The 576,716-nt window shown below is 40.2% G+C and overlaps 3 protein-coding genes and 2 long non-coding RNA genes across 16 annotated transcripts in view; 2 read left to right on the forward strand and 3 right to left on the reverse strand.

Moving 5' to 3' along the window:
• Window positions 1-92,120: 92,120 nt before the first annotated feature.
• On the reverse strand, window positions 92,121-96,463 carry LOC135301365 (uncharacterized). Its single transcript, XR_010363120.1, has 3 exons — window positions 96,221-96,463; window positions 92,791-92,897; window positions 92,121-92,705 (listed from the first exon to the last, which is right to left on the reverse strand). It is a non-coding gene; the product is annotated as an uncharacterized LOC135301365 (long non-coding RNA).
• A 75,487-nt stretch (window positions 96,464-171,950) lies between these two features.
• LARGE1 (LARGE xylosyl- and glucuronyltransferase 1) lies at window positions 171,951-450,302 on the forward strand. 5 transcript variants are annotated; one of them, XM_064420387.1, is made up of 16 exons: window positions 171,951-172,913; window positions 174,719-174,805; window positions 254,358-254,544; window positions 305,248-305,549; window positions 311,712-311,794; window positions 321,182-321,305; window positions 340,508-340,679; window positions 382,500-382,604; window positions 398,558-398,670; window positions 400,205-400,330; window positions 409,208-409,363; window positions 419,417-419,580; window positions 424,025-424,303; window positions 431,166-431,312; window positions 436,416-436,611; window positions 440,764-450,302. In XM_064420387.1, the coding sequence occupies exons 3-16, from the start codon at window positions 254,439-254,441 to the stop codon at window positions 440,959-440,961; spliced, it is 2,271 nt and encodes a 756-aa protein (XP_064276457.1). In that variant the 5' UTR covers window positions 171,951-172,913; window positions 174,719-174,805; window positions 254,358-254,438; the 3' UTR covers window positions 440,962-450,302. The 5 variants fall into 5 exon arrangements, with proteins under 5 accessions (XP_064276457.1, XP_064276460.1, XP_064276459.1 ...); XM_064420389.1 differs by lacking the exon at window positions 171,951-172,913 and adding an exon at window positions 174,525-174,543; XM_064420390.1 differs by lacking the exon at window positions 174,719-174,805.
• On the reverse strand, window positions 318,196-321,195 carry LOC135300685 (uncharacterized). The gene is made up of 3 exons (XR_010362456.1): window positions 321,145-321,195; window positions 320,653-320,675; window positions 318,196-318,653 (listed from the first exon to the last, which is right to left on the reverse strand). It is a non-coding gene; the product is annotated as an uncharacterized LOC135300685 (long non-coding RNA).
• A 43,106-nt stretch (window positions 450,303-493,408) lies between the features above and the next one.
• The window catches only part of SYN3 (synapsin III), a 200,937-nt gene continuing 117,629 nt past the window's right edge, over window positions 493,409-576,716 (forward strand). The window contains exons 1-8 of one of the 7 annotated variants that reach the window (XM_064420396.1): window positions 493,409-493,469; window positions 494,576-494,744; window positions 504,454-504,598; window positions 523,466-523,967; window positions 535,775-535,832; window positions 545,411-545,502; window positions 557,021-557,177; window positions 562,929-563,018. In XM_064420396.1, the coding sequence (XP_064276466.1) occupies window positions 523,651-523,967; window positions 535,775-535,832; window positions 545,411-545,502; window positions 557,021-557,177; window positions 562,929-563,018 (714 nt within the window). In that variant the 5' untranslated portion in view covers window positions 493,409-493,469; window positions 494,576-494,744; window positions 504,454-504,598; window positions 523,466-523,650. Of the gene's footprint in view, window positions 493,470-494,575; window positions 494,745-499,031; window positions 499,283-500,950; window positions 501,123-504,453; window positions 504,599-523,465; window positions 523,968-535,774; window positions 535,833-545,410; window positions 545,503-557,020; window positions 557,178-562,928; window positions 563,019-576,716 lie in introns of those variants that run through there. The other 6 variants (XM_064420395.1, XM_064420393.1, XM_064420394.1 and 3 more) reach the window with 6 other exon arrangements.
• The window catches only part of TIMP3 (TIMP metallopeptidase inhibitor 3), a 37,410-nt gene continuing 26,577 nt past the window's right edge, over window positions 565,884-576,716 (reverse strand). For both annotated transcript variants that reach the window (XM_064420405.1, XM_064420406.1), the window contains exons 3-5: window positions 571,677-571,788; window positions 570,869-570,990; window positions 565,884-570,234 (exon numbers count right to left, since the gene is read on the reverse strand). In XM_064420405.1, the coding sequence (XP_064276475.1) occupies window positions 570,037-570,234; window positions 570,869-570,990; window positions 571,677-571,788 (432 nt within the window). In that variant the 3' untranslated portion in view covers window positions 565,884-570,036. The remainder of the gene's footprint in view (window positions 570,235-570,868; window positions 570,991-571,676; window positions 571,789-576,716) is intronic.

A 576,716-nucleotide genomic window follows, 5' to 3' on the forward strand; every position in this document is an offset into this window, starting at 1 on the left:
TGAACATGTTGGAGACACAGAAACATTCTACATGTCTGGCTACTCCTGTTTCCCACTGCCTTTTTCTAGATTATCATATCTTGACATTATTGTAACACTGTTTTGGAAACAGAGGACAGGATATACCTAATTATGCATTATATTTGTAGGCTACCAGGATGACAGCTTGTTTTTAACAACCAAACACTTGAGGACAATCAAACATAATTTTTGAGTTTAGCTGACAAAGTGTCAGCTGGAAGAAGCTCAGCAATGCAAAAGATGTGGGGACTTCTGCAAACATGGCAAAACCATCCATCCACCTGCCTGGCCCCAGGGCGAGGGCCCCAGTGTTGTGCTGCCCATGAACCTCTAACAAAGTGCTGTAAAGGAGATTTAGTTTCTGGAAACTTTGTTTTGACAGATTGGTGAGAGGCAATAACTCTATTTCTTTTTCATAACCTCCTTTGCGAGCCCTCCATATTACCCTACTCCAGATTCAGCACCCAAATATTCTCACTGATGTTTCTTATCTGGTAAAGACTGAGCAAGGACTATCATCTGAACCACCCACAATGACCAGAAGATTCTAAAAGATCATGACAGAGAAGCAAAAGCTCTCTCTATGGTGATAATTCATCTTTGTATGATTGCTAATCTCAGATAAATACCACACCCAGTTCTCTTTCCAGCCAGATATGAATTTACCCATCTCTCTACACTGCAGCGCTTATAAAAGCAGTCTCTCCTTTCACAGAAACCCTGCATCATATCCAGAGCACAAAAGGAAACTTTTCTGTATCTCCTAAGAACTTTCAGTATATTCCTAGTGCTTTTTGTAGCCTTGGTTAGCCTTTTTCTCTCTGGTGGCCAAATACTGGCTGCAAAATGCCAGGCTTTTCTATAGATGCCCTTTATCTCCACTGATAGTCAAAGCTCCAGGTACAAACACCTCCAGGCTCTCAGTTTTGCAGTGTTTGGAAGCAGCTTTTGTTCTGTGCACATGCCTTCACAAGGCATGCCTAGAGACCTCTCTCAGGGCCTGAAGCTAAGATGCTTTTCTGTGACACATTCCACACTGCCAATGCAGCGACACAGTGGAAATTATGTTTCTTGTGACTGCAGACCATTGCTGGACAAGGAAGTTACTGACACAGTGAAGATTCTTTTGGAAGCATTAAAATAAATTTCTCCCTATTCCTCTCACCACCTACACGAAAAAGTAGTTATTTCATTCCTAAGAAGGAAAAAAGGAAAGTGGTTCTCTGTGATAGCTGAACCATAATAATCAGAACAACAAAAGACAGAGAACAGTTGAGAGAGACAGAGAGAGATTTATCAATACTGCAAAATTATTTACTCTGTTTTATGTAAAAACAAATACTATATTATGCAATCCTCCACAGGAATGAAGACTCTTTTAAAAGTCTCTTTGGACCTCCCTTCTCTTTAGAGGCTCATTTTCTTGCTCATTCCAGCTGGGCCGCTTTCCTGTGCTGTTGAATTTCCCTCTTTCCTCCTCTCAGAGGACAGCACTCCTGGAAGAATTTTCCCTGTCTAAACTCCTGATGAATTGCTAGATGAGAGGTCACTGAGTCTGTAGGAAGCCAGAGGATGAGAAGTTGAGTTCCAGCTCTTCCCATGGCTTTTCCCTGTGCTATTAATGAGGAATCAAATTGCCCCTCAGCCAGTTACTCCCAAGTCCTGTTGTAGCAACAAAGGTCTTTAAATCCTGGGGGTGTTCCGTTCTCTGGCACCAGCTGGTGATGCTGGCATGGACAGGCTGGGTAGATTTGAAAGCTGTAGGCATGGTTGGTGTGCAGCTCCCCTTGGCAAAGCCTCTATAAGCACAGCACCCACTGCCTCTGCTGGGGGGCCATGGGAGCTTCTCTCTGCCACCTTTCGCTGGATGCTCAACGCTCAACCCTTCTGCACAAAATTTGGATCAAGGTCTCCAATGGATGAATCATTCTGGGGTAATATTTCTGTACAGTTTTTCCACTGTTCAGCCTTGGAGATCTAACTATAGCATGAAAAAAGTACAAATATAGTAACAGTTCAAAAAAGTGTTCTAGTGACAGCCCCACTTTCAGGGGAGAGGAAGTTAAGACTGAGGTACGTGTCTCACATTTACTTTGTAACTTGCCAGCACAGGAGGACTATTTGTAGTGCAGTTGTGATATTATTTAAATAAAGTAATTTTGAATCTGAATTATAGATGATGTTTTGTACTTTAACAGATCTCAGTGGCTAAATATTTATCTTTTCCTCTTTCAGGTGTCTCCTTTGCTGGCAGATTTCCAGTTCTCTCTGCATTGCTTCTCTCCTTTGGAAATAAGGCGCTGAATAAGGATCTCTCTTCTTCAGAACTTGGCTCCTCTTTCACTTGGCTCCTGGAGTGAAAGTAATTAAGAGCAATTGATTGCTATAGAAATATTAATATTTATTATTGGTACTGCAGCAATATCCTGAAGCTTCAGCAGCTGTGATATAAATACATGTGAGAGCAATACTTGTGCTAGGGCAGCTGAGGGTTATTACATTGACCACAAGGTCAGTAACTTTGCCATCACGTAGTTGGGCTTTGAAATAAGTGAAACAAGGAACCTCCCAGAAAAAAACGCTGAAAAATACAGTTGCAATCATTTGCAAGCAACACAAATGCAATCATTTTCAGCCCTGCTTTTCCTGAAAGGATGTCTGGGAATGGATATCTATGACTCAGTCTTTTGAGAAGCCGATGAATATGAATTGAGAAAAGAAGAATCCTCCATTTAAATTTCTTTGCCATGGGTCTGCCTAGCTTCTGCAATTGTGCCACATGCTTCATTCTGCTGAAAGTTTACTGCAAACATCACCACATTAGAGCATTAGCTGCTAATATTTCCTCTGAAGTGTGTCCTCTATTATCTTCCTTTTGAGGAAGAATATGTTGGTGAGATTTGTGAAAGTAGACAGCATTCATCTCACCTTTCTACCACTTCTACCTACAGTATCCCAGACTTTGGCCAAGAGTGAGGCAATTTTCAATGTTCTCACTCCAAAATGTTATTTTGTCCACAAAATCAGCATGAAAATAATATAATTGCAGTAGGTCTCAGATGATACAATTTCAAGGTACCGCAATAGAAGGGCTATGAACAAAATTCACATGTTAAAAAAATAATAAAGAACATTTGGGGTATGTCTAGTTTTGCAAATCATGATATAATAGTTTGAAGAACATGAGACATTTCTTCATGAAAATTCCTATGCTTTATTCCTTTGTCCTGCAAAAAAACACTTTAAATAAAATTTCACCCTATAGTGCATTGGTGTCTTGCTATTTATGTACACAGAGATTAAGAAGATATACACATCAGGTATGTGAGCGAGTTTTTAACAGTTTTATGTAATTATCCAGAGTCAAGATGATTATAGGTAGATCATGGCATGGGATGACAGTGCACTTTAAATATATAAAGAGACTTTATAAAAATGACAAGGGCAAATCATTCTAATTAGCCAAGAAAGAGAGAACAAAATGTGAAAGGACTAAAGGAACATTGTCAAATTACATTTCAGAAAACAGCTAATTGCAAAAAGCCCGTATTAGGATGACTTACACTTTTAATAGGATGTCCTGTTCTTGAGATTATTTAAAATTCTCTTGAGAAGGAAATTTCCACTTCCTGTTCATTTTTGGAAGAAATATGAAAACTGAGTTCTCTCCATAGAAGTCACATAAGTAATTATATGTTGGACATTTATTGGATTTTACATAAATAAGTTAGAATAAAATTACTTCTTTAAATCTTCCAATTACAGCCAAATTTTCATCTTAGTTCCATTAAAATACATTGGCTTTTTTTAAAGAAATGTGGCATTTCTCTACCAGACAAAGAGAAATATGATGTGCTGTCTCTGCTATACTACTGCCTGTGTTCCAGTGATACAATTTAGAACATGTATTCAAAAAGAAATATTAGTTCTGGGAATCTCCTTTTTGAACTTCCAATTTGGGACATCTATAAAAGCCCATTTTTCAAAGTTGCAGTACTTAGCTCTCTCTGAAAATGAGGTTCCAGCTCAATGTCTCAGAAAATGCAGGTCCCTAAAACAAACAGCTGTTTTGAAAAACTTTGTAATTTTTTAAAATTGCATAAGCTTTCCAGAAGTAGCACATCAGGGAGTTAAGAAGAAGTATTTGCTGTCTTTTGGTATTTTCCTTCAAATGTGTCATCTGGTGACTGTAATTCTTCCAAGGAATGATGGACTAACTATGGTATGCTAACACAATTGCAAACATCCTCTTTCCTTTTCCTGCAGAGATACAAATCTAGATTTAAAATTCTGTTATGTAAGTGTATTAGCTAGTCTGCCCTAAAAATATCACTGACAGCTTAAACGTCCCAGTTCAAAATATTTTTCAGTGACATCAAACATTTTATGGATTATTTCTTGTTTCCCTTGCTTTTTTCTTCTTCTGCTTTTTTTTTTTTTTTTTTTTTTTTTTTTTTTTTTTTTTTTTAATGCCACAGAAATATCCCACATGTTTAGTTAATAACTAAGATATTTTTTCCTTTCAGGATAAATATTTACTATTTCCTAGCCAGTCAAAATGTTTTCCTAGAGTAGACCTGCCATTGGATGCCATTAAGTACCATTGAAAACTGCTTTCCATTCTAGGCACTGCTATTAAAATCCAAAACTAATTGAAAAAATATGAAGAAGTGCAAAAAAGTGCAGTAGAAAGCAGATATGCTGGGATAATAGGAGAGCTAGGGATGAGTGTAATAAGTGCAATGAGAGCCAAGGATCTTTTGGATAACTGAATGACTCCATGAACTGGCTTACAGACAAAAGATGAAGAAAGCTTGGCACAAATAGGTTGTCTAAAAAATGAATGGTCATTGACATAATTAGCTACATGTATTCATAATAAAGAACAAATAATAAAGAGAGAAGAGTACTGTCTAGAGAGACATAACTGGTCATGACTTGACTATTGCCATACCCTGAAGATCTTGACAATGCAAGTCATAGCAAGGGAAACTTCCTGGACAAGATCTTCAGGTTGTTCAAAATTACAAAGCAGGTCAAGGAAGCTGAGTGCCTTAGGCTAGACTGGGCGACAGTTCAACCTGTTGAGTACACATTTTACCATTTCTTGAATTTCATGTCAGGAAATTTCAGAAAAGGTTTTAGATGGCAAAGCCAAGGTACAAAGAAAGAAATGTTCTTCAGAGTTATAACTGCTGAGCCTGTTCTACTAAAGCTCTGCGGAAAACTTTCAAGAAAGGACCTTTCTGTGACTCTCAGCTTCTGTCACTAGTAAAAAAAGAGAGTGCAGCCTTAAGCCTTTGGAGGTAAGCACTAGTAAAAAAAGAGAGTGCAGCCTTAAGCCTTTGGAGGTAAGATGAACCAGATTATGCAATAGAACATATTCACCTCTATTCGTCATGAGTGCACAAAAAAATATTCATGCCTGGGAACATTAATCACTGTTAAGTAGAGGTCTAAATCAAAGAAGGGCTATAATGTTTCATACATGCTCAGCACATACTGTTCCAATGTTTATAAGTATGTAATTTCCAAACCAAATTTCTTCAAACACAGCAGTGCATCATTCAGGAGTACATTCATTTGCAAGGGTGAAGTTTCAAAACAAAGTTGTTTTGAGTTGCTAGGGCTGAAAAGCATATGAAAAATACCTTAAATGGTGAAAACAATTTTTATTCTCCTCTTCACTGGATGACTTTGAAAAAAAAATATAAACAGCTGGATTGATGTTTATGAAAGTTTCTAAAACCAATTGAGTCTTGAACTGAGACTGAGCATGAAAAATTTGAGCCCCAAAGGTAATATTTTTTTAAGAAAGTTATAAATGGCAGTGATTTAGAATTGAAATGTCATTTCCAAGCTTGTCAAGATCATCACAAGTGCAATGCTACGTTAACTTGTGTTGTGCAAAGCTGTAGCAATAATAGAAAAACAAATTCTCCTAATTTCCACTGACCTGCAGCAAGTTACTCTGTCAGAAATCTGTCACAAAACCAGAAAACAGACAATAAGAAAGAGAGTGAGTAGAACTAAAAAGAGAAGGAGAAAAGGAATAAGAATAAATGATAACTGGGGGAATGAAAAACAAAACAGAAACAAAATAAAATGGAGCAGAACAATTTCTCTTCAATTCCTCTATTTCCCCAGGAGAGGATAAAAGTTCTTGGGTCAATGTTAATTTTTCACCACACAGTGGTGAAAAACACAAGACATAGAGGTGGTAAAGAAGAAGCCAAAAAGAAGATGAACATTGGAGGGAAGGTAGAAGAAGTGGATAAAATAGGGAACTTAAAAGAGAAATGATCAAGGAAAGTAATTTTGGAGGTATTGCCAGAATTCCTTGAAGAGTTCTGGAATGATTCTCTCTGTTAGAAATCAGTGAGAGCTCCACTAAAAAACACTTTTAGAAATCTGCAAAAGCAGGGCAAAAAAAGAAGTAGGCTGTGTGGACCCTGAGTGGAGAAAGAGACAGCCTGGAATTGTCCAAGGCTGCCAAACCATGTTTTTATTTCCCACCACTTGCTCTAACAGCAGAGATCTGAAGCCTTATCTGTTTTCTGCTGATATCATTTTCACTCTTCACAGATGCAAAACATGTGCCCTATATTCTGCATTTTCTACTTGTCACCAGGTAGTATTCAATGAAGGACTCCTCCCCGAGTTTGAACCACAGGCCCCATTCTTATCTTCTTCCAAACTATGCCCAGGGGTTGAGCATCATTCCTACTTTTTCCTGGATAAACCAGCTGTCACATTACAAACACCCATTCAGGTTCTGATTTGTTTAGTTAAGAGTAAACTAACTGTTCACTGCTTGGTGACCATAACCTCATGTGGACACACAGCAACAGGAAAAAGCAACCTCCCCTCTTCTCTGACTACAGACATTCTCTCTCCTTTCCCTACTCTTATTTTAAAGTAGCCATCCTTGCTCCCTAGCCAACAGCAAGAACAGTTCAGTGGCTCATTTCACCCATTCTGGTCTTGCTGACATTTAGAAACAAATGTCAAGTAGATAGCTTCTCTGGGAGACAAGAGAGAGGCATTGTTCTCTGCTCTTCAAAGAACCTTGCTGCAACATTCTTAGCACTTTTTTCAATATTCTACATTTACTTATCTTAAAATGTATAAATGATATCCAACTTCACCTTTATTTTAGCAAATTCTGAGTAGGTAATAGAGTGTATAGCAGGCACATCAGAATAAAGATAATAAAGCTGATAAGAGCTTTGATCCATCATTTCCTTCCTTTTGGGAACATAAGTGTACGTTAGTTTTAGGGACACCAAATACAAAAAGCTTCACTTAACCCTAAGGATGCCTCATGAAATAGGTGTCACATTATAGAGCCCACAAGCAAACATTAGGTACAGTGTGAAGGTGGTGAAAGGCAGGTATCTAGCAGCACAGATTCAAAATTCTGCTATTTGAAAAGTTTCACGTGGGGCTGTTTTTTGAAGACAAATATCTCTGACAAATGTGTGCACATAAATATTTTGATCTGGAAAATGCTGATTCTGTAGAAAAACAAAGCTCCTTAAAGCAGAACACATCTATAAATCTCTATCCACATCTACATCTAAATAGAAATGAATTTTGGTTCTGCCATACATCAATAACCATAAAGATGCATTGTGGGACAGAGAGTCTGGTTTGTTGAAGTTCAAAATCTTTGTATTAGTTTGAAGTTCCCTGGAGAAAATGTATAATTTTAAGTCTTGTAAGAGACTCTGAGGCATTCCACAGGCAAATAGCTCTATAATGTTGTGTTATGGCTCTCTTTAATGCATCTCTGAGACAAAATATTTTTAAACCAATATATTTCACAAATACTTAACAACTTACTTCAGGAAGCAAAAATAATATTCAGCTTAATTCTTTAGAAAACAATAACATGTCTAGTAAATGTGAGCTCAAACACAGGAGTTTTCAGCAATGAGGAGGCTTAATGTGAAAGGTGTGGGGGTTACCCTGCACCCTTAGGGGGAATGGGTAACAGGGACAAAATTTCACAGGACTGTGGTACTTGTTGACTTCCTGATGCAAAAAAAAAAAAAGAGTGAGAAGCCCCTCTCGTTCCCATAACATGGTTTTGCTATTTTAAGGACAGTAAGAAATTCTAGGCATGCTTTATACTGAGAGATATATAAGGATAAGATGGAATTTCATTTTGAGGGAAGCTTTTAGGGATAATTAAATCAGCTCTTACATAATTTAGGTGAATGGCCTAGGCAGGCAATTAGAAATGTATCCCAACCTCAACAGCTCTATGACAAAACATGCTAAGACAAAGTGGACTTAATTGATTCTTTTTTTTTTTTTTTTTTTTTTTTTTTTTTTTTTTTTTTTGCATTAAAAATTCTGCCAGAGGTAAAGTCTAAGAAACATTAAATAATTTGTCCAAAACGTCCGCAAAGTTGATGGAAACACAGAAACAGTATCTGACACAGTTTCTGTAAGAATAATACTCTATGCAAACTAGGTATGTCTTCTGGGTAGCAATCACAATGGCTCAAGTCTGCCTTGATCAAAGCCAGGGTCTGATTGTAGGATGAGATCTGACAGCCTCATATTTAAAAGATTTGAAGACTGTGCAGTTAAAAGTTACAATGGTTATCTACAGCAATGGGATCTACGTATCTTGGAATGAATACAGGGTCTGTAATGACATCTAGTCACTTCTGGTTTTAGTGAAAGTCAAAACAGCTAATCCTTGATTTTCTCTTCAAATGGTGATATACTTTTGATCACAAAACAAATAAGAAAAAAGAATGCAGAACATACACATTTAAAGTATTTTTTTTTCTACAGAGGTACAAAGGTTCTAGGTGTTTTCAATAGATACTTCAGATCACTTAGTAAAGGAAAATGTTCTAGAAATACCAGCACAAAAGATGCCTTAAGATCTTTCTGCCCACTGCCTTTCCTTCCTCCCTCATCTCCAACATTCTCTTGGTGCTTACCAGGGCCTTACTCGTGATCTGCTCCATATTGCATCTATGGGTACAGTTTTCTTTAACAGAAAGACATTTTTTATGGAGAATTTTTGGGTTAAAAACACAGAGGTTTGTGTGTGTATGTGTGTTAAATAGATTTTCTACATCTTTAAACCAATCCCACAAAAGTAGTAGGGTGGAAGGAGGTGAAAGAGAACTTTTGTCTGAATGTAGTTCACTTAAAGTAGCTCTGCCACCAAAGGGCTAATAATATGAGAAAAATATATTTGTAATGCTGCTCACAAGTAGAGCAGCATTTCCCAGTCTTACAAAAAACATGTTTCTCCACACAGACTGATAGATTTTTATTGAGCTTTCTGATTGTTCTATTTTATCACTAGAGGCAAGCAACAAAGCTATTACAGCTTTGTTTTAATTGTCTATCAGGTACTATTTCAGTCTTTTGGGTCTGTTTGTGCTACACCGTTTTTAATTAAGAGGTTATGGACCTGCTCACACCCATGAGACTCCATTAAATGCAGCTGGATGGTAATAATGCTCACTGAATTACAGCACAAAATCTGTGTGACTGTAAACGTGCTGTCTTAAGACATGTCCAGCAAAAATGCAATGAAAAGTTTAATGAAGCTTGTCAGCTTGTCTAATAAAGAACCATACCACTCTGTAAAGGGTTGGAAAGCACAGAAAATTTTGTCACAGTCTTTTTGTCAGACAAGATGAGCACTGAAGCCCAAGCTGAAGTATAGACTAGAAATAATTGCTTTTCATTTGATATATTTGTGTTGTTCCCTCAAACAAATTCAGAAAAGGTGTGGAAAAGAGAGAGCTATGAGTCTGCAAGGAAAGAGAGAGAGAGAAGGAAGGAGATAGTTTGCATTTTGAAATACTTCAGTAAGAGGCAAAATGAAAGGAGGGCTACTGGTGAACATCTGGTGAGTCCGAGAGTTCTAAGTGTTAGCACACAAAGAGTTTTTGAGTGATCAGAGTTGGAATGACTGCTTTGTTAGGAAGGTCCTTCCATTCATAACTGAGTCCTAGTCTGCTCCAGGAATTTGTTGCACTGTGGGGAGCTTGTTACAGTCCACTGCATGGTTTTCATTTCAGTCTGAGAAAAGCAGGGATTCATGTATTTCAGTATTTCTACTGTAAGATCTCTCAAAATCTTATAAATCTAAGCAACCAGTTGTTTTCACATTTGTTTTTCTAGCACAATGTGATTGTTTCTTTAGCACTATTTATTGTTATTTGCCACACTATTTGCCAGTGTTGTTTCTGGGTGACTGGTTTGTAAAGGAGTATGTGGCTATGCTGGGGGTTTTGAACATGACTGTTGCAATATGCATTTATTTTGGAATGTTAACCATGATAATTAGAAAGTTGAGGTTGGTGAAATCCATGGACACTCTAATGGCCTGGTGGTTGTTAATATATTTTGAAGGAAATTGCTACAGGATTCTTAGGTTTTAGGTCAGATGAAGAAATTATCCTTATACAACAGAGATGTCCTGCTATATACAATTTCTCACAAACCTCTTAAACTATGATTTTTGTCTGATTATTATTCCTTCAAGAATAACTGCTTGTATCTTTGCATGGGAATTGGTGAAACTCTAAGTGAGTGAGAAATAAATGAACTATTTTGCATTATGCCCAGTTTTAAAATCTGCATGCTGTTATGTTCTTCAATGTGAGATTGATGGTAGAGGATCCTGGTAAAATGCATGGATATACTCTGAATGATCAGAGAGATTTTAAGATTTTGTACTGAGAAAGTTTTGAGGTATAGTTTGTCTGAGAGAAAAAAAATGCTGTCTGAGTAAAAAACTGACACAGACATTCCATGTATCCGACTTCTATTACAACCATGTTTGTGTGTGATGCGGCTGCCTGAGTTCCAGTATTCATCATTATTGAGAAATGTATAGAAAGCTGTAGGGAACAGGGCTAGAAAAAGAGAGCTGGTAGTGCAACTTTTTGTTGGAACTCTCTGAGAAGTCATTAATAGCATCTTTGAGTTTAAAGACACAGAAGCCTTTTTGCCTTGAGTTCCTTTTTATTCTGAGTATCAGAAAATCACTTGCTTGTCTTGCTGATGCAGTCTTGCTGATACATCATTTCTGTAGCTCTTACAGAACTTAAAGATCCTCATTGTTTTCAGTGAGAGGTAAAATATAGCTTGAGTGGAGATTATTGGTTACTCTCATCCATCTACATGAATATAAGGTCAGATTTTGGGCTTTCAGATGTGTGATTCCCAAAGCAATCTAATTTAGAGCTTGACAAGAGGAAGAGTGCCTAAAAGCAGAAAATATTGTTCCAGGAAAAGAAGTTATTGATATGTAGCTGTGGGAAAGAAGACTAAAATCTGTTTTACCATAAAAGTCCCACCAGTTGCGCTGGCTATCACACACCATGAAAGATATCAGGTCATCCATCCTCATTAGCTCTCTTCCTTTTCCTACTACTAGCAGTCTGCAGAGCAGGGAACATGTAAGACGAGACAGGGGCCAGAGATTTGGTGGAAATTCCACATTTACTCAGTCTGTATGAGTAAAAGAAACTGTGTTGGAAACATAAGAACAGGAAGGACAGAGGTATTCTGGACAGTTCCTCATAAGCTCCTCTCAGCCCACTATTCTCCCACCATCACAGAAAACAGAAATGGAACATTTTTCAAGAGTAAATAGAGAAGAGAGATCATGCAGAGGGAAAAAATGGAGCGGAAGGAGAAAAAAGCAGCAAGAAAACTGACATTTGTTTCATTGTGGCATGGCCTGAAGGTCCCCTTTTTTTTGTGTACCCTTCTGCACGCCATTATTTCAAACATCAAAAAAATATAGCTGTTACCCTGGGAGTGTAAAAATAAACAAATCCTGCAAGAAACAGGGGAACCAGATTTATTGTCAGAGGTCTGAAAATGCTGGTAGCAACAAAACATATTATAGGGAATGGATATAATAAAAGAGAACTGTACAGCTTCTTAGTCAAACCCACATAGATTTCAACAACACCCAGATCCTGCAAGACATCTTTCAACACCATCAAAAGACAAAGAAAAAAGTTGTCCTTACTGAAAATAACTTTCAATGTGCTCAACAGCACAAAACATCTTTTGGTTGCTGGGACCTAGTATACCAAAACCTAAATGCAGAACTGTAAAATATTTTCAGGCACCAGCAACTATCTAAGAGAGATGAAATCAGGCTAGTCTAGAGGATGTATTTTACCATTGTGGGATATGCCAGCATGACAAAGTCAAAACCAAGCCTCCTTTGAACAAGCGGAATGAAAGAGATTTTGAAACAAATTCTTTGAGCTTTTTGTCCCCCAGCTACTTGGGATCTTGGATTCTGATATGCCATACCATGGGAATATGTGCGCAGCTGCTGGAGGAGAGGCTTTGTGCAACTGGAGTCCAGCCTTGGGTAAAGGCAGGAGGAAGGACCAAGCATCCACCAGCAGCTGTGCAAGGATCTCATCTCACATAGCACATTGGTCTTTCCAGGCAGCTGGTCAGAGTTCAGCTCTACTCCACTGACTTTTTGAAAAATGAACAGTATACTTGCTCACTGGAATTTTTAAGAATTTTTCCAGGAACGTTTAGCCTTCATATGCAAACACATTAGTCTCAAAAGCTGCAGGAAAACTCTTATTTGCTCAGAAAATTGGCAAGCTTTTTAATGCCTATGTTAGAATCTCTAAGAAAGCCAATGAGGAGAAGAGTGAATAAGCAAATAACAGCTGATTCTAAGGTTTAACTAGTAACAGAGAAACTGGTATACAAAGCAGGTACTAATGACCTCGGAGTATCAGTAATATCATCATATAACAGCCAGAGAGAGCAGTAAGGCTCATTGCTATACACTGAGTACCAGTTACTATGATAAACATGCCTTTTCTTTTCTGTTTAAGAATTTATCAGTGTAAAGCAATATGCTGAAAAACAATTACATATTTTCTCTAATTGTAGCAAAAGGGTTTCAATCCTTTTAAGGAAGGTGAAAAGGGAAAATACTTTATTCCTTTGTTTTTCATTAATAAATTAGTTTCATTTTTATTTTTTAAAAACAAATTTTCTAATGCCAAACACAAACACAACATTTGCTTGCTGGGGGAACTAGGAAATAAAGAAAAGTTCTTTGTCTGGAATCCCCCAGTGCAGAGACCTGGACCTTCCAACAAATAGTTTTAAGCCACAGCTGTGAAATGTGTGTTAGCTTCCACTCCTGTACTTAGATTACACAGACAACAAAGGTCTACTGATGATTAGATTAACAGTTACTCCGTTAGCTGAAAAAACAGGGGTCATGTCAGCACCCAGCCTCCAGGGGAAGGGAAGGGAGTTGTTCCACTTGTGACAGTTTTGGTGGAAAAGCCAGAGTGAAAGTCCAGTGAAAAATTAAGCTGACGTGCCAATATTAAAAGTCTGAAGAGGCAAATTATGAAGCCGAAGAAATGTCGGAATTGTACTCAACAAGCATACATTGCCCTCTGCTCCAGGATTCTTGTTCAACACACAGAAAGGATAATGGAGGAGAGAGGAGCTGGCAAGAACAGAAGGGATGTTCTCTGTTTCAAAAGCTGAATGGCTGAGCTTTATTTCAAATTCAGCTGCCACCTTTGTACAGGATGATGGATAAAAGTGTAGCAATAATGGATATGTACAGGAAAGGTTGATTATGTTGTGCAACTCACCTTGAATCTGCTATCTCTTAACTTGATTGTCATTTCAACCTTAATCATCTTTTAATACATTTCTTTCAAAAAGCATTTTAATATACTTTAAAATGGTTCTGTTTCTCACACCCTGGAGTGCCTGTTGGCAGGCTGTCCAACGCTGATCTGTTGCATCCAAGGAGCTGTTTTTCATTCTACTGCGGTCCTGTCTGCAGGAGTGCTGCCATCCCAGTGCCTCACTTACATTGGCACATATGGCAGTGTGTCTTGATGACCATGTGGGGCTGTTCATGGGCAGGCAGAAATCAAGCAGGTTTTAAGCCACTGTAGCCAATGCTATAATTTTAATCTAGTTCTCACTGGTTCTTCACCAGAAAATTATGAAAACATTATAAAATCATCTGTATTGTCCATCTGAGACCTTGGATAAACAGCAAAAAGTCTGATGAATGGCAAAACGACCGAATAAGAGTAAAAAAAGTGCAACCAGGCTATATGCATGCACTGTTTGGAGATGTTTATGTGTTCATATATTCATTATGTATTACAGGCTCATGTCATAACCTTTCTGCAAGAACACTGCATAACTGCTTTTTGCCTTGTAGTTAACTGTGTTTTGCCATTTTGCAGTATTAGCACAGAGGAAACACTTTTCCTTCAGTTGTTTTTCTCCTGATACTTGTGAGAAGGTTGGAATCAGCACTGACCTGTGCTAATAGGAATCACTAGCCAAAACACCACAGCTGAAGAGAGTGACCTTTGCCAACAGCGAGTTCGTCTTGTGGAAACCAATGGACAGGGACAGAGCAAGAGAACAGGAGATGGCTCCGACAGTAATGGGCTGTAATTGAGTTCTCAGCCTTGCTGTAAGTGCCTTAGTGCTATTGTGTGTGAAAGTTGCTCTGTTTTATGCTCTTTGTTAGGTTCTGTCAAGCCCCATTTAAAATAATGAGGCCCCTTCACTCACTTTCTCTCCATATAGTTTGTAGCAGACAAGAGAACTTTCAAAGGAAGAACAAAAAGTCATCTGCAGAGAAGAGGGGGATGTTGTTAATTACTGATACCCAGGATTCTTGCAGAGGCAGTTAGCCAGGTGTGACCTTGACAAAGGACAGATCAAACACACATTATCCAACACCTTCTATTCCCAGGAGGGTCACACTCACTCTGGATGACCTATGGAGCTCGTGCTCTCTAGCAGCTGATCACACGTCACAGGAGCAGGATGGATATAAAGAATAATGGGTCTTAGAAGGGCCTTTATGAAAGCTGTGTTTGAATTGGGAACAAAGGCCATGTGTGGAGAGGTGCTGAGCTCTCATAACCATACATTTCTCCAACAGAGCTGAAATGCCCATGGTTGATTTGGAAGTAGGACAGCTCTACCATGAATTGATTGATTTCATGATCGGGTGTGTGATGTAACTATACACAACTGTTCAGGGTCCAATAGCCTGCATGTGACACAATATCCATTAGCTGATCCTGCTACTAGAGGCACTAATGAAAAGATATTTTGCCCTTATAGAACTCCTCTTAATCATCTTTGAACAAAATGTAAAATATTAAGCATTGTTCTGAGACAAGGGTGGGCACAGTTTAATTACTGCTTCCTTGCCTTGTACTAAGAGGATTGGAAATCAGTCACAAGTCCAGCTGACTGCACGATCTTTACTGATCAAAGTAGGAGCTTAGGGCTTGAGGGTGGAATGGTCTAATACTTCTGGGCTGAGGAATGAAGATCCATTTGGTTTGCCTCTATCACACCAGCACCAAATTTCAGCATCTCTCACTTTATAACCCTGTTTTGAGAAAGGGGTAAATACCTAAAACTCTAAGATATGAGTTTCTTTTCTTCTCCAGAATGGGAAGCCAAAATAAATGAGCTGATAGACTGAAAACTCTATGGAAAAGACATAAGTACCTAGCAAGCAGAAGCCGATGACACCGATTCTAGCACTGAGTTTGCTTGCAATGTATGAACAAACCATTAGATGTCCCTTTGTGCCTTGCAAAGCTCCTGATAGGGCACAGTCCCTAGGTAAAAAACCCCTCCAAACAGGAAAAAAAAAAAAAAGAAGCTGGAGCTCATGCTGTGCAGAAACCTTTCTGCTTTTTTTCTTGTTGTAGGGCTTTTTAGTAAATTCCACTCATTCAAGAATGAACATGTTTCCTGATATAAACAAACTACTGGCATTCTCCACTCTCAGTGTTAAGCATATCCTTCTAGTATGTTGGCCAGCATTGAACTTCAAGGCTATTGGAACAGTATGTAGAGGAGCAGGCAGATAATATACTCTTGCAAAGTATAAAAAGGAGGTCCAGCTCTGGAGATTTACTTTGTCCTCCTGCAGGAGGAAAAATTATCCTAAAATACTGAAAATACTGAAACAGCAGCAACAAGTGCATCTGCCAGAAAACATGGCAAGCAGCATGTGCTGGCTAGGAGCAAGGGTTTCTCAAGGTTGCTGTGGTGCCGAGGAGGAACCCTCTGTAAGGTATTGAACATCATCCTTTCTTCACAGGAAGCAAGAAGATGAGTTGTCTATGTTCTGGATGCTTGTCTCTTAACCCATCTGCTCCTGTGTTGTCAGCAGTTTACCACATTCAGCATATGCCTTAGGTATAAAGAAAGGAAGCACAGTTTATTATTTAGTCATAAGTGTAATTTTATGATCTCTAAATTGGTGAAAAGACAAGAATTGTTTGCTATTCCAGCTCTGACCACATGCAGAACTGCAGAAAGAGACACAAGGCTAAGTCTGCAAGAAACCTTACAATAATTCATTGCTAACTATCCCCAGAGCTGCTGCTTTTCTTCCACAATATTCCTTTTCAGAATTTATTATGTTTTCTACCTTCTTTCCTCTTGAACACTTTCCTTTTGCCTTTTTTCAAAGATCCCATTACAACTATTCTCACCTTGCTTCTAACTATCTCAGAATCAGATAATATATTTTTACATTGGGTTGGTTTTTTCCCTTCTTCTTCAGTGCATAACTTTGTTCCTCTGAGTATAAGAAGACAGACAAAGCATTGCGAACTCCAGTCTTTAAGACTGGTGTTTATTTGCCTTCTGGTTGGTTTTACCTTTAGAGCTATTTATTATTGGCTGTTCTCTTCTTTGGTGTTTCTCAGTGGTGGCACTCAGGTTCCTTTATTATACACAACAGCTGACATTTATATTCACAGTTCTCTCATAATAACAGTAAAAAGAAGGGAAGATATCTTATTATGCTGTCTATTTATTAGCAGCCTAGAAGGTCTCTTTGGTGCTGGTGTTGCTGATATAGTTCTGGAGCCACCAGATTTGAGACAGAAAGTGGCATTTGCAATGGCAAAGACTTTACATTCCTCATCTTTCTGACTAGCTCACTGTCAACTGCTTGGTTGAATTTTATTAAGACAAAGTTTTATGCTATTATTTTTTACTTTGCTTATGTTTCTTGTGTACATTAAAAAATGCTGTTCATCTTGCTGCTCAGGGCTTTCTGCAGCACAAGACGCACATGGACTATGACTTAAGGCTGTCTGTGGAAGAACTGGGGAGCTGGGAACTATGTGTTCACATAGCCTCATCCATTAAATTTTAGAAACTTGGTTTGGGTGGTAGTATAGAACTACAGAGCAATAATGTTCTGGAGGTACATGTTCTACATGTATTTGTGGAGGTACATTTTCTACATGTATGGCACAACAGGGTCTGACTGCCAAGCAAACACCTAAAGCCCAAGGCAGAAAGCACATATAAAATAGTCAGAGGATATTTTTGCAGTACAATCAGCGCCACACCAGTAATTTAAGAGTTACATTTGAAAAAAAAAAAACTGTCAAGGGTCTCGGGACAGGTTGTCAATTCCATTTTACCTGAACCACACCCTAACTTGGGGCTTGTCTGAAAAGCTGACCAAGTAACATGCTCTGCCATGAGTCTTTGATATTCTTCAGTGTGGGTGTTCACTGCAGTAGCCAAGCAGAAGCTTGGAGACTCTAACTAGTCTGCTTGCTGCATCATCGCCTAGGGAAGAGATTCAATGTAATTTTATTGGTATTGGACTCAAGTTTTAGCTTTTTCTTTTTAGTTTTATGTAAGTAAATAATTTTCGTCTATTTACAGTCATTTCTCAAAGGTGGTTTGACTTTAGCCATGTAAGAACCAATCCCTACAAGACTCATTAGTATTGTAACTGCAGATGGATTGCACTTTTGTTGTTGTTTAAAGACTTGTTCTAGGAAGAAAAGTGTTGCATTTTAAGTAAAAAAACACCCACCTTCATTTGTGATCATCTCTCCTTTATTGTAGCCAAGTCAGTAGTAAGAGAGCGTAAGTTAGGTGGCTGAGTCATGCTAGTAATAGTACAGAATTTCTGTACAGAAATAGTACAGAATTTTCTGTGTTTCTGGATTTGCATAAATATGAAATCCGAGCTGAGATCCTCAACTCAATCCTAAAAGCAGGGAACTCTCTGCTGACAGTCTTGTGCCCCAGTGAGATATTATGGCTCAGTACTAGAGCATCCTCTTGCTTAAGATGATTTTCAGGCCTGTGAGGCAGTGCAACATCCAGATAGGTCCACTTCCTTGCAAAACAGGGTGGTCTGAAGCTGCAATGAAGTCACCTTCCTATGATAACTGGTCCAACACTGCAGGAAGTCAGAACTCCACCTTAGGGTTTGAAGGAGATATAAAGAGCTGTTTCCTGTGAGAAACAAGACTTAGGAAGATAGTTGAAGTCAGCAAGCTCCCCTTTGATGGGATTCAGTGAGTTTGGCATAGCTCTAGGAAGAAAGAAGAATACGGGAAGAAATATTTATAAGGAATCCACTTATTCTTTAACTGTAATCTGGATTTCAGTTTGTTTGACTTGGATATTTGGGAGATGTATGGAAAGAACATTTGAGTTCCCAACAGCAGTACATGGGATGCAAAAAATAATATCTAGAGGGAAGGCTTTCTTTCAGTTTGCCACAAATCACTTGTCACAAGCTTCTTTATGTGTCAGCCTGCAAGAGCTTCTCATGCCTCTGATCTCAGTTTTAATTAAACTCCCCTCAAAACTCTATCACAGTGGTTCTCATAAGAGGCAATGCAATGGCCTGCAAAAGTGATTCAGGTGAGAGGTGAGGAGCAGGAGAGTGATGGAAGTCTCAATTCTATCTGGGTTATTTTTATACTGACCTCATCAGCACAGTACCAGGATGCAGTCCACTAGCACAACAAGCTGCACAATTAACATCTTTTAACTGTGCCTCTTTCTCTTCCCTCCCACTTCCAGTGTGCACAGGAGGATGTTCAACTAAACACTTTATATGCAGAACTAGAAGTTTGTAGATCTTCAGTACCTGATACTGAAGATGGTGGATTGTTAATGGCTAAGCCAGAAGCATTCTGACAATGTAATATAATATGACATAACATAACCCAATGTAATGTAATGTAAGTGGTCTTCACCCATAGCACTTATTTCTCCCTTGAAAAAAACTAAAAACTAACCTACAGAAAGCTACCAGCCTAGTTAGTGCCAGCAGGGAAGATACAAAAGCCATTTCCCAACAGGAACAGTGGGCATCCATGTCGGTGTCACAGCTGAGAGGTAAAGGCCAGGCAAGTGTGTTTGATGAGTAGCAGTGGTGAGCCAGCTACCAGTGACCCCATGTTCACCACAACAGCGAGGCAGAGAGGGAGGCTGAAATACAGAAAAATGAGAAGGGAAACTACACTAAGTAAAGTTTTTTCCTAGACCATGAATCAGGGGAATACTCTAGGCCTCACGTGCCTGCCTCTTTCAATGCCATTTGATCTCTAATTGCTGCAGCAGCTTTGATGGGCTGTGATCCCCACCGTGGCTTTGAGACGAAGTAAAATATGGGCGAAGTAGGAAGAATCATCGATTCTGGTACATAATTCATAAAACTCCCATGTAAAAGATCCAGTTCATGAATTCCAAGTTGATGAAATATTCAAAGGAAGATAAATATATTTGCAGGTATTAGACTCCCTGGCACTTAAAATCTCTCAGGACATTGTGCCAGAGAGTTCCCAGACACATTAATCATGCTCTGCTGTGAGTAACCTGCTGCAGAGTGCATGCTCTGCCAGATCAGGTGAGGTAGGAGACCAGGAAGCTAGAGAGTCATGGATAGCACCAAACCCACCAGCCTGGCTACCAGTCAGCAGGGTCTTAGGGTAGCTTGGTGCACCCTATGGACTTCTTTGTGAGAGGAGATTGGACAGAGTGAGAAGCCTGTAAAAGCCCCCAGAAAATGCTTCCTCCAAGAGGAGGCACTGGATTTTTCTGGTCTGTCCCAGGGGTGCACTGAAGCGTGGAAGCCATTGGACACCAAGTGGACAAGGCACTGCAAGGTCCTGAGTCGGCAAGGGAGGGCACCAGTGACCAAGTATGTAGTTATAATCAGAGATCTCTCTGGTGTATTCTCGTGGCCATCATCAAAACCTTGGGGGAGAAGGGCTCTGTAATGTGGTGTTGGGATCTCCCATGTACCTGGGACTGGTGACTGCAGTCATCACTACTCTGAGCACTCCCATCTCCCAGCCCTGGAGAGGTGCATCTGTGTTCTGCTACCTTCGGCTCCCAGGGATATCACATCTGACATCCCAGAGTCCCTCGCAGCATCAGGTACACACTCCACAAAGCATCCCACACACCCCACAAAGCATCATCACTGAAGGCTCAGACATGCCCAGTTTCCCTTTTGAGGGAGACATAGTCTTTATAGTCTTGCCACAATAGTGAAGTTGGTCACACCTCATTGACCAGAAGCTAGAAAATATTTACCTGCTGAAATATGAGGGAAGCTTTACCCAGTAGATCTTGTCACCACCTCTCTTTCCTGTTAAGCTAGTCTCATTCTCTGGAAGTAAGAAAGTCATGCTCCTTTTTCAAAGCTCTGGTGTGACACCTGGCCAAATATTGTATCTGGCAGGATCTGAGAGGTCTTTTGCATGCTAGACAAGAAAGTCAGCCAGAAGCAAGTTGAGAGGGAACAGCAGAGGCTATTGAACTAGAGCTTTTGAGGAGCTAGAAAGTAATATGTCAGGAAAGTGTCTAAGGTGCAGCAATATATGGACTTCCTGGTGTCACTTAGCTTATGAACTACTGTATTTTTGGAAGGAAAATTTTAGATCTTGGATGGAATAAATATTCACTTGTCCAATTTTATATATGTTTTAGCTTTATAGCTCAGAGTTTCAAGAATATGCTTATAGCTGTTTTCTGTTTGCTCTTCTTGGATGGGAGTTAAAACCTCGGATTATATGATGGCAAAGGGCAAGGACAAGTCCCTGCAGTGATGACATCAATGCAATAATATCCTAATGGTTATAATAAGCATGAACTTCTTACTCAGTATCTAAGTGAATGGCTGAGAAAAACAGGAGTCACAAAATAGAAATTATGGGAATTCAGCAACACTGCAGGAGAAAACAGCCGAATATAATCTGAGAAATATTTTGAAGTAATCACCACTGATTGGTAGTGTGTCCCAATAATGTATTTATTTGTATGCTTCTTTGTAGGCTTGCTAACCAGTGCTGAAAATGGGTTTCCACTGTAATTTTGGGCAGAAATCCATGAAGTCTCAGAGAGGTGTCCATATGCTCCTAAGCAGTCACAGCCATATAAATGTAATTACAAAGACAAAACAAACCCAGCTGGTGAGCCAAGGAAGATGTGCTCTACCTCTAAGAGTCAGTCACCCAGTGCTCAGAGTAATGGCAATCAGATCATCCTTTCTTCTCCAGATCAGTGAAGACTGAACTAGTTGATATTTGGTACAGAAATGTCAATCTTCTCTAATCTTCAGATTCCAACCCTCAGGACAGGACAAGTTTGTCTAAGGTCAAGAATCAACTGTTCCACAATTGCAATCAATGTCTTCAGGAAGGCAAAGACTGTCTTAGTTTCTATTTTCTTCTCTTTCATTATTAATGCAGCTAATGGGCCTAGGGTAAATAGGAGCAGAAAATATTGTTGCCAAACATCTTAAAAGGTTTTCAGCTGGAGTCCTGAGAGCTATTACATTTCCAGAGAGCACAGAATAATTTGTTTATCTCTTCAGCATTTATACTCTTTCATTCAATGCAGTTGTGAGTTGTTTTATTTTATTATACTAGTGCAAACAGATCCATAGAGAGACTATTTACTTTCAAAATGAAGTAACCTATGTGTGTACATTAAGATTCGAGCATGCAGACTGAAGGGTACTCCTAAAGGCTAATTTAGGTAAAAATAAAGGAAATCGGCCTGCTCAGTCTTTTTGCACAGTCAATGAAGTGAGAGAGCTCTTCTAAGCAGGCCAGCTCATGGCATTTAACATTACCTATGTAACCATTATCTCTCCACAGGCTGTAAAATGAGACTGGCCTGCCCCATATTATCATTATTCTCATAAATACCCCTATGGCTGGAGCATTTATTGACACAGTGACATTGAGGAAGGTTAAATCCAGCTTTAAAAATCAAGTGCATTTTATAATGGATTAGATAAACTGCATTAAATCCTTGCACAGCCTCTGGAAAATGGAAATAAACTGAACTGAATAAAAGCTACATTTGTTCTGAAGATGCATCCATCACAAGGTCTAAATGGAGTCAAATGGGCTTTTTTTTTTCCTGAATATTGCTATATGGACAATATTCCTATAAGTGTCAGCACAAAGTATATCACCTGCTGTAAGTTTATACCCTGCTTTGCTCTGCCCTGCTTTTTCTACAGACAGATTTGAGAGCCTAATGCATCCACCCTGGAATTGCTCATCTGATTCTTACAAAGCTATTGCTATTGCAGAGGGATCCCAGTTTCCAGACTTTGCTGACTAACTGGAAAGACCTAGAGAGGTTAATAGATTAACAAGTGAAAGTGCTTGATTTTTTTACCTCTCTTTTTATTATTTCTTACACAGTATCTTGTTTGGCAAATTGTGCCCGGTGATGTTTGTCTGCATTAGCCTCAAGACATGGATGTTACTTTATCAAAACTTTTCCTTTGTTGTTCTTTATATCTGGTCTGGAAACATTCAGTAGGTACAGACAAGCGTTATCTCAGTATCTCACTCATGATTTTACAATAATTATGGCTTTGACTAAAAATACAAAGGAAATAAAGATTCCCAAAGAACATTGCAGGTGGTGCATGAAGAAAGATGTTTTTGAAACAGACCTAAGCTGGTATAATTGTAGATGGTTTCCCAGGTCAGAAATGAGGTGCATCATCAGAGCCATCAGGCACAGTTGCATATATAGGAAAAGAAGTGAAGTCCTGGTCACTGACTGATTATGGTCTCATTTGCTTATTCAGAGTTTGCTTGATGGTATTCATTCCTTGTCTTCCCTTCCTTTAGCAATCTGACTATGGAGGAGCATACAGATTTTCATCATAAAATTTGCACAAGCATATTTGCTATCTTAATCTTTGAAAACTCTTTAAATTGCTGTGGAGACAAAAAATGCTATTTGAAATGTAACTGACTTCGGATGCCAAAAGGTAGACTTTCTTCCTTGTGCATTCCACACCTCTTTATTCGTCGGAAAAATATGGTCCGTGGATAAAATAGCCGATCACAGACTGTGGGTTGATAGAGCAGATTTGTCTGCAGAAGATTGCATGTGTAAAAGATCTCTTCCAAGTTAATGCTGCTGTTTGCCTGACTTGAACTAGATTTAGCATTGGTGGCCAGCATCTCACACAAGAATGTGCAAAATGCAGTCACAGCAGATGTCACGTTGGACTTTTCATGGCCAGACAATGTCTCTCTGTTTTGCTTTAAGTACTTTAATTCTGTGATGGACACAAACAAGATTTAGTACAGAACTGCCAGTCTGACACTATGGGACACAAAGGAAGATTGAAGTTCAGTTATCTTGGGATGAACAGCTACACTGTCAAGGAGCCACTGTATATCAAGGACCTGCTCTTGAAGGAGACTTTTTGAGATAAGCTAAGTTTTACAAAACTGAGCACTGATCAGTTGCATGCAAATAAATAAAGCAGCAAATCTCCTTTCAAAAAGAGACCAGGAACATCATAAAATATTCAGCAAGGCAAACAGGACAAGGTTTAAAGTGAAGTGAAAAAGCAAATTATCTGCTGAATAGCACTTCACCAGCTCAGCTCTTTCACTTCCACACCAGAGATGTCTACTTATCAAAAAAAGGCAAAAGATTATACTGATACAATCATAGGTCAGATGAGAAGAAAATGTGAGACCTAGTCAACTGCGTGGTTAGAAAAATAGTATTTCTGAGGAGCAATAGCATCAGTGGACCCAGTAGTTCAATATATTTCCCCCACTGCCATGGCCCAGGTCTCCATGTCCTCTGTCTGACATTTTGTGGCACTACCACAAGCATGGCTGTCCAGAAATAGCCAGATTCAGAGACAAAGCAGAAATTACACAAAAGGATCAAATAAGGCCTCAGTTTTGTGCCAGCCCTGATGATGTGTTTGTGTTTTCACAGAGGCTTTGTTATAACCTTGGGGAATGTCATGCTACTTCTAATTCCACACAGGATCGAGATGAGCTGTCAGTTTCCACCACAAGACACAGTGAATAGCTTTAGAGGGAAAAAGTTCCCATTGCAAATTTGAAAGACCAGCCAAGCACAAAATATGCTGGTTTATATCTAAATAGTGGGGAAGGAGACATTATGGACAGATTCATCTCACCTAACTTCCATTTGACTAAAGAGCAGTGGCTACGATGCAGTTGGATATATCTGAATTAATGACCTTGGCTTCCCTTCATAGCTAAATGAGACCTCTTCCCTGTAACCAGTAGAGACTAGACAGCAATTCTTCCTTTTCCCAGCTTTTCACAGAATATTTTCGGGTAGTCGCAGAACCTGTGTCATGTAGGGTATTGACCAGTGTGAATAAACATGCTGAGAATCATTACTTTTCCCAGAGTATTTCTAGTTTGGTTAGTCAAGACAGAAAAAAAGTGGGAGAAAAGCATTATTATCATGTACTACAACTGTGCTATTTCTTTCCCCTTGTTCCTAAGTGACACAAACTGCATATAAATTAAATTTAAACCAGGGAGCATCAGGGGGATGTGAAATAGCATTATTTGGAACAGAATTCTGAAAGAAAGTGTGCAATGCATCACTAACTGTGGAGAGATGCAGCCAGACCTTCAGATCACCTTTCTTGAAGGGCCAAGCATACATCAAACCACTTCATGGAAAAATACAAAATACAAATAGTGTTTCTTTCCAGCAAAACACACTGATGGCTCTTGCAAATGGTCACATTTAAGCAGTGTAAAAATATTGTGGCATGGCAAATGGTCCACACTTGCACACTTAAACTCTGGCTGATGCAATGACAGTAGACTGAGCTCTGTCATGGTGGGTTTTTTAAAATAAGGTACTAAGAGGCACACAGAGAGTTTCAGAAATTTCACAATTCAATTGATCAGCAGAGGTTGATCATGTGCCTGAAAATGAGATTTAGGGGGGGATCTTATTTTTCTAGTCTAATTTGTGATTATTGCTTTTACTTTGCACAGAGTAGGTCTTATTCCAAGTGCATTCCCATCAGGCTTGGGTGCAAATTTTGCCTCCATTTGCAAATTGCAAACATGAGTAGAACAATGAAGAAAAGACAGCATGTTTCTGGATGTCTGTGGAGGAAGTAAAATTGCTTATACAGAAGGTAAAACAAGATGTCCTGATGGTTCTTAATGGCCTTTTAATCCATGAGACCTGAATATCTGAGAGGATGAGGAAGATAAAAATCAGAAAGGAATGTAAGTCTTTGCTCATAAGTCTTGACAAAGTTAATTTGTTTTTAAATTTGAGTGACAATAACTACCCACATGATCATCAGATAAATCCCACTAAGAGGGTATTTTTTCTACAGTGAAGATAGGATGTGCCTTAGAGTATCCTGTCTGAAATTTGGCAGGAAAAGTGTAAAATTGATTTTTTTTCCAACACTGTTGATACATCTTTCACAAAAAAAACAGCAAGCAGCAGTAAGGAATAGGAGTAAAGTTGGAAAGCTTGGATAGAGCCAAAATTAATCTTGCATTAATTTCTTGCTGATGGAGGTGAGCTTAAAGAAAGTAAAATTTGCATTCATAGTAATTTTCCTATTTGCATTCATAGTAATAAGCACAAATGACAGAAATCTAGCTTGAAAAGGGTTAAGAAGTTAAAAGGCATATGGGTATATTTGTGTGTGTATACATATATAACTGGAATTATAGCTACTTTGTGGAAGAATGTAATATCAGACACAAACTCCATAGCTATAAATGGTATTTTGAGAAGACACTCTACACTTATTTCCAGAATGAGTCATTACCTCCTGATAACTTATAATTGCATAGAACAATATATTAAATGGTAGAGAAAAGAGGTGCATGTCTTCTTCACTCCTTGTTGAATTTATGCTTTATGAGTTGGCTAAAACAAATTTTAAAAAAATATTTCAGCATGCCAGCACAAACTTTATAACCCAGATATCTTGATCAAGAAAATCCAGGAACCTCTATCCTACTTACTTGCAATAAGCTTAATCTCTTAGGGGCCTCTTATTTTGAACATGGGACTTAACTCCAGATCCTCAAAGATGTTCAGTCCTGTAGCTTCTGGTCATTTGAATGGAAATACCTTTGAGAATATGAACTCTAAGCAAGTACATGTGAAAATGTCACTCTAGCATTATGGACATATCTCCAGCTGAAAATTAAACCCCATTCAACTAGAATGTACATTTGAAGTATAGGAAATATTCTGGAACAAATGTGTGAATAAAAGTACATGATCCACCACCAGCAACCTATGGTATTTTAACAAGCTGTTGACTTATGGTCACACTAACACTCCAGAGGGGCTGTTTGTGCACTTGCTGCTTATAAGACCATGAGGTTTAATATTGAGCATCATCTCATGATATGAAAATTAGTACTTTTCCCCCATAATCTGTATGGAGGCAAGCTTACTCAGTGTTCTGCTTTCATTCCACTAAATTCACTGTCCAAGCAGACCACATTAAAGTGAAGTGGCACACTGTTACTCTTGAGTATGCCTGTACCTAAATCAGTCTTTCAGGTAAAACCAGGCAGTTCAGCCAGGCGTCTGGAAACTTAGGTTGCTTCTATAGCCCATAAAAGTGGTGGAGAGATATAACCATGCCGGGAGACAATTCATCCTCTTCAAAGACAGCATCTAAGAGTTTCTATCGGCTGGAGAGCAAATCTAGGCAGCCAGGCTGCAGAAATCATTTACTGTTTAGAAGGCAAAGGTAAGAAACATTAATCCCATCACAAATGTCCAAATACAGAGCTCTTCGGAAATTGTGGAATAGGGTTTTTCAAGTAATTCCATGCACAGGGTAGCTTTAAATCTTCATAAACTAACCACAGTGATATGTGGAACACCAGATATAACATCCAGTGCATTTCTATTCTAAAATCCTGGGGGGGGAAGGGGGAAGGGGGAAGGGGGAAGGTAACTCCTGTCATGCTGCTGCCTACTATGTAATATTTCAGGAAGAAAAAATAACTGAAATAGTTTACAATTTTGCAGTTCAAATAGAGTTTGTTTTCAGGAAAATGCAGCACTTATTTAATAATGCAAAGATTAGAATGGGAGGTGAGATTAGAATGGTCCATCCCTCCATTATTTTCTTGCACGCCAAAACACTACATTTTAGGGTGGCATTTCTAAAAAGGTGGCTGAAATCATCATCATACAAAATTATTTACTTGTGATATTTTTTCATTAGCATAATGTTGTGTCTCACACTTCAGACTATAGGCTTACAAGTGAATTAATATGAGCAGTTTACTAAAACATCTAATCTGTGTCATATCTTTATCCTGGGATGATTCACACATAGTAGTTACCCAACTGAAAAGGAGCTCTTTCAATAACAGCTAAGAAAGGTTAAAAGCTCTGGAGTTAAGGTCTTTATTCAAGGGATCAAACAAATAGTTAAATTCTACCTGCGCTCTCTTTTTGCCACTGCAAGAAAAACACAAGTCAGTTCTTTTGAATTCTGCTCATTGATATGCAATGCAAGAAGGAATTTATCTTATTTTTGTCACTGAAAAAGCAGAGCTGTGTAACGTTATGGGGATGCACTGATTTTCACAGTGACCCAATAGTTTCAGTCACATGGTCCTGTGTAAGAGACGGTCTGAAGTTTTCCTCATTTGCCTCACGATTGTCACAAAGACAGAGACTAAGACCCTGAAGACCCTGACTGGAGTTCTGGCCTGGCTGAGGTGGATGCTCGCCAAGAGGTGGTTTGCAGGTGTGTTTGCTGTGCTGCCACGGTACACTGCTTAGGGCAGGGGCTGGCAAGGAGTGGCTTGCTCTATGTGCTTACAGCTGCTTCTCAATACCAGCTCATCACAATAGCTCATGAATTTTCCTACCTCTTGGCCAAATGAACTTTCTGGGGTGCCTTTGGTGATCCCCCATGGAAAATCCGTCATCTGCCTCACAACCAGTGTGACAGATGGAGATTGAAGCTCCCTCCCAAGGACTGAGACTGAGGTGCTTATAATTCTGATACCGGGGTGCTGGCTGGACTAAAGTGGGATGTCTGCCAAGTGTTGCCTGCAGGTGTGTTCACTGGACTAAGACTGGTTTCCCATAGAAATCAGTCCTGAAACAGTGGGCCCTGAACTGGACTGTCTGTACTTGTTCTCTATGGACTTATTTTCCATTGTCTTTTACTTGTCCCCCCTTTGACAGAACTATAATAGACCCCTGAATTAACCAAGACTTTGAGATTCTCCCCGATGTGACAAGACAGATCTATTTGCAGGACCATAAGGATTTCATCTCTCCGTTGGTAGCTATATTCCCCCCCTTTCTCTCTTTCTCTTTCTATCCTTTATCTCCTTTCTAATCCTTCTATCGCATTTACTGTGGGCACTCAATAAAAGGTGCATTTGTTTTGATTAATACTGAAATCCCCTTTGTGTTGTTTTTGCACTCTAAGATCAGTTAACGAACCGTCACAACCCCCGCTTGTACTAGCAGATCGTGACATCCTGAAAGCAATCTAATGCATTTGAACCATTGTATTTCTGTGTGTATGAAAGGCCAGAACTCTTCATGATCCTGTGCAAGTGAAATTCAACTTCCCTTATACTGGGTTAATAAAACTATAAGTGTTGTCAATACTCTTAGAATCATTCACTCTTAAATCTACTGACTGCATTTGGTTTGATGACCTTGTCTGGCAATAAACTAACTCTATAGATCATTAATTGTTATTGGAAAATATTTTTATATGATCTCAGAGCTGCAAATGCCTCACAAGCATGAAAACAACCACAAGGAAAAAAACACAACCAAAAAGAAGAGAGATTCCAGCTCCATGGTTTCTTTTTTTTTTTTTTTCCTCTTGTCATGCTGTAGGGAATTCTCTCTGATGTGCAAGGCTCTCCACTAGGGTACTGGGGACTCTGAGGCTGGACAAGGAACTGGCCTGCATCCTCACACCATCTCGGAACAGACCACACTATGCATTACCTACACTCAAAGCAGGCCATGAAGACAAAAGAAAATTAAAAATATTTATTTGCAAAATCCAAGAGAGACCTTATAGTTAGAAAAGAGATATAAAGACATGGGTGACAAAATGGAAAGAAAAATGTATTTGATCTATTTATCCCAAGATGTAATCTAAACTTTGTTGTCTTCCCTTCTGTGTAGCTGACAAGATTTTAGACAGTTTTTTAACCCACATGGTTAGGGAAACAGTCCTTGGGGACAATCTACATCTTTACTTACATTTCTAGGAGATATACTTGAGCTGCAAAAAATATGTTAGATTTCATGTCTAATTATTCCCTTCAGTTTTACTTGGTGGTCAATGTAAATTCTTAAACCCCTTTCTGTCTTCATTTCTTCTCTTTAAGGATTATTGATCCTTATTTAATTTAATATAAATATGTCAAATGACATCCACATTTTATACAGAATTTTTTCTTTTCCTTATTGAGTCTAGACATAAGATTAGCCGATCACACAGAGATTATGGCAAATCTGGATGATTTTTCCCCACCTGTGTTTTTAAAGGATAAGAAATAGACCCACTTTTTTCTTTCATGTATCTTCTCTCCTCCTGGTTGGGCTGGAAGAGCAGCACTGTTTCTTTTGGTTCAGTTAACGCTAAAAAAAAAAAAAGAGCGTTTGTGTCTAAAGAATCTTGGTTAACATGTCCCAAAAGTTCATGGACAAGTCACTGCACAGAGAATGAGTGCTCACCATTGCTGTTCCCCCTTCACCCTGGCCCTAGGCTGCAGTAATCCCCTACAACACAGGTGAGCTAGCACTGCAAATTATACCCTTGCTCACAGTGTGGGGCCCTGGAATGGAGGCAAAGGTGCTTGCAGGGAGGGAAAGAAGTCTGTGCTGATTTCTTGTACAGAGGCCTCCAAATCAGCTTGATGAGGAAAGGCTCCAGAGATCTGTTCATCTCTCTCACTACAGGCATCTAAAGCCATCTGGGATGCCCTGCAGTATTTTCCCTGGCTTCTAGAAGCTGCTTCAGGGTGTCCCACAGGTCCTATGTCATGTCTGTCAGACCTCTGGGAATGTTTCACTTACTCCTGGGGTATTTAGAATGTTCCTAATGCTTATGCTTGGAGGGAGTCAATTAAGTGTTCAAGATCTATGATCACACCACTCACTCAGAACAATGACATTTACTATTTGTGTTCTTCTCTCACGCCTCTTGTTCTGCAGTTAAGGACCTTCACCAAAATCAGAGTCTCTCTGTGCCAGGAGTTCTGCACAAAGCTAATGAGAAATAGTCCCTAACCTAAAAGGATGGGGGGAAAGAATCAGCATGCCTTGCCCAAACTTACACAAGTGATCTGCTGCAGAAAATACACCACAAATTCACACCCTCAGAATACAGACAGTAGCTACACAGTCCAGACTCTCCTTTTGTAGGGTACTTTTGCAACATCTCCTTTATCTTGTCTCTGAGAAATCTAACACCTTGCGACCCAACAGGGTCAGTGAAGGAGGACTGTCTGAGTCTGTAAAATATAAGCTGAATTAAGACAAAATCAGGCCTGCAATGCAATTATCCCTTTTCTGTTCCTTGAAATATCTCCACTCTCCCTGCCTTTTCCTACCTTCATTTCATGCCACTTGGAGTAGGATTTATTTTCAAGCAGAAGAAGTGAATTATGTCCACTGTGCTGCAGCCTCTCATACCCTATATATCACAGAAAGCTCTTTACCAGCAATGTATTGCTGAGAGTATTTTTGCAAAAACTTCAGCTACTCCATGGGGATTTCCTTACACCCACATAACGCAAAAAACAGTTCAGTGTTATGGTGCTTGTATCTTTTATTCTTGTTCTGCTTGCTGTGTTCAGACTGGAGGCTGTATTTTGGGGACCTAATGGGTGTCAAATGGGAGCGGATTTCTTGGCAATGACTCATAATCCCTGCCAAGCTGGAATTTTGAACAGAAAGGACCACTGAGAAAACAACCCAACCCTAAATCTCAAATAACCCTGGAGAGCCCTACATTGTCATGTTTAAGGCAGAGTTCCCATGGATTCATTCCCAGTTTCACAAGGGAAAGAAGAAAATCTACGCATAAGGGACTGACCTGTTGGGCAGTTTGTGACATTCAGGTCTAATGCTATGACTCTCAGGGTTGGCCACCTGTTGGTAACCACTTTGCCCTGCATCATCTGGCCTTTGCAGCACAGATCAAGCTCAAGGAAGCACTGCAAAACTCTGAGCTTGCCTCAGGCTCAGGGCAGAACCATTCCTGACACCCAAACACAAAACACCCATTACCAGGTAGTGTTCCATACAGCTGAACCATGCATTGGCAGCCTGCTGTGTGTGGATGGCACAACCTTAGCACAAAAGATTAAGTCTGAGCTTTGCTCTTGTCAGTGTTGAGGTTCCATGTGCTTCTGTTTCCATTTCCCTCTAAAACTATGGGCTCAGACACAACATTTATTGTCCACTCATTCATCACAGGGAGATGATCATTCACAGGTGTAGCCACCCAGCACATACAGCCAGCCACCACTTCCATAGTGAGAAGGAAAGTGGCTGAAAAAGAGAATGGAGCAGAGTTCCACTCCCATTAGGAAAATGTGGAGCAAATGTTTCAGAAAATTAAGGAGGCAGACTATCTATACCAGCAAACCAAACACCTTGCCCCACTTCAGTTTAACTAGCAGCACTTATTCAATGAAATGTTCTGAAACATGTATCAGAATATACAGAGATAGATAATAACTTGGGGAGTTGCTATATAATGCCAAGCTTTTTACCTTAGTTTTGGTTTATTACCATTTTTAAGCAGCTAAGTGCTGCGAAGACTAGAAGACTATGCTGGTTAAACACTGGTTTGCATTGCCCTGGTCAAACTTGTAGTGGAAAAGCAACCTTATGACAAAACACTCTGATATAGATTGTATTTCTGTGGAGTTTCCATCAAAAATAAGTTGTTTTTGTAGCCTGTCATTCTGAGAAATGGTCTGATCAATCAGATATTTCTGGGGAGTGCTGGCAAAAGGATTCTTGTGCTGCACAATAGAAAGTACTCTATGGACACAGCAATTAGTCTGACATCTTCACCAGCATATGACTGCCAAGAGACTGACACATTTCTAAAGGAGTCTGGGTGTCTGTGCACTTCAGTGCTGTGAAGTTCTGCTGTTTGTTGTAGTACTTCAGTTGGAGATAACCTACTTTGGAAAAAATTTAGTCATAAAGTTTTGGTCTTTTGAGTCTTTGATTCTGGCTGTTGGAAATAACTGTACTTAAAAAAAAAAAAAAAAAAAAAGGACGGGAAAGGTTTATTTGCCTGATGAATCCGCAGCAGGGAGTCGCAGACAGATGACAGATGTAAATTAGAATCCTTTTTAAAAAGAAAAGAAACAAAACACACACAAAAAAAATCAGTAATTGCAAACCAACCTCAAAAAGCCAAATTGAAAAATCAACTAACTGCAAATCAATTACATACAAATAGATAAAGTAAAGATAGAAAGAAATTGGTTGTCTGGTTGGTTTGCTTTGCTTTACTGTCTCCTGTCACAGTGGATATGGCATGCACGTTAGCCCCAGATGGATTCATAATGATCAACACAGTCTTTACATGACATAACAAATAAATAATTAATGAGAGAACAGAGAGTAGAAAGCATCCCTTAAAGCAAGTGGTGTTCAAGGGTTCAGCATGCTGAATTGCCAGGAGGGAGCAGCAGTGCAGTTACTGTCCCCAGTCTGCAGTTCCCCAGAGAATAGGAAGGACCATGACCCAACATTGCTTGGTTAGTGTCTGCAAGGAAGGCGGCTCCTGCACACCATTTAGAACAATCTTCCTCCCTAACTGAAGACTGGCATTTTGGGACTTCATTCAATGTTTGCATCCCCTATTCAGAAAAATGCCTTTGAGAAGTACAATGTCACACAGAGGAAAATCATGGGACAAGGCCTCTGAGCTCATTAGCAGGCACTCAGGCACACCAGGATCAACAACTCAAACAAAGATAACCGGTGTGTCAACCACAACCTGAAAGAAAAGAAGACATTATGAAAGAAACAGTTGGTTTGCTGGAGCCACTCAGATTGTTCACTGGTTGGAAGAGATAAAACAGCTCCCACCTGCTCTTCCAAACCATCTTCCACATCTCCTAAACTGGCTGCTGCCAGCTGGATTCCTGGGGCTTGGAGCTCTGCTTTCACTAATCCTTACCACCACCTGTGGGGCACAAGCAGTTTTGTATTGTGGGGCTTTAAGTGGCTCTGGAGTTAGCTCAGAAAAGGTTCCCAAGGCCCACCAGGTAATAAACACAGCTCCATTTTTTAAACAAGAAAGAACTTGTAGAAGGCCAGCAGAGACAAGTCTGGGAGTTTTATTTTGTCCCAGGCACCAGTGTGTCTTCCTTCTTGGATAATGCCTTCCTCTTTCCCCCTTCTTAAGGGAAAAAATTAGAGATGTTTGGAGAACAGTGTGGAGGAATACTTCGGATTTGTTTCTTTGTTGAGGAAGTTTCTGCTGGAACATCCTCTCTGCTTTCAACAGTGGTTATACAAGGCAAAGAAAATAGAGATGCTGTCATCTCTCAATTTTCCTCCCTTGTGTGGATCAGACTTCCTAGAGCTGTGTCAGGAAAGAGTTTGGAGTAATTTGCTTAATTTATATCTCATCTCCTGGTGCTTTAAGGATTCCTGGGGTTTAGATTTCTTGAGGTCTCAGTGAGTAAATGAATGTTTTGGTTTTTTTCTCTTTTCCATTAGGTCAATTAAAAAAAACAACAAAACACAAAAACCAATCAAACAAAAAAAACCTCATTGTAACAGTAATATGTGGTTTTCAATAGGTAGCAAAGGCAGTCAGTCAAATCTCCTTTATTGGCCACAAAGGAAAAGGACAAGAGAAGATGCTGTGCAAGAGCACAGGGATTGACCTGGAAAAATGTGAGAGAGGGGACCCACAGGTTTTGGGAAAGAGAAGGGAAGGGAAGGGAAGGGAAGGGAAGGGAAGGGAAGGGAAGGGAAGGGAAGGGAAGGGAAGGGAAGGGAAGGGAAGGGAAGGGAAGGGAAGGGAAGGGAAGGGAAGGGAAGGGAAGGGAAGGGAAGGGAAGGGAAGGGAAGGGAAGGGAAGGGAAGGGAAGGGAAGGGAAGGGAAGGGAAGGGAAGGGAAGGGAAGGGAAGGGAAGGGAAGGGAAGGGAAGGGAAGGGAAGGGAAGGGAAGACTCTGCCCACATAGGGGAAAAGAGAAAGGGAACGGCAAGACCTGGGGGTGGGAATGCAGACTAGAAACCTTGGGGTAGCAGGGCTCCTTCTGTGGCTCAAAGTCCTAAATGAAGGGGCTCACATGTTTCACTTAAACTGAAGAGAACAGCACTTCTGTTGCCAGTTAACTTGATACAGACATACTGTCAAAGGAATATTTGTGCTCATGGAAAAACCCCAGTGATGGCTGCAGCTGCGTTTTTAAACAGGGCTCTGTTTCATCAGCGTGAAAGCTGGATTCTGCATGGAGGGATGGCACAGGCAGGGAGGATTTGATTCCAAGGCAGAGGTGCTCTCACTATCTCTCTGATTTGTGCCTGGCTTATCCTGCAATGCAGTGCTGTGGCTCGGGGTTGCTGTCTCTTCGCTCCCTCATAAGTTAGCCGGCACCCCAGAAGCTAGTGCTCAGCAAAGAGTAGCTCTGCTTTGTTTGATTTGCACCCTGCTGACATGAGCGAGGTCACAGAGTGCTTGTGTCACTGGCCTCCGAAGCTGTCTGGGGTGGAGGCACACCCCAGAGTGCCTTTGGGAATCACACATCCCTCCCGTGGAGCATGGAGGGCGGCACAGCCAGCCAGGCAGCTGGAGGGTCAAATCCACATGCAGGGGAGGGAAAGGCCGTGGCTGTTTAAGTGGAGATGTCTCTGATGTGGGTACCACTGGTGTCAGCCCAGAAACATGTCTGTCAGGAGACCAGAGCAGGTGCAGATACTCCCTTGTCTTTGCACCCCAGGAGACCAGACCATGCTAAGGGTAGACAGCTCCTCAGAAACCTTCATGCTCTCCCACAAATCCAGCCTGAGCTGTGGCTGGTTTTACATGCTGAAGTAGCAGCCTGACTAGTATGAACTTTCTCCTGGCTTTTAAACACTCTGCAGGTGGTGAAGAGACATTACTTAAGCCCGGTTTAGTGTGCTCAGCTTTCAGCTCTTTTCTGGCTGTACTCACACTGCCATGCAGAGACAGGAAAGGCATGGCTGGAGCAGGACTGACCAGGCAGCTTCAAGGCCTGGATGCTGAGAGCTTTCCTGGGAGCCATGTGAACGTTTTCCCCCGTTACAAGGTTTCATAGCTCACATGTCACACAGATTGTATTTTTCCAAGAAGGAAGACTCCAGACACAAGCACCTACAAGATGTACTGCGTGGCTCAGGACACTTCAGGAGATATGAAGTGTAGCTTTTTATTCCATTCTCAATTCTGCTGCTACTTTTCCTTGGTATCATCTTTCAAAGGCCAGCTCATTCCATCTCAGGTTTTCTGGAAAAGGACTGAAGAAACAGACCAGGAAGGTGATGTGGAAAAAATAGATGAGACCCTCTCAGTCCTTGCATGGCAGCTACAGTCCTTTCAAGTCAGGGAGGAGGAGACAGCAGCTGGGTTGGACTTATTATACTTCTGGAAAAGTTCAAGGAACACCCCTTTCTCATCTTGCTCTGCTTACAAATCTCTTGAGAAACCTGCTGCTGCTGCAGCCATGTCTCCTGGCCAGACCTGATGGAGTTAAAAGGATCCAGCAGTGCAAAGAGAGGAGTCCCACAGTTTCCAGCAGGAGAAATTCTGAGGTGCTGCCAGTCAGTTCAAGAGGGAGCAGCAGGCAGTCATTTTACTGTCTTTCATCTGGAGCTGTTTCAGTATTTGTATTTATTTTCTTGCTTTCTTTATGTCTTTCTCCTTATTAAAAAAAAATAAGAGGAGAAATAAAAGAAAATGGGATAAAAGGGAACAGCTCTTGTCTTCTATTAAATTTGAAGGTAAGGGAATGAGGATGCAAATTAGCAATAATACATCAAAACAGAAATGATGATAACATGTAGTTAAGTCTTTTAAACTGCTCCTTCAGCTCTGGGGGTAAGACAGGAATGCAGCAGTTCAGGAATCTGAAAAAGAACTAAGATTTTTATTTAACTTTCAACTAAGCAGCAGCAGAAATAAATACTCAGGAGACACTTAACTGCACCTGTAGAAACCCATGCTAGGGGCTTGTGCTCAGGAAGCAACTGGAGGGGCTGAGGGATGCTCCAGAGGAGACTTTCTGTGGATGTTCCCTCTTCCTCCACAGGCAGAAAGAAAGGAGGAAACATGATTTTTTACAGTTCCAACTTTTAACAGTAATGGGAAAAACTTGTAACTCTAGCCGGGGTATTGCACTCTTGTTGTGAGCCTCAATTAAGATTCTGGTCCCTCCATCCCCCTGTAGCTCACCCATGGCAGGATGCATTGATCTGGGCTTCAGGTGCCAACAAATGATCACTGCCATCCTCAGCTTCTGGCTGCTGCTGGGGCCAGGACTGCCTCGTTATTGAACTCTCTTTCTAGGTGCTCAGAGATGGCTGAGTTGCCATACTGCCCTATTATGAAAGACACAGATCAAGAAAAATTATTGTGCCAAGTTATTTTTGCCTTCTTTAAGAACTATTTTCTCTCTTTGTTTCTGTCATTTGCTTCAGGTACTACTGAGTTGCCAGTACATTGTCTTTTCCCTGTCAGAGATAATCTGCATTCTTACAGAGCTGCCTGTTTCTTTCCATCTCTCATTTATCACTTCTACAGCTGCATGGATAGCAAAATAAATGTTTCCATGTCCAATATGTAGAGTAGCAGTTTTCAGCTATTTGGCTTATGGATACCTATCAGGTCAAGTAGATGTACAAACAACTTCAGAAATTATTTAATAATCCATTTCCTCCACATCTTTCTTTCAGTGCCTATGAACCATCCTACAGACAACAGACATTTTGCAAAAAAACCCCAAAATTATCTAGAAAGACTCAAATCCTCTTTAGGTACCTATGTTCCAATTTTTTTTTTCTTTTTTCTTTAATTTTCCTCCTTTTTATCTTCTTCCTCTTTTCTCCATCTGATTCTGGTTCTTTTCCCCTCTCTCTTACCTACTCTTTTTCATACCTACTGATATTTATCTTTTCCCTTTAGCTCCATTGTCAGAATGGTACAAAAACTCTTCAAAAGTTCTACTTCTTTGCTGGTTAGTGTCTTCTCCCATTGTAATGTCAGGAGTGCTCTTGACAATCTGAATACACTTTTCCATGCAGCAAGGAGATATTAATATCATGTGCCAAGACTTGTTCCTAAAGCCATTTGGATCACACCAATATGGCTGGTCTTGGAAAGGCAATAGCTCACACCACTCAGTTCCCTGTGAAGAAATGGGCCAAGAAAAAGGGTTTCTCTTTAGGAGGGATTTTCAACAGATATTGTTTATCCCTGCCATAATGCCAACCATCTGCGGGATTTAATTAAGCTCAAAAGTCAGAAACATGTGACAAGAAAAATTTAAAAGGAGAATCTGATTCCTGCTGAAGTTTTCTCTGGAGTACTCAAATGCACTAAAATTGCACAGCATTCAGTTTAGCTATCTGGGTAAATGCGGATCTGGATTGAGGTCCTTAGCAACTAGCAACTTGACAATAGGAAAGGCTAATCTAGATGCAACACTGTCAGTCCAAAACATTCAGATAAATCGGGTCAGTTCCCCAAAACCATGAGATTACCCTCACAAAAAATATAAATCTCACATCTGAAATCAATAATTTCCTGGTTTCTGTTTCTTTGAATCACAAGCAGGAAGTAGGAACAAAGCACTGCTGGACAAGAATGTGTGAATGCAAGATATTTAGCAATCTGCCAGTGAATTGCCTCCCATAGAGGAATGATTGGAAAGAGGATTTGGTACCCATGTATCTACCACTGTACTTGGCTGTCCCCCCACATCTCAGCTAACAGTTGTGTGCAGGTTAAGTCTGCACTGACAGATCTAAATGTGTATTCAGAATTGTATCAGATCAAACCCAAGCCTCATTATTACAACCAGGTGGTTTCTAAAGTGGAGCTAGACTGCATCCGGCTGTGGGCATGGCCAGCTTAGTCTCTCTACATCTGCCTACATGAAGGTGCCCAGAGATGCCCACACCCTTCAAGCCATCCCACATCCCTTCCTTTCCTGACAGCCAGGTTCCCATGTGCTTTACTCCTTTCTTCTTTCTCTGTTGCATATTTTTTCGTCATCTCTTGCTTTTTCTTGTCAGCTAGAACTTGGAGTCAGAAGTGATGTGTGTTTCAGGGGAGCTCTCCACAGATACAGAGATTCCTAGCAAAGGGAATTTCACAAGGTTGCAGCATTTGGCCTATAACTTGTCAAAGTCTTACCTGTGTGTGTTTAACTTTAGGCACTGTGAAGGTGCACTTCAGGCAGCACTGAAGTCAGCTGAACTGCTCACAGAGCACAAAGTGCACTGCATGCTGAATGCATTGTGTGAGTGGAGCCTGAGGCTAGAGACACTCTGGGGCAGGACTTTTCTTCTTGCAGTTATTTCTGTCAGAATTATATCCTGCTCAGACAATGTGTTTCCCTTTTTCCAAGGTGCATTACAAAGGAAATCAGCACCAGGTGCATTTTGCAGCAGAAGCAGCAGAGAGGCAGGAAGAGCATGCAGCACTTAGGAGTCCTCTCATGCTTGCCTTTTAAGCCATGTCCCTGCAAAGTGCCTTGAAATTTGAAGGTACAAGGTGCTCTAAAACACTGCCTTACTTCCAGTCTTGCTAGTTTATGTGACAGATATGCTACAGCAAAATATGATCTTCCATGACATGAAATGATGTTTTATTCCATGAGTGACCCAGCTTGAGAAGCAGGCCAGTATTCTGGGATGCTGGGCAAATGATTCTGTCAATATTACACACCATGTCACTGCAAAATGGTCTCACTTACTGCCAAAGATTGTGAATGCCTGTGCTAATTAAAAAAAAAAAATTAAAACTATTGCACTGGATTTTACAGTTTCTCCAGGAGACAAATGTTCCCTATCAGTTTTGGCTTAATTTTTTTTCTTGTAGATGTGCCCTTTAAAAAATTGAACTGCTTTGTAACTGCATCAAGCAAAAGATGGCTGAATTTTCTTCAATGTTTTGGAACTGCTATACAAATTTTTAACCTCTCTTCTCCGTATTCCCCCTCCCCTCAAATGAATTAAATTTAAAAAAATGGAGGAGGCAGAGGTCCTCCCTAGAGATATAGGAGTAGAGCCTGCCTTTTCCTTTGCAAGTCTGAGCAGATAGCATTATCTGAACATACAAATCAGAGTTATTATGCACTTTATAAAAAGGTACATCTAGTCTATGAATAAATTTAGCATAAAATTCACTGTTCTCCTGAAACCTTAGGAATTAGTATGAAATCCCTTGCTGACTCCAAACAAATAGTCATTATAGGTTTTTTAAGTGATGACCACGTTTCCTTGGTGAAGCATCTGGTGAAATTACCTAAATCAGTTCCCACTGCTTGGAGTTGTAATATTCTCACTGTATTGAAAATCTTTTTAAGGAGTTTGGGTGAGAGTGAGACTCAATGTATGATTTCATTCTCCATCAAGCAAATGTTTCCTGCATTGTTGTAAATTTGGTATTGCCAAATTCAAGCAACCTCGAAGTCTTGGGAAGCTCCAAAATCTTTGAGTGTATTAAAACTCCCTATGATTTTTAAACAGAAAAATAATGTGATATTTTTGTTCCTTTATTTTGCTGTTAAAGAATAACCCAAGTTTACTCAAGTTTTGTGGCAGTGGTGGGAAATGGAATCTTGCCATCTGAGCTGAGATAGATTAAATTGCTTGTGTCCTAGAAAATGAGACTAATGAAAAGAATTCTATAATCCATGTGCTTCATGTGTCAGAGGTCTTACAGAAAGTGCATTGATTTCCCATGGACAAACCTCTCATTGCTGTCAGCAGGCTGCCATAGGATATAACTTTTGTGTGCCATACATTTGCTTTCTATAATTGTCTAATTTTACCAGAGTCAACAACAGTACCCTCAAGAATGCTCAGGTAGGACCAAGGCATGTGAAAATAGGACCTGCCTGTAACCTCTGCATTACAGACTTATACTTCAGATTTTCCAAGAATTATGAGGACAATTATAACAAGTACAGTACATTGAGAAGAAGTGTCAAGGAGAGGTTAATTTTAAAGAAGCAACCTGAAGACAGGTTTAGAAATGTGTGTTGAAGCACAGACTGTGTACAGTCTAATGCGTCTATGCATGACTGGCCATAAGGGATATGGCTCAGAGGGCTTACTGACCATGGGAAAGGGAGCTAAAAGACAGATCCCACTTTCCTCCATTCCTCCTTTTCCCTTTCTCCAGCTTCCAACTCTAAGGCTGTCCTATTGATGGCAGAAAACACATTAAGAAGAAAAGGAACTACCCTTCTGTCAGTTCATTGGGCTGAATCAGGTTGCTGATGGCTTGCAGGAGAGCTGGAGAGGACACAAAGTGGAGGATGGGCAGGGATGAGCAGGACAATCACTTCAGCAGAAGTCATGCTGTCAGCAGAGGCATTTTTGCCTACTACATCTCCATTACAAGCCCCTGGCTGCACTGATAGCAAAGCATCATCAGTGCATATTTCCAACACAGCCACTAGTAACTTGTTGGCTACCTATTACCTACCTGTAGACAAGCTCTTCCTTTCATCCCCATGACTCTGCTTTCTGGAATATATTTTCTTCAAGGGCCACACTCAGTAAGAAACAGGCCTATTATTGTAACTAATTGGAAATTCCCTGCATAGTTTACTTTTTCCTTCCTGCAGAAGAACTGCTTATTCATCAAAAATAAAATTCTTCTTTGAGACAGTTTAATTGCAAGTGAAGTTGCTGCAAAACCACTGACAGGCTTCCAAACCTGACTGGAAACTTCACCTGACCTGCTACCAGTCTGCCTTTCCAGCTGGAGGACAAGAAACTCCGTTTTTTAAATTCCCCACTGCTTGACAGTTCACTCCTGTCTGGCTGATGAGGGATGGAAAGCCCAGACCCTGTGGGACACTGAGTTTACAAGCTTCAAAGTCCCCAGCTCCCCACCCCCTGCCTGTCACTAGCATTTAGGCTTTCATTGCTCCTGGGCTTTAGGAATGCCGGATTGCAGCTAAGAAGTGGAGCTGACAATGAACTGAGAACCTGGAAGTTTCCTACTGAGCAGATACTGTGAATAATTTCTTGTTTCTCCTCCCCAGAAGAAGTTGGATTTCAGTAGAAGTGGGATTGTTCTCGCTTCATGGATTTAAAAATCTTTTGATTTTCTAGGTTTAAAATTTAAACAGCAGTCAAACCCTGGCATAAAATTTCTGTGTGGAGTTCCACCTACTAGTGCCCTTTGTAAACAAACAATGCAAACTCCCAGAACCTCTCCTGAGCAGAAGTCTACAACCTGACAGTTTTTAGGAGCATTACTGCCCCATGATAATTATAAAAATAGTCATTCTCATCTGTTTAAAGAAGACAGAATTCCTTTCAGAAACTACAGTTATTTAACCAATAAATGATTCATTGTGAGTCCTGCAAGGATATTATTTTGCATTCATTTTTGTCACAGCACATACTTATTGCAATTGCACAACTTATGAAGGAAGCCACAAGCTTCACAATTACTTATGGGGTTATTTCATTTTATCCTAATTTCTTTTTCTTTGCTGTCACTGTGCTGTTAAATGTAGTGTTATTACAGCTTAAGCAAGGCTCCTCTCCACTAGGTCAGTTAACAATAGGAGAAAGCTCAGATGTGTCTAGAGCGTATTACCCTAATTACTGAAAAGCCACCTTAAATGAAAATCAAGAGGATCAGAGATAAACATAGGAACAATAAACACTCCCCAAGGGTCACCTTCCTTGAAAGATGTCATGGTGTCACCTGTATTATACAGAAAAATGTTTCTTCCATAATGGAAGGTCCATTTTCAATTCTTTAATGGATTCAGTGGAAATATCTGTACCTATAAAAGTGTAATCAAATCAATATAAAAGTTCAACCACACCAAGCAAAACAGCTGAAACAAGAAAGGCTTTGCTATTTCTATTTGATCCCATGCCAGTAGCCCCTAAGGCACCTGCATCCATGGACAACTTGAGAATTCCAGCCTTGCCAATATCACTGCTTTCATGAGGTTGATTGCTCAAGACAATTTCAGAGATGGCTGCCATGAATACTGATCATGTAGTGACAAACCAAGTTATGTCCCTGACAGCAAGTATTTCAATATAACAAAGACTGAGACATAATGAAACATTTGAGAAGACTGAGTTTGGACATAGGGCTGACAGTAGAAGTTTATAATGGAAGTAAATTGCAAATCAGATTCAACACATCAGAAATGTTAGTACAGTAGGAACACAGAAGCCTCAAAAAGTCCTTCATCTGGGTCTGAGAACAGTTTTACTTTGCTGTCACTTCCTCTTGTGAAGAACATTTTCTCTCCCTTCAGACTTTGCTCTGTGGGTCTGAGTAATGGGTTTTTCATTCTGCTGCCTTAATTCTTCTTTTTCTCATATCTATCTAAGTTTTGGTTTTCACTTCCATGTAAACTTTAGCGTTTGAGAAGTAGGCCACATACAACCATGTAGCGACTTACTGCAACCTGCTAAAAGACAGATATTCCTGTGTTCCTTTCCCTGATATGTGTTAGGCATCCAGGGTCCATTATACTGAAGATAACACCAGACAGTTGATTCAATTGACTCTGGAAAGTGTCTGAAAAGGATGGAGGCCAATCTGAGGGGCTGACAGCAGCCTCTGTAGCTAAAAACTCAACATATGAGGTGGCTGAGATCCAGTGCAATGTAATGGAAGTGTGAATGACTGAACCCATGGTTCACTGACCATGAGGACCAGACAGATTCTGCTACTCAGGAAAATATTACTGAAAACAAATGACAAATGTCAGTATAGGTCAATTTAGTACAAGAGGCATCTAAAAATCTGCCTACAGTATCAGCTGAACTGGTGAATCTTGGGTGTGTGCATTCAACTTCTGTGACACCTGCTACTGTAATTTGCTACAAATACAACAAAAAATATCCCTTTTATTAACTAGTACCTGTCTTACTGGACCCAACATGCAAAGAACTGTTTGAAAATACAGTCAACACTTAATGTGAGTGGTAGTGTAGTCATATGTGTTAACAGCTGAAGAAATATCTGCAACCTGGTAGCACCTACGTCTGTCCTGTGTGATCACCAAATGGCTGCATGTGGATTTGAGAAGCAACAAAGGCAATAGACACCTGTGGTATCCCTGAGTTCTGAGTGTGGTTCTAGAAAATGAGATATGCAGCATCTTGACAAATTCAAATAGGCATTTAACCATCAAATAAAGATGAGGAATGAAGACCATGGATGACAATGAAATGAGGCTGCATTATATTCTGAATCAAAACTTGGAGCTGTCTCAAACTACCCATTTTGCAGAAAAATGAGGATTAACAGAAAAATCCTTCTCTGTTCAAACTGAAGTTGTCATTGTAAGAACATCAGCGATTCTATGAAATTTTTGTCAGAAAAGTTTCCTAAGCCCAGGGTAGGACTTTAGGTCACAGCCAAAAACAGAGCCAATAGTTTCATCCTGATGCAGATGAGGAAACAAAATGTCCATCCTTGATATTTAATGATTTTTTGTGGGCAAATCTCCAAATCATGAATTTTTCCTCATGAATTTTTAATATCCACACAACGTAGAACACAGAAAAAAACAGGGTCTGATTTCCTGCTGTCATTAACTGGGTATTTTCTGGGTTAGTCTAGTCTCACATCCATACTCTGAACTGGTAAAAGCAGAGGACTTAATTGTTGGTGTTCTGGGGGAAATTTGAGTTCTCAGGATATTTTCCGAGAGACAGACAAAGTCATGGATTGCTTTAAGCACCACTGCTGTCTCCTGGTTGAAACTGGAACTGCACAAATAACATGTACAAACAGTATTGTTAACTGTAAATTACCTTGCTCCTGAGCACTTTGATCTGTGCATATCCAAAGTGAGCTATGGAAACTCTGCAAAGCAAGGCATTAATGACAATTTTTAATTCTATAGTAGAAATTTGCTTCATAATCCCTATAAATAGTAGCTAATGACTCTGTGAAATAGCTGCAATAGTACTCTTATTTTAGGAGAGGGTATGATACCTTTTTGTTTTCTCCTATCACATAAGCTGTACTACTGTGAGAGGGACTCATGTTACCACTCACATCTAAACAATGGAGCAAATACAATTTAAGACAGTGGTCAGGTCCTTAAGCTAAATCTGCTTAGCTTGACCTAAATTCTCCACCATGATTCAGTTGCTCAGATACAGACTAAAAACAGTGAAGATTATTCCACTGCTTTGGCTTGTTAAGCAAAAAATGAGAGAGGATAACTCTCTCCAGACAGGAAAAATCAGGACTCTGTTATCACCAAGTATTGGAGATACATCATGGCACCTTTAGGGCATCCATTCCAGCTCCTCATCATGGTGCTGTTACACCAACACCACCACTTCTCACTGTAAAGACTTGCTCACAGGAAAATTATTTGTATTTTCACCTCATCAGCAGCTAGAGTTTATCATCCCTGCTATTTCATCCTCATTAGTATTATCTTTTGTTAAGCTTGGAGATATAAATCTGATACGGCTTCAGGAAGATACCTCACAGATATGATGAAAACTTGGCCAAAGCTTATAATCTATTACAAAATATGAAGCCTTCCTCACGTTGCTTGCTATGATCTGTGCATAAAATTTGCCCAGAGCCTGGTCCTCAGACTGGGAGAGAAGATATTCTTTACTGACACCACAATCAGCCTGTTTTGTCTCATAGCTGTGGTGGCTGCCAAGAATCCTCCATTCAAATGGGTATATTTCTCTCTCCTTTGATATCTCTGCGTGTGTGTTAATAAACTATAGAAGTAAAATGTGCCTTGATCCCTGGAAAAGGTTTAAAGGAGACATTCATAAAGTGTTGCAGGTGGCTTATCAAAATTTATCACACAAAGGAAAGTTGACTTTATGGCAAGTTATGGGTTGCAGCTAAGCACGGGTGCATGAGTAACACACGGCTCTGCTTGCAACCATCCCTCTACTCTTGAGGCGCATGGAAGACTGGAATATTGCCAGAGCTGCCTCATCTTCTCTCCTAAATACCAAGGATGCCAGGGAGAATGTGGCTCTCTGTTCTCTGCTTCCTCTGACAGGAGGAGCTGTCATGGGTCCCTTGGTCTCTCCACTTCTGTTTATAGGTCTCGGCTTTTCAGCACTGAATCTCATTCCCCTGAAGTTTAAACCTTCACTCCTATGGCAAAGCAAGTATTTCTGATGGAGATTATGCTTAAGTATCTCATTAGGATAATGAATGAGGTAAACAATGGGAGATAAATTATGCAAAGAGGGTTATTGTGTGGGTCTGAAGGAACCAAGGAAAACCTCATGCATTGACTCTTCTTCAGCTAATAAATCTTCAGGTCTTTTGTGTTATTATCTTTATATGTATACTACTAAATAATTTTTACTTTTCTTGAAGAGGCTATCTTTGAAGATCTACACCTCTACATATATCCCAGGAAATGGGTAACTTACAATTCATAAGACCTTTGTATCCTATAAGTACTAATTTTGTGTGATATAATGAGGTCCTGGCTGGATATTTACATAAAGCCCAGTTCTGCCTTTGGCAGCTCTACATAGTAGTTTACATTAACAGTAATGTAAGCCCTTCACATCCATTCAAGACCTTAATTTAGCCCTAGGTAGTATCACATAATTTCATGGTAAATTATTTCTGTCTTTTAAGGCACAGAGCAAATTGCAGGTAAATTATTAATAATAATACTTAGATCTTATCTTCAAAGGACTTTACTAACAGTAATTAATTCCTGCACTGCTTTGAGGTAGGTAGTTGCATTATTACTTACATTCTTTACAGAAGGGGGAATTAAGACAAAGGCAGGATGAGATCTGCCTGCAGATGCTATGGGATGCTGACTACCTGGCAGGGATGGGGGCGCATCCAGGACCAGATAAAATGCTCTGCCTCCAGCAATTTGCCATTTTACCCTGCTGGAAGTCACTGCTTCTGAGACTGACTGAAGGAAAGGATGCAAAGCTAGACCCTGTCCCAGCCCCTTCTTTTTAAAGTCTGCCACCTTTAGTTATCCCTCCCATTTGGGGAAAGCAATCAGAGGACTGCACAAAGTTCATTGAACCTTACTCTGAGGCTAGTTATCTCAATCAGTAGAAACCATACAGCTGGGCTAGCATAATTTTAAACCAGTAAAGCCAAATTTGCTGTAGGTTACTTACTAGCAAGCTCAATTTCAAATATGGAAGTAGACTCCAAAAAAGAAGAGAAAAAGAATCAGATTTCCAAAAGATTCCTTTTTTAAATCCTCCAATATTTCTTACCTGGTTTTCAAAAATAATTCTGAATTTTGTGTGGGTTTAAAAAAAATCATTTTAATTAAGACCATGTAACATTTGTTCCTACTGCTGATGGTACATCAAAGTATGAATGCAAGTGGTCATTGAAATATCCTGTTATTTGTCTGCTTTCAATTATTGAGGGCAATCACATTGAGCTAATTAGAGTGTCTTAGCTCTTTTTGTGAATTGGATTAAATCCTGGCTTCATTAATATCCAAGAGATTGCTTTATTGTATAAAAATTAAAATGAGAACATTTCAATAGTGATCTCATGAAAAAGGCATGCACAAAACAGAAATATGAAAAATGCATAGAAAAGTAGTACCAAAACAATTTTCCTGTTTCAATCTGAAATTTTGAAATGGGATCATAAATTCATTTTTATTTTAAAAATGTTTTCTCCTGCAGGAATTCCACAGAAAATCATATTGTTTTGCAAAAAATTAAAAATGAACTTAATTAAAAGACTTCTTTTCTAATGAAAACTGTCTGGGAAATGTTATCTAATCAGCCTGACTCCCAATAGCTTCCAGGATTCTGCTCACACCTCTACAGCAAGCTTTGTTCTCCTTTGAAATTACATGGGCCGGTATCATCTCCTTCCATAATGAAACCTCTGTTAAATAGCCTCAGGAAAGGAAATCTACACAGCAATGCCCTCACAGAGTTATAATATGCACAAAACTCAGAGCTAATCTACTGCTGGGGTTGGATTTATCCTCCCAAAGTTCACCTGTCAGCAGGTGCAGAGGAAGAGCTGCTGGGTTCTGCAGTCAGGAGTGCTGCTTGCACCCATTGCCCTCTGTGGTCCAGTCTGCTCCACCCCAAACCATGGGCTGGAGATGCCTAGCTCTGTCCTTTGGCAATGAAAGAGGCGTGGAACAATATTGTTTTTCCAGCTCTAACTAGAGAAATCACTCAGTACATACCTAAACCCATCCTTCTTCAGCTCATGCTATACTCCATGCCCCAGTGTGAAATTATCTGTTTGGAATAATAGGTCACAACAAGCAAATCTGGCCTGGTAACAGCCTGGAGACAGCCATCTCCAGTGTTCTTGGTCCAGACAGCATTCCAGGACTGGACATAATCGTTTTCAGTGGAGGAAGTCCAGGGATCTGTGATGGGGACAAGCCACCCCGTCCCATCCACCTGCACCCTAAAAATGACCTAGTAGCAAAGCAGACAGAACTGTGCCTGATTCTTAAGCAGTTATTTTAATTCCTGTTGCACTGGAGTCCAAGCTGTAAGCAATGAAAAGAATACAGCCCTGCTGTTCTTAAATGCATTTTTTTCTAAAGTTTTGTTTTACTTTTGCAGTTTTCATGCACCAGGAGATCTTCACACACTTTATATTTCCTCATTTTAAGGGGAAAGCATGTGACTGTGTACCTGCATACACACTCAGTGTCTATAACTACCACTGGGAAAGAGCCAGGATATAATAAAAAAAAAGCCCACAAAGTTTTACTTTCCTCACACTCTCAAGCACATTTTAAAGACTATTTTTATAGGACAGGATTTAGGACTGTTTAAAGCCATCAGCTACAGACTGTCAAACAAGGGTAGTGAAATTTCAGTTTCCCCTTGTGCCCTGGCTGGGCCTCTGTTGCAGCAGTGGGAGAGCAGCTGCCTATACAAGGCACTTTATGTCCATGTCTAGATAGGTGATTCAGACACCAAATGAACACAGGTTTGGTGCTACCTTCTTTTACCAACTCTTGAAGTTTAGTTACATACTTTCTGTTGGTGTCTCCAGCAAATCACATCATTGTCACTCCCTTCCCTTTCCAAAAGTTTTTAAGACTGGGAATATGTGTTTGGTTGGTGACCACACAAATGAGGTGATTAAATACTGCTTCTAATATTAAAACTGGAGTGTTTAGCTCTGGACTTCTTATAATAAAACCAGCTGAAATTAATATCTAGTTTGGTAATATGTAGTCTTGAAATTTTGCTGTTGTTGTTTGCCCAATAGCTTCAAGACTATGTAAAAAATCTGTACTAAACTGCATTTACTTCTCTGCAGGTGCCAAGCATTTGAGGAATGGGACAGATCTCAGACAGACGTCCCAAAAGTCTGACTAGATGTCCACCTACATACTTTACTGTTTTTACAGGGAAAAAAAGAAATAAAAACATCCATCTATATTGAAGCTGAGGCTATGTAAGAAGCTTTATGAATCTGTGTAGCTATTCCTCAGAGTCACTTCAAATTTAGTAGTACCTGAGGTATTAAAAGGCAGATTGGTACTTTGAGTCTCAAACAAGCCAGCAAAAGATAAATTGCTGAGATGTGGATCCATATCATCTCCATTTGATGCCCAGTATGTGAGCTGTTCTTGCATGGCATTGCAAAGAGAAATAGCAGTCACCTTAGAGAGGGGGAGAGAGAGGAAGAGAGAAAAAGTAGAGGCACATGGTACGAGGAAAGGAAAACATAATCCCAAGACATTCTTCTGCCTTCTGTTTATGTTTCCAGGGCTAATGTGCTTATGGGAGCAAGTTTGCCTGGAAAAGGCCCTGCTCTCAACTGGCTCCTTCTGTGTAGTAGCTGCTGAAAAGAGCCATGCAGTGGAAGATGAGATCAGAACTCTGATTTTTCTCCTATTCCCAGCCTCAGTACAGGCTTGAGTGTCCTCTCTCTTGCACGGGCAGCCTAAACCTCTCAGGGCAGTCCTGCTTCAGCAAATGGGGTCTGAGCATGGGGTGGAGGGGTAAAAGGGAGCACAAGGTGCAGCTCCTGCCACACTCAGGCAGGATGATCTGAACCCCTTCCTGACAGCTGAGATCAGTTTTAGCAAAATAGCAAACTGTGTGAAGCCAAAGCCCAGGGCTCAAGTCTAGGATGAAAATACAATGTAAATATAACCATTCAGAGCTGTGGAGCATCTGGCATACTTGGGAAATGCCAAGGGCACTGCACAAAATCTCTGAGTGCAAGTATTGGAAAAATTTCAGGGGCATTAGCTGTGCTCATGTTAAATAGGCAGGGAAAATAAGGTCAAGTAGAACTCTTATTGGGATGAGTGTCAGAGCCAGTGTGGGCACTTCTGAGCTACACTGTGCTGTGCTCTGTGGTGGTTTCAATGTTTTGGTGCCTTGTCAAAATGCAGGCACATGCTTGCAATCCACCAATCCTCAACACAGCAGGGCAGCAAAGACTGATACCCTCTGAAAGCACCATAGGAATAGTCCTTTTCAAGCAATTCTATAATCTACAGGAATATTCTTAAATTTTCCTTCAAATTATCAGGACAAAGAGGAGTCTCTCCATTGGCTTATTTACATTAAAATGAATATTTGAATATAAGTGACCAGGTATCTCTAGTCTCTTCCACCCAAACTTGAATCCAATATTTTTACTAGGAATACCCAATACAAGCTGAAAAAGCGGGTAGGTTATTCCCACTAGTCTCACTCTAAGGCAGGTAAATGAGACAAAGATTGATTACATGACTTGGCCTGGTCAACCTTCAGGACAGTGACAGAGCTGAAAGCAATGCTGTCATCTCCTGAGTTTCATCTGGATCCATCAAACCACAGCATCACAATGCACAAGGCAAAGTTCTCATCTTGTTTAAGCTAGAATGACAGACTACACTCAAATGGCCAAACATGATGCCTTGACAAAGAAAAAAAAAAAAAGAAGTTGCTTCAAAGCCTAGAAGAATAGAACTATCCTATTACAAAAAAGAATTCACTTTCCCAGAAGGCATGTATTTCCCAGTCACTGTTTCTCTCCATAGCTTCATATACCCAATCAAGACTACAGCTTCCCTCCATCCTTCTTGCACTTACATTTCTATAAATATTCCTCCCACCTGTCTTATATAAGAACTTATTTTTAACTCAAGCAAGACCCTGTGTCTGGGTCCTTTTACTACCATAAACCCATTCTGATCAGAGAGACATTAATAAAACCTTCCTTTGCTTTATTTGGTTTTCTCTTCTTGCTGACAGCGTGCATTGAGCTACATGATAAACTTTTACAGCCAACAGTAGAAAAGAAATGAGGACTGTAATAGGGTCTTGCTTTTTTTCTTCCACTCATAAGACTGCAGCAAATATAACTCAGGCTGCAAGTGCTTTGGTGCATTGGGTCCCCAGCTCACCCTTCTGTGGTTTCTAACTAAGATCAGCCCCATACTGTACCTCCAGTGAGGGAGAAGCTCTCACCTTCGTTTTCAAAGTCACACAGGTTATAAACACCAGAGAGGATAAGCAGTGACAGAGGGGAATGCTGGGAGAGACTGGCAGTGCTTTCTGCACAGCAGCTGGCAAAAAGCCAGTGGTGATTCTCCCAATCCTCAGCACCAATCATCACCTCCTTCTTCAGCTCCTGGTGGGTGTGAAGGGTCAGGAAGAGAAGGGAATGTGCAGGGTAGCACAGCCAAGGCAAACTTTAAAAACATTTTCCATAGTTTCACAATAGATTCAGCTCTGAGATGATAATGACTACGTCTAGCAGTTTATAAAGCTGGAAAAAGAGAATTGAGACATCTCTAAGCATGTCCCTAAGCCTTGGGAAGGAAGCTTCATTCAATATGATTTTGTTTGCTTTCTTTTCTTATTGCTGTGGGATTAGGAGCCTCCGTATTTGTTGAGGAAGAATGAGAAAAATAGTTAAGTAATCACAATGCAATATTAGATCTGACTCAGGGAAACTCATGTGATGATGGTTGGGCAGGAAATCATCTGGGATACTGGAAAAGTATTGGAAACCAAAAATCAGGATAACAGTAATGCTAATGGCAAGCAAAGTTTAGAAGGGACAGTGGGCTGTGGGTGAAATCAGCATGCTGGAAGGAAGACACTTTAAAATGCTGATGGACCAAAAGAAACTCAGTGGTGAAGAGGGAAAGCACCCTGTACTGGAACTGGGTCTGGTACTGTTAACAGAGTACCTCTGCTGCTGCCCAGGGTCACTGGGCACCCTGCATCTCAGAAGATGGTCTAGCATTTATTCTCTGTTTCAAACTGCCTTTCAATGGAGAGGAACAACATTCAGTTTAGGATTTGTTTCGTTCACTTGGTACTAGAATTGGAAAGGCTGTGCAAACCATGGAAGAATTGTATGATGCAGTGAAAGTGAAAAGAGCAATTCTTTTGAAGTTTTTAAGAGTAGGAAGTATCTGAGAAGAGATGCAAGATCACACATAGAGCTCAAGGCCTCTTTATAATTAGTATGCCCTGGTAGAAACAGGGAAGGAACTCAGCCTGGACAGAAGACCAGGGACATTATATTATGATTTTTTTGTTTTAATTGTGAGGAAATTGTGAGGAAAATGGTAGAACCCTATCACTTGAAACTACTTGAATAAAGTCTTAGTTAATGAACCAAGACCAGCTCTACATTAGGAAGATGTACTGTGTAATTATTTAGTCTCCAACATTTTTTTTTACAAACTGCTTGGAGAGATCTGTTCTTTAACCTCCTGACTCTGCAGAATTACCTTTCTGCCTCTTTCAATCTGCTGCAGTACTATTGACTTTAATGAAACAGGGCCCATTTTACCATCTGGATTTGCCCATGACTACTTTTGAAAAGAGGAATTCTTTTCATGAAGAAAAAAAATCTGACTGAGGATCAGTTTCCCAAAGTACTCTTTATGATATATATATTAGATTCATATGCTTCTCTCAGCTCCACAAAGAACATGGATGAGAAACAAGTTGCATATGAACAGTTCAATCAGTGTTGCAACCTACAAGGTAAAATCAAGAGTGGGATATTAGCAGGAGACCATTCTGGCATAGGTAAAGAAAGAGAAGGAGCAAAGATTCTCCTAGATGTCATGTGTCTGACAGTTGCACATTTCTCTCCGGCATATTTGCTGCCATAGGAGAGCAAATGATGGTTGAACTATGTCTGCTGATTTACTTTAATTACAACACATTGGTTATTCTCCACCTGCCCACTTGATTTCTTTTAAATCCCAGTGGGAGGTGAGATGATGGTAGGCACTGAGGCAAGGATGTGCAGACTTTAGGCAGAGATGAAGAGGAAGCAGGGCTCTGCAGGGCACACTTTCTGTGGCAGCAGAGGCAGGTGTGAGGACAGACTGCTTAGCAGCTCACTGTACAGCACATCCCTGTGTTTACCCCTGAGAATGGTTAAAGCCCATGAGGCCCTTGGATAGCATTACATTTACATGATTTAAGAATACAGCCTTCTTGGCATACAGCATCAACAAGAAACTGAAATAGGGAGAGGTTAAAGGCATTCTTAAATTCTTAAAATACTTCTTCAGGTTCTGAAGATTTATCCCCTATGGAGAAAAACTCCTCTGACATCTGTGCTAGCAACTCCAGGTTTCCCAGGTTTCTGTAGTGGACTTGTCTTCCTGGAAGACCTTGCTGGGAAAAGACAAGCTGCAACCTGACCCCTGACAGCCCCAGGGAGTGCATAGGAAAGCTTCACCATCAGTAAGTAGCAAGCATACTTTGATTTTGAACCATAGCATTCCCACTAGCTACCTTGCAGGAAGCAAAAGGAGTGGGAGACAAATAGGAGGAAGCAGAAATAGCTTTCTTTACTGAAAAAAAACCCCAAGTCCAAATAACAGCATTTGACAAACTTCCAAAACCATTTTAGAGCCACAAAAGTACCTCTTTGAAATTTCAAAGGAGCGATGTCTCCAGGCTGGCACCTGCTATTTACATGTAGTACCTGCACATCCCATTAATGCAGATAGTGGAAATTCAGTGCTTAATATTTTATCACAAAGCAGAACAGTCAGCAGGCTTGAAATTCTTTGAGCCAGCCATAAAAGTGGAAAATTGGTAGATGGAAATAGAGTATTTTCATAACTGCATCACTGCATGGAAAGAAACAGTAGCTCTTCATCCAGTGCTTAAAAGACCAAAGATGATGTGCATCACAGCAATCCCCACCATTGTGGAGCTGAACTCTATAGGGATTTTCCATGGGAACCACACACAGCAAAGGGAACCCACACAGAGCATAAAACATGTAGGAGAAATTAAAAACTGCAAAGGTAGTTCAGAACACTCTCTGTTCAGGTCCTGACTTCTGCCATGCCTTTTCTTCCTGTATTGTCTTCAGACCATAAGATTGCCAAAGAAAAAACCTATTACATCTATCTACAGAATAGCTTTTACTTGTTTGGGCCTTCTTAAATTCAATGAGAAAGTATTTTTGCTGCGTTTATTTTAATAGGGAGGTCAGATACTGCCTCATCTCCAGGGATTTCATTTTCCCCTTGTCCTCTGATGGGCAATGAAAAAAAAAGAAGACACAGTACACTTTGCTACCCTCTGTAGGTAAATAATTCTCCAGAGCTATTAAGACAGTACCTTTCACTGGAAACAAATTCATGAGTTTGTGAAGTTTCCTTTTTTCTATACATTTTGCAGTCACCTTTAGAGAGGTGGCAGAAGAGAGTTAGACCTCTGTGCTGGCACAGGGACAGAGTGGGGACTCTCTTGCAGATACCTCTCAGCAACCTGCACATGTTCCACAGGCCTTTCAGTCTCTTCAGTCACATGGGAGCAGACTAACCTTGCCCTCCAAAAATTTTAAAACGTGTTTTACTAAATGTGGAGTCACTGTATTTTTAGGTTCATTTGATTCTCTGAGATGTGAGAACTTCCATAGGGGCCTGAACCGTGGTGCACTCTAAGACACCTCTCCTAGGGTTCATAATTCATGTTTCTTTTCCAGGTTTTGCAGTGCAAATTCAGGTACAAAAACCTATGCCAGGTCAAGCATGTGAGCTCAGCAGTTTCCCATGAGATCTCAAACACAACATTTACTGTAATATGCACATTTCTTATTGTTCTGCCTCTATGGTAGAAATTAATGTGCCATTTAAATCTCTTGCTGGCATTATGGCCAAATTGGTTTAAACAGCTGCATCGTCAGTTTAGGAGTTTCTTCTTTTTTTCTTTTTTTTTTTTTTTCTGTGTCTTTGCAAGCAGGGGAATGAGCTGACAGGTAGATGCATCTTATAAATGGCTTTGTTACCCTTTTCTTCCCTGCCAGCCAATTTTGGGTCCTTTCTGCATGGAATGAACTGTCCTAGCAGTAAGTAGCAGAGAAAGTCTCTTGGAAGATTACCTTGCAATTGTGGCTGGCAGTGAAGAGGTTAAGCAGATACACAAGGAGTGGGGACAAGTCTGACTGGAACTCTGAGGCAGAAACCAGTAAGGAGGACTAGCATCAGCACTGAAGTGAGAAAAAAAATCTATTTTCAGAAGGTGTTTTTAACAGCTGTTCTTTGAAGTGATGTGCATTTTAGTCAAGCTGAAATTGGTTACAGAGTTATACTGGAGAAGAGGGGGAGAATGATTTATTTACTTAAACACAAGAAAAGACCCGTCTGCAGAGTTTTCTGACTCTGCACTCTGTTATGTAGAGGTTGTGCCTACAATATAATTGGCTGGGAAGGAGGGCTCCTGGAAGTGGGCAGAGATGCTCAGGTATGACCTGGAAGAATGGACCACCATAGTACTGTGGGCACATGTACACTCGGGTACGTTACACAGAAGTGCTTTATACTTGGTGATCACACTCTTAATATTATTTTTTCTTCTACAACTGTCTTTGTCCTCTTAATGAATTTCCTATGAGGGCTGAATTTGGATCTCCCATAATAAAAATAATGAGTGAATCTATTATTAATTTGCAGCTAGGGCACCTCTGGAGTTAATTTTAATCTCCTGGTCAGGCTACCAGTGGGGAAAGGCAAAGGCTGTCCCGTTTCAGTAAGAGTTGCCACCACAGTGATCCAATTCCTCATAAATGATCATCGTAGGCTTCTTCATGTTCCTTGATGGAAATTCCTGTACTTGAATGCTTACTCAGTCTAATGGAAGTCAAGAGTGCTGCCTGGAAAAGGGACTCACGTACAAGAAGAGCTGCAGCATCATCCTCATTGCTGCTAATGCTGGATTCCCTTCAGCAGCCATATCTGGATTTCACCAGTGGGGTGAGCTTTTCTCTTTTCTGTTTCCTACACATTCACCAATCTTTCAAATGCTCCTCTCTAATCAAGACAAACAAACCTGTACTGTGCTAAATGCTCAGTACATGCACTGGCTGGTGGAGCAGTTAAAACACCAGCCTATAATTAGATAGTTTTCAAAGCTTTCATTTTCCTTCTGTTCTTTCCCATCCCACTCTGATAAAACCACTCTTTCCTTTCTCACTGAGGGGGGACAGAGCTCTCCTCCCAGGCATGCACTGCTTCCCATTAGTGGCCGTGGGAGACACAAGAGCTCATCAGAGGAAGAATAAACCCTTAAGCAAAAGAAACCTTTGACGAAATCCAGCCACCCTATGCTAGGTCTCTGTATGTATTCTAAGTTGGATCTAAGGGAAATGAGGGCATATTTGCCCAAGAATTTCTCTGAAGTACAGAAAAGTCTATTGTGGGTCTGAATGTGATGAAAACCTCAGATAAGGCTTGCTCATGATGAGTATGTTGCAAAGTGGCAACCTTATCCAACTCTGGTAAAAACTGAAGAGAATGTAAAAGATAAGTTGATCCCATTCTTGTGGTTTTGCCAGTGTCATCCTGGCCTGTGTCAGGAAAAGTGTGGCCAGCAGGACCAGAGCAGTGATTGTGCCCCTGTACTGGGATCTGGTGAGGCTACACTTCAAATCTTGTGTTGAGTTTTGCACACCTCACTACAAGAAGGACATTGAAGTGCTGGAGAATGTCCAGAGAAAGACAATGAAGCTGGTGAAGGGTTTGAAGCACAAGTCTTACCAGCAGATTAAAAATAACCAGACGTGTGTAGGCAACAGCAGCCTAATAAATAGCCTAACTTATATGTGAGTGAAATATTTACTTTTTTGATTCATTTCTGTTAGTAACAAAACACTGATGTGATCCCATTCTCCTAATTACTTCTGGTTCTCAATTAACAGAAGAGTTATAGCCTCTCTAAAGGCCTCTCACTCAACAGCCCATTAGGAAGAGGCCAATGATCCAAGCAAAGGAACCTCATTCAGCATTCAGTCACATGCAGGGACCAAAGGGAACAAACCTCATAGCCTCTCTCCTTCTGAGAGAGAAATCAGACAGTACTTTGTGTATTTCCTTACTGCATCACATCTCTGCTGTCTTATGCTGGAGACAGGCTAACTCTCTTGACTTCTTTGGAGTTCTTCCAGATTTACATCACACAACTTTGGATCTCAGCACTCCTTTTCTGGATTAAATGGAAGAACACTTCTGATACTGGTTAATTTCTTTCATTATAAGAGGATAGCTTTGTTGTGTAATTAACATGCTGATAATTAAGGATTCCGAGTTGATGTACTAATTTTCCTCTCTCTCTCTCATACACACACTCTTTCAAAATGTTATCAGCAGTAATTGCATTAACATCTTTTCTTTTCCTGTTCCCTTTGGGAGTTTATTAAGCTTTCACTTAGTCTTTTTCTCATTTCACAAATATACACATTTCTTTCACTACTCTGAAAATTTGCTTCAGACTTGTACACTTTTGAGCAGCTTGACCCACTTCCTGTGAAAATTTTCAGTGAATCTTCAGGGAATCTTCAGTGCCATTCATTTTTTCAAACTTTTAAATGGAAGGTGAAAACTTGACAGTTATACTCTACTTTTTTCCCATGGATAGAAGTTCAGACAATTCTTGTGATAGTAAGATCATCCATGTAGATGCACCAAGTCAGCAGAAATTTAGATGGATTTATGACTGTGGATTACTATCATGAAACTCTATGTCTTAAAATCATCCTATGGACAATTCATTGCTTGCAGAACATTTCTTTTTACTGATCTTAGGTCAAGAGGACTGTAAAATAACCAACAGTTCTTTCCCAGTATGATAAAATGTATAAAACAAAGTAAGTTAGCAGACAGATGGTTCATCTTAGGTCTTATTCATTTTCTGTCTATAATTTCCTTGGACTTTTAAAATATTTTATTCCAAGTTGGAACTCTATGGCTGAAATTTACAAGGGGGAGCTTAGTCTGTGTTGCCAGTGAGTTTAAAAGCTAAAGCATGAGCCCAGGATTTTTGTGTTCAACCTTACAGCAGTTGTCCCCCCACCTTGGTACCCATGCAGCAGCATTGCTCCCACGGTTTTAAGTCACAAACCACATAGACTTATGTTCTCACTGTTGGTTTTGGCTTTCTCTTTTCCAGCCATAGTACATTCCTAGGACAATGATGTTAGGGATCCAGCCCTGGTAGATCCTTGGCAGTTGGACATCCTCCTTTAAGCTCATTAATGTGTAGCTTCACTTTGTTTCTTGCAGTTCAAATGTGTGTGAATCCCTTAAAAAACAGTCCTAGTTTCTAAGCTGAAATATTTATATTTAGTATTGCCCTACTGCCCCAGCTGTGAAGAGTGAGGAGGAAACATGATCCAGACTTTGAATCATAAGCTTGACTCAGGTATTGACCTTGACCTGCAACTTCAACTTGTCCAAAGTCAATTCCCAGTACATGCCTGAGTCTGAAAATAATAGCTACCCATTCATCACCACACTCTGACAAGAGTACTCATTCTTTTTTCCTATCCCTTCACTTTCTGCTGCATTTTATCTTTCATCTGCATTTATTAGCCTGTCTCTGTTTGTCTGGGGAAAACAAATTTGCTGAAATCTATGACCATAGTGGTAAAATCACAGTGTTTGGTTGCACGCCAACTTGATGCTGCTTAGATGATAAAATGGGCTGGGAAAGAAACAACAAGGTTTGTAGCTCCCTTATGTGTATAAGTTTAAAAAGGAGTAAATCTGTATTTTTTTCCTCTTCTGTGACTTTGAATTTTGCCTGAGACCACAAATGTGATCCCTGCTTATGTTCCTGGCCAGAAGGAAGGGAGGAAGAGATGCTGTCACTGCCAGAGCAAACCCAGGATTATGTTTCTGGGAAGTGAGATTTTGCTGTATGGTTGGAAGGACAAACTTAAGGCAGCTGCAGTTTCAGATCGTTGCAGAGAATGCCCGCCCTGTACAATGTGGGGAAACACAGTCATATCCAAGCTGTTTCAGGGATGGAAGTGATCCAACTGTGGTACCATAGAGCTAATGCCAGGCGAGCTAATGCCTATTCTATGTTGTCTCTGTGCTTGAGGTAGGAAACATCTCATGCCATGGTTAACTTGCATTACACAAATATTTATGCAAACTATTTCAAGTGCTTGGGAGGTAAGAAATTGCTAATATTTGGTGTGATAAAGCCTGAGAAACAGCCTTTTGTTTTGTCAGGTGAGATGACTGGTGCTGATGCAAAGAAGAAAAATACACCCAAAGCCCTCCTTGCCCATGCTGCCCAGAGATGAACCTTTCTATTTCCACTGACAGACTGCAGTAGGAACTACATGGTAAGCTGATATTTGGTTGCTTGCTTTTCACATCTTAAGATTTCATCTTAAGTAGACTGGTTTCCTTGGGAGAGTGGAAGGATAGGATACGAAATACCAAAATACCATCTCAACTGAGCCACACAAGGAGCCTGTAACTAGCAGAGAAGATTATAGGTCAGGGGAAAATCCCAAAACTGATACAGAAAAGTTGATGCATCAAAGAAACATGTAGTTTGTTATACAAGATTAATCTATCAGTCATTTAATTTATCTGTTATGTATTTAATGCTGTTTATCCAGGAATAAGGCTCTCTGTGGGATGCAGCCTACATAAGGCTGTATGTAGGACAAGGGTCTCTCTGCTGAAGCAGAGGTGGGAAAAGAGGAAATCTATGATGAGAACATATGGGATTTTTAGTCTGAATGGAAAAGATAACCCACTGCGTTTGCAGCAGCCTTATTTTATTTACTTTTATACAAATCAGTGTGCCCTCCATTACTCTGACATGGGAGAATTCCATGGAAACAGCAGGACTCCACTTCATTTAAACTCTGATACCTGATTTCCCTGTCAAGAGGAAATCAATGTGTTGGTAACAGGAGACCCGTTCAGAGTATCGCTTAGATCTATGTTGCTTGTGCAAATGTGTCTGGAGGAGTGCAGTGATCTGTCCTACCCCACCGCTGTTCACCTGGGCATGATCCACAGCTTCACTCTTCTTTCATTTCTTTCTTCTGTTTAGTCAGTACTATCTTCAGTTGTGTTGTTCACTTTCTCTGCCTGACCTCACATCCTCACATTAAATTATTATCCTCCCTGTCTGGGAGGAGAGAGAGGGAATTGGCAGTGCCTGGATCAGCATCCTGGTTCTCTACCCCAAATCATGAGCATTCATGTAACTGGGAAGTGAGGCTTATTTATAAACTGGAGCAAAAATTCCTAAAAAACTGAGAGTCAGACAGAATTATTTAAAGACACTTTTTCATGTCCAGCTGAGGGGGGAGGGAAGAGAAGGGATGGAAGAAAAAGAAGAACCATTAGTTCATTGCAGCACATCATAGCCTTGATCTTTTCTCAGTATATATTTTCACATTCTTCAAGCAACTACCTTTTTTGTCCAACTAAAATTTATCAAGAGCTTTAGATATCTTTCTGTGGATCCCACTACTTAAAGGTAAACATGGTTTCCTGTGTGGTCCATCTCAGAGCATAGGCAGACCGAGAGAACACTGATCCCACACTTCTCACCTGTCCACCTTCCACTGAGGAACTAGAACATTACCAGCACTCTCCACATCTCTACCCATCTCCAGCTGTCAAGATCAGCTCCTAGTCATATTCCTGTGTTTCCCAGATATGGTCCAAAGGCAGAAAAAGCCAAGGAAGGAGCAAAGAATGCACTCTGTTGGTGCAAAAATGGGTAGGAGCTGTGAGACAAGTCTGGTGACTGTGTTAATATTCTGCAGGGTGAAAAGATCCCTTTAGAAAGCTCTTTGCAAGAGGAGGTAATGTGGAGGACATCACTGCAGGGTCACAGGAAGACCATCACACTATGATTTCTTTTCTTGAAGCATTCTCTCTAATGACAAAAGCTGCGGATACAGTCATCCTCCAAGGCTGTGGGTCCTATGGGTTATGTGAGGGCACAGCAGTCCCACTAGGGACACACATCAGTAACTCCTGCACATGATGCTCTCCTTCCAGCTAAATATTCCCCTGCTGTCACATCTGTGTAGGCATGAACCCAGCTCCTCTCCCCTTGCCTTCATACCTGCTCTTTGCCTACACCCACAGAGCTGCAGAAGGAGCTTAGCTCTCTCTAACATTTTTTGGCGGCCTTTGGACTCTGCAAAGTCCATACAGAAGGTGCCACACAGAAAAGCTTCTTTTAGTCTTCAAAGCCTGAGAGACCAAGTCTAATCTTAGAAGGATTTAAGAATGATACAGGGGTTTGATATTCAGTGTATGAGCTTTTTTAGAAATGCAGTTTATCCTGCCCTTGCCATCAGGTTTTTCTTTTCCCTTTTTCTGGGTACTTTCCAGGCTTTAATATATTTTTAAGTGTGGCCCTCAAAGAAAGGCATAAGTAATTCAGACAATGGTGTCAGAAAGGGAATTGTTTTAATGGGAAAGGGGAAGCAGAAGAAGGGAGATGTATTAGGAGGCTAAAGCATACACCCTAAATTAATGTAATTCAGTATAGATGAGTGTAAGACCCTGGAGCCCTGCATTCCCAGTCCTGGCCTTTAATCACTGCATATCTTTTCTTGTCTTAAACTGTAAGCAAATCTTAGGCTGCAGATAAAGGTTTCAAACTAATCATAAATTACTGTCAGTCCTTCCCCTTGGCTGGGATAAGGGCTCAAGTACACATACACTAATCTTCCTAAAGGCTATTTTAAAAAGATTCTTACTTTTTAAAACCTTGTTAATCTTCTCTGCATATGTATCTTGTATCTTTGGCTGCTGGCTAGTGGAACCTCCTTCTCCCTGCTGCAACTGCATACTGTGGGAAAACAGAGAAGTCCTTCTTCTTTCATAGCTAAAACAACGGAGAAGCAAGATCAATTTATCTCAACATAGTAGCAAAGCAAAAAAAATCAGACCACTAGTTTATTCCTGTCAACCTCACTTCAACATTACAAATTACACTTTCTGCCCAGCCTGTCAATCAGGAGCTGTAATGCATATAGGAAGGTGCTTTCTCTTGATGAACAAATATTTCCAGGATGGGAGGAAGCGGGAGGAACCTGACCAGCCTCACAATCAGGTTGGGAAGTTTTCACACAACAAGAAAGACCTTAAGACCCTGCAGTGCCAAAGACAGCCAGGAACAGAAAGCAAACTGGAGACAATGCTGAAGAAAACTTAACAGAGAGCACTGCTAGAGTCCAGCTGTTCTTTGTATTGCAGAGGGACATTGCTTTTTGTTTACTGTGAACACCTGCAGCATTGCCAGGCAAAGCCCAGGTGATCTTTGCATGCCCTCTGCAATCCCCCATTCCCCATGCCTGATGTTTGCAGCTTTCCCAGTCTGCTCCAGCTGTGGCATTTCTTGTGCTGGGGAATGTGCCTCTGAATCTGCCTCTTGACATAATGCACTGCATCAAGATGTGCAGAAGGGACCATTGCAGCCTTTCAAATTTATCAACTAAGCCCTGTTCTGTCATCAGGTTTATCTTCTGCAGGGGAAGGATGTGGAAGGTTTTATGTAATGTGATAGCACCCATTGGGTCCCCGATGCCATTAATGAGAAGAGCAAAAGATTCTTGCTCTTCTAGTTAGTTGCAGGAAGTTTTGCCAATAGAGCCATAGAATCACTTGCAGCCTATTCCAGTGTTTGATCAGGAAAGGGAAAACTGGAAGACCTGGAATCAAGAAAGGGAACTACTGAATTGGGAAGGCAAAGGTAGATGAAGACAGACAATTGACACCTTGACAATAGAATTTGATGGCTTGAGACAACCACTGTCCCCACAACTTGCCCCCCTGCAACTGGAATTCAGAAATCTCAGTCTCACTATTTCAGAATGCCTGCAAGCACCTGTGAAACCCACAAGCAGCTTTTACACCCTGCTATTCCTGCAAAGCTTTCCAGCACATAGAGAAATAATAATAACAACAGCAGCAACAACAAAATTAACCAACACCACCACCATTCAGAAATATAAGGCTTGAAATTCAAGTGGTCTGCCTTATAAAGTGCCATCATACAAAACTCCTCCCCAGTTCACACATCTACTTTTCCCAGGAGCTTGTGTCTTGTGTTACAAAATACTACCCTTTTACAATGAAACCTGAGCTACTTATTATTATTATTTTTAAAATAATTATTATTAATTTGCAATACACATTTAAATCCCGTTAGAGTAAGGTGACCTAGCTAGGATCAGGCTTGTCTGTTCTGGAGGCTGTACTGGGGGAACTTTGATTAAAAATCCAAGTTAATACAGGGAATCTCCCATGGTTTTTTGGAGAAAAATTGTGATATTTGCTCTTAAATTTGCCTGGATCAAAGTGTAGCTGGAAACTAGCTGTCAAGAAGCAGTTCTGTGGGTCCTTGCAGATTAGCAAATGCCGTGTGGAGTTGACAGAAGTACTATCTTTAGCACCAGTGTTTTGCTATCTCTACTTCCAAGTAATTTTTGAGCCAGAACTCTTGTGGAATAGAATAAGTGACATCTATCCATTGAGCTATGATCTAAAATATTTAAAAAATCTATACATTCTCTGTCTGATTGGATAAATTTTTGTTTCACCTGTGATGATATGGGATTGCCTTTTAAAGAGAGAAGCAATATACCAAGCAATGCTAGTGAATTCAGAAGCGTCTCATTTGAATTTGCCAAGAAACTGGTAAGCAGAAGTTAGGAAGAAGTGGGATAATTTCCATCATCCCTTCTGAAAAATTAAAAACCTATGTTGCTCTTTCCTAGCCACTGAAACTGGGTCTGCCTGCTGCTGTCATCACATAACCACCACACCTAAACAACTTCATGTTCCCTTTACCTTCCCAGGCAGGCACAAAAAGCAGGCAGATGTGCTGCAATACACAGGATGATTGGACAGAAAAGTTTTCAGTGTTAAACAGGTAGTTCAAATAAACAGTTAATTAATTTTCTGAACAATGTGTTAGCTTCCTGAAACTCTCAGAAGAAAGTCATGGAAATTATATCAGCTAAACAAAAAATCTTTGAGGGTTTGTCTTTCTGTGATCCTTTTTTTAGAAGGGTAGTTCTAGTGTCAATAAAAGAGAAATTCTGACACTTAATGTAGCTTTCTCTGCGTGTGTGCACATGTGTGTGTTTGCAGATAATATGGGGATTTTCCTATTAATGACTGCTAACTAATATATTCTGCATATCTAAGGCATCCCTAACTTAAATAGCCACTTTCTAGAATCATGCATGCACAAAATTTTAGACTGGGAGTGTCATGTGATTAATCCTGAAAGCATTTCTCAGTACCTTCTAATCTGAATTTTGAATGTAACAAGCTGTGTCATTGTGATACACACCACGATGTTTTTATGTGGCCTCCCTTGGCAAAGCAGAGATATTGGCTACTGTCTGACCATCTGTAATTTGAACAGACTATCTAAATGAACACCACTACCACCTTTGATCTGGGAGTGACTGACACCTTGCTATATCTGGCATTTAGAATGAAATAAGATGTTCCAGCTGGTGCTGATAATACTATGTTGTGCTTATGCCTGGCAGCTAACTGCTGTCCTCCAGTGTGTTAGATAAAGCTTATAAGGTTGTTGATTTATTAAGAGTGGATAATTAGATAATTAGATTAATTGGTTTTGTTTATATCAACATAAATTAAAATAAATTGGGTTAATATTTATTTTATGTTACACTTCTTAATTACTTGATTTCACAATCAAAGCACATAAAATCGTAAAACAGGAGGATGAGGTTTTTTCTCTCTCTGGAAATCAGGACCAGGTCTCTGAGGAGTTCTGAAGAAGGTAATACCAAGCAATTGTGTGTCCCAATGATAACATAGGCAATGAATCATTGGTTACTCTAACACTTGTGACACCCACCTACAGAAGAAATACAGGCCAGGTTTATAAAGATACTTTGGTACCTACTAACGCATAATGAAATTTAGTTTTATTTTTTAGAACTGTGCATCTTCAGGCATAGTTGATGTGCAACACCTTTAAACTCTAGACCAATTAACTTCTAAGAATGCCAGAAACTCTGGGACAGAAACAGTTTGGAGAGAACCATGTTTCCCAACCAAAGGAGGTAAAATTTATCACATTTTCAACAGCATTTTAAAATTTGTAAAGAGAGAAAAAAATCTTTAACCTTTTTCAAACTGAAACATTTGGCAGCTCTTTTTTCTTTTCATTTTGTACCAGTTGTGAAATAGGCTGAATTTTCAAAGTGTTGATACTTGGGGGGAAAAAGAAGCCTGTTAATATTCTCAGTCAGCTTTGATGCAATCCCACTGACAGCACCAGCAATGCACATTTGCTGTATTTCAGATTTGTAACTCACCCCCCATACTGGTAATGATTATTAGTATGGTGCTATGTAGAGATGCATATATGTACAAAGACTCTTTGAGATGTATAGGTATGTAGGTGTAGACATCTAAAATACATAGGAATGCATTCCACAACCTGCACAAGGGAAATCAAAGAAAACCCACAGAAATGAAGGTGGAAAACTTGTTCAGCAACTCCAGCATAACATCTGACATTCCTCATCCACCAATATGCTCACACCCATCACACCACAGCAAACAGAAATGCTTGTGCTGCCCAGGTCAGGGTGACCAGAGGCACTGGAGGAGCTGCTGGGATGCTACAGACAGAGTTCATAATAGTGCCAAGAGTAGTGCTGGTTTTCTTGACTTAGGTTTGCCTCCTGACACAGCTGTTGCACCTTTCCAAAGCTGCGTAAATGGTATTCCACAGCAAAATGAAAGAACCCTGCAAGTGGTAAATAAATATTGTATGACCCTGCAGGTACACGCTCTGCTTGCTTTCCAGATCTGTTCTGGTGATTTAGTTAGCAGAAATGTTCTGCCAGACAGCTGCAAGGGAATATTACATAATGGTTATGAAAAGTGAATTTTGAACTCTCTAGAGACCTTAATCCCAGTGTTATATTTGCCCAGCACAGGCAGACAAATACCCCCACTAAAAACAAGTCAATGTTGCTGTGTATCCCTCCACACTACATGTGCGTGGTGAGTCCTGAAGCAGCAGGGGAAATGGCTTTGGAGAGAAACAAGTGGACATTTCACCAGCAGCTCTCTCCTGCCCTCTTGTTTGTCCCCGAGAGGAATCTGTGGCCAGTGACATCTGGTCCTTTGGCTGTTGTCATACAAATGAGGAAGTGAAAGAAGGGATTTCCCTGTGTGCCTGGCTAGTGATGGGGCTGTAGTTGGGAAGGAGTTGGAACACATCAGGTGGAAGCCTGAGTGAGACTGTAGCCATGCTGAGAGCTCAAGCCCAGCCAAAGGGCCCCAGCATGCACAGCCAGCAACAGAATAAGCAGGCACAAAGGCTTTGGGTCTCCTGGGAGGCACCAAGGTCCTGGCTTGCAGACTGGATGCATCTGTCACACGGCTTTGGTTTTGAACACTTTCTAGGGGACTGCCTGAGGATACGCTACACATGCAACATCGCCCACAGGAAATATTCAAGGAGTAACATATGACTGCAAGGATTGGTCCTCACACAGCCTGAGAACAGGAAGGAGACAGGACAAATTTTGGCAAGTAAATTACTCATCATAAAATGCATTCTTCCATCCACCCAACACACACCAGAGTTTGTCCATAAGGTGGCTATTGCATGTACAAAAGAAATGGAGGCACTAAGGCCTTTCATCAATTCAGGACTGCCTTATTGAGTCATCCTGATGATGAATGCCTGTAGCCTGCACAAAAGTGCGTGCAATTACTGCTGAGTAATAGCAGCAGGTGGAGCTTTTCAGCTGCAGCTGGCATGTGAGAGGTGATGGTGAATCAATCAGTGTGGAAGAGACCTTGGTTTGGGAGAGGGGAAATATGGAGGAGAATTTTTCCTTGAGTAGCCCCTGAATTTAGGGAAGAGAGAGCTTAAATTGGTTAAGACTGTTATGAGTGACTGGAGTAAAATTTATTGTTCAATAAAGCTGCACCTGAAAGGAAATATATCTGAGCTCTGTGGAGCAAAGTGGTAACTATACCAGATTAAACAAGGAAGAGATAAAAACTCTAACAGGGCAAAGGAAAGAAGTGAGAATTGAGCATGTATACTTGAACAACCCCAAATACTTACAGCAAGTGCAGTCTGGAGCTCCAGACTCTTGGTTGGAGTCCAAGAGCTCCAGGACCTTTGGAAAGGCTGTTTTGGGTGCAATGAGATCTGTCAAAGTAAAATGCCAAAGAAGGTGAGAGACTGGGCCCTCCTTTTCTTTCAGTCAGGATATTATTTGGTGTTTTGAGTGATTTTCTGCTTCTTTTCTGGAGAACATGAGCTGCTGAGTCTCTGAAAGAATATCACTGCCTATACTAAAAAAAGCTTGGATTTCAAGTCTTGGCTGGTACTTTCACAATGAAGAATTGTCCAACTGTGGCTGACACAGATGTACCAGGGAAAAAAAAGCAATAAACCACTGTTGTTTATTGCATGGGGAGGGATTCTTTTTTTATGCTTGAGCTAACCAGTAAGTCAGGCCAAGTCAGGCCAAGGTTGCAAACAACCAAAGGAGCAGCTGGAGCCCAGCCTGCATAGGTTGATATGCTGGGGCTGTCCATGTTTCCTTCACACCCCACAGCTTCTGCTAGAGAGCAGGAGCAGGGCTAGGACTGATGGGCTGGAACAACCCCTGAGATGCTCTACTCTTCACATGCTCCATGGGAAGAATGGTATATCTGAGTTCTGTTGGTAGTTGACATCCTGTGTTGGACAGTCTGGTCTGGAGACTGACAGAAAGCTCATCAAAATCAGATACTGAGGTAAAGAATAAAAACATGTTCAAGGAGAGAAGAGGGAAGCAGAGACCATGGATAAAACTGATGCCAAGCCTTATGAATCTTCTGCTTGAAAATGACAGGTGATGCCTATGAAACCTACTTAAAGCTCCTGTGTGTAATGGGGAACATTTTTTTTTCCCCCAGAATCCTGAAATAAACTGGACAATTATATATTAAAACAGATTCTATTTCTGTTCACCTGTGTTTTAGATGTCTGAGCTGTGCATGTTAGATGATCTGTCAGGCAGAAACAGCAAATGGATTATTTATTTCTCTGTAGGGAAAAGGCTTGACCAAAAGCAAAGGAAGCACAGGTTCTCTGCTGCTACAATGCTGACTGGAAATGAGGAATAAAGTCCCACTTTGTCTGGCAGTGGGCTGCCTTAAGGAGAGTCACCCTGTGCTCAAAGCACCAGTGTTGGATCCTAGAGACCTGTGCCTTGGTCCAGAGTTATGCCACAGGCTATGAACTACATTGAGAAGGTTGCATCAGTGCTCTGCAACACTGCTTTTCTGTATGTAAAAGAGGAGAACTGGTAACAAACTGATCCAGAAGGTTATTCCAAGGTTAGTGCTGGTGAATCACTTCAGTACCTTATAATAAAAGTTATATAGAAATGCTTATTATCATAACCTCAGTCTTCCATCTTGCCATCAAGAGTCAGGATGTTCATATTTAGGCAGAGACTATTTAAAGATCAGGCTTGTACCTTGTGTAAATTTTTCATTAATTTATTTTTTTTCTTCCTTTTTTTTTCTTTTATCAATAGGAAAAAAAAATAGGAGGTGGGTGAATGAAGAAAGACTCTTTTTTTTCCCCATCTCAATGTCCTCTTCATTTGCTCTCATATTCACTGCCAATCTGCCATCTAAGGAAAGGTGTGCATATGGACCTATTTTAGGGCAGATATTCTTGCTCTGGGGGAGATGCATAAGACACCAAGAATACACGAGCTCTCTAAAGTCATTTTAAACAAGGCATGAAGGTACTTATAATTGCCTGACCAGTGTATGAGGAGGGAAACAGTTACTAATCACTTGTACTCCTCTTTCTTTCTAGCATGTAAATAAGCCTTAATAAAGGGGTAGATGAGAGAATGGGCCAGGTGGACACACTGGAATTGAAATGGCTCACAGCTCCCCTGGCTCTGGCTGACTGGAAATACTCTTTAGTATTCATGCTGATACTGAGTGAATGGAAGGAAATTTCTTCCTAAAAATGTGGTAAGAAACCCAGAAGGTTCATGGTAATGACATAGTTTGAATTACATGGTCTCATTTAAAGGAAACATGGATCTTAAACCACTGCCCTTTCCCTGCAACCTTGCTGGAAGGAGAAATGGTTATTTTACCTGGCCACGGTTACTGCTCTGGGCTGAGAGGTCTGCAGCTGCAGACAGAGCCTGAGTAATCAGTCCAGAATTCATGTGACAATCCCTCTTGACTACTGACTTCCTGGGAAAAATGAGACCAAAGGCTCTGATCTTCAGTGCTCTTCTTGACATGCAGTGAAAGGAAAAAACGAACAAAAAAAATCCTCTGCAAGTTTGTTTGTGTTTTTTCCTATATTAATACCCATTGTGGGAATAGATAGAAGAGGATTAACAGTGGCTATCCTCTCTTCAATCTAATCTCCTATTGACTGAGAAACATCACATAGGGACGTCTTGAAGGAATTAACACAAATCCTTTTAAAACTCTTCAGTGCCTTCTCTTTTCCCTTCCCCCTCCTCAATCCCAGCCCCTTCTTCCTGTGCCCCCTTATACTGAATTTGTGGCAGAGGACATGGCCAAGGAGGAACATGGGTAATCAATTAAGATGCAGACTTTACCATTTGAGATGCATTATCATGGTCCCACTGACACCTCCTGAAACACAAACTCAATCTATCACATTGCAAATGAATTCAAAGTGGAAGATTAAAGAGGCAGAGAGGCACACAGTCTCAACATAGAATTCAATTTAAACAAAAAAAAAGATGGGTGAAGAAAAAAGCACGAAAGCAGGAACAGCAGAAAGAAACCTGCTCCACATGTAGTCAAACTTTATCCTCTGTCCTATAATTCTTGCAATGGAATCAGATAGGGACAAGGATAGTTCAGGATAGTCTGAACTATGACCTGAGTAAATAAATGGGGTTTTGTCAGTTTGAAGTACCATGAAAGCATTTGCACACAAAGACACTTCTCTGTTTTCTATTTAACCTCTCCAAAAGGATTTCTCAGGCACAAAATGGATTGAATGAATGTGTATTTTTTTGTCACCTGTGGCCATTCCAGGCCAGCAAAGCATTTCACCATCAGTCTGGGGTGAGCACTAGGGAACTAATAGTATTCCATGTACCATGTCTTCCATGGCCACGAGCCTCTGAAGTACAAAATGTTTACTCCTCTCCAAGGAGGTTGGTGCTTGTCAGCACTCATGACCTTGACTTTAGACAAGGTAAATCTGCTGCAGACTAAAAGCAAAGATGTAACCCTTGTTACTGTGGCAATTTTGCAGAATTAGAGTAAATACTTTTACTGCCTTATTGCTTTAATTCTCACTACCCCCTTGCCTCTTTTCAAAGGTTGAGATGAAGATCTTTCCCACCCTGTCCAGCATTCCTCAAAAGTCATAGCATAAAGAATAGAAAAAATTAGAAGAGAAAATAAAGTATGCAAGGCCTTTTCTTCTCCTCTTTCAAGTTTTCTGCAGTAAACTTTTCTGCAGTAAAATTTCTGAAGTATTTGTATTTATGAAATCAATACCACAAAAGCATAAAGCTTTCAGATGAAAACAGAACTAATGCAACTTAAAACAGAACTGTGTGTAAGTATGATCAATATGTAGACCAACCCACAAATAAGAGCCCCCAGATCACATTCCCATCTTTATCTTTGCTCCCTGGGCTTGTCCTTAGCGCACAACCAAATTCTGTGTGTGGAAATCAAAGGGCATGTAAGACTGAAGGCAGGGAATGAAGCTGAAGTCATAGTTTTGATCAGTTTTTACCCACTCCAGCAAGGGCTTTGACTTTCACCCTAGAAAACCACTGTCTGCTAAAACCTGCCTGCCATTTCTTTCTCAGTAAAAAGCATAAGGAGCAGTGGTGAGTCTGCTGAGGAACTACACTAATTACACAACTGCCAGAAAAATGCACGTCCTCTTTCTTTAAAATTAAATTATTATGTAAATCCCACCACTGGGAGCCTCCATGTGTCACAGTCTAGAGTGGCTGAGGCAGCAGAGGGAAAGAGGACTGCTGGATTTGCTTGCTTCCCATCTGTTTGCTCACGCAGAGCTGGTTAAGGAGCCCTTCCAGCAGAGACAGGAGACAGGCACACGTAGAAGGTAATAAGGACATGCTGTGGATTTTTAACAGCCATGGCTCCATTTGAGATTTATTTTAGTGCTGGAATTAATTTGATGCTCATGAAGGGGACAGCTGTCAGCACTGACAAAAGCCTGCCTGACAGCCAGGAGGCAAAGGGTGGGTTTTCTCTATACGGCCTTTGCCTGGATCCCTGGTTACTGGTGTGCAGCACCAGCTGCCCTGATCCCTGCCCCAGTGCTACGCAGCCAGCAACAATCCTGATCCCAAGTTTTTTCACGTCCTAACATTTTCAGTGAAGTATTTGCCTAACGTTTATTGATGGGCAGGGTAGAGGAGGGAGGACAAAAAAATGAAAGGACAAAAATATACAACCTGGAAATTAAAAGAAACAATTCTTCTGAGCTGCCAAGGAAGTTCAAGAGTCCCAGTGCCTTCACCTGAAGTCCCTGGTTTAGTGACTGGTTGAGTTATCATTCACTGTTGGCAGGGTAACACTATAAGAAGAAATAATGCGTTTTTCTAGAGTTCTCACTTAGAAAGTGGTTCTGAATTCCTGGGATGAATTCTCCTGAAAGAAGGTGCTGAGGAAAATCTACATATGTGCTGCCTGAACTATGAAATTGTGTCTGTTTCCTGTTTCTGCAATAAGTATTTCTACTTTTGCCCTGAGTAGGGCAAAACATTTTTTGTTGACTTTTTGTAAAAGCAATTTCTCTTGTAATTCTGTTTCAGAAAGCCTAAAATGCTTCAGCAGACAGTTCTAGTTTAACCATTTTAGAGTGGATTATAGGGGCTTCCAAAGTAAACACAGTGCTCAAAATGAGCCTGAAATATTGTACTTTGTATAATCCACTTTGGAAGGCTCACTCATTACTACAAATATGTCAAATATGCAGCCTCTGGAGGCATATAAAAAAATTTTAACAATGCACGTCAGTGTAATGATAAACTGCCATTTTAGAGACCTCAATCCAAATGTCAGCTCTTACTCCTTGCTAGCATCCCCTCAAGTACTGATGCCTGATTTTACTATCTCCACTTGTGGAGATGGCAGAAAAGACTCTTCCAGTAATTACCTCTATCAGTAGTGACTTCTAGATTGTAAGGAAAGAGCAACTGTCCCATTTCCTGTCCTCTCCCTGCCTTTCTTGTTCAGCCCGAGTAGGTTAAAATAAGGAATATATAGTGGCCTTCTACATTTTTCTGGCAAAGTTTCACAAATATTTCAGAAACATGGAAAATTGTCGTGCACAATGCTTTTATTTAAAAAAAGGGAAGAATACTTTTACTCTGCCTCAGCAAAGGAGCAGAGAGGAAATTCTACTGCAAAAATCCAGACATAATCTATCTTTTTGCATCTGCAGTGATGCATCTGAAAAATAAGGGGCCAGCAAAGGCCCCTTTATTTCTTTAAAAGAAGAGAAATTAATGAACTGGGCCAGACATAGCCCCAGTGTGGAGGTTTTGGCTGCATGGCTGTGTAACACCTCTCTTGTCTCACAATCAGAAGCACATTTATTTAATCAGGCAGCACTGGCAGGGAAAGAGAGAATCTACATCCCATTTTTATTCTACCCCTGTGAATCTGTTCCCAGGAATACTGATGACCCTTCATAAGAACCATCATCTGCCCAACAGAGAGGGGAAAAACATATAGAAATGAAAAAAACAAACACTTGAAAAGCAAAATTATAAGCTTGAAATACATCAGACTCTTGCCATGCTAGCACATAAGGACATCCTGAATGCAGAACTCTGTTTTTTGTGATGGAAACTGCAGAGCAAAGGAATTTTGGTTTCTACCTACTGCTGGGTGTATTTCCATTTCCAAAACAGTACCCTGGTACTTTGTTTTGTTTTTTCAAGGAGGCCTTCACACATCTGAAATCCTTCCATCATCCCAGACCAGAGAGAGAAGAAAAGGAGTTGCAGGATCTGTATTCTGTCAGTCCGTATTTCTGAACATGCTCTTTGATAGTTAAATAGACACAGAACTACACAGTATATAGAGCTGAAAAGCACCTACAGAGAAAATACCCATGTATTTCTTCACTTTCCTCTACTCTTCTTTATACTTTTGTCTCCTGCTAATCCTTTATTGCATTCTGATGAAAGATATGTAATAAGGATCTTCCTTCATTGAAGTTTGTTGTATTACATTAAGATATTCCCCAATTTCAAAAACAATAACCCATGCTGGCTCAATCCATCATTCTCCTCAGCATGTAATTTTTTTTTTGTTTCTGGAATACCTGGCTGCATTATAAATTCAGAAACCTACCTAAAAAAAAAAAAAAAAAAAAAGTTAATTGGAAATTCAAAACACTGCACTGTTGAGGTGGGATTTTGAAGGGAAAAGGCACCCAGAAGTAGGACATTTGTCTTAGGAAGCTGGGAAAAATGCAAGCTGCATGCCAAAAACACACGCATGTGTCTGGAAACATCATACTGAGACATTCAATAGCTCAGCTGTTTTGAAAAGCCTGCTTCTAATTTAATTTTGAACAGAAAATGCCTCAAACTAACTGATTTCTATAAAAAGCCAGAGCCACTGAGACAGGATAATTACTTTTGCTTCACATATTTGAGACATCAGTGGTCCTGCAGAGGTGACAGGAAGGTGTGCTGTGACAGATACGTAAATAGCTGTGATGTCTTCACACCTCTTATTCTAACTATTCTTTGTCCTTCTGCTTTTCTTCAGTCTTTTGGCTTCCACACCCATGCCCTTTACTGTCTGATCAAAAAAGACCCCTCTTTTAGAATCTGCTTGACCCCCACCTTGCTGCCAGACAAATCAAGGTAACCGTAATAAATTAAAATTAGCTACCAGGGTCCCGTTGCAAATAGAAGAAAAGAGTCACTTAAAAAAAGTTAAATCTATAATATCATCAGAAACCATAATAGTACCAAGCAACTTTAAGACCTTAAAAGACATTTGAATGGTCACTTCTCAAGCCTGAACTCTCTGGAATTCCTTTCTATCACATTTTAGATACATTGTTTTGCTGATTGAGGAGTTGTAGAGAGCTTCTTACAGAGTCAGATGAGCAGGAAATTTATCCATCCTATTTATATCTTGTCAGCACAGATTTGTTTTTATGAAAAAGGATCTACCCTTTCCCAGCTCCTCCTGCTAAGTTAACACTGTGGTTTGATACTCCCATCACAAAATAACATGACTTCTGGCCTTAGCAGCCAGTCCAAAATATTGGAGTGTTTTAGGTTCTTGCTGTCAGGAAATGAAACATTTGGATGATGAGGGTCTTTGGACACACTCCTGTAGCTACAGTGGGATGCACCACAGTCCTGCTGTTTTAGAGGCAGGAGGAGGTGAGCAGTCAGAGTTTATCTGCTCACCTGTTCCTGCCGTTCTGTTGTGCGCTGGCTCACAGTGCACTCCCTCCCTCTTCCCTTTCACTTTTTCTGGAGGCACTTTTTGCCTGTTCTTTAGATACATTTTTTGTACCAAGGGTTTGTACTTGATCAGTTCCCCAGAGTTTTCCTTAATTCCCTCTTCTTGCTGTTCCTTTTAATTACACGGGTGTACCTGTCCTCTCAGCAGGGCCTTTCCAACAAAAAAACCTTCACAATTCCTCAGCTGCTTGGCATTTTCCCCCACTCCGCATGACAAAGTGTGCTTGCCTTTCTGGTTTGGGGATTGCATCATTGCCAAAGCTCCCTGCTTTCACAAGAAGATTTAGGGATCCTCTCAAGCAAATAATTAACTGGTTACACAAAATTTTGGTAGATTTAACACTCAAACCGTGATAATATTTTCCATTTTGAATTTTCAAAGAATTTAGTCAGGCTAAATAAGTTTCTAATCCCTGTGTCTTTCAGGAACCTAAATTGGGTACTATGTGTATTTGTATGGGGAATGAATTAAACAAAAGAGCCAGCAATTGTATTCTGTTCAAAGCATAGAAGGAATAATACCCACTTACTGGGACTTTAAAAATTTTTTCACAAGCATGTTTTAGAAATAAAAAAAAACCACAAACAAAACCAACCAAACAAAAAACTGAAACACCATTATTGGAGATATCTACAGGAAAAAAAAGATATGCATTCAATTTTCAAAATTGAATAAGATCAAATAAATTTACAAAGAAACAGATATTTTATTGCCAGAAGGTCATATCCATTTTTTCCTTTTCAGAAACAATAAAAATGCATTATTATGATTACGATTATGATTATTATATTTATTCAAAAAGGAAAATCCTTGTTTGGATCAAAAATCACTTTTCATTGGAAAAAGCTTCACAATGAAAACCCATTAATCCCATATACATTTTAAAACAAGTAATGTGAGCATAATTGGGTTATTTGTTACAGCAGGTTCCACAGGACAAACCAGTTTTTAGGACCAAATTTAACCCTGTTATGAGCATTGGAATTTAACAAAATGATCTAAAAATAAATGTGGAAGTTGCCTTTGTTTTGCATTTTTTTTTTAGCAGCGAGACAAGTGCCATGAATTCATACCTGGCTGTCATTCAGAGATGCAGAAACACTGGAAGTGTTGAATTTGATTTTTAGCTGTATTTTGTAGTGAGAGGGAAAACATTCTATTTTTAGTCATAATTTCTCCCACAGCACCTCCTTTTTTTCCTATTTTAGACAGGACTGACGTTTCCCAGTGCAGCCCCTCTAGCCAGGTATCTGCAGGACATTTCAGATCACTTCAAACACGCTGCAGGCTGTGCAGTGACCAGCTGAATGAACTCACACCTCCCACAGAGCCAGTACCTTTAAAAGTACAAATGGAACTTCTGACAAATCAGTGTCTCAGACTGTGCAGTTTCTTCAAGATTTGCAAGCCTGAGTCTGTAAAAGCATCTCTTCAGAGCTGACCTTTTCCCAGCTATTTTCCCAGCTTCCCTGACACTGTGTGATATAAAAGATTTCCTTGTAGATTCTGCAGCCCTGGGCTCAGATGGGATTACAGAGCACACAGCTCCTCTCAGGACACAGACCTGCTTAGTGCTGATGCACCGACACAAGCTGTGATAACTTGTGGGTTTAGGGGCAGTGACTCCCTGCTCAATTTACAGTGTGCTGGTCGAGATGACAGTTGTCATGAGAGACAGGACATCCCCTGGTGACACACTGATTTCAGGCAGCAACGGTGACCCAGGGGTAGAGCTTTGTGATTCAGCCCCATAATGAACACAGAATAAATAGCTTTTCTGGGCATGGATTTGGTTTCATTCCAGCTTCAAACAGAGGCAGGCTTTGCAGCGCCATCTGCCTTCCGGTGCTTGTGGCTGCCCACTGGTGCCTATGACTAAGATACCACTGGATCTTTGAACCTGTCAGCACAGGACAGCAGCATTGAAAACATAGGGTGCCTCCATTGAATGACAATGACTAGATACCTGCCAGCTGCAGTGCTTCCTAGTTTTCCTCGTAATCTGTACTTAATAAATTATTTTTGTTTTGCTTTCCCCCTCTCATAGGAAAATAGGTCACGTGAGTTAGAAACAATGGAATCTCCACTGTCTTCAGAATAAACATTTTGAAATGCTTAAGTCAAGGACTGTGGCATTCACATTCTCTGAACAGAGAGAGACATAATTCTCTCTCTCAGGTTTTTGCCTGGAGAACCACAGAGATCCAAACAATTATCTCATTTGCTGTTCCTGTGTTTGTGCCCATGTGGAATGTATTCTGGAGATTGTTTACCCGAGGTGACCAATTGGATCCAAGTGTGTGGGTCGGGACTCTCGGGCAGAGAGTCACAAGTTTTTCAATTAGAAGAGTTAGTAAGTATGTTATAGTATAGTATAGTATCTCTCTTTTATATAATATAATGTAATATAATATAGTTTTAATAAAGTAAATGTTCAGCATTCCAAGGCCATGGAGTCAGATGTCGATCATCCCAGACTTGGGGTCGCCCTGATTTTAAAATAAAGGACTTTTATCCCAGGAAGAAGCTTCTGCTACTGAATTGCTGACAAAACAGTTGCTTTCAACCAGGAAACAGCTGTCAAATAGAGATTTGTCTCACGAGTAGTAAAATAAATGATAATTTGCTAGGCAGCAGAAACATATTGGAGACCAGGATTCATGAGCCTACCCTGGGCATGGGAGGGAAATGTGGTGTAAAACTTACAGGCAATATTGATAACATGACACTTGGTTTGAAATGCATCAACCAACATCAACTAAAGCAATTTACAAGATGAAAGATCTACATTGAACCCCTAATGCAGCCTGGACTGTCTTCACCCATAAAGGAACTTTGCTAGAGAAAAAAGCTAATAGGGCCTGTCTGGTGGGCAATTTTGGAGATACAAGTTTTTTGATTAACACAAAAGGCTGCAAAGGGCATGGAAATAAAAGGAGTGATCCATGTAGGTATTATCCAGCCAGCACAAAACACTCTCATTACAGCATTCTGGATAGGAACTTTTACTCTGCTGTAATTCTAAAACCCTGTCAGCCTTACTGACAAGTTCATTAGTCAGTCTGTGGTCCCCTGGGCAAAACTCAGACACATGTGAGGGGCTTTGTCATCCAGACAGTTTCCTAGCAGTTACAGAGACTTATAAGATCATTTGTTGCAGGTGATGTATTTCTGTGTCTGCATAACATGAATTCACACACTCTATGCTTACATGTTTGCAATACACACTTGATTTTGGTAAGCCCCTTGAATTCTAGTGTAATGGGATGATGCCCCTTTAGCCAGTTTGCTCTGTTTTCCCATTGCCTTTGTTATATTTCATTCAAAAGCCAACAATCTATGGCTGTACATGTGTACAGCCAGGCCTCATGCTGCTGAACACTGCTAACACACTTGTGCACTTAGCTCCTACTGGGCCCAAGGGGTTCACTCTTGTGATCTTTGAGGGAAAGAAACATTACTGACACTCAACTCACTCCCTGGAGAAATGCAATAGTCTCTGGAAAAGCGCTGAGAGATGTGGCAGACTGGGGTGCCTGGGTACTGAGCCCCATCCACAGGCCGTGGGGAGGACCACTTCCATGAAATGCTAAAACTCTTTAGTCAAAAGAAAGGCCGCATGGTGCAGTTTAGAAGTAATTTGACTGCCCTCAAAAAGCATCCACTCCCCACACTACTGTCCAAAGCCTCAGGAAAAGCAATCATAGGGAACTCAGTGCCACTTCTGGGCAATGGTCATAGCATTTTAGGGACCAGCTTCTGCTTGGAAGAGATGGTTCAGATTTCTTATACATTTTTAATTTTCTTCTCCCCACAATAATGACTTTATCAGCTTGTTGAACTTTTCAGTCTTTCAAATTACATGAAGTTTTCATTAATACTCTAACAAAAAACCTTTTTTGCTACAGGTTCTAAATTGTATTCAGAAATAATAAGCTTCCACCTACTGCAGAATGGTTAAGCTAAATCTAGCAAAATCAAAAAGCCTCAGAAATCCAGAATTTTTCTTATTTTCTTATTTTTCTTATTTTTGAACTACCTGTATCTTTAGGGAAATGGTAAATGTATTGTGAAGGAAGGTCTTATTTTGTCCAAATCAATTATCATAAAGATCAATTATCATATCATAACAGGATGACTGAATATTGATTTAGTTGAGGAGTTCTACAGAATTTGTATGCTTATCATCAGCACAAAAGTCCTGATATTTTAAGCATGCAATTCTTACTCCTACTGTCATTTAGCCATGGGCTGAGTTTCATTTCCAGTAAGTTTTACCCATTAACTACCATTGGCCTAAAATATATGGTTAACTATTCAACTGGTAGGCAGTTTGGACTGGAACTGCACACAGTCTTTCCCTTGTCTTAAGAGATTGATATTAAATACTGTAATCTGAGAAAAAATAAATTATGCATAATATCTGCAGTTGAGTTACCTACTCACAGAGCCCCATCAAATTCTTAAGTATTTGCAATATCTAAACAGAAGGAACAGAGAAACACAGTTTAGCTGGTGATGAAAGGGCAGCAAGTAAAGAAAGGCTGTTTCAGAGATGAAGACAGAAACCATCAGTTGTGCTTCTTCAGTGTCACTGATTTTGAGCCCTGAATAAAGGTCTTTAGCCCCTTTCTTGAATTTTCTACTCACACACAATATGTGTAACTTCTTGTGATCTTGCTGCTTTTCTATGTGACCTTCGGAATCTCACTTCTGCAAGCTGTGTTCTACACTGCTGAAATAAACAGGCTATGTCTTGTCGTAGCCTCCCCATTCTAACAGCCACTTTTACTGTTTCCAGGATTTTATCCTGAGCAGCAGTGGTGACAATCACTGTCTGCCTTTCATCTGCCAACAAACAGCTTTTAGGCTGCTTTCTGAAGTGAAAACAACCATACCTGTCCAATTGCACTTGGGATGTCAACTTGTTTATTCTCTCCATGCATCTAACATTCCTAACTTTAGAACTCTGGCTGATTTCCGCTAAATTACCAGAGGAACAGTCACCGGAAATATTTTAAGTTCATTTAAACTGCTGTTGATAATCTTAAAGAGAAATATATTGTTAGTATCCATGAAAGGAGAGAATGTGAAGGGTGTAATTTCTAAAGAGGAAAAGTCAATTGACCTTCACTCCTTTAGAAACCAATCCAGAAAGTTTTATGGGTAACCAGACCACCTTTGATCTGCCACTCACAGGAAGACTTACTAAAGGCAGTCTCAGCTTTGCTTATCTGTGGAGGTTTGGAAAGAGTCTCTAAACAGCTTCTTCAGCCCACTCTCTGCCCCTTACATTTGCATCCCTACTCTGTTGTGCACATACAGCAGCACTCCCAAATTGCTGATTAATGTAGCCAGGATAAACATGAGTTTCCCTGTAGCAACTGCCACACTTTCTAACTTTTCTATTCTTGCAGGCTTGCAGGTGATGATTTCAAACTACCTGGGCATATCTTGCTGCTTTAGCTTTCCTCCAAGGCTAACGGCTTCCAGAAACGCTCCCTCTTTTCTAGTAAATTTAGGCTGTTTTGAGCAGCTGTAGGCAGGAACTCTGGCTCTCTCTGAAGTTGCCAAAGGCCCTTGGCCATACTTTTTTGCTGTTTTTTTCTCAGATCTAAATGTTATCAGTGTGGAACAGATTTTACTGGAGAGTGTGTTTCCCAGGGAAATACCCTGACTTCCCAACACATGCCAACTGACAGTTTGCCAAAACCATACCCTAAGGCAAGAATTAAATTTAGGCGAATGTAAGTGCCTGAGAAATTCAGGCCAGAAAGAGAGCAGACACAGCAAATGGAAAAGAAAATATTTAATGTCAGCAAGAAAAAAAGATCTCTAACTGATGGGAAGTGTTTCCATTTTAATAGAAATTTGCTTCTTATGCAGATATAAATCCCAAAGAAGTGACTTACTCCTCCCTTGGCTAGTGTGAATATAGCCTTTCTGTCAGCTGTTCTGTTCACCTGAGTTTAAAACCCTTCCAGGACTGTTTGGCTTTACAGGAGGAAAGAAAACAGTCTCAAGACCAATAATGATGGGGAATTTGAGATCCTTCAACTCTAATCTACACTAAGAGCTCTGCTGTTCCCTAAAGACATCCCCATGTGTAACTACTGCCCTCCTGCTATTGCCAGTATGATTGTTTACACATTTCTCCCTGTTATTTGATAATTATGATTTGGTATCTTAACAGGAACATCATTAATTCCCAGAAACTGTAAAAATAGCTATCTGACCCTGGATCCTTTTGAAATCTTTCATCTGTTTGTTGTATTTTTAGGTAAAACCTACAGTTACCCATTTTATTTTTAATATGAGAAAATATATGTCTTTGTTATAGTTTAATAATTAGCCATCCCTTCAATTAAAATTTTAGTAGCAATAAATGTTTGACAACAGACTGAACATCAAAAATACAGCAAGCATGTAAATTTCATCATCTTTTGCCAACTACTTCATGTAAAGCAGAGCAGAATTCAAACTTCTTGTGGCTTTCATGTGGGATCTCAGTGTTTTAGCTCTGCAGTGGTTTCACCTGCTGCACTTCACAAAGAAGGACACTTCTTTGCTTTGTTTCAGATGTGGTATTCAGAAATCCCTTGGCATTAAGCCTTTGGACAGTTCTGCTACTGTTCCAGGAAAGCTCTGTGACCTGAGTACCTGTTTTTGAAGCTTAATAGATCAGCATGTCCAAACCTAAGCTTCCTCTTAAATGCACTTCTTTCCTGCCAAGGTCCTTTTGAAGGCACAATGTCCCCATCAGGGTGATCTTTTCTCCTGCTCTTGCAAAATCTATGAAGCATGCCATATCAGTGATGCCTTTCTTATTTCTTTAATATTTCAGCTACCTCAATGGTGTTTAAACTCTGTATCTCAGCATTCCAAGTTCCCTGAATTAAGAATTGTCATGCTATCTTCCAAAGTAGCAAATAGGAAAACCTAAGGCCTTTGTTAGCTCTGGTCTGGGAGTAAAGGATGTTGTCTAGAGCAACTGAAGAATGTTTAATTATGCATTTTTCTGTCTCCCTCCACTACATGTACCTTCCCCTTTGGTCAAGAATTTATCCACAGTCTTCTTGAATCCTTTCTGACAGTACTAATGAATAGCATCTCAGGGAGCTTTCCCTTTCTCTTTCCCAAATTCTTATGTGTTGTCTGTCCCATAGCTCTTCTAGCATTCTCCACAGTTCCTATCCCAAAGTTCTCTTCCCCATGATTCCCATTCTCTAACCAAGCCCACAATCAGCGGCTGACAAGGGTGTCTCCCAAGGACAGTTTTCATTTTCCTCAACCCACCACCACCTAGTACCATACTGTTTGTCTTCAAGGACAGGAATTGCTCTCAAAATAAGTATTTCTCATAATTCCCTCTGTTTCCTTCACTGGACTGGATACCTAAATGAGGTAGGGAGTCCCTCTATATGCAGACAGGTTATACCATTAGCCTTGTGACAAGTCTTTCACTTAGCACTCAGCTCCACAACTCACCTTGCTATAAGCCTGCAAGAATTGCTCCTTTTTTTCATCACTCCAAAAGTTCAAAAACACCCAGTTTAGCAGATGGACCTGTGTGTTGACACCAGTGAGCTGATCCTTGACCACCCTGCTACCAAAGCAATCATTCCGGCATTATTAGCATTGAACTGTGAGGAGGCACCCCTAGTTAAATGCTGAAAAACTAATATTGGGCTTGCAGAAACCATTCCTTAATGATCTTTTCCAACCCTCCAGAAAAATCTCATTAGCAGGAGCAGAAGCCCTGGAGCTGTGCAGAACACATCCAGCATGTGTCGAAGGAGACCATTAGTTTGCCTCCTGATGAAAGAGGCCCATGAGTCACAGTGTAAGAGTCACTTGGGGGCCAGCAGAGATTTTGAGAATAGTGAGAAAGGACATCTAAGCAATCTACATGGCAACCCAGCAGCAATAGAAAAGTCTCAAAAAGGGTAGCTGTAGACATTCTGAATGGAGAACAAACAAGTACAGTGTCAGGTTAAATATTTTTCAGCTTTTGAGGCAGAATGCCAGTTTAAATTAATTTGGAGAAAATATCAGCATGCAGTAAAAAATTATCTCTGCTACATGATATCTCTTCAAAGAGAAGAGTTCAGCACCTTTGGTATGAACTTGGCCAGAACTTGTTCAAAGTTATTCTTTCTCATTGGCAAAAGCAATGATTTTACTTTTCCAGTGAGTAAAGTTCAAGCAGGAATTATTCTGCCCTTTTCCCCTCAGTGCAAAACTAAAACATCCAAATGGACAAATGTCAAAATACCTTCAGGATATTGTAAATACTTTTCAAATTCTTCTGTTTCAGACTATATCCAGCTAATGTAGCTAGAGATGCTGCATCAAAATCACACTTGAAGTTTTAACCTAGGTGTCTTTTACATTTACATTCCTTGGTCATCCTTATTTTTAATGATGCTCAGGAACATTTAAGAGATTCAGCTGCTTGCATTTCTCCATTCTCACCTTCTACTTCTCTGTCAGAGTCAGCCTTCATCTTTTCCAGGGAAGCAATACTTGCAAACTGCCAGGTATGCTCAGCTGACATTTAACTGAACAGAAATTGGGCTGCTCAGTCTCCTGAAATAACTGCACGGATCTTTTTACGACTTTCCAGATATACTGACCTATGATGGACTAATTGGAATTGGGGCAAAGCCCTTACATTGATTTGGCTTGAGCTAAGCAGGAACAAGAACAAAATTCTTCAGAGATGATGGCTACCCTGAGGGTCCTTGTTTCTTTTTCTCCTATCTAACACAATTTTCCTATAATCTTTGTTTTGTTGTTGTTTTTCTTTTTCTTTTTTTTTTGTTGTTGCGGTTTTTTGGTTTTGTTTTTTTTTGTTTGTTTGTTTTGGGGTGGTTTTTTTTTTGGTTTTTTTGTTTGGTTGGTTGGTTGGTTTTTTGGGTTTTTTTTTTGGTTGGTTGGTTTTTTTGGGTGTTTTTTGTTTGGGTTTTTTTGTTGGTTTTGGTTTGGTTTTGTTGGTATTTTGTTTTTTTTTTTTACATAAAAGCTACCTTGACATTAAGGCTGAATATCGAATGACATTAAGGCTGAATATTGCACTGCCCAGTTCCAAGATTTTATAAGTCTCACACTCTGGTTTCTTGTCATCTTAGCTAGTTTCAAACAAGAGAAGATTAAAAATTATGCTTATGAAATCTAAATGCCAGAAAGTCAAATAAAAGGAAACTTCACCTTATTTTGGTCCCAAAATTCAGCTGCAAGATATTCAAAGAAAGTTTAGATCTGTTGATGCCTGCTGGCTTTCTGTAGCTGTTTCTTTGCAGAGTCTGTCTCATGTGAGCGCGACACAGATTCACAGAGTTATCCTTGGTCATTTACATAGTGATGTTCACCTCCCAGACTCACATATTTGCAGGTGCAGAAAGTAAGAGGATATGCCTAACAGCAGCAGAATGTTAAATAAACCACAGGTATCTTAGACAGTCCATGCCCTCTTTATCTGAAGAGGAGAGCATAGGATACAAACTTTGTGCATACCTTCTCCTGTTTTGAAAGTCCAGAGAAGGAGCCTAAACCTGCCAACAGTAATTAAACATTTTCTGATCCATTTTCTGTTTAATTTTCTGAAAATTAAACATTTTCAGATGCACCTCTATCTATGCCTAGTGACAAATATTCCTTACCTTAGCATGATTTTGCATGTTAAGAAGTGGTTGCTAACATCAGCAGAGCTCTTCATTTCATGGCCACAATGAGTTCTTGACCTCTTTTGTTCTCCACTATGGCACAGAATTGTAGAAATGTTAAGGTTGGAAAAGACCCCCAAGATCATGAAGTCCAACCATCTTCACCACTAAATCATGTCCCCAGCTGCCACAACTAGGCACTTTTTGAACATTTCCAAGAAATAGTGATTTCATCACATCTCTGAGCATTCCAGTTAAATACTTGATCAACCTTTCAGTGAGAGATTTTTTTCTAATATCCAATTAAACCTCCCCTGGTGCAACAGGAGGCCATTTTCTCATCCCTTTTTGCCCAGAGGAGGTATCGTCTACTGATTTGGCATGAGTGGGTCAGACTGCCCTAAATGCCATAAGCATAGTTATGCATTTAGCAGGCTGTCAAAGGAACAAAGGGAAGACAGGGTAAATCATAATCTCTTCTCTTGCTAGGATTTTTAGATGCATTGAATGGAAATTGTTTTATGCCATGGTGACATGGCTTCCATGTGCTGGCAGGGACTGAAAGATGCACAATGGCACATTATATCAATTCTGGAAGACACTTTTCCACACAGAATAAGGAATCTATTATTGAAATCTCCATGATCACTGGTGCTTTCTCTGCAAACTCTTCCTGTCTCTCTCCTTGTCGCCTAATTTAGATTTCCAGAGTAAAGTTGATGTCAGGATCATTCTGCCTGATTTATCACCTCAGTCTGATAAAACCCTGAAAAAGAAGAGAGGCAAGCTAATGGAGAGAAAGAAAGTAGCCAGCATCCGACTCTGAGATGTAATTTTTCCCACTCACACAGCATGTGCCTGAGGGAAAGCAGAGAATAATGAGCATGGCAGTCTTGTTTTAAGGGTTGTTGCTTCTTTAAACAGAAATTAAAAAACAAAACAGAACTTTGTTTAATGTTGAATGTTGTATATTCCTCTGCATCTGTTTCAGAAAATCTGGAATATCCTGTTGGAGCTATTGGAGCTCTCTTGTAAGTGGGACAGAAAGGAAAAAGAAAAGAAAGTCACAGAAAAGACAATACTCCTGGAATTAGATGCCAGCTACTCATAGAAAAACCACAGCATCAAGACTCAGAAAAACAGGACACAGATACTTCTTTTTCTGGAACACCTGGAAGCTACCTATTGAATCAAGCACCTCTGTCTCACCAAGTTCTGGAATGTGTCCATGTTCCATCCTCTCCTCCATGAAGTAGCACAAAACCAAGTGCCTCTCTTTATGCATGGCATTCTGAATCAAGGCCACATGCCCAAGGATGATACCACTAAACTATGAGTGGAAAAGTTACAAAACCTGTTCAAAACAAAGCTTCCCATGTTGCTTCTTCTTACACTCTGTCTCATGTGAAACTGAATTAGTGAACGTATACAAAATCTTTGGCAAACTTCCTCCATAACCTCCTCCATGTGGCTTCTGTGTAAATAAATACTTGTTTTGTGCAGACAAGGGAAAATACATAAATGCTGAATATGCAGGGATTTGTATAAGCCAAAGAGAGAATGCAGTGCAAGTAGATGTGAACGCCTGAGTCCATGACTTCTGTGCAGTTACAGATTGTTGCAATAGAGGGGGAAAATCATGGATAGTACCAAATAGTGATTAATGAGGGTACAGCCTGTGCAAGAGCATGACACAGAGCTTGACACTGAGAAGAGATATGTTACCACAAAAGCTAAAGATGGAAAGCAAACCATACTGATGTGAAAGGAAAAGGGAGCACAGAAACAGAACATTACATAAGTCTGCAGAAGTTTGCAGAGTCTGAGACCATCCCTCTAAGTGTTCAAAACATGTAGATGGGTCGCTAAGAGATATGGTTTAGTGGTAGCCTTGGTAGTGATCAGGTAATGATTGGCCTCAATGATCTTAGAGGTGTTTTCCAACCTTAACAATTCTGTGGTTCTTTGATTCTGTAATTCTGTGAAGTAGCAATGCCATTAAGGGAATGTCCTGTTTATTGAAAGTAAGTAGAGTCTGGGTTCATTTGCATGACACATCATCTTCTGCTTCCTTATAGAGTTTAGGCTGGCTGTCTCCATCACAAAACTTCAGAGTACAGAATGATTTTTCCTCAGATGAAAGAACAGAATGAAAAGAAAAACTGAAAAAATCTGATTTTTCTAGAAAAAATAGAAGCAGTGTGAAGCCAGTTTAGAAATATTTCATTAGACATACAGGAGGTTGTGGCACACATTTAAGCAGACAAGGGGAAAAACAGTGTACACTAATGGCAATGTATATGAATATATATGTAAACATCTTCCAAAAATTAGACCAGACAAGGCTGGCAAAATCAATAAATGGAAATTGCATTCAGCACCAGGGAAAAGCGTGGTGACCTAAGTATTACATGCAGTTCTGAAAACAGCCTTACCTAAGTACATGCTTAAGTGTTTCAGCAAAACAAGATTAAAACATTGTCATTGTTAAAGAGACTCTGTAATTAGAACTGGACTCCCAGGATAGCATATAAGCATTAAAAATTCTTTACCTTTTCTTTTTTATCCCATTTCTTTAAAAAAAATACTCAGAAGAGTTTCATTTACATGTCACAGCCAGCTTGATCTATATTCAGAAAGAACATCATGTCCTCCTTAGATGTCAAAACAATTTTCTCTTAAACCTGAGTTAGTAGTCAGACATCAAGGATGCAATGCATATGGCTCCCATTAAAGTGTTAATCTGTAACACCTGCAATTCACAGAAGTTGCTATGCTTTAAATAAACTAAAACTTTTCTTTCCTATTCCACTGCTGTGCAATGTTTAGTTGCAAATTGTTTTTCTAACTTGACTTCCAACTTTGAAAAAAATGCAATTTAGACTTGCTACCTGTGAATCTTAATTCAATTTCCTGTTCCATCAGAGATTTCCTGTGTGTCTTTAAGGAAGCCACACAGGTTGTGATTTAAGAGATAGATTGGAGCTCTGCTTCCCTTTAAAATACTTTGTAGTTCTGGCCTTAGTCTCTATGACTATTTATAATATATATTTAATGATACAGATATAAAATCCCGTTGGATATAGCTTGTAGTGGATTAAGATTTTTCTGCCTACTGGCTATCCATCATGGGTCTCTGCCTGTCTTTGTAGCCAATGTGCATTATGAGGTTGTATGAGTGTTTATAGCCTGCTTCAGTACAAAATCAGCTAGTTTAGCCTGAATTGTGACTGAAGGCAGTGTGGGCTATTGGCACAGCTCAGGGAGCTGAGGGAGAAATAACGCCTGGAAGACAGTCAATTCAATAATAAACAGTGGCAAAAAGGAATAAAACAGTGGGGCAAGGAATAACTTGATCAGCTACACTTCTGCTTCAATACAGAGGACATCCGTGCCTTTAGGAGTAGTCATGATCCTCAGTAGCAGGCAGACAAAAGCAGGATGAGAGTAGACAGGTTGGGATTGTGGTACACCAAAAAAATACATAGAGTTAATTTTGAAGACAAAGAATACAGAGACAGCTATACTAAAAAGGGACACAGTCAGAAGTTTGTGTGTGTGCACAGATAGTGGTTAAACACCAACAGGAATTTAAATTCTAAATAAGCCGCTCTGCTACCTCTACCCTTTCTGGTAACAGAGGGACAAAAGCAGAAACTATGGGTTGAGATAATAACTTACTAAAAGCACAAAGCAGTGGAATAAGAAATACACAGTAACAACCACAATAATAACTAAAGCTTTCAAAAAGATAAGATGTTTTACCCACCAGAAGGCGTTGACCGCCAGGAACAAAAACAAAATGGCGGCCGTGCCCCACAGGCCACATCCCCCCGCTTCCCCAGAGAGAGGTAAGATGGCGGCTGCTCCCACAGGCCGCACCACACGGCCGGCGGGAACAAAGACGAGATGGTGAGCGACTCCCGCAGGCAGGATCTCCCCCCCCAGCCCAGAACAATGGCCAGCAGTGACAAACAAACCCCTGGAAGGTAGGTTGGCTGAGCTGGGTCGTATGGCTGCTCTGCTGGGCTCACTTCCTCTCAAGTGCCTGCGCCACCATTTTGACCGCTCCACTGCACTGTGGGGGGAAAGCCCCACAAATTACTGGGGAAAAGCTCCCTTCTACCAGACTCTGAAAACCAAGGATTATGTCTGAGATCCTCCCTGATTATAAGCAGCTGACTGTCTTCCCAGGTGGCTGAGATATTTGGTAGATATGTGAGATTGGAGGATGGTGAAAAACACATTCTTTGTGGGATTTTGTATCAACATATTAATTTTCAATCAAAGCAGCAACTGTCGCCTGGAATCAAAAGAAAAACTTTCCAAACAATATTAAAGTGGTGTTATAAAGAGCTGTTATTTAATGAAAGCTTTCAGGTGCACAAAAATAGCTATGAGCATGCATAGTATAGGATTGCTACAGTTTTTATAATGTTAACTAATTAGTCTATCTAGCAGGTACATCCAATAGGAGAGCAGTTGCCCTGGTGACCCAGCCTTGTGCCTGCCCGTTGGAGTGTCTCCAGGGAGTTCTTTGCTTTGTATCTTGTTTTGTCTCTCAAATGCTGGTGCAAAACAAGATGTCCTTGTCAGAAATTCTTTTCTTGAAAATAATACTCAACAAAATTTCAAGAGTGTGACATAATCTGTTGGAAAGTGTTAACTATAGTTCTACAGTGTGAAAAAGGCTAAGAAGGTGGGAAAAGGCTAAGAAGTTCTTAGAAACTATAAAACTATATATTAAGTTCTATAAAGCTGCAAATATATGAAAAAAACCTAAAAATCTTTAGGTGTCACAAGTCTTCCAGAAGTTTCATCCATGTTAGAAAAGAAAACAATAGATACTTCTTATTCTAAAACATTCTGCCCTAAGTATTTGGAAATTAGGAACTCAATTTTGGGTTTATCTGAGATGCCTCTTACAAATCACTGGCATTTTAGATTGTCCTTTCTCTCGTCTCTTAAAGATAAGTTGTGTTTGTATCACAAAATTACTAAAGTTGGCCTGTTTCTGCTGACAAATCTGACCTCCAATGAACCCTCATATTACTAAGCTGTGTTTTCCTTAATGAGGTCCTTACACCAAGCATAGAGCCTGCTTATTAAAATTGCTTTTAATGAGGTCAGCATTACCACTCAGTGTTTGGTTGACCCTGAGGAAAGGTAAGAATAAGCTCTGGTGCTGCAATGTTAGCAGGTCTAGCACAGCAATAGTTCTGAAACCTGATGTCTGACTTTGTTCTGCAGCTCCTAGATGTTTGTGACTGTTTGGAATTCTTATTTGTGCTAAAAAGAAAGCATTTATGGTAACAGCAGAATTAATAATTACTGGATTTCTATTTACTTGCATCCTACATCTGTTCATCTTTCTGCCTGCCCCTACCACTATTACCTCAGCTAGTTCTCTGCCTACCCAAACTCCTTCCCATGAGACCAAACTTCAGGTCTATAACTTTATATTTTTCATCTACTGTGATTAGTTCAGCCCATGCTGAAGACTCTTGTGTTTGTGCTGAAGCTTTTGCCTCAGTGACAGTATTAATCTGAGGCTTCCTTTTTTTCTCAGCTGTCAATTTTTGTGAAACTTGTCAGATCCTTGTAACTTGGAGATACTTTGCCCTTTTGCTGATTCTGGTAGTACCAGCCAGCTTGGTCAAGAGGGTGAGAGAGCAAAGAGCAAGCAAAAAGGTGGATGAACACAGATTTCAGTCATATTTCCTTAAAAAGCCAACCTTTCAACAAGTCTTTATGGTAAGCAAAGAATGCTCACGCTAACCCTAAGGATTTAAAGCTAACTTGCAAAAAAGGCATCTCAAAACTGTTTCGTAATACCTAATAATTCTGTGGACAAGGTTCATTACATATTTCGTCAGCAAGTCTGTGTAAGTTATATGTCTTTGTGACCCCCTCTAGCCTTTTAGATAGCTAGCTTTCTGCTAGCACACATCTTTTTTGGAGACATGTGATTAACGTCACAAAGTCTCATTCTTGTTAATTTGTTTCAAAATTATTTTCTGAAACCTCAGAAGAAAGAAAGCATCTTTACTTCTGCTGTCCCATAGGCTGTGCAGTGTATAAAGGCTGCCAGTCCCTAACTGTGCAGTGAAAACTGCATTGCAATTTTACTCCTCTCAACAGAAGCTAAAATAACATAGGTTTTTCACCATGAAATTACCCTTACTCTAATGATCTTAATCTTCCAGGTTTAAACGTGTTCTGCACAGCTCCCTCTCTTATATTCAGCAGAGTGCATTGATGTTCAGTTTTGCTCTCCCCACCACTTCCCTGTATGCATTAGTGCTTGCATTTAAAATGAAGAAAACCCTGGGAACTCCCCTTGGAAAGGCAAGCTGACTTTTCCCACCGATAAAGCTCATGCCACATTACTCGTTACCCTGACTGTCTCTCACACACTGGCGTGCATGTGAGAAGAGGGTCACAGCAGCTCATCCTGCCCTGGAGGGTGCTCACGTCGATGCCAGGGGCTATCTGAACCAGAAACAAAGCATGAAAGTGCTTTATAACCACCCCACTGGGACAGCAGGAATCTGAGCCAAAGCACTTTGCTGCCACTGGAAAAAAAGCCTCCATCAGTGCTGTCTTCACAGCTGCTGGCACTGCAAACCAGCTTGTAGCTGTGTGAGCCCTACCCCAGAAAAACAGCAAGGTTTAGTTAGGGGTCCTCACCTGCCCAAAGAAAATGGTGGCAGAATCCTGCCAGGTACATGCCAGCCAAACCCCAGAAACACTGGATTCTCCCGTGTCTGTGAAATCAGTCAGTCTGAGTCTCATATGCAGACTGTGTCAAACCCCAGCTGCCAGTCCCACAAATCAAAAAAATACACACTGAAATTACATGGTTACTCACAAATCCTGATGTGTTCTTTACACCTTTTGAGTAATTTTAGGTTCTTGAAGCCTTTGGGTTACACTGACATTATCTTTTCCAGCTTTGCTCCAGAAACAAAATGATGAGAAACTGTGTTTTTCTGTAACACTGGAGGGGCTGCCAAGGTTCCTGCTCTGGCTTGGCATAGTGGGCAGCTGATCTTCTCCTGCCATTTATAGGCACAGCCTGACATTTTATGGCAGAGCAAAATCAAGCTGTAAACTGCAATGGCTCATGACAAGCTTCATGAGCACTTCATCAGGAATAGGAGGTGTGAAAACATAACCCCAGCAGCAGCCTGAGGGAAAACTTTCCTTTTCATTATCTCTTAGTTCACTAAAATCAGGAGAAATCAAGAAATTGCAAAATTCAAGAGGTTGTGAGGAGATGAAATAGCTTCAGACAATTAAAAGTTTTTAAGATTCAAAATACTCTTTAGATTTGGAATCCCTTACTATACTTATGCTCTTGCCTGCCTGATGTCTGAGAAACACCTGCAGCCAGGAATCAGGATAGGATTATTCAGGGAACAGTGTTTGAAGTGTCATACAATTCTAGTGCCTATTGAAGATTTTCCATATGGTGTCTATGCATCAATTTTCACCATTCATTGTCACCTGTGTATGTGATAGGTCTGCCTTGAAAAACTCAACAAAAAGAGAGGTGGGGTTATGTTGGCCAAAAACAAATGTTTGAAGTCAGAAGGGGAAAGGAGAGTCTGTGACTTTTCCAAAGCATTACTGCAAAAGATAACAAAATTAGAAAGAATAATTTTGCTGAAAAGCTCATAAAGAGCATATTAGTCTTTGATTTTTGTGTTCTGTCAATATATCTGTCTGAGCCATGGGGTATCACAAGTAAAATCCAGAACTGATGAAGCTGGGATTGGGGCTTTCCAGACATAACAGATTCTTGTACAAGTAGAGTATAGTGAAGTCCAGAAGATTTAGCATCTTCCTTAGGGTTTAAGGGACTATTAAGACTTACAAATACTGCAAATGGTATCTAATATGCAGTGCCTGGCATCAGCTCTCTAATAAATGAAGTAAGATTTGGTCATCTATAACAATAAAATGTTCATATCTGAGGGCAGAAAGATGGGTTTCCACTGTTCATGTGGAGGCTGTCTTTTTCCACATTCAGCAAAGACCTGTGTGATATATTTTCTTGTCAAGCTCAGACATGAGAGGTAATTAGGAAAACACTGCTTTTTCCCCATAGTCTATAGGATACTTTTTTATTATTATTTTTATTTTTATTGTTCTACTCTGTACCATCACTTGATACGGACACCACAGCTGTCTCTAACGTCTTTACTTCTTATGCTAAGGACAGGTCTGACAGCAATTTAAATGGAGTTAAGCAAGTACTTAACTGATCCCTAAGAATCAGGTCTTTTGATGTTAAAGAAGAGGAAAAAAAAGACGAATAATAATGATTTAAAGTTCCTCTGTTTCTTGGTGCCCTTCTGGAAATACTTAAGATAGGCTTGATTTAATTTTTTTTTTTCTTTTTGGTGAGAAACTTCAAACCACCAGGCATAAAGTAGCACATAAGTAAATCCTCACAGTATTAGAATCCAAGTAGGGAGCATAGTGGAGAAATATTTTGTAGTAATTTAGACATGTTTAATAAAATGTAATGAGTGATTATCTAGTATTCTGTTGTGGCTTTCCTGCAACAGCTATTAGAATCTTTTGAATACAACAGAACATGAGATAACAGGTAAAAAAATTCAGATTGAAAGATGGCAATGAAAACTGACCAGGCAAATGCAATCTACCTGAGACAATGAGGCCAGATTTCTTTCTGACAATAATTCCTCATAGGAAAAGCCATATGCAAGGGAACTGCAGCAGGGCAGAGCTATTAGCAGAAGTGCAGATGTCTCATGTTCAAAGCAGTCATTGGGGCGACAGCTTCCAGTAAATACCTAGGCGTTCTCAAAGGAAATAGAGCAAGATCAAGACTCAGCAATGAGCTTCCCTGATGAAGGTCAAAAGCTGGATTACCATTACCTGGTATTTTACAGAAGAACATTTTATCTTGCAGATGAGCAAAGTAGTGACTGCTACTATTGTTGCCAGAGATATTTTTGTGTACTGTGGAAGTAGTCTCTTCATCCCTTGAAGACAAGAACAGTTTTAGAGTTCAGGCCAGGAATGCTGGGCCTGATGTTAAAGCATCTGTCCAGCAGACCTGGACAGAACACCAAAAAAAGCTATTCCAAACAAATAAATTGAGACTATTATTATAAATAATAATATTAATTTTGGCATTGGTATAATAATCAATGATACTATAAATATCCAATGGAGCTTTTGCAAATACCTTATAAGCACTTGTACTAGAAGGATGTTGCTGAAAATTAACATATTTGCACTGTCTTCAGTATTCTTAGCAGTGTAAACTTCAAGCAAGTACCAGGAATTCAAGAATAAATATTCAACAGGCAGAATCATAATGCGTGTCCAATTTAAGATGCTTCAAAGGGCCCAGTTTTCCAGATGACCAGCACTCAGGTCTTCCTCAGAAATGTTTTAAGATGTCTTAGTTCTGAAAATGCAGTCCCAGATTTCTAGATTCCAAGAGTTAGGCTTGTTTATTCAGGGATTAGAAACTATTTTAAAAGCATTTGCATTTCTCAAGTCTCAATACCTGTTTTACATTAATATTTCAAAATCTTAGTAAGTTACCTAGTCCACAAATTTCTTGGTTCACAAAGTCTTCAAGTAGCTCTTGGATGTTTCTTCCCCTAAATGAACCCAAGAGATCATTCTAGAAATAAGAACCTTCCAGTTTCTCTGTATAATTCGTGTGTGACTTCAAGAGGGCATTTCACAGATGCAAATACAAAGATGTCATTTCAACTTTATAAACTTCCATGCACATATTTGTTTTGTCTTCCTCCCTCCCTCCCTTCCCTCTCATTTTTCAGGGTCTACTCTCAGTTGAAAAGTTGCTTTGTATTTTCTGAAATAATGATTTATTTTTTTTTTTAAAGCAAAATACCAAGACCCTCAGGAATCTCTTAATGAATGATACTTGAAACAGTATTTTGTCAGGCTAATTGCATGCTGTAAAAGATTCCTGGCTGAATCTGAAAATATATGTGGCTCGAGGTTGCAGTGTTATGGATGAAACACTAAGAATGTCCTTCTTCATTATTACCTGGCTTATTTCTTTGAGCAAATAATAATAGTCTAATCATTGCCCTTGGATATACACTTGCAAGTCACTCTGAACACAAGAGGATTTTTGCTGCATGTCCCAGGGCAAGGTTTTGTCCTATATTTCCAGTGATAATGAGTATTTTAAGCCCATTTGTAATGAATAGTTCATCAACAGTTCTTTTTTTTTTTTCTTTCTTGTGGATAAACTGGTTAAAATGTCTAAAGTAATAGGGGCATATGTCATTCTCACTAGCAGAAAGGCCATTGTAGCAAAAGTGACAGGCTTTGGTTCCATTTCTTATTCATTATGAACATGACTACATGCTGTTCATACATCCTTACCTGCATGGCACGGGCACAGTATGGTGCTATCCTGTTGGGATTTAGTTTGTTCCTTGCATGTGTAACAAAACTGAAAGGTCTAAATTGCATGTAATGAATCTGTGCAACTTCTTCTTGTTGAGCAATTCAAGCTATAATTTCATCAGAGTAAGAGATTGAAGACCCCTTTTATCCACTGCATTACCTATCTATCTTTGGAGTGTTTCCCACAGTGCATGTGCTGACGTTGTGATCAGCTTAATTTTAAACGTCCCAGGTAATAGGATGTCAAGACTTTCCTATTGCCATAACTCTTCTGCAAAAAATCCCAGTGTCAGGAACTTGCTCAGTTATAAAATAACACATTTTTTTTTATTTTCCATCATTTAACAATGTAGAGTCCTATTGCCTGTGTGGGTACTTTTTGAGTGCTTTTAGGCTAGAACTCTACCAGAATCTACCCCCAAACATAGTTTTGTATCCCATTTGAGTGCTCACCCTTGCCCATGGCCCATGCCTGGTCCTGGCTGATGCCAAATGCCTGGGACCGTCCCCAGTGTCCTACTCCCTGGCTGGAGCTGTGGATGGGCCCTGGCAGCCAGGACCTGTGCTGCCTTATGACTGTGCTATCCACAGGGTCTCACAGGTAAAACCCATCTCTGCACGTGCTTGTCCTGTTATTGATGGCCAGTGTAAGAGGATGGGATCAATACTGTCTTGGGGATGAAGCTCTTACAACAGTTTATTGGCCTGTCTTGATTTTGTTGACAATTGTTGTTAAACAGAGTCCTGCTGGGGATCAAAATTTACAGGAGAAAATCAGAAGCCCTGGATTGTTGATACTCTCAGGAAACGGCAGAGCACAGAGAGAGCCAGGCTGCAGTTACTGCAGCTCCATCACACTCTCAGCCCAGAGGGACATCTGCTCCTGGTGAGCAGAGCTGCTGCAGGGCAGAGCTGCTCTGGATTTCATGAAGATAATGCAGGAGCAGTTCAATTAAGAGAAGAGATTAATTAGAGAATTGCCCCATAATTACACTTCCTGAGGCAGCTGCACTCTCTTTGTGTGGCTACAGACATTCCTTCACTCTCTAGGGTGGCAGAAAAGATGGGTTTACTTCTCACAATATCTCCAAACAGGCCTTTGTATATCACGTGTTGATCAGGGAATGAATCAATCCCACAGTGTAAATATTAAATAATATTAAATAAGAGGAACAGAGTATGACCAAAGAAAGCTGTAGTATTGCCTGGAGGAATAAAGTCTTTCAGTGGAAATGAGGGGAGAAATTCTGAGAAGATCGATCAAACTAGAGAAATTTGCAACACAATCACATAATAGATTTATTTTAGACAAGTACAAGGTAACCAGCACTGGAAGGAGACATGTAAAATACTGATATATACTGATGGATTCAGAATAAGCTGTTATTTCTTAGGAAAATGGTTCCAGGCATCATTACAGATTATTCAGTGAAGACATCTGCTGTGCATGAAGTAGCAAATAAGATGCTTGGCTGCATAGGAAAAGGGATGGTGAATAGCAAAGCCAAAATTATATAAAATGTCATTGTGTACAACTAGTTTTACAACTTGTCCTTACTTTGAATACTACATTTACTTTTGGTCAATTTAATTAAAGAGACCATGAGAAAAACCAAAAAATATTTTGAGAAAGGGAAGTGAAACTTATTAGAATAACAGCAGAATATTTCAAATAGGGATGAAACAGAAGAGAGCTAGGTCCATTAATTTGGTTAGGAGGGAAGAGATAATTCCATGGTTTAACTCCAGCTGACAACTCAGCCCCACACAGCCAGTTGATCATTCCTCCCCAGTGGGATGGCGGGAGAGTAAAGGTGAGAAAGCTTGTGGGCTGAGATGAAGACAGCTAAATAAGTAATGCAAAAGGCTTACATACACACAAGGAAAGCAAAACAAGGAATTAACTCACCACTTCCCATGGGCGGGAAGGTGTTCAGCCATCCCCAGGAAAGCAGGTGTCCAGCATGCATAACAGTGACTTAGAAAGACAAACACAATCACTCACTCCAAATACCCCTCTTCCTTCAGCTTTATAGGCTGAACATGGTGCCAGTGTGCTGTAGAATATCGCTTGGATCTGTTGGGGTCAGCTGTCCTGGCTGTGTCACCTCCTAACTTCTTGAGCACCCCCAGCCTCCTCCTCACTGGTAGGATGATGTGGATGGGTGGAATGTAGGAAAATAGAGATAGTGATGAAGGTAATCTCACCCCTAAGGGGTTACAGCTGTGCTAATTATCAAGAATTAGGAGCAGGCCTGCCCTTAATAGGCCACAGCTAGTTCTAATTAGGATGGGTATTGTAAAAGAGTAGGTTGGCTGGTTAAGAAGGGAGGATGGAGTTGGCTGGCTGTGTTGAGAAGGAGTCAGTGCTGTGAGGAGCTGCCCATGAGAAATCACCAAGAAGGTATGAAACCTTTGCAATAAGATGGCAACAGGATGAAGCAGAAAAGGCTTTGACTCTGTGTAAGCATTGCTCAGCAGTGCCTAAAACATCCCTGAATTATCAACATTGTTTCCAGTACAGAACTAAAGCAGATCCTCATACCAGCTACAATGAAGAAAATTGTCTATCCCAGCCAACATCACAGATAGGAGAGAGCTCTCCAAAATACTGAATAATTACAAAGCAAGTTAAGCATATTATACTGTCTCAATTTTTCTATAATGTAGGTATACTCAAAAGAACACAATGAAATATCATTAGATTGGATATCAGTAAAACACTCTTCACTGAAAAAGTGACCAAACATTGGAATAGGCTGCCCAGTGAACTGACATGATCACCATCCCAGGAAGCACTCAAAAGATGTGTAGATGTGATACTTAGGGACATGGTTTAGTGGTGGACTTGGAAGTGCTGGCTTAATCTTTGGACTGAAAGATCTAAAAGATCTTTTCCAACCTTAGTGATTCTATGATACCGTAATCATTCATAAAATAGCCTGCAATGCCCTGGGATGCAGGATGAAATTGCAGCGAGAGTATTTAGGTCCTAATTATCCATTAATTATAATGACTGTCATTTACAGGAGGGTCTCAAAACAACTACAGGAATGTTCTGTAAGTGCCTTACTATAAAGAAGAATAAGTCCCTTATAAGAATAGGTGAAGAGGCAGATGGAGGTAAAATTTTCTGGAGTTCAGAGACGATATTAAGGTTTCCAATGTCATACTAACCCACTGCTGTTGACAAAATGGAAAGGATGACACCATGACACGCAGGATCTTAGAGTTTTGTTAATGTAAAATTTTAGTTTGCAGCACTGAGCATCAGCCCCACCTGCTAGGTTAACTCCTGGATTTACACAGATATCCCCAAGAAGCCCAGAGCACCTCTGCCCCTCCAAAAACCATGCTCATTAATCTCTGTGGGACATTCTTCACAGTTTTTAAATCCACAACTGAATTTAGAAAGGTTTTTGCCACTTTGCAAAAACTGACAGTGAGGCTGAGGACAGAGAGAAATGAATGTCTGGGACCTCACAGAAATGTGGAAGATGAAATTAAGGAATAGACACATGCATGTGTTGGGAAAGGGACATGTTAAAGTAAAAAATCTTCAAATGAATGATGGAGGAAGAAAAAGGTGAAATATCTGAGAGACAAGAGGGTACAACGAAACAATAGAAAGGGTGAAGACAAAATGGAATAGAAAGAGACTGGAAAGAAAAAGGAGTGAAAGGAAAAATTATAGCATAGATTATTCAGAGGCCACAAAGAGTAGGAAATAAAAAAGCATATAAATTTGACAGAAAATGAAGGTAGGCAAGTACAGAAGAAGCAGAGAGAAAAGGCAAAGGAGACCTGAAATAAAAAAAAAAAAAAAAAAAGAAAAATATGTGAAAAGACAGCTTGAAATTTGCCACAGAATAAGTAAGAAAGACTGTTTCCATAGAAATAGAAGTATCAGCAAAGGTTGTGGAGAGCCCTCTAAATGGCAGAAAGCAGATAGACTGAATTGAGGATGCACGTAAGGTGAAATTTGAAAGAGAAAAACATGCACTGCCAATGCCTTCCAGTGTGGAACAGAGAATGAACCCTGCCCCAGCTGCCACCTCCAACTTGGAGTTTCTTCTGTGTAGGTTCGAAGTAAAAGATCCACAAAAATAAAATATAATTAATATATCTTAGTGGCATAAATATTTGAAAATTCATAATACAGTGGATCTGAGAGAATTCTGCAAACCATTTTAGAAGAAATTGTGTATTTTCTAAATACTGTTGCCAATCCCTAAGGAAATGTACATTTTGCAGAAGTGCTACAAAAATGGACCAGATTTGTGTCTTTCCACAAAAATGTAAACCTTGTAAGTTCTAGTGCACTGTTATCTATGAAGTAAAGATTAATATAAATTAATTTCAGATAACTTTCAAAATTCTTTAAAAAAGCTGTTCAATATCTAATTATTTTCTGATTTTAGAATATGACTGCTGCTCAAGGCATAGGAATAAATTCTACATTTCACTGATTTCCATTCCTTCCTGACACATGATTTTACAATGCAGTTCCAAAATTCTGTGTCGTCTACTCCGGCTATTTCATACTCATTAGGGCCTGAGATCCAAGAACAAGTAAGCCTGATATCTGTTCTTCTACCACTTGCTTCAAAAGGCAAGCAGGTTGGCAGGAAAACAGATCTAAAGAAGCAGATTTTGAAATTTTGGCCACATTCTTGGGTGATGTCGCTGGCTTTTGTGGCTTTTTGCAGTTATCATTATCAGTGTTACCACCCTTGCCTTTTGCCTGTTTAGATAGTTAACAGTTTCATGCAAGGCATTCTACATCATATCTGTGCTCAAACTCATCTGGTCATGCTGCAGGGCAAGGAGAGTAATCCACTAAAGAGAGTTACTGCACTGTCCTTGGCTCTTAATTGCAATCTGCTTAAGTGTTCACTGCTCTCACAACACATCTTCTCCTGGTCCAATAAAAGCACAAACATCAGATGTTTGGCCTTTTTTTTTTCTATGCATTTGATCAAAATAATAAGCATTTGACTTTCTTTCCTGACCTCCTACTAAGCTTGAGATAGAGATTTATACTGTAATTAGGATGTAGTTAACAACTTCCTGTGAGCCTTTCAGCTTTTTCATTTTTTGCAGGTTCAACCACTGTCAAAACCTCACTTTCTAGAGATGATTTTTTTGGTTCCTGAAGAGACTTCAGTCATCTCTATAATCTTTTTTTATTTTGCTTCATTTAAATTTTGCAATTAATTTTCAGACTGGAACAATGAATAAGCTTTGGATTGGGTGGGGATGGTAAGGGTTAAGAGACTTTTTTTTGTTTCAGATTTCCTTTCCATTCTAATTAATTTTCAGAAGTAGCAGCCTCTCTCTGAGTTTCCAGTGTTGATGAAAAGGTGAAAAAAGATGGAAAGAAGAGTTGGTTTAAAATGCATTTTAAGAATGAATTACTATCTATAATTTAATATTACTTATTCTTTCTGCTCACAGATTTGAAAGAGTGATTTGGTGTAGGCACTTTCTACAGGTCTTTGCCAGTGATGTCAGTGAGGATTTTGCTGCTGCTTGTCCATTTCGTCTGGGGCTGTCTTTTACTTCCCTCCTTTTTATATCCTGAGCAGTAGCTCTGCATCCCACATTCTATCCCCACCCCTTGGCAGAGCAACATTTAATGGAAATAGAAGTGAAAATGGGATTTAACTTCCCCACAATATTTAATTATCCATGAGACATACAGCCAGGCTCATCTCCCTGGGCTTTCCCTTAGATATACCTGACCATCCTGGTTAAACTCCTAGATTCCCATCCCAACAGCTCTGCATTCTGTAGTCAGCTTAGAAAGGGATGGATTTCTGTTGCTACTTTCAGCAGTGAGGTATCTAATGCCCTGTGAGTCTTGAATCATTTTTACCAGTGGGAAAGGAGGTCCACATTTAAGCAAATCCTCATGGACAATAAATTCATATCCACTGAATTTAGCAGAGCTGCATTAGTGCTTATAACTTCCTATCCTTTATCTGCACTCCACTAACAGCATTAAAACAACTAGTTTTGTAGCTCATTTTATATATGCTTGTTTATCATTCCCAAGAATAATTTGATTTTATTCTTTGAAGACCATTCTCCTGTGGCATTTTCCTGTTCAAATTCACCATTTAGCAGTTATGGCTTCAGTTCAGCAAAGCACTTAAGCGCATGCTGAAGCAAATGCATTCTGAACGTGCAGAGACATATGCTGCTGATATATCATTAGGACTTAATATTTATATGGACACACTGCCTAGCAACCCAGCCCTGTTCCAGGAGTTCTGCTGCTGCGTGTTGTGCTGCCACACAACAGAAAGACAAACACTGTTCCCAGAAGCTTCCAGACCTGAACTTGATATACTCTATGTCCCTTGAATGTGTAATGAGTATTAACCTGTGTACCCACTGCATTATGCTGAGGGTAGGAGAGCTAAGGTAGCTCCCCTTTGTTGATAGGAAAAATTAAGCAGCAAAACAATTGTCAGTGTCAGCCTTTTTGCACCAGTAGTGCAGCTGAGCCCATTACTCCTCATGGGCTTTATTTATTCTTCTGGATTTAGGTTTGGCAGCTATACCAAAGCACTGATTCCAGGATTCAACATCAAAATGGAACATTTTAGTCATCGAGAAAAAAAATAAAGGAAAAACATCAATGTGCTATATTGATTATATGACCATAGAGGATTTGCAAGCTCTTACATATGTGGTACAGCAGAAAACAAATCAGTGTGACAAAGAAGACCAACCATTATATTAAAATATCAATTTGCATCCCAGCATAATTTCGTTCTTGCATGGTTTATTCTGTTATGAATTTCTACTACCTTTTTGTCAGGTAATCAGTCTTTTCTGGTTTTGACAGTCACTCTGGAAAGCCTTATTTTAATTCTGTCACGTTGATGGGTTGAAAAGCCTTATTTGTTTTTTAAGTCCTCACAAACTGGGCTTTAGAAACTCAAATTTCTATCAGTGTGTTTTATATATGTTTTATCCTGTGCTCTCCTGACCCAGACAAGGCAGAGAAATAATTTTAGATGCAAAATGGAGAGTAAATTTCTCCTCCTGCCCTCCTTCCCAGCTTATAATTGTTAAATGGGAATGGCTCTGGAAGAACATTGTTCTGGAACAGCTCAGGTGTTGGGCATAATTTACTATGCCCAAACTGCCTTGAACACTCCAGCATTAGATCTGTCTAGTCGTTTGAATGTTAGGCTGGTACCAAGAAGATATTCCACCTGTTCTGGAGACCTCCACACATCTCTCTAAGGTCATTTTTAGAGGCAGATCAACAAATTTAAAAGCTTTTGTGTTTAATCCAGCATGTAAGCCTCCTTAACCAATTATGAGGATTTCATTGTGCCCAATCTCATGTGATAATCACTGCTGGTCCACATATTTGCCACCCACTAGTTATTACTGTGAAAAAGTGCTGGATCAACCAGGCCTTTGGTCAGTTATGGAAGGGACCTTCTGTGGTCCAGAGGCTAAGACAAATCTTCTCTAAAACTTGGCAAATCTCCTTGTTTTAGCTTGACCTGCAGATGTTTTTCAGATCTATTAAAATATTGCCTATATCCTTGTGTACACTGACATACACAACAAAAAGGCTCGTTAAGATAATTAAGAAGATGTGCTCTTGTGCCTAACAAGGATGGTATTGCAGTCTCCTGGCTCCCATTTTGTTTTAGGTGGGCTTTAACCCTGCCAAGACTGGGAGTGCCTGCTCCCAAATCCCTGCTGCAGAGCATCCAGCACTGCTTGCAGACACCACAGCCTTCCTGCACCAGCACTGCACACAGAAGCCTTGCTCACACGTGAATGGCAGGCAACTGCTTTTCTGTCACCTTCCAGGGTTGAATTCCCATCTGCATCTGCCACTTTCCCCACTAGCACCATGGATGGAAGGCATTGCTTTTGCATTCCACTTCCCAGTCCCATCTCCTTTGGGAGATTTTGATGGTTTTTAATAAAATGCCTAAACTCATAACATTAAAACTGAATATTCCTATCTTCCCAACACTGTTTTTCCTTTATACTACAGGGTTTATTTCCTTTTTATCCTTTAAAAAAGGCACTGAACGTTTTTAATGCTGAGACAAATAAATTGATAGGCTGTGAAACAGAAGCAGCAAGGAATTGGAGAACATAGTCTGGTCATCAACACAAAAAGAATGTGCTATAAGAAGTGCAACAAGAGCATCCAATTCACTAAAAGGCTTATTCTTCCCTTTTTCTTTCATCCAGAAGTAGCCAGTAAAGGCAAAATAGTAAAGTAGGCATAGAGAAGCATACTGACCACAGCAGCCAAGAATCCCAAAGAAATATTTTTATCATAAATAAACATGAATTTGGTGTCTCCTGTTTAGCTTTTCTTTACAAAGCCTGAGCCACATGCATTTCTCAAATGGATAATTATTTGATGACTAAAATTGCAGTTTGAAAATTACTCAATTTTTTTGCAATGAGTTGGATTTCAGACGGCTTTAGTCAAAATGAATAAAAGAAATATGTAAGGGGGAGAGTGGGTAAAATTGAAATGTTTAAATTCAATGTTTTCAACAAAAGTTTGATTTTTGTTTGTTTTAATCTTGAAGAGTGCTTTGAGATCAAGTGGAAGAAAATTTTTATTACTTCCCCATTTTCCATTTCAGTATTAAATAAAATCATCATTATTGAATTTTTTGTCTTGGTGCAGAGGAAAATTTCAAGAATGTTTTGACAAGAATATATTCTTTATTAGTTTCAAGCTATTATCCTCTGTATTCTCCTCCTTTCAGTTACAGAATCAAAAGTTTCAAACATTAGAAAAAATCACAAAATTTTTTTGTGCAATCAGCAACTTTGTTTTACAGCAGCAGAAGATTAGAATAGCAAAGGGACAGATATTTATTAACAAAGTCTCTGGAGTACAGTTAAGTCTGGCACTTGAACTTGAGGAGCTTCAGAAACAGTGCTACACACAGAAGAGACACCAGACTGGCATGGCATAAGCAACTTAATATCAGATAGGGAACAATATTAATATTAAATTAGAGGCCAGCAAACCAAAAGAAGTTCTGGTAATTTGAATTGAGATGAACTGTCACAGCTGAACCAGATCAGCTGGTATAAAACCCAGGGAAAATCAAAGGTAGCTTGTGTGGTTAAAAAAAATGAGCAGGCCAAACCTAACATTACCTCTTTCAGACTTTATCAAGGACTGTGCAAGCTTCATGTGATGTCTGTGGGTGCCACTGCCACCCACTCCTGGTTCCCTGGTACTTTGGCAAACTTGTTTGCTCTCTGGAGCCCTCTGAGGTGTTAAGCCTTCTTGTTTGGCCCAGAGCAGAAGCCTCACTCCTTGTTGTCCAGTAATAACCAGCTCCTGTGGCATCAGCATTAGCTGTCAGTGTCATCAAACAGCAAAAATTCTGGGTCTGAGAGATTTTCACAACATCTGCTTGTGACCGGACAAGGAAGGAAACTTTCCAACTCCACACTCTCTCTAATGACTTTTGTATTTTAAGTCTTGCTCTTCACCATCTAACAGGACATACTTCCAAAGCCTTTGGACCCTTTTACAGGGCTTGAGGAGAAGGATGAAAATGACAGAGGTAGCTACAGGAATTAGAAAAGCAGAAGAGAAACTCTGTAAAACAGCAGAGGTGGCTGAGGCTCATATTTTCACTTCCCATCCAGTGGCCCGCACAGGTAGGAACAGACTGGTTCTGTGAATGTGGTCAGTATATCCTGAGCAGCGCTAAAACTTCATACAGTATTGGCAATTTCAGCAGACAACCTGTTCAATGTCACTTTGTGTTCAATGCAGTTCTGGGATAACTGTAGAGCTGCCACATCTCACCTCAGTCTCTGTGTTCAGCATGCAACTGGCTCTCCCCAGACCTGCACCCACATTGGCATCTCCAGGAATAATTCCCAAGGGATGGGTAAGAAGAGTATCCTGTGAGTGAATGCACTGCATTATTGTGCTCAGTAGTCTCAAGTCATTGTAGATTCCCCCCCGCCCCTATCGCTTTTCCAGATTAGGCAAAAAGAAACCTCTTACAGTTAAATATTCATACAGCTTGAGTGGGAAAATGTTGCTGCTCTTTTCATTCATTAGGCTCATCTTTTCAATTGAGAATGGAAAAACAATGTTCAATGTTCAAAATCCGTAAATGACTTGCATTAATACCTTTATCCCTTAACACGTGGAACATAAAATTCAAAGTTTCACTGAGACTTTTTCAAAATATGTAGAGGTTGTTCCTGAATTTTTGTAAGAAGGACCACTCAAGGGAAAGTGTATAATAACTCTGGTGGAAAGTCTGTATGCTTAAGAAAAAATAAATAAGAAAAGATCTTTATATCTTCAGTTTAGCAGATTCACTGTCTTACCTACGTGGTTGCATTTAAAACTTTGATATAAAGCTTATATGTACATGTAGAAGTAAGGCTATGTCCTACAGACCCTGTGTATTGTACATCCATTGCTCACTGAGTGCAGTTTTACTTTGGATTCTTGTTGTGACACTGAAGATAAAAGAGCAGGCTTTACCTGAGGAAGAAAGAAAAGGGGAAAAGTAGAGTACAGATAGAGAAAGAAAGGATGGAAAAAACAGTAGTGATGAAAATGTTTGATGTTGCATTTGCTATCTTTAATTGAAAAAGGTAGAAAAGCTGTGCAAAATCACATTCTCCTTATCTTGAAGAACAGGGGTACTGAAGACGTGGTTGGAGCTAGGTAGGGAGAATATGACTTCAGCACTCTGCAGGGTTGATGGAGAAAGATGTGCCCCACACAATGCTAATAGGGCCGGGTGCTGCTCAGAGCACCTCTAGCAGCAGCTCCTATATGCAGTTCAGATGGTGCTGGATCCAACATAACCTGGGGCACCACCTCAGTGTGCTAACCTGGGCAGCTGAGCTGGTGCTATACTGGTCCCAGGTCCTTCCAATCCTTCCAGGGACATCACACTAGAAGCAATGGGTCTCTTATGTCAGCCAGTCTATGGATTTCTCTGATTAGAAAGAAAGTCATACCATGAGAGGGAGACAGAGTGCCATAAGAAATATGTGTAGTTCCAGGGGTTTTTTACTTAATATGAAGCCAGAGATATCCTTGCATGTTTGCTTACTGTTATTGTGTTGACTGCCCACTGACGTTCAATTGCCAGAGTTTTATTTCAAATTTAGTAGGTCATGTTTCCTTTGCTGTTACCTTCTGTCCTGACAAAAATAGGTCAAAATCAACTTGTCATTGAGAAAATGGGCTCCAGTACTTCGCATCTTCTGTAACCGATTCCCTTTCTTCCCTTTTTATCTCTGTCTTTCTACAGCATTTTCACTCTTTTTCTTTTCCTTTTTTGTTTTCCTTTATGGCATATCCAGGAAAAATAAAGTAGCATAAAGGATTGACTGAAAATAAATCAATGTGTAGTTATGAGCATGTCTGCATTTCATGATGGTGAGACACAGAGAAGATCATCTACATACAGCAAATCTGATAGCAGAAGTTAGCTAAGCTTTCCTGAAAAGATTCAGGTCCACATTTGACTTATCAACATTTGCTTTCGGCAAGGGAAGTGCATCTTTCCATTTGCAAAATCACAGAATCACCGTTCTGTGATTCCATATCAGAGGAGCCATAAAGATCACTGGGTCCAACTCCTGGCCCTGCACAGGACCATCCTCAAGAGTCACACCATGTGCCCAAGAGTCCAAATGCTTCTTGAACTCTGTCAGACTTGGTGCTGTGACCACTTCCCTGAGGAGCCTGTTTCAATGCTCAAACACCCTCTAGGTGAGGAACCTTTTCCTAATATACAATGTAAACCTTCCTGATACAATTTCAGGCCATTCCCTTGCGTCCTGTCACTGGTCACCACAGAGAAGAGATCAGGGTGTGCTCCTCCTCATCCCCTCATAAGGAAGCTGCAATGAGGTCTCCCATCAGTCTCCTTTGCCCCAGGCTGAATGGACCAAGTGATTAAGCAGGTTGCAGGCTGGAATATGAGTGGTATTTATCAGCATCACTGATGCTAAGTCAGTCTCAGTGCTGGTTCATCCGTAGGGGTGAAGCCCAATTTGTGCAATGTTCCCATCTGGCAAATGACACCTAGGGACCTCTCTGTAAAATAAGACAGGGATTCCTAGGGAGCAAAAAATGTTCAAATAGTCACTTAGCAGACTGGTGATGGGGCAGATATAAGTTTATAAGCCCAGGCAGACATGGAAGTGTTATTGCTCCCACAGGAGACAGCTGGTGCCTGCTGGATAAGTTTAGGAACAGTTCTGCAGTTCAGACTACAGTGTCATCCAGCCCTGAGCTCAGCTTTGACTTTTTCCTTCCCACATGTGATTTCCAGCAACCCACTGCCAGGCTGATATTTCTTCTCATTGCTGCTCATGGATGGCTTCCTTGCTGTTTGGAAACTCCAGCGGGGCATTGTGACTGAGCCATATCAGGGGGCTTGACAGGTTTGTACACACACTGGGCAGAGGCATCCAAGATATACTGAAGATACTGCCATGTGAAGGCACAAGACAGAATTAATTTGGTAGGCTGAGGAGAAACCAAAATAAGCTTCAGCCCATGAGCCTTGAGGAGGCAATCTGACCAGTCAAGAGTTTGAATTTGGTGCATGGGATTGCTGAGATGCATGAAGGGAAGACAAAGACAGATTAATAGATAGACATTAAATTAGCAGGAGAATTCAAGGAAGAAGAACAAAGGAAAACCACAAAAGAGTATCTTCCTCACCAAAAAATTACTTCTATGAGCTTTGCACTTCCTCCTTACCACAGCCCCCTTCCCTCCAGGAAAGAAATTAATTTGACTTTCATGCTTTCATCACTAGTGTCCCCATAAGAAAGAACAGCCTTTTGAGCTTGCACATTGGCAGAGCAGAGCAAATCTTTTTCCTGGCTCCATCAGGAGATTCTTATCACTCTTTCTAACCTCTCTAAAAGAATAGTTCTCATATAGGTCTTATATTTACTGCAGGTCTTCCCTACAAGTCCAGTGGTACAAGTATCCACTGTCTTAATGCTATCTCACCAAGAGGATAACATGACTGACCCTGAATTTAAGTCACTGTGCTGCTAATCCAGGAGGATAGGCTGAATACCCAAGTCTGCTAAAAGCTGTGCAGTTTCCTTTGATTTCCATCTGCCCACAGTAAAATGGAAAATAGAAATACCCCTTTCTTCCTTTATTCAATGGGACTCCGTACATGGGTAGGCCCAAGAGATGCAATCACTCCTCCTCCAGCTTTGAACCCGTGGAACAGAAAGCAGAAATGCCAAAATATCTGTCTGAGGATAGCCATGAGGGTAGCTTGGCTAAATATTTCCTCTTGGTGGGAGGAAACACTGAAAATGCAGTCCAGAAGTGGTCTGTCTTCTCTAGTTTGGATGCAAACTTTTGGAGGAAGATCCTGGCTGCCAGTATGGGCTTTACAAATTATGATCTCAGTTTTCTCTCTTGTGCCTCTTCGCCTTTCCTCCCTCATCATTCCCCAAGAGTATTGTGAATTTCAAAATACTTTCTTGGCAGCTTTGTTTTGTTTCTTTTTCTTTGTTGTCACAAATGTCTAAAGAATCATCTGGAGGTGTATATGCAATGTGAAATTTCTCAGTTTGGGCTGTCTTATGTCTGTGTTTTTAGGAAGGTCAGCTCTGAGAAAGGATTTGTCTTCTCCTGTACACAAGGTTTGTCATTTTGCCATTTGTCTGTGCAGTTCACCAAGTTTCACTGAAAAAGTCAAGCTCTCTTTCACTTCTTGCAAATCAGGGCAGCAGCCATGGCACTGCACTGTGCCTGCATGAAATGTATGTGTGTCTGTGGGGAAGGAGAGCAGAAGCCATCCTTTTATGCCTTGTGTTTGATCCAGCCCTGCTCTACTTTGGACACTAGGTCTTCCTGGAGCAGGGTCTTGTCTCAGGCAGTATCCACGGGTCGCTTCTGACCTAGGTTGTTGCTTCTGACCTAGGTTGTTCCTTGATCCTGTCTCAGTGAGACAGGTTGTAATAAACACAGAATACCAGATACCCTCATTTGCTTTGCCATACTGTCTTACGGGTGAAATAGACACCTTTCAAAAGCCAGTTTTAGCCAAATTTTAGCTCTTAATTCCGATCAATAACAAAATAAATAGATCACATAGGAGAGAACATCTGCTATAGAAGTGAATTAAGGCCATTTATATATAGATTTTTCACTTTAAGCAACCAGTTTGAAAATCTCAGTATCCTTGAATACAATCTTTGTTGACACAGCTGCTACTCTCTTGCCATTGTCTCTCAACTTTCTTTCAGCCTGATACATCACAACAACACAGCTGAAAATGTCTCTGGAGGCATTTTAAGAGACTTCTCAGCTCCCCTCTTTCTTCCCATGCAGTCATAGCCCATGTATCCACTGTGCATGGACTGATGACACTGTCTGCTAAAAAGCTGTTGCTTGAGAAGAGGTGGGTATATTCCCAAAGACTGCAGCTTCCACTTTAGGCTTCTTTATTTAAATATATACATGGACTGGAGGTAAATTTGATCCAAACCCAAAACTCAACATGTATCTGGAATATTTATTTAGGCCCCTGGATCTCCTTTTAAAGCCATTTGGATCACAATTCCTCCAAGTTTCACAGCTGTCAAGATATATGCAGTGAATAGTGATGGAGCAGGTGGGGTAAGAGTCCAAGACACTATAAAGTGTGGAAGCAGAATTCTAGTTCCAAGTAGGATGTCTTTCATGTTTTAGTATGGGACCCCTTCAGGGATAATAAAGTTCAGATTTGTGTGCTCAAGGAGAGCCACACCTTGCTGATACTGCCAGCAATGCTCTCTTTCCTTCGTCCATACTCTGTGCAGCAACCCTTCATGATGAGAGTGTGTTCTCCAACTGGAAAACTACTGGCAAACCTTCTGTATTAAGAAGAGAACACTGACTTGGACACAAAAGCTGAGGGAAATAGAAAGAAGGTGATTTCAATTTTACAATAAAAGTAGAAAGAATTATGCTTTAAAAAACCCCAATTATTTGGCTTTTAAAAATTAGTTTAAAAGCACTGGAATAAGTTTTTCTGTCTACTCCTTGACATTTCCCTGCTCCTCCAGGAATTCCTATTTAGCCTAATTAGGCTCTGTTTCTCCTTCATTTGGGTTCCATAACTCATTAGCTTCCAGCTGGGCAACTCATGATTCTAGGATGTCTAATTACCTTCTCCTAGCAGATATCCTGATTGCCTCTGGTCAAAAAATGCTGATCCAGTCCCCTCAGCTGATCTGAACTGATCTCAAAATGACTTGTGTCATTAGCCCCTTCTAATTTCAGCCATTCTTTCTACTTATTCCCCTTGGCCAAGATCAACATCTCGTGTGACCTGATGTGGCAGAGGACCAAGAATATAACACAGCTGGTATTTTAAAGGGGAACACTCACTAACTCTATTGGTCTGCATTATTCTGAAAATATGAAGAAGCTTAGTTTGAGGTTACTGAGGCCCAGAGATGGATAAGTATCTTCATCTCTTTCAGCTAACCACAGAGGCCAGCTTTTTTTATCTTCTTTTCAAGGGTGACATTAAATCCATTTTAATCAGGTATGAGACCCTAATTCAATTTTGACTCTTTTCTGGGACTGTATCCAAAGTTAATTTGTCACAGTCACATTCAAGTTTAGCTCAGTCAGATTCAAAGCAAAGTTTATAATATTCTTTTAAATTTGGATAACTACATCAATGTACATCTAGACTTTATTAAGAGGCTCATTGCATTCTTTTTGTGGTTCAGTTTATTCAGATTTAATTGACCGCTTTTCTCTAAAGACAAAAATTCTCCCATTGCAAGAACTAACCCTTATTTATCTACACAGATAGTAATTTTTGTCTATAATAAATGCCCCAATCACAAGACATCTGTTGTAGCAGGGAAGAATTGTATGGTTCAAATTGTTAAGACAGATCAGGATTGAATTTTTTTTTAATTATTATTATTTATTTATTTATGACCGGTACTTAAATGTCAGTCAGCAAAATAAACATTTGGGACATAATGTCAGCAATAAACCAGCTGATAAACCATAAGACCTAACTCTTGCACCCTACAACTTTGTACACCTACACATTTCTAAACATCTTATTACAACTAGTCCAAAACTTCTAATCCCACCAATATACACATACAGAATTAATTTTCCAAAGGTGGGCTGTGTGGGTACCTCCACACCCAACCATTAGAGAGTTATATATTATCAGTAGCTGGGACTAGATGAGTGAGTATCTACAATATGACCTCTTATGTTTGCTCTAAATGGTATTAAATTATGTTCTCTCTTTCCAGTGGCCTCTTCCTGTCTTGCTTTCCCCAGCTTTATATAACAATTTCATTTGGTCTGCAGAGAATTTTGAAGACATTCCAGAGAATCATTTCTTATTTCCCATTGCTATAGTGTTTCCAGACTAAAGGCTGCAGTTAAAGTGTCATTTTCCTATGTGAAAAAAAGAGACGTGTCCTCTCCCTAGAACAAAAGTGTCTGCCTATTGTCCATCATGAACAAAGGCAGCTTTATTCTAATATATCCTCACTAATAATAGAAAAGTTCTGTGCTGATATTCTGCCACTCACCATGCTCTGGTAATTCTGTCACCTGGAGGTGATGAAGATTGTGCTTCAGCTGTAATAAAGACAGTCCTTCCAAATCATTGTGCAGCAGCTGGTCACTGGGTATGGGGCTGTTACGGGCATCCTAAAACCCCTGCTCTGATCCAGGTGCTTATGGATACAAGAGACTGAGGAAGTGCCTTGTGTTGCCATTTCCAGAGTAGCATCACTATTTCAGGCAGAACTCTGTATTATGTGGCAATGATATCTGGAGTGAGCCAGAGACATGGCAGTGAATTCATACTTGTGGTGTCACTGCAAGCACATCCAGTCTGCTTTTCAGGTGTGGAAGCTGATACCTGTAAGGGTGACTTATTTAAGACCACACAAACTAGGTCAAAGGGATTAGACTCTGGAAAATATGTTTAACCAAGGGACTATGACTTTTTTCCTGTCAGGATTCTGAGTTTCAAAACTGTGTTACGTTGAACAGATGATGTTCAAATTGAAGCAATATGGCTAATCTTAAGTTTTAAGAATTTTCACTCTAAGAACTTTATATTGACTTCATTTTCTCATTACTTCACCAAATATTTTGATATCCAGTTGTGAATTTAAGTTTGCCTTGAGTTGTTACATTTCCCCATTAAGTGGCAATTTTTCATCTGCCATTAAAAAGTGTGTCATAAAGACCCTGGCAATGGCATAGAAAGGAGATGCCTTTATGAGGATAAAATATTTTTCTTTTGTACCAACGATGTTGTCAGAAATAATGGGTTTTTTCCTTCAAACTACTTTGATGGAACATTATTTCTCTTATGCCTATTTATTATAACCCCTGATTTGGTAATTTTTGCTTTTATTGGAGATAGTTAACTCCTTGGCTTAGGCATGTTGACCATGTTGTCTAAGTTCACGTGGATTTGTCAGGTATGCAATTTATAAAGTCCTTTTGCTGACACAGATGAAATGTGGTGCGTTCTTCCATCAGTAAAAAGACAGATTTTGCTGTTAAAAGGGTCAGCTGATGCAACACATTTCACTATTTCAAAAGAATAACAAATTCATGAGAGTAAATAACATCTCTCCGAGAAGTTGCTGCTACCTCTTTAGCTGCAGGTGAATGTGCTCCCTCCCCCTTACACTCCAAAAACTGGGTTAGCTGATATTTTGCCCTGATGTGCCAACAATAGTATAATATGATAGATTAATCCAAGGCAGTCACAATTAATTCCTAACCAGTTTTAATTTAATTTTCCTTTTTACATAAACCCAATTTACTTCTGTGGAGGTGTGACATGTCTGATTACACGCAGATGCTGGGAGCAGCCATCCTTGGAGAGGGAGAGGGAGGGAGAAAGAGACAAGAGTGAGCTCTGTGCACGATGTGATAAGAGATCAAAGCTAACAGAGCTCCTCAATATTTCTATTAGCAATAATTCAAAGAAACCTTCATTCCAAATGTACCTCTGTAACTGCTTTAATTGCAGAGATAATGACTCTGAATCCTGGTAAAGAAAATGAGTCAGGGGTTGGTTCTCTAAGCAGCAGACATTATGAAAATTAGAAAGTCTAGTTAAGGTAAATAATCCTTGTAGCCTCCTGCTTCCTCCTAGCTTTAGAGTACTTGGTTTTCAGCTCGTGAGAGAGCAGCTGAGCAGTGGATGATGACGTGCATTGGGCCTCATGCAGGAATTAGAGGCAGGTTTTACAACGAACTTTAAGCTCTACCACAGGCTTTCTGTTTTTCCTCCCATTTGTGACCTTCTATACCAGCTCCAAGAACAAGCTTTTAAAGCTTTTTCAAATATTCCTTTCCCTTGATAGCATAGGCTTGGTTGAGCATGTGCATGAGTTGATGTGTGTGTGTGTGTGTGCATCCCTGTGAGAGCCCATGGCTTTGTAGTGATTTCTAATTCTTTAAAAGCTCGTGGACCACATTCCCAAAGCACAGTCTGTTTAAATCATTTCATTCAACTGGAATTGCATATTCCAGAAATTTGAGAAGTTTAGCAGCAATGGTGGCTTTAAATATTTTAATATATTTGAAGACAAAATCTCTCATTGTGACTAGGTTTAGCCCATGTGAATTTTAAGCAAGTGGTAAAGCTTAAATCACAGGAGCTGTTGCTTGGCTGTTGTGACACTCCAAAGCAAAGGCTAGAAGGCAGGAGACTGACGAGGATTATAACTGTCCAACACACACAGGCAGCCCAAGGGCTTGGCATGGTGAGAGACTTATTGGTGAAAGGAGAAAAGGCTTGCACAAGAAAATAATCATAAAAGGGACACCCAGAAGGGATATAAACATCAAAAATCAAGTGGAAAGGTTCATCAGTGCCAGAATCATGCTAGGTGTTGGGGTACAAAGACATATTTCAAATATTGAAGAGTTTATATTAAAAAATCAGACTTTGCAACCCAGAGCTGCACCTGGCTGCCCATTCAGAGATGAGCCCCTGTTACACTGCAGCCTGGTTCTCACCTGCACTGAATGGCTTTGACCTTCCAGGTCCCAGGAATCCAAACACACTTCCTGACAAGTATCATGCAGCTCATACAGAAGGGAGTTTGCCAGCCTGTAAGGGAATGGGGGTGGCTCACTGTGTGCTACAGCTCTTCCCTGTGTCTCATGGTCTCTGTCTGGGAAGGCAAGAGCAGCCACAGATCTGCTATATCACAGAGCAGAGCCTCAGGAAGACCTTCAGTAGGGCACAGGAAATCATTTTGAAGCCATCATTGCCAAATCCTTTCCATCTTTTTCCATCTTCCACAACAGCAGGAAGGTTCTCTCATAAGTACCTGATTCCCATTGACGTCCGTGGGAATAAGGCACTTAAATACCTTGGGGAATCAGGCAGTGAGACTCTCATTGCTGGAATTCATCTGTGTGAAACAGTCACCACAGGTGACTATTTATGTGGCACATATAACCCATATAAACAAACAAAGGTGTGTGTTTATTTGGCAAGATCACTTCTGACACTCACTACCAAATCCTGCCTAGCACTTGTCAGGCTTGCAAGCACCATGCAGATAGTGTGAATGAAATCCTTATCCCATTGGATTCCATGTGGTGGTCCATACCACAGGTTTTTAAATCTCACTATCACCAGTCCAAAGTACAACGCTGTGAAAGGTGTCGGGCAGCAACCTAGAAAACCGTAAAGAGCTAGTGGCTTTGGTCAGACCATGTAGTTCCACACTCAGGGCCACAGGAAGTGATTTGCTGGCTTTGAATTCAATAATTTCTGAATCCAAAAGGTTCGAGTTGTACTGGAGCTGAACTAAAAGACGTTGCCAGAGAGAGGATGGATACCCCACCCTGGAAACATTCAAGGTCAGGTTGGGTAGGGCTCTGAGAAACCTGATCTAGTTGAAGATATCCCTGGTCATTGCAGAGGTGTTGGACCTTTGATGGTCCCTTCCAACCCAAACTATTCTACGATTCTATGACTTTACTATTGTTTTTCTCCTGTTATTTACCTCTAAGGGGTAACCAGCAATACATGAAGTTAAGAATCAAGCTTTGGGTATGTTTGGCAAAGACTGAAAGCTACAGCTGTTTCTCTTTTGTTCTCTTTCCAGTTACTCTGTCAAGATTTCTAGCTGTTTTAGAGATGGTTGCACTGATCCTCAACCCTCTCCAACCAGTTTTCTATAAAGGCAGAATTCAGACTGTCTGGAGAAATCTTCCTCTCATTCATTTGATTTTGTCTACTCATGATCTAGCTTAGATTAATTTTATTGACAATGCAACTAAAATTTTTGCAGTGCTTTCCAGGTGGACTGTGGAGGTTGAAGTGTTAATTTTCCTATTTTCTCACACATTTCATTTTTTCAGAAACTAAGAAAAACCTACCTTAATTGCTTCTGTGCCAAGTACTCTGTACTTTGACCATGTTCATTCAGTTCCATCCTACAAATGCATGCTGGAAAGTTGAAGGTTGTGACATATTTAACATAGCTTTTTATTGAAGTGGGGCATACACACATTTTTTAAAGCCCACATGCAAGAAGGACGCCAAAAGTTTTATTACATTTGGATTTTGCTTCACATTTGCTATTTCTATTGCTTTCTCTCTGTTCAGGGATGAGGTTATTCCATACAGTTTCTGTGCCAGTAATGTCTATCTGCCATGCTTGACTGGCAATTACCACTCTTCTCTCTCAGGACCTTGCATTCTTCATCTTATACTCCATCTTATACACCTCTTTAGCAAAGGAGAAGAGGGTCATCCTGAGAAAAACAGAAAAGCAGTGATAAAACCAGAGAAATTTAAATTAAATCTAGAGATCTCTACCTCATCTTACCCTTCTCTGGGCCATTTTACAGAGCCTTGCAGAGGTAGAAAATAATCTTTTGGGGGATGATGATGGTGATCTGTAATCAAATAGGCATTTACCTTGCTTAGGTACCTGCATTTGCAGTCAGGACCCAGCACTTTGGTTCCAGAAGTCTTCTTCAGGTCATCTTTCAACATCCTTGCTGACTTCATTAAAGGTTTAAAAACTCATTTGAACAGTGGAAATTGTGACCAGAAAGCAAACAGCCTTTTTCAATGTTGCTTTATTATGACTTCTTATCCTTCTCCCTTCATATAGAAGGCCAGGTTTTCTCCTGGATACCTTTCTAAGGCATATCTATTTTAACCAATGTCAGCTTTCCTAAATTCTACCAGAAATCCTTTCATCATGAACATATTCAGGCACAAAATGGCCTCTGAAATTATTGATCAAACGTTTGGCTTTTCTTAATTTTGTGAAAAAAAATCTGCAACTGCATTTTTAAGGAAATCCCAGTGGTCTGTTCAGTGTTGTTTAGACCAATTATTATGTTTGTGGCTCCAATCAATAGCATATGGCATTTAGTAGAAAGTAGATACATTTAAAGTATATACACAGCATTTGCATCCAGAATTCTGAATGAGAAATAACAAATTTTAAAGTAATTATTTGCAGAGTTCTACACTGCACTTTATCAGGCTTGACTTCATGCTTCTTTAATAAACTTTTTGAAAAGTTTAGAGGAAAAGTATTTGTGTTTGCCTCATGCCACATAATGGGTAGAAGAACAAAGTGCAGATATTTATGGAGTATATGAGTTTACTTAGTAGCAAGACCATCTTGAGTCTTGGGCCCAGAAGCTGACCTACTGATAAGGTAACCAAACTGGTGATTGGATGCTTTAATTATAATAATTATTTCCCCATTAGGTATAGGGAGCCTGCTGCCTTCAGCACTACACATTAAGGCAGCAAGGTGACCCTTTGCTCAAAGAGCTAAGATGTTAAAAAAGCAGCTGCAACATGCACAATAGGGAGCTCAAGATCAAATCCAGGCTGTGGTGGCTATGTGAACAGGCAGAAACACAGGACTTTACTCAGCTGGCATAGCCCAGTGCTGCACTGGCAGGCTGCCTCTGCCCCCAGCTGCTGAAAGTCGAGTGTGGAGAAGGAGTCTCGGCAACCTTCAGCACTGCTCAGCTCACTTATTATGCTGATGTACACAAAGGTCTAGGAAACTTCAAAGAGGATGTGAGACGTGGTGCTGCACATTGCAATACACTCAGTCTTCATCCTTCACAGTCTCCATGTATTTTTGCTCCATAGCAGCTGGATTATAAGATTTACCACTGGTACTGCAGCACGGCTTCTATTTCATGTTGCTCCCTCAGACCTAAGATGGGACATAGCAGCTGACTTTCATTTTCTATGAGAGCCTTAAAGGTTTTGGCAGTCTTATGGAAGGAGCAGGAAGTTTTTAGGTGAGACAATTCTAGTATAAGTATAAAAGTAAGAAAAAAAATCTCTTGGATAGTAAAAAAGAAAACTTTTCACTTAAACAGATGATACTCAATGAACAAAACCCTAATGCTGCTCCTGAACACAATGTTTTTTGCTCCCTCTGCTGGCTCTGACACGGCAGCTCAGCAGCACCTCTTTGCCAAGCAAGCTGCTGGTGGCTCTGGGCACAGGGCTCGGCACAGCTGGTGTCTCAGGGGATGGCTGCAGGAGTAGCTGCTGGCATCACTGACATTGTACCCACCCCTTCAGGGAGAAATAAAATAAAAAAAACAACCAACAAACCAGCAACCCTGAAAGCACAAATCTGATAAAAAAGTCACAAGAAATCATCATGACAGCATTTTAGACAGTGTATCAGGCTTGCAAATCTAATCACTTCTCACTTCAAGGCAAAATTAGTGAAAAAAAAGTTTGCTCTCAGTTCACACAGAAAATGTTGTTATGTGACATAAAAACAGACATAAGAAGCTCATGTAAATAAAATACTGCTAAAATAATTTCTTATTAGAAAGATAATTCCCCCCTTAGTCAAGAGATTGAATCTATTCAGATCTCACCATGGCCACTTCTTCATTGAGCAGTTACAACCCTGATCCAAAATAAAGATTGAGTTAATTACATTCACAGGTAATACAACACCAGGAATTGTAGCAAATCCCAAAGAGAACAGCGAAGTAGTGTGGATTGCATTTAATTCCATGTAGCTTCTTGTACTTGCCCCGTAACTGTCAAAGCTGAGAAAGAAATAGAGTTTGAAAATAAAACAAAATTAGATTCAGCCTGGGAAAATGCACACAGGGGAAAACTCTTCTGAAACTAAATTTTTTTGAGGAAAGGGAAATACTTGAAGAGCTGACTGGTAAGAGATGGATGGTGGGAATGAATAAATGAGTTACAAGTCTGCAATGCAATGCACTGAAGAGAAAAGCCAATGTGATTACAAGTTTCTTCCACCTGAGGTTATGCAATCATGCAGGAAAGATTAAAAGATCTAACTTGGCCAAAATCAGGCTGTTGCTTTTGATTGGGTTCATTTTGTCCGAAATGCATGCCCCAGCTTACAGAGTTTGATTAAACTGGGGGGAAAGTAGCATCCACCAAGCATGGTTCATTTTCCTGGTCCTCCATAAAACATAACTCAAAGCTTCAGGGGGTCTCAGTCAGCAGCACATGTACCTTGTAGAGCACACAATGGGGAAGCACTGAGAGTGGACAGCACACAGCTGCTGGTAGGGTTTTCCCAGAGATCCTGTTGTGGCACTGCAAGACCAAAAATGAAAGTGGACTAGGCTCCCAGATCCAGAATGAGAGATAAATTTGAATTGCATAAAAGGTATAGGTTGACTATCTATGGCTAGTGTATCTCTAACCAAAAAATAATCAGCAAAAAGAGAGGGAGTGCTGGATCCATAGGGGTATGACTTTAAAGAAATGACAGGTAAGTGAGCAGAGGATTTGAAGGACAATTTATATGTTGAAAATGTTCTAGTAATGAGCTCTAATAGACTGCTGAATAATCCCAGGGGAAACAACAGAAGCAGTTCATGCATTTAAAAAGTCCTGGTCAAAGTACTAATGAACAGAAAAATAAAGGACAATCCTGCAATGGCTGCAGAGAGATGACAAGACAAGCTGATACAATCTTTAACTCACATTATTCTATATCAAAACATCACTGAGCACATAGGAACAGGAGTGAGGCCAAATTTAGCCCTGGTAAAAGCAGATTAATCTGTTAAAAGACAGGAGATGGTAGATTATGTGCACTAAGCTCCTGACAAATATTATCACCCAGTAATTCCTGAACCATACACATGCATTTTAGTTGTTTTCAGTATTGATGGAGAAATTCAGAGTGCAAGATGCCACTCAGTAGGTGGAAAATGTGTTATATCTTTTGATAAGCTAATTCAGCAGTTAATTATCCTGATTCTTTAAAACATGCTCTTTGCTTCCAATTTGATTTTTTTACTCCTGTTTTCTAACGATTGGCCTTCGTCATGCCTTTGCTAAAGAGCCTTCAAACACTTTCCTCCCTGCATAGGCAATGCAGCCTGCAAACTAATCTCCATGAAGTCAAATTAAGGCAGTCAATCCCCAAGAGAGATGTGATTTAAAACTCATCCCTCCTGTTGTTTTCTCCTATTGGCTAATTTAAGTAGCTCTCTTCTCAGCATGCTGGCTCTAGTGAATTCTGTTCCTTAGCACCCAACCCTCCAAACTGTTGTTAAATCAGGAATGAAGGGTTTGAAAGCCAGGCACTGCAATGTTCAGTGTTTGCAGTAGAAATACTTTCATTGATCTGTGCCCCAGGCTTTGCAACCCTAAAAAAAGAAGACCCTAACTAGACATACCTGTCCTATATGGATCTTGACATCTCCACACCAATATTTCAGGAGTGCTGTATTACCTCTGCAACTCCTTTCCTCTAAATCTGAGACCTTGCTCTATGGAATATTCCATTTCAAGTTATAGAGAGGGTATTTAATGCCACTATTAACAGATGTTCTAATAGATTTCTAGGTAGTGACCCACAGACAGGAGCCAGTGAATTATGAAGAGAAGAGGGTGAAGTAAATTGTGACATGTTATAAATGGATGCAGTGACATCAGGTTCATAGAAAGTCAATTTTAAATCAGTCATAGGTTGGCCCCCTGCTTATTTTGTGGGTCATAGTAAAGAACCACAATATGTAGAAAGATACCAAAAAATGGCAGGGCTTGCCATGGATCTACCAGATAGGTCAAGAGTGAGTCATTAACCTATTCAACTGGAAATACCTTAATAGAATTATTTGACTGAAGCCTACTGGAGAGCTAGTTCCTTCATGGCTCTGCAGATGGATAAAGCAGTTGGAAAACCTCAGCAGTAAAGAATCAGGAATTCATGGTGAGATATACAAAGTCAAGTGTTTCACAGTCAGACCACTAAGTTTTGGGTGAGACACAGAAAGGAGAATGCAGGATTTTATAGGTGAAGTTTTGATTAACCATGGGACTTACCAAGCTCAAAAGAAACCATTCTGGAGGCAGTTCAGAGGCACCATAGTTGGGAGACTTAGCCAGCTGGTCAGATTGATAGACAGCTGCAGGGAGTGATTCAGCCCAGCTAAGGTCTGATTCACCCTCTAGAAGTGCCAAGCTTTTGATTTAGATCTTAGGTAAGACTGACTCACTCCCTGAAGGTGCCTTTCTCCAAAAGCAGTAGAGAGACCATTCTGTCTTTTAGAAGGGGCTAAGAGACAGCTGGAAGGACTGGGTCTACCCACAATTGATTTTCACTGCAACTTGTCCCAAAGAGCTGAGCCTGAGGACAAGTTGCCTGCATGACGGAAGTCTGGGAAAGGGTTTGTGCAGGTGCTGAGTCAGAGAATTTGGTGCTTTCCTCTGAGACAAAGTCATAGTAAGGGAAGCTCCAGGGAAGTTATATCCCAACAGAGGGAAGCACATGATGTCAGTCTGCAGTACCTAAACACACCAGCTTGATGAGCTTCCCACTAGGAGGTGATTACAAGAATTGCATTAATGCCAAAATCATAATGTACATTTGGCAATTTTATAGCTATTACTAAGCATGTGTGTTTCAGCTGACTCTGAAGAACCAACCTAGAATAGGTCATAGCTTTCTAATCCAAAACCAATAATAGGTATCTATTCTTTGTTAAGGAAGAACTATTTAGTTGCTTTTAACTATTAAAGACATCAGTATTTTTGCATTTACACATTTTTTCTCTTGATTCCATGTGGTTTTGAAAGCTATCAAGTGAAACATACACTGCAGGATGCAGAAAGCTGATCTTCCTACTTGGTCACCATAGTGGTGATTAGTTGTTTCTTAATGCTATTGTGAAATTTTATTACTTTGTATGAGGTGCCACAAGACTCTTGGGTGGACAAGACAATGACCTTGTTAAAATTTGTGTTTGGAGGTGTATAAACAGTGTACACTAAAACCCAGGGATTAAATATTGCCTTTACCTGCTCCATGAAGAGAGGTACTACACAAAAATTATTTCCCAATTATTTCTGCAGATAAAACTCATTATGACTTTCTCAATTCTTAATCAATACTTTAAAGGCCCTCTGTTTTATAGAACATCTCATCAATATTTTATTTATTTTAATAATTTATCCTTTATTACGGAACCAGATGGAGCCTGCAGCATACTTGTCCTCAAGAAACCATAACAAGGAAAAGAAGAGAAGGTGCCCAGAACCCACATCACCTGGGATGAAGACTCACATTTTCCTCCCTCTGGTCCATATGTCAGCTAAGTCTTGGATTCAGTCACAGGAACTAACCATATCCAGTGGTCCTGCAGTCACACTGTCACCTTGGGATGTCAGGCTTGTGGAGAGGAGACTGTTCTGCTCTCCTTAACACTGATTCCTAACTGTGGGAATGCCATCTGCTCCTGCTGAATGGCTCACATCTCTCAGGAGACCTTAACATCCTTTGCCAGGTTTCACTGGGTGCTCTCTGAACTTGGGGGGAAAGGAGTAAAATGTTAAAAGTGTGATGAAAAGGCCCATCACATTCATTTCTCTGAAGCTGGGAAGCGGAGTGACAGTCTTCTCAGCTGAGGGGTCTTGGGTGCATGACTTTGTAAAATTGCCCCTCACCCTTTCCTGCATGTTTTTATAAACATGTATGATCCTAATCAAGACAAGGGATTTATTTTTTCTTTGAGTTGTAGGTCTGAACTGAGGGGCAGGTGAAACTGGTGAACCAGAGTAAACAAACTAAACAAAGACAATATACAACAGAGCAGCAAAGGAGAGCTGGAAATAGAAAGTGCGGAAGACAACAAAAAATCAGCCCAAGCAGACAGGTTGCTAGATGTAAGATGTTGACAGAAATGTGTTCAAACAGTTTTGTATCACAGGGAAATCAGATTAAATACAAGAACAGTAGAATATGAAATAAATTGTATAGAATATAATGGCAACAGATATAAAGAAGGGAAAAAAGGGGGGAAGGAAAAGAAAGACCTAAAGCAATTGAGACAGAAAAAGCACATCACTTTTTATTGTTTTGCAGTGCAGAACAACTAAAATTGGTTCCTTGTAAAACAGGCAAATAGGCAGACAAAAGGGTAAGATTGGACTGACACTTTTCTTTCCTCCCAGGCACAGATTCATCCCACTGGTAGTTAGATGCCTGGCTGTGCTCCCTAAAGCCTGGAATATTATTGCCTTAAAACAATTCTGTAATCAATAGCAGCAAGACAGTACCTCCAGGAGAGAATTCAGACAAATCCATCTCTTGCTTTTGACTGGAAGGACTCCAAGGTGATGAGAAGCCAGGTCTCAGTCCTGTGCCTACCTCTCAAGCAATCTTCATTACTACCCCACAAGCCTTAATCTCTGTGTTCCTCAATTTATTTATGTATAGAGCCCTAATCTGCACACTCACAGCTCATCCTCATCCACAGAGCAAAGGCTGCTGCAGAGACCTTTTCCAGGGCACAGTGGAGCTGTGCATGCTTCCACTGCCTCTGTTGAACCTCTTTTGTGAAGAAATATAACATTTCAGTAGGTGGATCTTCTGATACAAGTCAGTCACAACCTGTAGCAGTGCATCTCCCACACTACACTATGATCTCAGAAATGTTCCTTATACCTCAGCCTTGAACAACAGCACTTGGGCCAAGCTCCTCTTGAGTTTATCAGAAGCAGTGTCTGTTCCCAGGAACTTGTGCTATTTCATGAGCTCATTTTTTAGCAGCCTTGGAAACTTATTTTTCTTGCCTGAGTAACAATGCAAGTGGAACAACAATTTTGAACTTTAAAGAAAGTTACTAACCAGAGTTGTGTCCAGGATGGAAAATTGCTACAATTAAAGCCAATTCTCTTGCAAACCTATAAACAGCAGTCCTAAGTGAGACCCTTAGAACTCAAATCGAGACAACTTTCTTGTGCTTTAGCTTTATTAAACCTGCTTTTGCTGATTCCTTTGGTGGTGATTTTCTGAGCAACCTAAATCACCAATTCATGATGCATCCTAAGACACTCTCCAGGTAAAACCACTCAAGGCCTCTCTAGAGCCAGAGAAGGCCACATACACCCAGTGGCAGGAGAGCTGCAATTGGAGCTAGGAGAAAGCAAGTCAGTCCCCTATGCTTTCTGAACTTCTTTAGGATTTAAGCACTTTTCCAGCTGTGAAGAGATTGGTAGCTGCTACCAATCGCACTAAGTTTTGGTATTGCACATCTTACATATTTCCCCTTCAACAGCTCCATCCCTTTCAACAAAATGCTTCATTAGAGTCACTGAGCTTAGTGGAGCAGCAGAGTTATTCTTTCACTCATCCTTTCCCTATCCACTGCCCGAGCCTCAGAGCATTTTAAGTCACAACACATGAGCCCAGTCAGATGCTGACATGGTGTGACAAGCTTTGCTTCTGTGGCGTCTCTTTTGTTTAAAACCCTGTCGATTACATTTTCTGCTAAAATACAGGATGATTTCCAACTTTACACCCACAGAATGATTCATTTGACTTCTGAGTTGTCTGAAAGCTTATGTAGATACCCTCCCAGCATCCCCTTAAAGGGAGGAGAGTAAAAAAGGGGTGAACATAGTTATTTCTTTTGCTTCCAGAAGTTAAGGGCATACTCAAGCTTTATAAAGGCTCTCCTCATGCTTAGTGGAGAGTTTATTAAGATGGAGAAATTGAAGTCAGTGTTTAATTTAGTCCTAATAATGCAGACGTCTTCCAGTTCCCTTGAAACCTGCCGTACTAGAGGCAGATGATAGCAGTGGTTTTCACAGCACCAATGGTAAATGTATGCAAATCCCTACATCATTCAGATTAGACTTTTGCTAAGTGGAAGCAAAATGGTTTCTTCTGGACCTAATTCTCACAGAAGCAAAGAAAAGATCCATGCAGACAAAGGCTCAGTTCTTCCAATAAGAGAAGGGCCTGGTAAAAAAGTAAAGATGCAAAGCTAACCACCTGTTTATCCATTACATACAGAAAGGATTAATTTAACTTAGAGAAAAAGATCAGAGGATGGAAAAGATTAATATCCATGAAAAAGCTTGTAAAACTGATCTACTTGTAGAATATCTATTGTTTATAATATGTCTGGCAAAGAACAATACACAGACAGAAAGGAATTCCCTGCCCAAAGATCATACAGTCTAATATTGGTACTTTCATGGCTAAATATTTTTTAAAAAATCTCTATGGTAACAGAAGTTCACAGCTTTAAAGAACACAGTGAAAGTGTAGTGCCTAAATCTATTTATAGAGATGTGTAGGAAACACAGTTAAGGAGAGAGACAGTATATTAATGGGAATGGCTTGGCTATTGAATTTCTGGAATTCAGCACCAAAGTGAAAGAGCCTCAAGGGAGAAAATTCAATAAGGGCTGAAGAGTTCAGAGGGGCATGCAAATAGTATCTTTCACTCAAAGACAGATTTCATCTGTACCACGACTCATCCATTTGAGACCTTTCCAGTCCAAAATTTCCTTCCCTAACCTTACAGTTCAAAGAGCTGCTGAGCAGTATCAGTCAAGTGTGGTGAATTGGTTGACCTTGAGCAATGTGCTATTCACAACTAGATCAAACAGGTCTGGGGCAGGGATATATGACATGACTTAAAGGGAGAACCATGGAGTCTGGCTAGTGGATTATCTGAAAGGAGCACAGGGAAATGAAGCCACTATCACTGGTCTACCTGGGATCCAGTTCACTACCCACAAAGAAATGGAGAGATGCCCTGTGAATCACCCACCTCTGAGCCACTTTTGATGTACCCTTCTGCTCCCCTGGCCTTCTGTGAGCTGTAATGTGTGTCAGGACTTAACAAAGTTCTGCAGTAGTTTGCAAGATCAATGGAACTGACCCATCTCTCATGGGCTGCTTAACAGAACAGCCACAGAGACTATCCCCTTCTGTTCCCCTGGACATAGTGCTCTTTTATTTGGCAAAAGGAATGAAAATTAAGAGGATTTTAAGAAAAAGGGTGAGCTGCACACAAAGAGACAAAATTTTGGGGGGTGGGGTGGGGGGGGAAGGAAAAAAATAAAATAAAGAAAAAACAAGAAAGATTAAGAAAAAAACAGGATTTTGAGAGTTTAAGAAAGAAACGAGCATCTGTGTAGTGGAAATGGAAAAAGCTGCTATTGCACAGAGCTCATCCCAAAACCTCCTTGGGGGTCTGGCTTTTTGGGCTCAGGGTCAGTTTTGCTAAAGCCACTAATCTCCAGCCTTGAAGTTAAGACAGAAATCTTTGAGAAGCTTTTGGGGGAGCCTTCCATTACCCATCATCATGATTTTTGTGGCCAGAAACTTACTGACAGTTAGAAAAGATATTTTGCCATTTCTCTAATAAAATGAGATAATTAGTTGATTTAATGATGTAATGACATCTACCAGTCTGGTAAAAAATGGGCTGTAAGTAGTAGGTACATAGAGAGAAGGGTAACTGTATCATTGAAAAGTTTTGATGGAAAGCACAATTTTCACTGCAGTCAGAATATTTGCCTAGAGAATCACTGTTAATCAAATCCTCTTAATAAGAAATACAAGTTAGCAAGCTAATTTCTTTCATATAAACTATCTTTTCCACAGAAAAAATATGTTCCTTTTTCTTTAATGAAAAGCTTTTATTTTAGGTTGCCTTTAATGTATTGTTTCCAATTGACAAACTCCTTTCTGAAGCAGAAATTCTTATTAGTCCCCAAGCTCATGATGGTGTAGTTTAAAGTAGTGACTGTCATCCTGTTCCTGTTATTTCAGTCCTTAACATTGGCCACTTGTCCCTGTAGCATTGCTTTCTTCTCAGTATATTGACAATATTTCCCAACTTAGTATCATTGAGGAATATCTCCTATGAAGTAGAAATGCTTCACTTGGGAACAATGGTAAATGACACAGACCTATGTGATAAATCAGTCACAGGGTAACCATGCCTAATAAATGTGATTGTGTGATACATCCCCAGTAAGGAGACAGAAATACTTCTGCCATTGTATAAAAAGGTGGTGAGGCTGTTTATCACCCTCACTGTTTTGCAGTGAACTGCTGAAAGAACTTAAGAGAGAGCAGAACCACTGCACCATTAAAAGATGGTAGTATTGAGACTTCCTTGTACAAAACACCAGGACTGTAGGAAAGACAGTGAGGAAAAGAAAAAGGAAAAAAGGAGCAGATACAGAGGGGAAGAGAGAAGGAAAGAGTGTTCTTGCAATGTGTGAAAAAATGTATGTAGGTAGAAAATAGATGCAGTGGAAGAAAAATTAGTGAAAAGGGACAGATAGAAAGAAAACAGTAAGACCTATAGTGGTTTAGGATTGCATCTACTCTAAAATTTTGCCCCAAGAAAGGTGTTTGAGAGCAGCAGGGAAAGGCAAAATGACATCTTAGGAGTAAAACACTTGGGGTGAGCTGGGCCTGCCAGGAAAATTGCTGTCTGCCCCAAGGTAAGAAGTTTACAGGTAGAAAATATCTTCTTACATTTGGAGTAGGACAGAAATATTTTTCATTTGTACTGTCTCTTAGTTTTCCCTGTTGATTTGATTCAGTTGACTTCACTATCCACCAAATAACTTGAGAAAATGAACACAGAAGTGGAAAGTTGAAGCAGTCTGTTTTGTGAATCAAACTCTTGACTTTTTTCCCTCCCCCCAAATATTCTCTTGTTTGGAAATGTCCTAGCTTTTTTTTTTTTTTTCTATAAAGACACAAATTTAACTCCACAATGTAATATTCTGCTTGATCTGAGATAAAATATTAATTCTTAAAAAGAAAAAAATGTTTGTAGGTGGTTTTGGCACTAGTGGTGAGCCCATAATCTGCTGCATCTCAGATGCAGATTCGGTGTGGATGGCAACATGGCACTGAGCGCTTGCAGGGCTGCACGTCTTCGCAGAAGTGATCACACATTTAGTGAAGAGGTACGGTAGCAGCAGGCTAGCCATCCCCTTGGTGCCAGGAATATGGTCCTTCTACATGGAAGCACAGGACCGAATTGTTAGTAAGCCACTCTCACTCTCTCATAAGAAATTTCCTTATTTTTAATCTCTTTCCATCTCAGTGTTGTCTCAAGACACCTGGATGCTTGTCTTTCTGGGTGATTTTTTTCATGCTAACCCATCTGACAGTGTGATTTTCTATACTTCCTTAACAAGGGTCTTCTGAGCCTGAAAAAGTGTAGATAAGTGAACTGAAAAACAAGGAAATGGTGTGGATGGAATGGTCAGAGGGAGTGAGAGGCCTCTAACCCTTTCCAGTATTCCTCAGAAAAATTTAAGGTTGAGGGGCTGTTGGGGGATTTTTTTTTTCCTCCCTAGTGATTTTTGTTGTGGTAGCAGATGCTCTATCTAGTGGGCAGATAAATTACAAAAGCATCAGGTTAAAATGACACCAGAAATGGCCAGATCAGATTTGCAGATCTCTGGAGTGCTAACACAAACAGAGAGGCCACAGGCAATGACCATTGCTGTCTGTGGCAGGAAACCACCTCCTGCCTTGACTCTGCCCACATCACGTGTGAACCAAGATACCTTTCTGACTCTTCCTATCCTGAGCCTCTTCTGTGAACTTTCTTAAGGGCCATATGTAGTCCAATCCTGACAATAAAGGAAGATATCTCTTCTCCTCTGATCCCATTTCTGCCCAATTAGACAGTCTGTTTTTTAGGGCAGGAGGAGGAAAATAATTTGATGATACTGAAGAATTCCACAGTTCTTGACAGTATCCTGGTGCATTTTGCTAGAAAGGCACAGTATCCAATAGATTAGGGAGCACAAGGCAAAATCATAAATGAACAAGAATAGGATATGAGGGAAGAAACCACATGGAAGTGAACAGCCATGTGTGGAGTATGAATGAATACAGAACACAGAAATCCAACAATTCTGTAGGAAAGGAGGTGGGAGTTACAGCAGATCACGAACTGAACATGAATCCACAGTGTCCTGCTGTTGTGGAGAAAGCAAATATCCTGCTGAGCTGTATAAACAGAAGAATGGTTTGCCAAGTCCACGAAATAATCCTGCCACTTCACTCAGAGGTGTCCATGAGCCAACCTCAAGAGCTGCAGCTATGTGTACCACCCTAGGTGCCAAATTCCAACAGAGCTTTTAGAAAATCTTCAGGACCATAGACTTTGTTTAGATTTGATAACCTTCACTGAATGGCAGCTTAGAAGTAGTAATTTTGTTCCTGATACAAACAGCCTCCCCACTAACAATAAATGCATTTTTATGCTATAATACTTTACATAAGCATTATGTATTTATTAGCCAAAATAAGAGTTTAATGCAAGGCATCTAACAAATTATGTTCTCTGTTCAAATGTATCATAATTATGGAACATAATATTTTCTCTTTGTTAAAGCATATACATGTTTTAAAAACTTTGAATCCATATTTCAAGCAATACATTAATTTTCCTCTTTCTACTTCACATCTTTCCTGAAATGATGATGCATATTTTTCTCTTCTTCATCAGTTGTTTGACTAGATCAGGTTCAAAGCTAGCACATCTCTCAGACACTGAATTCAAGTATACTTCCCTGCTTATCAGAAAGCTGAAACTAATCACATTTCCAGAGCCCCAAGATTACTGGGGCTGTTGTTGACAAAGTCATCCAGCCCACAGGCAGTACTATCAGCTGTTCACCTCTGAGCACAAGTTCACAGTGCAGAGCTCCTCACCAAAACCCTCCCTGAAGGTATGCACACAGCTCATACTGCCTCTCTCTTGTATAGTGAGAGCTGATTTTCCTCTGTTCCATCCCTTTTGATGCAATTAGTCTGATAATGATACTCATGGAATCAGACAATTTTCTTTAAGTCAGCAAGGTTCAGCTTATGAAGAAACTGGGAACAAGCTCCCACTTTTCTATAGTCTCAGAGGAAAAAAATAAATCTATTGCTTATCTCTGTTCCCTTTACAAAAATATTAGGCCTCACAGGTTCACCCTACTTGCAAGTTTACCAAAAGTGTTGCTGCCTGGCTGGGCATGCAGACCAGCCTAAAGGGTCAATAGTGCTGTACCTTTACCATTGAGTGTTCTGGTTTGAAAGCAAAGCCAGTGAGACACTCCAAGTCAGAAATACAATTTATTAGGAAAAGGGAAAAAAACCCCAAATACATGCAATAATACAAAAGAAAAACCACTGACAGAGTCAGAATACAACCTGACACCCTGCTACTCAAGGTGGTGATAGCAGTCCAGATGAAATGATCTTGTTGAAGTGGTGATCTTGTAGAAACAACATGCTGTAGAAACGATCTGGTAGCTCTTGTCCTCTGGAAACCAGTGGGTAAGGGCAGCTGTTCCTCTGGGAATCCAGTGGAAAGACTGACTGCTCTGTCCCAAAGCCCAGATTATATCCAGGTGGGGATGCTTAGCTCCTCCCCCCTGGATGGAGCATCTCACAACAGGCTGATATCATTCTATGAGTCTGTGGTGGGTCCTTGATTGTCCATTAAACAAAAATGGCTCCCAGAGGGAGTTATCTGTGACTCATGGGAAAGGCAGTGATGGGCCCATTAACAGGAGATAAGGAAAAAAACAATGCCCCTCCTGGTTTCAGCAGCTCTTGAGGATGGGAATAGAATACCTCTTTATATTGTAACCTAGAACATTGAGTCTCAGTTAGTTTGCATTTCAGTTTTCTACTGCAGTTTTTGGGGGACATTGTTGTTAACCCAAGCCAGTGCAGAAGACATCCATCTTCAACAACAATTATAACTGATTTGTATCCATCATCTGATACACAGATAAGGTGACAAAGTTAAAATTCTTCAAGGATATATTGCAACAATTGGATTTATATATTGTAAAGAAGAGATAAATGAACAAAAATATCATAACTGTCTCTAGAAATAAATAGAAAACTGCTGCAAAGAAAAGAATCAAGTTTTGTCCATATCCGTGGTGGTTAAGGTGGGAACTAATGAGGAAAAACTGAAAGCAAGATAGCATTAGAGAAATTTTAGCAGTAATGGTAGCAAAGCATTGCAATAGATTGCCTCTTTTACTGCAAGTTGTCATAGAACTATTCTGTTCTCCAAGAGATTTGGAGAGAGCTCTCCAGTAAATTTACTGAGGGCTGAGTAAACTCATAGTTAAATATTTTTCTTAACAACAGACTGAAGTTGGAAGACACAGTTTGTCTGATTTGGAGCCCCCTGTCTCCTTTGAGAAAGTTAAGTTTCATATTAATATACTATTTGAAATTCACCTCCTACCCCATATCAGACAACACTGAGGATCTTGGAATTCTCTGTGCCTTTGAAAATTTCGTCCTTGGACAAGTGGTCCTGAGGCCCTTAGCAGAGCTGAAGCACTTGCTTCAGTCTCAGTGAATGTGGCTTGCAGGCCTGAAGTCTCATTCAGTGTCAAGAGACATTAATTTCCCAAGGTTCAGATTCGTAAAGGCATTTCGGCTCTCCAATAAAGTCTTACACAATCCAAATGATTGAGGAACCTAAAACTTAATTATAAAACTAATTTAGACCTAAAGTCTTAAAACTAAAGTACTTTGAAAGGCCACAAGACCTTTATAGACCAGACCCCCCAAGACAAGATGTATTTAATCTTCTGTGTTTTCACTAGAATGAGATGCTAAATGCTGATAATATTCTGTACCTAGGTGTCTCTCAAAATAAGACTTTATTTTATAAATCATATATGAGCTTTTGAGAAATTGTCCATCAACCTTTATTTCAATGCCTTCCAAAAATGCTTGTAGTCCTTTATTTTTATCAGTCATCTCTGTGAAAAACCCTGTAGCTAAAAATAGCTCCTGTGTAATAATTCAGAACACAACTCAAGATGTTTAGCATTAGCTAGAGGTTTGGGGCTTTTTCTTAAGCTTTGTTTGTTCTCCAGTTTTTATGGAATTTATCAGAATTTATGTTCTTGTATGTGTAAATAAACACCCTGCTGCCATGGTAGTAGATGGTCTATAAATCAGGGGAATAAATAAACAGACTGGGCCTGATTCACCAGGATGAAGGCAGCATACGAAGCTCCCAAGTGTTTCCTCTTGTTTTAGCATATCTTTTGGGAGCATCACTTGAAACAGCTTACTTTGCTTTACAAAGTGAGTAGAGCTATATTTTTTTTATTTTCCTTTTTTTTTTCTTTTTGGATGGGGTTTTGTTTGTTTTGTTTTGTTTTGTTTGTGTTTTGGTTTTGTTTGGTTGGGGGTTTTTTTGTTTTTGATTTTTGGTTGTAGTCTAGTTTTGGAACATCCTGTTGGGATCATTTGAAAGCACTAAAACTCCAAAACTCCAACTGTCTTCTAAGTATCAGTGAGGACCTTCCATTGTCAACTGCTTCTCCAGCTTAGGAAGGATCACAAATGTAGAAGAACAAAGGATCTCGTAAGTCTGTTGTTACAGAGCAATGCCCAGCACAGGGTGACTAGTGGTATTTCCATGCATGATCCATGTATAAATTAGTATAGTCTCCATTTCAAAAAGGTCAGGATTGACTTTACTCACTGTGTTACTATTTTGTTGTTTATTCCTCATGTTCTTTTGAATGGAGGCTTGCTGCTATCTCCCAGCAGATATTTGTTCCAATCTGCTCCCTTGAACCTTAGCATCCTTTTCAAATTTGGGAAAGCATCAGTGGATTGCACTCATGCAGCTGTGAAGTAAAAAACTCCTGTAGCTTTACTTTTATTTGGTGTTTTTTTGCTTTTTCTTTTTAACAAAGCTGACTATTAACTGTTGTGGAGGGCAGATCTCAGAACTTTAGTGTGGGAAGTGGTTTACAGTTTCCATCTACTTATTACTGTGAAAAGCTGACCTGCAAATTTTGCAGGCGTTCCCACAACCTCTGAAGCAGTACTCCAGCAGGATATAAATACAGCCGTTCTGCTGTCTGCGGTATCAGAGTAGCTTCTCAGCTTATCAGCAAGGAAAGGAGAGTACATGTTGGGGCACTGGGAGCCCAGAGAGCTAATATCTTCAGAATTAAACACACTTGCATGAAAATTACCTAGAGCATGACTACACTTCCTAGTTACACGTCGTCTATGTAATCCAAGGGTTTAACTGGGATTTTGCTGAGCCTCTGCTGACTCTCTGATGTAGAGAAAGCTTCAGCTATTACTACTAGTAGTGATTTTGACCTCTAGATATTGAGATTTATCTTATCCATACTGGTTCAGATAATGTGTCAGATTCATAATGTGCTGATGTTGCATCCTCATGGAGACTCTTGGAATAATTTCAATATGCCTGAGCTAAACAGAGGAACAACATTTCCTTCAGCAGTAGCAGAGTTAAAGTGAAACAAGCAGCATGGTAAAGTCTCTGCTATTTCAGTGACACGGGGCTTTTTCTGCTTATGTTACCATTTCTCATAAACACCTTTGAACTTTTTACTCTTCATGGTACCTTCACCTTTCAATAGGTTCCCATTAAAACCCACAATTATTTTTGCATTGTTTTCCTCCAAAGTCACATTAAGGCCATCAAAGCTGTTGACACCCCCCAAAAACCTTGAGTCTGGCTGAGCAGTTGCTGCATGTGCTCTGGCCATGGTTACTGAGCTCCTCATCACTGTCTCACAACCCTGCATGCTCAGGGAAAGAGCCATGGGTTTCTTTTGTGTTTGTATAACACTTAGCACAGCAGAGTCCTGGGTTCAGAATTAGGTAGGATGGATAGATCCTCCCACATTTCAAAAAAAACAAATAATAATGGCATTGGAAAGAAGGAAAATGTACAGCAGAAATAGCTGCATTGCCAATCGATACAACTCTGAGGGATGGTATTAAATTTAACCTCCTACAACACTCCAGAGTTAATTTGAGGTCCGTGGGATTTTTAAGAAGAAACACGGCCTACTTTTCTGAATAGTTAGACAAAAGGATTTTTGTTAAAATGTACTAAACTTGCATTAAGAACAAAATAAATTTAAATATTAAAATTTCCTCAAATTAAAAGATTGAATAAGCATTTTGGGGGAAGGAAGAGAACCTCTGCTCCTGAATTTGCATAAAACCTTTTAATGGAGGGTTTTATTTAAAGCCCCTGGGTAACTCCTGGGGAGCTAACATTTTCTTTGGGAGAATGGAAGAAGTCAAATGCTGAAGTTTGCTCTGTGGCCATTTTTAATGAAATTAATTCTGGGAGTTTGTGGCAGAGACAGCATGCACATTTATATGGTTGAGCAAAAGGACTGATGATTGCTCCTATACATGGGCTTTTTTTTCTGCTTTTCAGACTTATACTGTGTTTTGTGTTTTCTCTTTCTCACCTGAGCTTCGTGTAAAAACTCACTGAAGCAGAAACCAAAACTCCAATTGCCCCTGGCTTCCACAACCATCTTTTTTCTGGTGAATATTTAAATGTGTATCCTAGTAAAAGAAGCAAATCAAGAGGAGGTTTTGAGGGAATATAATTTTTGAGTGTCCTGTAACTCAGGGATAAAGGCTGGACTGAACCTCCTGATCTGAGGAGGGGGTGGAGAAGGTTCCTGAGATTAATAGATTAATTTCCTTTAAAAATGCCCATGTATGAAAGGTAAGAAATGAAAAGGAATCTGAGCATGCAGGAAAAGTTGTTATTCAAATGAAGCTTTTGCTATAGCAGAGACATCAGTAACAACTTTCTCCTGAAGATTTGTTAGTGGTGAATAAGACAGGATGGAAGAGCCAGCACAGCTGCCTTTGCATAGCAAAAAAGACAGTCAAGTTCTTCATAGAGGGAATGGGCACTGGAGATAGGGGAATGGAGGCTGGAGCCAGGTTGTGGTTACCCCGTGCTCAGAAACACTTTGGCTTGCAGGAAAATTGCTGGCCAGGGGCACAGTGTGAGCTGGAAGCAGCACCACTCCAGCAGAGCAGCATCATTAAAAATTCAAGTGCTGAAACACAGCTACTGTGGCTACGTACATATCCTGGGCTTTATGAGACTCAACAGCTTCAGGGAGGTGTTTCTGAATCTAATCCAGTGTAGGGTTTGCTGGTTTGTTCACCAAACAATAAGGGGAAATAGCTTATAACACTTTGCCCTAAGATCCGAGCTGTGAGGTGGATCCCTAGAGTAGTTTGCATGAAGGTGGGTGAGGCAGAGCCATGGGTTTTGCCTACAGAGCACTACATTACTGCAGCAGCATCATCTGACAGATATTTTAAAGAGATGCTCTTCTGCTACAGCAAAGAGGGAATGGATAATTACACCATAGGGACACCCCTGGCATCCAGCCATTTATATTTAATCAGAATTATTCGTCTGTTTGGTAAACTTTTATTTCTTTTATAACAAGTGGAAAAATTGACTAAGGATGCAGCGAAGAGTTACAGTAAACACACCAGCCTGGGAGGCCTGTGGAGACAAGGTAGGGAGCATGCAAAGGAATCATTTACCAAGCTTGTTTTCAGGTAGAAATGCTGAGTGCAGGAAGTCAGCTCCTATTGTTTATGTTGAGACTGGTCAATGCATCTCCCACTATATCCCTGAGATGGGTTGTATTTTAATAGGCCTGGCTTCCACAGAGAGCAGCTTAATGCTTCACCTGACGGATGATGCTTTGCTGGAAGGCTGGCAGCTCCTGCCAGGGCAGCATCTTGCTGAGGTAGAAGTGTGGTGTCAGCAGCAGGGAAGAGTCCAGTTCAAGGTGTCCATCTCTCTTATACACACACACAGAGCCTGTCTTCTCTGTCTTCCGAAAGGGTTAGCAGAAGGGAGGAGGAAAGCAGCAAGACCTATTTAACAGGCACAGGTGGCTGATGCTGTAACTTTAGCCTTTCACAGCCTATTTGCTACAGTCAGAGTTTCAGCTTTAATGAATATCATGGTGAAAACTGATCTTCTGTGTCCACGCAGGCATTCACAGGGTGGCTGAAACCAGGAAAAAGCAAAAAGCAGAAGGGGCCAAAATCAGGGTCTCCATCTGCCCATATGGACATGACACCTGGTTCGCCATCTAGGCCCATTCTCACCTGTAGCACTTTCTCTAAACCAATGGTGGAGTTTCCTCAGTAGAAATCTGCTGTGTTATGCCAGGAATAATATTTCCTCATTATCAGCCAAGAGAATCTGATGGACCAAAGGCAATAAGTCTCTGCTGAGAAAGAAAGATTGTTGATCCAGCATGTGGCATTCATGACCCACATTGTGAATCACAGGTGTGTGAAAGACCATTGAGGTTTCCACCCTGCTGGGCACACATACCCTGTTTATTTCCCCTCTCCAGAACTAAGCTTTCTTGCTACAGGAAGAAGGAAAGAGCATGGAAATAGCAAGCAGAAATCCAAGAGTTGCCAGGATAACTCCCTATTCTTATGATAGGCAGATTTATTAAATACTTCCAGCCATCTGAGAAGACCAGACCAAGGGTCTTACAATGAGTACTACTACAGGGAAAAAAAAATAAAATTATGCTTTCTACCATTATCACTGATACCTGCAGCTTGACTCTTGCCTATTTATTTGTTACCCTCATTTCCTGAGGAAACAAGCCTTATGAAATCATTCTTCTGCCTGCTGCTTTCCTACCTCCTAATGTCATTGCCTATTTTCAACCAAACTTTCAGGAGGTTTCAGAGATTTGAAACACCTGTGTCTTGGAAGAATCAGGTCTGGATACAGGAAAGAGATCCAAACCAGTGTCACCATAGAAGGATAGGTTCCAGAGTGAGCTCTGTGGTTACCTGCTTTGCTCAGCCTGCCCATGCATGTCTGTTGCCCAACAATTTTCTCTCCTGAATTAGGGGCACAGGAGGGTGATGCAAGTCTCATGATGCAGCCAAGGAAGTGGGCAGGCTGTGAAAAGTCCTGTCAGCAATAACATTGCATAGGAATTGGGGGACAGAGAACTGAGGGCTTGTATAGAAGCAGGGGTATTAAGGCAGGCATTACTAATCCTGCTACTCTCAGAGCATGATATTTGTGTTGGTATCAGCAGCACTAGCTACATCCCAACCCCAGCCATAGGAGCTGGTCAGTCATAGGACTGACTAAAAGACAGTCCCTCCCTCAAAGGACTGCTCACTAAAATCTTGCTGGCCATCTTTGTGGAGCCATTTAGACCTTCTTTCAATGTATTTAAGCCTTCTTTTATTTAAGCTTGTCACCTATCAAATAACTTAAACAAAACCCTTGGCTTCATCTGGGCTGTTTTCCAAATCAGGCCCCAGGCTGTGTGTCTGGTTGCACAAAACACCTGTGCAGTGAAGTGAGGGGTGAGGTGGTATTGTGGCAATTACCCCACACAGACCTTAGTGGCCACTGATCCTGTGTGGGTGCCCTGAGTATCAAAGCAAGCCTGTGCAGTTAAACAGTGTGTTGAAATTTCCAGTAACAATTTAGGAAAGTCCAGGGAAATATTTCAGATAATGAGGCAAACTTATCTTCTTGTCAAAATTCAAACCTGTAAATGTAAAGGACCCTATTCTATTTTGCCTGAAAGGAGAAAGGAGTTAGGAGAGATTTTATTGAGGTATTCATAATTACATGAGAAACAGTGAAAACTAATCAGTCTGTGCTTTTCATATTGTCACATAGTGCAAGAACAAGGGGACTCTTAAAATGTAAATTAATAAGCAGTACATTTAGCACTCAAATGTATTTAGTGAATCATGTTGCAATTATAGTATATATAAATAATCCACCAATTTCCATAAAACTATCTGATAAAATTCACCCATAACAATAGTTCATTTCCCAATTCACTTTTCATTATTCAAAATCCTTTACAAACCCAAGGGAAGCTGTTGGCCAGGGACTGTAAAAGGCTGTATATTTAGAACAAATCCAAGGAGTGGACTGACTTGTGCAGTGTGTACTACTCTTCACAAATTCACAGTCCTAGGAAGCTAAGGACACTAATGCAAAGACTGTCTAAAAGAAAGGGGAAAAAAGGGCCCACACTGGATAATTTCATGACCATTAGTAACATTTGTATCTATACAAGCTAAGATAATTATAATGGTAATCATATCTCATGCTTCAGAGCCTAAAGTGATTGCCTACTGAGGCCAGGAAAGCCTTGGAGAGTTTCCATTGAAAGGAAGATTAGAAATGCTTAAGATTATTTAATTTGGTCATATTGGACATAGCAGAAAGAAGCCACTTATTTCCCCTTTTAAATTTTTTTCCTTTCTCTTTTCTGAATCAGTTTCTTCCTTGTTGGCTTGACCTGGTATCCCCACTGGCATCTGCACTTTTCCTTGCCCATCTGTTTTCTGCCTGGGTCTTGATGCTTTTTCCCCAGACCTGTCTCCCAGTATCTCAGCCCATACCTCCCTTGGGCTCATAACACCCTTTGAACATGAAGAGGCTTTTCTTGCATCCAGTGACCTTGACCAGACTTCATTAGCAATCCCTGCTCTGACCCAGCTCCTCCCCAAGCAGCATCAGCCTGTCTCCTTTCTTTGCATGTGAGCAGCTTCTTCCAGCACAGGAGCCTTTTCAAAGCAAGTTTTCCAGCTGTTGGTATTTCTCTGTCCCAATCCTTCCCCTAAGACCCACAGTCTCTATTATCACAATACCAGCATCAAACAGAACAGTCTCATTTTACTGTTTCAAAAACTAAAGGAAGTGAGTAAAGAATTGGAAATGCCTCATGTTGCCTTTTAACCATTTCAAAAGTTACTGTGGATCTGATCTGCTTTTCTCCTTTCCTATCCTCCTGTCTTTTTGTACCTTCATTACGTGATCAACCTATATGGGGCGAGATCCAGAAAACCTCTCACAGAGAATTTTAGATGTTTCCACAAGATGAGATCTCCACTGACTTCAGTGAACCTACGTGTGTAATAACACATATGAGAGATGTCAGAAATCAGCCTCAGGCAAAGAAGACGTGGTCATTCTCCACACTTACCCAAAAAATGAGACAGGAAAGAAATAGTATCCTTTTATCACTCTGTGCCACCTGCTCACAACAGGGAATAATTGACACCAAAGGCCTGCTATTCTCCTCTCCATGCATTGCTGCTGAGCTGGAGTTTATGCCGAAGATGTGACTGTAAGGTAGTTCACTTTAACACGCTTCAGAAGAAGAAAAGTAATAACTTCAGAACTAAAGGCAGCTATGATAAAGGTATGGAGAATTATAAATGATAAAAGGAAGGCAAAGAAAGCACTACTAGTCAGCCTTTTTGATAATAAAAAATAAATTGGTGGCCATTGAATGAAATTACAAAGCAACACATTGTGAGTGGATGAAAGGCAATGTTTACAAAAGGTATAATTAAACCATGATATTCACTGGTCTAGATATTGAGAATGATCACTCCCCATGCTCAAGAGGTTCAGCATTTATATAAATAAAAAGAACATCTGCAAGGACACTAGCTAAATACAATTACAAGGGCTATCAATTCTCATGCTTCAGGGCATGGTTACCTGCTGAGGTCAGGAAGAAATTTCTTCATGGTATAGCATTAAAAAGTAAAATGCATTATCGAGCATTGATGAGTATTGGACACCTTATTAGAAGGACCTTTAATCTGCTCCCCTATGCAATTCTTTTGTTCCCCCATAAAAAAAATCAGTGATGCATTTAGGTGGGTGCTTAAATTCCATTTTAAAATCAATAAGACTTAAATGTGCATAAATGTAAGTGCTCGATTAAGTGCTTTCCAGAATAGATATATTAAGCAACTACTTAGATTTTTAGAGATATTGAAGCAGTTTTTGGTTCTGGTCTGATGTTTGGTGTCCAAATCACAGATGCAAAACCAGTAGAACTTAGTGTATCTCTTATATTACCAACTCACATTGTAGAAACTCCAAACAACAACATGCTGTCCGTTCTAAAAAACTTAACCCTTTAATCTCAAAAACGCAAACATTTGTGACTATAGCTTTATAATTAATTTGTAGGTAGTCCAATATGTTTAGAGGCATAATCACACAGGTCTAAAATAGTTAGGGTATTCATCTTTGGGTTTTCTTTTGTGGGAATAAAATGAGCTTTGCCATCTGCTATAGTCTCCTCCCTCATGTTTATATCCCACTGCTTTGTCTTGCAGTTCTAGGCAAGGTGTCAGCCAGACATGGAAGATATTTGAAGATTTAAGCTGCCCTTTAAACTTTGAAGCCCATCCCCCTTTTACCCTTCTTTCTTCTTAGAGGAGATATCATTCAACCCTCACAATTTTTTGGAGTCAGTAGGTGGACCCTGAATACAGAGGAAGCGCAGTGCTGATCTGGTCTCCTACAGCGTGAGGACATAGCAGATACTCCCAGTGTAGGAAGGGCTTTGATCTGGAGAAGGTTACAGAGAAGTATAAACAGAAGCTTGAGTGTTATTCACAGTCCTTCTCAAATGCTGCTGAAGTCTCCCAGGGAGAGTGCTTAAGGCTGAATGCCTTCAGAAGGGCGAGAACTCCCAGAGCCGTTGGAAGAGGAGCTGGGCTGCGACTCACAGGAGAAAGACCGGACCGCGCCGACAGGGAAAACGGGAGGGTTTATTGAAAGTGCGTCGGGCGCGGACAAAAATGCATGCCCAGCAGGGCCTTATAAACAGAATACACCGACCAATCTAAATTTTTGAGAGGAGGGAATAACGCGTAACAAACATCTCGGATCTCCAGTGGGAATAAACTGAGGGTTGAACCCTGACCTCTGGTCCAATCATTCCATGTCCAAGACAGAAGGTTCTGGATGGAAGGGCATGGACACTGAATAACAGACAGGCAGCCAGGGAGGGATTAGGAGAGATAAAAGTGTAACTGACGGGACAATCAAGAAGAGGGAGAGAGAGAGAGCCCGGGGAAAACCATAAACAGGAATGGGGGGTACAGGAATAAACCAACTTAAAACTAATGCACCCCTACAACCCTTCTTTCTTCTTAGAGGAGATATCATTCAACCCTCACAATTTTTTGGAGTCAGTAGGTGGACCCTGAATACAGAGGAAGCGCAGTGCTGATCTGGTCTCCTACAGCGTGAGGACATAGCAGATACTCCCAGTGTAGGAAGGGCTTTGATCTGGAGAAGGTTACAGAGAAGTATAAACAGAAGCTTGAGTGTTATTCACAGTCCTTCTCAAATGCTGCTGACAGGTGGTTAAGAGGTTTGATAGATAAAGGAGACGGGGGTAACTGAAGAAGTTGAAAAATAGATGTTACCAAAAAAACAGTATTTTGCAGCCTATAGATTTACTCAATAAAAAGGCAACTAAAAATATGACAATAATGGTGGGAGAGATTCCTCCCCTATGGGTCTGTCTCCTCTGTTTTCCTCACTGGACCCATTGCTCCTTTTGGAGAGGCTCACTGGGGGTGGCTGGGAGAGCTCCAGCGATGCACAGCAGGCAGTAATTCTTCCTTCCAGAGGCTGAACGTTCAGCCTGAGCAGCACTCAGAGGGACCTACACGCTGAGATCAAGGGAACATTTCCAATGACTTATGGAGGAGCTGAAACTAGGCCTTTATGGAATACTAAATAATTAAATCAGACCTCATGGAGACCTCTAACACTTAAGAATCAGCACTTAATAGCACACAGAAAGGCATAATTTTCAGATCTGTGCTAATAAGGAAAACCATAAATTGAGGGATTTTTCTTAAACAGCTCTTTTCTTCCCCTGATTGTTAAACATAACAGTAAAGATGTTGCCTGCAGTAGTCAGGCATACATCTTGAATGGCTATTTTCTTCCAGCTTCATTTAAGATAAAATTTAAACTGCTTAATTTAAACGCACAAACTTAGATGCCTATAAAAGACTGACTTGCAGGACGTATTAAGCAGATGCTTTCTGCAAATCTGTTCTACTTTAGTAATTTCTAGTTCAGTGTTCAAAACATTTCCAACCTGATACCTGACCAGCCTGAAAATGTCTATGATGAAAGAACTGGCTTGGTAGATGAGAGGAAAGCAGTGGGCATTGTTTACTTGGACCTTCCTAAGGCTATCAAGGAAGGCTTAATCCTGTAAAATCCTCATAGACAAGTTCTTGGAGTATGGGCTGGATGAGCAGACAGTGATCTGGATCAAAAATTGTCTGAACAGCTGGGCCCAGAGGGTGGTGATCCTCTGGCACAAAGCCTATGTGGAGGCCAGTAATTAGCAGTGTGCCCCAGAGGGCAATACTGGGTTTGATTCTGATTAATATCTTCATTAATGAGTTGGATGATGAGGCAGAGTGGACCGTCTGCAGGTTTGCCAATGACACAAAACTGGGGCTAGAGGCTGGTACTCCAGAGGGTTGTGCTCCCATCCAGAGGGGCCTGGGCAGGCTGGAGAAAGGACCTGGCAGAAACCTCATAAAATTTTACAAAGGAACCCAGGCACCAGTAAATGCTGAACATGGTCTTGCTGGAAAAGAGCAGAACAGAAAAGTACCTGGGATCCTGTTGGACATTGAGTTGAGAATATGCCAGCAGCATGCCCTTGCAGCAAAGGCCAGTGGCATCCTGGGCTGCATTAGGAGCAATGTTGCCAGCAGGGAGAGGGAGGGGATTGTTCCCCTCTACTCAGCACTGGGGAGACCGCACCTGGAGTGCTGGGTCCAGTTTTGGGCTCCCCAATAGAAGAGAGACATGGACACACTGGAGAGTGTCCAGTGAAGTCCACTAAGATGATGAAGGGACTGGAGTGTCACCTATAAAAGGAAAAGCTGGGAGAGTTGAGACTGCTCAGCACAGGAAAGAGAAGGCTTGGAGGGGGATCTTACTATTTTATATAAATTTCTATAAGGAGGGTGCCAAGAAGATGGAGCCAAGCACTCTTCAGGGGTTTTTAGTAACAGGACAAGGAACAATGGGCACAAACTGAAACACAGGAGGTTCCCTCTAAATATCAGAAAATACTTTTTTGCTATGAGGGTGAGCAAGCACTGGCACAGATTGTCCAGGGAGACTGTGGAATCTCTACCATTGGAGATATTTGAAATTCATCTGGAGATGGTTCTGAGGAACTTGATGTAGGTGACCCTGTTTGAACCAGAGCAGAGACAAAATGACCTCCAGAGGCCACTTCCGATCTCACCCATTCTGTAATTCTCTGATAACCAAAAGTCACAGGCACAATTGCATGTCTTAGCCTAGACTCTTCTGTTTAAGCCAAGAGAGAGTTAAAAACTTTCTGAAAAAGTTTCCATATATTAGATTTCCTTTATCCTTTAGAAAGGTCTAATATGTTGAGAACTCCCTTACACATGTAAAGTTCTCCACAGTCCTTGTAACATGTGCTGGCTCAGAATTTCCTGGTCTTCTAAACCATTAACATTTCCGATAGAAGAGTATATACACTTATGATTTCCTTTTAATATAGGATTTTTAAAGACATTATCGAAATGTGTACTCAGCTCTTCTGAAGAGTTCATGTTTTTTTATCTCCACTCTGCTGTCATCAGACAGAGCTCTACATCCCTTTTCTCCCCAGGTCTCATTTTCTGGGAGGGCTGCAGAAGTTCAGCACTCTCTGGGTTAACACTCAACAGAAGTGAAAATCTTTATCTCGCAGTGTGTGGACAAATTGGTTTTGAAACAGCTACAGAGGGTCATCAATTCTTCAAACAGACATGGCGTGAGTATCCCATAAACTGAAACAGCCGGTGCTGCACGGATTCATATGGAGAGGTTATTATTAGGGAACTGGGGGTGCTTTCAAATGCAGAGATGTAATTTATCATGACTGGGTTTTGTTAGCAAGGAATTTAGACAGTTTCTGTTACTGCAACCTAATAAGTCATTTTATCAGCATATTTGTTTCCTTGACTGCTGACACCTCGGCAACTTTCATACTTTCTTAGTATCACATGGCAGGAAAACAACTGACAAATAAAGAGAAATCACTGGTTGTGAACCCACTGAAATTGCATATTCCATCTGGGAAGCTTGGATAATGCAGTTCAGTTATAAAGCAGAGTCCATTGAAGGTACACAGGTCTCTTGCTCTCTCTCTGTGTCTCATCTTTTATGGCATAAAGAAGGAAGACTCTGTAACTAAGAGAATATGTCATGGAATCCTTCCCAGATGCTTAGCTACAGGGGAAACTGGCAGCAACACAGAATAGGCAAGGGTCCTAAGAGGAAGGTAAATGACAGCACAGTTGGGCATCCCTGCTTTACTCCTTCACCAAATATTGGAAGACTTACAGAGATACCTGCCTTACCCTAGTTAGATCTCTGGACCTCTGCATAACCTAGGGTCACAAACAGGTGCTTGCTCCCCTTAGAAAAATCAGCTCCAATTATGTCCTGCAAGATCAATTTCTCCTCATTTAGCTCATCTCTGCTATTGCTGAATAATTAACCACTTATTTGACAAGTACTTTGCATCTTCTCGTGTCCCTGAATCCCCAACCACACACACAAACAGAAGGCCAATTAAAAGTTCATTTACCTGTGACCCTCTGGGATTGCCACATGCTGTGAGAGTCAATATATTTTTCTTCTATTAGGGTAGCAGAGAAGCAATTTCTGAGGTTTAAGAGCATCAAGGAAAAGTATCATGCAGACAGAATAGGCAGATCTCCCATGTGGAGATTAAATGGAGAAAAACCCCAGCTTTTTTTCAATTTCTGTAACGAACAAAAACAGCCTTAGCAAGGGAAACCACAGCCTGCAGCTGGAAGGGCTTTGTAAATCAGAGACAACTTCTCAAAGTGTTCCTAAAAGCTGTGACAAAGCTACAAAAGTACAGGAGGGATTTTCCATTTCCTCTGACAACCACAACAGAGTTAGCAGGCAGCCATAATCAGTGACATAGGGTCCAGTTGTAGCCTGTCACTAGTCTTGTCCCACAGGTTTCAGAACTGAGCCCAGTATTGTTAAACTTGTTCATCAATGACTTGGATAAAGTGCACTTGTAACACCAAGCTGGGAGGAGTGGCCAATATCCCCGAGGGCTGTGAAGTCCCTTGGGGAAGACTTTGATAGGTTAGAGAGATGGGCAGAGAGGAACTGTCTGAAATTCTGCAAAAATAAATGTAGGGTCCTGCACCTGGGGAGGACCAGTACAAACCTGCACCAGTACAGGTTTGGGGCCCACCTGCTGTAAAGCAGCTCTATGGAGAAGGACCTGGAAGTCCTGCTGGACAACAAGCTGTCCATGAGCTAGCAGTGAGCCCTGGACAAAAGAGGGCCAGTGGTGTCCTGGGGTGAATTAGGAAGGGAAGTTCCACAAGGTCAAGGGAGATGATCCTGCCCCTCTATTCAACCCTAGTGAGGCACACTTGGAGTGCTGTGTCCAGTTCTGTGCTCCTCAGTATGAGAGATGTGGCACAGGGAGGCTGGAGCAGATCGCTGATGGTTGTCCCTTCCAACCTGACCCATTCTCTGATTCTGTGACTTAAGTGAAGTTACTTCTGGTTTTACACCAGCAAAAGTGGAGTTGGAGGCAGTGTGAAAGAAATCATCCATGAGATGGGACAGCTCAATCCACCCTCAGTGGTCTTCTGCCCACCAATGGCAGCTGTATGCACAGGAATGTATGCTCCACTGTAGTCCATTTACTATGAGCATACAGAAGTAGTTGTGCTAGATTATTTAAGTATTCATAAATAAGCAATTATTTCTTGCTGTACTTTGCAAAATGCTTCTTGCTTTTCCTTCCAGATTGAAAGTTTCTGGTCAGTTCTGGAAAGTTGACAGGTCAGAAATCCTTTTTGCTTATCAGAAAACTCTGTTTGATACTGTTGGTGTCATTTCAGTTTTAAGGAAAGCACCTGTGTTGTGCTACTGTGCTGGAGCTGCAGGATAGTCAAAGAGAAGAGCAAAAAACAAGTGAACTGTGCAGGTTATATCCACCTGCCAATGTAAAAACAAACCCTGAGCCAGCCTTATTTGTCTTTTCAAACCACATCATGTCAGAGGGCAGGAGTCATGTCAGAGCACAGGACCCCTGCCATGAACAAACAGGGGAATTAATATTCTCTGTGAGGCAGGGATGGAAACAGGTGATGTGGCATTTGTGACAGCTTCCCTCATGCCTGGGAATTCACAGCACAGTTTTATATCAGTTCAAAGTGAAAACTAAGAACAGTAGGAGAGGCAGAGCTAGAAAGAATCCTTGGCTTTGGGTGCCAATATCTGAAGGCAGGATATCGTCATTGCAGAATATCTACCATGTACATAATTAAACCCCTAAGTGCCAGCTGAACTGGAAATCACGCTGTGTGGTGCCTCTCCTACCATCTGAATGACTGTTAGACAGTTGGCTCTGTTTTGACACAAAAATGCAGTCCATCATAGGCCCATTCATCTGTCATCTGTTGCCTGCTTGTCTCTTTTCCCATTTAGTTGTGTACAAGATGAAATGTTTTCCTCCTGATGCTTGTCTGGTTTTTTTACACTTCATTTTCTTTACAGTTTTTTACATACCCACAAAGAAATAGCCTCAGAAAGTCACACTGCCAGCCACAATCATGGATTGACATTATATTGGCTTAAATAATAAACAGCCATCCTCATATTTTTCCTTTCTCATAAGAAAGCTGAAATGAACAAATTATTAATTAGATGACAACCTCTGCCCCTCCTCCCTTCACTTTAAATAACTTGGAGACAAGCAGGGGAAAAGTTACCAGGCATTGTTATGCATTCATTACTGTGACATGTTAAGCAGAGAGCCAAAGTAATGATAGAGTAATGCAGCCAAAGAAAATTACCTGTATTGTTATAGGCAATTGAGGCACAGTCAGTTACATGTACACAAACCACAGGAATTATTTAAAGAGCAAGTAGTTATGGGGCCAAGGGACAAGGAGTTTAAGATAAATACTCTCATGAATTATTTACGGAAAGACTGTAGAAGATTTTTTTTCCCAGAAAATAATTGCAAAAAGTATGCACGAATCAGGCTATTTGCTGAGCTGGTCTAAAGGAATACATAAGAATGTATGTGTTTCTGTGCTGAGCTGTGCCAGAGCTGTCTGACCCACTCTGGCAAGGGCAGAAGTTCTCATTTTCTCTATTTTTACTCCTCGGTGATGAAGAAAATAAGATAAATGTTTATCCAAGTATTTAAGCTCTACCCGACCGTCTTGATTTGCAAGGACAAAAACCTCCCAAACTTTGGAATATTGCCCTCTGGCCTCCTGATGTGTTTTTACATATCACATAGACAGCTCCTGAAGCCCACTTCTTCCTAAAAAGCATTTTCCTTTTCAGTTAGTGAAAAAGATGAAGAAGCTTTTGAGAATCAGTGTACCCATGATTCATCATGAGTCACGATGCCTAAGTTTTGGAGTACCCTAAACATAAAAGTTAAACTTATCTTTCATTTCTTTAAGGAAAGAGCTGGGAATGGATTTGCAAATATTTTTAGTCATCAGTAGATTCAAGAAAATGCTTTACAGCACCTTGATGGGCACCTACTGCTCCCAATAGGCACAGATGGACATAATTTGTGCCATACTCATCACGACACATTCTCCCTTCCCCCAGTCTCTTTATCTGCCAGTGGAATCATACTTCTGCAAAATAACTAGAGTATCCTCTGAACAAAAATTAAATAAATCAGTAAAATGAGAAATAGTTAGGATTGGGCACCAGCAACTGCTGCATGCTCATTGTGCTATGGGCACTGATTTTCTGGAGGAATCTGTGTGCAAAGATGAAGATGCTATCGCTTAGAGATACTCTGACACAAGGTTCATCAAAGCTTGAAAAGCCACTATATTGCTAGCAAATTTTATCAGACTGCATGCCAGACTCCCACTGGCTCTCACCCAGATTCCAAGCTATCTGAGGAATTATTAGCTTAAAAGCTTCTTTAGATCTTGTCAGCGGCATCTAGCTCACCATGGATGTAGATAAGATTCACAGTTCCTGAGAAAGGAGATGAGATCTGACTTCAGGACTCCCTGTCCTATTTTAAGAATGCAAATTTTTAATTGCTGTAATGAGGGGTGAGGGTGTTACAATTAAACATATTGAACTGATAATTTTCAGGTTTTTTTCTTTTTGAAACAAAAGGTGCAAGTTAAAAAAAGAGATTTATTAAATTCTCAGTGAAGGAGAAGGGTCAAAATATCAGGGATGCATAAGAAATAGGCAGTGAAAATCAAATAAAAATATTTTCAAATTATTGAAACAAAATATATCTCTTTTACTTGAACTAGTTTTTGTGTCTGGGGAGGGTTTCTCACAGCGAACATTTTTAAGAGATTGACTTATTTACTTTTGCCTAGGTTAGGAATAAATCTAAAATTTAAAAAAAACCCCAAGCATTATGGGACTTGAAGTGTCTCCCACTCAACATCATTAAAAACAAAAAAGTAGAACTGCTTGACTCATATGTAATTTGGTCAACATAAACTTTGAATACCTCTGCCTACCCTGATCAGACTAGCAACATGGTGATTCTACTTATTCCATTTATTGTCTCACAGTTAAATTTACCCAAACTGGTATTTAACACTCTACATGGGACCTTGCTAATGGTCTTGATCGATTGTCCTCTGAGAGTTTCTTGCATTCACATTGGAACTACTGGTGATTTCAGGCAGTCAAAATATGCATTTATGAAACAGAAGACAAATGTATGGCTGTGTGGAAGAATACAAGCTTTTAACTTTCACAGATTATGAAAAAGAAAAAAAAAAAAGCCCAGCCAAATCTCTCTGGGGTTTGTCTAACAAGCTTAATTCAAGCGATGAAACAAGATTTTTGCAAGAGGAGCTGCGTTCACCGCCGTGTCAGTTCATCCGAGGTGAGGCGGCAGTGCTGCTGCCACACACAGCCTCCTGGATCCCAGGCAGTGCCTCACCCCTCTGCCTCTCCAAATGCTGGCATTTGGGCCTGAGCTGCCACTGACACAGAGCAGGACAGCTCTGCTCCTCTCCAGAGCACTGATCCTCCCTGCGGGTTGGCTCCCGCTGCCATCCTGCTCCTCCCTGCGCAGCCCAGGCGGCCGCGTTGGGTTATCCAGCTCCTGTGTTTCTGTCCTGACTCCAGCTCGGCCCCCCCACGGTCCACACCCTCCTGGGCCCTGTCACAGAGCATCTGAGCTGCTTAAGCACACTCTAATCCACTAGGGAGACTGGAAGCACAGGCTCACATTCCTGTTTCTTTCCCAATTACTGATATTTTGCAAGCACCTTTATCACTTACCTGGCTTTCCTGACACTTTCCTTTGTAGCTCTTTATTTTCAGCTTCTACTCACTTCAACCGAACTGATGTTTCTTATATGGGATTTTTATCTCAGAATAAGCACATGAAGTTTTTTGAATTTTGACAAAAATGGTTGAAAAACTCCCTGAAATGAGGCTAAGAGGTGAAACCACTATTTTGCCAGCAAGTGACTATGACAGAAAGTAGGTAAAACTTTATTGTGAAAACTGTGGTGGCACCATTCTTTGGAGGGTGGACACAGTACCTGGTAGAGGTGGCCTTTTCCCCTTCTACTGTTCCTATGGAAAACTGCTATTATTTGGCAAGGTTGAGCATTTGAGACATTTATTTTTTGCTCATTACAGCCTTGTTAGAGCTTGTCTGCTAAATGTTTGAGATGTTTATGATGTTTATGTGGCCAGCTCTGTTGTGCAAGCATTGCCCTTGAGGAGGGCCTGGGTGAGCTCTCTCCAGGGCAGGACAGACCAAGCAGCACTCCAGGCAGGCAGATAGGAAAACAGAGGGCTGAAATCTGGTTTTCCTGCCTTTCTCGGCAAGGAGATTCCTCCAACAGGGAGAAGGAAGGACAGTGCAGCACATTGTGCTGGTGGGAGAGGAGTTTACAGGGCTCTTGGTGAGAACAAATGCACACAGAAGTCCAAAAGACAATGAGAGAGGAGAAGGAAGTGGAGAAAGAGAAGAGGGAAGATGAGAAAACTCTCCAGCCTAGTTCTGGCTGCTGAGAATGCAATCTTTACAAATTTACTTTTCTTTAGGTTGTGGAGGAAAAGTTCCAAAGTAGCAGGAGATAAGTTCAAACACTTGCTCCAGGATAACAGTAATATCAAAAAGCATACGCTGTATTGTGTTATCACCAATTAGCAATTGTTTCCAGTGTGATAAATGGTCTTTGAATTACCAAACTTTCAGGGTAAGGAACTCCTAGAGAGTAATTGCGAGTTGCATACATCTGAAGTGTTTATGTAAATGCTTATTGTTAATAATAACAACAACAATAATGACAATAGAAAATCCCCTGGTTTGTATGGTTGTGGTTGCGCAGAACAGCTGTTTTGATGAGACATCTGCCAGTGAAACAATTTAGCCTGAGGATAATGAATAACTGTTACTTAACTGAGATAGTATTAGCATAAACTCTGTTTAATGGGGACACATTTGGCCAGTGAATAGTGATTTCTTGGTACTTATCTAGGTGTTTAATAGTGAAAATTACAAGCTTGTGGCAAAAATAGATGAATTAATGAATAGTCCTACAGTATATACTGTGATTCTTTTTGGTTGCTTTAGTTTGAAATACCTTAAAGGGATCATGGCAGGGAGTGAATTGTTCAAACTTAGAGAACCTTTGTGGTGGGTGCTTAGAAATGGTGAAACACTGATGATCATTGAGAATCTTGGTCTTTATCTTCTCCCCCAGAAACTATTAAATTATGGAGATATGATAATTTGGTGTTTTATGGCATTGTTTTCTCTCATCTGAATCTTTCCAGATATCCATTATGCATATACATATATATATATACACACACACATATACACACATTTGTGTGTGTGTGTGCGTGTGCACATGCATGTTTCACTCTGGATTGTTTCCAAGTTGGATAACTGAAGCATCCAGAATGTAATTCCAGGTAGAGAATTCTGTTCTGATAGACTCTGCTCAGAAGAATTCACAATTTTTTCTGGTTCCTATATAGATGTTTTTCAGAGTGCTGAGGCAATGGCATAAAAAAATATGGGCAAGAAGAGGGGCATGTTGGGATCAGTGTTATATCTGTGATTTTTGTAGATTATGATAGTCCATGCAAGGGGTAAAACGTTGCTTGTAAGTGATAATATAATTTTCTTTCAAGGGAGATGGACTCTGCATGTGTGTGTTGGCTGTTATTCCCTGGCTTTATAAGAATGCTAGCAAAGACAGTGTTCTTTATGAAATAAGCTAAAATGATGAGGTAGAATGAGAGACCAGTGCAGTGTGATTCAATTTGTTAGGCCAGACCTTTGAATGAAGTTAATATGAACCATAGGACCTTTGAATACTGTGAAAAGCTAACTGCTATTTCTCTTGAGGAAACGGAATTAATTCTTTCTCTTATAAGAAAAAGAGGCTGTTACCCTAGTAGTGGCAGAATTTACTAGATTTAGAAGACTGGCACATAGTCCCTCCTCTCATTTTTTTTAACTGTCTTTTTCTGGATATAAATAATGCATCTCCTGTCATTGTGAATATAAAGGTAGAAGAGAGGTCTTGGGATTTGGAAGATGGAGAAGACTTTGTTGATCTTTGAGTGACTGATGTTTGCAGCTCTCTAGAGAAATACTCACCATTTGGTCAGTAAGCCTAACATTCCTGCCTTCACTCTGGAAACCAGAAAGTATGAAATTACCATTTGGGTAATGTTCATAAAAGAATTACAGTTATTTCAAAGGCATTGAAATATGTAATTTCATTGTACTGATTACTTGATATGTCAATATAGCTGAACATACATGTACCATTCCTAGTGTGGTTTGAGTGTCAGAACTGTCTGGTGAGAATCATTTGGAATGAAAACGTGTATTTGAGCAAGGCAAGTAGACTGTCTTTTAAGCAGGAATTTTAGGCTGTGATTCATTTGACCTATTTTAGACACCTACACTAAGACAAGATGAATCTGGAGAAGTGAATCATACCCGTTGTTTCTATATTGCTCTGGACTCCTGTTGAAACTGAAGCAGAGTTTCTGGGAGCTGCTCTAATTTCTTAAAGATAGAGCATCCCCAGGAAAGTTCTCCAGCAAGGAACAAGAATCAGAGGAACCTTTGGGGTTTCTAGCATAGCTATGTTACTTAGAAATAAGGGAGTCTTTCTGCTGCTGGCTTTTCTGACAGAAGCCCTAAAATCAGTTCCAAAGGCAGTTTGGTGGGACAGCAATACTGATTTTGGAAAGTAAGACCTACAGTCAAAAGACTTCTTTCACAAAAATAAGCCTTTCTTGAGCCTTGCTCATGATGGACTCTACACTTAGAGTCTATCATAAGCAGGGAACTACTACTCCTTTCAGCACCTGAGGTAGGATTGAAGAAACTTTGAAATCTACAGGATGGAGACACTTTTGTTTGTCTGAATGTAGGTGACTGCTGCTTGCTCCGGAGCTGAGACCAGCACTCACAGTTAGTGGCCTCGCTCCATAGCACACCACCTTTCACCAAACATCTGTGTGAGTGAGCTGGGATGACTTTGGTTGGTGACCAGGTCACTTGTACACCAGCTCTAACAAATCAGGGCAGTCTAATTTTAATTCTTCTTCACATCATACTCCTTGTCATACCTGGCTTCTGTGAAAAACCACAGAACACTTTAGATGGGAAGGGCCTCAGCTGGACATTGAGTTCAACCCTCATGCTTTAAACTGACTTCAAATTTACACCAAGTTCATCAAAGCCTTGTCTAGTCAGGTTTTCACTACATCTGTGGATGGATATTTCAAGGTACAGCTCTTCTCAAGTACAAACACTGCAAATTTTGCTTACTTCTGTGCAGCCACAGGCTGATTTTGAATAAAATGCTGCATCGTGGCCTGGTGCAAAACTACAGGTGAAATGTGCCACCATACCTTTAGCATGTTACAAAACATTGTCAAAAGGATATGCGACTAAAATGTCCAAGGTCAAAAGGAGAGATGTTGCCCTGTAAAGAAAAGGCCTTAGGGAAACTGGTACAGTATAGCAATTTGGGGAACTGGCACTGAACTGAACTGAACTCTTCCTCGCTCCAACATTACTCTTGGCCAGATACCTAAACCATTTGGCTCAGTATCATTCCAGAAGCAGCTACATTTTCAAAGTGATGCAACAAGGAAATAAATCACCTTTATTATGTGAAAAGAAATTGCTGTGCAGTCTCTGAGGAAAAGAAACATTGTAAACAGGAGGATGCATTTGTCTTGGAAAACTCAGATTCCAATAAATACAAGTGATTGTGCATGACTAATTATACATACAGTCTTGTGCACAAACTTATATACAGAAAATGTGAGTATTTTATTATGGGTTGAGGACTTGTTGAACAGCTTTGAATTTCATGCTGGAATTTAAGAACTAGTGCTGTGGCTGGCTGTCTCAAAGGACAACAAGTCAAATATAATCTGTCAGGGTTGGTAGGAAATATTTTAGCTTCAGTTATTTTAAGAACTAACTAAAAAACCTCATTTTATTGTTTCTTCTTTTGTCTAACCCCACCCTCCGCACCCCCACAGATACACACAGGTCCTCTGCACCCTTTAGAAACATGGAAAAGACCTGATTTCATGCAGGACATGCCTGTTACTCTGTCATGTCCTAAGGTGCTTGAATCAGAGGGTTCACACTAACTGCTTCCCCTGCCCTTGCTTTGGAAGAACATCAAGTTTTTGTGTACATTTGTGTACATGAAGGCTCTGCTGTGCTCTCACAAGCCTCTTGCTCCAGTCACAGAAAGATCACATAGCTGGTGAAATTGCTTTAGCCCTCCCAACCTCTGGCTGATACAAGGTTCAAGTACTTTGACCACAGAGGCTACTGAAGTCCATTAATGGCCTGCTTTTTCATTATATTTGTCCCCATCCACAGAAGTAATTACCAGGGACCTGTGCTTTCCCTGTGACTCGAGCTCTGCCCAGAGCCAGAGGACAGTGCATATTCATAGTGAGGAAATAAGATCAATTCCTCATCCTCACTGGCATTTTTGGAGATAACAGGGAGGGACCATCTGCATAAATTAAAAAGAAAAAAAAAAGAACATAAAAAGAACTAAAAAAGAACCCAAACAAATCATTTGGTAAGGGGTTAATAGTTTCATATTCTGTGTCTAGTCAAGGAATATGCTTATTTATTAACTTTTTTTGTAAACTAAAACCAATTTTTTTGGCCAGATAATTACTTTGTATACTCTCCTGAAGAGTTGTAAGATCTCCCACAACAGAAAGTATGAAATTATTTGTACAATTGCTAACAAAATGGTTTCTGATTTAGGAGTGGAGTTCTCAAGTGAGCTCATGTTAATTCTAAAAATAATAAGAAATGTCATCTGGAATGATTGCTGGAAGTACCATAAAGGAGCTCTCTTCTGACACCTCTACTCTGTTTATGAGTAGAAAAGCTTTCTTTCCGAGATACACACACACAATTTGGGGACCATTTCCTCTTGTTTTTGACTTTTTTCCCCTCTGATCGAAGTAACCTTTCCACTGTGAATGTATAGGTCAACAATCCTTCCTTCTGCTACGGCAACTCAATTCATTACTGAAGGGGAGAATAAAAAAAGAAACACATTCTGGACCTAAAGGGAACAAGATTCCAGGTCTGAGCAAGACTTGCCCTTGGCATTTCCTCTTGCCCTGCTCCCACAGGCAAGCAAGGCTACAGGGGCCCTCTGTCAGTCTTATGAAAATACATTTCATTTGAAATAAATGTTACCCCAGTCCACTGATGCCATAAAGAAAAATGTTGGTCTAAAGTTTAAAAGAGTGATCTCAGTCGTGGAAAGGGCAGCGGCAAATTTGGGGAGGCTTTGCTTTGACCTCTCTTGATCTGGACATTGTTGATTAATGCACACAAAATGGCCCAAAAAAGAATCCAATAATAAAGTGATTAAGAATTCTGAACCCAAGAGTCCCCCTGACTGGCCAGATATGTGTGAAACAGAGGGACTCCTGCTCACACCATGTTGCGGGTGAATGTAAAACAAGATTTTGGCAACTTCAGCTTCCCTTTTGGCAAACAAGAGGCTCCTGACAAGAGTTGTGGTCATTGCACAGTTAGTGCTTCACTCAAAGGAATCCATTTCAGGGATGAGTTTTAAACATGTCAACAAATCATAGCACTGACATGAGTTTTTTTAACATTTCTCACCAGTTTTCCCCCATACTATATATTGTCATTAAAGAGTGTTTTATGATAATGGCAAATCAGAATTGAATGCACAGTGCTCTTTCTCCAGGAGGATGGGCTCCAGCTCTCTGAGGTAAAGGAAAACCTCTAACATACACATGATCTGCCCACTATCCAGGAAACTTATTGGAAATTCCCTGGTTTAACCCACTCTTTATGTGCAAAAGCAAATTGATGACAGGAGTTCTCATGCTTAATTTTACAGTTTAAAAGTACTTTTAATCCAAACACCTTTTTTTGGTTTTATCTTTTTTTTCCCTCTCAAAGTTGTGTGCTCTGGCAAGCAATCATAAAAGTCTCTTCTGAATCTTCATGAGAACCCTAATCTTGGCATTAGTGAACCAAAATTCCTCAGGTGTGGGATGCTGACACCTTGCAGACTTTTCTGAAAGGATAAGAGACACATAAAGAGTAAGGACAACTCTGAAAACCCTCTCTTGGCTATCTTAACACAGCAGAAAAGGTGACAAGAAAAACTTCACAGGAAGTATCTGTTGCTTTTCTTCTACTCTCCCACCAATCATCACCATGTGGGAAGGCTCTCCTATTCCAGAAGCAAATAATCCTGGAAGGTTGAATATTGCAGAAATTCCAGGTTTTACTGGACCAAGGGATTCTTGCTTTCATTCTTTCTTCCCTGTGTTTCCATGGCACAGGAAGAGAAGAGCAAGCTCTGCTTGACAGAGATGTTTACAGAAGGAATAGAGGCTTGCTGGCTTCCAAGGAGATATTTAATGCAGTATCATCATCACTATCCTGGGACAGGAGTGCAACAGGAACTGTCGGCAAGATTTCTCCAGAGGTGAAGGGATCAGTGCATAAAAACAAGCGGCAGTGCGGAAGTGTGTCAGATTTCATTTGAAGAGTAATTTTATTATGTGGTTTCCAAGGTCCTATTACTATTCCAGCTAAAGGAAGGAACACCCTGAATTGATAGCATCCCATATCTTAATTGCTTGAGCAAGTACCTGCCAGTGTAGAGAAGGGCAAGAGGCTTTTAGAGTAATAATAAAATTACCTGCCCCTACTGCACATTCCATGAGTAGATCTCAAAATACTTCACAAGAGGAAGCCAATTTCACTATTTCTATTCTATAGAAATGGTTTATGCAGTTGATATTACACTCTCTTTTTATGCCTCCATACACTAGGAAAGGATTTTGTAACAGAAGTCTTTTGTAATGGGTAAATCACTACTATTTAATTAAGATAGCAATGGGTGATGCTCATCAGCAGTTTTAAAACATCCCTGACTCCACACCTTTGGGAATATCACTTTTATAGTCAAATAACAAAATACACAAAACATAAGATTTGCATGGGAGCTTTATTATCTCTTTTATTTCCATAACTACCACTAAAGCCATTCCTCCTGGACAAGGAAGAATAAATATCTTCAATGCAGAAAGTTCAGTGAAGTGGCAGAATTATCTAATGGCTAATTTAAAGATGCACATAACCAGAGCAAAGAGGTGATAGTTCTTTATACTAGCTGAACTTGCATTTCCTGAATTCCTCTTCAGAAGAATGGTGGGTGTCTTTGATCACGGCACTTCTCTGAATCTCTGATTCTGTTGGGGCAATGATCTGTTGAAAGTTTGACATTTTAAAGAACAGAAGAAAAGCATCTTGTTGCCAGCATTCCAAGCATTAGCTGCATTCGAGAATGCAAGCTTGACATTTTATGAGTGATTGATACTGTATGGTATGCATGTGCACTCAGAGAATTTACTGATTTTGAGCTGCAATTTCTTGCTTCTAAGAGCGTACCTTTATAAGAAGTATCTGGTATCTTGAATAGGTATCTCTACTTTTGTAGGATGGCAGCAGCTTTCTCTTTCTGCTCATCTTGTTCAACATTAAAAAAAAACAAAACAAACCACACCAAAACCCTAAACAAATATCTATACAAACCATCCCCATTTTATTGTGAAAACCTCTCCTTCAACATTTTTAACATGTAAATATTTTAATTAAGAAACATCTTGTCATGCAGTTTTACAGAAGCTGTGGGTGAAAGTACCCTGAAGGTGATCCCACAAGTAGTCAGTGTCATTCACTGTTTCGCTGAGCAGGCGTTCCAAACCCAGCATATGATCTTGTGTTCTTTCTCTAAATCCCAGGGTTAATTCAATATAGCAGGAGAAAAAAAGAGAAGAGTTTGCTTCCTTAGTTCAGAGTGTTATTAAATAAAGCATTTAAAACAATCAAAATTTAGTTTTCTCCTCTGTTGAATGCTGTATTTTTCCCACTTAGTGAGACCTGTTGTCTCAGAGCATGATTTGTTCCACTGCTTTGGTAGGATGTCCTATAGACATACCCATGCTAGCTTTGGACCCTCCTTCTCTAATGCCAGTGGCAGTACAGAATTCAGCCCAGAATATCTGAGCAGTGTTAACTCAGACTAGTTTTAATTTCTGCTCTAAACTTAGTGCTACTATTGCTATGCTGATGCAAATTTCAATGAGCTGTAGTTAGAGCTATGACAATGACTTTATAAACCCTAATTTTTTCCCTCAAAGCTTGTTTTCATCCAGATATCTATTTTCTTTTGATAAGGTTTTTAATAAGTTTTTTCCCCTGCAGTTTTGTGGAAGGAACACAGAAAAACTGCACTAAAAAAACCCTACATGGCATATCTTCTGAAAGAGTGTATTCCATAATTGGTGGTGCCATTGGATCTTGGAGATTTCACATAGTCATCAGTAATGCCACTGGTGAAGATACTCCAGAAGAAGGTGGCAGGGAGAGGAACTGGGGAGGATAGGCCAATGGGGGTTGCTTGGGCAGTGAGGTAGCCCTCTTATTTCTCTGCCATATCTGCTAAACTAATGCCAGGAAATAATTCCTTTGTCATGGACAGTAACCTCCCAAATCCTAAGAGAGCACACAAAGCTGTTCCACAGCACCCTGTGCCTGCCAGCCCAGACAAGTATGTGATGGGATAGGAGATCATGAGTCCAGGGTGAGAAACCACAAGGATGTATCATTCATTAACACCACCCACAGCCTGCCTGCAGATGTGGGACCTGAGAACAGAGTGCTCATGTGGAGAATGTCAGGAAGCAGGAGCGTGGTAGGCTGCCTGTGTTGGCAAGCGCGAGATTACCTAACCCATGGTTAGCATGCAGTGTAGGCAGGTTCTATTAGCAAAGTTCAGACCATGATGTGCTAATTAAAGAAGAGGTTGTCCTAGTTGCTAAGGCAATGAATGCTTTCAGTACTGCTGCTTCTACCTCTACAAAGCATGTTCTCAGCTGTCCCTTCAGTTGTGTTTGTCAGATAAAGGGCTCAGGACTTGTTGCTTCAGTCATTACAGTGCTCCTGAAAGCTGATTTACAGGTCAAGAGTAATAGGTGAAAAGAATGCCAGGGAAAAGTGGTTTAAAATGCTGCTTTATCAGGTACCTGTCTGGGGAAAAGTTCCTCTTAAAACTATGGGTTTAGGTTACATGGTTTTGGTTTTTTAAGCTCACTACTGCTTCTTTTGGGAAAGATGAAGACAAGATGAGGATATTTGTATGCTTTAAAATTGGTCTAACTGTCAGCTTTCTGTAAGGAAGAGGCTGACTGAGTGCTGGAGCCAGCCCTAGAGTGAAGGAGATGTAATGGTTTGAATTTTTTATTAGTAAAGAAGCTGGCTACCACTAGACAGGCATCTTGCTTAGCTTAGTCTCATGAGAAAGCATTCTCTGATTCATTATTCCTCTACCACAATACATACTGTGCACAGGCAGCTGTTAGAAACAGAAGGATGCATCAACATCAACAGGACTGAAAACTGCATATTGTGAGGTTAATGTGGAAGTTGAAAACAGTCTTCATGGGGTGGTCCACAGCTGGCTCCAAGTCCCACAGCAGCTCTGTCATATCCTTCTTTATCCATGTGAGATTTACGTCAGTTCCAGCTTGAAACTTTACACGATTGTGTACAACATCTTCAAATAAGTTTTTTCTCTTTCAGGAAACCTCTCAGTGCTACAAATCTTTCTCCTCTGTCACTTTCTGGGGAAATGGTTGTCTGGCTGTAACTTTCTGAGATTCCAGAGCCATGATCCTCCTGTGTCTTGAAGATAGGCAAGAACAATAAAATTCTCAATAAGAGAAAATTATGTCTGTCTTTGGGAGACAATAGAGCTCTACATTCATCTCCAGTTTCCAGTATGCTGGGCCACGTTTCTCCTTATGCTTTTAATTCCTGAAATAATTTTCCTCTAGCTGCCTATTCGACTGGAGAAAATTCCCTTTAGTTCATCTTCTCTCCCCTACTTCAATGCACACGTTGCAGCATCTGGCATCACCCCTCTTTACCACCTGGTTTGTTACTGCATTCTCCAAGAAATAAGCTACCATTTTCCAAAGACCCTTGAAGCCACAGAATTTCACTTCTAACTTCCTGACGATCCTAACCCCAATGTGACATTTGTTTATTTTTCTCTTAAAAATGCTCCCTCTACAATTTTATCTGGTCTAATTTTGCATTGCATACTCTGCATTGTCATTGTGTTAACTCAAAGGTTTCATCTGCACTGCATTCTGCTAAAAGGGGCTGTGAAACCCTCACAACACAAAACTCTTAACTGTACCTCAAATTGTACTTGACAAATAAGCAGAAACCTCTTGCTGCCCCAGACTCATAGCATAACTGAATCTGCCGGAATCTCCTGCTGCCTGCTGGAGGCAGATGTGGACTGTTAGGCTTTGAATGTTTGGGCTAAAGTTCTGATAAAAGGAATTCTGTCCAGCAACAGCTGAGTCTCAGTTCTCACCCTGAGTTAGTCTGTCTTGGTGGTTTGGTCATGGATGTGCTTAGGGTTTTCGGGGTTTTTTAACAATCTTTCTGTTAAAACTGGAAGCAGAAACGATGAGACCTTGGTGGTATGACTAAAGCAGCATTTTTGTTCGCATTTTGGTGGGGCCTTCATCAGTTTACAGGGAGAGACAAAAGCTGCTGCAAATATTCTCACAGTCTGCCTTGAGAATTGTCAGTGCCCACACAGGAGAAACTTTTGCCAAAACTAGGTATCATTAGTCTTAGTGGTCAATGTTCATCAGGAGTTCATCCTGCCTGATGCAGTCTTGGTCTGTGATGAAACCTGTTGTGTCAGTCCTTGCCAAATTAACAGGAAACTAAGGAAAACAGATATTGCTAAAGACTTTTGCTGCATAAAAAATGTACTAACCATTGTAAAACCACTTGGAACAATCTGCTTAGATAAGATGCTAATGCATTTATTGGATTTGCTGGCATTTAACAGAGGAATTTACTTTGAACATAATCTATCCTGGATACTAAAAGGGACATGAATCCTTGCAAGAAGCCAAGAACTCAAAGAAATTGGGGATTGTTTTCTATACTGTGTTTATAAATCAAATATATCAGTCTCTGCTTATATTCTGTGTTCATTTACACTTGGAGCCCATATTCCTAAAATGTCCTCTCCTTTTCATGAAAGATCAGATCAGGGATAGGCTCAAATCTTTTCTCTTGACTTCACTCTTGTATGTAACATTTGGAGACTGACTGACTACACTTATTTTGGCACAAGCTCAGAGTGGGCAAGAGCCAGAACAGGTGTTTTGCCATTTCCATTTAACCTCTGCAGAATGATCACTGCTTAACTCACTAACGTTCCACTGTCATCACATTTACTGGTTTCCCTTTTCAAGTTGGTTACTTGATGGTTACTTGGTTACTGATGGGACAGTTGAGCTCAACTGTTAATAACTTGTCAAATTAACCGCTACTTCCACTTGTGAGACACATCTTTAGTGGTCTAAAAAGTGTACTGCATTTCCAGGGAGGAGGTTACAAAATTAGTATTTTGAATATTTCACAAGTTGGATGAGATTGTTGAGTTAGTCATTCAGCACACTGCGAAAGTTGTGAGCTGCAATGAGGTTTGTAGCCTTTCGTGTTTATTCTCTGTGATTTGCTCCCAGATTTCATCTTAATTACTTCCTTCAGCTCTCTGAAACATCAACTAATATCTTTGCTTCATTATTTTCATTTATTTTTGCATAGGTCTCTGGGTCCATTGTTCACCTCCACCTTTTCTTTTACCACACTGTAATTTCTTCTTCCTGACCTATTCCTCTCTCCACCCTCTCCTTTTTTTTTTTTTTTTTTTTCCCCTTCATGTCTTCTTAATACTTATTTTCATTCAGTTTTGGAGATCTGCATTCAAGGACCATCTTCTCACTCAGACATTCTCAACCTCTTCCAGAGTCCAAGTATCTGTCACTGCTCCTTAATCCTCCACCAACCTGTTCCTGCTTATGGCTGGAGCATTGGCTTCTTGTCTTAGCTGAAGAAGAAAGAGCACCAGTGACTTTTAGTGCTGGCAGCCATCCTTTTCCTCTCATGTGTTTCTTCTCATCTAGCAATTGCCATCAGTTCTGGGCAAACCATGAAAAAGTCACCAGACTGGCAGTTTTCCATTTTCTAACATGCTGTTATCACCAGCACCCTAGGGTATGAGTTCTGCGTTAAATACCAAAGATACCAAAGATATATTAAGATTATGTAATGTTCTAATCAGGTTGTGTCTTTTTGCTAAAGGAAAAGATCCTCTTATGGGCATTCCCTATCCTTTTTATAGAATAGCACTGTTAAAAAAAGGCTTGCTGAATTTCAGTGCCTACAACAGTATGAGCATTTAAATGTGTCTATTCCCAGATGAGAACCAGCATTAACAATGAGTTAGCTCTTAGACTGTAAATCCCACCAACGCAAGCCATAAAAGGAAAAAAAAAAAAAAAAAGAAGAAATCAAGAAATAAGCAGCAAAGTTCTTCAGTGATTTGTCTGTGCTCCAGACAACTGTTCTTTATTCTGACTACCTTTTACTCCCTCCCACTGACCAGATGTTTGCACTTGCAGCCACGAATAACTGCTTTTAAAAAATCAAGGGAATCTAGAAATATATGAATAGATGAGAAATTTGGGAAAGTGATTCCTATAACTACAGAAGTACAGAAGCAGGCTGATTTTCTCCCCCTCCAAAAAAACACACATCAACTGGAAAATTACCTTTGTATCATATAGAGATTACTACCTCAGAACTTTATTTCCCAAATCAATATTTTCATAACAGCAGTAGTAGATTCCATCCAACTAGTTCTTTTTTACTACTGCACCTTTTGATTACCTCTGGAACAATTTCTTATGCAATAATTGTTTCAGACTGTTTAATTCTCTTCATACTAGGTGTTTTCTCAGTGGTGATAGATGCAATCACAGCTGGTTTTCCATGGCCCTGGTATAGAGAAAGCAGCCTGCTGGGCCACGGCTCACCTGGTCCACACATGGTGCTGCTCTGTTGCAAAGGTTTACCATGATCCAATAAAAGCTTTCTTGATTTCCCTGTGAAAACTGACAATATGCAGTGTTCAGCATATCTGTATATGTTTTCCACAGCTGTGGTCTCAGTACCCATAGCCTTTGGTGACTCACTGAGGCTAGAGATGGGATCTTCAGTCTTGTCCCAAAGAGTCTCAGACCTCCACTGAGTCATAGCATTTGTAACAAGCCCTGGAAAATTTCTGAGCTCTTACAGCTTGACATCACAAAAATATTAAAGTATAAAGGATATGTTTGAGATTATTTGCAGTGACTGGTAAAATTAACTTGTTTTACCAGCAAGTTCCTCTCCTCTGAGTTCTGCTTATTGGGACTTATTTTACACAGCCTGTTCAGAATCCTATCTGATTTCTATTTGTTTGGGGCACAGCTGTTAACATGCATACCAATAAGAAGCAATGTAATTTTTCTCATTAACAGCCTTAACCAGTCAAAAAGACCTTTGTGCCCACATTTCCGGCAACTACATTCCAGCCTGGTGTAGTGTTGTGTTCATTTCACCTAAACTTTGCGTGATGCAGCTCTTTGATTCCATCCTCTTTGCTCACTGTCCAGTCCAAGTCCACACTACAGTGTTATTTCTGGTATCTGCTTTGAGATAGTCATCCCCAGTTTTAAACAGCAAATGTACTGCTGATGTGCTTCATTAGGAGCTAGTGTCTAGGTCTCAGGAAAGCAATAAGCTTGAGCAGCAGTACTAGAGGCAGAGCTGGGAACAGTCAGAGTAGCTACAGGAAGAGGCTAAGGAATTAATTGCACATTATACCCAACTGTAAAATGCTCTATTCTACTACCCAGCTTAGCCTAGTCAGGCTGGCAATATCATGTGAGATCCCCAGGCAATTGTTGGCCCTCAAGTACTGCTGGGGGTCATATGGAATTTTGACACTCAAGTTGGCAGTCTGGTGTTGAAGAATGGCTCTGCCAGAAACATGGTAAGGTTTCAGCACTACCAGCTGAAGATCTGGTGCTTGGTGCTCAGGAGACAAATGAAGCTTCAAAAGCTGCAGATGGAAATTTTCTTTTTTCTCTTACCTACTCAGAGGAGTAGGTGTGAATTTAAACTGGTGGGGACAGGATATTTTTAGTATTGGAGTTTAGTGATTTCTACTTGTCCTCCCGCATTTGCTCTTCCTACTTCATCCATAGCTTTCTGTCCCTGGTGAAATGACACACACAAAATGGAAAGAGTATTGTTGCTATCAGACTCCTGAAAGGAACATCCCTACTAACAAACTGACATAACACTTCCAGACAAGTTTTTTCAGTCTCCATAGAAAGGCTGGTGACCCAGGGTTTACTAATGCAAAGGAGAAAGAAGATACAAAAAAAACCCAAAAAACCAACCCAAAAAAAAAAAACCTAGAAAAAAACCACAACACCCCTCAAAAAAAAAAAAAACAAAAAAAAACAAAACCAAAAACCCCAAACAACAACAACAACAGAAGAACAACAAATAAAAAGTATCTACATGTTTCTACCAAAATTAACAGCAAGTCAGTTGTGGGGCTACTGACTTTGTTAGGCAATCCTGTCATTCAAAGAATGTTGATCAGTCCAATATATGTTAAGGTTCTAACATACAAAGTGTCTTTTTCTCGCTAAACTTGGTGTGGATCTGCAAAACTACCCTGTGGACAGGCTGGAGACTGGGTCTACTGAAATTTTCTTGAAAGGATGCTTTTGAAACAGCATGTTAAGCATCAGTTATGTCAGGGATGTGCACTATGCTGAAACTCCACTGCACTGCATATTTGAGGCATATTTGTGAAGTCTCAAGCTCTCTGGCCAACCTAAACATTTTGTGACAAATAGCTTCAAGCATGTCCTTATTCTGAGGCTATTCTTTGCAGCAGAGGAAACTAAAAATTAATATTATCTGAAAGGCTGCCTCCTTTCCTAGCAGAAGGAATAGGTCTAGAAAATCAGCTGGAAAATATTAATTCAGCTGGTATAATTCCTCTTTAAAATCAGACTTCTAATGTCATAAGACAGTATTCTCTGCTTGCACCTCTGCTGGATTCCACATTTTCTGACCTGAAGTTAGTTATTTAGAGGTTTTCCCAGCCTAAATGGTTCTGTGATTGTATGTTATGGACATTCTGCTATTAGTTACAGGATAGGTAGGCTACAACTTTCTTCATTCTGAGCCTAAATCTGCTCAACAGTAGAAAAAGAGATTATCAAATTAATCATTGTGTGCACCTGATTACTAGCACATATAACAACTGATATGCTGAGGTAATGGGGCAGATGGATGGAAGTTAAGCAGTAACAGCTGTATCTTCCAGCATCCAATTTGTCATGCAGGTGTCACTTGCATGTAAACCCTTACCATGTGAATACCGGTTGCTAGGATTGTCTTTCTGCTCATGCCCTGTTACACCAATCCTGTCAAAATATTCTCCAAAAATGTCATTTATTAATGACCTGGTTTCTTAAAAATGCTTAGAAGGGAAAATATGTGTTGTATTATTTCAGGGATCAAATCCCAAATCTGATGGCAGAATTCTATTCTAACTGTAGCCAACAGCAAATACAAACAGCTTGGACTATCATAATATTTTGAGAACTTCAATGATATCTTGGCATCTGACCTTTACTTGTGCCTATTAGTAGGTTTTGGAGATTTTTTTTTTTACCATAGATGTCATCATTAGAAAGAAACTATGAAAAAAAAACTTCCTGTTCATATAGGCACTTGTGAGCAATGCAGGTAGTACAAGCTTGAAGCAACAAAATCTTTATTAAGACTCCATCTTCTCCATTCCTATAATATCCAGCCTTACACACCAAAGCTACCTTAACAGAACATTGCTGCGGTTGCAAACTCAAGTATACAAAATGAAGAAATGACAAGTTCTCACATGTAAACAGATTTTGATACCCCTTTTTTCAGATTATAACATGATTATTAATTACATGATGACAGAGGAATTTCCACCAGACCCTTACTTTATTTGATGTGCAAAAAGATCAGGTGCCAACTTCACAGAACTCTAAGGTATCCTTTTCTATCTTAGCAACATGTGATTTCTTCACCCAGATAATCCTCTTTTTCATCTTGTATCCCAACACCCCATCAAATCTCCTTTGTTCTCTCCCTCTCTCCTACTGAAGAAATAAACTCACCATTGTTAATTCCAGTATCTATCCCTACCTGGGCTTGATTAGAGAGGGATATCCAGTTTAGAAAGAACTCAGTTTTTCTCTTGCAGTGGTGAAGAGAAGATTTTTTTAAAAAAATCATTTGCTGTCAGGGATCAACAGATGTAAAGCCTGGTAATGTTTCTAAGGAGAGTGACCTTTCTTAGCTGCTGTGTTAGTCAAGAAAGAAGCAGAGGTCTGAGCTTACTTTATGGGTATAGATTCTTTAGGGATGCAGCTGTTCCCTTTTATCAAATTCCTACTAAGCACATACAGATTTTTAAAGGCTCAGTTAAGTAATTTTTTTTTTCTTTTAATGCTCCCAGATTGGTATCATTGTTCCCTAGCAGAATTTGGAAAGGATTTATAAACCATCAGTAGTTCTGAGGCTTCAGCTGCCAATCACTCAGTAGTAAATATTCCAACACTTCTCAAACTTATCACAGATTATAGTGCAGAAAGAGGACTTGTACTAATTCTTCCTTTCAATCAGCTAATTGATAAAAATGAGGTAATAATGAAGCTGAGTGAATGCCCTAACAAAACTACCACTGTACTTGGCATAAAGCCCACTCCCAAGGAGTGGCTGCTTTTTTACCTAGATCTGGGAGAAGGCAAGGAAATACAGTTCCTCAGGCTGATGATCACTTGTCTCGGCTGCATCTATTTAGCACCTGGTTATGCTGAGTGGAAGAAGGTGGGCAAAAGTTTCAAAAGGCCATTGGCATCAAGACTGGTACTGAAGAAATCTCTCAAGTTATAACCTCTCACTGGAACTGTTGTAATGCCAAGCTGACATATGAACAATAAAGCAGCAACTTGGAAATATTTTCAAAAAGGGCAAAGAGCACAGTGACAGGATAGTTTTTTGATTCCAGCACTGAGCTCTTGTATGTTGGTTGGAAAAGTGTTGTTCAAAATTATTTTCTCTGTAGATGAAATTCTTCCCTTAATGGACTTAAGCATCTGCTGATTTCACTGGAAAATTTGCTTGGTCTGGTCATTTCTTTTAGGTGATGCCAGAACTGTGAATTCTGACACCATCCATGGTGTAAGTATAAGCTTACTCCTTTCCTCAATACACAATCTGATAGAAATGCAATTCAGAGGAAGTAGCAATGCTAGCACCCGTGTGGCTGCCAAGCTCAGAAAGACAAGTACATGCACAGAGTGTAAAATATCTTAAATTTCTTGGGCAATTTTGTGTCTGATGCTGGATTCCTTCAATGTCACCTTCAGACTCTAAAGATCTGTCCTGATTCTGGCCTTGTCTGCTTGGCCTCTAGTAGGTCTGACAGCTTTAGCTTCATCCAAATGAAAGGAAAACCCCCTACCATGTCAAGACTCAGTCTGAAGAACAGACTATTGAAGTGTTGAAGTACCACTCTGAAAAAGAGGTGGTTAATGTTGACAGGTTCATTGGCACTAGTATTGGTCTTGCCTTGTTGCTTGACCTTAGCATCAACTTCCCTGTAACTGCTGCTGCGACTGAGGATTATCCTTGTTACTGACAGTTTCACTGCTGACATAGGGTGACCTGTCCTATTCTTTTGCCAATGTAGCAAGTCCAGATCATAGCTCACAACTTCGGAAATATCAGCAAGAACACAGAAACTTTCTTCAGCACTGACAGTCCTGCGCAGAGAGCAGGATGAAGCTCTCACAATCACACCCCATCGCCAGAAAAAGAACATTTTAGTTTATTCACAGTACATTCCTAAGATACACAACCACTTGTGGCCACTTAAATAAGTCCACATTAGTTCAGACTATGTTCCCTGTTTATATTCAGAAGCATGTACATATATTTTCATTGTGCTTTCATCTGACAAGGACATAAAAGTGGACTTTCTTCTACCAATTTTGTTATACTGCCAGAAAACTTTCGTACTGGGCATTCCTATTGTTGCAATGGCCAAAAAGCAAATAAGCCTGAGTCATTAGTAAGGATTTGGGGTTTATTTTACTCTCTCTTCACTGGAAAGTAGCAGCTATAATGCACTTCTGCTTTCTAGAGAAATCCTCCTAGAAAATATTTAAAACACAATCTTTATGGGAAAAAATATGAAACTTCTAGGGTTTGACTGATAATTACCGTCTTTTTTCCTGGCCAGAAACTTTCCTATTTGATACATTAGGTAGTGATCCTTATAAAAAGGTTGAGGGTAATTTCTTTTCCCTTAGAACCTATTTTCAATCCAGGTACTTTTTTCATACAGATTCTAAAGGCCTGACCATCAATACAAAACTTCAAATTATTTTAACAAGTCTTGATAGCATGCTTTAACTTGTAATAGGATCTGTGTTTTTATTATTCATCCATTTATTTCAATTTTCTTTACATTTTGTATTTACACTTACTCTTTAGTCCTGTATAGATTTTTTTTTGTTGGTCAGACTTAAAACACTTTTAATATAAAATCAGAGTAAATGTGACAAGGGCCAGATATATTACTGGGTACCTGAGGAAGCAATCCAAGCACTCATAAAGCAACCTCCAAACATGCCCAACCCACTGAGGCAGGGACCTTGGAGCTGACACACAGTGTTGGCCATAAAGGACATTGTTTGAACTGCACGGACCTTGAATGCACATCTTAACATTATTTACATGATCATTATTAGGCTCACTATTGTTGGTTGTGTGAAGAGGTTGTTTTATTGTGGGAATAATTCATTTCTCACAGGTATTCTCTGAGTTCATACAACAGGCAGTTATTCCTACCTTCTGGAAGAAACACTCTGTCAATGATGGAATGAGCCTTCCTGCTCTCTTTAAAAAAAAAGACACCACTCTTCAAACTAATGTAAGGCTAGTTTTCTTTCTAATTAGAATCCTGGCTCTGGGGAGGCCTGTATTGGTAACACTTTCAGAAGTTAATGAAGCTGTTCTGGAAACAATTAAACCTTCCATGTATAAAACAGGTATTGCTAATGGAAAAAAAGGTCTTGTTGTGATCAGGTAGAATATCCTCTTTTTCACCAGATAGTGAAAGGTGTCCTTAGATGAATTAAAATCTAAAGGTATAAGGCTAAGACTGGGGGAATAATACATACTGTGCTTTAATATTTCTAGAAAGGCTGGTAGATATTAATTATACATGTCTACAATTCAGTTAAGGCTTTTCTTAGTCTCAGCATTCACAGTGCAGGTAATAAATGGCCAAGTGTAACAAAGGAAACACAGTAACAAGAAAGAGACACTAGATCCACTGTGGGCTTGGCAGTCAGGTGAAGCAGTCAAATAGAAACAATTATTTAGAAAAACCTCATAAAAGAGTGTGTGTTTATATGTTTTCCCAGAACACACACTAGAACATCAAGGATCGTTCAGCTCGAATAGCAGTGAAATCAATGCAGCTGCTCCACTGACTGTGACAATCCTTGATTTAGGATTAAGAGTGCCTGGGTCACTGTCCCCTTCCTAGCCAGTGAAATTTAAAATTATTTTAAAGTTTGTCCCGTGCTACTTTTCTGTCCCAGAGGACTCTGTAAAAGCAATGGTGTGTGTCAACACAGAGCAATTAGGTACTGTAAATTATCTAGAGTTTTGCTGCAAATAGCATAGGGGTTAAGATTCCTTAGAGGGGAAAAAAAAAGTGAAAAAGTAAATAATATATGAAATTAAGTATTTTCTAAGTTATGCACATCATATTATCAAAATAGTAATCAATTATTTCTGTAAGTAAAACCACAAGATTGTCTTGACCATGGTAGATCAAAATTTAAAGAAGTACTATCAATCTGAAATCAGATTATCATCATAAAATTAAAGTTGCATCACATTTGTTCTGCATATCTTCATTAGTTTTTATTGGTTTAAAATCACTAATCCTTAAAAAAGACCAACCAAAAGAACGAAACCCCCCAACTCTTCTCCAAATGACTGAATCACAACAAATGGAAAGTAGTAAGTGGCAACATTGAAAGAAAAGTACACAGAAAGTTCTGTCAGAAATATAAAGCAATATATTTCCTTCACAGTATTTTTCTTATAAGGCATAATGCTATGTAAACCTCTAGTTATGGGTGTTTACCTTTTTACAACTAGAAGTGCAACTAAATCTGGGAGAAACCGACATGAAAATGAAATTAACACAGAACAACGTGTTAACTATTTCTAATCTAAACTATTGTCTAAATGCTATTTTGGTGCAAGAGAAGTAATTTCTGAATTAATAACTAAATTTCCTTTGCATTCTTAAACTTTTAGGTTTTCACAGTATTTTCTGGTTTTTTGAAGGCATTCAGTCTGTATTTTTTTCCAGTTCCTATAATCCCAGGCAATCTGAATCTTGCTCTTTCTTGGGTTTTGTTGGTTTTATTTTTTTTGTCTGTAACATGCACAGGAAAATCTCCATTAAATTTTAATTTACTGCCCATTGCGGACAGCATATGTAATGGATCTTCTACTTCATGCTCAAGAACTGGGAATTTATTTTTCCGGAGAAGATTAAATTTCACTTATTTTCTCATCTAAATGCCTTTTCCTACTACAAGGCATGCCAGGCAGCCTGTTCTGCAGTAGTGCTCTACTCATTGCAGCAGCAGATGGTAACAAGCATCTCAAGGGTTAGGACTTGCTCAAACTTTTGGTCTTGCTCTCCATGCTTTGATACTATCAACAAGTTGTGCAATTTAGCATTTAGAAGAAAAGCAATTCACAAACAAAGAGTCACAACCTTCTGTGGATCAGTTAGCACAATCCAGCTAGCCTGCTAAATCAGATTTGACTTTTTGTTCACTGTGACAACACCCTGAATGGTTGATTTTATGAAAAGTAGCTATTTCGTCAACATAAAAAGAGGCAATGGAGAACTTGGCTTTGTGCATATCCCTTCTGTTGAGTGTGACACAGCAGCATCCACCTCACTAGGTATTTAAAATGCTGATCAGCCACAAGAGTGTGTGTATAGGAATGAGGACAAAATAACCTCTTGGTTTTCAGGAATATTTTAGCTTCTATTTCAACTGGCACAAATTGCACTATTTAAAGTAGTAATACACTTTTCAGTCACTTTCTGAACAAAGCACTGTCTTTTTTTCTCAAAAGACCTCACAGTGGTAGAATTCAGCTAGAACAATGAAGCAAATGTAAGAATGCAAAAAAGGACTTCATTGGTGTTAAAAGGGAGATGAACATCATGCACTTTCATAAGTTTGAATACTTATGGGCCTTACACCTCTCTTTCACAAGAAATGGTAACATGGAAAGTAATTTTATTCTTTTAATCAAAAACCAGATATTCTGTAAATATGCAGGGTCTTATGAACAGATTTATTATAATTTTATTTACTGATGTTCTGGTGTAGTAACATCATAATCTGTTTGAAGTTCTGAACTGTTTTGCCTTATCTCTTGTTCCAGTAAGGAAAAAATGAGATCAAATACTCATGTTATAATTTTACATCACTATAAATCAATCCTTTAACACCATCACAAAATTGACATGTTTCTATTAAAAAATAAACATGTGGCTTACAAAAATTTTAAATAATAGGACTATTAAAGCTTTGATGTTTTTGATCTAATGAAATGATCATTTAAAAAAAAGAATCTATATGCTTGACATTACTATAGGTTTTGCTTTTTTTGTTTGTTTTCTTTACCATGCAAATAGACATCTCACTCCAGAACCTGTGTAGTTTCTAGAGAAACCTTCATCCTGGCTGAATGAAATCTGAAGTGCAAATATTTGCATCTAATTTCTTCTACCTGTCCTTGGCATAAGTATTCTTCTGCACTGCTTGTTTACTCATGTCCAAAGCAATTGCCACTTCAGGATTTTCAAGGACAAAGACTGATAGAGCAATTTTATTGTGACTATGAAAAAGATTACTTGCTTATCAACACAATTTCTGAAAAACTCTATCTTCCTAGGCAGTCATTCCTCCTGTTAGGTTTTGTAACCTCATGGTAAGCATTCTCAGCTGGAGCCTCTGACAAACATTGCTCTGGGTTTGGACAACTGTTGTCCTTTTGTGAGTAGGTGACCAACCTGACAGATACAGAGCAATTTTGTCATTTTGTCCCAGTATGAAGTTCTATCATTTGTCATGTATGGTGCCATATTAAATAATCCTAATAATCCATGCTGCTCTTAAACCCTAAGAATTCTTGTGGGCACTGAGAGTTCCCTGCTCTAAACAGAAGATGAGAGCATTAAGAACCTCCAGAAACTGTTCAATGTTATGCAGGATGAGACTCTGGCAAGTTAGTAGTTTTGAAAACATAGCATGAGGCTGGAAACTATGGAACTGCTGAAAATTATAGCAACAGAGAGTGCACAACCCCGTTTTCTTAATAATGAAGCTGTACACCCAGCCCTGCTTTGTCCTTCCTATATCCCCAGAAATACATTCATTGTGACTGTCACCAAACCAGTTGCAATCCTTCCACAGTGCAAGACAACATTATTAATTGAAGGCAGATCCTTTAGCTTCACATAGGAGAAAGGAGAAAATTAGTCAGTTCAGTACAGCTCATTTCTGGCTTTGATTTGCTCACAAAAATAAGCACATAGACATCAATCTGTATGTAACTGCAGCTATTCTAGAAAATCCTTCCTAAGAGAACTAAATTATTTTTACAGATAAGCAGAGTTGTTGGGTTTTTCCTTCTCCAAAATGCTCTCCTAGTTATCACAGTATATCAAAATTTTCAGTTAGTAACATTTATGTGATATCAGTGGCATGTCCAACATCATGACTTACTTCAGTTCATCTGATACCACTCTTGACTAAAGCATCAGGAAAAGGACGCTGCTGGTGGTAGAATAATAAGCTTGATGAACCAATACCTTAATCAAATCTGCCAAATACTATCTTGCTATGAATAACCTGTTCCAGAGTTCACAATACTTTGGTACAGTATACTGCAAAACATAATTTCTGCCCAATAAAGAAACTTCTGCATGAATTACAGCATTCAAGCACCTGATGTAATGAGAGAAATTAGCATTCATGATATCTTTTAGAGAACGACACTTTTCTCTTAAACTATTCCCTTATCCTTCTAGAAGAAAGCAGTTCAGTCCTGACTACTAACCCAATTACTCATACTTTTGATTATTTACATTGTTACTCAAAGCACATGTATACTTTGCTTCATTTTCCATTCTAAGAATGGATCAATGCCTTTCTAACATGGGACTGTACGCACATTTGTTCATTTCTGTTCTCCTTGCATATTCCTACTGGAATTTCAGGCACACTACAGCCATACACACAGGTTATCATACAGTCCTCTCAGAATGCTGATGTATTGCAACAATCCATTTTACACCGCTAATGAAGTAAAATTATGAATTTAAAATCGATGGTTGCTCTATGCGCACGGGAAAAAATAAAGAAATAACAAAAGGTGCGCTTATCACTCGGCTCTCAGCAGCTGCCAGCACGAAAGGACACATCGCAGGGACACGCTCCACCACACGTAAGCCAGAAGCCGTCATATTTATTCATTCCTGACGCGGTACCGGCGTTCGGAGTTGGGTCTTCCACCGCCGCCGGCGCCCAAGGCGGGGGCCGGGCCGGGCCGGGCCGCTCCGCGCCCTCCCCGCACTTCCCCGCGCCGGGGGCCGCGGGCCGGGCGCTGGGCGCGGGGCCGGCCCTGCACCCGCGGACTGCGCTCGCGGCCGGGGCGGCGGGGCCCGCTCCGCGCGGCCCAGGTGTAGCGGCGCGGGGCGCCCCACCGCGCGGGCGGGCGCTGCGCGGCCGCGGCCGCCGCTGGTTGGGCGCTCGGCGCCTGTCGCTGGGCGGCGTGAGAGCGGGCTGGCCCCGCCTCGGCCCGCGCCTCCGCCCGCCCCGGCACAGACATGACACAGACACACAGGCGCTGCAGCTGCCGCTGAGCCAGCCCGGGGCAGCGCGGCGGCGGGCGTGCGGCTCCCGGCACCCGCCGAGCGGCAGCGGCGGCCGCTCCCGGCTCCGCCTCGGCCCGCCGGGCGGGCAGCCGCGGCCCCGACACCCGCAGGGGGCAGCCTGGCACTGGGCGCCGGAGGGAGCCGGCGGGGGAAGGCTGACAGCGGGGAAGGGGCGGGAGGCGAGGAAGGAAGGAAGGAAGGGGAAGGGGGCAGCCTGGCACTCAGACTCGGGGGCGGTCTCCAGGCACGGGCACGGAGCGAACCCGGTCAGAGCGCGGCACCCAGCGGTCGCTGTCTCCGGGCCGGCAGCAATAGCAGCGACCGCGGCGGTGCCTGAGGGAGCCTCTCCGTGCTCGGCTCCGCGGTGCCGGTGACCTTCCCGGAGCTGATCGCCAGGCCGGGGCAGGGCCTCCTCTCCCCGCGGAGAGTGTGCACCAGGCCCTGGGGAGAGGGCAGGAGGCTGGGCCGGAATCCCCCGTTGCCCCCGGGTCCTCCTGGCCGCCGGCGGGGCCTGTGCGCCGCGCGGTTCGCCGCCGGGAGAGGGGCGGGGGAAGGCGAGCGGGACGGACGGACGCGGCCGGGCTGCACCTCGGGACATCACGGGGCGGGCAGGCCCCGGAGAGAGCTGAGCTGGGCGGCGGAGGAGGCGGCCACCTCGGCGGCGCATCCCGGGAAGAGTCGGGACCTCGCCACCGCCCTCCTCCTCCTCCCGCCGTTAGTGGCTCCTCGTCCCGCGGAGAGCGGAGCTGCCGCTGCCGCCCCAGCTGGGACCCGCTGGGTGACACCTCCGGAACGCCGGGCTGCGGGGACGGAGCTGGAGCTGCCCGCCTGGAGCGCAGGAGTGGGAAGGACCGCTTGCTTGCGCGGAGCGGCGGGCGCTGAGCGCCCGGCCCGGGAGCCACCCGGGGAAGGTAAGTACCTTCTCGTCGAGTCTCTGCTGCTTTTGGAGGCGGGGGAGGGCGAGAAACAATCGGTGAGTGTCTGCCTTCCAGCAGCCCGGGGAGGGGAGGGGGCACCCGAGTCCGGAGGGCCGGGCTGGCAGCTTTATCTGCTGGATTTTAATCCCCATCGGATCCGGAATTGAAGGGATGCTCAGGCGGAGGCGCGCCTGTCGCTTCCCGGCACAAAGGGGCACGTTCTCCCGGGCGAGGGAGGTTGCTCCGCTCCGCTCGCTGGCTCGGCGCCGGGCGCCCTCCGCTCCGGCCGGGTCCCGCCGAGCGCCGCTGCTCCGCGCCGGCGGCCGGGAGAGCCGGGGCTGGCGGCCGCGCCCGGCACGGAGGGAGTCGAGCCGCGGGGCGTGAGCGCTCTGCCCGCCCGAACGGGACCCGGGGGCAGAGCCGGAGTTCGGCTGGGACGCTGAGCCGAGCAGGGTGACTTCCCCATCGCCCGCCAGCCTCCCCTGCAAGCCTCCAGCCCGGGAAGCGCTCCTTTGGGAAGGCTTCTGCTATATTACTTCGTATCCGAGAAGTGTGTCATTTAGATCATTAATTCCTGCGCACCGGGGGTTGGGGGGAAAATTGCAACTTGCGGCCCTGTGGAGGTGACGTGAAGTTTGACAATGCCTTATGTAACACTTTTTGGAGAGATTCCTAGTTTTTCTGTTGTGCCCAGTTTTAGTAAGCAAGTGGTTTTTCTTCTTTGTAGAACATCAGACAAGCGGTTTTTGTGTTTTCACCTGAGTACGGTGTCTCCGGCTTTGTTCAACTTAGAACAGGGGTACTGGTACACAGGATATAAAGCCTACTTTTTCTCTACGTGCATTTTTTAATGAAAATTAGCCAGTGGAGACATTTGAGCAGTTGTTAGAAGATCTTACCTTTTTCTGTATGTATTTCACATATCACTCTTAAAATTATTATAGGAAACATTTTCACAGCACTGATTGTCATGCATGTGTTCTGGAAGGTATGGATGCTAGGCTGGAAATGGCAATAAATCAAATGTCTTTTAAACATTCTTAGCCTCTTTTTAGACAGTATCAGTGCTGGAAAGACTAGAAAGCACCGGGCTAAACAAAGTGCTCTATTAAAATCAGACCTGGCAATTACCAACAGGTCAGCATATTTTATTTAATGATATCTGCTGGATACAGATTTAATTTTCTGTGTACAGAATATTTTCTAAGCTTCTTCAGAAATAGAAGCAGCGAGAAATTTGATAAATGGATTGAAATGTTGCCTAGTTTCCATAAGGGGTTATGTCTTCTAGCAGGGAAAAAACCCCAAAGCAAAAATAGAAAGCTAGCTTCACACACGAAAAGACAGTGTAGGGATTTGCCACATCTCTTCAGACTCCCACTGCACAGAGTCGCTAGGGGGACTGGTTTGGGTGGCTTTCTTCCCCTCATTCAGTGGTGAAAATGCACAGACTATTGTGATGATATCTGTGAAATGTTCTTTGTTCTAGCCTTGTGGAGCTCCATCATTATGCTGTAAGCTTAGAGGAGAAATCACATGTAGAAACTTGGGTGATGAGTTAAGGGCAGGGGTTTTCTAACAAAGTCGTTTTGCTCCCTGCTGCAAGGGAGATAGATGATCAGAGGTTAGTTTACTTATAGGAATAGGACAAGCTAACAAAAAACCTTATATTGAATGTCTTTACTGTGTTTCAGTATTTTAAAATGGAGAAAAGTGAAAGAGGTATCCCTATACTTCTTGAAAACTGGCAATTGCTGGTAGGTATTCCGAGTTTGAAATGTGAAATTCTTACCGCTTAGGTGTCCTGTGACGGCCCTTGATCAGAAAGCCTGCAAGTCATGTAAGAGCCGCAGTAACTGCAGAGTCTCTCATGGATAATTGGATTGGTAGGTTGGTTTTGATTTTTTTTGTCTTTTAATTGTCTGCAGTAATAGCTGGTGCCTTTTCTCCATCATGTTGATGTTTAATTCTAATGATTTTTGGGTTATGTTGTGTGTGGCATCTTTGTGTTTGAAGTGTATACCCTCTTCTCAGTTGCTGGTAGGTAAAGCATAGCTTGGAGGTATTTGACTGGCAGTACGGAGCAAGATACTTTTTTTTTTTAATGTCTGAAGTATACATGACAACTTATTTTCTTTGTTGTTTCGATGATGTGAGAAGATTTTAAGTTTTCTCAGGTCTGGAGAAATACACATTGGTTTTCTATAAAGGAGCACTGAAAACAATGTTAACTTCTATCTTGAATTCTTTGTGTCAGCTTCTCAATCTGCAGAAATTCTGGAGTACAGTCCTCAGAAAGCCAATGTGCAGAGCAGGGATGAATGACTGCATGCCTGCTGGCAACATTAAGATCTGTCAGAGGCTTGATCTGAAATTTCAGTGCATAGGACTTTAATATTAGTAAAAGTAGTATTCCTTCTGAATTAATTATTTTAGAAAAATGTAAAATTAGGCATCTCCCAAGTGCACTTAACTCACTGAACTCAAGTGTTCTTAAAAACAATGATTTTGAACTCGTGAGACTACTTTCTGCTCAAATGTGTGGCTTTTGTTTTTACCTGCGATAAACAGTCAGTTGTTAATAGACCCTTACTGGAATGCTCTCCTCTTTTATCCATTGTCTGATGATTTTATTTTTTATGTGGCCTTATAAGAGCAATCTTAAGTAACAAACACAGACACAAAGCCAACAAAAAATAAGCTTTTTTTTTTAACTGATATTTATAAAGGCTAATAATTGGTAAAATTAGTAATCTGACTACAAAGTCTTTGCACTGTGTGCTAAACTCTCGCTACATGCAAACTGCTATTGATGTTGATGGGAGTGTTTATCTAGATCCAGAACAGCAATTAACTTTTTAAAAAAAGTGTGTCTATCCTTGTTTCCTGTCTTGTGTGAAAGCCTATGTTAATGAGCTCTTGTCAGCTTTGAAGACTTTTCAACATCTGTATTAGAATACATTAACAAAATGTCTGTTTTAAGGACATGGGATTTCTGATGTATCTTCTTTTTCTGTAACGTGTCTGTGCTGATAACGTTAAGATTCGTGTCAGAAGAGAGCATGCTGGCCAGTGCAAATTTGCAGTTGGTTATTGTTCATGAGTTTGTCTCCGTTCTCATTAGAGTTGGCTCTTTTGGTTATTTGCCTAATGCTATGGCTAAAGAACTTTTGCAAAAGTGGTTTTGTGTGAGGAAATGCACACAATGTCCATTGCAAGGAAACATGCACGTGTCCTTTGCAGGGAAAGGTACACAGTGTCCATTGCCAGGAAATGTACACACGTGTCCATTGCAAGGAAACATGCACACATGTCCATTGCACTGCTTTTGCTCTGTTATCTGGGTTTGGCTCATCTTCTTTTTGGTAGTGAATGCTAACTTTAAAAAACAACCATTATTCATGAATGCTGGCCTTAAAAACAGTCATTGTTCATTATCCCAAACTTGGCATAATTTAAGGGCTGGAGAGTCAGAACTACCTCAAGGAAGATATTTTTACTTTTTCTTTTTTTTATTTTCCTTTTCACTGAATCACTATTTTTTCTCTTCCTTGTGATACAGCCACCTGAAGATAAATATTAAGAAATGAGCATTGTACCTTGTAGGGATTCGTTACTCTTTTAGTGTCACTTGGTTCAGTATTTGAAGGTCTGTCTTGTCTTGTCAGAGCTTGTTCAATGCATGGCTGTAGAAAGGGAGCAGATAAGAAATTCTATTTTATTTGGAAGTTGGTAGCTCAAAAATCAAGGAGAAAATTGCTAGAAAGGATTATCCTGGTCTTGGCACTGACTTTGAAGAAATGTGCCAAGGCTGGAATCCTTGTTTAAGTGCCATCTGTGTCAGAATTAGAAGCAAACTGTGCAAAATAGTTCCATTACTCATTCTAATTTGCAGATCTGACCAGGTCTGATAATGTTTATAGTAGTATCCACATCTCCTTCCTTCTTGGCTGTAGCTACTATTTCCACAAAACGGGGTTAACTGGGTAGAAGCTACATTTAAAATTATCAAAAAGTGCCCCAGCAATGTCCAGCCTGTTCTGTAGCAAAAAGTCAGATTTGATAATGTAACCCTGGTGGTGGAAGAAGCTGGAAATCTCAGCTGATGCAGGCAGAGTGCAGCCTTCGTCTCTAATCCCCACATAAGATAGGTATGCCTGAGAATAGTAAAAAGAAATAGATTTTTTTTAAAGGCTGGCGTTCCCTGTCCTCATGGCTCTGGTTGCTTAACTAGTGAATGGTAGAAGAGAGGTGCCATTGCCACTCTACTCTTCTCCCATGAATTTTTGTGTGTTGATGAGTCATTTCTGTTACTCCAGATATATAATCCAGTCTATAACAATTTTTAATCCTCAGGGAATAGTCACACATGATGACCAAGACTATGCATGCTGGCTGAGAGGCAGTTTGTCAAAGGTCAGATCAAGGAAGAGTGGCTTGATTTACTGTTTTCTCAGAAATCTGTGAAAAATAGAGAAATTGTAGCAATTTCTTATCTGCTAGTGTTTGGCCAAACTGCAAGTAGAAGTGGTAACATCAGAACCAGAGCTTTCTTTCGTAAGGACACCACCCACGTCAGTGTTAACCTGCTTTCACTCACCTGCACTGAGAGTTACAAGAAAACATGTGTTCAGAAGAAAAATAAAAATTTAAGCAACCCTCTGCTTCCCTCGTGAGAATTGTTCTCTGCTGCTTAAAACTTCCAGGACAGTTAAGTTACTGAGTTGCATTTCTCAATAGTGCCTCTACAGTTTATCCCAGAATGAAATATTAAGATACAGAGTATCAACATTTCACTTCTACCATTAGCTTTTAGATTTTATCTGCTGATAGGCAGCTAAGACTTAAGACTGGGAGAAAACTAGAAATTGTTACTGAGGAATCTTCATTTAAATACAAAGAAGAATGAAGGATTTTGTTTTAGCAGGACACAAGAGAAAGGGGAGAGAAATGAAGGGAAGGAGTTGTAGAGTTTTATTTATTTACTGAAATATTTATTTAATTTATTTACTGAAACTGCTTACAATTTCTAGATTGGGAATGAATTTAAGTTGTCAGCTGGGAGAATTGAGTATTTCTCATTGTGGAATGTCAAGTGTCACTGAATGGTGGAGTGGGGTGAGCAAGAAGAATTGAGAACCACTTAAATGAGGTGATGTTTTCAGATGATACTTAGATTTCTCAGTCCATCTTCTTCTGGTCAGGTTTCATTGTCTCCCTCTTTCCGATTTCCCTGCTGTGCCCCTGAACCTCAGTAGTAAATTCTCTTAGTGACTGTTTTCCCTTCTGTCCTCAGTTAATGCTTCTTCTAATCAGTACTGCAAATAGGATTTTATGTTTAAAAATTACTGGACTTCACTCTATGAATCTGCTTAATTCAATATTTTTCATGTCAAAGGTTCTAGAAACCCTTATTTCTACATAGAAATAAGGAATGAAACCCCATAATTTTAGCATTATTAAATACTCAAATGTTTGTACTTTAGATAATGTTGTTCTTAATAATATTAACTTTCATTGTTTTGTAAACAGAAGGGATATATGAGGCTTCCTTGTTTTTTTATATAAAATGAACTGACATTCACCTTGAGGCTCTTCAAGCAGCAGTTAAATTCTGTATTTCTGTAGTCTCATTGTTTTTCAGTCCTGAGACTGGTTCTAGAATGTGACTCAGATTTAAACCTGTAGGTTATCATTCATGTAAGACAAATTTTCGAAGATAAAATATTGGCTGGCATGCTTGGGGACTCTTAAATGAGATAAAGATGGTTCCTACTGCTTTGAAAGGGTGCAATTTTTCTGTATTTTTGCATTTTTCCATATTGAGCATACTGTACAATTAGATGCTTTTTTGTCAAAATAGAGAATTGGAGCATTGAAGAATGCAGTCCCTGTAAAGGTGGACGTGTTTTTTTTGCTATTATTGGAATGTGTTATAACTTACATCCTTGATCTTGATCTTCCAGAACTCTGTAATATCAACTGCACTTATGAGAAATCTGCTCCCCTTCAGTGACTATTCCAAGTAGTAGAAATCAGTAGGTGATGATGTAGTGAACGGTTTTTTAGTGCTAGAAGAGCTGCATGTTGGCATTAACTTCCACAAAGCAAAAATAGTCAGTTTAAGAAATGGTAGAAGCTTTTAGTTGGTGATGTCTTCCTCATTGAGATTTGTGTCGTCAAAAGGGGGGTGCTACAAATGAAGAAAAAAGGGAAAAAATAATTACTGATAATGAGTGTATTGGACTGTAGGATGTGCTAGTGGCTAAGCCAAATCATTTGGTGATGAGCAGGTACTTTAAGAAAGAAGCAATGTGTATGGGAATAAGTTCTCATCCTTCCATAGCTGCTCTCAGACCTCAGGTGTGAAGAAGGGAGTATAGCCACAGTGGCCTAAATTCCTACCTTTCCTTCCAAACATTACAATCTGCCTGCCTTTTCCCTTGTTCTCACTATAACGCTACTGCAGCTTAAAGGCTGCTAGATTAAAATAGCTGCTTCTAGCAAACTTCTGCAGTCATTCAGTCTTACACTGTCCAGGTTTGCCATGTAATCCTTCATTGTTGGAACACCGCCTTTCCACATGAAGGCTTTGCTTTGGGAACGATTCCTGCATGGCCAAAACCAGGATGCTTTCCAGCTGGTTTGCACAGTGGAGAGCCATGCATAGTAGTGCCTTGCAATATGGTTATCAGGTTTGGAACTTACATCTCTACTGTTGCTATCCAGAGTCTTGCCCCTTGCTTTTGTGTGCTGTGCTGGGGAAGTTTGACTTAAAATCTCAACTTGTTCATACTACCAGTTGCCGCTACTCTCAGCCTGGCACCTGAGGTATATCCAACTGCATAATGTACTAAAAGTATCTGAGGTGCTGGTTAGTAAGCTTAGGTCTTGATTTATATTACTGTTGCAATGTGAATTAACTGTGCACAGTAAGTGAATGGGTTGAGAAGAAATATGTTCCTAACATTTTTTCTTTATTAAGATGAGCAAAAATAGTAATATTGTGCCACTAGTATGTAAGGAATGGAAACTGATGACAGTATTTTTCATATGCAGAATAACTTTGCCAATTTCCTAGTCTTAGACGTGTTGTGGAAATAAATCAGTAGGTTCCTGAATGCTTTACAGAGCTGCTTGGAGTGAGGAAAATGAGTGTAGAAAGATAAACCCATTCTGTGACAACAAACCGATGCACTGCAGGTAAAGTGATTTGAACAAAGTTGTCTAAGTGGTTAATCAAAAAAGGAAAGAGCAGAACTCTGGTTTCCTGAAAGAGTCACTGTCCTGTGCCTTAAAAACATGTGAACTATGTAAATAGTTCTTGTCTTTGGCAAGAACTACTGCTTAATATAGTTGTGCCTTAGATGATGAAACCAAGTCCCTAATGATACTTGACATATAATAATTGTATTGTGTAAATATTCAGAATTTATGTGCATCTTAACCAAGCAAAAGTTAATTGACAAATGGAAAACAGACAAAATAAATTGATCAAAGTGAAATTTACAAATACTCTTTGTTGATTTAGAGGCAGTTCTGTTCTGTGACCAGGAGAAGAAAGGAGTATGTTTTACTTCTTGAAAATGGAAAATAATACAACAATTAAAGAAGGAAATAGGAAAATGCTTAAAGCAGTAAATTAATATATGTCATGGTGCTAACAACCTAGAGAATGTAACTGGAAAAGGCCACTGAATTTAGAAGAAAAGTTGCCATAAATTAATAGTAAGGGAGCCAGAGTTTCCAGTGAATTATTGACATATGTTAACTGGATTAAAAATATGGCAGTTTTATTAATTGTATCATTTTATATCATCTTTGACCCATGATGAGCAAGGGCAGACACAGCATTTGTCTGAACAGAAATCTGTTGCTGAGCAAGTTTGCTTGCCCCCATGTTGCTGGGCAAGTTTGTTAAGGGTGCAGGGGTGGAGAGAATGGGAGAAACAGCATTGGGGTAAATCCATTTTTGCCAGGTGTCTGAAAGTGATGAAATTAAATAGAGAACAATTTTTTCAGACATCCTAAAGGTCTTCAGATTTTTCACAGTGAGTTTCTTCCCTTTCTGTTCTCAGTTTAGAAAATGCTGTATTATGTATTAACAGTATAGATTTCTGGATCTGAGGTTAGTATCAAGAATTCTTTGAAATAATTAATTTTACATATTTCATTTCATGTGTTTGACTTTTGTTCTTCAGTTTCATCTGTCCCACTATTGGACACTGATATGTTAAGAAAGGCCCAAGTTTTGTTTCTGTTAAGATTTTTTTTCTTTTCCTTTTGTCCTTAACTTAATACTTTAAGTTGATGTATATGATCTGAGAAAAGATCTTGACATTCTGGTTGTATTAGTGGAATTGTGAATGTAATTGTTTATTCATTTTATTAGAATTCATTAGAATGCCTAGAGGCCCTGGCTGGGAGAGGGCTCATTGCATGCTGGGTGCAGCACTGAGTGTACCTGAAGGATGCTTTATGACCAGGAAAGCTGGTCTAAGCCAGCAGCAAAACACTGGTTTGTGGCTGGAAGTTTTCTGTAACAGCAGTGCTTTGAAAGAGTCAGGTAATGATTGAGGTTGGAAGGGACTGCTGGAGTGGTCCATCACCTTTGCTCAAGCAGGGCCACCTAGAGCCAGTTGTCTGGGATGAAATCCACATACTTCTGAGTATCTTCAAGGATCAAGACCCCACAATCTCTCTGGGCAACCTGTGCCAGAGCTCAGTCAGCCTCACAGTAAAAAAATGTTTTCTGATGTTCAGAGGGACTCCTGTGTTTCAGTTTGTGTGTGTTGCTTCTTTTGCTGTCACTGAGCAGGATCACTGAGAAGGATCTGGCTCTACCATCTTTATTCCCTCCCTTCAGATACTTATTCCTGACATTCCTCACTAGTTTTAGCTCCAGGTGGGCTCTGCTTTCCTGACTGCATTTCTGCATGCTCAGACAGTGTCTTTGTACTCCTTCCAGTCTGCCTGTTCCTACTTTCTCATTTTGTATGCTTTCTTTTTGTGTTTGAGTTTTGCCAGGATCTCCTTTTTCGTCGGTGTAGTCCTCCTGGCATTTGTGTCACTCCCTGCCTGCTCTTTGGGATGAATGTTTGAGTTTGGATTCTTGAGTATCAAGCAGCTTTCTCTGACCCCTCTTTCCTTCCAGGGCCCTGTCCCATGGGCTATTTTCAAACAGGTCCCCAGAGAGATCCAAGTCTGCTTGCCAGGACTGTGTTCTTGATTTTTTTGCCCTTCTCCCTCCTATTGGTGTTGTGAATGCCACCAGGGTCACTGCAACTTAAGGCTGCCTGTGACCTTCATGTCCCTGAGGAACCCTTCCTTTTTAGTAAGTATGAGGTCCAGCACAGAATGTCTCGTTGTTGGCTCCTCTGTCACTTGGGTCAGGAATGCTCTCCAGGAATGCTCTGGATGCTTATCCCTGGGTGTGTCATCCTTCCTGCAGATACCAGAGTGGTTTAAGTCCTCCCCCAAGAGGACAGGGCCTGTGATTGTGAGGTTGCTGCTCCGTGTCTGTAGAGGGCCTTATCCACTTAATTTCCTGGCCAGGTGCCCTGTAGCAGATGCTCACTCACTACAGTGTCACCCATACTGGTCTGGTCTGCTCCCTGTCCATGCCTGTAAGCTCTCACTTAGCTCATCATCCATGCCCAGACTAAGCTTCATGCATTCTGATGCCTCTCTCGTGAAAGGTGTCTACAGGTCCTTCTGACATGCCCTTCTCAGTGAGCTTGTATCCCTCTTTTACAGCACTCTACTCATGCAAGCCATTGCAACGTGTCTCCATTCATGCCAGCAAGATTATAACCATGAAACTGCACACGAATCTTGAATTCCTCCTGTTTACGATATTGATGTTTATTCATGCAAAAAATAAATTCCACAACGGAGGGAAGCAATTTAGCTGAAAGCACTGTTTTTGCCAGTGTAACTGTGACTAGTGTGGCAGCTTCTGCTAGCCAAGTGACATCAATCAGCAGTCACTCTTCACACCATCAACCAGCATAGCTGGGGTGTCAGAAATTCCCAACACAAGAAAGCGTTCCTGCCCAAAAGTGCTTAGAAAATACAGTAGAGTGTGCTGAAGTGTTTGAAAACTGGTAGTTTGTCCTTTCCCCTTTTTCAAATTTCTTCAACTGTGCTTTTAATCTCAGTAATTGTTGTTTGAGTAATGCTTATTTGTTGGTGGCTTAGTTTGTTAAATTGCCTTTGGAAGAAATATGGTCTATATTCCTGTGTTAAGATCTACTAAAAGTCGCAACATGGGATGATTCTGAAAAAAATCACTTTAGTTCTAGGACACATCTGAGTTTCTCTGTTAGATTGCATTTTTTTACATTGATATGGCATTTTAAGTATATTTTTATATTCAATTTGAAAGTGCTAAAATAAAATATTATAGTAGTATGTAATACTTTTAGTAGTATTTATTTAATATTTTATTAAATAAAATACCAGTATTTCATTTAACAAAATATTACAGTAGTATTTAAAATATAAGTATTTTAATATTTATTTATTAAATAAATTTAATAAATTAAATTAAATTTATTTTTGTACTATCTAAACAAAAAACCTTTAGCAGGATCGAGACAGATCCCACTGCACCTGCCATGTGATGGTAATTTATGAAGATGAAATGCATCTAACATGGCAGGAACTGAGTCATTCATCACAGACAGAAAGAAATGTAAGTCTCCTTGTATTTTTTGTGTCTTTTCTTTGCCTATATTCACCATGCATCTCTGAGTTTGTGATACAACTATACTGATCACCACAAACTCATTCCATTTGGTCTGTTTTGAGTCAGATACTGAGATAATTTTTAGGACCTGGTGTCTTTGATTAATCAGATCAAAGTGGAATTTCTGGTGGAGTTTTAGTGGATTGAGCACTGGTTTTGCAGAAGGTCATAGATAACACTATTAAGACAGAAGCATTTTCAGGATCTGTTTGTAATATTGATTTCCTTCTTTCTAGTGAGAAATGGCTCTAATTGTTCTGATTTTCTCAGATCCATTTTCAAATCCTCATTACTTCTATCCAAGGAGATTGTTACATGATACCCTAGGATTTTTTTCAGTTAGATAGACCTATCAAATGCTAACCTGGAGCCAACTTCCATGCTTTTTCTGCTGACTGGACCTTTCACCTGGGTTGAATGAGGAAACCCAGTACAAATTCCCACTAGTAATCAAGCCTGCTGAACTAGGCTGAGCAGTAGGAGAGCGTGAAACCTGTGCCTCTTGCTCTTAGCTAGCTTCTGTTCCTTTCTCAGTATCAAGTTCAAGCTCCTAACTTTTCAAGACCCTTCTCAAAACCTGAATGGGAATGTTTCTGCCAGGTTCACAGGGCTTCAGGCTGGGCTCTTAATGAGCTGGATATTAAATACTGAAGTGAAAAGCTTGGCCATTCTTGCCTTACTTTTTCTGTTATCTGTCTCCCTCAAATCAGTGCTGCTGACAGTGGAGTGAGGTGCTAACCAGCACAGATGAGGACCTGTCAGAGTTCCGGTGTTTGGGATAAACTTGCTGTTCATCAGCCCCCAGTGTTTTCTGTAGGGGAATACTGGCATGCATGCAGTGATGCTTTGGGATGGCATGGAGTTCTCTGAAGAGATCCCAACAGTGATCTACATTGGTAGTGTTTGACACCCCCATTTAATATGAATGTAGCAGATGATGCTTTGTGATGAACAATTTTGCATAAGTCTTCCCTGTTAGAGGTGGCTAAAGAGCTACACAGCACCTCAGAAAAAGAAAATGGAATTCAGAGCATGCACTGAGCAAACTTTAACAAATTACATCTTTGTATCTATCATCTTGACTCTACTGGGCAGGTGTGCCTTTGGAAGGGCAGTAATGGGAACTGCAGAGGAAAAACACTTTCTTTAGAAGATTGTAAAAGCTTTTTTTCATGGTGGCATAGAATAAAAAAAGGTGTTTCAGGTTTAATTTGAGAAAAGCAACAGGAATTTCAGTGGAAAAGTATTAGAATTGAAATTAAACCTGGTCTGCCAGAATCTCTCAATATTCAGTAATATAGTATAGCTTTGTTCTAGTACTGCAGAACATGTTTCAGTGCATCACTATGATGGAAATGAAACCACAGTTTACAAAATTAAAATAGCAGCCATCCATCCATTTTGCTACCAACTTCTGCATCCTCTCTTTTTGCTGTGTTTTACTGAAACAATGGTGCTTTTATGTCTTGGCATGTTAATATTTGCAAAGTGTTTTTGAAAGCTGAAATGCACAAGAAAGGTGCTAAGTATTCTTGCTTGCATTTAGAACTAATTTTCCTTTGAGGTGTTCTTGTCATGGCTCATACTTTGTGTGAAAACTGGAGGGGATGTAGTGATTCTAAGAATTTTAGGTTTCTGGAGAGGAGAGCTTTTGCTCTAACACTGGCTCAGGAGTATCTTTTTGATGCAGGCAAAGATCTGTATTATAGAAGCTGCTTTGCGAAGAGCTGGCATAGGAGTGTATCTGAGATTGTTATATCAGAATGCAGAATGGGCTGTGCTTGGTGCATTAAATTAATCTCTTTAAGCATCATTGGGTGTCCAAGGTGCTGTTTTGCTTGGTAGGGCTTTTTCTTTTCTCTTCCTTCATGTCTGTAGCTAACAGGTAGACTGAAGTTTTGGTTTTATGGATATTTATTTCTTTAAAAAAATGGAATGTTCAAATAAAGTAGAGATTCTCTAACCAGACTTGGCACAGTTACTGTAAAATTTGTTGCCATTATGAAACTACATATGGGAGGAAGAAGTTCTACAGAAATTGAATTAGAATGCTGACGTGTCTAACTGCCTGTCCCATCTTTATATTTATATATTAAACTGAAAATTCGTGAATGCTCTAGGTCTTTTAGGAATATCTTCCTTTGAGGTGAAGATAAGTATTGAGTGCTACATAGTCAAAATTCTCATCTGTAAGGTCATTAACTCCTATGAAATTATTTAGAATAAATGGTGATATGTAGGCAATTTTCAAGTTGTCCTTAATTGGCTAGGAAATGCAGACTCATCTATGTTATTTTTATCTGCATGTGCATCTAAAATATTGAGAGGTTGGCAAACTGAAACGACTGATTTTAAACAAAGTGTAGACCGATACAGGTCTAATTTCTGTAAATACAACTTAGGAAATTGTATTGTCATATTGCAAAGCCATTGAGGCTTGCGCCAACTATGTAGGAATGTAACAGCATGATGTCTGTCAATTTAAATTTTGGAGCAGGACTTGAATACGTGGTCCTCCAAAGTTGCAAGATCTGCTCTCTTTGGCTCTAAATGTTTTCATCACCACTTAAATTTTGCCTTCAGTAGTTGTCTTTATTCAAGTGTGCCTTGGTGTAGTTATTCCCCAGTTAAGTGTTCTCAAGGAAACATTCCAAACCATGCACTGCTTGCTCACTTTGCCTTTTCCTTTCCCCATCTGGCAGTCTGGGGAGGAGAATTGGAGGCACAGAAGATAAAGGTCACAGGTTGAGATATGAACGGTTTATTGGAAACAGCAATGAACTAAGGAAATGAACAGTACAATCCTGATGATAGTGTCTCCAAGGAGGAGGTGAATGTCCCCAACTGTTCCTCTGTCATGCTGTGGTACCCTGGGAAGGACCCTTTCCTCCATGCCCAGAAAGTGACCTGCGGTGTTACAGAGTAACCTCCAGTCCCAGTCATGCCCCTCCTGGCTGTTGCAAAAATTAACCCTGTCCTGGCCGAAACCAGGACAGAGTACATATTTAGTTACAAAAGGAGGTGGTAAGGGTAAATGCAAGGCTTAGATGGTGTTATATCTCCATGTGTTTTATGGGAAATTTCATGTTGTAAGAAGCATATTGCCTCCTGTACAAATGTGAAATTGTGTTGTAAATGAAATCTCTTAATTACTGCTCAGCTTTGCTAAGCTTTTAACTTTAGTCAGCAACTGCCTTGCTGAAAAGTACCATAATTTTGAAGCAGAAATTTAGGACTGAAGATTTCCAATGAATTTTTTTTCTTCCTTATCGTTACAAGAATAGTGCCTTAGTAGTCAGGAAGAAGAGCATTCTGGTTTGGTAAATAGTATTCAAGTTTTCTCACATTAGTAGATTAGAACAGCATGCTTGTATTTCTTCTTCACCTCCTCACTGGCACTCTGACTTCTGGTTTTGCTTCTAGTTTTTGGACCCCAACTTTCACTATACTGCTTCATGTTTTTACTGATTAGGTTTTGATCCACATTTTGGATAACGTGTGTATGTCTCTGTAGGAAAGAGGGCTTGCCTTGAGACCAACAGTTTGCACTTTCTTACTGGGGAAAAAAAAGTGGATGATGGTAAGATAGGTGTTTGGGATGTTTTTATTTATGTATTTTGAACAGTATTCTTAAAAATTGATGAGTGTACGTGTCTGTAGTGATGTCTGTAATTTTAATGGGGTGAGGTGGCATGATGACCTGTATAAGATTTGTAGGCTACTTGGTGAAATCTTTTGTCTGCTTAGGGTTGCACAGAGCATCAATTTCTCATTCTATCTGGAGATCCAGGTTAAAATCTGAATTTGTTTGCTATATAATTCCAGCATATTTTCTTAAGTCTTCATTTTGACTTGGACTGTGAGAAGCTTACACACTACAGTGTGTAATGAATATTCTAAATATTGTCAGTGACAGTGGTGGTCTAGTTTCACCACCTTGCTACATCCCCAAATACGTGGTGGCTGCTGCTTGCCGTACTTGCCTGTTTAGTCTACAGATACATATTTCCTTGGTTTAGCCACTTGTTTTCCTTACCTTTGGATTTTGTGAGCATCTTTGGAACAAGCATAGTTACTTCATTAGGTGTTTGCTCCATGGAGAGCACAAGAGCCGTGGGTCTTTGGTGGTGCCTGGCAACCATGGTCTGTGGTGCTGAGCACAGTGCTCTGTAATTGAAGCATACACAGTTGGATGAGCCTGGCAGCGCTCATTAAAAGCACACTACTAAATCAAGTTTACTGAGTGTACCTTTAAATCTTACCCTAGACTCTATCTTAACCTATGAGAGGGTTTTTCTATTTGCCATTCATAACTACAGGGGACTATAGCCTTCAGATAGCAGTGGTAGTAACAGCTACAATATGAAAAGGAGGTATAAGAGGTGGAGGTACTGAAAGCAAAGAGGGACAGTGCAAAAACCAGTCTGTAATCCTCTGGGATAATGGTTTTAAGCCACATATCCCTGTGATTTATGCACTTGCTTTATTTGTTATCTTGAACAGAAAGCTTTGTCACTGAAGAGATTTGATAATTGCCTGTTCACAATGATTGTAGTCTCTTGAATTCATGTAATAAACCAAATAATTTTGGACCACTTATGGGTTTAGTCATCCTTGCTGTATGCATTTCACCTCTGATTTCACTTTCAATAGCTTAGATCAAGCTAGATAAGGACTTTCTGCTCACTTAGCTCTGTTCCATGGTGGTACCATATAAAAATGTCTTTCATTTTGTGCTTTGATGTATTGGAACTTTAGTAAGATACACATGTACTGTACCTGCAATATGTGTTAGCTGTAGTTGGTATATGTCAATATAGGTTGGTAAAACTTGCAAATTTGTGTACTTTTGACAAATATTGCAACTAGTAAAGGCCTATATTAAAATAAACAATCTAAAGCAGAAGAAAAAAAATTAAAAATGTCTTTACTTTACAACTTTACTGCAGCTGCAGTTTTACAGTAGTAGATGATGCAGTAGTAGAATCTGTAGGAGATGGAAGTGAGTTTCAGCTCTCAGACACCCAGCTTATTGCAAGAGATGTGCACTCGTGTAGCTGAGGAAAATGTATGTGGAAGCAAGGTTACATGCTGGAGAGAGATTGAGAGACGGTAATGCTGGTTTTCAGGTGGAAAATCTGTCTGAGAGGAATGTTTCTAGGAAGGAATTTATTCTGGAAAGAAGTACAAATGATTCCTTTACCTTGCTTTTTCTCTGACTATGCATCTTCTCACTACTTTAAAATGTTGCCTTTGTTTTTAATCCATAACCTTGTGATGAAAAAGGTTGTTCTAGTGCTAGTCTTTTATGTCCTCTAAACTCGGTTGGCTTCCCTGCTGTGACTTCAATAATGCATCATTTCCTAAGTTCAGAGGATTCAATGTGTTTAGGGTGAATTTGTGACTTGCTGTTAGATGGTTAAAAGGAAAATAGCTGTAATGGATTGGATGCAAAGCTGCTTCCCCAGCTTCTCTCCCATCCCGCCTACTACCATGTAGAAGCATCTGTCTCTCATCTCCTCTTTGCCTTGTGCTATGTGCAAGTGCATTTTGACAAACACTTTATGAGCAGAAATCTTTGAAAAACCTCCAAGACAAACTAGCAGTGGTGAGAAAGGCAAGTACTTGTGTCCTAGTAGATAGCTACTTGTGCAATAGAGGGTGATGCTATGACAAATAAAAATATTTCTGTAGTAAATGTTACTACAGCAAATGAACTTGTCTTCTCTAGCTCTACTGAAATACAGCATCTCTCCATTTGTAACTGTTACAACTTAAAAAACAATACAGGAAATTTTTGCTGATATTCCTCATATAAATTAGAAGATGCTTTTCTTTTTAAGTTGTTTCAGGAATGTGTTCTGTCTTTTGAACTATCTGAATGCCATGTAAAGGAGGATGTTTTCCATTTGAAGATTATGACTGTGTTGTGCTTTTTTTTTTAAAGGCATACTTTTTATATTTGCAGATAGAAATGATGACTGAAATATTTCCCATATCCTGAAGAAAGACTGATGGTGGGCAGTCTTTCATAGTAATTTTAGGAGTTGTTTTCTATATGTGCAGAGTACATGTATTGCTTTATTATTTGGAACATGTGTGTCTGGTGCTTTTAACTTGGGAGGATAAAGGTGTGTAAACCCCTACTTTTAATTTTTTTATGTGAACTTGCTGCAGTGATTTTACTTGCTACTTACTCCACTGATATGAGGAGGTTTTTTAGATAACACACCTGGAAAGAATGAAATAGAATGTTCTGAAAACACCTCCAAATCTTTTGCAAGTAATGCTACAGAGAATGGCAGCAGTGTTAGCAGTGTCAAACCAAATACTTTTTCTTATTCCTCAATGTGTGTCTCTTTGCACTGATATGCCAGAAGTTTGTTACTACTGTGTTTGTATTTTGAATCAGCTCTTTGCTTGCTTGTAGTGTTGCACCTTGAGTTGGAAAGAGGTATTATGTAAATGCAATCACACTTAAAAGCAATCCAACAAAAGAAAATGAGAGCAATAAAACTCATCCTTTTTTAGGTACCTGAGATATTTATTTATTGTGAGTACTTTGTGAACTCCTTGTGGAGGTACTTTCTGCATGGGAATGCCACGTTCAGTGTATTCCAGTCACTCACAATGGGCAGTAAGAGCTTCTGGCCACAGAACTCCAGTGGTACCAAAAAGTAGTCCAAATAGACTCAAAGCCCAAGCATTCATGTACCTGGCTAGGAAGTGTCACTTTCAGATTTAAAGGACTTGATTTCAAAATCCCTGTAACTGAATGAAATGCCTCTGCCTTGCTTCACCGACAGGCTTTTATGAGATTCTTTAGGGTACAGATGATTTGTGTAAGAGGAAACCTTGTCATCCTTCCAAAGCCTGGGGAGAACATTTTGTAGACTTCTCCAAAGTGCTGTAGTAGTAGTTTGGTTTAACTGACTTCATGATTCTATGTTAAAAAGAAGAATGTTTTATAAAGGTTTGGCCATAGACATGTGATTGGACTCTTGATTGTTTGAGAAGAGATATGTAGGCTTCCTAATTTATTTAGGACTTTTATTCATTCCATATGCATTTACTGTTGTGTTGCTGTAAAATGCTTTTTTGCTTTTATTAATTTATTTTTATACAGGGTTTGTATTCAATTTTATTTCAGTTTGATCCAGTTCCGGTTTTCTGCTTCTATAGTTGTAATATTGACACTGACTGTTGTCCAGGATCTATTTCCCTTTATATTGTCCAATTTTAAAACAACAGCATGACAATAAATTGTGTAGTGTTTTGTTTTCCCCCTAGGGGTATTTTTAGAGATTAGCAGGACAATGAAATAGTAGGGGAAAGCATCTGGAAGGTAAGACTTTCCAGATGGATATCCTGTTGAGATATAATAGGGGGCATGCTTGTTATTTTTGTTTTGTTTAGGAATGTAGGGTGCTCTGCATTTCTTAGTCCTTTCATTTTTCTTGTTTTTCTTTTTTCTGGTTTTTTTTTTTTTTTTTTTTTTTTTAATTTTTATTTTGGGGGGGTGGGGGGGTTGGTTTCCATAATGAGATGTTTGTTAATGCCAGAAAGATCAATCTGGTTATCTGGCCTGATGATTCAGACTGTAGAATTCCAACAGCTATTCCCCATTACAGGAATTTAGGAGTCCATGAATAAAAGTTAAACTGTATCTAATGTTGAGATTTTAATCTTTTAAGATTCTGAGTCAAAGAAGGTCCCACATTTTATGGTTTGATCACTGATGATTCTGTCTTGTGTTATCAGTTGCATTTCCTGTTTTTTTTCCAGGTATTTCTGTAGGAAGCCAATTGAGCAGTATTGGCTTCTATCTGAGCTAGAAGCACAGACCATTCAGAAAACAGTGCACAAATGCCAAACTGACCTAGTGAAAATACTTAAAGGGCATTAATCTAATCAAAAACTATGGAAGCTCAAAAGATTGGAGGGAGAGGTGTACCTGTACTGAGGTTAGTAGTAGCAAATACTGAATGGTACAAATGATCTCGATTTTTCAAAGAAGCTTAAGAATATGGCAGCACATTTTATTAGTAGCTCTTGGAATAAAGTAGGTCAGTTGGAATAAGAAAAGACTTCACATTTCTCAACAAAACAAAAGGTAACTATATCCAGCAGATATTGGGAGAATGGGAGGCAGCTAAAAGTTTCAAATTAACTTCTATAGCAAGATTAAATGCTGTATGCTACATGAAATTCCTCTTTCCCACCGCCCTTCTAAAATTCCTTTTTGCTTTCTTGCTGGCCCAAGACTTAGTATTACCAGTAAAAGAACATTATCATCCCACATGATGACTTAAAATTGAAGTAAAAGCACAGTTAATGTTTCAGTAAGAGTTCTAAAATCCATTTATTGAGATTTAAATGAACCTGTCCTGTATCTTGAAAGAAGCAAATTCTTTTTCCCTGTAAGGCTTGCCCTTTATTCTCTAATCCAAGCATTAGCCTGATATTTTTTCTGAACAAAGTAAAAATCAATAACTGAACTTGCACATTCTGCTCCCTTTGTAACCACATAGTCTACTGTTACTCTCCTGCATTGGAGCGTTAAGTTGCAACACAGGTCCTTTTCTGGTTACAATAGAAAATCCTTTATAATTGGAGTCTTCCTCAAGAAAAACCTCCTTCATAATGTGAATTTTCTCAGGTGTTTTGTGATAATTGGTCACTTCTTATGGTTTTTTAATATGGTTGCCTGAGTAATCTTTATAGGAACATGAGAGAAATGAGGGGAGGAGGAGAAAAAGGAAGGCTACAAGACTGTCTAAATCCCAAAGCAACTCAGTTTTAAATGTTCTAGTTTTAGGGTAGGCATCTGACTAGAGCCACCCGCAGCTGATATCTGGGGAGGGAGGTGTGATCAGCTTTCAGCCATCCCTGAAATTCACTCTGGAAGCAGAGGTCACGGTCAGTATCAGGTTCAGAAGATCAGTACTACTCTCTGTTACCCTCAAGAGGTTTATTAGTAGGTAAAAACTTCACTAAACACATTTGTGTGGAATTCCCTTCAGATCCACATCAACTACTTCTTAGAACTGTTAAAAACTTCATAGTAGATTAAAAACCATACAAGTTCCTCCCTGAGCTTTTCATTCAAAGGTCTGTTACGGAAGTCTTTTCCCTTTCTATCCTTGGAGCACACACGTGACTTTTGGTTGTATTTGTGAGATGTTTTTCCTAGGAATAACAATGGATCTCTAATGGAGAATTTTTTCTTTTTCTTCAAAATTGATATCCTTCTGCTCTAAACAATTGCACTGTTCATGTTCTAAAAATTTGTGTTTAGTTTCATCTGCATGTGAATGGAAAATATGGAGCTGGTTTATGTTTTATGTTTTAAATTTAAGAGGGCTGATGAAGAAATAAGTTTGTTTCATAGATGGAATAACTCCTGGACCAAGCCAAAATGACTCGGACATGTATTTTGTGCTCATATGTTGTGTGCTAGAGCCATTCCATTTATTACCTTTGTTATGAGAGATGGTTCACTAACTTACAGAACAAGGATTGCTTTGCATCTTTCCATTAAATTTGCAAACACAAACAGGGAGAGGGGTAGACTAGTTGCTTCTCCTTAAAAGTTTAATATTAAAAGAAGCTGAAAACCCCAGTGGCTGCAAATACTGCTGCTTTTTTTTTTTTTTTTTTTTTTTTTTTTTTTTTTTTTTTTTTTTGTCCTTCTTTTCACCTCATAGAGGCTTAAAAATATTTACTTAGTCCAGACTTGGGAATTCAAGAACAGACTGCTGCATTAGCATGTTTGGCCATGTTTTGCTTTCTCTTGCCAAGAATTGTTTTTCTGTCTATTAATTGGAGCTGTCGCTGTCCATGCCAAAGTAACAGTGATTTTTACATGCAGAACCTGCGTACCAATGGGTAATTAGCCACACGTTCAGCAGCCCACTGGTGTATTGGTAAAGGTTCACTACTAAAGTACTCCCTTCATCTCATGGATTCTGTTTCTTGATATTAGAAGCCGGGGATAGTTCGTGACAGTAGTTCCCTTGCAAGTGAGTGTTAGAACTAAGTTAATAAGTACCATAGCTTAAAGACAGGTGGTCTTTTGGGGTGACAGCTGGCCTGGACACTGAGTGTGTAAATCTTCCTTATGTTTCTATGTGGGAACTTGTAAAGGATTCTCGTAAAACACAGAAGAAAGGGTATGTTTAGTTAATGGCGCATTTTTCAACTACTGATAATAAAAGTTTCATGAAGTTGATAGCTGTGCTGTCAAATTTCAAACTGTAAATTTTATGATCCTGCTTGAATGACTGAGGTGTTGTCCTCTTGGATAAACTGTCCTTACTAATTAAACAAAATACCAGGACTATTGCAGGGGGAAAAGCGAGAGTTTGCAGATATATTTTCATGCCCAGTGGAGGACAAAATGAAGTGATTACTGCCTTCTTACTCTTCAGATTATATTATTTTGAAATCATGGCCAGACCGCCTTTATGATGATTCCAGGCTCTTTAAAACCTTAGATCCCTCTGTCAAGACTGGTGTCAGTGCACATCAAAAAAGTGATAGATAACAGCACCCTTAGACAAACTTGACCACTGTTGGCATACAAGTAGAGATTTGTAAAAGAAATACTAACATTTTATGACTTTGATATGAGTGGTAATGCGTGTGTGTGTGTGTAAGCACTATCTGGACCAAGCAAAGCAGTTAAACACACGGAAATAATCTACTTCCATGTATACTGTTCTCTTGTGATTTGCTATGGAGGCTCTTGCTGATTTCATTAGACAATAAAATTATTTTCCTTTTAGAGACATTTAAATCTTCTTTGCTTTCTTGTTGTTGATCTTTGTAATCACTCCAGCTGTTTGTGAGCTCTTGACCATCCATAATATGAAAGCCAAAAATCTGGCAGACAAGACCTTGCTTTATTGGATAGCTTCCTTTGGTAAATTTTGTTTGTGTCATTCAAAGATGTTTAATCTTTGAACTTCTTGCACTGTCAGTCACTGTCATATTGACCATTCTTGAGGATGACACATCTATGCAACAAAGTCCTCAAGAGCCTTTTTAGAATTTTGTGCCTTTATCCTGTGTTGGTTGGGGAGAAGATTTTTGTTTGGACTTTTTGGCTCTTGGGTATGTTACTGTACATTTACAGTCCCTTTTTTGGTCATCTTTTGAAGTGTTCCTAATGTTGTTCCTAATGGTCTGGAATAAAGGCAAAATCAGTGCTCTTTCCTTCAGATGGCTAGTACACAGCAGATACCCATGAATGTATATTTTATTCCTGACTGTTGTTATCTATGGTCTTTTTTTGAAATTTCTAGTGGCTGGGGGAGATTTTACTTTTTTTTGGCTAGACCATGACGAGCTCAAAGATGAGGAAGCAGCCAGTGTTGGAGCTGTGTTTTCCCCACTGGCAGGGACCAGCCAGGTCCCCTGCTGGGACCTGGAGGCACCAGCAGAGATGGTTTTGGGGAACTCTATGAGACACTCCCTTGCAATTGGGCTGTGAAGTGACAGTAGGCAACAAAGCTGCTGTGTTCTGCCAAGCTGAAATAGGGATTTGGAAGAAATTGCTTCCATTTTCTGACCTAAGTACAGGTAATTTTGCCTGGAAGTGGCTGTGTGGGGGATCAATGTGAGGTGGCCGTGTTCGCAGATGAGAGAAAAAACTATTTCCTTGTAGGTTGTCTAAAAGGTTTCTGGTGGCATGTGCATTTGACTCATATGTGTTCAGAAATTTTTACCTTTCCAGAACACAATACCCATTGCTGTAGATAGTAAGGGTTTTTTTGCTAAATGGCTTTACACTTTGCAGTAGTTCCAGCGTGTTCTTTCTCAAATTTTTTGTGGTTTATTCCTTTGGAATAAATGTAGACACAGATGGTGGAGAAATACACCTATAGCAATTATTCTTTCCTTTAGACATTGCAAGAAAGGGCTCTGGTTGAGCCGTGGGGCTAAAAGCAGCTCCTGCATCTCTATTCCCTCACATTTCATGTTATGTGACTATTACCCACCTGCATGTTGAAGGAGAAAGTGTGTGCTTCTCAGCTTTGTATGGCAACTGTGTTTCTCTCCAGATTTCCACACAGGGGACAGTACTTCAGAGATAATCTGGGTCAATGTTATGGACACCTGAGATCCCAAGTTTGTGGCTGACAGTCTGTGCCAGAAATGTGCTCTACTGCTAAAAACTGCTGTTGAAAAAAACAAACCAATGTCAAGCTATGCAAGAGGAAAAATCAGTTAAATGAAAGAGGGTAATCAGTGTTGAAATTTCTTGGATGTTATTCTCTGTTTTGTGAGGGTTTTTTTAAAATTAATATGTACTGAAATTTATCGGAAATTGAGAGAAAAATGACATTGCCCCTGGAGTATGCTGAGTTTAGCATGGTTAAGTTCTCTTTTTTTTAATATTTTGGTGCCACTAAAGTAAAAATAATGGAACAATAAACATTGGTATTTAGAAATCCAGTAGCAATAGAGGTACTGCATCTTAACTGTTGAACTGTCAAGTTGCTCAAAGATGTGTCACATTAAAAAATGTGAAAGACTAAAACATTAAAACCAAAGCACTTGAAGACATGTCAGAATTAAAGTTGCCTGTGTGGCTGCTGGTTAAATATGTTGCGCAGGCATTTCCTGGAGGAGATAGTAAGCAGATATTTTACCTTACAATATGATTTGATTTGACAGCTTGGAACTTTAATGAGCATACTGTTCTGAAGAACCTTTTGACCCAATCAACTTTTATGGTACTTTACAGTCAGAAATGTGATTTTCTGTTTTACAGGTTGAAATATTTTGTTTGGAGCACTTGGGTGGCTGTGACTCTAATGCATGTCTTTTCCTATAACACCTGAAAGGTTGACATGTTGATTGACCTCACTGATTGGACTGCACATTGTGTGAGAAGTGGTCATACAAACACTTGTTGCTCAGTGATTCATGACAGAAAATATATAAAGCTCAACCAGCAGCGATGAAATTATACAAGTGATCTTCTTATGCCAGATTTAAAATTTCAAAGCATGGTGTAACAATGTGAACAAACTTAGAGGGTGGGGAGACAGGTGGCATTGAAAGCCCCTCAGATTTGGGATTTTGGCAGAGCTAGAAATGAATGGGAACAGGACCTTGTGTTAATGGTTGTGTTTATTTTCCAACCGCTCACCATGTGTGCTCTCAAATATTGGATAAGCAAGTTTTTATTGCTGTCTTTTGGAGAAAAAAAGTTATTATATTTGTTACACTTTCTCCTGTTTCATACAGTTTTAAAAACTGTTTACAGAATTGGAATACTGGCTTGTCCTGACTAATCACTCCAGACTCATGCCTCTTCATGGGTCTGTTATAATAAGAGAATTTTTCATTCTGGTTGTTATCCTGAGCCATTTAAATGAAATGTAAGTGTGCAGAATATATTACTAACACTGGGAAGAGCTGAGTAACCATCATGGTAATTTGTACATCAAATATTTTTTTCTTCCATAAGAAGTACGTAAACCTTGTTCACTAATAGATTGAAGTGTGGGGTTTTTTTGTGATAGTGGTGATGACATCAGTAGGAAGAGAAGTAGTGGAAGTGGTAAAATGGAAGGCAAGAAGCTCTTTAAGCAGGGCTGAGGTTTGTCATCGTTTTGATTTATAGGGCTGCAGTGAAGAGCTGAGCTGTTCTGCAGTATTAAATGCATGGTAACGTTTTGAGTCCTACTGGAGGGGGCATGGTTAGCAGTGGAGTGCATTCAAAGGGAAAAAGTTGAGCTCCACTTGGTGCCTGTATTTATGCCTTACTAATATGAATGTGAATGCTTTTAAGTCCCACCTTCAAGATTCATTTTTCTATGTACAAATTTGTCTTAATTATATTTTTTGGAAGAAGTCTGGGATGATATCTATTACTCTAGAGATATTTTTGAAGATTTTGTTTATAGTTAAATACTGCAAAGCTGAAGTGCACAGGTTGGGAAAAGTAGTCCCTACAGATCTACAAGAACTCGAGTTCTTTGGGGTCTGTATACCAGGCGTTTCTGTCAGCTGTGCCAGTATCTTAAGTGTATGATACCAAAAAGTGAACTTTGCCAGCATTTGTACTTTTCCCATTCATAAGAATCAGTAAGCATCATGCTATCTTTATTTTTTTTTCCTGGGCAGTCTTGACTGGAATGATTTGCAGCTTTTGACAGCGTTTCTCGTAATAAGAGAAAGCACCAAAAGGTTTTAGCTTTACTTTCTGGAGCAGGGAGGGGTGCTCCTTTCATCTCCAGCAGGCTGGTAAGGAATTAGTGTCATTATTCCTGCCAGTTTGCCCATTTAGTGGTGGGTGATAACTATGTTTAGTGAATAATAAACACTGCAAGTTGTGGGGCTTTTTACTGCCCCTAACTCTCTCAGTGGACAGCTGCCAACTTCATCTATCCTTAAAGTAAGCCAAGAGAATATGTAAGCTTTAAAATAAGCCTCTATGTAAGTGCTGGAAAAGAAGCTTTTTCCCTTAAGGTAAATACAAAAGCCCATAGAGCTGTAAAAAAAATGTGCTAGTAGTAAACTTATTTTAGAGGATGACAAAATTCTTATTGTCTGAAACCCAAATACTGCCACACCGATTATATGAAATTTAGTCTGACTTGACTGAATTTCATTATCTATCTCTTCTTCAGAGATGAGTAGAAAAGAAGAAATGGATTGCTAAGATGCTTTTTAAAAAGTCTTCTTAATTTGGCTTATGTTAATAAATTTCTTTGGAACAGAGAAGTCAACCTCATCATTTTAGTGAGAGAGACATATCAGTAGTGATGCTGATTCTTTTAAGCCCTTATGAGTTCCTGAATATAAACTGCTGCTGAATAGAAATGCTGCTCATAAAAAAAAAAAAAAAAGAAAAAAAAAAGAGAGAAACAGAAACGATATACCACAGTTTTGTATTGTATTTTAATATATTTACCGTGGCCCACATTTCCACTGTCCTTCCTGAAAGCTGGATTTCATGGCGTGGGGGGCATATGTACCTCAATTCCCTTTATTGTCTCAAAGATTCAATTCAATGTCTTTAGCAATGGTGGAATTTCAAAATCCTAAGTCTGGCTCTAGTGCCTCTAACCAGCCACTGTGTTTAGCTAAGTTCTTGTACTTTGATTATTTTCTCCTTTAGAAATAATGCGCAATGGTGTATATGATGTTTTAAGAGTAGAACAAAAATAGAAGGCAAGAACCATTTTTAGAGTAGTAAGTTGTCTACAAGCTCATTTATTGTTTCTAAGTATAATGTCTAGATTGACAAAGATCCATACAGCTTGGTAGATGAAGCTGTATCAATCTGGTGAGACTCCTGCAAGGGCTTCCCCAAAACTCTGGTCTTCCCTTCCTTCTGCAATGCCATTTTGAAGTTGCCACGGAATGTTGATTGTCTTGTACTTCCAGGTCTCTCTATGTCCAATAGCAAATCCTAAGACTCCCTTAAGGTTTTTCATGGATTTGTCAAATAATTTGTGTTGGAAGGAACCTCAGGAAATCATCTAGTTCTACTTCTTGCTCATGGTACAATTCACATTAAGTCAGATCAGCTTTTCTGCTAATTAACTATTGAGTTAAGACAGTATTAGTCATTAGGAACATTTTTACAGCAAAATCCCTGTAAATGCCTAAAACACATCTTATAGATGTTTTATTTTTCCTTGGTTGTATTTTATGAGCCTCTTAATTTTCTCTCCTTTTGAGGAGTACTTTCCTGAGTGTTCTGTTTGTAGCAATGGAATACATGATTTTGCCTAATGACTTTTATTAAGTTGCAGGCAGCTGGAACCACGGCTGCCTTTCTCTGCCAGTGTGGAGAAGTAGGGGAGTGGGAGGAGAGACTCAGTGTGGAGAATGAAACAGAGAAAGGAGACAGGAGATATGGAACTCGTGTTCAGTATCATTGCAGCGTGTTAGGGTGCCTGTTCAAAATGTATTTGGGAGAATCACACTCCGTGGTGTTTGCTGGCAGTGTGCAAAGAGCCTATAATATTAGAGATTTGGATGTGCAGCACCACAGCTTGAAGAGGGTAACTCCAGCAGCGAGGGAAAGGGAAGTGCTGCCAGCCACGGGGCACTCGGCCATTCTCTAAAAAGATGGATTTTTTGTTGTTGTTGGGGAATGAAAGTTACCAACAATTTTAAGTGTCTATGAGGAAGTTTGCCTGATCTCTTAGTGTACTTAGGTTTTTCAGTACTGCTGCCTGTTTTATGAGCAGTAAAACTTGGTTGTGCTTTAGAGGAAACTAGGGAAGATGTTGTACTATTTAAATTACTAGACAAAACAAACTTGCCAGTGTTCATGGGAAAGAAACTGCTTCTACAGAAGCTTAAAAGGAGAAACAAGGAACTTGGCTTATCTTGTGTACCATTGAGGTGATGTTTGTCGGTGAAATAGTTTCAGAATTTGATCAACTAAGCTCAAGGGAAATTATTACCTGTATATACATAGCAGTCTGTGAAGTTTTATAGTAAAGCAAACATAACAGAAATAATTGCTAGTCTTGGAGCAGCATGTGACACCTAAAGGGAAGGTTTAGCTGGTATTGTATGTATGATTCATGGTAGGAGCAAAAGATGGGAAACTAAGGCAGTAGTTCTGGGAAGCTTTCTGATATATATGGATTCCAAAAGTAGTGTTCCATTTGTTTAAACAAAAAAGAAAAAAACAGTGGGGTTTTTTTTTGTCTGTTGGGGATGCTATGCAACCTCCCTTCTCTCAGGGGCCAGGAGGCATGAAATATTGATGCAATGGGAGATACTTCTGTAGCATTTTTGACAGAGTACCATGGGGTAGGTCCTTTCATCCATTTTATGTCTGATGTGAGTTCTGAAATTCTGTTCTTCAGCCAGCCAAGTTGAGCTCCCTTAGGAAGTGGAAACTTTATCAAGTACTGGTGGTCATTCTGTTAAATACTCTAATTCAGGAGATAAAAAGGGGAGCTGGAGGTTTGTGGAAGGAGGCCTGTGTCTGATTTTGAAAAGGCAAAGTTAGGCTGCTTCAAAAAGAAGAAATCATCCCTCACACCCCTTTCAGTTGTCTCAGGCTGCCTTTCTTGCTCCAGGGAGTGACAGTCCTACAGCAGGGCTTCGAGTATCCTTGCAACCTTATGATATATGTAGGTATGTATGTAAATGAAAATCTAAGATTTGCAGAAGGCAATAAATCTTGTGTCCATTTGCCTTGCAGTGTTTCTTATCCACAGTTGGTGAGTGGGTGAGTGTATATGTTACTGGCAGAGCCTGTCGAATCTGTAATATACAATTGTTTTAAAGAAAGTGATATTGTAATCCAACTTTCTAGAATGTTTCTCAGTTATAAAAGTTTTAAAAGAAGCGCACTTAGTTTAGGCTGCAGATTTTGCCAGGATTGGTTTTCCTGTCTGGAAGTTGGCATGGTTATAGCTGTTACTAGATATTCATTTTTTCTGATGGTGCAATACACTGGTCTTTCAGCCACTAAAGCTATTTATCCTGATTCCTTTATGTGAAAAATTTTGATCTGCCTTTCTATCTTGCCTTGTCTTAGCAGTTCATGATGTAACCTTTTTTATTCAGATCAAAGACAACTTTCTGGAGCTTTTATTTTTAGATAATTATATCTATATATATGTATTTATTATTATTTTCATATTCAGTGTCAAATTAATTTTGGGAGTGTGCAGTGATCCTTGTTTTCAGGATGAGCTGTTATTCTTCCCTCCTACCTCACACCTCCAGTATGTATGACTTGTGAGTAAGCTTCCATTTCTGCCCTCTCATCTTTGAAGCTGGCAACCTTATCTTTTCCTTGTCCTATGCATATGTACATAGCTGCAGTGTGCCTGTGCTGTAGAAGCTGTTTACCACAACTTCTTTCAGGGGAAATTATTTATAAAGATGGTATATAATGCCAAGGAATTGTCTCATAAACCAGAATATCCTATCTTGTATTCTTATCAAATATGATTGTCTGCAGATAATCAGACAGTCATATATTGCAATTCTTTTTCATTAACATGAAGATTTTGTGTTTTATTCCTTGCTGCAGGAGGGCATCAGAGTATTTGAAGTGATAAAACTTAACTCTGTGCTGTCCAGACATAAATGGTTAGGAATTATTTCAGTATGTTGTTTTACCATGTCATAGGTGTCAAAAGCAAGGGGCATTTCATATTTTGATCCATGATATCTTGGTGAGTTTTATAGTTTAGTTATATGAGTAGACACAGTAGTCAGCAAGTAGATTGGCTCATTCTGAGGTACTCCTAGAAGAGGAAAATCTAATCTGTAATTCTGCCTAATTTAGCATTTGAGAGGTGCCTAGGAAAATGGTGTTTTGTACTTAAGCCTGGTGTTTTGTGCCTTGGAATACTTGTGTCTTCAGAAATGGTCTTATATTGTGGTCTTGGCTACTCTGCTGTGATACTATTCCTTATCCTACCATAAAAAGGAGGTTTTAGATTAATTGTGTTTTGGTCTAACAGTTCACTTGAGCTTACTGTACAGTTTGTACATGCAGTATTGATATGGAGGTTTGTTACAGAATTTTCTTTTGATAGTGGTTTATTCCAAATGAATATGACTGTTAATTCTTTGTTAGTGAATCCAAGTAAGCCCATGCTGACATTTTCCCTTCTTTTCCTCAAAAGCATGCCTTCATTATAGAAGGGCTAGAGACTGCTGGGGAGAGGAGAGGAATTTGGTCTTTTTCTGATAATGCTCTGAAGGTCTGAATTCAGTAGAACAGGAAGAGCAGGAAGAAATATAAGTGCCTTTCCTCAGCCACAGGTGAATTTTTGAAGAAGAACAACTATTGCACATAGGAGTTGAGGGATGCACCCTTAATAATGTGTTCCTTCTGGAGAGGTATGTAAATGCCATGTATTTAGTAGAATGTTAATAGGGGAATGGTACTAGGACTGTTAGAATTTTGGGGGAGTTTTCAGCCTACATTTTAGGTATTACTCAAAACTTTTACTGTGCCAGTTGTGAGGCACTGGAGCAGGTTGCTCAGAGAAGCAGTGGATGCTCCATCCCTGGAAGTGTTCAAGGCCAGGTTGGATGGGGCTCTGAGCAACCTGGTGTAGTGGAAGGTGTCCCTGTCCATGTCAGGGGGGTGGAACTAGATGTCATCTTCAAGGTCCCTTCCAACCCAGACTCTCTCATGTTTCTATGATCTACAACAGGTATGTCTTAACAGAAGCTCCAAAACTGGTTTAGATGGGGAGGATCCTTTTGGAAGAATGGTGATATATGAGTCCTTAAAGAAGTCAGATTCAAATGTGTCTTCTTGTGCAGCAAAAACTTTTGCAAGTCTGAGGTTCTTTGCCCTGTGTGGAAGGTCTGCATTTCATACATGGGAGATCTGTGTTTAAACTGAGGAGATAGCTTTGCTTCTCTCACTGATTGCTTAAGCCGTGACCTGACAGCACTGGATAGCGAATGCCTGAACCCCAGCTCCTTTCTTCAGGGGAGATGCTAAAGGAGTAATGACAGCTCAGTCGCCAAGTGCAGTCAGTGCTCCAGGTATGACCTTTCATGCCTAGGCTCATGCTGTCTGAGCTAGAATAGTGCTCTGACTAATGTTGTCTTAGGTTCTTGCTGAAACATCTTCACTGAAGATACAGGCCCCAGACAGTAGACTTACTCCCAGTGGTTTTCAGAAGGAATTCAATTCCTGATTTATGCCTGTGCATTTGAAAATCCCCCCTCCAATCTTAGAAGTTCAGTCTTCATTGATGAAGTTTTTCTAAACTATTGAGTTTAATTTAAAAAAGATGGTAAATCAGTCAAATAGATGTTCTTTAAGACAATGAAGGAGGATAATGAATAATCAAATTCGGCATTTGAAGTCATTCTGGTAGTTGAAAATAAAATAAATTTGAAAGATATTCCTTGTCATTTTATTGCCGTGGAGGAATAAAAATCAAAGTTTTTGGAACGCAAATTTGGTTAAATCCACATTCTTGCCCTCTGCTCCAGTAATTTGCATTGCATATGAATCTTGAATCCATTGGTATATTTGAAAGAAATACAGAGTTCATTTGTTATCTAGACTCCATATCTCTGAGAAAAAAGAAGATTCAACTGGAGGTGTCACTGTGGTGCTATGCCTTTAGTTATGTGCATATCCTCACAAGCTCACATACATATATAAATAGATAAAATGGAAGTATGTACAGTCTGTCACATCCAAGTCAACATGTGAAGACATAATTTGACTCTTCTGACTTTACATGGAAGTTGCTGGGCAGAGCCAGGGAATCTGAAACCCATATAAGTAATTGCATGTGTGAAATTATGCAAAGCTATGGCAGATAAAAGCCATGGTTAGGAGGTGTGATCGCAGCTTCTGCGAATAAACAAACCCCAGATTTAGTGAGTGTAGGAACAAGCAGAGGGTGGTCTGCAGGTTTCATCAGCAATGGCACTGACTGGTCCAGGGCACCTGAGTCTTGTGTACTTGACCACTGAAACCTGAATGTGCATGTACCCAGTGCATGTCAGATGCATTCTACAGGCATGTTGCATCTGTTGGCAACCAATGGTTCAGGACTGTTGCAGCCCACAGGGATATTTTTGATGCTTTTTTTTTTTTTCTTCTGGAAGGACAAACCTTGCTGGTATATTCTAGCTATGCACAGTGGCTGGATGTTCCTTGTATGACCAGGTGACACACCAAGTGGATGAGGGAAAGGCTGTGGATGTATTCTGCTTGGACTTTGATATTGTCTTCCACAGCATTCTGGAGAAGCTGGCAGTCCATAGCTTGGGCAAATATGCTCTTCCCTGGGTTCAAAACCGGGTGGCCAGCCTAGAAAGTGGTGGTGGATGATGTCGCATCCACTTGGCTTCCGGTCTCTCGTGGTTTAGAATTGGGTCCAGTCCTGCTCAATATCTTTATCAGTGGAGGGATGAGGGCATCGAGTGTACTCTCATCAAATTCACAGATGACACTTAAGCTGGGCAGGAGTGTTGATCAGCTGGAGGCTGGAAGGCTCTGCAGAGGGATCTGGATGGGCTGGATCCATGGGCCAAGGCCCAATAGTATGAAATTCGATAAGGCCAAGTTCTGGGTCCTGTACTCTGAGCAGTCTGCTCTGCTTGAAGGTGTCTCTGCCTACAGCAGGAAGGTTGGGACTAGGTGATTTTCAACGTCCCCTTCCAATCCAAATCATTCTATGATCACAATAACCCCAGGCAATGCTACAAGCTAGAGGAAGAGTGGCTGGAAAGCAGCCCAGATAAAAAAGGTCCTGGGGTGCTGGTCAACAGCAGCTGAACACGAGTCAGGTGTGCCCAAGTGAAGAAGACCAGTGGCATCTTGGCCTGTATCAGCTGTAGTGTGGCCAGGAGAACCAGGACAGTGATTTCCCCCTGTATTAAGCAGTGGTGAGGCCACACCTCCAATTCTGTGTTCATTTCTGGACCCCTCACTGCAAGGAAGACATTGAGGTGATGGAGCATGTCCAGAGAAGGGCAGTAGAGCTGGGGAAGGGCTTGGAGAGTGAGTCATATCAGATGTAGCTGAAGGAGCTGGAGGTGTTTAGTTTGGAGAAGAGCAGTGACCTTACTGCTTTACAGCTGCCTGAAAGGCTGTAGCCAGGTGAGGATCAGTCTCTTCTCCCAGGCAGCTGGTGACAAGAGGAAATGGCCTCAAACTGCACCAGGGAAGGTTCAGTTTGGAAATAAAAAATAATTTATTGACTGAAAGGTTGTCAAGCATTGCAACAGGCTGCCCAGGGAAGTGGTGTAGTCACCATCTCTGGAAGTGTTCAAGAAACAACTGAACGTGGCACTTAATAGCATGGTAATGTCTGGTCAGAGCTTGGACTTGATGATCTTGAATGTCTTTTCCAACTTTAATGATTCTGTGATTCTATGATGTGAATTTTGCTCTTATTCCACGAGTTCCAATTCCATGTCCTAAAGCAGTGAGCAGTAAAGGATAGGCAATCCTTGAGCCAAGGGCTCTGTAAAAATTTTGTGTGAAGTCAAGGATTGCACACATAGTGACTCTGGAAAACAGAGCTGTATTATGTCATGTCACTTTTTAAGAAGTTAGTTTAACTTGATTAAATTTATTCTGTGATACTTTCTTTTTCCAGTTGAATTGTTTCAAACCAAGTAGAGCTTGTGATTCTGAGCAAGCATGTTCACACAGTCCCTAAATGTAATCTAGTTAATCTACTCAAATTCCACATATGTAACAAAAATGGATTGATTTTTCTCAGTGTCCCCAGGAAGGCAAACCAGTCTCACTGACTTTTATCTGTTTACTGCTAGAACTGATTCCTGAAAGTCTAACTCCTACTGAGCAAAGTCAGTGTTTCTTCTATGCTCTGTACCAACTTTTGTCCACAGAAGTTAACCAAGTGAAAATGAGTTACCCTTTATCTTCTTACAGCTGTCAGTTTTATCTTTAATATGATGCTCAGCTGAATACCAAATTTGCTCCCATGCTCACTGACCTTTCCTCATCAGCTTACCAGGATAAAATTGAGCGATGAAGGGCTAAATGGAAGATGCAAAGTAAAAATAACTCCGAAGTAAATGTACCTATTGAGAAACAATCTCCTTAATGAATTTTACGTAAGTGCAGGCACATGCTTTAAAAAATAAGCAACATGAATATGAGAGAATCTTTGAAGCATAAGGAGAAAAAAAATCACATTTGTATTTACAGAAGTATTATTTGTAGCCCACTCAATACCTGATTGCTCTGGGTCTGAAGACCTCTCATATGGAAGTAGGGGATAAGAACAGCCTAGGCTATTTTTGCAAATGCTGCGTTGTGTTTTTTTACTGTTAGGCTTCTTCTATTCCCATTATGGGCTTTTTCTTCTGTGGTAGTTCTAAACTTCATGCTTCATTCTATACTTCATCAAGTCATCTTTGCAGATGTGCTCTTAAACTGACAATTGGTTTTATTTTTAAATAAAGTAGAGAATATTATTTATTTTCATACAATGAGGTCAGAACAGAAACTTAGAATCAGAATTGCATAAAATTGTAAAATGTGCATCCATTTATACTAAGTTTTCTAAAATAACAGTGATGACATGCTGAAAGCCAGAACTTTGCAGCGATGAATGTTGATTGTATAGAATTGACAAGAGAACCGTGAACAGTGGCGGAAACATGTAATTGACACTGTCCTTACTGGGTTTCATTTGTAAGGTCTTTTCAATAGTGTAAAATTTCCTCACTCAGATATTTCAGTTCATATTGTGTCTTTTCGCCATTCATTTGACTGTGTTGCTGTCCCCTAACGGTTTTATCAGGAATGGAACTTAATGTGGCATACAATGTGTTGATGTTTGTTTCTTTTATTTGCACGTGATAATCACCAACTATCTCAGCAAAGATCTGGGAATAGTTTCTTCTAGCTGCAGCTGCAGAGGAAGTAAAAAAAATAAATGTATTTGCGTATGTCCTATGTAAACAGGCTTTTTAAAAAATCATTTCTCAGCATCTGTTACAACATATGAGAATTATTTTATCTCAGAAGCAGATTTTTCAAGTCTGGAAAATTTTTCCTGCTGCCACTTCTTTACAGCTATTATTTGTGCCATTTTAAAGGCACTGTTATAACTAGTGCTTACTATATTAATTGTGAAAGGGAAAACTTTACCAGTGACTGCCGTAACAAGCAGTGATATTGAATAAAGGCACCTGAGAAAGTTCCCAGTACTGCAGATTTGGAGCAGAATGAGTTAGACTTGCTGTTATTGAAGCACTGTGCATGCTTTAATTGTCATCTTGGTTAGATTAGTGGTGGAAATGTAATAATTTTGGTAGTTATGAAAATAAATGCTTATAGTACAGAGGTTTCCTGAGGCAGATGCTGTTCTTTGGGCTATTTCATGGTGTAAATTCTAGATAAAGTTAGTAGAGGGTGCTACAGCAAGGCAGCTGGGGCATTGATACAAATGCTATACTCCATATACTGCTAATTGAACTTAGAGTCTCAGTGCCTTGCATTCTTCTAAGGACTGCATTCCCTTCATCCTGCTGATATAGTAGTATTGGAGTTGCCTTGCTGTGGAGTTTTTCTCACATGTAGATGTTAATATCTGGCTTTAGTAAGAATTTGATATGTCCTTTCAAACGTTAGTATTGCTGTTGAAAGCATAATGGAATATATCAGCTTTTAGGTCTTCTAAAAATGTTATTGATTCAGAAACAGTAATATATGTAGTAATATATACAATATATAGTATAAAACCATGGTGATCTCGGGGTAGCTTGTGGAAACTCTTTATTAGACTTTCTCTGACCCTTTTTGCTGAGGCAAAGTGTCTCGAAACAAAATCGCATTTAAGCAGTGCTGTGCCATGAGCCTCACACCTTATTTTTAGACTTGGCTTTCCTGAAAATAGAAAGGGAAAGAAGGAGTGAAGAAGAAAGCCCCTCAAAATAGTAATAGCACAGATTATTTCTCAGCTTCCCCAATTATAAGCAGTTTTGGACAGGTGGTCACTGTTCTCTGTCTAACACAGATAAAGCTTAGCAATCAAAAGCAGTTGTGATCATGTTGTCACCTTTTTCTCTCAGTGCTACTCTAAATGTTGTTTAAATTATTGCAATCACAGATTGTTTTGGATCATTAGGGCCACAGTAAATGCTTAATTTTACTACCAGTCTTTTAACTGTGATATGCATTTTGAAACCTGCAGGTCGTAACAATCAGAAATCCCAACCAAAAATCTGAACTCTGTGCCTCTATAACCATGTGAGGAGAACAGTTCTTCTTGGAAAAGTTAATGACCTAATAAAAAGCAAATTTGGACATAGGGTTAGGGGAAAGCTAGGATTATCTCATGGTGTAGATGGGGAAATGCAAATGACTGTAATATGACCAAATTGTATAGGTCTTGGTCTGGAGTTACAGGTAGAACTTTTACCTCTTGAGTTACAGCCCACTGTATTTTTCTAGAAAATCATAACTGTTTTTGATCTTAATCTGTCAGTTAAGAAAGTTTACAAGGAGTTTCTGTGCCACTGAAAATTGCACTGAAGTGTAATTGTAAACCCTGTGGAAGATCAAAGCAGAGGAAGAAGTGCTATTTTTCAACTCTTTTATTTGAATTCATTTCTTGATCATCATAAGAATTTCTATACTTCAGTGCCCAAATCTGTGCTTTTTAACTTACCTGGTCAAGGAAGCATTTCTGTACTCACTGTTGTCCTGTATAAGTACCAGGGCAACAGTTGTGGTTTAAACCTTCTAGGGTTATATTTGAAATTAATTTAATCTTTTTTGTCAGTAATCCCTCCTGATTGATTACACATTTCTGTCTGTTTTAAAGCCATGTACTAACTTGTCTGTATAAATACTTCCTGTTAGAAATTGCTTTAAAAGTTCTGAATTATATTTGTTGCCATAGCAATATTCAGTTAAGGATTCATAGAATGGGTTTTTATTTTCTTCCTGCCACAAGGGAATTCAGAAAGTAGATTCTAAATCTATTTCCTATACAGGGGCTTCAGTAGTACTGTGTGCAGAGGAGATTGCTGGGAGAAAGGGAAGGGAAAAAGTTGTCCAGAGTTTAAATCTATTTCTGGAGCACTGATGGTGTTTGCAGCGATGGGAAGGCTTATGGCGTTTGGTCCTATCTATTCGGGTTTCAGGGGACCATGTCTTAAGGCTGTAACTAATATGGAAAAAAAGCACCTACAGAAGAAATCAGTGTTCTTTGCCCATTCTTGTTTTCCCACCTAAAATATTATATGCTTGTATTTCTGTCTTTTGAACTTCAAGAATTGGAAATGGTACCATTCTTCTGTGTATTGCGAATGTAGGCTGGGCAAAAACTAGGCTCCAAAATCATAATTCATTCTTAATATCTCATCAGTTGTCTTCAAAAATCTGTTTTGAGTAGTCAAATAGCCAAGTTTTTATTGGAGCATCAGCGTTTACAACCTTAGTAAGCAGCTGAAACTCCACACAATGCTAAATTTTGAATATCTTTGATTGAGTATAATCTGAATTTTCTTCCCAGTTTCAAGACTAGTAGGAGGGCTTTGCCTTGAATGAGTTCACACTCCTGCTGACTTTTTCTAGACTTAACTGACCACAGAATGCTGTACAAAAAAAAGTCTAGATTAACTGTCTGTGACGTTTTGTTACTGAATACTTGATTTGACAAGTGTGGTAGTTTACAATGAGTTCTAAGTATTTTTAATTCTTCTGTGGAGGATTCTACCTCTTAAAGTCTGAAAGAGCTGTTTGAATTTCCTGTGGTGTCAAGAGCATCTGTTGTTTCTACATGCCCAAAGAGCTGTAGGAGTGTAAAAAAAGTGGGGACAGTGTTGGAGTTAAGGAGAAAAAGCAAAATGAGTATTTTGTCTGTACCTGTTGATTGCAGAAGTGAAAAATAATGTGATATCTAGGTTTTCTTTTTTCTTTTCTTTTTTGATTGGAAAATGTAAAATTTGAACTAATAGTGCTGTAACTCACACTGGCATTGCTCATGTTCAAGCAGTGTATCTTTTTTTCTTTAATTGGGAAAAAACCTCTCAGCTTCCCATTTCTCTAGGAAATTCCGCTCAAGGTTTTGTAATGTTGCATTTATTTAAAGGGTTATTGGAGGTTGGGGGAAATTATTCAATGCTGCGCTTTATGGAAGTTCCCCAGCTGCTATTAGAATCCATGTGCAAACTGAGAAATGAGATCAATCCTTGCAGCACACTCATGTAATTTTTAAAATCAGAAGGTTGCTAAAAAAAACATAGCATTTCTAAATAGATTCTTCTTATTTACATCTGGGTTTTTGAGCTGTTATGGTTCAATTCTTCAAGCTCTTAAAGCTCTTGTGATTTGGAAGAAAAACAAATATCAGGCAACTTGTAGTAATTGCAAGAGCTGCAACACTGAGATAACAAAATAGTCAGAATGCAGTTCCTCTTCACTAAGGCTGTAATTCTGCAAGTACATGAACCATGCATTCACTTTTGTAAAGCAAGCAATTGTGTAGAGAGTGGACAATTCTTGATATTGAAGTTAAGCATCTGAAAAGATTTTGCCAGGATCAAAGCTGTAAGCTATCTTGGTTTCAAGGGCTTCTGGGTGTTTCTTTAAAATACTGATAATTTAGTGTACTCTGAACTCATCGAAGACCTATTGTCATTTAAGAAGTATGTGAGGTCCAATATTTGGCTTCTTTGTAGTAAATCCAGGAGAACTGTTAAACAATAATCTTATTACAGAATATGTAAATCTAGAATAAAAAATGTGAATGGGAGATGTTGCAAACTGCAGACAAGTCCATATTCTGATCTCTTCTTTGGCCACCAGTGACAGGACTCCAGGGTACAGCAGGAAGCCAGGTCAGGGGAGATTTTGGAAAAGACAGTAGAAAAAGGTTCTTTCAATGTTTGGGTTGTGGAATGGGCTCCCCAGGGAAGTGGTCACGGCAGCAAGCCTGATGGAGTTCTAGAGGCATCTGAATAAGGGTCTCAGGGACATGGCATGACTCTTGGGGCTGTCATGGGCAGAGCCAGAAGTTGGACTTTATGATCCTTATGGATCCTTTACAGCGCAGGATGTTCTGTGATTTAGTTTTCTTGAGCTTGGAGGTTAGCCAGTGTAAAACACAGAAAAATTGCAGATGGGATCTCCACACTCAGGCTGTGTTCTTCCTGGTGTATGTGTAACTAGGAATTCTTTTCAGATGCCTAAATTCATCAATTTGAAACCAAAGCTCTCATCCTACTATAAACTGCATGGGTGATTCCACATTAGAGGAAGGGAATTCCATGTACCTATCTTTCTCTGCCTTGAATTGAACAAGAATCTGGTTTGCTACAGAATAGTTTTCCCCATTGCCTAAGAAGGCAAACATAATGCTTCCTGCAAGTCTACAGTAGTCATGAAAAGCAGAAGAGTCAAATGATTCCTTGTACAGTGTTACTGTCAGTTCCAGAATTGCATATCATGAACCTGCTTTCCCTCCAAAAAAACAACTATGAGATTCAAACCCATGGAAATCTTTAAGATTTTATTTTTCCCTGCTGTAGTTAAAGCTGAAAGTTACTTCTTAATAAATGTATAGCCCTTCATTCAGTGGTTTTGTGCAGAGTCTGTATGATTGCTGAAGTCGGGGGTCAGGGTTAAAAATCTCCATCACCTAGAAGACTTGGGAATAATAGAAATGTTTCTCCAAGTGCAACACTGGTTATGGCAAGTAACAATGTGGTCTTTGAACTGTAGGTACTTCCTTGTTTCTATTGTAGCTCTTCCTTATGATACCAGTAAGGAGGTTTCTGATTCAGGCTCATGCTTTGAGTCAAAGAGAGGTTGAAGGTGGGAGGTGGAAGGGGAATCAAGACTCCTGGGTTTTTGATGTTTCTGAGCTGGAATAAACAAAGTGTTGATACTTCTCAGGAGTGAGAAAACGCTGTTGCTTATCAAATACTTCTAGCAGGCTTGTTGATGTCACAGAAGGACTCAGGGATACAAAAAACCAAAGATATAATAGGAGAGGAAAAGAAGATGATGAAAAATTAGGGCAGCAAAAGAAAACAGGAAGGGAGAAGGATAAAGAAGGGCAAAGAGAAGGCATTTTTAAATCAGCAAATCATCATGCTTCTCTCTGCCATCTATGAATTATTTTTGAGAAAAATGTCTGATCTGCAGACCTCTCTTGTTCTTCATTCCTTTGGCTCTTGGTACAGCTGTCATTCATTTTTCCTACATTCAGCTAGTTTAGAGGTAGAGCTGTTAGATTTTGCTAGGATAGTTGAATTCTTCATCAGTCATCCTTTGTGCAGTACATCAGTAAAGAACATTGAATTGAAGTGAATTGAAGACTGGCATATTCAAATTGTTTTAAGAAAGTTTCTGCACTAACACAACTTGTGAGTTTGTGGTTTGTTTTAATGAGGTAAATAAAATATGATGCTGGAATGGGATCCTATGTTTTGTGAATCACCTTGTTTTGAACAGTAAAGGGTTGCCGAGTCATAGGTGCTGGTCATAATAAAATGTTACGCAGAAATTAAATTGCATGAATATAAATAAAGTAACCATGTCTGTCTTAAAAATGGCTGAATTAGAACAGTATAATTTTAATAGAATGAAACATGGTGTGCAGTGTCATGGAACCTGTTTTGAAAGTATAAGAAGAGCAATAAATATTTATCAGCTTTTAAAAAGTTTTAAAAGGCTGCTAAATACTGTCAGTAGCTATTACTGATTAATTATTATGAATCCAGATATTCTTTGAATTCCATATCAAATATTAAGGTGCATATTCACGTGTGTGTGTGTATAGAAATAATGTATGTATATTTTTCTTTACTACATATCAGTTGTTGAAAAATATTTTTATTGGCTCGCAGAAAGGCAAGCTTGCTGTAGCATTCACACAATATAATCTTTCTGCTGTCACATTTAACAAATGGGAATTCTAGAGCAGTATCACTCATGGGAAGATGTAGGCATTTATTGTCCTATATTTGATAGAAGGATTTTGGTAAAATGTGAATAAGTAACTACATAAAATTTAGCTGTGTTAATTTCAATTTTTATTGCAGGTACTAGGTAGAAAAGTAACTGTGTCAAAAATAAGACAAAAAAAGTTGTAGGAGGAATAACCACTTGTGTTTGAGCTTTAAAACCTGATGCATGAATAGCTGAAAATCTGGGTTCTTTTATTTTTCAAGTTTGTAATAACATCCTGGTAAGTGTGGAAAGGAATTTTAACCTATTTGCTTTGATGCTCGCGTGATTAAATGTCAACTTCCACAGCTAGTGGCTGAGGCAGCAGTTTATTGGCAATTGATGGCAGCAATTTTGGATTCAACTTTGTCAATCAAACCAGGACCATTTGTCTCTGTCATGTCACTTTTTTTGAGATGAACTGTGCTGAAGTCCCAGCTATAAGAGTTACCTCCCATCTTAGAGAGCGAAGTGCCCTTGCAGGCAGCAGTGAGTGTTTCTAGTAAAAGAGGCCAGGCTACATGGTAGACCAGTTGTCAGCCATCCTCTGTACAAAACTGGGAGAACTACCAGCAATCCCAGAGAGAAATTCAAGGGACCTGGCTATGGTTAAAATAGCTGAAAAATTTGGAGCAGCTAGAGGTGTGACAAGTAGTACAGCTCATGGAGTGTCCAAGCTCTAATTACTGTCTGGCAGAAATGCGTTTTGTTTTTATATTTTAACCTTGTATGATTTGTAACCCCAGAACGAGCAGACTCAGAACTTAAACTTCAGAAATGTTGTGGAAATACAACCACCTAGGGGGTTTATTTAATTACCTAAACCCTTTCTTGTGTTTCAGCCCAAAGGAACTTTCGTAGTTACGATTTTATAGTTGTGATAGAAAACAGGTGCATCATTAAGTGTTGGCCCTTGCACATCTCTTTCTTAAATGTTACCTGTTACCTTGCAGAGCAAAACTGCCTGGAAGGCTGGCACATTTATTATTTCCTTACTTCACCAACATGACCTGTTCATTCCTATTTTATGCAGTGATTGCATTCTCTTCTTGGCTTGTCATTCTCAAGGGAAAGTTTGTGGTTGACTAATTACGCCCAGAAGCATATGGTAGCAGGGCAGTTTCATGCACATTTCCAGTATCCTTGTCTTGGAAAAAGTTAAACAGCACCATTCCCATCTCCTCTTGAGGAATGTGTATTACTTTTTTCAATGTATGAGAATGTTGCCTGTGTTTAGTTGGGCCCTTGGTTAGTCGTGGGGCAGCCTCCCATGATCGCTTTTTTATTTTTTGATGGGGCAGAAAAAAAGGAAGAGAATGCTTCTACTTGTTAATTGTTTACAAACACAAGAAAAATGCTATGTTGAGAGCGAAAGAGATGAATAGCAAAATGAATATTTGTTCACTGAAGGCTTTCTGGAAAAATTGGACAAATGGGAAAAATCTAAATTTTCTCTTGTGCTTGGATGATTTTCTGTAGGTACACAGTTTGTGGTAATTGGGAGTGGGGCTGTGGCCGAGCCTCATCCCCAATGGCTGCAGCTGTGAAAAGCAGGTGAGCAGCATTGAAAGCCATGGAGTGCCCAGGTGCACTGACCCATCACCAAAGGGAACAGAGGGCACACAAGTGAAATGCATGAACTATGAGGGGTATAAAAGGTTGGGCTAAAGAACAACAGGAGCAGATGTTTGTAGTCTTCTGAAGTGACATGTTACTCTGGATGGGCAGACTCCTGAAGCCTTCTGATGTGGTAAGGTGTTATTTGTCTGGGCAAATGCTTAAAGCTTTCTGAAATTTTATGGTGAAACTCTGTGTATCATGGCTGTTTCAACTGCGACATAGGCTGTGACAATTTTCCATTTAGAAAAATTGTATTTCAGGATAGAAATTGGATCTCAGAAATGGTGTGATTCTGGATAGCAAGGTGAGAAGATAATTAACTGAGCTATGTAAGGTCTTCATTACTAAACTTGATACTTTGTTATAACACAGCTTGGCATGTTTAGTCCATCCAGGATTCCTGGGGAAATTTGCCATTTCTCCTAATGCAGGTATGATTTTTATTTTAACTTTGAATGAAGTAACAATCTCTAGAAAGTCCTGCTGTTTTGATACCCACAAAACTAAATAATACAGAGCTTTTAAAAGAGACTATAATGTGCAACAGCAGCTCGGAGCTCAGTTCTGTCTTGGAGTGAGAAGCAGAATTATTCTGAAAAAAGATCTGTGGACAAGCAAAGGACTTGTCTCTGCTCATAAAATAGTAATCAACAGTCAGTGAAGTGCGATGTAAACCACTGTGGGACATGCCTGCAGTACTTTGCTTTGCATTTGATAATTTGCAAAACAGAGCTTACTTTATTTATCACCAATTCTGTCATATTGCATTTAGCAATTTGACTTTCTCTTGTGTCTTGACTTTCCATGCCAGATTCTGGATCTAGGAGTCCTATTTTCCTTTCAGGGGGATTTTCTAGTGTGTTCTCAATTTGTTTGAAACTGTCCAGCCAATTACTGCTGTTGCTGTGTTTTACATCTGCTGTTTGTGCTTTTAATGAGGATAGTCAGTATACCACATTCTCTATGTTTAGCACATTATCCAGATTCTTTTATAATGGAGATGGATTTTTAAGCAAAAAACTGGGCACAGGGATTTCTTGTTACTGTTGATTTATCTGGTAATACATTGTGATATTTATGTTTGTGCTGTATACTATTTTATGAAGTCTCTAATAATTTGGTTTGTAAGTACTTTTGCATCCATTATAGCATTATCAGTAAAACATAAGATAACGAGGTAATTTGCTCATACATTTTCAGGAAAACGTGTTTTGTTCTTCATTGCTTCTTGTTTGGTTCTTAAAATGTTTCAGTTATGTGACTTAGTTATGTGTTGTGACTGCTCTAGATACTAGATAACTGTGGAAAGAACAATATATTCTCATGTTTTCTGTGTGGGTAACAAAGAGATGATAGATATTGACATGAAGTTGATCCTGGTTGAAGTCTGTGTATGTAACCAAATTTGCAAAGAAGGAGTATAATGAGAAAAGATAAAAATGGGTTGCTTATTTGTAGGCTTTAGTTTCTGTAGTTTGACAGACTTGTCTTCTATGCCTTCTAGTAAGCACCGCTTCATTACCTAGATAGTTTGCATGAAAAATGAAATGAATTTCTAAATGAAACAATAAATACAGAATACTTGAGAAATATCAGTCTGGGGTTCAATGTATTTTTTGTGGGTTTTTTTGGTTGTTGTTTTTTTTTTTTTTTTTTTTGTTGGTTTTTTGTTGTGTTGTTGTTGTTGCTATTGTTGTGGTTTTGTTTTTTCTGTGAAGCAGAAGTACAGGCTACCCAAACCAAGTCAGTAGCATCTTCCAGCTCAAGGTTGTTAAGGTATTGTTTTTAAGACCCCAGTTTAACCTTTTTCAAGAGCATGGTTGTTGCACAGACTAACTCAAAATGTTTCTGCTCTGTGGGTTGTACACTAAAAATTTTAGAAGAAAAGTTAGCTTTCTAGCAAGTGTTGGACCATGAGATCTGTGAAAACAGGAAAGAAGATCCCAAAGGATGAGAAAGTAACCTGTATATGTATATGCAACCTGTCTCATGGGGTTGAAGTGCTCTTTAGAATAAGCAGAAGTGTAGTTGTCTAGAGCTTTGTTACCCAACATCAGCAGGCAGGAGAAATATATTAAACATGGTCAGTGCCAAAAGTTCCATCTTGTCTGTGAGTCTGTTCTATGTAATTTACAGCAGCTTGATCCAAATTGCAGTTCATGGGCCTGTCTGGCCTGTAGCGTGATTGCTTCCATTCATCCTCCCACCTTTTTCTCAAAGATGGACAGTGACTCTTCTGGGCTGGAGAATCAAGTGAATCTATTTACATAAAGGCAGCTCCTTGGAGCAAGACCTGCTACCACAGCAATACTGAATAAAAAGTGCTGGGGATTAAATAGTGGCATGCCTCATTATTCATGTCTTGTGTGTTTCAGACAGAGTTTCCCCCTGGAACAGTTCACAGCTAGGATGTAGGAGTCTTGTAGTTGTGATCTGGAAGTTTAGTTGCACAAGTGGAGTTGTGCAGATTTAAGATATGATTCTCTGAAGTGTGACATACTCTAATCTGAAAGAAACAGTGGTATAGATAAGGGTAGGAGAGTCTTTACCAGAATAAGGAATAATATCTGACTTTACATGGAGACAGCTTGTGCAAGACTTTGACAGATTTTTCCTTTGTTTTTGGCTGAGCACCTGTAGGGGTTGAGTTAACTCAGTTGAGGAATTACTTGCAATGTTTTCTGATTGGTTTACACCTCATTCCTATATCATTTATTCTGTGCTTAACACTGTGTCCTTGATTAGTCCTATTGAGGTACAAAGAACAACTGTTGTGTGTTGAAATACCTTTACTATTGAACTAATTTTTTTGGCCATGCCCAGAGCTACCCAGCAGCCAATCAGGACATTTGACAGCCAGGATGCTGGAAGTGTTTGCCTGTGCCGTTAGTCCCCCTTCTTCCCTCCCTGCCTGCATTGCTGCCATATTGTATGTTCTTCCTACTTATTACCATCTTTTCTCATGTTGTCTCTTAGGCTCAGAATTTCTCTCTGCTTCAGAAAGCTGTTCTTATTTTATATGTATTTGCAAAACCTGGTTAACTGAATTCCTCCTTAAAACACACATCCTCTGCAACCCCATTTTTGTGTGCATTAAAGAAAAGAATAATGTTATATATGTTAAACTAAAATCTATCAATTTCACTGCCTGTTCTGTACTGAATACCTAACTAATATTCCCTCTTTTTGTTGCATATTGTAAGTTGGTTTGGGCAGAGGTCTTTCAGTGTTTTGCGAAGTGTTGTGTAGGTTGACTGTAGTAATAGGATCCTATTAAAATTTAGGTTTTGCTTTTGATGCTGTAACTATCTTACAGAAGGGATCAATACCACACTATACCAGTGAAAGAGTTAGTGTTTGTATTCTGTTGGACAACTTTTCTCAACTCTAATCTGTCTGCCATAATCTAGAACCCCTTTTCAAGGGAGATCAACTAAAATGAAGAGTTATTGCAGATGAAGAGAGGTGACTTGGCAAAGCTGGGTGAGATTAGCATACTGCAGGCCTTTTTCTTTAGTCAATGCTGCAGTTTCCTCATTTTGTGAAACTTGCAAATCAATGTAAGGATAAATAAAATTGTAAGTTTTGGCAATTACAGCATTGTTTTTGGAATAATTGTGATGAGTATTAACTGGGGATTTTGTACTGCTTTTGACCTGGCTTACTAATACTGTGTTATATCAGCACTGCTGTATTCCTCACTGACAGTACTTTTCCTCCCCAGAAAAGTAATCTGAAACAAGCAAATTTAAGTCTGTCAATAACATATCCATTCTTCTGAGTTACCTCCTTTGAACTGCTTCAAATTAGTCCACATGTTCCTTGAGTGTCTGCTACAGGGTATTTGGATGACTGAGAAGGACATAAGAATTTTGTGTAATTGTACTTTTTAGGCTGAAAGATATTTATGGAATGGGGAAAAAAGTTGTGTTGTACTGATTTTATATAGGTTTTCTCTTGTGTTGTCAGATCCCTTGAGTAATTATCCTGATAAATAGGGCACCGTTTTTTTTATTTGCCAACTGTAGAGGTCCAAAGACTACATGATTAGTGTATAAAGCTATTATGTAAATCCTCTTTGTCCCAGTTTAAGTTAATGCTCTACATATGGCATGCCTGGTAGGATGAGAATTCTCTCCTTACTCAATGCATAACTGTGCTGCTCTTGGTGTGTTGCTAGAATAGGAGAGCTGGTCAAGGCATCTATAAGTACTGAAGCAATCATTTTAGTTTTTCATGTACAGGATACAGATGACTCACTTCTTCTGTGTTTTAGCACTGACATGAGACTGTTCTGTAAATAGCACATGTTCAGAAATAGGACATCTCCCACCCCCATTAGCTATGAAATCAAGGTAATGTAGCTTTTTAGTTTTAAAACAAAAAGCAGGAGGCAATTTCAGCACTTGTGGTAATCCAGAATTGCAGTCTGAGATAAAGGAAAAATATATTTCTACTTCTTGACAAAAAGTTTGATTACTAGCTATCATCTACTAGATAAAGAAAAAAGAAATAAGAGTGACTTAAGTTCCAAGAAGACTGGTAGGAGAGGGACACAGGGTTTTTTTATTCTTTTGAAACAGCACTTCAAGATTTTGCAGTAAAGTCTGAGAGTTTCTGAAAGGAAAAATGTATGATTGGTGAAAATGGTTTACAGGGTAGTGTCCTGGTAGCTGAAGAGTTTGAAGGATGTTTTGTTATGTAAAAAGCTGTTTGTTTCTGATTTTTTTTTTTTTTTTGTATAGAGTTAGTCATGTTGTGACTAAGAATTCCTTGATTACACAGCTGAGAAAGGAGTCACACCTTGATCTCTCTCCTGGAAATTTTGGATTCCTATCACATTTACCTGTGTCTCTCAACCTGGATGAAGAGGGGGAATAAGAAAGAACCCAAATCAAAGAAGAGAATGGAAGGCAAGCTTGAAGCCCTGCACCTGACATGGAATTAACTCAGCAGTAACTACAGGATGGGGGCAGACTGGGTGGAAAGTAGTTGCACAAGAACCTGGGAACCCTGCTTGATGACAAATTGGACATCAGTCAGCTGATGTCTTCAAAGCAGAGAAGGCCAGTTACATGCTGGCTTGTATTAACAAGAGTGTAGCCAGCAGAGCAAGGTAGATGGTGTTTCCCCTTTGTTCAGTATTCCTGAGACTGTGTGTACAGTACTGGGCCTGAGCTGGGGCTCCACAGCACAGAAAAGCCAGACTTGCATGTGTGTAGTGGTGAACTACTGATAACCTTTGAGTAGATTTAGAGGATTCTGATACTTAAGCAGATTAATATGAATAACAAGATTCTGTATCCCAGCTACCTGTGTTGATTGTTTACATGCTTACCCTGACTCCAGAACAGAGTGTTGGGGTGGCAGCTTCCTTGTCAGCTGAGGACTGAAGTGCCTCAAACCTACTGTGTTTTAGCCTAGGGTACAAATGTGGATACTTGTTGTTTCTCAGCAGTTGGTACAAGTTAACTGCCTCCTGATAACCTGTGCAAATATTGCAGGTGAGAATTAACCTATTTAGTTGTACCTTGCAGCAGCACAGATACTTTCTGAATTATTCTGAATCAAGTTCACGTTATATAATGCATACGAGTATTTTCCTCATATAGTCACTGCTGTGAAAGAATGACCAAAGGACCAGAAGATCCAGTTTTATTTATGAAAATATACAGTATATTTAAAAGCTCCACAGCTGCTGCTTGGACATCTCTTTTACTTCTTTACACATGCTTTTGCTCAATCTCCATAGCCCAGTTTTCAGGTTGAAGTGTGTACCAATTTCACAAGTTCTTAAACTTTCTTCTCTTTTTTGGGATAAATTCAGTGATTCCCAGTGGTGAATGAGATTGTTCCTATTTATAGAATAGCCTTCAACACACATTCAGTGCTGAAGTTTGTCACCAATACAGAAGAGTAGATGTGTTTTTAAAGAAAGTCAAAATATGGAGTAGACAGTTCTGTAACTGTTAATGTAGTGAGAGGATGAGAAAGGAAACATGAAAACACCGTACAAAAATTATTGGGTGGTGATTAAAGTGTAGTCTACATTTGGCCTGAAACCTTAATGAATGCTCTGCTGTTGTTTACAGTAAAGATTATAATGCAGGGTGTGTAGGGAAGGCAGGCTAGCTCTTGGGAAGGGGTGTAAGTATAGACATGAAAATTACAATTTCTGAAGTGAAAGCAAACTGCAAAGAATTTAATGTGTTGGAACTGAATAGACCTGAAAATCCCTACCTCAGAATATTGAAGTAACCAGCCCATGAAATTGTAAATCTGCTGGTTAGGATTTTTTTAGAATTGCCAGATAAGAGGTTGTTTTATGTGGCTAGAAAAGGGTGGCTGTGGTGTCTCTCTTTAAAACCAGAGCACAGATTTTCCCTTGACTGCATTCCACTTTTTAGTTTGATGTCAGTGCATTAGTTTAGAACATATTTTGAGGAAGGGAGTGCTTACAGACACAGAGGTGAACAGCAAATGTTATAAAATCCATCAGGAGTTAGCAAGAGAGGGGCTAATACCACAGTAATCTGCTATCTAAAATGGCAACTAATTTTTTTAAAAAGAAGCGGGAGTCTTTATTTGGATTTCAAAATGTGATGCCCTGTTATATGGGAAAATACTAGTGAAGATTAAAATATTCAAGTTTAGAATAAGGAGTGGAAGGTGGCAAGAGAAATGACTGATAATGTGGAACACTGGAATAGCAGACAAAAGTGCTGGACAGGAGAAGATGCATTATATGGATAGCATGCAAATGTAATGCCCTCATTTATATGTTGGAAATACTGTTGTTTGAAAATGACCAATGAAGGGAAAGAATGGAATGGGGTTGTCAGCTGCAAGTGTTTATGAACTGTGTATGTGATGCAATCCTAAAGGAGAGCAAATATGATTTTAAAAAGGATCAGGCAGGAAAGATGTTTTTGCAAAATTGGGAAATACTGAAACCATTGTACTTTTGTAACTTTCCTGCAATGCTGTGCATCCAGAACACTACATACTTTGTTCAGAAAAAGTGATTGTTATGTAGCAAATGAGCAGAGGGGAGGTATTGTTTTGGCTTGTCTGGTTTTTGAGGTAGTGGCAGAGGAGTGGTATGCTGCCTCCTGTGAATGCTTTGTGGAGAGAACAGCACAGCTCTGGGAAGAGCTGCATATGGCAAAAGGAAGTACAGTGAGGTCTAAAACACATTGCCAAAAATAATTTTCTAGATTATGAGACATTTAAATATTTGATATTCTCTAAAAGATTGAAGATAATAATTTTTAAGCATTTTAAAAAGACTGCTGTGTTAGGAAAGTCCCTGGTAAGTTTGGGTGTTTTCTTAGAATGGACAGCATTGCTGCTCTTGCAGAACAGGGTGTTTCTACTCTTTCTCATTTGATCTGGTGGCAGGGAAAATTACAGTTACAAAGTTAGAATGTTACTTGGCTTGAAATGTACAAAGTAGTTGTTGAGGGCATTATCTGGATAGTTGCATTATTTATTGAAGGAAACTCTTTTAAACTCTGAACTATAAACAGAACTGAGAGAGTTCTTGAATCCCTTCTTCCTGACATTCTAATTTGGTGTTCATTCAGGATGGCGGGGAAGCTCAGGTCTCTACTTTCATGACGCTCTCAACTAGTTGCTTTTCAGACTTCTGTCTGATACCTCTTTTCTGATCTTCTGGGTTTTATATCAGTAAAGAGTTGTCATAACTCTGACTAAATTTCTCCCTCTTTTTTTGATGGTTCAGTTTTCAATCTCTTCTAATGTCAAAACACTATTTGTTCTGCTAACCACAGTGCTCAATAGTACACTGAGTATGGAATTTAAATGTAAAACAGGATGCTTCATAAACAGCTGAACTAATGAGGACTGATTTTCTATTGAAATGTATCCTGTTATCCTAATTTACCTCTCTACAAAACATTCACAGATCCCACTCATATCACCTACTTACTTGGAGAATTAACAACAGACAGGGTGGTTAGTGCAAACCCATTTACATGCTAAAGTGTTGGATAAAGATTGAGGTGTAATTACCTTCCTTCATGGGAATGCTCACTTTTTTCTTATTTCTGTGCTCTCTTAGTTGCCAATTTTCAGAAAGCTAGCAAGAATTTCATCTATTGAAAATGCTGACACTCTGTCAAATCTCGGTGAAATTATCCAGAAGTTATGAATAGGAAATACCTAGAGGGACAAGCATTCCTTTTCATAAGAAAAGAAGTTGAAGTCCTTCAGAGGAAACAAATCTGCAGTCACTTCAGATCTCAATCATACCTAATAGGAGAGGTGAAAGTCTCTGTTTTCCTTCACAAATGATTTTTAAAATACAGCTCTGAAAAATCTTGTGAGGGGGAAAAGACAGTGATGCAGAAAGTTGTGTGGTGCAGGAGAGACAAGTTCTGATTATGTCTCTCTATCTCAATCCTCTGTGCTAGATACTTGCAGGCAACAAAAGCATTTCTTTGGAGACATTGAGGTGTGCATCTTATTTGAATCTTATTTCAGACAATAGAAGTAAAGGACTGACAGCCTTGTAGATATTTCCAGATGATTGGTAAAAGTGGAGGAGATCCTGGAGAATCATAAAGGACTTGTTCTTTTTCCTTAACTCTGAATTATATAGCCAGGATCTGGATCTTTGCTTACTGACATTGTTCCGTATAACACTGAGTTGACAGATTCCACTTAATCTACTCTGTATTTGGTTAAATAGTATCTGATTCTTAGTTTTCACCACTCTGGTCAACAGACTCTCAATCAACTCATCCATTTTTCTCTAAGCTAACTAAATGATAAAACTAAATGAAAGAGGACACATTTTGAGATAATTGGGCTCAGGAGGCTTGCTTTCTCCTTTTTGCCACCAAAGTTGACAAGCTGGTGATGTTCTTTTAAAAGTCCTTATGATACATGACATATCTGATTTTTTTTTTAAAGAAAAATATTTCCTGCTTGTAAAAATACTGCATGTATAGTGTGTATATTTTAAAATGTCAACTCATTTATTGACACAAATGTGAGCACAGTAGACTTAAACAGGTTGTGTATGTTCTGTTTAATGCAAACTGTATATACAGAGTGAGAAGTGTGTATGTTTTTCTGTCACGTCTGTGCATAATTCCATGATTCCGTAGGTGTGTTTGATGGCTTTGGAGGTGCTGAGACACCTCCAGATTTTGTTTTATGCTTCCAAATAATGGGATGCTGTTAACGAAGTTGCTATTTTTGGAATTCTGGATTATGTGAAAATGAAAATATTTAGAATAAATTTTGGTTACTTGATGTTTGCAGACCACATACACTTTCCTTGTTAGTAGAAACCAGTTATAACAGCAACTGAATCCTCCTTTTCCTATGTGCTTCGAATTTGTTGAAATTATCAAGTAACTTGTACTAATTGGGACAGTTTGAGTATTTTTTTGCCCCCAAGCACTTTTCACAGCCAGAATGAGGAAAGCAGGAAACGAGACAGAGAGGATGGTGAATGACACTGCTTTCAAGATGTAATGAGTAGCAGTCAGGGGAGGGCTTGTAGGTAAGCGGGGGAATTGAAATTTCTTTTTTTAGGCAATGTGTATGTTGCAAGGGGAAGGAATCCATGTTCTATAGTCTTGGGCAAGTATAAAACAACTATTGCAGAAAATCAATTTTCAAAAATTCATTTGCTTCTAAGGACCAGGCAAGATTACCATTCTTGAATTTAGGTACCTCTACAATAGTACCATTGTTTATGACATAAACTTAGGATTTTTCTTCTGTTTACTTTGCTGATACGTGTAAAAAGGAATAGGCATAGACTTTAACTTGGCCTACTTTTTATTTAGAAGGCTTCATTTCCATGAAGGGATTAAATTAAACTATATAATTATAAAGATCAAGGATGTATATACATGCATTTTGTTTCTTACAGGCTTTTTCATTGTGAAATACGAAGCTGTGTTTCGTGTCAGGTACATACAGGCAATGTGTGTATCTGTGATTGTGATATGTGTGGAAACTGACCGTGGGACAGTTATGAAGACAATTCTAATAAATAACTGAGGAAGTAAAGCATGGAAGAAGGCCTTTGAACCTGTCCTTTGTTCACAATTAACCTTTATAAGTCTTAAGTTGATTTAGGAGCATTCGAATTAAAGCTTTAAGGATGTTGCTGTTTGACAAGAACTTTCTGTTTCTAGCTAAAAAGAGTTTTGCAATAATAACCTTTTGAGGTATAATTTTGGAATATTGCTTGTAGTAAGGATCTTTGAAACTATAGCTTTAGAATATATAAAAAGGAAACATGCTTATCTCGATGCCTTAATAAAATATTGAAAAGTAGCTTGAGAAAGGAAGATGAACATCAACTCAAGGATTGATAGTTTCGACTAAGGGAAGCTGGACATCACTGTTATGAGATTTATAGTCCTTGCAATTAAAAGGTGAAGCTGCATCTGGAATCTGGACCTCACCAGCTGGGAAACTTCTTTCTTCCTTTGGAAGCTGGATGACCCCCACCATCTGGGGATACTCCTTTCTGAGATAGATCCTGAGAAAAACTAAATCACAATAGTGTATAGAATTGACATAAAAACTGGGACTAGAAACTGCTGAGAAAGCTTATGAGTACACCTATAAATATCTGCAAGCCCCAGCTATCGGTGTGCAGTTGGAGGGAAAATTTCCCCCACTGTACCCAGCGCTGTATTGCTCATACTTTACCATGTTAATTAATAAATTGATTGCTGCTTGAACATTGGCTTAGTCAAGCTTCTCATTTATAACATCATACTTTCCCTTTACTTTGATTTCACAGACAGCTCTCTATGAATGATTCTTGGAAGGACAGTTAAGTGGTAAAGGTGCTTTTTTCCATAGGATTGCTAAAAATGGTTGTTCAACTATGATTCTGCTTCATGTTCTAATGGAAAACTTCAATTGAAAATTAAGATTAGAATTCAAATACCCCTCAGAATAAAACTGAGAGCAAAATGCTGTTTTCAGAACAATGATTTTTAAGAGCGCTCGTTTTTTTTTGTTTTTTTCCTCTAGGTCAGTAGCAAAACTGTTATCCTTTTTAGCAAGAGTATAGCTGGGCTTTTACTGAGCATTTCTAGAGATCTCAATTTTATATGTTGTCTACAGAAATACTAGGGTGGAAATGGAAGATTTCACACAAGGATTAAACAAACCAACCCTGTCTTTTTATCTTTGGGAAACTGGCCAAATACAATGAAGGTTACCTGGCTAACCTTTACTCTGTCAGTGCAATGCTGCCAGCTTCTCACATCATGCTTAGCTGATCCTGTGCACCTTGTTTTGGATGTCAAGTTTTCAGTGAACTGGTTCACAAAGTCTCAGATGAATTTTTGTGAGACTGCAGATGTCTAAAATTGGAAAAGTTGCTGTAGGTTTTGTGCACTGTAAGCAAGGATTTGTACAAAGTATATGTTGGCCATATCCAGTTTTGGTGTTCTTCCCTACGTACTGCACCGTGCTATTCAATCTTTGTACCCTGAGAAGTGTGTGCTATCTACAGAGGTACAGCACAAAACCTTCCCTAGTATAGTCTCCTTATAAAAACCTTCCCTGGTACAGTCTCCTTAAAATCACAGGGGAGATGGTCCAGAAATTAAAAAACTAGTGGCCTACAGAACCTTTAAGCAGACAATTTCAGAGGCAGGTAGACCTACCTCTGAATTTCAGCAGAACTCTGCTGTAGGGACATGTGCTTTCTCAATGGTTCTTGCTTTTGACTGATGATACAAGAATGAATGAAGGATTTCAGATGGATGCAAGATGCCCAACAGGTACTGAAGTTATTACAGACGACAAGTAATTGCACAAGCTTTGTTTCCTTAGGAAACTTAATTAAAAACACAGGTGAAGTTTGGTTTTAACATGGTAGTAGTGTGCATTTTGCTCATGGCATGTGTTTTCTAAGAATGAGAACATTATAATACATTTGTAACAGTGTTACTCTAGTTGTGTTTTGTGTTCTGGAAGCATTTTTTTTTTTATGTTTATTGAACTTACTCCATCACAGGTTTGTTTTTTTCCCTCAGAATTCTTTTCCATTTTTATCAATAGCTAAAACTGGCTGCATTTGTTCTATTGCGTCATTGTTGTCCCTGTGGACTGTAATGTGTTTGGAGCTTATAAACCCCTTGGACTGCCCAGAGACCTAATTGTTTGTGCAACTGGACTTTTTAATTGTGGCACTCAATTGGAATTAATATTTTAAAATGCACATCATCTATACTCTAATGCCAGAGGCAAGCTCATGCTCACATTGTAATATGAGAGGTATTTAATAGAAAAATTACATATGTGTAACTATATGTACAAGGGGTTTTTTCCCTACTTAATATTGATGCTCCTTCTTTTGTGCTCTTAAACTGGTTAAAATTCTTATCTGTTGGTAGGCTACAAGCATAAAGAGCAAATCAAATGGCTGTGAAATTACTTTCCCTGAGAAATTGTCAACAAAGAGCTATTCTTTCACTAGATCATGTATATCAATTTTCTTGCAGACATGATATGAAAGTATGAATTAGGGTTTTTTTGACTGTTTTTCAAAATGTTGAGTATCGTTGCAGTGGAATAGGAAATTTTAAGTAGACATCGATTGTTTATTTTGATTAGATGTAAATAGTATTATTGGATTTCCCAGCAGCTTCAGACATTGCAGACATGTGTACATAATTCAGTAGTGATCAGATAAATGCAAATATCTCGCTTGATTTTTTTTTTTTAAAGAAGAAAGGTAATAGGAATATGCATTGCATCCTCCTAGCTTCTACAGTAGGAATTATTATACTACTGGAGTAAGGGTTGACAGTTAAGTATGCAGCCCTTTCATTCTTCTCTTAGGCCTTAATATTTGGGTCACCAGGGCAGAGGACTGGACTGAGAAGAGAGCAACTGCACAGACTGTCTTCTAAACCTTACAATCATCTTCCAAGTACAACATCATCTCAAAGGAATCCTGCTGCTTTTTATACATTATCAGTTTGGCTGCACCTTACTTGATTAGAGCTTTTTGAGTTACTAGTATTCAAAGTACTGTGATAGCAACTGGCATGAGTTGCTATGTAATGAGTGATTTGTAAGAAGCGTGGTAATAATGAGTGATTTGTAGGAAACATGGTAATAATGAGAGCTTTGAAACCAGGTGCCTGAAAGGGCAGTGGGGTGGTCTTTATCGGGTCTCCATACATGGTAAACAATCTCGGTTAACCCCCAAAATAACTCTCGGGCAGCTGCTGCTCTTTCAGCTGTTCATTAGCTGCTACAGGAGAAGCCCCAGGACTCTCAGGGAATGTTGCTGTATCCTGCAGCTCTGGGTACCTCCTGCTTAAGCTAAAGCCACTGAATTTCAATTCTGGCTTGGTATTTACAGGCCCCAAATGTGACTGCAGTGTAGAACATGGGAAAATCAAAGCTCCCTGTAATTAGGACAAGGTGCTGAAGCAGCAGGAATTAGGAGTAAGCTGAAGGTGGCTGCTTTACATCTCTTCTTATGTTAGCAGTGGAGTAGCATTTGAATTAGAAAAGCTGGTATTTTTTCCTCCCCTGTCCTGGATGTTACCCTTTTGAAGGAGATTGCTCCTTCCCCATCCCCAGTAGTGTCCTGGCATTTGGATGTAGGAAGAAATTATTCTATTATAAACAAAAGAACTTCTATTAATGGTAAATGAAAATTAATAAATTTAATTGTATGTATTATATATTTTTATTTTTAAAAGGTTCCGTAGAAATAATTTCAATCAGGTAAATCATAGTCCTGATTTAATTTTGTGTTATGCAAAGGATTTTATCAATATGAATGTGTTTTCTGTCTGGAAAAAAGAATTCATAAAAAGAAAACCTGAAAAATTATCTTGTCTCAGAGGGCTTCCATTTTCCTGTCTCTGTCTGCTGTGCCTTACTAACAGCATGGGTTTGGGACCTTACAAAATTCTGTGCCAAGCAAAGAGTGGTTTTCTAGACTGAACTCACATGTAAATAGTATTATAATATAATTTTTCAGTATCTTTCATCCTGTTTGATCTGGTTGTCAGATATGGAGACAACTGCAGCATTTATCCGTATGATTAGACCCTTGACCAATCTTGTGGCCACATATCAATAATTATGTAACATGATTTATATGAAGTAAATCAGTTTTGTCTTGGAGAGTGCATGAGGATTCTTTCTACTTTCTTGAAGATGGAAACAAATGTATTTCATGAGCTCTAGGTGGGTTTTATATATGTGCTGATAATCTGGTCAAGCCATCAGCAATTTGTCTCTTAGTTTCAGTGGATCGAAACTGGGATAGAATTGTAATTTTATTCTTAAGTGTTGTTTCTTAGTATCAGAATTGATAAGACCTTGTAGAAAATGAAGAAGATAAAATTCTGGTGCCTGTTGCTATTCCAAGATTCTGAAGGAGTCACCAGTTCATTTTCTTTCTACCTGATGCTTAGAGATACTGGGTTGGGTGTATACCGCTGTTCTAAACCTGATAGCTTTCTTAGTAAGGCTAAAATTGAGGTTTGAAACCATAAGAAAAAAAAAAGTGAATTTTAAATTCTACTACAACATGGTTGTAAAAAATATATATAATGTTAGAGTGGTTTGGGGATGAACCATAACATGATGTGTTTAGCATTGTCTTTTCTCCCAAGTTGTTCTCACACTTGTCCCTCCTCTCTCCTCATTCTCCCCTGCCCTGTTTTTAACTTGGCTTTACTAAAGGAGTGGAATTTCCTCAGTGGTAAAAAAGCGTTTTCTCAAGTACTGGCCTCAGCCTGTAGTTCCATTGCTGGAAAGTAGAGATGTGCAAAGCCAGATCTAGTGTATCTGCAGGCTTGTTTTGCTTATCCTTGGCAAATTCTGCTCTCCTTTCAAGACTGTTAAAAGGCCTGCACTGACAGTAGGTAATACCGAGCCTATTATTTAACTAGGAGATGCAGAAAACACATGCAGAGTTTTCTTTGCAGGTTCAAGACCAAATCTGTGAACTATGTTGGCAGCATCCATGAGGTAGTTGCTTTCCTTCCCTTGAAAGGTAGAAATGGCCATAGCAGACAAACTGGATCACTTTGAAAATGCAAGGTTAAGGACCTCATATGGGAGATACACCATTTAGTAGAACAGTGTGGTATTTAGGCAGTGTTTAGATTAAACATATTAAAGACATTAAATACAAATGTCTCTGCGGTTATACTGCCTTTGTTCTTGCATGTTGTAATATCAGCCCCATTCATCACACCAGTAATAGAACAACTTGGATTATGCATTTTATTGTTCATACTTCATGTCTCATCATGGAATACAGAAACAAGGTTTTCCAGTGCTCAGAGGGGTTTGTTTTAAATGTTGTTCTGTTCCCTTGACAAAGAAGGACAGAGAGCTCCATCCATGCTTGAAGTACTTTGTTTAACATATCATCTCTCCAAGACACATTTTGAAAGGGTGCAGCCTTAAATATGGTGCTGTCAAGGAGAGCTATGGCTACAACTTTTATTACTGCTACTTGCAAGAGCAAAGAGATAAAGCACGGGAAACATGCAATAACGATGGACGTGTTGTTCTGATGCAGGCTACTGTAGCTGCAGTCACTGAGTTTGTTAGTGGAAGATGCTTCTCGGAATATAATGGCATATCATAGGCAGAATGCTCATGGGAAGAATTATACCATTGGGAAGTTTTGTTAAAGAGAAAAGGAAGAAAACTAGCATCTTAACAGCTGTTGGAATTACGGCAGTGACTGAACTGAGATGGAAATGAGCCAAAAACTAGACCCAAAAAGAATTGCTTGCAGTTACCAGCCTGGGTTGTTTTTTGTTTTTGTTTGTTTGTTTTGGGGTTTTTTTTGGTTTTTTTTTGTTTTTTTTTTTTAAATCACAGGGAACTGACTTCAGTAGCCAAAGTAGTAGCATCAGTGTTTTGGTATCTCCATGATAGTTGCACTGTCTGCCATGCCACACAAAGCAGCAGTCAGTTTCTTCCAGACTGCCAGCTGCAGAATGCATCTTCTCAGCACACAGAGCTTGTGCAGAGAACAGGGGTGGAGGGTGTCCTCTGCTCACTGCAGAAAGCTTCCTGGTGGTCCCACATTACTTGGTATAATGGGAGAAATGGTACTGCAAGTGTGAGCAACCACTTGTAACACACCTTTCTCTTCCCATCACTTAGAACGATACTTGGAATGAATTGAAAATAACTGTCTGGAATTCTGTGGTACTAGCTGGGACTGCTCTGATGTCCATGATGCAGCTAGCTTTCTAAAAATACACATCTTGCCACTGAACCCCATAGTGTAGAAATGCAATTGATGGTATTAGGTGTGAATTTCTGCAATTTCATGTTAAGACTCCTGCTACCAACATAACATGAGTTTATTTGCCCTTTGAGATTGTTACAGTCTTGTGTCAGCATCCTACAAATGCTGAGCATCACCGTGAGCACTGTGGAAGAATATATTTCTTTCTTTGCTTAGGCTGGAAAGAGCTGAAGTTTGAATAAGAAATGGAGAAGCTATGTGTGGATGGCTGAACACTGGGAGATACTGTTCTATAATTTCTGTAACATTAAAGAAGTCTTCTGCTTGCCAGTGTTGCAAAGGTTTCACCAATGATAGGAGGAATAGTTAATCCTTTAGCCCAGTGTATAAGAGTAACAAATATCATGGTCTGTTGCAGTGTATTCTTCCAGTGTGCAGTGTGAATATGGCTATTGCCGTAAAGGCAGCTAGAATGGGATCCTTATGGCTCTGGTGTCTCAGTGCTTCTCTGTTCCTAGAGATCTGAGCTGCCTTTGATAACAATCTCTCATTTGCTGGGAGATCATGGAGACTGACTGTTGCTCTGTCAATGCTCTGGCTGGCTGCAGTGCTTGTGTGTTGTGCCTAGAGTGTCCTGATCCCTCAGTCTTTGTACTTGAGTGGAAGTCCTGACAAAGGGCTAGAGCATCTATCCAGCAAGCTTCTCAATGTCCTGCTCCTCTTCAGTTCCTGCTGCATTTTCCTTTATTGCTTTTTCACCTTCCCCTTCTTTGCACCACAGTAGCTAGGAGACTTTGAAAATGTTTGATTATGTCAAATTATATTTGAATTTGAGGTGGGGGGTGAAGGTTGTGGATAAAGTTGTTCTCAAGCAAATGACCAGATGGCTGCAGCTTTTTCAGTTGCTTTCTAACCTTTCAATTACCTAACTGCTCACTAGAGTACCTAATGTTCCTTTGAGTTTTCATGCTGATTTCTCAGTGATGCTTTGTAAAGAAACTTGCAATCTGCTGTTGTGTATTCTGTTGTGTTTTAATACTTAGATGTATGAAGCTTTCCAATAAATTAAATTCTGGTTCAAAAGGAAGTATGCAGAGGGCAAAGAAGGTACATGATGTACAAACTCAGAGTTACCATGGATAGGGCTTAGGCTCAACATTTCATGATCACAGTTGAGGCTTGATGGCATAACTTGTTTTGGGGGCCAGTTTTCTTCTGTTAGCAGTGATGCAAGAGTTTTCCTCTGCAGAAAACTCTGATTTTCTTGCACTTATTTTTAGCCTGTCAGGCGTGTGAGCTTAACTAAAAGGAGCCTGATTTTCATGGAATATTGAATCTACTTTATGAAAGTGGGACCTCCCACTAGGATGTCTTAAATTAGATTCTCAAAAGCAATGATTCAAAAAGGTTTGCCACCTTAGGAACTGTGTATCTATATTATGGAATGAAGTGGTAGACAATATTGAAGGTTCAACAGAGGTATGCCAGTTGAGGTATAACACTTGAAGAAATACATACAATTCCTGCTTACAGAGGGTCTGTGCAATACCATTTATCACTGCACAGACATTTTTTAGGGATGTTAAAAATCTAACCATTATTTGAGACAAAGACAAAACAAACAGGCTTAAACCCACAAGTAATATGAATAGGTAGAAGTTTTAAAAAATGAATAGTATTTGAAATGACTCAATAAGTGTTACCAGGAGAACTCTGGAATAATCACAGCATAAGAAGCAAAGAGAAATTACTTTTATTCATAGGCACTGCTGCTGTATAATTATCAAAAGGCTGAGTCAAAACTGAGCAAGTCTGTCAAAAATTCAGCATGTGTCAGGAATTATTTCCTAGCTAATAAATAACATGGCAGAAATCTTCCCCTGAAGAAATTACCAGCTCCTTTGCATATCTGAATGGTATGTAATGGGAATAAGCGAATACAGAGTCAGCAATTGTGTGAGGAAAGAAGCCACATAACTCCTTTTATTTTTGGCTGTGCCTGAGGTCAGAAGTTCCTTTGTTCTTTCTTTACCTCCCATTAGAGCAAACATAGTCTGCTTCTTTTCTCTTAAGGCTCTTCTTTTCCCCGTCCAGCTTCTTTTTGCTTTGTTTAAATAAATTAAAAATGTCTATCTGTGTTGTGAACTATGACTGTGTGGGCTCATTATTTTCAACACTTGCATGTTAATAAAATGTTGCCTTATCCTATGTTGAAAAGGAAAAAACCTTATTTTAAAGAGGCAGAGTAGTGGAGCTGTAATTTTTTGAGTTAAAACTTCAAACAGTAATACTTAATGTGCATGTTGTTAAAGCACTAACCACACGAGTGTTTACAGTATATAAGGCTACTTTTGTAGTAACATGCTTTACTTACCAATGCTTCCACAATTTTGCATACTGGAGCTTTGTGGGGAAGTTGACTCCCTTTGTTTTGCCTTTCAGCTTTTAAGCGTTTTGTGGACCATGCTATTGTTTGCTTAAAAGTTGTTACTGCCCCATCAAATGCAATGGGGAATCCATTCATTTGCTGTAGGTGCTTACAGCTGGAAGAAGTTAAATAATATAATTGATTGTATATGTGATGCCATACCTGTAAGCATGGTTCCATTTGTGGAATGGAAGGGGGAGCAAAAATGTTTCTTGGATCACTGTTAACCAGTGTCTGAACTGTAACAAATGTGTAGCTGCTTCGTGGTTGTCATTCTGTCTTTTCTATGGCCGTATGGAATTTCACAGTGACAGCAGGGGAAGGACTTGGATCTGCACACATCACAGATCTTGGCCTGCTGCTGCTGGAGGAAGGACTCTGCCTGGTTTTGATATTCATGGATGGAGCTCCATTAGAGGAAGCTGCCACGCGTGAGAAAAAGGAATTAATTACTGCATTAGTACAAGTAATAACAGTAGCTATTACTGGCTTTTATTGACTGTACAACATTTAGTTACTGTATCCTTTCCTGGTCATTCATTTTATGAGCAAGCAAGAAAAGGCTTGCATGACAAGGGTATTTGTACTTGAGTGACACATAGCTCGTTTTCCTGTTTATGAAGAGATTTCCCTAATTATTAAAATCCCAGCATGTAAGGTGCTTAGGGATAGTTATTTGATTGTGTGACATATGTTTTCACAGGAGACTATGCAGTAAACATGCGTTTGTGAATGAGATCCTATGATTCAGCATCCCCACAAGCATGTTGGCTTCTGCAGCAAGTACCAAGTTTCCTGCTGTGAACAAGGCATGCTATGACTTTTTTCACTCCTCTGGCTTGGGAGCACAAGTGATCATAGGTTTAGCAACTAGTGTGACAAAATATATTGGGGAAGGCCTGCAGAAGGGAAAAGGCAATTTTACTTCAACAAAACATATTTTTCCTTCTCATAATTAATTTTTCACTCATTTCACTTTCTTATCACACATTCAGAAGCACCATGATGTCTGATCAGGTGATGGGGCTGGGATTACATACAAGGAAGGAAGGATGGATGATGCTGGCTATTAAGTTCTCATCATATCTTCTGCATTTTTCTTCATGATTTGTGATTACATGGGGATTTTTTGCCTGTACCTTTTGTACTCTTTAGGAGTTGACAGTTGATTGCAATCTTAGCCCTTTCATTCTGGAGCATCACTGTAAGTCAGTAGGCAATGCTGCTGATTTCCATAGTATCCTTGTCTCGGTGGTTTAAAGCTCTAATCCTGTTCTTCCTGTCACCTTCTCGTAATGATTTAATTTTGTCCTTTGTTTTCTAAAACCAGACCTCTTGAGAAACTGCGTATGGAAGTGCAGTTGATAACTGGTGTTTTTGGGGTACCCATCAACATGTGATATCTTCTGATTCATTGAACGTTTCTTTTGGTCCTTTCACAATACATGCATTTCCATTCATACTTCATTCAGATTCTTTTTCATAGTCCTGCTCTCTCCACATTAAATTGATTGATGGGATAAAAAACCATCCTTTGCTATAGTGCAAGTGAGTTGTGTAATCCCTTTGATCTCTTTAGCTCTGGGAAGGAGGAGATACATTCTAAAAGCTGTGGGTATATCCTCTGTTTTATTCTCTCACAGCCATGAGCAGGGACATCTTTCACTAGACCAGGTTGCTCAGAGCCCTGTCCAACCTGGCTGTGAACAGTTCCTTGGATGAAGCTCCCACAACATTTCTGGGCAACTGGTTCCAGTCTCAGCACCCTCACAATAAAGGGTTTCTTCCTAATTTTTCATTTAAAGCCGCTCTCAGTTTGAAGCCATTCCCCCTTGTCTTGTCACCTCATGTCCTTTTAAAAAATCCCTTTCCATCTTTCTTGTAGGCTCCCTTCAGGTACCAAAAGGCTCCTATTGGGTCACCCTGAGGCCTACTCCAGGTGGAACAAACCAAATTGTCTCAGCCTTTCCATGTAGGAGAGGTGTTCCAACCCTCATACTCCATCATGAATCATCATTCATGGATGGACTCACTCCAGGTCAATGTCCTTCCTGTGCTGGGCACTTCCCTCATCCTGCCCAGGATATGATTGGCTTTCTGTGCTATTTCTAGTTCTTTATTAATTGAAGTCTTTGCCTGAAAAATGAGACTTTTATGCTACTTATGAAAGTATCCTGGACTAAGAAAAAAGATACTGACTTAATTAACTTATATTGTAAATAAATGATCTGAAAGCGACGAAGAGTGTGCATATATTACATACATAATAACCAGAAGAGATAATGTGTTATATGGGAGAAATGCTTCTGTGAAGAGGTTGGAAAATGTTTATTTATTTTCCTAAGAGTCATTATCAGTGATAGAAACGTGAGTCAGAATACCTATTCTGCAATAACAGCTAATCTTTTATAGAAGATTTTTGGTTCTTGCTAATATATATGAGTGATAGCAGATTATGTGTCTTTCCTTTTTACAGACTCTTGTATATTATGATTAGCTCTTGCTTTTCCAGGGCTAAAGATTACAGCTAGTGAGTGATGAAGTAACCTTGCTTTTATTTGAGCTCAGATGGAGAAAAGGTCTTTCATTTCCTTTCCAAAATCTTGGTATTTGCCAAACAATATGAAGATGATTCAAAGTGATGTGTAAAAAACCCACTAAAATTAAAATAAAATGGTATAAGATATTTTTAATGCTTCTACAAGCCCTGTCTTTTTAGCAAGAGGAGGGGTGACTCGACCTTTCCATTCTGGAGCCTATTTTTGCATTATAATGTAGGTCATAACTTCTTAAAACCTACTTATTTGAAGCTAGTTGCTAATTCTATCTGTATTAATTTTACTTCTGAATTTGAGGCTTTGTAAGGCCTTATTTTGAGTGCATATAACTTCTGCAAAAGTCTCTAAATCTAGAACTTGTGACCTTTAATACAAAATGAGCATTTTTGCCATAAAATCTGAGAAGAGCCCAGGTTAGGAAGGGCTTAAAAGGTCATTTGCTCCAACCTTTTTTGGAAAAGGGAGCCTAGATGTGGATATCCTGTATTCTGTGCACTCGTATCTTGTTTGGTCTTTACAAAAGTGGATTTATTAAAAGGTAGACTTCCCACAATGGCAGAGTATCTTTATAAAAATAAATATTTAATTTTGGACTTCCTACAGTATTAGCCTCCAGATCCCCAAAAAAGCCTTTGTAAAAATAGTTCATTTTTTCCTAAACTATGATTGTTACCTTCTGTTTCTGCAAAGCTAAGGCATGACAAAAAAAGTCAATGGGCCTTTTTTAAGGTATTGTCTTTTAGAGATTTGATAAAGGTTAATGAGAAGATTGTTGTCAATAAATAACTAATAGTCTGTCATCCATTATTTGGATCTAGGCTTCCATCTGCTATTTCTTTATTTTGCATTTTTATTTTTCTGCTGCCTTCCTAAAAAGCAGTAGGGTATCTCTCAGCCACTGCTTTTCATCTGTGAAGAATTTGGAGGATAATGATGCTCCCACAGGTTCCGATAAGATTTTCATGCTGTCTAAATGTGAGAATTAGGGAGGTCTAAACTAATAAATGTAGTGTCAGACTTAAGTGTGAGTGTGGGAAAAATATGAACCAAGTGTGTGTGGAAGGAGGGGTCTCTGTTTTGCAGTTGCCAGGTATGAAGGGAAGCAATGATTGTTGACAATGCATGGGCATTACAGAATTTTTTTTACTTGGCAGCAGCTTGTAAGGTCATTCCTATCAGCTTCATTAGTGTCCTTTTTGCTTTTGCCATCATCCTATTTGGATATTGAAATCTGGTGCTAAGCTTTTTCTAGTGTTTTATTTTCCAAACACCTATTCAGGCTGTAACTTCCCTTTTTCTGATTGTTGGCAGAGCAAAGTCAAATGCTGTCTCAGGAAAAGTGATAATAGCTCAAATGTTTATTATTGTGCATAGCTCCCCTATGAGACCACTTTTTCCCATGACCACAGTCCCATGTTATAGCTCTAGTGGTGTGCCCTAAAACCATGATAATTATCTAAACAAGGGAATTTGTGTGTGTTTTCCTAAAGTCTAGATTGTGAAAATCAGCCCCATAACTCATGAAAAGGAACATCCACTTCCATGTCTTTGATGTAAAGAAGAAATGTAAGCCCAAATAGTTTCAGTTTAGTTCTCTAAATTCTTCATGTACGTAACATGAGAAACCTGCTTGTGTTCCTGTTCACGTGCACAAGGTGGCCAGTGTTAAATTAAAACACCCCATGTAAGCTTGGAATGAAAGAACAGGATGATTATTGTAATACCAATTTTTAAATACAATAAGAATGTGCATTGTCAATGGAAAGGTTATGAGTAGGCAGGCAAAATCTAGACATTGGGTTCTTAGGTGACACTGAGTAGGGATGGACAGGAAAAGCTAGACGGTGTCTAACAGGTGGCCCTGAGCCCTGTCTGTCCCCCAGCACAGGAAGAACATACTTTCTTTGCTTTCTGAGTAGCATCACACAGAGCTGTTTTGCAAATGTTTTCTGTCTTTTTTGTTGTTGTTGTTGTTTCTTCTTTTTTAAGGATTGTGTTGAAGTTTTCTGTGTGAGATCAGCTCTGACCTGTTTGTTAAAAATGGAATTTATCCCTCAATACTTTTATAAAGTACTGTGAAAAATGCCATTTATTTTGTAAATGATGTTTCATTTATTTCCCAGAGCTGTAATTCAACACTAAATACTGGGCACATGCAAAGTTATAGGACTGCAAAATAGATTTCTGGAAAAAATCCTTAGAATTTCTTTTGTTTTAAAGTGTTTGAGGGAAAAAAACTAGTGACTGTTTAGGTGTGACACTGAACTTCCTAAAAAAAATTCATCCCCAAATGACAATCTCTTAAAAAAATATTAGGTGCAAAAAGCCCCAAAGGAGAATTGAGATGTTTTCTTAATTATTAATTTTAGACTGTGTGTAATATCCAACTGTGTTGCTTAAGAACTTGATGAGTGAGAGAGTCTGAGTTGGTAGGTTCTCTTAGGTGGTGAAATGGAAAAGGGCATGCATGGCTCAGTGGTAATAATGCTTTTAAAGAGGAATAATTCGCAGTTGTGGTGGTGAACTTCATCTTTGGAATCCATTTTTAAGGTCACGTTTCAGGCTTAGTCTGATAACAGATAAGGCACCTCAGTCTGCCTTGTTATCCTGCACTGTAGAAGAACAGGGTATTTTCTGTGTGGGTACTTTTGGACTGAAGGTCTGTAGAGACAAGAACTTGCTCTGTTTGCACATCACTTATTGGATATGATCCTCCTATGCTAAGCTCTGTAGGCATAGTCGCACGAGAAGGAGTTTCTGCGCTGGGAAGAGGAAAAATGTAAAAATTTTTCCATTTTGACTGTAACTAAATTTCTGTTTGCACAGCATTACTATTATTTGCACTACGTGGGTAAGCCAGCCACTCGCTTCTAGCCTTCGGTGGGAGATATTTTTTTTTCCCCACTGCCTGGCTGCTGTGCGTTTTCCTCAGCTGGCGAATGCTGCCATTGCCTCGGAGCGCCTGCCGCCGGCGGGGATGCGCTGTCGCTGCTGTCGCTGCTGTCGCTGCTGTCGCTGCTGTCGCTGCTGTCGCTGCTGTCGCTGCTGTCGCTGCTGTCGCTGCTGTCGCTGCTGTCGCTGCTGTCGGCCCTGCCGGTGCCGGGCGCCGCGCCACCTGCTGCCCGCCGCTTCCCAACCCGCGCCCTCCGCTGCAGCTCGCTCACACGCCGAAAAACCTCTGGGGCGGCAGCATCGGGGTGTGTGATTTCGGTGTGTCACCCTCCTGCCTGGAACTCGGTTGTTTGCTTGGAAGCGTTTAGGACGGCAACAGCAGCCTGAGTAATTTCTGTATGTCTCAGTGAAAAAGTTTCTTTGAAGTATTGGGAGTTTGAATGTGTCTAATTCGTTGCTACCTTTGAGGAATTAACTGGTCTCGAATTTTAGATTTGAAGGGGAAAAAGTGTTGATGCTAAGTAAGTAATTTGCCTCCTTTGCCTGCTGTAAATGCAAACGCAGGAAAATGCCCCAAATAAGCTACCTTTATCAAGTATCTAATTAGCTGAGCTGTTCTGTTTCAGCACAAGACAGGTTATGACTGGGATGATAAAAAAGGGAATTCTTTTATAGCCTAATTTTTAGATGAAGAAAAAACTTGCATTTGATCACAGCTGTTGGTTTTTCTGACAGCTCCACAGCCTGTGACTTGTTCCTCATTAATACAGCTATATGAAACTGTTCTTTTCCACTTTACCTCGTATTTGGTGTGGCTTCAGCATTTTCTGCAGCTTGATGTGGTACAGCTTTTTCCATGTTAACAATTACTGAGGCCCAGCAGGAGTGGATGTGTAGAATGAAATACTCAGTGCTGAGGACCAGATACACAGGCTGCGTTCATTCAAGGTTTTTACAGTAGTCTTGTTCCAGCAGCTGAGCATCCTTTAGCATACCCTCTGGAATGTATCTTCTGGGTTTTTTTCCATCCTAAAGGTATCCAATTTGTCCCCCCTCAGACTCCTCAGTCATGTAGCTCAGGAATGCTTGGGGAGATTGTGTCAAAAGGGATGAAAGTGTTCCTCCTCTGAATTAAAATGCTGATGTAAAATCACTTACTGAATTATTTCTCAGTTGTTACTGAAACTGCCTGCTTCCCTGTATTTTTCCACATTGATTCACCAAAAGGAATAGAGGTTGAGTTTGTGAGACATATGTCATGGTAGCTGTAGGGTTTCAATTGATAGTAGTACTGCTATTAGCATGCAGATTGAACCTTTTTCCCCATAAACTTTAGAATTTTTATACCTTCGAGTCATTTATATTACTCATGTAGCAAAACAATTTTGGATGTTCTTATCCAATATTGCTTAACCTCACAGATGGCAATAAAACCGACACAGAAAATCCAGCATGTTATAAGAAAAAAAACCTAAAAATTACAAAAAATGTGTAGATCTGATTCATTAATCTTTGTTAGTGGCACTTAGACAATATTATTGAGCTACTGTGGTAAAATATTAATGAGGATTGAGATATTGCTTAGATTAGATTTTCACTGCAGTTGGGCTTTTTGGCTTCTTTTCTTAACTTTACCATTGACTTGATGGGTAATGAATTTTCCTTAAACTCCTAAACTTTTTTACTTTAAAGAGCCAAGGAAGCCCAAAGATACTTAATTATTATGACATTTAATTTAAAGATCTGGAAACCTTTATATCAGGATATGTTACAGGAATGTTGGAAATGCTAAAAAATTTGAGACCTTCAAAGGAGGGATGAGAACAGCTAAAAAATTTCTGTTTATACTACTAAAGTATTTTAGTATCAAAAGTAGTAAAATATTCTCCCAAAGAACTGTTGTAGTGTTTCATAGTTTTCCAGCTGATAAGCCCCTGTGTTTGTTTCTGTTCAAAAGGCAGTTTTCCCCCCAAATTCTTTCATGTACTTATTTGCTAGCATCACTTTAAGTATTAGAAGAATGACACATAGTGTTTGATCATATCATGGAATATAGCTTTGAAGATGACAAAAAAAAAATCTCAAGTTTTGCACATTCAATGTTGCTTCTTCCAAAGTGTTTTTAGACACTAAGAAGACATGAGTCAACCTTTACAACTTTGCTTTACTTCATAGAACTAGTCTATAGTATTCACCTGTAAACGTCTTAACATGGATTCTTATCTGTAGGTGTATAATTGATAAGGTCTTCTCAATAATTAAAATGTTCAAGAACCTCTACCTTGGTTGGTTATAAACTACTCCAAGCATCTGTTTATTAGAGTTTATAAGCATTTAGTCATCACAGCATGTGTGTTTGGAAGTCAGTTAAATACAGCAGACATATTCTGCCTGAATCAGACTCAGAAATTCCAAAGCTGCTAAGAGCCTGAAATGAGATCAGTATCAAATAATGGTTGGTGCTCGCATCCCACAGATCTGTGCATTTCCACTACTGCCTCCAACAGTAGTGCTAACCCCTGTGATTTTCTTGGAAGCCATGAGGAGGTGACATTTTATTTCAAGATCAGTTCTTGAAGTTCTAATAAAATTTCAGCATTCATACTTAGTAAAAAAGGAAAAGTTCATGTTTCTATAGTTACAAATACAATTTCAGATACAAGCTTTCAAAGCTTTCTGATTTGAAGGTGCTGTTTAAGAAAATGGGAAGAACAGCCCCTTCTTCCCTTCCTCAGCTGGTGGGAACTCTCTTCAGTTCTGAGACACCCAAGGCTGTCAGGCTGCTAATGCATGTTGTTGAAATGGCCACTTGGGCAGAAAGAAGATAGAATACCTTAGTTTAAGGGACATTTTACAGCAGCACCGTTTTCTTCAGCTGTATTTTTCACTGTAGTCTTTAACCCTGCTATCCAATTATCTTACAACTTCATTTTCTTATTTAAAATGGTGATTGTTGTTGCTTTCAGTATATTTCACCGTCTTTGTTTCAAAATCAGTTTGTAAAGATCTTTGGCTGTAGAGATGCTGTAATTTTAAGGTCAGCTGTATCAATAAATATTAACTGGTTTCTTTAATCTCTCAAAGTCTGTTTAAAAAAGTATTGCATTCTTCCAACTGCTGTATGTGAGCTAGAAACTAATATATCTCACAAGATTTCAAATGTGAAAAATTCTATAAGAGTATGTAAACTTTACAAAATACAAACAGTGAACATCCATATCAGTGTTTAATCAAGTTGAAACTTATTTATTCCTGAAAGGAATAAATGTATTTTCATTTTAAAAGAATATTTCCTTTTAGGGAAATTGAATCAAATGTAGATAATTTTGTTTGATGCCATTGAAACACAAAACCAATGGGTATGCGTTTTGAAGGTAATGTATATTATTGGCACAAGCATTTTTCACTTTTTTCCCCCCTGCTTTTACAGGGGTTTTTTTGGGTGTTTGTTTTTTTTTTTTTTTTTTTTTAGATAATTTTAAAAGTTGTGGCCAAAGAATCAACCACTCAAAACATAATTTACCCTTTAACTACAAAATTATATCTAAATGCCAGAAAACATCTGAAGACTATATGGGGCATTTTTAACATGTTATAGAAGAGGTATTTCAGCAGCCTTACTGTTGAAATTTCCAGCCTTGTCATTCTTAACACACTCAAAGCATACATTTGGGCTTAACTTTATGTACCAGAGCACCTTCTAATAACTGAATACATTTTAAGTGTCTTTAGTAGCACGGTATAAAAAATGTAGTCACCACAAGGTATAGCTTGACATTTCCATAAAACAAAGCACACAAAATGAGTCTTAAAATTTTGAATATTTTGTGAGAAATAAGGAGAAATAATTGAAAGTTTAACTTCAGTACATCCAAGACCATGTAAGTTGCCTGTAAAATATGTGCAGCTTATACTTTCCCAGGAATTGGTGGTGACAAAAATACTCTAGTTTTCTATTAACTTGTGTGTCCCAAAGTTAACATTAGTATTGTGTTCTGCAAATGATGACATCTTTTAAAAATCTGGACTGTTTAATTTGTGCATATTCTCTAAATTTTCAAAAATTCTCAATGCAGTTTCATTGTTAAATTAGAAATAAAGGATTTACCTTCTCTTTCAGCTCTGCAATAAAAACATAATCACTGCATGTATTTTATACATCCATAAGTCTCATCCACAGCAGCCAAAAAACCGAAGGCATCCAAGCACTTTTCAGTCTTTTTTAAAAAATCTTTTTTATCAATTGAAGAAGTAGTTAATAAAAGCTTGGCAATAAACAAAACTTGTCCTACCAAACTGTGTCATGTCCTCGTAGCTGTGGGTGAATTTCGGAAAAACAATATTATGTAATTTGTTGTCAAAATCAACCTGTCTGTCTGAATCACAATAGCAAATAATAATAAAACTCTGGACTACTTTTCTTGCCCTTCTAATAACTGCATTGTTATGTCCTATATTTTTGCATCTCCTAGCAACAAAAAAAGTTTTTAAAAGTTTTATTTTTAGAAGTGTGCTAGAATTGTTTTCCCAACCATTATATTTTCATGCTGTCTCACTGACAGGTTCCCATGAGCAAGTGAGAAAGCGCCTCTGCTGAAAGTGCAGTCAGTGATCTATAGTGGTTACTGGTCTCTGTTGCAGTGCATATTGAGGTATAGCTCATCTTGATGGTGAAGCATTGGCCTTGGGTCAGTCATCCCAGTCTCTGTACAGTTCTAACTGAATTGACCTCGTTTAGTTTATGGTCATTTTATCTGCTGTTTAATCTGCAGTTTACATGGCCCATAGATCCAAAATATTGTGTCCCTGTGTCCCATAGGGTTATGATAACAGATAGTGTGGTGCTTGTGATACACAGGAACAGAGTAGACCATCTGTAGGTAACAAAACTGACATTATAACCATGAGAGGTGTACTGCAAAGGCATTGCCTCCAGAGGATGTCCTGGTCTTCAGGCCAAGAGGTGGGAAGGGCCTGGCCCTTGTGGAACAGACTGGCTGCATCTGTGTTGTGTAACATCCTCTGCTTGGATCCCAAGAGAGCCCTATTTTTATTTCTTTGTATGATGCACAAAAACTGCCACAGTTCACCCAAGTCATGTCATGATGCAGAGGAGTGTGTGTTGTGTTTCTTGAGGCACTGTATGATGGCCTGAAGGCAATAAACCTGCTGTGGCAGTACTGGGGGAGTGTTACAGTGCACAGGGAGCAATCTTATCTATGCTGTCTGTAGGGAATAGCCCCTGTGGGAAATCTTGTTCAAAAATTCCCCTACTTCTGTATCAGAACCTACCTGTCTCACCCTGAAAGGAAGCCCAGAAGCTAAGATACGTGGAGAGCCCTAGCAAATCACAGATCTGGAACGAGCAGGGGAGCAAAGTTATTAAAATATTGGTACACATGGGATTATTTTAACTGCAGCTCCATTGCTTAGACTAACTTCTTAAAAAATGTATTTCAAATATATTGTTTTGGCTTTGGTATCAGTTTAGGTTATATAACTATATGTGTGTTCTTAAGGTTTTTTTTGTATAAAGACATATTTTTAAGGATTTCTTGGTTTTAAACTATAAAGTTCTAATATGTGGAATGTTCCAGGAATCAAACTTCAGTATGGAAAGCTGAAGAGTCTTTCAGAATTTCCTTTTCAGGTGTGAATATTCATGATAAAACTTTCAGTCATTTCTGCTTGATTTTTCACTTGAGTGAAATACTTTCATCCAGTTGACAGCAATCTCAGACTTGAGAGTAAGGATCTCTTTCACCTAAATTCTTCTCTGAGACTCTTACCCAGTCTTTGTCCTGCTCTCACGAGACTTGCTATTGAAGTCCTGGAGGGTAGCTTGACTTCTGCTCTTATTAATGATTGCCAGACACAGAAAGAGTCAAATTTTCTTAAAAGATATTAGAATATAGAAGCAGTTAGGAGAGGGAATAAGAGGTATTCATCTTCTCTCTTTCCTTATCTCCACCAGCCAGTGCAAAGCAAGCTTTTGTTTTATATAACATAGCCATGCCTTTACATTCCTCTACATCCTTTCATGATCCCCAACATCATCATTATCCTCCTTTCCTTTCATTAGAAAAGGTCTGGCAACCTCCCCTTTGCCCTGAAAATTATGAATTATAATCAGATTTAAAGTGGGATTGTTAATTATGTGCATTTGAATAAGGTAATTCTTCTCACTGTATTAATTTTCTTTATAAGAGACTTACTAAATATTTTATATTTATTATTTCTGTACCTTCATCTAATTGCAGAATTACAGGAACTTCCGAAAACAATGGTGATGGTAATGAGATCAGTAGAAATTACAAACAGTGAAGTTTCCACACAGAGATATAATGAAATGTTTAGTGAAAATCATTGCAATTTCGGGAAATGGAGAGAACACAGGAGCACAGAGCCCACTGCCCTTTTTCTTCAGGCAAAGCACCCTCCCTCAGACAGCAGTTTTTAAATGAAGAGTAAAGAGCTCTGCAAATGATACTTGGTTTGAAGGAGGATTATTCAACCTGCTTTGTAAAGGTTTGGACTAAATGACCTCTAGAGGTCCCTTCCAACCTGAACTTTTCTATGATTCTATTGAAATGCTAACACATGGAAAATTTGGATTCTTTAGAAAGTGGTTTTGCCAGCATCTCCTCTTGAGGCTGGTTTCTACAGCTTTGTTTAGTTTGATAACACCTTTCATAGTCCTTTTGTAATTAAAACTCGTGTGCCATTGTCTGATACCCACATTAATGTGTGTAATACTGAATAATAAGCCATGAGAAATCTGTGTTTATAATTTCCAGTTTATCAAGCCATGTTCCAGCGTTCAAGAACATGTCCTATGTGAAATAACCTAAATCCACAGCTGCCATGCCTACTTAAAAAAGTGTCTGACACCAAATTATTCTCCAAGAGCTTTGCTTTTCTCTCAGGTAAAATGGAGTGTGGTGTGTAAGCACTTTTCACATTAATTTGTAGAGAACCCACTCAGCCTTTAGAAAGCCTACAGGAATAGATAGTCCTTATACATCCACTTGGATGGTATAATACTTAAGAAGTAAATATTAGACCTTGAAACACAGGAGTTTCAGCAGGAAACTTACAAAAAAAAGTTGCTCACAAATCTTGGTGCTATCTGATGTTCTATAATAGCATCAAATGGCTATTGAGAATGTATAGTGTGCTTGGTAAAGCAGCACTGTGGTTGTAGCAAAAGATTTGTCTTCTGCTTTTGGTTATGGCCACATATTTCCATACACTACACTTCATTACCTATTTGCCGATTCTTGATTATTCAAATAGGAAATTACTAGCAGTTCTTGGAATTTTCATTTCAGCAATTGTTTTATTTTTCTATAAATATGATAAAAATATTTATGTATGGGTTTGGTAATATTTAGGCAATAGTAATGAGATGAAAACATTGTTGCTTATGTAAAAAATGCAACTTCTCAGCAAGTTTGAGAGACTTAGTCGATAAGTTTTGTGAATTGATGCGAGTTGAATTGATCTTACTAAAACTATATTGATTTATACTAGTTAAAAGTTTAACCTGGGATTCTCTGTGTGTTTCGAAATAATTGTTTATGTGCATGTTCATTCATGCATAGCAGAATAACTGTTAGTTTGAATTTTGAGGATTTACATTAAATGGCCACTGTTTGTTTTATGACTAGGTACAAAATTGTGGCATCGGGAATTATAGAGTTGCATTTGGAAGGGACCTCTGGGGGTTGCCTAGTTCAACACCTTGCTTAAAGCAAGCTCAGCTCTAAAGGAGGTTGCTGGAGGCCAGTTGGGTTTTGAATGTCTCCAAGGATGGAGGCTCTGTGGCCTTTCTGGCTGTGTCACTGCGGAGCACAGACCTGGACACAGCATTCCAGGTGTTTCTCACCACTGCTGAGTAGAGTGGGATGATCTCAAGGAGAGCTTCAGGTATTTCAGCTGTTCTCAAGTACACAACAATTCTCCTTCTGGTTTTCTTGGCTAGTCCTTCTTGCTGCAGCCAGGTGTCTTCTGTCACTTAGTACCAGCTGCACAATTGAATTTTGACCTATGGGATCTATACACTCCTCAGCACCTTCCTTCTTATGGTCAGGATTGAGGAGAGAGCCAACTGGGCCCATTTCTCTATTTCTTTATTTTCAAAAAATTTTAATTCGCCTAATTTAATACAACTATTTAATAAAGATCAATTTTTAAGTATGATGCCAGCTTTTATTTCCATCTGCCAAGTAAGTAGCTGCTGTAAACATGCTGTGAATATGTAAGCATGTTATAAATTCTCATGTGAAATGAACTTGTAGTTTGAGATCTATGCAGTAAAATAAAAGTTAGAGGTGTTTTTGTCATGCTTTTTAGAATTTTTTATAGTAGGACTTTGCTTCATAGAGAGATGGATTTTTTTTGTCAGGGAAGAACAGTTCAAGAAGCAATTGTTCTCTCCTGAGCAAAACTTTCTAATGAATCTTTAATTAATTTCCTTGTTAGAGCAGCTTTATATGTAGTGGATTCTAATGGAGGTAAACACTGCTTTTGAACAAGTAACCAAGAACTTCAGCTGAGAAGCAAAGTATTAGCATAAACGTTTCAGAGAAGGGCTATATATGATGCACATAGTGCCCTACTCCTGTTTTAAAGAACATTTTATTTTCTATGTGGCTGTATGTGCACAAGGTGAATGGACAAAATCCATGGCTTGTCTCTCTTTGATTTTGAAGTAGAAAGAAGCTCTGATGTAGGGGTTGGCAGAGCAGTGATGCACCAACAAGCTGATGTTTTCTTTGAGGTTAGCATGTTACCTTTTTTTTTTTTTAATTACCTTCTGCCACTGCTTTAGATGGAGATGCTTGGATTTGGAAAGTGATGTCCTTTTAACAAGTCTGAAATCCATATGTGTAATAATGCTGTATCCTGACTGTAGACTGTGATTCTGAAGGAGAGATGCTTTTCTTCTGAAAGATCCTGTAACATAGGTATGTGATACTGATGGCTGGTCATGGTCCCCAGTATGTTCATAATTCAGTGGCATTGGGATCTCAAATTCTAAGGTACTCTTAGTATGTGAACATAGGGTCTTGTTAGAATTCTGCCATACGCAAACCGAGCCAGGCTGTTTCACTTTCTTTGAATTGTGCTGAGTCCTTAGATAAGTTGGGGAGTTAGGAAATACTGATGCTGTATGCCCATATAGCTGAGAAAGGGGAGTAAAGATGGGGTTTGGAGAACTCCTTGAGAAAAAGGTCAGTAGCTGCTTTAAAAGTAAGTATAATTCTTTGGTTGCAGATGAAATGTTACAGGCAAGATAAGTCTTTCAGTCATTATTGTATTTTGTTGCTTCTCTCTTTTTCTCAACTGATTGCATTTTTTTCCCCCCTCATATTAACAGACATTTTGGTGGAGGCTTAGGAAAAGATTCTTGTCCTGTTGGTCTTAGATTGTCTTATTCCTTAATAACAATTTTGGAAGTTGCAGGCTTTAATTCTTTTGAATGAAAGTATCAGCTTGAAAGGAAAAAAGAATACCATTAGAAGTGTGTATATAAACATATATATATGTATGTATGTAAAGGAGTACATGGAAATGAAAGCAGAAAAATATGAAAGCATACTATTTATTTGCTTCTCTGTGTCTGTGACTACTGTCAAGAGAGATTCCATTCCTGTGGTAGTATTGCTTACAGCTGGAATCTTCTAGAAAACGTTGATTAACAGGGCACTAATAGAATTTTCCTTAAGCCGCAGCACGTACTGAGTGAAGATATAAAAGATGTCAATCCTGTGTGCCCTCGGAGCAGTTAGCACAGTTCCAAGGCAGAACTCATTTGTGCTGTCAACTTACTGGCTATTTTCTCTCTTATAGATAGGACTGCTTCCTTGTAACTAGTTGAGAAAGAGTGCATTTGGTAGCATTTGGAAACTCTGCTGTAATCTTTAAAGTGGCTTCACAGAACTTGGAGGTCGATGCTGAGTTTGAGTGTATTCCTAATCCTTCTTTAAAGTCATGGCACTGTAGGATTAAGGAGTCTGATTTTGGGGTTCTCCAATGCCAAGGAAATTTGGAGTGTGGGAACAAAAGGGGCCTTAGATTTGTTTCTGTATTAATTTCTTCTGAGTGGAAGAAGATTTTGATGAGAGAAGAGATGGCATTTTCTTTTAAAATGCTGTTTCTGTTCTAAAACCTTGAGAAGTGGAATACATTAATTATCCTGGCTTTGACTGGAATATAGTTAATTTTTTTCTTAGTAGCTGGAACAGTGCTGTGTTTTGGATATGAGAATAATGTCGATAACATCCTGATGATTTGGTTGTTGCTAAGTCATACTTATTCAAATAAAAGAATTTTTCAGTTTCCCGTGCTCTGCCAATGAGAAGCTGCACAAGACACCAGGAGGGAGCATGGCCAGGGCAGCTGGCCCAAAGGCCAGAGATATTCCATAACATATGACAACATGCCCAGTATACAAAATGGGAGAGATATCTGGGACGGGCTGACTGCTGCTCGGCAACAGGCTGGGCGCTGGTCAGCAGGCAGTCAGCAACTCTATTGGATGTCACTTGCATTTTCTTGGGTTTTATTCCTCTCTCTGTCTCCTTTTCATTATGGTTACTGTTGTTGTAATAATAATTATGGTGATAATAATAATGTTTTACCTCATTTGAATTATTAAGTTGTTCTTGTCTCAACTCATGAGTCTTCCCCTTTCCTGATTCTCCTCCCCATTCCTCTGGAAGGATGTGTGGGGAGTGAGTGGCTGTGTTGTACTTACTTGCTGTCTGGGTTTAGACCATGAAAATTGACAGAGAAATGTTTTATATTTAATAAAGATTTATAAGTTCTTTTTTTCCATATTGTGTTTCCTAATCTTGTGTTTACTCAACACCCTGCCTTTATGGTACCAAACTTTTCTTTGGTATTACAATGTCGCATGACAACTGTAATGGGAAGACTGCAAAGCTGCAAGATAAAATCTGACTGTCAACAAGTAAACTCATTATAAACCCTCATTATCAACATTTTAAAAAAGCCCAGAAAGATACTGCATGAGATACTGCTTTTTTACTTTGTATTATTTATATTTTTTACAAAAATCTGAAAAATCTTCTGTAAGGGATGAATGCTACATTGATACAGAGCCAAGGGAAAAGCTTTGCAGCAGAAATTGTTCATTGACTCTTGTGACTGCTAGTGTGCAGAAAGAGAGCAGAGAGACTGCAAGAGCAAAAAGAATTAGATAACATTAATTTAAAAAACACAACAAAGCCAAGGCACAGGGTTGCTGTGTAAACAGCTTTAACTATATATATTTATTTCCAGTGGCTCTGAAAACAAATGGAAGATTACTGGGAAAAGATTAACTGTAACAAATGCAAGGAAATGTTTGAAGCAGTTAGAAAAGCTTTTTAAGAGTAGAACAGTTAAATCTAGTTAATTGTGTTTGATTTTTGTTTTCATAATTACTTCCGTTGTTTCATGGAACTCCTGCTGAATGTGTAGCATAGTCAAGTTCTCATGCCGTAATTAAAAAGTGAATATATAGAAACTGAATAGCAGTGTGATTAGTGTTGTGTTATATACTTTAATATATTTGCTGTTCATACTGGTTGAGAGCTGCTTCATGCTTAGCTGAGGAGATAATCCACAATTTAAAACAAAGGAACCACTCTGTTAAGTTGGCGTAGTTAATGGAAGTGCTTGACTATATGTGAAGGTAAGAAGGGTCATTCTGGTCAGGTGAGTAAGTCATGAGTAAGTCTTAGTAATGAGAGCCCCAAATTATTTTGATTCCCACTGTGACCCTGCACACTGGTATTGTCCAAGCCTTTTGGTTAGCAGCAGTCTGGGAGGGGTGAGCTGGCCCGAGGTCACAGTACAGTCTGTGGAGCTGTTCCTGTGCCGTAGGTTTTATAAATCCTGAACTGGTGTGTCCTAGAAGTGTAGAGCACCTGACACACTGATAGCAAAGCATAATGCATATGATGTCCATGTAGCTAGCTTTTTTTGGTATTATTTACTGAATCATTGTTCTAAAATGCAATTATATGATGCTCCTGGAGCCCAATTAAAGAGGAAGGTAGAACAATATCCTGCAATGCATGCGCTTTTTAGTATCTTATGCACAAGCAGAAAGTCTGATTGTGTCTGGAGGGGTGTAGCTGAGTTTGAAACTGCAAACACAAATGCTCCCTTTCACTCTAATTTTGGTCTCCCTTGCTTTGAGATAAACCCAATAAAGATCGATAAAGTTGCAGATACTCTTTGTGGCTCAGATCTGAAAATGTTAACATTGGGCAACAGGCAAGGAGCAACCACTGGCTGTTTTTTGATCGGAATACCACACCTGAATGCTGTGGTTAAATTGGCTGGGTTATTCCTTCATCCTTTGTTTTACCATTTCTGATATATTTCATGCTGTTTATTTCTGAGTACAGGTGTTTAGTTAGCACAACTGTTGAGACTGAAAACTGTGAGGAGGAGCACTGCATGGCTTTGTGTAAATGAAGTGAACCATTTTACTGAAAAGATGAATATGCCTAGCCATGTCATGTCTGAAGTAGCTTCAGTTTTAGCTCATACCATGAAACTGCTTTCTAAGAGCTTTTAGGCAGGTTACAGTCTGATTCAGTAGGACTGTGGCAGTCCTGCTGAGAGTAGTGGAAACTGTAGGAGAATTCTGAAAGGTATTTGCAGGCTTGTGTGGCAGAAATGTGCAACTGTGTTTTATGCTCAGTGTTTGGTCCAGCCAGTGTTGTCAATCCCTTTGCTTCCGTAGTGGATATCAATCTGGCACCTGTTGAAAGGAAAATCAAGTCAAAAGAGCTCCAATGTCTTCTTTAAATTTATTTGACAGTGTAACATTGTTTTAGGTAACATTGTTTCTGAGTAAAGCCAATAGTGAATACATGAATGAGTCCAAATCTCTTCCTGTAAGCCAAGGATCTTCATTACCATTCATGGACCTTTTATGTAATTGCTTGTGTAAGGGTTGCACATGATGCATCATCTACTTTGGAAAAAATTACTCAGCAGGGGCTGTGATTTATACAGTAAAAATGAATATTTAAGACCCAAGGGAAGCTATTCACAACTTTGGGAAGGTGGGGAGATAGTAGAAGCATAATTTAAAGTAGCTTATGTCTCTTTTAAAGCACTATTAAAAGAAGTATCTTAACATTTTCTAGGGTGATTCATCACAAGCTGACTTGTCTGTTTAGGATTTTCCAAATGTTTTTCTAATTAGATAAAAGATAGGCATGAATGTGAAAATGATTTGGCTGTTTTGTCTGAACGATGACAATTTGTAGGAAACTGAACTTGCCACATTCCTGTCTTTCCTTTGCAGCTGAACTTGGAGTTCAGTGTTGTGCATTATGTCTTTTGATTTGTTAGAGCTTTACATTTGTAGGGCAGAAAAGCTGGATTCCATCCTCCATATCAACCTGGATATTTAAAAGAATATATAAGAAAAATTGAATTATTTCTTATATATGCCACCCCAGGAGGAATTAATCCACTAGCAGCACTATAACTCACAGTCTGTATATCATTGTCCTGGAAATTTGTATCAGCGCACTTGTAACAGTGTGGTTTCAGAAACTGTGGTGTTGACTTTTAGTTTGTTACCTGTAATTTTTACAGGTGTCATTGATAGGAGCAGTATCCAGCCAGTGCATGTTTCAGTGCAAGATGTGGCTATTTGCCAATGACTGTGCTTGGGAATTTACATTTTCAGAGGTTTATTTTTCTATGCACAGACTGATGTCAATGTTGCATGCCAGTACATTTAAGGGAAAAAAAGAATTCCTACTTAAAATAAGTGATTTTGTGTATTTTGTAATATACATGATTATAAATGTAGAAGCCTGGGAAATTATCAGTGTTCTTCAAGTAGGCATGTAAAGGACTCTCTTCAGAGTTGTACAAGCTATGTGGTATAAGGAAAAGAAATGAAATGTAATCATTATCCAAATACTGTGAATAAAGATAAGAGTTCTCCACAATTTATCTACCAAATGTGTGTCTCTCTAACACAGAGTGACTCTAATACCACAGTTGTAATATTAAGTCTGCCCACATATTTTGTGCAAAATCTCTGTGGTGAGGCATTCATTGCCTTGAAAAGCTGACACAATGGAATGCTTTTTGTGCTGCCTCTGGACAAATTATAGTCCATTTTATCAGTTCCAAGGTCAGAGTACTATCATGGCTCTTAAACTGTAGTGTAGTAAAGTGGGCTCTATTGAATGCTCAAGGAACAGCTGTAAGTTTGCCTGATTACTGCAGCTAGGTATCTCCAGAACCAGAGATGTTTTGTCTGAACCTATTTCTCTTGTCTACATTCTCATTTTTGCTGTAATTTAATTTCAGAATTGATTTTTGCTGCAATATATATGGAGTTGTAGAGCTAAGACACTCTCAAGACACACGACAGCCATTGTTAACGTGTCACTGTAGAAATGATACATTGCTTGTATCAGCTCTAGTGCTGTTTTAAGCATGAGTCAAAGGGCACTGTTATTAAACACCTTGTACTACCAGAGTCTCTTTCTTTCCCTACCATTCTTGTAGACCACTTCTATTCTTAGAATTGAAAAACCTAAGCCCTTTCACACAAAACCTGAAGTAGATTTGCATGGACTAAATACTTCTCTTTCCTTTTTTAACTTGTCTGCTACTAGTCTTCCCTTCCCTGTCAAAAAAACCTGCTATCAATATGAAACATTGTTTTTATGCTCTGCATGCCTGCACTGGTGTGGGAATATTCATTTCCTGTGAATAAAAATCATCATATATTTTTTCTTGGCCTCTCTGAAATGCAGAACAATTATTTCAAATTAGGATCAGAATTATTTTTTTCCTAATAAAAACTGTGTTATTCAGCAGAATCAGTTTTTCTCATGGCATTCAGTCTAAAGCCCCTGATATCCCTGTGTGAATATGGATTTTCTTGCCCATTTTGCACTTCCTCTTCTCCCCTGTTTACACAGCAGCTCATCAGCACTGCTTTTTGGTGTGCAGAGTGGGTAATTTCAGTAACATCTCTCTGCCCCCAAACTTCAGGCTTCCTTTTTTTGGTTCACTCTCTTGAGTTCATGACCAATTGCAGACGGATCACTGATTCAGTGGTGTGACTTCTGCTCTTTGGGAGCAGGTGAAGGAATGTGGGTGGCTTTCTCTTGTCTGCCATGGGACCCCAGCACACATGGGCATCACAGATCTCAGAGTTCCTGTAGAGTAAAATGAGGAAAAAATGTAAATAAAGCTGACATCTCTTAGCAAAATGGGGCTTAGTGTGTATTTAGGTGATATCATGTGCTTTATTGACTTACTGTCTTAATTTGACTTCTAAAACTTGTTTTGTTATTAAGTAATCATGGATAATTTTGAAATGGGTACCACTTTGCAATTGCAGCAGCCCTTTTTTATCCCTGTTCTTTTAACTCTTTTGGAACACTGGCATAGTCTATAACTTTCTGTAGAGTGATAAGCTGTTGAAATATTTTTTCCTTTCCTTTTCAGGGAGTAATATGTGGGAGGCTGTGGACTATTTGCTTCCGACATAGGAACAGCATTGGGTTGGGATTCTGCACTCCTGGGAGAATGCTGGGAATCTGCAGAGGGCGACGGAAATTCCTGGCTGCCTCTCTGACCATCCTTTTTGTCCCAGCCATTACATGGATTTATCTGTTTGCTGGGAATTTTGAAGGTAGGAGAAGAATAATGGCTGAGGGGTGGTGGTGGGGTGTGGAATTATTTGTAGCTGAGTAGACAAATGTAGATCAGTCATCACTGATTTTATTTAAATAAATCTTGACTTGCATATGAAATTGTTCCCAACGTACAGATTTCAACAAAGGGCCTTCCTTACCATGTTCACTCTACTGAGGATGTTGAGTTAATTATTGGCCACAATTACTTGGTTTTTCACTCATCTTTGAACTTTGAAAATGTGCAACAACTCCCTCCCTACCCAGTCTACTAATCTTCTATCTGTATTTTCTAATTTTTAAAAGTTGGTCTATCCTATGTCCTGTAAGATTTTTAACATCTTCTTTCAGAACACAGAAAATCAATTAATATCGATATAAGGTTTTTTTACCTAAAAGTAGTTTGGATCCACATCCACCTGACTCTCAGTGGATTGTTTTAGTTGGAATATCTTTCTGTCTGCTTCTTGTTTTTAGGTGAAAATCCTCCAATTTAAAGGTACATTGACTTGTAGCTATGTAATGAGCACTTTTTATAACAAGACATGGAATAATCACTACTTTGTCTTTTAGATGGTCTGTCTGATGAAGTTTTATTCCTGTACAGATATTCAGCAGTAATATTTGAGTTAGGGGAGGTTCAAGGATTCTGGCTCTTCTGCTCTTTGCTACTTTGTAGCTTTTTGTTTGTTTGTTTTGTGTATTGTGGAGGGTGAAGCATTTTATTTTGTGCAATAGTTATGTTATTTTGGCAAGAGTGAAAAAATGTCATTCAGCTATTGTAGTTGCATTAGCATGAGGAAAGGTGTTCCAACCTTGTAAAACTGTTCGCTAGTTTACAGTCTGATAATTTTTAAAAGGCATTGTTTAAAATGTCAAGCTTCTTTCATGTATCCTTGGCTGACAAATCTCTGCTGTGTTTGGAAACAAAAGGGGTTTCCATGTTAAATCACAAGTAAGAACATGTAAAGATTTTTAGTGTATGTTGCATACAATTCTGAGTTAGTTATATGCCATGTACAAATATTTGTTTATGCAAATTTATTCAAGTACTTAAAATTCTACCTTAATATGCAGTAACTCCATGAGCTCATTCTAGAATGAAACACTTGTGGGATTCATGTTAAATTGGAAATAAAAGGGGTGCAAGCTGCATAAATATAAATAATGATCTGGCAGGCAGAACACTACTGATTTTGTTTGATTTTTAAAAGCTGAGCAAATGCAGGCCTCACCTTTTTGCTTTTAGAAGAATATTATGCTGCTTTGTCCTAATGACTATTTTAATTGTGTCCACAATTGATAATGCCACGGTGTTTTAAATTCCTCTGTGAGTGGAATCCTTTGTTTTTACAAAGAACTCAATACAAATCTTGAAATTTGCTGCTACAGAGTATTTGAAGTGACTTAAAGCTCTCACTGTGAATTAATCTTAAATGCAAACTAGGGAACAAAGCCCATTACCTATTACAAAGCCTTGGACTGGAAAAGTACTGGAAATTATGTACAGTTAGTAACTATCAGTGCTTTTTCTGTATCTGTTTTCTTTTTTCTTAATTTTGAATAGGGATTGTTTAATGTTTCTTGGTAAAAAACTAAGGTTGGTTAGATATTTATTTAGCTGAATAATAGCTAGTATTTGCCTTAACTGGTAGGTATTATGGACAAAATGTTAATGCCATTTTGTTATTCTACATGACTTCTTGATTTTTTTTCTCCACAGTGGTTCCCACAATTTTACTCATGTTTGAGCTCTCTGTGGAGGTTGTAGTGAGATGGGGGTGGCTTTCTTCTCCCAAGTAACAAGCAGTAGAAAAAGAGGAAATGGCCCTCAAGTTGCACCACAGGAGGTTTAGATTAAATATAGGGAAAAATTTCTTCATGGAAAGGATTGACAAATATGGTCGATGCCCCGTGTGAGGAGGTGTGAATCTTGACTCCATGTTTCAGAAGGCTGATTTATTATATTATGATATATATTATATTAAAATTATTTACTAAAAACTATACTAAAAGAACAGCAGGAAAAAGATTCATCAGAAGGCTAGGAAGAACAGGAATGGAATGAATAACAAAGGCTCCTGACTCTCTGAGACTCCAAGCCAGCTAACTGATTGGCCATTAATTGGAAACAACCAACATGCACCAGTCACAGCTGCACCTGTTGCATTCCACAGCAGCAGATAGTTATTTCTTTTCTGAGGCTTCTCAGCTAGAATAGGAGAAAAATCCTAGCAAAGGATTTTTCCTAAACTATCATGGCTAAGACAAACATTGGAACAGGCTGCCCAGAAAAGTGGTGGGTGACCATCCCTGGAGATGTTTAAAATATGTGTATATGTGGCACTTAGGGACATGGTGTAGTGGTGGACATGGCAGTGCTGGGCTAACAGATGGACTCAATGATCTTAGAGGCCTTTTCCATCATAAACAATTGTATCATTCTGTGATTCTCTAATTGAGTAGAAATTGCCTCACAACAGCATTGTGCCTTGATTTGAAAGCATCAGGAGCGTAGAATCTTCTCTTCCTCCTAGCACTTGTTTTTTTTGTTAACCACAGAGCTAGAAATTTTCTTTTCAGTACATCTGCTTTTAGATTTGAGTAAATGGTTCTTGTTAGACTTTTCTCCACCAAACTAAAGAAATTATCAGTGCCTGGTATTGTCATAGATTCATTTAATTGTTCAGTGTGGAAGGGACCTCAGGAGTTCTCTCATTAAACTACTGCTCAAATCAATGTGGGTTTTAGAATCAGGCAATATTTTTTAGGCCTGTATTCAACAGTGTCTTGAAAACCTCTAAGGACAGAGAATATGTGGACTTCCAGACACACCATGAATGAGTGTCTCCTCTCTTTGAGCCCAACATTCTGGATAGTTTTTCACACATCTAGTAGTCCACCCATATACACAGCTTGACTACAGGGATGCTGTGCTTAAATTCAAGGGAGATCGCATCAACAGGTCATGTATTCATAGTCATTTTATCACAGCAAGCAGTCAGGTTGGTCAAGCATGATTTACCCTTGGTGAATCCAATTGCCATGCCAGGCCTGGGAATGTTTCTGTTTGAAGATACCTACATACAGTAGAAAAATCACTGTAGTGTTTTATTCATTAAGTAAAGATATTGGCCTAGCGGAGTTGTCACAGCAAAAACTTTTGTGGGGATTTTTTTGTTCTTTTGCAGTTTTTTTTTTAAATTTTGTTTGTATGTTTCAGGGCTCTAGACTCAAATCTCTGGTATGAAATCTGTAGTGCTGTGTCTGCCTCATATTCTTGATGTAATTAGGAATTACATTACTCATTGATGTATTTATATCTAAGAACTTAAGTTATTCATTTGCCATTGCATGGGAGTGGGATCACATTAGAAACCCTTTAAAGCTTTGTTAGTGAATCTGTAATATAGAATATGCCTTACTGCAGTCTGTTCCAGTGTCCTGCTTTTTGGATAGTTTCAAATTTCTTAAGACAGAGTTTTAGTTTGGATTTTGTTCTCTTGTCAGAAAGTACATGGCAGTCTGCTACTTCACAGTTCTGTCAACACTTGCAGTGAGACCCTTCCCTTAGGATATTCATTGGAGGTGGTGTTACACAAGCTGTGACAGCAGTAGCTACTAAAAGCCTCATTAATCATGTATAAATGTCTATTAAGGTTATGAAGCAGAATATTAAAGATGATATTGAATATTCTATGGCCTTTGAATATACCTGGTTACTGTTGTTTTTAATAATGCACAAGTACAGCATAATTTCAGTTATCTGATACTTTGAATGAAAAATCTAATTGTTCCAACATTCTTAGAATTTATTCAAAAGACAAAGTAAGGGAGTAGGAAGGGTGGAGTGCATTTAAAACAGGGAAGATAAAATAATCAAATAATACATGATGAATTTTCATTAGAAAGAAAATAGCAATTTCACTAACTAGTGGTAGCTCCATAAATAGCTTTATTTTCCAAGCTATATGAAGCAGTTTTCTATCCCCCTTACCATGAAGGTCATGTCAAATGGAGATTTGGAACTGTAATTTGACCATGCTTTCTAGATCACTGATTCCTAAAAAAAAAAAAAAAAAATAAAAAAATTAAAAAAAAAATTCACTGTGGCTGTGTGACTTCAGCAGATTTACAGTCACCTATGTTTTGAGAGGATGAAAATACACTTGGAGTTACCAGTCCCTGTGTGGTGGATGCACTTGATGTTGAAATGCTAAAGTATGTGTGTAGGGCTCCTGTGTAGAATATATTTCCTGGGAAACAGAGAGCTGGTAATGTAACCTTCAGATGAAAAATTGAAAGTTGTGCGAGATCCTGCAGGGAGTCTATGAGAGAGCAGTTGACTTTGGTTTCTTTTAATTGCTCAGGTAGCATTTTAAAAAACAGAGCCTGGCTTCTTTCCTGGGACTTGCTTTCCTTGGTTGTCCTCTTTTCACTCCAGAGTTGGGCAGCTCTGACAATTCCTTTCAGTCAAAGTCATCTGTAGAGACATGATTGAAGCCAGAGTTGGGCAAACACCTCATAAAATACAATAAAATAAATTGAAGGAAGGCTGGAAATATTCATCTTAGTATTTAAATGGATTCACTTTGACGCTGTTCACACTCTTTTTGTGTATGTTTCTATAAATATCCTAGTGAATATGTTAATTGAGAAGACTGTCTATGGGAACAATGACTATCTAGTTTAAATATTCATGGGAAGTAGATTTTGAAATCATATTTGTGAATACTTGAATCAAAAAACTGATTCTGGGGGTTCAGCTTTTTTCAGTTAAGTGCCAAAAGTTTATCAAGTGATCTATGTGCATGATGAAAGCTGCCCAAACTTTTAATGCTTGCATTAAGTGGCTCATAGAAAGAGGCAAACAAATAAGTAATTACTAAAACGTCTGTCAGACACTTGCAACTGATGAACAAACATCAGAAAATAACTCCCTCACAGACAATGTAATCAAAAAGCCACAAAACATACAATTGCTTTTTTTGCTACATTTCCTTCAGTTGGCCTGAGTTTTATCTGGTGTGTGTCTCAACAGGATTAAACATGAAAACTTAATCCATTGTCCATTTAAAATAGAAGCTTCCACCTTTGTATTGATCCTGTCTTTTTAATAAAGTTCTGAGAAAAGAAGTCCTGAAAGGCTGCCTTTGCATATAAGTAAGGGTGCTACTGTGATGAGTGCCTGAACCTGTTTACAGGGGGTGTGTTTAGTGAATATTGGCTCTCCTTAGTTAAAAAGCCACCCCTTCCTTCATTTCATTCTGGAGTAAATAATGCTGGCTTACTCCTCTCTTGTTACATTTATTCCAGGTAATAGAGAATTGCCACTTAAGCACCTATGTCTCTACTGCAGTCACTATACTTTCTTAAATATGTTTGGGCATCCTTCCAGAGTAACATCAATTGTGATAGCAAAGACCTCCGGCTTATGAGAAGTTTTGTTGCTCCTGGATACTTCTATGAAACCTTGGTGATTTGGCCATACAGAATGCTGATAAAGGAGCAGAAGGTCCATGCTGTGAAAGCTGAGTCTTGTTCTCTCTTTAACTTAGAACTTGGTGATCCCATGTTTATTTTTTTACAGACTTGAGAAGCCTTATATGTCCAACACCTAGGAAAATAAAATTAAGTGAATATTGAAAGAGTTTGACTCCCTATTTTGTAAATACACAGCCTTCTTGTGAGCAGTGATAGGAAATTTAAAGTAGTATTTGTACCAAAACAAGAACAGCCTTATGCCAGGACTGTCAGCCAAAATACGCCATGGTCATGAGAAGCTTTTGAAGGTCAAGTGGTGGAGTTAGTGAGAAACATGGATTTTTTTCTTCGTCTTCTCAACCTTTTTTTGATTAAACTTAGAATTCTGCAATACAATTTTATCTTAGCTAGTAATGTCCATTCCCACTGGAATGCTGAAGTTGATGTTGGAAGTCGATGTTGTTTTTTCTTCAGCCTGCCAAGAGTTCACATTCCTAAACCAATACCCTATCATCTCAGGAGAAGCCTTGAGTCTTGCAATGGCCACCTCTTCTGTCAGTGTGCAGTGCCAAGGGAAAGCAAGTCTGCATTGCTTTTTGGAATTCCAGTGCAGAGTGCACGCGTTTTCTTTTGATGCTCGTATTTTTAAGTACATGCTTTCAGAAAAGCAAAGTAAGCTGTTGGCTTATCTTCTTTGCTCTCTGTACAATCTCATGGCTGGATGGAATGTTTCTTTGCTTCTAAACACCAGTTTTCTCTTGCCTTTCTTTTTCTTGACAGCTCTTAATTTGTCATTTCTGGCAGAAACATAAAGGTCAGAATGAAAAGGAATTCTTTGACAGGCGTGAGTGGCCAGCTTCTTTGGAACAGCAGCTAAATGAATATAATCTGTGGGATTTCTCAAGGGTTTTGTTTCATCCTGGTCTTTCTCCTTCTTTGAACAAACTTTTAGGAAAAATGCCATCTATAAAAGTTGAATTACACAAAAGTGAGCCAATTTCTCCCAAGAAGAAGGGACATCTGGATGCCCAGATTTTGTTATGGGTGTGTGGAAGACTTAAAAGTGGGACTGATATTTCCTGATTATTCCTTCTGTGTTTCAAAGATGGGTACTTACTAACTTCATCATCAAAACGTGTTTTTTAGTATAAAAACAAAAAAGCAAGGTGTGCTTAAATGTTTTGTTAAAAATAAACGGAACAAATCCCAAGAAGCAACACTTGGCTTTCTGAAAAAAAAAAAAAATAAAAAAAATTTAAGTACACCAGAACTCCTTTGTGTCCTGGAACTAATGTAGCCTGACTTTCTGGGATTGATACCATACAGCTGATTGATGTTGAAGTTGCTTTTCCTACAATTTATATAATCTAGCTCCCATATGGATCTCCTGGTATCTAAATAAATCCTGAGCTCCTGCTGTGGTGTGTTTCTCAATGGTAAAATGTTTCACATCTCTCATCTCTCTCTCTCTCTCTCCCTCTCTCTGTGTTCCTGACAATTGTAGAAGCTTCATAACCTCTGACTTCTTTCCCTCTAAAAAGTAATTTGAAATTGATCAATGAGCTTTGGGGGCAAACAGGCAAGCAGGTCAACAAATGTATAAGCATAAGATGAAAAATATCTGAAAAACAGATACTTTAAAAAATTGAAATGAAAATGTAGTTTTTGATTTTCAGAACAATTAATTTGGGATGTTCAATTTTTCTGAATTTTTTTGTATTTAAAATTTGTGGGGTGTTTTTCAGATCAGGAAAAAGTTTGAAATCAAAATCTGTCTTGCTAGACAGCAATTTATATCTGAAGTGCCTTCCAGTACTTTTGAAACTTATATTTTGAATATTTATTTAAATGAGTATAATACTAGAAGGAGGAGGAGTCAGGTTAAAAAAAAATTCAAATTATTATTTCATACACTGTGTATGGTCATTCTTACGTTTGGAGATTATGCTCTGGAATGGTTTAGGAAAAACACCTAAGTGGGAAGGTTGATACCTTGTTTTTGGGTGGATCTCTTTTAGGTATGCGTATCTTAACAATACCAAATCTTCAGCACATCTCTTTTATTTAAACCCTCTCTCCCCTTTTCAAACATTTTCCAGACATGACAGCCATTGAGCTGTTCAGCTGAGTAATTATTTCCTTCCCTTGAAGTTTTGCCTGTCTTGTGTGGCTTTGTAATTCTTGTTTCTAGACTTGAAAGAGACTTTTTTTTGTTTTAATATATCTAGATAGCCTTGGACTATTGAGTGACATGCACAACTAACTTCAAAAACATAGTCTGATGGCAGTCAGTCTGGTCAACTCAGCTTTGTGGCTACCAACTGAAAGAGGAAAAGCTGGTGACCCAGAGACTGATACGTTTTTAGCCCGAGATTCTCTTCCAGTTTAGTCCCATTCAAGCTATCCTGCAGCAATAATTCTTTCTAACCTGTGCTGTGACTGCCCTTCTCTATAATTCTGTGAAATGGTCAAAATCCAGGATGTAAACAACAAGGTTTTAAACCTTTTTTTTTTTTTTTTAATTTTATGATTCTGTTTGTCTTTAAAATTGCTGAATGTCAGAGTTTGCAAAGATGAGGAATTGGGGGGAGAGCTGAAAGTATAGTTAAAATTACAAAAAAAAAATTACAGAATCGTCACATTTTCCTAAATTAAATTTACAATACAAAGGAGACTGTGCTTCTGTTTGGTGTATTTACTTTAAAAAATAATTATAGGCCCAGTTAAAATATTTTACTGTATAAATGAAGTGTTTCACAATGAGATACTTTTTCAGGTGAACTTGTAATAATGTCTGTACCTATTACGGAGAATAGGTGTGTGGTTTGCTTTTTGAATAGTACTTCCTGAACTGCTGAAATGCCCAGTGAAATCACCACCATGAAAAAAAGCTTTTAAACACCTGGGGTAGCTTACAAGTTTGGAGTTAGTAACACACCAGGGTCCCGATTGGAAAACCAAAAATGTGTACCTACAAAATGAACTGAAAGTGTGATTGTAGCACAGTCAGCCCTGCTTGCGCTGAGCAGGCCCAGGCGGTGTCAGGGCTGGAGATACACCACCATGAGAAGCAGAGGAAGCCTGGCAGCTTGTGGACTCTTATCTAGCCACTGAAGCCTGGGCCCCGATGACTCCCAAGTGATTGTTGTTCTTCCTAAGCAGTTTAGACCCAGTGCAGTTAAAGTTGTTGGTGCTGCACTGGGATCTTCATTTGGTTCTCTAGACACAGGACTGGGGTTGTCATAGTGTACTTTAAAATCAAACAATGTTGTATACCATTTGTGTAATATATAGAAGATTATTTCTGGAGCTGAAATAATGCCATAGCTAATAAGATGGTATTATTATTTTATGTTGAAAAGCACTTGGAGGGATTGCTGGAATAAAAAAGTGTGAAAGTTATCCGTTTCTTATATGGTTAAGTAGAGCGAGGAAAAAAAATACCCCAAAGTAGTTGTGTTTCTCCCCAACATTTTCTTTCCCTACAATTTTTCCTACTTTATCGTTCACCTTTCTTTATTTATATGTCATTACATCTCTCCTAGAGTAGTTACAACAGTCTTTGTTTAATTTGTTTCAAAATAGACCTGACAGACAAATTTGTAGGTTCTTTTCAAAATTACACAGAACAGTTACTGATGCTCTATGGGCTTGTGAAGATTTGTAGGTTTTTACCATTTTAGTGACTGTTAACAGTCAATGTCTCTCTCGTCTTGCATAGCACAGGCTGTATTATGTTGTAGGATTGATAGAATAATGCTGGCCACTAATTCCTGCATCTGATCCATGTGTTCTAGATACACCAGAGCTGTTCTTCTAGCCAGATTTCTCAACTTGATTTTAAAGCTGGTGGAGGATTCTAGCACATCTCTGAATAAATTATTCCATCTTGTTAAAAAATACATACTTTAATCTCTGTCCAGATATTTCTGGCTTCAAGGTAAGAAGTGAAAGACAAGAAGCAGATGATGGGGGGAAAAGAAAACAGAAAAGGATCATTTTAACAGTTTCAGTAAAGTAAGTAATTGTGATTATGAGATATTGCAGTACATAAAGTGCACTGCAAAAATATCAGCTTGAGGACTATGGATGAGAGTGCTACAGTGCTACAGCTCGCACAATTTATAGCTGTTTAAAAAAAGAGATAAATTCATAGGATAATTGCTAATCTTCCCATAGCTAGTAGAAGCTAGTTATCAGGATGATCAGTTGCCATCCTAGTCCAGAAAAACTAATTTCCCAAGCAAAATATTTGTTTTGGGCTCCAGGTTTATGTACCTTTTCAGTTGTGAAAAATAACCTTTCAGAAAGGATCAAATCACAGTTTCAATTGCAGGTTAAGCATGGTTATTAAGTTTAAGAAGAAAGATGTATTTCAGCACTAATTTGGCAAGCAATTATTCATGGGAGCAAGGCTTATAAACTTAAAATCAATCAATATTGTATTCTCAATTTTCCAAATAAAACATAAAATCACTGTAGTGTTTACGATTTACATTTAGTGCATTAAAACAAAGAAGGCTTCTAATCCATTTCTTTCCCAATGTTAAGGCATTCAGCATTCTAGAATTGTATTGGAATCATATCACCACTTTAATATTTCACCATCACTATATTTCCTGCCTGTCATTGGATTTCATTTAACCCAACTCTGTGATTTTGCTTGTTAACTTTAGCAGGAATAATGTTTTCGGATGAATGAGTGCTATAAAAGTCTGCTTTTTATTCTCTACTAATCAAACTGTTATAATGTGTATCTCAAGGGATCCACACTGACTTTAACAAAGGATTTTTTTGGTCTGAAATGTAATACACACTGAATGTTTTCTAGCAGTATTAGCTATAATGGATTTAGCTATTTCGCCTCTTGCTTCAGTGCGTTACAAACCCAAGGGTTTAAGGTAAAAATCTCAACAGTGAGGTTACATTTTATATAATATTCTTATAGGAACCAAGTTTACAAATCCATCTGCGCAGCTACACATAATTACTGGTTTCCAGGGAACTCCAGCTAACTTTCTTCAAAGCTTTGCCAATATACACAGAGGTAAGTAAGTTTGAAAATAACAATTATCTAACTTATTTTAGTTGGGTGAAGGTATTAGTTGCTTGTTCATGTACACTTGAGTGGAGATGTGATGAATTAAGTGATCTTTCCTGTAGAATGCAAATGCAGTCATTTAACCAAATGATTGAAACCTACTATTTATCTCGTTTAAATTGCATGACTTTGTTTGTCCATGACTGCCTCATAGTAACCTGACTTCAGAGTCGCTGATGGTGACTCTCAGCTTCATATTGAGTTTCTTGCTTTTAAGAGGCTTAAGAGCAAAACATTCCCCAGTTGTTATTTGTGGCCTTTTTTCCTCTCCTCAGTTTTAAACATCTGCATATGCTCCCTTTCAGCTGCCATACGTGTACCTCAGTGATGTGATATTAATAGCAAAGATTAAGCAGTTTCAGCTCATCAGAGAAGAGATATTAATCATCCCCAGGCCCAATGAGAAGTTTAATTTTCTGATCTCTTTTTTCCACTAAGCTCTGATGGCTGTCACTTGCACCGATATCTGTGGGACATTTAATAACCTGCTTCTGAAGATGCATTTCAGTGGTTTCTCTCCTCTTATTTCCTCTGTCAATCTCAGTGAATTTCATCATTTTAGGCTTTAATTGAAGACCACTGTGAGGAGATGGAGAGAAGAAAGTTATTTCTTGAACAAAACTACTTAAGGGACTCATGGTTTTTACTGTATTCAGGAGGAAGATGGGTTAAATCAAGATACTGAAAACTATGGGAATTGTTGTTTTGGTATGTGACTACCTGTTCCCCTTGAAAAATTCCATATCCTCCTTGTCCTCAGCTCCTGTTTATATGCATTTATTTATTTGTGCCTGAGAAGTGTGATTAGATTTGTGGTGCAGTATGGATGATGTGGAGCACACTGAATCAGGGAATGACAAGAAAGAGTCCACACTAAAAACTTCATCAAACAGCTTCCAAAATGACATCTGTACTAATAAAAGCACTCATGCGTGATAGCAGTTGCTGTTCAAAATGGCTTATGTCAGACTGGCACAAACTTACCCTTACAGGGGAGCCCTAAACTTAATAAAATTCTTCTCTGAGATGATGCTACTCCTGTCACCTGTTAGCTACAACCAGACAGTGAAGTATTGATAGGTGATAATGTGCAATCTACATACCCCCCTATATCTGGGGTTTTATCAGCTTCTAAGAGGTTTTAAAAACAGAGGGTCTCCATTAGGAGCAGCAGGAGATTACAGTTGTCTAAGTCAGAGAAGGACAGATCAGACTAAGAGCAACACACAGAGCTCGAAAGAAAAATGGTTAGTCTTTTCTATGGTCTTCAGATAGACCTCATGTCTTAGTGGTTTTGTTGGTTGAACGGTGAGGTTGCAGATTAATTTGAACGGCACATGATGTGAAAAAACTCAAATAGCATTTCAAACAGGTCATAATTGTGGATGCTGCCATTCTTGCACTGCTGGCTCTGGCTGCCTGGTTTTGAGTCAGTGTTTTTCCTGTTTGAAAAATTTGAAGAGGCTCTGGTTGAGCACCTGAAATCTTTGATCCAGAATCTCTCATTGTCTTTTAAAATCTCTTAGAAAATGTGGCTTCCCAGCCTGGTACTTTTCTGTACTAGAGGGATTGATTTATTCTGTCTTGACAGGAAGACTCTTGTGTAGCTGCACTATTTTAGCTTCCTAAAAGGCCTCTATCTACATTGGTCACTTGGGATGAACCTTGGAACTTCAGCAGGCCTCTTAAGTTTTCATGTCACAGAAACTGGCTGAGCTGTATTAGAAATGGTCTTTTAAAAAGAAGTTTTTTGCTCTTAATAGCCACTCTTTCATCTTGGAGACTACACCCACAACAGGCCAGTAAGTCTAGATATTAGCTTAGAAAAAAAAATGTTGCACATTGCAATTGCTACCACTAAAGAATGGACAGAGCCCTTTCCACCAACAAATCTACAATGAATAGTACTGTTTTTCTTCAATTGGCCTGATAATTTAATTTGCTGGTTGATTCAGGAGAGGCAGATCTAGAATGGTATTGTCAACCTGAAGCAAAGCATAATGGTAATTTTGTGGGAAAAAAATATTTGCACTATACTGCAATCTATGAACACATCTGATGTGTAGAGGAGGATGAGATTTGTAATTTCTTTAATTGTTTTATTAAGGGCAAGATATTGCCTTTGCAAACAAATTGTTTGGAAAAACATTTGCATATTTAAATAGATTTATATATTTAATAGCTAATAGTTGTGTTTATCTTACATATCCATCAGTACATTACAACGAATAGAAAGACCTTATATTATTTGAATCTTGTTTAGAAATATTCCACCAAGGTCCTGGCACATTGTTTGACTGCATGTAAGAATGGAATAATCTGAGCCATTCCTGGACAGGGCTTGTTATTCTGCTAATTACTGTTTGATTGCATTAAAGTAAGGTACTTGATCTAGGAGCTATGGTGAAATAGCCTCTGGTTAGAGGCAGCAAGTAATGGAAGACTTCCACTGGTGGAAATATTATCCGTGGTAATTTCATGTGGTGCTTGCTGGAGGAATCATATTTGCAGCAAGTGAAAGTAGGAATCGCAAACAGAATTGTTGAAAGTTGGAACCTGGTTTTAGTGGATCTCACAGAAAAGAAGTTCTAATGGTATGGTGAAAACTGAGAAGGTGAGAGCTTAATTAGGAATGGAGGAGAGAGGAGGAAAGTGAGGGAGGAACAGTGCTCAGGTGTTACTGTCACTTGTCATAAACTCCAAGCTGAATGGAGTACTTGCAATCTGGCTTTTTTAGTATTAATCCAGGCAGGAAGACAAGACAAAGGACAAGATATGCATGCATTGCAAGTAGTGGGATGTAGTAAAATAGTGGATTCATATGGAAACGAGAAGGTATTATCTTGGGTAGTCAGGAAGACGTGGAGTTCTGTTCTGAAAGCACTATTTGCAATATCACTAAAAGCAGCCTTGCTGGGCTGCACACTAATCTTGTATTTGAGCATCATGTATGTGTGAAAAGATTCAGCACCATGAAAATGTGTACATTCCAAATTATTCATTAGGTTTGCATCTTTTGAAATTACAGAAAATTTTTCTATGTGAAACCTATTCAGAACATAAGAGCTACCAGTCAAACTTGCAAATTGATGATTAATATTTGGCAGTCATCAAGTATTTATGGATTTAACTGAATCAGTGTTTTTAAATTGTAGGAAATTACGAATAATTGTTAAGACAGATTTTGATGTTACAAGGAATATGGATAACCTGCTTATTTGGCCCTCTCAAGAGCAAACATTATATGAGAAATATATTAAAGAGAAAGAGAAAAGTGATCCTGTGAGGCATTTTTGGTTGTGGCTGATGTTGGAAGGACTATTTAAGGCTAATTTAAGTCTCTCCAGACCTCCTAGTACTTTCTATTATTAGTCTAACTCAAGAGCAGAGGCTATACATCATCAACCTTCTAGTAAGACTACTGATGGTTGTGTGGTTAAAAATAATATGAATATTAGAATAATGAAAAGACAATGACTGCAACTTGATATTGTTGCAGTCAATATTCTGCCTGTGTATTCTAATGAACAGTTCCAGTGTACCACAAAAAAACTGAAGAAATAACTATAACTCTGAAGTTTTGGTTAATTATTTTCTATTCATATAAAAGGAAAAGTACATTTCTGGATGCTGAAACAGAAGAAAAGGAGAAAAGAGATAGAACTGAGAGAGTCAATATTGTTTCAGAATGGCATTGTTGTTGAATGAAATAATGACTTTGAGATTCCAGACTATGGGAAAAACCACATTCCTATTTAATACTATAGATTTTCTAAAGAAAACAGCAGAATATTGTTACCAAATTGATGGCAATGCCAGCTTATGGGTATCGAATAAAAAAAGTGAGAAGAACTATGTTTCTTCAGATAGCAAAATGAGGGTAAAACAGATCAGAACTTTGCATAAGCAGTAATGCAAGATGTATGAATTACTATTTCTGAGGATGTTTGCTGAGAAAGATCTGTCTCTTAGTACAGTCCTAAAGCATAGGGTATAAGATCAATCCTCTTCTCTAGCTGTTTAAAGAGAGAAAGGTTGATAAATAGTGAAATTCTCAGGAAGACAAGGACTGCACATTTGTATTCACTGCTGCAAGCTGACTAGACTTTGCATTGCATACAGAAGTGGATTTGATCAGAACATAGCAAGTTGCAGCCTGAAATTGTAGTGATGGGAGATTTAGGTAGAGTTTGACAAAAGGAGAAGTAGCTCTATACAGAAGAGAGTTTGCAGTGTCCCAGTAGATTGTGAACAGGAGTCATGGAATCTCCACCATAGATTTCATAGAACAGAGCAGTAGAGTGGCAAATTAAAATCAGTGTTGGTAAGTGTAATGTAAGGCACCTTGGAAAAGAGTAGTTGTAACACTATAGTGGATTCTTAGGTGACCATCACTGCTCTGGAATTGAATCTTGGACTTTGAATAAATATTTCTAGTAAAGTTGGATTTGGTACTGGGGCACAGTTGGTGATATATATATATATGTCAATATCCACAGGCAAAACTTGAAAGGCCTTGCTAGTTACTAGGATGGGAGACTTAACTGTTTTTCCTTTCCTTTACCAGATTGAGAACTTTCTAAATACACAAGACAGGGCAGAGCTTTTCACATGAGTACATACTGTTAATACCAAGACAAATGTGTTTTATCAGATCAATAATGCATTTAGGAATGCAAATAGGAAGAAAATATCTGTTCATCAGATCACTGTATTTCTGACACACTCTCTGTGTGGTATTAATGAAAAATAACTCTCGCTAGTTTTAATGCAAAACTCAAGCTGTTTAAGAAAGGGCTTATATGATATTTCAGCCTAGGACAGCTGGGTCTGAGCTCAATAACTGCAAAGGTCCCTTCTAATCCTATGTGGTATCTTTGCAAATATATTCACTATTTGCTTCATGGAGCTCTCTTGGGTTCCACTGAACAGGAAATAAATAATCTCCTTTGCTAGAGAAGGTGTATTATTTGGAGATTATGTTTTGGCTTCTTCATGATTTTAAAACACCATTTTTAAGGATTAAAGCAGCAGCAGAGCTGATTATTTAGTGGTTATTACTTGATGAGGTAATGACACTTGGCTTATTTCCTAAGCACTTTTTGATCTACTGATGAAAAACGCTCTATAGGCTAGGTAATATTATTGTTAACAATAGTGGAGTGTTGGGAACTAATTAGTCTCACCAGCCTTTTTAAGCAAAGGAAAAGAAGTGTTGATGGAGAAAAAGGAATGCTGTTAAGCTTTAGGAATGCTTGTTTTGAGTGACAGTCTCACTGTGTAACATGAACTACTCAAAGCTCTTGGGTGCACTTGTGTAAGAAAATGGATTTCTTTCAAAGTGGGTGGTTCAGGTTATATTTGGGGAGAGTGTGTGTGAGATCAGGTTTTGGTAGCCTGGGGAGCTACAGGGGTGAGTGGCTTCTCTGAGAAGCCCCCCTTATGTCCAACAGAGCCAATGCCAGCCAGCTCCAGAAAGAACTTGCCCCTGGCCAAGGCCAAGCCCAGCCACAGTGGTAGCACCTCTGGAATAAAAAATTAAAAATTAAGAAGGGAAAAAAAACCCCAAACCACAACAGAAAGAGCAGCTGGAGAGAGGACAGAGAATATGTGAGAGTAAGACAGATGGGGAGCAGAATGAAACCCCCATAACCCCAGAGGAAATCATTAGCAACCTGCTACGCTACATATTATTTATAATATATTCTGGATGTAGTTTTTGAGAAAGCTTAATGTTGATGAAACCTGATTCATGAAATACAAATCTGAGACTAGATAAGCATTAATGAGTTATTTGTTCACCATGTAGACCTTCAGTAACCTTCAAGATATAATTGAATTCATGGAAATCGTTTATTACAGTTTTTTGTGAATATGACAAATTGCATCTATTTTATAAAATAAATATGACTGTCAAAAGGTTAAATGAAATAACTCTTTTTTGAGAGTTTGAACGCCCATGGGGAAGTCATCCAGCCTCTTGGCTTTAATACTTTTACAATCTAATGAACTTGAGACTTTCTTCAAAAAACCATAACAAGCAGTTTCTCTGCCATTAACCCCATGAAATGAAATAGCTTCCTCTTTTTCCTACTTGACATCTTACATAGGTAGAAATTTTCTTGAAACGCTTGGAAGTAGTACCAGTTTAAAAAAGGTATCCTGTAGTCTAGGTGTTAAAGAGGGAAAGAAAGAAGTGATGCATCAAGACTGCTACCAGGAAAAGCAAAGTAATTTGACCACTACAACTGTTGTTATCCAGGTAAGTACTGAAATACCTCTGTTTCTTTAAAGTTTCTTTCAAGTTTCTTTTGAAACATGAATTCTTTTGAGTGGGGAAATAGTTCCTGGTTTCATACTTTTATGTAACTACAGCTGTATTGTTGTGGTGGGTTAACCTTCACTGACTGCCAGGTGCCCACTAAAGTCACTTTCACTCTCCTCCTCAGCTGAACAGGGGAAAGAAAACATAACAAAAGGCTCATGAGTCACCACACTGTCAAAACCTTGTCATGCAAACCCAGTACAGTGGTAGGCCTCTTATTTAGTCATGCCTTACAGATAGTTGTACCTAATGTCTGTAGTCCCTAATTTCTCTGCTCCTAATTCCTTACTGAAGGTGTTATTGTGATTCTGTACATATGTTTGGCTTCACAGTAGACTGTGACAAGAACAGTTCATCAGAGAAGGGAGAATTAAGTGCTCAGTTGGTCTTTTGCAGTTACTAGTTGCCCTTTCTTCCACCCTGCTGTTCTCCAAAGAACCCACTGAATGGTCATTCTGACTACATCAGCTTACTGGACACAATTGAAAGCAGTGTCTCAGGACCTTGTTTATTGATAATTCTTAGTGATCACTGTGGCTTCTGTTTCTTTCTTACATGGTTGTCTGGAATGTTTTCATGTAAAAATCTCATTTCTGATCAATGATGAGGGTAAAAGCAGCAACAAAAAAGAAATTAATTTGAACTGTTTTCATTTTTCCTCCTTTCACCATTTCATACTGCATCACAGCCTGTCACTGCTGTACTGCTGTGCTGTGTTGCTCACTGGCATGCTCACCTGCACCCCTGTTTTCTCTTTCACATTTGTGCTTGCTTCCTCTCTATCACTTTCAGCCTCACTCACTCAAAGTCTTGTAACTGTTCTCCACTTGCACTTGTGCTGGTTCACACATCCCAAGCTCTGACTTTTTCCTCAGTGTTTGCACACCTTGAAGCCTTTTAAGTCTTTTGTGTGGCACTTCTTTTTTTTTGCTTCATTTCACTTTCTTTCTGTCACGCATGTTCAATTTTCTCTGTTCCATTACTGGATTTCTGGGGACATATCTGCAGGCTGCCTCGTGGGAGTAGAGGCTGCTGTTTTAGTAGATCTCTGATAGTATTTATGTTTGTTGTTCAGCAGCAATGATGATGTGACCAGAAAATTTTAACCACTGCTAGTTTCCCTCCACATGTACATCATTACATTTTGTTCTCTCTCTTTAGAAAAATAACATCATTTGCTTTCTTTTTTTAAAATTGATTTTCATTAGAAAAAACAGGGTTTATTTTTGAGATGTAAAACCAAGCAACATTGTTCAGCAAAGTTATAATGTGTTCTGTCTGAAAGACCCAAGGAGCCTGGAAATGAAACTAAAAGAAAAGAGTGTTATATCCCAGTTAAAACAAATAACATCCAATATGGTTCTGATTTTCCTTTCTATACAAGGAAGACATTTCAGACTTGAGAATTCATGCAGGTCAGATGGTCATAGTTCAACCTGTCTAATGCTTTCCTATTCTGCATATTCTGCTTTCTAAATACTTGCTTAGCTATGTTTAACATAAAAAATCCAAAACTAGAGAAAACTCAATAAAATTTAACCACTGACTGCATTTTATGTTTTTGTGTTGGGACTCTTTCTTGTCATTAATTATCCCCTTTATGAGTAAACTTCTCCTAACCAATGTAGCTTTCTGTTCTTTTTTTCTTACTACTCAGCTGTGTGGGGTTTTTGCATCTGTTTTATTTGCACCAACTTACATGCTTGTATTTAGGGCTTTCACTGAAGAAAATGTAATGAGAAATCATATGGCCAGCCAAGAGAAACTAGTAAACAAGATTTTCAGATAGTTAAAAATTTCTTCACAAATCTATGCCCTGCTTTTTTTGGTCTTTTTCCTGCTGGAACAGGTTGCCCAGAGAAGTTGTGCATGCCCCATATTCAGAAGCATTCAGGGTCAGGTGGGATAGGGCTTTGAAGCAATCTGAACCTAGTGATTGATGTCCCAGCCCACTGCAGGGGTATGGACTAGATGACCTTTAAAGGTCTCTTCTGTCTCAGACAATTCTCTGATTCTGTGATTCTGTGTTGAACTATTAGTGGAGTGTGTTTGTCCTTAGTTTTAGCTAGTTGCCAGATGGTTTTAGTGTTATTTCACTTCAACTAAGAATAAATAAAAGATCATACATGATTTTCCTTTAGAGGGAGAAGAAGCTGTCTCTTTTTCACTCATTTATGATAAAAGGGAAAAGGGATGCTAGGAGGGAGATTTTCAGATGTTTTATAGAAATAAAGCAATTCATTGTGACAGGATATCAAAACTCAATGTATATCTACATTGCATTTAGAAGTACAGTTGAAGAATTGCTGTCACGTATGCAATTCTATTTTACCTACAGCATATCTACTGCTGTAGGTAAGATAGAATATGGATATGGGAGTCTGAGTGCAGCCTGAAGTGATCCAGGCTCACTGGTGTCAGTGTCTGAATTAGTTATTGGAAACATCTCTTTGAATGCAGCCTGCATTCAAAGCTGCAATAACCCATCACCAAAGTTAAAGAGATAATGGTCAGCCTGACAGAAGCAGAGGCAAGAAGGGAACCTAAGAGTAGTGGGACTGAAAAAGCAGTGGAGGAGACCCCAGAGGCCTTTCCAAGTGATCTGCATGACTGATGCATCCTGTTGTGTCTTGTCTCAGCCAGCACCTGCTTGCTTTCTGGGGAGGTTTGTGTCTGCCACTGGTAGGCACAGAGAGCAGTTTCTCTCCTACTTCCCCCTATCAGAAGTTCACAAAACCTTGGGGCAAAATAATCATCAGAACTCCCAAATTATTAATTAGTTGTTATTGGAGCAATCACTGTTAGTAATTATGGGATATTATTTTAATATATCTTTGTAGTCAAAGTAGAACTTTCACTGTCTGAAATGCAACTTAATTTCGAAGATATTTAAAGAACTATTATGAGTGGCATACCTAAAGGCATGTCTATTTCTCTGCAGTGACAAATGAATATATTTTTTTTACAATGCAGGTTTAAATAGATCATTAAAGTTTGAAGTGCATTTTGCTTTAGAAGCAGAGTTTGAAAGGGGAAGAAATGTTATTCCCTGTCCCTAATGCTTTCCTTTACTCCTGGGTTGTTTGAATTTCCAGTAAATTTGAATTTGCCTGTGTGACAAAAGTCTAGAGCAGACGTCCATATTACCAGAGGAATGAAGAGCAGCTTGGGCTTACTAAATGGCAAAACCGTGCTTCTGTTATGCCACAGCTGCAAATGGGGAGATACTATTTTCAGGTAGGAAACCTAAACATGCTTTTTCTTGTTCTGGCCAATACAGGGTGAGATTTTGTGGTAGCCAAGAGAGGGCATGAGCAGGACACAGTTTATTCTGTACTACGTCATGTCATTGCTGGGGGCTGGGAGAAGGACTCTCCAGGAGATGGGCTTCCTTCCTGGTTGAGAAAATGTGGAGGGAGCCATCTGGTGTTGTCAATTACTGGGGAATTTTTCCGTGTGAATTATTTGTTGTAGCTTTTTTTTATTAATGTTGTTACTGTTTTCTTATCTCATTGCCATTTTCAGTAAATTGTTCTTATCCCAACCCATGATCTTTGCTTTTTGTGCCTCCAGTTGGAGGTGGGTGGGAGAACTAAATTGGAGAATACCGTTCCTAAACAATGACAGTGCTGTATATGAAATGGCAGGAGGCAGTGTGCTCCTAGCTTGGTTTGGTTATAGTGGGAATTCCTCCTGCCAGCTGCACACTGGGATGTGAAATGCAGCTGCTTTACTGCAGAGCCTGACATGGGCTGCCCATCCTTCCCTCTGTACCCTCCCTGATGGCTTTCTTCTCACTTTTTGAGATGTTGAACCAAAAATAGACATGTAGCAAGACAGCAGGTTGTGGGGAGAGATGCCTGATATCTCTGTATATGCAACTGAGGTTTTCACAAGTCACTGTCTGTAAAAATGTAGCTTAGTTTGTTGCTCATTTCCAAGTCTGTACCATCAAATGAGTATAAAACTTAAATGAGTATTAAGGAAGAGAATGAGTTATCAGCTCATTGAAGGCAAGAAAGGGAGGACAATAAGATACATTCTAGCAGATAAATCAAAGTGGACCTCTCAATTTTCCTGAAATTTATCAAAAAAGAAAATTCAGTGGGTTTTTTTTTTAATTCCATTCATTTCCCTAATGAGTAGTTGAAAATCTTTAACCTTCAAGAGTAATTATTCTCTAAGACTTATCCATTCTTTCAGTTTTGTAGATATTTTTCTTCCTTAAAAAAAAGGAGAAAACTGATTAATTATAAAAAGATGGATACTTAACTAAGCTTCAGCCTTCTTGGTGAGTCCTAGCCTGTAGCTAATACATGTTATCTCTTGCAATTTAAATTACTTTTCTTTTAATTAAGTTTTTTTAAAAAGTGGGGATATGTTAAAAAATTGTACAAGGTGATATATAACTGTCATGAATGAATTAAACTCACCCATAGTAAAGCTTCATTATGTACCTATTTTCAATATCAGAAAAATAAAAAAAAAGATTATATCTATTGTGGTGTGAACAGAAAATCCTTCTCTTTTCTAAGTGTGTAAAATAAGAAAATGTAGTAGTAAAATCACAAAAATAGAAGGAGAAAAGAATTTATATAATTCCTCAAAACTTTAAATATTTTAAACACTCTCAGTTTTTAAATATTTAACAGAATTTAATTTGGCTGATGGTGTCTCTTTTGCAAAAAAAATATCCCCTACAGTCTTGTCAATCTCAAATATCCTAATATTCTGCATTCTGAATCACAAAAATCATGACACTGAATTTCTGGTTTTGTTTTTAAAGCGACTCTGCATCTGTTCTCCTAAAAATAAGTCCTCATTAGCTACCATTTAGGTTATGAATTATTAGATCAGAATTTATAACTAGATAACAATTTCAAGTTTTTCTTTGGCGTTCTAAGGAACGAAAAAATCTTCTTGCTATAGAAAGGAAAACCAAAATTCTTTGAGTAGCAGTTCGCATGTGCATTCACATTAATTAAGACTGTAAAAGCTAAATTGTACTTGTAAGGCAGGTACCTAGGATTTTAATCTAAGTGAATTCTGGATTTTTTTCTTTTATCTGTCTTAAAGCTCTAAGGAAGATTTGTTGAAGAATTATGACATCTCAAGTAGTACTTAGGAGGTGCATCTTATTTTCCTGTTCACTGTCTTTACTACTTGCAGTGTGGGAGTGCTCAGTGCTGTTTCTCTCAACCTCTGAGAGATAGGAATCCTTACTTTTCAGAAGAACAGGCCAGGGCACAGCAGCTTTTGGCAAATTCTGTGACAACCCACAGCAGTTTGCACTGTAATATGCAGCTACCAATGGTTGTGCTGCCACTGGGCAGCTCTGTAGGATTCATGGAACTTGGCCATCCGTGCTTGTGGCAATTTCCTGTGTACTTACTTAGGAAAAGAGCTGGGAAATGTCTGCTTCCTCTTTGATGGGTTGCCTTCCTGCTAAAATATGGCAAGAGAGGCCCTTGTGGATGAAGAGCAGGGAATATGTTTGTTTAGACCTTGCGTGCAGAGGGGGAATATGGCCTGATCTCATCAGGCAGCGACAGCTTCAGTGAACTCTGTCAGTATGCAGTTCTCAGGACCCTTTGATGGAAGTCATAGGTTAATTGAGTTCAAGGCCATTAAGAACATCCCAGTTGTCTAAACTGGTCTTTGATGGGAAGCTTGTGTAATCTTTGTTGTTTTCAACTATTAAAATGTGTACCCTATTTCTCATTTGAAATTTGTCTTCAAGTCGGTGGCTCTTGCTAAATCATTTTTCATAAGATTTAAGAGCTCCTCCATTCCTGCTCTTTTCTTCATGTGGAGCAAATAACACAGCTCAGTCAACTCCTCAGTTTGCTTCTTGTAAGCTGAATGGTTTGATCTCTTTCAATTGTAGGCATTATCTCTAGTTTTAACTTTTTTGCTGTCTCTCTTCTGAGCCCTCTCAAGATTTTCAACACACTTTAGAAATGCACATGACAGAAGTCATGGTGGTATGAAATAGCGTTCTCATCACCACTACATAAAGAGGTACTACTTATATTTATCACTTCCTGCTCTTAACTCCCCAATTAATCTTCCAAGTACCAAATGACTTACACTCCCGGTTCTTGAAAGTCTTTTTTATATTAACTTCTTCCCTATGCTGATTTTAAGTCACTTCCATGACCAGTATTTTCCAAAATAGATGATTCTATTTTATAGTTATAGTCTAAATTGTTTGTTCTCAAAAAATTCCTTTGCAGTTGGACATAATGAACTGCATTTTGTCTGAGTAGGCAGGATTACCCTGTCTTTAGCATAATTTTCACCATTAACTTGATGTTGTGTGTAAAATTTTGGGTTTTTTTTCTTTTTATTTCCGAAGAAATAAACTATTAAATAGGAACCACCATATTACTGAGTACTTTGAGATGCCAGCAGGTATTCCTGTTTCAGTAAACTTTGTGCTTGCAGTATGGTTACGTAGCCAGGTTTTAGTTCTTTATGTAGAATAAATTTCTTTTTAACGAGAAAATATGTTACCAGATCAGACATTACCAGATCAGACACCTTGCAATGCCATAATATGTTAATTTATACATCTGTGCGTAATATTTTGTTGCCAACCTTAAATCAGATGAAAAGATAAAATCAGTCTTACCAGATTGATAGTAAAAAAAAAAAAAAAAAAGCTTTCTATGTTTAATTATATTCCTATCAATTAGTTTATGTCTTCTGACTTCTGGATGAACTTTTTCATTACTTTAAGTGCACTTAGTGCATTTGGCATCAGTGCAACAGGTCCAAGAGTCATCATGATCATTTTGTTTCTCCTTTTTGAGTATTGACACTGAATAAATACTCAAGTCAGTAAAACAGCCTGTCCTTTCTGATAGGTATTATGTAGTGGTTTTGGCTGTTCCTGGCACAAATTCCATCCTTTATTTTTGAGCACACTGTCTTCCCTGGTTACTTAGTATGGACCACTGGATAGAAGATACCCCGGTTTACGTTCCTGCTAACAAAAGTCGAGTCTTAAAGTTGTCTGCCAGCAACTAATTATATTATGTAAAATCTCAGTGCTTGTTGTGTTCAAAAATTACAGATTTTGTAAAGTCTCTGAATAAGGAAAAAGGTCAAATTCAGTTCATTTAGTCGGCCAAACATGCACTGTTTTCCAAGATGTTGGTATGTGCTGAGTAGACATATTTCTCATCTTTTCTTGTCAGCATATTAGCTTCCTTCATTTTTTTAGTCAAGTATCAAAAGCTTTTCATGAGGGACTACCCTTCTGGCTTGAATCATCTGGCTCCAAGACCGCTTTTGAAATTTTTCTGAAGCACCATTTTAAACCTGTGTTGGAGCACCATCGTGTTGTAGTGCAGTCCAAAGAACTGAATGTGTGTATCCTTGTACAATAGCTCTACCTCAGTGTGACTAAACCAGCTCTTCCAACTATGCACCACAATGAGGGAAGGGGAAAAGTTACGAACTTTCCAATCTCTTCCCTGTGTTTCTATTTCTCTATTTGTCTATTGTGTTAGTGCGAGTTGTGTGAGAGCTCAATGGCTGATTTATAGTTTTCATAGCTCTTAAATAAACCACACAGATTTAAAAGGGGAAACTGAAAAATGTTCAACCTTCCTTACACAAACTGTTCTTTCTTCAGTAACGTTGGAGTATATACACCTGACTTCCCTTTAAAAATTAAATGGAATACCTTTATCAGCAATTGCTGCTACTTACTGCAGTGAAGTCACTGTTTCAACACCTCCAAAAGTAGCTCTATCTTAGTTTTCCTTGGGACTTGGACTTTTTCCCTGAAATTTAACTTGTAAAGCCTCTTGTTCTTCTTGTTCCCCACAGACAAGACCATCTGGACATTGTTATGTTGTAATTGTGGAGAGCCTAATATTTTTGTTTGTTAGGATTATGGGATTAGTCTGGCTTTTAAATAAAGTGACACAGACATCATCTCATTAACATTTATATGACTTCTTTCTTATTTTGGTTGCAGCCAGTAATATTCAAGTGTTTTTGTGTGATTTTGTAGACTGTGATGCCATGAGATATGGCAGCAGATTAATGAAGTTTGGCTTTGGCTGGCTTCACAGTGGGCATGTGGTAGTACTTCATTAGTTCACATACCTTAAACATTTGGATTCCTGCACTTCCAAATTCCTCTTTGAAATTCCAGAAATAGGGTTCCCCAAGCAGGGGGGTGTCATTGCGCTCTGGGATTTTTTAGCTCTTATTGTTCTCTCTTAGTCCTTCACCAAAATCATTGACATTAAGGGAATTTCTAGTGTGTCAAGTAAAAAGATGCAGTTGGAGTCTTCTGCATGATGTAGGCCAGAGGATTTTTATAGCCTTTTACAAAAACCTGTTATGATTGTAAAATACACAGAGACAGAAAATTATTGGTGATTTTTGGTGAGTTATGTCAATCCTTAATTACTTTTTTTGCTCAAAATTTGGATAGTGTTTCTGTCTTTTATTTTTGAAAATTCAATTATCAATCTCTGGTTCCTGTACCTTTCTCTTGAAATTGGAAGTCTTATTGGAGTGAACTTTACTATTTCCCTAAAGGATATGAGCAAATTGCCTATTAGCCATACTTCTGTTTATCTGAGTAGATTTCTGTCCTTCAGCAGTTCGTTCAGAAATGGGTTTTCTAGCACTTAGGCCATTCTGTAGGTCTTCGCATAATTCATCTTACTGAGTTCTTTGTTAAATAAGGATCACCAGAACAGAGCAGTATTCCATATTCTCCAGTTATGTGTAATTGTACAAATACACATAGGAAAATATTGAAGTGTTTTTATAAAGAATTGAGATTGACAAAATATTTCCATTCTAAATGTCCTTTTTAAGAGGCTTATAGTTGTTCACAGACTGTGACTGTTCAGGATAGAATTTTACATTTTGATGAAAACTCTATAGAAGACTTTTTTAATTATTTGAGAAAATTGCTTATTTTCCAGGAGAAAATAATTTTCCTTGCAAATATGATTCAATTACTGTTTAACTGTAGCAGGAAATAATTTCATTCTTTGTCCCCATTTTTGCCAATTCTGACTTTAAGAAAGTTACCCATTGAGTTGAGGTATCTAGCACTTTGCTTAGAAGTTTATTTGTTACATGATGAGGAAGGGACAGGTACAAAGATATTAATTTAAATGCTGTGGAGATTTAAGAAGAATAGGGGATAAAATAATGTTATCTGTCTATTTTAGATTTTTTTTTTCTGTGAATGGATGATTTCAACAAGACTTAGCTTGAAAACTTCATGGGTGTTTGAATAGGACCTTTCACAAGGGCAGGTGTCCATAACATTGAAAAAACCACCATGATTTTGAGAAAATGATAGGTATGAAGATGAGATGCTGTGCAGGAGTAGCAGTATGTGACCTGCCACTTCAGAATGTTCTGAGAAGGTAAGCTATTTGATCAGGAGGTCAGTATGAGTATTTTGGTTATATACTGTAAAACAATTACCTAGACTTGTATTTCAGTGCAAGAGGAGGCTTTGGTATATTGCTATGACTGTTAATTTAAATGCACAGAAGCCAAGAACTTTAGAGTTACAGCAGCTGTGGGAAACATAAGTTGGTAATGTTTACATACACTTCAGAGCATAAATTTCTTACCATAAACAGCAATGCAAAACACTACATATGTGCAAGTGGAGAGAGCAATGGATACTGTGAGAACCATGGATGAATTTGAATTTCTGGACTTTAAATATAGAACCCCAAGCCTGCAGTCACAGCTTGTTTCCCACTGAATATGTAAGATACAAAATGAGTTACGTCCTCTTCTAAAATACAAGACCCTGATTCTGCATAAACTTAAGTGTTTACATAAATTCAGTCATCTAAGTAACCACACTGCCTGCTGTAACTTCTTTGTAGTGGTTCACATGCATGTACCTGTTTACTGGGCTTAGTTCCTGGCATCCTAGAAACAATGCAAACCAAGAAATTAAAATCAACATGTTACACCAAGTTCATTTTCTGAGGCAGGGCACCCAGGTCAAGATACTTGCTGTTTTGTCAGTTTGGTTTCAGCTTCCTGAACTCCCCACCTTGAGAAGCAGAGATCAAGGATTCTCTTTCACTAGATAATTTTGCTTTTAGGTAGTAGTTAATACTGGCTGAGAATCAACTTAATTCATTTAATGCTATCTACAAGTCTTTATGGCCTGTAAATAATGTAGGACTGGTATAACTGCTAGTAGTGGCTGTTGGCTCTATTCATAGTAGTTTCTAATAAAAGAGAACAGGTTTCGAGATTCTTGCTCTCTCCTTAACCCACTATTGATCCCTTGGTTGCTCAGAGATTGTGTATCATAAAATAATCTGTGTCCACTTGGATTGATTTATTCTCTGTTAAGCATCAGGTCTACATATTGTTGTGTTCATTTCTGACATGTTTAAGGTGCTAATTCTTAAATACACTGACTCTGATTTTCTTCTAATCCATCAAATAGACTCATCAGTAAGAAATAATTTCTCTTTTTAAAAACAAGTTTCTTTTGAGAACATACCAGTATTTCATTGTGTATTTTGTGACCTTTCTTCTGATGCTTGTTTTGATCTGAAACCTTTAAAAAAACACCAGATCAGCAAAAATCAGGGAACTTAGTCTGGCCTCTTTGCCTATATTTGCTAAACGTGGTAATTTAAGAAATAGTTGTGACAGCATGTTGCTTTTTTTTTAAATAATAAATTTTTAAAACATTATCTAAAAATATATAAGTATCTTTGTAATATAATAATTATTATTTAATTATAATTATTTTTGTCATTTAATAAAGGCCAAAAGAGACTGTATCAGAAAATTGTAAGTTTTACCATTGGTATCAGTGGGCTTGCTTCAGAAAATCTTGATGAGTGGTGAGGGGGAAGGTTTATTTACTCTTCTATTTTTATACCTTTAGGGAACTCCTTGTCACTTTTTCTCTACTATTAGCAGGACTAAGTATATTTTTGTTCTCATATATTACCTGAGATCCTACATAATTCCACTATGGCAGCTGTGAGAGCCTGGACAATATCACCAATAATTTTGAAACTCATGATGTGAGTTTCATGTCAGTACTAGTGATTTCTAGATGCTACACCATTGTTTCCTGTTAAGAAAGTTCATTATTATCTGGTTCTCCTGAATGATTGGCAGTGGTTGACACAAGGACTGGGTTTGTATCTTTGCACTCTCAACTCCAATGAAAGTTAAAATTTCATCAAGGTGTTCTTGGAGAAGCTTTCAAGGCTCTTCTCAGCATGCTTCACAATACAGTGATCAAAATTCTCCTTCAAAACATGAGCTAAGTTCACGTGAGCTACCTAGGACCCTAAATGGCAACCCCCTAAGTTAAAGAGGGAGATGGACAACTCGGGCCATCTTCTGTCTGGCGGCCTGACCTCAGGTCCTGTGAGCTTCTAGGAGGAGGAGGATGGCTTAGCCAAAATCAGTGCATTGCCATTGGCAATCTGAAACAGCCCATGGCTACCAGCAGGCACTGGCAATCTGAAACAGCTCATGGCTACCAGCGGCCATTCTAGCACATCACAAGTAGTTAGGCACCAGAAGGGAGACTGTGTCTACTGGACAGTTGCACAGTTTTTCTCTGCCTTCACTGTGGCCAAGAGGGAGGGACAAAGCCAGGAGAGAGATGCTCCCTGCTTCCCAGTACAGCCAGGATTCTGGATGAGGTCTCTCACCTTTGCCGTGCCAGTGGTACTTTGGCCATGTTCAGGCTTCAGGGATTTGGGAGGAGGAAGCAATGCAGAGGAGCTCTGAAGCTTACTGGTTCATGGCAGCTCTAACAGATGTATGGCAATGTGCTGCGCTTTGGCAGCAGCCAGCAGCAATACTGCCACTTGCCAAGACAATTGGCAGCAGATGGCTTTGTCCAATTCTGCCATGAAATTAAACTAAAAAAGATAGAGTATTGTACTTGGAGCTGATTCATTGCAAGAAAATGAGATTCCTTGTACTCTGATTTTATAAGTTGTGAATTTCACAAGTACTGATGAGGATCCAGATTATTACATAGCCTGCTCTCCACAGCCCAGAACCATGGTCATGCCAAAGTGAGAAAAGTTCAGTTGTATTCTTCAGTGATATCAAAGGCAGATTTTCTATATTCACCATAGCTTCTAGGGTAACTTTTTTTAAGTGGATCACAGCCGAGAAATTTTGGACCCACAATTGCTAATCTATTTTTTGTACAATTATGTGTCCAAATCTTTATTTTGGCAGCTGACCCCATGATGAAAACAATACCACATTGCAAGAGTACATGCCACCTGTGATAACTTTTTAAATATAATTTTTTGCTGCAAAACAGCAAGTGCTTGATGTAGTCTCTCCTCCAACTTGTGTATTGATAACCAGAATTCTCATATGAGTTTGAACTGTTGGTCTTCATGGAACTTACTGAGAAAAAGCAGTATAGAAGATGTCCAATTTATACTCTTTTAATGCTAATCTGAGCCTTACAGAATCTTCTATCTCTGTAATGTTTGTAGTTTCATTTAGAAAATTCGTTCATATAAGTAATAGCAATAAATTCCAGAAAGCCGTGCTGTTTTCTGACAAGAGTGATCTTTGTCTCTACCATTCTTGCCACTGCCTAAAGCCAGGCATTCTATACCTATTTCTTTCTGATAGTTTCTCTTTTCTTAAAAAAAAAAAAAAAAAAAAGACCTTCATTAATTAATATCATTATTGGCTAGTGTCTTTTTAACTTAGGTAAAAATTGTCCTTATGCTTTCAAAAGCCTGAAAAAATAATCTACAAACTCAACAAAATATTTTGGGAAATACATAGTTTGAAGAAAAAGCAAATCAATGATTTTGCGTATCCAGTAGTTTTTGTGCTTAGATTAAATGCTGTTAATATAAAAAAAAATCTATTATTCTGAAAAACATATAGAAAGCTAAACTGGCTGAAAAAAAATTGGAATAACTTTCTAATTTGTGTTAAAATTTCAGTGTTAACTAAAAAGGTACAATCTTGACCATCCTAGTTTGAAAATCTTGAAGACTATTTATTTTTACTAAGAATATACTTTTCAGTTGTACCCAGGTGATTTAGGAGCTGGGGAAACAGGCCCAAATAACAGGTTCAGAAGTATCTGAGAGATTAGGAAGATGAGCACAGCCTATTTGTTCTTGTAACTGATGACTGCCACCCTAAAAATCCCACTCCATCTCCCAAGCCTTATTTATATATCAAATTGCTGGTGATTAAAAAATGCTATTTATAGAAATCTAAAGGAAGGAAAGTGTAAAATAACTGCAGTGGTCTAAGGAGTGTATTTTCTCAGAGCATCTCTCCAGCATACAGTCATTTGTATCTTGTACTGGTGAAGCATTTCCAGCATGGAGACAACTGCCCCAGTAAAAAAACTTATCTGTATTGATATAATAAGCTGCTTCCCCACAATGGAATGTACTGCTGGTGAACATGAATTTTTTTCTCGTGTAATTGTATGTACTCACAGTGCTTCCACAAGGATAGCAGTTCAGTCAGGGATTAAACATTTTCATACCTCATTTCATGGCTCAGGAAGTCTCTCTGGAAGCTCATGTGGACTGCCTGAAAGCCTGAAAAATCCTCGGAACAAGGATTTGGTTGTTAGCTTGTTACCAAATAAGAGGACTTTAAATATAATAATATAAAATGATTACAGATTGTTATTTTGTTTTTAATTTTCCTGAACTCTGCTGGGAAAAAAGGTACTCTAAGGACCTCCTATTGTATTTGGAGCTAGTGAAGTGAACAGGGAATGTTTTCATTTTAATCAGTAGTCTTACTTAAGAAGAAATTAATGAACTGTTCTTCCAAAAACCTTTTTGTTAGTATTTCATATCCACAGTGTACCACCCCATAAAGATGTTTCATTTGTGAGGCTGCTTGTTATTCTTCTCTAAAATATGATTTAACTGCTGCATGGTAGCACAAGAAGTTCTACTCTGATTCTGAGATTTCTGAGCATGGGCTGCCTCAGAGCCACTGTGATGAATGAAGCAGCCTAAAACCAGGCTACATTTATCAAAACTCACACTTAAGAGCTGACTGAAATGCTTTGGTCTGTTACCTGCACAAAGCAAATGATCACTAGCAGGACAGGGCACTAGCCTGTCTCATTTATTAAAATGGGAAAAAGTGTTCAAATTTCAATTTTGGCAGGATTTTCATTATCAGTATAGTAGATGTAAGGCAGAAGCGAATATATTCCAAGTCAAATTGTTGCAGTACACATCAAAATAAAACTGGATATGGCCAAACCATTCAGTAGCAGCCATGGGCATAAAAAGCTTGTTTCAGGTTTGTGGGTTTTCTCCCCCTCCCTTCTGCAGCCCTTGCATTTCCTGAGGCTTGTGTGCTTACAGAGCACGGCAGGTGCCTGCTCGTCAAAATGGTTTTATAATAAGTCCTGGGATGGCATGTTCAAAAGAATATTAAATTTCATGGTCAAGCAAAGTTAGTCTGTTATGACTTTATTTTTAAAGCCATTTAAGCAATTTGAATAAGGATAGATTCCTAAAAGTGCACCTACCAGCAATCTGTGCCTCTCAGGCTCCTCAGTGACTATTAATTTTAATGGAATGTGGTTCTAAGTCATCTACGTGATCTTCAAGACCTTATTTTTTTACAAAATGGTAGCAAGACATATTAAAAAATATTCCAGATAGTATAATTTCATTATAAACTACCAGTATGGGGGATTAAAAAAATTAAATAATACTCATTTTCTCCATCACCTAAATGAAAACAATAATTATGAGTGCTTTTCTATCTTATCATTCTTCCTTCTCCCAGTCTATACCGGAATTAGGAATGAGAAACAAGAAAAAAAAAAAAGAAAATTAAAAAGTTTTTGATTGCTAGACTTTTCTTGACAGCTGGGGAATAAATTAATTTCAAATAAAGATAAAAATATGGGTTTGGCAGAGCAAGCTATTCTGGGAAAGAGTTCTCAATCACTGTCTTAATAATTTTGGCTTGCTAGATGCGTGGTAGGATTCTCCCTCATCTGAATTATAAAGGGAGTCACCACTGCTTTTACTGACGTTAGTAATTTTCTTTTTCTCACAAAGAAAGTGCTGATGAATATGTCACTGCCTATGGAGAATTGCTCTTCTATAAATATATCCATTGGTTTAGATTTATTTCTCATACCTCTGTGTAAGTCAACATTACAGAAGTTTGAGGTACTTCAATTTCTAGGATTCTAGGTAATTTTCTAGGATTTAATTGTTCCCTGAAACTAGGATAGGTGATTTTAGTAATATATATGCTCTTTTGGTTTCCCAAAATTGAGAAGTCTAAAGAGTTTGTGTGCTTTTATTTTTTTTTCTTTTTCCAACAAATTAACCAGCAGTCTACCAGATGGTTTTCCTTGGTAAAATTTAAATTAAGGCCAGCATCTGCTATGCTTATCTCAGATCCAGTAGGTGTTTTTGTCATCTTTGTCTTAACGGTTCCATTTCTGGGTTTTCATTATGGGTTTTTTTCTATTTTTCCAGTTCATGTTCTCTATTTTAAATTGGATTTGTGCCTCCTTCTTGCTATTTCCATTTTACAAAGCAAGATATGAAATGTGACCTCAAGTTACTGATTTTTGTTTTTCTCAGAGCAGCGCTTCACTGCTCTCTGCATACTCCATTGCTCTAATAGTTTAAGCTCTTTTTCCTGAAGACATATATAAGCCCATCACTGTACTGTGCCCTGAGTTCAAAATTCTCCAAGCACTGAAATTCAATTGGCAAGATGCACTCATTTTGATTTATTGGTAACTTTATTGGGGGTCAGAAAGGGAACAATTTGCAGAGTGCCCTTTGTGCTACCCTTGTGGCACAGGAGGAAAGTTTTCATACACCACTTGGAAGTGCCATTGCCTTAGCTGTCCTAACCTGCAATGCTCATGAAGCCATCATGCTACTGCATTTCCAGAAATGTTGCAGCTGAACTGATGGCAATTCCAGATGGATGTTTTTGTTTCCCTCCAGAAGCATTTAACAGACATCAATATACCATATATGCAGCAGTCCCATATGCTCCATAGTGTCGTATTTTGACTCTAGTGAATCAGTTCCTGAGAGAAACAAAAGTCTCCAGTCATGAGTTTTTCTCCATTTCTTCCTGATCCGTTTTTTGTTGTTCCCAGTGGCATAAGTCAGTTTTACTTGTCATGGATGATATTTTCTAAGACTTGCAAGTGGCAGCTCGGCTGTAACTGTACTCCAAGCCTTCTTTCTCTTTCTTGAACTGCAGGAATTAGTTTTTAGAATATTTCTGCTTCTGATCCTAGCATAGCCTTTGAGAGCAGCCCTGCTCAAGAAAAGTGTGTGCCACTGTTGTTGAAAGGATGTAACTGAAGGCAGAGTCCCTTAGGCTGTGCCCCAGCTCATTTAGGAAGTTCATACTCACTGCCTGTGCTTTTACTCTTCCTTCTGAGGAGCTGCTGCAGTCCCTTCCTGCAGAGATTTGTAACCTTTGTGAGGTTGTGCTAAGACCAACATTTAAGTATTATACATTAAAAACAGTCCTTTCTTTATGGTGGTGGGAAAAGAGCTTTCTTGAGCACATGTATCATGGCACTGCAGTTTGTCAGGCCAGCGCCCTGCAAACTGGAACCATTGTTAGGGCTTGCATCTGTTGTGGCGAGCACTCCATGTGTGGAGACACGAGCCTTGACTCCATTTTCTCAGAAGGCTGATTTATTATCTTATATATTATATTAAAATACTACATTAAAACTATACTAAAAGAACAGAGAGAAAAGATTGATCGGAAGGCTACCAAGAACAAGAATAGAATAAAATGCGTAACAAAATCTTGTGACTGCTCATAGCCTCGACACAAGTGGCTGTGATTGGTCATCATTTGAAAACAATCCACATGGACCAATGGAAGATGCACCTCTTGCATTCCAGAGCAGCAGGTAGTTATTGTTTACATTTCTTTCTTGGAGCTTCCAGCTCCTCAAGAGGGGAAAAATCCTGGCAAAAGAATTTTTCATAAAATATCATGGTTACATCCATCTCTCCTGGTAGTACATGCAGGAGTGCTTTGTGCTTTTATTTGTGCTGTACACACGTGAGGCAAATGAAGGCAGAAGTACTTATGGTATTTTGTAACTTACACTTGCTTATCCTTGAAATTCTTGTATTCATTCCTCATTATATTCTTAGGTATGGTATGGCATTGCTGTGTTATGGTAGGTGGAGGAGCAAGAGATACAAGCATTATTAGGATTTATTTTGTTTCCTTTCTGGACAGGGATTTTACCTGTGGCAGTAGCACCATCTACATCCCTGTTCTCTAAAGCAGTATATGTTCCTCTTCTTTCAGCTATGTGGCTCCAATTCTGAGCATTCCAGAACAAAAGAGCATTTTCCTTACCATCCTTCATCTACACTTATCTTGAGAATCTGGTTGTATATCTCTCCATTAAAGAGAAAATGAGTGAACAGCCTGCAGAGCACTAGCAAATAATCCTGATTACTTTTATCCATGAACATGATTCTTGTCAGTTGAAATTATGCAAAGTGACTATTGATAAGTAAAAAGAGATTTGTTTTCATTGGGTTTTCTTACATATTTCTCCTATAAGTAGACAGTCATCAGTAGGTTAAAAATAATTTTTGGCTGCTTCATCTTAAAACCCATAGCCACAGTTCTTGGTCATACCTGTAGCTCAGTGCCAACTTCTGATTTGATTCCTGGAAGGAAAAGCAAATAGGGAAAGAAAAAAGAAATGTAAAGTAAGTGTTGACAGTACCTCTGTGTCACAGGTTTTATGGTAAAATGTATTTTCTGTAATTGGTTTTTTGCTGTGGTGAGTACAAACCAGGCAGGATTAAGAGAGGAAACAAGCATTCCTGAGTTGACAAAACAGCCTGAAAAACCATTCCACAACAGATAGAGGAGCATTTTGAGCTGTAACTGTTTCAGAGAGTTTTTGGTGACTGCTACTAATAGGCTCTCCAAAAGAAAAAAAATTACTCCCACCTTCTACAGCCACTGTGTCACTGGGAATTGTGCCCACTTGAGCAAGTACTGAATTTTGCACAATGTCTTAGAATATTTGAAAGTGAAGGCTCAAGCTGTGCTGTTTTAGGTTGCATTTCTAGATGAATTTCTGTCTAATTTAGAGAGTCCTCACCCATATTAGATGCTTTATATCTTGAATATTTCTGTCACTTCATCCCCTACTTAATTACTTTCATTCTTCCCTAATTGAGTTTAGGGTAATAACTTTGATAACTCAGACACCATCTGGCATGGGAATACAGATTTCACAAGAAGAAAGCAGCAAAATTGCACTTGAAGTTCAGCAATATTTCTTCCCTTTCTCATTTTAAGAGAAATAATCAAAACCAGGCATGAAAATATTGTAATTTCACAGGTTTCAAAGAATCTTGAGCCATACCAAATCTAGAGATGTATAACTACAGAGTGTACCTTAGAATTCCTCACAAGTGCTAATTCTGTTAAATACAAAAAATAATAACATGATTGTGGCTATGTGACTGAGGCTTGAAATTAAGCTTATTTTCACATCTCTTGTGTGCAGCTGATAAAAGCCAGTTGGTTAGATTAGATATACCTGGGCTGCTCGGTTTGGAAGGTATGAATTCATTGCATAGGCATTTTATACTGCTTAATCCACAGAGCAGGATCATCATCAGCCTATTATGAGGGATTACAGTCTGCACAGCCACACAGAGGATGGAGAGAAAATTTGCAGAAATTTCAAAATTGGGAGAATTCTCTCCCAGTTCTCTCCCAAAATGAGGAGAATGCTGGGCTCTAAAATCAAGGCATTAAGGATCATCAGGACCTGATTATGAACCAGATGCAAAAGGCTTGAACAAGAGAAGCAGAGAAAGGTGGTGAATCAAAAAGGGAAAAGGCACAGCTGTGAAATTAAATACATGGTAATTGGTGTCTAACAGATTTGGAGGTTTATATGCTTGGCAGGGTTAAACTTCAGCTTTTTAAGCGCTACAGTGGGACAGAGTAGAAATGATGGCATTTTACCTTTAGTTGAGCATTCTCTCCTGCAATCTGGACATCTTTTGAATGCTCAGTTTGGAGAAGGAAAGAACTCTACAATGTGTACTGGAGAGAGATCAGTGAAAATACCATTTTTCAGTACAAAACTTTGCCTGCAGAGCCCTCTCAAGGATAGTTCCAACAAAAATAAACAAACCTTCAGTAATTCAAATTGTTGATAAATACTTGTTAATTTTGTGTATTATTTTATCAGGTATAATTCTGTAGTCTTTGAAGTTCTACTGAAGATTACTAAAGGGTATTTAGACACTTCAAATGCCTGGCAACTCTGAGGATTCTCTTAATTCTCTTTAGGCTGGATTGATGGATGCCCCACAGTTGTCACAGGTGCTGGCCTTTCCATTTACCCAGCCTCCTGATGTATCTGCTGTCATGGTAAAGCATAAGGTGTTTGAACAATCCTAAGAAAAATTTTGCATTGCTAGTTCAAAGGGCATAATTTACTGTATCTAAAATGATAAGTTTTTAAAAGCTTTTTCTTCTGATTTTTTTTTGTCGTGATAGGTGATGTTTTTTCAGCTTCTGCTGCAGAGATGAAAGCGAGATCTTAATGCAAAAGAAACGAGCAAATAGCACTGATATTTTCTCATGTAGCTCCAAAATTTGACTTTCCAATAAATTTAAAATATTGCAAGACCTTAAAAACAGTTTTAATACAACTTTCCCTGTTGACTGGATGCAGTCAGATTATTCAAGAAAAGAAAGTATTGTCTGATGGAATTCACAATAAATATTTGTGCTCATCAAATAAGAAACCAAATAATTTCTGTATAAGGTGCTAGTGTGAATTTTAAATATGTACCTGCTGAAGTTACAGTTTCTCAAGAGAGGAAAGGGTGTCTCTCAGAACACGAGAAATCACGTTCAAATGTCTTGTCTACTGGAATTTTACCATAAGGGACAGGATATATAGGACATACAGGATCTTCTTTGGAGGAAAGCATAAAGTCAGGACTGGTGTAATTCAATATCTGTACTGTTTTAATGATAGTTAAGACCAAAAGAAGGCATAATTTAGAAAGTAAACTTGGTAGTAATAGGACTATAAAGTGTTCTTAGTCTCTTGCCTGCCTCAGTTTTTCCTGGGTAGATGGTCATAATTTAAAAGGGAGAAGTCCATGATTCCTTATTTTCCATAAGTATGTATTGCAGCAGCCTGTTCTTGGAGAGAAAATAAAGGTAATGGAAGTAATGTTTTTAGCGTTCAGTCCTCAACTTTATCCTCTGTCACTTCTTAACAGCTGATTGCCATGTCTAGATAGCTCAAATTTATGTGGAATATATAATTAAAAATATTAAGATCCTTCGCTTTTCCTGAAACAAGATGGGACCAGGTGAGAAAGGAAGACATTGTTTTCTCTCTTCTTTTTTTCCAGTCATGTTGTTTCTTCTTTTGTTTGACCATGAAAGGACTTTTACAGTTGCATCATTTTTATTATGTAGGTGATCTCTTGGTTTTTTCCGTGTCTGATTGTTCTTTAGGCATAAGGTGTGTTAATTTGGGTTTTTTCAATAAGCAACAATTTTGGTCAAGTCTCTGTCTATTCCACAAAGATGTTAAGATAAAAGATATTTCAAATGGTAGAAGTGAATAAACCTATAATTACACTAACAAAGGAAGTTGGAGAGATACATTTAGTGAAAATCTGTCAACAGAATAAAGACCAATTGTAGGACTGTAATTGACCTCTAGACACAACACAATACAGTAGTTTTTGTAAATACCTCTGCCTTCATCTTCCCATTACTCCAACACAGAAACTTGTCATAGACATCAATTAGTTTGTAGTATATATCAGTGTAGAAAGGTAATGGCCATTGGCCCTGCATCCAGTCTTTTAAAAGCATCCTTAAAAATCCTACATTGTCTGTACTTACTAAAGAGGTCTCATACGGCATGTTCTACTTTTGAGGGGAACACCTGGAGGTAACTAAAACATGGGAAACTAGAGATCGATCTGTTTAAGTGGGGAAAAAAAAGGAGGAAATGTTTGCTTAAAAACATGCAAATCCTGTTACTATTGAGCACTACTGCTCTAATTGAGTAAAGCAACTTTATTTTATAATAGTAAATAAGCATGTCAGTAGGGCTTAACCTCAGTGTTGCCATACACAAGAGTAAGTACATTCTTTAGAAATCTAGTTTAGGATCCTAAGTGTGCATTAAGATGTTTCTGTGCACCACAGCAGAAATGTGAATTAGTCTCAAAGATCCCCCTCATCTGTTACAAGACAAACCCTTAGTAAGCAGAATAGCTAAGTCTTGCTCCCAGTTTGCTGGTTTTAATCTTAATAAACTTTTGGCTGCTTGAAAATGAAAAATCTCCTTTGCTTGCTTCACAGGAAGCTCAGCAGGTTTGTGATGGGGCACAGGGGACATAGCCCACATTCTAACCTAAAACAGTACAGCACTGGGTGTATTTGTGGTGCAAGATAAAAATGAGTAACGCCACCGTGCTGTATGCATGCACATATTTTGCTTACTTGAAACAGGATTATGTTTCTGATACGCTGTCTTAACTTTTGTAACAAAATAATGATATAATAAAAAAGAGTATTTTCCTCAGGTATTATGGGAAACTTAGGTCACTGATAGAAATTAAGTCTCTGTCTAGCTGATACAGCAATCAGATACATCTGATAAAAAATCATTTGTAGAAGGAGCATTTCCAATATATTAAAGCTAAATACTTTTTAAAAAGTAAATGTTGAGTAAGTTAGTGTAAAAAAGAGGTTCCATATTACATGTCAATAGAGTTTGATCACCAGAAATTTGTTGTAGCCCTTGGGTAGATATTTGGCCACACTGAAGCTAATTCTGAAACCACTGTTGGCTTGCATGAACAACTCATTGCTATTTAATGCAACTTGAACTTTTGCAAGTAGTGTAATTTATGTACTGTTGTTGTAGGGCTATTTCTTCTGCCATGGCTGATTTTTACATCTACTATTTTAAAATGATGTGTGTTTCATTTCTGATGTCATAGCCATGACATGTAACCTACCATCTGTATCACTGCTGACACGTTTCTTTCCTCTGCAAAGTGTGTTCCCAATTTTGCTGTATATAGTACATGATGATCTGGTATGATATTTTTCTTCATGAGGAGGACAGGAAACTAACTCCTGAGTTGTTTTATCTCTTGTCATAAGTGAAGATAAATGTCATAACACTGATCAGCCTTCATGTGCCCTGAATATGCAGTTATTTGCATTTTCCCTTCACTTTTCTTTGGGACTGAAGTGGCTAAAATGACAGTCGCAACAAATGAAGTGCTGAGAATGTGTGGGGAGAAAAGAAGACTCAATGCTGAAAGATATTAATAACTTTTGCAGTGTTACATCATCAGAGGAATAACACTAATATTTGCTTGTCTAATCTTTAGATACATTTATAAAGAAGAGTGATCGCTGATCTGAAGATTTCTTCTTTGCTACTTGACTTTATGTATGTGTGCTCATATCTGTTGTTGTTGGCTTTCGCTCTGTAAGATTTCAAGGTTTTAGAGGTCTTGATACTACTATGGAAGAAATGCTGTAGTGCAGAATTTGGATTTTTTTACTTACTTGTTTATCCTTGAACAATCCTTGATGCTCAGTCAGTGTTCAGACAGTCTCCTTTTTCAGCAGCCTCAATCAAAATACCAGTACATGGTTCTCTGATGGCATCTCTGTGCCAAGGGAGATTAAGGGATATAACAAGCTTTTGAGCAGGTTTGAGCATCACCAACCAGGCTGAACTAATACTGCAGCATTTCTGTTTATGTGCTGAAAGTCTGTTTTTGAGATAGTGTGTAACACTGCTACCAGGTGACTTCCAGCAAGGCACACAAATTTTATTATTAACTAAGTTTTAAACTATTACTTAAATGAGAGTGGCTTTCCTACAGGCTGACCACCTGCATTGCCTTAGACTTCCCTTTTTCAACACATCTCCCATATTTACCTAAACCCAAACTTTTGGTTTACTTTTACTTTCTACTTTTATCATCAAATAAATAGCTATTTTGCTTTACTATTCATTATTGTCTGATAAAATCATTCAGATCTGTTAATAGTAAGCCTAGAATAGACTCAAACCAAAGTGATAGGGTAGCTATATGGAGGCACAGGTAGTTTTGTTATAGATTCCACAAAAGTCTTCCCAAATCCTTTTCATGTTTCCTTATCCCTAAAGGGACTGTGCCTCTGAACTCCTTGGGTATTAAGGAGATCTGGGCATGTGTTGTCAGTCATGGAATAATGAAAATGTGGAGAACTAAAGAGAAATGTAATCTAGGCATGGTGTGTGTTTATCTGTGTTCTTGACACTGCAGTTAATTGGGGGGGCATGGCTATTACTGGTGACTAATTATTACATTCAGGAAATTAAATTTTGACCTGCAGGAAGTAGTATGAGAAAAAGCTTAACAGAGAATCACATAATGATGCTGAATTTTTCACCACATCTGGAGGTCACTGGGAGCTAATGGATCCAATCTAGAGTTACTGTGTGTCTTCTAAGGTGACCAGGCTATCTTGTCACAGACCAGTTGTTGCATGTCTTTTAGGTTGTAAGGAAGTTAAGGTAAATGTTTAGAGGAATGTGCAAAACTGTCTTTTGTATTATTATTATTCTGGTTGAAATGAATTTTTCCCTCTTGTGCAGGGTTAGAAATGTTTTCCACTGCAGCTTGTAGATGCCAGTGTGCAAGTGCCTTTCTTCTGAATGGTTGGCCTGATGAGGGTGAGGAAGGATATGCAAAGCAGACTCTCTTGCCCAGGTTCCCCAAATCCAAGAGCTGTACAATCAGGAAATGCATTATAGCATCCATTGTTGCTTCAGCAGGGAAAGCGTGCTTTACATATGCAAATACTGCTCAGAAGTTTAACTTAATAATTATCAGCTGGAGCCTCTATTGATGAGCAGCTGAGGCTAATCACCAGCAACAGAATTGGAATTAACTACTACTAGGCTTGCATTGAGCATGCTTGTATCTAGCTTATGGTTACTGTGGCAATTGTAGAAACATAGATATATATATTTTCTAAGCTTATATGTACTTATTTCTTGTACTTTCTGTCCTCTTAAAAAACACTGTAAAATGATGTATTTTAGGCTTTTCCCTTTCCTATCTCTCCCACAATTTATTACTGAGCAGGAGCCAACATAGAATAGCTCCAGTCTTTTACATCCCATGCCATGAATGATAGTCACAGTACTGTGTACAGCTGCAGTGACACATTTGGGCACATGCTTTACCTCAGAGAGCTGTAATGGCTGCCTGCTGCTGATTATAGATTCTGCTATAGCAGGGCCAGTAGTCACCTTAACACAAAGCTCACACCTGAACAGAGAATACCTGGGTGTAAGATATCCAAATGGTTAATGAAAAAAGAGATTCTGCTTCTCCATAGGAAATTTTCAGATTAACAAATCCCATTGTTTTCCCTCCCACTCCTGCTGTACACCAGGGAAATTCAGCTGGCTACAAATACTTACCCTGCAGATATCATTCATATTCCTTTTCCTAAGTGTGCTTTATTATTCACATCACACTCCTACAGGCCCTCCACAGCTTCCCTTCTAATTATTCCCTGCTTGCCCATTCCTATGAATAACCAGTGGCATTCACCCACATTCTGCCATTTAAGGCATTTAGTAGTCCATCCTACTATGAATTGGATTTCTCATTTTCCAGGAGGTGCCACAATTTATTTAAATTCATCCAGATTGAAACTCTAAAAATTTATAATTGAGTTGCAGAAGTTTCACCTTCAGGGCACAGGCATCCACCAGGCAGTGGTGTTGTAGGGGGTGGTAGAGGGGAATGCTTCAGGGCAGAGGCAATTGGGCTGGCTCAGACCAGCTTAAGCTGAGTTGGATGTGTTGCACTGCAGGAGGTGAGAAGCTCTGTGTGACCCTGTGGGTCAGCTTAAGCCGTGGGAATGGTAACCTCTAACTGAATGAGGATTTATGTCTGTAAGTGAGCTAAAAGAGCTCATTTATTTGTACCCCGCGTGTATACTGCTAATTGTGATGAGGTTGTTTATGGCAAAAAGTCTCTGCTGAGGGATAGCTTAGTCGTTGCTTTTGTGGAGAAGTGTGTTTGCCAAAAACCTTAGAGGCAACACCTCAGGGCCTGGTGGAGTGGTCAGAGGACAGAAGGGGCATTGACCCTCTCCTCCTGTCACAGGGTGCTCTGCAGTGCACTTGCTGAGTCTTGTAGGGGATTTCCCTGCAATATGCCTTCAGGGTCCGCACATGTGAGTCTTTCTGGCTGTCACATTGGCAGTCTTGACCTGCCTGCAAAGCTTTTGAGCAGAAAGAGAATACCCCTCTACCTTTGGGGAGATGGAGCTTCCTTTTCTGCTCTTTCTCCCCCGCTTCCCAACTGCTAAAGAAGTAGTTTGCCAAAAAAATCAACTTCTTTACAGGAATGGGACTTGGAGAAAATAACAATTTGTCAAGAGCACAGATGGCTTATTTAGAATCTAATAGGTATTAAGACATTATTTTCCCCAGGCTTTACTCCTGATATTGATAATGTGTTATCTTTGCCAAGTTCCCCTCTTGATAACATGTTATCTTTGTCAAGCCAAGTCCCTGATAAAATCTTATTTTCCCTCTGTGCTCACTCTGATAATATATTATTTTCTTACATCTCTGCTGCCAGTGGGAAGGAGGGAAATGTTATTTTTAGTCCTTTTCTTGAAGAGGCATATATATTGCCAAGGCAATGCAAAATAGGGAAAGAAAGAATGAGAAGAATGAACAAAAAAAAGTTGCTTTATTCTAGACAAGGAAATGAGCAAATATTTTAAGACTTATGGGCCCTTGTTTTGAATATGCTAATAAGCCAACATTCATAACTAGCTAATGAGCCAATATTTCTTTTGAAAAAAATAAACTATTTTTAAAAAGTTACATCTGTTTCCAAGAAGGATGTTTATGTTTAGATTTTCTTTCCCTATTTCTTCCTGCATTCTGTTGCTTCATGCTTTTCCTTTACCTGGTATCTTTTACTCTTTACCATCCCTATTAGAGAATCCCTATCAGAGCTGCATTTGCTCAGCCAGCACATAAACTGTGTTTTATGTTCTGCAGCACGATGCCATCATTGATGGTACAACCGCAAACCCTTTCTGAAACACAACCCCTTCCACATTTTGCATGCAGAGCAAACACAGCAATGCAGAGGAAGTGGTTCTTGAACTACTCCATTTAGTTAATTTAAGACACTGGAAATCGTGTCATGAACAATGTAGGGGACAATTTTGTAATTTATGAAGTCAAATTTGCCCTGAGGAATTGTTTCTGTCTCTACCGCTGAGTTCATTATATGGTGTTCATAAAACAATGATATTGCAAGTGGCTGCTAAGTACATTTCCCCACATTTCCTGGATTTCCAACTTGAAGACTCCTGCATTACAGAAATGTTAAGCTTATACCTGTTGCATATGTCCTCTGAAAAATTGGAGTGCAGAAGAGGTGATTATTTGTTGAAAAACTGTATCAGACCCATGTCAGCTGTGCATCAGAAAATGGTATTTTCTGTGAGTGCTAGGGACTCCATAACTTCTTGCTTGACTGTAAAAGAGGGACTGATAGCACCACCTTTCCTTAAAAAAACTTTTAAAAAGATGTCACTGATCCCTGTGCTGTGTTAAGATGGATATTAATGAACATCATAGGTCAGTGAGGGAATAAATAAGTATTTTTTTCATAACAGGATATGTATGTGTGGTCACAAATAGAATGATGAGCTGAAACAACCTGCTAAATAGCTGCGATCACCATCCATCCTATGCACACAGTGATGCTGATATTCTTTGGAAATAAAGTGGTGATCCTGCAGTTAGTGATCCTGTCAGCAGACACAAGGGAATGACAGCAAAGATTGAATGGGAGACCATCATTCTCACATTTCCAAACTTTTAAGTGTTTGACTTCAGTGGATGCTTGACCCTGACTGGACACCAAGTACCCACCAAAGCTGCTCTATCATTTCCCTCTTCAGCTTCACAGGGAGAGAAAATATAATGAAGAGCTCATGGGTCAAGACAAGAACAGAAAGAGGTTAGTCGCCAATTACTGTCACAGGCAAAACAGACTCAACTCAGGAAAATTAATTTTATTTATTACCAATCAAATGAGAGTAGGGTAATGAGAAATAAAACTCACTCTAAAAGAAACCACTTTATTTTCCACCTTCTTCCCAAATTAAATTTACTCCTGATTTTCTCTCCCTTTTACCTTGTAATGGTGCAGGAAAACAGGGAATGGGGGTTATGGTCAGTTCATCACATGTGATCTCCTTGCTCCTCACACTCTTCCCCTACTTCAGTGTGGAGTCCCTCCCATTGAAGATAGACTTCCACGAAGTTCTTCCAAGAGAATCCTTCCTATTGGCTGCAGTTGTTCGTAAATTGCTGCAGCATGTGTCCTTCCCATGGGGTTCAGTCCTTCAGGAACACAGTGCTCCAGGGTAACACCCTGGCACAAGTCACAAATCCCACCAGCAAGCGTGCTCCAGGGTGGACTTCCCCACAGGGTTACAGCCTCCCTTGGGCATCCACTTGCTCTGGCATACAGTCCTCCACATGGACCTCCATGGACTGCAGTGGCACATCTGCCTCACCACGGTCCTCCCACAGCTGCAGGGAAATCTTAGCTCTGGTACCTAGAGCACCTTCCTTCTGCACTGACTTTGGTACCTGCAAAGTTGTTCCTATCCTGTATTCTCACTCCTCTCCTCTCTGGCTACAACTGCTTCTCTGTAGTGACTTCTTACCCCTTCTTTGTGGTCACCCCATAGGAAACCATTGTGATGGGCTCAGCCTTGGCCAGCAGCAGGTCCATGTTGGAGCCGTTTGGCTTTGGCGCTCTAGGACATGGGGAAAGCTTCCAGGAGCTTCGCACAGAAGCCACCCCTGGAGCCCCTCTGCTGCCAAAACTGGCCAAGCAAAGTCAATGAACTTGGCAAGTCTGGTGTTTTGTGGGTGAAGGTTTTTTTGTATGTAATTTGTTTAATTTCTGAATCCACTGGTTGTAGAGGGCTGTTTTGTTCAAGGAAAGGACACCAATAAAGTAATTTCCCTGTATATGAACAGCAGGCAATAATGTGATTCTTTAAGTAAGGCTGACCTTCAGTGGAATTGAATAGGTCAGGATTGGGTTCAATAAACCATGTTAATGTGTTCTTAAGTACTCATAACAGCAGTGGAATTGAACACAAATTTAGTACTTTAAGGATGTGCTGGAGTTCTTAAGTGCAATTAGTATTGACTAAGTCCAAGCCTGATGGTTGATTGGCATCTCCAGTGCAAACAGCCTCTCCTAACTAAATAACATGTAACTTAACACATGTGTTGTCCATACCAAATCCTGAGAAGGACTTAATAGTGATGGGGAGTTCTTCTGTTGGAGCTGAGGAAACTTGTTTGGACTGTGTGAAAAGGCTTGGTTGTTACTTCTTGTGCTGTCTCTGTCAAGTGAACATCAGCCTTCAGTGCACTTACTGTGACAACTTTCAGTGTTACAAGTTTCTGCCTCTGACACATGGAAAGCTTTTAATTGTCTCATATCATGTTAGGATGAAGTTCTGTACTTACAGACCTAAACTAAATTGCTTGGACTATGTTTCACTGTTAAAATGGTTGTTCAGGCAAGGTTTTCTACTTCCAGCTGAGATCCCACTGCAGTGTTTCACAATGAGTTGTTGGAGAAAAAAATTGGTAAGTGTGAGAATAGGCACTTTGGGATGCCTTAGCACCTACTCATGGAGGCACATATCTGAAGTACCAAAATGTCAGTAGAAAGAACTTCGTTCATAGGTGCCCGGATAGCCAGGACCTACCAGAGCAGCTGAGCAGAAGTGCATGGAGTACTAAGATGTCGGCTGATTAAAGCTGAGCTAGAACTCCAGAATAGAAGGGATAGTTTTTATGCTTACACCAGGCTTTTATGTCTCTGTAGTCCTGACCGCAGTCTTACTTTTCTTTTCCCTTAGGGTCCATGGAGTTCTCCATAATGGTCTTGATATGGGAAAAAATAATTGTGCAATGAACTTGAAATTATTTTGAGGCCTTGTCAGGAGAGATATGCCTGCTATACCATTTCTTTCTGCAAAATACTGATTTTTGGTTAAAATTCTTCTGCTCCTAGTCTTCGGAGTGGGCAGAGATAATATGAATTTTGAAATGTTGACAAATGTGAAGTGGAGGCATATCTTGTATCTGTAGTCAGACTGAAACACACTCTCTGGGCAGCATAACTTCCTCTTACCTAAGAAGCAGCCTAGAGTTCACTACTATTAGTTAGTTCATTTTAAAGGCATTGCAGGCTATTAGGCAGGGGATGAGCAATGGCTGAAACATATAGAAACCTCTAGACCTTGTCAAGATGCTGAAACACAAGTAGTTTGTGTTTTCCAGTAAACAAAATGTTAAAAGTTTTTTAAAACCCTCCCAACACATGCTCCATAATTTTATGGGCTTCACTTCCTAACACAATTGTAAGTGTTTTAGTTCAGATCAAGGCTGTCTGGAAAACTTAGGATGCCTGCTTCTGCACTTTTCTTCTCTGAATCTGAGAAAACTTTACTTTTCCTGCACTCTGCTTCTTTCTCCCTTACCCAGTTAACCCTTGGATAAATGTTCTTTTTTCTCTGTGGCTCTTTCTTCAGCAACTTCCCAATGCCACTGGGTCCTTTTCAGGACTATCACCTCTCCCAGGTCTGGTAACTACAAAACAAGGAACTCGGCTTCAATGCCTATCCTTTAAGTTCTGTATGTAAGAAGGAAAATGCCACTGGTTCAGTCCTTCTCCTTTCCAATGAATTATGCTGTATTGCTTTCTGATTGCTTTATTTTGTCCAGTGTCCTAAGCATTCTGCTTGAGTAAGTATTAATAAAATCCTTAAATTCAAGTGATTTTGTATATGCAGAAACATTCAATAAGCCACAGAATTAATGACTTACATATTGTCAATTTTTCTGAATTGTTGGACCGAGTGTGATGATAAGTCATTGACTGCTGTAAACCATGAAATTATTCAGCTTTGTGTTTGGGTTTTGTTTTGTGGACAGTGGAATTTTACAGGTCTTTGTAGGTACAGTTGCATTAGCACAAGTCTGAAGGAAAAGGCTTGACAAAGAAAAAGAAATTAAATCTGAAACTGCCAAAGTTCAAAAATAGAGCAATAATGCCAAATGAAGAATAAAAAATAATAGCTTTATTATTATTTATTACACCATCCAAAAGTGCCCTACTTGCTTCAGAGCACAGTAATGTTCCCTGTAGTGCTCCCTGGGACATCTTCAGTCCCAAAGTCACACAGACCTCGTTATGTGTTACGTTACTTTATTTTGATTTAGATTAGATAAAAACTGCCTAGACACCAGCTCAGAGCATTCTGCCAATTACTATAAACTGTAAAATTCAAGTGCAGTGCAATCAGTTTAACTCTTCTACCAAGCAACACACACAATCAAACATTAATCCACTTACTCCTTCTTCAGAGGTGAGATGAAACACACAGAACTAAATCAAATAGTATCTTGCCACAAGACTCGCCAGCCTCAGATATGCAAAAAATATGAGTTATGCAATCTCTGAATTTGTTGAAAATATTACTTTATGTCTGAGTATTAAGATCAAACTGTGTTCACTTTTGGTTTTATAATTTTATTTCACATGGGTCCTGGAACTGTCACATTATCATTTGCAGCAGAGAGCTAGGATGTGAAAATATAGGAAGTACATGATACACCTGAGAATAGTGAGCAGCATTAGTAACAAAACATGACTTGTCCAGCTGTATGAACTCTGAAGAGATCATTCCAGAAAATGTCTTGGTCTTAGCAACTTGTAATAAAACATAGATAATCTCTGTAGTAAATCAGTGCATTTCAACTAGTTGTACATTTCAGATGAAGAGCCTAGCTAGTTGTTTAATTCCTGAGAGGATTTCCTTGCTCCTTTTACATACCAGCAGAAATATTTGCTATGAGAGTACAGTAGTGGAGTTACTGGCATTTAAAGGTAAGGCTGCATAAACACTGGGCTTGGCCTCATTAGCTGCTGCAACTTCAGTCTGAGGCAGTGAGGTGATATTTTCTTTCAGTCCCTTTCTCAGACTATGCTGTTTCTTCTAAATACTGTGTAGAAACAAAGTTGAAGAAAAGTAGAACTTTGTAGAACAAAAGTTGAAATTTTCTGATGAGTATATCTACAATTGTTCAGATGTTCAAAATAGTATCCTTTTCTAAAAGATAAGAAAAGCTTTTAAAGTTTTAATTTTGGAAAAGCAGCATTTATGATCTATTGATTTATGTCCATAGAATAGGCAAAGATTTGTTCAATTTTTTTTTTCCATATTTTGAAATTTTTATGAATGTTGTTTTGAGATTCACTTCTCTATCTATCTACATTTTCTGGTAATTATTTGAAGCTAGCAGAATTCAGTGGCAAAGACAGAAAGCGATGAGTTAACATCTGTGTCAGCTGGATATTCACCAAGTGAGGAGTTAAGACAGCCAGTGAAGTCCTTGGCTGGATTTACAATGTAATTGTGTATCTGTATCAACCAACAGGTTGGTTGTCTGTGGGTGAGCAGAGGTGCTGTTTTTCTTTTTATTTGAGGGTGTCTACACAATACACTCTTGCTCTCCAGTAATGGGATGCAATAGAATCACAACCAAATGAATCTTAGTTTTCTTAGCTTGAGTATCAGCAGCTGGAATAACACAACTTCAGTTCCAGGCCCTCCAAGTTTGGTGGAGAAAGATAACTCAGTATTCTATTGCATGTCTAATTGTAGTGTGGCTCTGTCCTTTATGTTGACATTTCTCTGTTGCTGCACCCATTATTTTCAGGCTTATCAAATATCTCATTAAATTTTTAATAACTGTTTGCTGGAGCATTCAAGTTTCAAGATGTCAGTGGCCAAACTCCAGAATTTGTCTTGAGACATTTTTCAGTCTCAGATTTATCCATATCCTTTGCTAATGGTAAATTAATAAATTACTTTTTTTTTTTTTTTGTAGAAGATAGCCTGCAAGAAATGCAGCATATTCTATTCAAATGATGATAAAAATCAAGATTATGATATCCATAACAGGAAGTGTGTGTACCTGTATATCTCAACAATGTAAATTTGAATTTATTTGAGGATTTGATTTCCATACCAGTTTTTTTTCATGAAGTCAGTTTAGAGGACTGCTCATCATTCATGTAAATGTGAAACAATGAAAAAGAACATGTAATCAACAGGTCTTTATAGTAGGGAGATAGTTTTGAGTTGGTAGGTGAAAAATGTACTTGTTAGGAAGAACTTCTAAGCAATAACTGCATGGTTTCCATTTTATAAACCACTCAGGCTGTTACTTGCTTGATAAAACCAATGGGACTCTCTGTGCTGGAAAAATGATTAAATAGCAAACATCTCCCTGTAGTTGGCACTGATGAGGTCACACCTTGAATCCTGCGTTCAGTTCTGATACTGAGGTGCTGGGGCATATCCAGAGAAGGGCTGTGTAGCTCAGGAAGGATCTGGAGCACAAGTCCCAGGAGGAGAAACTGAGGGAGCTGGAGAGATTTACCCTGGAGAAATGGAGATACAGGGGAGACCTTGTCACTCTCTAAAACTGCCTTAAAGGAGAGTGTAGCCAGGTGAGGGTTGTCCTCTTCTTATAGACAAGTGATAAGATGAGATTAAATGACTTCAAGTTGTGCCAAGGATTTGTTGAATATTATGAAGAAATGACCTAATGGCAAAGATGATAAGGCATTGGAATAGGCTGTTCAGGCAAATGGAAAAATTACAATCCCTGGAAGTGTTCAAAAAACATGGATATGAATATGGATGTGGTTAATGGTGAACATGTTGGTGCTGAATTAACAGTTGGACTCAATGACTTCAGAGGTTTTTTTTCAACCTTACAGTTCTATAATTCTGTGATTTAATACATGCAAGTAGGAAGTCATATCAGAGAAATACTTTATATAAGATACATATCATCACTGCAAAGGAATTTCTTGCTAGTTATGACACTGTGGATAACTCTCACTGTCTTTCGCTTTGCTTCAATTTGATTTTCATTGAACATTTTTGAGAGACCCTTTAGTTGAAGGTGTTGAATTGAACCTTTTTACTTTTTTTTTCAAAATTCCACTGAGTCTTTTTAAGCCAAAATACTTTCCAGAATTTGGTCCACATGTGTATTGAACATTTCTGTCCTGAACCTCTTATTTTTCAGCAAGCACATAATAGTATGTTGCTGAGTAAAACCCATCTGTTCCACACATGTGAATCAGCTGGGGCTACTGTTTGGTACAAAATGGTTGCCAAAATGCTGTCATTTGACTGTGGAGGAAGTGGGAATAGGAAAATTATTTCATCTTGAGTACATTTCTAAAATATATTTAACTGTATATTGTCTTGAATTAAATCCTAATGTTCTTGACTGTCTTCCCAGACTAGAGACTGGCAGGCAGCCCTATGAGAACAAAGAAACACATGCTTATTTTTTGGTGTGGTTTGAAAATTAGTAGGACCTGTAGCTCGTAGATTCAGCGTTTGTCCAAGTTTACCGTGCACTTAAGCATGGCTAGGGAGTGCCAAGTCTGCATAAAACATGTCTGTATTTGAAGCGCATCTCTGCCTCACAACACCAACATTAAAGGAAGATGCAGCTGGTGTGTTCTGACAGAAGTGCTCTGTTTCCTTGTGGTGCAGATGGGAAGCCGGTGTCGCTGTCCCCGCTGGAGTCGCAGCCCCACAGCCCCCGGTACACGGCGTCGAGCCAGCGGGAGCGCGAGAGCCTGGAGGTGCGCGTGCGGGAGGTGGAGGAGGAGAACCGCGTGCTGCGCAAGCAGCTCAGCCTGGCCCAGGGTCGCGGCCCCGCGCACCACCGCGGCAACCACTCCAAAACCTACTCCATGGAAGAGGGCACGGGCGACAGCGAGAGCCTGCGGGCCGGCATCGTGGCAGGCAACAGCTCCGAGTGCGGCCAGCAGCCCGTGGTGGAGAAGTGTGAGGTAAATACACCAAAGGAAAGTGCCAGAAACAAAGCTTGGTAGATATGGTCCTTTGAGGACATTGCAGATCCCCATTTCTTTCCCCTGAAACCTTTTCCTCCAAAACCAGCCTCTTAAAGGTCTGCTGCATGCAAGTCTTCAGATAATTTTTTATTCTTTTTAAAAAAACCTTTAACCATTTGTCATTGGAATATCTCCTGAGTTATTATTTCATCACAGCTTTTTGTCTTTTTCATTCTTGTGTCCCCAAACCTGATATAAAAATCAAAGCCTTGCTTCAAGCTGATTTCACTACAGCTCTGCAGATAAAGACCTGTGGCGAACTGACCCCGTGTATTTTAAATAATAATGACTCCAGAGTGCTTAGAAAAGCCTTATTTCTTTGTTTCTGTGCCTATATTGAAACAGTTCAGGGTTCATGATTAATTAAATCATGGCTCATGGAGCCAGCCTGTGCTTTTGACTCACTTTGAGGAGTGTATCTGGATGTTGCTGTGGGAGCAGGAGCTTTGTGCGAGCCGTGCACTAGCAGTGTGCTTGGCTGCAGGGAACAGGCGAGCTGCTTCTGAGACAGTTTTGGTGTGGTTGGTTTGGTTTTCCCCATTTTATATCAGTACTTCTGTGGATGTCATCCAGATACTTAGTTGTGAGATGTCTGAATGATGACAGGTCCAAATATGGATAGATCCAAAACAGTCTCGCTTAAAGGCCTTGTGCCAATCCCAGCTGATAAAGTTATCAAAAATAACTTCCTCCATTTATTTCTACAAAGAGGGTAATACCATATCACCTTTTATCTTGCTTGCTGCCACTTGGAAGATAAAAGTTGAAAGAAAATTAGTGCGAGAGGAAAAAGAAATCCTAACTATCTCTTCATATCAATTCTATTCAATGAGAAAATGTCAAATACAGTTTGAAAATGAACTCCTGCTTTCCAGTTAGATATCTTTGTCCATCAATATAGAAAAAAGGAAGAAATGTTATTGTAAGGAAAGGGAAAATAAGGTTTTTGTTTTTCATTTTCCCTCCTCCAGATAATGAGGGACTGATTTTCCTCAGTGTGAGATTTTTGGCATTTCTTTTAATCAGGCCATCAATCAGCAAACCTCACGTTTCCCTTTTTTTTATATTAAGGAGTGATGAGCTGAATCTCAGTTCTTGGTTGTTCAATATACCAACCAATCTAGGACACAAAAATAGCTTAGAGTAGGGATAGTTTAAGTGGCCTTACAGTTTATGATGTGTTTTGCCAATGAGTTTGCTTGCTCAGTGGGGTTTAGCACTGCTGGAGGCAATACTGGTATAAAATATGAAATCTCAGATTATTTGCCATCCCCCTATTTCACTGCACGCTGTTTTGATCTCAGAATAACTTCTTACTCTTCTCTTAAGGAATTCACTTAGTAACTCAGCTACAGCAATAGAAGTTAAAATGAAACTTCCCTATTACCAGATTTGCCAAGGTTCTCGTCATTTGTCCTGTTAGTGTAGATTCTCATCCCGTGTTTGTGTGAGGGGCATCCTGATGCCTTTCATTCTCTGGTTCTTTTCTGTGTTTTAGATGTGTAAACAAAGGTTTTTTTGCATCTGACCCTGGAATATATCACAGCAAGAGTTGACAAATTGGGTAGTGAGAAACAAGGGTTCTTAAGAGACTTTTGCTCTGGTGGAGACTAAGAGTGCCAGGAATGGGTTGTTCATTTCATTGAGTCTGTTCTTAAAGATTTACTGATGATAACATTTCACAGTCTAATTTGGGATGGTCTTTGATGGTGATTAAAACATTTGACAATGCAGTTACAATGAATGAACATTAAATCTCTGATAAAGCATCATCTATGTGATATTAATTATGATCTATATCAAGTAGCTGTGGGTTTGTTACATTCCAGCCACAGCTTCCTACTCTTGCATCACAGGAGAGCTCTTCTGATGCTTTAAAATTGACCAGCATTATACTGCAAGAAAAAAATCAGACACCCAGACAAGGGGCTTCTCCCTTGAGTGAGCAGATGCCTATCATGTCTTCCCAGTAGCAGACCATTTGAACACCAGCCTTGGAAATATAAGTAAGCATAGTCCTTACACAGATGTCAGCACTAACAACAGGCTTCAGAAGGAGAGCGTAATGCCAGTGAAAGTTAACAAAATTGTATGCCTTTTTCTTACAGTGTTAACCCAGTATCCTTCCAGACCGTGCCTCCCTAAACTAAGCATTTACTTGAATTGTGTATTTATAAATATTTTCGAAAGAGATTATATATTAGGAAATTGATAATTAGCAGTATAGCATTTAGTGGCTTAGCAAAATACTTAACATTTGAAGCATTTTTAGAGGCATATTTGTATTGTTCCTGTTCTCAACAGTGTTGTTCAGTAGGGTTAAGTGTGTAGTGCTCCACAGCCATCAAGAACAGATCCTCACCAACATCAGCAGTGTAACACGTGTAAAGCAGATGTTATCTGCCACTGGGGAAAAAAAACCCCAAACCTTGAAACAAACACAAGTATTTTGTAACATACTTGTAATATGTCTTAATCACATTCAACAATTATTTATGAAGGATTAAATATCTACAATGGAAAGCCTACTGGAAAATTACTGAGGTATGAAATGTCTTACCAAAGATTATTTTTAACTATAACGACTAACAGGGTTTTAAAACTCATTATTTCATAATTCCAAAACGTAACCCAAGGAGGAAAAGTTGTTATCTATGCTCACCTAGGCACGGTGTACTCCTCATCAGTATGGATCTGGGGCCCAGCTCTTTGTGTGGTTTCGGATATTTTCTTCCCATTAACATTATCCCAGAACATGAAATACTGCATTTAGAAACAGGTTTTTCCTGGTGTGTAGTGGCTGAGGTAAGAGTTTTGAGCTACGTTAGCATGCGCCTTGGTATGACTTAAACTCCATTTCCTAAAGAAGCTTAGCTTCCTTAAGTGCCTTGAAGCACCTACACCTGAGTGCTTCCTAAACTATTTACAATTAAAAATAGTTCAGTTGGTGTCCCTGATCCTCAGCCTGTAGGGAGAATGTTGTGATGAACTTCCACAGTGTTTTGATTACCTCTTCATATCTCTGTGTGTAAACAGAGGAAGAATTCATTGACTCTGTATCGTCAGGCGTGCAGTGAGTTACATTATCCAAAAGCATCTCCAGTGAATGGCCTGAGTCCAAACTCCTGCAGCAAGTGGTGAACACATCCATCACTTACTTTGAAAAGAGCATTGAAGGAGGATGGACACTTTGAATGCTCAGTTTGGTCCTGCAGCAACTTCAGAATATCCAGGCTAGAGTGTGACTAGTATTATCTAAAACTATCACGAATGCCAGCAGTAAAGGGGCCAGTGCAGAGCCTTGTGTGAGAAGTTTGGTGGGACATTGAGCCAAACAGGCAGGCTGACACTGTAGTGGAAGTTGGAGCATTCTTTGGTCATGTGGCTTTAGTCCTTGGTGTTAGCTGCAGTCATTGAGTCTGGAGGATGTGTGGGTCACAGTGGCCAGTTCTGGTGGGATGGGGGATACAATCTTCCAGCCACCTGCAGATGGATAAAAGGAGTTTGGGAGAGGTGTCAATTTTCAAAATCTGAGAGGTGATGCTTACAATAGTATGCTCAGGAGGGTGCAAGTTCTTGCAAGTGCTTATTCCAGCCATATCTTGCCAGAATCTGGGTACAGCCAGCTGCTCTCAATCCAAACATGCATTTGGAACAAGAGTGAAGAAAACTGGAAATAATGTTTTTCCCCTTGGGATGCAAACATCTGCTGACAGTTCAGGTTGATAACTTCATTTGGCTTGTCTATTTTTCCACTGATGTTTAACAGTTAAACAATGAGCGAGAGGAAAGTTGATCAGGGAAAGGAGAGGGATAGACTGAGCCTTGAAGCATGCTGCAGGAGAAAACTTGAAAAGAAAAGGTCTTGATTTCTGTTCTCTTTGAGGATTATTGCTCTTTTGTTTAACTGATTGCAGGCAGGAATAGAAGTGATATGTAATATCAAACACCACAGAGAGGCTGAGCAGAAGGTACATGGATGCCTGTGTCTCTGAGCTGGAAGAGAGCATTCAGAAGTGTAGTAAGTGCTGCTCTCACTGTGTCCTGGCTGAAGCAGCATCCAAGGCAACAGCAGCTGCTAGAAGACAGCGAGGAATGCATGCCTTCAATTCTGAAACAAACTGATTTAGTAAAAGGGGAACATGTGGGCAAAAACTTGACAGAATAAACTCTGATTTGGAGAACAGTTGTAAGGTAGACTGGTTTTGAGGAGAGCTTTTCTGGCAAGTGTAGGTGGTAAAAAACAATGCTGACAGTATATGACAGTGCTATTCTGTGGAAACCCCTAAAATGTTTGTTTCTGGTCTAGAGCCTTCAGGTGAAATGTTTAAAGCAAGGGTGAAACTGTTCTCAGTTAATTTGATTTTAATTGGCACTGAGGGGAAGGATCTTAGGTCTTCCACAAGCCTGGGAGGGGGACCAGGTGACGATGGGAGGGGAGGCAGTACGTGTAGGATCAGGAATCAGTGCACCCACAGCAACCCATGCTGACGAGTACAGTACAGACTCCTGCTGTAATAAAAATAATTAATAACCAGTCTCTGTTCTCCCCTCTTATCACAAGAGAGAAACACAGTTGATTTTTGCCAAGTGTTGAGCATGCTCAGCTCCCATTGACTTTAACATAAATTTAAAGTGCTAATACCTCACAGACCTGTTGCCAAAATGTACTGCAATATCTTTTCTTTCTCACACCTCTCTGGACAGACAGTTGTCTTATTAATTCAAGTCCTCTTAAAACATCAGATCTTAAACATGCTGAGCTTGTGAAGCACAGCAGGGCTGGAGGCAGCTGTGATGTTCATGTAGATGTTCTATGGTGACACAGCCACTTGGCACTTGTATGATTCAAGTTGTGCCTTGTACCAGGCGATCTTAATGGATGGGGCTGTGGGCTCTTCAGATGTGCCCATCACATGGCACTTCTTGTGTAAATGTGTTTCTGTTACAAGCCAGGCTTTGGAAATCTGTGACTATGTGAGGAGACAGAATTCCTCATTTGTTCTCAGCATAGTGGGCATTCTGTGGAAAATGAGAGCTGTGTGTGTGAGAAACCAGCTAACCAAGCTTCAAATGGAAGCCAAATGAGGCTTCCCTGCAGTTTCACAGCTGTGTCCCCAATGGCAGCTTTGTGCTGACAGCATGGTGAACTCCGCTTCATTTCTGTGACCACTAAGAAACAGAAGATCACAGAACCTGGAGTCAAAACTTGCTAGGATGAAATTTTTTTATTTTTTATTTTTTTTGTCCCTAGGGAGCAGAAATGGCTACTTTTTAAAAGCAGAGCAGAATAACGTAATAGCATTTTTTAGGTTAGTACTTACTGCCTAAATAATGACTCGTAGCGCCTTTTCAATTTTCCCTTTCCTCCTGAAGAGATGAGGAAACCTCTGCCTCATGTTAAAAGGGAGGTAAAAAGGCACAGAATAAGTGATAATTTGCCAGTGTCATGAGGTGGAGAGAATGTCTTGGTGGGGGTTGTGTTTAACTTCACATTAACGCTGCCAGAACAGCCCATGCTGGTAGTCATGGGCAGGGAGGTGGCCTCTTGCTGTCACAGCCTGTGTCCCATCACATCACTGGGATGCATCCAGCCCTGGCAAACCAATAGTCACAGTCATATTCATCCATGAGAGCTTGCTCACCCTCTCCATAGGAGCTGTGCATAAGACAAAAGTAATACAGAATTTCTGAGATCATATCTGCTTCTAATTATCAGATACAATTTTAAACTTTAGTTTGGAAAATTAAAAATGTCTGTATGTTTGCACACTCAGGATTTTGTGTGCTGCTTACTTGGGGAGGGTGTGTGTACATACATGCATGTGTATGTCTTGGCTAATAAATGCAATTCTGTTGAAGCTTCTGATATAATGTAGGGATAGTAATGACTTTGGAATGATGATGGTGCTATAACTCAATCAAGATGTTTTTAGCAAACTGCCTCAAGTGGGTTGCAAACAGCTGCAAAACACCCACTCAAATCCCTAACAATTGCAGCACTAAACAACAGCAGTGTCATGTGTGTGCTCTCCTTAGCAAGTGATGAGTGCAGGAGCAGCCTTTAATTTTTGTTCTTTTTGTTCCTTTTCTCCACAGACTATCCACGTTGCCATTGTCTGTGCAGGGTACAATGCCAGTCGGGATGTTGTCACGCTTGTCAAGTCTGTCTTATTTCACAGGTAAAGGTAGCTTTCTTTTCCTGTATGTTGTATATCTGATTATGACTAAGTGAGCTTTTTCTAGGTTTACTATCTTACTTCAAAAGAAGGTCAGATTCCCTTCCCTGATTCCTTTCTCTTTTTAAGGAATGATGCATTTAATTCATGACCATCTCAAATAGATTTCACCTGTGTGGAGATTTCTACAGGGAATAAGAGGGATCAGAGATCCACCTGCTACCCCTGTTGCATTGTGGGAATAGGGACAGTATCTATCTTCACTGTAAAGCATCTGCATGCTCCTGAATGCTGTAAAATAATGATAATGGTAATAACAGTGTTGTATTAATTTAGCCTATTTCTGGTATGAGTTCATGGCACAGCTGTAGATGATAAATTCACACTGGTTGCTTGACTATCCCAGCTTCCAATTTCGACATTTGTTTTTGAAGTAAACCTACTCTCACAGTCAGTATATACATTATTCCATTAAATTCAGGTGCTTTGTTCTGACTTTGGAATGTCTGCTTACAACCCCTCAGAAGTTTTTGCAACTTGGTTTTAGCACGGTTAGCTTCCAAAGTTGAGAGGCATAAATATACAATGAAAACAAAATAACCAACTACCTTAACAGACATCAGCTCCAGAAAAAACAAATTCATATTAAACTATGTATGGGCGTACATGTGTATCCATTGTCCAGTTTAGAAATGTCTCTCAGAGATGCTTTCCAATTATGTTGCTGAAAGTGGATTAAAATCAGGGAAGTGATCAGACTGTTTGACTCAAACAGGATAAATAGACTAGTAAAATATGCTTACAGTACAAACAACTTATTAAGGAGGTAGTTTCAGTATGCTGCTTTCTTTGAAGGACAATTTTGTGCAAGGGTGAATAACTTTTGTTCATGTCATGTGGTAATATCTTCTTGCAGCAAGCATGAGTGGGACATTCCAGTCCCACACTTTGCTCCTTATGTTTGCCTCCAGTCTCCTGCTGAAAGCCATAGTAGTCACTCCCTGACAATGGTTTAAATACACCATTTTATCATTTTTGATAAGCTTCCTAAAAGAATATAAATGCTCACCTTGTCCACTATGAAAAAGTACTCCATAAGTACTGTTTAATCAAAATAGGAGAGCAGTTTCCATTATCAACACACAGTCTTTTGAGAAGTAGCATGTTTGTTAGATGAGGGGTAGGACCAGAAGAACAATACTAGAAGAAACATAAAAAACCACAAAAAATCAGTAAATATCCATGTCATTCTCTGTAGAGGATTTTACTGAACGTTGAAATTCTGGTAAATGGTAAAACTGTAGGTGTTTCCAATTAGAAGTTTGAATTGCTCATTGTAAACTGGGTTTATATTGCAAGGATGTGGGGAGGTTTTATAATTTTTAAATTATTTTTTCTAAGGAATTTAATAGAAAAGCATATTTTTGTGGTGACACAAGTTATCCTAGTGGTTAGCTTCTCCCTGTTTTTCTATCCTAGTACTTTCATCCAATTTGAGAAGACTTTAATATCTCTGTTTCCAAATGTTCAGTAAATAATAGGCATCTCACAGCTCAAAGGTTTAAACAACCTCTCTCTGTGCTCTTTAAGGGAAATGTCCCTGTTTTACTTAAGGCACTCTTCTGTGCAAATTTATAAAGAATACTGCCACATAATTAAATGGTTAAATAATAATAAAATATTAAACCAAAAAAAGGTAATTAATATTAGTATTTGTAAGTTTGATGGATTCTGCCTCTGTCAATAACATATTGTAGTTTTGCCTGCACTGCTGCTCCTCTCAAAGGATTTGTTGAGCTCAGAAGAGGTGGTCAAGATAAAGTCCAGTATAGCTAATGAAGCCTGAGTACATTCCAGATAACCTATCTCCCTTGTTTGCTCAGAACATACTTAAAGACAAATCTAAGTCCATTCCTGCCAAGAACTAGCATTTCTCACTAGGTATTAAATTGTTTGCTAGAAAGAGAAGGGTATTCTCAGAAAAGAGACAGAGCTTCTTACAGACATTTCTTTCTTATCTTCTAGAAAACACAGACTTCTTAAGCATCAGTTGATGCTATGGCTCCATGGCCATGCTTCAGTAGCACTCTTTTCTTGCATCTTTATCTTCGGAATGGCAGTTGTGTAGAACAATGCAGAATAGGCAAAAAGAAACAACAAGCTGAATAATGATGTAGAACTAAGTTTCCTTGCACTGGTTTCCACGTGCAAACAATGTTATTTTGGAGACCACTGTGCACTTCAGAAATGGTGATGGTTGGAAAGGCTTCTTTTAGTTGCTATGATCTATTTAATTGTAGGAGTGAAGGATGGAGACAGGTCATAATAGTGCATTTAGGAGGATTGAGTTAGGCGAGTTGGAAGTGGTTGGTTCAGATAGTCAATGCTTCAAGTTTACCTCTGACTTGAGGGTCCTCAGTGAAAACAGGCATGGAGATGTCTCTTCTTCTAACCCTAAATATGCACCAGAAAGTGCATCTTAGCTGTTATTGTCCAAGAAGCCATTGTTTGAAAGGTCTGTATGCTTCCAATGGAGAAGTTTGCTTAACAAGAATTTAGCCATCCTAATCTCTAAGGCTACTGATCCTTCATTTGCAGTATCACCACATTCAATCTCAAATATAGATATAAGTTTTGCAAGAACAAAAAATATGTGCTGCCAAACTTATTGTCATAGAGATTTTGTTTTTCCTTCAACACACCCTGAATTCAATCTACTGATTAAACAACTGACCTCTCAAAGCAACCAGGGTTAATATCCTCACCTGTCCTCCTGCACCTCAGTTGGTGTTTGTTGTAAGACACTGATTTCAGTGAATCTATCTGGAATTCGTGAAGATGTTATGTCCTTCTTTTGGCATTTCTGTACAGGCTAGTAATTAATGCATGTTTTAGCATGCCTTTTGATACAAAACTATATACCTAAATTGCCTACTTCCATAGGAAATCCCTACTTCTCTAATAGGAAAGCTCTCAGAAAAGGAGGCCATGTCAGTCTAATCCCAGGGAGCATTAACATATTTATTATAACCCCAACTTTAGCTAGAGTGCTGGATAGAGACACAAAACAGCAGGAGTGCTGGGTCATTAAGGATAAAAGCTACAGGATTTTCTATAGATAGAGTGTGCTGTCTCTTCTCTCTTGCATGAATGTACAGCAAATCCTGCATATTGAACATTTCAGCTCTCCACAGGCCTAAAACACGAAGATTTGAGTCATACCATGTATATTATGAGACTTAGGCAAGCTACTTGTTCAGACCATTTGAGAAACCATATCTATCTTCAGGTTCCAGAGAGAGGGAAAAGGAGAGGAAAGGGGTACTGTGATTGATTCCACATAAGAACTCCATAGTTCAGAAATGTGTTTCATTCCCAGTGGTAAAGGAGCTTGATTCCAGTTTTGTCTTCCAAAAACGTATGCTCCAGCCACAAAATCCAGCAGCTTTTAACACCCCGTTTGGCATAACTGACAGTCTGTTCTCAGGAGGAGACTCAGCAGAGCTGGGATAGTGCAGGGTTTGCAGTCTGATAAATATGCATTGGCAGCGCTGCACAGAGGGAGGCTTGTAGAATGAGTACGCAGTCCTACTCTGCAACTTCCCTGCTTTCCTTTCTTGCACATCCACTTCCCAATTATGACAGATTTTGTAAAGCCATTGCAGGGCTAAAAAAATTATCTCTGAGTTTAACACAAGCCAATCTCATATCACCATGTCCTAAGAGCAGCCTCACTTTAATTATTCCAAACCAAAAGACTAAACACTAGAAATTTATTATATTGGGTCAAATAAGCAGAATGAAGTGCAAATGCTTTTGGAACCAGTGATTATACTGGTAAGGTAAAAAGCACCTGCATTTCCTTTTCAAAATTGAAGCAGTTTCCTGTGGCTGATAACGTTCCTTGAATCTTTTACAACTATTGGTCCAAGTTACGTTGGTGATTTTTCAATGTTTTACTCCATTTCTGAAAATTGCAAACCTTAGAGTGCTACAGAGACAGCCCACAATCCTAGTTACATATTAAAAAGATAATTTCTTTCTCTGTTCAGGTAAGTCTTAACTTGAGTAAGAACTAAAATGGTTTTTAATTGTGCCCTTTTTTGAAGACATGCCTAACACTGTGTTTCATTTGGAAACAAAAAAACTGGAAGAAAACTTGTACAATTATAACATGTTTCTGGCAGTTAGGTCAGCCTGACAATCTGTAAACAATTAACTTCTCTTTTGTGCCAGCAAGCGCTCTGTTGGTTTTTTGGTTTTTCCCCACTATGTCAGTCCCTCTTCTTCGTGGGAGACACTGCATTTACTTCTTTAGCTGTACTCTCCATTTATGCCACAGCAATAGTGGCATAGGAATATGGGAGCTTTGCAAGGAATGTAAACAAAACCAGACAACCAGACAAATGCTTTTTAATAGGAAGTTGTCTCTTTGCTTTAAGAAGGCTGCTTGTAATCTTAAAGTTAAGTGTATGTCTGAGCATTTTTAAGAACAGGATATGAAGCTGTGTTACAGAATGCTGTATGAATAATGAAATCTTTTTTTTTTTTTTTTAATAGAACAAGTAGAATAAGGGAAAGCAAATTAAAATCTAAATTAAATTAAAAGGATGACATGTAATTTCCAAGTAAAAGTCACAAGTCAACACTGGCTGGTAATTAAAGCTTATATAATCTAATGGCTATATTCCATTGAGACCACTTTGACTTAATGGAGTTAATTTGAGAATTCAAAACCTCTGACAGTGTTTCCAACTTTTCTAATGTGTCAGTCTATTTTGTGGGAAGTTATTCTGGCAAAAAGCATAAAGCGTGACCTGATTTCTCTGATGCATATAAATGCATCAATAATACACACTTTTTTTTTTTTTCTAGCTGTCCTAACAATAGAGGCATAATGGAGAAAGTAATGTTTAAAAAAATTCTGCCCATGATTTACTCTTAGTACTTCCCAAAGAAATTCTGTAAGTAAATACAAAACAAGAAGATCCATAAGTGATGCAGCAAGTGTGTATTTAGACTTTTTCCAATAGTCTGGGGAGTATTTTCACCAATACTGGGTGTGAAGTGGTATAAAAACACCTTGAAGATTTTTCATTAAAATGTTTTCTCATATGAAAGAGGGATTGTCACAGGGCATTAGGAGAAAAAGTTTCCCAAACTGACTTTATAATTTCTGTTTGAATTTCTTGTAACCATTTGTTACAGATATAAAAGGTACTACCTGTTGTGCTTCCCTTAATAAAACATAGGTTTTGGAAATAAACCCATTGGGCTACTGAGCTTTTTATATTCTTAGAAAATAAAATTCCTCTGTTGCAGGGAGAGAGCTGTGTAACCAAGCAGACAAGGAGTTGCCTTTTGAATTACTAACAGTCGGCCTATGGAATAGTGCAGAAGGGAAGAGTGAGCCTTGGTTCACTACTCCCTTTTTCAATTGTAGATTTTTGTATTTAAGTCGGTGACAGTGGCTATTTGAAAAGAAAGGGCCATAAATGCTTGAGCAAGCAGATCATAAATCTGATGAAGAATAAGGAGTTTTAAAATGCAAGAATAAGACATCATGATAAGAAGAAATGTAGAGAAATGGGTACCTTGGAATAGACTTCTAAATTCATGGCCTGACTTAAAAAATTGACTTCTTTTCATTTTCATAACTTTATAGGACCTCAGCAATTTTGAAAATGAGGGCATTCATTCAAACTCCTATATTTAGGTCTAAGAGCCTATATTTAAGCATCCATGCTTGAAAATCTTGGCTAGAATCTCCCTTTGTTCACTTTTGAGGAAAGTAATTTAGGAAAATAAATGTGTGCTCTTTACATATGGTTTACTTTGTCAGATAGTTCTCATTTTAAGATAAGTGGAAATAAGTTAATATAGGAAGATTTGCAGTTTTCTGAACAGAGTACTTCGAACCTTAAGTTTCCACTTGATGAGAAATAGCCATATTTTGGCACTACATTTGACCATGTTAAGACATTAATGCATCAGCACTTTCCATGTAGCAGAAACTGTGAAAAGTTATGTTGGTAGAAATTCAAATGTTCAAAATCATTGAAGTAAATAAGTGTTTCTGGACCTTGTGAGAAATTCTATGGCTGTTTCAATACCTGCTTCTGCAGTAAGGAATCTGGAAGACTTGGGGCTCAGAGTTCTGAAATCTGGGATGCTAGAAACATTTATTCCCAAACAGATTAATTCACATGAATACTGGGGATTTTCCAAAACCTATTAGTTTTGTGGGAGAAGTTTATCAGTTGCCATAATTGACCCATGTTATTCCATAGTTGAATATACTGTCCCCATTACAGTACAGTGATTTCTATCAGTACAAGACACAACCAGACTTTGTGTGTGTTTTTTAGTTCTCTTGATGTGCCCAGTGGAAAATGAGCAAAATGTTCAAGTTTAATGAAATTCAGCTTTCAATGGAATCCTTCACAATATCCTGATTGCCATCCCCAATTCTTGTAGCCAGTGATTCAATCATATTGTCAGATAGTCATGACATCCCTTTCATGTATCTCTTGAGAAAGATTTCTCATCTTGCAGAATCTCTTCTGTATCTTTTATAATGAATGTTGGTTGATCTTCAAGCTTCTGAAAACTTGTTTCTTAAACACTTTGAAGCAATCCGTATCTTTAAGGCTTCGCATATTGCAGACAGCAGAAGAGGTGAAAGATGTCATCTGTGTGTATGCTAGTATAGTTACCTTCAGAGGGTCTTCCAGCTCTGAGGCTGTGCACTGTTGACTTCCAGCACCATGCCAAGCCTCACATTTCACAGAACTGAAATCTCTGGAGTAAAATTATCCGTGGCTGATGCACATTTAGTTGTAGATGTCATCAGGTCACTATCCTGTTTTGGGGATATATTTTTGTAAGTGATAATCTTTTGCTTTGCCTCTGACACACACTTTCCTTCCAGCTGAATCTTTACCATGAGGCTAGCAACTTGAAAGAGATTTCTGTGTGGGAGTACAGCTATCCTTTTTTCTTTCTCCCAGTAGGAGATGAACTAAAGTAAATGTCACCCACTTGTTCCCATATAAGTTTCTTACACTCTGGGTCATTCAGATAAGTATAAACTGCTACTGAACATCTGAGTGTCTTTGTATCAGATTTTTTCTTTTCAACTAGTGTGTTTCATCTAAAATATTTTATATAAATTACATTTAAATGATCACTTGGAAGAAAGATGGAACTTTTTTTTAACTGATTTTTTACTCTTATTCTACTTTACAATATAAGATAAATAACCCCAGAATAAAAAAAGGAAAGGAAATTACTGAAGAACACTGGCTGGGAAATAGTCCTACCAGAATCCAGACTCAGCCCCTCCTTAGCAGAGGGAGCTCTGTGGGATGTGTATGTTGATATTGAACATTTATTTGTCTTGAGATACTGCTTTGCCTGTACCCAAAGCCATCGGTGTTGTACTTTGTTTCTCTTGGCCTTGTCTCTACTAATGAGATGTATTTCCTGATCACTGCTATTTCCTGATTTTTTTCTTGGCAAGGTGCCTGGTTACTGCGGAATCCGCATGAGCCAGGATGTCCTCTTCTACTCTCCTGCTGGGCTGGTGAAGCAAATGTAATTGCTGTGATCCCTTTAGCTTGGTAATGGGACACTCAGCAACTGGCAGCTTGTGCCTTTCCCTCTCCCCTTCTCCCTCCAGGACAAGCTAGCAATTGAAAGACCTTTGTCTTTTGAAAAGTATGTGGTGCTTTAGTGTTTTGGATATCGTTTAAGGCAGATCAGCTGTGGGTTTGTTCTGCCATCAAGATTATCTCATATATAAGGCTTATACCCAGCCCTTTTCTGCTTTTACTGTAAGCATATAATGTGATCCACAGCATCCTTGAAGCCAATACAACACCTTCACTGGCAGCCCCAAGTGCTGAGTTGGGTCTGCAAAATCCAGTCCTACATTGCTTCTCACAAAAATCTCCTCTTTCTGCTGAGGGGTTTGTTAAAATACTATGAAAATTATACATATTTTTATGTTTTCCTGTGGACTTTGTTCAGTGGGAGGCAGTATTACTCATCAAAGCAAGAAGAGAAGCATTAAAAGGGAGGCACACATTTTTCATTAATGGAGAAAAAAATAACCTTCATTTTTTGGGTTAAGCCCAAAAATGTAATGGAAATGTATTGGCCTGAACTAACATAGTTCTCCTCACTTCTCATTCACACTGAAGAATGTAGTAGCATCACTTGTCTTCCGCTTTAATCAACATCTGAAACTAAATACTTCTCTTGCTAGATGAAAAATACCAATTAACAAGTACACTCATTTAGCTTTACAAATTCCATAGAAATGATAATCCACTATTCCACTCTAGGGATCAAAGAAAGGTTGATCCCGTGCTGAAGTCTAAACAAGGCATTTTTCTTCTTAGTAGTTTTTTCAAAAGTCTGTCCTTTTCTGCTGACAGAGAAAGTTGCTAAGCTAGAGGCAAACATGGAAGACTACAATTTGTGACTAACTTCCACTGGTAGGTTTCCTACCACAGAAATTAAGATCAAATTTTGTTTCCTACTGTCCCCCAAAAAGGGAGGGAGGTTAAGGGAATTAAACAAGGTATTTATAATGTCTAAGTTCACATTAGTATAGAGAAACCCATATACTTTGTCAGAGCTTTTCACTCTTGCTGATACTGGCTTCACCTGTCTTGTTTTGAAGCTTTTCAGTTAGCCCAAGTCCTGTAATTACAGAGGTGAACCCAGAACTGCTGTTTTGAAGTAAAATGTTTCCTTTCCTCCTGCCTTTCTTTAACCCTTAGGAAAAAGGAAGTGGTGAGACTTGCAGTCTCCATTTTGTTTACTATGCCAGTGAATAGCTAGAAGGTACTCACCTGAAACATCTAATTTTGGGTTCCTATGGGACAGCTGTTGGTTCCCCAAAATGGCTTTGTAGAAAACTTCTATGTAAACTCAAGGGTCCCAGAATTTCACCTCATCCAAATTGTTATGTTTAACCTAAGACAGTCTTCTTACCACAAAGATAAATTACCAGGTTCACCTAGAAACTGAAACAATGATTTCCAAAGCTCAAGTCTCCAAAGGTATGTTAACTTGGCCTTTTTTTAACGAGCTGGTGCACGAGACAAGACTCTTAGGTGTTATAAATCACCCATTCCACTGGAGTCAAAGGATATGTATGTTCATAGCCATCCAGAAACTGAGTATTGTATTGTGGTCATGTGTATTCAAATTGTGTCTCAGCATTTTGGCCACAGAGCAGACTCCACCAGACATGTTGCATGCTCAAAACTCAACATTGTAGAAAAGCACAGATAAAGCTTTGTAAATTTTGATGTTGTCCTTTAAGAACAGGAATTAGAAACCTTTGAACTAATGCGTTTCTCTCCCTTCTCATTTCAGGCGAAACCCACTCCACTTCCACCTCATCGCAGATGCAATTGCCAAACAGATCCTAGCAACTCTGTTCCAGACATGGATGGTCCCTGCTGTGCGCATAGACTTCTATGATGCAGATGAGCTCAAGGTAAAGACACGCAGACACAGGTGTCAGTCATACACTTCTGATTTGATGTCACCTGTTTATTCCTCATCTCCCTTGACTGGTGAATTGCAGGGTTATGACTGCCTAAAAATATTCTCCCTGATGACAACTAATTCTAACTGACGTGATTGTAACCCCGATTACACGTAACTGGTAAGATGCTAAGTGGCTGAAATCAGTGCAGTTTCTCTGGAATGAGAGCAGCTATTGAAATGTTTTGTCTAACAGCTTAGAATTTTACCTGCTAGCGAGAGGATTCTGGCTGTCCATCTGATCACACTATGTTTTTTTAAGGATAGTTCTTCCTAGTAGAAATGGTGGAATCTTAAGTATCTTGCTCAATAAACCCAAGTCTGTTACTGGAAACACTCAGCTGCCCTGCATTCCTCAAGCACAGGTGTGTGAAACCCTAACTACTCAGATTTCGACAAGGTAGCATTAGTACAATAGCTACCTTTTTTATCTGGATGCCCTTCCAAAAGGAGTGATTATGAAAAGAGTTCAATCAACAAGGGGGGGGGGGGGGAATCACTTGCTCAAAGTAATTATCTTTTCGTACTTAAAAAGTTTAAATCAGAACATGGAGGCACAACATTGATTTTGAGCTGTATGTTTTTTTACCTGTGGAGGTAGAATAAAACATTCAGACTTCAGCATTTGAAGTTGGTGGCAACCATTTGTATGAGTTACCAGACTGTTTTGAACAGGACCCAAGGAAGAAAACCAAAATTTAGCAAATTGCTGTACTTGTTAAGGGGGAAATTCAAAGGACACACTTTGTGAAATATTGAATACAGAAAGCTTTAGAAAGAGATGGAAAAGGGAAAAAAGTGATTCTTGAGAAAAATACTTTGTTTCTGTTTTTATTTTTCATTGGTTCTTCTACATAAAGCCATAAGCTGATATTAACCTAATTAGCCAGAGATCTTCCTTCTGTTCTTTGTAACTTTATAGCACGGAGGAGGTTTTTTCCTATCAGTCTTGTACGTGTCTATGTTACATGTGCTTTTCTGCAAATTGTAGGGTTTTTAATTAGCCTCTCAGCTGGCAAAGACAGACTTCTTAGTGTTTTCCTTCTGGTCATTTGGGTATGGTCCAATCTAGTTAAGTAAATAATAACCAAGAGAGCTTACTTGTGATCCTCAAATTTCTGATTTATAGGCAAAACACTGAGTAGATAAGAGACTACAGAGCTAAACTGTTTTGTCCTTCCCTCTTCACTCAGCCTTAATTTTTTATATGATTGATGACCTAAATCAACACTAGACTATGTAGCATGTAACCCACAGGCTTTAGTTTGATGACCCCTTTCTAGCTGGATGCAGGTATTGATGCATAAGTAGGTCTTTCCAGGTTTGCCCCTCTTGGTCAGAGCTCATCATTCTCCATACCAAGCAATTTCCCTGATTTCAGTGTCCAAAAAACACAGTATACAGTACTGAGCATGGGAGAATGTGACAGACACTGCCATAGGAGAGTAAAGAGTTATAACTGTAAACAGGGTTTTAAAAAGCCGAGAATGATGCTGGCTCATATCCAGATCATTCTGCAGGTTTTAGCAAAGACGACAGAGGAGCTGTTTACAGACAGCTGTAGGAGCTCATCTCATTTGTTTCTTATGTAGCCCCTAGAGAGGATTTAATGATTGGTTTGGGTTCACGTATTTCACCTGCACTCTTGGGAGCTGTATTATGCTGTCTGGTGTTAAGAAAACATAGAGCTGATGCTGGATGTTTACTAGAAAGCCTGTCTTTCTCTGAAATGATCTGTGGATTCACTGTTACAGTATGTACTATGTTTCAGTTTAAATGACCTTCCACAGTTCTTTTTTAAACCTGCAATCAATACCAATTTCTGACTTTTAAAAGGGTTTAAACTGAGTAATGGCATGAGAACTTTCTGCTTAGCTTTCATTCACCAGTGTTCAGTTGTTTTGGAACACGTTTTAGCTGCTGCAGAAAACATTTCATTTCATGTTTGTTTTTTTTTCCATTGGATGTGTATGAGCTTCCAGCCTCTTCCTTCTAATGCATCAGGAGCTGGCGTGTGAGATTAAGCCCTTAAGTCATGGGAAAAGTCCTTCTTCTGCTCTTGTTCCTGCTCAAATAGTGGAAGAGAACACATAATATTAGATCCTCCATAAATAGTATGGATGCTTTTTTGTTTTCAAGTAGCTATTTAGAATTCAGGCAACAGTTTCCAGTAGCATATTAATTTTTTAAAAGGCAGAATTTGGAGACTAAAGTATTTGGTATTTGGCAGTGTTTCTTAACATATCCTGCAGCTCTTAAAATACATGCTGTTTAGCTTAGAGTTAGAGCAACCAGTGTCTAAAGAAAGGCATAGAAAATTAGTCTTGGCTGTGGCTGTTGTCTTCTCTTAGGTTTTAGAGGGAAACTGGACACTTCACTGAAAGAAAGGGAAGACAAGGTACCACAGATTATATCAGAATTTCTAGACCAGCAAACTAACATATCTACTTTGCTGCTGTGAATTAAGCATGTCAGGTGTTCCTTTTAAAACTTAGAGAAGACTTATTTTTCCTTTTGCAAGGTGACACAGCTGTTCACATTCCTGTTGCACCACAAAGAGCCTAGGTTCATTCTCTCCCTAGAAGCAGATGCTGCCAAACTACCAGCAGCCTGCTTGGAAGAGGGATGGAGCACAGGAAAGAATGGCCAGGGAAAGGTATATCTTTGCTTGGGGTACATGATAAGGGATGGGATAGAAGAGGAGGAGACTTAACTGTGGAGCTGAGCCAAAATAACAGCATTTCCAGGAAAAGGGTCAGACACAATTGAGATAGCAGATGTATTTCTTTAAACCAGTTAGTTTGAAGATTTTAACATCCAGTTCTACTAAGACTCTTGTAGCCTTCTCCAATGTCACTTGGCCTGTCTCCTCACTGCCTTGCCAATAACCTCAAGGGAGATAGATGGGTACTTAAAAGCTCTCCCTCAACTTACTTACTGTTTGGATTTGGAACTCTCTCCCATTAACTGAACTTGCTACGTGCAGTCAGTAATCAGCAATAAGCGTACTTGAAGTGTGGGCTGCTGATAATGGTGCCACTAATTGAACTATTCCATAGCTACATACTTCATTCTTGCTCTACTCAGTATGGCCCACACATAACTCTTCCAAATTTACGTGGTCACATATGGCTGTGACTGCAAACTGGAAAGTTACTTGGCAATGTAAATTCACTTTATATGATCACTTCAGTTGTGTTAGTCAGCTTTGTCCTAATGTATAGATGTTTCTATTACAGCAATGCATCCCACAAAATAACTGGAAACTGAAAATGGTCTTCTTTGAGGATTAAATAAAAGAAAAAAAATACTTGTGAAACATTCATCTATTACAGCTGTGATTTGCAAATATCAGGCTGCAGGGTTTTGTGTTTTTTTCAGTTCAGTCTTACATGAAGAAACTCCAGAACAAACTATTGAAGGTGTGCAGCTTGGGCACTTGGCTTCTGCACTTCATTGTTAAACATGGAATCTCGTGTCAGTTCACTCACAGGGAAATACAGGTATTGAATCCATTGTGATTTGCACTGTCCCAGAGCAGAAGGAGCAGCTGATAAGGCAGTACTGTATGTGATGGGTGGAATACAGATGAGGTGAGTTTGTTTCCCAGATGTTGCCTGACACTCTGATGACAACCTCAGGTGAACCGAAGAAGGCAGAATGTGGAATGAGCAGTTGCCTGCTTTGCTGTGAATAAATGGCCCATATACACAGTCTTTTAATCACTGATAGAGCAGAAAAGCCATCTCCTTTAAATAGTTTAGCCCACATGTGCTGCAATTGATTTATGAACTTGAAGGGATGGTGAATAGCTTTTTGTAGTAGATGAACATTTGATCTGAAAGGTATTTATAGGGACAATATTCCAGCTTTTACTGTTCCCAGTAAACACAAATCTGAGTACCAGTGCTGCATTAGGTGATTTCCTATCAGAAATGTTGACATCTGCACACTCAGTCAAAATCAGTGGTCTGATCCAACACAACCAAACTCAGGTAGTGTATGGCATAAGGATCACCTATCTTTGGGCATTCACTGCAGTATGAGATAAGTTACTTCTTAGCCACTTTCATCTGAACTTTGAAGACAGTTCACTAGGTCAGATAATGACATCATTTAGACAGACATCACAAAATACTCTGAGTTAGAAGGGGCCCACAAGCATCATCAAGTCCAGCTCTTAAGTGAAGGGTCCTTATAGAGATTGAACCCATGACCTTGGTGTTATTAGCACCATGCTTTGGCCAACTGAGCTAATGGGCAAGGACTATGAGACTTAAGCAGAAAAATAAAATTTAATTTTTTAATTATGATTGTAGTGCAGTTGGTTCTCAGGGCTGTGCCTGTGTGCACCCCTAGTGCACTTAAATTCCCACAGTGGTCCAGGAGCTCCCGGGCTTGTTGTGTGTATGGATGAGATAAAGGACTGGTTTGAGACAGCCCAAGTTGAAACTAGGTGACTGATGGAACTGCTGGCACAAGAAGTATTTGACAGCTTGTTACAGGAGTGGTCCTGGTGGGAATTTCAGTCAGTTCTTGAGATTTCCCAGGCAGACCCTGCTGTGCCTAGACCAATTTGTATGCTTAAGCATGTCGATTAACATCCTGGGCAAAGAATCTGGCTGTCCCAGATATTCACAGACAGTTCCTGCTGCAAAGTTAATCAATTTTACAAGAGTAAGACAATCAATAGGAACAGTTCTTGCATGTGTAGAAATGATCATGTAGGACAGTCTATTGTACATACTTAAGATAGTTAGGAAATATTTTGCACATGGGTAAGAGTGATCTCTAGACACATTATATATATCTTGGTAGTGATCAGGTAGGACCGTGGGTCAGCTGGGTTACAAAAATTGTACAGACACATGTTTTAGAGAGTCTCACCCAATCCAATTAAGATTACCTTGTAAGAACCCTTGCTATGAAGACTCCCTTTACCATCTAGACAGCAAGCAAGTGTCCTGTCTGGCACATTGTATTGTCCATGCAAAAATTACTGTAGGCCAAAATCCCAGTAATGTTGTTTAAAAGTATGCTCAGTATGTGAATGTCTTTGCAGCAAATTGCACCAAAAGCAACTCAATGCCATGAAATCTTTGCATACCAGCAGAAGCTCTTCCAAAGAATGATAATAGTGTTAGGGCTGTATGTGTTGTAATATTGAAATATACCGATTTTGGAAGCATGATCAAACAAATCTTATAACAGAATGGCAGCTACCACCTTCTGAGCGTGGGAGAGAGGGATTCTGATTGGCAGTTGGGAAGATATGAGAGTGTTTTTGATGAACAGATTATTAGCTTGGTGGTTTTCACATCAATTCAAGAGGGTTACAACAATAGCAGTGTTGATAAAGCCTTGAACAATAAAATTGATCAGCATTCTTCTGCCTTCCATCATTTTCCTAGTCAAAAAGTTCTACTGGATGTTGCAGCCACCTGTAACAGTCTATCTCACAGTAATAGTGACTGACCCCTAAACTACCATGGATTGTAAGTATTTGCATTGCACTGCATGCAGATTATATATTGTTAAGGGCAGTGCAGGGTTATTTATCTGTTAAGTAGTTCACTGCGTGCCTCAGAGGCAAACACACAAAGTTATAAAGCAGAAGTATGCTACTACCCTTCATTTCTTTTACACTTCATATGCAAGATCTAATTGCTATTAATGCAACGCAGAAGGAGAAACCCAGCATCTGTTTATGTTTACATTCATTTACGCAGCTGTAAGTATTCAGTTAAAGTGTTTCTGTGGCACTGAGGTTTTGATCTAAAACTGTCACGTGTTATGGGGGCTTGCAGTGCTCCTGCATTTCACCAGCCTTTTGTCATTCTGTAAACTGACCTACTGCACATGTCAGTGAAATTGTAGGCATTGACTGCTATTGCTTCCTGTCTTTTCCCTTTCTCTTTGTTTTTTTAAAATATGCAAATCCAAGATTTTGGAAAATGAAGTCAACAATCAAAACATTTTACAGATCTGTATAACTTTTATGGCTTATTTTTAGATTTGAATTTCCACTTTATAATTGAGATTTTATTTGCTAATGGACATATTGAATACTAGAGGCCTGAAGTCTCAGGTGATAAAAGATTCTTGTGGTTGTGACACAACGCTACCATGTTAAGAACAGAGTCTTTTATCCATGATTTTCAGTACAGATGACTGGAAATTAACAGACCTGGTTTTGTAAGCCAAGATATTTTCCTTCAGACTGTTTGGGAGGAAATTAGTATCCACCAAGAAACAGATAGCAATTCAAACTCCCCAGCACAGTGGAACCTTTGTGAAGTCTGCCTCCTGTGTTATATTGTGCAGTGCTTCTACTACTGTTCGAGAAGAAAGCCTCATGTCTGACTTTGTAAACCCCTTGTACTTTCCTGCTTTTGCTGGTGCTTTGAAAAAACATCTTTGTTAGTTTTATAATTTAGTTCTAATTGCTGTGGGCCTCTCTGTAGCCCCACCTTTTTCTTGATTCTAGGGAAAAGCAGTGCAGTTATTCTGTTCTGTGTCCACCAGGAAGATGGGGTAGCTGCTCTGTGTAACATATGTGGAGCGAGAACTGAGGAGCCAACTCTCTTCCTCTTAAAATCACCCACATTTGTATCATAGCAGCTGACTGTGACATTTCAACAGCAAAGATTTTTGTTTGGCATTCAGCTTCTTAAACATTGCTCATTACAGCAACATGTGCTGCACCTCCGGGGAAGGCAATTTTAGCGGAGAATGAGAAAAAGATGAATAACTTCACATGAGATTTTCCAAAAATTATTCAGTCTGACAGAGACTTAAAAGTGTGCCCTGGAAAAGCCTAAAAAAGACACGACATCTTAGACTAACTTGGGCACCTGTCGCTTATTCCTTGCATCCACATTACAACAGCTGCTTTCTCAGAACATTATCATCCACCTACGAGAAATGAGAGCATTTTGCTGTCCTAACCTTGGATATACAGAAGTTATTTGAACATTTTGATCTGCATGAAGGGTATGGGTTGTGTATCCCCTGTACTTGCTGGGGAGAGTTAATGGTCATCCTGTGCTCCAGCACAATTTCTTTCTTTGGCACCTGCAGGTAGAAAACTGGGAAGACATATAAAGGCTATAGTTAGATGGTCTTAGCTCTTAATGGCTTTTTACTTGCTCACATGGACACCTCCCTGTCAAAGGGCATTCAGTTATTCACAGAAGAACAGCAGTGACTGCTCAAGGCATTCCTAGTGAGGATCAGTATTGATGTGAGCATTTTATCAAAATGTTTAATGAGCCTTGCTTCTAGAATTACAAAGAACTGTATATGTATTTCCATATCTGATTGATAAGCTGAAAAATACAGGACACTGCAAGGACTCCAAGAATATTCTTGATTCACAACCAGGGAGCTGAAATGGTTAGATTTCCTCATTTGTAAATTATGTTGGCTTATTTGTGGTGTTGACTTATTTCTGAGAAACAACTGAGATTCAGGGAAGTGTTGGGCAACAGATCAGATGTGAGCTACTTCCCATGCAGCAGTTCACCAGGCAGTGTAGGCACCAAGTGTTCTGAAGGACTGGGGCTGAAATAGTCGTTCTTGTGGAGAAAAATTATGTTCACCTTGCCTAGCCAGACCTTTTTGTGTGGCAAGTTTTCACAGCAGTGAAAATGACAAAGTCATGTTGTGCGCCAGGCACAGCACAACCACATGCTGAAGTCACTCTTGTCATAGGTCTGAAACCATCTCAGTCCAGATAAGGGTGTCCAGGCTGATTTTGTCTCAGTACTTGCTTTAAAGGTGGGGGGATATGTAATAACATTGTTAATGAAATGCCATTGACATCACCTCTTTTTGAGTCAACGTAGTATGAGAACATTTGGACTTTTAAATTGAGACATTTTGTTTCTGTTAGTGGAGTTGTCACTTTTCAGGTCAATCTGCAGTCCAACAAAGTTTCATTTTTTGAGATACATAGTCAGATTATTAATGAGATACCACTGATGATAATTTGACTTGAGTAATTTCTCTTAGTAGATCTACCTCTTTTCCAATCAAATTGTTTTATCCTGTGGAAGTTTCATTCTTTGAGCTTAAATTGATGGTGTCTAGGTCTCACCCTTTCAGAAACAAAGATGAAAACTGAGCAGTATTTTGATCCCCTGTTAATTTTCCCACATACTTCTTTACTTCAGATTCCACCCCTTTCACAGCTGAATGGATTCCACAGTTTTTAGCTGACACAGATGAAAGCCCATAAAATAGTTCCATCTTTATTGTTTTAATTAGACATTTGGGACCTGTGTTCACCTGTCTGATTGCAATTTTATCTGATGGTCTTTAGGGTGAAACTCCAAGATTACATGGAATTAGCGTGCCACTGGTGGACTTAGCCCTCAGACATGTTTCAAGAAGTTGTAAGAGTTACATGCCTGCTACATGGACACTTCATTTAAACACTACTGATGCAAACTCACTATTATCTGAAGTATTTGATGATATTTAACCAGAAGCAGGGCAATTAACTAGACTGATGTCATGAACGTCAGTGTTTTCTGCTTTTGAAGGAGCCCGGTTTTCCCAATGTCTTTATTTTCTTCAGATTGTTTCTTTAGTTAGTGCTGCATTGTCTGAGAGACAATGTAGCTCTTTCTAATAACAAAGAAAAAGAATACTTTTTCACCCTGTTGCATTCACTCCTTCTTGCACTAGGTTATTGTTAGTTTTGCTTGTTCATAATTGTAATACCTTTTATCCTTTATTATTCTTTTTATTCTAGATGTATTCCTGGAGCATTTTAGTCCCCAGGAGTTTTGATGTATTGTAATACTTAGCACTGGAGAAAAGAATGCTATTTTATGTAATTTTTTTTCCCATGAAGCAATAATTGCTATATAAGAAGTTCCATTCACCTGACCTCCAACTCTGCAGGGTGGAGGTTGATTTCTTTTTTGGAAATTCTTTGCTTTTGGTGAAAAAAGAGACATAAGAGTTCTTTATGGGATATAGCATTTATTCCACTAGTTGGATGTGTGTTCCTTTTTCTGGTGCAGCATTTTCAGCTGTTGAAGTTCTACTGTCCTTACTCTTTAGGCAGAAACAGTATAAGTTTAGGTCTGTGAGATGCCTGATAGTAGGTAGAGATTTTCTTTTGAATAGAAGAATAAATCCTTTTTCTCATAAGGATTTGCTATGTTTTGACTTTGTGTTAAGATATCAGCTCTCTGGTGGAAGTTGCATTCCCACATCCTTTCCACAAACCATCCTAGGACATCGGGAAAGTTGTTCCTGGAAAGGGTGGTTGGTCACTGGAACAGGCTCCCCAGGGTCATGTCACCAAGCTCGTGAACTCTGGTCACGACTCCAAGCCTGGCCATGGACACGCTTGTTAGTCATGGTTTAGTTTTAGGTAGTCCTGTGAGGAGAAGGGAGTTGCGCACTATGTTTCTTATGGGTCCCATCTAACTTGAGATATTCTATGATTCTTTATTTTGCAACTCTGGCTGTCAAATACTGTTTTGTATGGATACAAACTGGATGGGAATCTTTTAGGCTTAAAGGGGTGGGAAGCCATTCCCTCTCAATTCTTGTATCTGGTTGGGAATGTTTTAGTGTATGATAACTGGTATTTTACACCTGCAATCTCCTCTCTCAGGTATTACTGGGTTAGCAATAGTCACTGTAACTGTTCTGCAACCTTCTTTGATAATCCTTACAAAACGATTTTTCAGTAGGGAAAGAATCCCACTTCAGATAAGTTTCGAGTTGCAGCTGTTGTTTATCCAACAAAATGTGGTTACGCAGGATATGCTGTTGCATTTTATCCTGGATAGTGCATCTTGATGCCACCCGTTTGTTATCCTGACATCATGCAAAATACAGGTTGTGTGCTGCTGGGCTTTGACCCCAAGAGCTGCATGGAAATGTGCTAAAACATGGAATGGCTGCAGCTAATGTGTATGTACTTGCATAGTTACTGAAGTGAAAAAGCTTCAGTACATCAGGCAGTGATAATATTTTCATGGATTTGTATCTTCCCTGATGAATTAGCACAAAGAGCTTGTTGATTGAGTTCACTGGCAATTAAAGTGGGCAATTGATCTTTCTTATCTTTCCATACAGATGAAGCGAGAAGGGCAGCCCTGAGTTTTCACCACTGGGCAAGTTCTTACCAGATCTACCTGTCAGTCAGCTTTTAGCAGAAAGCTCTGGCTTCCTGCCATTTTATCTGCTTCAGCTTGTTTGTCTCTTCTCACTCATTCACTGACAGGAAGAAAGAAAAAAAAAGGCTTTATCTTATCTTCTAGGGAAGATTTGTTCTTTTGCCTCTTCTGGAGAGGTGGGGCTGGGAGGCTGGTGTTTGGCTGGTTCTCACTGACCTCTTTTGGGATGCTCAGACTCTTTTAGGTCCTCCACCCTTGACTGCTGCACTGAAAACAGCTGGGGTTGAGGCCAGAGGCCTCAAAGGAACAAGAAACAGCACCAGCTGAGACTGGCCAGACTTTTCCATTCTGCAGTCTCATTTTGCACAAATGAAGAAAGGAAAACAAAGAGGGGATTCAGCATTTTGGAGATAGCAAGAAACAATGAAGAAATTTAGAAAGTCTCAAATGAGAGTGAAGAAAAGGAGTCAAATAGAAACTGGATATTTGAGTTTTATGGGGCTAAATAAGGTGGAAGAAAAGCCCACCTAAATACCTAAAGGGTGGGAGATAGTCCTTAAAGATCTCAGTAGGTGAATTACCTTTTGGCCCTTTCTTTTCTGAAGAAGCTATATGGCTGAATGTTTTGGTGCCTAAGTGACAGAGACAGAAAAAAATCCCCCACCTACATAATTTTTAGTTTATGTCTGCAGTCGTATCTGTATAAAGCATGATAAGCTCTTGGCACCCGCATTTAATTTTGTTGTTAAGGAAGTTGTTTTGAAGAAGCATCCTTAAATCAGGTTTTTCCCACTTGTCTGCCCTTTGTGTGCATGTGTGTATTGGTGACAGATCTGGAAAGAAAATTAAAAAAAAAAAAGACAAAAAACATCCTCAACATCAGTCAGGCTGTGTTATGGACTTTGCTACAGAGATGAGAATTAATTTGCAGTTATTTTCCTTTGCTGTATGCTGATGCTGATTTTGGAGGTTTTGTTTGTTCTGCCTTTTTAATATCTAATCTTCCTTTCCAGTTGTAGCTTGCTCCACAGTTTCTGCATTTGCTCTACATTATCCAGGACCCAGAGGTTGAAATAATCATCCATTTCTATCTCAACCTTTTTGCTCACTGTTATTTGCATCCAGACTTGTTGCACACATGTGTGGAAGATACCATCTGTTTCTTAAAGTGAAAGATGAGGCAGAATCCTATTAAAGTCACCAATGCTTTTGTGATGAGCAAGAACAGCCACAAAGGCCAGCAGAAATAGAAAAATTATTTTAGCAAAGATGTATAAATTCCTTTCTCCTTACAATTGTTTCTTAGAGCAAGATGTTATTATTATTTCTTAAAATACTCAGAAACCAGAAATTCTGAATCTAGAAAAGTTACCCAACTTTGCTGGATTTTTGGTTTCCTTGACAACCATTCATATAAATAGTAAAGACTTGTTGTGGGGGGGAATATCAGTATAATCAAAACGTGTGACTCACCCAGGAAAAAACTAAATTCAATGTGGAAGTTACAAGTTATCCAGCAAACATTAATAGAAGGGTCTGGTTTTGTTCAAATAAGGCTCTTCTGTTAATGTTTGCTGGATGCCTGACAAGAATGGAGCAAAGGCAGTGATTTTCTGAAGGTGAGATGCAAGGAGATTCCTTTTGGTATTCCTTCTGAGCAAACTATTGGAGGTGACAGTAATCTTCTTCCTTTCAGGATCTGTGAAGACTTGGAATTTCTCAATCTAGGTTCTTTCTTTTATTGTTAATATTGTTATGGTTGTCTGTAAAAAAAGAATGTGCTAAAAACAGGCATGAATTTTTACCCATATTTAAATGGTAACCTACTTGTCTCCTTCCTCAATGATTCAGTTAACCGAGTCTCTGCACCAAGGTGTTGATACTGCTCCCCTGGAAGCAAGAGAGTGAGAAAGGGGATCAGTCACATGTCCCTGCAAAGAGGTTAGATATTGTGAGGTATAGTCAATGTAAAATGGGAAGGATTATCCTGGAACTAATCCTGAGCCCTGCTAGTGCTGCTGGAATTGTGACTCAAGTTTCAGGAATGTGGGAAGAGGTATGGCATATATTCACAGCAGGATGACATTCTCCCTGTGTGAAAAACAGTGATGAGAAAAACCATGCATAAAAAAAAAACTTCCTGTCCTGTGCCAGCAAATCAATATTGTTTGTTTACCCCCCTTTTTATGCTTTATGTTATCATCACAGAATATGATATGTTACCAAATCACAGAATATGATCATCATTAAAGTGGTGGCAGTATTTTCCTGTATTTTCCTGTATTTCCAGTATTTTCCTGGCAGTATTAGAAGTGACATGAAAGCCCCGGTTCTGTTAGCTTTGTCTTAAATGATAGCCACATTATTTAAAAAAACAATATTTTGCTACTTGTAGTGTTCATAGTAGCAGCAAAACACTAAGCAAGTAATGAAAAAGCTGTGAAAACAAGTTGTCAGCTGTGTCTAGAAAGTTATTTAGCCAATCTGAAAAAATAACAATTTTTATTGTTACCTGATTCACACATCAGAATTTCAGAGTTGTTCCCCATACCTAGGACATGTGTAAGGGCTGCCTGAAGCCAGCAGCTACAAAAGACTTTGGCTGGTTTTGCTTCACAGAGATCCATCCTTCTGGAAGTTCTTTTACCAAGCAGATTGCACTGTTTTTCAGATCAGTGTCAGATACAATTCTGCTACAACTTGTGCAGATTTAAAACACTCTGTGATTTTGCTGTGGCCTGGAAGTTTTGCTCTGTTTGCCTTCTTTTAAGATTTCAAACTTAGTTTATCATCTGACTGATGCAATTGTCAAGGAAGATAGTGCCTATGTTGAAGTTGCTTAAGAGCGAGTAGATTCCAATTACTTCTGGATATCCATGTTTCCACTGAGACATTTATTACAGAACTTGATTCACGTTTCTCTTTATTTTAATCAGTCTATTCTAGATGCTGGATATTTTTAATGGTAAAACCTGGCATGAAGGCTCTGGGGAGGCAAAATCTACAGACTTCATTTTCTACTTCCCTCCACCTTTTCTATTTTCTTAGTTCTTCTGTTTGCTGCTAGTTGTTTCCCCAGCACAGGCAATCTGCAGCCATTAGTCTGGATGGTGATGGAGCTGGGTTCTCTTTGATCCCATTTATGAGCCCACCTCTGAGGTGGGGGAGGAGGCATGCAAGTGGCACCTTGTGCCTCAGGGCTGCTGATTCTCAGCCTGGTGCGTCACCCCACTAGCCTGACCTACAGGCTCCTGCAAGGCACTAACCTTCGTGGTGCTTTTGTAGAGTCAGCCAAGCAGCACGGCTGTCTTTGATTTGGAGAGTGGAAGGGGATACTATGTCATAGCTCTGGATTTTGATTGTTTTTTTTTCCCCAAGCATACCTAGGAAGTTGCAGTGAATGTAGTGACAAAATCAATATGGTATTGGAGGTTGCATTTTTCCAGGGTAAAGTGTTTAAGGACATGCTGCCAGGGAAAACACTTTATCAGCCAAAATTCTGTCTTACCACGCTAAACCAGGAGCACTTTTTGTTTCTCAAAGGGTTCTGTGGTGCTATATATTCTGTGAGACAGCGGAATTTCATTAAGTAAATGGAAAAAATACTATTTAACAGAGAAGGGGGTCTGACAGGAACCTCATGAAGTTCAACAAAAAGTGCAAAATTTTGTGTATGGGAACAACCCATGTACGTGCTGAGGGTTGCCATGCTGGAAAGCAGCTTGGCAGAAAATAATCTGGTGGACATCAGGTGAAACTAGAGCCAGGAATTTGCCCTTGCAGCAATGACTGCCTTAGACAAACACTGACAATAGGTCAAGGAACATGGCCCTTGCCTTTGACTCAGTGCTGGTGAGGCCACACCTGGAGGGCTGGGTCCAGACTGAGTTCTGGGCACCTCAGCACAAGGGAGACATGAAAATAATGAAGAAGCCAGCCAAGGGCTACTAAGGTGATGAAGGGATTGAACCACCTCACGTGCAAAGAAAGGTGATTGAGCTGGGACTGGTCGTCTGGAGAAGAGAAGGCTTGGAGGAGGATTTTATCATTGTACATGAATACTTGGAGGGAGGGTGTGAAAAAGACAGAGCCAGGCTCTTGTCAGAGGTGCTCAGTGACAGAACAAGGGGCAGTGGGCACAAACTGAAATACAGGAGGAGCCCTCTGGACATCAAGAAACATTCTTTTACTGTGAGGGTATCCAAGCACTGGCTCAGGGTGCCCAATGAGACTGTGAGTCCCCATCCTTGGACACAGTCAAAAGCCATCTGGACATGGTCCCGTGCCACTGGCTCTGGTTGGCTGTGCTTGTCAGGGGGAAGTTGGACCAAATGACCCCCAGAGGTACCTTCCAGGCTTGGTCTGTGATTTTGTAATGCTGTATTGAGCACAGCCCATTCATCAGGAAAAGTCAGGATAGAATTTTTTTCTGCTAGGGCAGTAATCAGAAGTCTTTAATGGGGGAAATACTTTTAGAAGGGAAACTTCTATTTATAGAAAGGAAATGCAGTCTTAAGTTTATGCAGCTGCTAGCTAAAAGTTTTGAGAGATTTTTTAATGGTATATCACCTTCCAATCCAAGAAGCATATAACAAATCAGGCTATTAGGTTTCCTGTCAACCTCTAGTGCTTCAGAGAAAATGGTAACTGATAAGAGAAACATATACAGTCCTACAGTCCTATATAGCCATAGTTTAGCTTTCCTCTGTCTGCTTTTGTGCTTGCTACTGTTTTGATGCTTCACTTTGTGTACATGTAAACAAGCACTAAGGTAGGACACCAAATACATAATCTCTTTTGTGCTTCATCTCACTGCTCTGTTTATCATGATTTTAGTAATGTGGAGGAGAGAAGGGTGAGTGCAGCAAAGTCATATTTGCAAACAAAGTGTCTTGGTATGCAAGACTGATAACCTTTAAGGGCATGACATTTAAATAGAAACGTAATAATAATGGAATATAATGAATTGGGCTTTTACCAAATACAAAACTGTATCCTAATTTGATCTAATTCACAGATGAAAAATCCACCAAAAGTTATCAATCAACAATAATACCACCAGTAGCTCCAAAATTTGGTGCAACTTGCTGCAGGATGGGAATATATGTGGGGAGCAGTATTGGTGTAGAATTCCCCCAGGTTTATATTCTTCAGTAGGCACCTGCCACCATCTACTATATGATGCCAGTTACTCAGCTCAGTGCATGATTGATCTGACACAATACAACACTCCAAAGTTTATTGTCCTTCTGTGTTGGTCACTGTCATTCTGTTCACGCTGGTACTGTTTTCCAGACTTATTTCATGCTAAGTCTACAAGTCCAAGCCTCCATCCTTTTCAAAGAGGCTCAGGTGACCTGCCCTTGTACAGATACTTCACTTTCATATGTGGAGCACTCAGTATTCACCTCGGAAGCCTGGGCAAGTTTCCCCGTTGTCTGTTTGTGGGGGGAAAGAGCATATTTAAAAAATCATGCAGTACCATAAAGAAATGCAGTGTAAGAGTCAAAGTCTGGCTGGATATATTTGTGATGACTTGGTACAAGAATTGTGCTTTGTGATTGTAATGTGTGAGCAACCAGAATCAAGTGTCTTAAAAAATAAAAATACCTAAATACTTGTGAATGTAGTCACTATACAATTCATTCACAGAGAACAAGCCACCAGTTCCCTCTCTCATTCAAGGAAACGGGTAAACTTGATTTTAAGCTCTGTGTATGAGACTTCTCTGTTAAAAAGGACACTTTTGGTAATTTAATGAGCATTTATACAGTGGTAGCAACTGTGAGAAAGCTGTCAGGCTGTGCACAGCAACTATGATTTGGTCAGCATTTCCCAGAGATCCAACACAGTTAGGGAAGACAACATGCTGGTGAGGTATACCTGAACACAGAGACTGCTGCTCCCACCTCTCTGCCATTTACCAGGTGATCAGTTACATGCTGCATTCAGACTCATAGGCCTGTGGTTTTTATATTCAAATAATTTAGATATTTTAGTTTGTTTTCAGTCTTCAATTACAAAAAGAATAAAGATGGTTCTGATGAAAGACCTTTAGTGAGTAGATGCTATTTCACTTAACTTAAAAGAATCAGTGTCAGCACCAGCTAAATACTTTTCTTTACTCTTTTCTTATGAACAAAAACATAGATCTTGAGAGCTAGAGATCCAAGGTGTTCTATTTCTGCTGAACTGGGAATTATACAAATAGCAAAGTATGTCACACTGTTTTGTTTCACTCTCTTTTACTAACTCTTTGTTTTCATGTTGCTGATGTATCTTCTAGGAATATTTTTTCTTTGAAGGCAACTCTGATCTATCTTGTTAGCAGATGATTCACAAACATGCCATATATGGGCCATTTTTTGACTGTGCTAAACAAACAATATCGTATTAAAACTTTCAGAAAGTATTTAGACAATATTTAGAGAAGTGGTTTTTGGCCAGAGGCCTCACTCCTCTTCTCAGAAGGCAGAGAGTCCCTTCCCCCTGCTCCCTGCAATGTTTTGACATGATGCAGAATAACCTCCAGGTTGTGGCCAAAACTAGGATAAGGACAAAGCACTGTGATGCTGTGCCTGTGTATTTCTTCCCATAAGACTATGTAGTGAGCCAGAGTGAGCCTTCACAGAGCTCTTGTGTAATGTAAGGAGTTTTCCTTACCATGAATTTGGAACTGTTACATTATTCTTGAATAGCAAAGCCATCAAGAAATTATGCTGGGGATTTATTAGGATCTCTGTTTGTGTCTTAGTCAACTCTGCATCAGAGAAGGGGAAACTGGGGATAAATTGGACTGATTGAGAGTCCAGGCTTCAACATATTCTCAAATCCAGCACATGCTAGCCAGCTGTGATGGACCATTTGAAACAGGGGCTGCCCCTTTCATTTTTGAAAGTGGTGCCTTCAGATATCAGGCTTCAGGATGGCAAGCTTTTGCCTTCTGTGTGCCAGATCAGAAGGAACTAGCAGACATAGGTTTCTTCCCTGTGGTGATACATGGCAGTGGTGTTAGAAATTGGAAATCCTGAGAGCAAAGAAAATAACTGCACTTTGAAGGTCATTTGCTTTTTCAGCCACCCTTTACCTTCCCTGCATGTGTCAGGCTATTCATGCAACATATGAACCCCTACCTTATTAAACTTATTTCCATAAGCACACTGGGTGTTTTTCTGGAGAAATATTTCAGCTAATAAAATGAAGGACATGCCATCTAAAATTAATAACCTATCAATGGGTAAATGCAAGCTCAAATCTGTACAATGGGGAACACTTTTAACAAGGGTATCAAGTGGAAGATTCAGAACAGTATGGTTTGCAGAAGCAAAGTAGATACTGCTCTGTATAAATCAAATACACCGTGGTGTGATGGTCCATTTCAAAAGCCACAATGTAGGAAAGCAAGGACCACAAATAAGTAGAATTGTGAGGGTGTGAATTTGAAATTATCTCTGTTACACAGAAGATATTTCTGGGGAACATTGAGTTTTCAATAAACCAACCAAAACTTCACACTTCAGTTTGCACTTTCTGTTTTTATTCTATGGGAATCTGCTTTTTCTGCCTTGCCAAGAAATTCTTGTCTTTCTCCTTAAAGGTTTGTTCTACTTCCCTCTGTCTTTTTAATGAACTTTGTAGTGGGAGAGTGCTCTGCCCTGGTACAGGAATCCTGAGAATACAGAGAAAAGTTGTGTCACTTAAAAGGGAATAGAGGAGGTTAGCTTACATCATCAGAGGCCTTGTTACTTTATATTCAAAAAGAAATGTGCTCTAAGCACCTATTATTAGCCTTTCTTCAACCATGCTTCCAACTTCCAAATGTAGGAACTCTCTTATAGAAGGTTGTCTCTAAGGATTTTGAGGGAAGTGATTTTTTTTGGTGCAAGTGTTGTTTCATATAATAAATTTACAATGGCAGTGAATAGATACAAGATGGTTAAACAACAGAATAAATCCCCTCCTCCATTTTATGAATACACTTAATTTCTGCTTACTTTCTCCAAAGTGTAACGTGCCAGGACAAATCCTGAAATCTGTCTCACTCAAGTTTGTTGTGGACAAAATACTAGTTGAAGTTATTGAGAGCATGACTCAAGGGAAAACTTAAAATCTGGGAATTGTAGTGCATACCCCTTAAAACAAATAAGGAGTTTCACACAGGGAAATAGGAACTTCTCAAAAACTTCTAAGATCCCACTCTAAGCAGAAACTTCTGAAATTTGAGTACTTGAGTCTCATAGAAGGAAAACTCAACACAGCTCATGGAATATCTCAGTGTCAAGAGTACAATGCATTGCAGAATTTAGTCTCTCAACTTTTATTTTCGAAACTGTACAAATAGAGTTTAGCTCTTACTATAAAAATGTTTGAGTTTGCCACATTCAATACATAAAGCCAAAAAATGAGGCTGACAATTTTCTGTCACTTTTTCTACTTTTGAGCATGTCCGTGGGACCTCGGTTTTAAGTTAAAGATGTAAGGCTTAAGGAAAATTTGCATTTGGAAGAAACAATTTTTTTGCAATTTTCTGGCCCATTATTTCAAATGACTGGCCTATTGAAATTCTGACCACCAAGTCTATAAAAATATTAAAAATATAAGGAAAATATTATGCTTGTTACTTCTGCATCGAAGAAAATTTTGAGATGACAATTTCTTTTTTGGTTGAAAATGAAAGTAATGTACAATATACCTGAAGTTTTAAGACTAAAAATGTATTTCGGTTTTATAAGGACATGTGGATGTCTCAGAATGAATTCTACTAGGCCAGAATGGCTGAACTAATTTGAGTTATATTGTGTGAAGAGGTTGCCTGAAAGAACTTTTTCCCCCAAGCTTTCAGAAACTTTAGTGTATTTCAGAGCTCCTGAAGTAAATTTAAATGCAGGCTTTTAGATGACTTTCCACCTCAGAGATCTTCCACTATGACAAGAAACTAATTTCAGGAAAATTTTCTCTTTCTAATAAAGATTTTTTTTTTCCTCTTTCCAACTTCCCATTTCCTGTCAAGTCTGAAGTGTCTTGGATCCCCAACAAACACTACTCTGGGATTTACGGGCTGATGAAGTTGGTTCTGACTAAGACTCTACCTTCCAATCTTGAGCGAGTCATTGTCCTCGACACAGACATTACATTTGCCACTGACATTGCTGAGCTATGGGCCGTCTTTCACAAGTTCAAAGGTATTTTAATGATTTTTTTACTGTCCTTATTTGAGGGGTGGGGGGAGAATGATGAGGCAAGCAATACAGTGTGGGTGAAAGGGCTAGCTGAGGTTAAATATTTTCACTCTTTCAGTTTTTGGTGCTTGAATATAATTGCTCTCTTTGTGAGCTCTTTTCTCAATGATGTTCTGTATAGATTAATTGACAACACCGATATCTGTGTAGTTTGGTTTATTGGTCTGATTATTTGGAGCAGGTGAGAGCCTGACAATACAGTATATGATAAAGAATTATGGGCATGCTGTAGTTATGTACTGTTCAGTACCTCTTGGAAGAACTTGGGTTTTATTATTTTTTTAATTAATAAAACTTAATTATTACTTTCAATTTAACTGTTCCATTTAACCACTGAGAATGAATAAAGTTGGGATCATTCTTGAACCAGGGAGGAAAAAGAAGGGAGCAGAGTTACACATGTGAATAGAAATCAGTTGCTGTTTGGTCCTCTTAATAAGTTGATAAAGGGGTCTGGATTCTAAGCACCTAAAATAGTCTTCCCTACCTATTGCCACTTCCCACAGCTCCTTGAAAATGTATTTCATAGTCAGTCTAAGAAAGGACACTTTTAGAGTAACTCTATAAGGAGATGATTACAAAAAAGTTCCCCTACTACCCTGTCACAAAGCAGAGCACTTTGTAGCTAGCACACCGCTAAAACAATTTCATTCTCCCAGGTTCCAGTGTTGCCAGCTGTTCAGAGTCAGAGACATACCCTATTGTTCTCCTCTTGCTCTCAGCACATTTATTGCTGTGCTGGTAAGTGCAGAGACGTTCCAGCATCCTGATTTAAGGGTTTGCAACCCTACAAAAGTGTAGCCTTGATGTGTTTCATCAACTCTCTCAAAATCATCTCAATCAAAGTCAGCCTAAGCAAATGGGAGTATTTGTTTAGAGAAGCCAAAATACGCCACTCCATTAGGAGGGAGCCAGGAAAGAACATGTTTACTGTATTTATCCCCTGCTGAAATCCACAAGGCTTTTCTCAGCGCCCAGCTCCAGGGCAGGACCTATTATCTTCAGCTCTGCGTCAAGGACTGCATTCTAGTGCTTCTTCATGCATTTGTTTCCATTCCCTTCTATGGATACATTGATGTCTTTTCAGCAAGCCAGAAGCAGTCACCTTTTTGCTTAATTTAATTATTCGCAAGCTTGTTTCATTAAGGAATATACAATTTTTCCTCCTCTTCAGGTATTGTTCAGACCTCTTCATGCAGCCTTTCCCTCCACTGAACCTTGAGTTTCATGTAAACAAACATACACCCTGACAACCATAAGTAACATAAATGTATGCATAGGAAGTAAAGCTGTGCTATTGTACTGTCTCACTGTGTGCAGCTGTCCCATTAATAGCGATATTTGACTGACTATGGTGTAATAGTGTGTCATAGCAGGAAAAGAAATGTGGATAAACACAACTTGGGCATAGAGGACCGCATGGTCAAAGAGAGCAAAATCTGAATTGAGACAATGAGGAGGATTGTCTCCTTGTTTATAATTTCTGTCATATTTTAATGAAGATCCCTTGCTTTTTTACGGGGGGGTATAAAACCAAGCATAAAGACTGCTTGTAAAAAGAGGAACATGGAGCAGAGGCAGATGTAAGATGGAAAGAAAATACAGGCAGAAAATATGGAAATATGGAGAAGAATAATTAATGGAAGTAAAACGTGTGTGCAAATCAATCTCCATAGGGTTAGGCAAGAATGTTTGTCTGATTAGAGCTGTGAAAAGCTCTGACTTACACATGGAGACAGAATTCCTGTACTGCTGTCCTCATAACATACATAGCACAACTCCCAAATGGATGGTTTTGTGAGTTGTCATGTGTGTCTTTTTAATTCCAGCTGACCACCTGCTTCTCCACAGTTTTTTAATCCTGGCAATAAATTGGTCAGTGTCTACATCTGCTCATCTCCCAGGCAGTTGTGCACAAACAGTGAGTAGATGAGACAATGCCATAGCTCCAGGTGTTGAGCTGGGGTGGGAGAAGATTTTGGATCCTAAATGCTCTGGAGGAGAGAGGAAGTGTCCAAGCACAGGCTTGTTCTCCAGCCCATCACAGGCTGCAGTTCCATTAGCAAAGGTGACCTCAATGATGGTGACATCAGAGTTGAGTGTTTAAGGGTAAGAATCAGAGGGAAAGCCAACAAAGCAAATACCATGGTGAGAGTCTATTGTTGGCCACGGGATGAGGAGGCAGAAGAAATATTCTGTAAGTAGCTGGGAAGTCTCACAGTTGCTAGCCCTTGTTCTTGTGCTGGGCTTGAACTTACCAGAGAGGTAAGGTGAACTTACTTAGCAGAGGTTTGCTGAAAATACAACACAGGGGAGAGGAAACAGTCCAGGATGTTCCTGGAGTGTGTGGAAGATTATTTCCTGACCCAGCTGGTGAGGGAGCCAGCCGGGGGCAGTGCCTGGCTGAATCTGTCAGCAAATCTTGCTAAACAGGGAGGTCCCAGTGGACTGGAGGTGAATAAATGTGATGCCCATTTACAGGAAGGGCCTGAAGGAGCATCTGTGGAATTGCAGGCCTGTTGGCCTGACCTTGGGGCCAGGGAAGATCATGGAGCAGGTCACCTTGAGTGCTGTCCTGCAGCATGTGCAGGACAACCAGGCCTGTCAGCGTGGGTTTGTGGAAGGCAGGTCCTTCTTGACCCACCTGATCTCCTTCAGTGATAAAGGTGGCTCTCCTTAGTGGATGAGGGAAAGGCTGTGCATGTTGTCTACCTAAACTTCAGTAAAGCCTTTGACATAGTTTCCCACAGCATTCTCACAGAAACTGGCTTCCCATGGCTTAGATGTGTTCTCTGGATAAAAAACTGGCTGGATGGCTGGGGCAAGAGAGTGGTGGTGAATGGAGCTAAATACATTTGTAAGCCAGTCACTGATGGTGTCTCCCAGGGCCCAGTATTGGGGCCAGTTTGATTTAATATCTTTGTCAATAATCTGGACAAGGGGATCGGGTTAACACCAAGTTGAGTGGGAGTGTTGATCTGTTGGAGGGCAGGAAATCTCTGGACAGGAAGGATCTGAACAGGCTGAGTCAATGGGCTAAGGTCAGTTCTGTGAGTTTCAACAAGGCAAAGTGCCACGTCCTGCACTCGGGTCACAACAACGCTATGCAGCACTACAGGTTTGGGGCCAAATGGCTGGAAAACTGTCCAGTGGGAAAGGATCTGTGGGTGCTGGTCAGCAGTAGCTGAACATGAGCCAGTGTGGGCCCAGGTGGCCAAGAAAGCCAATGGCATCCTGGCCTGTATCAGCAATGGTGTGGCCAGCAGGACCCAGGCAGGGATTGTCCCTCTGTTCTCAGCACTGGTGAGGCCACACATCAAGTCCCATGTTCATCTCTGGGCCTCTCTCTGCAAGAATGACATTGAGGTGCTGGAGCATGTCCAGAGAAGGGCAGCAGAAAATTTCTTAACAGAAAGGCTTGACAAGCATTGGAACACACTGCCCAGGAAGTTGTCACCATCCCTGGCTGCATTTAAAAGCTGTGTAGATGTGGCACATAGGGACAAGGTTTAATGGGGTGGACTTGGTAGTGTTACTTTGGTGGTAGGATGTAAAGGTCTTTCTCAACCTAAATGATTGTATTGTTCTATCATTCAATGGAAATGGAAGGAAGGGCAAGTAATTTGGAGAGATACCGATACTCTTTTACTGCTTTGTAGAAGTTTGGCTTAGTTCTGTGGTGAGTCTCAATTTTTCCTAAGTGTCTTTTTATTTCTCCTGCCTGCATTACAAAAGACTAAAAGATTGTCTCATGTCACGAGCCCCAAATATTCCTCCAAAGGACATTTTACTAAAGTAATGTTTTCATCTCTTCCTTGTTTCTCTTCCAGATGTCCCGGGTAAGTTTGTGAGGATTTCTTGGGGGCAGTCTAGAATGTTTGTTGAAATAATGCATAAACAAAAGTACAATAAAACTCCTATGAAGGGAAATGCTAGTCTCCAAAGGAACCTGTTGTTACACCCAGCCCCAGTTAGGAGGGCAGCTTTAGACCCACTGGGTCTCCTTCTAGAAATGTTCTAACAACCAGTTGCTGGCTAGAAGGCACCATTATAAACTTGCCTATGCCAGGATGCTTTTTGTGCAAATTAAACAATTTTTCACATCAGTGCAGGAAAGGCAAGAACTTCTGTCTCCAGGTTTCTGCAACATAACTGATGAGGCAGTCCAGCACAGCCTTTCCCAAATTGCAGCCACACATAGAGTGAAGGTGCTAGAGTCTGTGATTCTTTCTGGCCTGGGAAGACTTTTCTTCCCAGCAAAAACACTGATAAAGGGAGACCAGTAGCTCAGATTCCTTTTTTCTCAGACACCATGCTTGGAAGAAGCATTCAGGACTGTCTTGTAATTTAACCAGGTCTGATTTGCTGTGTAGAAGGGCCTACAGTATGTTTTAAACAGCACCTGCAATACCCAAAGTCCTTGTTCTGCAAAGGTTCTTATTCCAGTTATCTTAAGAGTTGCTGAAAAGATCAGACCCTTACATAGTAATTTAATATTTCAGGTGGTAAAGGTTCTCAATTCACTCTGTAGATGGAAAAAAGGCAGTAGGATTTCTTTGTAAATTATTGCTCTTCTGCCCTTTCCTGATAAGCTCTTTGCATATGCCCTTACAATAAGTGATCCAACTGTTCTGTAGTAGAGTGTAGAAATTTAAAAATCCCGTCTTTGAAGCAGCAACCTTAGGCTTTGGGAGAAATTCACACCTCTCTTTGGTAGCCTGAAACAGTGTCTCAACCAATATACCATTTAACAGTTTCTCTTAGGAGCCAGTGGGGGGGTTGTATAATTAATAATTGTTGTATATACAAACTTCAATCTCTATGCATAAATATGTCTTTGGGAACCCGTAACTTAAATTTCAAGAGTCATATTCAGCTTTTCAGCTGGGATTGGGGCATTTCTGCTTTAGCCTAATTCTCCATTGCTCTTATAGATAGGTAGAATGTTTTCTTTTAGGACTGAGATATACCTCCAAAATATTGACTTCAAAGGTTTGAGTCTGCAGCCAGTCTGATGAAGATAACCTGTCATGCATGTTTTCTGTGACTTAGTTGACACTGATTATGTCTCCTATTCATCTTTCACTAGATTTTGACAGTTCTAAACTTGAGAAAGTACCTAGCCTAAGGGCAAAAGTGTGGGACTGTGGACCGTGGTGTATTCTTGGATGAAGTGCTGCAGAGTGTTTCAGACAACAAGGATTAGTAACCAATATGTTTTTGTTGCAGAAACTGTGCAAATTCTTCTGAGAAAAAAAATTAGTCCCAAGCTATGTTCTGTGCCATCAATCTTAAAGTTCTTTTAAAGGCCACAACTGCTAAGTGTTTTATAATTCTTGCTCACCCAAACTTTTGGTCCTACAATGTGGGGGTTTTTTTTTCCAAGGTTCTGATTTTTCATTTTACTGGGTGTTAAATATGGATTCTCAGGATTGAATTTATTTGGGACCTGACTACAACAGCAATCATAGTTATATGTCTTACAAGTTGCAGTTTCAGTCTGGGTCACAGTCTCTGTGTGCTGGGTGCTCCACATGTAAGTAGCAAGAGACTCTCTTCCTGCTTTACGTTGTCAGGTGGCAATTCCTGTGTCTGCCTTGTTCCTTTAGGATATTGCTTTGCATGAGTCACAGCTGGGACTCACAAATGAGACCTGAATAATCCCTGCAGAGATCAGTGTTGAGGAGCGCTGTGTTAAATTGAATGCTACATCAAAGGGCATTATGATATTTCTAAGTACATGTCAAAACTCAGAGGCTTTATTGAACAGTGATGTCTTACTACTACTGCATGTTAGCCTCACAATCCAGCTAGCTGATACGATGAATATTTTAAGTACTTTTAAACAACAGAGACTGGGTAACACCCAACTAGTGCATTTCAAATAACTCTACTCATAAGTCACCCAGAGAATATAAGCTACCACTGGTGTTCATTTGTGCAAGTCTTCCCTGGAAAGGTGACCTCCATTAACCAAGCATACAAGAAGGAAAAATGGCAAACTTGATAGGAATACTGAGATTCACATGTTCATACTTTGCATGAATAAAAACATGCTATAGAAGCTGTTTGCTTTGTGTCAGAAGCTCAAATAATGATAAAAATCCATACTGACATCATAAATACCAGAAAAGGTCAGCAGTGATTTTGGTGCAGGATCAAGTGCCCAGAGCTGAAGGGGGACTGGCACATAGTCAATCCCAAACTTAAAATTTGCAAACACTCAGCATGTGGGTGCTTTGGCATATTGCTCTGCAAAAAGCCTGAGGTAACAGTCTAGGTTCGTACTATTTTTGCAGCTTCTTCAGGAAAAAGAGCAAACAAACAAACAAATAAAAAAGAGAAAAATCATAACCCTCACAAATTTAAGCATCTTGTGTAGGGATTTTAGCAATTATATTCCTACAAGAAACATTATACATAAAGTTGTAATGTTACGTGCATGCAGAACTTTTCATTTGTATGTGAATTTAGCATGCCAGAAAGTGAGATGCTGATGACACTGGTGAGAGGCAGGCAGAGTCAGCAGGTGCTGTATAAATTTTCCTGAATTTGGCTCTATCAGTGAAGTCCTGTTTTAATAAACTATACCTGTCATAGCCCTTGACTCTCCTGCAATGATTGTGCTTTTTATAGGTGTGCTGTTCTTGTGATGATGTAAAATACTCAGTTGTTGCCAAGATTAAAATTTAAAATTCATTGACACCTATGGCTCAAGGCAGGATTTGAGCCACAGAATTGATTCTGGGCAGGTTTTGTACTTAAGTCTGTCAGTTTACGCTGAGTAAATCATTAAAGCTTCCAGATGATTTTGAGACAGGATCTCTGTGGGCTGACACAATGTTCATGTTAAATCCTGCAGAGATTTTTCTGTTTCTTCTGGTCAGTAAAACACACTTTCTTTTCTTACTAATCAAGAGGAAGGCATTAGTAACATGCACCTGTGTATAAAAATCCATAGTATGAGTCAGTCTTTTTGTGATGGAAACAGGGTCATATTGTAGCAGAGTGCATTAATAAAATTGTCAGGCAGCTATTAAAACAGCTTAAAATTATCTGAATTTTTATAAGTGTCTAAAAAGGCCGAATGGCACTTGTCTTTGCTCATAAAAGAAACATCTGTTAGCTTCTGAAAGATTTGTGTAAGTATTTATCGGTTAGACTACAGTGCATAGCTCATCCTAGGGTTATTACACAAATGAAATACAGTTTCTCTTTGAAAAGGTCCCTGTGGAGGCTCTATCTGCTTAAGAATTTCTATTCTTGATTCTTATATTGTGTTGCATTCTTCTTTTTTGCTACAGAGTCTTTGAAGCTTCATTGATAAAGAATTCTATTATTTGGCTATAGCTGATAGAAATATTAAGGGGTGTTGTTATCCGGTGTCTCAATGCTGTCATCATCTGTGTGTGAAAGTATAGGAGAATACTGATTTATTTTGGTGAAGAGAGAAAGAAACTAAGGGGTTAGGATATTTGGGGGGAAAAGACAAGTTTCTAACTGTGATTGGGGGTTAATTTTGGTGACTGTAACTAGGAGGGGATCAGACAAAGAGGTGGGACTTGCTGATTCTGTGGGTCTCGGGAAAAACACTTCTCTCTCTCCACACTTGTCAGATGAGCTGAGTGGATAGAAGCTCTCCTTCTTTTTTCTTTTTTTTTCCCCCTCTAATTGCAGTTTGCTTTGCTGTGATATTCCTTTATTGAGAAGCCAGTATGTGAGGAGGTTGACCTCAGTAAATGGGCTCCAAGGGAGAGAGTTTATTATATGGATCAGCATGTGCACATTCTAGTTTATGGATTTTAATGTGACAAGGGACATAATCAGAAAATTCTGATTATGAATTGCTGCCAAAATAGAATGGCTGCAGTTTCTGAAACATCTGTAGTTCTATTTTAGCTGAATGGTTCTTTGTCTGTTTCTGCCATCAGGCAGAAATATTTAGAGGTGAAAGGTCAACCATGCATAGAAATAGGGTATAACTCATGGTGGGGTAAATTGTAAAATAAAATAAAAGATTTGAGTTCTTTATTTTTCCCTTCTGATTTCCAATGGATACCCTTTGGTCATGTTTTCAAACTTTTTCCCATGGGGCATAGGGATGTTTTAATTATAAATGAAAACTGATATTTTCTGTCCTCTTTTGATACCACAACTGGAGTTTTCAGAATAAAAGCTCTCCACATGCTACAAGATTTGTAATAAAATCTTGTTGGTAACACTGTAATTTTGAGGACTTCTTTTTACCTTCTCAACCTCAGTCCAGTGCTTTTTCCACATTATTGTTCTCCAGTCTTTGTTAACCTGCCACTCATTCTACAGCTGTCTTTTTGGCTTAGATGCTATGATGTATCAAACATCCAAACTAAACATTGTATGACTCACACAGTGTTAAAGCAAAAAAAACAGTTTCTCTTCTGAGCTCTTTCTTCAGGATTTAAAGAGACTTTAATTCTATTGATCTCCAGTACTCCAGCTGTGGAGAATGGACCCAGAACTTTTTTGAACTGCCTTGCAAATATTTATTAAGAGAAATCAGGGCAGAGCATGGCATCAAAGGAGCAAAGTGCATATCCCCATCTCCCTTGACTAGCAGAAGCTATGCCTCCTCAGAAGCTAGAAAATGCAGCTCCCACAGGGTGCAGACTTGGAAAAGGAGCATTTCTGCTTTGCATGTTTGTTATTGGCAGAGGAAAATGTATTTCTGGGAATGAGATGCCAGTAGGCTGTGCTAAAAGGAAAATATATGAGAACAAGGGGTGGGAAGAAACCAAGGAGGAAAATAATAACTTCCCCATCCAAACTAAAAAGGAGACATCAATCAGGAGTTGCTGTCCACCAATAAATGTTTTAGGTTGATTGCTTTCTCCTATAGTCTGTTCACATTCTTCTGCTTCCTTTCTGGTGCATTCAGTACCCCTGCCCTGTAAATTTACAACTTATTTAATTATATTTTGTTTAGAGTGCTATTAAAAAAAACCCAAACGTTATTGTTGGCCTGTCTTGTTGGGTGAAGCACACAAATTAAGCCCAAGTACTAATCTCTCTGGCCAGTCACTCTGCATTCCCTTGGTGACAGTAAAGCATGAGCTGGCAGTGAATATGGAGGGAGTAGCAGTCTGCCCACAAGTTATTAATGTGTAATGATAAGTAACTTCTGCATGTGGGAAAAAGCCAGGCAGAAGAGACACATGGGTCATTCACCTAACAAATGAAGTTTACTCTAGAGTTTGATAGTTGTATTAATAGGACTAAAGAAAGAATGGTATTTAATAGCTAGATTTCCCTGCCTAAGGCTCTCATTCTAATCACGTGCAATCTATCAAGCACATACACTTTTCACTGCTCTCTGTGACGTGCACTGTAATAACTTGATATTCTGTTTTCTCCCTCTCCAAACCAGGCACATTCTCTGAACCTACCTTGTTCTGCATTAGCAATCCATATTTTTAAGGACCTCAGGCCCCATTTCCAATTACAAAGCTCTCATTCAAGGTTTCACCTTTTTGGTTTCATGCTGCAAATTATGCCTGTAATATTGTCCTTGGCAGCGCATGAATTTACATAGGGTAAAGTGGTGTAGAGAATATCTCTCAGGTTCAAGCTGTAAGGTAGAACATATTGCCCAGAGGTCAATGGCATGATTATCCCATCAGCAGGGTGAGTGCATGGTATTGCTCTCTGCACAGCCAGGGAAGAGGGAAATGTGTGTACAAAATTAAACCAATTTATTACAGAACTGCCCTAAGACTGTGTACAAATGTACCGTGAGCAAAACCTGGGAACAGCTACATGAATTAGAAATCAGACATGTAAATGAGATCAGTAATCAGTCCAGTTTTGTGGGAAAAGTAGAATCTCCACATGCTTCTTTTTTCCAGTTAATCTAGAGAATCAGGGATGTTTGAATGCATTATTTTAATCCAAGCATGCTAAAAGGAAAAAAATTAGCTTGGTCTGTAATGGGCCATTTCACTCTGCATCTCTCAAGTGTCTTTATTTTACTTGAATTTGGAGATTGCTCCACTCCCTGTTCTTTGCAGTAATCTCTAGCTGTATTTAGCATGGGCCAAGCAGTTCAATTAAACAGAGGAGCATTACTCCCTGTGACTCCTAAATGTAAATATTTTTTGTCCTTTGACATACTGCTAACAACAAAAAGAATTCTGACCTAGTCCTACATGCGAACCAAAAGGTGATTGATAAACGTACAGTACAACTTGGGGACAACATTTTTTTTGTCCCCACAGCTTTTCTGTATTTGTATTTTATTTCCTGCATTTAGTCACTGTGAAATTCATAGTCCTGAAAATAATTTGGATCTTCAGTGCAAAATCCACAGTTGCAGTAAATTTTGCCCAAGTTCGTATCAGTAAAAGTGATGCACATTAGACATTTTCTGGTGAAAAGCAAGGCCAGTTTATTTTTCCTTTGCACTGCCTAAATATTTAAAAGGATCTCAAGATCTAAGCTGATGGTATTCCTGCTTTGATGTAACACAAACCCTGTGTCAGCTGCTTCTGGTGTGTGTGGTTCTGGGATTCATTCTGGAGCTGGGAATGAACATGTCAGCAGAACAGATCCTTGAAAACCATTAACTGCTGGCACAACAAAGTGAAATCCTGAAGCCACTTACATCTATGTTTGGGGATGCAGTGGTTTTTTCTTCTCTGCTTAAGGACTAGGAGAGCTGTCAAGTAAGTGCTGTTCTGACACACTGAGAGAATTTGTGTGGTGGGAACAGAGGTGGAGGTGGATAGCAAAGGAGGTGATACAGCGTTCAGTGATGCTGTTGACAAATGTGTCAGAGCATGAACCATCTGAGGATCTAGCACATGCTTACTGCTTCTGCTTCTGCCCTCCTGAGATGTGTGACTTGGAGCAGGACTGAAGCCCTACAGCAAAGTGAGCCATCATACTTTTTCTGTTTCAAAATTGTCCTTGGCTGACTCAATGCCACCACTCTTCTGTCATCAGCACTAAATGTCTGCCAGTTTATGTTCACAGCAACTTACTGAAATGCACATCGCCTCTGAAAGTGGCACAGGATCTCCTGAATTTCATTAATTCATTGCATTGTCTTCCTGCACATGTTCTGCTTAATAGACAGTAATACTTTTTCTTTCTGTGTGCATCAGGATATCATTATTGCAGGTGCAAAGTGGCTTCTCTAGGGCTTTGCCCACCTACTGCAGAGTAATATTGACGCCAATGTTTGACAGTATTTGGAGGTTAATGCTCATTCCCATACTACTAAGAAATAATGATCTGAATGTTGTCACACTGGTGTCCTGAAATCCTGAAAGAGTGCATCTCCTCTGATAAGAACTACCTTCATAAAACATGGGAGTGAACAGGATGCTGCTGACTTCTATCAGTAAAAAAGTCTAGTTCCTCTATTCCCTGATTTACATAAACATTCCTGCTTTACACTTACAGCTTATTTTCTTGACTAACTAAAAAAAAGATATGAATAGATGGAAGGGCAATCTTTAAATACGTTCTCCTTTTAACTCTAACCCCCTGTTATGGGTCACAAGTAAAAAGAGTTGGGTGACCTCAGCCAGGTCTGATGTGCGCGAGGGCTGATGTGCATAAGCAGGGCAGCAAAGTGATGCTCTTCTGGGGAATCAGTTTTGAGGCACCTCAACTTAGATTTAGAAAAGAATTTTCACACACGTGATCATTTAATTCTGTCAAATGTAGTAATCAGAAGTGAATATAATTTGGTAGATAAAGGAGAAAGCAATGTGGATATTGAATAGAGCAAGGATACTGAGCAGGAAGAAGGGATAGGAAAAGGGAGAGGTGACAACACATCCCAAGTTAGTCAAGATGGTATATCTTGAAATCTATGATTATTTAAGAACACCATATATCACAGTAAATTTCTGTGAAGCTATATAGAGGCAAGCACACATATCTACAATTTTTCTGCATTTTCTTGGCAGTGACATCTGACTATAAAAAAAAACACTTGCTGGGGAAATAATGAAGTACATGGTAACATTAAGGAGTTAACACAACATTTAATTCAATGTAATTTTGGCCTGTCCCTTCTACTATCCCCTCTTAACTGCAGTCAGCAATTAGTCTACTGTCACTACCACCACCTTTTTGTTTCTGTTGCTCTGTGGTGCCAGGGGTTTGTTCATGTACAAGCACCTCTAGTCACAGTTTTATTTAAGAGAGTGGTAAGATGCACACACCCATTGCCATGAAGCCAAGTGGTTTTTTATCTTCCTAAAGCATTTTAATCACACAACATTCAGTCTAGGTTTTGTGTGGGGAAGGAGGATTGAGAATTATTTATAAAATTGAGAAGAGACTCAGTGATCTCTGTTTCTGGGCTTTTTTTTTGCTTTGATTTTATGCTATTGCTTTTAAAGGTTTAGTTGCCATAACAACCCGAAGCAGTCCTGTATTACCATAGAAACGTGCTGTTGTGGGTGACAGTTTTTATGAGAATCCTTTTTTTTTCTTCACGTGATGTATTTAATACTGACCTTTTGCAGGTATATCACAATACACTACAGGGGTTTCAGAAAGTATCAGAATGACATAATAAGCAACAAAAATGAAGCATATGATTAAACCCAGGAAGAAATTCTGCTGTCATGGTTGACTGAGAACAGAAAAAGAGTAAAAACAAATTCCTGTTGCTTAACTTGGAGGTCAGAAGTATTGAGCTTAAAGCAGGGCTGGGTAATCAGTCCACATGAGTAAATACTCAAAAAACCCCTAACAAAACAGGAGTTAGGGCCTTAATTGTGTACCAGGGAATTAGTGTAAAAACAACTTGCCGTGATAGGTGTAGAAATGAAATTATGGAACTTCTTTAAAGTTCTCTGCATGGGGCCCCTCCATGACACTGTTGGGAGGCTGAAGTGAGAATTGCAGAATGAGGCAGCCTCTCACAAAGCTGAGAGGGATTCCTGCTGAGAGCTGGCTCCAGCTGCATACTGATAGCCTGCAAGCCTCGGGTGCTGGTTGGGACCTGGCAAGTCCCTAAATTGTTTGTGATCTCTCTGTATTGAGGACTTTTCCCGCTTCCTGTGTGATACCTTTAATGGCTGTGCTCTTCAGAGCCTCTTGGCTTCAAAAAGAATAGTAATGGAGCTTTTCCTTCCACTAATCTGCATCTCCATCTAGTCATTGTGTAACTCTCTGGAGTAGTGGACCACTGGAGCCTATCAGCTCTCCTAAGGTGTGATGGATTTCTGGGCGTCTTTGCTATCAAACTTCAAATTGAAGTTACAGACCCATTGCAGACCATATACATACCCCAGCAAACAGAGTGCACAGTACACTGTTGCAGGTTCATAGCCTTATGACAAGCCACACAACTTATTTGGAAAGAGGATAGAGAAGCATAGTCAGACAGCTGTGGAGATTGTTATTGATCACTATTTTTACAGGGAGGCACAGGTCTATCAGTTTCCTGTAATCATTTGCATCAATGATGAAAAATTTTTTTACTCCTGATATGCATGTTTGAAAGAACAGAAAAGCTTCCAGCTAGATCTTGCAAGAATTCCCCTTGCCAAGGTCAAGGAGACAGCAGGAATTGCTTTACTGTTATGCTTTATGGTTTCTGACCCCTCTGTAAGCCTAGACAAGTCTGCTATTACTTCCTCTTATTTGACCCTCAATTCTCCAGGCCTCCTCTCTGAATTACTCAGCCCTGGGAGTAGTTGGAAGGAAGATATTCTGCCTGCTTTCTGAATGCCTCCCTCTAACATGTTCGGAGAAATGACGCTCTAGAATGCTTCTTACCCTTCATTTTCATTGTATTAGAAAGACCCTCCCTGATCTTGAAGTTTCCAGATGAGATGTCTTCCATCTAATCTAAACAGGATTTACTGGACGTGATTTCCTCCTAATTCTTCTTCAAATCCTTTTTCCAGTCAAAAATTTTCAATTTAATAAATCAAAGCTTAAATGTTGTAAATACTTGTTTCTCCTATTCCTTCATCTCATTATAACATTGATGTTGACTTCTACTCTATGAAAAAAATGTTGCCAGACTTCAGAGGGACTTCTGTACTACCTTGAAATTAGTACCTGTTTCAGTTAAATTACTGAATACTGACCACCATGCAATTCAATTTCTACTCTTTTTTTTTCCCCTTCACTTGTTTGAGATTGCTCTGTGAGATAAAATTAGGTAAAGAAGCAAGATTGCAGTGTCAGGAATCATGTTAGGGGGAATCTAGCTCTGATCTGGAATATGTACCTGTGCAGAAGGAGAATTTGGAGAGGTTTCCTTTTAAAGTGAAACAAAGGTAAGGAGGAGCTGCAGGTTGCAGTATGCTCTTTGCAAACCCTATAACAAAGCAGATTTGGCTTAACCCACAGGATTCCCCTGGGACTGTCAGGATATTGGCAATGCAGAATGTACAATCAGCATCACCTTGCCCTAGCCAGTACAGTTAGTACCACGTAAGCATGGGCAGCAAAAATGACTCTTAAATATCAGTATGTTTCAGTAACAAGAGTTCTTCATGTGCTTCAGAGCTGTTTTGTCATTGAAGGTGTGACACCAGTGTTTGAGCTGCCTTGTTTTTCACCTTTCTTATGGTTTACAACCTGTTTTATGTCTTCCCATCAGCATGTGTTTTTAACAGAGCACTGAGGTCCATCTGCAGTTTCTTGCTGGAACACACTCTCTGAAATGGCGGGGCACACTTCTCCAGAGAGCCAGTTCTGTACTTACCCCAAAAGATAGAAAACCTTTCCCCAAAAGGTAGAAAATTATGAGGTGCCGACTTACTGATGAAGGTCACTGTTTAGTGGTACAATAAATAAAAGACTAGAGATGGAAATGCCATAGCTACCTAGCACTAAGTGGTATCTGGTATAAAGTCAGTGATTAATTTTTGTTCTAAAATACTAATTGATTAACTATTGTGAGAAGCCTTACCATGGGCCAGGTACCATCTGTCTTTTCACTGTAAGCCTAAAGTCAGCCCAAGCTCCAAATCATGTTCTGGCTAATGCAATAGAAATGTCTTCTGTGCCCACATTTGACTGTGTATGAGCTTTGTTCTGCTGGGTGATTCAGTCCTGAACAGGATCTGTGTACTGATGAGCATGGAGCCAGGGCTGGAGTGAGGCCTGGACTAACTTGGTTGGAATATATTGTCCTAAGGTACCTTGCTCTGGCTTTCACACTGAAGGCAGATGGGAATGCAAATTTCTTACAATGAAGTTTGGAAGGCAGATTCTAAAGTAGAAGAAATTTGATTTTCATTATCCCAAGATGTGATTAGTCTTAATTTATCCCTTGGTAGAAGAGGAAGATGTTTAATAATTTCTCTAACAATATGTGAGGTTTCCAGGTTGTCAAAATTAAGAACTAAAGATTAGGTTAGTAATCTCTGGAAAGTGTGTTGAGACCTGGAGAGCACCTTTCATTATTTTTGTCCCCTTGTGACCAAAGCTTGAAAAATCGGTGATAAACTCTGAAGGAAGTGGCAACTAGAGTTGAAAGCAGAGATAGGAGAGCTGTAATTTAAAGCTGAAGGCTTTTTGAGGGAGAAAAAATAAAAATCATGCTTACATGTCCACTTCTTCAAAAATGCACTGGTGATATGCTTCTTTAGATATCCAAAATAGCTAATACTTTTTGTTCCTCTCTCCAGAGACTGCCTCTGTCTGGGCTAGCTGTCAGGCAAAACATGAGCTTGTTCCAAGGAGCTTTGTAGCTCTGCTGTCTTGTTCATAGTCCATTGTGAAAGGGCAAAGAGGAGGCAGACTCCTTCAGATGAGTCAGGATAAAGAACTGTCACAAGTGTTTTATTAGCTTGAAAGCTTGAAGCACCCTTACCAATTCCAATGCCCATTTCCAGCCCTGCAAGTGGGATTAGTATGCAATGTATTGAAATCAATGTATTGAAATCAACCTAATCCAGCTTCTGTCATGAGTGAAATTGTTAACAATTAGTACTAATGACACTTGAGAAGGCAGACAGGTGTAGTTGCATCACAGTTTTCCCTTATAGGCTTTAGAATATGTACAGACTGAAACAAGCTATTTAGTTATATGTTGTGGTTGTATTTCTAGTGCTGTTGGTGAGGAGGTATATTGAGATAGCAGGGTGTTGCAACTATTTTGCCTCAGATCTCACCAAAATATTGCAGTGACTGTGTAGAATTAATGTATTAAAAACACAGTTTTTTTCCTTCAGGGGATCTTGCAAGAATGTGGTGCATTTTCCACTTAAAAAACCAGTTACTAATGGAGATCTCAAGGGAGACATTGATGTTTAGGCCAAGGTCTTTGTCTTATTTGCCATAGCCTGAATCTAGAGCAGTTTCATTACTTTCATTTAAGCTGTCCTTTGATTAATATTGGGGAAAATTAGTTGAGAATCCAGCTTTTAATTAGAAACAATGCATGTGTGGGATATACAGTGGGGTTTTTTCCTAAGGCAAGAGACGTCAGTGTCCAGCAGAGGTCTCCTAGAAGTACTCATACCATCTATGCTCAACAGATTAATTTTCCTGAAAAATAAAAATGCATGAAATTGTGTTACAAAGCAATAAAAAAACGAAGGAACTGTAATTTTGGAAACTGTGAAATGTGAATAAATTTGTTGATTGTGAAAGAAAAGTTGTGATAGCTTTCATATAGCTTGGAATAGCTTGGGATTTGTGTACTTACATCTGAGCTGTAGTTTAAGGATCTCCCGTTTTTATTCCACACACTATAGCCCATGTTAGAGTGGCACAGTCCTGTTCCTGAAATGCCATTGCATCTGTCAGTGGCAGGTTAATAATTACTCATTTGCAAGCTGGTGTGATTTCATGTGAAGAATCACAAGGTGATTTAGCAATGGAGTGCAGGGGAAACAGTTGAATTTGTCTGAGTGTACAGCTCTGTTACAAAGGCATTTTAGAAATCTGGCGCTACACAGATGTGGTGTGGCTGTCTGCTGTCAGCAAGGACCAGCACTTTTTCTTTCCACATTACTTTCCACATTAGAAGTTCAGTCAAGACTCAGCATTAGAGGCAGAAGGGTCTAACTTGAGCAGGGGCTGAGTGCCAGGCAGCCTCACAAGTGAAACAAGAACCAAGCATTTCCCGTCTTTCAGTTCCTGTGAAAAGCACAGCAGATCATAGCTCTCTGTTGTCTAATACACTGCTTTCCACCCATTTTCACCTCATTCAGTATTTCTCTCTGGGTTTCTATTCCTCAGGCTTATTAACTTGTAATTTTGCATGATGATTTTTTTTCTAATTTCCCCATCTGCACTGTTGTCCCTGTATAACAGGTCTCTGTGTAACATTTCTGGTCTGGTGATGTCTGCAAGAGCTCTCGATGTAATGGCATTTACACTGGTAATCAGGGTGCTTTTTACCCCACTTTCAGGGCTGTTAACATTTAATTGGTCAGCCTGAGCTGTAGAGAGTAGAGGCATTTTAACAGCCTGGTGTATCACAGGTCAGATGAGGAGGAGCATGTATGGCATCAGCACACACTTTTTGTTGCTGTGAAATAACTACAGGGTTCTGTTTCTATTTAATATGGCGTTCTTCCCTTCCCTCTCTTTTTATTTTTGGGCTTAATCCTCTCTTTAAAATTTTCCAAAGTCATGGGTTTTTATTTTCATAGCCAGTTCAGCCGTTCCATTATGAATGCTTCTCCTTTTAGGCTGAGTGTCAGTGGAAAGGATGTATCTGACCCACCTCCACTGCTCACTAAGTCAGCTGCCTTTGAAGTACATGTAATAAACTTTCTCTGATGGTAAAAAGAAAAGCCTCATTAGTTCCAGCCCATATTTGGGATGCACCTCTAATCCACATTTATTCTACTTAGTTCTTTTAAGTGTTTAATTATTAATACAACTTACATGACTCATGCAGTCTTATACTGGCAAGATACTTTCCTGCATTTTCCCATCCCCTTTAACATTTTCACTTCCTCACTCAAAACCTGGGTCACATTTACCTGAGGGCATGTGAAACATCTGGCAAAAGACCATAGCAAAAGAAACCCATGTGCAGTAGGTTGTGATGGCTGAACAGGGCAGTAAATCCCTCCTACCAGATTCTCAGGCAGAGAAAGGTGACAGAGCTCCACAAACAGGCAGCTGCTTGTGAGCAGATACTGTGTCCATGGAACACTGACAGGTCTCCTGAAGAGGTCATGGTGCAGCAAAACCCAAACAAAGACTAGATGTCCAGGACGCAGTAATTCTGAAGCTCACTGCCATCTGTTTAAATGTTTAAGCATGCTGAAATATTTAGCGTGGCTTGGACTCCTTTGTTGACCAGTCTCATTTAATCTGCACTGTGTATGCAGGTAACAGGGAGGCTCCTTGAAAGTTTGGAATAATTGTCTTCATAGCAGTTTATATGGTGTTGGGGCTTAGGTTTTGTGACCAAAACAGTGCAGACAGCACACTCATGTTGTGGCTTTTCCTGAGCTGTGGTTGCACAGCATCAAGGCTTTCCCCAGTTCCCACTCTGCCCCACAGGGCCTGCTTTGGTGGGCACTGAACAGGGTGGAAAAGGACATGACCTGACAGGTGACTCTCACTAACAAAAGAGTTACTATTCCATGGTGTTCAGCATCATGCTCTTCTAAAAGGGAAGAGAGGCAGCTTTAGGGGCCTAGACATTTTTTTATTAGGATCTGGCTGGGCATCACTTACCCACAGGAGGGACCTTGGCATCACTTGTTTTGCTTTGTTTCCCTCCCTTCCCTCTTCTTCTGCTTCATTTATTAAATGATTTCCTGTTGGTTTTGTTTTTTGGGTTTTTTTTCAATCTGGACCCCCAATTATTCTTGCTTTTATTCTTCCTTTCCTCCTCCCCAGTCCCACTGAGGGAGAGGAGAAGTGAGTGATAGACTGCATGGTGCTTTTTTGCCTGCTGGTGTTAACACAAAACACAGGTACAAGAAGTGCTGCCAGTTAGCTCTCAGTATGGGACCAGTATCTCTTCATCTCTATTGTATCCTGGTGAGCTGCATGAACATTTGATGGCTACCAAAGTGATATCACTTTTGTGGCAAAACCCTGGCACTGAAAAATAGGCAGATAGCTGTGCCAAAGAAAGTAAAGGCATCATCATAGCCTTCTGCACACAGGAGAAAAATCACCTGTGTAAGAAGGGATATGTGAACCTGAAATACTGACTTTGAGAGGTTAATTCCTGAAACCTGCTGTAAATGGAATTGTCTACTATGGTAAAATCTCAAAGATCAGGAGACCTATTTAAAAATGATGATGTCAAGAAAAAAGAAAGTATCCACTTATTTTTTGTTGCCTGATTCATTGATATTACACTTCCTTGCTTTTCATAGCAGTCATAGGAGCAAAAGGCTTACTCTTTAAAAAAAGCAGTAGTCACCAACTTTTTCCTGTTACTAGATAGTTCTAGAATATGCAATACTAATAAACACCCCCAAGGTAATTTCGGGACTTCTGGTGCCTAACCCTGCAGAGGAAGGAAGATACTGTACTGTAGAAATATAATTAATTGTCGGAAATTAATTTCTTCAATGCTTAGGAGTGTTTCCAACCCCTGCCACAAAGCACAGTGTGTTCAAGAAATTTCACAGTAGGGACATTTTGAGCCCTCTAAACCCATTTCCATTTGGCAGGAGCAGTAGGTTCTGCACATCTTAAAATATTAGGCAACATTATAAACAAATAACAGGTGTCAGGGGTTTATTAACATATGAAAGTATGTTAATAATCTACTTTTAATTGGTAGTGCTCCAGAATCTTACCTGAAATACATGTTATCAAAATAGAAGCTGTCATTTTAATATACAGGAATTAAGTGATAACATATCAAATCCATGCTTCTGTGAACAGAATGAGCTCAAAACAGTGTAGCAGATATCTGGCATAATCAAGCCTCTGCGGCAGTGTTTTTGAAAGCTCTTGTTCTGTATTTAACATGTCTTTCCCATTTTTTAGCATTCTCTAGTAAAACCCATCCACCAATGTCGACAACTGATGTCTCTGCTCATTTGAAAGTCTTTTATAATGGTAAACCTTGGTGTTCAGCATGACCATGATGAGGTGAAGCTAAAGGAAAATACTCAGCCTCCTAGCAAGCAGTTTGTGGATTGAAATCCTCCACTAGGATTAAACTTGAAACCCATTCTGTTGGGCCCCTTCTGTTTTGACATCGTGTCTGTTCCAATTAGTTACTAGAGTCTTTTTGAGGGTGTCTTCTGTCTCTGCTGTCCAAGGAGACAACTTCTGCTGGAACCACCTTTTCCAACCTGCTTCTGGAGTCAAAAGAAGCCAAAAATGCATGCACCACTTGGAAGCTACGATGCAGAGGCATGTGGCCTCAGGAGGGTTAAATAGCCAATGTTCAGCAGTAGCTCTTCTTCACCTGGCAGTTGCCTAGCAGGTAACCTGTTAACTTTTTCTGGAAAGGACTTGGAAAACTACTGGAAAAGCTTGACATGTACAAATAAGAAGTAGTGCAAAGGGGGCATCTATTTTTTTCAGTATTTTCTTTAAAAAGTTACCTGCTATGCTTTTAAACTGGTATGATCAGCACTGGGTCTGGGCCCCTAGGTAGATAACACCTCTTACTCTGTCAAATCCCTAAATAAAGACCCCTTGCAAGGGAGAAGGAGACAATTTGGCCAGTTTTTCAGAAGTACTGTTACTAAAATTTGTGTGAGCTGTGGGTGTTTTGGCTCTTTTGAGAATCCAGGCTCTCTGGAGAGCATTCACACTCTTTTTTTCATAGCAGGTCTCTTATTTTTATTCTCTATTCTCTCGCTGTCTTTTCCCAACAATGTCACCCTCACAGGTCATGTGCACCTGAGGAAGAGGAGGAAGGGCTGAAGGTTTAAGGCAACTCCCTTTCCCAGACACTAGAATTGGATAGAAAGAAGCCTTCCATTACTGACCTGCCAAATCTGTAGCTCCTGATTCAAGACTGGATTGTGCTATGATTAATGAAACATGTTTAGTAGTCTCATTTGAGCTTTTAATGGTCTGTTATCTGCATTATAGCTTTAGCATACCCTTCATTATGATTGATAGCCTGTTTGGGAGTAAGAAGCAGGGTAGAGGGCTGCTTTGGGGTGTGCACACTGAATAGAGAAAAGGGAAAATAGCTTGGGTAGTGTTTGAAGTGTCGTGATAATCCTTTAGGAATTTTTTAGGATGTATCTCTATGAGGGCCAATGTATGCACATGTACCTGAGTTAGTTAACTGCACTGGCAAAATATTGTGTTGCACTGATAGTTCCTGCTGAGAAATGGCAAAACTATACAGTGGCGAAATGCTGCATTAACACAGTTGTAAGGCTTTTGCTACTTCAACCAGCTAAGGTATCTCTGCCAGACACTGTGGTATGCCAGTTCATCTGCCTTTCCTTTCCTGTGTGTTTCAATCTTTTCTACAAGCTATAACATGCTTCTGTTCTTCCCTACATCAGCAGTAGGGTAAACACTGCTCCCTCTTGAATCAATCAATTTCCCGTGTCTTAAGTTTAGTGGGAGGATTGCTGACATGCAGATTTGGATGTTATTTAGCCACTTGTTTTGCCAGCCATGAGCCTGCAGGGATTATTTTTCAGGTGAGAGAACAACCTTCAGGAGTACCTAGCAAGCATCTACAATTTTAATTTAATGACCTTATTTAGTGAAGTACTTAATCATAGGCAGAAGTGTTAAAGCTCATGAGTAGTCTCATTGACTTAAGCAAGATTGAAAATGATGATGCACTGAGATGCAGCATTGAGTTAGGGCAGATAACATCAGAGCCTGTCCTGGCTAATAGATTCAGGGCCAAGTGTTGCTCTCCACCGGCATCCTCTTTTATCCCCCTCATTGAACAGTGTCTGCCAAATGTGGTCTTTACAACTGCAGAGAATATGTGAAATACTAACTTCCTCTTAGGCCTTTGATGCTGAAATTTAGGCTGAAGTTTAAGATTGTTGAGTTTAAAATTGGGAAAAAGATGGAGCAGTCAGCAAAATGTCACAGTTGACCATGATGACCTGCTGCTGTTCCCCACTGGCACATGCTATGGCAGATGTTGTATGCCAGAGGCTACAGACCGCAACGATCCCTAGGAAAAAGAGCTTTTGCCCACAACACTTAAATTCTTAACAATAAAATAGTTTCATAACTAAACTTCAGCAGGCTAAAAGTATTTGCAGCAAGAAAGGGAAACTAACTGGAAACCTTCAGTTTCTGTGTAAAACTAGTTTTGGCCTCTTTTGCCTGAATTTCTGAGCTTTCATATATCATAAACTGTTAGTATAACCATTTTGATCAATTTTTTATAAATATTAGGAATATATCACCCCTGTGTCCACCTGAACATGCACCTGTTAGTTTGCTTGCCATTGGTCTGTCTATTGTATTATTGCATGGAAGATGTGAATTTTGTCATCTATTTCTTCATCGTCTTCATTCATGTTCATGAATTATTCTGGTCATTTAATGCATCCTAGCTCTGGATTTTGCGGATATCTGTTCTTGGTAGCAGCAAATCTGTCAGTTTAATTGCTTTCTCTTTAGACTCAAACTTTTTCTCATTAAATCGGTGAGTAATCATCTTATGTCACTGAGGATACTAGGGTGGAAAAGTTGTTACTGGTTCTCTTTGAATTCTTTTATTTAATAAAATGAACTATCTAAATAATAATACTTCCCCTCTGTTTCCAAAATGCTATTGCTTCCTTTTAGGCACATGGAAGCTTCAGTCTGTTTGCTTTTTAATTAAAAGTAAGTTTTCAGCTGTGTCTTTTCATCATCAGAATTTTCTGTCACCTTGAAATGAAGGCTCTGGCATTGTCTTTTAAATTATGGAGCACTGACCAACGAGGGGAGTTCAGCTTCAAGTATACATTAATCTTCTTAACTACTCTCGTCAACCTGACTGTCCAGCCTGCTGTGGTTTCAGTATTCCTGTTTGCTGTCCCTCTTCTGTCTACCCACCAATGTGTATAAAACGTCAATATAATCTCTCCATGCTTGCTAATTACTGAATTCTGTATTCTTTGTGTTCTGACATGTTACAAAACACTTCCCAAGGTCGTGTCTGACATTAATAAGTTGGTGCAGAGAGCTTTTTCTTTGCCATTTTTTTACCTGAACTTGGAGTTGAAAGCAGCTTTGCTGGGGGAGTGATTTTACTCCCTCTGGGAAAGCATTGTGTGTCTTTTTTTTTCTTTTAACTTCACTGATATGCAGAAGATCTAAAAAGTTAATCCTTTAATCAGAGATGAACTAATTTGCAATCTTAGCAACTATTTAGACTCTTCTGTTGAAACAAGGAAAAAGGTTCACAATTTATACACATTAACATTGTCACAGTGTATTGGCAAACTTTGTGGCTCATGAAATAAATTGATAAAAATCCATAGAGGGATTGAGAAGGAGAAGAGCAGTTCCACCAAGTGGAACAGCAGGGACCTGAGCTCTCCTTCCCAGCACTGCTGCAGACATAAGCAGGCACTTTGCTGCCTCTGCAGTCCTGGGTTCTGTTTGTGGGTTCCTTTCTCCATCCCATTCTGTCTTGCCTAGACATGACAAAGGGTGTGTGTGTGTAGAGTAGAGGCCCTAGTTCTGGGTAAGCTCCCGCTGTCCAAATAAATTGCTCACAGGAATAAGTATTTTCTTTACTGAGCCCTTTTTACACTGGGAATTCATAGTTCAATCTGATTTATCTCATGTTTAGCCTCAGTGGAATAATTGCTGAAGATTTACTGTGAATATGTGAAGTCGTAGCTGCCTGGTTTCATTGTGGTTTCTGAGGTGCCATTTTCAGTACACCTGAATGATAGCTGTCAGACACTTTTAGAGGGCAAGTACTACCATTTTCTGTGAAACTGAACATCTAGGGCCGCACATGATTCTGGTAATTTCTACTTGCAGAGTTTCTCCCCATGAAAACATCACATTAGAAGTACTCTCAGTGATCAAACAGCAATATACCCATCCTGCTATGCTATTCTGGTAGCATTTCCAAAATCTTGGTTGGATTCGTTTTCATTTGAAAAGTGAAAGTTGTTAGTTTTAGTTTAGCTTGCTCTTCTAAGGAACTAAACTTGGGCCATTCTGGATTAGACTTCATGAGGCCCAGTTTCCCAAATGGCAAAGCCTCTCCTGCACAGCGTGTGCTCCATGGAGCATGCCTTGGCCAGAGGGTGCCTTGCCAGCAATTCTGTTCTTGGTCTGACAACTTCCCTCACTGACTTGCCTGGAATGGGAAAGTGGGAGGTTGCTAATCAGCAGCAAAGACCAGCAGCTGGTGTTTTTATGAGAAAATATATACAACCCAGAAAATACATGAAAAACACTTCATTCTTCTGTAGTATAAATTTACCAAGCCAAATTCTAACCTGCTACAAGTTGGAATGGCTACATTTGACATAAAAGGAGTCATGCTTGCTTGTGTCTGAATATTTACTCCTTCAAGTCAATTTGTGAGGGTCAAATGGAGGGTCTTCATTCCCTGTCACGCAGACTCACACCACTGAATCACTTTATCAGGACTCACAGCAGGTGTTATTGCTGACATATAAGACCATCCTGTTAAGTTTCTTTTATTCAGTTGCCCTTTCAAAGCCAGAAGTGCTGGCAAATTTTGAGGACTTGACAGTACTGGTGTCCACTGGAGCACCCTTGACAGATAGCATCCAAGGACACACATGCCTGTGCAGCAGAACACATCAAATTTTAATGCAGACCCAGACATAAGATACAGATCCATTGCTCAACTCTGGTCTACAGTACAAGTTGAAGCTGATAAATGGAAATAAATCTGAGAAGAGAGCAAATTCCTTGTGCAAAGAGACAGGGACCAGAGATTTTCTAGTGTCAGGTCCAGACTGAACTTAGTGTGCAAAGCTACTGCAACCTGGCTGTAAAGTGGCATATTCTTCAGAGCAGTCCACTAAAAAAAAATTTAAATTGGTGAACTAAGTTATGTACTGAACTAAGTCTGAAGTTATAAATCAAGTTAGTTATCTTCAAAAAGTGATTGACGTATTCTTAAAGTCTTTATTACCCACAATAACCTTCAAAACTTTCTCACAAGCCTCTGTGATTATCAGCTCCCCAGCAAATTAACTGTACCACAGTCATGTCTTCCTGTAGGTACTGATTAACCTAATCAAAGCAAACATATATAAAGGAGGGTTGAAATTTTTCTCCCCTTTCCAGTCAAATATGACCCACTTACCACTCTTATTCAGGAGTATGTCTTAATCTGTTACCATGGAAATCATTTGATGTCACAAATATTAGATTTTAGAATCAGTTAATATGTCAGGCAGGTAGACCAAGACTAATTACAAAGGAGAAAAATTAATTTTAACACACATGCATTTATTGACAGTAAGTAATGATGGGAAAGGAAATTAAGCAGCAGCTCATGATTGTTAAGTGGTCCAGAAGAAATACATCAAACTTTTTATGAAAGCTGCTGTAAGTATTTAAATTACTTTTGGGTTATACTGTGGAAACATTTTAATGTGTGCAGTATTATACACCTTGGAGCTTACGAGGGACTTTCACTCTATAATTCTTAGGTAGAATTCTTTTCCATTAACAGTTTCATATGCTTGTATCCATATTTCCCCCCCTCCCTGGTACATGTTATTGTTATAGGAATATTTATAGTGTTAGTTTCTCTCTCATTCACAGTGACTTACTAATAGAGTACATCCATGAATTATTAGAATTATTAAAAGAGACTCCTTTTTTGTTAACATTGTTCAGCAGGGTTGATCTAGTTTCTGCTGCATATGGACATATGCTTGTGTATAGGAGCCAAAACTCACTGGAACTGCTGAGTGTTAGGTCTTGGTTTTTATCGCACATATATATTCACACAGACTGTTCATTCAATGACTATTCACATAGAACCTTTATTAACTGGTTTTGCTAGTTTTGAGAGTAAAGAATCCATAGGCTGTTTCTCAAACAGTAGAGTTGAAAAGACATTATTATAAAAATTTATAATATTTGTTTTATCTAACTTTCCTTTTTTTTCCCCTTTGGAAAATTACTTATTTTACCATTCATGCAGCACAAGGAATAAAAAAGTTTAGCTGGAGGTAGATTTTTCATCTTAGCTGTCATTTTAAGATATTATGACAAGGTTTCTTAGACCTAAAAATCAATTCACAATACTTTATTCTTTGATGTATCTGTAATGGTTTTGTAAATTATTTTTTTTTACTTTGTTGTTATGGCTTGCAATTAAAAGGAAGAAAAAAAAAAAGGATTGATTTGCTTTCTGCTATAAGAAGTAGACGTCCAGTATGAAAAATGACAATACCTTTCTCTTCTGAAGGGAGATAGTAAGGATTTGCATTAATAACCAACACAGTTCTTCCCCACTGGGATTTCTTCCAGCCAAAACACTAGTCCAAATAGAAAGAAATAGCTTGAAGTCATTCCATCCTAGTTGACAGTGGCTAGAGAATTAAGTCCAAATCCTTGCATTTTATCCACCAGTAGATTATTCCATTCAATTCTGCAGCCAAATTAAGTCAAGCCAAGTTCAGATGTTTATTACTCAAAACAGGTTTCTAAATGTGACTTTAAAAAACATTTTCATGAAAACATTAAAATTTCTCTCCCAGCTCAACCATGACTTCAGATGTTCTTCAGTGCAGTCCATAAAAACACTAGGGACCTGTCTCTCAGCTCTCCTTTCCTAGGTTTGCTGTGTCTCACAGTTGCTGATGGGGGCAATGAGAGACAGAGAATATTTTGGACATAATGGCCTTAACTGAGCAACCCTGCAATGTCAATTCTCCCTTCTGGTACTGCAGAAAATAAATCTCAGGATGAGCTATGTCTTAAATTTGGTGGGTTTTCCTCTTGGTGGTTTCAGAGTCAAAAAATCCTTTGTGCTACACACACTTAGTCTTTTCTTAAGAAGCAAGGTTTCCTTACTTTCCATTGTTTCTGTAAAACAAGGACATGACAATCCTTTTTCTCCCTCAGAGTTCTCTAGCAGAATGCTAATGTTGAGTAAGAGCTCCTTGAAGTGACTGTCAGCTTTACTTTAAGAAGAATTCCTGTGTGTAAACCTCTCATGTCGTGGAGGGACACTGCCTTTCTGGTCTGGAGGCTGTCCTTTTTCCAGTCATGCATTTGCCTGATGTTGCAGCCATCTTGGCTGGAGGAGAAAACTATGCAAGGAGATAACTTTCAAGGTAGTTCGATTTATCCTAATGCTCTTGCCAGTGAGTCACTGCTGTTTTGATCATTTTTTGTTTTGAACTACAGACTCAATAGATTGTAAGAAGCAAACGAAGGGAAGTGTTTTTCTCTCTTGCAGCAATTTAGAAAATGATTTTCATGTTTCATCTACACAAAGATGATTTAATTAAATACTTTAATCCTGGCCACAGATAATTTGTGTAGTGGTTCAGTGAGAGAAGTTCAGTATTGTCTTGTCATAGAGCGTTTACTTAATCCTGTCGTACCTGCTCGATAATTACTCTCTCAGATCTGTCCTTGCATTTACTACAAAATTAAAGGACTTGGAGGAAAAGAGGAGGGAAAACATCCTTCAAATTAGTTAATAATTTATGATTGCTCTTGAGTCAGCCTTCATTCAGTCTTTCTGAGGGGTGACACTCCCCATCTGTCATGAAATGAAATAACATTAGTACTTTTCAGTTTCTAGAGCTGGTCAGAATCTAATAATGATATATAAGTCTTTTCTGCACTTCCAAAACTGATCAGGATCTCTTTTTAATGCCTTTGTGTCTTAAGTCATAAACATAAAGTAAAGTTCACTCACATAAATATTTTTTTCTTTTAGTGCAGACATACTCACACAATTCACTTCCTTGCAACATTGATCTTGTAAGTTTAAATGGAAAATTGTTTATTTTCCTTTCATGGAAAGACAGGAGCTGAGTTGATCTTAATGTGGTGATAAAAAATGGAAGGTTGTCCCAGAATCTGATCTATGCCTTGGAGTTTGTTTCCTCATGCAATTAATGGGCTAAGTCAAAGAATAAGAGCTTTAAATTCAATCAGAAGGTCATGTCTTACTCTAGAAGGACAGAAACTAGCATTTCACGTCTTATAGAGGGGGTCTTGTGTTCTGCTCTTTTTTGTTACTTTGAATAAGTACCACTGAAAATGATCCTTACATTTCTTATTTCAGTTTGCAAAGCACAATTTGCCATCTGTATCTTACAGCATTGAACACAGAGAGAAAATCTTACAAATTAGAAAACAGTCTTGTCAAGAAGAAGTTCATTTCTGAAAATGCTTTGGGCATGATGGGAAGCAAGTGTAGGTCCAAGCTAAAAGTAGTGCTAATGAAGCGTGGAGTTAAGAAATGACCCAGGGAGTCACTTATGACACTGTTAATAGGAGGTGATTGGAACTGGATGGATTATAATACTAGTTAATTAGGATACACTTGAAAAAAAATCTGTGCATAGATGATACTGCAAGAGTTATTTGGAACCACCTGCATTATCTTTTGTTTGTGAAGTGTACATCCTAAGCAGGTCTGTCTGGGACTACACAGTTGGATTTTATAAGTTACTACAATGTTTGTGCACCTCCAGGAAAGAATTATGGAGAAGGAAGATCAGTTCTGCCTTCTAAAAGGGCAGAGGTGGAAACTGAAGTGAAATACTGAAGGGAGCCTTGCAACAAATCTGCCCTCAGTGCTCCCAAAGGATTTACCTTTTTTAGAGATTAGAACAGATTATCTGTAAATGTTCCATTTACTGGATGCTTTTGGAGCCATAAACTGATGTCCTGACAATTTTGTTTGGAGTGATTTAAGAAATTATTGCTATCATCTCTTCAGTATTTTTCCATGGACTAAATGAACAGGTTTTATGGGGACTTGCTGTCCCTCTCAATCTCCATGCAGCCATTGTAGAGGAGCAGTGGAGAGGGCTGCAGCTAACCCAGATAGCTGGACACCGAGATGAACTGGGTGGGCAGTAACTCCTACTGTGGGGGTAATTTCACAAATTAGTGTGCTTGCTTCTGCAGCATTTATGTGACTGAGGTCTAATTCATTCTCACAGTGTTAAATCCAATGGAAATAAAGATTTCATCACTAGGTTTAACTGGGTCTTAGTGATCTTCCTTATATGCAGCCAAAATTGTTTTCTATACCATTCTATCATTCTTTTTTTGACTTACTGCCTTTCTAATCTGCAAATGCATATATAAACTTCTTGCTGGTTTTTAGTACTTGAAAGGAGATCCATTTTTAATTTGCTAAAATATTAAATATGTTTCTACTGTAATTTGTATTTATTATGGTGCTTAATGGCTATGCAGCATGACTGACAAAAGATGATATCAGTTTCTACTACATGGAACTGTGAACCAATAAAGGGTCTGGTCTGACATGTTAATTATGATAATGATCAGATCAGATCAGATGATAATCATCTGATGACTGAAGGACTTCTTTTTTTCCTACCCGAGAAAGACTGAGAGGAAGTCCTTTGTTTTGTAATTTATTTCTTATTTAACACAGAAGAGCCTTATGATACAGATAAGCTGTGAATAGTTTACTCATCCTTATCTCATGCATTTATTCCCTTTTTTAAGAGCAGGTACAGTGTGCTGTCTGACATTTGTGCTTATGAGGGAGTGAGTGAGCTAGGTCCATTTTAGAGATTTCAGTTTTAATTTTGTTTTCCATCTCATCCTTAAACAGGTGAAGAGGAAAATAAGTAAATAGAAATTTACTGCTATTTGACTTGCTGTTTTTACGCTTTTGATTGCAAAATTTATTGAGATGCAAGATAGATTCAAAATTCATAACAGCATTTTACCACTTCATAAAGCAGACATTGCTTACACTTCATGCATTAGTAGGGATTAAGGGGATTAGCAGATACCACAGCTCCCTGCCCTTTGCATGCTTTCCTGCTGCAATTGCACACTTGGTTTCCTGCTTCTTGATGTCCTCAGAATTCTTAATTCTTTCATGCATCTCTCTCTGTGTGGAAATATGAGGGTTTTTCAATATTGAGATGATAATTTTGATTCTTTAGTATTTTTGAATGAATGCTTGAGTGCTAAACCTTGCTATAAAAGTTACTTTAAAAAAAGCAGTAAAATTAGGCTGGGATTAAAAAAGGGATGCTGTTGTTTAAATTTAAATCTAGGTGGAGTTCCTATACATAACTAATAAAGACGTTCACAAAAGTTTTTCCAAGCTGCTGGTAGGCACCTTATTTTTAACCACTCGAGCATTTTAAGTTCTGCTGCTGTGCCTGCCTACAGATGCTGTTGTTTTGCTGAAGCCCAGCAAATGCTAGCTATTTTCAACCTAAATCCATTTTACATCTTGCCTCTCCTGCACATAACCTTTTAGAAGGTCCACACAAGTTGACCTCATTAGAGGGGATGAGTTTGTGGGGTTTGTGGAGTGCTAGTGTGATATTTTCCATACTAATGTAGGGGAAGGAGAACAGGGAGGGAGGGCCTGTGTGAAAAGTTGGAGTGATGCTTTTTCATAGATGCAGATGACATGTGGGGCAGTCTGCAGTCTGACCAGGTGCAGAGCCCTTCAGCTTCCAGGAGGAGAACCAGAAAGACCGTTCTAAACATTAGGACTGGTAGACTTCTGCCCTCTTTTTGCTTTTTATCAATAATGTCAACATTATCCAGTGAGCAAACTCCGAGCAATGAACTCTGGGTCTCTCCCCATCTGTCTCACTAAATGCCATTTGGAGCAAGCACCTTTTCATTTGACAATAAAATCAATGAATGAAATATTAGAGGCTTGAATGATATGATGTGCAGAATACATTATGGGCCTTGTGTTTCAACAGGCATCAAGTCTTGCACTTTCCTCCTGTTATCACCAACAGATCTACTTAATGAAACTGGTGCCTTCTGCTAATCTCTCACCTGTTTGCCTTTGGACTTCAGCTCTTTTGCAACACGTCAAAGACTCTGACTCAGGGCTGTGATAAAATTCTTTATTTCCTGTGCGGTGTTGGCCTCACATTTTTCATCTGTTTGTCTTATTTAAAACCAGACCTGCACTAACTAAATAAGTAAACAATGGAGAGGGAGAGGGAATTTAAGCTGATTTTTGTAACACTTATTTTTATCCCTTTACTTAGTAAAAGGATACTTTTCTTCCTCTTTGCTCGAAGATTCTTCAGAACAACAGGAATCACTCATTACTATGCGAATAAACAGCAACAAAAAGGAAATATCAGTGCTGAGATAGACCTGTGTTAAACATCTGAAAACCACTGGTACTATCCACAGAGTGATCTGCTAAAGACTGAAGAATGGGGGGTTTATTGGTTTTTCCAGGCCTTACTGGATTCTGCATCAGGAATATTAACCATTTGGTAGTCATACTAGCAAAATGTGTCATATGTATAGTAAACAGCCATAAACTAAGAAAGTAAACTAGCTAATGCATGCTAGCAATCCACAACGCATCCTGCACAATTTATTCTTGGAGCTGAAGGTGCTGAGTTCAACGTGAGCTCAAGATGGCTACATAATTTTACCTTTGCACCTGTCATGACTTTGTAGTATTGGATGTGCTGGCAAAACTGAGCCAATGAAATTTATGGTTTCAAGTTGGGTTCACAAGTAAACATATTTTCAGCAAGAGAACATTTCAACTGCTTTACCCTTTAAATCCAGATGTCTCCAGAGTACAGGTTGAAAGAGAAGAACATAGAGAAAGGATGGTTGTTTTCAAATTTAAGACCAATTCTCTGCACTTTTATTAGGTATTTGCAGTGGTCCATCTCTTGCTGAGAAAATAACAACGCTTCTGTTTTCCAAGTTGCTCTTTTCTTCTTCTCCACTGCCTGAGTGCAGAATCCTGTTTAGGAAGGCTGCAGCTTACTGAAGACATGACCTGTGTCTGATTGCACAGCCGTCAACATAAGAACGAGGAACAGATCCCAAGACTCTTGAGCTCATCATAAAGCATGAGATGTCTGATACAGCCACTGTTTTCTAGCATCTGGCAGAAGCATCTCTTACTCTGTAGACTCAAGATGCAAAGCAGCAAGTTGTTTGGTATCAGAGCTCTGTCCTATTTCCTGATGCAGGTTTAATTATGCTTAATCATTAGGTGTGAACAAATATTTGCTGTGTCACCTTACTGTCTCATACTCTTGCTGCATAAATAATTCCTAGCATTAGTGTTTGTGAGCTCTAACCTGTCTTGAAGCCAGTAATTAAAAGGATAAAGTGAGCTGTTTACACAAACCAATTGTCAGTGTAGTAAGTGCCCTTAATATCATTGGCAAGAAGCGCTAGGCAGGTAGCATCATCTTATTGCAATCTGTGTCTACTGAAGAGACAACTTGTGAATTTTCATCTAGAAGAATTTGCAGAGGCTGGTAAAGCCACATAGCCAAAGGGAAATGCAAAGCATGTTTATTTTTTAACAGAACTGAACCTAACAGAGGGAAAAAATAATGTCAACATAGTTGGATTTCAACACCACATACTATAACTTGGCAACCTTTTTCACATTAAGTGGATGACTACAGCCATTTTCTATTTTTTTTTTTTCTGATTTGTTTTGAGTTTTTTAAATTGTCACTAGAAAACCAACCCTTTTCATTTTGTTCATCTTGGGCAGAAGGGGTTCTGCCTCTGCTTCTGCATTTTGGATTTTCTCGATTCTCAGGGAAAGTACTTATGATACGTACGCTGATCTCTCACTTAAAAATATTCTTGGTGTGTTAATTGATTTAAAAGATTTGTTCCTTTTAAATAAAAAGAAGGGGGGGGCTAATATCTTGCTGTTAATGCATGATAACTGCCCAAAAGGATATGAAGTAGGAAGCTGTGCACAGTTTCCTTGAGCAGTCTTTGGAATATTAGAAAGCTCTTACTCTCTTTCTCTAATTCCTTGCTAGCAAAGTTTACTATTCCAACAACCTCAGACAACAATCACTGAAATCTGATGAAGAGTAGTGATGCAGTGATGTGGTGAAAATGAGGGACAAACAGACAACTTCAAACCTCTGTTACCTGGTGCAAATATGAGTTAAGATCATTCAGCTAACATCACTACTGAAAAATGCAGCTGCCTGAACATCAAGAGGAAAGTGATGAGACATGCCTGGAATCCCAAGGGATGTACCCAAAGTAAATCTATGTCAGGGCAGCACATAGCATTCAGAGATGTGGCAAGGAAAAACTCAGCCATCAGTGGACCCAATGAGCTGACAGCTGCTCGAAGGTGAGCTGAGGGGGATTTCGGAAGGCAGTTGACACTTTAGGCACTAGGCTCTCATTAGGGACAGTCTCTCGGTGTCTGAAATTGGTGCTCTGGGTCTCACAAGGGCACCTGTTCCTAGATGACCACTCACCTCCCCAGTGACCTTGGAAGTGTCACTCCATCACCATGAACCTCGGTTTCTCCTGCTGTAAGTTGTCCTTAATGAAGTGCTGCTACTGAAAGGCATCACGTCAGAGCCTTATTGATCACACACTGTGTCCTGCTGCTCGGCTCCCCATGACTGAGACATGTTTCACAGATGGGCTTTGTGCCAGCAAAAATGTGCCTATCAGGACCTTATCCTCTTTGTAAAATTGATGCACTTAAGACAGGCAGAGTCATAGTGCATGGATAGTTACTTTCCTGCTCTTCACAGTTTTATTGCATTATCTTTGGCAGCAAAAAAAAAAAAAAAAAAGCAAGCATTTTTTTTTCAGTGATTGCTTATTCCTTCATAGCCCAAATTCAAGCAGTGGTTTTAATACCTTGTGTATTCCTGAAATTCTGGACCCTTTCTCTCAAATCAATACTGAATATTAGAAGGGATGGATTTGAATTGACTTTGTTCACAAAGATGTTTTGCTGCTTTCAGAGAAAGAAGTTTTCAGTTTTACAAGAGTGTGGTGTTTTATATTGAATAAATCAAAAATTTAAAAGGAGACCACGATAAGGGAAAAGTCATTGGTGTGAACAAAAAAAGTAAGGTGTGTCGTCAGAGCAGTGGATGCATCTTGCTGACCTCCTGCAGCCTGGTTAGAAAAGAGTATTTACCAGCAGGAAAAAGGTTCATGTTAAGTCTCCTATTGCTTTTTAGATGTCTGTTGTTAATTAGATGTCAGTTCTACTGCTGGGACAATTCGTAGTATAAACGGTGACATCAAAACTGAGGTGAGGAAGGACTGGCTCAGCCCATGTAGCTGGTATGGGCCTGTTTTCTGCTCAAGCTCACAACTGCACAACCATTTCATTCTTCTCCAGACTGCATGCCAGAGCACATTTCATGGCAATGAGTTGGGCATGTCACAGAATGGGTCCAGGTTGGAAGGGACCACAGAAAACCTAAAAAAGTTTTGTTGCAAAATGAAAGGTTTTTTTCTACACTTGCCCTCTTGTACTCAGCTGCTGAGAATCTATTTCACTGAAATTCTGCAGATGAAAGATTGGCAAACACCAATGATATATTTATTAGCTTTACTGGGGTTTGCTGCACTTCTCACTGTCCTCTTAATTTTTCTAACCAGCTCCTTGGAGGACACTAGAAAATGAGCGGAAACCCCATATATTTTCTTCTCTTGATTGATTTCATTCTTTCATCTTTCCTTATGAAGATGAATCAGATCTAGGTCTTCACCCCAACCTTTCTCAATCCAGTTCTGTATGCTTCATCCTCTTGATCACCTTTTATGTACGCCTTTTGAATCCTCCCTCCTACCACATACAAAATATTTCCCATGTTTCTCTCTGTCTAGACTCCTACCAAGTTACTTCTCCAGTCTGAGTTGCTTTAACTTTTTTTGTGGTTGTCACATCACCATCTCTGAGTACATCCCAGAAGTCAGCTGATAACTCTGCTTTACAGCTTTGTTTCAGCCTTGCCAGAGTTTGCCTTTGTTCCTTTCACTTGCTCTTTTCTCTTCCATTGAGTCAACCTGGCTCATCTTGACTTTCTCTGCCCTTGATTTATTGTGTCTACCTCTGCCTTATTTGTCTGCCATCCATTCTTATCAGGTATTCACTGCCTGTATCCTCTCTTCTTCTCCTGGCACCAGTGTACTATGTACATGATGCTCTGTGGAGCCATCCTCTCCTCTTCTGAGCCAGCCCTGCTGCACCTTCAGTGAGCTCCTCCTTGGCCTCCTTCTCACCAAACCTGTGCCTTAATAACTCTGCAGTTTCTCTCCGTGAGTATTTAGTCCACTAAGAAGGAGAAATGGTTGCTGGGGAACAGCAACGTGCTTAATGCAAATGAGTTATCAAGCAAAAAAGTTTAACTTCTGCAGGAGGCAATTTTCCCTGAAACTTCATATTTCCATATGCAATAAAGAAGTTCTTCACAGCAGAGACTATATATTTGGACACACTTATCTGTACATATTTATGCATGTATATATGTATGTGCCTGTGAATGTGAACATACAAATATAGTGCCTGTATCTGTCACATGTTTGCACACCTGTGAAATAAATTTACAGTAGAGGTTAAAGTATTCAATTCTGCTGAACACAGTGTATCCTGTACCATACAAGTGTATGAGACAGTGTCAGACTGTGTTTTTAGGGTCTGGCACTTGTGTTATAGAGCATCCACAAAGTTTCATGTGTGTATTGTACATTGAATTTGTGGTAAAATTTCTAAAAAAATCATAGAGGGAAGTCCTAAGGGTTTTTGTGCTTGAAATATATTTTCAGAGGTAAGTCAGGGCACTTGTTGCATGAGAAGACAGAGTCTTTTAGGAATGAGAGAAGACGTGGCAGTAGAAGAGAGGAATGAGCCTGGGAGGAAGAAAAAAACATACATTTATACAGACAGTGCAAGAATTGCAAAGGGCAGTGGTAGTGAGGATGAAGAACTTGAACTTGACAGTGATCTGAAAAGGTAGATGAGAGATGTGGCAGGAGAAGTGAAGTATTGTGGAAGCCACTTATTTTATATGAACCAATGTATGGTCAGGGGTGGGAAGGCCATCAAGAAAGGGTCAGTCACTCAGGCAAGACTTAATATGAAGTGCAGCACATTCATCTGGTATCAGTCAGCTTAAGTACACTAATTTCATTGAAATCATGCTGATTTATACCAGCTAAGGATGTGGCCTCACCCATTTCAGAAAGGAAGGCTGTGTTATGCAGGTGTTTAAAGGCTAAAGAAAAATAAATCAGGAGGAGCAGGAAAGAGGCAAAGGGCAGTAATCAAAGATTTTAACTCTGAATCATGCAAAAATAACTCTGCTTTATTACACCAGTATAGATTCAACTAGTCCTGACAGTGTTCATCAGGCTTGGTACTGGCCAATTTAGAATATTTCCAGCATTCAGAATATGTAAGTTTTCTTCTCTTCCCTTCTGTCAGTTTTTAATTCTCTGTTTCTGTGTCTCATTTTGGAAGCAGAATGCTGCAGTTCTGAATCCTGCCAAGCTTGAATCTTAAATTTTTGTTGAGTCCTTCTCCTCTCTTTCACCTTACACTGAAGACATGCACAGCTTTGGCAGTATTTGGCTGCAGCTCCAACATTCGTGTCTATATTAAATTCCTAATTATCTAAACCATGACTGTTAGAGTAGTTAGAAGTAACAAGACAGAGTTCTGTTCTGTTCTACTTTAATAGTCTCCACAGTGTAGAAATTTCTTACTTATTATGTTTTTAGAGACTGAAAACTACTTTGCACTTGATTTTAACTTCGAAGGCTTCTACCAAATACAGCTAAACCTTGCAAATCCAACAACAAGGAGAACTGAGCTGAAACAGATCTTTTGTGTGATACCAGCTCACCCTTTGGCCACGGGCAATTAGGTGACACCCCAGCCCTTCCTTCCCCTTTAATATGCCTTCTTATTTTCCACTTTCTGGAAACCATCTGATGTCCTGAGAGTGCAATTCACACAAAGTGTTAGCAGTGGGTCCAGTGCTCTTACTTTAATTGCAGTGGAGTCATGTAAAAGCCACTATAGGTTGAAGAAAAAAAAAAAAAAAGCTTCCACTAAAGAAGATGTTGAAAGTACCTGTAATAACTGTAATTTTTACTACTATTTTTATTGTTTTTTATAGAAAAATACATCAAGGCAAGAGCTGAGGTTAAGGTCCTGTGTATCAGGCTGTAGACAAGATGAAATCCTCTAAAACTGGGAAAAAATTAGGGCAGAATAGGAAAATACTGTTCACAGGCACCAAGACTGGCACCAAGAAAAAGCAGCAGATACCCAACCCAACATAAAAAATAGCTGATACTCCTTCAGATGTGGCATGTGCCATGAGTCACTGTATTCACAGGACCCCTATTAAGAAGAGCCACCGTACAGCTGCACTGTTGTGCTGTGTGTTGCACAGTTGCTCCTCCCTGCTGCTCGAGACCGCTCCATGCTGGATGGAGCTTCAGCCTGCCTCATGCTGCTGCTCTTATCCTTTCAGTAGAAAGTAGCACACACTTACTAACTCTGAGGATTTACATTTGCAACACATGAGACAGACAAAATGGAAGAGGGGTAAAGTTTTTTTTCAGGGAGAATTGAGCAAGAGGCTGTTCAGTGTCAGCCAAGAAATCAGTGTCACAGCTGGGAGCTGAGTTAAGGTCTGGAGTCCCCTTCAATGTCTGAGTTACGGCATAATGCTTTCCCCTCCATTAGCCACCAAAACTCTGTGAAGCAAAAGCAGAATTGAAGGCACTGAGTTGTCAAGTTCAGAAGTGTCTGTTTTTCCATGGAAACCTCTTCCCAGCAACAGCCAAGCTTCTCATCGTGCAGGAGCTGTCAGACAGCTGTTCTGTGCAAAATGCTGTGGCTGCAGCTGCTTTCTGGAGAAGTCTCAACCCACAGCCAGGCAGCACGTAGCCCCATTCTCAGCAATCCAGCTGTAATTCTGCCTGCCCGGGAATTTTTCACAGTGGTCATGCCAGAATCATAGCCTTGTTTTCTCTCGTCTGGCTGTTAGTGGTGATGTATGAAGAAGTAAGAAAGACAGCTTAATTTTCATAACCTAACTTGTGCCTGGAGTAACAGAGAGTGAGAGGAGTGCACTTAATCATAACTGCAGGACCAGAACAGAAGATGATAGAGCTTTTGCTGTTAGTTGTGGTATTTTATTATAATAACTCTTAGGAAGAAGAAACCAGCAGCTCAGAATGCTGTAAGGTACAAATCCATTACGGCAGGCACTGTGTTCTCATCTGCTGGAAGAACAGCTCACATAACTCTTTGATGCTTGCCTTTTCCAAAATGCCGTGCTGGGAGGGAACTCTAGCCTATCCTGCCCAGAAAACCTGAATTCAGACTGAGGTATATGATCAGAGGTGAAGTGAACCTGGTGATATTTCCTGCAGAACAGTGAGCACCTTGCAGGAGAGGTATAAAGGGTGGCAGAGGGACAGGCTGGTCGTGGTCAGAGAGCTGTTCAATGTGCCTGCTTGACACCCTGCATCCCTTCGGCCAGTGCCTCATGTCTGTAAATTTGTGATGAACTTGAAAAAGTAAATATCTAAATGAAATAGCTGGTACAGGGCAGATATTCTCACAATGACTCTTTAAAAAACAAAAATTCATTAAAGCACTGAGTGAAAGCTTTTGAGTGAATTTTTAGTTGGTTGTAATTGGAAGGACACAACTTCGGAATTTTTTTTGTTTGAACTTTGAGATACATGGAATAATGTGGTCTACAGGGTCCATATTATGCATCTTGATTATGTGTCACATTGTTTTATATTATTTAACATGAGGATGGTTGTACGTTCTTTGACATTATTTTGATATCTTCAGATCAAAATATTTGGGGAATGTCTTCCAGAAAATATTTCTGATTTTCTTTTTTCTGTATTGATTCAGAATGAAAACCTTTTTGGAAACATTAATATTTGCTATGCAGCTGAGGTCTGGTTTTCAGGATTACTTCTGCCTTAAGTCAAGATCACAGAGACAATTGTAAAGGAAAATAAAATATATTCTTTGGCACAGACAGCAACACTATTCCAGCCTAGAGAAAATAGAAATATAACTAGAGAAGATGGAAAGCATATCTCCATAATTTTCTCCAAGGTGGCTTGGGAGACAAGCTATCACATCTGCCTAATAGGCTTTTAGGCACCAGTAAGAGTTACAACAGCCTGACAAGTTGCATAATGCTCTACCCTAGGACAGTGTGTGAATGGGGGCACATTCCCAGGCCATTGCAATAGCAAACCAGAGTGTGTTAGCTCATACATTTTACTGTGTGTTTGTGACTAGCTAAAAGGGCATGTACAGGCAGTTATTCCAGCTCAGTTCATACACAGTAAGTCACATTATCTGATCCATGTATCTGAGCCTTAAAGCTTACATGATGTTCATTTCTGCCTTCGTCTGTGTCCCATATGAAACCTCAAGGAATACTGATGAAAGTGAGATGTTTTTCTTGTGTCATTAAAAATAAAGTGAAAATACAGAAAGAAATTATGCAACTACAGTAAATACATGCCAACATAATTTCCTGAACCTTTTTTAGTTGATCTTGGCATAAGAAATAATAATTGAGAAGTAAGTATTTCAGGGGTAAGTTATTAGAACTGAGATTTTTGACTTGTACGTGAGAAATGAAAACCGTTAAGATTTGTTCATTTTTTCCCTATCCATTGTTTTAAAGGCTGAAGTCTGTAGTATGTTGGGAAATCCATGAGACTAAAATAATGAAAGCAGATTGATGCTCCATGATAAAGAAGGTATCTGCTTCTTGCAAAAGGAATTCTGACATTTCTTTTGGTCGTAGCTGTACTACCCTGAGAAGGATCTGTGGACTGCTGGGTTGTGAAATGTGCTAGTAGATTATGGGCAGGGTCAGTCTCTTCCTACCAACTGTGCCAACCCATTCCAGCCCAGCTGCACCTGCATTTTCTGTTGGTTTGGTATCTTTATTTCTCCTCATCCCTTATTAGCCAATGTTTCTTATCTTGATTTATTCTGCTTCAGCTGTAAGGGAGTGGTTATAAACAGGCAGACTTCCAGCTTGGAGTCAACAAGTGTTGGTTTAAATTGTGTCCTTCAGCTCTTTTTGCCTTAGGCTCTATTCAACCAGTTGAGATTCCTTTCATATTTCCTCACAGTATATGGCTTGTGATTTCTGATGTGATCTCCAGTGTGTTCCAGGTGTCTCATAGGTTGAGAGATGCTGTCGTTTATCTGTATGAACAGAGTTGCTTAGGTTGTGTTTGCTTCTGGCTTGTAATTTCCTTCATTTTCTTGTGCATTGCACTCTGTTAGTATTACCAGTTTTCAGTAGCACCAATGGGTCTTTGATATGATCCCTTTGATCTCTCCCAGATTTTCCACCTTCTTAAAATTATTTATGGGATCTAATATGAAAAATTATATATACTGTATAATAAATGTGTAATGGAATAGGAGATACATCACTGGAAAATAAGGTCTGGTGAGAAGTGTCAGGTTGTCATTAGGATAGAGTAGGATGATGCTAGGGTAGTGCGGAGTGGATTTGGTAATCTCTCAAAGTTATTTTTATATTGATTTCCATTCACTCCTTGAATGCTTTCATAGTGTTCTGGCTTGGTTTTTTTTAATATACCTTGGCCAATCACTGCTGCTCACACTCTTTGAAACAGCATTCAAGACACATTGGGGTTACTGACATTCCACTGAATTACAGATACCACAGGAGAGTATTGCAAGCAATTTTCAAGCCAATTATAAAATTGAGTTAATCATATCTGTCTTTATGTCTTGTTCTCAGCCCAACCTTGTGTTAGACCATACTGAAATAGCTGTGATTCTATGTAAGCAGCATACAATGATCATTTCAGGCTTGCAGTGCACTGCTGTGACCATACACACAATTTTATGAGCATAGCTGGGATTTGAAAATGAGCCTTCAAAGCATGATCCTTAATTGCTTTTTCAAAAGGTTGCAAAATAATTTCCAGTACTAGTCTCAGTGCCCTCACTGAGCATGTCCCTCTTTCAAAGAACCATTCCTTTTCCTTTCTCTGACTGGATCCAAATGCAAAAAAAAATCCAAATTCTCCCCTTCCATCCATCCGCTGTTACCACAGCATCCTTTCAATCATTTCTCTTATTTACATTTTATACACCACATTTTAGGATACCTAATTAAGTCCTTATCTGTACAAACATTCATTTCTTGGTTGATTTTTGAGCAGTGCAAACCTTCTAGACACATTTGGTTTAAAATACATTTTACTCTAGCTGACGCCAGCTGCTAATCAATGCAAGATAAACTGAAATAAAAATGAAGTCATAATTTCTATGCAGCATTCTACACAGCCTCACCTAAATGACTTCTAAATTACTCTCTTAAATTAAAACAGTGCAACTTTCTGATGTAGGTAAACTTTTCAAATCCAGTATTTTTTTAAGCAAAAGGGATAATATGTGTCATTCTGTTTTCTCAGTCACTCTTTGTGATGTTGAGCTTTGTTCTTCAATTATGTTATCTCCATCAGAGTATGAACAGGTCTTCATATTAGATGATCATTTTACCAACACTTAATTCTCACTAGGAGTATTCTCCATCATTGTATTCCAAAATCAAGCAGCATTCAGATTTGTCTGGATGACATATTTCTGTCAGCATGACAAAGGATCCCACAGTGTTTAATTACTCAGGCTAGCCAGGGAAGGAGGGAAGAAATGAGCCGTGCTGAATTTGCTGTGCCAGGCCTGCTTGTCTGTTACATAAGCTGCTTTATTCTGAAGTCATGGAAGGAAGGCAGCACCACATCTTCTGCCTTCTTCCACTGGTTGTCCCTCTCCAGATTTCCAGTGTGTTTTCCATTTATTGACTGTCTTACATCTTATGATATTCTTGTAATTTGCTCATTTTCCAGGGCAGCAAGTTCTTGGCTTGGTGGAGAACCAGAGTGATTGGTATTTGGGCAATCTCTGGAAGAACCATCGGCCCTGGCCAGCGCTTGGGAGGGGCTACAACACAGGTAGGACCTCAGGGTTTGCTTTGAATTAACACCTGCAGTCAGTCTCCTGGTATAGAGAGATAATTTGCATCCCCCTTCCTAAGCTACAGCTAAATTTTTCTTTCTAAAAAGGAAAAATGATGCAATGAAATGCATTTTGGAATTTCTGGTCTTCTCTAAATGGTGTTTAAAAAGATTGTGTGACATCCTTTGGGGAGGAACAGAGCTTTTCAGCAGTCTTGACAGGTCCTCAGCACATCTCCTACAAGATTTCTGTCCACGATGACTTGTATATAGGCCCAGCAAGAGGGAATGAATAGGAGTTGATAATTTTCTGTAGAGAAGTAAATGGTATCACAAAATGTTAGCCCAATAAAGATAATAACCCCTGCCGGACACCAACAGGGTCATAATTGTCCTAATAAAATGCAAGCTACTGGCCATCAGTTTCTGCTGCCACGAGAAAGGAATAAAGGCACTAGATCAGAGAATGTATTAGGTTACAAGAGACAGGTCTTCTCACTGATTTATGTTTGGTATGTGAGAAAACATACCAGGTGCATAAAGAACACACATATATACCTAAATCATTTCAATGCAGGCCTTTAAATGCTGATGCAGTGAGTTAGGTTCTCTCTCTCTCTTTGTAATAAAAGGCCAGAACAGATGGTGAAGCCTCCATTTGGAACAGATGAGTCCATTTAAATATCCCTGCACTATCAGGAAATTACTCACCATAAAAGTGATTTTGCTTCACAGAAATATATTGGATTAAATTAAACAGACTAACTAGAAAAAGGACTCAAGAAGTTGTGTGTTTGGGTCATCTTATTTCTATATTCCTATGTATATTTGTGGGAATCTCGCTACGTTTTGTGAATTTGTATTTTAGTGTCTGCAGAGCATCTCTGTTCTCTGGAAATGTTCAAAAGAATAGCCTAACAGAACACAGATTGGTGTGGAAACAAGATCTTGGCAGAATGGGTTTGTTTCCTATCTCTTCTTTGCCAGAATTGCAAATACAAAGGCTAGGTCTGCCTACCCCTGTTCCCCAGCCCCCACAAAGCATGAGACAGAGATAAGTTTCATGGATTTTTCCTGAAATCTGAAGGCTTTTGTTATACACAATTCAACTTGTTGGTGTCAATTCAGTTCACTGTTACACCACAAGCCAGTATCTTTCATTCTACTGAGAGATGACCACCTTCTATAGCTACCTTCTTTCTGCTGTACTTTTGCTTTTTCCTTTCTGCCATTTTAATGCTGGCAGAGAGAAATCTGGCACAACCATATAAGATCAGAATAATGCAGTAATGTATGGTGGGTAGTATAAAATACATACATTTATATCTAAAATGCTAAGGTTAAAAAAAATTCTGTGAGGCTTTAATTTACATCGTCTTAACTCTTCCAAATGGTTTATAGGAATACCAAATGTCAGTATATCACATAAACCTTACACTGAAAGCAAAAATAATCAAATATCTGCAGTCCTTCACATATACTGCATGTGTTTATTCTTGTATTAATACATACCTATCAAGCCATGCAAAATCCCATAATCCTGCACAAGATTTTATTTTCCTCACAATTTCTTTTTTCACACAACTTACCTTGTAGTTATAAAAACTCTTTTTTTAGAAAGAAAACCAGAAGGTAGGTAATGTATGGAAGATTGACAAGTGATCATAAGAAGTGGAATGTTGTTTTTTCAAGGATGTGGAACAAGAGGTCACTGAGCGAAACAGTGCAACATCTGAGAAGTAAGAGACGAGGTTATTGACAGAATCAGCACCCTTTAATATAAATTCCTTGATTGAATTAACTGTTTGCCTCAGTAATCTAGCAGAGACTGAAGTTATACATTTCTCAGGGAAGATGAAACTGAATCTTGTTTGATGTGTTCAGTAAATAAAAATAATTGACACTGAACGCAATGGTGTGGCCAAGGAGGATTCAGAAAACTAAAGCAGGGGGACACCGAAAAGAGAGGCAGTATCTCTAAGCAAAACACTAATGAAAGGCAGCGGTCCAGGAGGGGGAAGGCATGGAAATTCAGGTACCTAGAGCCATACTTAGGAACTCCAAAAGGACCCCCAAACTCCTGAAACTTTAATGAGCTAAACAGAGCTGGATCAGGGGGAGGCTCTCAGACAGACTCTGCTCTTCCTCTTGGGAGAGTATTTACTACAGACCTAGGATACAATCCTAAGAAAAGAGATTTTTATGTGAGCCTCTTCAGCCAGACCTAACCCTGGCAGATTTGATTTTGAAGCACCTCTCAAAGTCAAAAGTGTTCTACTGCTCCTCACAGTTTCTGAAGATAATTTCTCTTTCACTCTTATCTTTCTATGCCTGAGCCTCTCTGGACAACATATAGGTTGGGAGAGTCCCAGAAGGCAGATGTATTAAAGGCAAAGTTCTGTTTGTTCCTTCTTCACTGGTTCTTTAAACCCAGTAAGCATTTGCACTCCTCTCTTCATTGTATGCCCAGGACAGATCTCCTGACAGCCAATACAGATTTTCAAGGAAAGATTTTATTTGGTTGTTTTTCATTCTTCCTCATTTTCACAGGCAGATAATCCAAGTCATACTTTAGTCCATAATAATATAATTGTTGAAAAACCAGACCAAACCCAAAGTCAGATGTTTTAATTAGTGTTTAAGGTGTTAAGTTAGAATCATTCTTTATTTGTGATTACATTCTCTCCTCAACCATTTTAGACACAATTCCTTCTGTACCACAAAGGTTTCCAAATTTTTTCCTGTACTTTACTGGTAAACACTCAGTAAGCTGCTTAATCAAATGCCTTTTTTATGTAACATCCACTCCATGTTGGTTGTCTGCACTGAGTTAACTCTTCCAGATTGCTCATACACTAATTCAAGCACAATTTCTTGCTCTGTAACTATATCATCTTTCACTGGCTAAACTGTGCTTTTCAAAGTATTGCTACACTATGATTTTTCTTTTTACAGATGTTAAACTGACAGCTTCAGAGTTGCACTGTATAGTTTAATGTTCATTTCAGGAGTAGCAGTCATCTTAGTCCTCAGAAAAGTATCTTATGAAAGAAATTCTAAACATAAAAGCTTTTAGTACCCTTTTTTTTTAGTACTTTTAGTCTGCCTTATACTTTCCATCATGGTGGAGAATAGCTTTTAAAAGCAGTATCTGGTGACTGTTAAGGCTTCTGACCACTTTGTCAGGGATGTGAATCACCTCTGGCTTCTCTGGCTTTAGTGCAGCAGAGCCAGCGTCATCAGCTGAGATTGGACCCCATGCCTGCCAAATGGAGCTTTGGGATAAATCTATAATTTGGGTCCTGGGGGTAATTTTAAAAAACTTTGGCCCTGGGGATTTCAGACTCCTAGAATACAGAAGCCCATACTGAGGATTTGAGGTTCATCTGAAATGCACTGCCTCTGTAGCCACCGGAAACTATAAGGAGGTGTCTCAACAGCTTGAGCAGAGAATTCATACTCCCACACTGGGAAATGTGACATTACCAGATTTGTGGATTGGGAACAGAAGGGAATGGCTAGCACCTAACGATTACTAAGCTATGTGTGTACTGTGCCTTATTACTCCTGTGTTTGTAATGACTGGAAGACTGCTAGAATAAATCTCTCTCCTTTATTGTTTCCCTGGAAAAAAAAGGACCTGTGGAAGTGGAATTGGAAATTGAAAGCATGTGTTATGTCATTTTTTGCATAATATTTAACAAATCTGAGTGATGAAAGACAAGCACAGAACAGACTGTTTATATTAAATAAGCCTGGATCACATCCTGTGCTCCTTCATGATGATTCTGTGCATCTTCAGTGCAGAAAACAAATGACTTTTTGAAGCAGTGCAGAGTGGGCTGTTGGTAGTCATGGCACTGCCTGTGGTCCTGCTCCAGAAACCCAGTAGCATCTTTCAGCCGAGCTCCACAGGCTCATGACATTGTGGTAATTGTACTCATGTCTGTTGGCTGCTTGAGAGAGGAGGATGTCAAATTGTCTCAGTGAATGAAAAAATCAGTAAAGCCATGGTTTATAGAACCTCTTAAACCCACCATCGTGGCCTCACCAAGCTTAGCCATGCCCCCTCTAAAGCCATTGCAATAATCCTGTCTCCCATTAGTTCAAACATTTGTCATGTTTGGTAATGGAAGTGCTGTCATTTGGGTTGGATCAAAGTACAGAAGCCTTTGCAAACAGATGAAAAATGCATTTTAATTGATAAAAAACCCATGTCCAACACTGATGACAAGTCAAAAAGCAGCATTTTCTTCATCTACTTAGGTTCGTATTGTGCCAGGTTTTTGGATTAGATTATTCTTCTATTAAGACACTGTGAGTTTACTCAGTATATACTGTTCTCAGTGCAAAGCATGGTGATACACTTGAGCTTTATACATGTAGAGGTGCCTTTGAAGTACAAATACTGTGCACATTGTCCAGGTAGCAGTTTAGGAATGCCAGCCTATGGTTGCTTTTAGTCTCAGCAAGAAATATCACTCTGTTTGTGTCAAAGGTGGGAAGCTAAAGTGATAATTCTGCTTTTTGATGACCACATCTCTATCTTTGTTGTCTATAATCTGTAGCTTGCACTTAAAAATAAGCTATCTTAGAGGTGACTATCCTCAAAGTATAGCTTCATTTCAGGTCTTTCTCATGCACTTTCTAAAGCATGTGATGTGCTAAGAACTTATTTACATCATGTTTGACATTTCTGAAATGAGGGTCAATATGTATTTGATTTTGAAAATGGTGTCTCTAGTTTGAGAGGCCTATCCATTAGTAAAGACATTACTGTGGCTGAATTAGTCTAATGTTCATGGCATTCTCTCAGATACCTCCTCTACTCCTTTAGCAATTGAATCTCTCAGCCCGCACAAAAACTGTTTTTAAAAAACGCCACCAGACTTGCTTTGAAACACTGAAAACATTTATCTTGTAGGAAACCTGTGATTAAAAAAAAGATGGCGTCTAGACAGTCTATACTAGATTCTAGTTGTATTGGAGTAAATAAAATTTATTTCTTTTTAGTTGATTAGATTGTCCTTGTTTTGGGAGTTTTATTGGTCTGACCTGAGCCCACACTGTAAAGTTCTCCATGTAATGTACATAAATCAGGCATTTATATGTAGCATTCCAATGTAATGATTTAAAAAATCATTTTGAAGTGTTTTATTTTTAGCTTGATCAAGGCAGTTCTTTATGTGAACATACATACCTTGATCAGTAATTATGTTGTCCAGCAGTCTGAAGTGCCCTCTTTATTGTAGAGGGACAATCATTAGCAGGTTAAATTTGGATGAAAGACTTGCACATAAAAGCTTAGTAAAGGCATCCAGGTGTCTACACTGAGAACAAAACCTTCTATTATATGATGGGAGAAGCCCAGACAAATGCATGGTGATAGTAAAACCAGTACGTTTCCTTCTGAAGTGCAAGTTCACTTTCAGTTTCTCATTGTGCTAATAAAAGTGATTGTGGAAAGACAGTTCCTTTTTGTAGAGACAGAGACAGCAGTTTTAGCCGCAGTCCCGAAACAAAGAAAAGAGGCATCACAGCTGGACTCCTTCTTTGGACTCTTAATAGGAAGCTTTCTGCCTGTCACAGAAAGTAGCAGAGTGACTAAGATGTCTTTCTACCCCGTGTCAAAGTCATTCCCACTAAGAGAGTGCCAACAAAACCAGTTGGATTTGGTCATAGTCAGATCACTCTCTTAGGTGCTAGCATTTCGTGTTAGGGCAAACTAAGTGCAGGACAAACCTTTCCCCTTTAAAAAAATACCAAGAGACTTTGAAAGAGAAGAATCTGCCAAACTGAGTAGACACAAATCTCAGAAGAAGCAGCTCATTTCTTGCCTTTCCATGTTGTCTTGTCTTTATGTTCAGCTACATCCTGGCTTTAATTGTTGGTGCTGTAGCTCCTCTGCCTTCCCCTCTGCACCAATCTTTGTCGAAGTGAGCTCAGGGGAGGAGAGGAGCACTGCAGTACACTCTATATGCAGATCATCTCTACACAGTTGTTCTCAAGTCACAGAGAGTGAAAAAAGAAGTTTTCCTCAAGAAGAACTGTTGAATTATAGGCAATTTAGGTCAGAAAATATCTCCCGAGGTCTTTTGGTCCTCTGAAAGTCAGCTCAGGTTGCTCAGGGCCTCTTCCAGCTGAGTTTCAAGTGTCTTCATGGACACCTCTCAGAGCAGCCTGCTCCTGTAGTCAGCCACTATTTTTCTATTCAATGAAAAATAAAAGTAAAAATTCATAATATGTAATTAGATTTTCCTTCGCTGCAGTATGTGACTGTTACCTCTCATTCTGTCTCTGTGCATCTGTCAGAAAAGTGTTGCTCCATTAAGTGGTTTTAAAAACCAACAAGAGATCCCTCAGTCTTTTCTTCTCCAGGCTGAAGAAGGCCAGTTCTCCCAGCTTCTCCTTATGAATGCCAGGCCCATGACCATTTGGGCTGCTCTCTGATGGATTTACTCCAGCATGTCAGGGTATTTATTTGACTGAGGAATCCAAAACAGTGCTTCAGATGAGGTCTTACAAGTGCTGAGCCAAGAGTGGTAATCACTTACCGTGACGTGAGGGCTAATATAGCCCGACATGTGGAATATTGCCCCAAGGTTGCACTGCTGGCTCATGTTCTACTTGCTGTCCACCCAGTTTCTTAGGACTCCTCCTGGAAATCTCCTTTCTATCCACCTGTCCTCCAGCATATACTCTCCATTTAGGAATAGTACCATTCAGGACTTTCTGTTGAATTTTAGGATCTTTCTCTTACCCACTTGTCCAGTCAAGGATCCTGTGTAGCTGCCCATCCCCAGGGAATTAGGCCACAGCCCAACGTGGTGTCACATGTTACATTGCCTAGGACACATTCTATCCCATTTCCCTGAATGCTTAACAGTATCGGGCTCAGCACCAACTCCTGGAATACCCCCTGTAACTGAGCACCATCTGGGTGTTTTATTACTGAACACAACCCTCCGAACTTGGCAGTCCAACTTTGCAAGCTTCTTACCCAAGCTGTACCTGAGTTTGGCTATATGAGCATGATAAACAGCTCCTTAGGCAAATCCCTGTATTTCTGTTGTGAACCTAATCCTTCTCTCTGTTACTAGAAAATAAGTGGGTGTGCAGGAAGGATTATGTTTCCTGGGTTGTTTTTTTTTAAATGCTGTAGTTAATTTCCAGGCTTGTTCATTGTGTGCTGCTGCTTTCATTCCCCTAATCCATTTCTTAGAATGTTCTATTCCTCCTGAATCTCACTCAGTCAATAAACTGCCCATTAAGGGGGGTGGGGGAAAGGCAGGGGGAAGTTTTCTGCTTTTTTCTGAATACAAAACTCCAAACCTCTTTGTCATCCAAACAGAAAGAAACACCTTTCAGGTCGTTCAGCCCTGAACCACATCTCCTCCTTTGCTGGTGAGATGTTGAGTGAACACCAGACCCAGACAAGCTGTGATGGGTTCTTGCTCACTGTGCCCATTGTTACAAATACCCTTGTGGACTACACTTAATATTAGAAACTGCTTTTGAAAGCTCTTCTCCACTGTGATGGAAAGTATAAGGCAGACACTGTTAAGACTAAAAGCCAGCCAAAATAATTAGCACCTGTGCAGGCTGCTTTTTTCCTCTTCACATAGTCCCAAGTGGAAACCTTGTAAAATTGTTGATATTTTGACCCCTATTGAATGTGATGTCTTTGAGAGGATCAAAACCAAAAAGCCAAACATGATTTAAAGCAGTGGTCGCTGTTACCATTCACTTTTTACTGCTTGCTGTGGAAGAATAAAACACAGATAAGTATCATGAATAAGGTCCAGATCTGATATAAATGCCTGATTCTTACATTAAAGAGAATTAAGCTGATTTACAAGAGCTAAGGATTTAGAAACAGATTCTTTTTTGTGAAAACACAGGTAGGTGTTTCTTTGGTGGAGAGTCCAAGATAAATTACTTTTGGAAGACATACTTTCTTTCAACAGGGTAAATAGTCAACAAATTTCAGCAGACTTCCTCAGTTTTTATCCATGTGTGATACCTTTTTCCAAACATACCTGCACACGGAGATCCAATGACTGGACCTCCTGCACAGTAACGCTATACAGTCTGTATTCTTTTGTGATTCCTCTTCAGCACAGCTCACCCGAAGTCCAGTTCCTTTGCCTTTTTGTAGAGTTGTGACACTCACTCACAATTCTGTGTTTTGAGGCACTGACATGAAGAATTCTACGTTCAGGAAGAATTAAGAGATGTATGACAATCAGTCCAGGATGAATAATTAGATGAACTCCAGGTCTGTTATGATTGACAAAATACTTTGTGTGATCATTGGATGTACAACCAGAGTCATTTCAAGTATGAGTACAGGAGATGCATTTGTTTTGTATGGGATGCAAGCTTTTTACTCCTGTCATACCTGATATCTACACTGCCAGGTAACTTAGCTGCCCAGTTCATTCTTCACTCTTGGCTCCCTGTTTATCCACAGGACACAGAAGTTAGTTGGTATCCTATCTTTCTGAGGAACCAAACTGTCTTTCATTAAAAAAAAATATAAAACTAATAATATTTAGTGTAATTTGTTCACAGTTCAGTAAGTATTTCTAGCATGGATAGGACTACACTCCATTTGTCACTTCTTTCCAGTCCTTAAGTGTGGCATCAGAAGATTACTATTCCAAGCATGTCCTGATGACATTCTCCAGTGCACACAACACAGACCCTCTGTTCCTTGCTAAAACCACTCCAGTCTAGCAAACTGTGACATGGCTCTCTCATAATGTTATCCACACTGAGAAATGCAAACAGAATAATCATTGTGTCTAACAACTGAAGGAGCATAAACTAGACCTCAGAGACAAGTGCTGAGCAGGATGAATGTGGCCAGCAGGGTGTGCTCAGGAAAGAGCCAGACCCTGAGCAGTGCATGCACAACCCCAGGTGTACACACGCCCCCAGGGCTTTGGTGCTCTGGGTGCTGGGGACCACTTCTTGGACTGTATATATTTTAAAATGTAGATTTAACTACTTGTCCAGGGCTAAGCTCCACAGGTCAAAGATGACCACTTAAAAATTTGCAAAATTCAGCGATAATACTGGAAAATTTCTCATTAAGTTTGGAAAAATGGCTCCAGGAGGTTATCTGGGAGCAAGTCAAAGGATAATTTGATCCTAGGTTATTAATGTTTGGAGGAAAAAATAACATTTCTTAATGGAGGTCTTGCCAATTTAGCAAAGGTTCAGCAAGATCAAATGACTGAAAGTTCAAAGAGATGTTCAAATTAGAATAAGGGAAGCACCCTTCATCAGGGTAATTATGCATTGGAATAACTTATCAAAGTTTGTGTTAGACTATCCATTATTGTAAATCTTTAAATAAAGACTGATTTTTTTTTTTCTAGAAGTTGTGCTCTAGTAGACCCCAAACTGATTTTGAAAAATCCTCTGACCTCTGTTATGCAAGAGTGAAAAATTATCCTTTCTGACTTTATCACCTAAATAAGTATTTAATCAGGACTTTGTTTTTCTGTTGAAGCCACCTAAGCACACAGGCAAATGAAACCACAGCTAATCTTGTGTGTAAGAATTTACTGCAGTTTTAATATTGAAGAGAGGAAAAGTTCTTTAAAACTTCGTAGAAATTTTCTACATTCATACCCCTCCCCCACCCAATATCACTTTTCTTTTTAAATCTCACATTTCAAAATGCTTTATAATAAGATGTGTACCTGGCCATCTTTTAGCTAGTGGCCACTTTGGCACCTTCAGATGTGCTTCAGACCTGTGCAGAGATGCACACGGAGCAGTGTCAGCTGATCCTTGTGCAGGGCAGTGGTGTGAAATGTCCTTGAGACAGATCTCAGCTTCGTGTGGCCACTGCCGTGGTGCTGCAGTGTATAAAGGCTGAAACCTCCCTCCTCTCTCCCTTCGCAGGGCTGAGGTTAGAGCACGCTCTCTGAGATTTAAAGGTGCTCAGCAAAAACTTTCCCATTCTTTTGAATTTTATGAGATTTTAATGATGTGCCTCTTACAGGGTTTTTTCCCTTCTTAGAAGCCATTTCCATAGCTTACCAAAAGAGAACTCCCTGGAATATTTCTTTTTTGCCTCTAAAATGCAATTTCTCTGTGCTATATACTCACAAGGGTCACAGAGTACAAAGGCTGTGAGTAAGCAGGAGTTTTTTAAAAGCCATGTAAGGAGCTTCTTCACAGATGGTTTTTGTCTCCAACAACCCTTTGCAGAGAGTTCAGGATACTGACTTTTGAGGAAAGTTACTATCCTTAATGTCTTCCTTGATGCCCAAGCAAGTACAGGAGCTGGGAAGAACCCCTAGTTTCCATTTTTTGCTTTCCTAATATTTTGGTTATTTTCCAGCCATGTTGTTTTCCACGTTAGACAAATCTTCTCAGCAATTTGGGCTATTAAGTGTGTGAATTTTTACTGCTTGGGCCTTTATATGCTTGAGATCTGTGTGAGAGAAGGCCAGTTTCTTCAGGTCTAGAGATGATTTTTCTTTGCTGACCTCTGAAAGGCCTGTGGAACTGTTAGTTCTCTTCACTAGACTCTGGGAGATAAAAGGAGAGAGCATTACTGAGCAGGATGGTCTCTAAGTAGCAGAGGTTTTCCTCCATAGACCTGCTCAAAGTTTTATGGTTCATGATTCCTCTCCTCCAGACCTTCTAGACTCTGGAATCAAGAAAATTCCTCTATAGCAGCTTTGAGGTTTTAAGAAAGTTGGAGAAATTCCCCCAGAAGTGGAAGTCATAAAATAGAAGATAGAAAATATGTTTATCTTCTTCCAAATTGCTCAGGAAAAATAGCATCTAAGCAGTAAAGAACCAGAAAACTGGGACATTCTGAGCTACAGTGAGCAGCTCAATAATAAGAAGTTAGAACTGTGCCTGAGTAAAACATTCATCTTAATTCTGCCTAAGGAAAAGTAGCATACTTGGAAAGAAGAGCATAAATACAGTAAAAGTCTTCTATTTCATTAAATGGTCATCAGGAAGTGTAAGCAAAATGCTTATAATGCTTCAGGAGGAACCAGCCTCCCAACAGAGTGACTGCACAACATTTCAAAATGTGCCCTATGACAACTTCACTTTTAATACATGTGCAGAGAACAAGGACTATTGCATTGTGTCACCGTGCCTGGAGGGACGCACACTTTGTTTCAAAACAGCTTCTCAGCCCTGTTCAGTTTTGGGAGAGAAAAGTTCCAACGTGGAATCATCACTTATTCTCAATGAACACATTGTACATCCCTGCAAGTTTGTATTAGTTTGGGTATTTTAGATGGTGAAAAGCTTTTTTGAGAAAAGAAGGCTGATACATGTAAGTTCATGGTTAAATAATGTATCAGGGTGCTCCAGAAATGTGCTAGAATGATAGTCCTTCAGTCACATCATGTTAAAAGCTGTAGAAAAAGATGGCTTTATTACATTAATGATATGGCTGGTCAAATTATGAGCAACAGATAGTCTGTAAACCAAGTGAGATAAATGCTGGGAATTTCAACCACACAAAGACATAAATTTTAAAATGTGTGCAGTGGCTTGTTTTGGAATTATAGCTTTAATTTAATTTAATGTTTTAATCCCTAACAGCCATACACTTGTGTTTTTCTGTTTGCTCTTGGTGCTGTGGGTGGAAAACAGAGGCCACAGTCAGTGGTGTGAAGCTGTGGCTCAGTGGATTCCAAATGCAGTCCTTAACAAAACTGGTCATTGGAGCCCTGACCAGCAAGGCACAGTCACATTCCTAGCATTACGCACTGGGACAGTTTCCATTGACTTTAGGTACAATCAGAATTAAAAGAAGTTGCAAGTATTTGCTAGAGTACTCAGCAGTCAGCACTATCATGGAGCATCTCCTAGGACAGCAGAGCTACAAGGCTCTTCCATAGTTCCTATGCATTCAAATTTTTGATGCCACATCTCTTTCACAAAGCATGCCCTAAATGTCTGACTCAGATATTTATTACAAAATCTGAATAATTTCAGGCCTTTTAAACATTATTTCTTACAGACTCAGTAAGTTCATTATTTCTCTCAGACTCAGTGGTTTGGTGTGTGGTCTTCGGTGTGCTGCTGAGCTATAGCAAAATCCCAGCCATTTTTTTAAAACTCACTATTGCTTTATGATGTATTTTGAAGCATGTCTTACCTATCTGTTTTGGATATTACGATGATATCTACTTGTTGTTTGTCTAGCTTGTTCACTGTTGCAGGCCTAATTTCAAGAAGAATTTTTAAAAACCTGACAGGGATAGATGAGGTGCTGCTCATATAAGATGGCATTGCCTCAAAGGCTCACAAAAACATCCTGTTCCACCCAAAAGGAACAGCCAAGGTCCTATATAAAATGGTTTCTTAGGAACTACATTTTCTTCTCCCACAGCACTGAGTAGTTTTTTCAGGCACCTTAAAAGGCCCATTGTAATAAATTGATTGAGTTTGAAAGCTTGTCCAGTTTCACTATAACATCTCTAATTGATTCTGTTCTGTCTTAAAATGTTGTTTATTGCTTCCAGCTCTACTATATGTTCCTCTCTGAATTTCAGGAGGAGCCATTGTCTTTGTTCCAGAAGCAAGAGAAGGGGATGCTTGGTAGTATTCCAAGGGAAATGGCTGATCTTTCTGCAGACTTTCAATTTACTGTTCAGAAAAATGAAATAAAATATTGTGTACTGGAGCAGATTAACAAAAGCAAACAAAAAAGAACAAATGTGCTGACATGTCTTAAAGCATGTCTGGAAACCATTGCTTAGTGAAAACATTGGAAGAACAAAAAAGTTGTTTTCGATTGAATCAAAAAATGGGAAAAGGATGGAAAAGATGACTCCCAAACTTTGGTTAGTTTAAATAAATAGAAAATTTATTTTCCTGTTCGGATCTTATAATAATTTTCAATAACATTTTTAATTTGTATCAATTTTGAGATTAAAATTATTTTCAAGTAAATTGAGTTCTAAAATGTACCAAAAAAATTTTGCAGTGCTTTCCAGCTGAAACATTTTAATCCTAATATGTTAATTCAGCTTTATTGCCCTGTTTTATTCAATTTATTCAGCAATATTTTTTTTTTTTGGTTCTTAGGGGGAGGTGTTTTTTTTGTTGTTTTTTTTTTTTCTTTTGGAGCTGTGTTTTTAGTGTGTCCTTAAATGACATTTTTGAGAAACTGCTTTGTTTGTTTGTTTGCTTTCTTGTTTGTTTGCCTGTTTGAGCAGTTCAGAATCTGTCAAATTTTGGTAGTTCAAGCAAAATCTCATCAAGCAGTGGGAGAGAAATGCCATTCAAGTTATAACAAGACGAGGATGTTTTCCACAAATTTAGTAATAAAGCATTCTTTTTCTCCTAGATCTTTGAGATATTTACATCTCTGGATATGCCTGAGCTATTTCCTCAGGACAAAGAAAATAGGGTGTTCTGTGGCTGATCATAATTTGTTTAATACTCATGAGATGTTTGGGTTGCCACTTTTCTCTTTTTCTTTGTTTGCTGCCAAGCTTTCCTTCTGTTTTTCTCAGGTAGGTTAAGGCAGGAAGATGCTGCACTTCTGAAAAAATCAAAAGTCCTGCTGCCTGGGGCCAGATGTTAATAAAATATTCCTTTCATTTCTTGTTTTTCCTCCAGTCTCTTCTTCTCCCAGCACAGCAGATGAGAGCGAGTCCCTTTTCCCCTTATGTTCAGCTGTATGTCATCTTGAATTTAGTCTGAGATTTCACTCAATTTGACTCTGAGGGAAGCGGGTCCTGAGGCAAATATTTTCCTTTCCTTATTTCAGACACTTTGCCTGCAAACTAATTGTATAGATTGAAGTTAGTTCATTTGTTATGTTTGCTTTTGACAGCACAACAATATAGAGGAGAACCTGAAGTTCATGGTTCTGAAAAAAACTAATTTTTCTTCTGTGTGAACTGTTTTAAAAGTTCCCAAAACACATGCTTTTGCTTTGCTGTTGGACTCAATAACACTAAGTAAGTAGTATTAAATTCTCCTCTTAGTAGAAATATCTTATTTTCACTTATACTAATGAGTAAATATTTAAACTTGCTATAAGTATTCTCCGGCAGCAGTGAATTAGAAGCCTAAATAGAAACTGTACAAAGGTCTTAAACTCAAGCCTACAGGTGAATTAAAATAGAAGTCACACTGAAATTAGTTTTGATGGTGAAACAGTAAAACTTTGTGAAAATTTTCAGTAGCCATGATTGCATTATAATTTAGTACATCCTTTCTCACATATATTCCAGTTTTTTCACTCCATCTGCCTCTTCCACTCTCAGCTGTTACCATGATAGCCCCTCAGGACAGCATAATCTTGTTAGCTGCAATGCCATAATCTGCTGCTAGCATAAAAGTGGAAGTAAAAAAAAAGAGAATACTGCACATATTAAAATATTTCCCCTTTTCTTCCTCAGACTGGAGGCTTAGAGAAATTAAGAAAAATTGGCCTATTGTCTATGAATTATAAAAACTATTTTATTGCAGTTAACTGAATCTTACCATTATTCTTTATTTTTCTTAATAAAAAACCTTCTCAGTTGCATTTCACTGCAAAGCTGACAGTTCTTTCCAGCTGGAAAAAATCCTCTGCCAGAGAGGTGATCTCCCACCCAGTTTATTGCTGCAGCACAAGGAACCTCTTTCACACTGATGTAGAATTTCAGACAATGCATAATGGCTCTCTTAGAAGCATGCACATTACATGCTCCAAAATAGACTTTCCTTATGCTGGAGAGAAGACAAACACACTGGCATAAATAGACTGTAGCATGTTGTGACAGTGCGTCCCTTTCCAATCCAACTGCTGGAAGCAGAAAGGTTGACTGAAGTTGAAAGGGGATCCCTCCAGTACAGGTTCCAGCATCCTTGGGAACCAGATGGACTAAATGGAAGACACAACTAAAATAGGCCACCAAATGCATGGCCAGAAGAGGTTTGCTTTTTATTCATAGCAGTGCCAGGTTTTACTAGAAAGAAACTTGCCATGTCATAGAAACTAAATATAGAAAGTAACTGAAACCACCTATGTCCTCTCCCAACCAGAGTAGCACTTTTCCAAGTACATTTTCTAATCCTGGTGTGGTCAGATTTGGAAAGACTCATGAAATAAAGTAGTTTATCTGCCATTTTTAGTTATTTCACCGCAGTGGTTTTAGGAGAGTTTTTCTTAAGCATTCAGACTACATTTCCTTTCTTTTTCTCATTACTTTTAGTTTTATCAACTTGGACTCCCTGAGGCAGCTTTTCCCTGTGCCTGCTTTTTGTCATTTCGTATTCTTCTGTATAGCTGCTATGGTTCTCTACAGTTGCCGTGATATTTTTTTGTAAGACCTCTTGTTAAATGTCATTTGCAGATGTCGTTACTGTTCTGTTTACTTCCTCCCTCCACTAATGAAGATATGAAACACCACAGAACCCATCATTGATTTTACTAGGTGGTTTCTGTTCGCCTGCAAGGCTGCTGTTTATCTCTACTCCTTCTTTGTGGTCCTTCAGTCTGCATTCATTCCCCATGACAGCACTCTTATCTAAGCCTTTCCAAATTCATTTTTCAAGCAGATTTTTCTAAGACACTGTAGGAAAGGTTTTGCTGATGTTTCAATCCAGCATCATTGCTTCTGCCGTTTTCCCTTCTTGTGCACTAGGAATTTTGGCCAGCCAAAAAGCAACTGAGGAATACAATGCATGTTGAGGTACCTTTCTTCCAACTTAAAATTTCCCATTTAAGGATCCTGTTCTGTGCAGACTTGGTGCCTTAATGGCTGGCCCTCTTGAGGTCTAGGTTGTAACCAGCACTGATAATCTGTTCCTCAGAGAAGTTTCAAGGATTGCAATCAGATGTGTCAGATAACTTCATGTTGTGTTTTAGCTGCTGAATCAGCACATGGGCAGGGTGGGCCTTGGCAGGTACATGACATCATGGGTTCCCTTTGTCTCTGCCCCATGTTTCCCTTCAGGAGTGATCTTGCTGCTCCTCGATAAATTGCGGAAGATGAAGTGGGAGCAGATGTGGAGACTGACGGCGGAGCGGGAGCTGATGAGCATGCTGTCCACTTCACTGGCTGACCAGGTGAGTAGGACATTGCAGGACTGCGGGACAAGCACTGAGCCATGGGTTGGGGAAGGAAAGAAGTAGAGAGAGGATGAGATGTGGGAAAAGGCAAGGGAAAGCTGTTGTGCCTGTAGTCAACATCTGTTGAATCATTCTGGGCAAAATGTGGAAGAGAATGGAGATTTAGTCACAAAGTTTGATTCCTCTTACAACACTGGCATTTTTACCTCCTCTGCTCAGATGATTCGTAAGAGGGACAAAAGGGGTTTTCAAGCTTTCATTTTCTGTCCTCCCTTCTTTAACATAGAACTCTCCAGGCACCAGAAGTCCAAATAAACTGTGTCTTTCCCCACTGGTTATTGTCTAATCAGACTTTAGTTTTAAGTCTCCTGATATTTCTTTACTGCTTCTGGCAGATGAGTCCCAGATGTCTTTTAATGTACTCCTTGCTACAGCAGCCCTGTAAAGACAAAAGTGCTGCTGTCTCCCTGCTACAGATAGGAAACTGAGGCCTAGAGGAGAAATAGTGTGCCTAAACATAGAAATAGTTTTTCAATTTGTGCTTCTTGCCAGCTCTCAGTTTAAACCCAGAAACGCTGTTAACATACTACTAGACCTGAACCAATAATTCTTGCTCAACAGCTTGAACATGTTAACTCAGTCCAGCATCATATTTAGATATTTGTTCTCCTTCTGAGTTACCTCTGGCTCCTGACCAGTCACCACAAAGGAGGCACGCTCCTTATTGTGTACATGGAGGTGTGCACTTTGTACAGCATCTCTGCAGGGTGATCCAACAACTCCTGAGGATCATTAAAAAAATTCTTGCAACTTCACTGTTTTTTCAGTCAGATCCTGAGTTGCTGTCTAATACCTGCATGGGGCAGAATTTTGCAGAGCAGGGGAGGGCTGCTTGTGTCTTCTCCTTAATACCTTACCCTCAGATTGTCCTTTTAACGTACTTCTCCAACAGAATGGCTGCTTAGGGGCAAAACACTTTCTGTCCCTCATGGTGTAGGCGGCTCTGCAATCTGTCCTACATGCCTTATCCATAAAGTACCTGGAGTACTTGTTGCAACAATAAAGTGCTAGCTAAAGTCACGTCTAGTAATTCACCTTGAAGCAATTTAGCTGCCAGATTCGCTTTCCTCCCCCTTGTTAAAAAGTGGTGCAGTAATCAGTACCAGCCGGCACTGTGTCTTTTACTGCCTGTTACTCTCCCTGGTGACTAGAACAGGAGCCACACCTCATGCCAGCAGTACAAGATGAATGTTAGAAAACTTTGCTGGAGTCCCTTAACTCTGTGCGTCAGGAGAGCTTGTTCCTCTTGTCTGGATCTATATATCATCTCTTAGATTAACATCACCCTCCAAGGCAACAGAATTATGGAGAAAGGTTTACAGACTCCACCTTTCATCACCATTGGAATTTCTGCCTGTGAAGGGGAGAAGGAGAGTCAGCTGGGGCAGAAGTTGAGATCACCTCACAGTGTTGTTTCTCATTGTAGAAACAACAAACACAAATGTTTCTCTGTTGTTTTTTTTTCTGCTAGGATATCTTCAATGCAGTCATCAAACAAAATCCCTTCCTTGTCTACCAGCTCCCATGTTTCTGGAATGTGCAGCTTTCTGATCACACCCGTTCTGAGCAGTGCTACAGAGATGTGTCTGACCTGAAGGTATGTTGCACAGGAGGTTGGAAGGGTAGTGTCCTTTGGGACAGAGAATGAGGGATTGCTGTCAGAGAAAGATGAACTGCCTTAAGTAGGGGGGAAGCTAACACATATGGTTTATAAAGACACCCAGATGGGGAAAGAAAGTGTGACTTTGGTTTTGTGCATTTTGACTACTAAGAGAAAATTCAATATAGATGCTGCTTTGGGATTTGGCAAGGTGTTAAAGAAGGGCTTTGCCTTCTTACATTCTTTACCTGCCACCTGTGCCAGTGCAGCTTACTACTGAATTCTTATTGCTTTCCCAGTCTTAGCTCTTCCTAGACAAAGAATACAAAACCTTTCCTTTTTGTACTGGACAAGCTTGAAACTCTTTACTGAACATCACTTAATGGAGTGACATTCAGGGAGGATTTCTCCCTGTGCATTAGGGAGAAATGTAAAGACCTTGCTCACTTCATATTTAGCCTTTGCATACACTTTACCCAGTCATGTTGCCACTCATTTTTCCATGTTTTGTCCTGAAGAAAAGAAGGCTGAGTAAAAACCTATTAATTCAATAAAATGAAGCTATAGTGTCAGTTTAATAGCATATTTTTCACTATTAACAAGTAGAGTATAAAAGCAGGATGAATTATAACAGATATGAGTAAATAGACATCAATTGTGCTGTGGCCATTTTGAAAGACTGAACTCAGAGACTCAAGCATGCAGGAAGCTCAGAATTGAAGCTTGAAGAGCTTTGTCCAGGTGTAGAGTAAGATTGTGCAGCAGTAGATTCTATCAGAGCGGACTAGTGGCATCAGAACAGAGTAAATATTAGGTAGTTTTCAGTGACTGATTTTAGAATTCAGTTAAGGTTTGTATATTTGGTCTTCTGTTTTGAGAATGTAAATGAGGTTTAAAAAAAAAAAGGCACAAAAGGATGGAAGGGATTGCAGGGGCTCTCTGGACACCATCCAAACTCATTTAATGCAGGACCAACGCAGACCCAGTTACTCAGCACCTTGTACAGATGAGCGTCGAGTCTCCAAACACTGAGGTTTCACATGCTCCCTGGCCCCATGTTCTAGAGTTTGGCCACCCTTTTTGTACAACATATAGCCTAAATCTAACCAAGATTTCCCTTGTAGCAATTGGTAGAGTAACAGCAGGAGTGTTCAATATGAACACCAGATGCAGGATGAATATAGAAAATCAATCACTCTCAACACACTGATTGAAAAAGCTGTGCTTCCAAGAGACAAAAGTTCTTCTACATGGGTTAACTGACCTGTCAAAATTGGCCATCACTGACTGAATTTCATATATTAAGTATTCACAACTGTCTATTCAGGTGTGATCCATAGAGGACAGTTTTTAAAGTTAAATCACTGTAGTGTGTGTACACTAGTCACTAAATGGTTTATATCACCATTTATATCACCTGTTTGTAGAGCAGGATCAACACAGGCACTTTAAAAGCTTCATGGTTTTATGCCTTGAAACAAAGTGCTGGTAGAGATTTTAGTACTGCATTCATATTGAGAATCATATATGATAGTGATTGCAGGGCCTGAAACCAAAAGAAAGATGTGTAACGGGGAAAATGTTTCCTAAAAGATGTACTTCAGGAAAATACACCTCCCACCTGTGACATACCACAGTATTTTGCTGTGAATTAGAGGCTGAGATTAATTTATGTAATTGAGACAGTCCGATTGGACTCAGCACAAGGTAAAGACACTGCCATTTACATGAGGAAAAGATTCTGAAGCTGGTAACAAGGATCAAGGGTTTGTTTCCATTGTCTAAACATGGTTTGAGTCACCATAGGGACTCTGCAGTATCCATCTAGGAGTGGCAGATAAAACACAGACCTACAAGAGATGTCCTCTTGGCAAGGCAGCTGATAGGCAGGCAGGATAGCTGTAAGGTGCTTTCAAGGTTGCTGTACATCTCGATTTAGGCAGCCAAAGTGTCATCTTTATGAGTGGGTTTGGAGGCTGGTGGAGCTCATCTCAGAGCAGATGTCTGATCTTCTGAGTCCAGTATTTACTAATCTGCTTCAGGTGTGGGACATGTAATTTCTTTATAACACCTGCAAGTAAGCATATGACAGAAGTATTTTAAAAACAAAGAAAATCTTTCTTTCTTGTCAATTAACAGATTTATCTTTACAACTGTAATTCAGGTTTGGTTGTTTATTACTGTATATTGTGTCACACTGTCAGTTCCATTACAGCATAGGCAGTGAAGTCTAAGATGTGTAATACTCTTCACTGATCTTCTAGTCTGAGGTATTTTAACTCAACAAGGGGGGCAGACACATAAGCAATTTCTTGAGCTAAGCTGGACTTATTCACACTACTAAAATTATCCCCTACATACTAAATTAGGGCTGAAATTCTTTGCCTTGAAAGAGAGGCCAGAGCCTTATCTAGTGCACATAAAACCCCATGGTTTCAATAAAGCTTTTCCCATATTGAGCAGTTAAAGAACTGGCCCTCGGGCAGCACTGTTTAAAATTCTTCATACAATTAATAAAAATTTAAAAAGGCATAGACCAATTAAAGTTGTAAATTTGGATTATGAAAATTATCAAAATTCTAGTTCTGTAAAGAAACCAGGTGGTTAGGTATATGAGTCTCACAAAAAATTAACAAATGTCATTACCCCAAGTTAAAAATTTCACTCTTAAAGTCACCCAAGTTAGTCAGTTCCATGGCATTTAATATAAATGGTACAACACAACAGATTTGGCACATTCTGTATTGCGTGGTAAGACTGGAATGAGAAACAAGGTAAAACAAACCTCCAGGGTAAGAGGGAAAGAAAGACAGATTTCGAAGTTTGCACTGGGGGATAAAGAAGAATAGCATAGGAAAGAACAAAGTGAATGGAGAGATTTAAATTCAAAGATGAAGCTGACCCAGTCAAGGATTCCTCAGCCCAAACAGAGTGCATTCCTCCTGTCAGAGTGGAAAGGTGTTGATTTGATTCCATCTGTCCTCAAAGTCCATGGGAGTTGAGGATTTGTCATCTCTTATACACAGCATTGTGTCAAGTAAACTTGTACTCCCAGGGCTGTTCAGGGATCTCTGTGTGCATGTGTGTCCAGACACTTCTTTGCTGCTTTCTTCACATTTGTGCAAGGCTGAGGGAGCAGTTGAATATTTCATATTTCCTGAAGAGGATTCTAATCACCTTTTTCTCTTTTTAGATCGTGTCAAATTGCTTCTCTATCCATTTAACTGATTTTTTTTCTTTTCATTGGGGATTGGTGTGAATGTGAGGTAGTCCCTGCTTTTGCTTGCTTCTTGGTTAGTACTTTGTTCATGTCTGTAAGGAAATCTCAGTTACTATGATTTGGCACAAACCTAATGGCAGGAAAAGTACTGTGAAAGAGGGTAATGAATTTTGATACCTCTGACAATGAATCATGACCTCATTGAATGAGTCAGTCATAAAGTCTGGTTGTCAAGGATACAGATGCTATTTACATGCAGACAATCTGGTAATTCACAATCACAGAAATCAGATGCTGGACTCTTCAATGGGAATGTATCAAATTATTAGAATTTACACACACTCTAACATGGAAAAATGCTTTACAACCTATTGATGGCTTTTCAAACTGGTTTTGAATCCAGCTGATACTAAATCAGCAGATAGATAAATAATGAACCTCATAAATTCCTCATTGGGAACTTGTGCTCTGTGATTCACCGTGTCCTCCCTGGGAATGTCCTCCACACTGGGAGGACTTTGTGGTATTGCTTACAGAAGTTTAAACAGCTTCTTTTCCATAACTGTAGTACATCATTTCAGCTCTGCCTCAGACATGACCCATTTCACCTCTTTGTGTTCCAGTCCCTGAGCTGCCCCATGCTGTCCAAGCACTTCTGCTCTAATCTGCAGCACTTCTGGCATTCTGCAGCTCTGCACCTTTTAATGCCAAGGAAGGAAGAGCTGCAGTGAGAGGGGTGAGAGCTCGAGAGAGTTAAACAACGCTCCTCCTTTGAGCGAGCATTGGAGCAGTCAGGTGTTTCTGTCCTGCCAAACAGGAAGCACCATGGTGGTACAGGGGTGCTCTTGCAGGCAGGAGGCTCTCATTAAACACTGGCACAGGAGCCAAAGGAAAAGAAGTAGAAGAATCCTTCAGAAGACAAATAAAGACCTTTGAAAAGCACAATGTAGTGCCATACAGCAGTGGCAGTAAGCAGGGCAGTAAAGCAATCCCTGGGACCGTGGGCACCAAACTAGTCAGGGATTTGAGTCCCATGTCCAACCAACCCAAGTGTCTTCCACTTACATGGTTTAGAAAGATCACATTAAAATCTCTGTGATGACATTCTTATGAAGTATACAAACCTCTCTGAGGAAATTGGTTCTTCTATTAAACCATTCATTTCTGATAAAACGCAGTTTAAAAAGTTTCCAGACATCTCTAATCATGGCATAAGTTACACATGTGGTGCATATTTGCAATGTGGTTTGGGGCATATTTAAGCTTCAAAAAATACCTATTGATATGGCATTAAAGTGACATATATAGGTGGCTTTACTGTGCAGATTTGCCAAATGTTTAACTCCTACTGATTTCAGTGGGATGGGTCTGGTTGCCTAAGCAAGGAGTCTAGTTTTTTTAGCAGAAAAGCTTCCTGTTTACAAAATACCACTTGTTTACCTAAATTGTGAAGCGCTCATGGGCTTAATTAAGGATATCTGTTCAGTGCCTTGCAAAATTAAACTTCTTTAAGCTTAAATTTAAGCTTAATTTATTCTTATTTCTTTCCCTTCAGCCTGGAAAGCAGGTATATCGTTATACAGGATATCCTGTGCTCTCTGATTCTGGAAGGGCTGAAGCAGAGTGAGAAATTATCAAGATGTGTTTTTGACACAAAATGGAAGAGATTGTGGTTAAGGAAACATTTGGCTAAATACTTATTTTTGAGAGAGAAAATGCTTCAGGGGAAAAAATGGTTAAAGGTACCTATAGAAATAATGTATTCATGCTTATTGTTTTGTGGTTTGAACATCATGTTTGAAACATTTAATCTTCCCAGAGATTAAATGCAGATGGTAATGTAAGGAGGTTTGCTGAGATTTTTTTTTTCAGTTTATTTCCATCCACATAACTGTTCTTAGAACTGTCCCTAGACTCCCCCAGCATAAAATATCCTCTCTTCCCTCCCATCTCAGATCCCACTGCCAGTCCACGAGGTTCCCACTGTGTCATTCACTGAGTGCCTTGGGTCAGAACCTGGGGGATAAATGGGAAATATGGGTGCAGTTAGCCTGTTTTAGGCCACAAACGTATGGAGGTGTTCCAGGAGGATGGCTGTGTGTAATCAGGGAGTGGTAATGGTTGCTGATTAACTAGGATGGTATTAACAGAAGTGTGGATAGTGCCAGATTGCTTAATGACAACTAACCAAGTGTTAAATAGATGTGGAATTTTAAGTTCTGATCTTTCAGTACTTAAATTGCTAAATGAAGATTAAGGAAGTGTATTTCCTCATGCTTCTCAGGAGGCTGTGATCAAGAGTGGGAAAGATCTGTAGGTCGGCCTGAAGGCTAGCATTGATCCTGAAGTGTCTACCCAGATAATGGCAGTGGAATTTTATATTTCTAGCTGGAACGTCCTCTGTAAGCCAGCACAGCTTTGAAATAACTTAGAAACTAGAAGAAGAAATAAACATGGTATTATGGTGTTATTCAGCCTTGGAACAGGGATGTTGGAGTAATGAGATTTTCAGTTTCTAGATTCACTTTCTCTTTTTAATGTGGAGATAACAGTCTTCAAAGTTGTTTGTTTTTTTCCTTCTGATTTCCCTGTAGTCTCTTGCCAACTGATCTTTTTTATTTCTCCAATCAATTTACTGTTGTGCACAATAAAGTCTCTAATGCAGTGGCCATACTTTTACCTGTGTAGTCTTTATTGTGTTCCTCACTGATGCCCATGACAGTTTCTACAAGAGTGTCTTGGCCTGCACAAATTCTGGTGTAGCTGAAGGTGCAATAGACCATATCAGACAGCCAGAACTGAATGTGAGTTTGTGGGCTGACATAAAAAAGAATATGGTCTTTGGATGTAGTGTTGTATATCAGGGTGAAGAGTCTTGTTGCTTTTTGTAAGTTGCTGTTCTTTTTTATGCTTTGGTATATCACATACTATTTATTTAATTGTGTTACATTTGAAAAGCAGCCTGCTTCTTTGTTAGACCTGTTTTGTGGTTTTTCTACCTCGGGTCATCCAGATGGTTGCATAGTTAGTTCCTTGATGTTCTTTAGCACATCATTTTAGCACACACTGCCATGTGCTGTCCTTTTTGATTAAAAAATCAGCTTGTTTTGATAGTCATCAGCTCCATTCAGCTGTATGCAGTTCACTCCAGCCTCCTGACATCACTGTACATGCAGCACCCTGACACGTTTCAAATCTGATCAGATCTGAGCCACCAGCTGAGCCCTTGACACTTGCCAGCTTACACACACAACAGATGCTGAAGCACAGCAGCAAAGAGCCTCTGCACTGACAACTGCAGTTGTCTGGGTTTGAAATCATCTCCCACACAACTGGGTAGAGACATCAGCTAAGGCCTGGCTCTGCTGTGACACTGTGTGTGTTGATGGGAGTTTCCTGCAGTACCCAGGAGCCTGTCCTGTGAGTTTCTGAGGTTATCATCATTAGCCATGTGTGTGTTCACAGTCCCCAAGTCTCTGGGTGCTCAGAATACTCAGCAGCACTAGGATGCTTATGAAGATGAGGATGCTTGTGAGTATCCAAAAGGAAACACATGAAGAGTAGGAACAGTATGGCAAGCACACAAAAGGTTTTTCTTAACAAGTATTTTTGTCCCATTTGTCACCTTCTTAGCTTTCTTTGATCCACTCTTAAATAAGTACAAGTTACCACCAGGCAGTTTCCATTCTATGCCTGCTTGTAAAAATGCATGCTGGTACCCTGTAAAACTGTTAAGTAGCTCTTTAGGTTCCTTCAGCCCTGTGCTTCTGTTACATGTGCCCATTTCCCTAAGGTAGGTTTCAGTTGCTGAGATTTTTTTCAAGCGTTAATGCCTTTTGCTTCAGTTAAATACAGTGGAGGAAATATGTCAAGTTCTTTTCAAGGAAAGGAGATTTTGAAGATCCATTCTTCAGTGGAGAAAATCTGTTATCTTAAGTTTATGTCCTTACTTACCAAAGCTCTTTTCATTTATATGGTGGTCTATATTTTCACCACATGATGCAGCAACGTGTTACTGCGCAGTTATGCTACACTTCTGAACATCTGTACAAATGTAAAACCAGCAAAGAATGTAGCATTACCTGGGACAAATATCTACACCAATTAAGTTGGTCCAAATAATTTCCCAAATTTATGCAATGTGTGGATGCATCATAATCTTTATTTAAGGTTCTCCTATAACTGGGAAAAGCAATTTGCCAGTATCTGAAATTATCTTCTTTCCCTACAGGTGCTCTTCTTCAAGTGCTTGTGTGGTTTTCTGAAATCCTAGTAGGCTTAGCAGTGAAATCCCAGTATTGGATAAAACTTTTCTTATCAGGAGATATTTTGTGGGTTTTGGGTAGGTAGAATAGAGTGCCATAGCTGTTATGGCAGTATAAGTACTCAGTGGAGCGACCTGTTGTTTGCTGTAGTCCAGGCAGAGTTCAGGCTGTGTCTTGGTCTTTCCTCATCCAGTTCACTCACTAGGCAACAAATGCCATGGTTTCAGAGAACTCCCTGGTCCTGTGAAGCTGTGTTGCTGACACCAAGGGAGCTGCGTTCATGTTCTCTGGGCTGCTCCTGCTGTGTGTGCTGTGCTTCAGCTCGGTGTGTTCCCTCCCTGAGCTGTGATGTTCAGAGCAAAGCTGACCATGGTGCTGCAGCTCTATGCTGTGTGTGAGTGGCATGTGTCTTCACACAATAAACTTAATGGATTCAGAGAACTTCCAGAACTTCGAGCTTGGAAACATTCCCAAAGGAGACTCATATTTTTAACCTCTTTAGAAGTCACAGGAATAAAACTGAATACAAAGCATTCAGTGATTTCTTTCTTATGTCTAAAATATAGCCTCTATAAAATGAAATCATTCCTGCAAATCACTATTGACTCCCTCTTGGTTTTTTGTTAGGGCCCCATTCCCATTCACACTGGCAGCAGTGCAAAGTTACCTCAATGCAAATGAGGATCAGGCCCTTTTTACCAGCATTAGAGTTTAAGTCTAGGCCACTGTGACAGTCATCTCCCATTAGCAGAGGATAAATATCTGCTAGGAATTGGAACTCGGAGGGTGAGAAGTTGTACTGCATTGCTGTGTTGTGTTAATGCAACAGAGATCAGTCTTGTTTAAATGAAGCAATGGCAAAAAGGAAGACAGATTAAATTCAGTTCTTTTTGAGCTATTTAAATGGTTATGGGAATTAATTTCAAGCTGCTTCTTCTCAATACTAACCAGGAAAGAGGCTGCCTGGCCTGAAACAGGGAATCAATTTCATTAGCAGAAACAGTCATGTGGAAATCTGAGATTAATGTTTAATACCTACATCACTGTGTCCCTTGTCATTCCATCTTCAGCAGAGTCCATAAACTATCGGCTCCATGATTAGAGTTGTGGAAGAACTTACAAGGTGCTGTTCTCAACATAGTGTATGTTGAGAATGTGCAGGTGATACCATGGAAGAGTTTCCACGCACATCAGCTCCAGAGTGTACAGTTACTTGTATAAGACACAGCAAAGCCTTCCCTATAAAAAGACAGAAGGAAGTCTGGGTAGTTTGGGAATTTTTTTTCTTCTGTTTTTAAGAGGGCAGCACACTGAGCACACACAAAAAGAGCAGATAAAGCAAATCTGTATTCTAACAGCAGGATGTCTTCTCTCTTTTTTCCCTCTGAGGTGATTCACTGGAACTCACCGAAGAAGCTGCGAGTGAAAAACAAGCATGTGGAGTTTTTCCGCAACCTCTACCTGACATTCCTGGAATATGATGGGAATTTGCTGAGACGGGAACTCTTTGGCTGCCCCAGTGAAGCAGATGTTAACAGTGAGAATGTAAGTGGGATGTCTAAGGCTTGGTGATACAAATGGTGGTTCAGATAAGGCATGGGATTTCTGAAGACTTGGAATTGGTTTTGGGGGCAGTGCGGGACAGTGGAACTCAGGAGAATTAAAAGCAGTGCTCAGATTCCTAGAGAGACACTGTGCAAATCATTTAATCTCTCTGTGCCTCAGTTCCTCACCTGTAAAACCCATTGTATTAATCCCATCTTTACCCTGGGTTTTGCTACTTTTTTTGTCTACTTTGCCCTTTTAAAATCCCCAACAGAGGTACCATCACAAGCTGAAAATGAGGCTTTAGGCTCTTATTCCATTAGGCAATTTGTAAATCCCACCCTTAAATCTTGTCATAGTTTCAGCTGGGATAGGGTTAATTTTTTTCCTTAGTAGCCAGGGCTGTGTTTTAGATTCAGTCTTGCAGACCTGTAACTTTCCAGGAGGTCTTGTTTCTTGCTGTGTATTTGTTCAATATACAGTGATGTCAGTTTTGTCTGGTAGATGCTAATGCACAAATAATGAAGAAGAAAGGAAAATACCAAGACTACTGGTATTTAGGTCTGTGAATTTTTGCTGTGCTGCAGACTACAGAATGAGCAAAGGCTTCAAGGTACACATAGGCTGTGAGACTGCAGGTTTTTTCTGTATATCCCTTAACCAATCAAAGCAGTATTTATGTGCATCTGCATAAAATTTGCAATCAGAACCTTTCAGACTAAGCAAATCTTTTGAAAATGATTGAAATCAAGGATGTTTACCCACAGATGTACGTGTATGTGTATGCCTGTGCATTAGTACATATAATTCCAAAGTAAAAAACTGTTAACTGAAATGTTTATACCCAGATGTATATGAACTCCTTGTGTATAATATGGTTTCTGGAGATTTGTAGACCAAGTACCAATTTTGCCTACATAGTCCGAAAGGAAATAAAAAGGAATCTGTAACACTTTATTCAGGAAAAAAATATTTCTAAAATATGCAACATTGTCTACATAAAAATCAATTAAGCAAAGCCAGTACCGTGTACACATTAGCAATTAAGAGGTAATTGACAATCAATATCATCATTGAGGTTGGTAGTGTTTCCACTTAGCCTGTGAATAAAATGACCAGAGGAGATGCCATTCCCATATTTTTAGATACAGCACTAGGAGATTGGATAGATATATTTTAACCCAAGGCACAGCTTCCCAGACACTTTCTTTTACCATCTCATTGTCTTCTGAAAGAAGTAGGGCTTAACTGGGAGAGATGAGGAGGTGAGGAAGAGCAAGAGAGAGAATGAGAAAGAGGGAGGAAAAGTGCACCAGCAGAGCAAAAGCACATGGAGGAAGAAAATCCTCTGCAAGAGCCTTTTAGACAATCAAGTGAACTCAACGTGATAAAAGGCCACTAAGAGCCTCGCCCTTGGAGACATCAAGATACAAGAGACAGAGTAGAGGGTAGAATAGGAAGAGAAAAGGTGAATGAGACATTAAAAGAAAGACAGCAATACACACCTTTATAACACTTTGAGAATGCAGGTTAAAATTGTACTGAATTCACAATATGTTGTGTGGGTTCAAAGAGCATGAATGCAGTCACAGACTCCTTGCTGTATTTTCCAGAGCTCTATAAATCCTTAATAGACAGATTTATTCAGATAACAAGTTCCTTGGGAGCAGTGCAGAGCAAATGCAAGTTCTTGCTGTAAATGGCAGTCCCTAAAGTTTAAACCAGCACATTTTACTGAACTTATATCTGGTTGACAGACACTGGAAATGACTAACTGTTCAAGCCTGTTTCTTATTCAGGACAAGTAGAATGCAATATGGTATATGGTATGGCTTGTGTCTGAAAAAGAAATGTAACTCATTCCTCCATTTATAAATCATATATATGTACATATTTAAAGATATTGGAAAAGAACGAGCTAGACATACAGCAATATGTGATTCCTAATTTTCCAAGAGGGACCAAAAAGTTAATAGCCTTCTATCCCTTCTATGAAAACAATCTGAAAGAGGAAAAAATCCAACTTCAGAAAACTTCAGAGTAGTCACTTAGGAGAAGACATTTGTATTAGTTGCCCTTGATTTAAACTCCCCTCTAGATTTGACTATGTCCTTTTACTGTAGAACATAGCAGGCAAGTTTCAGCTTTGAAGTTATGAGACCCTGAGAACAGGATTATCTGGAAAACAACTCTTGCTCTATCTGCTGTAGCATATACAGTGTCGCAGGTGTCCTGTTAAATGCAGCACATTCCCATGATCTATTGCAGGATTATCTTCAGAAGCAGAGCATCTTGTGAGGTGAAGAGGAAAGCACTGTCATTCCTCTCTGTACAAGAATTAGGGGACCTGAAGTGGAAACAGCAAGTAACAGGTTCAAAACACAAAGACATTTCACTCACAATGTGATGAAGCTTTGAGCAGGAGGTAATGTTTCTAAAAGTATACATATCCTCAAAAGTTACTCTTCTTGGAAAGCAGATCAATCATGAGCTTTTAAGCTTTGGTGCTGAAAGTCCTTGAGCCACAAGTTGAGGTCTGGAGAGGTTAGAGTTTTGAGAAATCTTCACTTTTACACTCCCTAGGCAGCCAGCTCACAGCTGGGGAGAGGATGCTGGCCCATGTGAGCCTACAGTCTGACAAAATAGGCTTCCATTAGGATTCATAAGCATGTATGTTACATGAAAGGCTATAATTTCTGTTAAGTCAGGTATGTATGAGGTAGGAATTGCTGATTAAGCTATCTTTTCTTTTCCTGTTATTTCTCCTCTTTTTCTCCAGTCTTTTTTTCTTGAATTGAGACTGGCACCCCCAAACACAACGGAGCTTTCTTACGTTAGGGAGTGTACAAGGTGCTTCTTCAGCTGCCTGTCCTTCTGTGCACTGTGGAGCAGTGGAAAAAATGTCAGAACAGCTCTGCTGTTTATAATTGGAGAGAATTACTTGAGCACTAAATCCACTGAGCCCTGCTGTGGAAGAAGCAGTGGCTTAGTGTGAGTCTCACTCACAGTCTGGCTGTATCAAAAGATACCCTTAAGGTCTTGTTCCAATATACCAGCCACTGTTTTTCTACAGCTTAATATTTGTAGTGATGTTTTATTTACAATTCAACCTGTAATTAAGGCATTCCATTTGTAATGCAAATATCTGTAGAACAGGAAAAGGAAGTGTGACAGTGGGAACTGTTGGGCTGATTCTATTTCTCTAAGGCCCCTTTACACTTCTCATCAGTACAGAGATGGCCTTAAAATGAATGTAAATTACATATCTTCCCTTTTTAAGGACTCTTAACAGTGCCAGAGAGATGTAAAGGGGCATTAGTTTAAAAGGTAATTGGACCTCACTTCAGTCTCTCTCATCCTTCCTCTGTGTATGCATGTGAATACATGTGTGCTTAAATATATATTATGTCTATATGCATGTAGAAGTACCAGTACTTTTCTTTTTCTAATGTTTGCTATGAAAGTATAATACCACAGAGTGAATTTTAAGAGGTCAGAAGGCCACCTTCAGATAATGTACTGCATAGTTCTGATCTAATCAGATGCTGATCTTCAGTTTCACCAAACAGGACTGTTAGTAGGTTTCAAAGCATCGCAAAAGAGTGGATAGAACAGATAGAGCTCAGAAACTGAAATACTGGAGGCAAAAAAACCCCACAAAATGGGATAATTTATCTGTTTATGTAAAAATGCATATATGTATATCTATGTGTACATGAGTGCTTCATCCTTTCCTGAAAATAGTCAAGCTAAAAGACCCTCTGTGTGTCAGGAGCAGGCTGGGAGCAGGAGCTGCCATGTGCTAAGAGTACCCTAAGTCCCCCTTGTTCAGTGTATGCTTGAGTGAGGTCACGCAAAGCAGATTCTTCTCTGCAAGTTGGTAGTACAATCATCCCTTTGTCTTCTGTGCAGATTCTGGGTGGAAAATCCAGAATATGAACCAAATCCTCCTGCAAACACAGTCATTGACTTGAGTGGGCCTTAAAGCATGTCCTTAGTCACTTTATCCTACTCATTCCATGCTATTTCCCCTTTCCCACCCTTCTTTCTTATTTTGAGGCAATGCGGAAGATTTTTGAGAAATCCAAAAAGGCAAAGCTTAGAGTAATCTCAAATTTGAACATTTTCTATTGGCTTTTAATGCTTACATCCGACATTTTATTCTAAAGGACCTACTGTAGAGCCCAGAATATTTCAACAGGATCTTCCAGCAAATCTCTATAGTTACTCTATGAGATAGTTCCTGTAGGCCTGATTTTAGACCAAGGCACACACTCAACCTTTCAGCATTCTTATAAAACTTCTTTTCTGCAGACAGCTTCTCACCAGGTACTTCTGCCAAAGCATTAAGTCTGAAGGTTGAATGGACCATCCCTGTTAGTGAAGCCTGTGTTCTGATCCAAAACCCTGGGGCAAGATCTGTGGGAAGTGTATCACTGATTCTGTTCAGTTTACGGAAAGGACAGTAGAATCCCACTAGAGAAGACTTTCAGGAAACACAGGATAAAAAAATGTCTGCATGTTTTTCTTCTCAAATTTTCAAATCAGCAATACAAAGAAACAATGTAAAAAAACTCCAGCTGTCCCTTAACACACTTGCTTAGATGCATACTTACATACCAAGTATGTTTTTACTTAGTTACTTCTTTTGTGCAAAACCAAAGGTTCTTAATTTGAGCAAAAGGCTGTACATGCCAACTTATAGTATCCACCAGAAAAGAGGGAGATTCTAGCAAGGTACCACACAGCATAAACACTACTAACAAATTTAGCAATTTCTGAGTGACTAAAAATAGCATGTAAATGAAGCTTCCAAGTCAGTATCACAGCCCTGAACTCGCAGTCAGACTGATGCTTTGAGTACCCTTTACTCCTGCTGAATTTCAAGAGTACAGCCTCATTTGTAGAACTGCAATTTAAAGTTACTGTTTTGTGATGTCATAGTCTTTCTCTAGTAATAACAGATGGTATATAGCAGTTTTGAGGTGAAATCCTGACTCCCTCAGCTGTGTTGTTTCTATTATTGTAACTGTTATTGTTATTAAATGCTGAGCTGGCAGACCATCCTGTTACTTGCCTGAAAGTTGCCATTATACTGCGTTCAACCGTTTATAATATTAAGTGGAGGAGCACATGGACTGGGATTTTTTTTTTTTTTTTTGTCACGCTATTATGCCCTTTTTTTCTTTTCTTACATTTTTTAACATGAAACATGGGGGAAAGCTTTGAGGTTTGCCCACACCAAAAGTTCTGATGACCTCTTCATGAAAATACTACGTACCTCAGAGAAGGAGCTGTCTTTTGCAAACCTGGTGACAAATTAGGCAAATTATAATGCAGAAAAATTATGGCTTACACATTGCCACTAGCATTTGCTTTGACTTTCAGGAGGCTCAGGTCTCTGGAGACTCTTTATTAGGAGTGTGCATGGATACATCTGACTAGATTATATATTCCAGTGACACAGCAGGGTTGGGCATACTGCAGGCAGGAGACCTGGACAAAGAGTGATGTTTTCTGTGACTGTTTCCTCTGAATCCTCCATGCCAGGTTCTGACTGGACAGTAGAGCTGAGAGCAAGAACTTGTATTTGATCTCTGTTCTGAGGGACATCCATTGCCCTCAGTGATGACCAGACGTTAGGGAAGAGAAAAAAATCCAGATTCACATACAAAAGAGATGAGATCCAGGTGGAAGGCAGAAAGGAAAGAGTGTTTGTACCAAGAAGAGAAAAGGACAGCTGGGTGCCTGTAGGTATAAGGAACTGCCAGACTGCTTGAATAGGGAGCATGGGACAAGACACAGGACTGGGACTGACTTAGACCCATAAAACTTCCCACACAAGAAGGAATGGGTCAAAGACTGATCTGGGGCAACAAAAGCAAGGTGACCTACCTGTCATGACAGTGTGCTGCAAGGGGGTCTGGGAACAGCTCAGCCAAAAAAGTTTGTCAAGGGTCTGGGGAAGAAGATGAAGAGTACTACCAAATCTGACATCTGCAGCTAAGATCAAGGGGAGCTGTACTTGATATATACAGAACTGTCTGAGATACTCCATATGCCTAAAAATTGCATTTCAGTTGTGTTGAATATTTGCAGTCAGGATAAGCCATCACTTCCATTTAGCAGGAATATTAGTGGTTTTCACATGCTGCAGCAAAATTCCTCTTGCCAGGTGGGTTTATTCAGGCACTATCCTCTTTGTCCTTAGCACAGTTTTGTTTCACAGAAGGCTCAATTTTACCCATAGCAAACGTACAAAATTTTATGGTGTGGGAGGAATAAAAGTTTAATTGACGTGGGATTGGTCTGGTTTTTATTACTGATCATTGGAGAGGCCAGAAGGACTTTATGTAGGTCATCCAAAACAAGACTCAGTGAATGCTTTTTCCTCTCTACATCATCATCTGTTTTGTTTAAGCCGTGCTAAAAGCAACTGTTAATTCACATACTTTGAAAGTGCTAAATGTTGCAATCCAAATTGCCTACTGGTAGGAACTGGACAGCTACACAGGAGAAACTAAAACTGCTGCAGTTTATAACCAGATTTTCGTTACATCCTGGGCTGGTGTCAGTTTTCATTGATTGGGTTGATTTTGTGCAATGAAACTTAACCGCACACACCTGGGAAAAGGAAAGATGATCTAAAAGTTCTGTGTTTTCGTCCAAGCTGCTCAGTTCTTGTTGTGTTAGTGTGATATTGAGCAGGTGACTTAAGCCAAGTGTCACCTCATGTCAACTTAAACACTTGATGAGAGAGCCCACATTAGGGGTCTTATCCCTTTCCACAAGATCTAACTGGCCTCTAGACACATGACATTGTTTGTTGGTGGGCTTTGATTATTTTTTAATAAATAATCCCACGGAAAATACTTCTGATCTTGGATTTTTAATCTGTCTCATCTGATATGAAGTCCTGGGTTTTGGTGGGAAGTGAATTGTTCAGTGACACAGCAATTTAGGAAAAAAACTAAGCCAATGACAGATTTGCTTACCTGAGGAACAGCCTTCAGAAGGAAGATTCATGAGCAGAGTAACTGGTTTGCCAGTGAAAGGTACGTGTTGTGTTGCCATGTATCATACGGGTCTGCCATCTGTCATAGGGATGCAAAACACCTCACCTCATAGAAATGTGTTAGACAGGTAGACCTGGAAGGTCAAGGCTAAATTATTTATCTGACTAGCCTAGCTTCAAAGACTACTTTTCCTGAGATGGAGCCTGATCCCCTGTCACATCTGGTGTCCCAGAGAAATAATATAACCCCTATTTTTTATGTATTTGTCTCTTTGTTTGGGCATTATGCATATCATAATTCATTTTTATCTTTTGAACCAAGTTCTGAACCATAGTTCATTTTATTTCTGAATTAAGTAGCACCATGATGCTAATGAAGGCATGTGTGGTTTCCCATAACAGTATTTGCTAGGACAATATCTACCCCACACAGTCTGAAAATAATATATTTTTAAACTTTGAGAGTATTTCCTAGGGGTGACATTTCCCATATTCTTGCGAAGTGGCAAGTAACCTTAGCATTGAAACTCTTCTAGAAACACACAGTCTTGTTTAGCAGGTGCTTGCTTATGAGAATAGATGCTGTTTCTCTACAGCTGAGAAACTTTTGCTGGTTTTGGGTTAGGCATATCATTATCAATATAATGGAGGCATCCATAATGGGAAAAAGAATCCACAATGGATTTTGTCAAATCCAGTCCTTATTTCCATTGTGCACTGTATTTAAGCATCTGTTGGCATAGATCTGTCAGCATTCGCATTATAAACACATCTTTTCAAAGAAGACAGTGTGGGAGCAAACTTCAAACCAAGCTAAGAGTTCTTTGTCTTTAAATAATGGATCCACATAATATGCATGTAGTAGAAAATATTGTATTAGAGAAATTTTATTCACCTCCATCACCAGCTTTGTGATTTGCTGAGTTTCACCATTAAAATGGGGGACTTCTCAGAAGCTGTGTCTCTTCCTCTTCTCCCACCCAGGGTTCAATAGTGAACAAAGCTGTAATTTAGCTCCAAATGTTATTCTTGAACTCATAATTAAATATTTTACCCTCTTAGCTTTCAAGCCAAATGCAATCTGATAATTATTCGGTGACTGCCTGATTAATAACTGCTGTGCAATTAAAATCTTCTGGCCTGGTCATTTGTACATTCAGAAGGATAGTAGGTACCCCCGAAATGTGCATTGCTGTTGTTTTAACTATTTAAATTTCAATCATCTTCTTAATAATTCTTTTAAGGGCACACTAATGTCCCTTTTCAAGGAAGAAACAGAAAGATACAAGATGCTTTCTAGTCATTGCTGTAAATATTGAGTTTAATTCAAATATTATTTGAATGTGATTTTGAAAATAGAGTGCAGGCTCAGCTGAATGATGGTTTGTAAAGCAGAAAGAATGAAACTCCGAGGATACGTAAAAGAACTCCTGATTTCTATTCCACCTGAAAGAGATCTTGATATCAATAGAAGTTTTGCCTGAGTAAAGATTTGTGAAGATTCAGACTCTCATCTTTCTAATAGCAGTCCCTCTTGAGGGGTGTTTTAAGATCTGTGCAGAACAATAGCAGGGAAGAATGACAGCCTGATCCAAAACTCATTGAAATCAAAGTAGGTATTTCCATTATTCAGAAGAAGATTATAGAGTGATGTACAGGAAAATATCAGGAATTATTCCATCAGCCTTCACAGGAAAACAGTCAGTTGTAAGCATTGCTGTGGATGGCAACCATTATGCTTATAGTTCCAAGAACATCAGCTCTTCTTAACACAGAACAAAAAATACCTACATTTTCCTTTTTCTTTTTTCTAGAAGATTGTGAAACTATTACTTTAATCATTCTGACCAGGACAAAAAGATGTCTATAATTCAATAATCTAAATTCCTATATAATGGGCATTTTTCTCATTTGCTGATTAATGTTTTATTAATTGGCTATTGTTCTTACAGGATGCTTTTAAGAAATCAGATACAAAAAATCATACTTTATTTGTAACCTACATTTTAGAGCAATAGATACTGAACTCAATTTCACATGTTAAAACCATAAAAATTTTTATCTTCATAACATTTTATTGCAGGTGTAACTGGTTTTTTCCTTTAAAATTAATGCATTTTCAATATCCTAGCTAGATGTTTGGCTTTAAAATCACAGAATCATATAATCATAGAATAGTTTGATTTGGAAGGGACCTTTCAATGATCATCTAGTCCAACCCCAAAAATAATTAGTTTAGGAATGTAATTGGTCATCTGCATAGACATTTGGTCAGTTTTTCACTTCTACCTTTCCCCAGAGCTAAAGTTTTTTCTCTTAAAGCTACACATCTAAGAGACATGGGATTAGATTGCTTTGAGATGCCCATTTTGACTTTGAAGAGGCTTGGTTTCCAAGGGAGCCAGGAAGTTATCTACCATCCTCCAGATTTCTCAAACTAGGTATCTAGAATCATAAATCCCATTTAAAGGCTTACTTCTGGCACCTCTGCACTGGAAATAACATAAATCTCAAGAAGAGGAGTAATGATCAGTTAAAGATGCTACATTCCCAGCTCTCTGTCCGTGGTGGTAGCAGCAGTTATTGTTCGCCAGTAGAGGCAGCAGACTGGGAAACACTCAGTGCTGAATCTGCTGCTGAGTGTTGGCTAGTGGAGAATGTCTGTGACTAGTGTAAAACACTGCTTCTAGAAAGGATGAAATTATGCAACACACTGGAACATTAACTGTTGAACTTGATGATTATTCAGCCTGTGGCTGGTCACTGTTTCATTGCTAGTCTGGATCTTGAAAGTATGTAATACATGTAATACAGAGAATATATAGACCATAACAGAGCGTCCTGTGTGTGTTATGAATTTACTTGCAAGCCCTTCCTTCTAATTTCTTGTGCAGTAACAAGAGGCTTAGGAAAACCCTTCTACTCTGTATGTTCCATTCTTCATGGCATCATTCTGTAATTTCCCAGCCTCCTGGTTCTCTCTGATTTGCTAAGATAATTACAAGGAAATTATGTTTACTTCCACTCCTTCCTTGCAGCTCCAGAAGCAGCTGTCTGAGCTGGACGAGGATGACCTGTGCTATGAATTCCGTCGGGAACGCTTCACCGTCCATCGCACTCATCTGTATTTCCTCCATTACGAGTACGAGCCTGCTTCAGACAACACCGATGTGACACTGGTGGCACAACTGTCAATGGACAGGTAGGGAGCGCCTCTTGTTCATCTGGGAGCGTGAGACAGCTTTTTGTTACAGAGATATGTGACTGTGGAGTGCTTTGGAGAGAGGAGAAATGCACGTCTGTGGAAATCTAGATGTTGTCTGTGCAGTGCACACACTGTGCTACACTCTACATGAGTAGAGTTCATGAGAGGGTGACTCGTGGAGCTGAGAAAGCTGTTGCTTGTTGGGATTTTCAGGCATTATTAGTCCATGAAGTTTTGCAGCAACTCAGAAAAAAACCCAGATGTTTGTAATAGAATTAGGCAAGTAGTTGTAACTGACCCAAGTTTTTGCATGTGTTTTTCTGCACTAGAGGATGTTGGTTTTGCTTTCATTGGCACTTTCCTTGCAGAAAATTTCAATTAATGATTTTTCTTACAGTAAGAATCAGAAGTAAACATTCTAGTTTCAAATTAGGAAGTTGAAAATTATACTTTTTTTTTTTTCTGTGCTAGTGTAAAATAAAAAATCACTGTCTGAGCAGAATCATTGCATCTTTATCCAAATGTTGATTCTCAGAAGAACATTTGAGCTTTTAGTTCTTAGATGAAGTTGAATTTAACTGGCATTTAATTTGGGGGAAAAAATCCATTTTGTGACAAGTTCCACATGTACCTTTCTGATGCCCACCATTGAAATTAGCTGAAATTTTTCAGAAGCTTGAAAGTGCAGTCTGGATCAGCCAGCTTTGTGAAATTTTGTAATTGTCAGCTCTCTTTTTTTTTTTTTTCTTTCTCCAGCTTCTCAGTTCAAATCTAGTCCAAACTTTGTAGGTATTGCTATCAGAGTGGATTACAAAACAAATCAGAACTCCTTGAGTATTATCCAGAAACTCATCATTTCCTTCAGCATATTGTTATATATGCTGAAGGAATTGTCATATATGTTATATCGTTATATATGCATATTGTTATATATGTTATATATGCAAATTGTTATATATGGATATTGTTATATATGCTTCAGCATAGCACATACAGAATATAACATGGCATCTGAATAACACCACTGCTACACTAGAAGGTCAGCAGTTTCTAGGAGGGTTACAAGAAATTGAGATCAACAAAACATTTACAGCCTGTCTTTAAAATAAACAAAAATGAAAAAGAGATATTCTGTTCCACTGGTGCCTCAGAACTGCACATTGTGTTATGATGTGCTCTGTACATCAGTGTCTGTTCTATTGATTTTTAATTGAGGAAACATTTCTTAAGTGTTCACAAACCTTTGAGTAAAAAAATAAAGAAATAAATTGAGCCAGACCCTGAGTGAGTGCCACAGTAAATTACTAAAGCCAGTGTGTGCACATGGTATATTTTTCCCCCCAGAATTTAATTAAAAAGAATGAACTGGGGCTCAGTGCTGATTCACTGGCACTGATGCAAAGTCTGAGCATCTGTTTCCCTTTCTGGATCCTCACTGGGGCACATGTTTTTATTGATAGACAGAACCACACATTTTTATTCAGGAAGAACAGCTGTCCTGATTCTGTGCAGGAAAAATGTTCCCTACTTCACTGGTGTGTTGCTATAAATTATTGATTAGAGTTGGAAATACTTTCTTTCAGCTAAAATCAATAAATAATAACCTACCAAAGAACTCCTTAGCTGCTTTGTTTTCTTTCACATCTTTCAGTTACTGCCTTATCTTTTTCCACCTTCTTTAAACCACTTTTATTAAACTCCTCTAGCACAGCTGTAGGCATTTAAGAGTAGTGTCTCAGATGTAAGGTGACATGGACATAAACAACGTGCTGTATACTACATTCATGAATTATTCTTTGAAATGATTATTGGAGATGAGGAAAAGCAAAAAAACAACTCCCAGCACTTCCCCTTGTCCTTTTGGAGGTGAGATTGACGTGACTGTCATGACAGATTTAGGTTTGCTTGTCCTATAGACTTTAGGAATGGAAGAGAGGGATGCATTTTGCAAGCTGACATTATTGTCTTTAGGAGGAAGCTTTGAGACAGGCTTCACTCAGGGTTGTTCATTATTGTGTAATTGTCATCTTTTGCAGTGGTGTGACGTTTCCTTGAATAATGGCCTGGTTGCTTCAGTGTGATTTTCATGCACGTGTTTTGGCTAGGCAGGCTTTTTTTAAAGGCTCAGTATGTACCTGGCGTTCAGAAATCAGTGTAGGAGTTTAAAAATGTGAGGTCAGAATGGGGAAAAGGAAAGACATGATTAACAATACGCTGCTTGAAATCTGAGAATCTGAGAATGAGTGGGAAATCAGTTGAGTATTCTTAAGAAGAAAAATAAAAATAAAGTGAATTTTGCTGGAATTCAAAACAATTGAATTCCAGCAAAATTTACTTACAGAACAGACCTTTAAAAATTTACCAACTAAATTATGATCTCATTATTATGCAGTACAGCAGTACATTTGTTTTCTCTAGAGTCCTTAAGAGAACACATTCCTCAAGACGACTAAAAAAACACAAAATAAGTTGGTCATGTCGTGCTTAGAAGCTCATAATTCTGAGTTTTGTGGTCAAAAGAGATGTATCAACTTATAGAGAGCAGATTATGGAGGATCACCTAGCAGTCCCTGTATCATATTTATGGAAGTAAAGCCTGTCAATGAGAACAACACAGTAAAATGGAGTATTCTGAAGGGTACTAAGGTGTCCAGCTGAGAACTTGTACCACCAAAATGCAGTTTCCACTTCAGTATCATGAAAAGGTTTGCATTATCAAGTGTGCTGTTTAAATAAGTAATATATGCCATTAGTCCACTGCATGGAGTCCTTAGAAGGCATTTTGCTGCATTTTTTACTAGGCAAGTTTTCCATTGCCCTAAATTTAGGTGCTGACAGATTGGAATCTCCTGATTAGCAGATTTGTATTATGTTGGAAAGAGACAAAAAAGGTATTTTTCCCATATTTATTATTTTTGTAAACAAAATTCTAGACCCTTTATATACCTTTTAGATATTTTTATATTGTTTTTTGTTTCAAATTCAGTTGTATATTTCAGGTTGATAATAGCCTTTGTTTCAATAACAGATAAAAAGAAAATTATGTACTAAGTGTAGACTAGTAAGGTAATATCTCATCTCTAAGAAAAAATATTATATCATCTTGGTATCATCACAATCATTCAGAAGTTAGACTGTGCATTTACTGGTATGAGTATATCATTCTTATGTTTTGCAAATCTTAGGGAGGTAGTAGGAGGGGGAAAATATTTTCTCAGATTATGATAATGCAGAAAACTTCTCTTGCATTTTGTATAAATATTAATAGGAAAAATTCAGTAACGTGGATTTGGAATGGAATGAAGATAATAATTTTGCATCATCTACTCTTCCCAGTTTTTAATAGAATATCTGGCTAGGCTGCATCGGTCATTTCCCTTCATATTAAATCAAGAGGCTTTGTAATCAGTCCTTGCTGTATTTTTGGGTGACACATCTCAATCTCTAGGCAATAAATTTCCCAAAGTGTTTAAATTATTTTAACCAACTTGGGTTTGATTTACGTTTGCGTCTGAAACCCTTCCTTGTCATTTTCATTAATAGTATTGTAACTGCTAGAATTTTTTAGAAAAATATACATCAATACAACCTGTTTAAGAAATGATTTAATGAAATTTGAGATAGTGCTGAACATACACATGTTAGTACTTTTAATGAGGGTTATGTCTGAAATGTTATTTTGATATTCCACAGCAATGTCATTCTTCCTCTCCTTACTACCTACTAATAGTAAATCCCATTTCTGTCGGTGTGTCATCCCTTTTGTCCTTTCCCCTGACAGCGAGTCGTCTTCTAGTTATTGCACATTTTCACCTAAGTCAGTATCTCACTGACCTGTCTCTTTTAACAGCCTTTAAGACCTGACTAACTGCCTTGCAAAAATTTGGGTAAGGTTTTCCTGACAGGAGGCAAAATGATCTGTGGGTCTGTACATCTCTGTCCTCCACAAGCTTGTTGAAGAGCACTGTAGTGTGTTACTGTGTGGGAATAGCTTGACCTGAAATGTCAATTGGGCACTAGACAGTGTTGAAGTTTGTAAGCCCCCTATCCTGTAAGTAGATCCATGTGAACAGATCCTTGCAATTGCTCAAAGCTCCTACCAGATAAGTCCTGTTATCCATGTGGGTTTTCCTGCGGCATCAAAACTTTAGACAGAAAATGATGGTGCTTTAGGTATCTGATCTAGGGCCATCTTGGGCTACATTGGATTTAGTGAGATTGGTGTATCCGGTGTGCAGTCCATCTGTCCAGGACAAGACCTTGACTTATCATCTTAAATAATGAATTCCACTGTAGAAATACTTACTGCTTTCCACAGCATATAAAGTGTCCCTAGTCTGTCTCACTTAGAGAAAGATATCTGCATTTCATCAGGTGAACACGGGCACAGAGTCCCAGACAGGGAAATAGCTTTTTCTTACTCTCACCCTTCCTCTTCCAGGCTCCAGATGCTTGAAGCCATCTGCAAGCACTGGGAAGGTCCCATCAGCCTGGCACTCTACCTTTCTGATGCAGAAGCCCAGCAATTCCTGCGCTACGCTCAGGGCTCGGAAGTCCTGATGAGCCGCCACAACGTTGGCTACCACATCGTGTACAAAGAGGGGCAGTTCTACCCTGTGAACCTGCTCAGGAACGTGGCCATGAAGCACATCAGCACACCATACATGTTTCTGTCCGACATCGACTTCCTGCCCATGTATGGACTCTACGAGTACCTCAGGTAGTGGACAGTGAGGGAATTCCCACTGTCACCCACGATTTCACCCTCTCCACTCCCCACCCTTCTCACATATTCCCAAAACAAATCAGTTTGAGCAGATCTGGAAATGGCATCTTTTAAATATCTGAGGTGTAACAATGCCCATTAAGGCATAAGAATTTTTAGAGCAGAAGAAGGGACTGTAACTGGAAAGTAAAGAAAAATGGCTATAAAAGAAAAAATCCAGGTCTGAATGTGAGCCTTGTTAGCCATTAGAATAATCTCCTCAGGGCTGCAGAAGAACCAATTTGAAAATTGAACTGGGTTAAGTATTATTAAGTGTCCAAGAGCATCGTTTATTAGCAGAGATGTAAAACAGGCAGTTTCTCTAAACATCTCTGGTTCTTAATGCCAGTGACAGAAAAAACATGCAGAGCATTACTGAAATTGTTGTCCATGTGACACACTCTTGATTAAGTTCTTATGTTGAAAAGAGGGTGATGAGTCTGACCAGCTCAAAAATATGACTGCAATGCCAGCACCTATCAAGGCAAAGTAATTGTCATAAGGAAACTGGGAGGAGTAGCATCAGTGTATATTGTATCATTCTGCATGTGAGCAGGTTGGGCTGAGCAAACTACAGACTTCTGATCCATTAACTGAGATTTTTTTTTTAATTAAGACCTTTTTCCCCTGCAGAGGCTGGTCATCTGAGGCCAAAGCATAGAGCAAGGAGGACACCCTGTGGCCAGACAGGAGGATGTCAGTTCCTTTATTCTGACCAGTTTTGCTTTTCATCTCTATTCTAATTTGGTAAAAGTTCATCAAAATGTTCCAGTGAGGGCTTGCCTGTAGGTGTTCCCTGTCAGTTCATAAGCCTGGGGCGTTGGAGTGTAAAGGAAAATAGTCTTTCTGGTATCATGAACTTATGTAGGAGTTTCTTTCTTTCAGGCTTAACTCTGTGAGACATGTACAGGGCCAAACTCACTATTCAGAGGGGTGGAGTAGCTCATCTATGAGGAGGGGATCAGAGAGTTAAGGTTGTTCAGCCTGGAGAAGTGAAGACGGCTGGGAGACCTTATAATGGCCTTCCAGTACCTAAAGGGATCTTAATAAGAAGGATGGGGACAATCTTTTTTAGCAGAACCTGTTGAGATAGGACAAGGAGGAGTGGTTTTAAACTGAAAGAGAGGAAATTTAGGTGAGATGCAAGGAGTGAGTTTTTTGCAATGAGGATGGCAAAACACTGGTACAGGTTGCCCAGACAGGTGGTGGGTACCCCATGCCTTCAAATATTCAAGGTCAGGTTGGATGGGGCTCTGATCAAACTGATCTAGATGTGCCTCCTCACTGCAGGGAGGTTGGGCTAGATTGTCTTTAAAGGTGCCTTCCAACCCAAAAAATTCTATGATTTTACAAAAAGAGAAAGCAGATCTTTCAAAAAATCAAAAAAAAACCAAAAAAAAAAGGCTAGATGACCTTTAGAGGTGCCTTCCAGCCCAAACTATGGCTTTCAAGATGCTGAATTTCAGTTGCATCATTGAAGTATTATCACACTGTGTCAGCTTGTTTCCCTCTTATTTTGTTGAAGACTTTTCAAGTTGTGCTAGGAGCACTCCAAAATTATTCTGTTCCTTGCACGCATTAGCTATCTCCAGATACGTGGATGAAGAGGTGTTCTTCATTTCTCTGTTCTTCAGTTACTGTTACATACTGGTACATTTTTTCAGATCAATGCTGGACACAGTAAGGATGGCAGCTGTTGATACTGACATTTAGTGCTAGAAAAGGAACTTGCTCTCTCATGCTGCTTCACAGTGCACGGATGGGAGCCAGCAATGAAAGGAAGAAGAGAGGAGATAAGACAGAATGAAGTATCACCATTTCCTTGAGATATTACATCCACAGAAATAATTCTCATAAGGTGATATTGTATTACAGAACTAAATGCACCATGATGGTGCATTGGTGGTGTTTCAGAAAGAAACAGAAATGCTCCCTGACAGCTGCTGCCTCTGAGACTTTGTGTTACCCTGCCCGCCTTTTTTAAGGCTTGTACCACCTTAACTCTGGCTGAGAGTCTCTCTTGCCTGGGAATATTGAAGTTGCTAATCTGCTACTACCAGCTCTTTAAAAAGTGATTGGATTTTTTTTTTTTTTTTGTTTGCATGTGGGCTAGATGCTTTTGTAGCTTTTTCAGTAATGATTTTTCTAAGCAAAGTAGCAGGGAGTTGCATTGAGATTATTTTAAATATGGATACCCTGTGTCTTTCTGCATTGACTGTTCCCACTGCCTCTGCAAATAGCTGATTAGTGCTGTCTGTCTGAATGGCAGCAATTGTTTGTTAGAGAGACGTAAAACATTTTTATCCTCATTTCCTCAGCTAGAACAACCATAAACAAATGGAAATAGTGTGGTATTTTGAACATCACCTTGTACAGGATAAGCCAGGCAAGTCCTTCTCACAGAAAGTTTGCTGATTTACATATATTGCATATTATGTCTCTGCTGATAATATATTCTCAGAAAGAAAGGAATTTTCAAAAATATTTTCAATGTATTTTGAAGGTGTCCTATAAAAAAGGCTACAACCAGTTTTGAAGGAGAAGCTGATGGAGGTGGTGGTTACCTATCCCATTATTTATCTGTTGCTTTGCACTTAGATTTGTGCTAATTGAGCTTTTTCATAGCTGCTAAGTAAAACCATTTCAGTGTTTTATCTCCATCAAACACCCTTTTAGTCCTGCTTTAGTCTTCTGTGCAGTACAAAAGGATATGTATCATTTAAAGATTTCCTGTTTACAGTAGTTACTGAGGTCATCTTGTCAGAGCCTCAGAGGTAAAGGCTTCTTCTGGTTGTTGCAAGTAAGGTGTTTGGGTCATCCTACATGACTTCTAACACAAAACAGTGAGACAGGCTGCTTATCTGCAGTTTCACAGCTAGCACTGAAGTTCCTTCCTGACACATTTGTGTAAAATGTGCCCTTGGCTTCCAGTGACACATTTAGCATGAATTGGGACCCAGCATCCCAACTCTGTCCACTGGTTTTATACCTGTCTCTTACATCATGAGTTATGAAGTATTTCTGCTTATTTTTCAGTATCTCAGCTAGGGAGATAATTCAGTTGGGGTTTTGTGTTGGTTGCCTTTGCAGTCTATGAATTCATTGCTTTTGCAGAGAGGAAGAGCATTCTAATGAATATACCAGTGAGTTGACAGCTCTCCAGTTCTGACCACAAGCTCAGTGACTGCCATATCTGTAACTTGCAACCAACCACTTACCAAATCCTGATGGTGGAAGCACATTTGAGTTAATGGACTCTTTTTTTCCCCTTTTTTTTTTCTGAGTGTAGTGCTTTAGGATTAGGTTTCTAGCTTTTCTATGTCTGAGCTTCTCTGTCCTCCAAAAATGGGAATGATCTTACTATCTACTTTTATGAGGATGAGAATTCTGTGCTAATTTTTGAAAATTACTGTGCAGGTTAGAAGATTGATATCAACATGCTGGAGTTCATTCAACCTGTGAGAAGACCCTTGTGATTTAAGATTAATTTCTTCACTGCTTTGTGAAAAATATGGTTGATTAGATTTTAAATTTAACCCAACCTTCACTGTGTCAGAATGACACACATCAGGTCTGAACACAAAGATAGCTGGGAAATGGTTTCCTGGACAACACTAGCACAAAGTGAGCTAGTTCTTCATAGTCATAAATCCTTATTTTGAGGTTTGGGGGAAAAGGACAAGAAAAGAAAGTAGATACTGGATCAATACTACTGAATCCAAAAGAAAAAAAAACAGCCCTCATCAGGGTAGTGCAAGAACTACCTAGTTTACCCAGTGCTAGCTTGCAAAATAAGCAAATGTATTCCTTACATTATATTCCACATATCTGGCAGCACCAACAAAATTTTCCTATTCCCAAAGTGTAACAGAACCAGTCACCCAACAAGTAGCACCTCCACTCAAAGCAGGAGGAAAAGTCATCCTACAGAAAAATGAAAAGGTTGATTTGTTTCCAGTGGGAAGGAGTTAGAATTTCAGCCGGTTGTCCAAGGAGCAGACCACCAGCCAAGTTATGAGAAAAAAATGGAAGTTGTTTTTTTTCTCTAAAGTCCTCGTCCTCCCTGCCACTATCACAGTTTAAATGGCCTCTGTTGTCCTTTGTCTCTCAAGTTTAACATCTGAATGGTAGCATTGATTTCTTCTTCCCTTTGCATCCATCTTTTATATTACCGAGTCCACCTCAAGGGCTGGTAATTCTACTTGGAGATCAGTGCTCCTGGGCTTCTTGTCTGAGTGTGTCTCAACTCCCAGCTCCGTTTTGGAGAGCCCTCCACTTTGACCTGACCACCCATATTGGTTGTGGCTGAGCTGGAGGTCTTTTCCCATAGCATCCCTCACAGTGCTGCGCTTTGCCTTGGTAGCTGGAAAGGTGTGGATGACACACCAGTGTTTTGGCTACAGCTGAGCAGTGCTGGCACAGCATCAGTGCTGCCTCTCCATCATTGTGCCCTCCATCTGGGAGTGGACAAGATCTTGGGAGGGGACACAAGTAATGCAGCTGAGCCAAATTGAACAGGAAGAATCCATGCCAAATGATGTCAGCTCAGATAGATATAAAAGCTGAGAAAAGGAGGAGGAAGGTAGGGCATTCGTTATTTAGAATGTTTGCCTTCTGGAGCAACCACTATGTGTGGTGAGGCCCTGCTTCCCAGGAAGTGGCCAGGCATCACTTGATGGGAAGGAGAAAATAAAATCTTCTATTTTTCTCTTTGTTGGTGCATACTCAACCTTTTGGTTTTGCTTTAGTAAATGGCCTTATCTCAACATACAACTTGTTTTCCATCTTATTTTCTCTCCCGTTCCCAGCAGAGATGGGGGGCTGAGAGCAGCTTGGTGGGCACTTGGTGTCCAGCCAAGGTCAACCTGCCATACCAACATGCACCTCAGATGCTCGCATATCTCTTGAAAATATTTCTGCAGAGAATGTCCTGCTATTTTATTTCACTGGAAGTATCTCCACATCTTTGTGTTTGCCTGAGTGCACCTCAAGTGTCTTGTTTCCAGACCTCTGTTTCAATTTGCTTACCTCACTCTTCATGTTGACCTCTGTCAGTGCAAGTGATTTCAGGCTGTTCTCTCAGTTTGTTCCCTCTGCTTTTTGATTTCTTCATGAAGGTGCTATCATTTATTCTTTCTTAGAGTTCAGGCATTGACAACTGTATGAAATTTGCAGGTGACAGGAGCAGCAGGGAGTGTGCAGAAAGGATCACTGGTATCGACAGCATTTTTGTGGTTGTATCCCATATATTAGAGACTAAGTCACATTCAGCACTAGATTCAACACAAGTTGCTCTGTCTGGCAGTTTCTGCTGTTATTTGTGCTTGATACCTGTGCCTGCTGCAGCTTTGGTCAGCTTCAGACTGTAAACTTTGGTGGGCAGGATTGTTTCCTACTCTTGGACAGTGCCAAGCACAGCAAGGCCTGAAATTTTGCCTGGGCCTTTTGAGCTCTCCATAAAACAAAGTTATAGTAGCAGCCATAAAAGCTGTTGTTTCCTTGCAGAGCCCAAAGGATGAGCATCACTACAAATGTTACCTACTCCTTCCTAGAACTGAATCCCCAAAGCTATACTGCTCAAGGCTGATAGATTGCACAGAGACCAGAAAGACTCAGATTTTGGAAGAGAAACTATATTAGTATCCCATGCTCTCAAATGGGAAGGAGAAAAGGAAGAAACATTTTTAAACATCATAAAAACTGTATACTGGTGCTGCTCAACAACTTTGGAAGGTCACAAATGCTGATTGTGAAGGAGTCTGCTATTAATATGCAGATATCTTGGCCAATGGTACAAAACCATTTTTGATAAGATGCTGTTAAAACCCTTCAGTTGTGAAAAGTTAACTGGAATGTGTCAGGGGCTCTTTAAACAATGCAAACTTTGCAGTAAGCAGCTGAGAACATATTGCTTAATATAGAACAGGCCTATAGGGTGATATGAATTCCCTAAAATTCAGATTTTATGAAGTAGTTGTGCTCATCGCCTTTTTCTGTCACAGCAGTATAAATGAATTCTAGGTATTCTGGGCTTAGAAAAATTGTTTGTTTGGTTCTTCTGTTATTAGGACAGTGATCCCAATTCCTTCAACTTAAAAGGCTGTAGAGGGTTTGCTGCTTGTCAACATTCTCCTTGATTGCTTGTTGTAGTAACATAAAAGTCAGGACAGTGAATTCTGTTAAGGGGAACTGACTTTGACAGGGAGAAAGAGGCATATTTCTGCTATGAATTATGGAGATAATGAATTAAAAATTGAGACAGAGTTATTTTTAATGACAGGTATGGTAAGATTCAGTTGGGGGATGGAAAAATAACTTCTTTTTCTCTGAATTTTAGTTTGTTAGGAAAGAATAGGCTGAACATCTCTGGCAGGCAGGATGAGAGATTGCTAAGCTGCTCCTCTGCTGCAGCAGTCATCCCAAGGCCCCTGCCTGGAAAAGAGCCCTGTGTGAAATGCATATGTGCATACACACTCACACACCAAAACAGTCTCTGCACTGAACAACTTGCAGCAAAAAGGAGGAAAAAGAGGCATCCCAGTCCATTCAAGTGTAGAGCACTTCTCTGCTGCCAACAGTCTGATCGGCATTGATCAGTCAAATACACAAGCTCATTTGTAGTTGTGCTGCTCTCTCTGCTCTTAGAGCAGCAGACCAAAAGGAGAAGAAAAATTGAAGCACCTGTAGGAAGAGATATGGGCCATAGTTACATTTATAGTATCCTAACTGCCCATTTTTTGCACTTTATTTTGAAAAGCTCAGTGATTTGCTCAGTTGAAAATTTTCCTGCTTTTATTTATTGTTTCTCATTTGCCAGGAAGTCTGTCATCCAACTAGACCTAGCTAACACCAAGAAAGCTCTGATTGTTCCTGCCTTTGAGACCCTGCGCTACCGCCTCTCCTTCCCCAAGTCAAAAGCAGAGCTGTTATCTATGTTGGACATGGGAACCCTCTTTACATTCAGGTAATGGAAAGTGCTCTTCAACCTGTGGTCATTATCTCTGGTTTTTATGTTCTTCTGAGTATTTGGTTCTTCTCTTTCACTGTCAGCTGCATTAAGAAACTTATCGGAATTCTTTTCCCTTTTCGTAGAGAGGCAGTGAACAGAATCATGTGGATATATTCTGTCTGTAAGCTCAGCATTTTATCTCGTATTACAGTCCTCTACTGAAGGACTTCAGTTGTTAAATCAAATTTGTTTTATTTTCATCATTTTTTACTGTGCTACAAAATCAAGCGTGACCATTACACTCAAGTGCATGTAATTTACTTTTTGGCTGCCAAATACTATCTGGGTAGATGTGTCCTCTCATGTGACCAAAAGTAATGTATCTCTGTCCACTGGTTCTCGTCCTTACTGGAAAAACAAACACAGGCTTGTCTTATGCCCTTTTAAAGTGTGAAACAGCTGCTTAAATACCTAGAGTTCCTCCATGCAGAGGTAAGAGAGTACTCTGACTAGAGGTAAGAAGCAAAGAACACCTAAATTTGGAGCTCCTCTCTGAAGCAGACTTCTTTTGTGAACAAGTCACTTCTATTACCTGTCAGACTCTTCAGTTTTAAAATGCAACTACCAGGGGTTAACCATCTCTTGGGTGTGTGTGGTAAGGTCTGATTAGCAGACATTTGTAAAGCATCTCAGCGATGGGAAGAGTACAATGTGGCCTTATGATGTTGCACAGAGGGGGCTTAGGAGACTCGCGTTCTCTTCTCAGCTCCACCGCTCCCCTGCCGAGAGGTGCTACACGAATCACTTTTCTTTCTTACATCTGTCTATGAAATGCAGGTAACAATGTTCACCTCTCCTTTTTGCAGTATTTTGAGATCTAGAGGTAAAATCTATGAAAAAGTTAGGAATTATCCATGGCTGGAGGAGCTCCATGATCATACCTCTCTCATCCTTCTCTTACTTTAGAGCTTTCCTTGCATTTTTCCCTATATTACACACCTCTCTCATTGCAGTAGCCACCCTTCCCTCATATGGTTGCATGTACATATCATAGCAGACAGCCTGAGTCAGACAATGTGAGTCTGGAAAACATAATTCTGATCAGTGTCAGAATTCTACCAGTGACTGCCTTAAAACAGAAATTTGAGGTGACTGAGAGAGGCATGCCTCTGGAAAGTTACTTAAGGATACTGATAAAGTAAGTGCTTTTCCCTCTGTCATCATTCTTTAACATACAAAAGACATAAAAATGAACAAGAGATCTGATAAAAATTAGTTTCCTCTCCAGTAGTTGAGAGAAAAAGTCTTTCCAGTGGAAAATAACACCCTCAGGATTTTCACATGTTGCATTCCACCAGCAGTCAGCTGCACAGTGGTAGCTTTCCACTACAGATTTCATCTTCAAGCTAAACAGCATGTTGGTGTGCTTCATACACAGCCAGATCTGCAAATCCTTTCTCGAGTCTCACTCAGGCAAAAATGTCTTTAACACCAGTGGGAGTTTTTCCAAAGCAAGGTTAAGTAAGACTTGAAGGACATACAGTCTGCAGCTGGTGTACATATTAATGTAGGATACATTTTACAAATGCTTCCTCAGTTTGTTTTGGCTCATTTCATTTCTCAAATCTGTAGACAGCCACAAAGCATCTGGGCTCTCAGCTCAGGGCTGAGAATTTCCACCTCCACCTTCAAGGTGCTTTAATAATGCTGCAATTTGACGCTGAGCTGGTGGGAGTGAGCTGGGGAGAACTGGCGTGACAGTGATTGCTGAGAGTGCCTGCAGCATCCCAGTCCCTCACACCACACGGTAGATTACAATCTTTCCCTCACTGAAATTGCTTTTGTCACCTCTTTTTGAAATGGTGACCTTTTCTACCTCTGGGCAGCTAAGAAGTACACAACGGCTCTCAATTACATCCCTCAGTCACCAGCAGAAGAAAAGAGAAGACAAGTGAGCATCTGTGGCTGGCAAGGTGTGCTGTGTGAAACCCTGTGCCACAGCGGGGGCTCTGTGCCTGGCTCCCAAGGATGTGCCTGCTCAGGGCCTGGGTAAGAGCTGATGGGCACAAATGTACGCCCCACACACATCCAGGCACAGGGGAAACCACAGCTGGCAGGAGACACATCATTGTAGGGAGAAAACATAAAAAACAACACCTGATTAACTAGTTAACTGATTGCATCCACAATCCAGCGAAATGTTGAAGCATCTAAGAACAGAAGTGGGAAAGTTCTTCTTTCACTCAACTTTCTCACTAAAATGGGAAACTTAGAGAAGGAAGGGAGGAAGACCACTCTGAGAATAACTGCTTCATTTTGCTAACTTTAGCAAAGCTTAGTATAGTTCTGAAATTGTATTTTAAATAAAAGCAGTCAGGAACACAAGTAAAATAAAGCATTGGATCCAAAGTGGAGCAAGAGGGAATATGATATGTTCCAGTTGTTTTCCATGAACTGTGAGAAAGAAACTTATCATGATTTTACGGAGATGAGCACTATGTCAAGAGCACTATGTTCTTCAGGAATTGTCAGATTGAGTGTGGCCTTAAAATTCAATGTGTATTTAAATCTTGAGTGAGAAGGGCCTGAGCAGAAAATTACATTTATTCATTTGTCCTGTGAGATGGAATACCAGTATAGACAGTGAACCTCTTCTCACAACTGCATCACCAATAGTAAAGTCTGTTGGAAATGGCTCATCTTTTAATGGGAGTTTCCTCTCTATGGATCTCCACGGAAGGGTGTCTGCTTCTCTTTCTTTGCAGTACAGTTCATGTAGTCAGCCACTGACCAAGACCTAGCTCCAGCAGATCTGTGTATGAACCCATATATATTGTATGAACAGATACATATGTAATCCAATAATGCTCTCACAATTCTTTTAATGTTCTCACAATTTGGCTGTTTTCAGTCTAATTACTTCTCCATCACTATTGTGTTTACACCTCATTTGAGCATTAAATATTCATTTACCTCTTTGTCAGGACCTTAGCTGTCCTTTTGCCTTTCTCTTTCCTTCTACTCACATCAATCACTCTGAAGAGGTAAATAAAAAAATGTTTTTGTTATTTGGTTTTGTACAATCAAATCTACTCCTTCCTTTCTGTTTTTTCTCTGGGTTTGTTTTTCTTTTTTGTTTTGTTGTTGTTTTTTGCTTTTTGTTTGGGTTTTTTTTTTGTCTCTGCAACCCCAATTTCATATTTTCCCTTAATTGTCTCTTCCCAATTATTTTTTTTGCCCTGGTAGTTTGCTCTCTTGACTCACAGAGATTATACTTGAGCCACTGTAGGTGCTTACACTGATACTTCCAAAATGGGTGGAAAGAAATGGAATTATTTTTATGGTTAGTATCTTGTTACCCCCTGTTTAAATCAGTGGGAGAGTGTCTCTAGAATAACAGCAGCATTTGGCTGCTTCTCTGCAGGAATCTCTCAATTAACCAAAGTTTGTATGGGGCTTTGAAGATACAAATCACTTCATAAGTGTTTAGCAGTCATTATTATTATTATAATTATCATCATTAATTTCAGAATGCCGGAGGTAGGATTTTAGAAGATACAGCACCCTCCACAATCTTATATCATTTTAAACCCCACATTGTGACTGTTGGGTTGTTTTGGTCTTTTTTTCTTTCCAGCATAGATAGCTGCACATTAGTGACTGGCTAGATTAGCCACTCATTTCAAAAGAGGCCAAGAAAAGGGGGAGGTTTTTTGGTGATGATTCCAAAGGGCATTAACAGTTATAAGCATCTTTGTGAATATGGCACTGCTTTCTAATAATCTTTGGAGAATTGTTTCACTGTCACTGTCATTATTTCACTGGTTTTTAATACAGAAGGGTTTTGTTTTTTCCTGGTCCCTAAGTGAGATATCTGAAAGTGGTAAAACCTGTTTACAATTTAGAAATGCAGCATACAAAGGACCATACATTACCTGTGACCCCAATACCATGGTAATAATTCAGTCTTCCTGACCTGCCCTAAAGAGAGAGTCAGCAAAGCTGAACACCTCTGATTCTCCTGTAACAAGCCATACAAATATGCCCAAATGAAAACTCCTAGGCAGTGATTTTATATTCTTGTTTTTAGCAATGGCTTACAATGTTATGAGAATTTCTGGGATTTAAACATTACGTCATGCTGTAACTTTGCAATATTTAATGCTCAAATCCCTTTACTTTTAGCATGTGAGTCATCCCTGTGAATTCAATGTACCTTACTTTACAAATTGGCAGGATATCTGTTTTGTCCCTTCTGTTGCCTATCTATCTCACTGTTGTAATACAGATACCTGCTATGCCTTTGTTTCATTAATTAATCTGTGAATCTGCAGAAAGAGCTTGTCTCATTGATTTTTGGAAAGTGTTAGAATAAGTGGGCGAGAGAGTCATTGACCCTGGCACTAATGGGGTGCATTCAAGCTGTGCTAGGAAAAGACCTGCTGTGACCTAAACAAGATTAGCAAAACACAAAAGGATCTTTTTCTGTAAATCAAATTGATTACCTTACTGAAGATCACAGAGTACTCCCCACAATGTAGAACTTAGAACAGAAAGCCTTTATGTAATATTTTACTTATTAATGTAATTATGCATCTTGGTTCTTGCCATAGTAATAACCATAATTAATAAAATGGAACATCTATCCAGAGCTGCAGGTGTCTCTCATGCAAATTATAAAATTGCCTATAAAACAGATCGTGAATGTCACCATGGTGGGGAAATAGCTAATTTTAGGAACTTTATCTGAGCTGCAGATTTCCACACCGATTTTAGAGCACCGACCGATGCAGCTGCTTGGTTGCTAGGAATAAGACACAGCACTTGTAGTGTAGATGAACTGACAGGGTACTGTGTAATGGTTTCTCACATTAGCATGAGGTACTGTTTTCACACTATCCTTCACCAACTAGATGTGTTTAAGCATTGAGCTCTGGGAGGCGTGCTGGAAATAGTCCTAGAAATTGCCTCCGACGCGTCCTAAAAATGATGATGTGAACTGTAAACTAATGTCCTTATTTTTGAACATTTCATCTAACAGGTAATACTGTGTTGCCTCGCCAAGATGCTTTCTATCTAATTGCCTCCCCATGTCCCTGCTGCTTATGTCTGTTTCAGGTACCACGTCTGGACGAAAGGGCACGCGCCAACAAATTTTGCCAAGTGGCGAACAGCCACCACCCCCTACCGTGTGGAGTGGGAAGCAGACTTTGAGCCATACGTCGTGGTGAGGAAGGACTGCCCAGAGTATGACAGGCGCTTTGTGGGATTTGGCTGGAACAAAGTAGCTCACATCATGGAACTGGATGCACAGGTGAGGAGATGACACACAAGTATCTCACCCAGGGCTCTGCAGCAAGGTTGTTACAACCAAATCTGTGTCCTGTAGACAGCGGCGTCACGCTTTGCATCACCAAAGTGTTCATCTGGCCTTACTGAGCTCCTTAATGAGTGCTTCTTGAGTTGGGAACACTCTGTTTAATGCTTGTTGAGTATTAAATGAACAGCTGAGCCTGAGTTCATTTATTTTTCAGTTCTAAGAAATTCATTGTTTTGCAGAGGCTCAACCCCTGTAGTGCTCTCCTCCTGACCAAAGCATTGCAGCAGTTGTTGCCAATCCCATCACTTATTAAGAAACATGTAGACCTAGCTGGATTTTTTTCCATTAAATTGAGGTTTGTGAGTCCCAAATACTGATTTGCAATTCAGAAAGTAGTCTTCAGTTGAATTCAAGGCAAGCATCTTTAATTTCTGGCTGGAATTTACAGCACATTTCTGCAAAGCCAGTGTTTACATTTCCAAAGTCTGGGGCTGTGGTGCTGACTCTGAAGGATCCAGGTACTTGAGCCTTGGGCTACCTGCTTCTTGGATCTGTGACTTGGGATGAAGCTGCTGGGCAGAATTTGTAATAATAAGGATGCCGAGAAAGCTCAGAAGTCCCAGACTGGCACCAGAGCTTGCCAGGGTCCCTGCTGCCAACCTAAATCTTAGGGGCTGGCAATGACTATGGCTCCATGGGAGCCCTGTGCTGCTGCTTACTGAAATGGCAGGATTTGCATCACCCTGCTGTTCTTAGATGAGGACTGTGCTCATCAGTAAGGTCTGGGTCATGGCATTTCTTTTTAGTTTGGGTTTGTTGTAGTTTTTTTCAGTTTGGTTTCAATCCCAATGTTTGAACTAGTAGCATTTCATGCTAACAAAAAAAACAGGGTTTGGTGATCTTTATCCTTCTGTGATAGCTTCTGCTATCAATCTGGAATACAGCAGATCCTTCTTTGCTCAAGCTCTACCAGTTTATGTGAAGCAGAGAAGCTCAAGGCTTGGAGCAAGTTAGAGGGAGATTGTGTCCCTGGGGTGTGGGCTGCAGTGTATTTGTGTGGGAAGGATATTTTCTACTTCTGCTCACAAAACCATATGGTCACCTTGGGCTGGCAGCCACTTGCCCTCAGTTTGCCAAGGGCATTCCCAACAAATTTGTACCTACTTATATGACAAAAAATTATTATAGACTAGAAAAAAACATTTTCCCTTATATTAATGTTAATAATACTTTGCTATAGCACTGTAATTTTCCAGTGCACTTTCCAAGCACTAATTAATTAACCATCAGTTGTGGAGAGTGCCAGTGTAATGGTTTATTATTTGTTAATATGGGTAACAAGGCTTATGTTCCCAGTGGCAGCTCTTATGTAGCATTCAGGATTTAACTCTTCTGTTCAGAGGTGTCTGCTCAGCACAGAGATTTACCCATGGGAAATGGAAACCGTTTTCAAAGTTGATCATAGCGCAATTATTTTAAATGACCATTGGGTTGGAATTAACTCTGGGAAATTGTTCTTCTCACTCTTCCAGCCTTGAGCACAGTATCACATGTAAAAGAAGTTTCATTTTCCTCTGTAACAATTTGGATATTGGCATGTTCTCCCACAAATGAGCCTAGAGGAGACGTGGGATGGCACAGCTACTTCCCCTGTGGCATTCCTCTGCTTTGGGTGTGCACAGATCAGGTTGCTGCCAGCTGCTTGGCTGGCTTCATTATCAGCAGACAGAGCAGCTTCTCAGTTGTTTTGCTGTTCCTCATGACTGCAGTGGCTGTCAAGAGGTCTGTTCCAGATCCCTTTCCAAGAGCCTGTGCCACTGCCATCCCTCAGAGCAGGACATGGCATAGAGATAATCATCATTGTTATTCTGGCAGCATGCAGGTGTCCACTGAGCTGGATGCTGTACAAATGCACAGATAATGCTAGTTTCCATCTAAAGAATTTGTAAGCTAGGAGATAGGGACAGAGGTTCCTGCAAATGCATTGCCTTCTCAACAGAAGCTTCCATGTAGTAGGGTGAGGTCATTAGGACACCTTTCCAGTGACTGTGCTACTAGACTATGAGTATCCCATTTCCCAGAACCCTAGCCCAGCATATTTCAAAGGGAATTATTAGCAGTAGACTCACAGTTTTTTGAAAGGCTTTATGTGCCTGAAGGCCATTCAGAGGGATGAGAACGCTGCTGTGCTGAACAGTTAGCACTGCAGAGTATAGACAGTCCCTGACCTGCAGAATTACAGACTTGAGATGAAAACAGAGAACAAAGAAAAGGTTGTATGAGGGGCATCCATCTTCCTCTGCAGCTCCAGCCCATAGTTTTAAGGTCCTTTAGAGTTGTTTTCTGTCGTTTGTAATTTATCAGCTCTCCTCACTCCATGGTGCCAGCCTTTGGTTTCACATTTGGTTCCTCATTAGTCCTAAGCATCTTCCAGCTACATAAATTCTGCCTGTGAGCATCAGATTATTTTGCTCTTTCTATACATTTTTCACCCTAAACAGAAGTTCAGAGGACCCCATTCCTGTATATGACAACATTGTAAATTAGCACAAAGATTTACCACTTTAGCACTGTCTGTCAGGGAACAGGCATTCTCATCAGGAAGAAGGAGCTGCATCTGCACTTAGCTGTCCAGCACATACAGGTGAAACACTCAGGTTTCTCAGCACAGGTGTGTTTTTTCCCATAAATCTCTTTCCCTGCTAAAATATTTTGGAGTACACTGCCTCTCTGCAGCAGATACTCTTTGCCTCTCTACAGACTCCTAAATCTACAAGTCACTGGGCATTACAAACCAGGGGGAGTTGTGCACCACTTCCTATAAAGCCAGCATGCTCTGTGGCTGTTCCTTCCCTGGCCAGTTTCTTTTTTTAATGGGTTAATGAGTCAATCCAGCAACAGCTGCAGATAGAAACTGTGTGAGAAAATAGGAAATTTGCCTGTGAAGGCTTCAAAGTTTCTTTGTGATTTGCATCCATACAACTCCGGCTTCTTGAAATTGCGTAGGAAAAAAGTGGTTAGGGCACTTAATTTGGCTACAGAATAATGAGGTTCACATCTCTTACCCAGTTCCTTGCAGAAGATACCTGCTTGTTGTATATCCTATACTAGTGAACTTTCAGCTTGTCTAAGAATCAGGCTTTTTCAAGCTTTGCTCTAATCCTCATGTATTTACCTGTAAAAATTGAATGAATCTTAGAGGAATAATGGACATTTAACCATCATTTTTTTAACAACAAAAATTGTCAAAGAACTTGGTCAGATATTAAGAGAATATTTGAAGTAGTTTTACAGGAGAAAGAGAGTTAGCACAGTATCTCAAACTTTGTGAGGGAGAATTTAATTTGAGTAAAAATGTCTCAAAGCATATGGAATTAGCAGGTTCATTTTCACATATTGCCTCTAAATTATACCATATTCTCCCCTTATTTCAGGCTTATAAATAATTTTGGACAGTTTTGTCTCTGTAAGTATCTTGGCATATAGGCAAAGCAACATATGTCATGGAGTTTTGCCTTTGTAAATGTAGCTTATTCTAGTATCCCAAGCAAAATAAATTTTAGGGGCTAAGCCATGTTTTGGAATGAACGCTTAAGACTCATGCTATGTAGTCACAGCTGTGTTGTTGCAATCATACTGCTGAAAAATCTGTGTGGCAGACATAGCCTCAGGTGTGCCTTTTGTACTATTTCCCCATTATTTGGCTTATATGGGATAAAATCTTTTAAAATTGTTGGGGTTTTTTTACCATGAGGGTAGTAAAATACTGGGGGAGATTATCCAGAGGGAAGGTGTACACCCCATCGCTGGAAACATGAAAGGTCAGTTTGGATGGGGCCCTGACAACCTGATCTAGTTGAAGATGTCCCTGCTCATGGCAGGAAGGTTGATCTAGATTGTCTTTAAAGGTGCCTTCCAACCCAAAAAATTCTATTTTACAAAAAGATTAAGCAGATCTTTCAAAAAACCAAGAAAAAGCTACTTGAAAAAACAAAGGCAGCTTGTTTGAGATCCCTGATGGGTTTGCTGTTGCTGAGACACAAACCGCGCCGTTAACGCCATGGAGCACGTTTGGCTGTGGAGGTGCAGGGGAGGTGCCTTGGGGGAGGCTGGGATCCCCCTGACAGCCGTGCCTTTGTCCCGCAGGAGTACGAGTTCACGGTGCTGCCCAATGCCTACATGATCCACATGCCGCACGCGCCCAGCTTCGACATCACCAAGTTCCGCTCCAACAAGCAATACCGCATCTGCCTCAAGACGCTCAAGGAGGAGTTCCAGCAGGACATGTCGCGCCACTACGGCTTCGCGGCCCTCAAATATCTCACGGCAGAGAACAACAGTTAGCACCGTGGAGCCCGTGCCTGGCCAGCAGGGACACTGAGGCAAGAGCCCCTCAGCGTCTGGGGCCTGGGCTTCGAACTCCAAACTGAGAAACACTTTCTGTTTTTATATCATACTTGGCAGTTCTAACAGTAGAAATTTGAAGTGACATCTCTTCGGACTATGCTCGTTCATCCCTTCCCCAACTGCCCCGGGTCTGTCGGCTTTAGCGTTCGTGAGGTGTCTGCGAGCGGGGCCGGCCAGGCGCCCTCCAAGCCACCGAAGGTGGGGACTGGGCAGGGACTGGGATTGCACTCCGCTCTCTTGACTGCAGAGCACAGCCAGACCTTCAGAATATAGGATTTCATGTTGCTATTTAATAATTTGACATGCTTTTTATCTGTAAAGGAAGATCTTCGGGTCGCTGTCCTGTGAATTTCAAATCTGCACTACTCTAAAAGGGAACTTTCACCTGTGAACTTTCACAGGGGCCCTGTTAACATGGATGACCTTGTTAATGCAGGATGAGCCAAAGGTCTGAATTAGCCTTGAAAACACAGGGGACGCTCATACAATACTGCACTCCTGAGGTGGTGTGTTACTGGTTCAGTTGTATACATGATATTGGTTGGTCTTTTTTTCTCAAATCAATTTTTTTATCAGGAAAATCCCCTATATCCCACCCTGCCTTGGCCCCAGTCCTAAATGCTGCTCCTTTCCTTGCCAAGGAAATATCTCCCTTGTGTTTCTTTGCCATCTTCAGTTTTGGTGGTCCAGTAAAGAAGATCAGTAGCTCCGCCAGAAAGTGAACAAAACTTGTCACTTTAAAGTCTGTTTTCATCAGAGCAACTTGTTCACTTGTGTCTCATAAGATGAAGGGCCTGGCTCTAACCCTTTATCTTTTTTAGGCAAGAATTGGATTTTACCTATAAGGCACATTGTGCCTGGGGAATACTGATTTGTAGGCTCATTTCAGTGCTGCCCATCCGTGAAGGCACTGGGCCTTAGGCTTTAAGTGGACTTCTTTGCTGAACAGTGAATATAAATGAGTAAAAGGGCAACTAGTAGCCTTGGTGCTCTCCTGCTGCCTGCTGCAAGGTCTCAGAACTACTTCGTTAAAGGAGTTTATAATTAAAGGAGCAGAACTGTTAGGAATAAACTCCCCATTGGACGGGGAGAAAAGAATGTGTTGGGAATCTGAGTGAGTGTTTGCTTGAACGTGGACTGGTCAAGTTCACAACATCGGTACACACAGGAATTTGCTGGAGGTCGAACAGGAACCTAACAAGCAAAATGCAGAAAACAAGACACTGGACTTTTTGCCATTTTCTTTATCTGCAGTATTAATGTTGTGTTTACATGGGAGGAAGAGATAAGGTGCACTACCCCTTTCAGGGCTATTTGTAATTTCTGTTGCAATGTTAATAGAGAAAGCAGAAACAACTCAGTGAGCAATGTGTCTGTCTCCCTGCCCCAAACAACCACATGTACCAATACCACTGCCTGAGCTGGGAAACGGATCCATATTGTGTTCTGCTCACATTTTTCCATTTTGTTTTTCAGCCACTGGACCTTCTACTTTCCTCCCCACCTCATCCCTCTAGAGCTTGGTTTTATTTCTAACCTGACATTTGTGAGAGATTTCTGTTACGGTGGAAACCACGCAGTTAAACCAGACATTTAAACTACAAATATCAGTTCATCATTCTGTGTATATATAAGAAAAGCCCAAAAAGGCAATGTCTTTGACAAGAAATAAAAAGGGGCGGGAGGCTGTGTGTAGTTTTCACTTCTTCCCCTGGGAGTGTTGGCTGCATAAGAATACATCACTGAATAATTTTCCAAAGAGCTTTTTTTTTTCTGTTCTTAATGGCTTTATGCAAAGATTTACATAAAAAGCTGGAGAGAGCTGAGAAGAAGTGATATTAGTGCTCAGTTCTGGCTAAGATACATTCTTCTAAAAACATCAGAGTCTTAACTGCCCAAGTCCTGTATTACCATTAAAGGCACAGGTCATTGTGCTGATTGAGAATTGAGAAGAACCCTGCTGCACAGAGGCTGTTGATTAGCCAGTGTGCAGGAAGATCCCAAAAGCTGATCTAAGAGAGGCTACCATTCATTGTACCTACATGAAATCTCCAGTCAGAGCTTCAGTGTGGCCACCATTATGTTCCATATATTAAAAAAAATTTTCATTTCCAGATGTACATTTCTCCTTGGCTTAACAACGTTCCCAAGGATAGACTGGATTGCCCTACAGCAGCATAACCTGTACGTTATTTGGCTGTTCCATTATCAGTATTCTTCTCATTATTCTCTTCTCAGTGGTGAAGGATGGGGGAGCAGGGAGGTAATGATTTGCTACTTGCCTGTTGAATGAGTCTTGGGACCTCCTGGGTAGGCTTAGGTGTGCTGGCTAGTGCAATCAGCTGAGAGATTGGTAGTAGGTGCAAAGAGGCCCTTGTTTTGTCCTTATAGACACTGTACTGACTTGTATCTATCATGTCATATTTGTCTCTGTGCTTCATAATTTGAGAGGTGGGGGTCTTGAGGGTTTTTAGCACATTTCAAACAATTTACCTGATGGCAAGTTAGGATTACATATCAGTCTGTAACTGCCAGGGCTTCTCCAACACCATGAAAAAATCCACCACTGACAACAAAAAAAATTCCCAATTCATTTATAACACTGGCTGTCTTCCAGTCCTCTGCTGTAGTAAGTATTTGCTAGGAACTTTGTTACTTAATTCTCAGTTTTCTCCTGAAATCTTCCAGAAGTAGCTGATAAACCTGGTAACTTAATGCCTTTGATTTATTGATTTGTTCCACCAACTTCTCTCTTGAGTCCTCAATCTCCTTATCTTTGATATTTGGAAAGTGTGAGTCTCTCGTTTAGATACCACTCCAGCACCCTCTCAGTGAAGACTGATGCAAATAAATCATTTAGATTCTTGGCAATGTTCTTATTGTCTTTAATTGTTTCTTCTACTTGCTTGGGGTGGCCTGCCTGTTATCTCCACTTCCTGCTTTTGGTGTACTGAGCAAATGTTCATTTTCAGTTTTAACTTCCTACTGTTTGCTCTTCAGATTCCCTCTTAGCTTCCTCAAACTCCATCTTAACTGTTACATACCTTCTTCCATCTTTACACAGTTTTATTTCCATTCTCTGGAGGTTTCCTGTTTGGCCTCAATAACTTCTGAAATTTCCCATTTAGTCATATCAACATTTCCTTGTCTTTGTCTTCCATTTGTCCAAGGGGTACCATACTCCATGGCTGTCTATCAGCCCTTTCTATTTTAATCTGAGGATTTCAGGTTTTCTTAGAGCTATTGATTCTTTAAAAAGAAAAAGAGGTTTTTGGTTTTAAATTTACCTTTAATGTCACCCTACTAGGTTTTGAGGGTATTTTCCTCTTTCACCTTCCTAAATGCTCACCTTTTCCTAATTAGGGGATCAGAAATAAAGTATTACAGAAATTGGGTTCTTATCTTGACATATTTTGTTCTGTGTCTCCCTTTTCCCTCTCCACTACTAAACATTGACATTTAAGAGTCATTGTAAACTTTTCAAGTCCCAAAGCCAGAACTGTGTATTTTCCAGCATCTTTTGACATCCCACCACTTTCAGACATAATTATTATGCCAAATAATAACCTGGTGCCTGGCACTAGTCCTCCTATTTTTGTTTTCATGTTTCTTCCTGTGATGTAACAGGCTCTGCAAGTGCAAGTTTTGGGTGAAACACTTCCTTATCATACCCTTTATACCCTTCTGATATGTTTCCACTTCTTGTGACAGTAGATATATCTATATATAGAGATATATACACACACATACACACACCTTCAAAAGTTTAGCTGTGGTTTCCATCCTATCACTTTCTCGCTAAGGATCACCTACCATTTACCTGCATAGAAAATGTCTCTGTTTATCTGGGATAGTTCTTAGTATCTATCAGGCTTTTCCCCAACTCCTAGTTGTAGTTATTCCTTCCAGCCTTGCTAGTTTCCTGTGTAAACAATCTGGTCCCACTTCCTAATTTGCTGGTTTTTTTTCTGTTTGTAATCATTATCTTGGATGTCATAGCATAAAGGAATTAGCAGCTGTACCTGCAGTTCCATCACCTCAGTTAGACTGAATATGACATATGCTCCCATTACTCGTAAAGTTCTGATTTTTTACCTGGTTAGCTTCATGTGGTAAATTGTAAGATGCATTTTGCTTTTACTGCAACAAGCAGAGGCACTTTGTAGTGTTATTTGCAGTAGCTGTTGCAGCAGAATAAGCCCTGTGTTAGAGGGAAAAGCACAAAAAGCTTGTCAGAACCGTAGCTGCTGTTTCTCTCCACAGAGGAAAATAAGGCCCTAGCACAGCTGAACAGTTTTATAAATGCCCTGCACAAAGCACATTGCACATCATTTTCTGGTAGGTATAATCATACATCGTCCAATTAAATATGAAAAATACATTTTTAATGTTCTCATTTTTATGTGCAGTTCTACCCAGAAGATAATGCATTTCCTTCTCCGTCTTGCCAGTTTCCCCCATTACTCCAGCCTGCCTAATAGCCCCATCTGTTTTCGGCTGAGAAAGATTAATGGCCAGAAGCACTGGGAGTCCTGGCAAATCAGCAGAGATATTACTCTTAGGCATTGCTCAGGACATTCCTTCCTGCTCTGCCAGATACTGTATGGGTGTTCCTCAGGTTTCAGGGCAGCAGCAGCAGAACACAGCAAGATCAGCAAGTGGGGTGAGTGTCATTATTTATGAACTTCAACCAGGTCTAACACTTTCAGTGGTGGGAGTGCTAGAAAGGGAATGTATCATTGTTACCTCAAAAGATATTTCAATATTAGGGGAAAAAAAAAACAGCTAAGTTTCTGCAACTCCACTAGGTGAAACTGGAACAAATAAGTCACTAGTAGAAAATGCCAGCCAGTAATCAGGTATTCCCACTGCAGCATTGAAAATGCAGAAGCATTGATAGCTCAATGAAGTCATTTTCACAGTAGTAATTAATAATGTATATTTAGATGGTGTGTTTACATCCAAACACTTAGGTGTATTGTGGATTATTTGAATATTGTATATTGTTTTACTATATGAAATTGCTTGGAAAAGCTGCTGGCTGTGCACAGAAATTATTTCTCAGGAAATACTTACAAACCTGGATTTAGAAAAATCTTGCTTTTATAAGAGTTCAGTTTTATGAGTAGTTATACATTCCCAAAAGAGAACATAAAGTCCTTGAGAATTTTAAAAGAAGCTGTGTCTGCGTCAGTTGGCTGGAACATTTTCCTCGTACCCTTATTTGGGATTTGGGGATTGTTTACAGAGTAGAATTATGATGTTGAGTTGAAAAAAAATAATCAGGGAATTAGAAAGCCAGCCAAATATTTATTTATGTGGCCAGTGATATGAGCATATTTGTTCAGACGTGTTAGTGGATACTCCAGTGGAAGTGTTAGGTCACTAAAGTGTCAGGATGCAGTCTGAAGCCCAGGTTTAGAGTTTAGTATCTGTTCAGGCATTGTGTGTGGCTTCTCCACATATGAGAGAAGCATATGTAAGGTAAGAGCAGCTTCCTTGCTTCCAGCACATTACTATTTCTGTAGGGTTAAAATGTCTTAAATCTCTGCAGCATGGAAGTGGAAGTCACTGCACAGGCAGAAAAGGCTGCATTTGAGAGCTCCATGCCCATTGCCAAAAGACACAAAATTTCATTCTAAAAGAAATGGTTCTGACCTGAGGGTAATTCTCTGACCAGAGATTTAGACACCCTTACCATATATGTTCAAGAAGAGGTCCACAAACGTATTAGGCCAGGTGATTCAAGCCATGCTTAGCCTATTTCTGAGTATTATAGCAACATAATTGTCAGTCAACAGAAGTGTGCATTTTCAACATTAACAACTACGTCAGGAGGCTTGTGATAAGGCTGCAAATTCAATCACATGTAAGTTAGAGGATATGAAATTTTAAGTTGGTGGTGGAGTTGGTGATTTGCTCATAAAACTTCTTTCTGTCCCCTCACACATATATAGTAGGACGTGGCCTGTGCACAAGTCTTTGTCCAGGTTTTTTTGAGGGAGTTCTCTTTCTTTCTCTGCACAGAATGCATAATATTTGGGTGAATGAAGCAGCTGGGTGTATGATACTTCTTTTTACTTCTTCTTTCATTGAGGTTTTCATAATACGATAGCAGTCTTAATTTTGAGCAAAGACAGACTTTTTTTTTTTCCCCCAAAGGATAGGTATAATCTGTGATTTAGGAAAATCAACTATCCCACATGCTCTCAGGCTTTCAAAGCAGAACACCTGCAGTTCTGTTCTGAACAGAACACCTGCAGTTCTGCAGGCTTTTCTCATGTGGAGGGGGTCCTATGAAGCTGATGGAAATCACACATTCAGAGGCCTTGTAGCACTCACCCCCAGGCTACAAATGCAAACAGCTGAATTTGCAAGAGTGATGAATCCCAGCTCTGTCCAGGCATGTCTGCTCCATCACTGGGATCACTCTAAGGACTATGAGCAGTCTGTCAGGTAAGGAAAGAAATATGGAGTAAATAATTGCAGGTGGGGGTATGATGGGTTTATTTTAAGTAGCCAGATTTTCAGAGGAATGAGGAAGACATGAGCATTTTGAAGTCCCTCAGAAGATCTGTTCATAGGATGTGTGGGCTGGACTAACCTCATTCTGGATTTGTGGCATTTCTTAACCAACACTGGCCAATGTGGCCCACCTGCAGTAAATTCTATGGATTGTAAAATTCCTGAAAGCACTGCGAGTAAACCATTCTCAGCTCAAAGTTATTTAATTTGTTTCAATTCTTTGGATTCCCACACTGATCCTTTGGTGCCCTTAACAAAAAGGGGAAAAAAAAATATAATAGAAGCTTGATAACAGTAGGAGTCTTGACTATCCAGCCTTTCTTAAATTGTCAGCACTAAGGTCAACGGTTGGGGCAAAGCTAGAGTTAGTGAGTTCATAGAATTTCTTCTTTTGATCTGCCTGTGGAACTCTTGTTCCAGCAGTGCTCTCCAGTGATGCTGTAAGGGAAGGAAGAGCTGTCCAATGCAGATTGATCCATGAATTCTTCATCCAGTCAGACCTAACCACCAGCAGCAGGAAAGAAGGGGCACCACCACCTGTGACTGTTTGTAGATGGAAATAGCGAGTTCAGTATGAAATCTCTTATTCTGATGACTGACTTTGCTGAGCTTTTCTGCATTTTCGATGTACACTTGCTGTGAGTGACAGAGGCCCCTTGGGGTGAGGAAAAGTTGGGACTCAGCAGTTTGCTGGTCCAGAATGCGAACAAGAGATGTGTGTATTTTCCCTTGACACCTTGCTCAGTGTTTACTAATTATATTAGCACCAATTAATCCAGCTGACCTGAGACTCAGTGTTCAGGCCAGTGTTCAACCTTCTGCTGTGTTGATAAGAGAATAGACAGATAAGCAAAATTATGTTTTCCATCCATAATATCAATGAGTATTTCCATACAGGTTCAAATGGCTTCCAGAGAGTTTACATCTTCTATTTTTCACTGTTAAGGCTTCTTCAAAGAACAGCAAAGGCAATTTAAAAAATAAAAAAGCTATTGAGTACTGTAAGGACCCACAAGGATTAACATTCACAGCAAGTCATCAATATAAAATATCCACCAAGTTAACCTTACAGCTTCTGTCATAAATGCAGAGAATACAGGCACTATCATCATCTTTCTGTTTACACTTCATAGAGCAAAAAAAAGGGCTTGTAGTAAAAAACAACTCTGAATCAGATCACCCAAGACACAAATATTTTCTAAATTTTATTGCTTTCATTTCCATTTCATGAGTGAAATTAAGATATTTAGATATTCATATTCAAAGTTGAATATGAGCCAGCAGTACCCTGGCAGCTAGAAGGGCCAGCCCTGTCCTGGGGGCATCAGACACAGCATCATCAGCTGGGCAAAGAAGGGGATTGTCCTGCTCTGCTCTGCACTGGAGCAGCCTCAGTGCTGGGGGCAGTTTTGGGCACCACAGTATAATAAAGATCTAAAGCTCTCAGCTTTAGATTCAGCATCCAGAAAGATGCTGAAGGGTTTAGAGGGGAAGCCATAGGAGGTGTGTCTGAGATAATTTGGCTTTTTCAACCTGGAGAAGAAGAAACTTGGGAAGAGACCTCACTACAATTACAACTTCCTCATGAGGGAAAGAGGAGGGGTAGGCACTGATCTCATCTCTCTGGTGACCAGTGACAGAACCCAGGAATGGCCTGAAGTTGTGTCAGGGGAGGTTTAGGTTTGATATCAGTAGAAGTTCTTCACCCAGTGGGTAGTTGGGCACTGGAACAGGCTCCCCAGGGAAATGGTCACAGCACTGTGCCTGACAAAGATCAAAAAGCATTTGGACAATATTCTCAGGCACATGGTGTGCTTCTTGGGCATGGTCCTGTCCAGGGCCAGGAGCTGGACTTGGTGATCCTTGTGGGTCTTTTCCAACTCAGGATGTTCTGTGATTCTGTTCTGTTTATTTTAATAGGTTGTAGCTTGCTTCTGCATCTGTCAGACTTGAAAACATTACACCATTGTCTGTGGAGAAGAACAGAACTGAGGGGTCATTGAGTTGTCCTCCATGTTAGTGCAGGGAAAATCTTTCCTGTAGCCTGGGGTATTCTTCTTTATTAGTTTGTGCTATCACAGGTTTTATTTCTACCTAGCTATGTCTCTTCCAATAAGTATGAAAGTCTGCTGGCTCATACCAGACCACTGCATGAGTTCAGTACTAGAGCAGTGTTTCTCACATGGCACCTGAGCCTCCACACAAATTTATTCTGCGGGGATTTTTTCAATTTTAATCTTCAAGCTACACCTGATAAAAAATTCATCATTTTAAAGCTGTAAAAATGGGTTCACTATGTTTTGGTTTATTTTTAACATACTCATTTTGTTCAAAGTTTTCTGTCTACTACATCCATAGACCTTCCAGAAAAATACTGTTTTGAGAGGAAGAGAGTAATTGTAAATAGTCCTGTGTGGCTGGAATCAGCAGCACTATGAGGGTTAGTAATCTATTCAAGCCAGGAATTTTAGCACAGGTTTCCAGTATTTACAAATTTCCCCCTATTTCTGTAGGGTTCCATTTCAGGATCCTTCTTTAGCCAGACCATTCTTGTGTTTTCCACTTTTTCTCCATGTTGCCATCTGCTGCAGCCCTAAATCCATCTTTATATCTACCTTAGGCTGGTGTTTACAGGTATTTTAAAGACTATATGTACAACATCCACAGTGCTGAGATCTGATGATAACTATTACGTAGAGAAAAGACATCTCTCCATTGCTGGCTCCCTTAAACTATCAATAACATATTCATTTTAAAAAGTGAGAGAGGAGAGGAGAGGAGAGGAGAGGAGAGGAGAGGAGAGGAGAGGAGAGGAGAGGAGAGGAGAGGAGAGGAGAGGAGAGGAGAGGAGAGGAGAGGAGAGGAGAGGAGAGGAGAGGAGAGGAGAGGAGAGGAGAGGAGAGGAGAGGAGAGGAGAGGAGAGGAGAGGAGAGGAGAGGAGAGGAGAGGAGAGGAGAGGAGAGGAGAGGAGAGGAGAGGAGAGGAGAGGAGAGGAGAGGAGAGGAGAGGAGAGGAGAGGAGAGGAGAGGAGAGGAGAGAGGACTTAGGCCTCTAATGCCATTAATGCAAAAACAAAACTTAATCCACTTCTCCTCCCTAGGGTACCCAAAACTTGATGAAAGGTAGCACCAAAGTGATCTGAATACCAAATGAATCTCACAGTGCCAGAACCCTTAGTTCTTAGGTGCCCAGCTAGAACCATCCAGGCCCTGATTCAGTCCATACAACTTGGCAGCTGTCTTGAGACCCGTGGTGTGGGAGCTGGTCATAGAGTCATGGAATGATTTAGGTTGGAAGAGACATCTATGATCAAGTCCACCACTAAGCCATGTCCCTAAGGGCCACACCTACTCATCTTTTAAATGCCTCCAGGGATGGTGACGCTTCCTGGGCAGCTTTTTCTGGTGATTGTCATCCTTTTCAGTCCCCTTTGTTTCCTTTGAATCAATGGAGTGAGCAGGACTTCAGAAGAGGGCATTTCAGTTCACTTCAGCACCACTTCACCCCTTGCTCTGTGAGCAGCAGAAAAGGTTACAGTGCTGGTGGTGAGCATCAGTTTTAGAGTTGCCACCTACTCGTTTAAGATTGCAGGTGTCAAAATCCCCTGGAAACTGAGCAGTAAGTGCTGCAAGGCTTTATATTCAATATTAGCTGACAAACTTGAGAACAACAATCCAAGTGACAGAAAAGGTGTGGGTGGATCAGCCACGGGAGGGGGTGATTTGTGGACTCCAGAGACTGTGCTGAGTGTTGTGACAGGCAGCTTGTGCTAACAGCCAGGGAAGCACTCATTTTCAGCCCAAAACCACGGGCTTCATAATGGTGGGTAAAATATTACCCCTGGCATTGGTGTCAGGTTGTGCCAGGTTTGTGGCAGTGTGTCAGCCAGCACATTTCCAACAGTGCAGGTAAGAAACTCTGAGAAAGGGTAAAATCCCCCAACAATGGCTTTTCATGTGTGTTTCTTTTTAAGACTCAAACCTCATTCTTTTTCTCTCATGGCCAAGGTGATTCTACATTCTCCAGGGGAAAACTGGAGTGCCATGACCTTTAGGGTGAGCTATGCATGAAACAAGGCTTGTGGCACTGAAGATTCTGACTCTCCAACTCAGCACCTTGAATTTCCTAATATATCACCTGACTGGCTGTCCTTCTGCTTCAACTCTTCTGTTTCTCTCCCCAGCTTGGGGAAAGATTTTTAAGTAATGTTTCAGGAAAGAGAAAAAATGTGTCTTCTTTCCTTATGCTGCCCCATCTCCCAAGCACCTCCCCCTCCAGACTGAGGCAATTTGCATTTAACACAAACCACTTAATTTACACATATGCTTCAGTCTGTGTGTAAGTTTTCTAGGAGACAATTTTATCGGGGAAAATGCTGTTTAGATTGTGTGTGCAAAGTAAATGGCTTGTAAATATTAAAAAAGAAAAGGTTAATTTTCAATTGTGCAATAAAATTGTGAAATAATCCTCTCAATTCCTTTCCAGCGTCTGACTTGACACATGCTGATTTTAAGAGTATTCCGTTGTTTCTTCAGATGGGAACAAAAAGAAAGAGGTCATGAGCTGTTTTGCTTTCGACCTTAAGCTTTTTATTACTTTTTAATTTTTGCATTGTCATTCCCTTTAAGTTGGTTTATCCCTCCAACCCTGGTTCAATCAGATGCATTAGTACCAGGCTGTTCCCACTGAAAACAGGTGAGTCATCATCTGCTCACAGTTAATCGTGTTTATCTGCTTTACTTGACCTTGACCTTCTTCCTGCTGTTGCAACCAAAGCCAAAACTTGGGCAGATGGGGGCAGTTTATTCAGATCCTGTGTAAGTATGACAACAAGCAGATGGATACTCCACGATGGATGACAGCTCACCACCACCATGGCATCAAATCTTAACAGGTTAGTATTGCAAAGGCTTTATGTGCTGTGTAGCAGCGTGGATTTTACATTATGTAGGAGTCCTTCTCTTGATAATGGAAAAAAAAATATAACCAAAAACCAGAAGCCTTCCACTTTTCTATTACTTAACCTGATGGGTTTTCCAGGTCCTCAGAGCTGCAACTGCCCCTCCCCTAATGTAACTTAGACAGCTGGTGTATGCTAAAGCACTAATAGGCAGAACCATGGGGCTACAGCTCTCTCCCTGCTTCCTTTCTACTTGGTGGCCTACAGCCTCTCTGCAGACATTCATTACCATTCATTATTCATTAAGAAAGGAGACTGGGGCAAGAATGGGAAGAAATGTCAGCTGCATAATTCTTTGTGGTTTGTTTTGGTCTTCTTTTAAACCAGAATTCAAAGTAGATTCAGCAATAAAAAGTGTGTTTGCTGGGGGTGAAAACACAGAATTTACTTTCATAGGGACATAATAAAAAATTGGATGTCCCTGGATATAGGGCATGGAGCCTCTCTCAAATATGAATATGAAGAAAAACTAGTATAAGTGAGGAAGCTAGCTCATTTTTTGGGTGTTTTTGGACAATTGCAGAATGAAATGGGTTTTTTTGTAGTACATGAATAGGCTGAGAGTCCAACAGGAGTTAGAAAAAGAGGGCTTTGGATTCATTATCAGAAACATAAATACTTGGAAAAGCATATATACATATAAGTGGGTGGGAAAATAATTGACAGAAAAGGAAGATGAAAGACTGGAAATGTACAAATGGGAGTTTTACAAGCTCAACTCCGCAATCATTGCACAGAAAAAGAAAACCTGCAGGTGTAGCTCCCTTAAATTCCCTGACTTTGCAGCAAGGCAAAGCTAGCTTGCACTGGGAAATGAATGATTGAGCAGGTGCAGGAAGTGAATGGCATTAACTGTGTAAATAGCAGCCGCTTTTCAATAATCAGGCTCCCAGAAGGGATCCTCTGCCTATGCCATTTCCATATTACCCACAACCCTTCCAATCCATCCACCTTTGACAAATCAGGAATAAAGAACAGTGCTTCCTTTAGGATTTATGTTGGTTATTAATACTGCAGGACAGGTGCAGTAGGGCAGATTAGAGTGTTCAGCCTGGGCTCAAAAGTTACATTTCATCAGAAGGGGGAAGTTGAGTTCCCAAGACTGAAGCAGTGATGGGGCATTCCATGCCAACTCTCCTCCAGGCTCTCTCTCTCCATCTGTGTGATTTCTGGTGGTCTGTGTAACTACATTCATCTTCAAGCTGTTTAGAAAGAGGAGTCAGATGGTGACTGGAAGGGACAGACAGATGTGGGATGTGTGTGTGCTTGCTGCCTCGAGGTATGTTGCACAGCTCAAGAGCCAGGTGTGAGGATGGAGATGTTGATGAGAATTCTGCCACACATTTAGGCATTCAAGTGGCGTGAAAGAGGGCTATATATCTCCCTAATTTGCTACTTGAGTTTCCATCTCAGGTTTCCACAGACCAAATCTTATTACAGTTCCTTCATTTTCCGGCCACACAGCAGCACAGTCTACGATTTCTCTCCTTTCTCCCCCTGCCCAAATTATACCATAAGAATAATCTTGCATGATGGTAGTATGAGTCACATGCTCTACCTTGACTTGTACAGTAAGGTACCCAGAGCCTGTGCAGAAAACAAAAATAAAAACCTCATTCACCTGCCAAAGTGTGGATTTCACAACCCACATGCTGGGATGTCTCAAAAACTTGAGCCTCGGTAATTTTGTGTTGCAGCATAAATAAAAGCATAGCTTATTCACAGCGAAGCTGAAAAGGGGGTGTCAGTTGTACAAACCCAAGTACTGCCTGTGGTGAAACCACAGGTATCAGCTGGTCACTGAACGGTCTTTGTATTCCAGGGAAAAAATAGCATTTTGCTGACATTTACCCCCCAGTCTAGCTCCAGAGCTGGCAATTTCAGGTGATAAATGGCAACAACCCCTCAGAGTTCTTGTTCGAAGGTTTTGCTGATACAGCTCCTTCAGTTATGCTGGTTTCTGATTTTGAAGGTTAATTTTGCAATTATATCTGCTGTACACATTTTGCTAAACAAAAGCCACTGTTTTGAAGTGGCCACCAGAGAGCATATTGAACAACTCTAATGGGTTCAATTCATCCTCTGCTTCAGGGCATAACAGCATTTCTTAGAAGCAATTGTTCCTCTTTCCTGAACTGCAAAGGCAAGTGTGAGATTCCATGTACAGTTGCCTTTCCTTTATCATGTCCTTGGATTTGTCTTGCACTGGAGAACTCCCATGTATTTCTTGCTGAGAAGAGCTCTTTCATGTTGTTTTTAGGGAGCAGCCCACATGTTACGACCCTGTTAGTCTCATCACTGCTCCTGAAAAGACCCAAGTCCTTGTCCTTTCTTCACCTGGCAACTCTTTCTCATTTCTGGGGGAGCTCATGTGCAAACCCACAGACCTGCTCATTACCTTCTCAGGCTGGGCAATGTTTGCAACAAGTGTGAAACCTTTACTTAGGTTTGTGGTGAAGAAATTGGGAGATCTGTACTACTGCTGTATCTTACTGATGTGCTGGTTTGTGGTAATCTGGAGGAAGTTTGTCAAGTTGGGTTCGCCCATCAGGATTGCTGGACAAACCATAAGGGAATCTTAAAGGAACAAAGCAACATCAAGGCACTCACAGGCAAAACACTGGTTGAGACTGCATAGATGTGTGTCTGTCAGTCCTCAAAGGATCAGCTGAAGGAAACATAGATGAGAAGCTCCCCTAACACAAATCAGTCAACTCAGTTCCAAAATAACAGTCATAATAGTGTATAAGTATCACACTCAGAGGGCTGCCACAGTGCTCCATCAAACAGCAGAGACAGCTTTCAAGGACTAGAAATGTCACTTTGTACTGACAGCATTTATTTATTCCTCTATTAAAATTTTTTTGAACCTAACACTGCCTATTCTCAAGCAGCATTCTTCCTTGGAGCTCATTTCTTGTTTTAGTGATGCTGTCTTCAGCCTTTCTTCACTTCTCATTGTGTTTTCCCATTATGCAGTGGCTGCTTGGGTGGGGAGGCTGTGTGCTCATATGGGTAAGCTGCAAGCCTACAAACCACAGGCCATTTCAAGCTGTGGAGAAGCTCTCATGGCAAATTCCTCCTTGCTCTATGTGCTACTGCACTCACGGAGGTGGTTTTTGCACAATGTCCCTCTGAGGTGCTGCTGGCTGTCAGAGTGTGGGAAACCTTGAGTTATTTCAGTGAGGCTCCATGGTTTCCCTGGGATTACTAGGAAGGGAGAGAGCAGCAGCACAAACCTGTGTCACTGTGTTCCTGTACAGTGAACCCATTAACAAAGCAGCATCATGCTTTTTTCTCCAGCACAGATGGGGGGTTTGGTACCATGCATTGAAGCAGTTCATGGATCAGAACTTCTCTGTCTGGGAATTGCCTTGCTGTAGGAACATCTGCCTATGTGTGGTCTGGCTTAATTTCATTTTATTCCCCCTGCAGTGAGGAAGTTTTTTAGAAACAGTCCACCTGTTCTGTTCATTGCAGCTGAGTGTGAGGCATAGGACTTTAACTTCAAACATCCTTTAAAATAACAAGATGCTTAATTTTCAGCTGGAGCCTTTAAAAGTCCTTCTGCTGCAGTACTACAGCTACTCCCCTCAGCTACAACACAACAGAGACCCAGCAGTTTATCTGTCCTTTCCCAGCAGGCTGAGGGGCTGTCACAGCCCTGACCCTGAGCTGGTTGACTGCTTTCTTCACATCTCTGGCTGTCAGGAAAGGCAGGAACTGGGAGCTGGAGGCCCCTTTCAGCTCAGTGTCATGAGTTGTGTGCTTATTAATCACACCTGAATCTTTGTGAAATGTCTGTTTTATGAGAAACAGATTTAAATTGGATGGTTCATTGGTTTGATTAAGAAAAGTGATTAGTATGGCAGGGAAACCATGTTAGTCAAAGATTTTTAACCCAGCTGTTGTGTGGAAAAAATTGAATGGGATTCTACTGCAGATTCCAGCAGTCAATGCAGTTTGCTTTACAAGCTGCTGCAAAGCTGAAGGCACAGGAACTGGAGCATTTGGTTATTGACAGGGAAAATATTTCAGCCTGTCACATCTCTGCTTGACTTTGACTAGAAAAGAGAGGTGCAGGGCTGTGTATGCTCATGTGTTGTGACAAGATGAGACATGCATGAGTCTCTCCTTTTGGGGTAAAGATGCCATGCCAAATTTTCCAAGAAGTAGTGGTCTGCTGACTGCCAAGATGGAGATATTGTGGAGGGGGATTTTGTAGGTACTTTCATTCCTGTACCCATCCCAACTGCAAAGTTCAGATGGGATCAAGACAAGAGGGATCAAGACGAGAAGCAAATGCTGAAACCCCATGCTGTAATATTTTGTGTCCTCTGAACATTCATCCTTTGTATGGAGTCCTTGATGTAGGAAAGAGCTGAGTTATCTGAAGCAAGTTGAGGTAGTGGTTGCAAACTGTGAGGGTGGTGAGACACTGGAACAGGCTGCACAGAGAAGCTGTTGATGCTTCATCACTGGAAGTGTTCAGGGCCAGTATGGCTGGGGCTTTGAGCAACCTGATCTAGTGGAAGGTGTCCCAAACCATGGCAGGGGGGTTTGAACTAGACCTAAACACCTTTTAAGCTCCTTTCCAACCCGAACAATTATTTGATTCATTTAAACTCATCCAACCCATAGAGAAATTCCTGCAGCTCCCACCCATCACCACCCTACTCTGCCCAAGTACCTGCCTGATTTTCTTCTCTGTTGGCACCTCAGTCCCAACTCCTTCTGGGAGTTCAGCAAGCCCAGACACTCCTCTGCTATTTCAAGTGCTCTCCCTGCACAGCAGCTCTCCTGCCCTTGTCTCTCTTAGATGTGCTCTGTTCCTATCACTACATAAAGCAGTCCATATTGCCGTGACCTGAAGCTTCTGGCAATACACAGGCAATATTTTATTATGTAATGCCTGAAAACCATTCAACAATACAAAACTTGACTTCTTTGAGGGACAGCTGACAGGAGAGGCAATAACCTGAAAGAATCACCATGGCTGTAGCTCCTAGGTGAGTTGACACCCACCTTTTCTGTGCTGTGTTAGTTGGGACTGCAGTTCTGCTTCCAGTATCTACCTTTCTGGAAGATATTAAGGATGTCAAGCTGCACAGTCCAGTGTCAGGGGCTCAACCAGGCATACTTCAGAGTACAGAGAAATCATGCAGCACAAAACTGCTTATCATTTACCTGCCTCACAGCTGAAAGGCAGTGGATAACAGCTCAGACCATTGTGCATAGCAATTGATTCAGGAAAGCTAATTGCATGGCTGTGGGGCTGATGAAAAGTAAAAAGGTTTTGTATTGAATGGGCCAGACATGCACTTTCAGGTCCCTCTTTCCCCATGCCATGGCACACAGAGCTGTCAAAGCTGCATCAGTAAAAGGGCAAGCACAATCACTGCTAGAGTGCCACAGGTCTGCAAAGGGGAAATATCCTATTTAATTCACACTTTTCAGATGGTGTTGGGACACTGGCTGGCAGACAGGGCCGTCCTGTTTGCTTTTGGAGTGGTGTGTACGTGGGCTGGCATTGCCCTCTGCTGGCTGCTGCCCCGAGTGGGTGATGATGGGCATGCAGGGAGACTTTGCCAGCTTTCTTGTCCTGCTCTTCAGTCTCTCCTTCCCTCTTTATGATACATAGCCTAACAGTTGTTGTGCTTTCCTGCTTCTTTGGTGGCAGCTGGGCAGGATGCAACTTCACCCCTTTGTATATGACGCCTTTTCCCACTTACTTTTCTCCTCTGGGGGTAGTTGTGGTCTTGTCTTCCTCTTCCCTCTCTCAATACAAAAGTTTGGGGTAGAGATGTACACAGAGATTACTCTGTGTAAAGAATATCCACGGTACTGTGATAGAAACAGTGTGGAAATGCTAGCAAGTGTTTTTAATAAACATCTAGCAAATTTTAAGCATTGCAGTGTAAAATGTTGGATGAACAGGGTAGGAGCCCTTTGGAGGGAAAGAATCAGGAAGCTGAAAGACTTTCCTGTTTTGCTTACTTACAGTGTACTGATTAATGACTTTTTCTGCTCTTGCCTAAATTCCTGGGACACAATTCCCTGATGGGCACAAGCCCATTGCCTTTAGAGGCATCACATTAAATAAAAATAAAGGTCACATCCTGAACAACCCTAAGAAGAGTCTTCAGTGCTTCTTTCCATATTACATTTCAGGCATTGCATTTTGCTGTTTCTGTACTGCTTTCAGCTTAGGTTCCCTTCTATGGTTGCCTGTGTGACAGGGATGCCTGGAGATGGGTGATGCCTCTCATGCTGAGCAAGAATGAGCAGTGTTATTTTGCCCTTGCAAAGATGCTTGGCAACAACAACAAAAATATAGATGGTAAATTGTGTAACTTGAGAAGCTGCTGCCCTGAAACGTTACTCTGAAGGGTCATCAGTAGAGTGATGCTAATCTAGTCTGAAAAGAGCTGTTCCTTGGGGAGCAGGAAATAGCACTGTTGGAGAAATCATGGGTCTGATGATGTGTTTTGTTTTGTTTTGTTTTATCTGAAACTTTATTTGCCTGTTTTACATTTGGGGTTGGTTTTTGTTTTCAGCAGAGAACACAGTTTCATCTGGAGTCACACTTCAGTGCATGCTCATGATATGCATTGCTCTGTGCACTCTGAGAGTGAGAGGCAGAAGGAGAGAAAACAAGTTATGGTTAATTATAGCCACTGTTCTACCACTAGAGACTCCTGGAAAGTATCAGTCACCTTCCTGAGTACCTCATAGCAGTCACAACTGGTTTAACAACTCAAACAAGGTGAAAGTATGTATCAGGTAGTGAAATCTCTGAGGAATCATTGGAAACACTTGGAAGAGGGTCAGTAATATGTCAGACTGACATTATTGTTGGAGATAAGATTAACCAAGAAACATCCTTAGCAGAAGACTCAACGACTGAACATCTGTTCCTCTGGGAGCATGGGTCTGCTTTCTCTCAACTGGTAGCTTGGGAAGCCCAGCCTGGAGCATGGCAGGGGTGAAATGAATTTCCGAGCCTTTGTGCTTGTGCAGGACAGTTCACAGGGCACAATGCTTCCTTCACTTCAGGCCAGAGGACAGAAGTTCTGATGTTAAGGCCGTTGGGAGTTGTCCCCACCATGGGGTGGCAATCCCATACCTCACCTTTGGAAAGTTCTGTGCCACAATAAGGAGGATGTTTCTGGAATGAGGTAACCAGGGGAGTTTGTGCTGTTGCTTCTTCTGGTGGAACAAAGGGAGAAGACTAAGTTCTGTTGGCCAAGTCCAACAAAGTCTTTTCAGAACCACTAGCCAGGAGCTTTTTTTTGTGGGAATAAGGAAGTACTTAGAAATGGGGTTCAGGATGTGCTGACCAGGGAAGACTTTACAGAGCCTTGTCTCAGTTTTTTCTCTCAGAAAAAGAAAAGAGGATCAGGTTCAGTCATTCTGCCTGTCTGTCTTAGATACATGGTGGCACAGTGACAGCACACCTCTCCAGATGAGGGTGTCCCAAGCTATTTATGTCATTTATATGTTGGTTGCTTGGATTATCTGCAGATAGCATGAAGCCACAGGTACTTTAAGCAGTGATTGCCACATGTTTTAAGGTTATTGTGGAAATGACCTGGGGGAAACTGAGGCAATCAGGATTTCCAACCAGCCAAATGAACTAATTCCTATCTCCACAGGCAGACCAAATAAAACTGTATATAGCACAGCTAGGTTAGCTTGTACAATTGACAGAAACTTTACTCATGATTGAAAGACAAGAGTTCTGCAGTGGGCTTGGCTGAAGGGCACACAGGACTGGGAATGCAAATATGCTTTGTGCTGCTCTCTAGTGACTTGCATGCCTTGAGTAAGTAAGCTAAGACAGGCTGTGAATCTAAATTGCAGTTGTTGTTCCCAGATAATTCTGCAGGTGGCCCAATGTAATAAATGTTTTATCTCAGACCCAGTTTGATTTCTCTGCCTGCACAAAAGTCAGTAGTCTTCTCAAAACAGTAATGTTTAATTCTGTGTGAAACTACCTGATGTTTTTAACTGAATTTTCCACTTCATTTATCAGAGAGTGGGCTCTCTCTCTTTCTGTCCTGGGCGTGCACATCATTTCAGGATGACAAAGAAAAAGTTGTCTTAGGAAGGCATGTCCTTTTGCTCCAAATGCTATAGTGAAATGTCACCTCTGGAAACATTGTAATTCAAGTAAGTGGCCTATGTGGGACTAGTTGTGAGAATTTGATTTGCTTAAATCTGTCTTTGTGCCCATAATCTCAGATCCTAGCATTGCCCTTTCAAAATGCCAAATGCAACTGCTTGGATCATTAGCACACTTTGAATCCTCTTACTTGGGTCATGCAAATGTGACTCTTGTCCTTTAGACAGACACTTTCATGCTGTAGAGAGAACAGGGCAGGGAAGAGGGGATAATATTTAAAATACCATAGGACAATTCAGATCTCACGTACAGTGTTGCACTCCTATGAAATCTAATAGACCTATCCCAAGCTTAATTGACATGAAAAATTTGCTCAGGTGTGAGAGGTTTATCACTAATCCATTTCTCTCTTTGAAATTACATTTCCCCTGCAATATTTCTTATCAAGTTTGCTCACTACATGCCCAATTTTGAGCTGTATTTCTTCTCTAGGAGCCTGATTTTCCTCTGGGTAATTCCATATAGAAATCTTATTGAGGAGGAAGAGGAGGCAGAGCTCTGGGCAGCCTCCTTGTAGTTTGTACAGGCTGCCACAGAGTTGTTTAGGCTGCACAACTGCCAGGGCTGCAGGTAGATGCTTCATTGAGCTCTGTGGTAACCACAAACCCTCTTGGCCTCTGCTATCTGTTGTTTGTTCCTCTCTTAGTTTGGATTTTCTCTCACTTTCATGGAGCAGTTTGTAATCAAAGTTCTGCTAATTTGTTGCCTCAGTTCTTGCCAGTAAATTGGTTTTTAACTGAAGGTACTGGGCTGTGGAAGTGGAAGGGCATTCATGGGGCTCTTGCAGAGATGACAGTAAGATAACACAGTAATGATTACATGCATATGAGGAAAACAGAGGAGAAAGTTTTTTTGAGGAAAAACTGGAAATGTGTGAGGAAAAATCAGAGAGAAAAAGAAGGAAGGACAACCAGAATGGATGAAAGGAGTAGAAGCAGAAATACAGAAATCAAGACACAGCACTATGGGATGCCACAAACAAGGCAAAAGTTATCCAATAGAAGGAAAAGCAACATCAAGATGAGGTAGTAAAAAACAAATTCTAACAAAGTTGAATGCCAAAGTGCTACCATTGTACATAACACTGAATGGATGTTATATTGTGTTCCATAGGTGTAACACACACTCTCCAGGACAGATACTTCTAACATAATTTCTTATCACACACCCTTAAATACTTCATTCTTTGTCTCTAGAAAGCTTTGGGGGTTGTGGCTATTTAGGCTTTTGGCCAGCTCTGCTCACATCCTCACGAGTGAGTCTGTTCCCTTGGTACATGATGGCTCTTGTGTGTGTGCTGATAGAGGGAGAGCGTTTGCTCTGCTGCTGCCAGGTACTGTCCTGAAATGACTTGTTGTGTTTGCAAAGTGCCTTGTAATGCACTGCTCGAGCCCAGAGCTTTGTGGTGAAGGGACTTAAATCCAGATGGCAGCCAGTGATGAGGAGTGTTCCCCAGGGCTGCTTTGGGGCCAGTCCAGTTGAATAGCTTCACTGATGATCCAAACAGGGGATCAAGCGTACCCTCAGTCAGTTTGAAGAAGACATTAGGTTGGGTGAGAGTGTTGACCTGCTGGAGGGTAGGAAGGTGTTGCAGAGGGATCTGGACAGATTGGATTGATGGGACAAGGCCACTGGTATGAGGTTCATCAAGGTGGAGTGCCACATCCTGCACTTGGGTCACAATAACTCCATGCAGTGCTACAAGCTAGGGGAAGAGTGGCTGGAAAGTTGCCCATCAGGAAAGAACCTGGGGGTGCTGGTTGACACAAGCAGAGCACAAGCCAGGTGTTCTCAGGCAGCCAAAAAGGCCAAAGACATTGTGGCCTGTATCAGCAGTAATGTGGCCAGCAGGACCAGGGCAGTGATTGTCCCACTGTACTCAGCACTGGTGGGGCTGCACCTCCACCCTGTGTCCAGTGCTGAGCCCCTCACTGCAGGAACGTTGAGGTGCTGGAGGGTCTCCAGAGAAGGGCAGTGGAGATGGTAAAAGGTCTAAAGCACAGGTTCTGGGAGGAGCAGCTGAGGGAGCTGGGGGTGTTTCCTTTGAAAAAAGGAGACTCAAGAGGGACCTGATCACTCTCCACAACTCCCTGAAAGGATGCTGTAGCCAGGTGGTGGCTGGCTTCTTCTCCCAGACAAGTAGTGACAGGACAAGGAGAAGTGGCCTTAAGTTGTACTGGGGAGGTTCAAGCTTAGGAAAATTAGGAAAAGTTCTGCACTGAAAGAAATGGTTAAACATTGCAACAGGCTCTTCAGGGTCACCGTCCCTGGAAGTGCTCAAAAAATGAGTAGATGTGGCACTTCACAATATGGTTTAGTTGGCGTGGTGATTTTTAGTCAAAGGTTGAACTTCATGATTTTGGAGGTTTTTTCTGGCCTTAACAATTCTATGATTGTACATGCAAATAGAGAAGTCAAACTAAGATTTTAGCTATACCCTTAGTTTTGAAAATCTCCAGCTTTCTAATGCTTGAATTTGCAACCTTGTCTCTGTGATTGTAAACAACACTTTGCATTTCTGTGATGTGTTATGCCCAAGAATTTGATAGTGTTCTATAAACATTTTTTTGTCATTAGTCATGAGAGTGGCCTTTTGAATTAAGTAGCTATTACCATTATTTCAGCTTTTGAAATGAATACATGTGGAGATCATACTTTACTGAGCATCAAACAGAACGTTGGTAGATCAGAACAGAGAGTCTCTGAACTTCTACATCCTGACCTGTGTTTTGACCTTCATCCACACTTCTTTTTCAGCTGAAAAAATCCTTTTTAAGATCACAGCATTGCTTTTGTGACTCTGGCTAAGGCTGTCTCTCATCCACAGTAAGTCTGAACAGGATGTTCATTAACCAGTAGCATCTCCAGTCAGCCAGGGGTTCACTGCAAAGGGCGAGATGAATAGTTTATGAATAGTAAAATGGTTTGGAAAGTTTGGATAATGGAAGTGATATCTTTTGTAACAGCGATCTGAATTACTAATGACAGCATCATTAAATTCTTGTTAGCTGAGTTTAAATTTGATCTCCTCGAAATAGTTTCTTATGTGTCTATCAGTAAAGGTCTTCTGTGCATCATGTTGCCTTTTGATTGAGCAGTCCCTGCCTGTTGGTAAGCTAATTACTTATATTTTCATCCTGCCTGGTAAACAGATCTCCCCTTGTTCTTATCACGGTTCACGCCTCGCTTGTTTTCTGGTAGACTGCTTTATTTCTGCTGTCAAGCTATAAAGGCCTCTTGCTATAAAGGCAAGAAATAATAAGCGTTAAAAACAAGTGCAGACTGAAACTTTATAGTCCTTTGGCTCTGTGCAGACAAAATACTTCATTAATTCAGAGCAAACAAATCTTCATTCTGCCTGCACTCACTCACCTTTTCACTCTGTTCCTCTCACTATGGCCTCACATCTCACTTTTACTGGTTCCAATTTCCGAAAAGGTATCTACAGTTTTTCCATCTCTAAATGCTTTCACAGAGCTTTTTCAGACCACTTTCCTTGGCTGTCTCCCAGCACAGATCTTTGTCCTCTCTAGACCCAGCCAGCTTGGTTGGGTGCCTTCCCTGGCAGTGTTTGAAGCCCCTTTGAGGAGCCAGTGGTGGTAGCAACAGCAGCAAAAGGGATTGGGCTTCATGTCCTGTGCTTTTGGCTAGCATGAATAATTGGGGTGTGTGTCACTTATGCTCCCAACCAACAGCAGTCCTGCACCACAATTACAAACTGCTTTGCCCAAATTACTCCTCCCTCACACCTCCTCAGAAACAGACCTTTCTTGACATCCTGTCTCTTCCCTCCTCTTTGCATCCTCTATCATGTGAACTGGACTGATGGATAGGCTGATTGTGTAAAGCAGCCTTTGCTGAAATAAGGGGTTCATTGAGGTGTAAAACCTGGTGTGAGGATCATATTTCTACCTATGAGCTTTGGAGTTCTGTCTTTTCCCTGCTCAGTGATGAATAGCAGGAGGAGGCAATAGGAGGAGTGGGAAGCCCTGCTGCTTTCATTAGGGGGAGAATGCTTACTGTGCAGTAAATTTCTCATATTTCCAGCTCATTCTGGAGCACGTTTGCCAAGATTTGAGAGTTATAGGCCTATAAGTCAAATACCTTGTGAAATAAGTGTTATTATTCTCCCATTTTTCACCTGAGCTTGTAAGTAGGCCTCCATATATCTTTGGGTCACTGTGCAGCACAGATTTCTTCCATGTTCTGTTCCTTATGTCAATTAAATTCCAGCAGGGAGGTGATGTATGAATGTTATTCATCAAAACAATCACATCCAGAACCTGGTGACGGTGCTTCAACAGAAGTTGTGTCACAGATGAAGCCTGCCGGGAAGTTTCATCAGAACTTATTCTGGCTGTACCCAGCCTTTCCTACAGGCAGCCCTACAACTGCTGCATCACAGCAGAGATCAGCATCTGTCAGGTGAGGCACATGGCCCACACTCTGCCACTGGACTAGACGAGCATTGTAGGTCCCTTCCAAACTCTAACTACCCTACCCTGCCCCACCCTACCCTACCCCACGCTACCTTACCCTACTCTTTTGTTGTGAGGGTGGTTGGCCACTGGAACAGGTTGTAGAGTCTTCGCCCTTTGAGATATTCAAAACCCCATCAAGCTTGGCCCTGAGAAACTTTTCTGCTCTGGTCTGGGTGGGAAAGCTGAACAAAACTGTCTGCAGAGGCAACTTCCAAACTTAGCATCTCTGCCATTCTGTGCCTCTGTGGGTCATACAGAGCTCTTGGGCTGGGGTCTGGCTGCAGATTTCTTCCATGAAGTGTGAAACAACCTTAAAACTGATTTTATTTTCTTAGAAATGGGAGAGAGCAGTGTTGTCCTTCAACACAGACTTCACTTGCTTTAGGTAGTTCTGGCTTTTTTAAGTTAGATGAAAGCTTATGGCCCAGCGTAGGCACAGATCCACTGATTTTTAGTGAAGGCGCTGAGGGGTTTTTCTGTGCTGTTATGACTGGTGTGGAAATATCCATCTTCACTGCTGCTTCACTGTGGTATGCTTCTCTGAACTTTGTACCTGACACTAGGTCACATAAAGAGGAAAATGCTCAGTCAGATCTTCTATATGCTCACTGCCTTTTCAGCAGGTTTGTGAGCTGAATATCAAGTTAGTTCCTGCTGTACTCTCTGCTACTATCCCAAAACAGCACCACCGTTTTTATCAGGTGCAGTGACTTTTTCAGATGCCTTTTAGCATTTTTCTACTATACCAACTCTCTGAGAGATCCAAGACAGGTAAAATGGTTTCATGACTCAGACACTTGGAAAATAAGTACTTGCATTACCATAGGACTATATTATCTTGTCTCAAGCCAACAAGAAGTAACACTTGATCAGCTGGTTAAATTCTCCCTTTCAAGCCCACACTAACCAAAGTGAGTTGTTAAAAGATAGAAGAAGAAATGAGAGACAGCCCGATGCCTGCTGTTTCAGAGGGGATATAAGGTAGGTTTCCTCCCAGCCTGTACACCACCCGCTTTCCCAAGCAGTGGCCTGTGAGTGTTGATGCCGTTTTGCTGTCACTAACCTGGCAATATGATGTTGTATGGACTCCCCAAGGCACTTTCAGACCAGAATCCCAGCTGGGGATAGACAGGTACAAGCATGTTCTAGCCAGATTCTCCCTTTGCCCTCATCTGCAAATGCCAAGGGCACTGTGGGCTGTGCACAGGAGCAGCCCTTGCCCACACACAACCTCTGGGGCCTCCCTGCTGAGGGGTTAGAGAGCAGGACTGAAAATGTGTCCTGAAACAGCAGCTGTGTTTCTTGACATCCAAGAAGGGCCACAGTCATCCTTTAGACTTCAGAGTCTGAGCAGCACTTTTCCTAGGGGATGGTATCCAAAAATGGCTTTCTAAAGTCAAGCTTCTCAGGGTGTGCTTAGGCATCAAAATAGGGTGTTTTTTTAAGAACAAATGTAGAATACTCAGTTTGATGTCTTCCCAAGCCAGGCACCAGAATGAAAAATAAGTGTTGAAATAACACCATGGTTTGTCAAGCTCTCTTACAGGTTGAGGTGAAAAAATAAATTGAGGTTAACAAGAGAAGTCAGCAAAGGGGGGAGGCAGGAAATTAAACCTTACTGTTCTCAGCACTTATTTAGTGAAAAAAAAATTAATAGCATTTTGGTTTTGAAGCAAACATATTTCACAAGGGTTCCTATCCACTATCAGCCACAGATATATTGCTTTGTCAGAAAGCTGGCAAGCCTCAACACAAGGAGCCCAGATGGGAATGCAGAGATGGAAAAATAAGCAAAATGTAGTCTGGCTTGGATCTTAAGTATGTATAAGGTACTGCCCAAGTATCTAATTATAGGCTGTATAGGGAATAACAACTATTGTTGAATTTTCTTGATATTCCCATCTGCATGTCTTCTGTTGCTTTCAGCATCAATAGGTTGTTTAAGCTGCTGTTTTCTGTGGTGGGTACCTGCCTCTGGCTGAATATACTCCAGACAGGATCAGCCCAACTATTTCAAATCCTTTGCAGAAGAGTAGGAGGGCAGCAGTCCTGGACCTGCACTTTGCCATCCTAAGGAAAACATCTGCAGGATTTGGGGGGTTTTTTTTCAGTTTTGGGGTTTGGGTTATTTTCAGTCTGAAGTTAAAGATACAGCCCTGTAAAGCTGTTTATTATTTTTAACACCCACAGTTACTGAAGTAGTCCTGCTTTTGACCACAGTTTAATACCAAAGAGGGCTCCCAGTATAACCATGGTCCAGACACATCATCCTTGCTGGTGTGGAGATGAAAGCCACGTCATTGCCTGTCAACAAGCCAAAGATGGAGTTGTAAGTGCTCACTGCATACTCTGTGCTCCTCCTGTCTTGAGTTTGGAGCCAATCACTGGGCTCAGCTCTCACACTGGCACCACCCAGAATCTCTGTGCTCCTCCCAGTCTGGCTGTGCTGGGATCCTGCCCTTGCTGGTCACAGTGGCTGACACTGAAGGGCTCCTTGCAGGCTCTGGTAGGGAGCCCAGTCTGACTCAAGTCAGGTCAAAGTGTGGCTGTAGTGGTACCCTGATAGTTCAATAATTTTGGAAGATTTCTTGACAAAAGCGTGATGAACCTGGGAGAGTGCTTCTAGTACAGAATCTGCAGAGAACACTGAAAATAAATGAAAAATGTATATTCATTGTTAGAGGTGAAGAAATGTTGTTTATTTTATATTCCTTAAATAAATATGTCTATAGGATGAAAGTGTCTTTGGAGAGACAGCATAAAGAGTAAAGGAGCTGCTTTCTTCCCTGTATGGAGAGTAAGGGCCAGAGTACAGAGCTGGTGGCTGAATGTACAGTGCCAGAAAAAGTTAAACCACTGAGAGAAGAGTGGTGGAGAACTCAGAGATGTAGGTACACAAAACCTGCTCGACTCTGCACTGAGACACAAAGTGAGACAAATGCCTGCAAGAAAACTCTTCATCCTTTTCTTGGCTCCAGCATTACTGAAAGAAGCTGGGCATTATTGTCCCTGGATGATATGAGAATACCATAGGTAAACAAATACGTGTGAAAACTTTGTTTCCAGTACTGTGCAGGGTCATGTAATTATAGAGCAGTATGTTTTCTTCAGCTCAAAAAGGCTTGTATGTGAAATACTCATGGCTATAAAAGGCAAATGCATTGGGGACTAAATGCCTGTTGTACAGAGTGCTTTGAATGCAGGAAACAGGTAACTTGTTTGACTGCTGATGACTACATATAAATTGCAAATACTAAGAATTAGGTGAGGTGCAGTTTCTTACTTTCTATCAGCATCTGCTTTTTTTTGCTTTCCGAAGACAGATAGGATGAGGAATGCAAGTAGCTTTTAAAGGGGAAGACTATAGGAATCATATGGTCTTCATACTGAATTCTGCATTATATGGCCACATTTTCAAATGGAGTTGCTCCTTTTGACAAAACCACCTGGGTTTTGATGTCACGATCTGGTATGAAAATGCCACTTTATTTGCAAGCCCAATGGAAATCTTCTGTCTAAGAGCACCATTTGTGGCTCTGGAGCCAGGTCAGGGTCCAGGAGCAACACCCCTGTGCTATACTCCCTCAAATGAACACCCAGCAGAGTCCTTGTACTCAGATTTTTATGAAGCTTAGTTTAGTCTAGAGCCAGTCTGTGACTCTGGTGAGCAATTGCTTGTCAAACCTCTTTCTGCAGGGCTTCCTGTCTGTCCTGTGTTAGGTTTCCTTCCCTGTCTGGAAAGGAGGTGGAGGGTGCACACTTAGCAGATGACACAAATTGTTTCTGTAGGTCTCAGAACCTGCAACTAAATGAGAGACTGCATTTTCTAGACACCACTAGATGGTGCCTCTGGATCGCTAATCCTGGGAAACAGTGATGCTAATCCAGGAAAACAAGCAGCTGCATGGCCAGCACGTTTAGGGAGGGGATTCTGCCCCTCTATTCTGCTCTGGTGAAACCCCTCCTGTGGTGCTGCATCCAGCTCTGGGGCCCCCAGCACAAGCAGGACATGATCCTGTGGGAGCTGCTCCAGAGGAGAGTAGTGAGGATAATCAGAGGGCTGGAGCCCTTCTCCTGTGAGGATAGGCTGGGAGCTGGGATTGTTCATACTGCAGCAGAGGAGGATCTGGGAGACATTATAGCAGCAGTTCAGTACTGACAGGGAACAGGTAAAAAAGATGCAGACAAATGTTTTGGGAGGACCTGTTGCAGCAGGATGAGAGACAATAGTTTTAAACAAAAAGAGAGTAAATTTATAAAAGGAATACTTTTCTTATGGTGAAGGTGGTAAAACAATGAAATAGGTTGCTCAGAGGGGTGGATGGATGCCTGAAAACGTTCAAGGCCAGGTTGGATGGGGCTCTGAGCATTTGATCTTGTTGAAGATGTCCCTGTTCATTGCAGGGCAGGGCTGGACTAGATTACTTTTGAAGGTCCCTTCCAACCCAAACTCTTCTATGATTCCATGGAGGTGAGTGGGGTGAATTGCACAGCTGAGGCAGCACCAAAGGGCTTGGTCCTGCCTGGGATCAAGGCAGGCAGTGCACACTCACCTGGACATGCAGAGCTGTCCCTTGGAACGGCCAGTGAAAATTGCTTTGTTTTCTTCCTTAAAAGATGCCTAAGCATTAAACCTCTGTTATGTGAGCTCCCCCAAAGAAGAAAAGATGCTTTAGAGAGAACTTTTGGTTCTGTGTAAACTGTGGGGTTTTTTCCTTTCAGCATAAAAGGAAATTCATACTTGCAAGAAGACCATGCAATTAGGTGAATCATGGGTGCAGAGGTGATCCCTGCATCCTGTGGCCTGTTAATGATCTGAAGGACTTAAATTATTCCATTAATAAACCAAGTGTAGTGAGAAGTATATCCAAAAGAGCTGGAGTACAGTTATGTTTGTAGTAACGATATTAGCTAAAACGAAAGCAAAAAAATTAGGATCATCACATCTATCAGGAAAAAAAAGTTACTTTTGAGCAGCTTAAACATCACCCTACACATTTTTTTTTAAATTTTAAAATAATATTTGCATTTCCTGGACCCATAATCTTCCATCAAAATATCAGTTTGGTCTGTAAAAAATTGAAGGCCTAGAATCTTTCTTGGTTAAAATAAATAATAAAATTGTGGTCAGAGTAGTCCAGACTTGTGTGTTGGATGCCTATCACAAGTCTGAGTCTGACCTTCTGACTTGGGGGCACAATGAATTTACTTTTCTACAGTCACTGTCCCTTTCTCCTCTGTGGCAGCGTTGCCAGCTCGTGTCGTCTTCGGTAGTGAAGGAAGCAGGGATGTGGAGAGTGTGGGAATGGATGGAGGCCCAGGAGGGGAAGAGCTGCATTGCCCTCTGCTTTGCTGTTCATATCAGGTCTGTTCCTGCCTGAGGACTGGTGTATTGTCAGAAATACGTCTTCAATGCTCAAGGACAGATTCTGGCTCATGTAAGTTACCTGGCGTTACCTACATCAATGAGTATACCCAAAGATTAGGAATAAAGCCAGAATGGGTCTGCCACTTGTCCAACAAATACATCTGCAAAACAGATATGTGTTTGACCATGTCTCACTGCACCAGGGCTCAGCCCTGTTCTTGATTTTGACCTATTTTCCTTCTCCTTTTCCTCTTCCTCTGTTGCTTACTCTCCTGCCACTGTAGTCATGCTGCTAAAACAAGTGTGTGTTCTGCTGGGGGATGAAAGCCTCTGTTCCCGACATGTCGTGCTCTGCCGCTGTGTTTCAGTGCTGTGGTTTATGCCAAGGCTGGTGGGGAGGAGAAGCCAGGTCTAGAAGCCCTTGAGGGAAGGGTGTGCTCTTTCCTGCAGTACACATGCAAAGACAGGATGTTGCTATGTTTAGCTTGGGTTCCTCTTGGCAATAAAACACTTTCTGTAAAATATCTTGCACAAACTTCAGGTGGAATGTTGAAAACCCATCCACAATACTGTGATTCCAATAAAGAATGTAGTGAAAGATCAAACTACTGTGTAGCATGGTGGGAACATATGATGTGAAAATGCAAAAAGCTCTTAAAATCAATTGGTTTGGGTAGTGAGCAGCAATCCAGCAATTAACAGGTCAGTAAAATGATAACCTATAAAACAGTAATGCTGTCACCTCTTTTTAAGTCCCTGAATGCTTTTATTTCATCAGTCTATGTTGCCTACATTTCCAAAAGGATAATTGGTGGTGGAGGAGGTCAGGAAAGTTCAGACAATGTTTGAGGTTAATTCTGGAAAATGTAATGTAGCAAAATCCATGCTTAGTAAGCTTGTATGAAAAAGGATTAATGTGCTGTTGGAATCTGCAAGGCAATGAGTCCACTGCTAGATGGCTCTCTAACCCAAGAGAAAATTGTGATGCACAGTGGTTGGCACCTGAAGTGAGACAAAATCTGGCAAAAAATTGAGTTCCAGCTCCCAGCAGTGAGGATAATTGGTTAATGGGGTGACTAATTGCAGGGAGGGCATGAGGTCTGTGACTTAAATCTTGATTAAAATCCTGGCTCTCACTCTCAAAGTGCTTTGCATCTCAAAGACTGGGCTTCGGCTGTGATTTCCACAGACATTTTAGGTCTACTCTGCAGAGGGCGAGCTTCAGCCTCTGAAATAAAGCAATTCTATAAGAGCAACTTCAGAGTTGGTAAGAAGTGTGGTTGTGTAGGAACTGAGTAAGAGTAAGGAATTGTGTGACATGGATGATAATATGAGTTTTGCATGGTGACATCAGTCACTAAAACATGCACAGTGGTGTTCCCTGGAGCTGAGGATTGCAGAGGAGGCAGTGCAGTTTCTGCTGTGCCTTGTTGGCTGTGCAGTGGCATCCACTGGCTGCAGGAGGTCAGCTTAAAATTTCCACTCTGGATTACAGACTACACTATCTCTGGCTCTGGTCTCTCACAGAACATGAATTACCAAAGGGAGCTGCTCTCATCTGTGGTCTGATAAATCATTACAGGTTGTCACTATTCTCTCTCCATTGCAGCAGCAAGTAAGATTTTGTGAGCTCACTGGTTTGGATACCTATTTATGGTAGGACACATTTCTCCATGCACCTCGGGGGCTGTGTTGATGCTCAGTCCCACGCGACTGTAGTCAGTGGTCTGTTTTCATCCACATTTCTTTCCTTTCTGGAGTTCAAAGCTCCTTGCTTGCCTCAGATACATATCTGTAGCTGAGTTTGCACACCTGTGGTTATAAATAAATGGAATATCCCAGAGAGGCTGTATTGGCTTGCAAAGCGTGGTGGGATTTACTGATCAGGTTTTGTTATACTGTTGTTTTCATCAGACTAGAAATTGAGGGTTTCTCATGCAGAGTTATGGTGGTGTTTGGAAAAATCAGCTGGAATGAAAGGAAGCCATCTCGGCCTACACCACGTGGAGGGATACCATCCTTGAAAATTGTCTTCTCAGCTCTGCTGACAGGATTTCTGAGCATTTGCCTGCAGAGCAGAGCTCAGTGTGGCTTGCTCAGAGTCCTCCTGACTCTGTGGCTAAACCAAACAACTTTTGTCAGGAACTTTGAGGTCTAATGAGTGCATCCATGTAGGATGTTACTCTGCAGAACAAGCTCGGAGAGGAATGAAAGGGATGACTGTGATAGGTGCAGGTTCTGCTTTGGGTGATAGAGTAAGGAAGCCCTCAGGATTGTGTGGTGCTCCCATCAAATAAGACCCTGTAATTTTTGCAGGACAGCTCTGCTCTGCTGTCATGAGCAAGTGATGTGATACTTCCAGACTTCTTTAAATTTCCTATTTACAAAATAACCTCTGAAGAATTTCCTTTTCCAGTGTACTACCTTGACTGCCCCCTCATGTAATTTTTAGAGACCTGAGCAGTTTCTACAGCTGCTGACAGCTAGAAGAGCTCAGCTGTTGGAATTCCTTGAGACATAGCAAGGATATGCAGCTGTCTGCTGAAGCTGGTCTGAAGGCTAGCTGGAGTCTTTGGAGAAACTTAGAACTTCTGGCCCTTCAGTTAAGCATAAGTGACCACAGAAGACCTGCTGGGAGGCAAGAACCACTACATTAAATGGATTTTTCTCTGGTGCTTCCTGCAGAATAACAGATACAATGACCAGACACCTGAGATGTAAACTTCATTGGTTCCTCCTGGTGATGCTTGCTGATAGTACCCTGGGCTGCATCTGAAGAAGTGCAGCTGACAGATGGAGGGAGGAGATTCTGCCCCTCTGCTTTGCTCTGGTGACACCCCAGAGTGCTGCATCCAACTTTAGAACCACATGGACCTGCTCAAATGAGCCCAAAGGCCGTGAAGATGGTGAGGGTGATGGAACACCTCTCCTGTGTGGAAAGGCTGAGAGAATTGCAGTTGATAGCCTGGAGAAGAGACGGCTCCAGGGAGAATTTACAGCATCTTCCAGTACCTAAAGGGAACTGCGAGAGAGCTGAAGAGGAGCCTTTTATAATGGCAGGGCAAGGAGGTAGGACAAGGAGAAATGGCTTTAAACTGAAAGAAGGTTGGTTTAGATTAGATATTAAGAAGACATTCTTTACTGTGAGGGTGTGGAGGCACTGGAACAGGTTGTCCAGAGAAGTTTAGATGCCACATTCCTGGAAGTGTTGGACAGGGTTTTGAGCAATCTGGTCTAGTGTAAGGTGTGCTCATGGAAAGGGGATTGGAGCTAGATCAGCTTTAAGGTCCCTTCCAACCTAAACCATTCTGTGATGGTTTCAAATTTGCTTCAATAATTCTAAGCCTCTCTAGTTTCCACATGATGTAAGCTTTATCTATTTGCTCCCAGGAGTATTCAGTGGAATAGGGGTTTTTTTTGTTATATTTAAATACCACATACACTTTCTCTCTTTCCACTGAGTTTATGAACAAGCCTAGCTTCTGAACCATTTGTAGGCTTCATCCATCTGCAAAAACACCTCATTGCAGAGACTCTGCCCTCTCCATGGTATGAATAATGCAGAAGGATTGCTCTGTTGAAGCTGGCCTCATTGTTAGTTTAAGCTGAACATGAATAATTGAACACATTTTCTTTTCAGGGACAAGAACAGCTGCCATCTAAGCTGTTTAACCCAATTTGCCTTCTCACATTTCTCCTTAAACTTGCTAAAGCCCCTGTGCTTAGCCATGCCATATAGGAATGTATCAAATTCATTTGGGGTTTTTTACTGGCTTGAGGTTGTGTCACACATGATCTGCTATGCTTGTTAAGCAGGCCCAAACGAGGGCTAGTTACAATTATTGTGTTACACTCCTCATCTCCAGCTTTAACTCCTTGGTTGCTGGCTTCCCACAGGACTCCACTTGGACTTCCACAGCAGGGTGCTGGGCAGCAGTAAGTGCTTCAGAAAAAGCAGCAGTCAGGAGTGCCATTAAGAAGTGTTAACAGAGTAAATATTTAAGCAGCTGATGTGTAAAATATGGAATTAGTAGCCTGTCAATTAAGCCTTCAAAGCTATTACAGACTTCCCCATGGAGCGTAGGCACCATGGTCCCATTAGGTGAAGGAAGGAAGCCTCTGATATCTCTTCCTTTGTATTTTTTCTAAATGGAACTTGTCCATTTGAAATGATGAGAGGTGGCCTGTCATACTGAACATGTCTGTTCCTTGAGAAATTCGGTGTTTGTAGTTATCTGTTCTTAACCAATATTGGCTATGCAGGGAGAGCATGATATTCCAACTAGATGGGGAATCCTGAAGGGAGGAGAGATTCTTTCTGAAGCCTCATAAAGGAGCATTAGAAAGTCAAAAAAGACCTGTAAAATGTTCATTCCAAGAACAGCACAAGATCATTCAAAGTAACTGTGTCATAAAAGTTCAGTCTTTCAAAATGCATCATAATTGCCCAATTATATTCCTTTTGATATAGTAATTTCTTCTAGATACTTGCAAATGCTATATATTACAAGTGTCTATAACCTTGGGAGTGTACTATGCATTATAATAAGCATATATTAAGACATGTTCATATTTCGTAACTTTTTCCTCAGAAATCTTTTTCTTTTTGTCCAATAAATCCCTCTTAATGCATGTTTATGAAGCATTTATTTCAGTGCAAATTTCCTCTTTATTTTTTTTTTAAAAGACAGCACAGTTGTTTTTTTTTCTGCTTCCAACATATTTTACTCTATCATAGAGTCTTTGTCCAGCAAGAAATGTGCTATGGTATGAATGGGTAGTTAAATTTATAAAACTGTGATTTGCATAGTAAGTTTTACCTAGTGTTAGTGAGGGCGTTGTTCTGCATGTTAGATGTGCTGACTAAATTATACCCTATTTTTCACATGCTTACTTCTATCAACTTCGAGAAAAATTATACCCTATTTTTCACATGCTTACAGCAATGGAGTTTTATAAGAAAGTAGCTAATTACAGGCATTTAAGGTGTCTCTGAAATACATTTCCTGAAGGAAACCAGGGTAGGTGGGTGTGGAAGGGTCTTCATCCTTAGAGAAATATGCTTCTAGAAATGCAATGTTTCATATTTTAGGTACCATTTTAGGCTGTATGGATTCTGTGGAACTGCTGGCATATATCATGGCAGAAGGCAGACTGCTGTGTGGCGCTACAAGAAGGAGAAAGAGTTCTGTGCCACTGGCTGTGCAGTGGCTGTTGGAGGAAAGCTCTAATGTCTCAACCTGCCTGCTCCTTGTGTCCTATGGTCCTCTTCAAAACTGCAGAGTCTCTTGGCAAATGTTCCTTCCTCTGCAGCTGTGAAGTTGGCTCTCACCTTCCAGCTTGGATGTGTTTTAGTGGTGTCATGGTTTTGACCCTGTGAAATTATTAGTACAGCATGAGATTTCTGCTTAAAAAAAAAAAAAAGGAAAAAAAAAAGTGAATTGCTGAACTAATGTGCTTCAGGATAAGAACAAGGAGATGAGAGCAGGGGATCTGGGATGATCTGGAACCCAGTACCTGTTACTGTGCCAAAATAGGTGAGGATTCAACCTTCTGCATTAGACCTATGCCTTGCTGGTGGCTTGGCCATGGTGCATGGGGGTGCTGCTGACATACCCTGAGTTACCAAGGCTGACTGAAACAATGCAGGAAAGATCCTGTATGTGATGTTCACTTTATACTGAACAGGGCTCTGGTGAGAAGAGCCAAGCTCACAACTTCTTTTCCAGGAGACTCCAAAGAGCTGTGGCTTGTATCAGCAACATTTTTGAAAGGAGTCTAGAAAAAGCTCACTTTCCCACTGAAAGATTTTTCTTTTCTGCCAGTGAGGAAGCATCTCAAAAACTGATCAAACTATTAATTTAACACTCTGGTTTAAAGCTTTTTAAAAAAATGTCTGCTCAAAGCCTTTTCTGTGCAGATGCCTTAGTCTTACCCCGACTTAAGTTTCAGCCAGTTTCAAGTAGCCCATTTGCTGAAAGCAGTGAGCTAGCTGAGCAAAGGCACTTAGGAATTTAGTGAGAAAGATAAAACTTAAATATGAGCCATTTAGTCCTAACTTCTGAATAGTAAACAGCCCCAATGAGACCAAGGCAATTTCCCTCTTCAGCATTGTGCCAGTGAGGCAGAGAGATAAGTGTAATTCAGCTGGGTTTGTTGCAGGTCCAAATGTGATTTGCAGCCCACACTGGCTGAGCTGTCTCTCTAGCTTTTTTTCAAGGGTCCCTCTTATTTATTTTCTTTTCTTTTCTTTTCTTTTTAAGCAGTAGTATAGTAGGCAATGCAGAAATGTGTTTTTGCTGATCTTCAGAAAGTGCTCAAGTTGCTGCTTGCTAGTCAGTAAATTGGTGAGAAGTGAATGAAACAGCAGAAGTCATCTCAAGTAATATAAAAAGATGTGCTCCCAAAGCACTAGAGAGGCAGTAATTGCCACAGGTCAGGATATGAGTAAAGTTCTTCCCATGGCTGTTTCTTTGCTCTCTCTTTAAATGTGAGGTTATGCCTTTTTGATGGATAATGTCTGTTTCTACTCCTCAGCTTCCATTTGTGTTTAATATGCTCAGTTCGGTCCAGCTGGGGGGAAGACCCCTGAAGGCATTGCTGTTGCTGCAGTTCAGATAAGGCAGGATGCCCTTCACAGTCCATCTCCTTCCCAATAGATGGGGAAAATGTCAGAATGCCTGGTCTGATAAAAGGATCAGAGGTAACAGCTGGGCTGTTCAGCAAGAGCAGTTTTTGAGTTGTGGATGTGGTCTTTCAGATGAAGTAGAAGTAAAAAGGGCATGTTCATTTTTCACAGCCTGAATGTGGCTCAGTGTTTGGTTGTCTGTCCTTGGCTGCACAGCAAGGTCTGGTGTGACCAGCACTAACACACTGTAGCTTAATTGCAGGAAGGAGATGTCACAGCTTGAAAGGATAAATCTCCGGATATTCTGAAGGTGTTCAAGACCTCTCTAATCTTTCTGATTGGATGAGGACAGTGTTTAACAGCAAGAAAACTTCAGCATTTCTTGTGACAAACCTTCCAGGTTGAGTTGTGCTCTAGCAGGGAGGCAGCAATTTGCAGTGAGACATGCTAATGCTATGTTTTTAGGCCAAGTGGAAACATCTGTTTGCAGCTGAGTTGATTCCTTCAGAAGAAATTCCTATTGAGACTCATAAATGCAGTGCCAGAGTATCTCACTTCACAGGCCTCTCAGATACGTAGAGGGGCTCCAAGTGTCAGAGCAGAAAGCAAACTGGACACTAACATGGGATATGACATGAACATGGGACACTAACATGGGATATGATATGACAGTTTCTGTCTCTAGAACTGTCTTTTAAACCTCTCAGTGGTGTACTCTGGTATGCTTGGAAGGGGACACAAAATGAGCAGCCTGGCCTCCAGATCTGCTGCACTGAGAGCTGCACTGAACTGCTTGTACCCACTGCAGAGCTCTGACAGACTGATCTGACTCTCCCATGGCAGGCTTGATCTCAGCACTGAATGATGATGATGATAATCAGCACCTCACCCTCATAACTGCTTGCACTACCATTTGAAGTGTGGGCATTTGTCCAGGAAGAGTGTGATAAGAGCTCAGCTTAAACTCCCAAGGCCAGCAGTAATCCTTGCATCACTTATTCTGAAATCCTTTTCCTTTCAGGCTGTCCAGCTTCACTTCTCTAAGCTCAGACAACACACTGAATAGCAATTGGTAAAAACAGTTTTTATCTGCTACTTTCTGCTAAACAATGGGTTTTACACTTGAATTTGGAAACAGGATTACCAGAGAACTGCTTTGCCTTATCCTTGCTCTCAGTAGCTGTTCATTATTTCCTTTTATTTGTAAAGGAAAAACATCCAAAGATGAGCATTTTTTTAAAGGCTATGCCTTCAACATTTCATTTCTTTCCTTCCACCATGCTCTGCAAAATCAGTGGAGTGAAATCTGCAGATATATTTAAATATGGGCCTCACTGCAAAGTGCATGGACACTGTGGCAAGAGGTGGGCTTTGCTAATAAAGCCTTTCACACTGACCCAAGTCTGAGTCAAAATATTTTGCTTGTGCCCGATTTTTCTCAAAGTTGGTAGAAGTCCCCTAGAACAAGTGAGAGCAAGCCAGACTGCTGAAACCAAAATTTGAACATTATCTCTTTCTGATTCATTAGGAGAAGGAGGCGTGGAAATTATTTACCTGTGTGTCTCCTCATTACAGCTAAATGTTGATGTTTTCATGGCATTCAGCAGCTCATTCCTCATGGCAGCAGCAAGCTCTGCCTCTCATGGCGCTAGAAAGGAAGCAGCTCTGTGAAGTCTGCTCAGTGCTAATTTAATCAGGTGCAGCTCAGTGGTGCAGCACAGGCCTTCAATCATTGTGAAAGGCGAGGAATCCCCTGAAGGCAATCTGGAGGAGTTTGGCTCTGGCAGTGGCATACTTCCAGCTAGGAGATTAATTTTCTCTGATGGGTTCCATGAAGACAAATGAACCAAAATTAGTAAATATATATTGCCTGTTTGGCAACACATTTATCAATAGTTGTGATTTCCATTGCAAACCCAATGAGAGAAAGACTAGAATCTGTCTTCCACCCTGCTCCACTTTTCCCATCCAGTTTTTTGTCTGGGTGAAGGGATAGAGGAGCTATCAATTTCTTTATTGTTATTCATTGGAAAAGTTAGGTACAGGTAGACCTTGATAGTGATTCTTAAACAGTTACTTTGAAGTATGTAGGTTGTCCATTTTTAGCTGCTCTGTCTGGGTGCACGTGTTGAACACTGATCTCTCCCCCTCTCTCAGGTCTTGAAGCATCCTTGGATGTAGGCATGCTCATTTCTTCCCCTTCCTGGCAAGACCTAGTCCTCCACACACCCTGTTCCTCCTGGCTAACTTGACTCTGGTGTACATGATATGGGCAGCAGCTCTGTCTATTCTGCTAATCCTGGCATGTTTGCTGGGCTGTCCCATCCTGACTTGTCCCACCAGTGTCAGCAAAATACACTCTAACTGCAAGTAGTGTCTCGAAGTGTGGGATTGTGTGACATGTGATATTAATCCCTGTCATCACCAGTCTATATTTGTATTCCCATAGTACTAAATTCCCACCCAGAATGGAAACATGCAGTCAATGTAAGAGGGCAGCACAAGCTGGGAAGAAGAGCTGATGCACCTCTGGCCTCCAAGGGTGAAGCTTTAGGTGGCTGCAGAAAGCAACTGCCCATAGCCAGGGTGTATCCCAATGTGGCTGTAGCAAGCTCCTCAGGCACTCAGCTCTGTGTGCTGCTGTCTTACTGTGCCAAGAGAGTCCCACTGCTTGGACCTGTGTGCTCCAGGTGAGCCTGATGGTGTTTGACTTCTCCTCCAGGGACTCAGTGAGGGAACTGATGGAGAGGGAGAGGGAAGGACATTGTACCCTGCAAACAAGGAGTCAGATTCCCAGCAGCATAGAGTGGCTTAGAGGCATCAGCACAAAATGAGTCTAACTGAAGTGATGATGAAGTTCAGAATTTAGTTAATGTGTCTAATTTGAGAGCCATGAAAATGTAACTTAGTGTCCGATACTTGGAGAGTGAGTGAGATTGTTAAGCAACTTTCAAAAATTTGATAAATATATTTACCTTTTTTTTAAAACCTGTTTATCTTTCACATCTCTTTCAAAGAACTTGATCTGAAGATTTATAAAAAGTATCCAAAGCTCAGAGCAGAGGAGGTACCTGGCATTGAAATGCTCAGCAGCTCCCTCTGAAAAGGGAGTTTCTAAACAACCTTCTGGGGGAGCTTCAATTTAAGGAAAAGGTACCATATATTATTTTGATTTGTAAAAGCAGCAGAAGAAAAAAAAAAGTTGATCAAAGTCTCAAAACCTTCTAGTGCCCTCAAAAACTTTCTACTTTGTTTTATTACAGCAAATTCTGCACTCACATTAAACAGACTGCATATAGTTCACACCTAGCTGTGGTATCTTAAATCAAGTCCAACTGACCTGGATTATCTAGCTGATGTGACTGATGTCGAATTTCAGTAACTCATGTGAAGATCTCTTTGTTTCAATATCTTTTATTTAGTCCTTGCTCTAAGTATTTAAGTTTTGATTAATATATAGTTTCAGGTAGGGCATACTTTAGGTGATGTCTTCTCACCTAACTGTGGGAGTTGACTATGGAGATAAGTCTGTTCCACAATTTTGCATACCCTCTCTAGCAAGAGAGAGTAATTAAGTTCCTTCTAATAATTGAATTAGGCCAGGATTCAGTCTTTTAATCAAATTGGTACCCAAACCATGCTCACAGAGTCCATCAGAATGCACTAATGTAGTATTTTCTTCAGTTTCTTTGTCATTAATAATGATATCAAACATACGCTGAAACATTTCTGCCCTCTGTCATCTTTCAGAACAATAAGAGAAGTTTAGAAAATATTGCATGAAAATACAGAAAAATTTCCAGCCTTCAGCCTGTGAGAATAATTGTCTAGTCTGTGGAATTTATTTTTCTACTTAAAATTGAAATGCAGCCAGTTTTCTTAAGGCTTTTTGCAATTTAAATTTTTATGTTTGTGTGTGCAGCCCCACATAAGCTCTATTTTTCTATCTTCTGGGCAGCTTCCTAATGATGCTTCTGCAAAGATAACATTAGTCTCTCTGCATATAGCTCTGAAATGGAACCCCAACATATTCTGCATTCTGCTGCCACAGCAGCTTTGTTTCCCCTCTTGGGGAAGATGAAAAATGCACTTGCCTGAATTCAAAATTCAATATGTATTTTATTAGATCTCCTTCTGACACAAAATTCTTCAGGGTTTTGTAGGCAACTGCTGCTAATCTTCTGTAAAAGTGTTGCAAATAAACAGATATGGATTTTTTTTTTTCAAACTCTCCCTGACTGTGGCATAACACTGTTGGGAAAGTGCTACTCTAAGACTAGACAAGAAAAAAAAATCAGCCTGAGCTTTCTTAAAAGACATGCACATGAGCAGCATTAAGTGATTTTCTGAAGGACAAAAATGCCTTCACTGCTGGTGGTCCCTGCAGTACATGTAGCTCTTGTCAAGCCCCACAGCGTTTTTCTGGAAATGCCCTGACTGGCTGTGCTGATGGGACTCCAAGCTGCACTCCAGGCTAAGCTCTCTGTATTTCTTGCCAAGTTCTAGTAAACTACTTAACTGCCATGGGATTGAGGGTATTGTCAGATGCCTCATTTAATCTGCTCAGTTACACTATTTGACCTTATTGCTTTGCAGGTTAATAGAAAGGCATAGTCTGAAAGCAGTTCTTCAGAACAGCTACATCTTTTTGAAGTATTTTGGGCTGAAGTTCTCTACTTCAGTGGATGCCAGTTTATTGTGCCATGTTGTGGCACATAATGAGGAGGCTAGACTGGTGCCTTCAGTTCAGCAGGCTCCCTCAGAGAATGCCTTTCTGTCCTAATAATTACCTTCATTAGTCTGCTCAAGAGCTTAAAACATTTGTGTGGTCTAATTTCAGACTGCACATCATTCATTCAATGCAATTTGTTAAGTATATGAATTGGTACTTGTGCTGGAAGGTTAATTGTTCCTCTCTAGTGAATAAGCTGAGGTTTAAAAATAAGGGCAAGACTGTCAAAATAAGTGAGGCTTTTTTTTCTTGAAGAATGCTAGCAAAAAAAAAAAAAAAAAAAAAAAAGGATGAGACACCTAGGAAATTCTAGAGCACTTCAGTGTACTCTTTAACTGTTTTCCTTGAAATTCATTGGTTCTGAAGGCCTTTTATGACTTAGATACCACCCATCTACTGAGTGAATCATATTAGCTGCTTTCTTTTTTTTTATTTTTAAGCTCACTTTATCACCATGTGCTTTCATGTAGCAGAAGCAGTAACTCTATGACTACACATACCTTAATTATTTTTCCTTTTTATTTTACTTATCTTTGAGCAGATTTAAACTCTTGCAACTTTTCACAGCTGTGGTGGTGAAGAAGTATTCTTCACTACCTCTACACTGTAGCCATTGAAGTGTCTTACCCTGGCGACTGTGTTCTTATTTCATCCATTTTTTTCTCTCCATAGATTTTCCTTAATATCCTTATTTCTAGTGTCAAAACTGTAGGACTTCTTGGAGTCTCCCTGTCCAAAAACCACTCACAGGTTGCTGTCTTTTAGGAAGAAGCACCACTGGGCTCATGTGTACGCTCACCTGTGGGAGGGAAGCTGCTTGTGGAGCATCTTTGGTTGACTCACCTTTGTTCCCTCACCCAAAGTGGGGAAGCTTCTTTGCAGGGTGCCACCTGAAGTGAAGCCAAATCCTCACTTCTTCCCACCAAATTCGGGAGTCTTCTGCCCTACTCTGTTTTAACATGATCCATAAGTGTTCAAGATATAGAAAGAAGGGTATCAAAGGTCTTCATCCAAATCCAAAAACGGCAGGGTTTTTTTAGCATGAGTTTATTTCAGAGCTAAAACAGGTGAATTTGGGGCTCAATGCCATAGCTAACTTCAGCTAATTCTTTTCTAGGGTTTGCTTATTGCTAGGGTAAAAAAGATAAGGTAGAGAGTCCCATTAAGATAACTGCAATTTTATGATCTTCAACATGAATGAAGCTCTGCCATGTGAAATACTCAGCACTGAATAAGCTTCAAAGCTGGAGTTAAATAAGGAGTAGAGGATTTCAAAGACAACTTCACAAAAAGTGATATAAAGCTCCTTTAATGCTTTTTGCTTGACATTTCATCATATCCATTCCTCCTGTCCATTGAAAAATTTAACAGGAAATATACTTACTCAACATCAATTAAAATCAACAAAAGAAAATTTGGGCTATTTAAAAGGAAATCTTTTTCTTTGGGGCTTCTGAACTTTTCTGAAATCCAGACATGCCTTACGGGAGCAGCAAAAGAGGTGTTTCATGGCAACATGCCTCTTGAGTGGACTGAGTATCTTGGCCAAATTTATTCAGTGAGGCACACTAAAGAGGTCCCTCTCCTAAGAAAGTGTTGAAATTGTTCCTTTTGACATGGAATATGTAGAGCCTAGATCCTGAATCAATTATCTTGGATTTTTTATTGGCCTTTCAGTCAATACAGTTTGCAGAACTCTTTGCAGTGGTTGAGGAAAACTCTTTAAAGTGATGTCTGTGAGCAGCTTCTGGTCCAGGAAAGGAAAGCATAATATATGTCATGTTGAAACTGACTTAATGAAAATTTTGTAGGTTTGTCACTTCTTATCTCAGCCTACAGAATTAGTCAAACATTTAGCATCAGTCAAAAGGAATTTGCTGTAGGACATATCTATATGTTTTAATGACAATTTAAGAAACGTAGCCAAGCTATGCCTTTCCTCTTCCCTGAACATTGTGGATAGAGGGGGAAGAGGAAATATCCTTTATTCTTCTAGCCAAGCAATTTTGATTTTACAGTTAAGACTGCATCACATATCTTGTGCCAGCTTCATGCTGTGCTAATATAATTTACCAAGCACACAATGCTAATTTAGAACAATACAATCCAGAAGAAAATCAGCTCTTTTCTCGTTTCTGCAAAAGAAGTTGCAAAGCACAGTTTATTTCAAAATAAAATTAAAAGTCATTTAGCTTTGTTCCTTCAAGCAACAAATTAATTATGGGAGAAGGAGGTAATTGCACAACAGGATTACCCTTTGCCTCTGTAGACAGAAGAGCAGCAAATCAGGGTGACAGAAATGCTGTGAGGAAAATGGTAGGCGAGTCAGCAGATGACCCTTTTTCCTACTGATGCATTTGCATTAGCATAATCTCATAATTCCCTTGTATTGGATGGAATTCTATCACAAAGAGTGTTGGCTGGGGGTATGTTCATGCTTCTCTCTGTAAGAGAGGTGAGGAATTGCCTCAAACATGTAACAGAGTAACTAACTAACTTCCTGCAGGAACTGCAGGGCTAACTTCCTGCAGGAACTGCTTCCCCTTTCTTTCTTTCTTGGTAAGGAGACACAAATTCCTCAAAGACAGGCATGCCATTTACGTAGTTTATTTAATGCAAAGGAAGCTATCTTAGCCCAGTTTTAGGTGGTGGGTCATTTTCTTAAGTGAAGAATGAAAAATAATAGCTACTGCAATTTTATCCTTCCTAGTTGTCATGGTTTGACCACGACACTAGTATTCTAAAAACTGCCTTGCCAGTGGCAGGGCTCGAACCAAGGCTGTGGGAGCCCTGCAGTCTAGTTTTGCTAGAAGACCTTTAAAGTGAAGAAAGTGACCTATTCAACCTAATATTTTTCTCACAGCAGGGAACTACATGGGTTTATATGGATTTGGGTTTTTAATTAACTGTAAAACACACTGGTCAATGAGGTCTTGTTTCAAGTGAGAACCATGTCTGTTAAATACCCACACATCCTACAGGCACAGTACAAATGGCACAGGACAGCTGTTGAGGAGTACTTAATCCACCCCATCTCTGTTGCCCAGCTAACACTGAATATTTTCTTCAGTACATTATGGACTGCTTTTCTGTTGCAGTGCTTTGGAGCTGATATATCCAGATGGCTCAGAACAGTAGGGATCAGCCTCGTGGAGACTTTCTGAGGGGAGGAACAGGAGAGTTATCTGTACACATGCCCAAACAACAAAAAAGCCAAGACATTGCTTCCTGAGGGATGTTTTTTCTCCCTGGGAGAGGCATCCAGTGACCTATTAAGGGCAGTGCTGCCTTCATGAGTGGTCAGGATGGTCAGGGAAGAGGCGATTGCTGTTTAGGCCAGGCTGCCTTCTCCTTTACATGCAACCTGCTCACCAAATGTTGGAGTGTCCCAGAGCACTTCATCAATGGGGTTGAAATAAGCCTTCACTTCAGAAATGATGCTGTGACTTTGATTTAACATTTAATAGTCCCTATCCAAACCTATAGACTTCTCTAAGTCCCCTTGCCCACTTTTGCCCTTTTATGAGAAACCTCCTTCACTGTTTCCCCACCTGCAAAGGGGAAAAAGAACAGAAAATTACTGTGCTCCTTTTTTCATGAGATTGCCTTTCAATCTTCAAACTTAAATGTGTTAAATGTTTGAAACTAATTGAAGTATCCATAGCTTTTGTTGTTCAATGTGTGTACGTGAATGCTTACCTCACATCAGCGTATGTGTGAGACTAAATCCTGGCTGAACCTCAGCATTTTCAGCTAATGGCTGGGCATATTTTATGATCTTTAAAGGGCTGTTAGAAAAATGGCCATGCTGTGGGAATGCCAGCTTGCTCTATGCATGTCAGCTGCTCGTTCACCTTCCAGCTCTTTCCTGAGCTGTGGATCAGACATTTGGTGTGCAGCAACGGGAACTCTCTGAGCAGTGTGTCAGAATTGATGGCTGCCTGGCAGCCTGCTGCAATTTCTCCTCTGGAAAAATTACCAACTGTTCCACTCTGTTGACATGAAAAATACATCCTTTCAGCTTAAGCAGCTATAAACCAGGGCTGTCCTTGTGTCAGGCGCATTCAGACTCAAGAACCAGTGACAGGACAGGGTTGATAGAGGTGGCAACCATCTTGCCATCTGTCATTTCTGATGTAAACCCTCTCAGTTTGGTGGCAGCTTTGTGTGATGTTAGACTCCATGACCAAAGAGCAGAATTAGGCTGGCTTTTTTCTGTGTATCTGAAAGGTGATTTGAAAGCTTTTTTTGGCACAAAGATCAAGTGGCACATAACATATTCACTAGAGCTGGTCCAGAAATAGCTTCCATCCCTGGAAAGCTTAAGCATTTAAAAATTAGCCTCTCCCTTGGTCCACGGAGGCAGAAATGAACTGAGAGAAAACACTTTCTGAAAGTCTTCAAATTAGAGATGCTGAATTCTTTTGATCAGAAATTGCATCTTTCATTCTGACAAAGGAAAATTAAAGGGTTGTCACTTTAAGTCTTCCTATATACAAGATTGAAAAATTGTACTTTCAAACTTTTCTGAGAATTTTCTGTACTTTTAATGCAAGACTGTTTTTTCTATCAAGGCTTCAACCTAAATTTCAGTTGTTAAAAATCCCCAAGTTCCTAATGTTTTGACATATTGCATGTGAAAATTCAGAAACCATTTAGGATCAAGATTAAGACTGTTGCCAGGAAGAAGTAGAAAGCCTTTAAATCTTCCTTCCAGCCCAAACTATTCTATGATTCCACGATTTTTCTGTTATAGGTGGGATTTTCAGACTTATGCTCTATAAGTGGATTGGGGGAAAAAGAAGATATTTTTTTAATGTGCTGTAACGATAATTATAGTGAGATAATTAGAGATTCGCTGTGGATTAAATTCCAGGTTAACTATTTCCACAATTTCGTTTCTAACCACATTGCTCCAGAATTGCCCCTCCTTTGGAGCTAATAATATCAGGTCAGGAGAAGTTGTTAGATAATTTCAGAGGTTGCCATTCTTCTTTTTTCAGGCGCGAAATGTGATTTTAAAAGCTCATAGAAGCCCCAGAGCTAGGATACCAATAACACACTGAAGATTATCTGACATTCATGAAAATGCCTGCATTGTTTACAGATAAGGACAGCAATCTCTTCTTGGAATGAGATTGAAAACTGCCAGAACCTGTGGTGTGTGTCCAAGTGAGTTGTGGAAGACATCAGGAAAGGAAAAGGATACAAAGGTGAAAATCTGACCCTTGTATCCTGGAGAGCCTGAGCTGGTCAGTGTGCTGCAGCCTTCTGTCATGGGAACAAACCTGGCCACTGTCTCCATTCTCAACATCAGAAAAATTGCAGACAAGAATGGCAATGACAATTGTTCTGTTGTCTGAGCTTACCTGTTGGCTTTGCTACAATACTATACATTCATAATCCAGAATAGTACAGAAAAACCTCATTAATACAGTTTTAGAATGTTATACAGAAAGTTGTGTGTTAGGGGAGAAGGCTGTGATGAGCTTCCAGAATGCTCTGGCTTTCTCCAGGTCGACTGTGCTGTCTATAGTGGCTATTTATGCCTCTCTTTTAGCTAGAAGTGCATGGTGTTAACAACTATTTCTTCCTTAGTCTTGAGCTCCTGTTTGGTTTATTTTTTAATCATTCTATTTTCATGCTCTGTTTTAATTGTTGTTTCTAAAATTTCTCTTACCTGAACAACAGGAACCCACACTTCCACAGTAGCCATGCAATGTTCATTTGCTGTTGTTTTCTGGGGACAGGGTGCAGGAAAAGCTGAGGAACATCCTGCACTGCCAGTGACTCTTCACAAGAGAGCCATGCTCTGAGTTTAGCAGAAACCCAGAGGTGGCTGGTCACAGGCAGCCATGTGCACAGCTATTTGGCTTGTTCTTGTTCAAGTAGAGTCATATGCCTTGCCTTGTAGTCTTGGTGCTGGAACAGTCAGAGTTGCAAAAGCCTTTTGATGTCAAAGCAAGACAACAGCACAAGTTCTACCAGTGCTGTATTTCAGCTGTGTTGCTACCTGGAAATGGCTGGCAGGCCAGGAGATATTTAGAGGGGTCTGTACTAAATAAAGTGAGCATTGAAGTGTTTGGATTAAAGGAGGTGAATTAGGCAGCCAGAGGATTGAGCTGCTCACCCAGTATGTTGGCAGTGTAAAATGTACTGAGTATTGAGTGTTGCAGGCAGCAAAGTGCAGCTGCCGTGCCTGCTTGCAGGAGGGGCAAGGGCAACAGAGCTGTGTTCCTGCTTGGAGCAAGGAGGAACCCTCAGGAGCTCTGCAGTCATCTCTGAGAGTGTCTGTACACCAAGAAGGCTCTTTGCTTTCCCTGCTGTGTGTCTAATTATTGACATGCTGCAGGACAGGGTGGTGAGTGACAGTGCAGTGCCTCTGGCCTGAGTGACAAGTCCTGCAGAGGAAGCCTTGTGTGTGCAGGGTTAGGGGAGCAGGTCACTGATAGCACAGAAGTGGGAAAGGGTGCAAACAGCACAACACATACAAAAACCTCTTTGTTACTACTCTAAAGTGAAAAAAAAAGCCAAAGCTAAGTGACAGTTGGTTACCTTGTTGCTAGAACATCCTAAAATAAGCTTACAGTGGGACAAGTCCAAACAATTCCCGTGACCCTGTGCTGTCAGAACAATACAGAGTCTCCAGCCTTTAAAGTCACAGTAGGAAAAATCAAATTTATTGGGTGTTACAATAAATTTTGGTGTCATGAGGAGGGCGAAAAATATCCCATGTGATGTAAGTACACTGCTCAGCATCAACATTGCTCTCTAACAGGACCATCTCTGTAATCTAGTGAAACTGGCTTAGTGTTTCCTTTGTGTTAACTCTGTCATGCCTCATTATCCCTGCTTATAAAAATATTCCAAGCTAGAATATGAGAGTGTTTTCTGTGTTTGCACACCCCATTTGCCACTGCCTTATTGCATCCACTCATCCACTCATCTTTTCCTTTTTTTCTTATACTGGCTGCAGTGCAGCTTATGTGGCTAGAGAATAAATGTCTAGCAAAAGCCTAGGTGCACATCAAATTGCTTTTTGAACCACCATAGACCTTCAATTGTATCAAATCCCTCTTCTTGTGTGCTGGGAGCACTGCAAATCAAAGGACTAATCTGTTTTCACAAACAATTCTTACCCTGAATGGCAAAATGACATTACATGGCAGGAACTATTAATGAAAGAGCTTTGTGTGATACAAAGAGAAGCAAGTGCTTGGTGTGTTCTGCTAGGCCCAGCCTGGTCTGCATCCACACAACAAAGTCAGTCCAAAGACTAGAGGAATAGTAAGATTTGAAGTGCTGGAACCTTCATGCCTGGAAGCTTGGCTGGGGAAAACCTTGGCATTTGACATCAGGCAGGAGGCTGGTTGGATAAACTATGTCAGATGATTCACAACAAACAGAATATCTATTTCATCAACCACTAATGAGATTTCTAAAGATTCCTGGACATTGTCATGAGCCAAGATAAACATTTGATAGCCTTAAATCTATTAATATTAAGGACACAGTAAGTGAGAGCCACTGTGGCACTGCTCAGGGCTGTGCTACCCAAGGAGAATGCACAACACCCAAGGAAGAGAAAATGTTCATTGTGAGAGGTGGGTGGGATGGCAGCACAGTTCCTCAGGAAGACAACCTACAGTACTTCAAAAACTGCTTGGAAAAGGAGACTAACCAGCAGGTTGGGCTGCAAGACCTGGATTTAGTCATTCACAGGATCAAACATTTGTGTTGCTGTGGGTAATATCTGTGTTTAGCCTGCCCTATCTTCTGTTAGACTCTGCTTTGCTTTGTTTGTTTTTCTGTTCATCTCAGTGCCCGAGGGAGGCAGGAACTGGGACAATTTAATGTGGTCATTTAAAATTCCTTTTTTGTGTTGGGTAAAGGGTGGTGGTGGTATTCCTGGCACACAAAAGATGGTGTTCAGTAAAATTAAATTGAGATTTGGCCCCTCACCTCTGTCCACCTGACTTGTCCATGCCTGCTTGCCAGCAGGCAGAAACCTGGAGCCTCAGAGCTGTCAAGAAATTCCCCCACTTGCACATCCTCAACAGATCAAATAGAGCCTCAACATAAAGCAATTACAGCAAATTGGAGGAAAAACTCTGACAGTGAATCAACAAAAGCTGGGAGTGGAGGAGGAGGAAATCCAAGTTATAAAAGTATAAGGAGGGGGTGGCATGGGGTTGCCTTCTGGTTTTACAAATAGTAAATGCTGATATGACTTGAAAGTTTTGTTTTGGGTACTAATGTGACTGGGCTTGAATGCTTGAATAACCCTTTGACAAGTGTTTCATAATGGTTTTCCAAGACCCTGCTCTGTAAACATAACTTGAAACTGCTCAGAGCAGCCTCCTGGTTGACTCTGAAAGCTGTTGATCGTCTTCCATGTCTTTGTTGAAGTAAATAGCTTTACATGAGGCCAGGCTTTATGTTTACAACAGTCCTACACAAAAAACTTCTTTTCATTATCCCATGGCTAAATTCCCAATTCAACAAAACAGTTACACTCTGAGGTGTTTGGCCAAATCTCAACATAAACTGTGCTAGAAGGGCATGAGCTTAAAGCAGTTAAGAAAGAAATCATGCAGCTTTGGGCTCAGGGGATTGAACTCCTCTTTGATTGATTGTTTGACCATTATATGATATATAAAAACATGGCTGAGTCCACTCTTCCCTGTATTGTGAAGGATTGTTCAGTTTATCTTGTTACCATTCCTCTCTTTGAGTGTCTTTTTTCTGCTTTCTTGTGTGACAAGGAAATTTATTGACTGGCTTCATGGCAAAAGCCACATGGCAGGCACCAGTTAAAGAGAAGTTGATTAGTAGGTGCATTTATGGATCTTGCCCAGTTTGAGGTATGCTACAATTATTGCCACAATAGTCTGAGTTTTGTAGTGATGAAGAAGCCATCCTAGGAGGGAGGCACATACACTGTGTATTACATACAATGAAACCAGAGAATGTTCTAATTCTTCCTATTTGTCATCAAACTGCCAAAGCTTTTGTCTGTGAGATGTATAATGAAAGCACATGCCTGAAGTTTCCTTTGTCTGTGTTACCTTGACAGTCTAGCATCATTGATGACAAATGGAAGCATGATGGCATTTGTATTAGTAAGAGATTTAATTACATTTTTTCTGATGTCTGAAGATAATACCTTATAGTGCTTTGTCACATGAAAGCTTTTTCCTCTCCTTCCTCTTTGGTGGCTTTTTTTCTGTGATACTTCTCTTGATAAACTCATAAATTTGCTGAATGGAAGCTCACTGGCTCCTGCTGCTCATTCCCCTGATATAAAATTGAGTTTTTGCTTTAGTGTGATAAACATCAGGCAGGTCCCCTCTCACCACTTTCTCCCACTGCAGCTCCATTGATTTAATACTCAGTAGTTACCTTAATTTAGAGCATGAGAGAAGCTTTTGAAACTACAGATTAAAGTCTGAACTTGGTTGATTTCTCCATTCTTTCTGAATAGCTGTTTTCAGTTGCATATAGTTTTCTGCAAGGTCATTTCAGTTCAGGCTTTCTGAAAAACAGCAAAAAACTCTGCAAGTCTGGCAGTTCTTGTATAGCAGTCAAAGACAGCATTGTTGTTTCAGTTAAAAAAGCCCAGATCCCACTGGCCTTACCAATGACTTCTCTGTCCCCTTCTTGGGGTACCCATGGAATGTCACCATAAATCAAAAAATGACTGTACTTTGTTATTGCTACAGACCCTACCAGGCAAAATTTTGGTTGAAAGACTTCATGTAAAGCATTGCTGTTCTTTATCCATGAGGCAACAACGATTGCTTTGCTGTTAGGTCCTAGTGGTGTTTTGTCAGCTAGAGCTGGTCAGACTGCAAGAGCTGGGAAAGTATGTGTGTATTCTCATCAGCATTTTATTTTGGTCACTGCAGTGGTAACTGCAACAGGAGCTTTATCAATGATAGCTGCAGCTGCATTCCAGTGGCAACAATTTGGCACTCTGATAAAAAGGTCAGCACACCTGAGACAGCTGTGTAGGTATTTGAGGCACAGTTACATCCGATTTAATAAATTGTGCATGTCCAGGAATTTCCCTGGGTACTGAGGCCAACTGGCATGGAGTGGCCTAATTCTGTGACAGTAAATACTGCTGGACTACAAACCAGCATGGTTTGTACAGTCTGCCTGTTGGAACACTCCCAACAGAGCCCTCATCACGGAACCAGGCACAGGGATGGCTGGTGGGTGTCCCAGCACAGTTTGCAGGCAAGCTGGATGTACAAATGTCCTCCCCTCAGGTCAGAGACATCCTGCCCGTGCCCCACCTACCCCATCACATCTGACCTGCTCTGATTATGGAACATCTGCACAGGGTGACCGATGCTTCCACTGCAGACTTGAAAACAGGATCCCAAGTGTTTGTGACTACTGAACTGCAGCTACTTCTTGAGATAAAAAAATCAGTGAGAAATGAGAATTTGAGAAATGTTGCACTGTGAATTGTTTTCTCAGCTAAATTAAAATTTTAAAATGAGAGAAGGAAAAGGCATGATGTGATGTAACTGACATAAATACACACTGAGAATTGAATAGTGTTTCCCAAAATATATCATGCTTGAAAGAAAAACAGTGAACAGGGGGCTGCTAGGAACAAGGCTCTGGAATATCTTGCTTTCTTCTGCAGTTGGAGTTGTTCCCTCTTTGTGTGACAAAGCCTCATGTCTGTATGAGCGAGTGAGAGATCCACTCCCCCTGCCATCTGCTCTCCTGCCTGAATAATTAGAAGGAGGAAACAGGCTCAGCTCGGGAAGAGGGGGAAGCAGAGAGCAGGCTAATATGGGGAGAAAAATATCCCATCAAAACTAGCGGCAGGCTGGGAGGAGGGAGAAGCGGGGAGATGAGTTTCCAGCCTTAGGCAAGTGCAGCCTGCAGTGAATGAGGCTGTTCACAAAACAACCTGCAGCGCTTGGAGAAGGAGGGCTGTGAGGGAAGGGAGCAGCACTCCAATTCCAGGAAATGCTGTCCTCACACACACGCTTGGGCGAGCACTGCCGAGGATGCTGGGGGTCTTTAGGCTGTCACTGCAGCTCAGGATTGCTCTGTGCCATCTTTGAGGTGTCCTGCACTGGCTAAGCAGGAGGACTGAAGATGTGGTCCCCTTCAGAGCAAACCTGCTCTCAGTATGCCCTGATTTTACCCTCTGAGTATCTCAGTCTTGCATTTAGTTGATTCACTTCCCTTTGCAGTTAACAGTCTCATGTCATCCTTTATTTCTCAGAGCAAGAGATTTGTATTCCACGTGGTCTTGTGGGATATCCAGAAACAAGCACCAAAGACATTCTGCACAATGTGACTATCTAATGTTGACTGTTGACATGGGGGCAATGTTAGGAGCATTGCAGGGCATCTGAGCTTCCTCCTGTAGCTCTGCTTTAGGTTCTGTGGGTTCACATCTAAGTGATGAATCTTTGTCACCTGCATCTCTTAATGTAAAACCATATTTCTTTTGAGGAAACCTAGAACCACAGAATATTCTTCTGGTGCTTCCAGTGAAAAGATTTGCAGACCATTTTACAGGAAACTAAAGAAGGTAATCACTATTCCAACTGTGGATTCTGCAACATTCTTCATTGCTATCTACTACTGCAAGTATATAGTCAGCAATTTCATAGCCCAAACACAGTAATATGTCTTTTTCCCAGTAAACCTTTAAATGAAAATGTGAGAAGTAGCACTGAGTTCTTCTTGGACATCAGCCAGGACAGGGCACAGCCACAAATGCCTGTCAGTGCCACTGTATATAGTACATCATATATGAGGTACAGACCATGCAATGTCCTCTGGCCTCAGAGCTGTGACAACAGGCAATGAATGCAAGACTGAAGATGCTGGGCCATGGGCAGGATTGTAATTATCTCTTGTCTGAGTGGAGATCTTTGGGTTTGCTTTGGGATGCTTGGATGTGCAGGATGCTCTTCCCTGCTGCTTTGGCCCTAGGAGGTATTCCACTGCAAGAGAAGAACCTCAACTCCACCTGTGCATGCCCAGGCAAACAAATGCTTGTGTTCACTTTTCATCCTGTAAAAATGACATTTTCACCACTTCCCTCTGTCATGTACCTTCAGTATTTAAGCACACACACCTCCTACCCATGCATGTGCACAAAGTTTTACAACATACCCTTTGAGAGAATTGCTTCAGGGGAAAATGTTTCATAGGGTTTGTTTTGATTTGTTTTTTGTGTTTTTTAATTCTTTAATCGCCCCCTGGATGGCAAAATTTCCTCCAAGTCTGCATCTGCCCTTTTCATGTGTGACATACCTGTCTGAGAACCAGTTGTGCAGTTCTGTATGTCTATTCACTCTTGCCAGCCATGGTTGATCTTGTCTTTTTTTTTTTTTATTCCCTTTGAGTAAGGTTGGAACAGTTTTTTACCAAAAGACTTCTAGAAGTTGTCTCAATCTAATTCCTTTCTTATGCAATAACAAACTCCAGCTGCATTTCTTATAGTTTTGTTTGGTAGTAATGGAGCCCATTTCAGCCATCACCAAAGCAGAATGTACATATTTTATCTTCTATCTCACCTTTACCTCACCCTTGTGGTTTCTGCTGATTATTTGAACTTTTATTTCGTGCAGTAATTAATGTGCTGTAATAAATTAATTCTTGGCTTTCTTTCTTCCTTCATTAATTCAGGAAATGCTTTGTAGTTCAAAGAGGTTATGTGTCTGCCAGATTTCACACAACTCATTAAAAAGGAGCTTTAAATACTGCAAACAAATCAACCCTCAACTCGCACAACATGGAAGGCATATGGAAAAGTGTGGTGGTTCTATTTTCATATGAATCTCTCCCTTTTGCAGAGGTAAGATTGTATTTTTCCTAACTGACATTCTCAAGATTTTACTTTTTCTTTGTTTTTTACTTGTGATGTACATACTAGAATCAGAGATCTGCAGTACATAATCTCTGTTTAGTGACCATAGTGATCTTCCTTGTATTGCAATGGTTTGAAAGTCTGGAGGACTTAAAGACATGTCAGAAGTCCTTAAAATGTAGAGGCTTCATCCACCCACAGTGGTTCCTGTTGATCTTTTTAGCTTTTGCTACAGTAAAGGATCCTTGGGTGTTTTCCTTCTCTCTTTAATAAGAGCAGAGAGAAGACTTCTCTGAGGTTCTGTGGCTGTTGAATTTCACACATTGCTTTATTTGAGTAAACAGACCCCATGGAGAAGAAGTCTCAGCACAAATAAATTGGTGCAGCTCTTTTCTGAAAATATAAATCTCTCTGTTTTTCTGATAGTGCTTAGCATGTAGTTGCTCTGGGAGGGTATTGCAAGGTGTTTCTGAGCTTCTGCTCCAAGTCCAACGTTGACTCACAGAATGGGCAGCAATTCCCCAGCAATGTACACAAAGAAAGCTCAAGTGCTACAGCTACAACATTTGGGGCTCTTGGTGTTGTCTTTCCTTCTCTGGGGGGGTTCCTTAGAATCTACTGACTGGAGAAGAGAAAAGAAGCTTGTGTGGAAAACAGCATTTGACTGAAATGTCTGAAGCCATCGGAGAAAGCATCCTGGGTCTGGAAGGTGTATATAAGGGTATAGAAATCTTGAGTCTGTCCAGATACATTCAATCTAAATGCATAAAGAACTGGAGAGAGAAGTATAGCTAAGATATGAATTTAAAACCCATGAAAATGAGAAGACATTCACCTTTTTGTCATTGTATCATAAAGGCAGGAAGTCATTAAGCAGCAGCAGAAGTAGATACAATTAAGAAATAGGGAAGATCCCATGGTAGAGATCTGTGCCAAGTCTGACTGAGCTGTAGATATTAAAGTCTTCTCCTGTTCAGGTGCCAGGATTACTGTGTGATTCTGCTTAAGTGTATTTGCAGGATGGCACCTGTGAAAACCAGTGAAAATTTATGAGTTATCATTACCCCTCACTCACAGGCTTTTAGACACCATATAGAGCTAATTTTTTCTGCTGAGGCTGTAGACAATATTAATTTGCACCACAGTCCTAAAGCCAGAGCTGCTGCCTTATGAGAACATGGAAGTGTACTTGCATGGCACAGAGCACTGTGCTGCAAACACAGAGCTGGGGCTGCAGCAGCACCAGAACCAGGAACATCAGAGCCAGCAGCACCAGAATCTGAATTGCACCAGTGTGCTCTTCTTCCAAGGGGCCTGGCCCTGCTCCTCACAAAATAACTCAGCTGGAATGAGATACAAACCTGAAGGCACTCTTACATGGTGCTGGGAGCTTCAAAGATGTAGCCTAAGAAATGTTAGGGAAGACTGATTTAGCCAATCCCAGAAAAATTAACTTTAATGAATAACAGATTATTTCCCAAATAACTGTGAAGTCACACTTTTTATAATACCCTGCAGGAGGCACCAAAGGTACTGAGAGGGAATGGTGGTCAATATCTGCACTGTTCTGCTGTGTTGTTTGGTCCCAGCCATTCTATCTGCTGCTGTTGCATACCCGCAGCTCTTTCAAATTCCTTCCAGCCTGCTACCAGTGTCTCCTTCTCCTTAAACATGCTCAGAGGAAGGCATTTAACCACCAGCATTAAGAAATGTGTTCATATTTTTACTCTCATTATCAGTCAGCAAGTAATTCTAAATTTTAACATGACTTTTCTGTTAACGATTTCTGTGTTTAATTTTGAAGTCTTCAGAGTATTTGATTCCCATACCCCTGTTTAGTGAGCTGTATTAAATGCAGTTGTTTCTTGCCCACTGCAGACTGCTATTTGAAATGCTCCCTTAGGATGTCTGCACTTGTGGAAGAATTAATTCCCTCACCTTTCTTCCACACTGAACAAGTCTTTAACCACTTCAAGCATGAAGAATCTGCATGGCTACACCAGATTCCTTCCACATCACCTGCCTGCCACTCTACTTCTTCAACATCCCCTCCCTCCACAATTCCCTCCCCTGCCCCCTTGTATTCCCCCTCCTCATTCCTCTTGCCTCAGCGTGCCCATTTCCCCACCCTGGGGTTTGGGACAATGTGAAATCTGTCCCATTCCAGAGCCCAGCTGGGCCACCGGGGCGGAGGCTGCTGCGCGGCAGTACCTAGCTGGGGTTTTTGTGTCATGTAGAAAAACATGTCCAGGCAATCCTGCTTATCCCGTTATTTTCGGGAAATCCTTTCAAACCCTTTTTTCTTATTCAAGGCATTTCTCTCTACAGCCAGCAAAGGGATAGACCATTTTAAAAAACAGCAAGGTTTGCTTGCCAGTAGTCAGAATCCTATCCCTACCTTTCCCAGAATAATACCAGGGACCTTGAGATTAAAAAGGTGAAATTAACACCTCATTAGAATAGCTGGTTTTTTTCCTACTAAATTTGAAAGATTTTTGAAAGGATCAAAAGGACAACTCAGCAAAAATAAAATTTTTCCTAAATCCTGGTTTCTTTTCCTTAGTCACTCTAAACTGCAATTTTCCACTCCAAAAACTATAAATGCCCTTTTGAGATTTTGTTATAGAATACTGCTTTGTATTTGAAACCTCAGCAGAAAAGACAATAAGCCAAAATTTGACCTTGGATATGACAAGAAAAAGCAAACAAACAATCAGGAAAAAATTAACTGTCTGTATTGGACTGCTAGAGGACTGAAGGAGAAACCTGCTTCTTGTGGCTGATGCAAGGGTTAAACTTGACAGCTGGATGCAGTTGTTTAAGAAAATCTCAAAGAAGAACAACAGGACACAGAATAGGACCTTTGCAGTTGTGAAATTATTTCATTGCTAGTAATACTCAACCTTGGTTGAGGCATAGGTGGGGAAGGAAGAGCACTTCTCCTCTCCACTGAGAGCAATATGTGTCTGTTCAGGGACTGGCCATCTAGAGCAGTAGCAATTAATGTTTGTGTGCTATACAGAGATAGCGGGTGGCTACTCAAAAGGGCTGGGAGGGAAGAAGAGTTCTGGGGGAAACTGTGGAAATTCCTGAGATATTTGGGATATGTGGTAAAGTGGCTATGTGGACTGAGACTGTGGAGTCTGTAGGGAATGCTGTTAGGTTGAATGGCCTCAGGGTACAGTGTTTATCAGTTTAGGCAGCACAAAAGAAAATAGAAATGGAAAACTCTGCTTTAAAAAGATGGCTTTTCTGGCATGATATATGGAGATGGGGTATAAACCAGATTTTGGGGTGTCTTAATAAGTCTCAAAAATATGCCTGAAATACTGAAAGACCTCGAGAATTCAGTAAATGAAAATGAAAGGTGATATTGGAGCTGGTGAAATGGAAAGTTTCTTCTCTTTCTTGCTGGATTCAGTCATAGAGGATAAGACTTTGCAAATTAAGCTGGTTTTGAAAGTGAAGTCACAGGTGTGTGTCTCTAATCTTCCAGGTATTTTTTTTATCTGACTTTATACCTCTAGTTAGTTCATGCCACCATTTTTTAAACTAAATTACATTTTGAAATACTAATGGTTCCAACCATCAGATCCCCAGGGGTGGTTATTCATAGACTTGAGATTTATCCCTCAATTATAAGGAAGCCAGATAAACTTGGGAGAATGAGACAGCCTCTCTCACACCAAGTTGGCCAAGGGACTTCATGGATACCAGTACAGTGCTTTCCATTTCACTTTCTAGTGGCTGATCTCACTTAGTCCTCTTCTAAAAGTCTCTGAGCTTTTATGAGCAAGCACATTTCTGGTCAAAAAATGTTGTGTTTCTCTTGCATTAACCCTGTGGGCCACACTGTTAAGTAAGTGCTGTAAACACATGGCTCTGGCCAGCTACAGCAATGATCCTCAGCTGAATGGAGTGTCTGTTATTGGGAAATCTCCTGCTGCACAGGCTGGCAACTTCTGTGCCTGAACTCCTTAAACTATTGATCTGTGGAACTGATGGGGAGCAGCTGAGCCACAGAGAAAACTCAGAAGCAAGTTTCAAGTCCATGAAGGCATTTGTTCTGGAAATCATGGATATGCATCACTTGCCCCAGCACCAGTGTTCATGCAAAGCAAGGTTTCACAGTGAGATGTTGCCTCCAAGGCCAAGGCCACTTTGCCCTGGAGCATTTTCTAGGAAAGAAAACCCAAACCCATGCAGTATCCCACAAGGTGGTTTCCTCCAGCGTGTTCTCGGGTTCTTTTTGTAGTTGCCTGGCAACCAGGGAAGGGAGGAGGTGGAGAAGGATGCATCTGAAGAAGCAGATTATCTGTAACAAACCAGTCAGCAAACATTATTAGTAAAACATCATTATCTGCAGCAAATCAGCTCTTGCAATAGGTCATTCCTACTGGCCCTCTTCAGATGGCTGTCTGCCAAAGGTGAGGATCAAGATTCTGCTGTAATTTTACAAGAGTTTCATCCTCGTGTGAATCCTTTGGCAGTGCCAGAACTCTTTTCCTCCAGTGGGGACAAGTGAGGTAAGAAAAGAGCTTTGACCATTGCCCAGAGCTTCCCTGTGTTGTGTTAGGTATTCTGTGTAACTGAGCAGGGCCCCTTGGCTAAAAGGAAGCCAAAGTTGAATTCAGCTCACTTGTCCCTACTGAATGTGATATTTAACCTCAGATCTTGTACATGATGTTTTGCTTAATTGTCAAAAGAGCTAGAAACTCTAAAAGGTGAAGTAGGGGTTTTTTTTAATCCAAGAAAATAAAGAAACAGAAAAGTAGAAGTTTTCATCTCCAATTAAGTATGGAGGGGAAAACCCAGGAACACTATTTTTGCTTTGGAAAACACACAGAAAAGGTGCTTTGAAAACCATGGCACAGGACCTGGTGAAAATGTGATGTATTTTTAAAGTTGATTAAAGCTATTAAATAGATTTGCACTCATAGAGCCTCATGGAAAAAAAAAATTGTATTTGTGCTTTCTTGTGTAAGAATAGCAGAGTGGGATAAAACATAGCTTTTAAAGGCCTCATTGCTATTGTCTTTGAGATAGCAAGAAGTCACTGCAATGAATAAGCTAATTAAAGAAAATTTTTAGTGACTCATGGAATCATAGGATCATTTGGGTTGGAAGAGGCCTCTAGGATCAATTCCAACCATTAGGCTTACACTGCCAAGTCTACCACTCAACTGTGTCCCTAAGAACCAAACATACATGTATTTTAAACACCTCCAGGGCTGGTGACTCAATCACTTCCTTGGGCAGCGTGTTCCAATGCTTGACAGCCCTTTCAGTGAGGATTTATTTTTTTCCCTAATATCCAATCTAAATCTCCTCTAGTGCATGCAACTTGAGCTAGTTTCCTTTTGTCCTGTTGCTTGTCACTTGTGACAGTGACCAGCCCCCACCTGGCTGCAGCCTCCTTTCAGGTTCTTGTGGAGAGTGACAAGGTCTCCCTTGAGCCTCCTTTCCTCCAGCTCCCTCAGCTGCTCCTCACCTTTACTTAAAGAAGGCCAGTAGAAAAATTGTTTGCTTTTCTTTCCCTAGATTAAGAGATGATACCTAGAAGTTCTTGAAAAGTTTATTTATATAAGTCATTATTGCTGAAGAATGAAGAATTATTTTAAATAACATGTTTAGGATAATAAAAGATGTTTTCAGTGGGATGCTAATATTCTTTTTATAGAGAACACCATACACATATGCAATAGCATTGAAACCCCAGAATAAAGCCTCAATCTGACTAGATAAAATAAATTCAACTTGTCCCACTTCAGAAAATAGCATCCCAGACACTTCTAAGGAGCCATTCCTCTTCTGCTATGCATTGCTCTATTCTTCCTATCACCCTGATCTCTGTTCCTCAGGTTCCTCAGATTTATTTCTGCTGAACCTGCCCCTTGAATGCCTCTGCTCCTGCCATCTCACGAACACATTTGCCAAACTGACATCTGTTAAAGTATCTGTCCCAATATGAAGAAAGAAGCTCACTTCAGCCTCTTGTCTGTGCCATGTATTGTGGGTCCAAAACAAGCCTGCAAGGCTTGTGTGCAGCCCAGCCTCCCCCTGCTGCTACTGTGGGGTCACCTAACAAACATTTTGTGCAAGGCTTTGGCAAAATGGCAGGGAGGGAGCAGGAAAAGGAACAGCCAGTCTCATTTGCAAGTAGATAATGAATTAAAGCCTTGTTTTCTGTTCAGTTATAATCAGTTAGGTGTTGGACACTCTTAGCAACTTGTGTATGTGATACCCAGGCACTGGGAAGACCCCACCAGATCAACACTGATTCAAGGTTTGAAATAATGCCACAACATCCCAAGTAAGGCAGACTGACAATCAATTTTGGGGCTGAAAACATGAACTGAACATCAGGTATGGGAACACTTGTATCTTGAAAATGCATAGTTTTAATTTACAGGGTTTTTTTCATAATTGCTTGAACTTTTGGATCTCTATATTATGTGTGCTTTTGCTTGGCAAGTATCCTGCTTGGAGTGTAATGCTCACTACAATACAATCATTTATCTATTCTTAAATTTCTCAATTGCTTCTGATTTTCATCAGAATGAAAACACATTTCTTCATCTGGAGATGAAAAGGGAGGAAGAGAAACTTTTGCAATTTAACTTAATTTGTCCATGTGCTTAATTTTCCCTAATTTTAGATCTGTTCCCACTTACTGCTGCTACCCTCCAAAGGGGCTTATGCCCAGTAAGACATCATTTCAAAGGAGAACACCAAAACTTCCACTGGCAATAAATTATCTGATAAAATAATTATGAGGAAGGAGAGAGCTCCTATGAAAACCACAACATTTTCTATAATTTTTCCAAAGCAATGTGCTTTGTTTTTAGCCAAGAATACCTCAGCTATTGCAGTTGAGAACCAGAAGACTACACTGAAAATTTTCAGTTAGAATAGTGATTTTATTAGAAGGCTTGCAACAGAAAAAATATTCAACTAAAAGAAAATAAAAATTAGAATGAGAGCCAGCCAGCTTTGATGGAAAATATTCATAAATCCTACCAGGGATTTAATTCTTTCAAAAGAACTGTGGTCTAGTAGCTTGTCTTCCGTTTGTTTAGTTTGTCAGCTTCTTCTGACACCATTGATCCTGCAATTTTTTTTTCTCTTATTTGCTTTAATTCATTCCTTGAAGTTAGCAAAGACTTTGCTCAACTTGTTTCAACTTCCAGAGGGTTTCCACCAGAGGTGGTGAGCACCCTTCTTCCTACTCTCCCTCCCACTCTCCCCTGTGGAAGTTGTCACTCCCCTTCACTGCACCACAGATTCAGGGTCTGTCTGTCTCTCCAGGGCCTGTCTGCTATGAAGCCCCTGTCCCTTCCTCCACCCTGCCTCATACGTGTTCCTGTAGAAGTGCTGCCACCTCTGTGATTGCACTGCGGACCTCACAGCTGAGCACCTCTCAGCAGAATGAAATTCAAATTAGTGCTGGGAGGGCTGGCTTGTTCCCTCTTTAGCCAAGCTTTACTCCCAATTATTAAAGCCTTTGTCAGAGAGGCTTTGATGCTAGGAATTAACTTGAAAGGAATTTGATAACCAAGGGCCATATTCATGATGCAGAGACCTCCACTGAAGGGCTCTCCCCCCCCTCCCCAGCATCTCCTGAATTTTGAGTAGATTCCCTAGTTGTCATGGCAACAGCCTAATTTGCTCTCTTTTTGTGGTTTAAGTAAGCATCGTGTAAAAGCTCCTCAACAAATGATGCTAAAACATCCTGAGCTTTGGTAGTGACAGTGGGCAACTTGCCACATGGCTTAGTTTAATTGCTCTGAAGCTACCACCAAGTGCATAATTCAGGGTTTCCTTTAACATAGGAAAAAAAGTTTGGATGGCTGCAAGGGAAAGAGGAGGAGGAAAAGAGCAGCTGCCATTCTTCAGATGTGAAACAACTTCAGGAACAAGAGGGCAGTTTTGTCCGTTTTTGTGGCAAAGAAGCCCATAACAGAGAAAGACAAAAGCTTCGTTGAGACTGTTACTTTTCCACTCACTTTGAACTGGATGAGGAGGGCAAAAGCATCCTCTGATCCTCTACTCCATTGTCCCAGGGAAGGCAGCACAGCTCGATCCTACTTTGGGACTGAAGTGGGGTAGATAGCCCAGCAGTTTAGGAGGTGGCAACCCCCATGCATTGTCCCAGCTTCCTGATAGTCTTTCAATGTCAAGGCAGTGCCTAAGGAAAGGCAGCGTCATAGGAAAACTTCTGGTCTGTCACCAATGAGCATCAAGCTGGTACTTGGGCTTGACTTCACCCTGGTGTGCCTCCTGCCTCTGGAGGCAGAGCTGAGGCTACCCAGCCCGCCAGGCCTGGGAGAGGAGCCAAACCAAGAGCTGGTGTAGGAGTTGCTTGAGTTACTTTGGGCTCTAGTGCAAATTTGAACCTCTCATCATTGTGGTGGTAGATATATAGACTCTACAGAGTAAATATTAGCACATGGAAAGCAGAGTGTAAAGGGTGTTCTTGGACTCTAAGGGAAGAATAATGGTAGCTTCATCCTGCCTGTTTATTTTTCAGTTATGGTGGAATGACACATCTGTTTGTTAAAGCTGTGCACATGAGCATGTATTAGCAATAGCTTTCAATCCTGCTGTGAATGGTCATTAAAAATCCCTGTTGGCTGCTTGGTCTGTTCTGAGGATACCAAAGGATTTTCCTGCTGAGCTCCTCCACTTCCACCATTCCTCCTGTAACAATAAAACTCTGTAGGCAATCAAAGTGGTCTGAGGCTTGATTTAGATAGTGGTGACCCTGTTGAGGGTATCTGCAATGGTCTGTAACTTTTCAAACAAAGCATCACCTGAGGAAAAACGGCAGCATTCATTTTGGGACCAACTACTTCTTAGGAAATGCAAGTGTAGGTAGTTGTCTCTAGAAATTTCTGGTCAGGAAAAAAATAGTGCCAAAACAGATTGCTTTAATCATTTGGTTTTGGGGAAAACTGCCATTTTGTTGTGGGGTTTTTTTGTTTGTTTGTTTGTTTTTGTTTGGGGTTTTTTTTGGGGTTTTTTTGTGTTGTGTTTTTTTGGTTTTGTTTTTTTTTTTAATGTGGGGATCCAAACTCTCACAGCAGGCATGTGAAATCACAGTCCCTGGGCAGTGCATCTGTGAACCTTTCTCTCTCAGGAACCGTGTGTTGAACTGATGGGATGACAGCACAGTTGTTTTACAGGGGATACTGTGATACAAGGCAGACTCTCCCTTTTCCCGAGGATCTGCTTGTCTTGTCACTCCCTTCTCCAGAACAGTTTCATTCTTTTCTCACATACTGCATTCAGGGAAGAGGCAAAGTGTTTGGTGTGCTGCAGTGTCTCTTTGCCTGGACAGGAATCTCTGCATCCACTGAGAGGGTAATGACCATCCACAAGGGAAATACTGTATTGTGGGCTGAGAACTGAGGTGCAGCAATAAAATGGGAATGCCATGGCTTAGGGGGAGGAGGACAAGAAGGATGAAATGGGAAATACAAGTGGGTAATCCAAGGTCTCCTTTTCAGGAGTGACAGACAGATTCTGGGTTTTTTTTACCCACCTCTCTGATAAAAGCCTGACAGTGGGGGTAAAGTCTGTGACACCAGAGCCTGCACATCCTTGTTGTTTTACTAAATTATTCATTCCTGTTCCTGTGATAATATAGTTATAAGGAGGAGCCTAATTGAATTTACTGTCTGGCATTGGCCAATAGGGCGATAAGGATCCGGCAGAATGGGATGACGGTGAATCCTGCTGGTGTGCTGTGAATGTGAAGCAGGACGGACTGGCAGTTTGTGTGCAGGAGGGAAAAGCAATCCGTCCAGGGCCCCTGGATTAGCAGAATAAGGAAAGGAAAGGTAAGGGAGCGGGTGGGAACGGGATTTGCCTGAATCGTATAGTGACCCTGTGCTGAAAGGCTGGTTTTGTTCACAGGAAAGCACTCTGCAGGCAATGTTTTCCTGCAGGGTTAGGAGGGAGCAGGAATGCATGTGGTGGCACTGGCTCAGTGCATGTAGCCTGTGCCTTTGTCTTTATATGTGCTGCAGGGCTCTATAACGCTGCATGTTCACTGAGCGTGTCTGTGCAGAGATTCCTGTGGTTTGTGTGGATCCAGCAGCAGTGCATGGAGCCTGTGCAGTGGAAATGAAACGAGGGGAGTCCAAAGGGAGGATTTACCTCATGGGCAGAGTGGGGAAAACAGTAGTGCTTTCTGGTTTGATTGAAGATGAAAACACCGAGTCTCTTAGCGAGCTGCTGGCAAACAAAACAGAGCAAGCGTGTGTGCATCTGTCTGTGTATGTCCTGGATCTGCAGTGAGATGTTAAAATGAGAAAGAGGAGATCAGACTGGAGCATTAGGTGTTGCAGGTGGAGATAAATTGCAGGCAATCTGTGTAATCAGATTCTCTAACATGGAGAATGCAAGTGAGTACGGAAGCGGATTAATCTTCTCTGCTGCGCTGGCTACACCTGGAAAGCAAGGGGGAGATGGGATGGGAATCAGGACAGGTAATGTGACTGGTTAGGGAAACTGATGCTCAAACCATCAGCTGGTTGTGCCTGCTGCTAAAGTGGTAGCTTATTGAGTTGCTTCCACAGATTTGTTATTTCCCTTTTAATGATGCAAATGTGAGCATCTCTGAGGATCAGGTTAGAGCCCATAAATTGACATCATCTGGAAGAACAGGACTACATCAAGCAAATTAGCCTCTGCCCTTCCTTTTGTTTCACTGCCTTTGCTCTGATAGCAAGTGACTGCTGAACACACAGGGCAGGTGGGGGAAGATGGATTACAAACATGGCCAGTGGCATTAAGCCGTGCAAACAGCAAGTGTCGTTTGCAGTGATGATGTTATCATCACACTTCTCCAGCTTACATTTTTGCAAGTGTGCAAGACAAGGTTGTCCTGAATTTGGGGTAAGCTTATTATGGTCACTAACTGGAGCAGAGGTCACAGCTCACTGTAAGGTACTAAAATTTTTAGCTGCTTCTCATAGGGGTTCACCACCTCATTCTTTTCAAGCTGGGATCCAGAGGAAAGTGTTGCTGAGACTAAGATGTTGCTCACCTGTGGATATCTCATCTCTGTTGGAAACTCATTCTTGTCATGAGTGTGGAGGGAGATATGCTTTTTCTGCTTGCTCAGAAAGCAGCAGCTAGAGCCTGCCTCCAAAAAGAGAAGTAAGGCAGAAAATCCCACAGGGAGAAGTTACAAAATGGCTTATCTTGGATTAGCCAAACCCTTTTGCCCAAATAGGTTCTCCTTCCTCCCTGACACCAAATTTCTTACATCAGGAGTCAGCTTTCCTCTACCCAAGCTTCTTTCTTTTCTGTGGTTTTCTCACATGGCCTGAAGGTTTAGAAAATGACTGATATCCCTATCAGAGAGCACCTCCCTATTCGTATCTACACTCTGCCCATGACATCTCCTGGAGTCTCTGGGCTGTGCTCCTCCAAGGGGTGGGCTGAGTCTGACCCCCTCTGTCTCACAGCTTGTGCATGCAAGTGGGGCCAAAGGGATAACCACTCAGTAAAAGTATGAAAAGGTTCCACCTTGCAGAGGGTGATTGTACTGGGTGATGAAAAAAGGAAACATTGCAGATTCCTGTAGGACAGAGGCAGGCTCTCCTCATCTCACCTGGAACAGCTGACTGAAAAGTGGGTCTAACACAGGGTGTATGGTCACAGTTGTGTTTTACTCCAGCTTTCAAAGCACTCGCAGTAACAGAGTCAGTGAAGAAATGAAAAAAACAACCCTGGCCATCTGAGAATTAACTCCCCTGTATAATAAAATTCTTTCCCTTTGCCCCAGAAACAGAGGAATAGTCTAATAACTTGCTTATTCACACACTACAAAAGGCTGCACAGCTCTCAGGTGCAGAGCAGGAGGTTCTCCCTGCTAAAGAGTGGGCAGATACTCATTGCTCCTGGAGAGTCCCTCTCTCTGCACATCAGAGGAAGTCCTCTGCTCTTGCTGGTTTTGGGAAGTGCACCTTCCCTGGGAGATTCCCACAGGGATTTGGCAAGAGAAGCATCCCTGTGACGCTGCAGCAGCAGCAGCAGCCCGGTGCTGGCTTGCAGCAGTTACTGCTGGTTGGGTGCCTGCATTGTTTTCTTCTGCCCTCGGAGTCAACAGGGAGGCTCAGGAACGGGCAAAATGCCAGCGTATTCCCAGGGAAGCTGACGTCATCGCCAGCTCACTGGTGCCAGACACTGTGCTGGAAACCTGAGGTCGCTTTTCTGCCATTAATTGCTCAGATGATTAATTCATGCAATGATATAATTTTCTTGGGTGGAGGTTAGGAGGTTATGTACTCGAGTAACGAGAGGCGTGATGGGATGCGGAGCTCGTGCTCCTTGTTGGTGTTAACACTAATTAGAACAAAGCAGCCACTGTGTGCTCCACATCATCCTTCCTCCCCCAGAAAGGATACCACTTTTTTCATGGGTCCTTTAGGGGGGATGAGGGGGTGGTCCCATGCGATGTGTGAGCAAGTGTTCTTATGGGATTTGCAGTATTGCAAATTCTACACCAGAGGACTGAACCATAATGCCCCTTAACTTTCACAGCTACTCTGCAACAAGGATTTTTGCTCTAATTATTTTCACATTAACTACTTTATTTATGCCATTTATGTTGCACTTTCCAACAAGAAAAAAAACAGTATTATGCTCATTACAAAGACAAAATAAAAAGAAAGAAAAATAATTGAGTTTGTTTCTTATTGCAGAGTGGCTGTTATGTTGCATTGTGGTGTTCTCCTCTCAGAGGGTCCTGCTCAGTCTATAGGGGTGTAGGATCAATTTTTAGTTGGTCTGGAAATTCCCCAGAATGTCAAGTTTTGCAGTAAATACTCTAAGATATTTAATTCTTTTGGGATGTTTTTAGGCTAAAAATCCCTTTCCTGTCTCTTTACTAGCTAGGCAAATAAGTCTAGAATTCCCAAGTGGGCACTACAAAGAGCTGCCCTGGCCCAGACACAATTAACAGCAGATAAAGTTGCAGCAACTTGATCTGTCAATCTGTTGGTAGGCAAAACATCTAACTTGAAATGTCAGACAAACCACCCAGGGCATTTTCTGAGCTGTTGTAAGAGCATTTTTTGTCAAACGACGTCAGTGCTCTGCCACATGGACCCCTCCCTCTCCTTCACTCCAGTGCTGTTCTTCTCACTTCAGGCCTTTGTGGTTTTGGCTGATTTGCATCCCCAGAGGTGTACAAAGCCCCGGATCATAAGTTTTCAAACAAACTTGGTCAGACCAAATAGAAATCTTCCGATTTCTAGATTGGCCTTTTATATATAGGATAAAATGGTTTCCCTTCTGTTTAAGCAGTGGGGAAGCCATGCTCTCTCTCCATTCTGGATAATTCTTCACTTTTCCCATCCTTTGTGATTTGTTGTGGTATTCTCCTACCTCATCTAGAGATTTCAAAATGTCAAGGAGCTTTTTTAAATGCCGACAAATAACAGAGATTTGATTAGCAACTGTAGCAGATCACTTACCAGTCCAGTACTGTAGAGTCATATATATTTATAATAGAGTTATCAAGGAAAATGAAGTGATTATGCAGAACTAACAATGTCTGTATTAATGGCTATCAGCTGCCAGACGTTCATCTCTTGTCTGTTTAATGAGGAATAATTCTGCTATGTCTGGGCAGATCAAATGCTAAAGCAAGGGTGCAGTTTGGCTCTGCTGCCCTTAGCAGATTACACTGGCCACAAGAAAGGTGGCCCAGGGCACATGCTTGTAATTTAGACCCTGCTCATAAAAGTGATAAAAACTAATGACACAGCCTTGGAAAAGTAGGAGGAAGAGTCTGTGGTGGGGCCTTTGGGGGGGAATAATCTTTTGTCCTGGTGGCAGCAGTGCTGAATTCTGTAATGCCATCAGAGTGACAAGAAGGGGAAGAAAAGATTGTCTGCTTCCCAGGATGGTCTGTGGGGAACTGGCGTGGGGAGTGAGGAGAAAAAGTGATTTGGATGGAGTAAGAAAGACCCTTTTTCTAGGTTTCCTGAAACTGGGAGTATCGCCTTCATATCACTTTGAGAGAGTAACTACAGTCATTTTAAAGCGCATTAAATTTTGCTCTGAACTATCAGACTGGGATATGAACAAGACAGAAAGCTGCTGTGTTTCATCATACTCCAGCCTGAAGAAGGCAAACAGCATTATATTCCTGTGTGTCTGAAAAATAAATCAGAATCCATGTTAAAAGAAGGAGGAAGGTAGGATAAAGGTAGGACTGAAGAGCCATGTGAAAAGCTGGACAAAGTAACAGAGAGGGGTGTGCCTTTTTTTGGAAGAGGGAAATTTTGGTTTCTGCCAAGCTTTATGGGTTTTGGCTGATTTATTTCCCGCTCTCAGCATGATCCAGAGCCAGCACTCCTTCCCTGTATACTTCAGCTGGGGGGGAAAAAAAGCATTGGTTGACTTCTTTCTTCTCATACACAGGAGCAAACATACACATACCAACTCCTTTTAAAAGATGGCAAACAGTGTCTTCAGCCAGGCCTTCATGGTTTGAAATGGCTGTTTGCTGAGCTCCCTTGAGTTTAAAAAGTGCGCTACCTTGACCCCTATGCTTTAATTTACAATTTAATGTTACATTTAGTTGACAATGTTACATTTAGTTGACAAGAAGGAAATAGTATTTTAGCTTGCTGATTCTAGCCCTTTCAAACCACAAAGCCATTTAAGAAAAGATACTAATTGACCAGTTGTTCATAAAAGCCACAGCTAAAGCCACCCAGATTACTTGGAGTCAAATAAGGAGTTTACTGATTCCCATCCAAGTGAGTGGAGAAAGTTCCACTCCTCTGCAACTCAGGACTTCCAAGCCTGCTAGAAAAACCCAGCCAGAAATGCTTACATCATATCTTTTATGTAGCCAATGCAAAATATTTTTAATCTAAAAGGACTGGTAGGCTTTCACCAGCACTAAATTAAGTTTATAAGAAAACACAAGGATATTTACATAGAGCTATTAGAAAAGCAAAACCAATAGCAGCAGAACAGTCAGCTCCAAGATGATTCAGACCCTTAAAATCTGTCATTTAAAATATAGTAACACTCCTTTTTTAGATGAAGTGCATAATTTTTAATATAGGGTATTCTGGCCCTATGTGGTTGTTTTCTTTTGTAAAATATAATGAACATATCTGTTATGCCATTATCCTTCTCTACCACTTTTAGCTGTGCTTTGCTGGAGTAGAGTAGGGCTGAAGAGCCCTGTAGTGCATTGCAGCCCAGGAACATATCAAAGACATTCTTGGCTGCAGAAATACTTTTCCCTGACTCTGCAGAGCAAGCTGATAAACTCCAGAGGACAGTGCTAGAAAATACAGATACTTCTTGGAAGTATCTGTGGAAGGAAAATCAGGAGTTTTTTCACTGAATTTACCAGCACAGTGCAGGTTTTTATGGCCACTGCTGTACAGCAGTGAACAATAAAATGGAAATTTGGGATAAAGAATGACCTCATGGTGCCAGCGGTGATGGTACCATGTGTTTCTGTCCCTGAGTCACCACACACACTTCTGATGCACTGTGCCCATCACTGGCAGCTGCCAGGGGCTGTGGACACAGCGCGTGGGCAGGGAAACACACTTGGTGCACGGCTGTTTTCTGAAGTGGGCTTCATAACCAAATTATGTGACAAGCTAGGAAGCATTTATTCCTTTTTTAGCTCCAGAGTTTTTTGACTTACTGCTTAAAGATGAGACTCAGTGCCTGTATTTCCCTGTATGTTCTCTAAAGCATTGATTGCACTTTGGCAAGAGGGGTTGGATGAAACACTGTGCTCCCTCCAGCAGCTCAAGGCTGCTGTATTTAGCTTGATGCTTCTATCTAAAATAGGCCTGTGTGTATTTAGTTAATCTTTTGGGCAGACTTTCTTACTTCAGCAGTCTTGTGAAGTTTCTTTTAGCAGGAGAGAGAGGAGTAGGCGAGGTAGGGGGTTGCTGCTTTATAATAAAACTGAAAGAGGCTGACAGGAATCCACACGAAGGTTACCTTGGTTCACTCTGGGCAACCTTAATAATTCAGCAGAGCCTTTCTAGTCCGGGCTTCCCACACTGTTCCCCACAGGGGCAGTTTCACATATGAGAGTTTCTTGAGGCCATTCAAGGCACCAGCTACTGAGAAGCATAGGGGAGGATGGCGCCTGTCAAGAGCTGGAGCTGACAATTCCTATTAATGTGCAGGCAGACTTTTCCAGGGAAGACTCTTTGATGTCTCTGACTCTTGGTCACAGTTCACAGGCCTCTGGCTTTTCATGCCATGCTTCTTTCTTGAAGGAAAGTGCCACCTCTTTCTTCTGCTGAGCCCCACGGTCAGACAGTCTCCTCCTTCGGCGTGACCCTCAGAGCAGAACAGTGCCTTCAGTCACCCAGGGCAAACTCAGACCTTGAAAAGTCACAGCTGGCATCTCCTGCAAAAATCATGCCAGCTGTGCCTTCCACCATCATCAGGACGAGAGAGGGGTCCCTTCTAACTTCCAAAGTTTTTTCATTTCAGAGAGAACCTCATAGAAGTTGATGAGAATTTTGCTTGGGCTACATGGGAAAGAATTGACCTTCTGCTTTCTGAGATAGTTTCCAGTTAAATAAGTAGCATTGCTACAGTTTTTCTCTATGCCCTGTTCTGCTAATAGAAGCAATAGCTGATTATCTCACACAGTGCTGTAAGACCAGTATATTTTCCGAGAACAGAGTAGGAGGTGAAGAATGAATAGACTCTTTAGTTGACTGAATTCCTAAGTGCATGTTTTCATGCTTAGTGATAGGGCAACAAAGGCAATGGGCAGGTAAGAAAAACTCTGATTTTTTAAGGAGGGAACAGCACCTGCCTATTTTGTGGTATGGTCAGGGGTGGCAGCTGATGGGGGAGCTGAAATAAGAATAGAATCATAGAATGCCTTGGGTTAAAAGAGACCTTAAAGATCACCTGGTTCCAGCTCTCCACCACTACAGACAGGGACACCTTACACTAGGTCAAGTTGCTCAGGGCCCTATTCAATAATCATATGCAATAAATAAAAAACCAGCTGCCATCTCCTGCATTGCTTGGCAATATTTTTTATTCAATTTTCAGGGCAACACAAACCAAAAAATCAGTTCACTGCCTAGCCCTGCACTGTCAGCAGCTGCTGCTCAAGATTTAGCTGCCCAGGAGAGAGCTTCTGGTTTACAGCTCTGCTGGGATGCTTAAGTGAGTGTCCTTGCACTGGGGTATCGTGTGGTCATGCAGTCCTTGCTGAAGTTGGGAGAAAACACTGTTTTCTTCACTCAGGCTTTCAGGGATCTGTTGCTCTGCTCTTGCTGCAGGGAATGTTGCTTAAGTACAAGACTGGTTTGGACTAGCTGGTGAGTATTTACAAACTACCCTTGGAGTTGTTTTTTTCAATCAGAAACTATAAACTCATGATGGGAGGAGATAGGAGAAACTACACAAGCTGCACTAGTGGGAGGACAAGCTCAATGATCCTAGTCTTCAAATTCATTTAATTTTTACAAGTGCTCTGCAGTGCTTTAGTGGTAATTGAAGAGATCCAAAGCAATTATCCTCTTTCAGAAATGAGATACTAATGATGGAGAGCTGAAGCGAGACAAGAGGAAGTGATTAAGCTGATGATAGTGAAGGACTTCTATATATTTGTTATCATGCTGTGTACATTATTTTTGCTCATAATATGGTCTTTCTTGTCCTGGTTTTACATTTGTGTTCCAATATGAAGTGATTTAACCAGGATCACTCATGCAACTCTTAGGAAAATGCATGTGGATGTGAAGGGCCTGCCACCAACATGTAAAGGTGATCCAATACTTTGATGAAGTTCAGTGATGATAACAGATTTTATAATCCCATCACTGGGGCATATTTGGTTACTGGTTTTGCACTGAAGAAGATAAAAAATGGGATAGAACTCCTTGTGTCTAACCTGGTTATTTATAAAATATCATCCATACACTAATTTGTTCTAAATTATAATCTTCTGGGCAGCAACAAGAGTTTTTGAAGTAATCAGCTCTGAAACTGGACTCCAGTGACATCAACAGTACTCATTTGAACTGAGAACTCTGTATATCCTTCCATGTTAACAAGTAATATGTTTTTCAGGTAGATTTAATTTTAAAGAGTTGCTGTACTTACGTTGTGTATTATTGAACACCTCTGCAATCTGTATTTAGATCACTGCAGAGATCAGTCTCTCTAAAATGTGACCCAATTTAACCTTTCAATGCTTTATTTATATAGTTAGTGACTTGCTTAAAGTTATTTAGAAAAAATAGAGAAAGGAATAGGTTTTTTGATCCATAAAACCCCAAAGACTGGTTTTCTTTTGTGTGCAGACTTGAAATAAAGCGTAATGTTTTGTGTGTTTTAGTGAACTGACTGCTGTACTGCAACATGCAGGAATACCAGCTCTGCCCTTCAGGTCAAACCTCTGGCAAACACTGGATATGCAGGTGTAAGCATTGGCAGATTTTGGCTTGTCACCTGAGCAGGAGGAGGCCAGGGTGAGTGCCTCTGCAAAGCTGCAGGGAATAAACACTTCCTCAGCCTGCTTTAGTTAGCACTGGTCAGCCATGCCAGCCATGGATATCTTGAGGCTGTGAAGTTACCCTCTGGGGTTTGTGGTTTGGTTTCTTTAACCAGTTCTGTGCCTCCATAGTGATGACAAAGAGAGGCATTTGTTAACATGCGGCCAGAAAATTTTAAAATTTCTTGCCTTAATGATCCTGTCTGGGCAAGAGCTGAAATAAACTTAGCAGAGCAAGGCAACTCTCCAGCTGTTACTTAGAACTCTGTGGAGTTTGCTTTGGATTCTTTAGCTGATACTGCAGTCTACTCTTGAGCACATATTTATGTTTTGTAAATGCATATCCAGAGTAAAAGTGGCTTCTGTCTGTAAGCTTCATGTGGGACAGCATTACTTTGCTCTGAAAAATGCAGATGGCCCCAGAGAGGAATAGGAATACTTTGCAGTGCTGCTTCTATCATTACCTATATCATTGTACAGTTGTACACAAGTAGTGACTGCCTACCTGTCCTGCTGGTCAGGACACAGATGTGGAAAGGGAGGCTCCAGAGTGGCTTTCAGATAACTTCTCTGTGAGGTTTGTGGGATGTCACCATTTCTGTTCTCCTGCTGCAATGCTCATGCTCTCTGTGAGCAGTAGTTCACACCATGTTTGTATGTGCACCCAGAAAGAGCTCACATCAGTGCCTGTGTTCTGAGTTCTTCTCTCAGCACCTGCTGGGCTGTCCAGCTGCAGATGCTCCTCTTCCCCTCTTCCCCTTCCTTCTCTCCTTTCCTTCTTCTCAAAGCACAGAAGGAGAACCTAAAATAGCTGTGCAGATTCATCCTTTGTGTTCCCTGTTACAAAATGGTTCTAAGTGCTGCTATTTTTCTCCAAGAAATCTTTCTTATTTTTTCCCCCACTCATGGTGGTTATCTACTCTCCAGGTCTTGAAAGGTTTGGTGGTTGGTTTCTTAAATAAGGCTGGCCACTCTTGTAGCTCTTAAAAGCTTTGTAATTCAGCTATTGATCAGCAGGGGAAGCAGAGCTCTTGAAGCTTCCTGTGCGTGGCTCAGAGGTGCAGCATGGAGGTGTATGAGCTGAGCCTTGCAAGATCTCTGCTCTCTGCAGAATAAAGCTTGTCCTCTTAAATGGGAAACCAAGGTGCCCATACTGCATCTCCAAGCTGATAGCAGGAGACTGTTAAAATCACATTGTGCTTTATTTCCATCTCTGGACACAGCCCACTAGCCTGATCTCTTAGAACTTTGTCTGGGTCCAGAATCCAATCCAGTTCCCACACTCATGTATTGTATGGTCTGATGCTTTTTGTCTAAACATAGTATCTGGTGTTTGGAGCCAATTGTGGAGGGGCTCCTACATCATCCAGCATAAAGACTGGATAGGCAAGCAGGCAGGAACTGGGAGAGAAGACAGCCAGATGAAAGAGAGTTAGTGAAATAAGGTAGTGATAAAATTTATCACTAGCATTTTAAAAGCTATTTTCTAATCTTAGCAGTGCACCTCTGGTGATACAACTCTTTGTCAACACAGTGTCCCTACAGAGACAACATAAATTCATAAATGGCCTTCAAAACCTTTCCAGATTCTTCATTGTAAGGGAGCTGAACACCTAGACCCAACTGTCCTGCAGAGGCTTCTGCTGGTACCACAAATATGTTTGGTTTGCATCTCTCCAACCTGCAGCCATGCTAGAGCAGGATCGTATGCACTTTTTTGAGGTTGCCACAGGAAAGCAGGCACTGGCAATGTCACAAAGACTGGGGTGCTCAGTTCAGCTCTGGGATAGGGGAACGGGCCCTTGCTGGGGTGAGAAGTGTGTGGGTACATGGTGGGAGCAAAAGGGACATGCTCCACAAACCCACACATCTTTTCATGTGTCTGCATGTGATCAATACTAAAGATGTAAAAAAGTGAAGGAAAATATCTCCAACAAATCCTCAGCAAGGTTTGGGTTGGCTATCACAGAGCTTGAGACAACTCCTGCAGTGCTCCAGTTGAAGGTCTACCAATCCTCATTGTCTCTTTGTCAGGAGTAGTCCAGCCAGTCAATCTCCCACCACTTCTACATCGCATGAAAGAATTGGCATCAAGCTGTCCTACAGCTGTGTCAAAATCTTGCCCAGAATGCAGTAAAACATTGTCTTTCTCTTCTATCACCAAAATAAATCAGTAAGGGTGCTCCAATTCTTGGCTTAGTCTTTGTATTGCTACATGAGATGGGCACATATGGTTAGAAAGCAAATGAGCTAAACAAAGGCAAGTTGCAGGTTCTGTTTCTCCAGGTATCTGCTGTTCACACCATCAGGTGAAGTAAATCTCAAGTATACAACAAGGGGTTCCTTGCCATATGGGGAAAATCTGGGAAACTGGAATATACTGTTGCTGGAACAATGCAAGGGGAAAAAATGAGGCAGATGCAAATGGCAGCAAAGCTTAGATGGAATGTATTAGTACTGCAGATAGTTTGGAGGACTTCAAATGTTTGAAGGAAAACTTTTTAACCCCCAGAAGTATAGAACATTTGGGAAAGAAATTGAGGTTTTGTGGCAGCTTAAAATGAATTAGAAGCATAGATGCAAGAATTATGAAGTTGCGTTTGGAGCTTTTTTTATATGGAAATATGCAATAGATTTTTGTCTTATACCAAAAGTAATACAATTTGGGCTCCAAACAGAAATCCTTCTTATCATTATCAGTTAACTAGTAATTATCTATTTGATGTATATTATAATTGTGTAGTTAATTGTTTCCTCCTGTTTCAAAGCCTATAGCACTTTTCTCCCTGCAACATATCTAGTTCACTTTATGGTAATGAAATATTTTGTTTACAAGCATTTTGAATAACCAGTCTATTGTGGCAGAACTGAAATAGAGTAGAAAGAAAATGGCACAGGAATGAGGAAGTGATCACAATCAAGACATGAGCCCCATTAGCACTGGGCAAGCTGCTGCAGTTTCCTCTGAGACCCTGTGAGTTGTCAGTCCCTGAGGCACCTCTTATCTGCATGAGCCCTAATGCATATTGGCAGGCCCTACATATTAAATACACCCAGCTTCTTGATTTTATTCAGATCAGCACTCTTCAAAGCAGCACGCCTCTCAGCTGAAGGAAATCCCTGCTCTATTAATGGAGTGTCTGGTGCCACTTTCACTCTTATCACCATGAAATCAGGACTTGCACGGTTGCTGCAGGAAACTTGAAGCATGTCTCATAACACATGACATGAACTGCATCAGGTCCAAGACTGGGAAGGAAAAAGGGCCTTCCAAGCCCTGCTTACTTCCTTGTTATGATTTCATCCACTTAATATGCAGAGCATTTATCTGTACAAATTCTCTGGTTTGTGCTGCTGTCTCCTGCTTTCTTTACTATCGCCATGAGGAGCCACTTTGGCATGTGTGTGACTATCAGCCTTAATGGAAGCATTAGTGCCGCTATTGCTGGGGGTGGGAATGACCACAGCACTCCTGGGAAATAAGAAACGGAGCCAGGATGCCAAACTCAACTGACTTTGAGATGGAGATGACTATGTGGCATTCAAGGATTAGACACACTGCCTGCTCCGGTTGTGCTGGATCTGGCTTTGCTGATAAGCAATTATTGATGTTGAACAGTCAGGCCACAAAAGGCCTACATAAGCTCATTGACAAGAGGATATTACCACTGTGACAACACCACAGCCATTAGGTGCCAACAGGATTTCCAAAATGAGACTAAAATGATGAAATAATGTATTGTTTCCAAGAAGTAGCGTGTCGTAATTTGTTCTTGGGGGATATTAAAGTCAGAGAGTATTATCATAATATTCAGATTTATTTTTGCTAGAAAATTTTTCACTACTGTTCATGGCTTTAGTCATCTTCATTTGCAATCTACTTGAAAGTCTGATGATCTTACAAAGGCATTTTTTCACTTCAGATTGTTTTTTTCCCATCTTCTTTTTCTCACTTGCCATTATGAAATAATAGGCAAAAAAGGAAGCAGCCTTTCTCATTTGCTGTGCAAATGAGGGTGGAGCTCTTGGGAAGTGGTCCCATTTGCACTTGGTTTGATATGCCCACCCCCAGTATCTTCAGGAGATAAGGCAGCCCCCCTACCTTGAAACTGCTATGTAGAAAGTTCTGGCAGCTTTGCAAAAGGAAAATACAGATAAGATTTATGAAACCCAGACTTCCAGTTAAATAGCCGCCCAATCAGGCAGAGAGGCTTTTTTTTAAGATCTACAGGAATACAGCAATAACACAATGGAATTATTGCACCTTTATATGTTTCTGTGGCTTATTGAAGCATGTTGGACATTGTGAAGTGATTTGCTTCTGACAGGGAGACATCCTACCACCTCTGACAATCTCACTGTTTGAGCAGAGAAATGGAATGCACAAGAGACTGGCTTCTTGTGAAAATCCACAAAAGGATGGGTGGAACTAGATGATTCTTAGGATCCCTTCCAGCCCAGGCCATTAGCTGACTCTGGTGAGCTGCTGTTTAACATACAGCAGGAGCCTGCTCAGGCTCTGGGTAGGATTATTGTCCTGATTGTCCTGTCTTTCTGCTCCCCTGCCCTGGCATCCCCTCCAGCTGCAGCCTTCTGACTTCTTGCAACTGCCTCAGAAGACACCATATGGCTCTGCTGGTGTCAGTGGAATTTGTGCTGTAGTTCTACATGCTCTGGAAAATTTAAATCAGTGTCTACATTAGAGCTGTATTGTGTAGCTGGTGTTTGGGAAAGCTCTCTGCAAACTGAAAACCAGCATGGAAACTCTGCTTCCCTCTGTTCTTTGTGCTGGCATACAGTCTTTCTAACTCTTATGCTTTTTGTGCTTCAGGTTTACAAAACGTGGAGTATTTGGTGGGTTATCCTTTTCCTTTCCTTTTTTTTACCCATATTGTTGTAATTTCCTGATTTATGGAATTTCAGCTGTTGCTGAAAAACACCAAGAAATGTTTAAACATGTGAACTTCTTGAACCCGGGACTGTGGCAAATTAAATAAAAAAATCCAGTAAAAAATCTAATTCATTTTAGAACAATTTGTTTTATTGTGCTTTCAGTTCTTCCCAAGAAATGCCAAGCTTGGGATGCTGAAACCATTCAGGAAGAAACACTGAAAGCCTGGCAATAATAAATAACTTCTCGATTTCCTCTTTTTGAAATATACTAGAGATGTGGAAAATACAGTTTTAAAAAATATACTGTATGTGGAAAGGCATCCAGCTGGATTTTGAGTTCCCTAACATGGCTGTCCCTCCACAGAGGTTGACTCCCATGGTATGTCAGTATGCCTGAAGGCAGAAATTGATCCATGGGAATGTATTAAGACTTGAATGTATGCTGAAGACGATCTGCAAAATGGATGTGAGGTGTGTAAGTCAATGGTTGTTGCCAGGTGAGGAGCATCCCCTCACCTTCCCACCCACCATGGGGCAGAAGGCAGAGTGCAGTCCCTAAGGGTGAGGTGGGGGAATAATCCCTCAGAGTGTTTTTCCATCCTGCTGCCCACAGCATTGCTCTGCCAAGAGCAGTAATCAGATGCAGGTTGTTGTGGTTGTGTCAGTTCATTACTTGACAGCATGAGATAACAAGCTCAGGGGAAATCTAAGCATGGGTAGCAGCTATCAGCCAGCTGAGCTGGGTTCCCTCCGGACACTGCTGCACATCAGAAAATAACCCAACAAGAGGTTTGAGTGAACATTCTGTTCTTGTTGTCTAACACATGTCAACAGGTTTTCTGAGATAACTTGTGTCTCCAAGGAGTATATCCTTGAGAGAAAGCAGGTAGGTGCTTGGCTGCTGTCAGTGTGCTGAGTGAGTAGAGTGCATATCCTCCCTTGCTCTCCCAAAAATATCAGCCAGGAAGTTTAGCTGCCTGTTAGTAGGGGACTGACAGGGCCAACCTCTTGGCTGTTGTTTTCAAGGTCAGCTCTAATTGACCTTCTTGCCTCATTTGGTTGCTCACATTGTTCCCTTTTGATTCTGTGATGGTGCTCACATTGTTGGGATTTCTGTGTGTTCCTGTATTGTCTGCTGGTTAAGCCAATTCCTGCTTGCTTCCTCCCTTTCTGCTTGTGCCTTCTCATCCTCCTCCTCCTGTTCGTCTCCCTGTCTCTCTTCCCTCAGGACTCACTCATTCTCCTGTGCCTTGGTTCATATTTCCTCACCCTGAAGTACAGACCAGATCCCCAGGCTGCAGCTCCATGGCCCAGCTGCTGTTTTCCCAGCTAGCTTTCAGGAGCAGCTGTTCCACTCAGCAGCACATGACTCCTGCTTGGGGAGAAGCAGCTGCTTGTCTTGCAACTTGAGGAACTCCACAGGAGCTGTTGCTTGGTCTGGAAGCAGCCCATGGGCTGTATTTGCAGCTGTGCAGGGAGCTCCCTTCCTGCAGGCAAGGTTGTGCCTGGCACAGCGTTGAGAGGGTGATGTGTCTCCGTGTGAGCCAGAGGAAGACTGGTGTACACAGGGAACGTACGACTTGGTGGTGCAGAGCCAACAGCTCTCCTGCCTGTGGCTCTAGAGTGACAAAAAACACTCAGCAGATCTGTCTTGCTTCTGATGGAGGTGTAGGTTCCTGCATTTGTTAAAATTGCAGCCCTGCTCACTTGCCAGGGTAAGACCTGTGCATGAACTGGGTGGATGTTGTGCTGCATAAGAGCTACAGAGCCAGATTTGGCCTGACAGACTGAGCTCTCAGGAAGTCCACAGAGAGTTTCCAGCAATAGGAAAATGAGGTCCTAACCTACTCAGCCTGTGCCTGTATGAAAGAGCCTACTTCTGAAAGTTAAATAACAGTAAGTGTAAGTGATGCAAAAGCAGACTATGAGGTTTTCCAGCAATCAAGGCCGTGTAAACTGCTGGCAGAAAACCTCCTGGCAGTTTGCACTGCTTCCATTACAGAGAAGATCTCTGTGGTGGCACTTATGGCAATTGACAAATCAATACAGTGAAACCTAAAAAAAAAAAAAAACAACCCATCTTTTCTAATTACATTAGCCAGATTGACAGGAGGACCATCACTCTGAGATGCCCAAAGCTGAGGTTCCTGACAGGAATCCCAGCATGGAGCCAGGTATTGCTCTCTGCTGCAGCAGTGTCCTTCATTGATTTTAACCTCCATGTGCTTTGCCAGAGGGAGATTTCCCTGTGACATCAGAGCTTAGGTTTCCTCTCCTTCCTCCCCAAGCCAACGGCATGCAGCCCAGTCTTAGCAGATAGTGGAGGCTGTGCCAACCAGCAGAGGGAAAGGCCAGACTAAGTGCAACATCCCAAACTCTCTAGACAAGAGAATTTTGCCAGCTCCCATTTTGTCAGCATCTCCTGGGCAACATCTCCTACTACGAAACCCCTGGTGGAAAAAATGATATGTCACTGCAAATATTCCCGTTTAAAAGGGTCCAGGAGGAGACTGATCATGACCTTGCACTAAGTATGATAAATTGTTTAGTGCAAGCACTGGGCACCATTTGGGAATCCCCCTTGCAGAGGAAAGCTATGTGCCTTCCATACATGTCACGGAATACCCTGGCCTTATGCAGCCTTGGGCCACCCTAGGTCGCGAGCCTCACTGCAGGGCCCAGCAGAGACATTTGCCCATTTATTTACTTGTTGATGCTTTGCAAGTTACCCGTGTTCATTTGGACAATGCAAATCTCTCAGGGGAGGAAGCAGCTATGCAAAAACCTGGCAGAGGGGAAGAAGCAGCTTCCCAAAAATGCAAGTCCTTATGGAGCCTGTCCCAAGGATACTGGCTTGTGACAACAGCCTTGTCCAGCCTGCATGGCTGGGGGCAGGTTCCCTCCCGTGGCTGGGAGCTGCCACAGCAGGAACCAGCAGCTCTGTGATGTTGTGCAAGTCGTGCAAAAAGCAGGAATCTTGTGCTGCAGGTGCTTCTCCCAAGAGCAGTATCAAATGTATGCCCCATGTCTTGCCAGGTAACACCAAGGCCCTAGAAAAGAGCATGCCTAATAGCTGTACACAGTCATGGGGTACTCGTTTGGAGCCCTTCTGACAGCAGGCAATTCTCTGGGATGCTCCTCTTTAATCAGGCCTGCACCTACTCCTGAATGGATTGTCACTCAGGGAAGGGATTTTTCTTGTTTGTGTTATGCAAGGAGAAAACACAGGTTCCTGAGCAGAGGACAGCACAGCACATTTTTACTCAGTCTGTGGTATATAAATCCCCCAAAACCTTTGTAGGCTGCTCCACCCAGATTATCCTGGACAGGTAACAGTGGATGGCTCAGTGCTGGCACTCACCATTCGTGCAGCAGGACAAGTATTGTGTGGGTGCATATATGGGGTGAGTAGCTAGCTCACAATTCATGGGTACTCTCCACTACCTGCTTTTTGGAACAATTGCTGCAGGCAGTGCTACTGAAGTGCTCCCTGGTGTGTGTCTGCTAATGTTGTGCAGTCACCAGGTGCACTGGGACCAGGCGGGAAGTCAGCACAATACCCTGAGATACATTATCGACCGTGAATGTGGCAGGAAGTCATTAAAGATTTCCTGAGCCATACCCTGGGAAAAGACTACTTCCAGGCTCCAGCAAAGTCAGAGGACTTGCACTCCCAGGGCTTAGAAATCAAAAGCAAAATTATTCTAATCAGCCAGTGTCAGCAGCTCCAGCAGGGAGCCCTCTGCTCCAGATGGATTCTGTGACCACAGAGTCAGAGTGGTGATGGACAACAAGATTTGGGGATGTGCCAAGGGGCTTTTTGTAGCTTGCTTACTTTCAGGTAGGCTCATCTGAGCCTCTCTAAGGGTTTGGGGGCTATGACAAATATGGACAAGGACAGGTCTGACTCTTTTGTCTGCAAAGCTTTGTAAATCCCTGTAGGTAAAAATTAGTGAGAGCTTATTTTAAGAAAGCTGTTTGGTTGCTCCATGAGCTCTCACCCACAGCACCAGGAGAGAGATTCACAATTTGTTCTCTTGGACAACTGGGGAAAGACAATTTTCTGCCATCACGAGGCAATCAGAATTTGGGACAAGAGGGTGAGCAGTAAGGAAGATCAAACCAGGTCAAGGCAAGCAGCTCCAGTATTTGCAGGGGGTCATTCAAAGAGACTTTAGGGGAGTTAGGCATAATTTAAACAATGATCCCACGGATGCATGAGACTCATCTCACTTGATGTATGGGATAACGCTCTTTTTTGTTGCTGCAAATATGTACGTCTTGAAAAAGATATGTGTTTTACCAGTAATAATTTTCTTTTGTTTTTCCCCTAAATCTCACCAACAAAGACTCAAAGGCTGTCTTAGCAGATAAAAATTTCTCAGTCTGTCTTCTGGGGTGTGCCTAGAGGTGAAATTTTTTTAAACTGTGAAATTATTTAATTGCTGAAATACTTAGTATTCTGAGTAAAAACAAAGTCATCATAATATGGTCAAGGGAGAAGAGTCAAATACTTATATTTCACCATGTTCATTTTCTTATTTGAAGAGATGAACAGAATGAATTCTCATTAAAACAAAACAAACAAACCAGACAAACCAAAAACACCAGTGAGAGAGGAAAAAAACTGTGTGAAGATTAAACAGTTTCTAATTTAGAGTACCTGCAAAATTCCTACAAGTGAATTTCTAAAATCAGATAGCTTGCTAGTGTCTACCAAACAACCACCAGCAAGGACCTGGCTCAGAGTCTGAGCACAGAGAGGAGGAGGGGCAGAAAAGTGTAATTTCTGTCACTGAACTTCATCAAAATATGTACGGGAATTATTCTGCTATTGTTGTTTGCATCCTATTTGAATTTTGGACATTTGTTCCTTACATTCAGAACTTTGCTCACAAGCCTACAAAAGATAATACTACTTTATATCCATTTGGATTATTTGCTAGCCATTCTGTAATTTTCAACACACAAGATACCAGAAATAAGGGGCCTCTCATTTTAAAATTAACATTTATCAGAGTAATTTTTTCTTTGCCCACAGTGATAGAATTGTAAGCCCCTAAGCCAGTGCAGGCTAGTCTCTACTGACCAGAAAGCGTTTGGGGATGAGAATGGTGACACATATTTTGACCTAATTGTTTGACTGTAGCAGTGTGGAATACTGCATAGGAACAGTCCTTTCTTTTGTTGATTAAGGTAGCTGTCTAAGGGACCAAAAGGGGGTTACTTAACTCAGTCTCACAATTTGTATCTCACATATATGTCTTTGATTCTCTTCCCACAGGAGAGAAGGAAAATCCAGCTGAACAAAATTAGGCATATATCTCCATCACAATTTCAAGGGCAAAGCCTGCCTGCCTGGACTTTAAGGAAGTACCCACTGGAGTACCTGGAGGCATCCTCCAGGACTGGTAGCAGCACTGTTCAGCCTTGCTCTTGCTGAGGAAGTTTCCCCACAGCACTGCAACGATGAATTTCCTCCGGCGGCGTCTCTCGGACAGCAGCTTCGTGGCAAATCTGCCCAATGGCTACATGATGGACTTGCAGCGCCCCGAGAGCTCCACGAGCTCCCCGGTTTCCCCTGCCACGGAGAGAAAGCACCTGCAGCCGCCCCAGCCCTCGCACTCTTCCTCTGCCGGCAGCAGCATCTTCAGCTCCATCTCCAGCGCCATGAAGCAAACCACGCAGGCGGCGGCGGGGCTGATGGACCACTCGGCCAGCCCCACAGCCCCCGTGGCACAGAAGCCCAAGGTGCTCCTGGTGATCGATGACGCGCACACGGATTGGTGAGTCACCCCTGATCCCCCGCTAAAGCAGCTCCAGTTCCCAGGGAATCAGGGATAATCTGCAGGGGGTGCACAGGTGCTTTCACATCTGGGTAGCCAGCTCTGGACTCCTGCTGGTGTCTGTCAGACAACTTGTGTGAATGGCAGAGTGGGATTTTTCATAACTTTCTCGGTAAAAAATTCTTGTTTGGTATTCATTGACCAAATTCTTCATAGCCTTAATATATGAACACACAAATGGCATTCTTGGCTCAGCAGGCTTAGCTAAGATGTCATAGCTAGCAATGATCCTACGAGGTCACAGCTGAAGGTGTGTTAATGATGTCATTCAGGACCTGTGTGCTGACTCTAAAAATTAAAAGTGACTCAATCTCTCCAGCCCTCCATCTCTCTTGAACTTTTCTCTGTATGCAAATTTATACATGAATTGTGAAAAGATAACCAAACTTCGTACTACCTGTCAAGGGCCCTTCACCTGCTAAGCATAGCAACAACTACTGGCAAAAGGATCTCAGGCTCAGCTAAGCCTCAAATTTGTCTTGTTCATGCAGGTCTCTTTACAAACAAAAGTTTGGAAGTTTATTTCCTATGATATTGGGTAGCACAGTAAACTTTCCAAAGTGTTCCCATTTGAAGTCTTCTGAAATGTTGCAGAAATTACTCGCTGACTTTTATATGCTCCTTTTCAAATTCAGCTGGTTTAGAAAGCTTTAGGCAATCTGTCTGAGAGTCTTATCTGGGGGAAATATCCAGAGAATGTGTTGAGAAGATCCTCTTGTTTCACCTGCCAGCTCATCACAAAACAAAAGAAGGAAAGAGTATCCCAGGTAAGGGAGCAGTATTGAAGACTTAAAAATGAAGGAAGTTGGGTTACTGGGTCTTGGTCAAGAGAGATTATTTTATTTTTCTGTTCATCCCACACCACTCTTCAGTGCAGTTGTCGCCTTTGTTCTTCTCTGTTTAACTAGAAGAGTAGGGACAAGGTGAGACCTACCTTTTCAGGTGTATCTTCACAAATCAAAAGCTTAGCCCTTACCTAAAAAGAGACCATGACTGAGTACAACTAGGCCAGGCATCTTCAGCCAACTTGAGGTAAGAGAGGGAAAACAGTCAGACTTTTCTCAAAGGAAGAACAACTTCTTCAGTGAGCAGGAAAGTCCCTGATAAGGTTGTCACCATAAATGTTTCCCTGGCCTAGTGTCTTTCTGCACAGCAGCAGCCCCTCAACGCCAGCTCCATCAGTCAGGAACATCCTGGCTCAGCCAAACCTGACCTCTCTTTCCTGGATGCACCACGAGTCTCCTGGAGGCTGATGCTCACTAACCCCTGACTCTGTGAAGTGTTTTTGCAGTTCCTTGGAGATGCTGCCAGGTGGCAGTCCCTTAACACAGCATCCTCCGTCTGGGAATGGGCGTGCCTTTGATGCTCCAGCATCTGGGGCTTAGCCGGCACTGCGTAGTCCAAACACTGTAATCAGAGAGGAAAGCCCTAGCTCAAAGGCCAATCTAGTTTTTCCTTGAGATTAATGGTGCTGGGGCAGTCAGGGCAGGGCAAAAGACAAGGAGGGGTTGGACTCTGCTGCAGTGTTTTCATGTTTTAAAATACACACACTTCATTTGAATCCCTGCCTTTATATCTCCCAGCTGCTGTTCTGTCATGCAGACTTTGTGGTCTGTGAGCTGAGCTTGCTGAGGGAGCAGCAGCTGGGACATATAAGTAGGAAGTATACCTTCCTTTAAGCAAGGCTGCCTGTGCTGTCCTCACTCCTCCACTCCTCTAAGCACTCCTCGCATCCTGCTGTCTTGGCTATCCCTCTGCTGTCTATAACTGAGACATTTCTAGGAATGATGGGATATCCCTTTCACTTATCCCAGCTCTCTGACTCAACCCACAAGTTTGTAGGTATCAAATGCTGCTTGCAAAGGCTCCCTGCCTTTACTTTCTCTAAGGCTGTGAGGATGCTGAACAAAATTAGTGTATGAATTCATGATCATACCCTGATGTATGTATGACATGAAAAACAAGGAAAGAATATTACAAACTCTTGCCTGCCATGGCTCTTTGTAGCACGGACAGAAATACATGCCTAGAAACTTTCCCAGCTTAAAGGCTGGTCCTTTCTGAGAGAGCATAGCAATGTAACCATTCCAGTGGGCCACAGGTGCTTCCTCCTGGTTGATTTTTGTGTCTTCAGGGAACTCAGTGAGGCCCTGAGAACAGCACCGAAGAGCAGTGGCTCCATGGCTCCATGGATGTTTATTTTTGGTAAGGTAATTCTGAGCAATGCCAGTCACCTTCTTGGTCTCAGCCAGGGTGTTATGTGAGTTCAGGCTGAGCAGTCTCAGGAAGCTGTGTTTGCCTTGTGAGAGCCCAGCTGACGAAGCTGATTATCCGGGGATTCTGACTACCCCTCTGCATCGTGCACGGAAACAGTCCCAGACTTTGGAAGGTGAACAACAGCACATTGTTACTTCTGTGCTGGTGATTCTGGGTTTGGAAAGAGCATCATGTTTGCAATGCATTTCACCTCTGCCTACTCTGGTCTTTCTACTTGTGAAACCTTTGTACTCGGTTTTCAAGAAACTCCTTCTCCTTTTGAAATAGCTAACTAAAAAAATCCCCTATAAATTATTACTGTTGCACTGCCCTTATTTCAAGGGTGAGGGGCTTCCACAGTGCCTCCTCCCCCAGAGCAAGCTACACAAGGTTTATAAACAAGGACCAGCTTGTTCACGGATAGGAAGGGTGAGAGACAGTGGAATCTGCCATTTGATTTCTCTAAGTGAAAACACTTTCTCAGAATTGGAGACTGTAGCAACATTGCCAAGCAAGACATTAATTTATCATCACTGTTTGTATTACAGCAAAGGGCTGCAGTTGTGGGTTAGGACGAGGTGCTGCACAAGCAATTGACAAAATGCTTTAACAACCCAAATAGGCAAGTGCATGCTGAATGCACTTTAAAGGGACAGATGACAAGCCTTTCTATTTTTGAGGAGCTACCATGTCTCTGATGGCACAGTGTAGCACTCAATTTCTCTCAGAGGTCTGAAGGAAAGAAAGAGCATCTGTGGGAATCCATGGCCTGCCTTCCACCATAAAATGCTTGCCGTTCTTGACATGCAATATGCTCTGGTTTATTCCAGAGGCAAAGTACTGTAAAAAACAATGTGAGTCCCACAAAATATGATCAGCTGCTTTCTGCATTACAAGCAGTAAAAGAAAGGTACATTCTATTAAGAACAAGGGAACTCACGCAGCTTTCTGCTAGAGTGGCAACATTTTGACAAATTTTCCATTCTCCTCAAAGGGCAGCTCTAGACATTGCAAGGAAGCACGCAGTGAATTGCCATGTGTGGGACGTGCACGAGAGGAAAATCCTACCTATACAGCTCCCTTGTGCCTTGGCTTTGACAGGCAGCCCGCAGAGGCACACACAGCAGCGAGTGTACCTGTGCATCAACACACCAGGGAAAAGCTTGGCTTCTCTGCTCTCATTGTGGCACATTTCTCAGCTGGGGAGCCTCCACCTCCTTCTGGTGGGCTGGGGTGTGTGTGCCTTGGGAGACTTCCAAAAACGCATCCACAAGTCACCTACAGCAGCTGCCAGAGAAAATGGAGCTCAGACATGAGTACACATGTGTGTGTTAAACACACAGCAAAAGGGAGCAGGACCACGAGGAAGGGAGACAGCAGAACTCCAGGAGCTGGCTCATGGGCCAGCTCCAGCAGCCTGACCTCAGCCAGGAGGGAAGCATCCCACCTCTGGCAACCTCCTCGCCCACCATGCTATTAAGCAAAATTATGCTCTAGCTGGATTGAATTTCTCAGCAGATCAAACAGGATTTTGCACTGTGAATTATTAACCCCCATCCTCTGTGAAAGTGCTCAGCTTTCCAGCCTAATGCCTCATGTTTAAACAGCTTATGGGGGAAGTGATCAAGCACAGCTAAGGCTCCTATTAGCCACACATGCTAAAAGCATTGCTTTCTGGACCAGACAGCACAATAAAGTTGTTCTTTTTGCATTTGCTGGATATCTAAGTTACATTTGTGAAACAGCTCATGTGGCTTTTCAAAGCCATTGGTGTGTTTTGTCCACATTTCAGGCTGTTTCCAGAGATCACAGTGCTGTGTTTGCTGCCTTAGCCAAAATACAAGTGCCCTGTGTGCAGCAGTTGAGTATTGTGAGTACCATATACATGAGTATTGTCAAATGCTTCACCAAAAAATGAGTCATAGAGGATATAAGAATTGCATTGTTTTATGTCCTCTTTAATTTGCAGCCAAATCTGCCTGAACACACTGTCTCCAAAAATTTTAAGATCAAGGAAGAGGGAAACTGTGACTAGCACTGAATTAAATCTTCTTAAAACATTTGAAATGGTTCTTTGTATGACAATAACGTCATAATTCAGGTCTAATTATGGACTGATTTGACAGAATTATTGTTTTATACTGGTCAAAGGAAATAATCAACTTCTTTTAAAAAGAAAATTATTTTAACCTCTGAAACATAAGAATATTGAGCCCTAAATATGTCATTTGCCTAAAGATTTGATTGTGAATAATAACAGTCTAATACCGAATTTTGGAAACATGGGAGTTCCTAAATACTTTTTTCAAGGAATTCCTTTAAAAAATATTCAGTGAGTGTCATGAGTCATTTCATGCTTTCAGGAGGCTGAAGGTGATATACTAAGGCTCCTATTAAGAGGAATATTCCTAGCTCATTTAAACATAATGAGAAGTTTTGGAGTTTAAGCTTGAACTTAGGATTTTTCTGGTTAAATTGCAAACTTTTTTTCTATATTTCCTTATAAAAAAATCATCTAACATGGTGGTCACTGACAATAGATTATTATGAATAATTTTTTTTACACAGTGGTGAGCTTTTAATGTTTCACAAGTTCTGTGCAACAATGTAGCAATAATTTGAAAAACTATTACACATAAAATTCACATTTTCACAAATCTGGTTAAAAAGCCCTTATATTTTCATAATTTATCTTTGTGTACCCAGGATCAAATATTTTTTGTTCCTACACTTCCTGCCAAATTCCACTTTTTGAGAAGTGGAAAGCAGAAAGTGGAGGCAAGTTTGTGTTAAATGAGTGTGTGTGTTTGTGCACATATGCACGCCTGGGAGCAGCATGGAGAGTTTCTGCATTCCCTAGCATACAGACATGGGGTGGAAAGGAGACAAGGCTGTCAAACGTTTTCAAAAAATTGCATTTATCACATCACTTTTCAATCTGTTTTAGGTATAGCACCATCATGTCTGTCTGTATTTTTGTCCTGCATATGTCAAGTATCTTGGGATCTAGTCCCCCTAAATGAAAGGTGATACAGAAATGTAAAGGATTAGTATCATTACAAAAATAGACACAAGGAATATGGAAAACATTCCCCACCAGGCTATAACTGTGCTAATGCAAGTCAAATCTGGGTCCTTAATTACTTTACCAGAGTTCCTATAAATGCATAGAATTTAACCTCAGAATGTCCTGCCTAGTCCTGTACATATGAAAAAAAAAAAAAAATCCAACAAATCCAACCCTCAGATACATTTCTCAAGGTTTGTGAGTCAGTTTTCTTCTGCCTGAAAGTCCACAGCCCTGCCCCAGGGCTGGTCCAAGTTAGGCCAGTTCTACTGCTCCTCAAATTCAAGGAGAACTGAAGTAAGCTGGAAAAAAAATTGCAAAATCCTCAACAAAAAAATGGTACCCCTTGCAAACAGCTCCAGGCCATATTATTTAGATTTAGCAACGTGGAAATGTTCCAGCAATGCACTATTTTGATAATACACAAAATCAAATTGCTGCCTCATGTTGTACTTAATGCAGTACCCCACCTCCACCCCCTACCCTCCTACCCCCAGCTCTTTGTGGGCAAGAGGAATGTGACCACAGCACAGCCTGGGTGGGAGAGCAGACCTACAGCAAAGTGTCCTTCCTATTCTGACAGCTCGGAGAAGCACAAAAAGCTGTGCCCAAAAGCAATAGTGCTGCACTAACTACGGCTTCTTCTCTTGGTGGGGGATGGCTTTGATTACCCCTGTTTGATGAGCAGGAGGTGGCACAGGAAGATGCTGGGAGGCCACTATTGTGTGGGACTCCACAGTTCCTTGAATGGAACGATTGGCCTGAGTGGTTGTGTCTGCGATGGTTGAAGTGCTGGTGGCTTGCCAAGCCAGGTCTCCCCGGAAAACAGGCCTTCAGCAAGGGAGGACTCACAAAGGAAGATTTTAAAAACCCTTCTGCCTTGCTGCCCCAACGCTTCCCTTGCCATCTGCATTCAAGCCAAGAAAATCCTCCCAGCCCTGTAGGGTGGGACCTCAGATCTCATCAAGGACCTCACCAGGAGGACTTCCTTTATCCAAAAAAACCCCAGCCCGTCCTGCCATCAGAGCCCAGCACAACCCCCTTCGGGCGAGGCGTTCCTTCCCTTGATGTGATCCCATAACTAACAATGTTTCAGGGTGGTTTTACAGTAACCAGAGTGGGCTGGCTTTTGTGGTTCTTCCCAGAAGGCAGCAAAAGGAGTGTGTTCCCACAGCCTATCCGAGGTCACTCGGACACACCTGCAGCATTGCAGAGCTGGCTCTCTCTTTGGTGGCCACAGCAAGTCAGGTGGTGACAGCACCAAGGGCAAGGTGATCTTGCTCCAGGGAGGAGCAGGGCTGGTTGCAGCACTGATGTGCCCCAGGGATGGAGCTGAAACTTCTGTGGAGCTCCCGGCAAAGTATCAGTGTATTTAGGGTTACCTTTTGACCCACCGCAAACCTGAAATTTACTCACTGGTCCTTCTTTGTCAGTACATACGATACCTTTTCCTTCTTTCTGCACTTGCCTCTGGTCCATCTAACTTTTAATTCAAACTTTGTTTTCTAAGATGTCTAAACACACATCCATCACTCTTATTCACCATTCTGACACCCTCACCCCTTGCCCCAAGGTACTCTTGCAGAATAAGTATTAATTACCAACCAGTCCATCTCACAGCTGAACACTGCATAAAGGTCTCTGGGCCAAAGTAGATGTGGACAAAAGTTCCAGCATTTTGCAGACCTCAGGATTTATGGAGTGATTTTTCCCATCCCTATGCCCTGAGCAGTCAGGAGTTGACCATCTCAAAATCCCTTACTACGTACAGCTGAGAATTTCTGAAATGGGGAAAAGTGGCGGAGTGAGTGAGAACTGGCTCCTGAAAGGAAAACCTTCCTTATTTTCACCCTTGGGAAAAAAAAAAGTGCACAAATGCATCTCTCCTCCCCCTTCCCCTCCCTGCTGCCCTTATAGCGTGTAGGGGCTGGGGGAGTGGGGGCATTCCAGCAGCTGCTGGCCAGTATCCTGGAAACTGCCTCCTTTTTCCCAGTCCCAGCCCCTTTTATGAAGGAGACAATGCGGACATACAGTGAGTGCCTTGTGCATCACTTGGGCCCCCAGGCCCTTTGACATGGGGATTTTATACAGTGGCTTACCACCTCCCTGCCCTCCCTGAGGTGCCCCCACACCCAAAGCAGGGGGCTTCAGCCTCGCCTTTTCCTAGATTATTCAGAAAGAAATTACTTGCCTTCTTTTCCCAAGGGCTCAAGAGAAATATGCGTAATGTGATACCAGGGAAATAATTCGGATAATTCCAGAATTTACCCATGGATGCCTTTTGGTTTGTTTACCCGAGTCTCTTCTTAGAATTTCTCTCCTTTTTTCTTCCACCCACTCCCATGCCCACCTCGCCCCAAGAGTCCCATGCATTTCTCTCTTCATTGTGTTTTGCTCTGGCCCCTCCACAGCATAGGTAAGGCTGCTTCCTGCTCTAGATAAGAAGTGGTTTCCATGCAAAGCTTGGCTTGGCTTTCTCTGTTTGTTGTGTCTTGATCCAGAGGCACAAGCTCAGTCAGAGGATTTGGAGGAATTTGCCATTACAATAGCCTAGTGTCCTTTTGCCTGCTCTCACTGAGGAGAGCCCATTTCTGGATGGAAGGTACAAGCCAGCTCTTGAGTTTGTAGTTCAAGGCCGCTGTTGAACAGTGATAGAGGTGTGAGTCAGGGCTCAAATCACAGGGGATTTGGGCTCAGGCTTATTAGTTCACTGAAGAATGGCTTCCCAGTTTCCAAGACAGCATTCCAATATTTGCTGTATTAGTTCCACTGAGGTCTCTCCTAGGAAGATCTGAAAATCTGTGAATTAGCCTGAGGTAGGTAATGGGAGGTGAAATGATAATTTATTATTCCCTACTGCTAGTAAAGGTGCACTTCATATCTGACAGAAAATTGTTGTATATGCTTCCTCCAACCATGGTAATTGAGGCGGACTGGGGCTGGTTTACAGAATATCTCTACAAAATAAACTTATATCCTTTCCAGATTACTTCATAAGAAGAGGCATTGGGTTTCTTATGTCCCTGTAATCATGTCAGAGCTGGGGCAGAAAGCAAAACTTAGATTTTTTTGATGCCTTTGCACCCAGAAAATACATCCTTTTCCAGAGCATGCAGCTTCTTAATCAGAAAGAGAGAGGGGTTCAAGGCAAGCTTCTTTCCTGCATGCCAGGGCAGACATTTGTCTGTTTATCAGAGTGCTTCCTCCCTCCCAGTCCATGGGGCCACATTTAAGTGGATTGCCTGGCTCTATAAATCCCACCCAGGAACTGCTCTTGAGCATGGCCCTGCAGTTTCCTTCAGTCAAAACATGTTTACATGCTCGTTCACTGAGATCACAGCAACCGCACCAGCCCATCTGCACCCTGCCTAGCCAAATTATAGCTCTGTGTTCTGCTGAGCTGAACATCTGACATGCTTCAAATGAAGGGCTGGCCAGCCAAGCAGTGGCCAGTGCTGCAGACTGCCTGGGAGAGGCGGTGGGTCTCTGTAGCCAGTGGCTTTCCCACTGTCCCAAGCTGGGGACGTTGAGCCCTCCTGGGGCCATGAGCTGCTCCTCTAATCCCTGGGAGCTGAAAGTGAGTGGGGACACTTCCAAGGTGCCCAGAAAGTTTTTGGACTGGCCTTCTGGGCACAGTTCCTCTGCTGCACTACGAGCTGCCTAGGTAACTCTGCAGCAGTCAGGTCCTAGGCAGAGGTCTGGAGGAGACTTTCTCAGCTGGTTTTGGGGCAGAGAGCATCCACAAATGTCTTGTACAGCCAGGAGACTGCCAGAAACATCCATCTCTCTTTCTCATGCATCCCCACCACAGCAGAGTGGTCTTCCTTTCCTCTGTCTCATCCCCACTGTAAGGAGCACAAGCCATTTCAGACATTGTGCAGAACTGACCAAAAGAGTCTCTTGCAAGAGGCATGCTACTTCCACAGCATCAGCAATGATTCCTGCTTGCTTCAAATAGGAGGGGCTCCAGGTGGGTGCTAAGGCCATTTTTCACTTCATTGTGATAGCCTCTACTGCCCAGGGGCTCCAAAACCCCAGGAGAGAACTGAAAACATCACTCCATCCTTTTCAGAGATATTTCAGTGAGAAATGTTTTATTCTTACCCTGGCCTGTGTCAAAATGATGGGCGGACCAAAATATTTGGCTGCAAATTGCTTAGCACCTGTAGTCTTCAGAGACTCTCAAAGCAGGTTAAGCTTCCTGGGGGACTGTTTTGGGAAGAAAGTGATATATTTTACTGTTAAAGGAATGTTCTAGGGATATTGGATGAGACAACCTGTGGGATAGGACAGAGAGGTCACACAGTGTCTAAGGTGAGGTCCCTTGCACTACTCTGACAATTCCTAATGGTGGATGCACTCTGTGACCACCACAAGCCCAGCCAGTACTGCAGAGAGGAGAAAGATGGTTTTGTGACCGTGTGGAGGCTAATTTCCTGGCCAGGCAGTGGCAGCCTCTTTGATGCCTCTGAACCAGGCTGAGGACTGTGGTCAATCACACTTCATTACAAGCTGAAGCAAATCATCACCAAGGAGTTTGCAACCAGCTGGTCAACAAAGAGGAGAGGCCGTAGAGGGAGGAAGTGTGTTCCATAAATGTGGGTAAGGAATAATATATATTATGAGCATGCTGGGAATAAAAACAAACTTGTACCAGGGAATAGTACACCTCAAATTTCAGACCAGTTCCTGTGAGCCCTCTGAAAGCTTATTGCAGTTTTTAAGAAGTCACTGGTTCCAGCAATATCCCCAGTGTTGAGGTGTGGGGAATGTTGCCAGACCCTCTTGAGCCATGCCTCCAGAAATTTAATAGAATTATTAAGTGCATTTAGAGTTCCTGTTTATTGTTAGAGGCATGATGTCTTAGCTTGTCTGCTGTGTTGTTTTTTCATGCAATGCTCATAAATTCAAAAAAAAAGAAGGAAAAATGGGCAGAGATCTGCTTTTTATACCAAACAGGGCTTTTTTGAGTCACCTGGTCTTGGTTACACCTGGCTGCTACATTGTCCCTCACCTATGCAGAAGTCTTACAGGCTGATAGATGGGCAGTCTGGGAAGGGAAGTGTGATACAGCATTCAGATGTCCTTGTTAGAATTAAGCAGAAAGCTTTTATAATTTTTAATGTATTTTTCTATTTGAATGAAAAATTTTTACTTCATGTTGAGCCAGAATGACAAAACAACTTTTTTATTTACACGTCACATTTCTGGGGGAGGGGAGCATGCAGCTGTAAACCGATGTTGATTCAGCCATGAGGAAAATTGCCTTCCTACTGTCTCTCCTTTTTTTATTGGAACAAATAGACACATAGTAAAAATGTGAGCCAGCTTTTTTTTTTTTTCTTATACTATAAAATAGGGAGCAAAGCTGGCTTCCCCTCATTTTCCTTTACTTCTTTATTTTGGCCTGTCTTTGCCAATTGGAAACAGAACCCAGAGTTACTTTGTCTCTGGAAACAGCTCTTGTAGGTCTAAACTCTTTTCAATGCTTTCCAAATAGAAGAGCCTTTTGGAGCCTACATGGCCTTCTGAAAGTTTACAGGGGAGAAAGACAAAATAAATTCATATTTTCTTCTGTCAAGCTTGTTTGGTGAAAGGAAGAATTGGGGAGAAATACTCACAGGGGAATTTATATTGGCAATTTCCCCACTGACCAATCCATATAAAGGGCATTATACAAAAATATGAACAGAAAAAGCTAAAACTGCCTGTCCTTTTCCTCTGTTTTCTTCTCCAGCACTACTGTCAGCCTTCCCCTTGCATGAATAACCTACTAGAAGTGCTTTGTTGTCTGCATAGTGTGGGGAGACAGGAACAGAGGTGCTGGAAGGTGTATGCTCTTCTCAGAGCAGTGTTCAACCCCAAAGCAAACACAGTTTCTCTGTTCAGGAGAAGAGATTCTTCATCAGTGACCCTGTAGAGATGCAGATACAGTTTCCCTAAATCAATAGCAAAAAGGAACAGAAGTGGAAAGCAGCTCTGGAGTGAGAGAGCATGAGACCAGGCTTCACAAGTACTTCAGCTGTGATGATAAAGCTCCTCGTTCAACATCAGAAGAAATTCCCAAAGCTGTGCCATATGTTGTTCTCCTTTTACAGAATAAAGATTGAGTATTAAATGAGATATAGCAAGGAATCACTGATTAGAGTTGCTCCCTGGAAAAGATTAGGGGAACATTTGGTTTTCAGTTCGAAAATTAAATGAAAAAGTAACAAGCCTTGAAGGAACTTTCCAATGTGGTTTTCATCCGGCTTGGCAGGTTTCACCTGGAGAACAAAAAGGTAAAAGAGATAGGAATTACAAAAACATGCTGTGACCCGGATAGAAATTCTTCAGCAGAAAGGGAAATGCAGAAGCAAAATCATACGTATTGAAAGCCAAAAATCTTATTTAACCACATTTGTCTTTCTTGTTTCTTCTGCAGGGCCAAATATTTCCAGGGGAAGAAGGTGAATGGAGAATTTGATATCCGAGTGGAACAGGTCAGTGCCAAGTGAATTTCTCTCTAAGGAATGTATGTGGACATGGCTAGGGAGATGTAATCTGTCCCAGGAACAGTCATGAGGTTCATAGCCTGTTTTTTCTTGTGCTCCACTAGGCACTGCACACATTCTGTTTCCCTGTTATCCTTGGCACAAGATATTCATTTCAGTTGAAGCCTCTTCATGTTGGGGTCTGTCCTCTGTCCCCTGCTCTGTGTTGGTGCAGTGTCTGTCAAAAAAAGTCCCATATGGACTGAGACTGGATGCTGTTGCCAAAAGAGAAATTATTGTTAATAATCATCATCTGCAGGCACCCAGCTGCCCACTCAGCAGGCATAAGGAGAGATGTAGAGATAAGAAGGTGGTCCTGAAGGAATCATATGCTTGTTTTATACTCGTTAGGACTGTAAAAATGTTTGGGTGGGTAAGGAAAGCTGCTGTTTGAATGACCTGGCATTTTCTGGTTTTTTAGCTCTTGATTCTGCATTGTGTGCATGTACAGATTATTAATGCAGTGCTTTTGAAGACTTTCTCAGGACACATTGCCATTGAAAAGGTGGTTTTTTTTTTTCTTTCCAAAGGGATCCTGTCCTGTTGTCTATGACTGTTCATGAGCACACATGTTCTGATCAAACTGTGTCTGGGACAGTTTTTTCTTTTTTATTGATATCACACTTGTCAGTCTGAGTAGTATTAGCAAGAATAATTATTTCTGGAATTTCCTTATCAAAGTATTTATTTTGTTGTCTGCCTTAGCAATTATCCTAAAAGAGAAGAGGAAAAATTTAAAAATTTGCAAATCATGCTACTCACTTAGAAGCAGAAAACCAAATAATTTAGGTTTTCCCTTCAAGCCCCTGATCCAACCCTCTCCATCATTCAAAGCTGGTTCAGCTTCAAAGCTAGACTTGGTACTCTTCAAAATGTCCTGTTAATTCCTTCCTAAACCTCCAGTCTCTGCCTTTCCCCTCATAATCCTTCTCCTCAGATGTTACTGCACTTGAATTCCTTATAAAGGAAATGCCTTCAAATGTTTGGTGAGTGCAGAAGGTCAGGAGTGGACTCCTGATCCTTGCAGGGGGATCAAGCTGTGACCCTTGTCACCGTCACAAAGTAGCTTATCACGTGTCCCCATGGACTCTTGTAGGGAGGCTTTCCCAGTTTACCTCTAAAACTCCTTCACATAGGCTGAATACCCATGTTCCAGATGAGGCAACAAATTGCTCCAAGCAAAGACCATAATGCAATTTTGCTGGTGGGGACAATGGCTAAGCCCTTGCAGCTTTCATTAAATGCCCACATAGTGACTGCAGCATTGCCCAAGGGAATGAAGCCCCCAGTGGGTAGGAGAGTTGAGGAATGGAAAACAAGGATCCTGGCTATTTCCACTTTTGCCCTCACTGCCACTCAGATCAGACAGCTCAGCCTCCATTTAGTGTGCAGGGAGCTGCTCTTGACTCCTCCAGACCTCAGAAGGAGAAGGGATGATGACCTTCCCCAGCTGGATCGCTATCTCTCCAGGGAAACACAGAGGCTGCATTGTCAAGGGCAGTCCTTGAATCTGACCCCTGGCCCCTCTTTGTGTTGTTAAGGTCAAGAGAGAGGCATTGATTCCTTCAGACTCTGGCTTTTTCTTCCCTTCTTATTTTGTCCATCCATCCTTTCTCACTATTTCTTGATAGTTAATTTTCACTCATTGCTTCTACCCTATTTATTTGGAGCCTTCCTAACTTCACCTCTTCCTCAAGCAGTCCAGGAGCCTAAACTGTTGTGGGAACAGGTCCCCTAAAGCTGAATGCTGACCCTCTCTGATCCTGAAAAATGAATGTTCTTCCACAGTTTTCATATGAAATAGAAAAAAAGTAAAAAAGAAAATAACCGTGTTCATCAACACTGTCCACATCTTTCTCTGTGAGCTCCCAGCTTACAGCCTTCACTCCTGTAATTCTCCCCCAAATGGCACACAGACTGCTATGGTGCACAAGCCTTAACCTGGCTGTTCAGTTCTGAATAAACTCTCCATCAGACAGTTTGACTCTTAGGCACCTCTTGAACCATTTGGTCTGCTCAGTAAGTTCATTTAGTTTTTCATTTTTCCATTTGATCCTGTTTCAGATAACCACACATTATTAACTCAGCCAGAAAAGCAGTTTGCCTTAGGAACTTTTTTTAGATTTTATAGGAGAAAAACCACTTTTGATCTGAAAAGCTAAATAACAAAGGAGTTTGAATGGCAGAAAGCAGTGAAAGGAAATATCCAAATGTTAAATACTCTTGGAAAACCACACTGGGAAAAAACAATTGCCTTATTTTTACTGACCATGCTAACTCTTTTGCCATTCTTCCAGGATGTTCAGTAGTTGGTTTGAACTTTTTCTCTTGTCTTTCATATCCATCTCTGTTACATTTTAATTCTTTCTAAGCAAGCCATTTTAGCAATCTGTGGGGGAAGCAGAACAGGGTAGTAGGTGATATTTTTTGAAAGCCATGACATCACTTATTTGTTATGGAGCAGGAGTGCTGCAAGCAGCAATGTCTCTCCCTCTCTCAGTTATCTAATCTGGCTGCACACCCCTACCAGCTCTGCAGGCTGCCTCCCCCCTCCTCTGAGGAATGCAGCACATATGTGATCATGCTGTCCTGCTCTGTCTGTCCCCCACACCCAGCTCTGTGGAACGCCTTGGCTCACTTCAGCTGAATTCGAGAAACAGGCAGATGCTTGAAGATTACTAAGTTTCTGCAGGAGGTGAATCCAGTTCATGCTAGACACTGGGTAATATGCAGGGAAGAGGCTGTTAAATGCCATCCTGCTGCTCAGGGAGCTGCTTCTGCAAGTCTCAGCTTGTATGAAAATAGGTTTCATGGACTCTAAAATAAGGTTTTCTGGTTCTTTGGCATAGTGAAATGCATACCTTGAGTGAATTGCATATCTTGATAGTGACCCCAGCCCCTAGTTCTTCACATCCATTATCTCCAGGAAGAGACAGGGGTTACTGTGGGCATCACCTGCTCCCAGTGGATGAGGTGAGAGCTGGCAAGGATACTGTGGTACACAACTCTCCTGTCATTCATTAAAATTAAGGTGAAGCCTGACTTTGTTTCCACCTTTGTTTCTTCCCTTCTGATCTTCAGTGTAACACTGAAACCATATTTATAATATGCTTTAAAGGCTGAAGGATATATAATTGTTCAACATTTAGTGAAACCGGGCAAGCAGGGCCATTGCCTTCTTCCTGCTGGCTGCAGGCAGGGAGGTGAAAGGCTTTGGTGGTGTAAAGCCAGCTCAAGCACTCTCCTGAGCCATGGCCTCTTTTTCTTTGGAGGCAGTTTGGATTACATTTTGCTTGTTTGGATATTTTTCCACTTCTGTAGCAATGATAGCCATTCATGAGACTGATTGAAACACTGATCCAAAAGTGAAAATCTATTTGACCTATTCTGATTAAAACCCTGATGGTTTAAGTTTTACTCAGTGTGGGTAAAGCTCTAAGCTTTAAGAGAACAGCTGAGTCTAAAAATACTATCTTTATTTTATGCTAAAAATAAGCTGCTTAGATTTTGATCCACATTGTTGCTTTTACTTGTCTGGTGATTTTTAGCTTTCAGAACTACAGTGTATGCATCTCTAGTTCTTTTCTCTAGAAATACAAATACTTAAAAAGTTCTTTTAGAAATGAAAAGCATAAGTTTGAATAAATGGCTCTAAGGCTAAGTTGAACTTGAAGAATCTTAAAGTGCCACAGGAGTGGACTTTGCTTTTAATCTCTCAAAAAAAAATCTTGCTTTTATCTCCTCAGTTCTTCATTGGCCAGAGGGCAGGAGGCATTAGAAACCACAGTATACTGAGAAAGAGAAAGAATTCTACCATAAGACTTATGCTCTGTCAGATGTTTTTCTTCATTAGAGAGAAACTAATTCAGCACCTCCTTCCCACCCTCCCTGTGCTGTCCCTGAGGAAACAAAACCTTGTGTGCCCTAGGGATTTCTGAGGTTTTCCGTCTGGATCATTACATACCTTGTGTGGGGTCTCCTTGGGCATGAAACATGCCCCAGGGGAATGCCTCATGGCCATATATCCCCAGCACAGCCACAGACAAGCAGAGGAGGGTGGGAGAGATGGGGCTGAGACCTGGACAGCCACAGACCCATCAGACAGACAGACCATGACCCTGAGGGTGGGGCAGATGAGGGGGACACTTGACACCTGTCTGGAAGAGTGATGTCTGCAAAGCACATGTGCAGAGCAGGGTCACTGGGATGGCCATGGAGATCTGGCTCATGAGAGGAGACTGGAAGAGTAGAGTTTGTTTCTCCTGCCATAACAGAGGATAAAAGAGACATGAGTGCTTTTAGTAAATACCTTGGTGCAAGGAAGGGTTTGACGACAGGGTGCCAAGAGTAGCAAGGGATTAAACCCTATGGCTCTGATGGGCTTTTCCAGTCCTGTGCCCTGCATGGACCAATGAGGGACAGCAGGCAAGAGCAAGCAGCACCTCTTAGAGAGGGTCCACCACCTTCAGGGTCCCTTTCCTGCAGGTATTTCCCAAAGGAATTTTAGTATGTTCAGAGACATCATTCCTGGCATTGGCTAACTGATGGTGGAGTGGGGTGAAAAGTGTGAAAGAGGAGTCATGAAGCCCAAAGGTCCATCTACATTTTTATGCCTGATGTTTGCTCACCCTTCTCCTTCCCACCATTTCCTTGCTGTGACGAGGTGGGTCCGTCTGTCTGTCTGACACGCATTTTTCTTGCACAGCTCATTCACTTGTTCCCACTGCTCAGTTTATTTTCAGGGAATGATTATTCAGTGAACTCCTATGTACATGCTTCTGGAAAAGTCTTGTGGTATAGATTATGACTCCATTGGCAGCATTGTCAGGAAAAAGTTGTACTTGGCAGTCACAGAAGATAATTGTAATACAAATCATGAATTCCAGCTCCATTGTACTTCCCACCCTAAAGAGGTATTTTCATGTGTGGTGTAAAATGGTCCTTTCAAAAGCTAGAGTCTGACAGGTCTGTGTGCGATGAAAGGAAAACTAGCCTTTTGTCAAACAACGGTGTAATTTTTATTCATTATATGTTTAGGGTTTGGGGTTTTTTCCAGCTGAATGCCAGAAAAGAGTTCAAGAACAGCAATGGAGTTCTCAAAAGCTCGTCACATGCAAGCATTCAGAAACCATGAATAAAGGGAGAATTAGCAAGAATTACTCTAGAATCATTATTTTCTTAAATGAATACTATCTTTTTTTTTTTTTTTTTTTTTTTAATATTCATTGGCTTTTTGAAGTTTACAGAGTTCATTATTTTGAGCCATTTCCTGGGATAAAAATATTTGGAAATGTGCTTTTTCTAAACCTCAAATTTTCAGGTAGTCACATAACTTCTGAAATGAAAACTCAAGAGACAATTCTGAATACCATCAGAGCTGATGCACCAAAAGGTGTTCTCATAGGTAAAGGCACGTGGACCTTCAGCACCAGCATTATCTCTAGCCTAGGAGAATGCATCCCAGCTTCAGGACTTGTGAAGAGCACTTGAGGAAGCTGCTCTTGGAGGCACAAAGCAGTATTCACATCACAGATGGACTGTCTCCATTCTTTTCTCCCAGAGAGCAATCCTAGTACTGGGGAAAGGTGGGAAGCAGAGTGCCTGCTCAAGGGAAAATGTCTCCGGAAAGACACAGGGAATGAGGATGTGTAATCTCTAATTCTGCACGCATGCATAGCCTCAGCCCTCATCCCATAGGCATCCAAACTATCTGCTCACCTTTCTGCCTGTGCAGGATTTAGGGATTACTTACTTTCTCCTTGAGATGCTTGTAATTGTTGTAGTGAAATGTGCTGCTTTAGGAATGCAGCCTGATGTGGACCTTTCCTTGTACATATTAGAAGATCCACCAAAAAATAAGGCATAAAATCCACAGAGGAATGTATGAGATTTGATTATACAGTAGCAATTCCTCACCCCAAGTGCCTAAGCCATGGCACAGACCAGGCTAGTCAGTCGCCCAGACAAAGCAGGGCAAGGATTACAGTGGACCTCAGCCAGAATATAAGTTAAAAAATAGTCACACTGCTGCATGTATAACAAATCCATACTCAAGCATATGGTTGGCAGTTTTACATATGAAGGAAGCTGTGGACCTACCACAGAGAATCCCTGTGACAGCAACAACTCTGATAAATTCACTGAAAAATATCACCTACAAGAAAATCTCACAAGAATAGGACTAGTTTTGTCTTTAAAAAAAATAATGCTGTCTTAAAGAGTAAGGGGAGAGATTTAGATTGGGCTTTGGGAAAATTTTCCATTGTTGTTAAGGTACAGACTGCCTGAGAAGGTTCCTCATCTATGGAAGACAGAAGAAGGTTATGTAATATCTGCACATAATGGCAGAGGCAGAGCTGGTCATGTCTTAGGAAAGAGAGAAAGACTATGTGATGTCTCAAAGTCCTTCCAACACAGCTTTCTGTTATTCTATGAAAAATGCTTAAAATACACCTTGAACATGTGCTTCCCCTAAATCACTAACAGGCATAGCTACCAAGCCAGGCATTTCTACTATTGTGTGATTGAAAATGACAATATCTTCCTGTTTTAATATCAGGAAACGGGAACAGACACTCTAAAATAGCTCACCAAAAAGATCTCCAGCACACAGAAAACACTGATGGAAACTGAGCGTACCTTAAGGTTTAGTCCAAATGATTCGGATAGTCTTCCAATTCTTAATACCTGAAGGAGGCATTTTTGACAAAATTGTGATCAAAGTAGCTGTGGGCATCATCTCACATCTGAGCCTCACAGAGGTATGAAATATTTCTACTCCCACAGTCTTATTACATTATTCTTCAAGACAGATTGTGTCACATTTGTCACACATGGTTTGCTCTTGCTCTGAATGTTTTTGCAGCCACTGGCATTGCTGCAAAGTATAAAACACCATCAGGCTAATGCAATGCCTTCTTCTGTTCCATGATTCCTAATGCAAATGACTCTGCAAGGCCATGGGGAGCTGGGCTCTCCTGTTTTATGCATAGTTACCTGTCACTCTATCTGCATGGGCTGCTTTCAAAGACCTCTTTGTCTGCAAGGTAAACTCAGGCTGGAGATGATCTCAGAGCTGAAATCCCAGCCAAGGGAAGTCATCGGGCTACAAAACCCACAAAGTTAAAAATACAGAGAGCACTGGAAAATCAACAGGAAACAATTTCTGCTGACTGAAGGTTTTAGCCTTCTTCCAAAAGCCAGCTAGCAGCGGCCTGTTGGATGGAACAAAGCAACTACATGAAAGCAGCAGCATTCCTAAACTTTGTCTGTTAAAGCAGTAGTGAATGCCAGGCAAAGGTCAGGATTGTCCCTCAGCTCTGATTGTAGATCTGGACATTTTGGGAGTGAGACAGCTGAATCCCCCAGACCCTCTTTACACTTCTCTCTCCTTGCCAGTGTTTCCTGGACAATGGTTGCCAAAGGGGATTTCTCCTTTTCTTCTGGCTCTTGACATTAGCAGGGCCTGAAATTGGTCCTGGCAGTTTGGCATGAAGCACTCACCAGCTCGGGGGGTTCTCAGGCCTGTTTGCAGGTCAGGTGTCTGAGCACAGCTTTGTTTGGCCTGACTGCCCCAGGGAAACGCCTGTCAGACCAACTTAGTCAGACTGCAAGTGCCCCTCATCGAATGAAGATTGCCCATTTTCACCCCCAGCAAAGAGGAGTGTTAAGCTCTTGACTACAAACCATCATGGAAAAAAACTTTGGAAGAAAAGCATAAAAAATGTGAAAACACAGACCTAAAACTTCCTTTTCTTGCACTGGTGCTCACATAGATGATGCATTCCTCAGCTACAGAAGCTGGAGGTCCAGCTCAACAACACTCTGCTTTCAGAGTGGGACATCTCTGTGGCATATGGAGACACAGAGGTGGAAAAAACATCCTTTCATCTCCCCAGTCCACAGAGCCTCTGGAGCTAATGTGGAAACCAGCAAGCTTGCCATGACCTGTTGGGGAGATCACTGATGGTGCCCAAAGCATCTGATCTTACTGAGTTTGTCCAAGGTGGACTTCTCTCTCCCTAGGTCTCCTGAGATTTTTTCAAATGTATAAAAGGCAGGGGTACGTGTTCTCTCGTCTCTGATCTGACAGGGTCACTGCAGAAGCGTGGCTGTGGCCAAGGCAACACAGTGCAATCTCTCATGAGTAAAGCCCAGGCAGTCACCTGAACCACTGCCAATCCCTCTCTGTGAGCATGTCTGTGTGTGTGTTTGTGTTTGAAGCAGAATTTATTTCTTGGCAATAGGAATTTTCCCCCTCTTTTCATTGTAATTGGGAGTTACAATGATGTAAGATCATATAAGGGTGTTGCTTTAAAAAGTTTACGCAGAGCTGCAGACATGAAATCTCATTACATCATCGGGTCACCAGTCCACAGCCATCGCTTTAAAATTATACGGATTTTAAAAGGAAAGTTGGAAATTATTTTTTCATTTGTCGTCTGGCCTTTGAGCCTTTACAGGTGCACCAGTTCTCCATTGGCAAGTTTTTTCCATGAGTTCATGAGGACAAAACACACTTTTTTTTCTTTTTTTTTTTCCTTTTTTTTAATGCATAAAAGTTGTTCCTGGCACTATCTTTTGGTTCCAACTAATAGAAATAGCAGAAGAACATTAAACAGTACAAGGATCTCAATAAAGTCATGAGTATTAGCAAGACCATCTGAGTGTTCTGGTATTAGGCAACTAGTGGCTAGAAGATGATTTTACTGCTGCCCAGTCTTCATCATACTAAGTCTGAAAAAATGCCTTAAAAGGAAGGGGAAAAAAACTGCTCAAAGGGAGAGGACTAAATTTTCTGCCTCCAAAAATGAAACCTATTTATTTATATTTATCATAATCACCCCTGTATCTTTTGCTTCCCATGGCTGAAATATCCCTTGCCAACCTTTCCAGCCTTGCAAGTCATGCCTCTTTTAAAATACAAAGTGCTTTAATGATTGAGCTGCTCTCTTAATAACTTACCCAGCTTTGCTAACTCTTTAATAGTAAAAATCTTAGTAAGCAAATTGCATCAGGTGACCTCCCCTTATCACCTTCCTGCAACATAATGAGGTTTAAAAAGGTTTAAATCTTTTGTATTAGGTTTATTGCTGGCCAGTGGCACAGCAGCCAACTCAGACGTAATTCTAAATGGATGTCTCCAAGTGGAAACTTGGAATTTGAATTCAAATGACCTTATGTCTTTTTATTATTATTGTTATTATTATTATTATTCTTTCCTCTGTGCACTTTTCAGCCTGCTCATTCTTAATTCCTTCAGTACTTATTACTGCAATAAGTCTAATCCTGTGTACTTTTACACCCCAAGTGTGGGAGCCATAAATACTTCTGCAGTCTCTTAGGGCAAACCAGCTATAATTGGATCTCCACTTGCCTCACAGAAAAAAAAAGAAAAAAAATTTTAAAAAAAGAAAAAAAAAAAAAAAAAAGGAAAGAAAGACACATTCCAGACAAAGAAAATTCTGCGTGTGTGTTTGTGTTTCTGCCACCCTCGAGTAACACCTTGTCCTCTTGCTCCACTCCAGGCTGAGTTCTCCGAGCTGAACCTGGCTGCGTACGTCACGGGTGGCTGCATGGTGGACATGCAGGTCATGAGGAACGGCACCAAGGTGGTCAGGTGAGGAGCACCAGCGGGTCTTGGAAGCTGGGCTTTGTGGATCAATGCTGGGGCAAGCAGGTTGGCCTCACAGGGTGACAAATATCTGAATCAGGGCAGCACAATCCTGGTAGCTTCAAGGACTCTTGGAAGTGGTGAAAAGACTGGCCTGACTCTGGTGGGTTTGTATCAGGTCTCAGATGCACATTATGCCATACAATCATTGTTTCTGGTCTAGACCCTTCATGCAACAGCAAATACTTCCTTCTCAGGTTCTTTTTAGCCTCCAGACTCCCAATAAAAGAGACAACAGATCTTCTTCTCCCTTGATTTTTCTCTCCTTCTCTGTCAACTAACACTCATTTTAAACAGTGGCCCTACTTCATTAGCCTGCCTGTCTTGGGCCCTGATCCCAGTGCAATAGCCACTAAGCCCAGGTGACCAGATCAAGAGCAGCCCCGAGAAGCAGGAGGTGTTGGAGGTGTTGGAGGATGAGAAGCTTGACATAAGCCAGCAGTATGCTCTCACAGCCCTGAAAGCCAACCACATCCTGGGTTGCCTCCAAAGAAGTGTGGCCAGTAGGGCAAGGGAGAGGATTCTGCCCATTTGCTCTGTTCTGGTGACCCCTCACCTGAAGCACTGCATCCAGCTCTGGGGCACCCAATGTCAGTAGGACGTGGAGATGTTAGAGCGAGTCCCAAGGAGGGCCTTGATAACCATCAGGAAGTTGAAACACCTCTCCTGTGAAGACAGGCTGAGAGTTGGGGTTGTTCAGCCTAGAAGGAGAGACCTTTTGGGACCTTCAAGCACCTAAAGGGTACTACAATAGAGTTTTGCAAGGACATGTAGTGATGCAGCAAAGGGGAATGGCTTTAAACTGAATAGGGGTGGATTTAAGTTACATACCAGGAAAATATCCTTTACTGTGGGGGTGGTGAGGCACAGGCACAGGCTGCCCAGAGGTGTGGATGTCCATGCCTGGCAGTGCTCAGTGTTGGATGGTGCTTTGAGCAGCTTGGTCTAGTGGAAGGTCTAGTCCCTTCTCATGGCAAGAGGTTTGGAACTTTGGTGACCTTTAAGGTCCCTTCCAATGCAAACTATTCTGTAATTGTGCAATCCTCATGCTTGTAGCCTGATTTGCTCCTGAAATACCACTCTTTTCTTTATGGGAGATTCCCAGTGCTCTGGCCTTGCCCTGTGGTATATCTCAGAGGTAATACCTATCTCTGTTTGATGGGAATTTCTGTCCTACTAGCATTACTTCATAATTGCTGTCATTGCAAGCAGACTCTTTTCCCAAGCAATGCTTCTCCAATCACACATCCAATTCACTTCCCAAAAGCATTGCTCCCCTTCTTTCAAGCTCCAGAGAGACAGCACCTTGAAGCTAATGTTAGATGCATCTTTACAAGTTGTATGTAAAGAACAGTGTCACATCTATGATGTGTATGATGCCTCTGTTTACCTTCACCAATATTACCTTCCACTCTATTATTCCCAAGCCTTCATCTTTATGGGTTCCTGTGATTACAACTCTACATTTCATCTTTGATACAATAGCTTTTCTCTGTTTGTGTTAAAATCTCACTGTTGTTCCAAATTAATTTTTTTTGCCACCCTGCTTCTTTTTGTACAGTTCCTTTGCACTTTTTGGTATATTCAGGATCTTTGAGTTTAATACTGCTGACGTATTTAATCAATGCTTTTTTCTGTTTGCAACTAGTTCAAAGTTAGAGGTAGAGACACATAATGTAGCATGCAGTGATATTTTTGAAAGGAATTATTAGAACAGCTGAAAAACTGTTCTAATTTTGAGCATGCTGGCCTCAGTTTAATTTCTCAAAATCTCATTTCCAGTCCAAACAGTGCAAAGCAAAACATGTCACTGTCAATTAGCTATGACTGTGGTCCATCAATTCATTTCAGGTCTTGACATCTCTTTTAGTACATCCACAAGTCTCCATTTGTTGTTTGGTAAAATTTTGTGAGCCTCTGCTAAAAACCTTTAAAGCTGTGTCTGTTACATACATTTGCTTTCGCCTGCCCCACAAATGTCTGTTTCTGAGTGAAGCAAAGCATTATGTCCCATGAACCAGCCACTGGAGCACTCATCAGACAGTGTGCAGTGCTAATGCACTCCTGCGTTCGCTTGCTCGTGGTGCTGGAAGGTTTCCCAAGAACCATTTCCTAGGTTGATCACATCTTCATTTTCCTTCCTGTGTCTTTCCTCCCAGAGCCATTCATACATCTGGCAGAAAGATCTTGAGCTATTAAACTGAAACTGAAGACAAAATTTATTTTACAAAACTGTCTGGGGCATGGTGTTCATGTTTCTGCTCACAGTGAACACACAAGTATTCCAGCTACCATTTTTACATGGATATTTATATGTGAATTATGTGGGGTTTTGAATGGCATTAGCTCAGGAAGTTTGTTTGTTTGTTTGTTTTCATTCATGCATGTTTAAGGACACATTTGCATTGTGGTAAGCAGATTTGGTAAATATATACTTGTCTGGATATGCAATTTATATAGCATATGCTACATGCCATAATCCTTGCAACCAGCAAATATTTGTTTACAGCCTGTGCTGATGTGCCTGTGCTGTTGTGCCCAGCTCATTAAGTTTAAGAGCTCAGGTCAGCTTCCACAGCCACTCCTAGCAATACTCTAGAAGGTATAGAAATTAAAACTCCTTTTCACTTTAGAAAGCAATTTGTGGAACTGAGCTGTGTAGAGGCACCTCGACCCATCCACAGGGATACAGCTTCTTCCCACTCCCTTCAAGTCCCACCATGCCATCCACAGCCATGTTCTGCCTGGTTACAGACACCTTTCAGAGTGCCCAGCCACAGGGAGACTACTTCAACTCATATGTGTGCTCCATCCCTGCTACTGCTGTCATCTTTTTTACATCACTTATTTGGCCTCTGTTAATTATTGAGCAAAACATTCAGTCAAAAGTCAGAATGCTTCTAGATGGTGAAATGTAATACTCATCATATTTTTTAAATACCCAGAGTCATGGAAATCCCACTGACAATTTATAAGGAGGTAAATACAACACTGTCTTGCTAACAAGCACATTTGGGATTCTCCCCTGCAGGAGCCCTGCCTGCTTCACATTCCTCTCCAAAGGGAGAGCAATAGAATGCAGCAGTTTAAGGAAAAGACAGTGAGTATACTACAGACCAGTAGATTTAAATCACTGAAATAATAAATGTCTTAAGAGCAACAATTAAGATTTATATTCATGCTCATATTAAGCAACTACTGGGCTGCTCTCTCCAATTTGACATTACGTTAATGATAAGCTATCTAACAATTTATTAGCCTATTAAATTCCATCATTTTGGAGAAGGTCTCCTAGTTCTTTCTTTAAACTGGAAATACCATATGGCATCTGTAAAACAAAGTTTAAACCAAAGTTTTTTCCTGCTGATCACGGTATTTTCTGATACCTTGGAGTTAAGGCATTCTTTCACACCCCATGTCAACTGATTTGAACTGCAGCAGGAAAAAATTGTGGTTTTTTTTACCAGGAAGATAAATCACCTAGTAAGAAGGTATAACAGTCCTTAAAGCCTTCCATTTATCTCTTTTGCCTCAGGACAATTAAAAAAAAAGAAAAAAGATGCTTTAGAAATATTATTGGCAATTACAGAAAGCAAAGACATGGACATATACATGACTCCTAGCCTGTGCATCTTGAAATAAGTATCTACAAATAAGTTAGCAAACCATCTAACTGAAGCCAGACATTACTTTGCTTGCCTGAGTTTTAAAACAAACGTGGCTCCAAAAATTTCATTTTACACTAACAATGTTCTGGGTCTCCAGCTTCTCTTTTTTAGCTACTACATTCTGTACATCTGTAGGACGGGGGTGGAGGACATGAGATAGTGTCAGCAAAATGTGCTACTGGAGACAGAGGCTATCACCTAACAAATCTAAAGAACTGCATCTGTGTTTTCTGTGCCAGTTCCACCATGGTTTGTGAAGGCTCCATCAGCCTGTTCAGCACATTTCCTCCAGACAAGAGCTGGCCATGGAGTATCTTGTGCAGCCTCGAGCAAGCACTTTTCTGTGTCAGTGCCCTGTGACCCCTGCCCTGACTGAGGACACAGGTGGGATGAGCTGGGCACCAGGAGCCGTGTTGGGTTCAGCCAGGACTAGTGGGGAATCTCCCACAAATTGGTCCTTGTTACCCCAGCACTTATTTGGAAAAAACTGGCAGCAGGCTTTCCCTATTGAAAAGTTAAATATGGGAAGAAGGAGGTAGTGTTTATTCACCCCAAAGGACCCCTCACCAGCTTAGACATAGCAATTCTTACAGCAGAGAAATGGAATAATTTCTGGGTGCAAAGTACTGGTGGAGTACTAAAGAGTGTGTAAAAACAAGTGTGGGTTTATGCCTACTTTTAAAACATTTGGGTGGATTCTTCCTTCTCCTCCCAGTGCATACACAACCTCCTTTTGGACAGGTCTACCCACACAAACAGAAAGAGACAGAGTGAACCATCTGGAATCTAATTTACTCTAGAAAGCTGTTGGACTGTGTCACTTTTACTGGGGTTAGATGTGAGGAAGGGGATTTTTATTTTCACATTCCTCTGAAGGGTCCTTCATATCAATATTTTGGCAGTGTAAAGAGGCTGTCAGTGTTGGCACTGCACCCACTCTGAGATGCATTTATGCTTTCAGGATATTATAAAAGTGTCTAAGTAGAAACGAAAATTTGGGCTGTGTCTGTTTCTGACAGCACCATTTAGACTCCCAAGCTATGATCTCACATTCTGTATTCAATTAAATACTTGACTGTTGGATTTCAACAGACTTCAGCTATTAATTCCAGTAGATATAAGGCAGGGATATGTTGAAAATCTGGACAGCTCTTTTACCTGGGGAATACTAATGTCTTTGGGAGCATTTCAGACCTTTAAGGATACAAATTAATCATGCACCAGACTGCTCTCATCTCCTGTCTCCCTGTAGAGCTTCCTCATTTGCCACTGGGGCCAATCATCCCGGAGAGAAAGCACATTTTCATGTTTGCACAGGACCTATCAGAGTGGTGGCCATAGCACTTAGAGTGTGGTATATAGGCAGCAGCAGCTGGACCAGGAGATGCCCAGGGTCAGACATGGGGAGAACCCTGAGAGGAGAAATGGCCCTGGCGAGTGTAGAGGGGTGTCCAAAATGGCAGCAAAGGAAAGAGGAACAGCAGACAGGACAAAGCCTTGCTGTGGGGAAGATCTCTGCCATGGCATGTTGTTTATCCCTGCAGGCCTTGCCTGAATGTGGCCTGTGTGTGTAAGGTGTGATCTCCCTGGGTGATGTGCCCTTGCTACTCACAGCCATGGTGGGGTCAGTGAATTCTCTGGTTTGTCCACACAAGCCCACTCATTCCTGTAGTTAACACTGACATTTCTGTTGCTTCCAGCTGATTCAGTCTTTCTACGATTCCCTATGCTGTGACAACAGGACAGCAGCCTGTTGAATCACCATCCCCAAAATCCCTGAAAGTGCTTTTTTCCTTAAGCGTATTTTCACACTGCAAGCTACAGTATGGTCACAGCATGAGGAGGCAAATCCTTTTACATAGAAGAGGTAGAGAAGGAACTGGCCAACTCACAGGTGTTTCCCTGCTATTCAGAGCTTGCAGGCTCCAGGAGATGTGTTGTCTGACTAAAAAAGATCTGTCTGCTCCAGGATGCCGGGCTCTTTAAAGCCCACTAAGGACACTGTCCTCTGCCCACTGCATTTTCCCCATCCCAATAGATTCACACACCCCAAAGGTCCATTGAGAAGCAGCTGCCTGAAAGGAGCATAGAGGTTTTCTATCCTACAGGGGCCATGCTTGCTCACCACACAGTAGTTGCAGGTTGCTAGAACGATGTTTTCTTGTCTCTCTAGGTCAACTTGTTCACAAGAGTTGATAGTTTCTTGTAGTTCTTCTACAGGGACAATGCCCAGGAAGGTCATGGGAGTAGCTGCTGTTTGTGACACTGATGTAGCAAGTATTGGTAGGCAGTAGGTCATTGTCCAGCTTCTCATGTTCTAAGAAGCTTGTGCCAAAGACAAACTCCAGCCATTTTCAAATTGCTATCTTTTTAATTTAACTCTTGACCCTAATTAGGGTCTTTTATAAAATGTCTTTTTGTAGTTATTGTTGTTTAGGGGGCGAGCTAATAGCTGGTTGCTTTGCTGCTTCCAAACCAAATTTCTGCAATTTTCTGTGAAGTTGCAAATAGGAGAAAAAATGTCAGAAACTGATAGGAAAAGTTTAGGTTTCTAGCAGCCAGATGGAAAAATATGTTGAACACATGGTTCTCCCAAGTTTCGCAGAAAGTGCCACACGGTGGAGTACAATATGTGCTATGCATTTAACACTGAGAAACATTTGGGAATTTTTTTTCTATCGATGGCATGGCAATTCATAAAGGTACTGGAGAAGTGTGTGTAACAGCCTGTAAGCTTTTGAAAATTCAGTTTAGGCAAAGGACCAGTGTGCCAAATGACCACTTTCCTCTCTGAAATACCCTGCAGAGACAATGAGCTGGGGCAAGGTGTCTAACAGGGTATGTACCCTGGCAAGCTGCAGTTACATATGAAGCAATTTAACACCTCTAGTAAACATTTATAAACTGAGAAGTTATTCCCATATGGGGGATGATCTAACATTGTTTTTTTCACTAATATCTCCCCTCTCTTCACCTGCCTGTCCCTATCCTCATTTTTTTAAATTGTTTTTTAAATTTTTCTTTTAGCAGGAAGTACAAAAGAGACAGTGGAGTGTGATGATTATGTATTTATTCTCAGTTACTTCCACCTCAGCTCCTGCTGCTAAACAGCTGCTTGGAGGCCTGCTTCTCCCCTTGGGGTTTGCTGATGTCCCAGATGAATAATGTCCCCCTTCACCTCCCCGGCAGCTGGCGCCCAGCCGACATGCAGGCAGGATGCTGACAGTTATCAGGAAAACATTTGGCATGCAGGCAGCTGCCAGAAAGAAAAAGTCACTCTGAGCAGACCAGGGTGGGGAGCATTCCAGATACTAAACTACTCCCTGACCCTTTTTGCATTTACAGTAATTATTTCCAATAAGGAATAAGCCACCAGGGTCTAGAGCACTCAATAATTAGTTAATCCAGGATTAAATACAAGAATGATTCAAAACTTTTGTACATTGTTTCAGTCTTGATCAGCTATTTTTTAATCAGTCCTGCCATAAGTTGTCTCCTTTCCACATGGGTTTTTACTAAGGCTTCTTCCAGAGAATGGCAATCATCCTAATGTCACCTCAAAGTTAGCAATGAGCATGGTGTTGGGCCAGATGGTTTCCAAAGATCCTCTCCAACCTAAATTACTCTGTGACTTTATTCTGTGATGTTGGAAAGTATTTGGATCACCTTCTGTAAAAGCTTAGGATCACAAGCATTTTGAAGGCAAGTTGGTGTTGGCAGGTGTGTTTGTTACTACCTTCAGGCTTTGTCTGAGTCCACATGCTTTTCCTTGTCAATGCCAATCTGTTTAGAAGTAAAATATACGGCAGACTTTTGAGACTGCCAGACTACAGTTCAGGGAGTGTGTGACGTGATTTAATGGTTAGCTGAGCATTGACCTGTGGCTGAGAAACAAATCAGAGCATCTTCCAGGCTGTCCTCATCTGCCTACAGTGGTATTGGTCCTATTGCAGCTGTGATTCCTGGATCCTGCTGCTTTTGCTGCACTAATCTCCCACACCTCCCATGTTTTTTACTCAGCCATTCTCTAATATAATGTTAAGAAAAGAAAAAAGAAAAAAAAAAAAACCAAACCCTGCTTCTCTCCTCCAGCCTAGTAAGGAGAGATTATTTATTATTTATTTATTCTATGTTGCTTTCTTTTGTTGATAAAACCAGTTCTGTGTTATCTTATTTATATAAGCAGTCACATTTGTTCTTTCTTTGAATAACTTCAGGCTTTATTAATATACTAATATAGCAGGCTTTATTTCTTTCTGTAGAAAATATGACATGAGATTTTGACTGAAATTACTTTTTTTCTTAGCGAATTTTCAACTTTACTAAAGCATCAAACAGAATGTTAAATCTAACACTGAGATAGGGGAAAATGTCATTGATTTCATATTAATTTTCAGTAATTTAATAACAATGTTATTAACACTGAAGCAACGCACAAAAAGATCTTGTTCCTATTTGTAAATGTTATTTTCTATTAGGTGTCAGACACCTGAGGCACTACATTTTTTGAGGGATTTTTTGCACTTTTTGGGCAAAAGTTGCATCCTCTTATGGCTTGGACTTGTGCCTCAGATGCTTCCCTGAAGGCTTCATTAATTGCCAGTAATGCAAAACTTGTTGTATCATTTTGTTAAATTATGCAGTTCTCTTCTGCTCTTTGTCATGCCAGATAGGAAAGGCTTTGGAAGGGAATTTAGTCAGAATGTCTTGATCCCTGGGAAGTATCTGAAAGCTGAATGAAGTCTCCTAGAACCATGGAGGGTAGCCAGAACCTGAAATGAGGATGCTGTCTTCAGTGTCCTAGGAAGATCTTTTTCTATTGACACAAAGGGCAAAGTGTCTTGTAAGACTGTCAGTCTTCTAAAAAGAGAACAGGAGAGCCCATCCTTCTCCAACAACACCAGGAAAAAGCTCTCTCACCCATCATAGTGCTGAAATGTAAAGCACCTTTTGGCTGCAAATGATTGCGCACAGTGGGACAGGTCATACAGAAGAATTTTGACAATCACAGAATTGGTTGGGAAAGACCTCTAAGAGCATTGATGCAACCATTAATGAGCACTGCCATTTTCACCACTAAATCACACCCCTAAGTGCCATATCCACACACCTTTTGAACAGTTCAAGGGGTGGTGACTCAGCTACTTCCCTGGGCAGACTATCCCAATGTTTGATAACCCTTTCCATGAAGAAATTTTACCTGATATCCACTAAACTCTCCTGGCACAACCTGAGGCCATTCCCTCTTGTTACCTGGGAGAAAAGCCAATCCCCACCTCACTACAACACATTCCAGCACCTCATGTCTTTCTTTCAGTGAGGGACCCAACACTGAACACAGAATTTGAGGTGTGGCAGCCTCACCAGCGCTCAGCACAGGGACACAATGTAATGTGTTGATCACACTATTTCTGATGCAAATAGTGTGTTCTTCTGTGTTCTTTCTTTATGCCCCCCAATCTCTTTGTGCTTCAATGAGAAAAGCTGAAGGACCAGGAAGCAAGCCAGAGTTATGGCTATATGCAGAAACAAGAAATAGGAGGTCTCTTTAAGGCATGAAACCTCCCAGCAGGAATTGTTGTAATCATCTTCTCTACCACAAAGCAGGCTGGGGAGCTGCTTTCTGCACAGAAACGTTATTGGTTGTTATTCATTTTGCCGACGGTCTCCCTTTCTCTGTACAGGCTCTGGTGCTCTTCAGCTGATGTTTATTCTCAGCTAGTCCCAGGCCTGGCACTCCACTGCCTTGTTCTCAGTATCCATGGGAACACTCACATTGTTCAACAGCTCAAAACAGGGATTCAGTGTCCACCTTCGCTTTAGAGATTCACTCCTCATCTGCTGCATGAGAGAGTGCCCTGCCTTCCTACAGGACACAGAGATTGAGAATAGGCTTTTCTACAATTACTTCTGTATTCTTGTGTCCATCGTCTAAGTGGAGAAACTCTTTCTTTGCCAGGATCTGAAAAGACAGGAGCTTTTTTCCTGAGCTTTTGGCTGGCAAAAGTAAAGCAATGAAAGCAGTTTCCCAGCCACTCTGTGTCCTCCCCCTCTCAGAAAGCTGGATGAAGAGAGACGTGTCCGGAGCTCCTGCCTCTCCAGGCACCACAGCTGTTCAGCAACTCAACACAGATACCAAACCCTGGTCCTAAGTAGCTGGTTAATCCTTCTTGGGGACCTGTGCCTGCCTCCAGGGTGCTTTCTACACAGCAAGTCCAGCAGAATGGAGCAGCTCAGATTTTCCAAAATTTGTATTCGCTTGCTGTTTCTCATCAGGGGTCACCACTTGCCTCATCCCCATTGATACCAGGGAGGTCCATAAATCAGCTGCAATAGCGCAGCGATAGCACAGCCCTCATGGTGCTCATTATGCATCTTGCTGCTGGAGGAAAGCACCACCTTTGGTGCCAAGTACATTAGAGAACATGCCTAGGTTTAAAAAACTCCATGGGAGGGAATCACAACATTTCTACATCTTGGCCTCTTGCATCACAAAAGCTGAGCATGCTCCGCACGGTGTCTCAGGCGGGTGATAACAAAAGTCCAAGGTCAACAAACAAAATGAACAGCTTTAAAACAACAAAGCTGTGCTGGGGTTTGTGTACAGTGTTTGTTGCCACAATCTGGCCCAGAGTCACCATCTCACATTTCCCTGCCAGAATGATGGAAATATAAATAGGGGCTATAAACCCAAAGTATTTCCAGCTCATACATCCAAAGGATAGAAATTATAGTCTTTTAGCAAGGAAAATGTTGGAGGGTAGTGAGGTAATGGGACCTGGTTATAGAGCTCATTTCTCTGAAAATCTTTAATACAGCATGGAAATTTTTCAATGTCCTTGATGCAACCTCTCTTAACTTGTAAAATAATCCCTTCTTTCCGTGGAAAAGCCCCTTCCTTCGAGAATGAACTGCTGAGCACCATTTTGGGAACCATTTCTTTCCAGCTGCTGTTTCCAGATATTTTTGAATGGCTTTGAAGACAGAGTGTCAGCAAGGAATAAAATCTGGCTGCTTGAAAGATAATCCATTGCCTGTTGGCTTACCTAGAAAGGGCCTCACTTTTCTGTGCATTAGCTGAGGGCTGCTGCTGCTGAACCATAGGAGCCCAAGCTCCACTCTTGCTAAGTAATATTCTGGAAGTCCATGCCATGAGCCACAGCAGCGTACGAGGGACTCTGCTCATTTGATTAATTACATTGCCATGCCTGCCCTGCACTTGTTGACTCCCAGCCATGAGAGCCTGGGATGTGCTGCGTATGTAGTAAACAGATTAAAGGGGGAATGTGTGTCAATGTATCAATGTGTATGAGAGCTTTTTGAAATCCTTTATGATCTTCCCACCCACTGGGCATTGCTTCAATACGGAGCTCAATCGTCAGGAAACAAACTTGCTCCCTCATCTGCGTTGCACATTGCAACGAGCTTGCCAAGTACGGCCAAGTTTTTAGAAAGAAAAGAGAATCCCCCCCACCAGTGAATTTATGACCCTTGGCTCTGCTTGTGGCTTGTTCCTGTGCATGCCTGAGTGACATGGAAACTGCAGAAAATCTGTTTGGCCTGTTTCTATGCTCTCACACTTGCAGCTACGTTGGATTTTTCCATTTCTATAAATGACTAGGGGGTTTTGTTGGGTTCATTACATTATAACACAAGCAATACACCATGAGAGGCCCAAGAGAAGAGCAACACCTGTTAATGAAAAGAAAGGGGAAGGATGGAAAAGAAACAAGGAGTGGTAAGAAGTGCTTCTGGAGCATTTGAAAGCAAAACACCATTCTCCTCATGTCTTCCAGGTCTTTCAAGCCAGATTTTGTCCTGATCCGCCAGCACGCCTACAGCATGGCCCTGGGGGAAGACTTCCGCAGCCTCATCATCGGCCTGCAGTACGGCGGCGTCCACACGGTCAACTCCCTCTACTCCATCTACAACTTCTGCAGCAAGCCCTGGGTGGTAAGTGATGATCCAGCTCTGCTGACTGTCAGCACTGCAGAGGAGATCTCTGGCACCAATAGAAAGCCTAGCTTGCCTTCCAGGAGCTTCAAAGGAGTTGGTCTCTTTAGGTTAAAATCTAAACAACCTTAGGAATCCAGGTGGGAGCTGTTGGAGGAAAAAACCTACCAGCACTACTTCTTTACCAGCCTCTAGTTGTATCAAGGTGCTATTTCTTCACCCTGAGCAGGATGTTTCCCTTGTCCAGACTCAAAAGAATCACCAACAGCTGACAGTGCAGCAGCACCTAGATTTCTTGTAAGGCATGGGAAGGACCCACATGGGAAGAGGTAGAGAAAATCAGTCCACTCAGAGTCAAATCAGCACACATGCAGAGTTTCTCAACGGTCCCAGAACTAAATGCAATATTATTATAAAGTGTTGGTTCATTGAACCTGAAACACTGGACATGGCAAAGATTTAGGCTGGGTCAGCTCCTGATGAGGACAGGGCAGTGTTTTGATTTTGCACTGGAAGATCCCTTCTCCCATTCTTTAAATTTTGTCAAGTTCACAGGAAAATCTCAGAAAACCTTGACAAATATTATCATTGGATTTTCTTAGCCCCAGATCCCCAGACCATTTCTATGACCAGCTCCAAGGCAGCTGTAGCTTCAGAAGCAGGAGAGTTGGAGAGATAAGTTGACCATGAGCCACAAGAGTAAGGCTGGCCATGGCAGCACCTGCAAGAGGAAGTCAGATCCTGATACCATTTTGGAATTGGTGTATGGGTTTTCCAAGCAGCTTTGTCCCAAAATGTCTTCTCTGATCACTGATGCTTCTGAAATGGAAATTTTCCTGCATTCTTCAAAGCAGCAAACTACAGCTATATGGATGTGAGAAGGAGATGGGTCTTTCCAATATGACACCATGGAAAACTTTTAGATGTGTTTTCAGGAATTCCCTTACTCACTGAACAAATTGATCTTGGGGTGAGATGAAATTTTTATAGCAAATGATAACTATCTTCCTCATCACCTAATTAAGTGGGGTTTTATTTTTGTTTTTCTCCTTGGAGTAAATATCTTAGTGGTCCTCAGTGTGTTGGTTGGTAGCTCAAGTCCAGATGAGGTCTCAGACTTTTATTTCCATGATTGGGCAGTGTTGGATTTAAGTAATTTCTTACTAAAATGGGCTGGTGTAATAAACAGTGTCTTTTCAGTTTTCACCCCTTTTACAACATTTGTGGGGTTTGTTGAGACCAAAAGAACCATCTTGTCTTTTCCAAAATTGCTGTCATGCAATAATCAGGGTGGTGAGAACAATCTCACTTTGCCATCACTGTATAGGAGGCCAATGTACATTTGACCTCAGTTTCCATTCGATTTTTCATTTCCAGGCTCATTACCACACCTCCACACTGTTTCTGACAGTTGGTCCTACACACAAGTGCATTGGCCCTGGTGACCAGACAAAAAGCCTCCACATTTACACTGCCTTTTGCTGACAGTCATGTAGTCCATTCCATTTGATTTTGGGGTCGAGTCATTCAGGGCTTAGTTGACACTTTGCAACTCATGCCTTGTAATTACGTTTCTGATAATGTGAAGGGGTCTCAAGATATGAAAGGCCTATTTTTAGGCACCTAAAATAAAAGAAAACAAACAAGCTTAGCACATTAAAAAAAAGGAAAATTTAAAAAAAAAAAAAAAGCGTTGCTGGAAAGGCAGTGAGGGAGAACTTGGCTCTGCCAGCGGCTTGGCTCTAGCTACACTGGGTCTGGTTGTGCCATGCTTTCCTCACAGGGAATACAGCTGGCACAGGCAGCCTTCCCAGAGGAGTCAAGGAAACCACTTGCAAACAATTTAAACAGGTTTGCAGAATGTCTCCTTTCCTTGCTGCCCCTGCACACACATCACCCCCAAACCAGTCATTGTAATGTGCTCAGCAATCTAAGATTGCATTGAATGAGCAATGCTCAGATGGCATTTAAGCTCATGTAGAGATTGCAGTGGGGTATTTCAGGGCAAAAATCTTCACTGGCAGCAGAATCAGAAAATTTTGTTTTTGTGATAGCTGGGAAGTGAGAGATAGGGACACTTTGGTGCACGTTCCACTTTGATTGCAAAACAGGCATCTTGAAATAAGGGATCTGCATAACAAAGATTATTGGAACCATTTTGGATCTAGAAAACAGTTGAGATGCATGAAGAAATGAAATTAAATACCCCTGGGAAATATGCTTTTCACTCTCATTTTTTATTTTCTCCAAAAATGGTTCCATTTCATAGAAATGTTTATGATTTTGTGGAGGGAGATGAAATTGAGACTGCTTTTCCTTGGCAGTTTGCAACCAGTTTTATTCTCAGCAACTCTAATTGCAATCAGCTGAGTTTGGGTTTGAGTTTACTCAAACATGCAGCCCCATTTTTAATGACATTTGCCAGGTTTCCACTTCTGCCATACAAAAACTTCTTCAAATATTAAAACAGGCACAATTTGAATTGGATGTTTCTGAGAGAAAAGAAAAAGTATTCAGGGGGTCTCACACTTTGAGAGAAACATCTAAGAAATCTAAGATTATCCCAGAACTATTGAGAAATAATACTACAAGTGCACTAAGCACAATGCTTCAATGACCAATAATAATTTTTGTGTTAGAATTCTAAGTTGCAGTCCAAAATACAGCGGGAAGAATGCTCAGAGTAGTTCTCACAGTGCATGCAGGTAGTTGCAAAGCAACTTTTGCATCTGTAAGGCAGCAGAAAACATGAAGTTTTTCTGAGAGTCCCCTCCTGAGTCCAGGGACTCCTGGCCAAACTGTTATCGACTGTCAAGGGATATAGGCTCCCTGATGACCCAGGCACTTTCAAAATGTGTGAAAGGCCTTAAGGTGCTCTGAATGGATCTTCTTATTTCTCTGTAAAGACTCCCTGCATGTAACTCTGATCTCCAAACAGTCAGGCCAAGGCATTTCCCTTGCCTGCGTGTTCCAGGTACCTAAAACCAGGCTGTGCTGCTCTGCCTTGCCCTATGTGTTATCTGTGGTCTGGATGCAATCTCACTAAAACCAGTGGAAGGCCAGAAAGCCAGAACTGCTGCCAGCATGTGGAAGGTGTGGTTATATCTAGCAGAGCTATTGACAACAGCGTTCCTACCCTTCTGCATGGGGAGATGTTACTTGAGCTCTGTTATCAGGTATCTCAGAGGCTGCTGCACCACCTAACGTGGGAGTCTTTGTCAATGTCCTGTCCCAAACAACTGGTAAAAAAAGAGAAAATGGGAAGGAACTGTCCCATGAGGGGCAATACCAAAGTCAGACCTTTTTGCAGGCTTGGCCCAGTGACGAGGCCCCCAGATGTCTGAATCTCTCATCTGAAACACTTGCTATTTCAGCAACAGCCAAGAGCTGTATGCTTCAAAAGGAACATGTCAGAAAGTTGTCTATCAGCTGCACAGTTGTTCCAGTTATTTTGTTTGAGCTGTTTTCCCAGGATAACTGTACATTGCCTCAGCATCACGGTGTCCATGGTTCACCAGGGCTGCGTGCAGACACAGCAAGGGGCATGGGCTGTTCTCAGTCAGAGTGTTTTTTCTTCTCTCCCTGTCTCTGGCTCATTGTGTTTAACTTTTAAGCCCTGTTTGCTCACCTTGCTAGTCAAAACAGGGCTTTATTTTTCTTTTCTAGAATGTGCAGGGCTAGTGCAAGTAGTTGAGAGAAGCAAGCTGTCCTTCTTCCACAATATCAATACCCTCCTTGCCAACAATAATTATTCTACATTGGGAGTTTTTCCTCTTATCTGCTGATGTATGTAAGGGTGGTGGTGGTGTTAGTGATGGGATATGTTGCCTCTTGATGTTTCCTGGACTTTCTTTAAATGCTGTGTTTTGAACTACGAGATTAGGAAAAGGATTCTTTGCATTTGTCTGCAAATCTGCTGGCAGCTTCCTCTTCAGCATTTGACCTGGGTCTGGCACGGACCTTGCAGCCTAATTTTTTTTCACAGTGACTGCATGCCAAGATTTAACTCTCAAAGGGTTTGTTCTTCTCCACCAGCAAATGAAGTTTCAACTTCTTATGCAGAAATTCTTTTGGAGTCCTTAGACTAGCCCAGAAACCAGGAGAGGAGCCTTAACAGGGCTACTCAGCAGAAAACATCATCAGTACCTCTCTCTATCTGCAATGAAACCTTGGTGTTGTGATTTGGTGCTTTTGCTGGCTCCAGCTGTTGCCCAGAAGTGCTCAGAACATGCAAGACTAAGCAGCTAGTGTTGTTGGGAAGAAAGGGAGCTTTCTTTTCTTTCCCTTCTTCCCTAGATGTCTGTTTCCTTCCCTTAGGTGGCACAGGGATCTCCTTCAAGATTAATACATCCCTACTTTTGATGGGCAACTTGAGAAACTCATGCAAAGACTTAAAATATGTCCTTTCTCAGCCCAGGGTGGAGACCTTTGTTAATTAACTTGATTTTACCTGATTCTGAGGGGTTTGGAAGCTGAATTCAATTCATGAACTACGTTGTAAATAGGACTCAATGGGGAATTCAGTCCTATCTACAAGCTCAGCAGGAACCAATCCCCAAACACTTTATTCTCTTATGTGGTTGCCAGTCCAACCACCTCACCAACAGTGGTGGCAGTTCAGCACTCTGTGGTAACTGTGTCTAAGTTCCTCCTGAGATTCTGGGATGTGCATCACTCTCACTCTCTTTGGTATATGAACCCTACTTCAGAAACATTTTCTGTTATTATTAAGATTCTCCGTTATAGTTTTGATTTTTTTCTCTGGGTGATGAATGATGGATCTAACAAGGAGGCTGCAGACAACACACAGAATAGTCTGCTTGATTCACAGATGGCTGAAGAGGAGCAGGAATTTGCTGTGATATGTTACACTTCTGTTGCGGCTTTGGAACCTGAACAGAAATCAAAAGTCAGTCCTACCATGTGGGGAGCTTTGTGTCTGGTTGGGCACAACCCTGCATGACAGAACGGTTTATAATGGTGATGATAGCGGTGAAGTTCATGCTGATGGGTGCGGACAAGGACAAATGTTCTTCCTTGTGTGTGAAATACTGGAGGGGCTGCTGTCCCCATTGATGTTATCTCTCTAGATACCAGACTGGTGCCTCCCTCAGACCTCATGGTAGATGGGACAGGGACAGGCAGATGAGCCCCTCTCTCTCCTGCCATCCATGAAGGGCTGTTGGGGACCCTTGGTTCACAATAAATGTCACTTCTGATTAACAGTGGACTCCACTCCCTTAGTCTGACATTCAAACCCTCTTGTACTCGCTGTCCCTTAGCAGCTCTCCTGCCCTCCAGCACAAAGTGCCTTGCTTGGATTTGGTTTTGAGGAAGAGATCCAAGGGCCAGCTTTGGTTTATTTGGTCTCTGATGGGAGTGGTGGCACTGATTTCCTGGCTCTATTCTCTACTAAGAAAGGCTCCTCTCCCCAGCTGCATTTTGAATGCAAATCTTGCTCATAGTAGATCTGTAAGTAAATGCAAACGGATTCCATTCTGACTCTTGAATCCCTTCTATGCTCCCTTAGTCCAAGGTTTGTGTACATAGGCTGGCTTGGCCATGAATAAATACAGCAGCTTCATATTTTCTTGCTGCTCTCAGGTCAAGAAAGCAAGGTGGGAAAGACATGATAACATTTCTCTCACCTCCTTCACCACTATCAGAACATTTTGCAAGCACTTGCCTGTTGCACAATAAGTCACTGACATCCACTGTGTCTGTTTTTTGTTCCCTCTCCCTCACCCCAAGTTCTCACAGCTCATTAAAATCTTCAACTCGCTGGGCCCTGAGAAGTTCCCCCTGGTGGAGCAAACGTTCTTCCCAAGCCATAAGCAGATGGTGAGTAACTTTGCTTTCTTCTGATGCCACTATGGATGAGGAGCAGACAACAGATGCTAGCTGGGCACAGGAAATGGTGGTGGGAATGCTGGGAAGAGTCTAAATTTTGCTTACAGAAAAATACCAGCTAAAAAGTGATAAGCAAAAGGCACTGCTTGGGAACCTCTTTCCTTTTTTGCCCAGCCCTCCCCCTAGGTCATGTGAGGACCCTGAAAAAATATACAAAGAGGCTCAAAGGCTCAAAACTAAAGCAGAATTCCATTTTAAAACAGAGTCAACGAAAAGCTCATCCCTTAGAGCAAAGAATCACTCTATTCAGATTAAGTGGATTTTCCCTACTCCTGGAATTGTTTAAAATATGCTGACAATTTGGAACATGGATCCTAAGAAATGTTTGTTTCACAATATTAGTTCGCTTGGTCTGTCACATGCTCACCATCCATGAAACATTTATCAGCCTGAAGGTACTCAGGGTAACTTGGAGTTCTTAAAAGAGTTTGTTTCAGCTTCTCATGTTTTCTTTGCACAGTGCTTTGGGGTCTGGTCTTTCTGTCAACAGCTGAACACTCAGTGCCCTGTGTGACTGCTGGGCACTGTACCAAACTCTCAGGGCACCTTCCAAAGAAATCTGCGTAGGTGCCTTTAGTCCTGGAGAACATGGCAAAGAGAGGGGTTTTGTTTACAGCTGGTCATGGCTCTTGTTTTCCCTGCCTTAAAGGAAAGACTAGTCCTTTGTGAGTTTTTGCTCCCAACTTACATCCATGAATTAGTGGCTCTTCCTACATGGCTGAAGCTTTGATGAAATCCTGTATGAACCATGACCCCCTGTGTGGCCACTGGCTGCCTGAGCTAATTTCCCAGGCTTGACTGTGAACCCAAGCAGCACTGACAGCCTGAACATGAGGGTTGTTGAGATGTCAAACTAAGGCTCAAAAATGTTTAATCCTGTCTTTTCTCACACACTTGTTGCAACACTGTGGGCCAGCTGCAACAAAATAGGGTGTAGATACATGATCATCTAGTTTCTTGTGAAAAATCCCACTGCTGCCTGATAGGTACTCAAATATTTTGAAATGCCAGTCCTTCACCTCTCTGTTCCAATACTCTCTCTCTACCTGTGCTGTGTAGACTATGGCACTTCCATGCTTCACAGGCACATCGTGGAGGTAAGTACAGTCATGAAGTTGTATTATAATTTAAGACATAAAGAAATGGATAGTCCTTAAACAATGTGACAGTGTTTTTTACATCTATAAGATTAAGTTGTCACACACCTGTTGCATTTAATTACTAATGATTACTAATGATTTATGAAGAAGATTTTGTGACATAAATAATGCTTCAGGACAGTTGTGACTTGGACCACCATTTCAGGAACAGTATTTTTTGAAGACTTGGTAAAGGTTATCATTACAAATAAGTTAGCACTTTTAGCACAATTTTCTTGTCTGGCTGTCTGATTCTTGGTTCCTCAGATGTAGATATATTTGGTACCAGCAAAGTAGATTGGTTTAGCACTGATCTTAATTTCACTTATTTTCTGTCTTTATAACTAATCACTTACTTGGAGATGCTATTACTTACTTCCAAAAGGGTACAGGAAGCCTTTTAAACTGTAGGTAATCTCATATTAACACAAACACTACTGCTGACATGCAAGCCTGAGTAATCTGGTTTAAATCAGTCACTTCCCAACAATTTACAGAAGCAACAATTCACTTGGGCAAGTTCAGGTCAGCCCTTCCCAGGTGACAGGGCTGGTCTGCCTCACAGAATGAATCTTCACAACTTATAAATATCTTTTCTCGGAGCATCATCACAGAATCCTGGATTGTGGGAGTCTGAGAGGTAAAGTGCCTACACCAAGCATGCTGCACTGCAGTCATCACCAAGCACCTATGGAAGCGGCTTGTCCACTGTGCATCAGCTTCTCCATTTGACAGATAGGAATCTACTGATCCCCTTTTACCCTTCCTCTTCAATCTCTGGGAGGTATTTCCAAGCTGTACCAGTGAGCACTCATAAAACTCACTGTGTTCCTTTGATGCATGACCCTCTGGAAGTGTTTGTAATGAGTGCTATGGTTTTACCTCTCTGCATGACACACACTTTAAGCACTTAAGTTCTCACATAGGAGACCTTCATCTTTCTATATCCAAAATTTTCAAGAGTCTACTTTCTAAATCTTTGGATTAAACAGATAACAGATTCAAAGATCTCTTTCATTATTTCATCTCTGTAGAGACTAGATTTTCCAAGAGTAAAAAGTGAGATATAGGAAGTTTCTAACAGTAGGTCCATTTTTGTGAGCATTTTAACTTATCTGAAAATGCTTTTTCTGAAACTTCTTTCTCACGAGAACAGGGCACTTTAAATCAGCCTTAAATGGTAAGCCTAAAGAGAGGACACAAGATTCTGACATTTCACAGCAGAAAAGAGGAACTTCTCTTCACTTTGTCATGGGCATGCACCTTTCAGACCCCTCCATAATGATCAGTTTTCTGGAAATAAGAGCAATCTGGTAAGTGTTCTTCCAAGGACCTACTGGTGCTACTGCCTTGCTCTGTACTGACCTCCTATGGCCAATTAACAACTGGGAGTCATTAACTTCAACACGGGTTTTTCGCCTCTCCTGGGCTCATGACCACAGTAAAAATTCTTAGAGAGAACAACCTTTTAAAAAGAGGAGGGGAATCCTGAAGGGATCTTCGCCAAAGTGCAAGATTTGCCAGAGGTGGAATATCTCCTTTGGGATCAATAAAAGAGTATCAGGAATGGGAGGGAAATTAATAAATCCAGTTGCAAATCCATTTGTGTACATTTGAAGTCGACAAAAACTAATATAAGTGAAGCAGAGACAGAATGTCTGTGATAGAAATAAAACCACTTTACTGTTTAGAATAAAAGGACACTATAAAAAGTGAACATTATGCAACATTACCTTAAAAGACAATATACATTCACTGAATATAAAATTTATAAATAACATGGAGGAAATCTGTAAACAGTGCTAGAAAATTTTGCAACAAATACATTCCTTCTGGACAAGATTTTTCACATGGGTTTGGTTCTCTCCCCAAGTTTCCGTGACTATCAGGAACAGCTCAGTGGCTCTATGAAGGAAGGACAGTGTCAGAGAGAAGGAGAAGCCAGTACATGCGAAACAGCAGCAAATGTTTAGTGGGTTTTTATGTTTTTCTCTCAAGACTGGTAGCCCCAGAAGTTACTTACTCTAAAAAAGACCAAAACTTTTTGCAGTTCCCTAAATTCAATTCTGTCCTTCTAAGCAATAAAGCACATTACAAGCAAGCAGTATTTTCAGAGACCTTTGCAAGGATGGAAACTTGTTCTCATGGAGGCCTTTATTTCCAACAGTCTTTACTGTAAAAACACAACAGTATGTTTCCCGTCACTGTGAGGTAGCATTTCACTCTGACAAGTATGAATGGGATACAATGATAGATTTATGTTTTAGAATAGGCCTACCTAAAGGGCCATTAACTCTTCAAAACATGGGAAGTTGGGACTTTAAAATGGCTTTTTTTTCCCATACAGGGGAGGTAGAAGCCTCCCACAAGAGGACTTTATTTAAGGAACTCCATGCACAGATCTCCTCCTACTCTCTACCCCCCCATTTTGGAAAAGGCAAAGAGAATCTAACCTTTCCCAAACCTTCAATATCTATTTTTGTAATTTTAAAGGGAAAAACACTCTACAGCAAGTAAGGGGAAAAATATGCATAAGAAACTGAACAGCTTCTGTCTAGAAACTAGCTTGCACTTTTAAAAGTATTTTTAATAATGTTTGTGTGTCTAAAGCATGGTGGCAGGGAGTGTGTGTGTGTAATCCTGAACATCTCCATTGGCAGGCAGAAGTGACTTAGCAAGGCAGAAGAAAGGAGAGCTGACAGAAAGGAAGAAGTCTTTGAGTCCAATTTAGAGCCTGTTCAATCCATGTAATGGCTTCCACTTAAGGAGTGCCTTCAGGCAGGTCCTTAATGCAAGCGCAAGCCCAAGAAATGCATGTCCCTGATAGCATCCACAGAAACAAAATAAAGAAACTTCCCAAAAGAAATGTATTTTCACTAGATTCTTCCCCCTCCTTTCGGCTTCACATTTTGAAAAGCCTTAATAACTGCTTCTTTACACAGCAAAGGCAAAGATTTGCCACCAAACCTCTGCCTCTGCCAATCTAGCTGTCTTCATCTCAGAAACATTTTACCGTCTGCAAAACAAAGTGGAAATATGCTTCACTTTCTGGTAATGCATCTACTGTTTTGTTGTTTACAAAGCACATAGCTACATTATATCCTACGTAGGGACACAAGTCCTCATAGTATTAGAACGCAAATATTTTGACAATAATTTGAGTGCAATACTGTGATGTCTCAGCTAGCTAAATGAATCAGTGGCAGGTAAAATACGCAGAGCTGCAGTTTAATGAAAATTCAAATCAACACTTTACTGCATTGAGGGGCATTTTTGTTTAGCCTTCCAAAGCTGTGAGAAGTGGCTGCAGCTCAAAGAGACACTGGCTTTGCCAAGTCACCTAGAGCTTGAGGAGGGCCACATCCTGCAATGCCGACTCCAAACAATGCAAACGCTGAGGGCAGCTCCATTCTACCCTCAGTGACCCTCACAGATTTTGTCAGCCATGGAAAATTTGAACAGAGGTTGTTCCACTGGGCCCAAAGCCCAAAACCATATTTTGCCAAAAGGAACAATTTTCTGAACCACCACCACCACCTGATCCTGTGACAGGTGTCATAAAGCAGCCTACTCTCCCTCTCATCTCCAGCCCATTATTTAGGAGTAGTCACAGGGAAGAGGACTTCTGAGGAGTGTTCCAAATCTAAATCACAGGAAAATCCAATAAACTTTCAATATGTTTTGTGCTGCATTGCCACTCAGAGCTGCTGGGAAAAAAATATATGCAGCAGACCTAGGCTCTTCTTACAGCAATTCTGTGAAAATGCCCTTTAAAATTCATGCTAAAAATGAAGTTTTTTGCTGCAACAAGTCATCCAGCAAATGGGGCATTTCAGAGGGTGTACATCTGGCAGACCTCTGGTACCACACAAGGAACTTAAAAACACATCAGGGCCCATCTCAGACACCCATTCTTTTCCATTTGGCAAAGTGGTTCTAAACAACCCTCTAGTAATTGAGGTCACTGACGGTAAAATGCTGCAGTGCCCCAAGCTGGAATCACTGCAACAACTTTTTCCTGCTCATGGCAGCTCTGCTTTCTAAGTGGAATGAACGGAAGATATATGGAAACTTAAGATAAATAATCATAATAATACAAAAATGAAGTTAAGCACAATCTTCTCCCTGCCCAAGCCCTCCCCATCCAAAACTTAAGTCACCCATTTTGTCAGCACCCCTTCTTCACCATCATTAAAACTTAAAATACTTTTATTTGATAAGAAAAATTATATTATAGTTTTCTTAATAATAAAAAAAACAAAATATAATGAAAAAACTTCTCCAGTCAACAGCAAAGCACAAGACAGTAAGGCTTCTCCTCCCACATGACTGCAGAACATGGTATGAGCACATGCACAGGGCTATGTTTAACAGTGCCTAGAGGGAAACACAGCACTTGACACAGAAGGAATCCTCTGGGCAGCTGAAAATTTTATGATCCCAGACAACACTTATTAGAAGACCACTTTTCCTTGCCTAGCCCACACACACACTTCCTTTCACCATATAAACAAATGCAGCTATTGTAGCTGCAGGGGAGGAACCATGGTGCAAGGAGTTACAGAGGAAACAATGACTGTAGCCACTACTGCAGATACACTGGAGTTTCAATATCTTAAAAGCGACTCACCAACTCGGAATGTCAATATTTCTGTCTTTAAAACACAATCAAACCATTATTTTGTTTATAATACCAAAAAAATTCCACATCCTGTCAAAAATAGCTTATGTCATTATGTGTATATACATCTTAGTTCAGCAAAACACTATTTTGGCAATACTTTTTTTTTTTAATAATATGAGTTCTAGCAAGTCTCCCCTTTCCCTCTTGCACATTATTGATTTACAGTTGTTATTTTTGCATCTTTTTGGTTTAAGGTGTTCACAAGCTGGTTTTGCTGTTGAAGCTGAGATGCAAAAATTGCAGGGGCCAATGCTGCTCAAAACAGGATGGGACAACCCTTCTTATGCTCTGCTGTAGTTGCATTTACCTCCCTGAAAATAGGGGATGGGGTTTTTGTTTTTGAAACAACAACAAGAAGAATACAAAACACTCTCTTTTGTTCTGGGTAAAGCCAGAACCTCAAATGTGCTGTTGCATTCACACTGTGACTGAATCAGCAAGGACAGTCAGTCAACAATGCTTTTACCAGATGATGTGGTCAGACACACCAGGTAAAGTCACCCACTGCTGGAGTCAATCACATTGCCAATCTCTCCTAGAGAGAAGGATTTCTTTTGGATGTAATTTTGTCCATAGTTTAGGCTGGGTTTCTTTTCATTTTGCTTCATTTGACTGATTAATCTGATTAATGAAATCTATTTGCCTTAAAATAGATTTTTCTATGTATCTTCAGCACTTAGTGCATGAGGAGGGGTGATGGGAAGCCAGCGCATAGAAGAATACAGTGCCTAATTGGCATAGTTTTTAGATTTTTGTTTTCCTAAAAAAATAGAGATTATATTGCTACAGCTAATGATACATGTAAGAGAGCAAGAGCTCCATCTTTTTTTTAATTTTTTTCCTTTTTTTTCCCTCCCATTTTTCCCTCTGGTGTGCAAAAGTAAGTTCTCAAATGTTGTCTGATCAAAATGAGTGGTATCAAAAAATGGAAAAGGTGATTACAAATTCAGTAAGGTAGCACAGACTTTTTTCTTTCTTTTCCTTTTTTTAAGTGTTCGAAGTGCTAGAATTTGCATGAAAATAGGCACTAATTTCATTGTCATCATCACGATCTGGTAAGAGTTAGTGTCCAAAGGAAGATCAGCCACAAGTAAGGGAGAGGGGAGATAAGGAAAGGGAAAGCTGCTCAGGGATCTGTGGCATTGATTATCGTTTTGTCTGGAGGTGCCCATCCTCTATACCAGCTGCAGTAGCCTTCCACCCTCTGGATGCAGGCATAGTGCTTTGCTTGATATCCCGAGTGGCCGAAGTTGGAGAGCATGTCTGTCCAAATGCACTCATTCTTGGAGGTGGCAAAGCAGGGCAAATAGTAGCAGGGCCTAATCTGCAATTGGAAAGAGAAATCAGGTAAGGCTACATGTAAAAACAACATTATATAATATGTCTTTTTAACAGAGACAAGTGATTCAAAATTCCACAGCCTAAAACCTTGCTTACTAATCCAAAACTCAGCCTCAGTTCTGTAAGCACGTAAGCATGTGCTTAGCTCCACACACACAGCTAATTCCATCATCAAAAGGGCTTTTCAGGTGCAGAAAAGTTGATCTTATGTCTATGTTTTTGCAGGCCTGATGCCATGTGCAAAAGTCTTAGTTCCAGTGCCAGGCTGTGAGGTTTTAAGCACTCAAAATGTTTACACAGGAAAAAAGCTAGACATATCTTGCCAAGCCTTTGGTACCTGATTTCATTCACCTGCAAATGATTCTGCATAGATTCTGAAAGTCTTCCCCAACCCAAATTAACTCCAACAGGATATTAAAGGCATAGACTCTTCATTTTTATTTGATCATCTCTTCTCTGGTCTCAACACTAAAAATGAACTTTACTTCTTCTCTGTAAAAATTGTTGTCCTCCATTTCTCTTCCTGGCTGTTCTCCAGCATAATTGACTATTACCAGCCAGGAGAAGGAGAGTTCTTGGGCTTGAATGTCTGAATACCACCTTAGAGACACACCTACCTTGCAGCTACAGCCCAGGTGATAACGATGGTTCAGTCCTTTGCGCTGGGACAGAGTCAGCCGGTCCCATTTCTCATACCAGTTGCACAGGCCAGTGTAAACCTTCCCCTCATACACCCGGCCTTGAAAACAGACACATGGTCACAAGTTAGCACTTCTCAGCTCAAGCACTTCTCTCGTTTCCTGACATTGCTAATACTCTCAATATGTTTGGCTTCAGCCACTGCTCAGCAAATGCTTTCTTTTTATTAACTGGTTCAGGAATCTCTGGCCAGTGAGATAACAGCACTTCTGAAAGTCAGAAGTGTTGTGCCAGCTGAGATCACCACCAGCAACATGCAGGTTAGTAATGCTCTCCAGCTCCTCTTAACAACAGAGCAAATGAACTGACACCTTCCCTAGAAACAAGACTTGGCAACTGCCACATGTCTATCTCCCTGCATCCCCCCATCTCATTCTCCAACTCATTCCAAAAATGACCTTCCATTTATGACACAGCCCAGTAGCACCCAGTTTCCTGTGACAGACGTGCCAGCTCAGGTATAAATTGAGAGCCATGAACTGTCATAAAACATACTTGTCACAGCATCTCTGTGTATGAGATACACTTTAGGAAAGAGAGGGATACCTAGAGAGTGAAGTGACTCTCAGAGTCACTCAGAGGAGAGTACTGAACACCAGAATACTGTTGGCCATCTTAATACTTAGGAAATTGTGTAGAGAGCTGTCTACACCGCTGTCTGTACCCTTAGCAGGTGTGTATAAAACAGAAGAGGTTTAGCTCATGGAGAAGTACAAGGTCCATTACCTGTAATCAGATATTGGTACTTGTTGACCTCCAGCTTGACTCCACAAAGACTCTCAGAGGCTTCTGTGTAGATGTACTGAACATGTGGCATTATCTGGAAGCCCCTGTACATCTAGAGAAAGAATAAAAAATAATCTTAGGAGGACAAATTTCACTTAAGGTTCTTTACAATCTACATTCCTAGTTTGTGGTGGTAAGCAATAAATTTTCTAGTTTTTACAAGAGTGAAGGAATAATGACACTGTCTGGACTCATGGAAGTCTCCCTACTTGATCTGCTGATAAAGCAGAAAAACCACCTGCTAATAAGCCATTGCAATTCAGCACAGAGACCAGTTTTTCCCATTCATATTAGTTCCAGTGGCACTGACTGAACAAAACGCCAATGCTGCAGGCTCTGCCAACATCCTGAATATTATTTTCCCCCTTATAAAGGTCAAAATTAGGGAGAAATAAAATTAGTTCAAGCTTGGAATCTTTCTCCTCTATGTGATTTAAACAATTTCTTCCAAACTAAGGGGTTTCTATTTTAAACAATTACCCTATTTTCCAGTGTTGCTGCTGTAAGAGTTTCAAACCTTTGGCGCTTGCTCTAAGTCATCAAGCCAGACACCTCCTTCTCAAACGCGTAGCACACGCAACTCCTGCTGACCTCAGCAAGGACTTACTGTTTCCCTAACTCAGTGAATGCAGACATTGAGTTCTACACCATCTTCTAAAATTAGTCCCATACTGATGGGCGCCATAAAGAAAATATCATGTACACATAATTCCTCTGCACTCCTCCTCCGTCTTCATAATCTTTCTTCCAGCTCAGTTTAATAGAAACATGAGCCCACAGATACACTGGCAGTTGGATTCAGTCAGAAATTAGCACGTGTCCCCATCTGACCTGGCCTTATTGCTGCAATTTAGAGAAACTCATGCCCACCTGTTAGCAGCATAATGAAGTCTTTGCATAGCAATTAAGCAACCACTACATGCATACATTGGACCCATCAAACATATCCTATTTTTGAAACACAGGGGATTATTTTCCTGAGAATTTCATCTTTAATTTTCTTTTTGTCCTTTCAAATCATTCAGTCACTCTTTTTTTCCCCTGCCAACTCCACAAATGGCCAATATTTAGAAGTTAAAGAAGAAATAATACAAGTGAGAGAGAATCAGTTTCCTGGCGTTGCCCAGGCTATCCAGCCTATCCTTTTCTCTCTCATCTTTACTGACAGACAGCACATTCAGTTTAGTAGTAAATATTAATTATTCAGGCAAAGGAGGATCAAAAAAATCCCAAACAATCCCAGAGCTATAGATCCCTGCTGCTGTGTCACCTAAGCTGTAGTATTCTTCTCCAGGCTGCATTCTATTCCTTTAAGTCTCCTATTACCCCAGGGTATTTCACCATTCCCCTACCTCCTTTAAAAACAACAAATCTTTTTCTTTCTGGAAGAACATATGTTAATTTAATAGACTTTATGCTAGGCCCAAATACTTAATATAAAACCCTAAAAAATTACTACTAATTCTGCGATGCTGAGAGGCCAAATTTTCTTTGGAGCATTTGTGGAATGTCAGCCAGGTAAGTTTTTTTTCTCCTTAGATTCCCCTAATCAGTATGATCTTGTAACAGTGCCACAGCTCAGTAACAGCACTGCTGGGTACAGTAAAAGACACACTAAAGAGTTTGCATTTTCCAGCCTTTCTTCTATACCCAGCTAATATGCAAGCAAAGTACTTTTTTTAAATTAATCCTACTGTACCAACAAAAACTCATAGATCATGCTTGAAATATGACATTGCATCCATAAGTGGCCAAAGTCTTTCAATGGAGGTGGAAGAAGTGAACTTTACCTAATCTCTGCTTTATCCCTGCAATTTTCTTGGTATCGGATGACCTACTCAGATTTTCCAATCCAGTCAACAGAGCTGGAGATCTAGATTCTGGCACAAGCATCCTATCTGTCCTTGGATGAGTTATTTAGCCCTCAGCACACTTTTGTTTCTTGCTTCCCAAGGGTACTGTGAGGAAAGGCACATAGAATAAAGGTCACATGTCCAGACCCCTTTGTAGTGGGTGTCACAGCAAGAAGCTCAGATATTTCAGGTATCTAAGCAGATAAAGCCAGCTAAGATAACAGCTGGGGCTGCCCAGTCCCTCCAGGCAGTGCATTATCAACACTGCAGAGAGCTGCACACTGGGCATGGCAGTGCAAGGGATCTGTCACTCACAGTGCAGAGCTCCCAGTCATGCTGGGCTAATTAAGCACCTCTGTTATAAGGTCTGCATGTGGGCAGGCACACTTGGAGCCCTTTCTTCCTCCTGCCCACAGGGCTATGAGCTACCCTAATCATTCCCCTGGGAACTGCTCAGGTCCTTCCTACAGGACTGTTAGTCATCACTTTTCACATCTTCTAAGCTATCAAGCCCAACATGACTGCCTAGGAAGTAGCCAGTGATGCTGAACTGGGGCTTGTTTTTCAGCTCCTGGACCTAATTTCCTGTTCACATTACCATCAGGGCCACCACTGTCAGGGCTGCTAAAGAAAGCATGCTCAGCCTCCCAAGAAGCACTTCCACTCAGCCCTCAGTGATCCACATTGATGGGAGCCACTGCCATGCTGATTGAACCCATGCCAGGGCAGACAGGGCCTCCCACACCCTCTGATGACTGAACAAAACTCACCAGGAGGACCTTGGTTCTCACAGAAGGAAAAAGAAAGTTTGGCAAGGGAGAATCCTCTATAGATGCCCACTGTTCAGTAAAACAATACCTTGAGCATTATTTTTGGATACACAAAATGTCTTGGAAGTGCTGTTAGACCAGTCAGAAGAAACCCACCCATAAAGCTAGCCTCTCTCCTAACTGCTACCCTCAGAGTACTCCTGTCCCCACAAATGTGTATTTTTGGAACCACAATAACAGGCAATAAAGTATTAGCAAGCATGACGTGGTGATGTCTGCTAGTGCTGCTCTATTTCCATCTGTGTCAGCATTCCCCTTAGTAGCCCCCATACTGCCTCAGAAATGCACAGGAAAATCCTGTGGTGGTTCCTGCTGCTCAAACGACTTCACATTGTAAAACTGTTCATGATGTTCCTCCCTCTATCCCTCCCATGTGAGGTTGTACTAGATACCAAGAGCAGGGAGTCACACCTTGCCTAACCTTCAGCTACCTAAAATATAGGCAATTCACAGGAATTAGGCATCCTCTCTAGTCAAATGCCAAGAACAGACACCTCCAGAACAACTCAGCCCATCCTAAAATAGCTGCCTACAACTTGTGGGCTGAATTACATTTCGGTGGTTCCTCTCTCTACCCATTGACAATCAAGAGAGCAGGAAAGATTCAGCACCTCATTTTAGTCTGTCTAAAATTAAACTAAATTAATCCTACCCCACTTCTTTCCTCTTGGGACTATCACATTTCGCCCCATAGAGTCATTTTACAGATAAGCAACAAACAAAGGAAAGTCTCCTTGCTTCTGGCAGCCTGTGCAGGGTGCTGCCATGGTCAACCAGGACTGTTTGTGCCCATGGAGGAGAAATATCTTATCTCCTTGTTTCCTTTGCAGTTTCCTGAAATAGGCTTGGGCCATTCTCAGAATGCACTGCAAGATCACAGAACACATAGGGGTTAGATCAGTCCTGTGCAGATTCATGACACGTGACCTCATAGTATTCTTATATTATTTGAGAAAGCAGTGGGGAGAGGCAGAGGTTGCTTGGAAAAGCACAAGACCTCTTCAGACAACCAACCTGAACTCTAGAAAGCTCAGCACTGTTCTGTCCCAGTGGGCTGACCTTGTGCTCCAGTCTAGGCCTCAAGCTGGTTTAGTTGTGAAATGCAGCAACAAGTTCAGGAATGTTAGTGAGATCAAGAATCTAACCCACAAACTCCAAGGAGCCCATGAAAGGACTGCGGAGATGGTTTGTTGCCCTTTAAGGCTTTCAATGCTTTCCCCAGACAATTCAGCACACAATGATAGACTCAATGGCTTGTTTATTTTTCACCTGCAGGTGCAGAAGGGTTTATGCAGACTGACATGTTAGTTTTATCTTCAGAGCTGCTCCCATGCAGCTGTACAGAGCCATAGGCCTCCCTGGTTCTCTTTTCAGCAGGAGGACAGTTAGCTTTCATTGGAGCAAACAAGAGAAAAATTTACTGTGTCACTCTGAACTCCCCCACTGTATGGATCTAAATCCCTCTTTATACTGAAGTCTCTAAGCTCAGCAGAAAGACAGCAGGGTTTCCAAAGAAGACAGTTGGTTTGTTTGTTTATGCAGAACTTTGTCCTCCGGACATTCCAGTCCTACTGAGCACTTTGCTTCAGGTTCCTTCCTGCCAAAGGTCACAGTTAAATGTCCAGTGCAACATCCCACCAGCCCACCATCCAAGCAGCAGATACAAGCGCAGTTTGACCAGCACACAATTTCCTCTTTAAAATCCCTCTGCTTCGTAAAAAACACTGTGGAAATGCTCCCACAGAAAGGCCCCATGCTGCAGAATAACCCAATGAAAACAGCCAGGACAGGCTCAGGTGTCTTAGTTAGAAGAGGGGCGGTGTGCTGAGTGGTAAATAGGGTAGTAATTCCTTTCAAGGGACTACCATCATTTTAGATCACTGTTCATGGTCATATGTTAGACAGGAAGCACCAAACTCTTGGCACAGAGAAGGAGGAAAAGTCGTGGTATTGGACAGACCAGAATGAAATCAGAAAGAGAAGCTGATGAAGCCACTGCAGCATGTGGACACTGAGTAGTTTTGTGAAGCAGGGTACACTTGCTGAGCTGGAGAGTGACAAAACTGGAGAAGGCACAGAGTGCCACAAGTTTCATAGACCAACAACAGCCATAAAAAAAAAAAAAAAGTGTCAGTATTATCTCATTATTGCCAACACAACCAGTTGTTGGTTTTTTCTTTTTACAAATATATATCTCCTTAGGAATCTTGCAGAGAAATTTTTAAGGTTAAGGAAGTCAACAAGCCCAGCACCTCACACCCTCTTATCCAAAGTGCAGGCATTCCACTCTTGTGGAA

This window comes from Passer domesticus, chromosome 5, assembly GCF_036417665.1.
Source record: "Passer domesticus isolate bPasDom1 chromosome 5, bPasDom1.hap1, whole genome shotgun sequence".
NCBI lineage: Eukaryota > Metazoa > Chordata > Aves > Passeriformes > Passeridae > Passer > Passer domesticus.

What these genes read in the sequence shown, in the direction of transcription:
- LARGE1 (XM_064420385.1), top strand. Translation starts at nt 246,929, where the DNA reads ATGGTCAGGATTGAGGAGAGAGCCAACTGGGCCCATTTCTCTATTTCT. An exon ending in GAGATGTGTCTGACCTGAAG is followed by an intron (nt 400,331 to 409,207) that starts GTATGTTGCACA and finishes TTTCCCTCTGAG; the next exon opens with GTGATTCACTGGAACTCACC. An exon ending in GCACAACTGTCAATGGACAG is followed by an intron (nt 419,581 to 424,024) that starts GTAGGGAGCGCC and finishes TTCCTCTTCCAG; the next exon opens with GCTCCAGATGCTTGAAGCCA.